Genomic DNA, 576716 nt, shown 5'->3' with positions numbered 1-576716 from the left:
GAAAGCAAGATTTCTTTCTCAATAAATCTTTAGTTGTTTCAATATATGAGAAGTAGGCTACAGTTTGTCAAAAATAGACCACTGAGAATGGACTGTGGCGGTGGCTGATCGGGGTTAATGAAAACAATATTGTGCTCCAGAAAATGCAGGTTTAATAACAGTCTAGTACAACATGTTACTCTGCTTTTTTAAAGGAAATTCAAGCAGTATGGGTGGAAGTCATGATGGAGCAAATTGAACATAAGGTCATTCTACAGTAACAGTGTGTAGAACAAACGGAACACTAGTAAATGCCATTAAGATTGTCGGTTCTCTTGCTGTGATGTTAATTCGTGTTTTTAATGGATACAATCTCATGGTTGAGAAACTCCAATTAAGAGGAAAATCCAAATAAAGAACTTTGGATGACATTCACAGTGGTTCCAAAGATCATAGAAGAGAGCCTGATAAGCATGTTTATTTGCATGTCTCTTCTTGTTTTCCTTAACAGAATAGCAATTTATGCCTTCAAGTAGTTTTGTACAATAACAAAGAGTACTACCACAGATTATCTAACTGATGAACATTTAGTCGAAGAGCTTAGCAGGCATAGAGCTTACAGTATGATTATGCAGCCCTACCTTCTGGGAAATTATAAAGGAAAAAAAAACCATTGAATTAGATATACAAATTTGCCTCCACAACTCACTTGACATAAATCACATTTTTCTCTTAAGCAGGTCTAAAAAATTTCTCTTCACGCAGAGAAGGTTTATTATTGATGCATGAAATTTTGAGTAAAGGCTTTGGAGTGGCCTTGAACAAGAGAAGCAGTAGAGTAGCTGTGCATTTGATGTGTGATTTTCTGGTATGGCAGTCACAGGATGCCCAGATCCTTCACTCCAAAAGAGCAGGGCTGAGAATGCTGGTCACGCAGAATGATGAGGAAATCAAACCAATTATATAGGGAAGGATGGGGAAACAGATTGGCTGGAGCCTGAACAGCTTGGCCCATAAGATAACCTTGAGAAGATAAGTTATTGATTAGGATAATAGAATGGAAAGATAGAAGGACTGCATGGGACCTTATATCTTTGTGAAGCTATTATATCATCTCTACTATTGGATTTCTTTTATATGAGAAAATATCTCTTACGCCATTGTTTTAAGAGCTTTTCTGTAGTATACAACCCAATCTAACAAAACAAATACACACAAATTTTAATTTAGAGATCATAAACATGGCAACAGGAACATAAGAATATACTAGATGGTCTAGATGGTCAGCTTCTATCTGCATGAAATTTTCTATATAATAGGAAATGTAGACAATAAATAGCAACAGCAGCAGTAACAATAACAAAATGCAAAAGTGTTAGCTTTTGCCTGTCTGGGTAACTCTTTTGCTTATCTTCTTCAAATCTGAATGACAAAATTGCTGGGAAGAATATTCTTAAAGTAAGATTATTTTCCTTTCAGCTTTTTGATTATGTCATGCCATTCCCATCTAGCTTGCAAAGTATCTGCTGAGAAATCTACTGATAGCCATATGAATTTTCTTTGTATGTAATTACTTGCTTTTCTCTTGCTGCTTTTAAGATTCTCTCTTTAACTTCTGACATTATATGTGCCTTGATGTAGTTCTCTTACTTGGTTTCAACTTATTTTAAACTCTCGGGGCTTCCCAGGCCTAGGTGTCTGTTGCCTTCCCTAAATTAGGGAAGTTTTCAGCAATCATTTCTTCAAATAATTGCTCTCCCCACCCCCCACCCCCCTTTTCTCTCTCTTCTCCTTCTGGGACCTCTATCATGCCAACATCGTTATAGTTGATGTTGTTCTAGAGGTCCTTGCACCTTGGTTATCTTCATTTTTTCTCATTTAAAAACATTTAATTAACATATAATGTATTACTTGCTTCAGGGGTACATGTCTGTGAATCATTTGTCTTCCACACTTCATAGCACTCGCCATAGCACATACCCTCCCCAATGTCCATCACCCAGCCACTTTTCACTGTTCTGTCTGGATGAGTTCCAGTGTCCTGTCTCTCAGTGCCTGATCCACTCTGCTATCATCTGGTCTTTTGTTGAACCCCTCTACCTATTTTTTAGGTCAGTTATTGTATTCTTTAGTTCTGTGGCTTCTGTTTAATATTTTCTTATGTGGTCTATCTCCTTGTTAGGTATCTCTCTGTGTTAATCCATTCTACCACATTCAGTTAGCATCTTTATGACTATTACTTTGAATTCTTTATCATGTAAATTACTTGTGTCCATATCATTAAGGTATTTTTCTGAGGTTTTGTCTTGTTCTTTCTTTTCAAACGTATTTCTCTCTTTCTTCATTTGGCTTGACTCTGTGTTGTTTCTATGTGTGAGGCAAAAGAACTTCCTCTCTTAGTCTTGAAAGAGTATCTGTGTGTAGGTGATTAATTCAACCTTGCCCCGGCTCTTGGTTGTCTAATGAACTTTTGTGATTGTCCAACTACAGGATTTATTTTTTTGTATGTTGGTTTGTGGAGGATGCGCCAAGACCTGTCAGTGATCCTAAGGGAAGAATCTCATTTAGTGCCTGATTTCAGGCTGATTGGAAGCCAGACTCTCAAGCAGCAGCTTTGAAAGTATTCAAATACATACAGTGTCATGGGCCTCCAGTTGTAAACCCTGCTGACCTCCAGACCAGGAGGCCTGAAGGTGTCCCCTAAGTGACAGTTGCAAAAATCAGGGCTCCAGATAAATGCACAAGGTCCTTTATGGGAAGTTTCATTGAGCTATAGTGAAGTCAGGGATGGGGTCTCCCTGCTTATGTTTCCTGGAAGCACCTCCTGAGCCTCTACATGTGTGGGAAACCTGAAGCAAGTTTCTTAGGCTGAAGCTCCAGGCTAAGTAAATCTATATCTTTGCGCTGCTCTGGCAGTGGTGGTCTGCCAGGTACTATCTTTCCAGTTGTTAAAGCCCCACAAAACTCTAGAAGACCATCTCTCTTGTCCACCATGGCCAGGCAATGAAGGGGTACTCTTTATGTGTATTTAACTTCTGGCTTTAGCAAGACTACTGGAGAGTATAGTGGGTGAGCTACTCACTGTCCTCAGGAGGACAGTAGGAAAATGTCTTGACTACATGTACCCATGGCTTCAGCAGTGCAGTATGAGAGTGCTTTGTCTGTTCACATGCACTGCCTTCGGGCTGGGATTGCAAGAATGCCACAGCTATTTGGCTCATCAGCCAGACAGCACCACAACCACTGACATTCTCTTGCCTCAGCAAGTGCCTTGAGCACTTTCCCCCAACTCATTCCAGCAAGGGGGTGGAGGGTGCCATGACCAAGCTTACCCACCTGTGCTAGCAGGCTATGTGGAGTGTGCAACAATGACATCTGCCAACCCTTCTACCTCTGGGGAATACCTTAATGCCCCCCACCTCCAGCCAATATCCCCAGATCAGCAATTGAGTCTTCCCTCACATATAGTCTAGACATTTTCCAAACTGCTGGTTTTTTTCACTGGGTCTAGTGGTGAGTGTGATTGCACACAAGCCCTCCAAGAAGGGACTCCTGGTTTCCTCTAGCACTTTGGAACCCCTGATGTCAGTCCCCTTGGTTTTCCAAGCCAGATGTTCTGGGGGTTCACCTCTCTAGTGCAGATTTCAGGTGCCCCAGTGTGGGGCACCATTCTCCACTCCTCTGGCAGAAACAACTATCTGGTGAGCTTCCACCCTATTGTGTGTTACTACACCAAACTTGATGTGGTACTTTTATTTGTTGTGCAGAACAGTCACTCTAGATTTCAGATCCTTTTCAGGAAGAAATAATCCATATGTCACTGTAGATTTGGTGTGTCCTTGGGAGGAAGTTAGTTCAGGATCTTCCAACATTGTCGTCTTTCTGCTTACAGTTTTAATTTTGCATTTGAAGAAAATGGAAACAATAAGGTGGCAAATTTTGCCTCAGTATAACAGTTAGAATTATGGGTCCCTCAAATCAATGGCTGTCAATCAAAGCCTAGACAGTAGGTGATCTGATGAATAATTTAAAACTGATTTATTAGCTGTGCAGAAGTGAAGTTAATCGTGCAGGGAGACACAATGTCAGTTGCCAGCAATTTACTATGTTTTTGAAAACCATAGGCAGCAATTTACAGAAAAGATTAGGCCAGTTACTGTACACACATGACATTTTCCTGATTTAAGATGTCATTCTGAAAGCTGTAAACTGACAACTGGAGTTTGGAATGAGGTTATAAAGTTTATGAGGAACTGCTTTTACCTGAGAATGTCTATATTTCTGCTCTGGGAGACCCCTGAAAGCACACCTCCTGCTGGGATTAAACATGTGTATGCAAATGAGCCCTGTCAGCGAGGTGATGCACCTTCTCTCGGCGCCATTAAGCACCTTTGCATGACTCAGTGCTCTAATGCACTGGCTTGTCCGGGAGAAAGCATGGTGATGGGACGTTATTTCTTAGAACTGATGCTATTTCAAAGAAAACACTATGAATATATCCTATTTAGTCCTAAACCATCCCAGTAATTGTAATTACTTTAATCCTGTGCCAGAATTATTTTTTTAGTTGCTTTTCAAAAGAATATGGTATGCACAAAGTAGAAAATCACCTTTGGGTGGCACAGTCATAATTGCTGTGGGCAAGCTTCACTGAGGATGGAAAAAATTAATGGACAAAAATTTGAGGAGAAGTAAGTTATCTGCACAACCTCAAAGTATCTACCCCTAACTATTCTCTAATTACTGTGTTGGCTTTAACCTATGTCCACAAATTCTTGACATTCCTCTTCCCTCTGGGAGATAAACCTTTGTTTTCCTCCCTTTTAGTGTGGACTGGACATAGGATTTGCTTCCCAAAAATAGAGCACAGAAAGGGGGAAATGACAGCATTACTGTGAAGAAGTCGGTCATATAGCACCTCAACCAAATCATCCAAGGTGGTATCAGGTATCACTAAGAATAAGCCCATGTTGGTATCAGATGCACCCCTGATATGCTGTGATGAGCAGGGCACTTTGCCACTCTGATATCCTTCCTCAAAATTCATAATCCTAGTGTAATTATGAAGAAACATCAGAAAAGCCCAAATGAAGGACATTCTAAAAAATAGCCAGTATTCCTCAAAAGTCTCTATGCCAAGCTCATAAAAACCAAGTAAAGACCAAAACATTTTCATAGATTGGAGCTGCAATTAAGTTTAATAAATGAAACTTGATATCCTAGGCTGGATCCTGGAACAACAAAAATATTTTTAGAAGTATTTAAATCAGGTATCAGTGGGAAAAATCAGTGAGATACAAATAAATATCCCAGCTTAGTTAATAGAGTTTTACCAACGTTAAGTTTTTAGTTTTAGTTTTGATAGCTATATCAGGGCTATGAAAGTTGTTTACATTAGTAGGAGCTAGGTGGGGGTATGTGAGAAATGTCTGTACTATCGTTGAAAGTTTGTGATTATCTAAAACTATTTTGATACAAAAATTTTAGAACAACATTTTTTTTTAAAGATTTTATTTATTTATTTGACAGAGAGAGATCACAAGTAGGCAGAGAGGCAGGCAGAGGGAGAGAGAGGAGGAAGCAGGCTCCCTGCTGAGCAGAGAGCCCGATGTGGGACTCGATCCCAGGACCCTGAGATCATGACCTGAGCCGAAGGCAGCGGCTTAACCCACTGAGCCACCCAGGCGCCCTAGAACAACATTTTAAAGAAGAAAAAGGTCAGTGGATGTTATGGGTTGCATCGTCTTCCTCAAAAGATATATTGAAGTCCTAACCCTCAGTACCCAAATGTGACTTGATGTGAAAATAGGATCCTTACAGACATAATTAGTTAAGATGATGTTAAACTGAAGTAAGGTGGGCCCTTAATCTAATATGACTGATGTCCTTTTTTTTTTTTTTTCTTAAGATTTCACCTATTTATTTGAGAGAGAGAGACAGGCAGGAAGAGCACAAAGGGAGAAGCCAAGTCCCCGCTGAGCAGGGAGCCTGATGAGGGGCTCCATCCCAGAATCCTGAGATCACGACCTGAACCAAAGGTAGATGCTTAACTGACTGAGCCACACAATTGACCCATGACTAGTGTCCTCTTGAGAAGACACACTGACACACAGTGAAGAGAACCCTGAAAAGACAGAGGCAGAGTTGGGAGCCAGGAACACCAAGGCTTGCTGATCTCCCCCAGAAGCCAGAAAGAAGCAAAAAAGTTTTTTTCCCCTATGGGTTTCAGGGGAGTGTAATTCTGCAGACATCTTGAGTAGAGACTTTCCAGCCTCCAGAACTGTGAGACTGTTCTCTGTTTTAAACCACCCAGTTTGTAGCATTTTGTTACATTAGGAAACTGGTACAATTGAGAAATAGAGGAAGTTTCTCTCCATGCTTTTTTTTTTTTTTTTTTTTTTGTATGTGCTCTTTTAATTTCTTTTTTTTTTTTAAGATTTTATTTATTTATTTGACATACAGAGATCACAATTAGGCAGAGAGGCAGGCAGAGAGAGAGAGGAGAAAGCAGGCTTCCCGCCAAGCAGAGAGCCCGATGTGGGGCTCGATCCCAGAACCCTGAGATCATGACCTGAGCCGAAGGCAGAGGTTTTAACCCACTGAGCCACCCAAGTGCCCCTTAATTTCTTTTTGACTGGTGTTAGAGCTAGAACAAAAATTATTTTTTCTTGAATTTTGAAAAAGTTAAAAAAAAGTAAAAATTATTAGCCTCAGTTGTCCTAAAGGATGGTGGCTCCTCAAAGGACATTTATGGAACAGAGATACCATAATTCAAATGCACTTGTGGGTACAGGCTATGTTTGATCATTTCTCTGTGATTGGGAAGAAAATAAATTTGCTGTGTATGTACACTTTTTTTCAGTGTTCATATTAATTTATTAAATTCTTCGATGTTTTGCAGGCAGTTTAAAGCGTGTATGCCAAGGTTCTTAATTGCAGTTCTTACACTGAAATTGCATGTGCCAATAGTTATCATTAAAATAAAAGCTGAAATTTTGTTTTTCATATGAAAACAAGGCAATGCATCCTTTTTATTTAGCAATAAAAGAAATCTGAAGAGTGACGCATATAGCTTCTTCTGTCTTAGAGTTTACTGTCAACTCTGATGATTTGTTTCAATAATTCTTTTCCACTATTTTTTCCTCAAAAAGAAAAAGAATGAAGACTGTTTAATAAATTGCTGACTTATCTTTGATCACAATTTTCAAGGGTAAAATATAAAATGGTAGATTTGATGATAGAAGTCAAACAGTGAAGTGTCTTGTGAGTAAAAATTGATATTAGACCATTACCCTGATTCTGCTTAGGATTTTTTTTTTTCACTACTGCAAAAAGACACAAGTGTTTCTTTAAAACAAATCATCAGAATTGACATTGTACTGTACAAGATGGATTATGCACCCAGATAAGGGGACAGATGAAACAGAAATACAACAGGAAAATAAATTGGCTGGGGGCTTTTGGTCTACTCTCAAAACACTATTTTGAAGAATGACAGATTCAGCTCTAAAATGTCTCAGGTGTCATTTTTATTCTGCCATGCAGGGCTCTCCATTACAGATTTCAGGTTATGAATTGCTAGCATACTTATGTTGTATTAGGTAAAAGCCCAGCATGGTTTTGGAATGGCAATTGGCAACCATTTAGACCATTTTGGTCCATAAAAATAATAAATACATAAATATACTAAAAACTATTACATGCAGAAAAGTATTCTTAAATTCTTTTTAAAAATTTGACAGAGAGACTATGGACTCTGAAAAACAATCTGAGGGTTTTGAAGGGACGGTGGGTGGGAGGTTGGGGTACCAGGTGGTGGGTATTATAGAGGGCACGGATTGCATGGAGCACGGGGTGTGGTGCAAAAATAATGAATACTGTTATGCTGGAAATAAAAAAAAAAATTAATTAAAAAAAAAAAAAGAAAAAAAAAATTTGACAGTTGAGACTAATCAGTGAAATCATATAGCTTTTTATTGTTTGTTTTTTCCTTAAAGATATAGAGTAAGCATAATAGAAGTCCCGAAATATAAGTCTGAAAGTCCTTTCAGAGGAGAATGTTAGCTTCTTTGGCACCAGCCTGCACGTCTTCCGTCTTCCATACTTAATGTCTTAACCTTCCAAATTCCATTCAAGCATCACTTTTCCTGTGCCTGTATGTCAACTCGGGGGATGCTATGGTCTAGCATAAATTGGCTCACTGTCTCTGACCAGTTGCCAAGCCTCTACAGACAGATTAAATGTCCTATTTGTGTTTATAACCCTGGGACACAGCAAATGGCTGGCACAGAGAAGACATCAAATAAAGTCCTAGTCACATCTTAAATTATGTGTCATATGTCTAACATGGTTATATAATCATGGATATGGAAGCACAGAACACTGAAAAGATGAGCATGGCATCACTCATAGAACATGCTAGAAAAGCTGCTTATAGTTCCTGCCCAGGAAATTGATCTTTCTTTATCAGAGCATCTTTCAGGTAATGCTCCTTTCACAGACACAATACCCTTTTTCTGAAAAACAAGTACTCATGTAAATTATTTAAAATATAAAATTTTATAGTTTTTGCATTTTATATATGCATATGTTTGTACACATGTATGTGTGTATAGTATAATACAGTGTTAGCCTATTTTTTTCCTAATTAGGAATTCCTATTAGAAATGGACTCAGGAAACACTAGTGTTCCCTCCATAATACATTGTGAAACACTGAGCCAAGGTTTTAAGTGAAAATACCAAGCTTCCCTTTGAGTATATCAGCATGAATTTTAAGGTGCTTTACTCTTTTAAGTTCTGTAGGTTTGAAAATATATTCTTAGATTGAAATGGAGTTTGAAGAGCAAAGTATCCACTAATACAATTTTGGCACAATATCTTTAATTAGAAGATAGGATATAAGTGGCCCTGAAGGATTATGAAAGAAAATAAATTCACACTTTTATTAGAATGGAAATTTTACTGAAACTTAATTAAAACACATCACTGTCAGGTTTTTCCTACCTGAGGGGAAGTATTCCATCTCTAGCTCATTCTGCTGGGAGAGGTCAAGGACTGGAGATTGAATGGCCCTCTGCTACAGGGACAGAGCCGGACAGCTCCCACAGGATTCTTAGATGATATGTGCAGAGCTACAATGCAGCAGACCGTAACTCTGGGCCCGAACAGCTGGCCACCTAAGCCAGCCACCTAACCTCACTCTGCTTCAGTCTCTGCTTCTGTAAAAATGAGCTCAAATCTCGCACGGTTGCCATGGGCATTATTTGAAGGAGGAAGTTTATTACACAGTGAACATTGCTCTTATTAGACAATATTTTAGAAATTAAAAGTGAAATGATTTCTGAAGATACACTTTCCTCTTCTTCTGATTCTCCATGTCATTAATTACTTTTTGGGTTTTATGTGTGTGTATGTGTGTATGTTCTGTGTTTCTATTATGGGCTCCAGAGTCAAATAACTTAACATCTAAAGCCACACAAGAATTCACATGCACATACACTGACACACAAACACACATATGCAACCACATACTCATCCTATGATTCTCCCCTTCCCTGCCAAGTAGTTCTAGAGGAAATACCTTTCTGCCCTCAAAAAATAAAATATGTAGGGGCACCTGCGTGGCCAAGTTGGGTAAGCCTCTGTCTTCTGCTCAGGTTATGATCTTGGGGACCTGGGACTATGTCCCACATTGGGCTGTCTGCGCAGCAGTGCATCTCCCTCTCCCTCTACCTCTGCTTCTCCCTCTCCCTCTCTCTCAAATAAATAAATTAAATCTTTTTTTAAAAAAAGATGAAATATGCATTAGTAAGCATCAACTTTTAAAGTATAAATCTCTCAGAAATCTTGAAAAGTCATGTCCTTACCAGTTCAAAGAAAAGTCTTAGCTTGAATATAAAACCCTCCCTTTAGGACTAAATTTAAGTATATGTAAATTGAATATATGTAAATACTCAATACAAATGGAGGATATGTAAATTTAAGGCTAATTTGAGTCTATGTAAATCATAACTGCCCATGTGGCCACATTTTGGTCAGTGTCCTTCTGTAACTTCATTGACACTGATTGAATGCTTTATCTCCTTTCTCCAGGACCGTCCTCATACACTGGATGGCACTTGTAGAAGTGTGGCTGACAAGTGCTAGAGAAGTAAGTTATTTGTACGTCATTCAGTGCATTGATTTCCTAAATGAGAGGAAACTATGCCATCATATAAATTCTGCTGCAAAGGATGGCAAGAGAGAACTAAGAATGTAAATTTTAAATTCCTAGAGGATGATGATGGTATCTATTGTTGGTAAATGGCACAACTATTTCCAAATCTCTTTGCTGCATTAGAGAAACATAAAACTACGCTTTTACACTTTTTAAAGAAAATTTGATTATTTGTAATGAATTGTATCTTTATATTTTTATTTTAAAATGCAGAATTTTCTATTTCATATACACACCAACAGAAATCAAGTTTTTCTTTTAAATTAAATGCATTTCAGTACTTTGTTGGGAAAGTATTGTTTAAAGTCTCTTATTCTAATGAAGACTATTTTAATGAAGACAAAACCAGACATAAAACAAGTATATTTCCTCTTTCATGAGTAGGAGTCTTTGAAGAGCACCTCTGAGATTGCTCGAAGTTTCCTTGTAATTGTCACCTCTTTGCTACATATGACAAGCAAGCTTTAGAGAGAGATGCTGGGCATCTCTTGCAGTAGGATATGCATGCAATGAGCTTCTTATCTCAGCCAACCCTGCTGGATGAGGTGGCTTCTACTTATATCCTACCCCACAGGAAAGCTCCAGTAGGAAGATACTGTTAAGGTCGCAGTGGAATGAGCGATGGACATGAAAGCCAGAGTTCACTGCCTAGAAAGGAAATAAAGACATGGACAAGTAGCAGGCCTCACCGAAAGTGCTGTTCAGAATTGTCTTTAGTGGTCCATCAAAAGGAATCCTCTGTGTCCACTCTTCTTGTTCTTTGGATTCTTGTGTTTGAGCCTAGATGGACTTCTAGGTCTTTCTGTTTCTACAAAGGAGAGAATTCTGTAATTCTTGAGAGTCCGTGATGAATGCATTCTAGAGGATCAAGGTGCATGACAGTGCATATAATAGGACAGAAAGAGATGTTCCAAAGGTCAAAATTCAGGGGTTGGGGCAATCACCTGGGGCCTGGGATCAAGGTCTTAATGTCTCAAACATGATAGTAAGAAACAAAAAGAAGAGGTAAAGAGCAAGAATGCATAGTGAAAGGGTCAGTTTTCTACAGGGTGAAATATGCATATTTTAAAACATATATAAACGTAAGAGTGCTTTTTAAAATAAGTGATTTCAAAAAGCACTTTTGCCCTTTGTTCTCCCTATAAATCCATGGTTATATAGGTCTTCCACACCTGCATTCCTGACGCCAGAGGTAAGGGGAAGGTAAGTGGAAATGAGACACAGAGTCAGACATAGATGAGATAGGCTGTGAAATGTATCACCCATGTGTGTCCTGGGTGCAAAAGGGATATCATATCCTCTAAGTTGCCTGAGAGGATCTTCTGATCTACAGGTGAATGCCCCTGGCTAACCCTCATGGTCGCAGATTTAATAGATAAAGCAGGGCTCTAGACTGGTGTAGGACCAGGCTCTGATTGCCAAATGCAGCAACACTAACTAATGTTTCTGATATGTTTTTTTTTTTTTCCTCAAGCCAATCCCCAAGTAAATAATTATTACCAAAGGTGGCCCAGTCTGTTGAGTGACCAACTCTTTGTTTCAGCTCATGATCTCAGGATCATGACATTGAGCCCCGCATTAGGCTCTCCACTCAGCACGGAGTCAGCTTGAGATTCTCTCTCTCCCTCTCCCCTACGCTCCCCATCTGCCCCACCCCTCACTCATGCTCACACACATGCTCTTTCTGTCTCTCTCTCAAATAAATAAATAAATAGTCAATCGATCGATCAACCAATCTTTGGGGAAAAAAGAAAAGAGGTAGCCCACTTCTAATTGTTCAAGAGCAGGCTGCTTGTCACATGCTATTGATTCTACCTCACTCCGCAATCAAATGCTGTCTGGCCAGTTCACCTAAAGTAAAACCACTTTCCCAACAGAGACAATCAATCACCAATGATTCAGATTCCCATAAATTTATATGAAGGATCTTGGATGTCCTCTTATCCCCACATTCCTCTCAAAGACCACTTCTTTCTTCCTCACTTTTCCTTCTCCTTGGAAATCTCTTGATGCTTAAGTGGTTTTTTTTTTTTTAAACAAACAAACAAACGAACATTTTATTTATTTATTTGAGAGAGAGGAAGAGAGAACGTGAGCATGGGGAGGGGCAAAGGGGAGAGGAAGAATCTCAAGCAGACTTCCAGCTGAGCACAGAGCCCACACAGGGTTAGGCACTGGCCTCCGAGCAGGTTCAAACTCGTGACCCTGAGGTCATGAACTGAGCCAAAATCAAGAGTTGGCTGTTTAACTGACTGAGCTATCCAGGAGACACACACTTAGGTGATTCTAACCCTCTTGTCCCTGTAGCATGGAAGCGTCCCATACTACAGCTAGCCATCCTTAGAACTGGCCCTGGAGATGTTAACGACTTTGTTTGCATCCGTGTGCTGTCAGCTAAAACCTCAGCACTGTTCCGTCACCTCCAGAGGCAGGAAAAACTCAGAATTCCACACTTCCTATTAAGATAGTATTGAAAGCCAGGGCACTAGATGAGCTCACCTATGAGCAGAATAGAGAGAAAAGAGAAAGAGAACATGGCTGGTCCTGGGAATTCTTGCATGCAAAGGCTGATCAGAGAGAGGGAAGCCACCAAAAGATGTGAAAGAGTGTGAGACAGGGAAGCCTGAGAAAAGCCAGGAAAGTGATGTTATGGAGAGTAAAGAATGTTCTAAGAATGAGAGGTGTAGTGGACCAGGCCAAATGCTGCTGAGAACTGTAATAAGATAAGGAGGGAGGATTGACCGCTGGTTTTGACAGAACAGAAATCTCTGTTGTCTTCGACAGGAACCCTGTCATGGTCAGGTGAGGAGTGGTGCTCCCTAACACTGTATAGAAGGAGGAACGGAAGAGAAGGATTTGGAAACCGTATTCCCAGTTTTGTTACCCAGGTAAGTAAAAAAATGAAGTAGTAACTGAGGAAAGGGAAACATTCAAGGGAGCGCTGGATTTTTGGTTTTGTTTATTGAAATATAGAAAGAGTGTCAATGAGAATAAACCATTTCGGAGAAAAAAAATGATTTTTAGAAGGCAATAATTACAGAGATGATCTTGAGTGAACTAGAGGTGATGAAGTCTAATGAACAGGTTGAGGGATTGGACTCAGGCACAGAGACGTATTCGAAAGAGAGAAGGAAGGAATTATGGATGCAAGGGAAGTAGGGAATTAGATTTGGTTAAGGCAAGATGCTGTGATTTTCTTCTGGCTGCTTTTGTATTCTTTTGTATGCTGACTTGTGCCAACAAAGAAAATCCAGTGGGTACCTTCTGAAGATCCCTGAGGCAGGTCCAACTTAGCTATGTTTTCTGTCCATCAATCTTGGTCTACACCATTTAATTCTTTTGAATGTTACATCACAGCCCTCCAAATTTTTCTATCTCCCAAGAACATGGTAGAAAAATCATAGACTTTCCCAAAGGAATTGAAAACAGCTTTATTTTCTAGATGAAAGAAATCTCCAAATACAATTATGCAATTATGCTAATGGTTTTAGAGAATACTTGAAATACTTAATGGATTTTTTTGACTAGTGTTCATAAAGTTATGCAGTACTGCTACATTTCTGCTGGGTAAATACTGACCTACAAAACAGGAAGGTGATCAAAGTAATTGTCAGGCTGGCGGAACTTTGCTTAGAAGAAGCTGCCTTGTTCTCATGGATGGGTCTTTGAGGCTAAGAAATGAACCATGAAATACCTAGTCGCAATAACAACAATGCTCTCAGAAGCCCGCAGATGCTTTATACCATGTTTGCTCTTTTAGGCTTGTCATAGGTAAGCAAGTCCGAGGACAGCTGGCATTCAGGAAAATTACATCAGTGTCAATTAAAGGCTAATCTTGGCACTAAGTTCCCAAGCACAGGGAAATGTTTCCAGGATAGAATATAGTGTAAATCCAGGAAGAGATCACTTCAAAATAAGAAAGTCACAGAATTACCTTCACGGAAGTACTTGGGAGGACCAATAATTTAAAAAAAAAAAAAAAAAAAACCTTTAGGTATAACCTTCCCCTGTGCCACAAATCTCACAAATTTTTTCAGAGCCTTCTTTTGAAGGAGTTATTCTCCACTTAATTCCACTTAATTGTATGACACGTAAATCCCCTCTATGCTTTTAAACCCATATGAGAAAATGGCCAGCAGCCACAGAGCAGGTCCTTAGAGTTAGTGGCCAGAAGAGGTCCAGTGTTTACGGGTAAGGATAGGTTGGGACCTTAAGCCACACTAGCATGCAACCATGCATCAGTGAGGAAAATGGGAACTTTTTAGAATAAAAGTAATTCAAGTTCATTATTAAAATTCCAGAAATTCAGAAAATTATAAAGAGTGAAGGACAATCCCTCAGGGACAAGGATATTTAATCTCTTGATATAGAAACTAGTTATTATTATTTAGAAGAATCAAAACATATTTACTATGCAATTTACAACTTCAAACACATTTAAAGGAGTTTTTTTATTCCATTTTGTCTTTTGGTTTCTCTGTCTTATTCTCTTTAAACACAGAGGTGTTACGCAAATCACTTCATCACCTGTTAAGTGCAGGTCAACTAGAATTGAGCCTTTTCTAAACAGGTATATCCCTCCTATTTACCTTAGCTGACATTTGGAGCTGATTTTCAATGTCCTGGTGTTTTTTAAAGTAATTCATAGGGAAGCCAGTCCTAAACACAAATCTTTGCTGGTAAACCCAAAAGGAGGCATACGTTTCCTATAACGTTATGGGTACATTCAAAATTCTCCCAGTACTCACTATCTAGCATTTACAAAGTATTAAACAGAGACAGGTTATCTTCAAAAAATTTTTTCAGGTCGTAAGTTTAAGAACTTTCTTCTATGTTCTAGAGATGAGGACTAGACACTGATAACAATTACAGAGGGTACAACCGCAGGATATTAGATCAGAAGGAATGATTCTCAGTAACCTGATCCAGCACCCACCCGATCATTCCCCAACTACTATTTTGAGAAAAGTTAAAGCCAGAAAGAGGAAAGAATTTGGCCAAGCTCATCTCATTAGAATCAGTCCTGAGATCAGAACTTATGACTCAGCGTGTCTGAGTCCTAGTACTTAAAGCCTCCACAGAACTCCAGCATTGCTTAAAGAGTCCTCGATCTGGTAGAAACAGAAGAGTGTCCTGATCAGCTGGTAAGTTACTACACAAAACCTTACGCACAGAGGTAAGGCCAATTCTCTGTGGCTGGTCTCCTACGAAATTGTGTCCTATCCTAACCCTCACTGCAATTAAGCCTTGTAGAATACTGAGGCAGCATGTTACACCACAAGATCAAATCATACTAACTCAGCAGCAAGGCTTAGACCTAGTTCCTAACTGTGCCGGGGTCACGTTGGTGCTGCCACAGTCATAGAGCTTAAGAGCCACATTGCTCAAGGGCTGGGTCTCCCTCGTAGAGTCTGATGTTGGGTCTTATTAGCCTCCCATGTGCTGTCCAGAGAACAGTGGATGAAAGGGGTCCTATTAACCTGCTCCACCGATAAGACCCATTGTCTTCCTTGTTAGGTCACTTGCCTTTATAGTTTAACACCCACCTATGGGAATTTTCTCATTCAGGGCTTCAAACATTCATAACATAGCCTCCCCTCTATAGAGAAAGAACTCTTCCTGTCATAAAAGCTGTGAAGTCACTAGGTGTGTTTTTGTTCTAAAGGACTAATCCTAGTGACATAAAAGAACAATTAGTTTTGACATTGTGCTGACTATCTCCATTTGCCCTTCCACTCCCCTTATCCATGCCTTGTCCATCCATTCATGTCTAGCCCAAATTTAAAGGACGCAAAAGAACTCACTTGTTCTCAGCCTTATTTGGCCAATGGGGAGTCAGTAGTTGAAAAAGAGGAGAAAGAGTGAGGACAGGGATTATTCTCCTGCCTAGCTCCTGTGAGTTCATGTCAGGCTAACTGAGTATTCCCCAAAGGTCACTACTATGCTCGGTCTGACCTTTATGAAAGAACTTTCTCCTTCCACATGTCAATAATCCCTCATTCTTTCAGACAAAGCAATGGCAACATTTTCACTACTATTCCAGACTCTGCACTAACCTATGTGGTTCCCTACACTTTCCCCCTATCTTTTTAATTATTTCCTTTGTCAGTGACACTTCTTCAACATACTCTAATTTCAGTGTGCTATTTCCTCTTGTGAACTTGACTGATACAAATGGCAAAGTTTTATATCATTACCTTTATTAGGGAACACTGATCAGTAACAGTCTTCAGGTAGGACTTAAAAATGATTTGTATTTCTATGTTTGGAAAGTGGGTCATTCAACAATCAAATCCTTCCAAATGACACTCCCAGACAGGCATCTGTCTATCTACTGACACTATCCCAGTTACTAGACATTTGGGTTTATGGCTCTGAGAGCCTTTGAAAGATTAAGTCAATCAGACATTTACCTAATTGTCAGGGCTTTAGAATGAACAAGTATGAAGTAGCCATGTTAGTAATTACTAAAAGCAAAGTAATGGCTATGCATCGATTTTAAATATTGATCCTGCCTTTTTTCTGAATGATTTTATAATGTTTATTTAAAGTAGTTTCCCAAAAATCAATATAAATTTTAAAGGTCTTTGTTCTGCACTGTTTAGAACATCTAGCACAGTGTTAGACATCAGGCAGATGATTTGTTTCCCTAATTATACACGCAGTCATCTGCATACAGCTGTGTAGTTATATGTGCAGCTTGCTATTCACAGCTTTAAAAATCAGATTTAAAAATCTGATTTTTAAAGAATTTCTTCCTAAATAGATTAAATTAACATCCAGAGAGAAATTGTGTGACCAATACTACTGATAGAAAGGATCTAGATTACTTCGATAATGATATACCCACCTAAGTCAAATCACAGCAGAATCTTGACCATTCTCAATGCTAACTGGACAAGGGGAAGCTTATCAGTATAAAAATAGAGATTGGGTAACTACTACAAATACCTCTTCACCCCCTCTTCATTTTGATCTCAAAGTTAGTTATCATAAGATCAAGGATAACTCAACAGAAAAGCAGCTATTTTTTGAGGATGATTTTTACTTCATACTTAGCAAGAACTCAACCCAAATTCTTGCATTTTCTCAAAATTATTACTTCACTTTTTGTACATTTTTTAGGGAGAGGGAAATAAAGCCTAAATCAATTAAATAATATGTAAATGATACAGTTTATTCACCTACATTTAATAAATATAACAAAATCATACTAATTTTTGAGTAGAAGGTGGTAGTAAAATGAAAACTCGTTTTTCTGAATGGGATCTTATTTACATATGAAAGAGCATGACTATACTTAAAGTAATAAAGAAGTGACAGTATTTTCTATCCATATACATGAATGTGCACACATACACACACAGATACTTTTAGATCCCAATTTTTCAAATATCTTCCCAAATTGAAGATAAAAGAATATACTTATTTTAAGTATTTGCTAAATATGCAAGTTATAGTAAGAGCTTGATTCTCTGGAAACTCAAAGATCTTCTTAAGTAGATCTACTCTGGGGTTTATGTGAATGAAGTGCATTACTGGTGTAGTGTCTGCTTTAGTTTGGACAACTAGGGATCTGCTGGGATTCCCATGCTATATTTCCATTTTGGAGACTTTGGACTAATTTTGTGATGTGAATGATCTTTAATTCACATGTGACAGTTTTGAAACAAAACACTTCAGATGTGACATGTGACAGTTTTAAATCAAAACACTTCAAAAATCACATTTCCCATCTAATCCAAAATCCACTTATATATACACAAAAAATGACATTATTTCCCCAAAAATATACTTCCCCAAGATGTTACTATTCTCCAAAACTTTGCCTTGTTTTATAATTTACTCTTCAAAATTACTACTTTGAAATGAATTGAAGGATCTTTTGGGATATATCATCATATCTCTTAGACATATTTCAGATAATCAACTACCCACAAAATGAATAAAATAATGGAACCATGGCTTAACAGTAGGTTATATTTTAAAATATGTGTTAATAGAGCATCCCAACAATCACAGCCTCTGGTTTTCTAATAGTCTCTGCAAGAGGCCTCTAGTTGTCATCTACCACTCAGCGTATATTTACTGATTAGCTATAAAAAGACTGGTACTGTGCTTGACCCAGGGCTACAATGTGGGACAAAATACTATCCTCTACACTTGAATCACTCCAAGTCCAAATGGGAGAGAGAGCTGTCTCAGGCATTTCCAAGGGCCATGGGAGCAGCTCTATGGAGCTAGATCTGCCTGGGGAGGAAAAGATGGGGCAGTTTCATGGAAGGTGCCACATTTGAGCCATCATAGAAGACAGAGTTAATCTTGAGACTGAAGAAGATACTACTTTGAATGTATCTTTGTACAGAGCCTGGATGAAATGGCCTAAAATTCAAAGTTATTTTCTCATCCTGTAGGGAAAGTAAATGTAGAAATTGTTGGCTGACAGAACTTTTTTGGTCATATATCTCCTAGACAGTTTAATTTCTGCAGCCTGGCTTAATTTAGAGGTACAAGTAAAATAGAGCTTAGAAAATGATTTTCAGAGACTTAAACCAATTCTCTTCATAATATATGAGACACCTATTTACATTTAAAACTGCAAAACAGTGCACAGGATAAGGTTTTGTATCTGTCTTATGGTGCTTGCCCTCTGTTTTTTCCATTCGCTTCCAAAATTGCCAGCTGAAGCATTTAAATACTAAAGAGAAAGCAATTCTAGAAGATAATATGCTTAGATATTAAGAAGTCCTTGCTGAGTTTATAGAACTTGCTCTAGACCTAGAATTGGGAAGTGGAAATCCCTCTCTGGGCAGACCCCTCCCTGTGTCAAACCCGTCCCCTATCATGCAGGTGAATTTATATATTTCCGGTGTTTATAGTTTAAAGCTATACTATTATATGTATACAGCACTGTATTATGTTCAACACTTGTAGATTTTATTAATTTTGATATCTTTGGAAACTTACCACATTTTCTAAATTCTCATTCTTTATGAACCCGAAGTTCATTTCATAACCCTACAAATCACTATCATTAATTTCTATTCAAGTGATGATAAACTATAAATATAGGAATACATAAGATGGAAACAATGCATGATAACTGTCTATCTCTGATTGACTTATTTTGCTCAGCATAATACCGTCTAGTTCCATCCACATCGTTGTAAAAGACAAGATTTCATTTATTTGATGGTTGCATAGTATTCCATTGTATATATATACACCACATCTTCTTTATCCATTCATCTGTTAATAGACATCTAGGTTCTTTCCATAGTTGGGCTATTGTGGACAAGCAATGGATTGTTAAAAGTGAGAGACACTAAGTGTGTAAGAATGCAGTGTGTGTCATGGGAACATCTGTATGGGTGACAGTCCATGTCCTGGCAGGCAATCCACCCCAAGTCCTTCAACAGTCACTTCCTGTGAAACCCATTCTTAAAAACTTTTTTAAAATGATAAGCATTACACTCTATATTTTGTCAAATCCAGCATTCAAAACAGAAACCAGAGAAACTTTGGATTATATAATAGGAATTGCATCCACATCTCAGTGGTGTTATTTCTTAGAATGAGTGATAGTCCGTTTTACCTTAGAGTTCAGTGTCTTCAAAGTCATTAAAATGCCACCTCCTGTCATTTTTTAAGGAGAACTTCTAAAATAATCTAAAAAGGCAAGACTATCCCCATTTGTTTTCTGAAATTTTGGAAACCTGCTATCAGAAAAACGATTTTAAGTGAGGTTTTTGTGTTGTTTTTCTTTTTTTTTATTTTTTCCAGTATATATTTAAGCAATTACTGTGTGTCAGTCACCATGACACTTTTTGAGGGAAGCAGTTATGGACAAGGTAGACATAGGCCTCATCCCTATATACAAAGGAGAAGGACAGTGAACCTTTCTAACTAAATGCTCTAGTGCAGTGAGAGCAGACATACAGGGGACCATGGAATCTACAGCAAGAACAGTTCTCATGAACTAATGGAAGAGAAGATCCAGGAGGGCTTCCTGAAGAAAGTAATATGTAGACTGAGAACTGAAGTATGAGTAGAAGTCAACAAAGTGAAGAGGAGAGGGAAGGCCATTTCAATCAAGGAAAATAAATATGGAAAGACTTAGAGGTGAGAAAGATCATGGGACTGTGAGGAAAAAAAATCAGTAGAGCTGAAGCCTAGATTTCATAAGGACAGAAAAAGTAGCCAGAAAGATATGCAGGAGTAATACAAGAGAGCCAGACTACATAATACTAAGGAAAATTTAAGAACAAAAGAAAGCCTTTGAGATATGTTTTACAAGGGCCGCTCACTAAAGAATGGGCTGGAGAGCTATAGGAGAAAAGGGGGAATGGCTTGGACATGCTGTGACAGTGAAGATGAAGTGAAGATGGATGTGACCAAGGTGCCCTTAGGAGATGGAAGTGCCAAAGCCTGGGGAGAGACAGGCTGTACTGCGTGGGATGAATGGAGTCAGCAATGATTCTGATTTCTAACGTAGGCACCTGACTACTTGAAGAAGTCATTCACAAGATATGAAATGTCAAAGCACAAGCAATTTGGAGTAATAAGTGCAAGATTCTATTACTTAACTCTTGGACATATGGGCATACTGTGTTTGAATACCTGCAGAGCATCTGAGTAGTGATGTTCGCTTGGCGCTGGTTCTGGAACTCAGGAGCGAAGCCTGGACGGAGACCTAGGAGTCTCAGGGATTCCAATCATGAGAGCAGATGAGGCCTCCCCAGGCAGAATGTGGGTTGTGAGGAATGGAGAGGACCTGGGAAGTACCCCCCAATAAATATCAAATTTGCATGACAGGCAAAGAAAGAGTCTTGTATCTTATGCCAGTTTCTCTGAGAGGTAAATGTTGAGACAAAGCTGTGTGCTGATACTTTTTTTAGGGTACCATGCCTGGATAAGTACCGTATGGATAAAAACACAAGTAAGTCTAGGAAATAGGGAAAGCAAGTAAAAGATGATGCATTGCCCAACTAGCCACAGACTCACAAGACAAAATAATCACGGACCTGTTCATGCCAGACTTCTTCAGAAAAGTCATACGAAGCCCATGAAAGGGATTTTGTTTCAGGGTAAGAAAGGGCAAAGTTCAACTTGGGTGCTGGAGCTGCTACAGCATCCCCATGGTAAGCACTATACAGGATCTGCAGAGGTCAGACCCTTGTCCCCACTGGAAGCAAAGACCGAAGGTGGAAAAGTTGACAAAGCAATGGCAGCGGAAGCCAGGAGTTTAGAAATGTTGGAATATGAGCCACCACTAGTCTAAACAAATCTTGGCACGAGTATATGAACTACGGAGAGTACTGGTAGAAATGGCCCAAGGTGGTCAAAAAGTTAAATAATCTCAAAGAAGGCAGAGAAGAAGTATTTCATAGAGGGGCCATCTATGCCAAATACTTCTCACAAGTAAGACAAGCAAGGTAACAACTCTAATGGATTTTAATGGATTGTCCCTTCTTCAGGCAACGACATTCTAACTTTGCTGTGGGGAGCCATGCTTCCTCTACTTTTGGCTCTTGTGCTCTATTTGGAGTAAATTCCCCTAATAGCCCCAGAGTTAGAACATGACTCAGGCACATACCATCAGACAGTCATCTCTGTACTCATAGGAATGGCTTGCCAACCAGCCAGGTCATTTCACAACAATTGGGGAAAAGCTATGAACTGAGACTTTTCAATTACATGATCCAAATTATCCTTTTTCCTAAGCCAATTTTAGCTGGATTTTTATCATTTATAACTGAGAGTTCCATGATAACTCCAAGAGCAGATCGTTGTCCATTGGATTGCATGTCAGATCAGTAGGGGTCTTGGAGAGAACAGTAGCAGTGGTGAAATCCTGGAAGAAGTGACTGTTTCGTTATCCTCTTTTCAGCTCCTCAAATGCCAGTTCACCTACTGGTAAAGAACTAAGAAGGACAACTTTAAAATGTTTAAAGCATCTGCAGGAGGAAGGAGAAATGACAGCCACAAATGGATCCTGCTTGTCATCTCTGCAAGACGTGCTTGCATAGCTTCCTTTCTGTTAGCATCTGTGATTCCGCCTCTCAGATCCGGGACTAGTGGCACGTCAGCTGCTACTGGGTTCCTGCTCTGTCCCCTGTGGTTCCATATACCCTGACTCTACCATGGTAATTCTTTTCTTTTCTTTGTCAATAAAAGGCTCTTTGAAATACCCAATTTGAGCATGCCATCTCTTTCCTCTTGGAATCCTGAAGCTGATCCAAATGTCAGATTTTTATATCCTAATGTTTAAAAAGGAAGCTAAAGCACAACATTCTCTTTAAGGAGGAGAGCTGGTTTATTGTTGGTGTTAAGGTGTTGTTTGTTTTGTTTTTAAGGAAGTACTTAAAGCAGCCAAATCCTTCAAAGTGATATTCTTAGACAACCAGAAGAACATAACTCAATTTGTCTTTCTGTCTATCTGAGTCTCATCCACCCATCCCAAAGTTACTAGACAGTTATGTTTGTGATTTAGGGCCCTTTGTAAATTTAAATGACCTCCTCAAGTCAGTGGAAAGGACAAGTGTAGAGCAGTGATTTGGGGTTATGACTGAAAACCAAATAATGACTGCACATTGATTTTTAAATACCAATTGCCTTTAACTTGAATAGCTTTTGTTATTTTATTTCCCAAAATAATTCCCGAGAAACTAGCATGTATCTGGAAGGCCATCACTCTGCATCATGTGCCATCTAGCACACTGCTAGGTGCAGAATAGTTGATTAATAACTGCAGGCAGATTGACTTATTTGCATAATTAATTGTTTATACGGTTGTCTGCAGGCTCTGGTTGTGTATGCAGGCAGACCATGCTTACTTTTATTACCTCTGAAAAATGAGACCTATTTTGCATTGTCTCATTAGATGGATTAAACTAACACCCAGAGAGGGACTCTATGTTTAATATTCCTTACAAGAAAGGTCCTTAAATTTATCACCCTTCTTCCACCCCTGTAATCAACTCAACCCCAACATTTAAATAACTGAAGATCTAGAAATGATTTTTCAGAGACATAATACAAAACAAATCAATGTAGAAGAGAGTATGCTTCAAAATAAAATATCCTTATTAAGCCTATAATACCTTTTTCTGAACATAAAACTGAAAAAGAAACTCAATTTACATATTTTAGTTTGTTAAAAGTCATTAGAATGCCCATTCCTAACAGACTTATCTTTGTTTTGAAGTTGATTTTGGGAAGAAGTTTTGGAGATTTCTAAAATTCTCATTTATGATCTGAGCCTATAATATATTTAATAACCCTGAAAATTGCCACGAGCAACTTTGATTCAAAGTGATAAATTTGACAGCTTTCACAGTTGTTACAGAGCAACAAATTTAATGGAAACTATGTATATTTTCGCATAAAGTAACACAGAATCCCACATACATGTACACATACAAACGGCTTATTAAAAATAATGCTGGAGAGTAGAGCACATGCGTGGGAGCACACTGGGCTGTCTCTGCCAACCGGACTGGTCTCACCACCCTAGTAAGTCAAATATATGCTAATGAAAATGGCCTCAAATTCTTGGCTGCATTGTTTAACTTTACTCTCTGGATCAGCAATCCTATTTTTCTTAGGTTTTCAGTTATTTAGTATTTTGCTGGAAGAACAGAGTGATATCCAGCCTAATATTCTGAAGAATTACCCTCATGTAAGACATCTAGATGATACCAGCCAGACTCATCTAGAAAGACAGATGACATTGACAGCAGATACTAGTTATCATAAACATGGAAACACTGTTCACTGGACCTGGAACCTTATATCAGGTGAAAATTCTTTGCTGGGTCCAAATATATCAGAGCTACAAGGACCCATTGTTGTAATAAAGCATGGTTTATGAACCCAGAAGAAAATAAAGACTTTTCTACTACAGAATTAAGCACCAAAGTAGGCAGAGATCAATTGCACTGGAAGACAATTAAAGCCCTCCAGTATGTCTGTGATCATTGTCTAAAATATGCTGACTGGTTCATGAAAGCAGATGATGATATATATGTCATACTGGGTGACTTGAGATGGCTGCTTATAAGCTATGATCCTGAAGAACTGTCTACATGGGAGAAGATGCAAGTGTGATGTGAAGCAGGGCTACTGTGAATGGAGGCAGGAATGCGGTGAGCAAAGACCCCTTGAGATTAGTTCATGTGGTTTAAATGCACATCTATACCCATTTCCACCTCTGAAGTCATAGCCCTGAGGAGATGCATGGAAATACTAAACATAGAACAAGGGAATTCCAGAAATCCTGCTGGAAAAGAAGCTTTCTATCCCTTTTTGCAAAAAAATAAAAAACAAACAAAACAAAACAAAAAAAAAAAACAAACTGCACCATCTAATGTAAGCTTCTCTGGGCAGACCTCTTTGGAAATGTAACTACTACGTCCCTCCTATAGAGGATTCCAGTTGCTGTTCTGATTTTGCAATTTCTTCTCACTATGGAAAGGTACAGCTATGCCTGTGTTAAATACGTAGTTGATCATTTTCATCCATATGATTATTTATATGGCTATCAACTTGCCTTACCCGAGAATCTACTAAAGGAAATGAGTAAAACAAACAAAAATAAAGGTGCAGAAGCAAACTGAGGAAAACCTTCGAAAGAAACCCATAAAAGAACAAAGGTGTGTAATGTAACACTGAAAAAAGACCTCTGCATCTTTGAAGGCAACACTAGGGTCCCAGTGAGCGATTCTTTCTAAGTGAGTATTCGATACTAGAATTTTCCATAAAAATGGCTGCAAACTGAAGCTTTAGCAGGAGCGGGAGAGTGTTTTAAAATATGTTTTGGTACAGTACTCTTACATGTCGTATTTTAAAACGGTGGGAGGTTGGAGAAACCAGGTGGTGGGTATTATAGAGGGCACGGATTGCATGGAGCACTGGGTGTGGTGCAAAAATAATGAATACTGTTATGCTGAAAATAAATTTAAAAAAATAAAATAAAACAGTGGTCAGGATGAGAGATATTGTTTCCTGTTTCTGACCAGATGTTTAGTGGCACTAAGGAAATAAAGTACCTAGGGGTTGCCTGGTTGGCTCAGTTGGTTGGGCATCTGCCTTCGGCTCAGGCTGTGATCCCAGGGTCTTGGGATCGAACCCTGCGTCGGGCTTCCTGCTCAACAGGGAGCCTCCTTCTCCCTCTCCCTCTGTCTCTCCCCTTGCTTGTGCTCTCAGATAAATAAATAAAATCTTTTTTAAAAAAGGGGGGGGGGGAGAAGAGAAAGCAGTTAAATTACTAAACCTACAGTTCACCATGTTAAGTAAAACATCCACGATAATAAATAGATTTGTCTTAATGAAAGTTCTAGAAGGAAGCATTGATGGTCAATGTTAGGGCTGATTTAATGTTAAAATCTGTTTCATTATTAGGGCCTACTTAGCCAGAGCGACTCCATATTGCCTAGGTAGCCATATTGTTGTTTACATCCACGGACTTCATTCCGGGAATAAACGCCCCCGTAGTTCCTAAAATCGTTTCTGGGTATCGATTATGGGAGTAAACGCCTTAACAATAGAAGCCACGTACCTTGGGTCTGGGGTTATGCCCTATAAAACCAGCCTATGAGATCTCTTTGCAGGCAGCCCTGGCCGGTCAGTCTGACTTCTAATGCTTGGCAAAGAATAAGGCTTTGCATAACTTTCACTTTGTCTCAGTCTCATTCCTTTGATAACAGACCCCAACAGTCAGCATGTTTTTAAACTCAAGATGTGTGTTTGAATTGCAATATGATATAAATGAACTAAACTCACCTCTATCCACATCATTTCTAATAGAAATTTTGTTGTGACTATTTATAATTAGTGGTATTTCTTCCAGAAAAAAAAAAAAAAGGTAGATTAAGAATTCTGCTTGTCCTAAAATACACTAAAGAAATCACATTTTGAAATTATGGGTCTTGATTGTGTTTTATATTTGGCTCTCATTAGTAGTTAGTCTTTTACTAGAATGAATAATGTTTACTTAGTCTTCATGGTCTCTTTTCTAAATATATTTGCCACTTCTTAGGGTGCCTGGGTGGCTCACTCAGTTAAGCATCTGCCTTTGGCTCAGGTCATGATCTCAGGAATCAAGTCCTGCCTTGGGCTTTCTGCTCAGCAGTAGGTCTGCTTCTCCCTCTCCCTCCGTAATCTCCCCCTCTCTCTCTCAAATAAATAAATAAATAAATAAATAAATAAATAAATATTTTTAAAAAATTGGTTTACCACTTCTTGAGTTTCATTCTCCATTATTAATATTTATTTACTCAAATATTAACAGCACTCTATAAGCATGCCTTTTAAATTTCTTGTCCCAAATGTACCCATTTTTAGCTTTGAGTAGCTGATAAATAGTAGATGTAATGCTATTTCTTACATGGGTATCATTTCAATGCTTTTCTTAGATCGGTGTCACTTATATTAGTACCACTCTCAGAGATTCCTAAGTCACCTTTATAATTGATTAATCAGAATTCTTTCCAACTACATAGTTGTGGTTGTTTGTATCCTTATCATGTTGACAGCTGAAAACTTATTTGTGTCTTTCAGGACTTACATAAAGTGGTTTTAAATCCTTCCTTTTTAGTATCTGTTGTGGCCACCAGTTACACTGACAAAATAGTCTGAATGCAAAATTTTGGTTAAAAAAGTAATTAAAAATATTAGAAAATTTTGAGTGCTTAAATAAACTTCTAAAAATCAGAAATTAAGGCTGCCTGAGTGGCTTAGTCAGTTAAGTGACCAACTCATGATTCCAGGGTCATAAGATCGAGCCCTGCACTAGGTGGGGAACCTGCTTAAAATCTCCCTCTCCCTCTTCCTCACACCCTCCTTGTGCACTTTCTTTCTCAAAAAAAAGTCAGAAATTAAAAGACCAAAGAATTTATGAACAGTAGACTGAAGTTTGCTGATTTTTACTATTTCTGAATGTTAACTTTTGCGAGTGGATAATAACTAAGGAGATACTCATTCAAAATGGTCTTTCAAAATACATTCATAAATGTTTCATTCTAAATTTGAGATCCTCTGTTTAAAGTTTCTGGAAAAAAAATTAAACGTTGAATCCTTTTTGAATTTACCAATAGTATACAAATACATTGTAACAGAATAATTTAGACTTCCTAAAAGATTATCTTCAAAGTTATAGATGTCAAATTCTTACATGTTTAAAATCTTAAATAACTAAGTGATTATCTTAATCTTAATAATCTTAAATAACTGAGTGATTTATATTTATTTGCAAAAACTTATGAAAATCATGACCACTTTGGCTGGAATTGAGAAAGGATCTTCATTTTAGTGATAAATCAGAGTACTATCCCTAAAACATTCACTAATATTTACCCATTAAGTTTATTTTTGCAATGGTAGCATTGACCAGAATTTGAAGGAATTCAGATCCATTTTTGTGAACAACTCTTTATATTAATGTGGACATCAATTTATTTGTACTTTTTTATACTGTAGGTGTACATAGTTTCTGGTAAATAAGAAACCTTAAAATTTACACACAAATCTTAAAACCTTAAAATTAACATGATGAATAGCCTTGAGCAACTTGCTTGGGCTCTCTGTGCTCCTGTTTCCTCCTCTATAAACCAGAGGTGACACTGCCACACACTTCACAAGATATGTATTAGGAGTAAACAAGCTAATATATGTAAGGCTTCTAGAACACGACCCAGCCCAGAGTAGGTGGCTAATAAATATAAGTTTTAATTATTATTCTGTTGCATTGGAGTATGACTATGTCATTCAAATGAATGAAAAGCCTACTTCGATCAAATCAAATAGTAAAGACACTATTTCTTACATTTATTATAATAATTTGGGAAACATTCTCTGTAGCAGATTAGGGTTCGTATGCAAAGTCTCGTGTGTTCTTTTCACCATGCCAGGCATGGGGTGAGTCATGTAGTACCATTTCCAGCCTCACAGATGACATGTGGCTGATCTGTTGGTCAATGATAGTTAAATTAACCTAACAAATTGTCACAGTGGTTCTCAAACTGTGATTTGTGAACTCTTCTAAGGTGCTTGTTCAAATGAAGACAGCAAGAACCCAATTCCAGAGAATCTGGTGCTAGCATGGGCCCCTGGAGTATGTGTACTTACCACATACCCTACGTCAGTTCTCAAAGTGTGGTTCCAACCAGCAGCAGCAGCACCACCTGGACACTTGTTATAAATGGAAATCTTTGGGCTCCAAGCCAGACCTACCAGAGGAAAGCTGATAGGATTTTAGCAATCCCTTTAGCAATCCCAACCAGGATTTTAGCAGTCCCTTCAGGTGGGGCTTACTCATGTTAACATCTGAGAACCACTGCCCTAGGCAATTCTCCTACAAACAATCCTTGGACCACATTGAGAATTACTGACCAATAAATCAGGTATTTTTCAAAGGTTTAGACAATTCATGTTTTTAAGTCAGTGTAGTCCAAGATAACACTATATCAAATGGGACTCTTGGGTGGCTCAGTTGGTTAAGTGGGTCCCTTGGGCTCAGGTCATGATCCCAGGGTCCTGTGATCCAGTTCTGCATGGGGTTCTTTGCTTGACAAGGAGCCTGCTTCTCCTTCTGCCTGCCACTCCCCCTGTTTATTCTCACGTGCATTCTCTTTCTCTCTGATGAATGAATAAATAAAATCTTTAAAAAGAGAGAGAACATTCATTTTAGCAAAATTCTTTAGCTTCTCAATTTTCCTCGCACTGTCAGTCAGTATGTTGATACTAACACCAGAGTTACTAGCACTAGAGCCCTCAGTAAAATCTATATTTTTTGATAAGTGGTAATTCTATATTTGGGACAAGAAGGGTTTTTTCCCCTTAAGTACTAAGTACACATTCATTGAAATAATATATAAATGACTTTCACTTAAAAATGTCCACAGTTAGTAAACAACAACAACAAAAAAACTAAATTGAGGTAGCTATAATGTCCAAAAACGGGGAGGTGCTTAATTTTCCCTATTGAAAATAATGGAAGAGATATGTCTCCCCTCTTTTTTATTAGAACACTTACCTTAGAAAACTTGTAATTAAAAGTTCTTTCTCTGTGCCTTTGAAATATGTATAAATCTTTTTAGAAGCTGAATAAGCTTCTTGCAAGCACTGTGACCCAGGAGTGTCTTTCTCTCGACCTGTGAGCCATCTTTTATGAAATGTAATCATCAAGAGAGCTTATACCCCTCTCTCCCAGTTTTCGTGAGGATTGGAGTCTAATTTGGATGAGCTCCTGGCTCCCAGTTACAAAACAACTTCTTGTAGTAAAGATAGAAGAAGTTTATTTTCCTTTGTCTACCTAATATGCGGTGATGCCAACTCCTCTAACTTGAGGACGACTTATGGTTTCTCTTGAGAACATGGGGATTATATCTGCTTGGCTTTACAAAAGGATGAGATTTCTTTCTTTCTCTGCAGTCCTTTCGTAAATTGCCTTTAATCATCACATTCTGGTTTAATGCTCATTCAATAACAACTGTTTTCTGTCTCTGATACTTTAATGGAGAACAGTTTTTGGATTGAGAGAAGTTTTTGTTCTTAATTCTATTTCCCCAAAATAACAAAATCCTGTTTTAGAAATGTAGAATTTTTTTTCCTGCTAATTCATATTACCAGTTGAAACTTTCATTACTTTTAAGAATCAGTTGACTTCATATACAAACTGATAAAGCAAAAGCATATCTAAGACCAATGGAGCGTATAAAACCAGATTTCCTGGTGATGATGTTTTATTCACCATCTTTTAGAAACAGAAAATCTTTCTCATAAGGATAAATGATTTTAGTGTGGTCTCAAAAAAAAAGGCTTTTGCTGTCTTATGTTCTTAATAACAATAGGCTTGTAGGTTCTAGTGGGAAGAACATAGATTAAAAAGTAGTTTTCAGGGGTGCCTGGGTAGCTCAGTGGGTTAAAGCCTCTGCATTCGGCTCAGGTCATGGTCTTGGGGTCCTGAGTTTGAGCCCCGCATCAAGCCCCACGTCAGGGTCTCTGCTCAGCAGGGACCTGCCTCCCTCTCTCTCTCTGCCTGCCTGTCTGCCTACTTGTGATATCTGTCTGTCAAATAAATAAATAAAATCTTTTTTTTAAAAAAAGTAGTTTTCATCCCAGACTTCAAATGATTTACTATCAAGTACCCTAAATTCCAAAGATTTGGTAGCTGCAATAATGTTAAAAAATAAGTAACCAATATTTCATATTTTTTAACTATGGTAATTAGGTCAGCATTAACTTTCCAAAGTGGTTATTATATGATCATTTGAGTATTATTTTTTTATTTTCCTTGAGCCTACCAAACTTTATTCGTGCCAAGAGTAGGCACTATTATAAATGGTAGAATCCCTAATTTGATTTATTAGATATTTTTTTCATGGCTAGCTTTTCTTCTTCATTTAAGTTTCTGGTTCATTAGACTATTTCCTTCTTTGACAATTTAAATTTCTTTGTTCACAGACCTTTATTTCCTTCATAATTAACTTCTATTTTTTACTACTCTTAATGTGGCTGTGATACACAAGGTTAATCTGGGTGCTGTTGCTAGTGAGATTAGAGTTTGCGCCCCTCACTTATAACTTTTTAATGACAAATTGTAGGTTTCTCAGGAGATAGAAAGGAGAGGGGGAAGATGTCTTAAGAGTAATTCCTGCTAACCCCTAAAACTAACATTATAAATCAATTTGACACATACACTTATTAAAAAATGAAGTTAAAAGCTATTTAGGTTGTTTCCCCCTGCCTTGTTTCCCCACTTTATTTTTTTTTAATTTTTTATAAACATATATTTTTATCCCCAGGGGTACAGGTCTGTGAATCACCAGGTTTACACACTTCACAGCACTCACCAAAGCACATACCCTCCCCAATGTCCATAACCCCACCCCCCTTCTCCCAGCACCCTTCCCCCCAGCAACCCTCAGGTTTTTTTGTGAGATTAAGAGTCACTTATGGTTTGTCTCCCTCCCAATCCCATCTTGTTTCATTGATTCTTCTCCTACCCACTTAAGCCCCCATGTTGCATCACCACTTCCTCATATCAGGGAGATCATATGATAGTTGTCTTTCTCTGCTTGACTTATTTCGCTAAGCATGATACGCTCTAGTTCCATCCATGTTGTCGCAAATGGCAAGATTTCATTTCTTTTGATGGCTGCATAGTATTCCATTGTATATATATACCACATCTTCTTTATCCATTCATCTGTTGATGGACATCTAGGTTCTTTCCATAGTTTGGCGATTGTGGACATTGCTGCTATAAACATTTGGGTGCACGTGCCCCTTTGGATCACTACGTTTGTATCTTTAGGGTAAATACCCAGTAGTGCAATTGCTGGGTCATAGGGCAGTTTTATTTTCATCCCCACTTTATTTTTGAGTAGGCCTTTAGAGATAGACTTAAGGAACCTAGTGTTGTTGGGGGTGGGGGGAAGCTATAGCTTAGTTTTTGCCAAATGTAGCTTAGACTAATTAAAAAAAAAAATGGAGTGCTGGGGTGCCTGGGGTGGCTCAGTCGATTAAACATCTGCCTTTGGCTCAGGCCCTGATTCCAGGGTCCTGAAATCAAGCCCCATGTCCAGCTTACTACAAGGCTAGAAGCCTGCTTCACCCTCTCTCTGTGCCCCTCCCCAAATGTGCGCATACTCTTTCTATTTCAGAAATAAATAAATAAAAATCTTTAAAAAAATAAGTCATGTTTACATACAAAATTGAAATAGAAACTTCAGCACAGATGTTTAAGAAATTTTACAACTTCTCTTTAGGGAATTCCAATCCAAAACCAGTTAGAGAGCTGAATTGTTCTCTGTTTTGACTCCCTTATCCCTACGTCTACTTCATTTTATGTTAGATAAGTTTAAAAAACATTGTAGGACCCTGAAAATTAATAATTTATATGAACTGAATATGTTATTAAAAATTAGTCTTATATCATCAAAGCCATCTATGAAAAACCCACAGCAGATATCATTCTCAATGGAGAAAAACTGAGAGCTTTTCTGCTAAGGTCAGGAACACAGCAGGGATGTCCACTATCACCACTGCTATTCAACAGAGTACTAGAAGTCCTAGCCTCAGCAATCAGACAACAAAAAGAAATTAAATGCATCCAAATTTGTCAAGAAGAAGTCAAACTCTCACTCTTTGCAGATGATATGCTACTTTATGTGGAAAACCCAGAAGACTCCACTCCAAATCTGCTGGAACTTGTACAGGAATTCAGTAAAGTGTCAGGATATAAAATCGATGCACAGAAATCAGTTGCATTTCTATACCCAACAACAAAACAGAAGAAAGAGAAGTTTTAAAGAGTGGATCCCATTTACAATTGCTCCCCAAACCATAAGATACCTAGGAACAAATATAAACAAAAAGGCAAAAAATCCACACTCAGAAAACTATAAAGTACTCATGAAAGAAATAGAGGAAGACACAAAGAAATGGAAAAGTGTTCCATGATCATGGATTGGAAGAACAAATATTGTGAAAATTTCTATGCTACTTAAAGCAATCTACACGTTTAATGAAATCCCTATCAAAATCCCATCAATTCTTTTTTCAAAGAAATGGAACAAATAATCCTAAAATGTATATGGAACCAGAAAAGACCTTAAATAGCCAGAGGAATATTGAAAAAGAAAGCCAAAGTTGGTGGTAGTACAATTCCAAATTTCAAGCTCTATTACAAAGCTGTCATCATCAAGACAGTATGGGACTGGCACAAAAACGGACACATAGATCAGTGGAACAGAATAGAAGCCCAGAAATAGACCCTCAACTCTATGGTCAACAAATTTTCAACAAAGCATGAAAGAGTGTCCAATGGAAAAAAGACAGTCTCTTCAACAAATGGTGTTGGGAAAATTGGACAGCCACATGCAGAAGAATGAAACTTTCCTTACACCACGCATGAAAATAGATGCAAACTGGATGAAGGACCTCAATGTGCGAAAGGAATCCATCAAAATCCTTGAGGAGAACACAGGCAGCAACCCCTTCGACCTCAGCCACAGCAACTTTTTCCTAGGAACATCGCCAAAGACAAGAGAAGCAAGGGCAAAAATGAACTATTGGGACTTCATCAAGATCAAAATCTTCTGCACAGCAAAGGAAACAGTCATCAAAACCAAAAGACAACTGACAGAATGGGAGAAGATATTTGCGATCGACATATCAGATAAAGGGCTAGTGTCCAAATTCTATAAAGAACTTATCAAACACAACACCCAAAGAACAAATTAATCCAATCAAGAAATGGGCAGAGGACATGAACAGACATTTCTGCAAAGAAGACATCCAGATGGCCAACAGACACATGAAAAAGTGCTCCACATCACTCGGCATCAGGGAAATACAAATCAAAACCACAATGAGATACCACCTCACACCAGTCAGAATGGCTAAAATCAACAATTCAGGAAATGACAGATGCTGGCGAGATGCGGAGAAAGGGGAACCCTCCTACACTCTTGGTGGGAATGCAAGCTGGTGCAACCACTCTGGAAAACAGCATGGAGGTTCCTCAAAAAGTTGAAAATAGAACTGGCCTATGACCCAGCAATTGCAATACTGAGTATTTACCCTAAAGATACAAATGTAGTGATCCAAAGGGGCACGTGCACCCGAATGTTTATATCAGCAATGTCCACAATAGCCAAATTATGGAAAGAACCTAGATGTCATCAACAGATGAATGGATAAAGAAGATGTGGTATATATATATATATATATATATATATATATATATATATACACACACACACACACACACACACACACACACACACAATGGAATACTATGCAGCCATCAAAAGAAATGAAATCTTGTCTTTTACAATGATGTGGATGGAACTTGAGGGTATTATGCTGAGTAAAATAAGTCAATCAGAGAAAGACAATTATCATATGATCTCCCTGATTTGAGGAAGTTGAGAGGCAACGTGGGTGGTCTGTGGGGTAGAAAAAGAATAAATGGAACAAGATGGGATCGGGAGGGAGACAAACCATAAGAGACTCTTAATCTCACAAAACAAACTAAGGGTTGCCGGGGGAGGGGGGTAGGGGGAGGGTGGTTGGGTTATGGACATTGGGGAAGGTATGTTCTATGGTGAGTGCTGTGAAGTGTATAAACCTGGCGATTCACAGACCTGTACCCCTGGGGCTAATAATACATTAGATGTTAATTAAAAAAATTAAAAAAAAAAGAAATTAGTATTAATGCTAAACATTGTGTTATATGGCACAGAGAATATTTATGCATTGGAAATTTTTAAAACACTTATGTTAACAGCATCATAAATAGTGTCATAAATATTTTAAAAAGAGTCTGGTGACTTGCTTATTTTAAGTGAAAAAGTATTTTTTGGAAACATTTTTATGTGCCTGTTTGCCACTTTTAAGTAACAGGTTTAAACCACTGCATTAAATAATTACCATGCTAAAAGAAACAAGCACTACAAGGGGAAGAAAAGAAACTTTTAAGGGTCTATTAGGCTAAGCCAATCACAAAATAAAAAGTCCAGGGCGGGGGGGGGGGGGGGGTAGGAACCACGAGTAAAACGTCTGCACTATAAAATAAGTGTATAATAATGTGACTTGTGTCCTGGGCTCTTTGAGCACAAGTGACAGGTCCTGGCAATAAAGGCGAATGAGTCACTTGCACTGAAATCAATTTTTAAAGACTACAGATTTTAAGTTCTATGTTTCAACAAAACCAGAATGTAAAACAGAAAGCAAACGAACTTTGAAACATGGAGTAACAATCTCATTCACATCTATGTGGTGATATCTTTTAATAATTGATGTTATAATCTAGCTAAAAGCTTGATATCTTAAAAGTTATTATAATTCTACCTCATATAATTCTGTAATGAAAGCTGTTAAAAGAATCTGCAAAAGCACAATGATTCATGCTAGTTTCCTGAAATTCTTGGGAAAGGAAACTGGATATTCTAGAGTTGACAAAATCAGAAGACAAAAACATTCACAAATGTGCTTAAACATCAGACATATTTTTAAGCCTATCACTGTGCCAGGTTTGTGGTAAAGCAGTTATGGGTAAGGTAGACAGAGGCCCTCCCTCTATACAGAAAGGAAGATATCTAAACAACCCTCTCTGGCTAAGTACAGTGGGAACACAGGTACAGGTGCAATGATAGCCATAGCAGGAAACCCAGCCCGAACTGGGAGAAGGAGTAGAGAGTCCTCCAGGAGGATTCCCTGGAGGAAGGGATAACTAGGTTGGAACCCAAAGGATAAGTAGAAATTAGCAAGGTAAAGAGAGACAAGACTGTTTCAAGCAGAGAAAATAGCTTATGAGAAGACTCAGAGGTGAGAAAAATCATGGGCCCCCAAAGAAATAAAAGTTCAGTAAGGTTGGAGATCACCTGGATTGTTGAGAGGCAAGAAATGAACCTGAACATATAGGTAGAAGGTAGGGCATAAAAAGCAGACTTCATAACATCAAAGAATATTTGCAAAAGGACAACAAAGAGCCTTTGAGATTTGTGTTTCACAGGGATCGTTCTCTAAAGAATGGGCTGGAGGACCGCAGTAGAGGCTGGATGATGGCTTAGAGAGGTTACAGCAGGGAAGGTGGGATAATGTCGATAAGAAGATAGAATTATCAAGACCTGGTGAGAGACGATGTGGACAGGAAGAATGAGAGACAGCGAGGGGTCAAGGTGGTTCCAGGTGTCTGATTTAGGCAAACATGGTGGTGCCATTTATTAGGAAAGGCATGTCAAAAACAAAAAGAGGAAATGTCAAGGGAAGAGCAGCATGGATTTGGCCCATAGATAAGTTTGAGGCATGTTAGTTGGAGATTCCTGTGAGCCCTCCCAGGAGAGACCTCCAGTAGGACCTGGGTCCGTGGGACTGGAGCTCAGGAGAGGAACCCAGGATAGAGGTGGAGGTCTGGGGGTCATCAGATTGCAGATTATAGCGTATGATTTGATATATATAACATATGTGTATGTGTATCTGTATAATGTTATATAGGATATATATTATATATATCACAGATATATACCCAGATATATCACAGAAATAAATATACATAAATATACACAATATAAATATATTTGAAAATATCATATATTTAATTTAATTTATGAATATCTCAATAAATAATTAATTCATTTAAGTAATTAATTAAACTATTTAATTGATAAATAATTAAATAAGTAATTTAAAAATATATATCACAGGAACCTCAGAAGTGGGCAGTGTCTCTCCAGAAGAACATGTGTTGTGAGAAAACAAGTGGTCTAGGAGGAAACCCGAGGGGAAAGACAGTCCCGTGTCTTAGCCCAGGATCCCTAAGAAGCAAAGCCAAAGCAAGGGACGCACTAACACTTCACTGGAGGACTGTGGGGGCACTGTGGCAGGGCAGTAAGAATAAGACAAAAATAGGAATAAGGTTGGAAAGGCAGGAAAGCAAATGCACAGGGTGCATTATCTAGGTGGTCACAGCCTCACAAGAAAACACAGCCTGGCATTCGGTCATGCAGTCTCAAGAGAGAGACCCTGTGTAAACGTTGCCTTTGAAATATTCTGTCAGGCAGACTTCTCGTTCCTTCTCATTTCTTGCCTCTTACAAATCACTTACCTTCCCTGTGCATTAACTTCCTGGCACTTCTTAGTTATACTAGAACCAGTCCTTCCAGGCAGCCATTGAGGAAACAAAAGTCTTTGCGGGTCTGTTTTTCTCAAGTTTCAGTGCTGGAACTTCTAGTTCCTTCTCCAAATGGGCACAATGGGGCTTTGCCGAAGCCCAGCCCTCAGGGGGTCCCAGACAGATGATAGGTGTTGTGGCCCTGTTGGCAGGAGCTGGGCTTTTGCAAATGTTGAAATGATGTGAGTCTCAATGGAGCCTCTAGAGCTAGGAATCCAGGCAAATCACTGAGAGGAAGAAAAACTTTCTGAAAGTTTTGAAAGGGCAAAGTGAAAGTGGGTCTGATACATCCTGTGAGGAAGACTGGGAAGTTGGAGTGGAAAAAGGAATATCAGAGAGCAAAGGAAGAGTGTGTCTAAGGTTTCTTTCTGTCTAGTCATACACAATAATCACTGACCTGGAGAGGCATGCCTTCCTTCTGCTTCTGGTGATAGGCGTTAGTTTTCCTGTGAAACCACGCCTCCCCCACTCTTGGTTCTTATAGTTTGGATCCAGTGAGCCCCACCCAACTGGTTCCCAGATCCAACCAATCAGTTGACCTCCTGAGCCCACCAGGCCAATGGGACTCTATGCCAGGAATTTCACTGGAACAACTGGTTAAGAGCTGGAGGCCTGGGACTTTCAAGTTTTATGAACTAGTGAATTTCCTTTCTTTGCTGAGGTCAGTTAGAATTCTGTTTCTGTCCTATCTGCCACTCCTGACTGCTACCGAGACGGAGAAGCGTCCATTGGATTTCATGATAGAAACCGCTGGTCTTGGTGAGGATGATTTCAGTGCAGCAGCACTGGAGAAGTCAGGATGATTTTGACCATTCATCATCCTCTTTCCACAAGCCTTAGAAAGCTGTTTCACTACTTGCCAAAGGACTAAGAAGGGTAATCCTAGGCGGACATTGAAATAAAGCGAAATTGACAAATAATAAATAAATTGACAAATAAAGCGAAAATGACAAATTGAAATAAAGTGAAATTGACAAATGCAGCGTGTTTGGCATCCTCGAACCTATGGCTCTGGACCTCTGGGGTCAGGAGGGCTGCCAGAACATAGCAGACCCCTCAGTTCTAAAAGATTGCAGGCAATCCATGATAATGAATAGGTTTGATTTTAAGGTATATTCTCCAAAATACCTAATCCCATTGTGGGATTAGGACTGGACTTCTGTGGAATATGGGTTCACTTGAGATGCTTGGCCTACAGGATCACTCAATCTGCAGTTTTCACAGAATATGGTGTCCCTCTCAGGGCTGAAAAGATTCTATTTTGGTCAAATTTCCAAAGTCTGAACACTCTCAAGACTAAATGTAGAAATGTTTAGATCCATTTTATGATTCTTTCCTTCATCTTTTTTCTTAGAATGGTAACAAATCAGTTACTGGAACCCCAGTTTTCAGTCATAATAATTCTCATATCTGCTCCTTTCTCATTCAAGTTGTATTCCCAGATTCAGGTGCTCGTGACCTCTGGCCTAGAATAAAGGAACAGCGTCCTAATTGTTCTTTGTGCCTCCAGCCACTGCCTGCGTTGCTGCGCCCTTATACAGCTTAATAATTTCGTAATTTCGCCAAATGTCTGAGCCTTAGTATGCAGAGGTATTAGATAACCCTACAACTACAGTGTATTTATACTTCTGTTATAGCATGTGTAGTAGTCAACATTTTATCGAAAGTAGCTGTAGGCATTTGTGTGTTTCAGTTTATCTGTCAGATCTTCCATAAAGCATTGTAAATTTTTTGAAGTTGGAGAATGATTCTGTGGACTTCAATTCATTAATAAGGCCACAAGGCAATTAAATGGAAAGAAATGTCCTTAAATACTCATGTGGCAAATAGATATTGAGTTTCCTTTTTTTTTTCTTTAAGACCTTATTTGTTTATTTACCTGAGAGAGAGAGCAAGAGAGATAATGGGGGAGCATCATTCTCTCCCCCATTGCGTGAGTGAGAAGGGTGAGTGAGACGCAGGCTTCTTGCTGAGCAAGGAGCCCCATGCGGGACTTGATCCCAGGACCCCAGGATCATGACCTGAGCCAAAGGCAAAAGCTTAGCCGACTGAGCCACCCAGGCACCCCAATATCGAGTTTTAATTTAGCTTTTGGAAGTATAATCTGAGTGCTTATCATTTTGCTACATGGACCAGGTCAAGAGGGAATCCAATGTCAGTCCTGGTCCTACAGTTTTAATAAATTGAGTCATCGTGGTTTAGATCATGAAAAATTGGTGGAGCACAAGTAACAGTGATGACTGACTAAAACTTTAGATGAATCATTCTTTGCCCCATTTCCTTCTGCTTTTTACTTCTGCAAGATCTTAACTGAGACTTTACATTCTTCTTCAGACTCTTACCTGCAGTAAGCTATTTCTGTACTACCTGCAGTAAACAATAAGATGTATATGCTGAAAATCAAAATGCATTTGAATATATTTTCTGATTTCCCATTTGCATTGGTAAAAAATATTTTCTTAAAAGAAAAAGGAACACATTTGCAAGCTTCATTTCCTCAGGGAAAAGTGGAGTTTTCAGAACCATTTTAATGTTTTTATTTTTCTTTAATTTATAACTCATGATTTAATTTTTATTCGCATTTCATATTCACATTTGCATGATAAAAAGATGCTATGTCACTTTTAAACGCCTTTTTATCATCTGAGTAACCGAGGGAAAAGAAGTAAGGGATGAAAACGGGTAAGGATTTTTAAAATCTCATATTGGATCAACTTCCCTAATCCTCCAGAATTCAGCACTAATTAGCAGTGGCAGACAACCATCTTCCTCCTGGAAGGTTTGGAATGAATATTTCATCACTGTGTTCAGATTCATGGCAGTTCAGTAATGGCAGCTCCCCCACCGCCCCTCTTTCCGAATGGGATCACCTCTGGGATGGAAGTTTGGGCTTTCAGTGATAACAATGATCATCTAAGTTGTTCCTTACCATTAGTCAGCATAGCTTGGTTGGCATATGATCCAAAAGCTCTCCTCTCACTTTTTTTTTTTTTTGCCATTTATTTATTTTTTTTTATTTCCAGCATAACAGTATTCATTATTTTTGCACCACACCCCGTGCTCCATGCAATCCGTGCCCTCTATAATACCCACCACCTGGTACCCCAACCTCCCACCCCCCGTCCCTTCAAAACCCTCAGATTGTTTTTCAGAGTCCATAGTCTCTCATGGTTCACCTCCCCTTCCAATTTCCCCCAACTCCCTTCTCCACTCTAAGTCCCCATGTCCTCCATGCTATTTGTTATGCTCCACAAATAAGTGAAACCATATGATAATTGACTCTCTCTGCTTGACTTATTTCACTCAGCATAATCTCTTCCAGTCCCGTCCATGTTGCTACAAAAGTTGGGTATTCATCCTTTCTGATGGAGGCATAATACTCTATCCCCAGGGGTACATGTCTGTGAATCACCAGGTTTACACACTTCACAGCACTCACCAAAGCACATACCCTCCCCAATGTCCATAATCCCACCCCCTTCTCCCAAACCCCCTCCCCCCAGCAACCCTCAGTTTGTTTTGTGAGATTAAAAGTCACTTATGGTTTGTCTCCCTCCCAATCCCATCTTGTTTCATTTATTCTTCTCCTACCCACTTAAGCCCCCATGTTGCATCACCACTTCCTCATATCAGGGAGATCATATGATAGTTGTCTTTCTCTGCTTGACTTATTTCGCTAAGCATGATACGCTCTAGTTCCATCCATGTTGTCGCAAATGGCAAGATTTCATTTCTTTTGATGGCTGCATAGTATTCCATTGTGTATATATACCACATCTTCTTGATCCATTCATCTGTTGATGGACATCTAGGTTCTTTCCATAGTTTGGCTATTGTGGACATTGCTGCTATAAACATTCGGGTGCATGTGCCCCTTTGGATCACTACGTTTGTATCCTTAGGGTAAATACCCAATAGTGCAATTGCTGGGTCATAGGGCAGTTCTATTTTCAACATTTTGAGGAACCTCCATGCTGTTTTCCAGAGTGGCTGCACCAGCTTGCATTCCCACCAACAGTGTAGGAGGGTTCCCCTTTCTCCGCATCCTCGCCAGCATCTGTCATTTCCTGACTTGTTGATTTTAGCCATTCTGACTGGTGTGAGGTGATATCTCATTGTGGTTTTGATTTGTATTTCCCTGATGCCGAGTGATGTGGAGCACTTTTTCATGTGTCTGTTGGCCATCTGGATGTCTTCTTTGCAGAAATGTCTGTTCATGTCCTCTGCCCATTTCTTGATTGGATTATTTGTTCTTTGGGTGTTGAGTTTGCTAAGTTCTTTATAGATTCTGGACACTAGTCCTTTATCTGATATGTCATTTGCAAATATCTTCTCCCATTCTGTCAGTTGTCTTTTGATTTTGTTAACTGTTTCCTTTGCTGTGCAAAAGCTTTTGATCTTGATGAAATCCCAATAGTTCATTTTTGCCCTTGCTTCCCTTGCCTTTTGCGTTGTTCCTAGGAAGATGTTGCTGCGGTTGAGGTCAAAGAGGTTGCTGCCTGTGTTCTCCTCAAGGATTTTGATGGATTCCTTTCGCACATTGAGGTCCTTCATCCATTTTGAGTCTATTTTTGTGTGTGGTGTAAGGAAATGGTCCAATTTCATTTTTCTGCATGTGGCTGTCCAATTTTCCCAGCACCATTTATTGAAGAGGCTGTCTTTTTTCCATTGGACATTCTTTTCTGCTTTGTCGAAGATTAGTTGACCATAGAGTTGAGGGTCTATTTCTGGGCTCTCTATTCTGTTCCATTGATCTATGTGTCTGTTTTTGTGCCAGTACCATGCTGTCTTGGTGACGACAGCTATGTAATAGAGCTTGAAGTCCGGAATTGTGATGCCACCAACGTTGGCTTTCTTTTTCAATATCCCTTTGGCTATTTGAGGTCTTTTCTGGTTCCATATAAATTTTAGCATTATTTGTTCCATTTCTTTGAAAAAGATGGATGGTACTTTGATAGGAATTGCATTAAATGTGTAGATTGCTTTAGGTAGCATAGACATTTTCACAATATTTATTCTTCCAATCCAGGAGCATGGAACATTTTTCCATTTCTTTGTGTCTTCCTCAATTTCTTTCATGAGTACTTTATAGTTTTCTGAGTATAGATTCTGTGTCTCTTTGGTTAGGTTTATTCCTAGGTATCTTATGGTTTTGGGTGCAATTGTAAACGGGATTGACTCCTTAATTTCTCTTTCTTCTGTCTTGCTGTTGGTGTAGAGAAATGCAACTGATTTCTGTGCATTGATTTTATATCCTGACACTTTACTGAATTCCTGTATAAGTTCTAGCAGTTTTGGAGTGGAGTCTTTTGGGTTTTCCACATATAGTATCATATCATCTGCGAAGAGTGATAATTTGACTTCTTCTTTGCTGATTTGGATGCCTTTAATTTCCTTTTGTTGTCTGATTGCTGAGGCTAGGACCTCTAGTACTATGTTGAATAGCAGTGGTGATAATGGACATCCCTGCCGTGTTCCTGACCTTAGCGGAAAAGCTTTCAGTTTTTCTCCATTGAGAATGATATTTGCGGTGGGTTTTTCATAGATGGCTTTGATGATATTGAGGTATGTGCCCTCTATCCCTACACTTTGAAGAGTTTTGATCAGGAAGGGATGCTGTACTTTGTCAAATGCTTTTTCAGCATCTATTGAGAGTATCATATGGTTCTTGTTCTTTCTTTTATTGATGTGTTGTATCACATTGACTGATTTGCGGATGTTGAACCAACCTTGCAGCCCTGGAATAAATCCCACTTGGTCGTGGTGAATAATCTTTTTAATGTACTGTTGAATCCTATTGGCTAGTATTTTGTTGAGTATTTTCGCATCTGTGTTCATCAAGGATATCGGTCTATAGCTCTCTTTTTTGGTGGGATCCTTGTCTGGTTTTAGGATCAAGGTGATGCTGGCCTCATAAAATGAGTTTGGAAGTTTTCCTTCCATTTCTATTTTTTGGAACAGTTTCAGGAGAATAGGAATTAGTTCTTCTTTAAATGTTTGGTAGAATTCCCCCGGGAAGCCGTCTGGCCCTGGGCTTTTGTTTGTTTGGAGATTTTTAATGACTGTTTCAATCTCCTTACTGGTTATGGGTCTCTTCAGGCTTTCTATTTCTTCCTGGTTCAGTTGTGGTAGTTTATATGTTTCTAGGAATGCATCCATTTCTTCCAGATTGTCAAATTTATTGGCGTAGAGTTGCTCATAGTATGTTCTTATAATAGTTTGTATTTCTTTGGTGTTAGTTGTGATCTCTCCTCTTTCATTCATGATTTTATTTATTTGGGTCCTTTCTCTTTTCTTTTTGATGAGTCGGACCAGGGGTTTATCAATTTTATTAATTCTTTCAAAGAACCAGCTCCTAGTTTCGTTGATTTGTTCTATTGTTTTTTTGGTTTCTATTTCATTGACTTCTGCTCTGATCTTTATGATTTCTCTTCTCCTGCTGGGCTTAGGGTTTCTTTCTTGTTCTTTCTCCAGCTCCTTTAAGTGTAGGGTTAGGTTGTGTACCTGAGACCTTTCTTGTTTCTTGAGAAAGGCTTGTACCGCTATATATTTTCCTCTCAGGACTGCCTTTGTTGTGTCCCACAGATTTTGAACCGTTGTATTTTCATTATCATTTGTTTCCATGATTTTTTTCAATTCTTCTTTAATTTCCCGGTTGACCCATTCATTCTTTAGAAGGATGCTGTTTAGTCTCCATGTATTTGGGTTCTTTCCAAACTTCCTTTTGTGGTTGAGTTCTAGCTTTAGAGCATTGTGGTCTGAAAATATGCAGGGAATGATCCCAATCTTTTGATACCGGTTGAGTCCTGATTTAGGACCGAGGATGTGATCTATTCTGGAGAATGTTCCATGTGCACTAGAGAAGAATGTGTATTCTGTTGCTTTGGGATGAAATATTCTGAATATATCTGTGATGTCCATCTGGTCCAGTGTGTCGTTTAAGGCCTTTATTTCCTTGCTGATCTTTTGCTTGGATGATCTGTCCATTTCAGTGAGGGGAGTGTTAAAGTCCCCTACTATTATTGTATTATTGTTGATGTGTTTCTTTGATTTTGTTATTAATTGGTTTATATAGTTGGCTGCTCCCACGTTGGGGGCATAGATATTTAAAATTGTTAAATCTTCTTGTTGGACAGACCCTTTGAGTATGATATAGTGTCCTTCCTCATCTCTTATTATAGTCTTTGGCTTAAAATCTAATTGATCTGATATAAGGATTGCCACTCCTGCTTTCTTCTGATGTCCATTAGCATGGTAAATTCTTTTCCACCCCCTCACTTTAAATCTGGAGGTGTCTTCGGGCTTAAAATGAGTTTCTTGGAGGCAACATATAGATGGGTTTTGTTTTTTTATCCATTCTGATACCCTGTGTCTTTTGACAGGGGCATTTAGCCCATTAACATTCAGGGTAACTATTGAGAGATATGAATTTAGTGCCATTGTATTGCCTGTAAGTTGACTGTTACTGTATATGGTCTCTGTTCCTTTCTGATCTACCACTTGTAGGCTCTCTCTTTGCTTAGAGGACCCCTTTCAAGATTTCCTGTAGAGCTGGTTTGGTATTTGCAAATTCTTTCAGTTTTTGTTTGTCCTGGAAGCTTTTAATCTCTCCTTCTATTTTCAATGATAGCCTAGCTGGATATAGTATTCTTGGCTGCATGTTTTTCTCGTTTAGTGCTCTGAAAATATCATGCCAGCTCTTTCTGGCCTGCCAGGTCTCTGTGGATAAGTCAGCTGCCAATCTAATATTTTTACCATTGTATGTTACAGACTTCTTTTCCTGGGCTGCTTTCAGGATTTTCTCTTTGTCACTGAGACTTGTAAATTTTACTATTAGGTGACGGGGTGTGGGCCTATTCCTATTGATTTTGAGGGGCGTTCTCTGAACCTCCTGAATTTTGATGCTCGTTCCCTTTGCCATATTGGGGAAATTCTCCCCAATAATTCTCTCCAGTATACCTTCTGCTCCCCTATCTCTTTCTTCTTCTTCTGGAATCCCAATTATTCTAATGTTGTTTCGTCTTATGGTGTCACTTATCTCTCGAATTCTCCCCTCATGGTCCAGTAGCTGTTTGTCCCTCTTTTGCTCAGCTTCTTTATTCTCTGTCATTTGGTCTTCTATATCACTAATTCTTTCTTCTTCCTCATTTATCCTAGCAGTGAGAGCCTCCATTTTTGATTGCACCTCATTAATAGCTTTTTTGATTTCAACTTGGTTAGATTTTAGTTCTTTTATTTCTCCAGAAAGGGCTTTTATATCTCTCGAGAGGGTTTCTCTAATATCTTCCATGCCTTTTTCGAGCCCAGCTAGAACCTTGAGAATTGTCATTCTGAACTCTAGATCTGACATATTACCAATGTCTGTATTGATTAGGTCCCTAGCCTTTGGTACTGCCTCTTGTTCTTTTTTTTGTGTTGAATTTTTCCATCTTGTCATTTTGTCCAGATAAGAGTATATGAAGGGGCAAGTAAAATACTAAAAGGGTGGCAACAACCCCAGGAAAAAATGCTTTAATCAAATTAGAAGAGATCCAAAATCGTGAGGGGGGAGAAAGGGGATAAAAAGAGGTTCAAAAAGGAAGAAAGAAAAAAAAAAAAGAAAAAAGAAAAGAAAAGAATTAAAAAAAAAAAAGGAAAACACCTAAGAAAAATGTAAAAAAGAAAAAATATATATATTAGATAAACTAGTAAAAAATCTTTAAAAAAGAAAAAGGTAACAGTTAAAAAAAAAAATTTTACCCGAAGGCGAGAAAAAAAAAAAAAATGAAAAAGAAAAAAATTAAATTAACTGCAAGATTAAAAAAAAAATCACAGGGAAAAAGCCATGAGTTCCGTGCTTGGCTTTCTCCTCCTCTGGAATTCTGCTGCTCTCCTTGGTATTGAAACCGCACTCCTTGGTAGGTGAACTTGGTCTCCGCTGGATTTCTTGTTGATCTTCTGGGGGAGGGGCCTGTTGTAGTGATTCTCAAGTGTCTTTGCCCCAGGCGGAATTACACCGCCCTTTCCCGGGGCCGGGGTGAGTAATCTGCTCGGGTTTGCTTTCAGGAGCTTTTGTTCCCTGAGCGCTTTCCGTAGAGTTCCGGAGGACGGGAATACAAATGGCGGCCTCCTGGTCTCCGGCCCGGAGGAGCCGAGAGCCCATGGCCGCACTCCTCAGTGCGCCCTCAGAGAACAGCGCCCAGTTACTCCCGTCTGCCCGACCTCCGGCCGCGCTCCGAGCTCACTGAGCCTGCGACCAGTTCAAGGTAACACCGAGCTGTGAGCTTACTGTCGGCTCTGTCTCTGTAGCCGGCTTTCCCATTCCAATACCCGCAAGGTCTGCGACACTCAGACACCCCTGATCCTTCTGTGACCCTGCGGGACCTGAGGCCACGCTGAACCCGCATGGGCTTCGCCCCAGTTTAGCCTCTGGAGCGATGTCCCTCAGCGGAACAGACTTTTAAAAGTCCTGATTTTGTGCACCGTTGCTCCGCCGCTTGCCGGGAGCCTGCCCCTCCCCCCGGAGTCTATCGTCCCGTCGCTTTGGATTCACTTCTCCGCCGGTCCTACCTTTCAGAAAGTGGTTGTTTTTCTGTTTCCAGAATTGCTGTTCTTCTTCTCTTCGATCTGCCGATGGATTTTCAGGTGTTTGCAATCTTTAGATAAGCTATCTAGCTGATCTCCGGCTAGCTGAAGCAGTCTCAGCCTGCTACTTCTCCGCCATCTTGACTCCTCCAACCTGGATGGGCATATTTTTAAATGTCAGAATATACTGCATGTATAGGCAGCAATCTGTCTGCAAAGCAGGGATTGTTCATTGTCTTGGAAAAAGAGCGGTGATACCCTGAAAGATCAGAGGCCAGACCTATCGTAGAGACATTTCTCCATGTATCCCTCCCCCATAAGGATAGTTATCATTATTTCATTCCTCCAGCATCTATTTTGTTTAAATATCATTTATATCTCTGTGCAATCTCGCTTTCATACTCGTCCCCAAATTTCTAGGGTCACAAAGTTAAATTAGCACCACAGCCAGGAGGTAACATGAGGAAAACACATTCCGCTCCCTCTCCTGGTCCCTAGCGAGCCGGCTTCTGAGAGACCTACCCCGGTTCGTCTCTCCCATCCCTAGGAGCAGCATCGACCCGCTCCGTAAGGACCTGCCTTCTGCTCTGACAGTGGAGGATGCCCTGAGACTTGGGTTCAGATCCTGAACAGAGGACACGGGCCGGGTGTCAGGATAATTACATGTATCTTGTGATGCTTTGGAAGGATTAAACGGAATGCGACATGAGAAATACATCAGAGTCCTGCATGTATTAAACTCTCAGTTTTTTAATAGATTAATGTGTCTGTCTGGAACACTGCATCTCTGTTTTTGCTGTCACTGTGACGATGAAGGGTTTACGAGACTGATGTGGCCCAGCACAGTCTGTCGCACTGAATGGAGATGGCTGACTGCTTCTTTGTCATTCTGTAATCCTTCTAGTCTGTGCTGCTTTCTGGTGTAAGGGTCCAAAAAGATTCGGCCTTGCACGCTCTCTGGCCAGCCAGACACCTTGGGGGAATGTCTTAGCTGAACTGGAGCCAGGCTTGAGTCAGTGTCGTGGTTTGGGGGCAACAAGATTTCCTGGATGGAACATGAGGGCAGGAATCATGGGACCTGGGCTTTATGCCGGGTCCCAGCACTGATTTGGCAAGTGACCTTGGCAAAACCACTTCCCTTCTCTTCTTTCTGTTAGAGGAATTTTAATAGATTTTTATGACCACGCCTCACAAAGATGTAGTGAAGATTAATGTAGGAAATCTGGAGCAATTTCACAGGGAAACACCACAGAGATTATAATTAGTTTTACAATCCGTAATTAAGTCTATAAATAGTGAGGAGAGAGCCACACCTGAATTATACATTTAAAAATGAGAGTTCACATTTTAAAAAATCTTCCTAAAGAAAATGAAGACGGTTACTTGATCGCATCCAGAGAGATGAGGAACTGGAAAAACACCAAGATTGTGACCTTAACGCAGCCTTCGTTTTGGACTCTCCAGGGAGATAACAAAGCTGATCATGGAGAATAACCCATCAGATCTTCTAGACTAAACATTTAACTCAGTAACTCACAAAGGAAAAGTATGGAGGGCATTAAAGGATGAAAAAGATGGAGTCTTAACCCAGTTCTGGCTATGGGGATTTTATGAGGGAAGGTTAAACGGCAGAGCCTCTGGCAAACAATGGAAAGCCCCTTTCCTTACATCTTCTTTAACATCCTTCAGAACGCGCCAAGAATGGAATGCTGTGGGAACAAGGACGGCTTCCCAACAACAACCAGGAGCCCATTTCATCATTGCTGTCTTGGGAACTTTTATGTTGTAACCCTCTGGGCATCAAGAGACTTTCCTTTTGTTACCTTTTCCCCTTCCGTTCCTCCAATGGAATAACCTCTACCCACAGTGCCGTAGGGCATGGTGTCAAGTACATAATTGAATCTCACTGCCTTTCTAGGGATTTCAAAATACTCAGCCCAGGCAGTTTGGGAGAGTTGGTGCTCCACAATGTAGAATCCTAACACAAACACACTTGCTTTATTCAGGGTGTTGAAAGCAGATTGAAAGCACAGATACCCTCCTCCAGGCCGGTCAGCTCCACTCTCCTTGGGCAACCACGAATGCTGAGGACCGGGATGCTCTTTTCTGTCTGAGCCACAGGGCACCCCTTTGTTTCTGGATGAAGCTGCCTTTCTCACAGCCCTGGACCTCCAAGTTGACAGGTCACAGTTTCACACACTGAATTCATAAAAACAAACAAAGTAGCACCTTTTTATTTTCTCTGGCTGACCTACTCCTGCTTACCAACCTCTGCTTCTCAGGGCTGGGCCAAGAAGGTCGGGGAGATGTAGGTGATGAGTCCCCATTTAGTTTCAGTCTAGATCACATCTGTTGGGTAAAAAGCCTGTGGATGTGGTTCACTCTGAACACACCTGCTCCTCCCCATCTCCCCTGTGCCTTCCCCACATGGTGGCTGGCTTCCCGGGAGTGACAGCTTCCTGTCCTCCTGATGTCGGGATAAGGAAAGAGGTCCTGGCCCTACATGAGGTCTTGGGCTGGTCCCCCTGCACCAGCTCTTTGGTTCTGGCTATCTTCTGGCTGATCTCTGTTGAGACGAAATAGATCCATTCTTAACTGTAGACTCTGCCTGTGTCTCTCCTCAGCCTAGTTGATGTATCTCCCAGTGTATTCACTCAGTCAGGGCATGCTCCTGGGGAGCCCAGCACCCCACTGCTGAGCAGGCCTCTTTCTGGCTCCAACCAGTAAAGTTCACCTGTCAGGGTCATTTGTGAATCTTGAGGGGTCCATCCATCAGCCCTTAGATTCGGGGTCACTTAGCTTATGCCAAAATGAGACCCACTGAGGCTCTGCAATCCTGTCTGTCCACCTCCGTCAGTTTTCCTGTGTCAGGTAATGTAAGAAGAAATGCTAGTCCGTGAGAAATTGAGTTGGGGATGCACATCGTTCGAGTTCAATGGCTTTTGTTTGTGTAGTTCACAGACACATACGAGTCTTGTTAAATTACTGCGTTGTTGCAGGACAGAAGTAACTTCTTGTATTTCCCTGGTTGGGCTTGAAATGTTCTTCCCTCACATCTTACTGTCTTTGTCATTCAAACTCCCTCTTGTCTGAGGAGGCCTCCTCTGACCACGAATGACCATGAATAAAATGGCATTCTCTCTCCCCTTTTGTTGCTTTATTTTTCTTCATTGCATTTATCTATCACAAATAATATCACTTGTTTTCTTGCTGACTTTCACTCCCCCATTAGAACTTAGGCTCCCAGAGGGCATGGTCTTTGTCTTGTTCACTGGAATATCCCCAGTACCTCAGATGAAATAGTGTCCTTAATGATTTTTGATAGTGTACATTTTAATGTTATTAAAATAAAAGTGCATATCAAAATGTGCAACAGAATAAATTTTATTTTGAAACTTAGATATTAACTAGTTTTATGAACCGTAAGAGAAGACTTTGAGACCAGAGCTGTCTTCTCACTTTATGCCTGGTATGATTTCCATTATACCACTCAAGCTGTTCTCCTCGATGGTATGCTAAATAAAAATGTATTGGTTTGAGATGACATATATTTGTATAATAGTGTGCACTAAGCTATCTGGATGAAAAATTAGATTTATTGCTGAGTCAATACCTGATAATCTTAAATAGTGATATATGCAGGGCAATGTATTTCAAAACAAGCATAGGAAAAGAAAAGGAGAGAACTGGTTCTTTCCGTTTATTTTATTTATTAATTATAGATATATAGCTCTCTATATATCCATATTGTTTATACTTATTTTGAAGTGACTCTATAAACATTTAAATGTACATAAAAACATAGTCAATTTTTCCTGGAATTATTGCATAAAAGAAAAAAATTAGAGTAAATGCTATAATTGTTACTTTTATACTCTACCTGACTACAAATTTTAGACTGTATTTCTCTACAGCAATATAAAAAAAGGACAAAGTAAAGAGGTGACACTTTTTTTTTAACCTTCATCTTTGACTAATCTTGCGTAGGTAGTAACAGAATCGGAATCAATTTTAATGTAGCTACGGCCTTTTCTGAGTTTATGTTTTTCTATTTTAGGGAAATGAGTTTTGTTTATGAATTTGTGCCAAGTGTGTAATCATGCTGGCTTTTACACACAGGCAACAAAAGGATGGGGGAAGAGATACATATTGCGAAGCTATATCAAAGGGCTTAAGTGATTTCACATTATATATTTTCTCTGGTGCGTTCTATTTGCCTGGTTGAATGACTGTCATCTTGCATCCATTCCTCTGCGGCAGTGACGGGATGTGGTGGATGGAACCGTCGGACACACTGAGTATTTAGATATTGCACTAGTGTATTACATTTACAAAGGGCGGTGTCATAGGAAAGTGGGATTGCTCTTCTGTGACTATTCTTCTGAGCGTTAAGGACAGGGCCTGGGAGTTAAAGAACAATGATGCATTTTTCCCTTTCCTCATCCTACCACCTCTTCCGTGTTGCTTAGCTACGACTGAAGCAAACTCCAAAGCTTTTGTTCACAGGCTTTAGTCTAAGGATGAACACTCCTTCCGCTAGCTTTATACAATCCAATACAGCAAAGGCAAGGCACTTGGAAATCAGGTTCCTCACGGCAGATTCTATAGACAAGAAAAATAAAGCACATTGCTTACTAGAAACTTAGAGGACAAAGACTTGGAATAAATACACCACTTTATTTTCTTTCACAGTGTGCCATTTCCATGACAGCCCCCCTTTCTCACCGCCCACCCTTGCCATCCTATGAAAGTTAGGGCATTCCCATAAAACCTTCTGTAAAGTGACTCATGTCCTCCACTTTCTGAAAGTGTGAAGGTTCATGTTGGGCTGCTTTGCTTTTCTGAAAGTCCTACATTAGTACCTGTTTTCTCTAACCAAGAGAAATAATTGGATTTTTGCCTTTACAAAGTCACACCACCTAGTGCAGGTCTTTCAGAAAAGAGAGATACTTGTAAAGACATTTTCATGAATTAACTGACTTCATCTGCTCTTTTCTCCTTAAAGGTGGATTTGAGAAACCAGCCCTTTCTCTTCAGTAGAGTGCTCTTTAGGACTGGCATGGGACTTAAAAGGGGCCAGTCTCCTTAGGAGGCAGAGCATAGCTTGCAGGCTTACAATCTCAAGCTTTTCTTCATACTACATTTCAAAGAGTCACACAGCATGATCTCTATGTAATTCCCTCTTCAAAATTGTCCTACCAGAGGAGTAGCATTTTACCTTCAAGATGTATATTTCTAGAAACATGGCAATTTTCTGACCAGCTTAAAATGACAAAACAAAATGCCAGCAATCATGCTGTTTACTCCTTTAGTATCCTGGCTATCTGGGAAGCTAAGAATCCCTTTGGATTCCTGTTCTGAAGATCCTGCACTTGCCAGTTGCACCAGTTTATCTGAATAGAGCACAGGCCTCTTCCTAATAGTACCCCAATTTCTCCTGGGGAGAGGAACTCCAGGGGTTCACTTGTCATTGCAGAAGCACAAGCCAAAGAGACCTGAACCTCTTTTTCCTTGCATGTTGCTTCCATTTGACCATATGATCCATGTCTCCTGGGAACTTGCATCTTGACCCCAAAAGAGGGAAGGTTGACAGTATTTCATCCCTCTTGTAGGGGGACAGGATTCCTGCCCAAGGTGTTAAGAGCTGTTTAGAGATGGTTACGGTGCTGCCTGTTTCCAGTTGTACGCATGTATGTGTCCCTTTGTTATTCTCTTTGCTGTTTCCTGCTTCCAGGCTTGCTACCTTAGCCTTGCATCAGTTGTGTGAGATTTCATACCTGGGATTGCACACACACACACACACACACACACACACGCGCACACACACACACACACATACACATACGCTAACTGTAATATCCTTTTTTACAAATACCTTTTGCTCAGGTTAGAATGAGTTTCTGTTGTGACAAAAAATAATAAATAAATCCCTAATACTGATACCATGATTCTAAATCTTATAGAACAGGAAATAACCAAAATTCTAAGGGTGTGTATTTGACCCAGTCCTCCAAAGTTGAACATTCATAATTAAATTTGTGAAAAATGGAAGTGTGGCATGAGTGGTGTGATAGAATAAAAAAGTTCATGAAGCATCTTAGGATGCAATCATGTTTTCATGAACACTTCCATCCTTACATGAAATGTTTCAGTGTGCTACCTTCATTCTTGAACATTTGAAATGTTAGATCTATGTGGGAAGTGAGAGGGCACAACCAATTTGATTGTGAGATAAAATGCTGTTAGGCTTTCTCTCATCCTGTTTTCCTTGATGAATTGAGTGTTTGAGTTTCTCTTTTTCTTTATTTCCTTTTTTCTTTCTTTCTTTCTCTCTTTCAATTTTTTTTTTTTTTGAGAGCTTATCTCTCAACTTTGTATGTTTAAGAAATCTATTTGTGCCCAAGAACATTCTGTTATTACTTTCAGGTGCTCTTCATAGTGGTTTAAGATTAAACTGTGAAACTGAAATTTTAGTGCCAAGATTAAATCGATTTGATGGCGCAGATAAGTAAGCACTTGGGTTATTAGAAGATTGTTCACACTGTTAGAATCTTTCCTAAAAAGATAAAATTGATGTGGGTTTATAAATTTCTATTTAACTCTGTTTTTTATTTAAAAATTAGAGAAAATAAGTATCCAGTCATAATAATGTCCTATTAAGTACAATATGATGGGGCGCCTGGGTGGCTCAGTGGGTTAAAGCCTCTGCCTTCGGCTCAGGTCATGGTCTCAGGGTCCTGGGATCGAGCCCCACATCGGGCTCTCTGCTCAGCAGGGAACCTGCTTCCTCCTCTCTCTCTCTCTGCCTGCTTCTCTGACTACTTGTGATCTCTGTCTATCAAATAAATAAATAAAATCTTTTTTTAAAAAAAAAGTACAATATTTTTCTGTATTCACATGGAAACTTTATGCTGCAAACAAATTCAGTTCACCTGACCTAATCAATAAATGAGAATGTATTAGTTTATATAACTGAGATGTACAAATATAAATCCATCATTAGACACAGATTCATCTTTAGGACTATGATGTCATAGGGACTTTGTCTCTGTCTTCCTAATTCTCTTGGTTCTTCCTTTCTCTTTGTTGGTGGTGTTAAAATCGGCTGCTTTACTCCTAGGCCTCACATCTATACCCTACATCAATTGGATGACGGTCATGTGCCGTGTCTCACAGTTCTAAACAAAACTTTGTATATCCACTTCAATTTAATTGAATTCAATCACACATCCACCCCTGAATTAATCACTGTAGTGGGAGTAATGAGATAAATGTACTGCTTCATTAATTCTCCATCATTTGTTCCACCCCCATAGCAGTGGTGGTGGGTAGATATAGCTTTCCCAGAAGCACATGAATCCCCCCTAAAAGAAAACTGGGAGCTGTTGAAAAGGATCAGGAAGAAAAGGAAACTTCACAGGCAGCTGGCCAACAAATGTCCTGTGATCCTCCATCATGTTGCTATTGTAAGGGAATATGAGTGACGTCTGGATGTTTCATGTAATGTATATCTTCACCATTTTGCACCAGAGCTTGTGATGTAAATCAACAAGAGTGTGCTTTATATAGAGAATATTTGCAGAGATTAAATATGACAAAGATCTGTTTTTAATATATCCCAGGCATTTTAATTTTAATTCAGAGCCATGAAGTGCTCCACCGAAACCTTTCTCTTCCCTTTTGTCATCCTTGCTAAGCAACATTTTTAGGGATGTCCTTCATGGAATGTGAATTTCCTACTTTGTACAGTGTGAAATGCAAAACAAATGGACTTAGTGTTTTATCGACTGATAAGGTAACTGATAAAGTTACCTCAGAGTGCAGATTGTATTTTAGCAAATTCTCTCCTCTCTTTACTTCCCTCAGTAGTACCATAATACTTCCAGACTATCTCTCAACTCTACTTCACTTTATGGAACTTGATTAATAGGTAAATACCTATTTTTCTCTACTCATAGACATAAAATATTAAGTAGAACAAATTAAATTCTCAAAATTGGACACTATCTGGAAAGATTATCTGACATTGAATTTGTTATAGCCACTTTCTCTTACAGTCTCAGAATTTTGACCTTGTGTGTGCCTCAGAGCAATTGGAACAATAGATACTGATGCACTGATCCTTGCTGATTGAGCTCATACAACATCAATGTATTCCTGAAAAATACAATTTATGTAAGCAAAAAATAGATTACTAACCATAAGGGCCAAACACTTGCATACTCTGAGCAATACAGTCTCCTCCTATAAGTAAGCTACATGGAAGAGCCAAATTATTATTTGAATATTACCTCATATATGGGGAACTAGAACAAGGTGATTAGTTTTATAATTTAGATGTTTAGTACCATCATACTATTAAAGTCAGATGCCTGCATCTCCTCAACATAGACTTGGGGCCATCATGTGGCCCTTCTTTCTAGAACACCTTCTCTTTAGAACAAGGCTCTGGTGGGCACTACTCATGTATGCCAGTAACACTCCACTTTGTGACTGATCAACATCCTTTTTTCTGAATGCCTCATTCTTTCTTTAGACAACTATCTTCAATCAAACCTTTCCACTGAAGTACTCATCTATATGAAATAAGTTTATATATCTTGGCCTATTATGTTTCAAAGTCAATCAAACTAGTAGAATCTTATTTTCTCTTTTATGTATCATGTAATTTTCATTTTCTTTTTAATTCATTAAGGGAGATGTAATTAATTGAGTGTCCACTGTTGGTTCAGTGCTAGGCATTTGACCTATGTGATCATTTTTAAGCATAAACAAAGCAAGTAGCATGATTCTTATTTTAGAGTAAAGGACACTTAAACTCGAAGAAGTCAGTGCAACTTGCTCAAGGTCAACATCTAATTAGTTGATAGATATAGACTTCAACTAGCCTATCATGATTATGTGTTGTGATTCTAACATCAGTGCCCTTTCAATGAGTATTACCTAGGAGGACATATTAAGATGGGCTTTGTGTTCTCCCACCGTTTCTAAAACTATTAATGTGTCAAAGTCTTGATAGCTGGAGAAAATTAAAATTCTTAATTTACTGTATCATTTTTATGGAAAAGTGTGCATTTGTTATAGTATTTCTTCCATGCCTATAGTGAGCAAGTCTGTGTGTTGCATAGTATATAATAAAAAAACAAGATAGACTATGATCTTAAAATAGGATAATTAAAAATGGTTTAAATATCTATACTTAACTGTATATTAATTAATGGTTATGGTGTAGAAGTGCAGGACTGTGATCCCTGAGATAAGTGAAAAAATGAGATAAACTAATTAAAGATTTCCCTCAAATTTATTTCCTAGAAACAGTTCCCAGGCTGCAGAGCAGAGCTATGTAACCAGGCAGAGACCAGCATTCTTAATGACTTAAGAGTCAGAGATCACATACCAGAAAGCCTAAGGCAAATAGAAGTTTCAGGGATGTGTATGAGAAAAGAGGGAGCTATGGAAAGAAAGAGAGAGAGACACAAACACAGACAGAGAGAGATCCAGAGATCTGTGGAGAGAGGTCCCATATAGGCTTTGGTTCACATATGAGCCTGAGCAAAGAACCAACACAAAGCAATAGTGTGAACAATTCTCAGAGCTCATGCAAGACTGTAAATAGTTGTTTTCCTACTAACTAAAGTTGGTATATTTCCTAATATCAAAGAGATTAACTCATCCTCAGATGAGAAGTATACTAGCTGTGGGGCTAAATTAGCTCTAAACTAAAGACAACTCTGGATCTGCCTTAGCAAAGCCTAAAAGCATGCCTTCAAAGGACCAAACCTATTACAAATAACTGTCTGCAAGAACAAAACCCAATACTTTTTAAGGGAACACAGCAAAATCTAGCTTGCAACAATATAGCAAGGTCACAATGTACAGAATTCAATTAAAAGTTTCCTGACCTACAAAGAAGCAGAGAAATATGATCCATAACCAGTAAAAGCAATCAATACAAATAGACCCAGGAGTGACCAAGGTGATGGAATTAAACAAGGACATTAAAATAGCTATTAAAAATATGTTCCACATATGTTTTAGAAAAGAGAGGGAAACATGACCAATATGAGGAAAGAAATCTTTTTTAAAACTTTTATTAAGAGACTAAAAACCTCTACAGATGAAATATAATATTTTTTCAGCATATTAGACACAGCTGAAGAAAAGATTAGTGAACATAAAGATATAGCAATAGGAATTATCTAAAATGAAGCAAATAGAGAGTAAATACTGAAAAAAAAATGGCCTGTGGTACAATATCAAATAATCAGATATTATCAAATATCTGATCAAATAATTAGATTGTTCAAGAAGGAGAGAAAAAGTTGAGGGTAGGGGTACGTTCAGAAAAATATTTGAAGTGATAATAGCTGAAAATGTAAACAATTTTGATGAAAACTATAAACCTACTGACCCAAGAAATGCATAACAACCAAAATAAAACAATGAAAGAAAAACAAGTAGAATAAAAATTTTTAAAAAAACCAAACCAAGTTATAATCAAATTGCTGAAATCAGTGATAAAGAGAAAATATATCTAGACCAGCCATAGGAAAAACATGATATGTAAAAAGACATAAGGATGAGTACAGGTTTCTTTTTTTCTTTTCTTATCTACAGGCTTCTAGTCAGAAACTATGCAAGCCAAAAGATAACATAGAACATCTTTATAAAATATTGGGGGAAAAAAAAGATTACCTACAAAGACACAAAGAATGAAAACATCTTTAAAAATAATAAAAGCCAGTAAGACTTTTAAGATATGCAAAAGTTTAGAAAATTCATCACATTGGACTTTTACCACCAGAACTGTTAAGAAATGTGTGGCAGGAAGAAAGAAAATGTCACACAGGTGTCTACAGAAAGTCATGAGACACAACAGAAATGGAAATTATTTGGATAAATATAAAAGACATATTCCACCTTATCTTTCTTACTTACAGAATTTCTTTATAAGATAGAAAACTGTTTAAAGCAAAAATGGCGGTTTTTTTGTAGGATTTATGAGTGAAATGTAGAAGTAAGGTAATTGACAACAATAGTACAAAGGTTGAGAAGGGTAAATGGAAGTAGACTGCAGAGTAGTATAATAAAGTAGTTTATTATTGTTTGAAGGTAGACTATGACAATTAAAAATGTATTTTGTTAATCTTAGAACAATCACTAGAAACAAAACAAAGAGGCCTTGCTAATAGGCCAACTGTAAAGATTTTAAAAAATCATAAAAATATTCAATTAAATCACAAGATGGCAGGAACAGAAGAAAAAAGAACAACAACAAAAAAGAAAAAATAGCAAGATGGTATAAAACCAACCATAACAATAATTGCACTAACCGTAATGGTTTAATGGCTGGAGTGCCATTAATTAATATAACACAAAGCTGATTACAGAACAAGGAATATTATTCGGTTAAAAAATGGTGTATTTCCTAATATCAAAGAGATGAACTCATCAGGAGCACATAACATTCTTAAATATGTATGCCACCGATAATAGTGCTTTAAAACACGTGAAATAAAAACTCAGAAATTAAAATAGACCTATACACAGTTATACTTGGAAGTTTCAATATCACTTTATCTACAATTAATAGAGCAAGCCAAGAGGAAATCAGGAAGGATAAAGAATAACTGAATAATATGATTAACAAACCCAACCTAAGGCTAATTGACTTTATAGAAAAAACACTCCACCCACACACATTCTCTTCAATAGGGAATATTCACTTAGAGACCGTTCTGGACACTCAAAGTGGTCTCAGTAAGTTTAAGAAGAAAGAAATCATACAAAGTAGGGTTTCTAAAGGAAACAGAAATAAACTAGGAATTAATAATAAAAGGATTTCAGAAAAATCTCAAACATTTGAAAATCAAACAATATCCTTTTGAATAATCCATGGGTCAAAGAAGAAATCAGAAGACACATTGGGAAACATTTTTAAGTGGGTGACAATGAAAACACAGCATATCAAAATTTGTGAAAAGCAGGTAAAGCATGCTCGAAAGAAATGACAGCATTAAAGAAAGAAACGAAGAAGTCGCCTTTTCTGGATCTCTTTGCGCAAGTGTCGCAGCCACTATCCCTCCTTCGGGGGATGGGATAATTCCAGCCTTGAGCTGAAGTCACAACATGGATGAAGTTAGGTCTGCACCATAGTCCATTTGGTATCTGGTGAATTCTCTTCAGAAGGCTGTGAGCCTCAAACGCAGACTAATGTGAAAAGCCTCATGACATCTTCAGAAAAGCGCTCAGATGAGCACATTATGTGCCTAATGCATTTCCTATGTCTCACAGGTCCCAGTGCAGACTCAATGACACTAATGGTAGCTTTTATCCCCACTTCCATTGTACACCATACGTTGCGCTGACAGGTGGTAATGCCGAGCACATTTTGTTTTCCCTTTAGGGTCTTGTTATTTCAGTTTTGTTTTTAAGTTAGAAAGGAGACAATTTGACACTTTTTCCTTTCGCCTTCTATAATAGCTTTATTTGCTTTAAAGTACCCACAAACAAAAGATACTTTCTCCTGTTGCTCTCTGGAAAATACACTCTAAAGAAAATTCCCAAGCAGTAGAGGAATTTCTCAGAAATCCACATGGGGATAGAAATAGGGACCTAACATTTATTAGTTGCCTCAGTCCTTTCACACAGGAAACTTACTGACCAGGCTCTTTGGTTCCTAGTCTTCCGCTTACCAGTCTTCAGCACTGAGTTCCTGGAATCTTCTTTAGGGGATTTTCCTATATGTGACCCCAAGCCTATGCAGCTTGCCTGACATTGCTGAAGAAGTCTTTGGTTCACCAGACTCAAAGAATTTGGCCACACTGTTGACCATGGTCCCTCCTAGATTGACCGAGTCTATCCGAGTTGCAAAACTGAAAATAAAACAGTTCTATTTCATGCCTGTGAGTTGAGATAATAGTCTCATCAACGCCAACAGTGATTAGGTGAACATGAATCTATACTTCAAGTAGGAAAAATGGGGAAAAAATTTTGCTTGTTAGTGTCAGAGGTCCCATGGGAATAAGACTTAGAGAAAGGATTGGCTGCAAGAAGTTGATTAGAAAATGCTTTCAGAATCAATATCCCTGAGGGAGGAAAGGGAGCAGAATTGATCAGGAGAATGTAACAAATAATCACAAGCTGTGTAGCTTTAAACAACACAAATTTATTATCTTACAGTTCCACAGAAGTCTGACACGTCTCACTGGGCTAAAATTAAAATGGCTTCCAGGATAGGCTGAGCATTCCTCTGGAAGCTCTAGGGGAGAATTCATTTTCTTTCCTTTTCCCAGCTTTTGGAAACCACTTGCATTCCTTGGTTCCTGTCTCCCTCATCCATCTTTGAATCCAGGTGTAACCTGTAGAATCTTTATTCTATGTGCAACCTTAATTCCTCTCTTCTATTGAAACTAACATATTCACAGGTTCAGGAGATTAGGTTGTGGATATCTTTGGGGGAGGGAGGGAAGCATTACTCTGCCTACAGGGAGAAACTGAAATAAATTCATTTATCCTACAGAGAATATGACCCCTCAGAGTTGTGCTGAATTGGAACAATGTGTGTAAACCCCAGAGTTTATATAGAGTTGAGGTATATTAATGGAATTAGAGCATCATCGCACAGTGTATTTTTCTTAATACCGAGATATAATAAAGAAATTGCAAAATTATTCTCCAGAGTTTTCATATTTTGTGATTGTGGCTTTACATAATTTGTGTAATTGAGAGTATATCATAAGTAATAGAATCCATTTTTAATTAGGTATGAGGAAGGGGTATACAGAAATCTCAATCTCTTTGAGCCTCAGTTTTCTTATCTCTAAAATAAGTATATGTTTCCTTTTAATTAAGGATATGTAACATATACATTCCCTAGATGGTACTTGGGGAAATAATATTTGCTCAATAAAGTGCAGCTAATATGATAGGACATACTGTGGCATAATCCCAATTGTCTATTTGACTATTCTGCTAAATAATTATAACTTACAAGATGGGACACTCTATTATTTATCATTTTATACTTAATCCCCAGCGCAGTGCCTGGCATGTAGCAGCCACTTAATGCTTATTGGTTGGGCCACTGTTTGATTAGGTGGCTAACAGAATAAACCCATGACATTTCCATTCTTAATTCTTTGTCTTGGCCTTCTCTTAATAGTCTTCTGTAACGTCTTCTATAATATCTTTCTAAACTTCCCTGCTCAATGCAGGCTCTCCGTTCCACCGGACTACACTCCTCATTTCCTACAGTCTAAGGATAGTCTAATTTAATCTGACCCCACACCATATTTCTTATGTCTCTCCTCCTTCCCCCCCACCAAATCCCAACCCAGGTATTAAGGTCCAGATTGAGTCGCACCTTCCCATGAAGACTTCCCACCTTACTGTTCTTCCCAGAAGTTTGTCAAGTTTGAGTTCTCATTTTCCTACACATCTGCAACACTCATTTTGCCCTTTAATACACTAACTTGTGTTGTTGCTTGTGTTTTATCTCGTTAATCATAATGAGATCAGATGTCTCTAAACGCTTTTAAAGCAGGAATGCAGTTCACCTCCTCTTTCATCTATTCTAAGATGCATTTTTGCACATTTTAGCACCTCTGAAATCAGAATGCATTTTACAATCAGTGGCAATTTGGATCATCATAGGTTTGAATGGTCCGTGTTCTCGTGGAGAGTATTTGAGTTTGCTTCTGCCAGAAACTACTGATCTGAAACCACTTCAGATTAAATGTGGGTTGTATATTTAGACCACAAAGATGAGTGAGTACCAGCTTCACATTTTTCAGGGGAGATTTTTTTCCTTCCCTCACACGATGGCAAGATTGAAACATGCAACTTCCCTTGCGCTTTTCTGCCTGTCAGGTTTATATCTTGTTTAAGCCTTTAAAAAAGAAAGAAAGAAAGAAAGAAAAACCCTATTTATTTATTTAGGGGCGACTTAGTGGCTCAATTGGTTAAGCCTCCGACTCTCGATTTCAGGCCAGGTCATGATCTCAGGGTCATGAGATCAAGCCCCACACTGGGTTCCACTCTCAGGAGGAATTCTCTCCTGTTCTGTCTCCCTCTGACTCTCGCCCCACTCACACACACTCTCTCCTTCTCTCTCTAAAGGTAAGGCAGTTTGTTTTTTTTAAAAAAAAGATTTATTTATTTGAGAGAGAGTGCATGCGGCATGTTGCAGGGAGGGGCAGTGGGAAAAGGAGGGAGAGAATCGTCAAGCCGACTCCCCGCTGAGTGCAGAGTCTGATGGAGGGCTTGATCTCACCACCCTGAGATCGTGACCTGAGCCAAAATCAAGAGCCTGACACTTAACTGACTGAGCCACTCAGGTGTGTTTATTTCTGTTAACTCTTATACCGAGTGTATAGCTTGTCTCAACTTACGGTAGGGTCTCCTCTTACTCATCCTCCACCCTGGGCACTTGTTCCATAATTGAAAATAAAGTAATGATCCGTATGACAAGTGGTGGCATCTTAGAGTCAATTAAATATCGTATCACTTTGTATTCCCCAAGTCCTTGGCCTAGTGTAATTAGATTAATATGTATGCTAAATTGCATTAAAGTCGCTCTAGAAGCTCTTATGTTTTTTTAATTTTTAATTTTTTATAAACATATATTTTTATCCCCAGGGGTACAGGTCTGTGAATCACCAGGTTTACACACTTCACAGCACTCACCAAAGCTCTTATTATTATTATTCCACAACCTACCTCTTTGTCAAAGCCATTGCACTTGACTTCTTTAATGACCTGGATAGTGGGTGAAGGGCTGGCGCTGGTGGAATAACACCAGTAACACAGATTCCTTCTGCAGTCCTTGAAATCAGGCTGCTGGGTTTGTATCTTAGCCTTTTTTCCTTCGAACTCTAGTACCTCAGACATATAACTTAACCTCTCTAAACGTTAATTTTCTCATTGGTAGAATGGGCGTAACGCAGTATTGAAGACAGAAGGTGGGAGGATTCATTTAGAAATCCATGTACAGGGGCTCCTGGGTGGCTCAGTCGTTAAGTGTCTACCTTCGGCTCAGGTCATGATTCCGGAGTCCCGGGATTGAGCCCCACATCGGGCTCCCTGCTCAGTAGGAGTCCTGCTTCTCCTTTTCCCACTCCCCTTGCTGTGTTCCTTCTCTCACTATGTCTTTCTGTCAAATAAATAAATAAAATATTAAAAAAAGAAGAAATTAATGTACACTGTTCAGCCTAGATCAACAGTTAATGTGATATTGGTTCACTCCATGTTAGCATATTTTTAATCAAGTAATACATAAAAGTCCTTCATATATACCAACAAAAATGATATTTATTGAGATCTTACTACGTCACGGTCAATAATCTGTGCCTCCATTTCCTTATCTGACGGTGGGGTATACTACTGATTTTCTAAGGCTGTTCTGAGAATTAAGTGAGACAGTACATTAAAAATGTTCAGCATACTGCAAGGTACACAAGTTGCTTTTGGCACCTCAATGCATTACCTTATTCCATCCCCCCACAGCCCTTTAAAATTGGTGATGTTGGGCACCTGGGTGGCTCAGTCAGCTAAGCCTCTGCCTTCAGCTCAGGTCATGATCTCAGGGTCCTTGGATGGAGTCTTGCATCAGGCTCTCTGCTCAGCGGGGGCCCGTTTCTCCCTCTCTCTCCGCTGCTCCCTCAGCTTGCTCTCTCGCTCTCTCTCTTTCTCTTAAATAAATAAATAAATAAATATTTTTTTTAGATGAAATTACTACTATTGTTGCCCCCAATTACAGATGACTAGGATTGGAATAAATTGCTCAACAATTTAGTCTTGTCTGAGCCAGGATTCAAGCCAGAGTCTGTCTGAGATCAGAGTCTGAGTGCTCCATCATTCCACTTGCCAATGGAAAGTATGAAATGTGCCTTGCTATTTTAAGCTTTTTCTGCTCAACACACACACTAAGTGTGCGTACTCTCTATCACACATGAACATAAAAGGAGGCACTGAGAGTGATGTGGAGTTATTTTCCGAGCTGGGAAATGGGTGAGATTAGAAATATGGTTGTAGTTTAAACTGAGAACATATGGGTATGATTTAAATGTGAGTTTAGCAAGTCAAAGAAAATGAGCAAGCAATAAAGAGAATATTTTAAGTAGAAACTTCTGTTTTTCCTGAGCTTTTATAACAAATGACTTACCAGAAATCTCTTCCCTTTATCATCTCTGCAGCCATGTCAATAGTGTGCAATAGTTGCTTTTCCCCACCCGGAGTGCCGTTTTATATTTCCAGGGTCATGATAAAATTCTATCAGGGCTTTTCAGTAAATGGGTGCTTTTCTTGAATGATTAAATGGTCCCTTTATCTGCCTAGTACCTTCAAACCAGACCAGAGAAGAATAATTGCCTAGAAATTTCTTGTCCATCATGTATCCTTGAGAATAGTAATAGAGCATATTAGTAATTACCCTGTTAGAATTTATAAGGCAGTAGGAAGCATTAGTAGATAATTACTGAGTTTTCCAATCTCCTGAACTTCAGCATCAGTACAAAACCTTTAAAAATGCCCATATTTTATAATAATTAATCTTGAAGAATGCTATACCTTTCTACAGATAAATTGACATTTATATTTGAAGAATTAATGGTTTCAGATTTGCATATTATTTCCCATATAATTATTTGGGAAACTGTAACTATAAGAATGCTAGCTCAGATAATGAGGGAATCTTATTTATTAAAGTTATTACTAAACATTAAACATCAAAAATAAATAAATAGACTCCAAATAAAATTCTTTTAGTGTATGAAGTCACTACCAATACTTCCTGAATCTACTTAGGATTTCATTTAGTCACTCAATCATCAATTCACTTAACATTTTGATCGAGCATTTAAAATGTACTAGCCAGTGGAACATGACAAGGAAAAAGACAATGTCCCTACTCAAATCAAGTCCACATTTTGATGGTGAGACACAGCCCTTCACCAAAACAATCAATAAGAAAATACTAGATAACAATAAATGTTCTGCAGAGGGTTGAAACAAGGAGGAGGCCAGGTAGCAGTTACCATTTATTACATTCTTACTGATAAGCTGTTACTATTGAGAAGAACTAAAACAAGTAAACCGTAAATTTTGCCCTCTAAAAATTTAACAGTGACGCAGTCTATTGTATGTATCTAAGAATAGCATAAGGGTGTGAATGTCGCAAGAAAAGTGTGGGTAAAGTTTAGAGAAGACAAATGTCAGAGGACATGCTTCCAAAAATGAGGGCAAAGAAAGGAGGCTTTATAGGAACAGGATAATACATTATGTGAGTCTTGAAGGGTGGGTAGGATTCCACGGGTGAACAATGAGAAGAGAATGGGAAGAGGCATTTGATAGAATCAATGCATGTGAGCCAGGCAACAGGGTAGAAGTGTTAAGGAGAAGAGCAAGAAGTCTTACTGGACGGAATACAGGGAGTAACTAACTACGGGTAAGTAGGATGTAGAGAGACCACAGAGGAAGACATTTTGCATTGTTCCACTAGACTGGATGTCCAGTATAATTCTCTTTCCCCAATTCAAATATCTCAAGGTTCAAATAAAATGACAGCTTCAATATGTTTTATATATTGAACATATATGTAAATAACATATATGTAAATAATAATACATATACAAATAAATATATACATATATTTGCTAAGTGTCTAATCTAGAATAGGCATCTTTTTTTTTTTAAGGTTTTTTTTGTTTATTTGACAGAGAGAGAGATCACAAGTAGGCAGAGAGGCAGGCGGAGAGAGAGCAGAGAGCCCAATGAGGGACCCAATCCCAGGACCCTGAGATCATGACCTGAGCTGAAGGCAGAGGCTTAACCCATTGAGCCACCCAGGCGCCCCTAGAATAGGCATCTTTCTTAATGCCTGAATGCCTCTTACATTCTTCTCAATTCCTTTAATGATTTACATGTGATATTGTTATTATATCTGTGACATTATTGTAGACCAGAAGTCAGCAAACTTTTACTAAAGGTGAGGTATCTCTGTAAATATTTTTGAAAAATATTAAATGTAATTTATATTTTTATAATATAATTTATATTTTTATATTTTTATAACAAATTATATATTTTTATTAAAATTTATATATATATATTTTTATATTTTATATATAATTTATATTTTTTATTTTTATTAAATGTAATTTAATAGGAGTAGCTGTGTTCCAGTAAAGTTTTATTGATAAAAACTGGCAGCTGGCCTGCCAGCTCTAAATGGACTATAAACCAGTGAAGGTAGAATCCATGTCTGCTCACTTATAGTGCAGTGTTTTATACATGATGAAGAGTATAAGTTGAATAAAGTCATGTAACACTTGACATCATCTTTTAAGAAATTTTTTAGCAGTATCTCCTGAACTCTATCCATTGACCCCATAATAACTGATCACCAAATAGCTGGTTAGACACTGGTGATCCAGTTTGTTTATTAAATCATCTACATAAGTGGACTAAGTACTTTATAGTCCACTCATTTCTGACATGTTAACAGGAATTATTAGTGTAACTGCAAAGTAATTTAACTATTTATTCAAAGAGTATCTTATAAATAGTTGGCCCAAATGGTATATGCTTTGATTTTTTTCTTCTATTCATTCAGAGATGAGAAATTTAGGAAATAATTGAGATTATCATATCATCATAGGATAGGAATACTTGCTTAAAGTATATTTAATAAAAGTGTTAAAACTCCATCTCAGTACTGGCAAGACTGGGGCTAGAACCAGAGAAACTAAAGTGTGGCTTGAGGAAACAGGGATAGGAAGACACGCTGGGAAGTCCCAGGATGAGGACCATGGGTTCAGAAGCCACCCCTGGGACTGGGTAGGGAGAAATATCAGATACTGCAGTGTCCAACCAGATAGCTGAAAACAGATAGATCTGCCAGAGCTGGAGGGACGCTGTGAAGCAGCCAGAAGAGTGGAATTGAGGGGCCAGGATGAAGAGATGTTGAATATGAGGCCATTTCTGAGAAGTGTTTTTCAGTCATCCGTGAATGTCAGGGGCAAATTTGGCAGTGACAAGAGGTAAGAGGATAGGGAGAAGATCAACACTTCAAAGCAAGTACTGTCCTGAACAGAAACCGACTCCATAGAGCTGTCAAGACCTTACCTAGGTCACTTGTGGAGGGAGTTGGCTGTTGCCCTTCTTTTCTTTCCTCTTTTTAGGAAAAAAAGGGAATGTTTTAAGATTCTAAAAAATGTCTCATATCCAAAACCAGGAGAGAGGCAAAAATGACTTCCCATTGTGAATATACTCTCATAGTGTAAACTTTTATGGTAAGAGTATCCATTTCCTCAATACTGAAAGTTGATGAAGTTAAACATAATGATAATTTGAATGAAAATATGATTTTTTTAAGTTTTTATTGAAATTCCAGTTTATTAACATATGGTGTAATATTGGTTTTGGTGTATAAAACAGTGATTCAAAGCTTCCATACCAAAAAAACCCAAAAACCCAATTATATATATAATATAAATATAAAAACTATATATATATGTAATGATTATATTTGTATCTCTTATTGCCTCTGTGTCTAAAAACGTAATAATATTTTCATATTATATGCTTACAGGAGAGTAATTATCAGTTCAATGAAATAAATTTTAGTAAGAAAAAATGCTTATAAATTCTAAATAAATTTTCTTCACTTAAAGTGTTTTTTAAGTATATAAAATGTGACAGTAACTATGTTTACCAAAACTTGAGGTCGAGTAAAACAACTAGAAATGATTTTGTCTCAAACTGAATGTGAAGGTCTGGAAAAGTTTAGAGAAGTTTTATAACTCCTTTGTGTTTTAATCATAACCATGCCAATCTGTCTGTAGGGGTTAAAAAAAATAAGATGTCTGAAGATCAAATATACATTAGAGAGATATATTCAGATATTCTTTTGAATAGTCTTTTTTTTTCTGAGAGAGAGAGAGAGAGGGAGAGAGAAAGAGAGAGCATGAGCAGGGAGGGAGGAGGGGCAGAGAGAGGGGAGAGAATCCCAAGCAGGCTCCATGCCCAGCACAGAGCCTGATATAGGGCTCCAACTCATGACCTTGGGGTCATGACCTGAGTGAAAATCAAGAGTCAGATACTGAATTGATTGAGCTTTCCAGGCACCTGTGAATATCCTTTCAATTAAAGAACCATGTGTTCTTAAGTTATAATTCTGATTCTTAGTGTTATATTAAAATTTTAATGCAGATAAAATCTCAGTCTACAAACTCATGTATACTACAAAAGCATTTTTTCTGACATTTCTACAGCAACATAATTTGCATTTTAGAGAACTCATTCTGTGGGCTGTTTAAAGCTTAATCTTAAATTAAGGTCTTTCCCCATCAACTTCTCCAGAATGGTGACTGTGTTATATGGATTTCCTTGATGCCAAGACCTCAGGTTGGAAGTGGAAAGAATAGGATGGAATTTGTTGATGTCTTTTGTCATCTATGGACTAGCAGCCACCAACACGCCCTTTTCCCTTCTGGTCATTTGCTGTTCCCTTCTGGTCACTTGCTGTTTCCTCCTGACCATAACTTTCTTCCCCATTATTAGCTCACTATGTCAAGTTTGTGTCACTCTAGGGCAGAACAGATATTCCCCTGCTCCGATACTGATTCCAGGCCAATCTCCCTAGACATATCATGCAATATTTTTCTCTTCCTAAAACTTATTGACCATTTTCTCTTTAGAAAGCACAGTATAATTACTGGGTAAAGAGTACTTTAGATTACAATTTTTCCTCTGTCATTTCTCTTCCTAATAGAAAAAAAAAAGCCTATCTTCAGCATATTCTTCCTTTATTATTTTTTCTCTTTTGGCCTGTATCTTACATTATGTTCATATTTAGTTACATGCTTTATAATCTTATAAAAATATCTCAAATTTCCTTCCTGTCTCCACCATTTCCTAAACCCCTAGTAACCACTAATCTCTTCTCCATCTCAATAATTCTGTTATTTCACATATGATGTATCATTTTTGACAAGAGTGCTGAGATAATTAATGGAGAAAGAACAGCATTTTCAACAAAAGACCCTAAAAAACTAGATATCCACATACAATGGATAAATAATAAATAAATGATAACGTTGAACCCTTCTTTTACACTCAGCTGACCTGACTGGTTGCCTATGAGATCAAAAGCACAATCAACAAAGAAAAAAATTAATGAGTTGAGTTTCATCAAAATTAAAAAACTTTGCGCTCCAAATTGTACCATAAAGAAAGTGAAAAAACAATCCACAAAATAGGGAAAATATATTTACAAATCATATATCTGATATGATGCTTGTATCCATAATGTAAAAACTCAATAATAAAAAGACAACCCAATTAAAATAGCAATTTCTGATGAACATTTCTCTAAATAAAATTTACAAATGGCCACTAAGCACATGAAACAATACTCAACATCATTAGCTATTAGTTAAATCCATATTAAAGTCACAATGGGATACCATTTCACATCCACTAGGCTATAATAAAAAGATAACAAGTTTTAGTGAGAGCATAAAGACATTGGAAAATAAACGCATCGTTGGTGATACTATGAAACTATGCAGCCACTTTGAAAAACAGTTAGGCACTTCCTCAAAAAGTGAAATATATAGTTACCATATGAACAAGCAATTCCAGTCCTTGTCAGACACCGAAGGGAAACAAAAACATACAACCACACAAAAACTTACACACAAATGTTCATAGCACTTATTCATGGTAGCCCAAAAGTGGAAATAACCCAAATTTCCATCAATTGATACAGGGATAAACAAAAGGGAGCATATTCCTATGATATAATAGTATTCAACAAAAATAGAGTGTTGATACATGTTACAATATGGATGAACCTTGAAACCAGAACCTATTCATAAAAGACCATCTATTACATGATTCAGTTGATATGACATGTCCGGGAGAAGTAAATCCATAAAGGCAGAAAGAAGTTTCATGGTTCTAGGACGAGAATTAGAGTAACTGCTTAATGGGTCCATGATTTCTTTTTGGAGTCATGAACATATTCTGAACTCAGATTTTGGTGATATTTGCACAACTCTGTGAATATACTACAACCATTGAATAGTACACTCTAAATAGGTAAATTTTTATGGTTATTAAAAATATTAATAAAAAGGAATGTTATATAAATGGAACCTACATTATAGAACCACTCAGGATGCTTTTTCACACAGCATAATTCTCCGGAGATTCATCTAGGTGTAGGTTTTGTGGGTACTGGTAGTTCATTCCTTTTTATTGCTGAGTAATATTCCAAACAAATCAGTTTGTTGAACCATTCACCAGATGAGGGACTCCTGGGTTGTGTCCAATTTGGGATATTCCAAATAAAGTTTCTAAAAACATTTGTGTATGGGCTTTTTTGTATTCATAAGTTTTTCCTTCTCTAGGATAAAGGCTCAGGATATATAAACGCTGGGATAAATAGCTGAATCATATGGTGGTAGCTCCATGTTTGGTTTTTTAAGAAATAGTCAAAAGCTTTACTAGAGTAACCATACTATTTTACCTTGTTGCCAACACTACATAACTAATCAGTTTCTCCATATCCTCAGTAATGTATGGCATTGCCACTCTCATTTTAATGATTCTGATAGATGTTTATTAACATCTCATTGTGGTTTTAGTTTATACTTCCTTAATGATTAATAACATTGAATATCTTTCCATGCATATCTGCCATTTTTACATCTATTTTGTGAAATGTTTCTTAAGTCATTCTGCCTCTTTTCTAGTTGGATTGTTTGTTTTGATTTTACTTTTGAATTTTTAGAGTTCTCTCTATAGCCTAAATATTAACCCTTTGTGAGATAGATGGTTTGCAAATGTTTTCTCCCAGGACGTAGCTTGTCTTTCCATCCTCTGAAAGGGTCTTTTTAGATCAAAACTTCTTACTTTTCATGAATTCTACCTTACTAATTTTTTATTTTATGGATTATGCTTCTCATGGCAAGCCCAAGAACTCTTTGCCTAGATCCTAAAAATTTTTTCTTAAAGTTTTTGTCTAAAAGTTTTATAGTTTTAAACAATGTATTTATGTATTAATATCTGTGATTTATTTAAGTTAATTTTTCCATTGATCTGAAATGTAATTTGAAATTTATTGCTCTTCTTATTTTTGTTTTTGCCCATGAATATCCAAATATTCCAGAACAATTTGTTGAAAAACTATCCTGTCTAAATGTAATTGCTTTTGCACCTTAGTCACAAATCTGTTGGGCATATTAGTCTGTGTCCATTTCTGGATTCTTTACTTTGTTCTATTGATCTATGTGTCCATATAACTTATTTGGTTCCACTGATCTGTGGGTCTATCCTTCTGCCAAAACCACACTCGTGGTTATTGTAGCTATATAACTTGAAATTGGATAGAATGATTCCTCCTACTATATTCTTTCTCAAGATTGTTTTAGTTGTTTTAGGACCCATATATTTCCATATAAATTTTAAAATGATTTTGCTTGTATCTAAAAAAAAAAAAAATTCTTGCTGAGATTGTGATAGGAATTGCAATGAACATCTGTATCCATTTGGAGAGACACATTATATATTTAAGTCTTCTCTGATTTTCTTCATCTGTGTTTTATAAAGTCCTTTACATGAGTCCTTAGATTTCACCTGAATCTTTAATTTTTTGGAGTAGTTATAAATGAAGTCTATATTTAATTTCAATACCTATGTGTATATTGCTAGTATATAGACTACAATTAATTTTTGTATTTTGTTTTGTCTCCTTAATCTTACCAAAGTTGCCTGTGATTTCTGAGAATGTTTATGTAGTTGCCTGGTGATTTTTTTTTTTTTTTTACATAGACCTTCATACCATCTGCAGATATGGATGGTTTTATTTCTTCATCTCTGATCTTTTCTCATCTTGTACTGGCTGGATCTTCCAGAACTTTGTTAAATAAGAGTGGTTAAAGAAACCACAGAGGTTTTCACTGTTATGTATTATGTTAGCTGTAGGTATTTTGTAGTTGCTCTCTACCAAGCTGAGAATGTTTTCCTTTATTCCCTTTTTCTGGCGGTTTTTTTCTTAAAGATTTTATTTATTTATTTGACAGAGATCATAAGTAGGCAGAAAGGCAGGTAGAGAGAGAGGAGGAAGCAGGCTCCCTGCCGAGCAGAGAGCCCGATGTGGGGCTCGATCCCAGGACCCTGGGATCATGACCTGAGCCGAAGGCAGAGGCTTTAACCCACTGAGCTACCCAGGCTCCCCGACAGTACTTTTTAAAATCATGAATAGGTGTTGAATTTTTTTTCAGATATCTTTTCTGTATTGATGAATAGGTCATGTTATTTTTCTTCTTAGTCTATAAATATGGTGGATTATATTAAATGATTTTGAAAATTAGACAAGGATTACATCTTTGGAATGATCCCCACTTGTTCGTGGTGTATAATTTTTGTATCTATCGCTTGAGTTCATTTTGCTAATGTTTTCTTAAGGATTTTTGCATCTATACCTGGTGATATTAATCTGTAGGCTTTTTTTTTTAATACTGTCTCAGTCTGGTTTTAGTGTCAAGGTATTAATAGCTTCATATAATGAAGTGTCAAGTGTTCCCTCTTCTATTTACTGGGAGAGACTGTATAACAATGCACTAAATTCCTTAAGCATTATAGGAATTCTCTAGTGAAGTCATCTGAGCCTGAAGATCTCTTCTCAGAAACTTTTTAAATTAAAAATTCAATTTCCTCAATTATTTCTGAGCTAAATCTATTTCATAATAAGTGAATTTTGACAGCTTTTGTTTTTCAGTGAATGGGTCCATTTTGTCTAAGTTATCAAATTTATGTGTGTACACTTGTTTGCAGTATTCTCTTATTACCCTTTTGATGTCTACAAGATGTATAGTGGTATCTCATGTTTCATTTCTGATATTGGTAAATTGTGTCTTCTCTTTTTTTCTACTTCAATTTGCTAGAGTATATTCAATTTTATTGGTGTTTTCAAAGAATCATCCCTTTTTTTCATTTATATTCTTCATTTGTGTTGTTTGTTACATGCGTATTTAGAATTACTGTTTTCTTCTTGGACTGACCCTTTTATTAAAGGATGCCCCCATCTATCTGATAATTTTCTTTGCTCTGAAGTCTACTTTATATGATACTAATATAGCTACTCCTCATTATCTTTTATTAATGTTTCCATAATACATCATTTTCCTTCTTTTTACTTTCAGACTGCCTATATTCCTACACTATTATGAAATTTTTGTACAAGACATGTAATTGGGTCATTTTTAAAAAAAATTATTTTTAGAGGATATTTAGGTTCATAAGAAAATTCAGCAAAAATAAATAAATAAAATTAAGCAGAAAGTACAGAGAGTTACTATGTAGCACCTACTCCCTCACATACACACACATACACAGACAACTTCCCCACTATCTATATCCTGCACCAGAGTGGTACGTTTATTGCAATCAAAGAACTTAAGTTCACACGTCATCTCCCACAGTCCATAGTTTACATTAGGCCTTATTCTTGGTGTTGTATATTCTATTACTATGACAAATGTTTTCTCCATTATATTATCATACATAAATTTTCACTACCGTCAACACTGTTTGTGCTCTACCTACTCATCCCTCTCTCACTCCAACTCTTGGCAATCACTGATATTTTTACTTTCTCTATATTTTTGCCTTTCCTGGAATATCATACATTTGGAATCATACAGTGTTTGTTCCATTGACCTATTTATCTGTTCTTTCACTAATATCTTGCCATCTCGATCACTGTAACTTTACAGTAAGTCTTGAAGTTGGATGATGTCACTCTGCCAAATGTGTTCTTCCACTTTAATAGTGTGTTGACTCTTTTGGGTCTTTTGCTTTCCATATAAGCTTTAGAATTAGTTTGTCAATATCCACAAAAGTAAGTTCCTGGGATTTTGATCAGGATTACATTCAATCTCTAAAGTTGGGAAGAACTGACATCTTGACACTGTTGTCTTCCTATCCATGGATATGGAATATCTCTCCACTTATTTTGTTTTTTGATTCCTTTCATCAAAGTTTGGGTATGTTTAATCCATTCCTCCATCTTGTGTCTTTTAATTGATGTATATTGATGTATTTTGATCATTTTACATTTAGTGAAAGTACTGGTGTTAGGTATAAAGCCTGCCATTTAAATATTTTTCTGTCCTTCCCTGTGTTTTTCATTTCCCTATTTTTTTTTTTAACCTGCTTCCTGTAGGTTTATTTTACCTGCCCCTTTGGTAGCAGCCCCTCTGTGGAACTTTTTTTTTTTTTTTTTTAAGAATTCCATTTTGATTTATATGCAGTGTTTTTAAGTGTGTCTCATTTTACAGAATTTTTAGTGGTTATACTAGGTATTAAATTTTATGTACAAAACATATCAGTATGCTGGTGTCAAACATCTACTGATATAAGAGTGAAGTATAGAAATTTTACCTCTCTTTATACTATTTACCTTTCCCCACTTACAATTATCTTAAATGTTTCCTCTACATATATTGAGAACCATATCAGACAATACTATAATTGTTCTTCAACCATCAAACATAATTTAGGAAACTCAAGAGAAGGACAAAGTCTATTAAGTTAAGCCATATTTTTGCCATATTTTTCTTCCTCCTTGATGTTAGGATATTTTTTCTTTTATTATGTTTAGAGTAATTCCTTTAGCCATTCTTTTAGAATAAGTCTCCTGATGAAAAATTTTCCCATTTTTCCCTCATTTAAGAATGTCCTGATTTCCCCTTCGTTCCTGAAGTATATTTCCACTTGATGTAGGATTCTGTGTTGGCAGTTCTTTTTTTCACACTTAGAAATGTTTTTGTTACTTCCTTCTAGCCTCTGTAGTTTCTGATAAAAAGAATAAATCTGACTTTTGAATTGCTTTGCCTCAGTAAAATGATGCTTCTCTCTTGCTGATTTCAGTGTTTGGCTTTTTGTTTTTTGTCTTTCGTTTTCCTGAGTTTATGTGTCTTTTTGGTTTTTTTTCCTTGTGTTTTTCTTGTTTGATATTTACTCAAATTCTTGAATCTGTAGGTTCATGTTTTTGTTATTTTGGAAGCTGTCTAGTATTATTTCTTCAAATAGTTAGCACCTTTGTTTTTAGAAGTGGATCAGAAAGGCAAGAATAGTGATTACAAGGCTAGGTGAGAGGGGGAAAATAGGGAGTTACTGCTAGTAGATATGGAGTCTCTTTTGAGGGCTATGGAAATGTTCTGAAATTAGGTTGTGGTGATGATTGTACAACTCTAAATATACTAAAGACTACTAAATTATATACTTATAATACTTATATTATTGTATATGAATTATGTCACAATAAAGCTTTTTTTAAAAAAAACACATAGGACAAAGACATTAAAAAAGAAAATAATATGAAAGGAGTTTTGGTAGATGTTACAAAGTAGAAGGTAGGCATTCTTTAACATAACTTTTAATAATTTCAATAACATAAATTTGGGAAGAAACTCTTAATATTGAATATGCAAGAAACAGCTGATGAGAATAAACCAAAGAATTGAAAATGCAAGCACAAAATGTTACTTATTTTTCCCAGTCATCCCAGACAACATGCCTAATTATTATTTTTGTCCTAATTACTAAGTGGCAATAAATAAATACTGGTTAAACATCTTTTAGAAAATTGCTCTGCCATATACTGTGTTGGTTAAGAATTCACACTTTAGAGTCTATCTGAGGGAAAATGCTGACTCTGTACTAATACTAATTATCTCACTGCAGGCAAATCACTCAACTTTACCTTACCTCATGTCCTCATCCATGAAATGGGTATAATAATAGCATCTACTTTATAGGGTTACTTTCAGTTAACCTATGTAAAATGTTTAAGAGTATCTGGCACATAATCAGGTTTTAGTAAGTAGCTGGTGTTATCTTCTCAGAAATCATCTTGTGTTACTAGGGTAACTGTGAGTTTCCTGCCAAAACATTATTCTCTGCCTCTTGACAAAACATTAGTCTGTTATATATGACAAAACTGCTTTTAATGTTCAGTTGTCAAACTCAACATTCTCCCACTCAACCAATATTTAAGATCCTGTTTTTGATGAAGTGGCATTTTGTGAATGAATGAGAAATCACGGGAGTAAAGAAACCACATCCTTTAAAAATGAATGTTGGTGTAACCAACGTACAGTTAGGAGCAAATGTTACATTATTCTTAATTTGATGTGATTAATAGTGAGAAATTATTTCAGCAGGTAGAATATAAAAGAAAACTAGAAAGGGCACTTCCTCTTGACACAGAGTTTGCTTTGGACTCTTAAGAGGCAGATTATGCAGAATGTACTCACACCTGTGTTCAGTAGAGAGCCTATGGGGGAAGCTGTACAATGCCTTCTGGGGCAACACAGTGCTTGAACTAAGTCTTGATGGACTCATCTGAATGTCAAACAAATAAGACGTGACCTGAAAGGAATACTAAATGCCAAGTAGTCCAATCTCCATAGCGGATATTTAGAAGAATTGATATAAAAGGCAAATAACAGAGAGAGTCAATTATCATATGGTTTCCCTTATTTGTGAAGAATAACAAATAGCATGGAGGACATGGGGAGTTAGAGAGGAGAAGGGAGTTAGGGTAAATTGGAAGGGGAGGTGAACCATGAGAGACTATGGACTCTGAAAAACAATCTGAGGGTTTTGAAGGGGCGGGGGGTGAGAGGTTGGGGGAACCGGGTGGTGGGTATTAGAGAGGGCACGGATTGCATGGAGCACTGGGTGTGGTGCAAAAACAATGAATACTGTTATGCTGAAAAAAAATAAAAAATAAATCTAAAAAAAAAGGCAAATAACCAGCACAATGTGCACTATACATTGTGCACTACAGTTATGTACACTACAGTTATGTACACAATGTGCACTACAGTTATGCACTACATTTCTAGCTGTCCCAATTTGATATTATTGTTATCACAAGATTGTTCAGTTTTACGGCATTGCAAAGTTCTGTAGACAAGTGAGAAGACCTCTTCAAAGATGTTTTCAAATCGGAACTTTAAAATCTCCCCTACCTAGCTACAATTTAAAATAGAATTTTAACATTTCTGTATAGGATTTTAAAGAAAATTGTGCATAATACTAGTGCTTCTATGAACTATTGGTTCTCTTTATGAGCCAGCAGGAGGAGGGAGTGAACTGTATTATCTCGTCGATACTTCATGGGTATAATTGCTATAGTTTCCATCATGTAACACAGGTGTACCTGTTGCAGTCTTTTCCTTTTGTTTTTATTTAAATTAAAAGCCAACATATAGTACATCATCAGTTTCAGATGTAGAGTTCAATAATTCATCAGTTGCCTGTAACACCGAGAGCTCATCATATCACATGAAGTGTTTTCAGTGTACCAGAGAGGTGGTAGGCCTCCATTAAAAGTAACAATACTAGCCATAAAGCTAGGAGATTTCCAAACTATTTAATTCTTACTTGAACTATTTATGCACTAAGTCATATATATTTTTTGCATCAAAGTGATCTTAAAAACAAAGAAGGGCATATACATTCTATGGACTTTAAAATTATGTACAGGGAAAAAAAAAAGAGTGAATCCTGTGTGAAGGAGGTGGATGATATTCTTGCACTTGAAGGGCTAAAATCAGCCTCTACAGCTTTAAGAACAAGGGGAATGGCAGAGTCTGGTCACAGATGTCGCTGCCAAAACATTCCACTTTTAGATGCCATGGTAGCTGGGTTCCTCAGCCCTATGCACGTTAGTGATTTCACCTGTGAACTGTTGGGACCATGGTGATCAGAGTAAGACTGGGGCTGAGTTCTCTGTTCCAAGAGCAAATAAATGATTCGGCAGTCTCTGCCTTCTCTTCCCTTTCTTATGTTCATCCTAAAACTCTTAATGACAAGAGATGATTTACAGTAGCAAGACTGAGGGCATTTAGTAAAGTGAGCAGAAGGAGGCTGATACTGGGATCCATTCCCAAAGAACCAAAGCAAATATCCATCTGCAGACAGGGGAGAAACAGAACCGTGAGAATTCTTCAAGCACCTTATTAAATTCAGTTCTCTGTGTCCCACTGCCCGGATATTCCGCTTTTAGTTGGACTGAGATGGGGCTAAAGGAATCTGTGTGCCTGAAGACACCCCAGGGGATGCTGATGCAGGTCTGGAAGGCAGGTAGTTGAATGGGGTAGTCAATGATCTTTCTAAGTAAAGTAATAGAAAAAGCAATGGCTTTTACTACCCATTGTAGTATCATCTATGAAGATTTACCAACTTTGTAAAATAAAAGAGAAAGTGAGAGAAAGAACAAAAAATCCCAGACCAAATAGGGAAATTCTGATGGAACTATGGAGGAACAAAAGTATTAAAGGAAAAAAAAAAAAAGGAGGCACTGTGTTATTCTCAAAAGAAAGCATCAAGGGTGGAGGTTGTCCATAGCAATAATTCAAAATAACACATAAGTAGCACTTACTCTGACTGATGTACTCCTTTAAGCACTCTACATGTATTAGTTTATCTAATCCTCATAATCCTGCAACTAACATATGGTTAATATCCCCACTTACAGATAAGGAAATTATGGAAACCACAGTTACTTGAAATTACCAACCTGACAAGTGATAGAGCTAGGATTCTGACCTAGGCATTCTGGCATCATAGTTCTAACTCTTAACTGAGACACATGCTCCCTTTAATTTATTGCCATAGGTATATTCATGTGTATGTTACTTGAATAAAGGGAAAGACTATAGTTATTTACAGAGTACCTAACGCGTTCCTGGCACTGTGCTTGAAATGTTTCCACGGCGAAATAGATATTACCTTATAAATGATCTTGACGCTTCATGGAACCCAGCACTGGATGACTATAATTCCCTTGAAAGGTATAGTGAAAAGTTGGATTTGAGCTAGCAATTTGTTAACAGGCTTTATGCTGGTGAGGATATTTGTGAATTTGAGGAGAGAGGCACCATGGAAAGCAAATACGTGAAGATGGAAGAGAGGACAGTGCTATGAACTGAATGTTTATTTCCCCCCAAAATTCCTATGTAGGACACCTAACCCTAAAGGTAATGGCTTTAGGAGGTGAAAGCTTGGGAGGTAACTAACTAAGCCACGAGAATCCAGAGGCCCCCCGTGATGGGATTAGTGTCCTTCCAAAAAGAAACACCAGAGCTTTTCTCTTTCCAGCAAGTGAGAACACAGTGGGAAAACAGTCATCTGCAAATCAGAAGAGAGTCCTCGCTATGAACAGAAACTGCTAGCACCTTGGTCTTGGACTTCCCAGTCCTAGGAGATAGAAAAGCTTGTTGTGAAGGCACCCAGCCTCTGGTAATTTGTGATAGTGGCCTGAGCAGACTGATACAGAGAGAGAACAGAGATGACCCCTGATGGGTTTGCATTACGTGTCACCTAGCCAAATGGACTGATGCTTTCCCTAGAAGACTCTAACGTTTTTGCACCAGACAACAGAGCATGTTTTGAGTAGCACTGGTAAAAACAAACATCTCAGAATTTTAGAATTATTCACCAAAAGAGAGATGGAGCAGCTCCCCAGGGTGACTGATTCTAAAGAGAGACCAGGGATTTGATGGTGTTAATTCCCCGATACTTCCAGTCTGCTATGTATATTCAGGCGGCCCAGCCCTCAGGAAATCCTGAAAAAGTTCCCAGACACAGAAAGACAGAGCACAGCCGAATGACAGGAGAATAGGCCTTAAGGAATATGGGCATCTGTTACACAGCTTGTTGCTGGGTGTGGGAACTCACTGTGCCCCCATGTGATATAAGAGCGTTAATGACTCTGGAAACAGCATTCAGTCAATGACAGATGGCCAGTTGGAGGATAACTCAGCTTCTCAGAGCATCGACGTGAAGCATGTTCTACACCTCCTCCCTTGGGTGGGTGTCTTGCCCATCCTCCCCCTAATCTGTCATGACAAGGATTGGGTGAAAGCCTCGCGGTTTACAGGGTTGGTGAGCAAGAACTATCCAAGGGCATGACATAATCATTCTGCTTGCTGCTTTAGTTGAACACATGATTTCAAAGGTTTAAGTTTGCTGGGCAAGCACTATAAAAGATTTTTCTTTCTCACAGTTTTACTTTTCAACCATAAACCCCAGACATACCAACTACCTGGTCAGGAAACCAAAAAAGCCATTGTAGCAAAATGTATTACATTTGGGCTTTTTATATTTTGCATATTCTCCTTAATAGTTTAACATAAAATATACTAATAACTAATACTTCCACTTTCTAGTTATAATTACACATCTTGTTAGCTCTAGAGTTAAAAGAAAGAAAAAGTCCTAGGTGCAGAGTAGTTGGTTTAGCACTTAGACACCATCTGTTTGTTTTCCTTTCTCTTCCTCCCTTCCTTCCTTTTCCCTTTCCTTTCCTTTCCTTTCCTTTCCTTCTTATATGCACGAAGCGTATCCCTCGTGCTTATGGAATATTGAAAAGCCCCCGTTCACCTAGCTTTACCCACCCCAAAGCCTTTTGGTGACATACACAAGTTAACATGGGTGTGAATTCAGCATTTGGTCTCCTTTGCAACACGTTTAGCCATGTTAGAAGAGTGGGAATAGTATCAGAGTGCTAACACAAAGAGTCATTTAACTTTTTTCCTCTCATTCTTCCCAGTGTCTTTTTGAGTAATAACAATCTCCATGGCCTAGGTTCCCGAGAAAACAAAGTCCCTAGAAAGCAAAAGTTCATGTGCTAACATGTTTTGAGTGTCTCTCAGCCAGGGAAGCAAGAATGAAGGGGAAATGCAGGCGGGCCGGAAGCAGGAAAGGTGAACAAGCGAGTGCACTGCTAGAGGACACGGCCTGGTGATTCCAGGTTGAGTCTGGTCTAGCCCAGCATCCTCAGAGAGGCTATATAGGAAACTACGGGCGTTTCCAGACTCTGCCTGAGAGGAGGACAGTAGAGGAGCGTGTCCATTGCTTCCATCTCTCATTGGTTCAGCTCCCCTGGGGCAGTAACCTCTCTCCACCTCCTGACCAATCAGATCCTTTGTAGCCCCCAGCCTCTGTAGCATCAGGGATTGGAAAGCGGTAAGTGGAAGCCCTGCTCAGCGCCCTTCCTGGAGCTTGAGAGCGTGAGCGCTGTCAGGGTACCACCGCAGGAGTAAGGAACCTCGCCCTGGTCTGCAGCGCTGATGGCTGCTGGGGGGACAGCAAGGCCAAGCCCGTGACAGCAGCACTAGCCACCGTCAGGATCTCTGGGGCCAGAAAGCAAGGCTAGTGACGGAGTCCACCGTAGACTGGAGCACAGTGCTTTGTGTAGACCTCTCGTGTTATCTTCAGTGACACACTTACAACCATTGTCAAATTCAACTGTTAGGTAGTGTATTGGCCCACTCCCCATGGTCCACTGTAAATGTTCAAACCTTTACCTGGCTTGAGACTATGAAGAAATACATTAACTTATCATTTAATAAAGAAATCAGTAGCCAGCTCCTGGATAGTTACCTGAAAAAATTTTATTCATCTGTTTTCAACATTCTTTGTTTTTAAAGGGGTGGGAGGGGTCTACGTAATTGATCCTAAAGGATTAGTGGAGTAAATGATGGTTCATCTCCTTGAAGGATTATTACCTCACTTTGGAAAGGATAATTATTTTAAAATACTGCACATTGTGAGAAATGCTAATGACATAATGTCAGATTAGAAAAGCAGAATGCTACACTTCCACATTGTGATTCAAAATTGTGTTGTTCAGGAGAGGTTAGGTCACAAAACAAAACAAAATCTTAAAAATTTTGTGGGCAGTCCTTGTGAGTGGTAAACAAACCTTTATTGTCTTAAACACAGTGGTTTAAGACAATAAAGGTTTGTTTACCACTCACAAGGACTGTGTTCTGTGTTCAGGAGGTTCTCCCGGCTGCTGCCCCTTGTCTTGTCCATCACTCCTGCTGCTTTGCTGGAGTCGAGGATGAATGGCATCCCTCCTGGAAACATCGTGCAATCCAGTCACTAGAGTTTCTTCCTGTCCCTATAAACATGTGACTGTCCACAAGCAGAAATCATCAAACATGTCAATGTCAAACATCAGACAACCAGAACAAGCATAAAGCAAGCAAGCAAACAAACAAACAAACAAAGAGGTCCTGCCCTGGAAATGACTCCCAGTAGTACCAGGGTAAGGGCGCTTGGGCTCAGGGGCCACAAACATTAACAGGAAGCTTGGCACAGCCCGTCCTCATCAGCTCAGACTCAGAGTGCCTCCTGAGATGGGCTGGAAATGTGTGTCTGTGCACATAACCCATCACCCTGATGGCACAACTACGACTTGTCTGGCTTTGTGTCATAGTTCATTTTGTGCTGTCAGTGTTGGTCCCAGTGCTAACATGACTCGTGAGAGTTCAAGAGGGTTATGACTAAGATCATTTGATGACAATGGTCCAGCTTCCTGCAGCACAAGCAGTTTGTGGAGTTGAGCACTTGACTGAAAATTTCTTGCTCCAGGCCAGAAAGGTAGTAATTTCCGTTTATTTTACACAGACAGCACTTCTTCAAGAGCCTCTGTGGATGTCTGTTTCCCTAGAAAAGGTAATTCATTCCAGTGATTTAGGATTGAAACTCAAAACCTATGTGCCATTAGTAATTTAATATGGATATAAGAAAAAATTTCTGAGATTCGTACGGATTATTAAACACTAAAATGTGCTTCCGGAGAAAATTGCAGGATGTCTTTTTGTGAGGTTTGTTGGTTCTCTATGGAACCAGAGGTGCTGAATACTTGCTTCTCAAGCTTGGGATTTTTATGATAGGGTCTATAAAATCAATACACTGAGTTGAGGAAAATTACATCTTACCAGTCTGTGAAGAAAATAAATCTAAAATCTTCTAGATTACCATTTATTGTGCACTAAGCAAGTGTTGCTTCCCTAGCAAAGTGATTTACCCAGTTCCTTTGATTGCAAAGATTAGAGAGATGCCAACACACTTGGGGAAAAGTTTAAGTGCCCAGAGCATTTAGTGTATCAATGAAAATGGCAAAGATGAGCAAAGTCTTTCCTTAAAAGAAAATGTATCAAAATCCAAGTGTAATTCTAATCATGTGCTTGTTTAATAGCAATCTATAGTTAAAAGTCATTCAAAAGAATAGCACTAAATTCATACTATAAAAGGATATGAATACATAAGTTGACTGGCAAATATGCCATATTTTTGAAATGACAAAAATGTTCTCAGTTTTTTATATTCATGGTTAAACTGTTCATGCAGTTGCTTCATTCATACATGGGTTGGGTTCTAAAAGTTTCTGCGTAACTTGGCTGTTAGGAAAATGCATTTTTCCTAAAACACAATTAGTACAAAGAGACTAAAAACCAGAGATTACTGCAGGCTAAAGATTGTTTGCTTCAGTATTGCTTCCTGGTTTTTCATCCATTCTGCAAGTTTGGGCTCAGCTCTTCTGATGTATGCAAAGACAACGACAACTTTATGCCACCTGTCAAACAGTGACTTCAACACCCCATTTCAGAGATGTGTAAAAAGATGTGCCTTAGAGTCAATGGAACATATTATGTAGCCGACTGATACTCAAAGACAACTTATATACCAACCTGTATTATCCAACTTAATTCAAATATAAATCCTAAAATATATGGTATTATCCCCATTTTGCAGATAAGGAAACCATGGCTCATCAAAGGTTGGGGACCTCTGTCAGATAATACAGGGCAAATTTAATGGTCAAGCCTTTGTTGGATTCCAAAGGCTAAGCTCTTAACAGTGGGCTGCCCACAGGTATTTAGGATCTGCTTGGTAAAACAGCAATAGGATTTCAACTATACTGGGAGGAGCCATTTGATGATAACATTCATGAGGAAGTAGGAGGTGTCTGGAGTGATTCGAAGTGCTGAGCTGAGGCTGAATAGAGGAAGATAGGTCGCCTGCGGGAAGAACCAAAATGGAGCTTCCGGGTACAGGGAATGGAGAGTACGGAGGATGGAGACATGACGCCACATGACTGCATGAATTATTAGTTAACCCACATATAACAGCAAATAACCAAGACATCTAGAAACTAGCTATCTGATTCTCTTGGACTTGAGTCAGTCTCAGATCTCTCGCTCACCATTCGCATTTCTATCTTGATCCAGATGTGTGCTCGGGTACATACGGCCTCTTGAGCTAGAGAAGGTATCTAGGAATGTGGTAAGTGTAGGAAAAGAAGACGTATTATTCCTTAGCACAAAACTATCATTCTAATTTTGAGTAAATTATAGATAGATGATAGATAACGGATGAATACAGAAACATATGCACACACACACACACACACACACACACACACACAATCGCAAATATCTTGCAAATATCCTCCAGTGTTTTTTTTAAGGTTTTCTCATCTTTTGCTTTTAGACCTCCCTTGAAATATATTTAATATGATTTCACTTGTGTCAAAGTTTATGGAAGAGAAGGATTGCACCATGCAATATGACCCAGGCCCTGCATTTTTTGGATTCTTGGCTCACTTTCACATTTCAGTGATAGAGACTTAAAATATAGATACCGATTTTTAAAGCATGCTTCACATTCATCAACGTAAAGATATGTCTGGGAATTATTTCAAAATAATCTAGTTGGAGAGGAAAGTAGGTGGTATTATAAATAAAACAAGATTGGCCGTGAATTGATAATTTTTGGAGTTGACTGATGAACCCATGGGGCTTCATTTGACTATCCTCTCTGCTTTTGTGTTTATTTGAAGTTTTTGGCAATAAAAAAACCTTCTTTAATGAAAAGAAACATGTTTCATAAAACTGAAAAAAATGGTTGTCACATTTTCTACTTAGAGATATTCATGGACCCTGTTTTTGGTCAAATGCTTCATGGCTTTATGTAGTTCTAAGACCTAATAGAAAGGTAAAGTTCTCTCTTATTACAGGAAACACTGTTTTCCTTTGATGCCAGTGTAAATTTACCTTATCTACTTTGACCTATAAATTGTAAAAAGTAACTCCCTGATCTACAGGGCTTGGTCTAACCCCCACATCTCAATGTTTTATATAAAAATGGCAATAACAGATTATGTCTTCTGTGAAATAAAGTGAGTTTTAGACATTGATTGTAATATGCGAATATACCTGTGAAGTGCTAAAGGTATACTCCTGAGATGTTCACGTGGAACAGCCTTTCCCATGCCAAACCTCCAGTAGAGACTCCTTAGAAAGTGCTCTCACTGCTCTTGTCCTCTGTCCCCAAAATAATCCCTGCTTGGCATTTTGGATCAAGTTGACTGACTCTGACTTATATGAGCTAGCCAGGATTTTTGGTGCTGGTTTGCTTTCTAAACACAGTCATAAATTCTTCCCAAATTTAAAGGTTCATTTACAATTTACTTTCCTTAATATTGTTGACAATATTTGACCTGAGAAAAGAAGTTTTCCTTATATTTACCCATTTTCTTTTAAATCTTTTAGAAAATGTCTATTGATGATGTAACTCTGTCCATTCTGAAAGTGTGATGAAGTAGGATCTTGCTTTAATAAAATGCTCATTAAGGGTTTTTCTTGATTTTTTAAAAAATTTTTAAAATAATTAAAATTCAACTGTTTTAACATAATGAGTGAAATCATATGGTTATTTGTCATTCCCTGATTGACTATTTAACTTAACATAATATGCTCTAATTCCATCCATGTCATTACAAATGGCAAGATTTCATTCTTTTTGATGGCCAAGTAATATTCCATTGTATACCTATACCACATCTTCTTTATCCATTCATCTGTCGGTAGACATTTGGGCTCTTCCATATTTTGCCTATTGTGGACATTGCTGCTATAAACAGAAGGGTGCATGTGTGCCCCTTCGAATCACTATTTTTGTACCCTTTTGGTAAATGCCTGGTAAAGCAACTGCCTGGTCATAGGGTAGTTACTTATTTTTTCATGTTTAGTTAGCCAGTGTATAGTACATCATAGGGGTAGTTCTATTTTTGAGGAACTTCCATGCTGTTTTCCAGAATGGCTGCACCAGTTTGCATTCCCACCCAACAGTGTAAAAGGGTTTCCCTTTTTCTGCCTCCTTGCCAAACATCTGTTGTTTCCTGAGTAGTTAATTTTAGCCATTCTTACTGGTATGTGTGGGGGGTATCTCATTGTGGTTTTGACTGGTATTTCCCTGATGCGAAGTGATGTTGAAATACTTAGTAAGTTTTACCCCATTTCAAGAAGAAGGTGGAATTTACCTATTAGAAGAATTTCTTTATTGAGGCACCTGGATGGCTCAGTTGGCTAAGCATCTACCTTCAGCTCAGGTCATGATCCCAGGGTCCTGAGATAAGGCCCATGTCAGGTTCCCTGATCAGTGGGGAGTCTGCTTCTCCCTCTCTCTCTGTCCCTCTCCACCCTGCTTGTGCACACTCTCTCTTTCTCTTTCTCAAATAAATAAATAAAATCTTTTTTAAAAAAAGAATAAGAGTTTATTTATTTATTTATTTATTCTTATAGAGAAAGAACATGAGGGGGCTAGAGAGAATCTCAAACAGGCTCCTTGCTTACTCTGGGTCCCTATAAGGGGCTCAGTATCACAACCCTGAGATCAGGACTTGAGCCAAAATCAAGAGTTGGACACTTAACCCACTGAGCCACACAGGCACCCCCTAACCGAAGTGTTTGAAAGGTAAATATCCTCGCTGCTTTACCACTGGTGTCAAGATAATATTTTTAAAAATTCTAATGGTGTGTCTGAGTGTGTGTCCGTGATTCATGTGGTGGTTTGCACTGGTTTTGAGCATGGCAGTCTACATGCCCTCTCCCAGAAGGCTGTATGTTAGAGCACTTTACACAATGCTGCTGAAACAACCATAGCAGGTTTGTGTGAGATGATCAAAAAAGGACCCTGCAGGAACTCCTGCCCACCTGTCAGGGGATCCCAGCTCTGTAATCCAGCGTTTCTGCTGTTCCTTCTCCCATCAAATGCTGGCAGTTTACAAGTGAGCAAGATTAACTTTTGCTCTGGTCTATTGGATACTTCTTACAATGATCAGGTCCCCTTCTATTTTCAAAATTATAAGCTTTGCGCAGTGGCAGTATCATAGCCAATGAGGTTTATCTGAGGTACGATTATTGTTAATTGAAAACTTTTTTCAAATTTGTGTAATATTCCCAGTGATTTAAGTTCAGTGAAAAGAATTCATGGACTCACGGTTCCTATTGCATTCTTTAATATATTATCTCACAAAAAAGTAAGATTTACAGGTAAAAGCCACATGAAGTCTCCAATGTCAGTTCCCTGAAACTTGGAATGTCTGCATTCTTATGTTGATAAACATTACATCGAACACCTCATCATTCTCTCCCTGATTTAATCTAACTTATCTCCCTCTAGTCCACAGACACAATCCTCTTCTCATTTTCCAAAGGTCTCTATGCTGTGAAGCAAGATCATTTGTCTTGATCTTTCTCTGCCTTCTGGTCATCCTTAACATGGTTAACACCAACTGCTTCTGCAGAACTTCTCTAACGATAGCTGTCGGCTTCTCTACAAACTTCAGTCATCTGCACAAATTTTCAGTAGAGGAATATTCCTTTTTTTTTTTAGGTTTCTATTTATTTATTTAAGAGAAAGAAAACATGAGCAGATGGGAGGAGGAGCTGAGGGAGAGGAAGAAGCAGGCTCCCCACTGAGCCAGGAGCCTGATGTGGGACTTGATTCCATCACCTTGGGATCATGACCTGAGCCCAAGGCGATGCTTAACCTGCTGAGCTACCCAGGCATCCCAGAGGAATATTCCTAATTCAGCACTAATATAAGCATTGTGTCCTTGACCACTTACATGTGACCCAGAGCAACATCATCTAAAGCAGTGTTCTATATTATTTGGTACAGTACAGCTTTATAGAAAAAGAAAAAGTCTTGGGACCAGATAGAACAGAATTCATATACCACTGTTCATTTTCTCTTGCTGTGTAGCCAGTGACCACAGCGTAATGGCTTCAAACAACACACCTTTGTTATCTCACAGTTCCAATGGATCAGAAGTCAAGGGTCCTCTGCCAGCTCTAACAGTGCAGGAAACAAATAGGTCTTAGAAGAAGAGTGTGGATTCTCCTAAGATGAGCCAGATAGTAACTCAAATCCCACTTGCTGTTTTGGGATGAGGTTTCATTGTTGAGAAAATTAATCCATCCCCTGGTACCTTCAGGGTCTTAAACTGGCACGTGTTTTTCTTCTTGGTATCTGATAGTAATGACCACCAGAAGCAGTTTCCTTTTAGCTGGCAAGGCCACTAATATATATACCTTCACAATCCTACCTCAGGGGTGTATTGACTCCCATCCTTATATTTAGATTCCATGAATTAACCCAGTTATAATTTAGTCCATAGGGAAGTTGACATCATTAGACATAAGACGTCACACTGGCCCATTACACTGATGACATTATGGTGATTGGAGCTGGTGAGCAGGAAGTAGCCACTACTCTCTATATATTTATAAGACATTTGCCTGTCAGAAAAGAGCACAATAAATCCTACAAAATACCGAAGGCCTTCTACCCGAGTGAAACATAGAGCTCCAGCAGCATGAAGTCAAGGTACTCTTCTAAGGTGAAGGAGAAGTTACTGTATCTGACCCATTCTGCATTCAAAAAAGGGTCACAATACCGAGTGGGCCTCTTTGGGTTTGGGAGGGAATTTATTTCCTTGTTCAGGTGTGATAATCCTTAGTTGGGTGCGATGCTTCAGCCCATTTACTGAGTGAGTGAGCTGGAAAATTGCTTGTTTTGAGTTAGGTCTGGAAAAAGAGAAGGTTCTGCAATGGTCCAGGTAGACATGCATGATGCCATTGGTGATTAAGAGAGACATGACACCCCTGAGACTCAGATACCTTGGTGGAGGGACTGCTCAGGAACAAGAGCAATAAAAATGTCTCACCTCCTTATCATACTTGAGGAAGGAAGGATAACAAGTGGAAATATGTGCTAAAAAAAAAGAAAAAAAAAGTAACTCACCTGCCTATATATATATATATATTTTTTTTTAATTGAAATTATGAACTTTCTGTGAACATAAACAAGAGATCATCCCCAAAGCAAAAACTTATAGTGTTGGGTTGTGTTTTTTTGTTTTTGTTTTTGTTTTATTTTCCCTTCTGTATCAGCAGACTCAGAAAGAAGGAGGGACTGTCTGCCCTGTTCTTAGTCCTCATCCCAGGCTTTTCAACTCCACCTATGGGCTCTGAGAAGAGTCCTCATTTTCCGTAGAGGAGGAGGCATCCTACCTGTGTAGGTCTGGAAAGATTTCCTAGACTCAAATTAAAAAAAAAAAAAAAAAAAGGTAGATAGATAATTTGAAGGGCCCTGTAAACAATAAAACAATTAAAGGTCAATGGATCCAAACTGTCCGGCAGCCAGAGCCCAACAAGTCAGCCTCAGTGACCTGGGAGCAAGGCTATGAAGGACTGGGTCGGCACAAGACAGATGACTGACCAGGAAAGTTCTTCCTCTTCACTCAGACTGTCTCAGTACCAAGAGCCTTCTTAGGAAAAGCTTCCCTCTGGACACATCGTGACACTGTTTTATCAAATGATTCTTCTGGTAAAGACCCTCTCATTGAGAGATGGTTGATCATAGTGGTCAACCAATGTTTCTGGAAGTTGAAAAATATTTTTTGGGTGACTCCCCCTCTCTTATAGAGCACTACAGTCTTCTTAAGGATGCACATTTGCCTGGTGTTATGTTGGCAAAATGTAAAATGGCTTATGACTGCTCTCTTGAAACTTGTACTCTAAATTAGGGGAAAATATATGTATTTTTTTAAAGAAAAAAAGTTAATTTTTTTTTCTTTAACGGTTCTTTTTATATAAGGTAAGAGGTAGATTTGATCGGCAGAGAAATTTTTCCAACTAAATTTAATCCTGTCTGGCCTCATTGTTCTGGAGGATTATCAGGAACTGCAACTTCCCCATTTGCTCTTTGAATAATCTCAATCCAGGTTGCATTTTTAAAAAATTGTTTTCCTATGCACTTTTACTCTTTTAATATTCTTGTCTTGCTGTTACTTTGGATTAGCTAGTCTAACTAGCAATGAATTAATTCATCTTGACAGCAATGGAACCATGAAGAACTTCTTGTGATGTTTATTTATTCCAGTGTGTCCAAGTGTGTGAGTGTGGCTGTGTGTGGTACGCTAAAATACATAAGCAAGTGTCACTTAGTACTAAAGTTAAATAAATAAAAAATGACCATGTAAGTGCAACACAACCTAGATATTAAAATCAGTTAGGAAGTAAGTTTAAAAAAAGTTTTTTAAATTATATCTCACTGTGACTTATGTTTTTTTGGTTTTCAAGGGTTTCTGAGTATATAGGAAAATACAGTTGCCATTCTTACTGTACTTGTGATTTCATTATCACGTAATATGATGAGGAAAAGGAATTGGGGCAGTTAGCATAAGAAAAGATATACGAGAATGTGGATTGCTTACTATTATTCATATGATTCTTTTTTTTTCTAAAGATTTATTTACTTACTTTAGAGAGAGAGTAACACACACACACACACACACACACACACACACACACACTTGTGCAGGTGAGTTGGAGTGGGGACAGAGGGAGAGAATCCTCAAGCTGACTCCCTTCTGAGTGGAGCCCACTGAGTCGGGGCTCAACCTTAGGACCCATGAAATCATACACTGAGCAGAAACCAACAGCTGGATAGATGCTCAACCGAGTCACCCAAGTGCCCCTATTGATATGATTCCAAGATTTCTATCTATATATTATTCAAATTATTGCATGTTTTGTGTGCTATTATCAGGGAAATCTTTGGCATAAGTACTGAAAGTATATATTTTAGTACTTTGACTTTTAAGCTTTTAAGAAAGATCTTTCAGTATGAACAAATTGTGAATGTGTGCTAAAGTAATAGAAAATGAGAATCCAAAAGACTTCATTAAAAAAAGCACATATCTAAATATCCACTGTACTTACAATATGACTTCTTTTATTTTACTTCAGTATGACTTATTTATAAATCTTCACAGAAGGTAAAACAATTGGAGGGGAAGTTCGAGCACAACAGGAAAAATACAACTATTCTTTGCCTGACCCCTACTGTTCACAGAGAGTAAGTGTGGCAAAGGAAACAGCAAAGGAAAACCTTGGCAGTTTGTTTTAATCCGTGGTATTTTGTTTCATTCAAAAGAGAAACTGGACTTTGAGAGACAAACTAAGGGTTTCGGAGGGGAGGGATGGGGGGTGGGGTGAGCCTGGTGGTGGGTATTGCGGAGGGCATGTATTGCACTGAGCACTGGGGGTGGTGCATAAACAGTGAATCTTGGAACATTGAAATAAAATCAAATTAAATTAAGAAAAATAAACAAACAAGAAAAAATGTGTTTCTGGATAAAATAATTCACTAAACCATACACTTAGCAAAGAAACAGAAACCTAGAACCCAGACATTTTCAAAGTCGGCCTCTGAATCTGGTAGAAAGGAAATTTGAGAAACTGATTTCAAGGCCATGGAGCGCAGTTTGGATTGGTTTGTGGGGTCCCCTTACTTCTCCCTCATTCCACTGGTATTGAATCCATTCTACCAGTGCAGGAAAATCTTCTGGATTTCAAACCCATCTACCACTACCCTACCACCCCAAACAGCATCACCATCATCACCAAGATAAGGAATGTCATCCAGGACAACTCCCTCTCTTTCCACGAAACAGGTTCTCTCTCCTCCCGGTGGCTATGAAAACAAACAGATGTTACTCAAGCAGAGTGAAAGACAGGGATGCTGTCTTTTCTGCTTTCCTTATGGCAAACTGAAGTCATTGCTTAATATTGCCCCCCAACAATCGCAATGGATATGGCTTTCCTTTTTGACACAGAGCTTCTTAGGATTCAACCCATTAAATTTTCTTCTCCATTTTTTCTGCCTGTGGATAATCCCCTCATGTAGTTGGAAGACCCCTGAAGATTTGCATGGACCGTCAAACCACGTGACCTCATCAACCAGTCGGTTCTGCTTCTCTGTAGAGCTCCGAAAACCAAAAAGGAGAACAGATCGCTCTCCTTTTGTCTGCTTGTTGGTTTGTGGTTCTTTATTATTTTCTTGCATATGACCTTTGGCACATGCCCCTTCCCACTTCATACCATCCTTCCTTTAATTATCAAATCTGCCTTCTTAAAATACTCTTTATTCAAATTTTTATCCTCTTTACTGAATGCTGAACTCAGGCAGTTCATAGATGTTTTCCCAAAGGTATTTGTCTAGTTTTACATCTTCAAATAACTCAACTTTGTTTCCAAATTAATAAGAGCATTTGTCCTAATTAATTTCTCTAACTCTAAACCAGGAAATTATCCCTCAGGTGTTTTCAGATACTTTAGACAAGACATGACCTTTCAGGTTGGTTGTGTAGCAGATGTCAATGTATCTAGTGTCCCAGTTACACTCATTTCTTTCATTGGGAATACTGCTAAATGGCTCACAGAAGGTCATGCTTGAAGATTGGGCAATTATTCATCTCTGCTCTCAGGTGCCTCTGTCTCCTAGACTGAATATATTTAGAATATAAAAACTCTTTTTAGAGATAATGAAAACGGCTTTTAATAAAATTCTTCAAATATTTTACAGGATATATGTATATTTAAGTTTGCTTGCTCTGTTTCAAGGTCTGCTGGGGTCAAAAGCAGTGCACACATGCTAAGAGTAATCATTTCTAAGAGGAGACCTACTTAAGTATGCAACCATGAGGCGCAGTGGACTCTGACATCACTGTCCCTGTCTCAGCAAACTGTCACCCCTCTCCAGCCCGGCGGGATTTCCTAATCCCAGCCAGCTTTCCAGGCCATGGTCCAGCCCCCATCAATTTTGTGAACTCCTCTAATAGTATACTGAAAAATCTTTTTTGAAAAGAGGTGATTTCTGCTGAGGCACCTGGACGGCTCGGTTGATTAAGTGTCCAACTCTTGGTTTCGGTTCTCAAGGTCATGGAGTCAAGCCCCGTGTCAGGCTCTGTGCCCAGTGCAGAGTCCGCTTGAGATTCTTTCTTTCCCTCTCCTTCTCCCCCTCCCCTGCTCAGGCTCTCTCTCTCAAGTAAATAAACCTTTTTTTTTTTTTTTTAAGGATGATTGCATCCAAAAACCCTACATGATACAGACATTATTTCTAAAGTGTGAGTTGTAGACAACGGGCTCTCCAGGAAACAAGTCCTGCTTTGTTAGGGTGGAACAAAGTCCAGATCTCAGAAACAGAAGCTTCTCTTCAGCAACAACAATAGAGACTTGATTCAATCCTTAGATGTCAATTATTTCATAAACAAAGAGTTCCTTGAATAAAGAGAAGACTAGGTACTCTTCAAGAAGAATTCTACAGTAAATCCATTAAATGTTACATGTTTTGAGTAGATGTTCTTAAAAATTGTCAGAATTCCCACATTGACTCCTTGATAAATGGTATTATGGCAGAAAGGGCCAAGTGGAAGTCTCCAGAATTCCTTGTTCCTAGTAAGTGTGCATTCCCCGGATAATCCCAAGGATAAGAATACAATTAACAGCATAAAAAATACAGAGGTAGTGATTTCTCTCAAGTCCTGCATTTAATCCTCTGGTATATTAACACCAAAGATGAATGTTTTTTTGAGAATGACTTTGAATAATCATAAATTTAATGTCAGGTGATGACAGAAATAAAAGCTGACATTTCAGATTTTATCTCAGGAAAGCAAATCCACACAGACCCAAGCACTTGGTATACGGCTTTTTATCTTGCAAATGTTCTCTTTTCTTTTTCACTGAATATAGAAATTTCAAAACAGTTTACTTTCACCTGACATGGGCAGCGGTAAGCCATTATAGACAGCTTCAAAGATACAATTGATTCCACAGGATCTTTGGATCCTTGCACAGTCCCTTAAAATATAACACTGGACTGCTATATTGGTAACATCAAGCTGATGGGACTTGGGGTATGTATAGTAGCAGGAATCCTAGATGCCTTATAGTATATAGAGGTATGGAATATATCTAATGATACAGGAAGTGGCCATCTCATTGAAATTGAAATTTAATCTTGGGTAGTAGCTGTCAACTAGAGGTGACTCTCCCATTTGGAAATGTCTACAGACGTTTTTCGTTGTCAGCAAGTGAGAGAGACAATGCTACTGTCATCCCCTGTATAGAAGCCAGAAATGCTGCTGAGCGTCATAATGTGCCAGATAACCCCCACAACAGAGAATTATCTGACCCTAAACGCCAGTGGTGTCAAGATTAAAAAGACTACCTTGTGGCCTCAATGTAAAGGAAAGTGCACATGAGGTTTTTTAGGATAAAAAAAATATTTTAAAATGAGATCGTGGTGGGGTGCCTGGGTGGCTCAGTCTCTTAACCATCTGCGTTCAGGTCAAGTCATGATCCCAGAGTCCCTGGATTGAGCCCCATTGCTCAGCGGGGAGTCTGCTTCTCCTTCTCCCTCTGCCCCTCTCCCCACTGCTTGTGCTCGCTCTCGCTCTCTCTCTCTCTCTCTTGCTCACTCTCTCTTTCAAGTAGATAAATAAAATCTTCTAAAAAATGATAACATGATGATGATTGTAAAATTCCAAGTTTACTAAAAGCCATTGAGTTGACACTCAAAGTGAGTGGACCTTATGGCATATAAATTACACTTCAAAAAAGTTGTTGTTTCAAAAGAAAACAGGAAAGGAAATGCTGTACTTCCAGCTTCTCTACATTAAGGAAAATGTGACATTTCTGGATTTTAAAGACGTAAGACATATGTTGGTGTGGTGCTCTGAGCCCCCGAATGTGTGCCTCAAAAATCAGAGTGTGTGCTCGCTTCAGCAGCACATGTACTAAAATCAGAAATCAGAGTGGGCCCAGAGCAAGAGAAGAAATGTATCTGGTCCAAATTGCAGTGAAAGTTGACACTCCATTTTAATCTTAATCCTCCACACTAACATAGGAATTCACCTGAATTTTCTGTAGGGAATCACAGAGTTATACGGAGCCTGTGACAAGCCCCAATGATATTTGTCCTCTAAGATCATGTTGCACAGCGCTGCTGGTTTCAGCAAATAATTATTCTTTTGAGAGTAGTTTATGGCTTGACAATTTGCTCTGGTGGATATCAAATGACCATCCAGTAGGTTGTAAATAATGCATAACCAAGATGTTCCCCATGAACATTAATTGATCTATTTTGCCCTAAAGTTGGACATGCCCCGCAGCACACCATCAGGTAAGGGGGTAGCATATAGAACCATGTCTAGGCAGATACAGAAGACAGCAATCAACTATAACAGAAACAGCTAGACATCTACCAGAATGCCTTCCCCCCTTCTCGTGGCATGCATGTCCTGATGGGAAGGAGAGTAGTGTACCTTGTCCCTGCAAGGGCAGGGTATAACCAATTGCACCAAGGTATAACTCACAGGTAGAATATGAATGAGAAAGATGCGTGCCTCCTCTGAGCCAAGGAATTTTGAAAAGCAGATGTGGCTTCTTCAGTTTCCCTAAGACTGTCTGGAAGCAGAGAAGTGCATAGCTTTGTGGGGTGATGGACTGTGTGATTGGAAGGAGTCTAGACCCCCGAATTGCCAAATGCAGGAAAGCTGCTCACCATCTATGAATAGACACAATAGACTATGGTGTGTATGGAAAATACACCTTGTGGTATTAAATCCCTGAAATTTGAGTTTGTATTTTTGGCAGAAATAGATCTGTTGTATGTACACATCTAGCATGTTGTCCAATACTTATTCTAATCATACTTCCTTCTCTAACACCTTCCTCTGATATCCTCCTCAGGAATTCTCCACAGTGGAATTTAATGACTCTGAGATGGTATTTATATGGTATTGTGCTCTAGCAGCTCGAGCGAAGAAAATTCATCTCCTCTTTCCCCAGCCTTTCAATAGATTATGTATCGCAGGTAGTTCACTTCACAGTTTTTCAATTTTGTTCATAATCACTGGTGATTGTCATGGGATCACTCAGACCTGCCTGTAGGATCTGACTGGACTTTGCATCCTCTGTTCCTTTTGCTGTATGAGAAATAGTCTCACCCTATTTGGTGGAAGTAGTTTTATTATGAAGCATAAATACATAAATATGGTGAGTGCAGATGCTGGATAGGCAAATGTGAAGTCCAGAGTTGGCATTGATCAATTTTGGTCTGTCTAGCACCCAAGCATTCAGTTCTGCCGCATCCCTAACTCTTCTGGGGAAGTTTTTCATTGTAAGAGTCTGAGGAGAGAAATAACCACTTACCATTGTGGAATCTAGAGTTGCTGATTCCCCATCTTTCTGGGTTTGTGACAAATTTTATTCTATGGGTGAGATTGAAGTGACTGAAGGAAGAGAGGACACCTGGCCATCTGAGTCATTAAGTTGACACCTGCTGTATGAATAAGGCTAAAGAACATAGTGTTAAGTCTTCCAGAGCTCTTTGGGTTCCTCTTCTTTGTCCAAGATTTCTCATACAAACTGAGTTCCTGATGTCCGCTAATAAATTCTTTTTTTTTTTTTTTTTGGTTTAAAATATCCAGAACTTGGATTTCCAACAAAGTATCCTATTTTCAACAAAGAATCCTAACATACAATTATTGTTGCTTCATTAACGATGTAGACTGAAGATTGATCACGTTGAGAGAGATCTAAATGTGAGATCAAGCACCGTGCCAGGCTCTGCACTGAGCGTGGAGCCTGCTAGAGAGTCTCTCTGTCCCCCACCCTCTGCCCCCCTCCACTCACATGCATATGCACTCTCTAAATAAATAAATACATACGTAAGTATTGTCAGCTATTATCTTTTCTCTCCTCTCTTTCAAGTACCCATATTCAGACTTCCTCATTCTATCCTGTATGCCTCTTACCTTCTTTTCTGTATTTTAATCTTTTTTTTAATCTCTGATTATTTCAGTCTGGATAACTTCTTGTGATCTACTTTCCAATTCATTAATTCTGTTTTCTGCTCTGCCTAATTTGCTGTTAACCTGTCCAATGAGTTCTCAATTCCTTTTTCAAATCTGCTCTGTCACTGTTTATACTTTTCTACCAATTTTAGATATTTTCAAGCATTATTTTTATATACGCATATCCTATATCATAGTCTATATCTAATAATTCCTGTATTTGAAAGTTGGGAGCCTTATTATTTCATTTATGCAGATTATTTCATAGTGTCTTGATTCTTTTTACAGCTGGATGGATACCTTTAGCTATGTCATAACGTAGCATTTTTAGATTTTACTTTTAGAAAATATCTGAGGCTTGGGTTAAGATATCTTCCTCCCAGAAGGGTTTTTTGTTTTTTGTTTTTTCTTGCTAGGAACCTACTAAGGAGTAGCTTAAGTTGAAAGACTGAGGTTCTCATAATGAAAACAAGAACTGTAAGTCAGGATGAGCTTTGTTTTAGTTCTAGTTCATGTGATAGGCATAGCCCTTCAAAAACCCAGTTTAATGTGTATGTGCCAAGAGTGGGGAGGAAAGAAAGTAGGTTGTCTAACTCCCCACCCTAAGTACCCTGTAATTGACTTCCCTTCCACCTTGCTGAGAAAAACACAGGTCTGTAAATTTCTTCGTTATTGGCAAAAGAAAGTAGTTTTGAGTAGTGAACTTGTCTCTGGATTCTTATTTTCCCCAGTAATTTCTCCCAATAAGATTAGTTTTCACAATGCTGTCAATAGATGCTTTTCATATTTCTTCTGCTTTTAGGGGAATTATCCTGGGTGGATTAGTCCCAAGTACCAACACGCCTTCCTTTACTTTTTGACTCTATTACTGTACACTGGTATATAGCTGATCATTCCATAATCTCATCTTTATTTTCCTTTCATGTTTCATTTCAAAGTTCTTTGTGAGGGAAATAAAACTTTATTTTTGTTTAATTGTGTTTTAAAAATCAAGTCAAATAAAATAGATAATGGGCTAGATTAAACATTTCATTATTAATAATACAATAGTGTGAATCTGGGTGAATATTCAAGCCAATCACATGCCTAAAAACATGTTAGTGTCAAATATCTGCTTTACATATGTGTATGCGGTCAATGGGAAAAGTGAAAATATATACACTATAATATTAATACTAGTAATCTCTATTGTGGATTAAGAGTTAAATTAGTTTTTCTTGCACTTTTCCATGCAATAAACGTAATCAGGGAACAGCAAATACTGTTTTGGATATGAAATGTCATTGTTGCAACTAGTGAAACATCCCCAAGGATATAAAGAAAATAATTCTCTCTTGCCTATACAGCTGACAGGAAGATAGAAAGATGGGTGGACAGGCAGAGAGAGACAGAAACATCGGAAATGTTGGCAACTTCCTGTGTGCACTCACTAAGGAATTTGGAGGACAATGACTTTCCCATCTAATCTGAGGCTCTAGGCAATCCATGGTACATTGTTTTAAAAAGACATTTCCTGCTCATTTAATCCATAGTGTGGAATTACCTGCTTTGTACTTATGGCAGAAAAAAATATTCTTAGCCCTCCTTGAGGAATCAATCCTTATTCTCAACTTGGATTTAGAAGAGTTTTATTGCTAGTAACAAAATCATGAGTGGGTCTGTAATATAAACACTATGGAGGGATTCCTTATATTCATTCTGTGATTTTCTAATGTAGATTGATTTCAGGTTTACATAATTTTTTAACTGAAATAGAATTAACATACATTTTTTAAACTGAAATAGAATTGACATTCAATGCTACATTAGTTTCAGATGTAGAACGTAACAGAAACAGACCCATAACTACAGAAAACAAATAAGTGATTATCCGAGGGTGGGGTTAGGAGATGGGCAAATGGGGGAAGTGGAGTAAGAGATACTGGCTTCCAGTTATGGAATGAATATGTCACAGGAATAAAAGGTACAGCATATAATCAGTGGTATTGTAATAGTGTTGTATGGTGACCAATGGTAGCTACATTTGTGGTGAATGTAAGTTCAAAAAAATAATTCCAAAGTTTCTTATAAAATAACTTAAGATCTTCTTGTTTTAAAGATATGACTTCTGGGAAAATGGATAGGACTTTCATAGCCAACCAGGAAAGTTGAGGCAATGAACACAAAATCTACTCCTATGTTCTGAAGGAGCTTTGGAACCCTGAAGTTCTTAGCACCAGCAGTGCCACTTGGTACAGGGTGGGTGGTGGGATTGGGTGGGAAGGGACAGAGTGAAAAGGATGAGTGCCCACAGTGCCTTATCTTAAAGAGGTCAGGAGAGAATTAAAGATACCACTCAATTGTCTTCACTCTTCCCAAAGTAAAAAGCATACTTTCTAAAATCTGTATTTTTAATCAACTTTATTGAGTTATTAAATTCAATAAAATGCACTCGTTATAAGCATACAAAGAGTTTAGTAAGTGCATTTATGTTTATCTATCAGCACAAACAAGACATGAACATTTCCAGCATTCCAAAATTTCTCTGTGTCCCTTTGCAGTCAATACCCTCCTACCCGACTGATCCGTCTTCTATTACCATGGATTAGATTTCAAAAAAAAAATGTAAATAAAGGAATACGTGGATGACTCCGTCAGTTATGTCTGACTCTTGGTTTTGGCTCAGGTCGTGATCTCAGGGTTGTAAGATAGAGCCCCGCATTGGGCTCTGTGCTCAGCAGGGAGTCTGCTTGAGCTTTTCTCTCTCCCTCTCCCTTGTCCTCTCCCTCAACTTGTGCTTTCTCTCTGTTTATTATAAAAGAGATAAACAAAATCTTTCTAAAAAATAAAATAGGAGTCCCTGGGTGGCTCAGTCAGTTAAGCATTTGCCTTCGGCTCAAGCCACGATCCTGAGGTCCTGAGATCAAGCCCCACATCAGGATCAGTGCCCAGCAGGAGCCCGCTTCTCCCTCTCCTTCTGCCACTCACAGCTGCTTTCTCCTTTTCTTTCTTTCTCTCTCTTTCTTTCTCTTTCTCTTTCTGTCAAATAAAATCTTTAAAAAATAAAATAAAGCATATATTCTGAATGAGAAATAAATAAGTTGTATAAAGTCAGCTCTGTGTAGGATGGTAGAAATGTGTTGCCACTCATTTATGAAACCAATTCTGATATCCTAAAATAAACCTCATAAACGTGCCTATTTGAATACCTCTGTATCAGGGCTACTACTCAAGGCACCAGCCCACACAGTGTTTGTTACCATTCCATTTCAAGATACATATAGGATTTATGAGCAGGGGCTTAGAAACTTTTATAGCTGTTTGAGATTATCATGTCATCTAACTGCATGATGATTTTTCTCTTTTTCTTTTTCTTTTTTTTTTTTTTTTTTTTTTTTTTAGATTTTATTTATTTTTCACAGAGAGAGAGAAAGAGCACAAGCATGGGGAGTGGCAGGCAGAGGTAGAAGCAAAGAGCCCAGTGTGGGACTTGATCCCAGGACTCTGGGATCCTGACCTGAACCAAAGGAAGATGCTTAACTGACTGAGCCACTCAGGCATCCCCATGGTCATTTTTCTTAGAACTTTAATTTTACTGGATTTAATAAAAGGATTGGTGGACAAAAGGACGGAAACTTGGAAACACATCAAAAGCTGGTACTTGCCCAGACCTTCAGAGAAGCACGGTTCATAGGCACTGTGTCTCAACCCCTACCTCCAAGAGTATAGTTGCCCGCCTTCTGTTCTGTGCATTGTGGCTTTTCGGCTTTTAAAAGAGAAGCACTGAATCTAGTGCAGGAAATATATGAGTATTTTTCAAAATTTTTTTAAATACATATATAGAGAAAGAAATCCTAAGTAATCACCTAGACCTAAACCAAAACAAGTGTTCAAGCAGGAAACAAAAAAAGTTCTTCATTAAAAAAAAAAAAAAAGGCTGAGGAAATTGCTGCTGTCCATTAGTTGATTTAAGCTAATGGTGTAAGTAGCCATTAGTTCAACTAATGGTAATGGACCTTCTGATGAGTGATTTAGTGAAAATGTCCCAGATGTTTCCATTCTGCAAAAGGCTCAGAAGAGGTTCAAAAAAAAAGTATTTATTTTTAAATTAATGGTGACCAGATCTTTGAAGTAAAAGAAATATATTAGGATATTCTTTAGCAATGATAACTAATAAATTATTCTTAAAATCTCTAAATATGTTGTCCCCTATAAAACGATTTACTAACAATCATATAGGCAAATGCAGATAGCATGTTTTATATGCCAGGCACTGTTCAAAGTATTTGACATATATTATTTCATTTAACCTTCATTATCAACTGTCTGAGGTAACCACTATTATCACCATTTTATGTGAGAAAAAACTAAGAATAAAGAGGTTGAGTGACTTGCCCAGCATCACACAAGTAATTAGTAGTCTGGCTGAGGTTTAAAGCCAAGTAAGGTGGCATTAAACCTCCGTGTTTGCTGTCTTTGCTGTTAAGAAGCATAACCTTCACCACAGAAGCCATTAAATGAGGGAGCTGGGGGGAAAAAATTAAAAAGTAAATTCGTGTTCTATCTGAGGTATTTTCATACAAACTTGCTATATAATTTAATAAGTTAAGGCATCGAGCATTAATGTCTTCTTCTTTCCTGAGATATTTTCACAGTGGCTTTTGCTGGGATTATACAATGCCACAACAGTCAACTGAAAAATTGGGGAAACAAATAAACCACCAGCCAACTGGTTTTTTAATTGGGTTAAAAAACTATTTATTTTTCCTTACTTAAATAATCATTTATTTCGAGTGTTATTAAGTCATGGTCTTCTTTGATAATGGCATAAAGTCTGCTCCAGAAAAAGTACTAATATGAGATTGCTGATATTTATGCTTTGCTTCTGATAGAACATGGTATCAGCTCAATGACTGAACTGTTTCTCTTATTTTATATCTGTCTGAATCCAAGCAACACACACCCTCTAAATAAACATTATAGGGCATCTGCTTTAGATCTCACCAAATTAATATAAAATGATTCTGAAGTCTGGTCATATTACAGAAATTCTGTGACTTGAATTTTGAGTCTAGAGGACTTTCAGGGAGAAGAGAACTTTAAGAGAATTCAGTTTTTTCATGATGTTTTCACCAAATAGGATGAATTCCACTAAAACAGGACTGATTACTTCTACCAAAGACCTAAGTGAGTTTAGCTTCTTAACATTGTATATTTGTGTGTATTCATTTTCCATCAGTTCAAAAAGTAGACTCAAAAATGTCATTCAAGGGAGCCTGGGTTGCTCAGTCAGTTAAGCACCTGACTCTTGATTTTGGCTCGGTCCAGGATCTCTGGGTCCAGAGATAGAGCCCCACCTCTGGCTCTGTGCCCAGCAAGGGGTCTGCTTGAGATTCACACTCTCTTTCCCTCTGCCCCTCCCCTGATTCATGCTTGCCCTCTCTCGCTCCATAGAATAAATAAATAAATCTTTAAAAAATATATCATTCAGATATATCAGCATCAAAGAAAGTAGGTCTCCACAGTTTTCCATAATGACAGATGCCTCCCGTGCAAATTCCCATTTAGATATCCCCCTGAAGTTAAAGCAATCAGTTCGTAAAAGAAAAATGTGAAACGACATCACACTTCTGAGGCTAATGCACAAGCTAATATGTAAGTTCTTTTATATCCATTATGAATATAGCACAAATGCAAATCTTGAATTAGAAAGAAAGTAAACCTTCAGGTTAAAAAAAGATAATCTGAAAAGTACATTTAGTTCACTGGAAGAGCATCATTAGACATGCACCATATACTGTAATAAAATCATATTTTTGGAGCATATTTTTGTTTTCTACACAAGGATTTTCTATTTGAGAAATGGCAAGGCATAACATGCAAACTTCAAAAAATTTATACCGGAAGGCGTGATACATGTCCTTGGCAAAGGCAACAGAAGAAATTCTGTACATCAAATTAGCGACAGATTAGTTCCATAAACATTTTAATCCTCTGACAAGATTGCTTCTAATTACATGCACCAAAAAGATCAAAAAACAGGTGTTCAAACAGAGATTTGTACAATAATGTTTATAACAGTATGTTTACAATAGTGAAAAAGAAAAGCAATCTAACTGTCCATCAGTAGATGAATGGATAAACAGAGTGGTAGATCCACGTAATGGAATATTATTCAGTTACAAAAAGGAATGAAATACTGATACATGTAACAATAGGAATGTACCTTGAAAACATGCTGAATGAAAGAACCTGGTCCCAGAAGGTCACCTATTACAAAACTGCACTTGGAGGAAATGTCAAGAAAAGGAAAATCTATAGAGGTAAATGCTCCATGGTCACCAGAAGCTGGGAGGAAATGTATATGGAGAACGACTATTAATGGATATGAGGTCTCTACTAGGACTGATGAAAATGTTGTAATATTAGGTCATGGGGTTCATTACACAAGCCTTTAATATGCCATATATTATATATAGCAAATATCATACTAAATGTTACATAAATTAATACACAGATTTTACACTTTAACTGGGTGAATCTTATGGTGTGCGAACTATGTCAGCAAAACTTTATTTCAAAGGTAGCACACATAAATTTTTCCATCTGATTCTTTATGATCCTTATATTCTTGTATAACCTATATCCTTCTTTATCCCATATGTTTGAATCCCTCCTGCAAATGAGCAGATAAATTCAAGCTACAGTATCTTCAAAGAAAGTATTCTTTGAAGCTTTCTTTCTTTCTTAGAAAGCATTCTTTTTGGGACGCCTGGGTGGCTCAGTTGGTTGGGCGGCTGCCTTCGGCTCGGGTCATGATCCCAGCATCCTGGGATCGAGTCCCACATCGGGCTCCTTGCTTGGCAGGGAGCCTGCTTCTCCCTCTGCCTCTGCCTGCCATTCTGTCTGCCTGTGCTTGCTCTCGCTTCTCTCTCTATGACAAATAAATAAATAAAATCTTTAAAAAAAAAAAAAAAGAAAGAAAGAAAGCATTCTTTCTTTCTTAGAACAATTCTAACGTTCTAAGTATCTTCAAAGAAAGTATCTTTAAAGCTTTCTTTCTTCAAAGAAATGCTTTCAAAGAAAAGAAAGCGTTCTTTGAAGCTTTCTTTCTTTCTTAGAAAGCATTCTTTCTTTCTTAGAACAATTCTAACGTTCTAAGATGAAATTATTAACAATGTAACTATCCCGATGCCTCAGGTGTATAAAGGTGTGCCAGGCAAGGACTATCCACTGCTGTTCTAAATAGGTGGTCTAAAGCTCCAGGTCACCCAAGAAGGAGCTCCTCAAAAGAGAGTTCAAAAACTGTTGAGTGAAAAGACAGATGTAAAATGCAGGAATCCTCACCACCCAGTGCATTTTATACCTCCAGGGATATTGAAAGAGAGGCTTTCCTTTTTTTGAGCAATTTAAAAGACCTTCTTAAGGTAGGGTCTCCATAGAAACCTCACCTTCACTCTCTGCTCTCAGCCTTTGCACCCTGGAAGAATATTCTCTTAAACATATGCTAATGTCATCCTTGGAATGAATGGCTTTTCATATTTAGTGAAAAATGCTTGAAACATAGCAACTCTTTTTTCCTGTTCTCAAGACACAACTTAATAAAAAAAAAAAAAAAAAAGCCTTGGGGCGCCTGGATGGCTCAGTAGGTTAAGCCTCTGCCTTCAGCTCAGGTCATGATCCCAGGATCGTGGGATCTAGCCCCGCATCAGGCTTGCTGCTGAGCAGGGAGCCTGCTTCCCTTCCTCTCTCTCTCGGCCTGCCTCTCTGCCTGCTTGTAATCTCTGTCTGTCAAATAAATAAATAAAATCTTAAAAAAAAAAGCCTTTAATTTGAGTAATAGTCTGTAATAATAATATTCTGACTGGAAAAGATCTGCTTTGTTTTGTTTTTTAATTAAAACTACGAACATCTAAGCATCAGCACAGTGTGGTGTGGTTGGTACTTAGGTCATAGAGTAGAAAAGAGAATTTTAGGGTTACAATCCTCATTTTTAAATTTTTTAAAAAGATTTTATTTATCTATTTGTCAGAGAGAAAGAGAGAGAGAGAGAACCCACAAACAAGGGGAGTGGCAGGCAGAGGGAGAAGCAGGCTCCCCTCTAAGCAAGGATCCCCACACGGGACTTGATTCTAGGACCCTGGAACCATGACCTGAGCTGAAGGCAGACACTTAACTGACTGAGCAACCCAGGCATACCATCAATCCTCATTTGAGGGGGTTAGGGGTGGGCACAGGGGGCGGGAGAGAGAGAATCCCAAGCAGGCTCCACACCCAGCAGGGAGCCCAACACAGGACTTGATCTCACAACCCTGAGATCATGACCTAGCTGAAATCAAGAGTCAGATGCTTAACTGAGCCACCCAGGTGCCCCATATAGTCCTCATTATCATTAGAAAAAACTCAGCTGAGTCTCTCAATCCTTCTCAGCCTCTGTTTTCTCTCTTGCGAAACTGAGAGATGAACTTAAAATTTTCCTAGATTCTTCATCCATTAAATATTTTACGTCCCTGCAAATTTAAAAAAGAACTGAAATTCTGGGCAATTCTGGCAGTAGAGCATAATATCCCAGTCTTAAATGTGCTGGAGCACTGGGTGAAGACCTTGCCTACATAAGACTTCTATCCCTATGATCAGGGCTAAATCATCAGGATTGAAAAGGTCTGGTTGTATGGAATATATCAGCCTTCCCCCAGAAGTTTCCCTAAGTCTGTCTTTACCAGTCACTACAGAAAAGGAGAACAGGCTCTGCTCAGCCCTGAGTCTATAGCTCTAGATCCCTGATAAAAGAGAGCAGAACAGCTCTGGTCATCCATAAAACCTTACAGCAACCCCTGGGAATAAATGTCCAGGAACTTACAGACACTAATCTAGCCAAACCTCTACTTGAAAAATAAAAGATGGGTGGTCTTTTCGTTCCGTATGGAGGGACGTGCGTGAAAACACACATCTGTGCCTATTTGTATTATTTATGCCACAGTTTTCTTAAATTAATAAAATATATGGACTCTCTAGTATCTACTCACATTCTCCACAAGGTCATTTAAATAAGTCAACAAACAGAAATAAGCAAATAAATACACAAATAAGGTGGAAAGAGCAGGAGATCTTTATTTATTTGTCAGAGAGAGAGGCCAAGCAGGGAGAGCAGCAGGCTCCCCGCTGAGCAGGGAACCCAATGTGGGACTTGATCCCAGAACCCTAAAATCATGGCCTGTGCCAAAGGCAGATGCTTAACTGACTGAGCCACCCAAGTGTCTGCAGAACATTGTGATTTAGATTCACTTTGTAAATAGTCTACACAACATTGACTTGATGTGCAATCCTCAGGTAAAGTTATAATTTTTTTAAGGTTAGTTTAATTTCAATTCTGAATACAAGTCATTATCAAAATGCAAGGGATTTAGTTTACCTTAGCAGAAGAGCTCTGTTCATTAATTACAGACTTAATGTTAAATTAGATCCTCTTTCTCTGCAGCAGCAAAGTAATCAGATGAGAATCCTATGCCTCTATTAAACATTTACATTAGAACTGCCTAATTACTCCAGGATTTGTTTAGGTGGCACTACGGGATGTTCTGAGATGCTGTGGAAAACGTAATTGCTATTTCACGGGAGATGGGTACCCACTCAAGGCGATCCTGATCTCTGAGCAGGGTACGTGAGTGACCACGGGTGTATCAAGAAATGTACCAGGTGTTTCTCAGTATAATCCAGCCCAATGGATCATCTGAGCGCCTGTAATGAAGGTATTTGTTCTCCATCTGCCTTGAGAGAACACGGCAAAGCTTCACAAAGGATGTTCAGTTATCTTCAATATTTCCACAATTGAGTGCTATGGAAACAGAAGGTTATGTAAATTATTATCATCTGAGTTGTAATCTCACATTAGAAAGTCATAAATCCACTTCGATTTCCATGGTACCAGGAACAGGACATTTTCTAAGAATTCTTTAGGCAACATAAAGCATGAGATTTGAGAGACTATGAGATTTTTGCTTGCTTGCAACCCTGGTGGTTCGCAGTGGAGTGGGTGGCACCCTGCCAGCCATTTCTGCTTGACAAAGGAGTGAACATAGCCAGGCTCTGTTTTCTGTATCCCATCCATGCTGGCATACTTGAAGGGGTAATTGTGGGCCAGACAAACGACAGATGGCATGTTTGCGCCCATGAGATGTGCCAGTGCAGGAAGCTCCTTCCCCACAGCCATACCCAGGAGATCGGCCATGGCTCCAGATACATATGAGATTGCTCCAGAAAGGCAGTCTTGGGGCACAGTGGCTTGGATGGACGGACTTGGCATTAATTCTGGAGTTTGGCAAATGTCAAGGATGACCCACATTTGGCTTACCATGGTTCTGAGCAATCACACAACATTTCCTTCCTCTAGGAGATGTCCCAGAACAATGAAGCTATTTCCCACCAGAACCAAGAACTCCCAGCACTGACTTTTCCCTTATTTGAAGTCAGATCATGCCTGAAAAAAGGGCAAAATTAAGTTGATTTCTGGAAGGATGAAATCCTCCTTTATAGGTAGTTTGGGTAAAAATCTGAAAATGTTATCCTGCTTGAGTCTGACTTTGTAAGGGTTTTTTTTTTTTTTTTTTTTTTGACCAATTGAGCATAAGGTAAGATATGTTCTATCAATTACAAAGCAGAGTCCTCAAAAGATTTTGCAAATTCCAGTCTTGCTCTCTTGGAAGACAGAAGCCAATGCATTGTGAAGAATCTGAGTCTCAACTATTAGGGGATGAGAGGTCACATGGAAGAGAACCAAGTTGGCCTAGTCCACAGCCAATATCCACCACCAGACCTGTGAGTGAGGCCCTAGTCAAACCATTCACAATCAGCAAAACAACCACCCAAGTCACACACCAGTAAAATCATGAGAAATACTCAATCACTATTGCCCTGTTGGATGTCATTTGCCCAACGGTAGATCACTGAAACACTCCATGCTGGTTCTCTATCACAACACTACAGCTACTCTTTCAGGTTCAGAGGATTTCTTGGGGTCCTTCAGCCAGCCACTGCTCAGAATCCATATGCTTTTATCTATGTTCCTAAGAGTCTGTATCTTTGCCTCATACCTGGATCTTCTCTTCTCTAGTTCTCTCCCACAAATCAGTTGGTTGAGTGGTCTACTAGAATTTCATTTGAAATTTGTCCCCATGAACCTACTACTTGGTTTCCCGATCCTGGGTTTATGCAGTACAGCCCATAGAGGACTGCCTCTCTTCATATCCACCCACTTCTCATTGAATCTGACCAGAATCCCAGGACACACAATGCCCAGAAATCTGCTTCTTCAAGAAAGGGATTCTTTAGGGTGCTTGGGTGGCTCAGTTGGTTAAGTGCCTGCCTTTGGCTCAGGTCCTGATCTTAGGTTTCTGGGGTTGAGCCCCACATCAGGCTCTCTACTCAGCGGGGAGTCTGCTTCTTTCTCTCACTCTTCCTCTGTGCTGTCTTTCTCTCAAATAAATAAAAACTTTAATTAAAAAAGGGGGCAGGGTTCTTCAGACCAGTGCTTCAACTTAGAATATTTTAAAGAAAAGAAAAGGTGCAAAGTGATCATTCACATGATGGAAAAATAATTGAAACATGATCTTGAACACAAAGCCGTGCCCTCTCTCTGTGTTCCATTAGGGTCTTTACTACTACTTGTAGTAAGTTATTAGACTTTATATCTGCAAAGTCTCAACAGTGACTTCCAGGAAGCTCTTGATTTCATTGTTATTTATTACCTGAAGAGTAGCCTTGTCTGTTTACTTGGTTCTGTGTGCTCTTTACAAAGTGAATGTCCTTTGACCTGGGTCTACAGGCTTCTTCTCTGGGGACAATCTTTTCTCATGAACTTTCCATATACTTTAGAAATAATAGTCATTTCAAGTTCTCCTTTAGTGGGAACTTTCATTATCTGGTTGGGGTCCCAGATAAAAATGACAACAAATCCCTTCCCGAATTCCAAAGTTCCAGAGTTTGTGTGACCAAGAAGCTGTCCCTGGCAGCTGCTGCCTCATAGGGCTGTTTCCCCACCACAATCACTGCACCTGCAGAGCCAGCCGCTGGGCCAGTGGCAGTGTGCCATGGCAGGTGGCATGCATGTCACTCTCCTGCTCTTCCCTGTGCACAAGCTTTCTCTCCAGGCCATGGGCTTTCTCCTGAATATTCACTTGCAAACCCAGATCAGGATTTAGGCTGAGAACTGAGCACTGAACTTTCCATTTAGTCTCACCTATTGACTGCCACTCTCCAAAAGCTATAGAGGCTGCAAGCTTTCCTAGAAAAAAAAAAAAACTGAGTCACTCTGGCAATTATCTTCCTATAGCGACATCATACCCCTGTGTCAACAGCAAGAGAGGGCATGACTCAATGTCCACCAAATCTAAGTGCATCTCGCAGAATGCATATTCCCTTTTTAATTCAAACTTTAACATTTTCTATCATAATGTTAAGATGAAATCATCCTTAGGAAGACACTAGCAGAGATATGCCGCAGGGACTTAGAATTTTTGATGTTCTCTGTTAAGAGTATTTCTGATCATTTTATTTTATTTTATTTTATTTTAAAATATTTATTTGTTTTAGAGAAAGAGAGTGAAAGCAAGCAGGGGGAGGGGCAGAGGGAGAGAGAATCTCAAGCAGACTACTCACTGAGTGTGGAGCCCAACGTCGAGACTGACCAGACCCTGAGATCATGATGGGAGTCGAAATGTAGAGTCAGACACTTAACCAACTGAGACACCCAAGTGTCCCTATTTCCTGTCATTTTAAATGAGGGCCACGTAGAAGAGGAATAAATGGGAGGAAATGAGCAGAGCAGTTTCTCTCTTCTTCACTCTTCTTCACCATGCCAACACTAAACCAGAAGAAGATGCCATGACCTGTAACCTGGCTGATGCCCACATTTGTTCAAACCTTGTGTAAGGAGGGAACATTGAGAACAATGAACCAGAGAAAGTGCAGCAAAAAGTCCTACATAAGCAGATAGACACAGAGCACCTGTCCCCAGAGCAAGAGCTCCCATCCTCAGGGATTTTGACATTTTCTGGGGGAACCAAGATGTGGTAGCGTATGGACTGCACAAGTTTTAGATTTTGAAAGACTTGAGTCCTAATCCAGACTTTGCTACAGTCTCACTCCAGATTTTTGAGCACTGTCTTCATATTTACAATGTTACCTGCCGTGCATGTGGTGTAAGAATGAGGATAACAATGTAAGTAAAGAATAAAATATGGTAGCTGTTACTGCATCTCTAGTTAATATTATGAATTCATGTGTTTTTTACTTTTTATTTATTTATTTGACAGATAAAGATCCCAAGTAGACAGAGAGGCAGGCAGAAAGAGAGGAAGGGAAGCAGGCTCACTGCTGAGAAAAGAGCCTAATGTGGGGCTCGATCCCAGGACCCTGGGATTATGACCTGAGCTGAAGACAGAGGCTTTAACCCACTGAGCCACCCAGGCGCCCCAAATATGATTCACAAAACTAAGAAATATCCTTAAATGATTTCTCTATAGTTTGTTGCGCTTTTGTTGTTGTTGTTGTTGTTGTTGTTTTTAGTTTTCAGGCTGCTGGAATATTTTGTGACATACCTGCTTACCAGCTTAGTTTATCAAAAAAGAACTAACTAAAGCAGGGGCACCCAGGTGGCTCAGTCAATTAAGCGTCTTCCTTCAGCTCAGGTCATGATCCCGGGGTCCTGGGATAGAGCCCCACATGGGGCTCCCCGCTCAGAAGGGAGTCTGGTTCTCCCTCTTCCTCTGCCCCTCCCTGACACCTGTGCTCAATCTCGCGTGCTCTCTCTCTCTCACTTGCACTCTCTCTCTCAAGTAAGTAAATAAATTCTTTAAAAAAAAAAAAGGTAACTAAAAGCATACTACGCCATTATGTCACACTAGAGCCCAATTCCATGAAAAAGCCCTCCTCGTTTCCAAACCTGAGTTGCTAGTTATCCAATGTCACACCTTCTTCACAGCAAGACTGCCACAAGGACCCCAAGTCACGATAAGTAGGGTCCACCATTGGACCTAGAGATGCATTACAGACCAGAATGCTCTGTGCTGAAACCGCACGCAAGGATCACTATGATCCCAGAATACCGAAGACCATTCTATGAGCCTTCCTAAATTTCTAGAGCTGAACTAATAATGATGGCGTAACAAGCACCACTGCATACTGAATGCTGACTGTGTGTCAGGCATCGCAGTAAAAGTCTCGGGTTCCTTGTCAGCTCTTACCCTCAGAATACCCTATGTGATATTATTACCTCCACTTTACAGACAGATAATTGAAAGCTTAGATGAGATCAGAGACCTGGATAGTGGTAGAGCCAGGATTCAAATCTAGCCCTTTTACCCATTTTACGTGTGTTTTCCAAACTTTTTCTCCTTTTTCAGCAGCAAATGCCTTTTATCGAAGTGTCACCCAGATCTCTAATAAATAAAATTGGCAAGCCCAGCTTGTACGGTTTAATGAGCGCGTCGATGCTAAGAAATCCCCCCACAGAGCCCTGAGGTCAGTGGAACAAAGTGGAAATCGTTCACTCACTAAACTGCCTCCAAGTGGTGTGCAGGAGAGTACTTTGAGGAGAATTGAGTGCTACAGAGTTCTTGGGAAAAATCTAAAGGAAGAGAAATGGAAATGCTAAGATGTTGGGAGGCCCAGTAGTCTGGATGGTTTCCCCACAGTTAGTATGTTCTCTCGCCTTCCATTGAGCCATTGTAGTGACAGCAGAAGGCCCCTTCCCCAACCTCCAATAGGAAAAAAATGTAAGTCATCTAATCTCCAGCTGGTTGGCTACCAGAAAAGAGACTACCAGGAGCCAGGAATCTTCTGAAAGAGAAGTTTCGGCATCAGCTGCCTACGCACAGGGCAGGTTGACCAGCCCAGAACCACCACCCAGGAATGAGGCTGCGTGTCCTGCCCATCCCCTGGATTATTGCCGCCCGGCAGGTGCAGCCCGAGCCCTCAACCGCCCCTGTTCAGGCCAACCTACTCGAACCGGGCCAGCTTCTTCCTTGCCATTTCGGCCATCCGTGTGTCTCAGCCCACTTCAACTAAGGTTTCCATGTGCATTGCCTTTCTCAGTGTCAGCATTACCGACTTTTAATGTGGGAAATGGTCATTTTCTCAGAAGCTGCAATTTTCAGATTACCTTTGAGAACTATCCGTTTATAGAAAGAGGCTTTGATTCCTAGCAAGGGCCCAGAGGAGTCAGCTCTGTTTATTTGATGAGCACATGAAAAGGCCCTTCTCCATGGTCTGTTAATTAGATATGTTTTGCTGATTACTTTCTAGAACTGTGCTGGCATTCATAGTACTCTGTTTAGGGAAGTTGCTGACCCTCCACCCATACCCTGAGTGACAATCTTTGGCAAATAGTGATTCAATGGTGCAAGACCTAATAGTCCATAAGCAGATTTTTTTCTTCTTTTAGAATTCCTTTTTAAGATGATCAAAATAAATCAAAACAAAATTATACAATATGTACAATTTTTGCAAAGAAAGAAATTTAGGATGACTTCCCAGTAATGTCCCATGTGATACATACACTATAATCCCCTTCTCTAAATTCAGTTGCCCAAACCTGCTAAAACCAGCAACACCAATATTTCAGATTTACTAAAACTGGAAGACATAGAGAGGAAATATGTGCAAACACAAGATGTTTAAATTTTAAAATTCTACTCTTTATCAGAATAGTACACTTGTAAGGGAGACTACATATCTAGCTCATTACTAGAGTACTTTTCTTAACTTTTAAGCAATTATCTCCTGAGAAATATCAGGGCTCATTTGAAAATCTTTCTCATGTGCCCTAGCTGGGAATCCTTCCAAGACGTTCTGCTCTGCTTACCTATAACCCACATCTGCTCTGTAAACAACCATGACTGCTTGCTTGAAAAATAAGCACCAACTTGGATTCTAAAGTAACCAAGTGATTGCTTCATCAGGAAACATAAAATGAAAAGGAAAATATCAAAAAAAAAAAAAAGAAAGAAAGAAAGAAAGAAAAGAAAAGAGAGAGAGAAAGAAAAATATCAAACCTATTAAAATATGAACAAGACTTTAAAAATATTCTTTTACTTATGGGAAGGGGAAAAGACTGCTTTAGAGTCAGAGAACTATTTTAGCAAGATAACTGTATTTGTATTTTTAACAGAATTTAATAGAAGCCTAAATAAGAATTCAGAGGAAATTATTCCTATCAAGAATTTACTATACATTTTGGGGCACCTGGGTAGCTCAGTGGGTTAAGCCTCTGCCTTCAGCTCAGGTCATGATGTCAGGGTCCTGGGATCGAGCCCCATATCGGGCTCTCTGCCCAGCAGGGAGCCTGCTTCCCCGACCCCCCCACCCCACCGCCTGCCTCTCTGCCTACTTGTGATCTCTCTCTGTCAAATAAGTAAATAAAATCTTTGAAAAAATAAAAAGAATTTACTCTACCTTTCACTTAGGATTTTTGCCATAGTTTAATGGATGGGTCTACTATCATATTTATTTATTTACTTATAAAGATTTTTAAAATTTATTTATTTGAGAGAGTGAGCAGGAGAAAGAGAGAACGTGAGTGGGGGTGAGGGTAAGAGTAGAGGGAGAGGGAGAAGCAGACTCCCGCTGAGCAGGGAGCCCCAAACAGGGCTCCATTGGGGGCTCTATCCAGGGACTCTGGAATCATTACCTGAGCCAAGGCAGCCACTTAACTGAGTGAGCCGCCCAGATGCCCCTCCTATCACATTTAAAATATTATTTAAGACATGAAGTTAAAGGTAAGATACAATTACATGAGTTCTAGAAGGAACTAATCTAATTCATAGTGCTGGCAAGCAGGTCAGTGGTTGCCTGGGCTGGGGAATGGGTGTAGAGAATAATTGAGGGGGTGCCCAAGTGAAATTTTGGTGGTGATGAAAATATTCCATGTTTTGATTGTGGGGATAGTTTCATGGATACATACATTTGTCAAAACCTGCTGAATCACTCACTTAAAAAAGGTGACTTTTTTTTTTTTTTTTTTTTTATTTCCAGCATAACAGTATTCATTATTTTTGCACCACACCCCGTGCTCCATGCAATCCGTGCCCTCTATAATACCCACCACCTGGTACCCCAACCTCCCACCCCCCGTCCCTTCAAAACCCTCAGATTGTTTTTCAGAGTCCATAGTCTCTCATGGTTCACCTCCCCTTCCAATTTCCCCCAACTCCCTTCTCCACTCTAAGTCCCCATGTCCTCCATGCTATTTGTTATGCTCCACAAATAAGTGAAACCATATGATAATTGACTCTCTCTGCTTGACTTATTTCACTCAGCATAATCTCTTCCAGTCCCGTCCATGTTGCTACAAAAGTTGGGTATTCATCCTTTCTGATGGAGGCATAATACTCTATCCCCAGGGGTACAGGTCTGTGAATCACCAGGTTTACACACTTCACAGCACTCACCAAAGCACATACCCTCCCCAATGTCCATAATCCCACCTCCTTCTCCCAAAACCCCTCCCCCCAGCAACCCTCAGTTTGTTTTGTGAGATTAAAAGTCACTTATGGTTTGTCTCCCTCCCAATCCCATCTTGTTTCATTTATTCTTCTCCTACCCACTTAAGCCCCCATGTTGCATCACAGACATTTCTGCAAAGAAGACATCCAGATGGCCAACAGACACATGAAAAAGTGCTCCACATCACTCGGCATCAGGGAAATACAAATCAAAACCACAATGAGATATCACCTCACACCAGTCAGAATGGCTAAAATAAACAAGTCAGGAAATGACAGATGCTGGCGAGGATGCGGAGAAAGGGGAACCCTCCTACACTGTTGGTGGGAATGCAAGCTGGTGCAGCCACTCTGGAAAACAGCATGGAGGTTCCTCAAAATGTTGAAAATAGAACTGCCCTATGACCCAGCAATTGCACTATTGGGTATTTACCCTAAGGATACAAACGTAGTGATCCAAAGGGGCACATGCACCCGAATGTTTATAGCAGCAATGTCCACAATAGCCAAACTATGGAAAGAACCTAGATGTCCATCAACAGATGAATGGATCAAGAAGATGTGGTATATATACACAATGGAATACTATGCAGCCATCAAAAGAAATGAAATCTTGCCATTTGCGACAACATGGATGGAACTAGAGCGTATCATGCTTAGCGAAATAAGTCAAGCAGAGAAAAAGGTGACTTTTATTGAATGTAAATTATGCTTCCATAAAGATGACAAAAAAACAAAACAAAGATATGGATATTTCAAATATTTATTTAATACATAATAAATATATTAAAATATTTATATATCATATATTTTTATGTTTTGTTATATTTATTACATATTTTAAAAATACATATGTACATTAAAACCAAGATATATCTCTAACTTCATTTTGAGAATCATACATAAAACTCTTCATATGTCCCCAAATTCTTCATATTTATTGTTTTCATGGCTTTATCTTTTTCTGCAATGCTCCATTACTGACCTCTACTGAGCACTAAGTGGATTTTACAGAAAAATTTATTATAAATCCTCATCCTAATATCCTTTCTACTAGTTACTGTTTCCCTGCAAATACATCTGTGTATCACAACTATCGCACCTAAGTAATACATTTCTGTTTGAAAGTCTCATAGAGGGATCTGCAGGGTCCAGGTCATCCTGTGCTCACTGAAGGGTCTTAGTGGACTTAAAATTGATTTGCCTTAGGGTAGAGTCTGTTGAAATTGTTCTCACACATTTTTCCAATGAGCTTTAAATTGTTTTATTATATTTTAAAAATATATCTCCTGTCCTCAAAACTACTGGATTTGTATTAGTTTCCTATTGCCATTGCAACAAATTTGACCACAACTTTTGTGGCTCAAAACAAGACAAATTTATAATCTTACAGTTCCGGAGATCAAAGATCAGAAATGAGTTGCACAGGCCAAAAGTCCACATGTTGGCGGGCCATAGTCCATTGTGCAAGCTCTAAGGGAGAATCTGGTTTTTTGCCTTTTCCAATTACTAGAGGCCCGCGGGGCATATGGTCCAAGTTCATAGTCCACCACATCAACCTCTGTTTTCATTGCCATGTCTCCCCTCACCCTGACACTCTCATCTGGCTCTTCTCAGGACCCATGCCTTTACACTGAGCCCATCCAGATAATCCAGAGCAGTCATTCCATCTCAAGATCCATACCTTAATCCTATCTGCAAAGTCCCTTTATATAAGGTAGTATACTCACAGACTTGGGGGGACTAGGAAATCAACATCTCTGGGAGACCAGTCCACCTACCGTGGTATCCAAAAACAATTGGCACTATATCTCTTTTTTCTAAACAAAAGGGACTTAACAAAAAGCAAATGACATAACTTTAAAATGAGCAAAGGATTCAGGTAGACATTTCTCCAAAGAAGAAATGTGAATGATCAATAAGCATAGGAAAGGATGCTCAGTGTTATCAGTCAGTAGAAAAATGCAAGTCAAAACCACAGTGAGGCACCATTTCATACTGACTAGGATGGCTGCTTTTTAAAAGGGAAAATAATAAGGGTTGACAAGGACATGGCAAAATTGGAATCCTTATAGTTTGCTGATGGGAATATACAGTGGTGCAAACTCCATGCAACACAGTTTGATGATTCCTCAACAGCTTAAATATAAAATTACCCTATGCCCCAGTAATTCTACTCCTGGATATATACCTAAAAGAATTAAAAACAGATTTTCCAAACAAAAACTTGTATGATGTTCATAACAGCACAACTCACAGTACCCGAAAAGGGGAAGCAACGCCAACATCCATCGGTGGATGAATGGGTAAACAAATGTGTATATACACACAATGGAATGTTATTCAGTCATAAAAGGAATGGAGTATTGATAATGCTACAATACAGACGAACCTTGATAACACTGTGCTAAGTGAAAAAAGTCCTTCCCGAAAGGCCACATATTGTATATAGTTTCCTGTATTTGAAATATCCAGATTAAACAAACCCAAGGAGACAGAAAGCAGCTTAGTGGCTTGCAAGGGCTTGAAGGAGGTGGGATAGGAAGTGACTGCTTAATGGATAAGGGATTTCCACTGGGGGTGAGAAAAATTCTGAAGCTTAATAGCGGCAATGGTTACACAACATTATGAATTGATTTTATGTCACTGAACTATACATTTAAAAATTGTTAAAATGCAGGGGCACCTGGGGGGCTCAGTTGGTTGAGCCTCTGATTCTCAGTTTGGCTCTGGTCATGATCTCAGGGTCATAGGACGGAGCCCGAGGGCTCCCTGCTCAGGGCGGAGTCTACTTGCGATTCTCTCTCCCTCTCCCTCTGCCCCTCCCTCCACCTCTGCTCATCCCCTCACTTGCACAAGCACCAGGGCTCTCTCTCTCTCGTACTCTTGTAAATCACTAAAATGGTAAATTATGCATTTTGTGTCTTTTACCAAAATTTATAATTTATAAAAATTATATAGAAATGTTTCTTAATTCGTGTCTTTCAACGTTTCTCTCTTTTTTTTTTTTAAAGATTTTTTATTTATTTGACAGAGAGAGATCACAAGTAGATGGAGAGGCAGGCAGAGAGAGAGAGAGAGGGAAGCAGGCTCACTGCTGAGCAGAGAGCCCGATGCGGGACTCGATCCCAGGACCCTGAGATCATGACCTGAGCCGAAGGCAGCGGCTTAACCCACTGAGCCACCCAGGCGCCCTCAACGTTTCTCTTGATAAACACCTTCATACCTGTATCTCATGTTCTTGCACATGTACAAATTTTCATACTCTGAGCCACTCTTTCCTCCACACTTAAGCAGACTTTACTCCACAACTAGTAAAGTGCACTGTGCTCAGCTGCCAGAATTCACACGAGAAGGGTGTCAAGCCTGATTCCTGGAGTAACACCCAGGTTATTTTCTACAGTGAGTCATGTTTAAAGGACATTCTAATGAAACATCCCAAATTATCAGCAATGTCAATCAATATCTGACTAATCGGTAATGTTTGAGGAATTAAGAGAGACTGTGTATCTGGAGATCCCCTTTAAAGAGTCTCCCTTTTCTCAGACCCAAACGGCCATTCTGAGCTGAACTTTGAGGGGATTTGCCAAGTCCAGCAAGTTGCACACATAATGTTTGCCCAGTGCTTCCTTCAGGATGCAGTGAAAAGCTGCTCCTTGAAAACTGAGCCTTTTATCTGCAAACAAAGTTTATAGATTATAAAACGACAATTACGCTTTTATAAAAAGTGGATAAGAACAGGTTCTGTGTAACATGTACAGCTGAAAATAATGTTACGTTTTATGTTAATTTGCCTTTTTTGTGCTTGCGTAAATCCACTTGGCACAACAGGTCTCTTGAGTATTTAATTTATAGCGTAATTATCACCATTTCACTGAGGAGAAAGTAGCACAGGGAAAGCAGAGAAGGTCCAAATGTCTGGCTTCTAACAGCAGGGCTGACTTCAAGAGAACACTACTTTCAACACATATCCTGTGAACATCAGCCAGGTTTGCTTTTGCAAGTGGAAGTTTCTAGAATAAATTAGGAAACATTGAATAGTATGACCTCCTTTTGAAGCTTGGCCATTTATAGGAACGTATTAAAGGCTCTGAGAATTCCTATAGTTAAGAAACTTGTTAGATTTTGTTTAGTCCCACAGATGTTCGATTCTAGAATTCATTATTACAAGTAACACAGTTTGTAACCTATAGAAAGTTGTATTATAAAGGACTCATTAGAATTTCATGTACATATTGGTATTTATTTTTATCTTGCCCTTAATAATTAGCTCGTCGGAGATAATATGGTCTAATGTAATGCAGAACGTGGGAGCTCGTCTTCACTCAGGCCCAAATAATGTGCTATCATCTGCCAGTTATGATCGCAAGCAGGTGAATCACATTAATAGTGAGTATGAGAATTATATTACCATCATTAAATCCTACCACTAATTATACATCGACTGGAGAGAGCAGGTGTCCATAAAAGCAAGAAAAGGAACAAATGCCCATTCTTCACAAGACCCTTGTGAGTTGTATGATAAAGATTAGGAGAGCTACTTCTGGAAAGCATGTGCTAGGAGTCATGTCTACAGACCAGGAGCTCTGTGCAAAACAGCTTGGGGTAAGTGGCCATGGGGAACTCCTACTCCAAGGCAGCCCTGCAGTGACTCGAGGGAAGTGGATGGCTGAGGGGATTAAGGGAGAAAACAAGATGTCCTTTGACCCTCTTCTGCAGCAATGGCTCAAGTTTTCCCATCTCTGTGAGATCAAGACCCAACGCTGGGTAGAGCAGTATCTCCATCAAGGTGACAGAGGCTGACAGCAAAGGGAGAAGAGCGGAGAGCTCTGTGTGTGTGTTTGTGTGTGTGTGTGTGTGTGTTTGTGTGTGTGTGTGTGTGTGTGAGAGAGAGAGAGAGAGAGAGACATCACACACACTCGAGTGCTATTGAATGTTCATTCCTCTTCAGTTGTCTAACTAAAATCTAAAAGTACTTGTCCACTGTAAGAAACAAAAAAATCTGTAAGGCCATTTTTACTAAGAATGTCCAACAGAAACTCCTTCTTCTTTCACAGTTGTGTGCATAAAATGCAGTGTGCAGCTTTCCGACCTTACACTCAACAGTAGCAACTGGCTTCCTCCAAGGATCATACATGAGGAAAGAAGTATCATAAGTACATAAGAGCGTGTAGAGTAAACATGCTCAGAATGGTATGCTTAAACAGCGTGGCAAATTGCTGGGGACTACCAAACAGCAACCCCAACAAAAGACTTGTGAGATCGTGGAGAGATGATCATTTGATTGTATTTAAAATATCTACAGTTTTCAAAATGTGCTTTAAGACATCGCTGGGTACCACAACATACTTACAGGAATATAGCAGGTTATTTTAAATGTTCAAGGGAAACACGATGCTACTGGGCATCTGCCAGTCACCCTACAAACTACTAGCTCCGGTTAGTTCCCATGCTCAACATCAGATTGGGCTACATTTCTTTAGACACTGTTGTATTTTTGCAAAGCTATGTCTTTTGTTTTTTTGTTTTGTTTTATTTTTTGTTTTTAAAGATTTTATTTAGGGACACCTGGGTGGTTCAGTTATTAAGCGTCTACCTTCAGCTCAGGTAATGACCCCAGGGTCCTGGGATTGAGCCCCACATGGGGCTCCCTGCTCAATGGGGAGACTGCTGCTCTCTCCCTCTACCTGCTTCTGCCCGCTTGTACACACTCCATCTCTGTCAAATAAACAAATTAACTAATGAAAAATAAGTAAAGATTTTATTTATTTGAGAGAGAGAGAGATCAGGAGCAGGAGGAGGAACAGAGGGAGAGGTAGACTCACTGAGCAGAGAGACCAATGCAGGGCTCAATCCCAGGACCCTGATATCATGACCTGAGCTGAAAGCAGACGCTTAACTGACTGAGCCATCCAGGTGCCCCAAAGCTATGTCTTTTGTAATGACTATGATAAAAACCAAGTGCCTCAATGAAAAGCAATGTGGAAAAGAAAATGAAGGTGGAGTCCAATCTGATTCCCAGCTAGTTGCGGATGTTTCTGCCTCCTCCAATCACTACTGAGAACAGGAATCATTTCTTACTCATCATTGCACAGCATCCAGTAGGAAGACAATGTCTTGCATACAGCAGGTGCCCCATAACTGTTTATGAGGAGTTATTGCTAGATAGTGCAACAGAAAGTCACACATCACTACAGCGCAGAGTACTCACAAGTACTCTTTCGCAAACCAAAGCCTATGCTAAGGAGTCTGTGGGTAAACCATTTTCTCCAAATGCAATAGAGCAAGGAAACCCAGGGTCTTTTCTGACCCATCCGAGATACCATAAAGGCCGCAGGTTTCCTCAAACAGAACAATGTGTGCAAAATAGATTCATAAGTGAAAGAGGAAAAGCATCACCAAATAAACCCCTCAAAGTTAAGAATGGGATAAAGGAGGCATCAAGTGTCCAAATGTTCCAAATGTCCTGTTTCCCAGGAAAAAAAGAGAGTGAGTGTGCAGCCCCTTGGGGGAAATGAGTGAGGAATGAGTGAGGAATGGCACAGAGACCCTGCCATGGAAGGGGGGAGACGGGGAAGGAAGGAGACATTGTCAAAAAGTACAAAGCACAGCTGTATATGCATAGCTTTAAAGCTGCATCAGGGATGGTGGGGGAGGGAAGGTTAGGAAGCGGAAGTAGCTGACCCACAGGGAAGCCATGTCTGAGCTGAGGGTGCCCTGGTTAAGTAGAAGAAGGAACTCAGTGCAGCCTTACTAAGAATGGGGAGGAGGCAGGAGGAACGGGGCCACGCTCTCTGTTGCCATAATCGATAGTCCCCCCAGATGTGCCAAACAGAACACCGTAGGGGATTTAGCTAGTACTGAATGAGGATGTGTTTTCATTGTAACAGATGTACAAACATTTCCATGCATTTCATTTTACATCTAGCATCAGACCCAAAGTGTCACAGTATTGTTGCCAACAAGAGGGAGGAAGTAGTAAGCTTTGTTGTTACCCACCGAGCACCAGTGGCATGGACTTCGGTTTGTCCCAGAGCTACTAGCTGGATATATCTGAACTCATGATGGGTAAATGTTGGAAAATGGAAAAACACTTTTTATGATGACTCCCCAGGAGATTGGCCCTGGCTTTTCTCAAACTTTGCAAGGTCTTGTTAATGCAATTTTTTTGAACATGCAAAGCCTGACTTTGGAAGAAGGAAACATATTTGCTGGTGCATCTGGGCAAGAGAGCAGTTGCTTGGAAAACTGTGAAGGGAGCAAGACAAATATTTTGGCTAGAGCTCCCCAGATGTAAAAGGAAAGGAAAGACCATGAGTGTGTATAGTAGCAATATCAGTCTTCCCTTTATTTTGAATACCTAATGTGGCACAGGTCTAATTAGGAAAAAAACTTTCTTTAACCATAAGTTTTCTCATTTTATACCCGACTTTTCCTTTTGCCCCAGGGAAGAGAGGAGTTTGCACTTATTAGAGTGAGTTTATCATTCTGAAGGAATAATATAATAATTAAATTCAAGAATAGAAATATTTGCATTATTTTCTTCCCTGCATCATGATCATCAGAAGGGGGAAAAAAAAAACCTTAAGAGAATAATATTTTGTATTATTAGTTTCCCACACTGATTTTCAGCAATTTCCAAAGTATTTCCTGTTTTTAGTGCTGCAATCCACTTACACTCTCCTCAGGGAAAAAAAGATGACCAAAGAGTATTTCTTGGTAAATGCTCTGGATTTATTCCATTTGTTTTGTAATTAAAAAAAAATTCTGGAACATATTAGTTAGTAGAAATGAAGCAGGGATGGCAGGAACAAGCTTCTTTAACAACAGCATATTCCATGTGTGGAACATGTTGAAAATGCTACTGAGACAGAAAATCGAAACAGAACTGAGTATTGAGAATTACTGAGACTACTGTGTGTGTGTGTGTGTGTGTGTGTGTGTGTGTGTGTGTGTAGAGAAAGAGAAGTATCCTTACTCAGTTTAAAAAAAAAAAAATGTGTATTTACTTTTAAAACCTGAAAGCAGTATTGATATCTAGTATTCTCATTTATCACTAAATCATTTTCCCCAAGGAGAAGAAAATAATGCAATAGAGAATTTGTTGATATGATGAATTACTACAGAATTACTAAACCACAAACAAACCCATACATCTGTGGGTGCAAGTGTGATTTATTAAACACAAAGTAATCGTGATGGTATCCCCAGCTCCAAATCCAGCTGTATGTGAAAATTAAGAGCAGGAGCTCCTACAATATTTAAAACTAACTTCAGAATTCACTCAAGAAGTGGATTAGTGTATAAAGGAAATTTCTAAAACAGGATAGGACCCAATATTGTCAGTGGGCATACAGAGAAGAAAGCAAACACAGGCTTGAAAATGGTTTGTTCTAAAATGAAGTGTGGTAGAAGTTAAGAAGAAAGAGTTCACTGTCCAGAGAGCAATCAAGGAAGAGGCATTTGATTTAAATCCTGAGAAGTATGACTGGGATGTGCAGAGATAGGTAGGAAAAAGAGAAAGAAGTTCTAGACAGAGGAAGCAGAATAAGCAGAGAAACACAGAGAGAAAAGCATAGCGTGTTTAGCCTTCAGGAAAATGAAATCTGTTGGGGAAAAGCCAGTGTCTATGAAGGAAATTACTCATAATAACTAGAATTAAATATGAAATATATGTGAGACACTAAGATGTAAGTTTAGTCAAGCCCTTTCTTCTGCTGATTAATATTCACACATTTAAACACAGGTGTTGGGGCCTCTGGGTGGCTCACTTGGTTAAGTGTCCCTCTCTTGACTTCAGTTCAGGTCATGATCTCAGGGTGGTGAGATGAAACCTGGCACAGGGCTCCACACTCAGCCGGGGTCTGCTTGAGATTCTCTCTCCCTTTCCCTCTGCCCCTCCCCCAATGGCGCGCGAATGCGCGCTCTCTCTCTCTCTCAGATAAACAAATCCTTGAAAAAAATAAATAAATGAACTCAGATGTTTTTTCTTCAGGGGAATCAAACCACACAGTTGGTTGGGGTTCCCTGAGCATCCTCTCCTCATTCCCACATTTTTCTATCAATGCATTTATCACACTTGACAGGAATTGCTTATCAGTCTATCTCTTTTATCTATCTGCACATTCTAGTAAGGCATGGATGGAGTTTGTCTTGTTCATCAGCATATTCCCAGCACTTAGTATAGAGGCTTTTACAATGTCTAATGATCATTTGTGTAGGGAAAGGAAGGAGGGAGAAAGGAAAGAAAAAGAATAAGAAAAAAAAAAATAAAAGGACAGCCAGCGCCATATCCTGGGAAGCCTGAAAGTCAGATCAGAAAGTTAAAACTTGCGGGTGGCTCAGTTGGTTAAGCCTCTGCCTTCGGCTCAGGTCATGGTCCCAGGATCCTGAGATGGAGTCCTACATTGGGCTCTGTGCTCAGCAGGGAGCCTGCTTCCCCCTCTCTCTCTGCCTGCCTCTCTGCCTACTTGTGATCTCTCTGTGTCAAATAAATAAATAAAATCTTTTAAAAAAAAAAAAAAAGTTAAAACTTCAGGGGATAAAGGTATAGCACTGAAAGTTTCTGAGCTGGGAGATGGGGTGGCTGAGATGATCAGACCACAGGTAGAGAATGATTCATTGGGATCTAATGCCGACGATGAACGGTGCGGTCCAGCTGGACAAACCATCACACGCCAATAGCTTAGTCACATACATATGGGTGGTTGGCAGAATCTTAGGTGATGGAGAAATTTCTGCTCTTTAGTAGCCACAGATGACGTGAGTTTCAGGATCCTCTATCTTCTTCAGCCAGTGGACTCTATCTTATGTCTCCAGAGACATAAAAATGCCACCAGAAACTGCTTGGTACAGAAAGAGAAGCAGCCTCTTCTGGAACAACTGATTATTTATTCAGGATAAACATTTCTTGTTGAACTATAACCCACATGTAATGTCATGCGGAATTAAATGGGGGTGTGTGGCATGGTGCAGCTCACAGGTTCTGATGAAATGCACGAAGGGCCGGATTTGAGGTAAAGCCTGGATACAAGCCCAGCTCTACCATTTATTAGCCTGAGTTAAATCCTTTTTTTCTCTGAAAGTATTATTTTAAATATTCACTAAGACTTGAGTTTCATCATCGTAATCATATGAATAAATTTTTCTTCCTTCCAAAGCAGAAGAACACACTAGAAAGAGCATGTTTCTTGAAAAGCTGTTGACCTTTTTATTCTTACATAGGCATGGTTGAAGTATACATATATTATTTACTAATTAGCTTAAACTAATATTAGTTTAAGGTCTTAAAGCTAACTGAAGGTCTAGATATTACAAAATTTACCGATGCATTAAGCCCTTACAATTTCACAAGGCTCATAAGATTAGAGCATATTCATAATTAAAATTTAACTGGACTAAGTACAATTTTGTATTTTTAAAAATTAAATAATTTGTGGTTACAATAATAACTTATTGGGCTCGTAGAGCTAATACAGAATTTTTTTCAAATTTTAATCATGAGAAATTATACCCATATCTTGCCTTACCTAAAATATTAAGCTAACATTTTTTATGAGGTAATAAGAACAGAGAAAAGTATGTAGAGTTTCTATAAGCTAAGATTAAATTACCCTTATGTGGTAAAAGTCTTCTTTTTAAAAATGAAACTCAATTATGTATGATCCATTAATCTCCAAAGTTTTCTGAGAGAAGTTGAAAATGGAGAGGAAGGAAAAGAAGACAGGAGAGAGGGCGCTGGCTTCAAATATGAAATCATCACTGTAAAAAGCTAATTACCTTCTTTCCTCACAGAGAAGAAAGGTGGGCAAGGAAGACCAGTCTCTCTCTCATTTACAAACACACATGCACACACTCAGACAAAACACTTAGGCACCAACACTATAAAGTAAAAAGGAATATCCTGTTTTAAATAATCTCTTAGATCAAAAAGCAGATGATCCTTTCTGAGGGTTTCTTCCCCTTTATGTTCTAATGTATAGTTCAAATAGAAAATCATGATTGTGTCAAAAGTTTCTCAAAGTGGTCATTGCAATTCCAGTTCAAACATAGTGTAATGATGCCAATTAGAGAGGCATACACTTAAGTTGAAGCTTTAAGGGAGCAGGTGCTGGTCCCAGAGGGCCAAACACACTGAGAAGGTCCCACAAGAACTGCAACAGACAGTAGGAATGGTTCTTGAACAACTTCTTGTCTCTAGAGTATGCCTACAGACCAGTCATCACTAATTGGAAACCCAAAGAATTTCCTAAACAAAGCACAGAAGAAACAAAATAAAACATTTCTCAGGGATACAAAAATAAGACTGAGGAAAGTTCTGATACGTTTTTGAAGAGGTGACCCAAGCCAAAGTTTGTCCAAAGAACATCAGTCTAATGACTGATCATCAACCGTTAGAGTTGTCTGGAGGATGGGTTTCTGGAGCCTGTGCCCATCCTTCCCTTTAGACTTCCGCCCCTACCTCACAGGAGAAGGTGAGGAGGGTACATGGCAACAAGTGGAGTGGAGGTGTTCATACTGAGGCAGTTTTTTTTACCACAGATAATAATGTTCATATTTAATCAGATAATGAAAGGATTTTTAAAACGGTCTCTCATTCTAGGAGACAAAATAAACTTATTTGAAATAAACTCAGCAATATCAAATAAGAAGTCAGGAGTTCAGACAGAACCTGGGTCCCACGAATTCTCACAGTGGAAGCAAGTCTTGAGTGGAAGGCTCAAGGGCCCCACAGGAGCACCCACTCACGAGTCAAGGGTCCTGGGCCTCAACAGCCAAGGGCTCCTACGTAGATCTCAGTGGAACTTCCAGGATGGTTGGCTAATGGCTCCCCCAAATACCATGTGGAAAACCTATCACTCAATGACAAGTTTATTAGGCTTACTGCAATGAGGGGGTGACACCTTGACAGAGTCTTAGTAGGAAATCAGAAGGACAAGGCGGGGGAGGATATTTATGGCATTTAAGGGGCTTGGCTGAGGGATTTTCCGCAAAGCAAGAAAATAGCCAGCATTGGGCAGAAGGGATGCCATATTTTCGAATGGGTGGGACTCTCCCTAGTGAGGAGAAAGTCTTAAAGTGGCTCCCGTCAATGATGTTAATACTGATAAATAAACAATTTCAGTTGGTTCACAGTCTTATCTTTGAGGAGCAATTATTTCTTGGAGTAAGCAGCTAACTTACTTTTGTCTGGTCTCAATATTTTGCTTCCTCTTAGAATTGTTTAGCACCGGGACAAAATCCGTCGGTTTGTGTTTTCATGATATAGGGCACCATAGATAGAGGTTAGGAGTGTGGGCTCTGGACTTGGAGTGCCTGTTTTTAAATCCTACCCGCTTAGCTGATGAGCTGTGTGATCGAGGCTAATGAACTACCTTTCTCTGTCTCTGTTTTCTCATCTGCATGATCACAGCTTATATTTACTGACTTATGTCTACTGTGTTCCAGATGCTGTTTTAAGTATTTTATTTACTTCTTTACAACCACCCAATGGGGACGGCACAGTTGAACACTATTGTCAAGTGAAGAAATGAAAACAGAGAAGTTTAAGAATTCTCCACCAAGTCCCAAGAACATGGGGGAACCACGATGTGACCTTGTGTAGGCTTCAGAGAGCTCCCAGTTGATTGCTGTCATGGACTGTCCACCCCAGGCTCACCGGGAGGATTGAATGGGATAATCCATGTGAGATTCCTGCCATGTGATAAGCAATTGCTAAATGTAAACCGCTACCATTAACTATTAAAATGAAAATTCAGGAGAAGTGCAGAGCTAGAAAATAGGATATAGAAGTTGCTCTGTCTCTGATGTTGAGATTTCTGAAGGTGAGAGGTGTAAAAGTCATAGCTGTTTTTTAAAAGAGAAAAAAAGATTCCCTGTACCATAAAAACAGGTAGCAGACATTACAGTCCCTCTAGATGCACCAAACAGAAGTTACAAGACTTGGAGAAACTCTGTATTATGCGCCACTCGCTACGCCTACCTGAGACACAGGAAAGAGTCTCCCAAGTTGGAAGAGAGGCTAGCACATCGACATGGGATTGGACGATCTCTTCTCTCCATCTTTAAGATTTAGTTCTAATCTACCTCCCCTGCATAGTCTGAAAACTGCACTGACCAGAGGAATGAGCAAATGCCTTATCCTGTCAAGGCAGCTCTGCTCTCAAACCTAAAAGTCTCAGGAAGCAAAAGAGCCAAAAAATCCTACAGATGGTGTGTGTCTCCCTGATGGAGCAACATAATGGTAATAAGAACATACATGTTCAGTACTTGCTGTAAAAAGCCCCCTCTAAGTGTTCTGTTTCCGTTAATGTTCGCTCAGTGACATGGCTCATTCGGTTAAGAATCTGCCTTCGGCTCAGGTCATGATCCTGGAGTCCCCGGATGGAGCCCTGCTTTGGACTCCTTGCCCAGCAGGGAGTGTGCTTCTCCCTCTTCCTCTGCTCCTCCCCAGCTCCTGTGTGCTCTCTCTCAACTAAATAAATAAAATTTAAAAAAAAAAAAAAGATAGGTACTATTATTGCACCCATCTTCAAGATGAGTAAACTGAGGTATATAGCAAAGTTAAGTCCTTGCTCTGAGTCAACAGCTAAGTAAATCACAGGTCCAGCATTTGGACGCAGGCAGCTCTGTTCCTGAGGGTGTGCTCACAACAAGATTGCAGGGCTGCTGTGGGAGCCTGGTGGGTCAGCTACCTCCCGGCTCTTAAGGCTCTGTGCTCTGCTTCTGAGGAAGCTGAGTTCCTGCCAACCTTGTTCTCCACCAGCCAAAACAGCAAGAGGACTGGTTTCAGTTCGTTGCAGAATAGGTAAGCCATAGCTTCCTAAAGAGAAGTCTGTAGTTGGACGTGACCCAGATCTGAAACACAGGGTAGCAGAACAGAGAAAGGAGAGGCATCGTTATAATTAAGCTCGGTGATGCTTTTGAAAGGGCATATATTTAGTTAACTGCAGGGGAAGTTTGCTGGGGCCTGGGAAGAAAAAACAGAAGCAGGGAGCCAGGTAGATTTAAAGAGACGTGGGAAAAATTAAAAGGCAAAGTTTTTACTTTGTGGAGGAAATAGTAAAGATAAACCAGAGGGAAGGAGTCCTGGCGCTGGCCCAGAGAGGGTGCAAGACAGACAGGAGCGAATGGGCTGACGGTGAGCGTCGTTAAACCGTTGCTCTCAGTGGAAATTTCTTCATCAAGTGACCTAATTGTCTCCCTGAAGAAAACAAGAGCTGTTGTTCCTAACTGGGTGACAGGCACAGTTGGGTGGAGCACAGAGTAGACGTAGACAGGAATGCGACCGGCAAGAACGAAAACCCAAGTAGGCTGAAGAAGCCAGCCAGGATCTGGGCAGGTGAGCTTGTGGAAATGGAGTGTAAAAATGAGAATAAATACTTGAGGCTGTCCATATTGAGGGGTTGAGTGAATGCACCTACTCTGGGGTAGAAGTTGAGCCCCAGGGCCTCAGTACCAGACGTCCCATGCTTGGGGCAGGAGAGCAGAGGAATTTGGCAGTGGGGAGAAGGCAGGGGGTACTGGAGAGGAGAGAGAAAGGGAGCCCTGGAGGCCAGAGCCAGCAGGTGACTGATTCAGGGGAGGGCCTCAGTGCCTGGGGCGGAGGAGTCGTTGAATTGTCCCTGCACAGGGAGCGAGGCGATCCTCCGATCCTCCATCTCCCTCTCCAGGCTGAGGTCCCCAGAAAGGACTGCCCTGCATACTCACTAGCTGGCTTGTGCCTGTGTAGTCACGTGCCTGGGCCCTCGGGTCACAGCCCCACTCCGCTAGCGTGGGACCTGGAAGTGCAGGGGAGCTCACAACACCGGCCAGCTGCCGGAGGGGACAGGCCTGCTGGGAACAATGCTCCGGAGGCCGGCTGTGGGGTTCCCAGAAGCCGTTCCAGAAGGAAGAAGCCCTGGGGGCTGCAGCAGCGACCCCAACCGGAAGCACAGCCCACCGACCTTCCTTCCCTCGGCCACTCCCACGCCTACTCCCTGGGCCTGCTTCCCGAGAGCACCTGCCAGGTGGGCTCCCCGCACTCAGGTCTTGTCTTGGTTTGCTTTGGGGGAAACCCCAAACGGAACCGGTCTCCACTGCTTTTGTGTGAGCCGAATGCAAAGCCTTCGCAGCAGGAAACTCTGCCCTGAGTTCAGCCTGACAAAAAGCACAGGAGAAAGTGCCTCTCTGGATGCCGAGTCCCACACAAAGGAGGAGGGCTACCCGGGGAGCTCTGGGACTCACAAAGATGCATGTGTCCCGCTGCCTGAGCCTCCCTTTCTTTCATTCTCTTTATCTCCCCATCAGAGTTTCTGGCTGCCCCTCTCCTCTGTGTCCTGCCAGGAATGATACTAACTGCACAAACAGTCCAGTTAAAAAACAAACAAACAAACAAACAAACAAAAACCGGGCAAAAGGATTTGAATAGACGCTTCCCAGAGAAAGACATGCATGTGGCCAGTAAGCACAGAAGGGGTTCTCAACATCACTAGTCATGGGGGAAATGGATCCACATGGGGGAAAGGGAAAGACCCTACATACTCACTCAAGTGGCTAAAATTCAAAAGAGTAATGGGAGTTGGTAGGAGTATAAATGGTACAACCCCTTTGAAAGGAATTAGCAGTTTTATATAAGCTGAACAAAACTCATGGCTCAGCAGTTCCTCCCCAATGGAAGACATATGACCACCAGGAGATTTACACAAGAGTGTTCTTACTGGCTTTATTCAGAATAGGCAAAATGTAGAAGCCATCCAGGTGGCCATAAGTAAGAGAACAGGTAAATAGATGCCAGCGTATTTCCATAAAGTAGTAAGCATGGATGGACGTGAAAATACTAGGCTGAGCAAGAGGAGACTTCTCAAAAGAGAATGTAGTAGGACACACAAAATTTTAGGACACACAAAATTAATCTGTGTAATTGAGAAATGAAAAAGAATGATTGCCTTGTTGGGGGGTGAGGATAATGATTGCAAAGGGGTAAGAGAGAACTTTCTGGGTGTGAAGGAGAAGTTCTGTATTTTGACCAGTTTTGGGTTCCACAATTTTATGCATCTGTCAAAACTGACGATGGTATATTTCAGATATGTGTATTTCATTCTGTGTAAATTTTACCTCGGAGGGAAAAGAAAGAACCATAAACAGGTATTGAATTCTAATTAATGATACATATAATGAGGTATTTAGTGGGAAATGTACTAAAGTCCATAACTTACCATGAAGTACATTAAAAAATGGATTAATGTATGCATAGACTTACTTTAGTAAGTGTGGGAAAATGTGACTTGTAAGATCTAGGACTTGGTATATGGTGCTTACTGTGTCCTCTTTTCAGTGGCTTTGAAATTCTCCATAAAGTAATGTTCAGAAAATCAAGAATGGCAACCAAAAGAGAAAAGTTGCTTTTATTGAGAAATTATTTTGTGCCTAGCTCTCTGTTATCCCTATCATACCTTATTCTTTAATTCTTTCAAAATCCTGGGGTAGATTTTATTATCCCCACTATCCTCAGAAGAGAAAACTAACACTCTAAGAAGTTAAATTTACTCCTCCAAGATCAAATGGCATTAAGATAAAATGATGCACCTACTTTGGAAACATTTTAAGAGTTTTACATAAAACTAAATGAATATTATGGTGCAGAAATTCCTCTCAAGAAATCTTTCCCAAGGGAAATGGAAACATATGTCCACGAGAAGATCTGTACTTGGAGCAGCTTTATTTATAGTATAGAAATCAAATACAGGTCTTTCTTAGTTTATGCTCTTAACTTGCATGATATCCTGGTGTAAAAAAAAAAAAAAAATGTGAGCATATTCTCTGTCCTCGAGTGGCTTTTGTTTAGGTGGGCAACCAGGTGTATATTTAAAAAACAATCTGCTTTTCTTGGTTCTCAATATCTCTCTTGATCATGACTCCAGACAATGCTGGGGTAGGAGGTTAAGAGTGAGAAGTCAGAGCCAAGAAGATGAGACACTGTCTGAGAGCCAGGAAGGGGTGAGAAGGGCAGGCTTCTCAGGTAACCTTAGTGGTACCTGAGTCAGAAGGGCCACACATCCACACACAGTGGCCAGCAGAGATTTCCAGCGCCCTGGGACCAGAAGAAAATCACACCAAGAAGACATTATTAAGTCCCAGGCCAATATAAAGTCTAAGGCAAGAGTTTGGGCCAATAAAGAAATGGATTTATATCCATAGGACCTACTTGCTGCTGTCATTGAGTAGATTTTACTTTTTGAGAGCGGTTTTAGGCTCAAAATGAAACTGAGCAGAAAATACAGAGACTTCCCATATATCCCTTGCCCCAACACAGGTACAGCCTTTCCTGTTTTCGAAATCCCCTACCAGAGGGGCACATTTGTCACAACTGACGAAACCTACATTGATTGACACACCATTATCACCCAAAGCCCATACAGTACGTTAGGGTTCAGTCTTGATGTTGGATTTTCTATGGGTTTTGACAAATGTATAATGGCATGTGTCCACCATAATAGTACCATACAGAGAAGCTCCACTGTCCTAAAAATCCCAGTGTGCTACCTGTCCCTCCCTCCTTCACTCCTAATTCCTGGCAACCACTGATCTTTTTCTTTTTAATTAATTTTTTTTAACATATAAAGTATTATTTGCCCCAGGGGTACGGTCTGTGAATCATCAGGCTTACACATTTCACAGCACTCACCATAGCCCATACCCTCCCCATCCACTGATCTTTTTAATGCCTCTATAATTTTGCCTTTTACAGAATGCCATATGGTTGAAACCCTATAGTAGACAGCCCCTTTAGATTGGTTTCTTTTAACTAAAACTTGCATTTAAGATTCCTTCATGTCTTTTCATGGTGTGATTGCTCATTTCATTTTAGTGCTAATTAATATTCCATTGTCTGGGAATACACAGTTTATTTAGCCATTCACCTACTGAAGGACATCCTGATTGCTTCCAGGTTTTGGCACTTATGAATAAAGGTTCTATAAACGTCCATGTGCAGGTTTCTTTCTGGACATAATTTTCTAACTCACTTGGGTGGATAGGAGCATGATGACTGGATCATACACTAAGAATATATTTAGTTTTGCAAGAAAGTGCCAGACTGTTTTCCCAAAGTGGATGTACCATTTTCCATTCCCACCAGCAAAGAATGAGACTTCATATCATTCCACATCCTCACCAGCATTTGAAGTTGTCAGTTTTCCAGAATTCGGCCATTCTAATAGGTGTGTAGTAGTATCTTGTTGTTTTAATCAGCATATGCCTAAAGATATGTGATCATGAGCATCTTTTCATGTGCCTATTTGTCATCTGCATAGTGTTGGGGAGGAAGAATTTCTTCTACCCTTTAAGAACCTTCTAACTGAACTAAGAATCAAATTGACGTGAGACAGAGTAACAGGAGAAAATCAAATTTAATAGCATATATACAGGGAGACCACACAGACATGGACATTTCAAAGACAGGCAGGCAACTTGATGCTTATACAAGCTAAGGAGAGGGGTAAGGCCTGAGGTTATAAAGGGGAGAAAGACGGTTAGCACAAAATGAAAGGAAATGTTTGGAAAACCAAAGTTGCTCTGTTAGGTAGATAAATTTCTGAGGTAAAGGGGAGTCTCTGATCATAGCCCTGTTCCTGGTGATGAAGTCCCAGAACCTAAGTCAGGTTCGGTGGGGTGAGGAGGTTCGGAGCCGGCGACTAAAGAAAGAATTCTTAAGACGTCGTTGGTGCAAAATGGTGGTTTATTAAAGCACGGGGACAGGACCCGTGGGCAGGAAGAGCTGCTGCCCCAGGTTGTGAGGGTAGGCATGTTATATACCCCACGGTTGGGGGGAGGTGGTGAAGGCATGGGAGGTTTCAACAGAGTTCTCACATGCTAGGGAGGGCCTACAAGGTGCCGGGGGGAGGCCTTGCCCTTATGGCCTGATCAATGTCGTCTTTAGGTCAGGCATTAACATCAAGATAGTTGGGAGATTCTTGGTGGGGTATTATGATCCGGCTATCATTTACATTCCCTTCTACCTCAGTCTCCTCCAGTTTATGGTGGGGAGGGAGACATTAGGGCTTCAGGAACCGAGAGTTATTTGCCTCTGGAAATTTGTGCTATTGATAAGGTAACCTCCCTGTTTAGGCCTCTAGGACATCTGTAGAGCAAGGGAGATTCCTGTTCTGCAGGACTGCAATCCCTGCAAGTTAACTACTTATCGTTGTATGGCAGTCAGGGGTGCCTGAGGAATGCTACACATATGGAGGGGAGCGGGTGAAGAGGGGGTGCAAGGCGCCAGCTTTTGCTTTGTCCTCAGCCAGCCTCCTGCTCCCTCATCACTGGTACAAGCAGGCAGTTGAGAAGGAGGCAAAGAGCTTTTCTTGAATCTGCTGGGTTTGGGTTTCTTTTAACTCAAAATAATGCTCATACCAAAGCGGCCCATCTTGAGGAGTCCTGCCTTTAGCCCCTACAATATCTTCTGTGGTGAGGCATCCGTTCAGGTCCTTGGTCCATTTTTTAATCAGGTTGCTTCTTTTCTTACTGTTGAGGTTTAAGAGTTCTATGTACATTTCAGGTAACAATCCTCTACCAGATATGCGTTTGAAAACATTTTCTCCCTCACAGTCTGTGGCTTGTCTTTTCATTCTTTTGACAGTGTCTTCGGCAGGCAGAAGTTTTTGATTTTAATGAAGGTCAGCTTATCAATTAATTTTTCTCAGGGATCATGCCTTTGATGTATTTTTTTTTTAAAGATTTTATTTATTTATTTGACAGAGCTCACAAGTAGGCAGAGAGGCAGAGAGAGAGAGAGAGGAGGAGGCTCCCTGCTGAGCAGAGAGCCCGATGTGGGGCTCGATCCCAGGACCCTGAGACCATGACCTTAGCTGAGGGCAGAGGCTTAACCCACTGAACCACCCAGGCGCCCCTGATGTTTTATTTTAAAAGTCATCACCACATCCAAGGACTTCTCCATAGGGCTGAAGGTACCAGAGTATGCCATCCCAAAATATGTTTCTTTGACATATGGATTTGAGCAAAAGGTCACTGAGCACCAGCAGATAAAAGAAAAGCTCTAAAAACAGGCTAGGGGTTCCTTTTCTGGAGGAAATCTGCATTTAAAAGGAAGTTTCCATTTGTAGAGATCTCTCTCTCTCTCTCTCTCTCTCCCTTACCAGGAAGCCGACTCCTACTTTCATCAATGGAGAGGCAGTGACTTCAATCTGCATAACAAACATGACTAAATAATGTCTACTTACCCTACTTTCCCAGGTCGCTTTCCATAGCTTGCTGCCCCAGCCCAGAACACCAAAATCCTGATTCCTTGGTTTTAGCTGAAAATGACATATAATCCCAAATTCTAACCCCTTAGAGTTACCCATCTCTGGATGTTGCTTTGTATAAGCACAATGCACGTGCTAATAAACTTCTGTTTGTTTTTGTCTTGTTCCTCTGTCTCTGGCCAGTCTTATCTCAAGGACACCTGCTAGAGAACCTACGATGGTAGAAAGAAAAAAAATTTCATCCCCTACAGGACCAAGTTCTGAGGACCAGTTTTCCAATATACCCAGTGACCAAATATGAATTACCTAAATTTACCAAATAGGGACATCTGAGTGGCTCAGTCATTAGGCGTCTGCCTTAGGCTCAAGTCCTGATCCCAGGGTCCTGGGATCTAGACACACAACAAGCCCGGCATGGGGCTCCCTGCTCAGCAAGAAGCTTGTTTCTCCCTCTCCCACTCCCCCTGCTAGTGTTCTTTCTCTCACTTTGTCTCTCACTTGTCAAGTAAATAAGTAAAATCTTTCTTAAAAAAATAAATAAATAAATAAATAATAAATAAAATGGGTGAAATAATAGTTTATATAAGGTTCTTTAGGGAGACTAAGTGAGGTAATGAATATAAGGGATCTCTCTGTACATTAAAATTTAAGAAACTTATTATTTAAGGGTTTTAAAGCACCAAGAATATCATTATGGAACTATATAAAAAAACAGTAATCAAAGCTAAAAAGACTGTAACCATTTCCACTCGTGGGGGAGCAAAATACACCTCACCAAAATTTACCTCTGACATATTATTTTGAGCTGCTTATTTTTATGAAACTGCAGGCACAGGGAAAGCTCTGAAAATCTTTTAAAATTACCCTTGTATAGGAGACATTTACATTTTTAAGGGAAATCTCCATTTGTAAGGTGTCTCCCTCTCTGCACCAAGAAGAGAAGGACTCTTAAATCTCTAGAAACTCTTATCAATGGAAAAGGTGAGAACTTAAATCTCCTAACAACCTTACCCTTGTTGATGCTTTTCCTGGTAACCTCCCATAACTAGACTCCCCTCCATATTTTCTTTAGTCTTAAGCTACTGGTTATTTAAGGTGGCAGCGTGGGCATTTCTGAGAGTTAGTTTTGTTTTGTTTTGTTTTGTTTTTTAGTATCTCCCATGTACATGGAAAGTATACGTGTTAGTAAACTTTCTTTTTCTTCTATTAATCTGTCTTTTTACTACAGTGGTATTGTTGGCCAGCCCTCTTGCTCAACTAGATTCCAACAATTAAAACCAAAAATAGATAAAACTGCTTAACTCATACTCTAACTAAAACCCACTGTGTTTATTTCTAATTGCACTTTCTTGAGGAATTGAGGAAGGTGTTTTGCAATGACCTGGAACATCCCAGTCACCAGACCAGAAAAGCCCTATAGCAATGGAATGCCTAGAAGACTACACCCCACAAATCCCCTTCCCTGCCCATGATCATGGATTGAACACATGGCTGACCCCCCCACCCATGATCTCTTGCCTGCTCTCTGTCACTCGCCCCTCTGAACCTCTCCTTATAAAGCTCTAAGAGTCTGTCTTGCCAGGAGAGAGGTTAGTTTTTAAGGCTCTAGCCTGCCACCTCCCCTGGCTGCCAGCATCCAAAATAAATATCTCCCTTTCTCTTTTCCAAACTCTTGTCTCTTGAGTTATTGGAGTTACTAGTTTATCTTGCAAAGAGTCATCTGAGTGTGTTCAGCAACAGTGTTGGTAAACCCAGCCCAGGAACTATGCTTTTGATTTGTCCAGCATCTTCAAGATCTCCAGGATGGAGCAGGTGGCTGTGGCAATGTACCAAAGCTTATTAATTAATTTCGTTCATTTCTTGAGTTAGCAGCTTGGATAGATGGTTCAGTAACAGTATCTCAGCCAAGAACCTAGAAGAGTAGAGGGAGAATTATTTTTCCTCCCTGACACACTTCACCTGTTTTCTGAGTAGTGTGAGAAAATTCCAGCAGAAGTTAATTTGGGACTTGCAAACAGATACACATGTCCTTATTGTTGTGAAGACTTGGACAAATAGAGTATCTCTCTGCCTTAATTTCCTTGTCTGTAATGGGAATAATGATAGTTTTGTAAGCAGAAAGAGTTAGGGGTTCCTAGAAAAAGACAGACATAGCTCTCTTGAGATAAGAAAAGTCAATTTAGGTCCCCATCCACCTTGTGAAAGAATGTAACAACAAATAGCCACTATCAGGCCAGGAAATAGCCTAATCACACGAAGGACAGTAAATCAGTGGCAAAACTCCCAGTGCTGATTCAAAAGTGAAGACTGATCCAAGGCACCTTCTTGAGTTATCTTTGCATGATCTAAACCCCTTTGAGCACTCAGATATGGATCAGTAGGAGCCAGAGAACTGATGATTCTGACCCCGGCCACCTGCATGACCTTGACCTGGACTCAGTCACCTCTAGATGACTTCTGCCCCAATTCCATGTTTATTCCCCATTGTGAAAGCCCATTCATGAATATGCATGCACCCTTAGCTTAAAACTTCCCCAGTTTTGTTGTTCAGGGGGGGACATCGCTTTGGGAAAGATCCCCGGTGTTCTCCCTTACTTGTTGTAAATAAGTAAAATAAGTAAACCATTCCTTTTCTTACCCTTTGGCTTAATTGTGTCTTTAGACTCAACATCTGCCACAAGGTAAACCCCGTTTACCATAATAGTTCTAAGGCTTGGAATTGTTGTTAGTATTGCCCAATGACAAAACTGAAACAATTTAGTGACCAGTGAGATGTCCTTTATGCAAGGAAAAACAATCCATGTGCTGGGGCAGTACAGCGCCTCACAAGCACTAGAGCACTGATCCGGAGGATTGCAGGGCAAGAGCCAGTTTTATAGAATGGTAGAAGTGACTACGTGGAGACACACATGACTGACTAGGAGTTCGGGGGGTTCCTTAAAAGGCTAGCAAGTTCTATTTCCCAGGGCGGGCTGAGTGAGCTAAAGCTGATTTGGGGGATTATGACTGGTGTTTGTTATGTTATGGGGGATTATGACAGGTGTTCCTTGTAAGCTCAGGCTAACTTAAGTTGGATTTGTGATGTAGGCTGGGCCACTGAGGAGGCCTCCATTTTGTGGACCCCAATATGAATTACCTTTATCAGCATTAAATGAGTTAACACAGACAAGAGGTCCTGGCACATAACAAGAAGTCATTGAGGTTAGATATTATTGGTAATGATGGCTCTTATTAGCCAATCAGAGATGTCTGAGCTGTAAGGTCTTAGGAGCTTCTAGTTAGCTTCTAGTTAGCCTCTCCTGACACTCTCTTTCTGTCAGCCTCTCTGGCTCTGTGCGTCTTTGCCTCAACTAGTCATAATATGGAGCTCGTGTATGTATGAATGCATGTATGTGTGTATTTTAATTTGTGCTTTATTTATTGTATATATAATTTATTGCACAAATAATAGTTTCTTGTTCCTAGCCTCTTCTATGAGTTATAATCCTTTTAATGTCTCTCTGTCTCCTTACTCCCCAACTGTTACCAAACTCAAACAAACTAAACTTAGCTTAAATGGCTTTTTACTGGGATGCCTGGATGCCTTAGTCAGTTAAGCATCTGCCTCCAGCTCAGGTCAAATGCACGTGGAGCTCCTTGCTCAGTGGGGAGCCTGCTTCTCCCTCTGCGTCTCCCCCTCCTTATGCTCTCTCTCTTTGACAAATGAACAGATACAATCTATTTTTTTTTCCTCAGAAATAGCTTTTTACTGTGGATTGCCCATGCTGGACCAATAGCTTTCAACAGGCCAAAAACCTTATCCCTCCTCTAAAATTTCTGCTTGCTTCTGTTCCCATACTCATTGCATTGCTGAGAAGACAATCTCATTTTAAGATTAAAATGATTTACAGAGATATTCAAAACCACCAAGTTTGACTAGTTCTCAAAATCAATGTCAGTGTGGCATTTCTAAACATTAAAAAAAAACCCAAAACAATGCCACCAATGATGTAGCAAGTAAGAAGTCCATAACTATAGAAAACACATATCATAAGCGATACAGAACTGCTGAAAGGGCAGGTTTGGAACCCTAACCTGCTTGCTACAATTTGCTGAGTGACATTGAGCACAAGTAAGCTTGCTTGCTGAGCCTCAGTTTCTTAATTATAAAATGAGAATAATACTGTGTACCTATGTGAAGATTAAATGAGATATTTACCTTAAAATGCTCACAAGGCTGGCCTTATAAAATACTAACCAATATTTTTGAGTCAAATAGTTCTAAATTTGAATTATCACTTTTATGTACATCTGAACCTTGGGCAATACCAAAGTTTTTCTAAAAATTCTTCAACTCATGAGATGTGCGTAATTTTGTTCTAAACTATTTCATGTGACTCACAGCCACAGACTCAACTTGTTTGTGTGTATGACTCATTTGATCTGGGAGCTGGTGTGTCCCTGAACTGGGACAAGGATTTTGAGCCCTATTATCATGCATGACCAGGAAGAGATCAAAGTAGCCTTTATTTTTCTTTCTGAAACTTAATACAAACTGACAGACCATAAGCCGCCATTTCTTCATCCTATGACAGTTCCAAGGAGCACACCCCACCGCCTGACCTTTCCCTGACCTCTATCATTCCCCCAGGCTCGTAAGGGATCTAGTTTCGAGAGAGATGGCTCCAAGATCGGCCAACTAAAAAGTGTTCGACTTCCAGGTTCCTTTCAATACATACTATACTCGTTTGTTTGAAAAAAAGGAAAAGAAGAAGGAAAGCTACATGGTTCCTGACATGAAGAGGCTGAAGAGGCTGACAGAAAGCACCACCACACAATTCAGCAGGAAGTATGCAACTTTTAGGAAGGGGAGGAGCTGACGATGATTTTGAATTTGGTTGGGACCATCGGACCCCTAAAATGTATGTAATTATTCCAATCTTAAGTGGCTACTGAACCGATGAGGTGGAGGAGAAACTTGAGATTTCATCTCTGATAAACCTTTTGGCAGCTGTGTGAGTTTGGACAGATTTTATAGGAAAGCCAGTAGTGGGGATAGAACCGGCTCTCATCTAATAATGTTTATATAAACTCTTTGGGAACTTAAAAAGTTTTTTGTTTTATTTTTTTCAAAATTCAGGATACAAAAGACAATTAGATAAAGTGAATCTTGAATGTCTCATAATCTGCTTTAAAATTCACACCTTTGGTGTTAAATTCAATGTTAAATCTCACATTTCTAGTTTAATAATACTGAATTCAGTGTGGAATTAAGTAGGATTGATGTTTTTGTGTGCAGAAGCTGTGCACCCTACCTGAAAATTTCTAAAAGTCAGTTATTCTTTTCCATTATTATAAGAATAATTAGAGTAGAGCTAACAGACTTAGCAAATGAAGGCATAAAACTCATGTATTCTGAATTTCAATTTTAACCAGGCATCTTGTATTTATATGGTACCACTAAATTAGTGGGAAAAAAAAAAAGAAATTCAGAATTAAAATGTTGACAATCACATAAAACTATGCTGGGCTGGGCTGGTATCAAATTCGCTGATAGCTGAAAATGAGTATATGAGGCAGGCACAGATACTGAACACTGACTCTGCAGAACAAAGATATCCAGATAAAACCAGAGAAATTGCTTTTAATATAGAAAACAACTAAAAGCTTAATGTCTATAATTAATGTAAGGTGGTTGAGAATTTAAAGGAAATATCAATTACCTATTAGAAAAATTAAGAAAAGTTATGAAATAAAACTCACAGAAAACCAAGTCCAAATTCTAAGAAACATGAAATAAATGGGAAAATGCACAAATGTAATTGAGATATTGTTATACTTATCAGGCTATCACTCTCAAATGCCCAACTGGAAAAGGGACAGCATTTTATTCCATTTAAAATGCCTTTTACAGGACCAGTATCTTATACCCTACACAAAAATTAACTCAAAAATGGATTTAAAACTTGAATACAAGCATTGAAACCATAAAACTCAAAGAAAACATTGGTGGTAAGCTACATATTGTTAGTCTTGGCAATGGCTTTTTCAGTTTGATTCCAAAAGCAAAAATAAACAAATGAGACTACATCAAACTAAAAAGCTTCTGCACAGCAATGAAATCATCAATAAAATGAAAAGGCAAAACATGGAATGGAAGAAAATATTTGCAAATCTTTTATTCAATAAGGAATTAATATCCAAAATATATATGGAACTCATGCAACTCAATGATAGAAAACAAATAATTCAACTAAAAATGGGCAAAGGTAGGGTGCCTGGGTGACTCAATCAGTTAAGTGTCCGACTCTTGATTTCAGCTCAGCTCATAATCTCAGGGTTATGAGACAGAGCCCTGCAGCAGCCTCTCTGCTGGGTGTGGAGCCTGCTTATGTTTTTAGAAATTTTTATTTAAATTCAATTTCTCTCTCCCTTTCCCTCTGTCCCTCCCCCATCTCTCTCTGTCTCTCTCTCTCTAATTAAAAAAAAAAATGGACAGAGGATTAATTTAAAAGAAAATGGACAGAAAATAGTCATTTCTTCAAAGAAGACATACAGATAGCCAACTGGTACATGAAAAGATGCTCATCATCACTGATCATCAGGCAAATGCAAATTAAAACCATAATGAGATATCACCTCACGCCTGATAGAGTGGTTATTATCAAAAAGGCAAGACACAGCCCAGTGTTAAGGATATGGAGAAAAGGGGACACTTGTGTGCTATTGGTAGACATGTCAGTTGGTGCAGCCACTGTGGAAAGCAATTGGAGGTTACTCAGAAAATGTAAAACCGAGCTACAATATGATCCATTATTTCTGCTTCTGAGCATTTATCCAAAGAAAATGAAAAGACTAATTTGAAAAGATACATTCACCTCCATATTTATTGTAGCATTATTTACAATAGCCAAGATATAGAAACAACCACATGTCCATCAATGGATGAATGCATAAAAAATTGTAAATATATATAAAAATATATAACAACTGTGAAAATATATATATATATAAATTTCTTATATTTATATATAAAGAATGGAATCTTGTCATTTGTGACAACATGGATAAATCTGGAGGGCATTATGCTGAGTGAGATAAGTCAAACAGAGAAAGACAAAAAATACTATATAATCTCACTTACATGTGGAATCTAAACAAAACAAAGATACAAAAAAACACAAGTTCATAGGTACAGAGAGCAGATTGGTAGTTGCCAGGGAGGTATGGGGGGGAGTAGAAAGGAGTAAATGAAATTGGCGAAGGAGCTCAAAAGTTATAAACTTCCGATTATGAAATAAGATGAAAACAGAGACGGAGGCAAACCATAAGAGACTCTCAACTCTAGGAAACAAACTGAGGGTTGCTGGAGGAGAGTGAGGTGGGGAGATGGGGTAACTGGGTGATGGGCATTAAGGAGGGCACGTGATGTAATGAGCACTAGGTGTTGTGTGCAACTGATGTGCAACTAAATTCTACCCGATACTAATAATATAGCATATATTTACTAAATTGAATTTAAATTAAAAATTTTTATATTAAATAAGTCATGGGGAGGTTATGTACAGAATGATGTCTGTAGTTGATAATGCTCTGTTGCAGAGTTTAAAAAGCTCAGAGAGTAAATCTTAAAAGTCCTTATCCCCCCCAAATTAATGTTTATATCTATGTATGGTGACTGATGTTACCTAGACTTATTTTGGCGATCATTTCTTAACATACCCAAATATTAAATCATTGTATTACCCCTGAAATAACATAATGTTATATGTCAATTATAACTCAATAAAATAAAATTGACAACAACAACAAAATTTAAATAAATATACTTATAAAATGGCTTTCAGTGGGTTTATGTGGACCTTGATAATGTTTGTGTCAAGAATTTGGTCCTGAGCATGACTGCCCCCACTTTAGACACCAACCGCAATTTCAAGGGGTCCCCACATCACCAACACTTCTAGTCAACTGTCTACAATTGAGAAGGTTCCCACAAACCCCCTTAGTTTCAATAATTCAACAGAATGACTCATAGGATTTAAGAAATCAGTATACTTATTGATGGGAGAAACAAAGGCAGAAGAAAAAATACTAAATTTCCTTACTACCTACTACCCATTGACAACTCCTTGAAACAGGCAGAATAACACTCCTCTAGGGACTCAAAAGTCTCGATGTTAATACTTTGCTAAGGGCAAAAGGCAATCCTAGCCTGAACCTCCACTGTCCATCCCCACCCCAGGATCCTGTAAGTCTACTTTAACATATAAAAATTCCTTTGGAAACTTGCTTTATCTCTAAACCTCCCAAGATATGTGTTGGTAGTCATCTCCCAAGCATATGGTCCACCAATACACATTTGAAGGGTCTCATGACTAAAGTTTTATTAGACAGTAATAAATGACCTTTTTCCAACAAAAGCAAGCCCCCTCAAGGTCCTAGAAACCTTACTTCCAAAATTCCTTAGACACTTAAGCCATCCCAAACTCCCTTCCAACTTGAAAGTATATAATGGGTCACTTCTCATGACCCTGGTGCAGCTCTTTCTGCCCACAGGTCCTGTCCCTGTGCTTTAATAAAATCACCTTTTGCACCAAAAACATCTCAAGAATTCTTTCTTGAATTCTTTTTTTTTTTAAAGATTTTATTTATTTATTTGACAGAGAGAGAGATAATAAGTAGGCAGAGAGGCAGGAAGAGAGCGGAGGGAGGCAGGCTCCCCGATAAGCAGAAAGTCCAATTCGGAGCTCAATTCCAGGACCGTGAGATCATGACATGAGCTGAAGGCAGAGGATTAACCCACTGAGCCACCCAGGCACCCCTCTTTCTTGAATTCTTATGTCTTATGTCCTAATGTCTTTCCTACATCACTCATCATTAGAGTTTTATAAAGGACACAACTCAGAGATAGTCAAACAATGAGCTAAGACTGTGGGGGTTACAAATGTGAAGGCTTGTGTCCTTGCCTCAAAGAATTAGGGTATATCACCCTCCCAGCACATCGATGGGTTCACCAACTGGTAACTTCACTAAGCTGCAAAGTTCCGAATTGTTTCATTACATGGGTATAATTGATTAAATCATTGCCCAAGTAACTGAGCTCTATCTCCAGCCACCTTCCCTTCCCCAAAGGTTAGTCAGCTGAAAAATCCCAGCCCTGTGTTTGGTCTTTCTGGTGACTGACCCCCAGTCTACAGATCTAAGGGTGAATCCTTAGCATCAACTCAGTGATCCAAGAGACTGGTGAATAACAAAGATGCTTCTTTTTTTTTTTTTAAATTTATTCATTTGACAGACAGAGATCACAAGTAGGCAGAGAGGCAGGCAGAGAGAGAGGAAGGGAAGCAGACTCCCTACTGAGCAGAGAGCCTGATGTGGGGCTTGATCCCAGGACCCTGAGATTATGACCTGAGCCAAAGACAGAGGCTTTAACCCACTGAGACACCCAGGTGCCCCAACAAAGACACTTCTACTTGAGAAATTCCAAAGGTTTTAGAAGCTCTCTACCAGAGGGTATTGTGTTTAGCGAAATAAGTCAATCAGAAAAAGACAACTATCATATGATCTCCCTAATATGAGGAAGTGGAGATGCAACGTTGGGAGTTTGGGGGTAGGAAAAGAATAAATGAAACAAGATGGGATCAGGAAGGAGACAAACCATAAGAGACTCTTAATTTCGCAAAACAAACTGAGGGTTGCTGGGGGTATGGGGGTAGAGAGAGGGTGGTGGGGTTATGGACATTGGGGAGGGTATGTGCTATGTTGAGTGCTGTGAAGTGTGTAAACCTGGTGATTCACAGACCTGTACCCCTGGGGCTAATAATACATTATATGTTTATAAAAAAATTTTTTTTTAATTATTTTTAAAAAAAGGACCTCTCTACCAGGAAATCAGGGACAAAGACCAGATAAAGTTTTACACAACAAAGGGTGAAGGAGGAGAGAAGTAAGCAGCAAGCATTTGAAAAGGTGAAGTACTCCAGATGAGTGTTTTTCAAACTTGAGGTTATGACCCATTCACAAATAGAAAAAAACAGTTTAGCTCACTGGGAACCAGCATTGCTGATAATGGAACAGAACAGAAAATATCAGATCATACCATGTCTAGTAAGGAAAAGTTATTTTCTGAAAATTTTCTTTAGATAGATACAGATATACAGTTTGACACAGATGTAGTATTAGACATATAGACACAGATAAACATGCCTACTTATGAATTTATGTAAACATAAGCTAGATTTTTACTACGGTTTAAGATCAGAAAACTTTAAGGCTAATGCCCCAAATGGACAAATAACATCTGAGATAACATTTTATATGTTTTTTAAAGATTTTATTTCTTTATTTGAGAGAGAGAGAGAGAGAGCATGAGCAGGGGGAGGGGCAAAGAGAAAAGCAGACTCTCCACTGAGCAAGGATCCCAATGTGGGGCTGGATGCAGGGCTCCATCCTAAGACCCTGGGATCATGACCTGAGCCGAAGGCAGACACTTAACCCAGGAGCCATCCAGGTGCCCCTACATTAGATATTTTGAAGGTGTCTTGTGAGTTGCCATGTCATATCATTTTACTCACATTTTCTTTTCAGTTTCAATTACTATTAGGACTTTAATAAACATTTTAGTTAGCATATCAGTTATTTGAAAATAATTCAGTGCGTATGATAAACTGTCCTTATTTCTCTTGTTAAAGCAAACACTTACTACAATATCTATGTTAATTTTTGGTTTTATAACCCAGTCAAGGAGCTGAAAGTTGTAAATTCACTCTGCTGCATGGAAATGTAGCCACTCAATCATCAGACCAAGAAATTTTCAGCCAAGGATTCTCCCAAGAAAGAGTTCCTATTGAATTATAGTGCTGTGATGGAGTAAATTTCCAGATTTCCTATATTAATTAAATCCCTTTCATAGCTGCTTGTTCTCAGGAACATTAATTCAATATGTTATAGGTATTTATTATTCCAGGCCCCGGTACTGGGTTCTGGAGATACAGCAGCAAAAAGGCAGAGGTGGTATCTTGGAAGTTTTATAAACAGAGGCGACAAAGCTGACCAGGGCAGTGAGAGAGGACACCCTGAAGAAGCAATGGTTGACATCTGAAGTTTGGCCATGCAGAAAGAGCAGCACTGGGTCCCCAAGACAGGAGAGAGCCAAAGAAATGGAAAGGGCCACAGTATAACTAAAGGGGTAGGTAACAAGAAGAAAGGCAGTAAGAGATGAGGCCCGAGACTGGCAGGAACCAGGTTATAAAGAATGTAAAAGCCACCTTATATATTCTAGACATTATTTAAAAGCCCATTCCTATAGAGTGGTTAGATCTTTCACTTGATAACTTTTCTAAATAGCACCATGGGGCAAAGTATAGAATTTTCCAGATTACTCTTTACCTTGAGTTTCACATGTATGAACACTCACAATCTAGTGGAAGATGGACAAGCTAACTCCCAAGTTAGGGCTCTGGGAAAAGAACTGGAAGAATTTTGAAGATGGATTGAAGGACACCTTCAGAAGGCTGGTTCTTCGAGAAATAAGAACCGAGCAGAACATTTAAATTCAAAGGTTCAGAAAGCAGAAGATAGAGAAACAAATTCCATTTTATTTTTTTAAGATTTATTCATTTTATTTATTTTTTTAAGATTTTATTTATTTATTGGACAAAGAGAGATCACAAGGAGGCAGAGAAGCAGGCAGAAAGAGAGGAGGAAGCAGGCTCCCCGCCAAGCAGAGAGCCCAATGCCGGGCTCCATTCCAGGACCCTGGGATCATGACCTGAGCCAAAGGCAGAGGCTTTAACCCACTGAGCCACCCACGCACCCCAGATTTATTCATTTTAGAGAGAGTGAGCATGAGCAGGTTGGGAACAGAGGAAGAAGGAGAGAATCTCCAGCAGACTCCCACTGAGCATGGGAACCTACGTAGCACACAATCCCTGCATCCTGAGATCAAGATGGGAGCCAAAATCAAGAGTAAGATGTTTAACCAATTGAGCCACCAGGCGCCCCCAAATTACATTTAAAAAGTTACAGCAGCTGCCACTGTTTCAGAAGTTGATGTTTATCCTTTCATTTGCTGCCCACAAAGTACACATACCAAAATTTCAGCTCCATTTTACATTTTAGCACAAGGTAATATTTAACTCAAGACTGGTACAGTTAATTTAGGCTGAGGGATTGCAAGTTTAAAATGTCCTTTTTTCACACCTGTTTTGCTTCAACTATCATAATAATAGTATTTTTAAAAAGGACTAACATGTGGAACTGAATCATTTCTTAACACTACAAAAATAGAACTTAGTACTTAGAGAAAAGAGTTGTAGACCCTAAATTTGACCTAAAATAAAATTTCCACTTTTAAATCCAAGAGATTAATTTATATTTTATAATCTATTATATAGGTTTTTGGAGAACTTTCAGATGTTTAAACAGATTTTAAATGAATTCTGATGATGTCCCTTTTGCCTTGAGATACTTGCGTCATTCATAGCCATTTATTTCCATTTTTAAAATGGCATCTTATTTTCATTTTGCCTTTTCTCCAAAAGTTAGAAAGAATTTTATTCCTAGAAAAATTCTAACCTAAAAATATTATGCCATTTATACATTCTGTTAATGAATTTTCTGGGACTCCTTTGATTGTATTGAGTGAAACAAAGCTCAAATTAATTTAAGCAGAAAAGGGGGATTTTATTGGCTCAGATCCCTACACTCATGAACTTAGGTAGGACAAGAATTAAAGTATAATCTTTCTGACAGTTACTTGTCTCTTGTTTCTGATTTCCCTCTTCTAGTTCTCTGAAGCTGCAGGTATCTTCAGAGGACTGAGGACGTGGCAGAGACCCTCGGACAGAGAGTCCACATCCTAATAGTTTTGCAACCGGGGAGGAAAGTACTCTCTCCCCAGATCAGCTGTGTAAAGCTCCCTAGGTGAGAATTCTGATTGGCCCACCCTTTGTCATGTGATAATCTCTGGTCCAATTACTGTACAGGACTAGGGGCTGTCCTTCCATGACTGGTGGCCACTGATAGACCTAAGTGTATTAAAGGAATGCTTGTGGGGGGCAGGGGGAGGAGTTATAAGTAAAAGTAAATATTAATAGAAGTTACAGAGGACAAAATGTAAACAGAAACCTATTTGAGAATAAAACTTATTATTTTAAAGGTTTTTTTTTTAATGTGGTGCAAAAATAATGAATGCTCTAACGCTGAAAAAATAAAAAATTAAAATTTATTTGACAGACAGATCACAAGTAGGCAGAGAGACAGAGAAGGTGAAGCAGGCTCCCTACTGAGCAGAGAGCCCAATGCTGGTCTCGATTCCAGGACCCTGGGATCATGACCTTAGCTAAAGGCAGAGGCTTTAACTCACTGAGCCACCCAGGTGCCCCAAAACTTACTATTTTAAATCGAATGTATCTTCTTCCATCAAAAAGTCCCTTTAACATACCACAGTACTTTGACATCACCTTTTTATGTTTGTCTCTTCCACTGAGTGGCAAACTCTCCAAAGAAGAATTATATGATATTCTGATTCATAATGTTGGTGTCTAACTCTGTACCTAGCACATAGCAGATGATCAAGTAATATTTTTGAACCAAGCAGATAAATATTCATTAAAATCACTTGCAGATAGCAAGAAAAGCATGGGTTACTCACAACCATTGGCCTGTTCACAACTGCAATCCTGGACACCCCCAAGACACACACACACACACTACTCCCTTACTGTTCTTCAAGATTTTTTAAATTATAGAATAGTAGGTAGTATGTAGATACTACAATGATTGCCCAACAAATCTATTCATTATTCACCCTTTCTTCCTGGATCCTTTGCTAGATCACTTTTCTCAGACTCCCTTATATTTGAATGTGGTCATGTAAGTAAGTTCTGACAAGTGGAAGTTACGTATCTGCTGGTAAAAGCCTTCTCAGTATTCTATTCTTCCTTTCTGTCTATTAGAATCCAGATTAGCCAATCATGTCAATGATGACATTGCCTCAGGAGGAAGCCTGGATGGCTGAATGACCACACTGAAAATGAAAACACATAGTAGAGGAAAAAGAACGTAGATTTTAAACTGCAGGGAACTGCCTGGAGAGAATGAGCTTGCATTGGAACTGAGAAATAGATGTTTCAGGGTTAGAGAAGCAGCTTGACATTTGTAGAATGTGTAGGAGACAGAGTACTGGGGGAGGTGCTCTTAAGAATTCGTCGGTTTTAATTAAATTTCCTTTTGACTTTTCTTTGACAATTTAATATTTAAAATATTTTTAAATCATTTGTGGCCACTGTACTTGTATTAACTTAAAATGTGATAGCAAGTAAATGGATAGATCCTGGTAGTAGTCAAATTAAATCAGCTTTTACTTATTACCATAAACGTTGAATAAATATCTTTTTTTCCACTGCAGTTGAGATTACTCTCTCAAATTGCTCTTTTTTTTTTTTTAAGATTTTATTTATTTATTTGACAGAGAGAGATCTCAAGTAGGCAGAGAGGCAGGCAGAGAGAGAGGAAGGGAAGCAGGCCCCCTGCTGAACAGAAAGCCGGATGCAGGACTTGATCCCAGGACCCTGAGATCATGACCTGAGCCAAAGGCAGCAGCTTAACCCACTGAGACACCCAGGAGCCCTCAGATTGCTCTTGAAGTTTAAGTTTTATTCTGCTGGCAAAGAAGTTGGTTTTTTTGGTTTTGAGGGGGTTGGTTTTGGTTTTTATTTGATTGTTTTGTTTTTGTTTTTGTTTGGCAAAGAAGATTTTAAAGCCAGTTATTGGGCAAAGTGTAGTAATACTGCTATTGAACAAACACGTTTCCAAATATCATACTGGTACTGAACGAACATGTTTCCAAATATCTATAGAAGTGCATCGGGCTAGGAAGTAATTTAGAAAATGAGGATACTACTCTATCTTTTTATTGTCATTGATCACAATCTTTTTGTTTCAAATTTTTATTTTGAAACATTTCCAACCATCAAAAGTTGTAAAATAGTTCAGTAAACACTAATATGCCCTCTATCTAGATTCTTCCTTGGTCAACATTGTATTGCTTTCACTGGCTCTTTTCTATCTCTCTCAAAAATATTCTCATGCAATGTCTGTTTTCTTCTAGAGGATTATAGTTTTCCTTTTATAATTAAATTAAAAACCTACCTTACATTGATTTTTGTGTATAATGTGGTAGGGTTCAAAATCCAATTTTTAGTGTAGATATCAGTACCCTCTTGCTTAATGCTATTTTCTGGGCAATAAACCTTCCTGTTTCTATCTGCTCTGTGATGCTGGATTGTGGGGTGGGGGGGGGCGGGGAGGGAGGGCGATACTCCATAAACCCCTGTCTCCTTTGCTACCCTGCTCCCTGTCACATCTCACCAGTAGGAAACCATAGAGGGAGATGGGAAATTTGAGATGGGCCAGGAACATGCTCCCTTCTGTTATCTCTGTTAGTGTCACCCCGGCAATGATCCTCAGCACAATGGCCTTGTTTTCAGTAGTAGTTGTTCTGGTTTGTAGTTATTCCTATACCTCCAGAAGCAGCCTCATTGTGCCCCTTCAGGGAAATCAGACTGCAAGCTGGCACCCCATCCCCTGAAATGTGGGGCCCCACTCTAATGGACCTCTTCTCCAAGCTTCTGGATGCTAATAACCACAAGCCCTTCCTCTTGGACTGCTGAGCTTTAACAATGGCAGCTGCCTCCTGCATATACTCTGTTACCTAACTGTGTCCTTTCTGCCACTGCAGTGCCCCAACACTTGAGTACCACAGTCCCCACCTCAGTTCTCTCTGTTAAGATAAATGGTGTGATTTCTGGTTTCCTCACTGGACCTTGATTGACACAATATCCAATGACCCAGCATCATGTCTTAAAAGACCATTCTTTCTTCCAATGTACTCTAATACATTTTGCATGCAACAATTGAATCCACTGGATCTCTTGGTATATTTGCCCATCCTTAGGCCAATATCTAACTGTCTTTGCTACTTGGCTTGATAATAAATCTTGACATCAATGGTGTTAATCTTCTCATCTTGTTCATTTTCTTCAAGATTAAGTTTTGAGAGTGCCCAGCTGTCAGTTCCTTTAGGGTATCCCTCGACTATAGAGCCCATTTGCCCTTCCTGAAACAGCCTGCATCCCATGCCTGAGACATGGAAATCCGGAAAGATGAGGCCATCTCAGCCAGTGCAGGATGAACTGATGGGCTCTACTCACCCCTGAGCTCCCTACCAGGATAGCTGAGGTTTGGCTAAACTGTAGGCTGGTTGGACACCTTCTTCTGCCCATCCTTTCATAGACGTTGATCCTTAAAAGCATGTCACTCCCCAAAGTCCATCTCTTCATCTGCCTCTGGAGACCCCAAATTGCATTCAAGACCTTATCTCTGACACCCACTGCTCTCCTGGCTTCAGTGCTAAGAACTGAAACTGAGATCCAAGGGTCAGTTTGCTGGCTGGGGTAATGGGAAGCGAATCATGAGCACTGTGGTTAAAAAAAAAAAAAAACCAAAATCCATGAACTCAGAAATATAAAACATGGCTTTGTCACTAATAACTAATAAATGCAGGAAGAAAAGAAAGATGGATTCAAGAGCAAGAAGCAGGGGGCCACCACACAGACTATAAGACTCCAGTTATTTCATACTATTGTGTCAAGTCTGCTCTCTTCTCTGGATCCGTGTTTCCAGAGATTGGCCTAGTTTAGTTCGTTTTTACAGAACCAACTTGAACTTGTCGATGGCCATCCCTATCTTTGTTTTCCATTGTACCAATTTCTTCTCTAATTTTTCTCTTTCACACTACTCTTTGGGTTTATTCTGTTGTTCATTGTTTAGCTTCTACAGATGGACACTTGGATCATTAATTTTGATGATTAAGTCTTCTCCAGTAGAAATATTTAAAGCTGTGAATTTCCTTCAAGCCATCATTTTTATACAGTATTTTCATTCCTCACTCTGTAAGTGGTGACCTCTTTGTGACTTCTTTGACAGAATACACTACAGAGAGGGGGAAAAATGTAACTTCACAGTGAAGAAACTTGACAAAAACTACCTTAGTCAAGCAAGCAAGGTCAACCTCACCCGTGATAAATCATGTTGATAGTAATTACCACTGAAACAATATGATGAAAATGGTACTTTGCCTGTTTGGTCTTCCTCCCAAATACCATAACCCCAGGCTAATCATAAGAAAACATCAGACGAATTCTAAGAATGGGGCATCCTGCAAAATATCTGATCAGTGCTCCTCAGCAAAATCAAGGAGGGTCTGCAAAACGTTTGCAGCCAAGAGGAGCTTAAGAGACATGACTAATAAATATAATGTGGTATTTGAACATTAGGAAAAAACCTAGAAAATATGAATAAAGTATAGGTTTAGATAACAACAATGTATTATTTGGTTTATTAGTAGAGGCAATTATACCATACCAATGTAAGAAGTTAAGAAGGGGAATGGGTGTGGGGTATATGGAAATTCTCTGTATTATCTTCCCTTCATATTATGGTGGGTGCGGGGGATGGGGTGGCAAAAGGGGGGACACTGGTGTAAGTCCTAGAGTCCAAAGGCCTGAAAACCAGGAGCTCTGATGTCCAAGGGCAAAAGAAAATGGATGTCTCAGTTCAAGAAGAGGGAGAAAATTTGTACTTTCTGCACTTTTGGTTCTATTCAGACCCTCACAAGATTGGATGATGCCCGCTCACATTGGGAGGGGGGTGGATCTCTTTATTCAGTCTACTGGTTCAAATGCTAATCTCTTCTGGAAACATACTCTCTCAGACATACCCAGAAATAATATTTTATCAGCTTTGCAGATATCCTTGAGCCCTGCTAAGTTGATACATAAAAATAACCATTATACTCTTCTTAAAATATAATAACAATACATTGACATTATCAGGTGACTCTAGGTATTCTTAATTTTCCATTTTAGTTCCATTTGTAACTCATGTGTTATTCAATGGCGTTATTATCTGGGAATTTTTAATTTATCTTTTTTGTTACTAATTTCTGTCTTATTTGCCCTGTGGTTAAATAGCCAATACAGTAGGTCTATACTGAGATATTGGAGACTTATTTTACATGTAGTATATGATCAGCTTTTTTAAATGTTTTATGTCTGCTGGGAAAATACATATATTCTGGACTTGTTAGAAGTAGAACTCCTAACTAAGCGTCCACTGGATCAAACCTATGGTTCTTGGTATTTTGGTCTTCTATTGACTTGCTAATTTTTGTGTTCTTAGCCTTCAGTCATTATGAAGTGAGGTGAGTTGAAGCCTCCCCTTCTGATGCTGAATTCTTCATTGTTTTCCTATTGTTTTGGGTCAGCTGTGAGCTCACATATTCTGAAGGTATTACTAGGTATTTAATGACTTGGATCTTTTCTCCATTGCCATTACAGTCTTCCTCTCTTTGTCTTAAAAACTCTGTGAAAATGAGTACACCAACTCTTATTTTAGTCAGTATCTTTCTGACATGTTTTTAAAATACTTTTACTTTCAACCTTTGGATCCAATACGTTTCGGTATATCTTCTGCAAACAGCACTTATCTGTCAATATTTGCCTTTCAACTGGCACATTTCATTTGTTTGATTTCTTGTTTGATTTGATACTGATTTCTCCTTCTGCCATAGTTATTTATTATTTCAATTTGTCCTTACTCTTTTTGTTTCTTTCTTTTTTTTTTTTTCCCCCTTTTTGGCTTCATTTTAGTCAGCTGTACAGATGAGTTTTTCATGTTCCACATCCGTGGGCCTACTAGACCCCCAGTACTCATCAGGCTAATTCTGTGCAAACCTGTTCTGGGAGGTCATAGCAATCTGTTAGGACAGCAAACGGTATCAACATATTTGATCACCTTTCCTTCAGACTTACCTCTTATAACATCTCCTCGATTTTTCTTTTAATACTTTACAGAAAATTCTTCTCTGTGAGGTGCAAGGTGTCCAAAGCCTTACATTCCTGAGAATATTGTTTTCATGCCCTCATCTTTATTTTTTAAATTTTTATTAACATATAATGTATTAGTTGTTTCAGGGGTACAGGTCTGTGATTCATCAGTCTTATACAGTTCTCAGCTCTCACCATAGCACATACCTTCCCCAGTGTCCATAACCCAGCTACCCCATCCCTCCCCTGCCCCCTCCCCTCCAGCAACCCTCTGTTTGTTTCCTGAGATTGAGAGTCTCTTATGACTTGACTCCTTCTCTGGTTTCATCTTGTTTCATTTTTCCCTCCTTTCCCCTATGATCCTCTGTCTTGTTTCTCTAATTCCTCATATCAGTGAGATCATATGATAATTGTCTTTCTCTGATTGACTTATTTCATTTTGCATATACCCTCTAGTTCCATCCATGTCATTGCAAATGGCAAGATATTGTTTTTGGTATTTTGTTTTCTTTTGTTTTAAAGATTTTATTTATTTATTTGACAGACAGAGATCACAAGTAGGCAGAGAGAGAGAGAGAGAGAGAGAGGAAGGGAAGCAGGCTCCCTGCTGAGCAAAGAGCCCTGATGCAGAGCTCAATCCCAGCACCCTGGGATCATGACCTGAGCCAAAAAGCAGAGGCTTTAACCCACTGAGCAATCCAGGCACCCCTATTTTTTTTGTTTGTTTGGTTGGTTGGTTGGTTTTTTGGTTTTTTATCATGCCCTCATATTTAAATGACAGTTTGCCTGGATACAAAATTCTGTGTTCTGAGTTTTTTCTTTAGTACCTTTAAAACATGACTTCACTCTCTGTGATAATCTGATTTTTATTCCTCTGTATTCTCTTTAGATATGCAGTTTTTAGGATTTCCTCTTTGTTCTTGGTGTAATTAAATTTCGCTGCAAAGTGTGGATGTTTTTCCTTACTTGTCCTATTTAGTACTCTGTGTATCTTTTCAACTAAGTCCTATTTTTTTTATTAATTCTGTAAAATGTATTAATTATTTATAAATATACAAGTAAAATAAATTTATAGAATTTAATAAATTTTATTTTTTTTTATATCTAAATTTCTAAATATTTAGAATGTATTTATATACCTTCCCCTATAGCTGTTTTGTTTTGGTTTGATTTTGGTTTTGTTTATCATGCTATCTTGGCCCTCTGTTTTAAGAGTTTTAAGAGTTTGAAGCATTTTCTTTTGAAATGCTCTTCACACGTCTTGTGATTTTGTTTGGTGAACTCCTCTTGGTCTGGAAGCTACAGGCCAGCACATCGGGTGAGAACCCAGACAGCATCAGCCTTGAGAGCTCAGGAGATGAGCCATGGGTGGGAAGCCCCAACCACTATCCCGCGTCAACCAACCAGTCCTCAGGCCTCAGAAGGGCTTCTTCACCCTTGCTGGCCAGACCCACCTCACCTGCTCTAAGCAGCAAGGGGTGAGGCCTGGGACCCTGGATTATAATTCCCCAGCTGGGGTCCTCGGACACACAGGATTGTGCAGAACACTGCCCCCATGTCAGTCCCCACCTGTTTTTCTCGGGTCCTCTTAAGCTATGGGTCATCTATGCTGCCCCGATTGTCCTCAGGAGCCCCTGGAGCTGGAACTCCAGCTTTCTGTGGGTGTCCAGGCAGATGCTGCCTGGCCCGAGGCATCAGCAAGCAGAAGTGCTGCGGCTCCACAGCGTGCCTTTCTCTGCTTCACAGCTCCTCCCACTCACATGCCGGGCCAGTTCTTGCCCGCTCTGTGGTTTCTTAATGGATTTGTAACGTTTGCCTTCTACCATTGCTCCAGGGGTGATCTCTTGTGGAGGAGATAGAAAATCAGTGTCAGGGCGCCTGGGAGGCTCAGACGGTTAAGTGTCTGCCTTCCACTCAGGTCATGATCCCGGGGTCCTAGGATCAAGCCCCACCCCGGGCTCCCTGTCGTGCGGGGAGTCTGCTTCTCCCTCTCCTTCTCCCTGCTGCTCCCGCTGCTTGTTCTCGCTCTTTCTCTCAGTCAAATAATAAAAATAAAGTCTTTTAAAAAAGGAAAAGAAAAGGAAGAAAATCAGCATCTGGGGAGAAACTGGAAACTGATCCCTCCAGTTCCTTAACATCCAAAGGAAAGACTGTCTTTTAAACACAAGCATAGTGTAACCCCCTCCCCTAAATGATCTGTGTTTGCCCAGTAAAACTTGAAGGGCCCACCACTGTTTGGAAACACTTAACTTTCTTTCTAGAAATACCAGCTGCACTCTGTTATTTCAGGAGTGTATAGGAAAGAAAAGAAAACTATTTTTTCCCTTTTTTTAAAGCAATACAGATGCAGGATGTCAGATGGCTCCACAGGTCAGCCCCCAGAAGAAACGAGGAGTAGCGCTGAGAGCCGCCACGGTGTCTGAGGCCCTGCAGATCAGGTCAAGTACAGCCGGGGAGGCAGTGTCCTCAATTTTAGGAACAGGGAGGTTAAGGAATTCAGAATGCTGGAAGCAGAAAGTAAAATTGAATTAGGGATGAAGTGATAGTGAGAGAGGCAAAGAGTTGTGGGCAACTCCTCCAAGATGTAGGTTGTAGAGTGGAGGAGATGGGGAGATGAGAGGGGGTGGGGTGCACTCGTGCATTGGGCCTATTCAACTGACTAAGGCACTAGATCATCCAATGGCCGCCAAGTAATGCCTCCTGGGAAGCTTTGCAAAATACCGTGGGTAGACCCTGCCCAGGGATGCTGTGATTTAATTGGTCTGGAGTGTGGCTCAGGGGTGGGTACTTTTCTGGAAGCTCCCTGGGTAAGTCTAATGCACCACCAGATTTGGAGCCACGGGTCTAAGGGAAGGACCCAAGACAGAGGGAGAGAGAGAAAAATGTAAGAGAGGGAAAAAGATCATTATTGGAGTAAAAGGGCTCCATCAGGGGCTGAGGAGTTGGTCTTAAACAGGAGAGACATTTCTTCTCTTGGGGAAAGGGGAGGGAGGAAAGAATGTTTCCCAAAGCAGGCTGCATTTTGTCTGTGAAGTAGGGAGAAAAGCCGTCTGCTGAGGGGCGTGGAGAAAGCTGGAGAAGAGATTAAGGAGAGCAGGAAGGGCTGGGATGGTTGCCCTAACGGAAACCCGAAACATCAGGTTTCTGACATAGTTGAGGACCCGTCTGAGGCTGGAGCGGAAGCAGTCTGTGTTCCTGGGTGGCTTCTCTGGCCGTGTTAAAAAGACTACAGGTTTGCCCACACTAGCAAAGTGGACGTTTATGATTATATTGGTTCATGATTGGGAGATCAAGGGACACCATTAAAAAATGGTGGTTGAAGGCACCTGGATAGCTCAGTCGGTTACGTGGCTGCTTTTGACTTGGGTTGTGATCTCAGGGTCCCAGGATGGAGTCCTGCATCTAGCCCCTTGCTCAGCTGGGAGCCTGCTTCTCCCTCTGCCTCTGTGTGCTGCTCCCTCTGCTTGTGCTCTCTCTCTCTCTGTGTCAAATAAATAAATAAATAAAATCTTTGGAAAAAAAAAACTGCTATGAAGGGACTCACAGGTGTGGATTGCAAGATGGAGAAGGAACTGAGGAAAACCGGTGGAAAGAAAACCGAGAGTTCACGACCCAGAAAGGATGGATGAGATTGAAGAGTGATACAGCAAAAGAAGCCAAGGAATAAGGGGGAGATCACAACCTTGGAAACAGAGAGTAGATAGAGGAATTCAAGTCTTTAGACGTGGGCAGAGCCTAGCTGACAACCAGGTCTATGTACAGGTAAGGGTGTGCACAGCCAGATCAACATCGGAGAAAAAGCATCCATCAGAACATTCCATTTGGGGGCGCCTGGGTGGCTCAGTGGGTTAAAGCCTCTGCCTTCAGCTCAGGTCATGATTCCAGGGTCCTGGGATCGAGCCCCACATCGGGCTCTCTGCTCTGCAGGGAGCCTGCTTCCTCCTCTCTCTCTGTCTCTCTCTGCCTGCCTCTCTGCCTCCTTGTGATCTCTGTCAAATAAATAAATAAAATCTTAAAAAAAAAAAAAAAGAACATTCCATTTTGTAGAATACCCAATTTCCCAAATATTTTAATTAAGTTTTATTTACCATTTATAATTATACTACATAATTACACTATAAAGAGTGTGTATTGTAACTGTCCCTCAGAACAATGTATTACTTAAAATATAACCCATGAGAAATTTTACTAGTTACCAAGCATGTTTAGATACAGCCTTAAGAAAAACACGTACTGGCAACAGGCCTCTGGGGGAGGATGCCCGGCTCGCTCAGGGCCGAACGCCGCCTGCTTCAGTTTTCCGTTATCTCCCCTTTCCCCCCAGAGAGCACCTGTGGCTAATTAGATAAGTCCTTTGAATGTGTTTGTTCCACTATAAACTTTATACTGCTTGTACAGACATATTTTGCCTTCCTTATTTATCTACAAGACATATGACTAATGTTTGGCCTTCTTCGGCTCTCCTGCCGATTACTGTCTATATCTAATAGAAGCGGGACTGAGGAGTTGTTCGGGGCAACAGTCTTTTCTACTGTTGTCCCCTGCTTCCTTTCTCTTGCGGCTGACTTGTTTGTGCCTCGTTCTTCTCCCGTGTGCCGTCAGGAAGCGGCAGTGTGTAAATATACACTATATATAACATAGTTATATAGATTGCCTAGCATACCCAGCATGTTTTTAAAAGCATAAAAACGAGGAAGAAAAGGAAAACTTTGCATATGTATATGTAGATAAAAAGGACTAGATGAATATAAGCCAAAATGTTAACAGTGAGATCATGGTAAATTTTTTTTTTTTTTTACGTTCTGAATGTTGTACAACAGTCAAATAATATTTCTATAATTTTAAAAGCAATTCATTTTATATTTTAAAAGAAAATGGGTTACCCGAAACGAACTTCGCTCTTTCAGGATATCTAAGTCTTGAAAGGAAGTAATATTCTGAACCATGGAACGTATTGTCATGTATTAGTATACAGTTCCTAATGCAAATAGTGATTCCAATGAGTCATTTTCTTTCCGGCTCATTTTAAACTATGAGATAGCAATCAGGCCTAATTATTTCAATTTATAAATATTTACTTTCAACACAAGTTCCTTATGTTCATAATGTTGACTTAATAAATGCAGGTTGACATTGATATATTACGAGACTTCCTCTTCCAAGGGTGATGTATTATGTTGAAAGACCTTCACAAAGGAGAAAAAGAATAGAGCAGGCAAAACCTTCTCTGACTACCCCGTTTTAACTTGCAACCTCTCCAATAAGCACATACATTCATTTCCTACTCTCCTTTCAAGTTCACTCCCCTCCATGGCACTTATTAACATCCTATCTCTACCACTGGCATATGTGATATCAGATACATAGATATACACATATGTATTCATGTATCTTCAGTATCTCTTGAACTGGAAATTCCAATTTACCTGGTCTGTGGGCATTTCTATTTTTTTACGCTCCCAAGGTGATTTTTACAAGCAGTCAGTATTCCATATAATCAAGTCAGTTAAATCAAAATGGAATTTTTGTAGCCTTTCTCCTTTGTTCCAAGAATATCTTTTTTTTTTTTTAAGATTTTATTTATTTATTTGAGAGAGAGCATGCGTTGCGGGAGGCGGGGGGAGTAGAGGGGGAGGGAGAGGGAGGAGCCAACTATGAACTGAGTGCAAAGCCCCACCCCAGGACTCTGAGATTATGACCTGAGCTGAAATCAAGGGTCAGATGTTCAACTGACGGAGCTGACCAGGTGCCCCTCAAGACACCCTCTTGGCTGTTAATGTGCCTGCTGACATTGGTACCCCAGCCATCTTGAATACCTGGTTGTTCCTTTCCCAGTTCATCACCAACAGGTAGAACCCAGATACACCTCTTCTTAGTGTCTGCCTTTTTGTCTCTCCTTGGGAAATTTCACTAAACCATTCAACTGAAAGTGAGGAAAATTGATGCTAAAGCTCCTTTGAAAAATAATTAAGTACCTCTTAGGTCCTTCAAATGGAAAACTAAAAGCAACACCTTCAATGGCAAAGGCACACCAGCAATAACTGGTCAAGGGCTGCTTGGAAATGTTTAATGGTGAGCACAGAGCCGCAGCTTGCAAGGGTGCCATAGCGAGGTGCCCCAGAAACCCTGGGGCAACAGCTGGCAGAGCTCACAGAAACCTCTCTGCGGAGGTTCATGGGGATCACGAAGCAGCAGCTGGCAGGGCTACCACCAGCAAAATCCACTCAGAGATGTAAACTATACTTCAAAATATCACTTTCTCAATTCGCATTGTCCCTTTTCCTTTCCCCCCCCCCAAACTTTGCCTTTGAAATAATTATTTTCTTTAAAAATTGCAACGATAATATGGAGAGGTCCCGTGTACCCTTCACTCAGCTTCTCCCCATGGCAGCACCTTGTGTCATGACGGGAAACCGGCATCGGTGCAGGGTGTGTGATGGCTCTATGCCGTTTTGGTCCCGTGAGGAGACTCACATAACCTTCACTGCAATTGAGATAGGGAACGATTCTAGCTTTCATTTCTCTGGGATAAATGCCCAGTAGTGTGATTGCTAGGTCTTCCCAGCAGGCTGATATTTTTCCTGGTATGGTCCCTCTGTATCTGGTGATTTTCTTCACTCTGAAGCCTAGCTGTCCTGATTTTTTTTTTTTTGACTAATGTTTGCATGATGTATCTTTCCTCCTTTTACTTTCAGCCTATCTCTAGACTTATAGCTGAACTGGATTTTTTTTTTTAAAGATTTTATTTATTTATTTGACAGAGAGAGATCACAAGTAGGCAGACAGGCAGGCAGAGAGGAGGAAGCAGGCTCCCTGCTGAGCAGAGAGCCCGATGAGGGGCTCGATTTCAGGACCCTGGGATCATGACCTGAGCCGAAGGCAGAGACTTTAATCAACTGAGCCACCCAGGCACTCCAGAACTGGATTTCTTATAGGCAGCTCATCACTGTATCATTTTTTTTAAACTTTAAAACAAATCAATAGACCTTATTATTTAGAGATTTTAGGTTTACAGAAAAACTGAGCACCAAGTGGAGAGTTTCCATATACTTCCCTCCCCTTCCCCCACCCCTTCCCTATTACTCCCATCTTACCCTAGTGCAGAACATTTGTTACAATTGATGAGCCAATATTGATACACTATTATTAACAAAGTCCATCATTTACGTTAGGGTTCACTCTATGTATTGTATATTCTGTGGGTTTGGACGAATGCATAATGTTATGTATTTGCCATTGCAGTGTCACATAGAGCAAACAGTCTCTCTCCCTTAAAAATCCCCTGTTCTCTGCCAATTCAATCATTCCTTTCTGGCCTGCGAATCCTTAGCAACCACCAAGTTTTACTGTCTCTGAACGGTCTCTGCAATTTTGCCTACCGCAGATTGTCATATAGTTGGAATCATATGTAGCCTTTTCAGACTGATTTCCTCTACTTAGCAATATGCACTAAAGTTTCTCACAGTTCTCTGTGTGCCTTTTGTGGCTCATTTCTTTTAAGGACTGAATACTATTCCATTGTATGGATATGTCACAGTTTATCCATTTACTGTTGAAGGACATCTTGATTCCTTCCAAGTTTTGGTAATTATGAATAAAGCTCCTCTAAACATTCCTCTGCAGTTTTTTTGTGTATACATAAATTTTCACCTTGCTTAGGTAAATGCATCTTAGGAAAATTGCATCTATTCCATCTTTCTGGAAAAGGAAGTCTGCGAGCCAGCACTATTTGAGAAGAAATCAATTGTATTTTTAATCTGTAGCAGACTGACATTTTAGTTTTTTTTTTTTTACTCTGACCATAACTTCATAACTTCTTTTAATCATCATTATATTAACCAACCCATCAAGCCTGCTGTCTTTAACCAAAGGATGAAGGGGTAGCCCAGAAAGACAGAGTATCTTTTTTAGCATTAGCAAGCACCCAACATTAATTGGAACATTATCTGACCCAGAGTGCTAAGCTAAATATGTTTAAAAATTGAAGATAGTCTTTGTATAAGGATTACTCATGTTCAAAACAAATAAGTAGAAACTACCACTCAATATAACTTCTACATAACTCATTGCACTATACCTACATTTATATTTTAGTGTTATAAATGAAGAGATTTTAAAAGTATGATCTAAATAGTATAAGGGAGTCACAACCCACTTACCTGTAAAAGAAAATTCAGAAAATTAAATGAAGTTAACTGAAAAATAGTTCAAGTGGGATCCAATTTCAAAAAACTAAATTAGTTTAACCAATGATTAGTTCATATTATATGAAAATATTACTGCATTTTAAGTTCATACTGAATTTGATGTGTTTTTGCTTAATTATTATCCTTTAAACCATGAATTTTTTCTTCAACTAGATGTCCATGGTTTCTGTTTGCCAAATTACAGAGGGACAATAGATGTTCCTAACATGGGGATCGAGTAGGCTTCAAATGGGGTAATGTTTATCTCAGGAAAAGGTGACTTTGTTACTTCTTGTATAATTTAGGTTTATGCTGTTTTCAGCTACTAATATTTTGTACAACTGGGGATGAAACGCAACTTTCTTTTTTTAAAATGAACACTGGCAATGTAAATATTCTACATTTATCTTGAAAGTGATAGAAACTTTAATAGAAAAGGGAAGAATAAAATCTGCTTGGTTGTATATAACACAATGCAAAAGTTATTCAGCAAAAAATGCAAATCCCACCCATCAGGCTCAATAACCTTCAGTTTATTCGGAGGATGTGATATCTACTCTGACCCTGCTTTGTAACACAGCTCAGTTCTCCCCACACCTTCTTTCCAGTTGTCTGCCTCAAGCACCCCAACAGGATGTGTACCAGTGTGTTGCTGGAGGCTCTCTGATGCACACTGTGCCATATCTGGTACCTCGTGGGTGGGGAGGGAAACCTCAGGTTAACCCGGGTTTGGGGAGGGGGGAACAGGACTAGTGGTTCTAACCAAGGCCGCCATGGTCTCCCATAATCTTTCTAACCAAGCCTGCCATGGTCTCCCACAGTCCCTCTAACCGCACCCACCATGTTCTCTGACAGAAACTTTGCCTCCTTTCTTGTGTCTGCTTAATCTTAAATGACTAATTTAAGACAGGAGGCACATTGTCCAGATATTCACTTATCTATTCCATAAGTATTTACTGAGGATCCACTGTGTGCCACACATTGTTTTCAGTGTTGGTGAGACAGCCATGAACAAAATTCTGAGATTTTCTGCTCTTGTGGAGGTTATATTACCATGTGGAAGATAGATAATGAAGAGATATATAAGTAGAAAGATATGCACATATAGAATGTCATGCCACAGTGATACACGGCATGGAGAAAAGTGAAGCTGAATAAGAAAACAGAGATTGGTATGATGAGGGGTCATAGATGTGTCAGAGAAGACCTCTGTGTGGTAGTGACCTCTGAGTGGAGACCTAAGGAAGAAAAGAGAAAGGTCTTATGGATATGTAGAAAAATAAGAATCCCAGGCAAGTGCAAAGGTCCTGAGGTAGGATCATGTTTTTCACATTCAAAAAGATAAAAAGTGGTCATGGATGAATAAGAGTGAGTAAGCAGGAGGTAGAGAAATGAAGTCTGCAGGGAAGCCAGGGACCAGATCATATGTAGCTTTAGAGGCCATGAACAGAATATTAGATTTATTCTAAGTCAGGTAGAAAGCTACTGAAAGGTTTTTTCTGTTTGTTTAGATCTGGCCTATCTTCTCCAGCAATCACCCTGGTTGCTGAGGGAAGGGCATTCTACAGGGGCATGGTAGAAACTGGATCATGTATGAGGTTTTTCCAGGAAAGGAGGATAATTTAGGAATAAGTCATTGTGGTAGAAGTGACAAAAAGAAACATCCTGTAAAATATATTTTCAATTTAAAGTCCAAAGATTTTGCTGGGAAATTAAATACATGATGTGAGCAAAACAGAAGGGTCAAGGGAGATGATGAGTTTTTGAGGCTGAGCAATTAGGTAAATGGGGAACACTGAAGGAAGAGCAGGTCTCTAGAGAGAATTCCCTGAAGAAGATGCTTGAATTTATTATTTTTTTTAAAACAGGTGTATGCCCTTCAGGAATCCCCCAAATTCATAAATACCACCATAAGCTTTAATATTCCCCATAAAATACAGTAAAGCGGCCTCTTTCTTTTTTAGTCCCTTAAAAATCTCTCCCTTGCTTTGAACAATTATGGTGAGGCCAGAACACTCTCTTGAAATGGGGTCACAAATATCTTTTTCTTGTTTTGCTATGGGACCCCCTAATGTACCCACCTAGGGTGTGTCTGTTCCACAGATAAATCTGACAGTTCACTCTAGTTTATCCAGACCTCTTCATTTTTAGCTAAAAATTATTTCAGGCATTTCACTTCCATCATCAACATTAGCGGTTAGTTTCCTTTTTGGATGCTTTTCAAAAAGAAATAGAATTGGTTTCACCTTATGAGTGTTTCCAAATATGGGGCAATGACTCAGCATAAGAAAGCCAAGTCAAGGAAGGGCTGCTAAATGAGCTATGAGCATCTCTTACTGGCTAAGTAGATCATTCAGGAACATCAACATGCCCATCCCTGAACTATTCAGCTATATGAATCAGTAAAATTTGAAATTTTTTCAAGTTATGAACCACAAGTCTCATAAATGATTAAAACCATGAATTTGAGATCCAAGAATGTCAATGATCTACTGTCTGAATTCATCACATTCAGTTTCTGCTAATTTGTTTTACATCCTATATGCTATTGATGAAGGTATGCAGTCAGAGGCTTTTCCCCTTCTGCCCTACGGTAATGCAGAACTTTTCCTGCCTACCTTTAAGAATGTATTAAGAACCTCAATAAGGTTTTAGATATCCTGGAGAGGAGATGTTTGAAACAGACAGAAAGCCCTTGAAGCAAGTCCTGTCTCTGCCACTGAGCAACTGTGTGACATCTGGAAAGTTGCTTGCCCTCTCCGAGCATGTGTCTCTGTCTTTAAGTAGGGATAATGACACCTAACTTGTGAGGTGCTTGAAAATGGCCCAGAAATAAATGTCTGTGGTGGTCACAAAGATGCACTACAGATTATCCTTCAAGAGATCCTACTGTGAGGAGCTCACTGAGTTGGTCAACAGCTTCACTTCTTTGAATTCCCTGAGCCCTTACAATATCTAAAATTTTTTTGCCTCCAAGAACCAGTTTTCACCTCAATGGGGGCAACATTGCCCTTGCAGAGAAGGCATGCTGGAAGGCAGCCTGAGTTCTAGTTCTGCATTGATTGATTGTTCAACCTTTGACAAGCTGCTCTAACTCTTTGAGACTCAGGTTTTTTTCATTTGTAAAATGAAGAGATTGAGTAGCATGGGCTTGAAATCTCACAGCCCTGGAGCCAAGTGACTTCTGTGTGGTACTAGTGGACACAGTGTAGCTGACTTCTCCGGCCCTCCCTGCTCTCCTGCACCCCACTCTCCCACTCCCCATCTTTGAAGGCAGGAGAAGGTAACTCTCTGTAGTTGTATCTCATCCTGATTGTTAGAATTCATGCTAGTCTCCTTCCAAAACAACCTGAACTGCTTGAAGACAAAGTGCACAGGCATTTGATACAGTAGTTAGCAGGAAGTAGGCCCTTGGTCAATGTTTGTAGAATGGGCTGCACAGTGTACTTACAGACTGAACTAGATGAAACCGCCCAGGTGAGATCTTTTGATGGCAAATATACAGGCTAACTCAGGCACTATGAAATCAAAAGATAGTTGTCTTGTTCTGTGACCCACAGGGCAGCATCTGACATGCTAAGCAGTCAAGAAATCTTTAAGGAAGGAAAGTTGAGAGTAAGACGGGGGAAGGTAGACAGGTCATATGGTTACCAATTTTGCATTTCTTCAAAAATGCCTGGTAATTTGTAAAAGGATTTCAATCTGAAATGAAACCTGAGGATACAAAATGGAGAGTCTCATACAGGCATCTCTTAGAAGAATGGAACTTATGAACAGAGAGATGGAGTTCTCATAAATATCGGATGTACAGAAGACCAAGACTTACCTCCTGACCAGTGAACACCTGCCAAGAATCTTTTCCCATCCTCAAGTCATTGAACTCACTGCTTGGACTCTGGCTGGATATCCCCATCTTTGCACTCCTTGCCTCTAAATACAGCCTGCTCCAGACCCTCAACAGACTCATCTGTAGCTTCCAACATCACACATTCATGGAATTAAAGTTCATCTACTATTCCCAAATAAAATAAATTTCTAGTCATTTGAGCTTGCCTCAGTTTACCTCTTTATTTAAGCTTATAAGCTTTTAGCTATAGCAGATTGTTCTGCCACATGTTCAGCAGGTTAGCTAATAAGTTTGGTCAAAGTTGTGGATTGCCATTGAATTGTTTTGCTCTTTATAGTATAACTCTAACATCATAAAAATTAAGAAATAGTGTTTACATTTGTATAGCTCTTTCTCGTTTCCAAATGACTTTCTTATCAATTGTTTCAATGTAGGCTCCAAAAAATTTTCATATAGTGCAAAGGGCATTCAAACTCATTAAATTCACTGAACCAGTAATAGGATCATTGTCAACCACATTTTCATCTTATGTAGATATCTTAAGCACTCTTTTCACAGACTGGTTGATAGTATTCAAAGTTGCCATGGATACCAGATAGCATATAACCCATTTGCCGTTCCTCATCATCAGCCACCAACTCTGTGAATAGACTAAGAAAATGTAAGAAATTATGCCCATTAACAGCTAAGACTTAACATCATAGAATGCAAGAGAAAGAAGGAACTTTATCTTCTGGAGCAGACGTTCTTAATCTTAGATGCATGAGTCCCTAAGATTGACTACCAAACTTTTAGGCTATGGGAGTGTTTCTCCTGATATTCCATAGTTTTCATTAGATTATGAAGGTCAATGGACTCCATCATGACAGCCTACCATTTACATAGGAGATAGCAGATCCTGGAGAGGCCAAGCGAATTTCTTGGTGTTCCACAGCATGACTACTTGGAGGCAGAATTTGATTCATGGTACTACTAGTTAAATGCTGCTTTTTCCTACACCCAAGTGCACTTGAGAGCCCTAAATTTTCGATCCCAATCAGAGTATAGGTCTATCCCTGTGTTTCTGAAATTAGAATATGGAAGCGTCTTCACACACCCCTGCCTAGTTTATACTAAGTTTCCAGCATTTAATTGGTATGATTTAGTGTTGTCTGAATTATACAATCTCAGCAGTGAAGTATACAGGAAATGAGTCATTTCGCACTGTGAAAATTTGGTGGGTGCGCATTAAAATTTGAATAGAACTGGTAAATGTTCTATGATTACTGATTAACACATATATTTAGTTTCCTTGGAAATAGCTAGGGCAGAGGAGATTATTTAAGAATTAATTGGGAGCAAATCTCATTTGTAATTTGGAACACCCTTAACTCATATTGTGATATTATGATTTATAAGAAAAAAGTATGCATTTGGTCAGTCAGGTGACAAGAATATATTTCTCATATATATTTGGTTTTTATCTGAAGTTCCTGGCTCATAGCTCACAAAATCCTTGGGATTTCCTAAGGATGAGAGTGATACAGGTGTCTCTTGTAATGTTAGCCAGGTGATTTTTGGAAAGGACCTAAAGGCAGGAGCTGGGTTGCCCGTGGAGTCAATCATGTGATTAGCAGTCAGTCTCTCCCCTGACCTCTGGAGGGAGGAGAGGGAATGGAGGTTGAATCAATCACCAATAGCCAATGCTTTGGTCAACCATACCTATGTAGTGAAACCCCCTAAAAAACCCAAAAGAATGGGGTTGAGAGTTCCCATGAGGAACACATGGAGATGTGGGTAGATTGGGGCACTCAGAGAGCATGGCATCTCTGTAGCCCTTCCTACTTAACTTGATCTATGCATCTCTTCCATTTGGCTGTTCCTGAGTCACTATCTAATAAACACAGCAAAATGTTTCCCTGAGCTCTGTGAGCTGCTGTAGTCAATGAATCGAACCCAAGGTGGAGTTTGTCAATCTGGAACCTTGACATACATAAAAGACAGCAGAAAAAGTTTATAATCATGGAAATCTCAAGAACCAGTTTTTAAAAGGAAACAATATTGAAGTTGTAAGTGGGAAAAAACAGAAAATGTTAGTTGAATTACGTGAAATAAGATTTCCCTTAGTTTTTGTAGGTGGGCATTTGCCCAAGTTATTTGAGTATCACTTTGAAAAATATATGGTTATCTTATGGGCGAGAATATAATCTAAGGATAAACATTAATGGTACCCAATATATGTAAGAATAGGAAACAGTTAAAATAGCACTTTACACTTCTTCTGTCCTCACCCTCCTCCATTCTGATCTTTAGATGCTATCTATATATTGTTCCCCCGTCCTATCTTGCTAGAAAAAGATCACGATACCAACAAATAAAGCCAAGACAATATTGTTATGTCTATGTGAGAAACACTGCCAAAAATCTCAAAAACTGCAGTGGGGGAAACCGGAAGAGAAAAAGCCCTATGGGCAATGTCCAGATATTTTCTGGTCTGACGTATTCCTGAAAATAGAGTGTGGATCTGAGGAAAGGAAGCACCAGCTTCAGAATGAGGAGCACACAATGACCGCATTCTCTGGAACCAGGCAGCCAACAGATTTCCCCTGAGTGGGTGGGATGCCCTGAGGGGAGGATGGCAAGAGGAAGGTGGAGGAGAGAGAGGCAGGCCTGGGACACCGGGCCTGGGACACCAAGCTTCCCAACGAGCTGGACCTCCGTGCTCCTGGACTCTCTGGTCCCTGTCTCCCTGGTAGAGAGGGTTTGATAGTGACAGCAGCCCAAAGATACACAGATGAAGGCATGGACCTCTGGAAACCTTTCTAATCCTAACCATATTGGTGCTCTCTGAGGGAGATGAGTCGAAGATCAGGAAGTAAGCAGTTGGCGAGGAGGGTCTGATGCAGCTTGGGGTAGCCAACCACAGTCACCATCGGGGGTCTGATGCTGTAGAAGGGGGAGGAAATGCTACTTTCCTATCTTGGTTAATCGCTCTAGTTTTTAGCCATTCGGAAGAGAGATGGAGACCGTTGCGAGCAGCCACAGAATTATGGCCTTGGGGACTGGTCACGTAGATGCTTGGGGACTGGTAACGAAGACTCTTTCAGAGAAGGTATCTCAAAGGCTTGTTCCTCAGGCCCCATGACCAAGGACCAGCCAACTCGGTGCAGAGTGCAGCAGTGAGAGCTGGGAAAAGAAACACAAAGGTAACATGGATTTCTTTCCCTACCTTAACATCTGATTATAGCCAGCTGATGGTAGGAACTGCAAGCAACACGGTCCACTCCTGCTAGGAGAGCAGAGAAGGGGGTGCCCCGGTGGGGGGCTTCCAGGGTGAGAGCTTGCTTGTGTTGGGGAAAGCAGTGGGCTGCAGAGAGATGGTTTGGGCCCATCAGGCTTGCCCAATGGTCTTGCACTATTGCCTACTGGTAAGGTCTTCCCACTGCCCCCCCACTAGCACACAGTGTTTTGGCCAGTCTCTCTGGCCCAGTGCCTCATTTATTTGCAGAGTTGTTACACTGTCAGGTCAGAGCCAAAAACAGACCAGGGTTTTGTGAGTCATGCTGAATCTGCCATTCTTCCTCCCTCACAATTTGCATTTCCAACGGGAGTCCTCCATGTGGGGATGGGAAGAAGGGGGTTTCCGTGGACAGGTGAAGAAGATTCTTCCCTGAAACCCCAGGCCTTCTCGCCTGCTTTCTAAGCCTCAGCCGTGGAAAGCATTTTAGCCCTGAGTCCACAGCATAGCCCAGACTGAAATTATCTAGGCCTGTGTTGTTGACAGGCCAGGGAGAAAAGGCCATGGGGAAGGGACCCCAGATCATCACACTCTGAGTGTTCCCCTTTTCCTGTGTGCCCAGTATGTGTAGCAGAGTGAAACAGGGCTACTGTTGCAGACAGTTTGGGAGGGAAAAAGTTATCAGAGAACAGCAGAAAGGGAAGGGGCAGAGGTATCTCACACATCTTCCCAGGATGCCAATGCTTTGAGGAAACAGATGATAAAGGAGTGAGGGACACGCCACGGATCTTGGTAACGGTCACCCCTTCCTCTCTAGGTTTCTGAGATACGGGTCACACTGCACGCACAAGCAAGAATTAGACTTCAAGAAGCATGATTCAGTGCCTGTTGCTGCTTATAAGATCTGCTCCTTATGAGAACTTGAATTTGGGTCCCGCAGGTACATATGTTTAATACTTGAAGTGATCCTTTTAACTTTAGACTTGATTTTCTTTTTTTAAGAATCAGACAAAAATGTGAGCTGATGGTACACAATAACCAATGTGAAATTTACCAGATTCTTAACATATAAGCACATGTGACCAAACAACTATAAATAATATGGAGCTCAGTTCTGGGGTTAGAGTCAACGTCTTCTAACTTGGAAAATGAAAGAAGAAAAAAAAAAGAAGAAGGAGAAAGAAAAAGATCCAGGCAAACCTAGTCAGTGGGCTAGACCTTTTCTTCCATCCTACTTTTATTCATAGATTTTCTTCTCTTTCTCATGCTGCTCTGATTTGGAAGTCACATCATTTAATTGAGGCTCTCATTCTAGCTGTAGAGAGTTTAGTTTATCTGTTTATGATTGGTTAGATTTCATGTTTTAAATAGATACTGATTAAATGTAGTTCTCTACCTCAGATGACCACATTTCCTAAGTGATTACTGCATAGTTTCATACAAGGGTTCTATGTCTTCCTATGCTTGCTTTTTGATTTCTCACTTTAGGTATTTGTGGCTGCCCGTAACTGTGTGTTGGGGTCATTGCTGAATGGACTGCCCTTACCTATTTTTAAGAAAATAACTAAAATTTTAGGTTGTGTACTACTTGAAAATATTTGACTTCAGTCAGAAAAGACATTGATTTTATATAGTTTTGGCATTACTACCAAATATAGCCCTGGCCTTATAAATGCAGGTGGATTCCCAGTACTTAAATGGCTATTTCATACTTTTGTATAGAGCAAATGGAGTGCTCATTGAGAACATTTCAGCGTAAGAGGTATGGTAAAGGCCTGGGGTTAATCCATTAGGGTGACAAGAGTCCTGGGGTCCTTTGGACTGTCCAGTGAAAACATTCTCCAGGGAGAGGAACAGCAAGTACAAAGAGTCTGAGGTGAATACACTTACGTAATACTTCGTCTGTGCTAGACACTGCCTGATTAACAAGGATGGTTCCCTAGACTAGAGGTCAGCAGTCTTCACCCCGCTCTGTATTCTGCACACAGTTCCTAAGTATTGTTTGTGACTTAGTTTATTTTCATACAAGCCTACACACTCTATCACTCTGTTCACATTTGATTTCAGTTATCTCATATAACTCTTTAAAAATAACCTCTTGGGGGGCACCCCCGTGGCTCAGTGGGTTAAGTCTCTGCGTTCAGCCAAGGTCATGATCTCAGGGTCCTGGGATCAAGCCGGGCATCAGGCTCTCTGCTCAGCAGGGAGCCTGCTTCCCCTTCTCTCTCTGCCTGCCTCTCTGCCTACTTGTGATCTCTCTGTCAAATAAATAAATAAAATCTTTAAAAAAAATAACGTTTTGGGCTATACCTAAATGATTAAAACTTCTGCACCCCAGTTTTTGCCCAAGTGGTTCTTTAAGGATACCTTTTGGTAGCTGCATTTTTTAATTCTTCTTTTGTGTTGGATCTGGAAAAAACTGTGTGCCACAGTGGATACCATAAAGAAGGAGGGAAAATAGAATCAGAATTTGTGAGATGCACAGATGCTTGGAAGGGATTTCCATGATGTTTTGCTAGATTGATATGCTGCAGGAGCTGTGAGGAGTAGCTTTAGTAAGGGTTGAAGATACTGGAGACTGTGTCTAACTCAAAGGGATCTGCCACAGAGAAATGAGTTCATTGAGTGATCAAGTCAACCTTGTAGCAGTTCCAAGAAGAATTACAAAACATTCAGGGCTATCAGTTTATAGCCACAACGTAATGCTGAACAAATTTTAAGTGTAATGGATATTGTACTCCTTAAAGGCATATAGTAGAATTTCAAATATATTAGCAGTGGTCTTTAGGTTAATAAAATCATGTTGCAATGATACATTTATGTATCATATACATTTATTTTCTGTGCTAGCAAGTTCTATGACAGAGTCTCTTGAGGAATTATTTTTCTTTTTTCTTTCATTCTTTTTTTTTTTTTTTTTTTCTGATATGGGATCGGCGATGCCCGTCATGTGCTTATGAAATTGCAGAATAGTTTTGAGTCAGAATGATGACAGTGTAAAAAGGGCCAAGTCAATACTAATTTGATGTAGGGTATGCATGATTTCTCACCAACTATCAAGGATCTGAGTTGGCTAATTGTTTGGTTTGCATATTGTAATAACATTATTTGTTGTAAGGCAAATATATCTGCTTTGTGTATTTAGATTTGATATAATTGGAGGATCCTAGAAAGTGGCTTCAGGATACTTTTCTTTTGACTTAGGGGAAAGGTTTATACCTGAAGAGAATGGTAGTTTTCATGAAGTGCATAAAAATGATTAGTTATATATACACACACACATTAGATCCTTGAGGCAAATAAAGTTTAAGTAATACTATTATCTTGCAAACAACTGAATCCTTGAGATTCCTCCACACCTTTTTTTTTTTTTTTTTTTTTTTTTTTTTTGCTTTTCTTGATTTCTCTGATACTTTCTAAGGACTCCTAAATCGCATTAATATTTCCTTTCATATACTGCAGAACTGCCATGCCTCTAATCGGTTGTTACTCTAATTATTTTGACTTTCTCTCTAGGTTTAAGGTTCTTTCTGGCATTAAGTTTGAGACTTAAGAAGAATCAATTTTATGAGTTCCCTGTACTAGCACACTTAAAACCTAGCAATAACCATTATGTAAATGCTGTTTATTAGGAAGGGAATTTGGCACTAAGAAGTACCAGTCCTGATAGAAAATATCAAGAAGCAAAATGAAAAAAGAAATGATAGATTGCTTAGCTAGTATGTTTTCAGACTATTTTTCCATACTGCAACACAAGATTTCTTTTTAAAAAATTTATATTATATTATTTTTTAAAAGATTTTATTTATTTATTTCACACAGAGCACAAAGAGGTGAGCAGGAAAGGGCAAAGCAGGCTCCTTGCTGAGGAGGTAACCTGAGGCGAGGCTCGATCCTAGAACCCGGGGATCTTGACCTGAGCTGAATGCAGATGTTTAACCAACTTAGCCAGCCAGGTGCTCCAAGATTTCTTTCTTTCTTTCTTTTTTCTTTTTTTAAAGATTTATTTATTTATTTATTTATTCGAGTTTGGGGAGGGGCAGAGAGAGACATAGAGAGAGAGAATGAGAGAGAGAGAGCATCTCTGACAGACTTCCTGCTGAGTGCAGAGCAAGATATAGGACTCAATGAGCTGAAATCAAGAGTCAGATGCTTAAGCAACTGAGCCACCCAGGTGCCCCACAACACAAGATATCTAATTCGAATCTGTTTTTGACTAGGTTTAAAATTATTTCTGCTCATATAAATTCATTCCCTATATTTATAATGTAGATACCAGCTAGGCTTATTTTTTTCTATAGTAATATAAAGTCAAGCTGTTTGGTGAAAAAGACAGTTCATTTACCTGTTGAAATATAACCAGTATAAGAATAACTGCTTTGAGGACATTTTGAGTATGAGAGGACATGTTGAGAACGCCTTAAAAGTACTCGTGTACTGAGCAACACAGCCTTCATTGCAACACATTCCACTAATACAAAATGAAAACATACAGTTGAATCATGACCTCCTGAAATTCATTCTTCCTACTATGGCAGAATTTACTATGGCTAATAAAGATGAGGGAATACTCATTTTTAATCTGCAATAATAAAATTTCACATTAGGAGGACTGCATAAAAATGCACTTTCTAGGAAGCTGGTTAAAATGTAACTTTAAAAACAGTGTTCTAGTAGGTATAAGTAAGTCCAGAAATACCTAATTTGGAAAGCATTTGACTAGGGGTCATGAAAAATCAGTAAAAGAAAAAAAAAATCTAGGACAAATCTTGTCCTCAAGTTCTCACTGCAAATCCCAGTGAAGCCAATGGAAAGTTTATGGAAATATCTGAAAGGCACATTTGGCCTAGTTCAAAAGCTCTATTAAATTAGTATTTTAATACATTGTCCTAGTTAAGTCTTGTCTTTATGGTCCTTTTAACATTGCTTCACCCCGGGTTCATTCATAGCTTACTCGGAAGTCACAGAAATGAGGATAGGCTAACAGGATATTTGACCTTTTAACCAATTTCAAAGAGACATTGACTCCCTAACCTCCCCCAGCCCAAGACTGAGAAGAGAACCCATGTGATGAAATTCATGGGTCCAAGGCAAGCTTTGTGGTTTTTAATGCCCATACAGTAGGAAGTATAAACAGATGTAAAATGTATAATACTGCTCCTTAGCTTTGGAGAATTTGGTCCCTGAAACTAAACTGTATATACGACTGACAATATCTGATGTTATAAATATTGTTATAAATTTTACTTTATGCTACTGAGTATATAAATGTCATTGTGGCTGTTACCTTGTGATAAAAGGAGGAAGTCAGGTAACCTTTAACTTCCTCTGCTCTGTTTTATAGAGCCTCTGTTTTGGCCCAGTACTGCCTCAGTACACAGCAATGGACCCTGCCTATAGCACCAGATTTGGTTTCTGGAAACGCTAGAACAAAGCATCAGTTCATGACATTTTGGAGTTAGTTATCAAAGATTTGACTTCTTCATAGAGGTGGATTTTGATAAGCACCCACCGTCAGCTTTTAGATTTATCTTTGAAGATATGAGGAGGCTTCAGGGATGCCTTTGCTGAGAGAGGAGGGAGCCAGGTGAGACAATCTCTGTCTGCTCAAAACCAAGCCTTGTCTTGAAAGGAAAATCTGGACCATAGACTCTGGAGCCAGAACTTGAGTTCATGTCCCTGCTCTATCACTTACTACATCTATGACTTTAATGACTTTGTTTAACCTCTCTGGGCCTTAGTGACCGCACCCCTAAAAAATGGACACAAACACAGGGTTTTGTGAGAATTAAGAGTTCAAATATCTAGAGCATTGTTTTTCTTACTTCGGCTCTCATTATTATTTTATACCGAGTACTCTCACTTAGATTTGTCTCTTGGCCCAGCTCTCTGCCTCCCCATTTAAATAATGTAAGGTGGCCTGGATGGGAGAAAGGATGTGTAGAGGCAGAAAGAGATGTGATAAGATAAAGAACAAAGAGCTGCTTCAGTAAAAAACTGTGAGCTCCCCTGCCCCTGTTATATCTTGACAACTATCTGACATCTCACAAAAAGAAGAGAGGACTTCTTTCCTCTATGCAACATGCTTTCTATGGGCCTCTCTGTATCACTAGCCAGTGCTCAAGCAGCACCCAGCCATTCAAAGCGGAAGAGTCAGGTGGGCCCGGACACCTGCCAATAGGGGTAGTAGTGGGGTTGGAGAAGAGGAAGGAAACCGGATGCCACACCGTAAAGCTTTCTCTGGGTTGGAGCCCTCTTGAGACACTTCCAAAGGTAGGGTCTCCAAAACACGGTCAAAAACTGGGGGAAGGTTTTAAGAAGTTGTCAGAAAGGTATCAAATCACCAAACGTTTCTTGCTTAACTGTTACGCACCAGGACTTGGGCTGGCAATGGGCGACACAAAGATGATGGTGACGTCCCTGACCGCAAGTTCCTGTCTGATCATCCATGGGCCCAGATATTTTTAAGACCACGTGTGGCCATCAGCTCAGGCCCAGTCCCTCTGCGACTGCACATGAGGGGACCCATGATTGGGGACAACAAAGAAAGATGCCTGTAGCCGTTAGCTCCGCAGACGGAGATTTCAGATAGAGGATGCCATCCAGGGCAAGAAAATGAACTCTTTGCTTTACATTTACACTCGTGCCTGTTAACTAAGAGTCTCTGAAAATATTGATGACAAACGAAATGAAGTCCTGCTTTAAAACCCAACTGATCAATTACATATGGCTTAAGCCTTGAACTGCTCCTAATATCACCATTTCAGAAATGCCTTAATGTTCATGCAGACGAGAAACACAGCTCTTTCGCAAGAAGCGGGACTGCATTCCTTGGAGCCTATGTGTACAGTGAAGTAGAACGTGAACAAAACTCCCGGAGAAAGGCCAAGGGGCCGCGCTCGCTGCGAACGGGGCACACGTGTCCGTCGGTCCCGCCCCCGAGCCCCGCCCCATCCATCCAGATTGTACCGGGTCCGCCAACGCTCGCGAGAGCCCTCCTGGCTTCCACGTTTGCCACGTTCCAAAGGACCCAGACAGACTGGAAAGTCGAAGGCGGCTCGCGCTCACAGGCGGCTGCGACGCGCCCAGAACAGCCCCAAGTCTTCATGGGGTGGGGAAGCACGGCAGGGCTCCGTCCCTTCACAGGAGCCGTTGTGATTGGCTCTAGTCTCCGTCACTCAGCCTTTCGCGGAGGCGGGGAGGAGGCGGGGCTCGGGCGGGAAGGGGCGTGGCCGAGGGGGTGGGCGAGCCGCGCGCTCTCGCCAGGGGAGGGAGTCACAGGTTCAGCGCACGCGAGGGTTGGGCGCGCGCAGCCGGCACGCGGGCGAAAGTCTTCGGAGGCGCGGCGGACGGTGCCGAGACACAGGCGCTGCTGCAGGAGCTGCGGCCCGCACCCGCCGCAGCGCTCGCTGCCGTCAGCGGCCCTCGCGCCTCCGGTGTCCCGGCTCACTGAGGGACCCACCCCACCCCTCGCCGGTTCCAGTAGCGCGCGCAATGGCCCCTCGCAAGAACGCCAAGGGCGGCGGCGGCAACAGCAGCAGCAGCAGCAGCAGCAGCAGCAGCAGCAGCAGCGGCTCTGGCAGCGGCTCCGGCAGCGGCAGCCCGGGCGGGGGCACCAGCGGCGGCAGCAGCAGCCCCGGGGCCCGGAGAGGTCAGAGGCGTGCGGAGGCGGGAGTGCGGGGCCGGGGTCCGGGACCGGCCCGGGCGGCTGGCTTTGCGGTTCAGTCTCCTCGGATCCCGCCGTGCATCTCCTTCATCCTCCGCGTCGCTCCTCCTTTTGGCGCGGGGCGGAGGCCGCGCGCGGTGGGCCAGGCGGGCGGACCGAGAGGCCGGACGGAGCTGGGTCCGTAGCCTGGGGTTGGTCGCGCCGGGGAGCCCCTTCCCGGCTGATCCCTCACCTGCCTGGCGCAGCCAGGAGGGAGGTTAGTGATCTACCCTTTCTTTGCTGTGCGTGGATCCAAAGGTGGGAGGGAGTAAGGGAACCAGTTTACCTTTGCCGTGCATGTTTTGGGGAGTTTGGAAATGAGCCAAAGTCGGAGAAAATAAGTTCCTGCCAAACCAGGGTAATATTCTGTGTGTGTGTGTGTGTGTAGGGTGTTTGGGAGGGGAGTGATTTGAATGTTCTTGGCAATAATTTTAAATATTTTTGCTCCTAGGTAGCTTTCTTAACATGCGTTGTTGTTGCCTTGAAAGTATCATAGAATATCCTAGAATACTGGGTGAACCTCTCGATTTTTTCAGTCTTCCCTTTAACAAAAAAAATACACGTTGGCTATTAACCTTATTCTTCCATGTGCTTTACCCGGCAAAGAGAACAGTGCAGATGTTTTAAATCTGTTTCATCTCATATTTCAGCGGTTCTGTTTCTTTTAAACTTCCTTGGACTCATTTAGGATATTGTAACTGCAGTACACGTGTGTGTGAATGTGAGCCGCAGTTTTTCCTTTTTGAGATGATCATTTTGAAATGATAGAGAGTTTGTTTCCCGAGTTCTACAAGTAGTCATTTTATATATAAAACAAGTAAATTAGACAACTACAGTCATACTTCATATAACTATTTTTTTTAATAAGCACTTATCACCATGTGAAAGTTTCTTATTTTCTTGTGTATTGCCTTCTTGCTTTACACCCTCTCCTTGTTCATTCCTATTGCCAACTCCTAGAATAGTCCTGGACTTAATAGGTGCTCAATAAATATTTGTTTAATGAGTGAATGAATACATTTAAATGATGAACGTAGTGTAATTAAACTCATTGCACAAATTAACATTCTAAGAGTTAATATTTATATCGGAAATGAAAAAAGATACACACAATTTGAAGTTAAAAGACAGCATATTAATTCACCTTTGACAAAAGTAAATGTGTTCCTTTGTCACTTGTCCCTAAATTCCAGTCAGTTGCTTAAAGAGGCAGAAGAGTAGGTGAACTGTCTTTGGCAGCTTTGGCTCCCCTTTTAAAAATTTCTTAATGGGAAGATCCTCAACAGCAAGCTGGGAAACCTGATGAACAAGACTGTTGTTTTGTTAATGTTAACTGCTGTCAGAAGTTTTCTGTAGCTGTTTACAAGGGAGGCACATCTTTGTTCCATTTTACTCTTTGTACTCAGGGGTAGAAGAGGCCTGGTTGCATCTGGGGAAGTCATTGTATTAAGTAAGGACTATTACTGGGTTCCATTAGAGCGGGGGGTTGTGGGGAGTTGTGGGGGGATATATATTGTGTTCTCACCACCGCTGGTTCTTCAATCACTGAACCAGTTTTAATAGGCAGGTAATGAATATAGGAAATGTTACGACCTAAATTAATGTATTTTGACTTGCCTATTTAGATACTTTTGGGCTGCCACTCCTGTCCATATTTGAGGATCTGTGGCCTTTTACGCATTGTTCACATTGATTGCACAATTGTCACGAAAAGAAACGGTATGTAAAAGAGAAAAGTAATTGTATTACCAAAACAAAACATAACAAAAACGGAACACAAAACACTGAAAGAGTTGATATTGGAGTCTTGCATGTTACGTAATGAGTAGTCTTTTTCCGCAGACATTTTTTGTAGTAGTGAGTTCTGACTGTGTGCCAGGTAGAAGGCACTGGAGGTGGAAACAGGGATTCTTTGAGTCTTAAACAGTGTGAAAGTGTGATTGTTTGTCTTGTTTGCTTATATAGCGGGTTATACCTGGAAGATAAAGCCCTTTTTGTTGCTCTGTTTCTTGAGTCTTTGAGGTAGAGACGTTGATTCCCAAACCATTCTCATCTGCTGGGGAAATCACAGAAGCTGAAGAAATTTTAGCAGTGGCATTACCCTAAGGCCCATCTAGTTCCCTCTTCTAATTTTACAGATGAGGAAATTAATGCCCAGAAAAGTTGTGTAGTTCATTAAAGTTTGGGTAGGTTTTGGAAATCCAACTATTTAATGGACGATCCAAGACTAGAACTCAACTTTTCTGTCACTCATTCATGATACCATCATACTTGAATTTGAGGTTCTCTAATTTTTAAGATTTTATGGGAATTTTAGATTTGAAGTAGATTATCCCTTTCCCTCTGTAGATGATCTCTTCCTTTTTGGTTAGGTCTGTGGCATACCACACCAGGTTGCTTAATAAAAAAGTATGCTTTTTTTTCATATCCAGTTAAATTTGACTAAAATTAGGTTTGAAATAGTACTTTTGAAAATCTTAGTCTGAGAAGAAATGCACCGGCTCAAATAGGAAGTTTTTCGAGATATGTTGCATTGAAAGTCTGAAGTTGATGATGACATTAGTCATATGAAACATTATTTGTTAAATTTTTGTATAAAGGCATGGGGGAGAAGGACTCAGTCCTTTGAAACATTCATTTTAGGGAGAAAGCGATTATTTGGCTTTCTCTTTCTCTTGGTGATCATTTTGTTGAAAAGTGATGTTTAGAATTTAGGGAATTTATATAATGGATATTTTAAAGCAACTGCCTACTTTTCATTTAAGTCTTCAACTTAAACTGAAAACCAATAAAATGTCTAGTTTCATAAACTGAAAACCAATAAAATGTCTAGTTTCATACAGAACTCAGTTTTACCTCTTCAGTTTTACTCTTTAAAATATAAAAGAAACATGAGTAAATTGGACATCTTGCCTTTAACTTGCGTATGAAAATTTCACTTGCATGGCCAGTTGGGGCCAGGGGTACCTTAGTTTACATTTATTGATTGGAAAAGTTTTGGTTGGGAAGGATCTTGGTGACCTCTTGGGCTTACTTTGTAGTTCATAGACTCTGGTATGTGTAATGTTTTTGTTTAGCTTTTCCCTTTTGACTATCATTAAGTCTTTTCCTGTAGCTTTCTAACAAGTTAGAGAGATGTAAACATCTGTTTGTTCAAAAGTGGTTTGTCTAATAGTGTCAGGCTACTATGTTACACTTCACCAGTAGGTGTCACTATAGAATACTTTATCCTTTTTCTGTTGAAGTTTTGGTTATGTAATACTACTTAGTTTTTTATTTAATCAGTTCTGCACATACCCAGAACTATTGATGGACAACTGCTTAAAAACTCATAGGCGTTGCTCTCAAGGTCTTTAACAGCAGATTTTTAAATATAGTAGTAAGATTTTGTCCCTAGCAACCTTATTTATTTAGCTTATCTTTTTTGTTATTTTTAAGATTATTTATTTATTTGATAGAGTAAGAGAGATCACAAGTAGGCAGAGAGGCAGGCTGAGGGGGTGGGAAAGCATGTTCCCTGCTGAGCAGAGAGTCAGATGTGGGGCTTGATCCCAGGACCCTGAGATCATGACCTGAGCTGAAGGCAGAGGCTTAACCCACTCAGCCACCCAGGTGCCCCTATTTAGCTTATCTTGTTTAGAATTAAATGCATTCATTTTTTTTTAAAGGTTTTATTTATTTATTTGAAAGATCCTGAGAGCACAAATGGTGGGGGTCGGGGGGATGGCAGAGGGAGAGGAAGAAGCAGGCTTCCTGCGGAGCGAGGATCCCGGTGCCAGTGGGATCCCAGCCCCCACCTCCCCCCCATCATGACCTGAGCTGAAGGCAGACACCCAACCCACTGAGCCACCCAAGTGCCCCTAGAATTAACACATTCATATAGTATCTGTGAAACTTCTGCATTCACAGATTCATCTGATGGATACTAATCATTTAGAAATTTGTGTTTTCTTTCTTTCTACTTTCAGTATTGCTCAGACTGCTTAGTAACGAACAGACACAACACGGTGCAGATTGCATTCTGGCTCCCTTGAATGAAGAGGCCTTGGTGAAATTCCCTTTCTTTATCGATAGGCTGTTAGGTAGGGCCAGTCGGTTTATCCTCTGTTAGTCATTCTAGGACGAAGAGATAGGATGAAAGCTCCAAGAACAGTGTGCTGTTTTGTGTTCCTTTGAACAGCATTTTGCCCAACCTGGCCCAGATGATTTGAAACCAAGTACTAAAAAATGTTCTGAGGGAACTCTTGAACACATTTTAAAAAGACCAAACATATTAACCTGTAGGAGGTAAAAGGAAAGGTCTCTATTTTAGTCTTCTTTAAAATCACATATGGCAGAGAGATTACTAGAAAAGGAAAAATTTTCCTTTTCAGCTAATTAGCAGCAAAGTAACTTGGATAAATGCTCTTGTGGACTATCTACCTTATTTTTAGTCAGTACAGAAATTTAACCCCGAGCTCTCCAATCCTAGTAGAATAACCCCACCCCCAAAAAGGAATGTACTTTGGGAATCTGTTGACCTGGATTCATGTCCATTTATAAACCGTGTAGCCAGTCTCTCCAAATCTCTTACCCTGATCTTGGAAGAAGTCTTCTCTCATTTCATGGTTGTTATAGCCCTCAAACCAATTTTCTATGCCTTTGTGTTGACCTCAGATACATTCATTAAAGTTTTTCTAATGGCAAGGGTGAGTACAAAACTTCGGAGGACATAAGGGTGCAGAGCTAAGCAGGTCATTGCATGCCTGACATTTTTTTATGGTTGAAAAACAAATAATTTTGTTACATTCTGTTAGCCTATGTGTTGCAATTGAAATGGCTGCCCCAGCAGCCATTTCTACTATGTGTTTCTACTATGGCCTGGAGGACCACCTGATGCATTTCTGTCCACCTCTGAAGGCCAAAGTACACCATTTGTAGGTCTGTTATGTTGTTTTATTTTACTAGAACTAAGATACATTTTAGTCTTTTGATGCTATTTTTAATATGAAAATAGGTAACTTTGTTTGTGTCTTGGATACTTTTTGTCTCCTAAGTAGTTCCAACTTCATTCTGTACCAAGATACAAAAACTTTTTTTTTTCAAGATTTTGTTTATTTATTTGACAGGGGGTTTGGGGGGAGAGCACAAGCAGAGGGAGTGACAGATAGAGGGAGAGTGAGAAGCACGCACCTAGCTGAGCAGGGAGCCTAGTGCAGGGCTTGATTCCAGGACCCCGGCCTGGGATCGTGACCTGAGCCAAAGGCAGATGCTTAACCGACTGAGCCACCCAAGTGTACCTGCAAAAAAAAAAAAAAAAAAAAAAAATTATATTAACTTACCCTTAGTAAAACTGGCAGGTACGTAGAACCCATCTACAATTTAACCAGTCTCTGGGGAAAGTGTCAGCCACCTGTCGGGGATGTGGAGGTCTAAGGTTGGCTCAGATGTCTAAGGTCTGCTGCTCCAGGATCCACTCAGCTCTGCAGGCATGGGTGTAAGTGTGTCTGGGCGGAGATGCATGTCGGGTTCCTTTCTACAGTTCTGGTGATTTCTGCTAGAATACTAGATGTTTGTTTGTTTCTTTTCTGTATGCCAGCTGTAGAGGTATATTCTGGAGTCCCATGCTTTAACTTTTTCTCTTTCTTCTGGTGGTGTGGGGAGCTAGGGTGGTATTTTCTTGTCGTTCATTATTTATTTAAAAAAAAATTATTCTCCTGGAATGGGAGAGCTTAAGGCATTTGGCCTGCATTTGATACTTGTTTTCAAGGAAGTGTCTTACCTTTGGCTGAGGTGGTTATCTTTTAAGGGCAAGTCTCTGAATGCAGTTCAGTTCTGATCCCACTGATGACCCTTGAGGACAAATTTGCTGTAGATAACCTGTTAGACTCAAAGGAACATCTGAACTTACTTCACGAATACATTGTTAAAAAAAAAAAAAGTCACATAAGGACTTTTGAAGGGTTTGGACTGTTCTTCAGCCCCTTTTGAGATCCAGGTGGCTTGTCTTGGCATTCTGGCCGTAGTGTAACTGTCATCATCCACTGTAGATGCTCTCTGTGCTCTAAAGCGGGTAGGGCTAGTGAATCAGACAGGGCAGGGCTGGTGGTGGCTGTCCAGTTACAGCAGAGTGGAAGGCACTCTTGCAGGGCTTGGAGAAACGCCATTACTTCTCTCCCACAGATGTGCCTGCCCATTTAACCCAGTGACTCATTCTGTATGGAAGCCAGCAAGCCTCAGTCTTCATTTTAAAGTGAAAGAATATTGTTTGATAAAATAATATGGTTCCCTAATCGGTAGGGTGTAGACTCAGCGCAGTTTTGAAGTTATACTCTGTGTCTAACTTCTCTTTCTTATTTATCAGATCACTAACATACACAGTTCCCTCCCCTCCTCCCCATTTTTCACCCGTTTTAATTTCCCAGTTCCCGAAAAGATACACTGGGAAGCCCTTTTGGTCTTAATGTTCACATGTAAATTTTACTTAGGAGCAGTTAATTTTTTTTTTCTTACATGAAAATAAAAATGTGTGCCGAAAGACTTCTAGCCTTTAACTTCATTTTTCCGTTCTTTGAATCAAGTTCATTTGAACAGTTGTCCCTTTCTGAGTTTTAGAAATTAATTCATGCTTTTTTGTCAGTGAGCCATCTCTCTAACTTCTACAACTGTAGATTGCTATGTACTGTTCTTTAAAACTTTGTCTCTTTGAAATGTTGCATGTTTAAGACCCAGCCACTGTCCAGGTGAAGAAATAAAATGTTGCCAAATTCTTGGTTTCTCCTCTCCTGCAATATTCCTTCTCAGCCACTCTTATACGATTTGTGATAATTATTATCCTGCACTTCCTTATAATGTATAATGTATAGACACCCAAGTGATGTCTATTACATAATGTCACATTGCAGGTTGTATAACTAGGGGTGATTTGTGTAAGCGTAACTATTGTCAAAGGCCGTTTAGGTACAAGGGCTTAGGAAGTGTATCTATATATACCACTTGGCTTGTTGAGTTTTCTTTTTGCAGACACTGCTGCTCTGAGCAATCTTGTGGGTGCCCATGCCCTTGTGTACGTTCTGAAGGGCTTTTCTGGCTTGGAATTGGTGGTCATAAGAAAGCATTTCTTCAACTTCACACGCTCCTGCTGTCTGTGTTGTCGTAGTAGGTTTATGCTTCCTCTCACCCAGCCTACAGCTCCTTTTTGCTGCCACCGCATTACCAGCACTTGCTAAGGTTTAATATTCACAGGGTTAGTGGGTGTGATGTTGTTATCTTGTGGTTTCAACTTGCATTGGCTTGATCAGCAGTGAGATTACTCCCGAGAATAGCTATTTTTGTTTCCTTTTTTGTGAGTTGCCTGTTCATTGAGCGTGTCTATTTTTTAGGGGTGTGGTGGTGGTGGTTTGGTTTGTTACGTGTTTTTCGTTTTGATTTGTAGAATTTATGTTCTATATTCCGAACCTTTGGATTATTTGTAGGGTGAAGGGCTTCTCCCAATCTGATTATTTTCCTTGTCATTTCCTACAGTATATTTAGTGGAGAATTTTAAGATTTTAGCATATTCATATTATAATTTTTACTTTATGATTTGTACCTTTGTGCTTTAAGACATCCTTTCCAAAACAGAGATCATAAAACATTCTCTTATTTCCTCTAAAATATCTTAAATTTTGTTTTCTCACATGTAGATCTCTAAACTACCAGGTGTACATTTCATTGTATATATTGTGGTCGTAAAACCTTCTCTTACTTCTTCTAAAATATCTTAAATTTTGTTTTCTCAATATAGACTCTAAAGTACCAAGTGTAGATTTTATTGTATATATTGTGAGGTAGAGATCTAATTCAATATATTTTAAAAACAGATGATGAAAATTTCCTGTACCATCAGTTGAAGTGTCTTCTTTACACGCTAATCTGCATGTATCATGTATTATGTATAACTCTTATGTGGCTCTGTTTTATTCCAAGCATGTAGGAATCACTCTACAGCATATTTGGTCAGGCAAATCCTCTGCCTTGTCTTGTTATCATTGTCCTTGATGTTTTTGGACCTTTCCTTGTGCATGACTATACCATTTAGCATAAGCATATCAAGTAAGTTTCATGAGAACTGTTACAGGATTTTGAGTGGAGTTGTATTGAATTTGTAGCATGATTTGGGACAAATATACATCTATAAAACCAGGTCTTCCTATATGTGAACATAGTATAATTTCCTATTTATTTAAGTCTTATCATTAATTTTTGTAATTTCATCCAAAAGGTACATAGATCTTTTGTTACATTTAGCCTGGGAAATTATGTATTTACATTTTTTTTTGTATTTACATTTTTTTTTAAGATTTTATTTATTTATTTGACAGAGAGAAATTACAAGTACACTGAGAGGCAGGCAGAGAGAGAGAGAGAGAGAAGGAAGCAGGCTCCCTGCTGAGCAGAGAGCCCGATGCCGAACTCGATCCCAGGACCCTGAGATCATGACCTGAGCCGAAGGCAGCGGCTTAACCCACTGAGCCACCCAGGCGCCCCTGTATTTACATTTTTAAACAAGTATTTTATTATGAAAAATTTAGAATGTGCACCTGAGTTAAAAGAATTGTATAATGACCGTACCACTGAGATTTTGTAGTGGTTAACATTTAATAAATTTGCTTCATATCATATCAATCTGTTAATTTGTTCTTTATGGGTTTCCAAGTAAGTTGTAGATATCAGTATACCTCACTCCTAAACATTTACCGAAGTCTGATGTTAACTAGAGCTCAACATTTGTTTCTGGGTTTGTTTGCTTTTTTTACCCCCTGAGGTAATATTTGCATACAGTGAATTGCACAAATCTTAGTGTATTATTCTCAGTCTTTATAAATGTGTACATCTGTGTAACCCAAACAACCTGGTAAGATAGAGAATATGTCTATCACCTCAGAAAACTCCAGTCCCTTCCTTGCCACCACCTCTGCCATCAGAGGCAATTATTGTACTAAATTTTTTCACTGTAGATTGTTATTGTCTGTTTTGGAACTTTGTTTACATCTTTTTTGAGTCAGCAGATTTTTGAGGTCCATCCATGTTGCTTGTATGAATATCTTGTTGTGTTTGTTGCCAAGTGGTCCATTGTGTGACCAGAGCACAATGTTTCTCTGGTCTTTTACTGATGGACACTTGGGCTATTTCTAGTTTGGGCCTATTACAAAGAACATTCTATGAATATTGTAATATTGGAGATTTCTTTCTTTTTTTTTTAGTGGATATATGTCTTAATTTCTCTGAGTAAATACCTAGGAGAGGAATTACTGGGTTATAAGGTAGGTGTTTGTTTAGTTTTATGCAAGAACTGCCAAATTATTTTCCAGAGTGGTTGTACAATATATATTACTCTTCCACCAACAGCGTGTAGGAATATAGTTGTTCTACATCTGTACCAACATTTAGTGTTGTCAGTCTTCTTAATTTTAGCCATTCTGGTGGGTGTTAGTAGCTTCTCATTGTGGTTTAAAATTACATTTCCCTGATGACTAGTGATGTCATGTAGTTTTTCTTCTGCTTATTGGTCATACATATTATCTTCTTATGCAAGGTTTCTGTTTACCTCTTGCCTATTTTTTATTGTCTTTTTTTTCCATCTTTTTGTTATTGAGTTGTAGCTTTTAAATATCCCAGATAGAAGTTCTTTTCAGATAGATATATGTATTGCAAATTTCTTCCAATATATAGCTTACTTTTTTCTTAATAGTGTCTTTTGAAGAGCACATATTTTTATGTTGATGTTTACTTCATTTTTAATGGTTTTTGCTCTCTTTATCTTGCTAAGAAACTGCCTATTTTCTTTTTTCGCCCTATTTTCAAGATACAAAACTATCCTGTTATACTGTTTTTTTTAGAAGTTTTGGGATTTATTATTAATTAATTAATTAATTAATTTTTGAGAGAGAGAGAGAATGCACACAAGTGGTGGTATGATGCAGAGGGAGGGAGAAAGTTTCAGATGGCCTCCATGCCTAGCCTGGAGCCCAGCACAGGGCTCCATCTCACGATCCTGAGTTCATGACCTGAGCAAAAGTCAAGAGTCAGACCTTTAACCAATCGAGCCACCCAGAACCCTCTAAATTTTAAATATCTTTAAATTCTGAATATTTGGGGGCACCTGGGAGCCTCAGGCAGTTAAGCATATACCTTCGGCTCAGGTCATGATCTTAGGGTCCAGGGATGGAGTCCCACGTTAGGCTCCCTGCTCAGTGGGGAGTCTACTTCTCCCTCTCCCTCTCCCTCTGCCTCTTCCCTTTCACCCTGCTCATTTTTGTTCTTTCTCAAAAAACAAAAACAAAACAAAAAAAACCTTAAAAAAATTCTAGTTATGGGGCACCTGGGTGGCTCAGTGGGTTAAACCTCTGCCTTCGGCTCAGGTCATGGTCTCAGGGTCCTGGGATCGAGCCCCACATTGGGCTCTCTGCTCAGCAGAGAGCCTGCTTCCTCCTCTCTCTCTGCCTGCCTCTCTGCCTACTTGTGATCTCTGTCTGTCAAATAAATAAAAAATATTAAAAAAAATTCTAGTTATTTTTAGACAGAATTTTTTCTGATTTTATTAAAGTGAAAAGTCTTTAAAAAATAGGCTGGATATTCTAATACCTGTGAGAAGGTAAACCATTTGGTCCTGGTGATGTGGCTGCGTTGGCTTGGTATGGTGTCTATTTTCCTGCTTAAATGGTAATGACTAGCACTGGATTCATTACTTTGTTCAAAACTGAACTGACTCTCTTCATGAGTCATAGTGCTTGTTTTCTGGAACTTTCAGGTTTATTTGATTATTTGATGGGTTTTAATGGCTCAGTCTCTTTAGTTGTAACCAATAAACATACTTGGAAGTCTAGGGTACCTGACGTAGATTTGAGTGAACAGTTCCTAAATGGCTCTGTGTCTCCTATGAAGGTACTAGTAGATTTATGTGCCAAACATTGATGTGCCGTGTGTTTCCATTTCCATTTTGTTCTGTTAAATTACAAAGGTAGGACATCTTTAAGGTGAAATTCATATATGTGAAGGTGCAAAGCAACTTGTATTCTTTTCTTCTTTTAGAAGTGGTATGGTATTTGTGCCAATAAGTCCCCAGCTACTTTTTCAAAACCCTCTTGTGACCACTGAGACATTTAAGATGACTGAATCAGGATAGAGTAAGGTTGAGTAAGATTGGGTAAGATAAAGAATTGTTCAGAGCTCAGGTAAGTACTGATTTGGAAGAAATTACTTGTATTTGAGATCTTCCTCCTCGGTTGGCCCTGCAACAACGTCTTGCTGTCCTCTTTGTGTTCTTAGTTGATGTTTCCCTGTGTTTTCAGTACTAGCTATTTAAATCTTCAACTCCTTGAGCTCAATGCCTTACTTCTTCCCATTGAATTTTGACAGATGACTTCCTCTCATTGTTTGGAGAAATCAGGGACATCCTTCAAGAGTTTCTCATCTCAGGGCACCTGGGTAACTCAGTTAAGCAGCCAACTCTTGATTTGGCTCAGGTCCTGATCTAGGGTCCTGGGGTAGAGCCCCAAGTTGAGCTCTGCCCTCAGTGGGATGTTTTCTTGAGGATTCTCTCTCCCTCTCCTTCTTCCTTTCCCTCCCCTCTTGTCCACCCCCCCCCCATAAATAAATAATCTTAAAAAAAAAAAAAAAGTCTTGGGGCATCTGACTGGCTCAGTCATTTAAGCGTCTCTCTTTTGCTCAGGCCATGTTCCCAGGATCCTAGGATCGAGCCCCGCATTGGGCTCCCAGTTCAGCAGGAGGTCTGCTGCTTCCTTTTCCACTTCCCCTGGTTGTGTTCCTTCTCTTTCTGTGTCTTTCTCTGTCAAATAAATAAATAAACTCTTAAAAAATAAATAAAATTTTAAAAACGTCTCTCATCTCATACATCACATGTGGGGGTTTGGGGTTTGATCTCTGAAGTTCATGACCTTGGGAACCAACTGACATGAGGCTGATTTTTGTGCTCTCCCCCCGACCCTGCCCTGAGTGGGGAAACTGGGGTCTGGGGCCTAGGATGGCTGCAAAAGCCAGTACAGTTGAGAATCTTGACAAGATATTGCTCTAATTGGCATATGAGAGAAAATAAGAACTGAGCTCATAAAATATATCTTTAATGTGTAGTTCAGTACAGCCCCTTTTCTTTCTTTAGACTGAGGAGGAGGCCCAGTAGGGTGGACCGTGAGTGGAGAGGAGCCAGTACCACAGATAGAAAGAGTGTAAAATCTTGGCATTCGCAGCTGTTATAGACCTCTGGGCCCTACCAACCTAAGAGAAAAGGAAAGGCTGGATCAGGAGCCCTGGGCTGCCCAAGGGAGCCCTCACTGGTGTGTCCGTACCATGTTCTCACAGACCTGAGCAATCACTTACCCACCCCTGAAAACCCCTGTTCTCTACCCCTTTTCGTAGCCGGTTCCCCTTTCTTTAGTTTCTCTCATTTAATGAAAAACAAAACAAAACCCCAAACCTCCTTCTACCCTGCCTCCTCTACCCAGCCAAATATCACAAATGAGTAATATGGGCTCCTCTTTTTCTCTCCTTCCCTCCAAGTCTTTCTGGTCAGAGTCGACAGAGACTACATTAGCCCTCAGATCTGCTGGGCCCTTGTTCCTTTTCTTTGCTCCCAGAAGAGGACGGTCTTCCCCAGGATTCTTTGCTGGGCCCTGTTCTAACCCCATGCTACACACTCTCCATAGCTATAACTACTGTCTGTTGATGGCTTCCAATGCTTGGTATTCCTCCTGAGCTATAAACTTAACTGGCATCCATAATGGTAGAGGACAAACCTAGCTGCCACTTAGCAAGTGCCCACTGTATGTCAGACATTGTTTCTTTAGCTCAACGTTTAATTCTCAGAGTTCTTCTTGACCTCCTCTTTTTGTGGGTGAAGAGATGGAAGCTGAACTTAATTGATCAGAGATCGTGGAGCTAGTAGCAGTGGGAACTGCAGTTGGGATCCCAACCCTTGACTCTAGAGCTCCTTCAGTTGAACATTTTTAGATTCTTTCATTGTTGCTTAGGTTACTCCAAACTGGCCCTGTTTCATCTCTCTGTCACAGCCACCTTTATAAAGTGGAGATGAGGTCATGCCCTTCTCTGTTTGAAAACCTTGGGTGGTTCCTCAGGACTCAAGATACTGTGTAATTCTGTAGCATGATCTAGGGACACTTCATGATCTTGCCCCTCTTACCCTCTCTAGCCATTTTCTGCCTCCTTTTCTATGTTTATACTGATTAAGCCATATTCAGCCACTCTCTGAGGCCTCTGACTGTACACATGCCGTTTCTTCTAGGACTGCTCCTTGCTTTGTCTTTTCCTGCCCGACTCCTAAGTATCCTTCACCATTTAGCTCCTTCGTTAGTCCTTCCTGTTCTCTCTCCGGTGTCTTTCCATACTCTGGGCTCTGTAACCCCCATGCCCCTAAGCACGAGGTTCCGTAGCATTCTCCGCATATCACTATTTTAGCATCTTCATTCACTTATTGGTTCCTTCAGCAAATGAAAATGTATCAGGTATTGGACAACAAAATATCAGACTGGACTGGACCCGAGTGTTGGCTCTGCCACTTCAATAAAGGCATCAAACCTCTCAGGATCTTTAACTTTTCTCCATCTTTATGGATGACTGTACGTGCAGCATAGTTACAAAGATTGATATGAAGTGTCACATAGTAAGCACTTCATTAATACATTTATTAAGTATGGTGATGGTGATATTCCTGTGAACAAAACTGACATTTCCTCATGGACTGTAATGATCGGTGGTCTTCCATTCTTGCTTGATAGTAAGGGTAGCATCTTTGTTAGGAACAGACACCAGATTCAGACTTCCATAAACAATTAGGACTTTTTTTTCATTTAAAAAGATGCGATACATTGATTCCAGACGTGGTATGATCAGTGGCTAGAAATGTCTTCAGGAACTCGTGTTCTTTCTGCTTCTCTGCTCTCGTTCTCAGCGTCCATGTCACCTTGAGGCTGGTTTCTCTCCTGGACCTAGAGCCAGGATGGTAGCCAGAGGCCACTGGGAATGCAGGCTTCCTTGTTCATGTCCTGTGGAAGAAAAGAGAGAAAAGAGCCTTCTTTTTCTCATTTGCTCAGAGTAAGAGTCTGTGCTGCTTATTGGTTTCAGCTGGCATAGGCCTGTGCATCTCATCTGCCACTGGCGGTAGGGAGATGAGCATGATCGTTTAGGACTGGGCTCGGCATTGCCCCTCAGACACAACTCCTTGGAGCTTCTCAGTTTTGCTGCCATAGCTTGGAGCAGCCTCAGATGGCCGTGGAAGCAGATGGACACAACCGGCGTCCAGTAATGCTTTATTTGTGGATGTGAACATTTGAGTCTCAGACCATTTTCTCCTGTTAATAAGTTTCTGTCTTTGATTTCTCTTCACTTGATCTTCTCTTCTCTAAATGTTCATAAGCCGATGGTCCATGCAGAAGTGGGAGATAGGCTGTAATTTGCTTTCCCTGATCAAGAGTAAGTGCTAGGGTTGAGAGAGTTAGTTTCAGTGTTTGTATAGGCAAGCACCATGTTTTGGTTTGTTTTTACCTCTACTGCTTAAGCGATTGTCAGGACATAGTATGTACTCAGTAAATATCGGAATGAATGAGCACAGGTAAAAGTCTTCCTTCCTTCCGGTAGATCAAAAGGGCACTGAGGCTAGAGGTGGTGTTTTTGTGTATTCTACACTGCCTTGAATGTAACGAGTGCTTACATATTATGCACTACATGGGTGGATTTTTTTCCCCACCCAGGTTGATGTTTTGGGCAAGAAAGCAGATAAAAAAATAATTTTATTGACATCATAAGTGTTGGTGCTGAAGAAACAGCAGAATTATTAGGATGTGCATACTTTGTTGATGTGGAGAATTACTGACATAGGTCAGGTCCTTTAATAGGTCCCGTTGAGGCTCCACGCTCATAGTTTCTACATGGTAGTAGCTCTGTCCACGGAAGCTCCTCTCATCCCTCAGGGTTCTTCTTGGCCGTTCGTGCATTCTGACGGGGAAGAGGGTTTGGCAGAAGCAGCCATTCTGTTTGTTCTGTATTTTGTGAAATTGGAAAATTTCTCTCTACTTTGTAAGATACTGATTTTCCCATTACTTGGATTTTTAGATATGACTGAAGGATAGGCCAGAATGATTTATGTGAACAATGAAATTCTACTGAATTTTTGTTCCCTTTTTCCTTTTTCTTTTTGATAGTGGCTTTTAAAATTACTTTGGAAGAACTATGAATATTTCCTCCATAACTTAAGATAAGGTTTTGTCAGTTTTGAGGGGCCTGGGTGGCTCAGTCGGTTAAGCATCCAACTCTCGGTTTCAGTTCAGGTAGTGGTCGCAGGGTCCTGGGATCAAGCCTCGGGTAGGGCTCCCCACTCAGCATGGAGACTGCTTTAGATTCTCTCTCCCTCTCCCTCTGCACCTTCTGCTTGTGCTTTCTCTCGCAAATAAATAGAATCTTAAAAAAAAAGATAAGGCTTTGCCAGTTTTTTTTTTTTTTTTTTAAGATTTTATTTATTAGGGAGAGCTTGCATAAGCACGGGGAGGGGCAGAGGGAGAAGCAGAGTCCCCACTGAACAGGGAGCCTCACACACTGCCTGACTCCAGAACCCCAGAATCACAACCTGAGCTGAAGGCTGATGTCCAACCAACTGAGCCATGGAGGTGCCCCCAAGGTTTTGTCAGTTTCAATTAAAAAATAAAAATCGATGAAGTGAACAGTGCTAACATTTATAAAGATGATTTCAGAACAGATTGTACCTTACAATGTTGTATCTTTAAAATTCAAGATTATGATTTTTCCCAAGTGATTATTTTTACCTATATGGAATGCATACCCTAATATAGTACTTAGCAGAGTGAATTTTTGTTTTGTTTTCATTTGATTTTCTCCTCCACTGGGGCTGTGAGCTAAGTGGCCTCTCTGGTTCATTGCTGCAGCATAGGGTAGGGATTGCAAGAGTATTTGTTGAATAATGCATGTTCAGATGCATGTGGAAAATTGTGGAAGCCTATTAAAATTTACCATCCTGTGATTTTTATTACTTTGTGCCTTAAAATTCGTATTGCCTTATAGAGCTAAAAGTGCTTTGTTTTGTGGATCTGAATTATGTTGACCAGAAATGTTCCATTTAAGGGCAATACTTTTATCCAAAATGGTAATAAAAATATTCACTCACTGGTCCAGGAGAGACCCCACCTGATTGGAAGGACAGCACCTGTCAGGCATACCTGTGCTTTCTGCCTGAACATCAGTTTCTCTATACCTTGCAGAGCGTGGTGAGACTTTAGCCTCTTTAGTTAGTCTGATCTTCTTGGGTCCTACTCCTGTGGGCTGTCAGCAGCAGAGTAGTTTTTTATGGAATATCGCCCAAAGAGCAGTATTTGAAAAGTGTTCTCTGCAGTGCCACCTGAGCTCAGGACAGTGGGGTGTTTGGTGACTTTTTTTCTGGGCGGCCTCAGTCATGGGAAGGGAGTGCATTTGTTGAAGCTGGAGCTGTGGAAGTGATTGTGGAGGGAGTTTAGAGCAAAATGGGTCAGCAAGAGGAGAGTTACAGGACATCTCTGAACAAGTGATGAGATGACATTGACCATCACTTTGGTTTTGTACTGGGGCAGGATCAGGACAGCATGGACAGCCTTGGAGTGTGGGGCCGGGCAGCCAAATGATGAAGCTGATGGGGTTCCAGCAGTATGTGCACTGAACGCTCCTGTCCCTCACCCAGAACCAGCCTGTCCACCACCTCTCTGTGGTTTCGTTTGGTTTTTAAAATGCTCGTGTATGTTACATTCGCTTTACCATTTAGATGGGACAAAGAATAATTTATATTTTTAGATTTTAGTGGGAATTTCATGTAAATTGTCCAGTGAAGTTAACAAGTTAACAAGTTAACAAGGGCTTCCTGCGTACCAAGCCCCATACTCAGTGGGGAGAGAATAGAGCAGAACACTCCAGCACCAAGCCACTGGGAGTGTTGCTGTCCTTTGGGCTGCATAGCAGTATTTGTTGAAAGAACAAGCTATGCATGATCAAGGAGGAGGGAAAAGGAAGACTAAAATGAGAATGATCTGAGGCTTTTTAAGACTCAAATTTACAACTCCAGCTGAAGTTTTCTGGGTCATCAGCTTTTGGGGAATCATGAATATTGGAAGAAATGGCAAAGATACCTAAAAGATAAATGGCCCATTCCATTAAAGAAAGGTAGATTCAGGGCCACTTCAACTGATGTCTCATGACAACCTTAGCAAATTCTCATATTAAAAATTATTATTATACTTTAAGATTTTACTTATTTATTTGAGAGTACAGAGCGAAAGTGAGAGGGAGAAGTAGACTTCCAGCTGAGCAGCGACCCGGATGTGGGACTCGATCCCAGGGCCCTGGGATCATGACCTGAGCTGAAGGCAAACATTTAACCGACGGAGCCACTCAGGGCCCTAAAAATTGTTTTTAAGTGCATAGCAAGGAAAGCAATGAAGACTAAGGAGACACTGTAGGTTTACTAAGTGCAACTTGTTTAAAAAGGAAAACAAAAATTAATTGTGCATTTAATACGGTTTCTAGACTAAGTGGTCAAGATGAAATGTTGATATTTTTCCTGACTTCATCAAGGTATTTAACACCATCTCTGAAAATCTCCCTGAGCGCAAGATGGCGTAACATGGTCATATGATATGGTTTGAATCACAGCCGGACTGTGGAACAGTTCCCACAGAGCTCTGACTTTAATGGGCTGGTGTCAACTTGAAGGGAGCCCTGCCCGCTTAATGCGGAGTGAATTCATGGTAGTACCGCTCTGAGGGGACGCGAGTGCTGGGAGTAGGGAAGGCACACTGCAGAATGGCCTGGCTGGGAAGGTAGACTTTAACAGTTCGCTCGCTTTTGCAAAGTGAACTCACCCTTGAGGATGAGGGGGGAGAGACTTGAAGTCGTAGATACGGTATCTTGGTTTGTTTTTGTGTGTGTGTGTGTGTATGTGTGTGTGTGTGTGTGTTTAAATGCTTAGTATTTTGTTTGGGTTTTGGTTGTTTTAATTGCTTTTAGTCTCAGAGGGAGTTGACCCGCACGATATGCCTGACAAATAAGAATCCCCTTCAGTGTTTGTGTTCTCAGTGACCAGAGTGAGGGAGGTGAAAATCCCATTGTGTTGGGTGGGCTGTGTCTGGAATGGTGGCTTCAGATGGGGGGAAGGAGGCTGCTGTTAGGGAGCCCGTGATGGCAGACTTCTCAGAGGAGGAAGAGCTTTCTGTGAGGCCTTTGGAGGAGGAAGGGGTGAAAACGCTGGGGCTGGCTAGTCTGGACTGTGGGGTCCCCTTTGGGGACATCTCCATCTCCCTGGCTTTGAGCAGCTTCTGGGTGGTAGAGGAGTTAGGTTTATTCTCCTGGATGCATTTGAGGCAGAAACCGGTGGAAACTGGCCTGCAAGCTGATGGAGGTATGTGAGCAGAACTTGCATGTGGGAGACATTGAGTAGCAGCATCTTTCTCTTGGGTTTCCATTAAGTTTGAGACCAGTGACCGGATTCATGTCCTTTTCATTACCACTTCATTTAGGACTTGACCCTTAGCTCCTTGGATCTTCTTTTATAAAACCAGTTTATTTTTGTTTTTATTTTTATATTTTTCTTTCTGTTTTGAACTTTTAAACCTATATAACAGCAAAAAGCTTCGTACATTGAAAGACTTTTATATTGTTTCTTTGGATTTACCAGCTGTTAGCACTTTGCCATATTTGCTGTGCAGTTGTGTATTTATCCATTTATCTTTTTCTCTCTTGTTTTTTGGGCATCTTCGAAAGTAAGCTATGGTCATCAGAGCAATTTAACTCACTTAACTACTTCCTCATCTATCTCCTCTAAGTACAAGGACATTGTCCTACAGAACCACAATAGAGTTCTCCAACCCAAGAAATTATGTAAATACATTCCATATTCAGATTTTTCTAGTTGTCTCCAGAAGCATCTTTAAAACTTGAAGCCTTTGTTTGTTTACTTGCTTTTATTTACTTATCCAGAATCTAGTCATGACTTAACCTTAGAGTTCTTGACATTTTGAATTCCTAGCCCTAACCCTCTGGAGCATCTGGTTCTTTTTTTTTTAAGATTTTATTTATTTATTTGACAGGCAGAGATCATAAGTAGGCAGAGAGGCGGAGAGAGAGAGGTGGAAGCAGGGTCCCTGCTGAGCAGAGAGCCTGATGCGGGGCTCGATCCCAGGACCCTGGGATCATGACCTGAGCCGAAGGCAGAGGCTTTAACCCCCTGAGCCACCCAGGTGCCCCGGGAGCATATGGTTCTTTAGGACTAGATTGGGCCTGGACATCTGTCTTTTCCTAATTTTTTAATATGAAAATATTCAAACCTTCAAGACAGTTATAAGAAAAGCTCATTTAGATTCACCAGTTGTTAATATTTTGATACCTTTGTATTCTCTATTTGTCTCTCTAGAAAAACACATCATTTTATTCATTTTGCTGCTGAACATTTCAAAGGTAAATCGTAATACTTTACCCCATAATACTTTAAGTCGTACTAATATCCTTCAACTTTTTTCCTAAGGATGAGGATATCCTCCAACATAGTCAGAATGAATTTATCACACTTGAGAAATTTAACACCGCTTTAGTACTGTTACCTAACCTAAAGTCCATATTCAGATTTTCCTAATTTATTCCAATAATGACTTTTTTTTTTAAGATTTTATTTATTTGACAGGGAGAGATCACAAGTGGGCAGAGAGGCAAGCAGAGAGAGAGAGAGAGAGGAGGAAGCAGGCTCCCTGCAGAGCAGAGAGCCCGATGTGGGACTCGATCCCAGGACCCTGAGATCATGACCTGAGCCGAAGGCAGAGAGGCTTAACCCACTGAGCCACCCAGGTGCCCCTCCAGTAATGACTTTAAACTGACCCTCCAGCCTACCTTTAAATTCTTAATGTCTATTTTACATGCAGATTTGTTCCATTAAATTATATTCCGCCCCGCAATGCTCATAGGTAAACTATATGCCTTCTCTGTAAAACGTGTTGCCTTTTGTGATTTTCTAAAGATTTTACCATGTATTCAATGTGAAGATTACAATAAAGGGAAATTTTTCGATTTCTTCAGTGGTCTGGTATTTTAAATTTGTGGGTCATTAAAAGTTGGGGGAAACAAATACACTGGTAAACTAGTTTTTGAAAAAAAGTTAAGGGGTTCAAGTGTTGGGAGGGCTGTCAGGTAACAGAAGAATTAGATAGAACTAGCTTAGAATTTGTTTTTGTGACTCATAATAGCTAATGGAGACATTCCTTAAAATTATCAAAATTTCTTTTGCTTTTACTTGCTGTGATACCTACCCTTAAGCGACATTTAGTTGACACCGTGTCTTTGACCTGGTCTTTGACTCTGTGACCTTCCTCCTTGCTGGCACAGTGTTTGAGCTAGTGACACGGCTTCTGTCAGTGATTGTCACAGGTCCACAAACTGGAATAGATGTCCCATTTCAGAATATGAAGCATGGAGCCCTGTTAAAGTTTAAGTTAGATTTTCTAGTTTGGTAATAAGTAAAAAAATAAAATTTTGATAACATCAAAATTAAAAACTTTAACCCATCAAATGAATAGGAAAGTCATAGCCTGGTAGAAAATTTTCTAACACATAGATCTGTTAAAGGAAAGGTATCTAGGAAATACAAGGAACTCCTACAATTCAATTTGAAAAGGCAATAAAAAAATAGGCAAAAGATTTGAACAGACAGTTCCCCAAGAAAGGATAAATGGCCAATAAGCACATCAAGAAAATGCTCAAACGTTGATCCTTAGGAGAATGCCAATTAAACCATAGTGAGATACAACTGCATACTCACCAGAATGGCCAATATTAAGAAGACTGACAACACCGAATGTTTTGGCAAAATCCTAGAACAAAAGAACTCTCATACCTTCTTGGTATGTATATAAAATGGTAGAACCACTTTGGGGAAAGATCTGGTATAATGCTGAATGTACACGCGGGCTGTGATCCTGCAATTTCTAGTAATTTAACCCAAGTGAAATGCAGGCGTGTATTTCTAATATGCAGTCAATAGTCTTGTATAGGAATATTCCTAACAGCTTTCTTTGTAATAGTCCGAAATGGGGAACAGTCCAGATTTCTGCCAATAACAGAACGGCCTGATAAACAAAGGAATGCTACCCAGCCACAGAAGAGAATAAACTGCTACTACACAGAACGCACTTGGTTCCCAGGAACATAAAGCGAAGGGAGGGAAGCCTTACACAAACAGGGACATATGGTGCCATGCCATTTTAAGAAATTTCAAGAATTTTTTGACCTACAGTGAAAAAAAAGAAAGGAAAACAAAGAGGCTGCCTCTGGGGTTGGGGTTGGGGGGAAGGTGACTGGAAAGGGCTATGGGAGAACTTAGGAGTGGTGTTAATGTTCTGTGTTTTGACAGGGATTTGGGGTACACAGTGTGTATTTTTGTGAAAACTCGGAATGTACACTTAAAATTAGAGCATTTCATTTCATATAAATTGCACATTAAAAACGATAAAGAAATATTAAACTGCAGTTTATGATATAGAAGCTGAAGTACTTAGGGGAAGTGAACCAATGTCTGCAGTTCATTTTGAGCTATGTTATACAGATAACATAGGCTCGTTGATGGGTGCAGGGGGGTGAATGGACACGACGTAAGCGTTGTAATAAAATGTTCGTGGTAGAAGCCAAGTTGCTGTATATGGGTATGCTTGGTAAAATTCTCTCAGCTTTCTTGTGTGCTTGAAAATTTCCATAATAGAACATTGGGAAATGACTCATATGTTGTTTTTTGAGGCATATGAAATAGCCATTTGGGGGGGCGCAGAGTGGTCAAATACTGGCAGGTGTTCATGGGCTGCCCTAATACGTGCATCCACGTTTTGTAGCTGTTGCATTTAGCAGTCTTTTTCTGACAGGGTGATGATAGACAGTGTCATTTTCTTCTAGTCCTTGTGCTTAGCTGGGCTAGATTAGTCCGTGGGTGGCAGAGGCTCTTGACTGTCTTTGGGGCCGATTCCTTAACATGCCAGCCAACTCTGCCTGTTCTAGTCTGTTTGGTTTATATCAGATCTCACTTCCAAAGCGGAGTTTCTTATCTATTAGCAGTGAGGCAAGAGGGCCTCTCTCTATGTGGTCTGCTTTGGGGCAGTGCCCTCTTCTAGTTTTTTGGCCTATAATTTTCCAATAATTTGACTCTAAAATCCGTATGTTTTGCAGTTTACACAAGAATCTACTGTATTTTGTGCTAGGGCTTTCATATACCCCTTCCCTCTCTTCCCATTTGCATCTATAGGACACTTTATCATAAATGTTGAATTGTTTTGTCCTAGAAGTGGAAACTGGTGAGGAAGGACACCTTTGGATCTTTTGCTTTCTAAAGTGGTTAAGGTCAAAAAGCCTTTGGGGACACAGCTGCAAATCAGTTGTGGTCATACCTGTTGGCTTTGTGACCTGGTCTCATTGCCTCACCACTGGAGTTAAATGAGTGGGACTAGGCTTTTTCTTTTTCATGTTACTCTTTTTAGTTTTGGAAAAAGAACTTTTTGTTTGTTTCCTTGAACAACTTTTCACTACCTCAGAGTTTCTGAGTGGACACCACAGCTCAGTTTTCTTTATACCTTCTGCTACTTCCAGTTCAGCAGCAGACTGTCTCATTTTGAACTCCATAGTAACTGATCACCACTAATAACTCTTACCCACATACAGATGACCGATTAGCCAAGGAGTGCTTTTTCCCCCAAGTGTTTTCTCTTTCTCGAGTCCTCTGTAGGGAGAACTGATTAAGTTGAAAGCACTAACCTGTTGGATGTGGTGGGGGGAATGAGTTTTGGAGTTCACTACCATTTATATCATGATTTTAGCATTTCACTAATGGACCTTTGGGAAATCACAGATCCATAAGATGATTGATGGACCTGTGTTCATCACTGCTGAAAAGAATGACTGAATCCAGAACACAAACACAGGTGTACCTGGAACAGTGGTTCCTCAACCTGGGGTTCCAAAGAGTAATAAAGGTTCCAAAAAATAAAGGGAGGCTGTTATAGATAGTTGTGGCTCATATTTCACTTTCCCTTACACTGGTGAAAATGTAAATGACTTTCTCAATTTCGTTTTACTAAATTGTAATACCCTTTGTCATTCCCTTAGCCACTCGTGTCTTTTCTGTATGGAATTAGTCAGGAGAGCAGTGTGAGGCATCTGACCATGGGGCCAGGTGCATGGGGCTGCAGCGTCCTTCCAACTTGGGCCTTCTTATGTTCAACATAGGTGACAGTCACCGAAGATGGATCAGTGAGGAATTTTTCTGACACAAAGCAATGAATACTTGCTTGTAGACCAGTTTGAGTTCATGACCAGTGTTTGGTGAACACTGAGCTTCTTTTTTAATATTTCTCTTAACTATTTGTAAGTCTTTTCCTATTGCGAGTTCGTTTTAACATAACTCATGGAGATGGAGAAAAATTGAAGTGACGTGGCATTTGTTGGACTAAACTTTGCACCCTTATTTCTCATGTTAGCAGAAAGAGGTTTGATTACTCATAATAATCAAGAATTTGAGAAGTTTATGCATTTAACAAGTGTTTATGGAATTCTTACAAGGTATAAGGCAAATGTACAGTAATCAACAAGGCAGATGCGGTCCTTGGCTTTATGAAACTTGCATTCTGGAGGAAGAAAGAGATTTAAGAACTAAATACCAATGAAGTAAATTTAGGAAGAAGTACATACTACCATGAGAGCATATTAGAAAGCGCTCTCACAGGAATGAATATACAATAGAAAAAGGGTATTCTCTTCAACAAATGATGTTGGGGAAACTGGACCACTTTCTTTCACTGTACACAAAAATAAACTCACAATGGATTAAGGACCTGCCCTGAATGTGAGACCTGAAGCCGTGAAAATCCTTGGAGCGAGAACAGGCAGTAATTTCTCTGACGTTGGCCATAGCGACATTTTTTCTAGATATGTCTCCTGAGGAAAGAGAAATAAAAATAAAAATAAACTTTAGGACTACATCAAAAGAAAAAGTTGCTGCACAATGAAACAGTCAAAAGAATGGAAAGGCAGTCTGTGAATGGGGGAAGGTATTTGCCAGTGACATAGCTGATAAAGGGTAAGTATCCAGGATCTATAAAGAATTGATTCCATTCAACACCCAAAAAACAAATATTCCATTTAATAAAAAGTGGGCAGAACACTTGAACAGACACCTCTCTGGAGAAGACGTACAAATGGCCAACAGACACATGAAAAGATGGTCAACATGATTCATCATCAGGGAACTGCAAATCAAAACTACAGTGAGATCTTACTTAACCTCATACCTGTGAGAATGCCTAAAATAAAAAACACAACAAGCAACAAATGGTGGTGAGGATGTGGAGAAAAGGGAATCCTCTTGCACTGTGTGGGAATGCAAACTGCTGCAGCCACTCTGGAAAATAGTACGGAGGTTCCTCAAAAAATTAAAAATAGAATTACCCTATGATCCAGTAATCACACTACTAGATATTTACCCTGAAAGTACTAATTCAGACGGATATATGTACCCCAGTGCTTATTGCAGCATTATTTACCATAGCCAAACTATGGAAGCAACCCAAGTGTCCAATGATAGATGAACGGATAATGAAGATGTGGTATATGTATATAATGGAATATTATCTAGCCATGACAAAGAATGAAATCTTGCCATTTACAATACCATGGATAGAGCTAAAGGGTATAACACTAAGTGAAATAAGCCAGTCAGAGAAAGACAAATACCAGGTGATTTCACTCATATGTGGAATTTAAGAAACAAAACAAACGAGCCAAGGAAAAGAGAGAGTGGCAAACCAAGAAACACTCTTCATTATAGAGAATAAATTGATAGTTGCCAGAGGAGAGGTGAGTGAGGGATGGGGGAAATAGGAAATGGGGATTAAAGAATATACTTAAAAATAATAATAATAAATAATAAATAAGTATAATAAATAAATAATATAATAATAAATGTAATAAATAAATAATAAATAAAATGATAAATAAAAAATAAAAATAAAAAAATAAATTAAACAAATAAGAATAAAAATAATAATAATAAAAGAGAGAAACAACAGAAAAAGAAAATGCTGTTACAGTATTTTGGGAGGGTTCCTTGAAGAGGCGGGATTTAAGCAGAATAAGCAGGAGGTAGTTAGGCTGGGGAAAAATATATGGTGTTCCACCAGTGTTGATGTTCAGGAAGAGAGCATAGCCTATGCAGAGACCCTGCGACAGGACCAGAGTGGGGTGAGTTTTTTTGTTTGTTTGTTTTTTTGTATCTGGAACTTAACGCAGCTACAGGAAATGACACAAAATGAAAGCCAGAGTGTCAGGCTGGGGCCTAGTCAAGGCTGTGGGCTTGTAGACCACATCAAAAGTTTTCATTTTATCCCGAGAATAGTGTGAAGTCATTCAGGGGTTTTTAGAGGGTAATGATATAATTGGATTGGAAAAAAAAAAACATCGTGGGCGTACCTGGGTGGCTCAGTTCGTTAAGCATCCAACTCTTGATTTCGGCTCTGGTCATGATCTCAGGCTCGTGGGATGGAGATCTGTGTCAGACTCCGTGCTCAGAGGGCAGTCTGGTTAAGATTCTCTCTGTCCCTCTGCACCCCCACCCTGTGCATACTCACATGCGCACGCTCTGTCTCTCTCAAATTAATAAATACATCCTTAAAAAAAGAAAAAGTATTGTGGCTGATGAATGGAACAATAAAGGTATGTTAAAGTATTGCGGTAGCCTAGGAAATGATGGTAGTGAGGATTTGGGCAACCTCAGTAGAGAGGCAGAAAGACGGGTGATTTGAGACACAGTTTCCCATTTTTTTATGTCATGGCACGTATAGATGGTTTTTTAAAAAGTATCATACTGTGGTAAATAGGCAAGGATAACCCAGGGGCTGAGGGGAATTTGTACTCTGGCATAGTTGTAACCCATTTGTGTCAGTGTGATGGCTGCATCAGACTCTGAGAGTTGGGTGTTTGGGAAAAGAGGAAGAGAATGAAGTCAGGGATGAATCCCAGGTTTTTTGTTTAACCAAATACTTTGGTTTGATGGAAGTGCTTCTGAGATCTGGACAGCTAGAGAGGAGAGGGGAAAGATCGTGGGTTCAGTTGTGTTTATGCAGAGTTGAGTTTCTGTTAAGTGTTCAGATGGGATATTGAGTGGGCAGATATTCTTCTTTGAGGAGAGAATTTAAGCCATGTGGAGGGTGGCTCAAAGTCATCTAAGGAGATGGCATAGGACCAAGGCATACAGAATTTCCGCATTGAAAAGTCAACTAGAGGAGACTGAACTAGCAAAGGACATTGAGAATTAGAAAGGCCAAAAAGGTAGAAGATATACCAGATGATTCTGAAGCAATGAAAGTCAAGGAAGGAGAATGTTTAAGGAGGCAGAAGTCTCCTGAGAGGGCAAGTAAGATGAGGACTGAGAACGTTCCATGGGGTTCAGTGACCTGGAAGTCATAGGCATGACGTCAGAGCAACTGTACTGTGCAGAAGCTAGTGCGGGTCATGGGCCACCAGAAAGTGAAAGCAGAGAAGTAACAGCTCTGTTGAGAATGTCCTCTGTGACGGGGAGGAGAGAGGACAGGGGTAGGCTCTGGGCTTGAGTGGCTGCGGGTACAAGAGAGTGAGAAGATGAGCAGAGTGAGGGAGTCAAGGGCTTGGGATGAAAGCAGAGAATAGAGGTGGTGAATGGAGGTTAGTGATGGTTGGCAGTGCGGTGAAGGGTTTCCTGCTGAGACTTCTGTTCTCTGTGATATAAGAGGCGCTGGCATTTTCTGAGTATGAGAAAATAGACTAGGGGCAGAGTTGTTGGAAATAGCCCTTGTGGAGAGCAGGAGAGTGAGTGTTCTAGAGCCTGGGCGGGATTGACACGCAGCCCTGACGGCTGATTGGGGTTGGCTCCACTGTGTCTGTGCGTGACTTCCTTGGGTGTGCCTCGCTGCCCTTCCAGTCATAGGGAGGGAGAATAATGGAGTTCTTCCAGGGAGATATGGCGGATGGGAACCCTGAAGGGATAGAGGGACAAGGGGTTTAGTGAGTCAGGGAGTGATTTCACTGATGAACTGTGGACTCTTAAGATGGATATGGAAAGATGTAAAGGCAGGAGGCAAGGAGGTATTCAGAAGAAGGTCGAAACAAGAGAATTACAGGATCCAAGAAGAAGCTGTTGAGTAAACCAACTGGACAAGTGGGAGGGTTATGATCGGAGTGGGTGTTTTTATCCTATGTATCACACATTCGGCACAACCTAAATCTTCCAGCACTGAGGGGGGGGCACTGTGTTTAAGGAGATTTTTACTCACTGTGTGCTGAGTTGCCTTTTGTTATGTCTGTAATACTGGCTATTTAATATTAGGTTTCAAGTGGTAAAAGTTGCTCATGTTTGCTTTGGAGACTATACATACATGAAGAGGGGTATGTGTGTGTATGTGTATTTAAGAAATACATTTTTGGTATCTTACAGTACCCTGCAGTTCTCATGATGGGGTCATGCAAACAGACCTATCCTAGCAGGGTTGCAGGATCTGTGAGGATGATTGTACCAGGAAAGCTAGAGATATTTCAGCAAGGATGAAGATATGATTAGGAAGGTGAATTGAGGTGGGTTTATAAGAAGATCCACAGTAGGGATATAAGAGTGAATGGTGGACAGAGGATGGAGGGGAACAGGATCACTGGAGATGAAGGAACGGAAGAGAACTTGTCATATTTGCCACACACCACCATGTGGTGATGGCTAGTATGGAGGTCAAGACGTCACTGAGGGGCAAGGGCACTGGAGGTTGTCCATGACAGTGACGAGGGAGGGGGAGGGCAGTAGAGTTGGATGGCATGGGCCACAGACGAGCAGGGTTTTGTTGTTTTCTTTTTCAGGTGGTAAGGAAGTGATGGTCTAGAAATTGGTAAAAGCAAGAACTCTTTTCCTCCTCTTCCAGACCTTGAGAGTTAGAGCTGCACCCGATCACCTGGCTGGGAACCTGTTAGATATGCACAGTCTCAGGCCCCACTGACTCAGAAGCTCTGGGGGTGGGCTCACACTCTGTGTTGTGGCAAGCCCTCCAGGAGACTCCAGTGTGCTGGTGAGAGCCATTGCTGCCAGTGATAGCTTGCTTGGGTGCGGGGAGGGAAGTAGTCAGTGTGACCTGTGAGCTGTCTGATGGGTTTCCCCTGGTATGTTTTGGAAGCAGATAGAGATTGGACTTAGTATACATGAGACTTGGCTTTTCTGGTCTCCAGTGACGTCAGGCTGATAATAATAGTTTCAGAGCACATGTTAGATGTTTGGTCTTTGCCTGGACCTACGAACTTGCTATTAGCCCTAGCAGTGATTACAAGGACTGGTTCATTTATAACTTTACTTGTCATTGCTAGGGTTTTAAACACACGATTCACTGTATGCACATGTATTTATTTTTAAACTTTTCATAAACATCTCCTGTCATAAAAATAAATTGTTATTCTTTAGATTTTATTTATTTGACAGAGAGAGCGATCACAAGTAGGCAGAGAGGCAGGAAGAGAGAGAGGAGGAAGCAGGCTCCCCACTGAGCAGAGAGCCGGAAGCGGGCTTGATCCCAGGACCCTGGGATCATGACCTGAGCCAAAGGCAGAGGCTTTAACCCGCTGAGCCACCCAGGCGCCCCAATAAGTTGTTATTCTTGTAAGTGGTAGTTACAATTCAAAATTTCTTTTTCTTCAAGGAATGTGATTGATTGAATGTTATTTCAGATTTATCCTAATCATGCTTTCTAGAATACACAGCTGTGCCATTATTGTGACACTAAGGAGGGAAAACATTTTATGAAAAAACTGCAAAACTTGTAAAATGTGAAGGAGAAGGTTGTGTAGATGTGTGTGATTTGTCGAGGGGTTATCACTGGAGCTGTGTTAAAAGGCCTCAGGGATGAGGTGTATGCGGATTTAGTAGGTGTGACTCCTGTCTCAGTTCAGCGTTGGCCACAGACCTGTAACTGGGATGCAGCTGGCTTGGCACAGGCCAAGGGAGGGAAGGATGGGAGGGAAGGAACCCCAGCAGCTTGGGCAGCCTGGAGGCAGGCTGGCCTCATGAAAAAGAGCTGGGATTGGAGATGTGGAGGCTGTGTGTGCGTCCTGTTTGGTTTGCATCATTGGTTCGAACCAGTGATTGGTTCATTGGTCATGTGTTGCCTGGATGAGTTCAACAAACATTGATTTCGCATGCCCGATTTATGCCAGGACACATTTTAAAGATGAGGAAGTTGAGGCCCCCAAATTTAATGTCTTCCCCAAATTGAAGTTAGTGAAGAAGCCAGGAATCGAATTAGGTTCCTTAAGTCTGAAACGGGCTATGGCCCTCCCCCGTGTGAGTATAGTGGCTTGGTTTCCTGTGGCCCAGGGACAGGTCTCTTGTCACACACCCTCTCTCTGAAAACAATAAAACAAAGGAAAGCCTCCAAAATACTAAATTTGCATGATGGCAGTCATCTTAAATCCCTGTCAACAAGTGAGCCACTATCATGTAAGTGTTAGCAAGCCCTAACTTCAGCAGGACAGATCTTTGAGGACAGGAAAGGGAAACTGGAAATGGCTTTTGGTCAGAGGACACCTAAGACACTTGTCAGTTTTGTTTAGTTGGCCCCGATGCCTTGTTTGCTCTGTTTCTAGTCAAATATTGGGACCATACATTGCTGACTCCTCTTCAGACCATTTAAATGTTTAATTTGCAGGTGAAGCGTTCAATTTGACCGAAAATATTAAACACTCATAATAAATAATTTTGGAAGCCTGCTACCTTGCTCTGGATACTATTTGTGCTTAATTAATTATATACACTCATCAGAGCTCTGATGAATTCTGTGAACGGCTAATCTTAAATCAATGGATTAATGTTGGTAGCACTGGGCTGGTTTTATTTCACAGAAGGGACGATTTGGAGTTAGGGGTGGAGAGACCTGGAAAAAATCAGAATGTAGTTGCACACTCTCTTTCCAGTACCTTCTCTTGACGTCCTGTTTCCTAGATCACTGCTGTCATGCTAAAGGATTTCTTCTTTCCCTGTCCCCTCTCGCTCTCCCAGCCTCCCTTCCCGCCCTCCACGCTTTCATTCTCAGCTCCCTCTCCCTCCTTCTCTAGTGAAATTTCTTTTTTTTTTTTCTTTTGCTGTTGGAGGAATTAGACTTGGGATGGTAATGTCTGCATATCAGAATTCTGAAAGCATTAATTAATTTCTTACTATTTAGTGTTCTGTTTCACTCACACAAACTAAGTCATGGTCTTTTTCATGTAAGCATTTGATTAGGTTCTGAAGGGCCAGATCAAGCTGGTCCTGGGCATGGGGCCACATGTTACAGCAAGACTTGTTTCAGTTTTGAATGATTTGGTCGTTGGGCTGAAACCATTGAAGACGGATCCCAAGAAAACAAAACTGGCGGCACAATTTGTTCCATTTCCTTTTCTCCAAAATACTTTTTCTTTTTTGGGGGGGGTTTGGGATTTGGAAGACAGGACCAACCAAGAGGAATCCCATAAGTGGGAGAGAAAGGCTATTGCATTGTTAGGAGCATTTCAGCCTGAGTGATTAGCAGTATTTGGCCATGAGGAAGAGGCCTCTAAAAATAACTGGTGAGCAGAGTTTGCAGTCAGGTCCAATTTCAGTTCTAGAGGCCTTGCCTGTGGAGCAGTTGGCCAGGCTCAAGCTCTAGTAGGGAAGGGTGTTCGGCCTGCCTTATACCTGCTGATAGCGCTCTAGTTTTTGTCTTCCATCTGTATTATTCATGGATTGAAGCAACCAAAATGGCTGAAGGTAAAGGCGCATTTTTATTGTTTGGGTTAAAACTGGTTTAGGATCTAGCTGGCAAATTTTAGCTTTATTTTCAGTTGCGCACTCTTAAAAATATTTTTGGCTAAGTGCTTCGACCACATCTTCTGCATTTTCTATTTTAAACTACTGGAGACATGAACTTCTTATGGTAGCTAATTTTTTCATGGAGTAATCTGTCTTTAATCTGAATATGTTTTGGTGTCTTAAAATATCTTTTCGTATATTGTACTATCAGAGACTGCAGTTTACAAACTTCAGAAAAATGTACAAGTGGCCTTCCCTGGTTTTATAATTACAGTGAACTTAAAGAATGGTGTGTATTCAGATCTCAGGTTATAGGAAATTTAAGGCCTGTGTGAGTCTCAGCCTATATTAGCGAGCACATTTAATTGGTTTAAGCAAAGCTTGACTCAGACTTTACCATATGTGGAAACTGACCAAATTTTTGTGAAGGGGGCGTTCTGTGAGAAGTAAAGACAATAGGATTTTATTTTGTTTTTGTTTTTAAAATGTAATTATTAACTACAAATGTTCTTTAACAATGTGTCGAATTTACATTTTTTTTCCCCCTTACTTTGTAGGGTGAGAATCTCTTTCCACTTAATTGAAAGTAAGCTACATTAGCTCATTATGGTTTTGCTTTGTTTTTCAGTTTGTTTTGGACTTTTTATATTTGTTTTTATTTGTCACATTAGATAACCTTACTAGATTGGTAGAAACTGCCATAGTTCTGTTGTGGTGTATATGTTCACAAGCAGAACACCATCTCAAGACCTCAGATTTCTGTAGCCTTCCCATCCTGCTCATTATGTTGAAATTTTATTTAAGGAAAAAAAAAAGATGTTATTCAGACAGCTTCCAACTCTCAGCTGCCTAAGTGGCCACTGGAAGGAGTCTATTATTAGTATAGAGAATATGAGTATTCCTGCTCTGAACACTGGTGTGAGTAAATGGTTAGAATGGGTCACTTGACTGTTCTGATAAAGTACTTCATGTCGCCATGATGAACAATTTGAGATATGTATCTTGAGTTCTTTTATAAGACATTTCTCCCCTTTTCTGAGGATTATATAATCTGTGTAGTGAGTGAGGTAAGATAGGCAGTACTTCTGACTTACTGTTAACAGTTCTTGACTCCCAAATGCTGACATTTTGAACATGAAAAAATAATCAGTTTGATGAGTTGCTTGACAGTTTTTGTGCCTTTTTTTTTGTCAAAATTTTAAAAGTGTGGGGTTTATGTATAAATACAAACTTACCAGCAGAACTCAGACATGGTTGATTTGTAATTTAGTTTGTTGTAATCCAATTAAGTAATTGACTACCTCCTGTTCAGGTGCTGGGGTGTATCTTCTCTTTTCTTTTTCTTCAACCAAATGAATAAAAGGACCTATTGTCCCTAGCCCACATTTTGTAGAGAGACACATTTCATTGCTCACTGTGGTAATTTTCTGTGTTGGGTAGTATGTAACAACAGTTTTCTGATTTGGAGGTCATTACTTCTGCTGGGTCAACATGGAGAAAAATGAATCGTGTAGTTCTTGCCATATTCTTAACCCCGTTTAAAAAAATCTTCCTGACTAATCCCTAGGACTACGGGTCAAATAATGAGTCAGAAAATGAAATGAAGACTCTTGGTAATTTATTCTGATCTTGGGAAATAGGGTTAACTGCTAGACATTGCTCCAGAATATCTTTGGAACAAAGTACAGGTTTAAGGTTTGCTTAAGGTGTTTTAAACTCTTTTGAAATGTTTATCTTGTTATGCTTTTTTCAGTTAATTGGACAGGAAATAATCTGCCCCTTGGGACTAGGTATACCATATATACAAAGTGACACATCACAGGAATATTATTTGGTGTCAAATAAAAAGTTCCCCTAACAGAGATGTCTTGGGAAAGAGTCCTTTCTATAATTTACCGTTTGTTCCTTTGTGGAATTAGTAAATATTAACAGCAATAAGATGAATAATACTAGAATGACAATTTATTTGACATTAGAAAGGATAGATAAAGTATTGCTAATATTTTCATATTCTAGCTATTTACCCTTCTGTTGACATTCATCTTTTAAAGGGATAAATTTGTTTGGTAAATAGTACTGTAAATGAAAAATATTTCTAAGATTTATTATACCTTTTTTGCATTCTTAAACAGTTTAAAATAATATTTTAATGACAGACTCAATCTGAAGGTCATCATTCCCTTGTACTTAAGATTACTTTAAGGGCAATTTAAGATTATGATCTTTTACTTTTTTTTTTTCTTTAAAGATTTTATTTATTTGACTGAGAGAAACATGAGGAGAGAGAACACAAGCAGAGGGAGTGGGAGAGGGAGAAGCAGGCTTCCTGCTGAGCAGGAAGGTGGACATGGGGCTGGATTCCGGGACCCTAGGATCATGGTCTTAGCCAAAGTCAGATGCTTAACAGCTGAGCCTCCCAGGTGCCCCAAGATTATTTTAAGGACAGTTCGAGGTTTGCCTACAAGCATCAGTCATAGTCACCCCCTGCCATTTAAGTTTTTAAATTCTTTGCTCTTGCTGCTGGTTTTCATACCTCCTACGGGCCTTCCTTCCAGCAGCAGCACTTTGTTGCTTGAACTCCTATAGGTGAGGTTGTCTTTAAGGTATATTCTTTAGTTTTGTGCAGTACGTTAGTATACTAGATCAGAGTTGTTAGAATCATGTCTAAAACAAATGTAAGTCGATTCTAGGCAAAAGTATATTCTTTACTGTGTTTTGCTCCCCTTCCTCCCATTCCTGGTTTCTGCTATGGTGCATGCATTTATGTAACTTAAATTAAAAAAAAAGAATTTTTGGTATTTGGTATTGCAGGTCCATAACTTAGATGAGTATTTGCTGAACTAATTTGGATAAATGAGTCTTCCCTTTTGAGAATTGTAGAAATTTTCCTCTTCCATTTCTGCTTTAAGAAAGAGAAATGGAGATAGACTTGAACTTTGAATTCAGATAATTATTTTATTTCATTAGCTATTTCATTACAAGCTCATTTTAAATTATCAATCCATATTTGGAGGTTAATAGATATTCCAGAAGGCATTTTTCTTATTATAATTAGTATTCTATATAAACAGGTATGTATGCATATATTTATATGCTATATAAAAATAGGGTGGTTTTTTTTTTTTTTTTAATGTATTTCATAGAGGCAAGGAGCAAGCACGAGTTGGGAGGGCAGGAGTAGAGGGAGAGAATTTCAAGCAGACTCTGTGCTGAATGTGGAGCCAGACCCTGGGCCTCTGTCTCACGATCCTGAGATCATGACCTGAGCTGAAAGCAGGAGTTGGTTGCTTAACTGACTGAGCCACCCAGGCACACCAGAAATAAGGATTTTTTTTTTTAATACAGCGTTGAAAATTATCTCCTATGCATCAGCGTTTTAACAAATTAAACCCGTAACATTGCTAGTGAATCTGTGGTGCTCCCCTGTCCCCATTTTTTTCTTTTAATTTTTAAAATTTTAGTGATGCTCTGTATTGTTCTTATAGTTTTTATGCTCAAGACACATAGAAGTATTGGAAATCATCATTTTCCCCCATTGACATTGCCAAAGTTTTCACCCAGTCTCCCCCTCCCATGGCTGTGTTCAGATACTGAAATAGTGAAGCCTGTTTTAAGTGGATTTAATATGCGACATTATAATCTATGCCCAGTAAGAACTTTTTTAATGTAAACATTATGATTTTGTGTAGCCAGCTTTTAGGAGACTGCTAATAATAGATCTTACTAGAAACAGATTAGATGGTCATATGTTATTTGGTAAGTATTCTTTTGTGAATTCACCCTATGACTATAAATCGGGCCCTTTTTGATAGGTCTGTTAATATTTAAAGAACATTAGAAAGAGAAATTGACTTTTTCGTTAAGAATGAAATTTGTCTTAGTCACATTTTTATAGACTTAAATATAGATATTTAGATAAAATGTATGTATTTGAGTGTGTATACGCACACATCGACTCATTCTCAGACTGGTTTATTTTTTATGACCCCTTTTGAAAAGTTGAACTAGTGATTTGTTTAAAAAACTTCATATCTTTTTAATAAGAAGAATTTCATTTCATTTTTTCTTTCTGAAGATTTGGCAGTATAGTCGCTTTGAGTCACTGAATACTATGTACTCATAGTAATAATACTCTGTATTGAGAGCTGGATTTAGGGGTGAGAAAGTGGATTCTAGATTAGAGCTAGTGAGCTTTGTCAAAGTCATGTAATTTGGCCCACTCACGTGGGTCTGGGAACTCGGGACCAGGGAAGTCAGGGTTAATTCCTAGTCCTACCCAGCTTGTGCCTGGGACTTGGAGTAAACCACATAATCCTTTTTCTATAAAACAGGGATAATGATTCTTGTCCTTACCCAGTGGTTCTGAACTAGGCAGCACCCTTGTAGGGGACACTGGGATGAGTTTCAGAGTAATTTTGTCATCATCGGGGAGCTACTTAGCTTCCAGACCCGAGGAAGCCAGGGAGGCTGCCCTGCAGTGTGAGGGACAGTTGCACTGGATAAAGAGTTGTTCCGTACAGACATCCAGAAATGCACTCTTGAGATACACTGACCAGCCTCTTGTGAGGGTCACGCACCGCCACGCACGTGGGAGCACTTTGAACTACGCAGGCACGTGCTCAACAAAGAGAAGACAGTGTCCTGCTCTACCACCTCCTTGTTAACTTTTCCTTTTCTCAAAGTGCATTTGGGAATATGACATATCCTTCGAATAACATTATGTTCCCTTTCAAGAGAAATTTGAATGCAGTCGTCCTTTCTTTTAAAGACAGCGTGGATCATTTTCTGTCAGTTTCACTTGCTTTCATTATTTTTGTTTACTTTTGGCTGAAGAATAGCAAATGTGATAAATGATACTCAGTGGACCACAGTATACAAAGCTGCGTCCTGCATTGAGACGGATGGTGAATGATGAGCCTTTCCTGCTTCCTTAGGTCCCAGTGGGTCTTGTAAAGGAGGAGGACTTATGGACTATTTTGCTTCTCTTCTTCCCTCATCTCTATTTCCTATAAATAGTCTCCTTCCTTCTTCTCTCTCTCTCTGGCTAAGAATATGGAGCCATTTTGGGGGGAGATACTTTCTGTGGCCCTCAGCAGGCTTTTTAAGGTTCTCCAGAAACTAAATGGGTCAGAGAAAAGGATGTGGCCACATTTCTTTGTGACTTCATGAAGTTGTTGATATGTGCTGAACTTTGGAGGAGGTTATATGTAAAGAAGTTAGAAGAAAGGTATACATACTACATAAAATATACATATTAGGTCAACCTTTATTTAAAAAAAAAAATTGTTCGCCAATGAGTGCTTTATTTTTTTTTTTCATTACTTTTGAGTCAGAGTTTTATATGTGTGGTGTTGAGTCTGAGTAGAATCGCTTCTTTTTCAAAATCTTTATTTTAGGGGCACCTGGGTGGCTCTGATGGTTGGATGTCCACATTCAGCTCAGATCATGATCTCCAGGTCCTGGGATCCGGCCCCACATCGGGCTCCCAGCTCCGCGGGGAGTCTGCTTCTCCCTCTCCCTCTGCCTTTCCCCCTGCTTGTGTCCCCCTCCCCCGCCTCCCTCTTTCAAATAAATAAATAAATAAATAAATAAATCAATCAATCAATCTTGGGAAAAAATCTTTTTTTTATGTAACATGTTTTGAGAATTAGATTGAAAACTGTTTTTGAAATGATTTATCATTGTAAGTACTTTCTGATTACTGGAGAAATAATTCAGCAAAAAGAGGTGTTCAATAAATGTCTTCTTTTATAATGACATTGTTTGTTTTATTTTTAAACAGAGACAAAGCATGGAGGACACAAAAACGGGAGGAAAGGAGGACTTTCTGGAAGTTCATTTTTCACATGGTTTATGGTCATTGCATTGCTGGGCGTCTGGACTTCAGTAGCTGTCGTCTGGTTTGATCTTGTTGATTATGAGGAAGTTTTAGGTAAGGATTTTGGTATTGTTTCTTATTTGAGTTTGTAAGCATGAAAGACATCCTGTAGTAATCTTAAAAATTTATTATTATTTTCGGGTAATTTCTTTAGCCTTTCAGTTCTCAACAGTGCAGGAACAAAAGGGGATGTTATCAGGGTTCCCTGGGAGTAGTGGCTTTTCAGCTTCTTCGAACATAATTTGTAGTAAAAATAAAAAATTAGTATTTATGTATGTATATCGCACAGAAAAGTTTTATCAAATAGTGCTTAACTCTTAGGAAATGCAGTACTGCATAATTTCTGTTCCATTGTATTGTATTATGAATTTTAAACATTCATGGGCCACTGACTTTATGTCAGGACCCAATTTGCAAGACCCTACCTTAGAGAGCATTTAGAAGCACACCCCTTTGTCTTTGTTGGAATGAATCAGTGTGTGTGTGTGTGTGTGTGTGTGTGTGTGTGTGTAGGTGCTTTCTGTATGCTGTTGAGGAAGTTGCCATGCTTTTTTCTGATAGTTATCTTCCTTTCTCCTATTTTTCGTTTTCTCTCCCCATAATCACTGCAGTTTTTCATGACTTTTTACATTAATGATTCTTTACCATTTTTGGAGTCATACTTTGAAGTCACAGTCTTTTTTTAAAGTTGAGATAAAATTTACATAACGTAAAAATCAACATTCGTAATATGTGAAAATGTACAGTTTATTCTTTTTAATATATTCCTCATGATCTAATTCAGAATATTTCCATTACCCCTCTTCCCCTCTCCTGGCGGACACTGATATACTTTTCATGTCTATGATTTTCTTACTCTTGACATTTCCTATAAATAGAATCATACAATATGGGTCCTTTTGTGTCTGCCTTTTTGCATTTAGCATATTGTTTTCAGGGTTCAGTACTTACTGCATTTTACAGCTGAATAATATTCCATTGAATGGATACACACCACATTTTGCTTATCCATTCATCAGTGGTGGACCTTTGGGTTCTTTCTACTTTTTGGCTATTGTGAATACATGGTCTTCCTCTAATGATCCAGTGAAAAATATGGGCCCTGTCACTGAAAAAAAATGCACGCTCCTCTAGATATACCACGTTGCATCGAAACCCACCCTGCCTTCCATAAAGCCTCTGCACTTCTGCTCTAGATGTTAGGTTACAGCCATCTTTCGGTGGGGGGAGACAAAACATGCTGTTGGATAATCCGCCGTTGAAATTTTTCATTATTTCTTAAACAGGAGTGTCTTTGGATAGAGGATAGAGTAATAAAGGAAGAATTTTAGTTCAGAGACAAACTTCTGAGTACAAATCTGTGCTTTTGTTGACTTACACAGTGCTATGTTGCTAGGGAACGTCTATTAGACAAATGAAGAGATTTAAAGTGTTTGTACTTTTAAGGGCAAGTTAACAATTTTCATGTTTTTACATGCACGCAGCCAAAGCAAAGGACTTCCGTTATAACTTATCGGAGGTACTTCAAGGTAGGCTATTAGAGGTACATTTTAAGTCTACTTATGTCGGTCTCTAAAATCTCATCCTTATTCTACTAATTTAGTTATTCCCTGCATCTGAGAAAATAGGTGGTATAGGACCAATGTCCCCCTTTGAGTTTGTCAGAAAGTATGGTCTTTTTAATGTTACTTGAGCTCTCTGCTATAGATCGCCTCCATTTGCCAATCAGCCCTTCTTATTTATATTTTCTTAGCCACAGAAATGATAACTTCCTTATCTCTCTGTTATTATAATTATTTTTATTTTTAATTATTTACTTATTTATTTTTTTAAGATTTTATTTATTTATTTGAGAGACAGAGATCACAAGTAGGTAGAGAGGCAGGCAGCAGGTAGCCTGATGTGGGACTTGATCCCAGGACCCTAGGATCATGATCTGAGCCAAAGGCGGAGGCTTTAACCCACTAAGCCACTCAGGTGCCCCTTTATTTTTATTTTTAATGTGTATGTGTGTGCTTTTTATACCGGACTTCTACTTTGCTAGTTAACTATTTTCCTAAGTATAACGAGGGCTCTGGGAGGGTAAAGATTGCGCATAGCCACTCTACTTCACAAGTTCTGCCTGCTCTCCTGCAGTGTCTTAACTTACATCTTATTAAAGAGTTGGGAACAGTGCCGCAGATTGGTTTTTTCGTACTAAAGGCTCTGTCTGTGGATGCTGTTAAAAACACTGCTGTATGTGATGTCTCCTCACAGCCACTGTCCAGTGCTGAGTTCTAAATGATGTTGATTTTAGGATTTTTTTTTTTTTAGAGAATTGAATGTATTTGACTTAAGTTTGGAGTGCTAAACATGGCAGTGCTCCTAGATGATAAAACCTTAAGATAACATTTTACTCTGCTTGAAGAGGAAAGGATATGGTAGTACTGTCTTCTCAAGTAGTTTGTTTTAAGCTTTGTGTGTTTTTCTTGCTAGTAGATAGCCAGTGCTAGTTAAGGTTTTTTGTTTGTTTGTTTGTTTTGTTTTTTTTAAAGGCTTTTTAAAAAGTTTTTTATTTCTTAAAGATTTTATTTATTTGACAGAGAGACAGCAAGAAAGGGAACACAAGCAGGGGAATGGGAGAGGGAGAAGCAGGCTTCCTGCCAAGCAGGGAGCCTGACATGGGACTTGATCCCAGGATGCTGGGGACTTGATCCCAGGATGCTGGGATCAGGACCTAAGCCAAAGGCAGATACTTAATGACTGAGCCACCCAGGTGCCCCACTAGTTAAGTTTTAAGTGGGATAACTAAGATTATTTTTTTGTCATTTCAGGAAGCTAGTCTTATTAACTATATTTCCAGAAGTCTTTTTTTTTCAAAGTTGATTAGTGATGTTTCTGTTATGAATCATTATTGTAAAATATAAAATTAATTGCCCTCATATTTTTAATATTTGATGTTATTTGTTTATATTTAGTCTTTATTTGAGGCTTGGTGGATGTTCTTTTTATTTTGAATATTGATGGTGGTGAGGAACTTTCATTACTGTAGAAGCATTACATTTTAATGTAACTGTTAGAAGTCAAGAATGTTTCTTATATATGTGGAAATTTTTACCTCAACTGTTTTTGGTAACATAATAAAATATTCATCTGAAATGATTAAATCAGGGGATTATTAAAACTTTAAGAAGATATTATCTCAGTTATAGTTCTTAGATTGTAAGGCGAACATTTCCTGAATCTGTCAGTGAATCCTCTTATCATTTTTAGGTAAGATCTTCACTTAGCACTGCTTTTCAGGATTCAGAGAGCAAAGAATTGCATGGATTGGTAATATTTATGGCTGATGGTCAGGACTGCATTAAGGGGTAATACCTTATCAAACTCGTTTTCCCTTTTCTTCCCATCCATCTTTTCCTCCCTCTTGCAGGAAAACTAGGAGTCTATGATGCTGATGGTGATGGAGATTTTGATGTGGAAGATGCCAAAGTTTTACTAGGCAAGTAGCGTTTTCTTTTTTATTAATGGTGGTAAAATGCTAGAACAAAACAGATCTTTGCCTTGATAATATGTATGTCCAGTCACACACATTTTATGGATGATGTTTTCCCACTTCAATTCTGTATTTCATTCTTACTGAAATGGCTTAATTTCTTTTGCATGGACTTATATTTCAGCATACTTTTATAATAAATGGTTAAGTATAGACCTCTTGCACATATATTTTCAATAAGCCTAATTTCAGATCTGTGTTCAGATTTAAAGTACTTTCTATTCTGAACTTAATATCTGAACATATAGATAATGTACTAGCCCGTTTTCAAAGATGGTAATTATAGCCACTCGTTAGCATCAGTTGACGTAATTCACTTCCATTTGAAACTAAGTTTCTAAAGGCTTACGTAAATCCATTTTGAAATAAAATCATGGTAGCCAACATTTTAAAATGTCACATGCATGTTTTAAAGGTAACATTAAAATATGAACCAGTAGTTTTTTGGCCAGGTTTCATTATTGTAGAAATCTTGAGCCCTTCTCTTTCTATCACCAGAATTACCTATCTTTATCATTGAGATATTTTGTGTAATGTATCAACATGTGATATTCCCTCATTTGTTTTAAAATGCTACCTTCCTAGAAGGGATAATGCTGATTTTTAATATGCAAGCTTTATGTAATCTGGCCTGGTGAGATGTGTGTTTCTGCTTGTTAAAGAGCATCACTTCCTTTTCTTTACTATTAGTAAAGAAGTGTATATTAGTATAGTAGTATAGTATTAGTATAGTAGTGTTACATGTATGCTATGTTACATGTATACTATTAATATAGTAGTGTTACATGTATTAAAATCTTATATACTAAAGTATTTAGAAAAATAACAAATACATCATGGTACTCTGTACCATGCTTACCAGAATAATGGTGCAGAGAAATTCAACTTGGACCCACAATTTTGTGTTTATTTTATGGATATGAAAAATATGAGAGGGTATCACATCTATAACCAATGAAACAATTTTTGGTAGATTAATCTTAACCTCCTTATAAAATAGTAAGTTCTAAATATGGAAAAAAGGGTTTTAGTTGTGATTAAATGTAATTTAGCTTCTCAATTTTGACTTTATGTTTTCTTATTACTTCTCAGTGGGAATTATGTTCGCTACTTAACAGTGGAAGCTTACTCTTTTTTTTTTTTTTTTTAAGATTTTATTTATTTATTTGACAGACAATGATCACAAGTAGGCAGAGAGGCAGGCAGAGAGAGAGAGAGAGGAGGAACAGGCTCCCTGCTGAGCAGAGAGCCCGATGCGGGACTCGATCCCAGGACCCTGAGATCATGACCCGAGCCGAAGGCAGCGGCTTAACCCACTGAGCCACCCAGGCGCCCCGGAAGCTTACTCTTGATGAAATTTTTTTTTTCCTGTCTTAATCTTAATGGAATTTTTTATGTAATTTTGTCATTACATATCTAAATTTTTCTTTGGATATAGTAAATCCTCAGAAGACTATAATCCTAGACATGAAAAAGAAGTAAGATATATAGAATTTAACCTATCAGAATGATGCTAATTTGCTTGCCTATAAGTGGTTTATTATTCCACCTACTACTTTGCTTTAAATGATGAATTCTGAATAGTGAACCTTGTTCATTTTAAAGATAACTTCATGTGGTCCATGTTTCCTCACTTATAGAAATAATATTCTCATCTGCTATATTTTGTTGTTTTTTTTTTCGGCTTAAAATCAGCTGTGTGGTCTGTCAGGAAATATCAACTATTAAAAATTGAAATGTTATTTCTTCTATAGCCCACACTGTTTTCTATAGAAAACTTAAATTAGGAACTTGATTTTTAATATTTTAATAGATTATAAGAGTTTATTTCCTATAAGGTTTTTAAGCAACCATTAAGAGGTTAATTAATTGTATCTTCGAACATTGCCATTTGCAGTAGGCATGTATTTGCTACGGGCAAATCATAACTTTTTCCTTTTGCAAGAATTATATATTTGGAGTGAGAACCAAATTTGGTGAATCTCAGAGTTCATTTTGGTAATTTGACTATTAAATGCATAAAGGCTAAAGTAAATGATTTTATATTTTATCATATAAAGGTACTAATTCATAGTTAGCTTGTGGCTTCACAGTTAGCTGGAACAAACCAAAGGTGAACTGTCAGGCTCACTTAGGTCCTCTGATCTTATTTCTATAATAATTGAGTTCTCTGCATGAAATACTAGCTTGCCTGGAATTGAATTTTATGACTAAAGGTCTTACCTAGTTTAGCGAGGTTATTGTAGCTTAGTTGTGCCTCTCTTACTCGCAGGAGTTTTCAAAGAGAGCCTGGTGAAATTCTTGGGGATACAGAGACATTAACGGGCTCTGTATGTTCAGGGAGAGGTTATGCAGAAGCAAATTCAGTGAGCGTGTACCCAAAAAGAAGCAAGGCTTCCTCGGTGCATTTTCATTGGAGAGGCAGCTCAGAGGTAAGGGCTTTGGATTAAGGCACCAGGAAACCAAAGGGCAGATTCAGGTAGGAAGCTAGAAATTAGGGGAGAGCTTGTTGTAACTGTTGAAATAGCTGAGCTTGTATTAACAGTTGAAATATGCTGAGCTTTACTATGTTCGACATTTCTTTGATGAGTATTTCCTTCTTATTCTTAAATTTGCATAATCTAAATCTTATCAATTTGAGGAAGTGTACACTTTCATATTTATATTTCATATTTTAAGGTTTGGCTTTTCTTTTGAAATACCAAGAGAATGAAATATGTGTGAGTAAATCAAGATATTCTGAACAGCCATCAATAATTTTATTTCATTGTTTCTGGCCATGGCGCTTATGATATACTTTGAAAATATTCTAAACCTTTCCTAGTTTACATAGCTTCCTACTTCTGTGGTCAAATTATTAGAATAAATTATCTCTGATATCAGTTTGGGTTATTGAAAACTACATTGTTGGAAATTGTATTCTTTGAAAACTTGTTTCCCAAATAAAATCAACAGGAAAATGGTCCAGGTACCAGTTGCTAAGAGTAACATCCTTTTCGAGTAATGCCACCCAAGGATTGCATGATTGTCCTTTTGTCTGTGACTAGCACCTTGCTGGCCCCATGTCAGGTGTGGCTGGAGAACAAAAGGGAAGCCGGTCAACAATTCCTAGAACCTTGGTAAGCATCTGTAGACCAGACAGATGCATAAGTGAACTGGATCTTGTCCACTCAGAGATGCTCACACCCTGCCCTTGGGGTCAGGCCTGCTCTTAGAGACTAAGGAATTACATACCCAGAGTAATTCCTTTTTCTGTTTGGTATTTGGTAATATTTTTGTCTTAAGAACCACAGGAAGGTTGCATTGTTTAGGTACTTTTGCATATTTGTTGAATCCTTCAGCTTGTCATACTGAAGGCTGGTAAAGTTTTATATTTGATACTTAGAAGTACTAATATTTGAAAATAGAGGAAAAAATAAACATGTTTATTATAAATATACAGCTATAGTGTTTTTTTTAAGATTTTATTTATTTATTTGATAGAGAGAGATCACAAGTAGGCAGAGAGGCAGGCAGAGGGAGAGGGGGAAGCAGGCTCCCTGCTGAGCAGAGAGCCTGATTTGGGGCTCGATCCCAGGACGCTGAGATCATGACCTGAGCTGAAGGCAGAGGCTTAACCCACTGAGCCACCCAGGCACCCAAGTTATTTATAATGTTTTAAGGCAGGAAATAGAAAGAATGTTATTCCCGCAGAGATTTCAGTGGGAATACAGATCTCCTCTGTTCATAGTACTTGTCGACTGTTAAATTCAGTGAAAAAATAATCCAGTTGTGTCAACAAATAATTTAAATACCAAAAATACTAACTGGAGTTTGTTTTCTCTCCCTGACCCCCATACTTGAACAATGATATGGTGTAGTTCTTCTGTGCACTGAAGTGGGGATAAAACACTGTATACTTTAATATTTATGCTAGCTGTCTTACTGTTGTACCTTACCTGCCAATCTTGATTCCTGGCTCTTACACTACATGGAGAAATGTTGAGTTGCCAAAGCCCAGCCTACTGAGTGAGGTGGTTATCATCAAGAAAGCTCTCAAGTCATGTTTACATTTCTTACAGGCAGAACTTTCTACCCTGTGTTTTTTTCTCTTTCAGAATTACAGGTCTTGTTATATAGGGCTTGGCTGTATTGGTAGATTTTTATATTTACTGGGCTGAGAGATGTTTCTTACCCAAAGCCAGTTCTAAACAGGAAAAAAAAAAAAAGGATAAAACCAATACATACTTTGTTTTCTTTACATCGTGGTGGCCCATTTTGGGAATAATATTTAAAAAAACAACAGGAGTCATGGATCTTTTTAGTCGAAGCTAACTTCTTGGGCTTATGGGAAGAGAGCTTTAAATATTCCTGTTGCAAGTGACTGGCTGGGGCCTTGGTCAAATTTAATATTGGTTAGCAGAGTGAATTATTACTAATAGCTGACTCTTAGTGGTCAGAATTATAGGGCCATGAGTAAGTAGCCAGAGTACTGGAAAGCTAACATTTGGTAGTGGGAACATTTGATTATCTGACATAATTTGAATAAATTTATGTCCATCTGTGAATGCTATAAACAGTAATCTTGCTAGTCGTATTAATCCCAGAGTTTCTTAAGTAAACTCTATGTCTGAAGGGGGAAAATGTAAGGAAATGAACCTTTTTATTTTCTTCAATGAATATTTATTGATATAAATAAATGCTTATATAATCAACTCTCGATAATATCTGGTTGGTAAATCAGCAAACATGGAGGCTGTCCAGAAGGATCTTTTTACCCTCATATTACTTTTATTCGTTCTTCCCATTGACATTAATCAGTCAATTTTGGCGAATACAGTTTTGTTTTGGGGCTGTAGATTCTCTAATGAGGGAAAGGCAAACCTGGCTAGGGGCTGGTAAGAGTGGCAAGGATTGGTCGAATTGTGCCTTTCCTGCAGTGCATGATTGAGAGTTGATTGTAAGGTGTGGATCTTAATCGGTTTCTTTGTTTTCCGAAGTTACCTTTTCTGTTAACGTCTGTGACCATGATGCACGTCCTTTTTGAGATCACTCTTCCTCAGCTTCTTTTTTCCACCTAACTGCTCTCCTTCTTTTCTCTTTCTCTCTTCCTTTATTCTTATGTAGGCCTGACCAAAGATGGCAGTAATGAAAATATTGATTCTCTTGAGGAAGTCCTTAATATTTTAGCAGAGGAAAGTTCAGATTGGTTTTATGGTTTCCTCTCATTTCTCTATGATATAATGACTCCCTTTGAAATGCTAGAAGAAGAAGAAGAAGAAAGCGAAACCGCAGATGGTGTTGATGGTACGTCACAGAACGAAGGGGTTCAGGGCAAGACTTGTGTCATTTTGGATTTACATAACCAGTAACTTTGATTCAGGGACTGAAGTCATTGGCTTGTGAAAACCTGCAGCAGTGTCCTGTTTCTTTCTTTCCTTTGCTCACCCAGGGCTTCACGAGCAGTGGGGCAGCTGTGATCAAACCGTACAAGGCAACCATGTGATCTTTCTCCCCAGTCCAGCTCCTAGCTAGTCCCTTGCTTGGCTCCCCCACTTCTAGTGAAGAAAGTGGCATTCCTCATTCTTGTAGTAGTCTGCAAAGTGCATTGAGAATGATATTCTTGGTGGTATAATTGGTTTCTGTATCGTTTTGTTTCAACTTATGTTGTATTCACAGCACTAAATTTAGAAGCTTCATAGCAAATTGTTTTGTGATTAACCCTTGATGCTTGTCTTTCTAACACACTATTAATTGAGATGATTATAATGGACTTGATTATAAAAATGTTTCCAGCATGATTCATAAATTAAATGATTCTCTGTTGATCTTTAAGATGACTGATGTGTAAAGTGATGGTTCGTTAACATGCTGATATTTTTTATTGTAATTTGTTTAGGTTAACTGATTTGTCAGATAGGTTAATACAAATTTCAGTGTAAAATTCTGTACTAATGGTGCTTTTAAAATAATTTGAAAATAACCCCATGTTTTTGCCTTAGGGTAGTGAAACTACTGTATTCAGATAGTAGTAGGTCTGAATATTTGTCTATGAAAGCAAAATTTATTTTTAATTTTATTTCCAAATATACATCCAGAGAAAGTAATTTGTATTTTTTTTTAAGCAGGCATATTACACAAGAGGGAAAATGTGAATATGTATCTTAAATAATGCTGTACATATTAAAATTATTCATCCTAAATAAGTCTTTTTTCATTTTTTTCCATGTATCTCCTTATTAAGTGGCTATCACCCTTGGCTTAGGTAGAACAATGGTTTTTAGATTTATAGATTTACTTAAGTGGTAATTCTTTTCAGGAGAATACATTTTTTGCCATTTGAAGACCTTAAAAAACATTTTTGAATCAGTTCATTTAAAATGAGTTTGCTTCAGTAATAGCAAAAGGAATTATGTTAACCTTATATAACATGCATTCATAAAATGAGATTTCATCTGTTCCCTTACCGCTTGAAAGCGATTAGGACCTCTGGTTTCTGCTACCATTTTAGGGAGTGCAGTTTTGTGTTTTTAAATCTCTGAGCCTCTAGGAAATTTAACTTGGCTTTGATTCCTCATTGAGCTGAAAATTTGAATATATTTCTATTTTTGAACATTTTTATGTATTTAACTCTAGTAATTTCTTCTTTTCAAATACTCATTCCTTGCGTTTTAATATGTAACCAAGTTGCTTTCAGTAAGTGGAGAAGTCACGCATTTTTTTCAGAGGGGAACATGACAAATTTAGTTTTTCTGTTGGCAATCAGGCTATCCAGCTATTTGTATTTATTTGACCGAGATCACAAGTAAGCAAAGAGGCAGGCAGAGAGAGGAGGAAGCAAGCTCCCTGCTGAGCAGAGAGCCCAATGTGGGCTTCTATCCCAGGACCCTGGGATCATGACCTGAGCCAGAGGCAGAGGCTTTAACCCACTGAGCCCCCAGGCGCCCCCAGCTATTTGTAAGTATGTATCGTAACTCAGCCATAGCCAGAGAGTTTAAAGTACCAAATGAGAACTGGAGGAAACACATCCGTTTCCCCCTTTGCTCACGACTTACATGTGTCAGAAGAAACTGCAACTTGGTCATCTTAAAAAGCATTATTTTAAAGCTACTTTTGCATATGGCTGCACACGTAGTAAAACTCTAGTTTGTCTTTCCCTGATTACTCAGGGAGTATGTTTCATTCTGTTCATGTTTCTGACAGTGAAAAGCTTCAGATTTTGAAATGTTAATATCCTGGAACACAAAAGTATGATTTTAGTAATGTTCTTTTTGAAAGTTTATGTAGTCTTTCTGCATATTGATTGTGTCTTCCACTCTGAGCCAGAGTACTGTGAAATACCAACTTTCATTAGGTTTAATTTAAAAAAAGTTTTGGGCCTCACTCAATGAAATTCACATAGCCAGGTGTCTGAGATGTATCTTTTAAAGCAGTCTTGTTTTTCTGTGCTTCATTACTACTAACTCTAGAAGATTTGTGATGAGTTCGAGAAGTAAATGAACTAAATTTGCATGTTAAGATGTTTGCAATCATTAATTTCTCATCAGGCTCTTTTTTTTTGTCATGATAATGATACTAATGCATGTTTTATGTACAGAAATTAATTATGCTTTATTTTTGTAAGTGAAAAATAATGACATGAAGAGATAATTTTCTTTTTATCTAGTACCCCACCGCTAGTCAGCCCTGTTGAAAAGTCTCCGAGGAACGTAAAACCTAGGGAGCTGGTGAACCCCTGACTTCTGTGACTTCCTTCAACTTGTAGCAAAGACTTGTTTTTGTGAGAAAAAAATAAAGTTGTTTGCAAAACTAGTGTAGAGTATTTTGAAGCTGATCAAAATTACTTTGCTTAAATTTTATTTATTGTATCTTTATGATTTTTAATTTTTCTAACGATTTATTGTTTTATTTTCATTTCATAGTATAAATATTTCCCTAGCTTTATGCCTTTTAAGCTTATTAGAAAGGCAAAATTCTGTACATTTGAGTACTGATTTGTAGTTGAATGGAGTTTGGAGTTGTATCACATTTACTCTGCTTTTCTAACTTAAAACACCCAGAACTTGGCAGCATGAACTCTGTATACAGATGTCATCTTGCCTCCTCAGACCTGGCCCGCTTGTTTCTTGAGACCCATTGCTATGTATGTGTCCAGTTGTGTTCTCTGAAGTTTGGCTCAAAAACAAGAAAGTGGCACTCTGGGGGTTTCTTTTCTGCACTGTAGCTTCCTTCAGGCCTGATTTTCTCCGAGACAGGAGTGGTGGGGTATGAGTCAGTTGGAGAGCCGTCTTCTGGGTGCTGGTCGTATTGAATCCCTGAGGCCTTGCCGCCAGGTTGGTGTTTGGGAGAATCACGTCAATGCTTCGGGCATAATGGAATGCTGGGTGATCCTGCCTTTTCATCTTGTACTCGATTCTTCTCGGAATTACCTACCTGTCTCATAGAGCTGTATCCAAACATGTAAGACAACTTTTCTGCTTGAATTCTGGTTTGTTTTTATTTACAGTTAGCTAGACTGAATAAAATGTTTCTGTGTACCCAAAGCTTTGGAGAATTCTCAAAAGCAACTGTAGGCATAGGCAGCTATTCTTAATTTGATTGATTCCTTGGTAGATAACACCTTTTGGTGATTGATATCATGATATTTTCTTTTTTCTTTCTTTCTTTTTTTTTTTTTTAAGATTTTATTTATTTATTTGACAGACAGAGTACAAGTGGACAGAGAGGCAGGCTGAGAGAGAGAGGGAATCAGGGTCCCTGCTGAGCAAGAGCCCAATGCGGGGCTTGATCCCAGGACCCTGAGATCATGACCTGAGCTGAAGGCAGAGGCTTTAACCTACTGAGTCACACAGGCACCCCCATGATCTTTTCTAAATAAGATCCCGGTCTACAAAATAAGTAGTTTTCTGTGATTTGGGCTGTGGAATTTTCTTTGATTACAATGCATTATTTGGAGAGTTTTCATAAAATTCACTGACTCAGACTCTGTTAGCACAAGTTGATTGACATAATTGTATGCCAAACTGTTTGCTTCTGATACTTGTTGATCCTTATATAACCAAGTGTAATACATTGGAGTGGATATTAACTAGACTGTGAGGTCCTGAAGTTAGGAACCAAGTCTTAGGCTTCATTTGAATCCCTCTTCAAACCTGAGTCCAACATAGAATATTTATTAAGTATTTGCTGGGGTTATTAGTCTTGATGAGTGATAACCTCGGAAGTTACCCATTGTCTAAGAAAACATGGATGGTTTTATTTTTTAAACCAACTTAAATAAGTGAAAAAATTATTGGACCTTTTTTCCCCCAAGAGAAATAACATTTTGAATTTCATATGGGAAACTGACCTATGCTAACTGATGTCTTCTGATGAGCTTCATGGTGAGCTTTCCAGGGTCTTTTATGTTCCTATTTGAGTCTGCTTCTTCATGCAAACTTCTGGTCTCTGGATGTCATCCCTTCCTAAACTTTGAGTCATTCCCTTTTCTTATGTTCCAATCTTCCCTTCCCCACTTATTGTAGAATATTGGAAGGTTTGTAGCTTTCTTTTTTCAAAAATGTCTGTGATAATATTGTTACACTTATATTTAAAGATAAAAAGGAAATTGGTGTAGTTAGTGCACTGGCATGCCTTTTAGCCAAACATTCTAGAGCAACAGTCTGCCTAGAGCAGAGAACTGTTACTGAGGCATTTGGGACCTTTCTTTTTATTATTATTATAATTGTTATTTTTGCTACCTGTAGTCAGTGTTGAAATAAATTGTGATGGTTCAGTATGGGAAGGAGGAAGATGAGAAACTGAAGCTCAGGGTGACTCACGGGTCTCACTAGGGACTGTGGTTGTGATGGAAGTGACCAGAGTACTAAGTGATACCCAGCCGACCAAGTGTATGGCCAGCTCTCGGGAAACCTGTAGTAGCTACTTAGGTTTCTGTAACAGAGTCAGTCCTCTAAAATTATGTCCATTGCACAGGTCCAACCATTGGCTTAATGATTCAGCATTTTAATTTGATACAGAACATTTCATCTTGAAAATATGTGTGGGATAGTAGCTCTGGGGCCGTTGCCAAAATAACATTAATTACTCTTAGGCAACTCATGTTTTAAGGGCAGAACATAAGACCTGTTTTTTAAAATTCCTGTTAAAAAATTCTCAAAAAGCTAACAGAGCTATTAACATTGATTACCTTAAAAACCGTCAGAGTAACCATATGGCGATAGGAGGTAAAGAACATGATGATTACTTCTTTGCCATTCCCTTTGGCTGCAGCTACTTCCTGATGCTTTTTTGATGACTGCCTTCAGTTGGAACATATTCTATCAACAAACAACTTTCATCTCAATGAGTTACAGAATACCAAAGTGTTTCCCTTTTAGGCTTTGATTGATATAATTTTCTATATGCTACTTGGAACTATTTTTAAGGAGTTACATTATATTGTCATGAATTTTATTGATTGACAAATTCCATCCCCCCTTTTCTTTGGCCCTGGGCATTGGCTGTCATAGTAGGGAGAGAAAAATAGGGCATGCTTGTTGATTTTTTGACTGTAAAGGGAGTCCACATCAACCATAGTCACAAATTTAATTATCTCTGTAATTAGGGATTATATAAAATTACATAAAAAAATCCTATATACTGCCCTGTGTTTTTCTCTGGGGCTACTTCTTCTCTAATGTCCCCAACTTTTTTTTTAATTTTCCTCTATATCCTGGATCACCACTAACCCTTCCACCATTGGGCTTCACATCGTTTATGGAAAAAGATCTATTCTAAATTTACCCAAACTGAGCCTGTGTAAGGGGCTCACTGCAGTGACAGAGTTATTCTTTTCAGTATGTGTTCAAAACCTTTCCCATGATCTTCCATTTTCCAGGGTCACTTTATTCTTCTGGAAAGATGATTTTGCTCTCTGCTTACCAAGATAGTGATCTTTGGCTTCAGTTCCATTGTCTTCCTCTTGCTACACTTTACAACATTTCTTTATTCTCAGAATTTTCTTCATTGTTTCCTTTCATTGATCATTTTTGCAGATGTTGCATCTTGTGGTTTCTCAAGTTAAGTCTTTACCTGCATCTCCCCCTGCATCTTCTGGACTCATTATAAGTTCTCTCTTGCTAGCTCTGTTCCTGTTTCCCGGAGGCATGCCTTTTTCTCCCTCTAGCCATTAAACATGCAGACACAGTGAAATCTTGCAAACCCTTATTCCTTTCTGTCCCTTAGGAACCATGGGAAATTCCACATATCATCAGTTTTGTCTTCAGAAGAAGAGTCAAGGGCCCGTATTAGCACTCTGGGTTTTTGGTCACCCTTTTACCACCAATGTTGTCTCATTGTAATGTGACCACGTCTTTACTGCTTGTAAAACTGTAATCTGAAGAACTTTATGGGACATTTAATAACTAACAATTCAGTCACGTCTTCATCCTAAATCTTTGTTCCTGACTTCCTTCCTAATACTACATTTTTGACTTGAAGAATACTGTGTTTCTTGACTCATTTCTTGTTATGTAGGCACTCCTCTGTTAACTTCCTTTTTTCTTGGTGCTAGGCTTGGTGCTTTCTCTCCTGTCTGTACCCTTTCTTTCTTTCTGGATGTGATCTTTGTGATTTAAATATTAGCTGTGTCTTTATCACATCAAGAATATTGAAAACTTATTGACTGTATTCTTTAAGTTTATCAACTTGAACTAAAGTTGATGCTTTGGAATTTTGTATAGTGCATTGCACACAAACTGGAAAAGTTTTAAATAAAGCCTCATTACTTTATCCTGTTTCACTTAGCTAATACTAACCTAATATTTTATTAATGTCAAAAGTTAACTCTAGTTTTTTTTTTTTTTTTAAGATTTTATTTATTTGTCAAAGAGAGAGCACAAGCAGGGGGAACGGCAGGCAGAGCAGGCAGAGGGAGAAGCAGGCTCCCCACTGAGCAAGGAGCACCATGTGGGGCTCAGTCCCAGGACCCTGGGATCATGGCCTGAGCCGAAGGCAGATACTTAACTGACTGAGCCACCCAGGTGTCCCAGCTCCAGCCATTTCATCAATACAGTTCTTTCAGCTGTCATGACAGTGGGGTTTGGTGGTTGGGTAGTCTGATTCTTACCACTTTGCTTTTTAACAGGAAAATCTGGGCATGCGTTGAGAGAACATGAAGGAGTCAGGAGAGGGACATGAACAGCATCAAACAAGCATTTTAATGTTTTATGCTAGTTTCTTTTGCACATTGGATATGCCCATGTATTTAAAAGTTAGTATCACAAGAATAAGTTTGGTATTTTATTCTGAAATAAAATTTAGTGGGGAGTAGCCCAAGACGGCAGTCAGTCTTATAAGGTGGCATCTGTTTTTAACAGCGCTTAGGAAGGATTCAAGTTTTATTTGTGAAAAATGATTCGTTACACACACACACACACTAGTTATTCTGTATGTATATGAGTAATTGGACAGGTATAGATAGCCATATGAAACAGTTAACTCACATTTCTTTTTAAAATGGAGTCAGTAGTAAAACATACACTAATACTTTTTTTCCACAATAATGAGGATGCTACTTTTTTTTTAAATTGAAGTATAGTTGATACACAATATTCCCATTAGTTTCACACGTACAGCATAGTGTTTGAACAACTCTCCATGTTACGCTGTGCTCACAACTTCAGCTACCATCTGATGATAATGGTACTTTCAACCAAAATAAATTGCCATTCTCAAATGGACTGTCTCACTGGATGGAAACAAATTGCGATGGAGAGAGAAAGAGGAAGGGTTTGAGGGATGAAGAATGATTTGAATAATTTATAATATGGGAGTGAAAACACCTCATACTGACAGTTGGGGGTGTGACTAGGGTTTTGTAAAACACAGAGTGGGTGCTGCTTTGGGACTTTCTTGTCCAACCGCCGCCGCCATTTGTTACTGAGGGACAGATGGTACTGCCCCCACAGGAGGTTACCAGTAATCACCACACCTCCCACTCTGAGAGCCTAGGAAGTGGGTTGGCAACTTGGAATGCCACCTTGGAAAGTTTGCTGATACATGAGTATAAAATAGCGTTTATATGTGATCAGGAGATAGAACTGAGAACATCAGTTGACTGGGATGCCAAATACAGCCTGTTAGAATGAAAGTGTACTGTGAGGTGTAGGGTATTGATGTGTGTTAGAGGTTAAACCCACCATCACAACTCTTATTTGCCAGGACAAGAAATAGCAAACTAGTGCAATGTTTTTATTTTTTAAAATAAATTATTATGTGTGTATGTGTGTTTGAAGATTTTACTTATTTATCTGGCAGAGAGAGAGCACAAGTAGGGGGAGCAGCAGAGGCAGAAGGAGAAGCAGGCTTCCCGCTGAGCAAGGAGCCCCATGTGGGGTTCTGTCCCAGAACCCTGGGATCATGACCTGAGCCGAAGGCAGACGCTTAACTGACTGAGCCACTCAGGAGCCCCTACTGCAACATTTTTAGATGAAGAATGAAAAACTTTAGCATATACCTACATGATGGTGTAATTCTTGCTTGTATAATTTCTTTTTATAAAGAAAGTTTGAGTTTGTGGAGGAAAAAAGCAATGATTTTTCAAACAGTAGAGATTGAAATTCTATCAAAATATGCTATCCTTGGGGCGCATGGGTGGCCCAGTCGTTGGGTGTATGCCCTCAGCTCAGGTCATGATCCCAGGCTCCTGAGATCGAGCCCGGTTTTGGGCTCCCTGGTCAGTGAAGAACCTGATTCTCCTTCTCACTCTGCTACTCCCCCTGCTTGTGCTTGCTCTCGTGCTCGCTTTCTCTCTCTCTCTCTCTCTCTCACTGTCTTTGTCAAATAAATAAATAAATAAATAAATGCTATCATTTTTTTTGGATGGCAGTGACAATTGAGTGACAATTGAGTAGGGCAGTAAACTCCCCTGGTCCTTTCATGTGTGGTGCTTGTAATTGATCATCGGTGCAAGCGGAAGGCCACTGGCAGTGCAGGCACAGCTGAGTGGGAAATGCTATTTCCAGTGGCAATTAGGTTTTTCTAAGCTCACGATTCTTTCAGGTCTACCGTGAGTCATGAAGTTGACTGAATCATAGGCTGATTACAGTGCATTTTTTGTTATAGTGAAAGTAAGGTTTCAAAATGACATAAACGGTAGATATTTATGTGTTGAAGGAGTGTTCTTTTTAAATGGTAAGTTTAACTTAATTTAAAAGAGGCATTGATTTTAACTACAGATATTTATTATATTTTAAAAAATACTTCATTTTTAATTCCCTTAATATTTTCTGTTTATAACCTATTTTCATCTTGTAAATATCAACAGAAGGACCTGGTGGGGTAGCCAAGAGAAAAACTAAGGCTAAAGGTATTTTCTGTTTTTCAAATTAGCATTGAGTGTATCAAGTTAAATGCTTGAAACTGCATGATATTTTTTAGATACATTAATGCAACTACTAATGCTAAACATTGCCTTTTGATTTGGGTTGCACCTTTGGCCTGTAGTAGTTTCATCAAGATGTCTTTAAAGAATTTCTTGCCTCAAGCCTATAATTTTAAGTAATTTCCTTTTTATTGTATCAAAACTTTTGTAACAGTCTTTAGAAACATATAATGATATCATGGTGCTGTTATACTATATCTAGACTTACATCTAAACTTGATACTGTCTAACCTAAAACATTAGTTTGAATTTTTTTAATTACTAGTGGAAAAAAAGATGAATTTTTCACTGATTGATTTCATTTCTTCAGAAGCTCTGGTGACCCTCTATCTTAGAGCCTAATAAAAGCCAGTGTGAGCACTTGTAGTTTTCAATGAAACGAAAACTTAGATTTATAGTCTGCAGTACTGCATTTCATTGGTGTAGAGTTTGCTGTGTTTTGATTATTTTAATTCTTCAAAAATTACTGTACCTGACAACCATCATATGTAGGCTAACAGCTTATTGTTACAGCATTTTTTTTTTATATCCTTGTGGTTTTTCTTGTTCACATGTCAGTATTTATGTCCTTTAGGGATAGGGGCATGGGAAAAGTGCATGTTTTTATCAACTTGTAATATTCTTTTGTGTTCAAGTGCTTGGCATATGGTTTTTAGTTTGTTTTTTGATAAAACATTATGACTGTGACTTGCAGGGCTTTGTGATTTGTATTTTAATCTTAAGATTAGGGGATTTTAATGTTTTAATTTTGTGTTCCATCTGAATAATTCCCAGGAAGGAAAACAGTTTTTACATTTTATTCTCATGTTGCTAATTACGAGATAAATGCCCAAAGATTAAGTAGAATTTATACTTCTTGATCTGGAGAGGCAAATCAGACATTAAAAATTTAGTATTGTAAAATCTGTTTAGAACAAGATTGTAGAGCATTGCATAACGCTCTGGCAACCGCGTGATCTCTGTCTCTGCAAACAGCACTGAAGTCAGTGAGGGTTCGGACAGTTGCTTCTTTAGGAATGTTCCATATTTTTAGAAGGTCTTAGTAAGATTTTCAGGAAGACTAGAATAACATTTTGAGCTATGTGAATTTTTTTTTTTTTTAAGATTTTATTTATTTATTTATTTGACAGAGAGAAATCACAAGTAGATGGAGAGGCAGGCAGAGAGAGAGGAAGGGAAGCAGGCTCCCTGCTGAGCAGAGAGCCCGATGTGGGGCTCGATCCCAGGACCCTGAGATCATGACCTGAGCCGAAGGCAGCGGCTTAACCCACTGAGCCACCCAGGCGCCCCTGAGCTATGTGAATTTTAAGCAATTCTGATGGGCATAAACATCCTCCACACTATATTAAAGAAATCTTTCGTTCTCTTTGTTTCTGCTTAAATGCTATGTAATACAGTAAATACCTTGCTTCTTTTGTATTTCCTAATGAGAGAGCGAGAAGGTGAAATTCAAAGCTTTTCCTAGCAGCTCTGTTAAACTTTATGTAAAACGGGTTGAAAGCAGGATTGGTCTCACATGAGACTGAGAATTAGCTGTACGTTTCATTTAATTGCTCCCCTGCCTATGAGCATGGATGGACAACATGTTGGCTTGAGTGGCTGTACGTACATAAATTAACTGGAAAACATACTTAAAGGAATACTGAGTTTATAATGTTGGCTATAAGCAGACAAGAATGTCTACTTGTCCATTTGAAGTACTACAGATGATGAATTTAAAATTTCACGCCCGTGGATATTGTTTTTTTCCTTACCTAAGAAAATTGAATGGTATTTACCTTTTAATCTGTGCATTATATTTGTTTTCAAGGCTTGTAAGCACAGTTATTTTAAGGACATAATTTTTTGTTAGGACTGAAAGTTTTAAAATTATCTTTGGATGGATGCTTGTAAGCTGGGGAAATTTTTTTAATGTTGCCAGTATTCCTTTAATTATGTCATTATAATTGTGAAATGTGAGTTGTTAACACTTTGTGTAACATTCATGGATGGATTCATTTTCATAGTACTGCATGTTAGCCTTATTTTAAGAGGAGTCATAACCTGTTTCAAGTTGGAAAAATACGATGGCAAGTTTCTGGCATTTCTTTAGTAGCTGATACTTTGTCGAGGTTTGTATCTGGTTTTAGCCAATTTAAAAGTAGGGGATGAAAGTCTCTTTCTGAATGACCGTTTCGTGTGTGTGCAGAGATAAAGACCATACTTTAGCACTAAATTACTGTCCTGTGAATTAAGAGATGCTTTCAATAAACTTTTTTTCCTTTGGTTGGAAAACCTGAAAGTTAAAGAACTCACTAAAGAAGAGCTCAAGAAAGAAAAAGAGAAGCCCGAGCCAAGGAAGGGGAGTAAGAGCGAAGAGAGACGAAGGGGGAAGGAGAAGGAGGATGACCGGAAGGATAAGAAGATTCCTGATGCAGATGTATCCAGGAAAGGGTCTCCTAAGGGGAAAAAGGACAGAGAGAAGGACAATGTGGGCCTAGACAGAAGTGCTAAAGCCAAGGACAGTAGGAAGAAGTCCACAAATGTCAAGGACACTTCCGGTAAAATGGCGTCCAGAGACAAAGATGAGGCAAAGGAGGGGAAAAGTTCTGGCGGACATGCACACTCAGCCAAGGGGGAGAACCCGAAAAGGAAGAACTGAAAGCTGTAATATCGTCGTCGCAGGAAATGGTAATGTTCTTCATCGTGATTTGCTGCTAAATGGCATAGAAAATTTTGTACTGCTCCAGCTGGGGAGCTCCAGCTAGCCCTTGGGTGTATCTATTGGTGCTCAGTACGTACATTGTTTGAAATCCAGATGCACTGTCTTATGCCTCTCCGTTTCAAAGATGATGCTTGTAAAAACCATGTAATAAAAATGTGATGTCATAGCTTCAGTTTTCATTAATTTATTGATCATGTATCCAGACAAATGTATATCTGTAATATGAATTGTAATGAGCTTCTTAATCGACTGAATACTTCTATCTGAGTTAAATAAGAACGTTAAGATTTTCCGTAGTGTGTGTATGCAGAGTGCCTTTCAGGTGTGACAGGTGGTCAGGTGGGTGGGAGGTTTTCTTTCTCCCTTTACCCTTTGTCTTCTTCCCTCCTTTCCCTTCACGCTTCCTGCTTCTCTCTCCCCTTCAGCTGCCCTTCTCCCTCTCTCCTTCCCCTCTCCCTTTTCCCCTCTTCCTTCCCCTCTTCTTCCCCATCCTCTCTCTCCCCCTCCTCAGGCTCCTGGGGCAGCCCCTCGGGGCCTCTTTCCCCCTAGTCTCTCAGGGGTGGCCCCTTCCTCAGGCTCTTCCCTGGATTCTCCTTTTCCTTCTCCTTCTCCTCCCCCTTTTCTCCTTTTGAGTCTCTCCTCCCCAAACTTTTGTTGGCTCTGTTACCTCCTCCTCCATCCCTCCATGCCTCCTGGCTAGTCCCCCTCTTGGCTTCTCTTCCCGCCACTCCTCCCCACCTGCTTTTGTCAGCCAGTGCATGCAGTGCCTACTGTTCTGAGAACTCTGGATGCAGTCATGAATAAAAGGAACAATTTGATGTAGAAGAACAATTTTAGAACACCTTTACTGATGATATTTTTACAGACTCAGAACAGAAGTAACAAGACTTTAAATATTTCAAATTAAGATACGCTTTCATTTCCTGTCACATGGTTTTTCAGTTATTTGGGGGGAGTGGCATCTGTTTTTCATATTTGATTGTATTGTGGTTTACCATTTCTAAGGAGCTTCAAATCCGAGATCTAACTAGAGATCAGAACTTAATCAGAAGACATTTAATAAAATGCAATTTCAATAAGAATCTACTTCTACAAATGGTTTGTGCCGTCCTGTGCATGAAGTCTGAAATCTCTAACTGTGACTGCCGGTGAGACTCAGTTACGGACGGGAGAAGAGCGGCCTGATCTGTTGTAACAGAATCTAAAATGTTGCCACAAAGCTTTTATTTATTTATTTTTTAATAGTTCTTTGGGGGCGCCAGGGTGGCACGGTCGGTTAGGTGTCCAACTCTTGGTTTCGGCTCAGGTCATGATCCCAGGGTCATGAGACCGAGCCCTGCATCAAGCTCCACACTCAGCGGTGTCTGCTTGGGATTCTTTCTCCCACTCTCTCTTCCCCTCCTCACTGTGCACATGCTCCCTCTCTCTCTCTCATAAATAAATCCTAAAAAATAATAATTCTTCAACTTGTTCTGTGAAGAGCTTAAAAACAGACAATTTGGCCTAATTGAAGATATTTCAAACCAGAAATGAATTAGCATTAAATGCCAATGTTCCTAAAAGTGTTGTGTGCCATTTTCTTATGGGCTGGCACTCTTCCTGCTTAAAATCAAGCACTTAGACATTTAGCTGACAAAAATTCCATTTGACAGAATTATACAGCAAGAGGGAAATCCTAGAGAATAATACCCAATCTAGCTAATCCAATCCTATTATTTTCTTGTTCAAAAACTATGGCCCAAAGAAATTGTAACACGTGTTCACTTGGGGTTTCGTGTGTCAGTTTAGTCAGGGTTTTGTTTTATTGGTTACCAGAACATTGGAAACCACACAGGGAATTTTATGGCTTATTTAGTTGGCAGATAGAGGAGCAATGGCTTTGGGTGGGTAAATCCAAGTCCAGACCTGTCATCAGAGCTGGGTGTCTTCTACTTCTCAAGTCTTGGCTCTGCTGATGCTTTTCCTTGACTTTTTAGTCTATCGGGAGTTGGTACCACTTGATGAAGAAGATGGCCCTCAATAGGCCCCAGACAGATCTTTCTATTTAGTGCAAAGAGCCAATTTTCTGGAATGGCTCTGACCAAGTCTCTGAGAGAATTGCAGCAGGACTGGGTAGGTCTGGTGACCATTTGTGACCCTTCCTGTAGTTGGGGATGGTTAATCTTCTCGGCCTGTCTCCTGTGCACAGCGCTTTGGGTGAGGGTTGGAATGGGCCCCGCTAAAACCGTAGGAAATGTTTCCTGCAGGGAAGACGGTTTCTGGGGGGAGAAGAGGGAGGCTCCAACTGAGCACTGACCAGACAAGCAGCAAAACAGATACTCACCACACACATGAAAGTTACAACATCTTAGAAACATATCCTGATGGTAGATCTTGCTGCTAAGATAAATGGATTGATTTTTTAATTCATGTACCAAATTTTAAGTGTCATTTTTTTCTACAGATTTTTTTTTTTCTTTCTTGGAGGAGGGCTGATAGTTATATTTGCATTTACCGAGGGCATTCTAATAATTTCTACACTGATTTTTAAGAGATAAAAGTGATGTGGGATAAATTATATAAATGCTAAATTTAAGAAAACGAAGGGGGAAAAAATCTAAGAATAACCTAATCAGCAGTAGCACATTCACATTATCTATTGCTTGCTATAGCTCTTGGAAATATTTTACTTCTGTCATAGTTTTCCTTTGAATATCAGCTTAAGAATTAAATTGGTACATCTCTACTAAAAGCATTTAAATATATTTCAAGAGCTCTTATGAACTGGGAATGGTTTTATTTTCTTTCCTTTTTTCTTTCTTTCCTCTTTCTTCAGTAAATGAAGGCTTCGGCTGAATTTATTGAAGCTGAGATCACACTTCATCTAACTGCGTTGGCACTTACTAGTCAACTAAAAACTGAGTGTGGGAGAAACTTTGCTCCTGATTAATGGGTTTAAAACTGTGCTTGTATTCTGACTTTTACTCACTTTTTAATTTGGAGCATAGTTATTTCTATATTCTGCTGCTTCATATTGTTATCTAAGGATAATTAAAACCAGAGAGGTTATTACTTTTTGCAAAAAGCATCTAAAAACAGGGACAAAAATTTCCTAATACAAAGTAGTTGGGAGTAAGAAGAAATCCTGAAAAGAAAAAGTAAAATGCTAAGAAAGTAAGTTTGCCATATCACAAACAAAATTTTTCTTTGAATTACACTATGAGATGATACATCAGGTTCTGAGAAATGACATTACTGGCCTAATTTTCTTTAATTTTGTAGGGTAGTGTTTCACATGAGTGGCAGGGTCACTGTAAAGATAAAGATGGTCAGTTTTATAAAAATATTTGGGAGCCTAGCAATTTTTCCAAGAATCCTTTTTGTCCTTTAATATTTAGGTGACTTCTTTTGAAGAACTATATCATCCTTTTCTCTTCATTTGTTGTGATGCACAGTGTCTGCTTCATTCATTAAGGATTTGTGTGTGTATTTAAGGTTATTGCCAACATTGTTAGTAATCACTGTTTAGAAATCTTATTACTACTTTTTTTTTTTACAAGATTTTTGGTTTTACTTTGTGGGTGATTTGCATTGTATATAAGTGGTCTTCTCAACATTTCATGATAAGGGAGAGTTTGCTAGATAAATTGACATAAATCCTTCAGGATGAATGCCTGAGTTAACCCAGGAGGATTCAGTCTATAAGTATTTAGTTCATGGAAAATATTTTATAGTGTTATGCACTGCTTAGTCATACAACTCTGTACCTTCAGACATTTTTGTAATGATTATTTCGATGATAAGGACTCTCTTTATATATATATATATATATATATATATATATATATATATATATATTTCCATTAAAAAACAGATAAAAGTAATACACAAGTATGATTTTTAAAATTTTAAATGTTTTAACTGTAGTGTCATTTTCTGTGAAATGGGTCTGGTGACTTAGGCTCCATCTCCTGGCTTTGGTTCCTTTCTCCCCAGTTCTCCACTGTTCCTTCTTCTGGAATAATTCTCCACTGGTAACAATTCTCCAGATTGGTTAACTTGGATTATTTCACTAGGAAATGCATCTTAGAAATGCCAGTTTTCCTCATTTGTAAATTGAAGGTCATACTGTCATGTGGCTGTGGGAACGAGCTGGTATTGGATCTGCGTGAAGAGCTGGCACATAGTTCACCCCCCCCCCCCCCCCCCCGCCGTGTTCTAGCTAAAGAGGTTTTCATTCTTGGGAAACTGAAAGGCGGGTGTTATGTAGCAGATCGGCTAAGTGTTATTCTCGTGGAAATCTCGTTTGGAGTAATCTGAAAAGATCCCCAGTAACAGTCTTCAGAAGTCTCCTGTCCTTCCTCTGTTTGCCTGAAGGTAAAACCATGTGCCCTAGATGTTTATTACCGATTGGGGTATCATTTTTCCATAGAAATCAGTTTTCACAAAAGCTTCTATCTTGTAAGCCCTACAAAGCGGGAAGTCCTCTATCTTCCTTTTCTTTGTTCTCATTTCATACCTCATTTGATTTCACTTTACGTGTTTTTATCACTCTACATTAGCATCTGTACATCATAGAGTTCTGTCATTTATTTCTTCCTTGCCTCAAACATTACTGCTCTTGTACCCTAAGAGATGAGAGAAAGATATGTACTTAAATCTTAGGAAGACATATACTTAAAGCTTTTGTGCTATTTTTGATAAATACCCATGTGCAGTATCATCTCTCTTTTTCGTGTATTGATCCATTCAACAAATATTCTGAGTGTTTGCAGCATTCCAGACTGTGCTAGACACTGGGGATACAAGTGACAAAGGTGACTGTCATCTCTACAGTGAAATGTTAGGAAATAAGGGGTGGAGGAAGAAAATAATGAATTGGAGCCAGCTAATGCCAGCACTGCCCACTCTTCCCCTCTGCCTAGAATGTGTTCCCCCTCATGCAGTGGGCCATGTCCCACCTCTGCTGCAGGATCCAGCTGACTCATCACGTCTGCACTAACATTCTCTCCGATCCTCCCGGGCGGCGGGGGAGGGAAGAGGACACTGCGCGTGTCTTCCCAGTTATCACGCTCATCATTTCGCACCATTCCTGGATTTTGCTTCCTACCAGACTGATTTATGTCCAGTGCCTATCATGAGAGCTGAGGATAATAGGCATCCAATAGAGATTTATCGAATGATGAACATACAAAGCCCAGATCATGTAAAAATACTTCAGCTTTGTATATGCCATTGAGTAATACTAAAAAGAATTTTTGAAGACAGGTGTAGGCCTTTCTGTGATTGCAGGATGCTTTAACCACTGGGAGGTTGCCGGTCGCTGTGTTCATGTAGTATGCATGCAGGGAAGGTGGTAAATTTGGCTCTTCTGGAAGAAATGAAGGGAAAAGTTAATTTGTGGGAAGAAAATGGGTATGTATTTGCTGGATTTGAACTCTCTCATTTAATTCTTGCCTTCTAAGACAAGAGTTTTATCCCCTTCCCATACTTGCGGAAAGGCAGGCTGCATCTGTGGTAGTTGCTCAAGATGGGAGTATTCCCAGGTGGAATTCCGCGGCGGCCCTCTCGGTGCGTGAACCCGAGCTCCTGTTTTCTGTCGCGTGTTGCATGTGTTCGCGCGAGCCCGCTGAGTTCCAGTCTTGGTGGAGACCCTTCAGCGGTCCTGAAACCCAGCGTCTTAGGAGTGCTTTTGGCAATTTCATTCTTCTGAGATTGAGGTCGTCCTCTTCTGGCTGGCTGGCTGTCGATGTTGGATCATGTGAAGACGCTTTGAATCTGGAATGGCTCTTACGGTAGATCATGGGGCAGCTTTTTTAATTTCTGACAGGTTCAGAATTTTGACAGGGCTGCAGTTGGGATACCTGCAAAGATCTGTATTTGCTGATTTTACAAGCAAGGAGCTGCAATGATGATGAGTGTGGCCCATCAGTATGTGCGTCTTTCTGGTTTTTCGGTTTTCCAGAATATTTCTCAAGTTCATGTACCTATTAGGGTTATTCTTGGGGTATTGTAATTTACACTGTCAGACTACTTGCATTTGAAGTAGTAGCAGTCCTAAGCTCTTCCGCTTTGAATCTCAGCATCTGGCGTAACCTAGGTTGGTGAGATCAAAATTTTCTTCAGTCACTACTGAATCTGTATGCCAAAGATTGATAAGCCAGTTTTTTAAAATGTCTTAGCTTTTATGGGCTAAGTCTTCGAAGTCCTATTTGTAATTCTCACTTTCCCAGATTTTGTTGAGGAAGTGGTTTGAATAGACTCTTGGGAAAAATGAATCCTTTATTTTCAGCCAGAGTAGATAGCTCCATGATCCAGTGGCCCCAGGGCCTTTCTGATTCTCATGCCCTTGCTTCTTTTTTCTAGCTGCACTGGCCACATGACTGTTCCTAGCTCCCAGCACCTGCTCACCCCAGACCAGCTGGGAAATTTGTACTTGCTGGTCCAGAGCCTTACCTGGAACCTTCTTCCAGTGCCAGTCACAGGGCCACATCCCTGGTTTCCTTCAGGAATCTGTTCACATTTTATCAATGAGACCCTTCTTCATCAATTCACTATAGATAATCTGTCCTCATTCCCTGATGGCCTGGCACGCCCTGTCCCATATCTTACCTGTTCAATATTCTCTAAATATTTCAGGTTTCTTATTTTTTAAATTTTTCCCTCCCTATGAGAAGTAGGGCTTTTCAGTGTTCATTTTCTGGAGAACAGTGCCTTCCATTAGTAGGTGCTAAATAGTTGTTGAGTGAATGAATGCCGCATGCAATTTAGTAAGTTCTAAACTGCTGCGAACAGATGAGAAGAAAATACATTTATTTCCTATTGCTCTTGGGTATAGTAGGGTAGCAGTGAAAGAAGTAAAGTAATATTGGACTAAAGTAACTGTCAGATAGTCAAGTTGGCTATGAATGTTTGACTTGAAGTGCTCACATCACTTACTTTATAACCTTCCATTTTTAATTAAAATTGTAGGAAAAAAATTATATACTTATTAAATGCAGACATGTTTCTTTCTGATTTCCTAATTTTTCGGATGCGCCCAAAAAACCAAAAACAAGGTATGCTTTAAGGCAATGAATTGATTCTTCAAATCATGCAGGGGCTCTCGTGGTTGACTTGGAACTTTCATTCAACCCTAGATAATTACCTTCAGGCGTATGGTTATCCTGTGCCCTTTGCCAGCTTAGGAATGGAAGTGGGTTCTGATTTGACTCTTAAAGCTGAAAAGAAGAGCTTCCAGCAAAGATTTCCTCACAGCCTGAGAGAAGCAGAGGAAGAGGTGGTTCTTTGTTTCCAGATATCCTCTGGTCCAACAGAGGAGCTTGCAGCTGGGTAAGCCCTGATGGCCTGGCTGGTGCAAGGGTGACGCTAAGTGCTGAGAGCGAGCCCACCTGTCTCTGCACTCCTTGGGAGATGAGACAGTAAATTTCCTTTTCACTGGAGCTAGTGCGAGGCGGTGTTTTGTTATGCAGTCCCAGAAACATCAAAAGTGATGACATTTGTTTCATAATGTAATTTTGAACATTGATTTCAGGACTACCTCCTTACCATTTATACCTCGTCATAAATCCAGTTTGAAAACCTTTGATTACTAGTTCGGGGGGAATATATATATATATATATATATATATATATATATATATATAGTTGTTTAATTTTTACTTTTGCCTTAAAATCTTCTATGAACCTGGATTTACTGCTGTTTCCTGAGGAACACTTATTCATGGACTAAAGTAGATTTGGGTGGCAATATAATTTCTCAAAACACCAGAATGAAAGCTTATAGGCCTAATTCTTCCCTGTGGCTTAGCAGACTAGTAAGAATTAGTTTAAAATGCATTTTTTTTTCTTTTTTAACTTTAGAAAAGTTAATAGGGGTCTAGGGAAGGAGATATGTTAATGTGATCCTCAGCTGCTTTGACGTTTACAAGACTGTTTACTTTTATGCTGATTTCATCTCTGGGAAATAGCTGTGACCAAGTATCAATATATTTACAATTCAGCTGCCACTTTCGACAGGAAAGAAAACTGCTCAATATTTTCTCTTGTTAGATGCTTTTGCTTTCTCCTGTAGTTCTACAATTTCAATTTTAGAGACAAGTAACTCCAGCTGATCTAGAGAAGGCTGACAACGAGGGGAACCATATGTCTAAATATTGGTATGCTAGTAGTTTTCAAACACTTCTCACATCAAAAATTGTTTTCAAATGAAACTGCCTAAAAATCTAATAAGAATGGGATTTGCAGGCCGTTTAATCTTTATTGTTTGGTGGGGAACTATTTCACTGCTTATTGAACCCACGGAGCACAATTTGAAAACCTGCTGGAACTATAGTTTCCAGAGATTTAACCAAACTATTCTTTATATAGTTTGGTTATATATTCCCCCCCTTTATGGGGATTAGTGAAGAATGACCCTGTGAGTTTTCATCCAAACGGAGATATTTCTGAGGAAGAAATAACAATTCCAGCACAATGGACAGAACCTGGGCTGTAGTGGTGGATGCCCGGCACAGATAAGAATCTCTTTGATAATAGTAGGAAACTGATCTGAGTCCCCTTTCCCACCTTTATAGCCTTTCGCCTCTCTAGTGCTGCCAGGGAGCCCTGGTCACAGAGCATCTCTGCAGACCTCAGGAGCCTCTCACTGTTGGGGGCGTTCAGCCCTCTAGCAGGTGCTTATGGGTACCTGTTATGTGCCAGGCATTTCCCAAGGTGCTGAGAGTACAAAGATCAATGACACAATTTGGAAGGTTTACAGCAGAACGTAGCAATGAATAGTTTCATACCTGTTCCTTTAACAGTTGAGAGACTATTGAGGAAGGAGTTATTTAAATGGGAAAGAACCTGGGAGTTTTCAGTCCTAAATTTGAATTTTGAAATGTAATGGGTTTATTATTAATAAGGCCTTCGTCTCTACCCATCTCCCCCTGAAATTGAACTACATTTAGGATTCATGGTTATTTGTGTATGATCCCTTTGGAGTCTACATTATAGTTCAAAGTCCCATATTGGTAGGAGTAGAACACAGCTGTATCCACTAGTGTTTGTTTTGATAGTGTCAGGTTTTTTATGTAAATTGTGTGGAAGATAAGTAACTAAAGCAAATATAAGTGATGGGGTAGAATCCTGTGTATCTGTCTCACTCTCCTTAGGATTGGGGAGAAGAAGGTGGGAGTGTGTTTTTGCCAATGAGAGAAAAGAGAAGGGAACAGTCAGGAAAAGTACAAGGAATCAAAAACAAGTAAAAGACATTGAGAGTTTTGCAGATTACAATAGCATATGGACATTAAGAGTGGTCTGAAGAGCTTGAGAAGAAAAATGCCTCTCAGATCTGTACTGACCTTTTCACTGTAGGTCACTGACATGCACGACACACTTCCTCTGGTAACAGTTGTTGGTACAAGATTCTCGCTGGGGTTAACACGGAGCCAGGAGCTGGTAGAGGGAATGACAGACTGGGACCTGCATTAGCTTTCTAACGAGTTGTATTTAATTGAGGTCGATTTTAATGTTCTTCAAATAGAATATCAAAGAAATAATTTAGTCTAACATAGACTGGTGTTAACTTTTAAAATCAGCTTTCATGTTTATTTACCCCATGTTTTATTTTCCTTAAGACGTTTAAAAAAATACAAAAAACAAAACCTTGTTTGCATGTCTTTTAGCTCTTTATAGAACAGTATGATTGTAAGTGGTACCTTGAGAAGATTATAAATAGTTATGTATGATTTGATTCTCATTTTTAACTATAGGTTTTAAGAAGAGCAGGTAATTATATCTAAATCAAAATAGGGCATTGAAACAAATAACAAATTCAAGTGTATCTTAGTTGTCTTGCAGCTGGATTCAGCTCAAACAGCAATTAATTAATCACTTTTGAACACGGGGAGCTTGAACTCATATTGAACTTCTTTTGGCAAGTATAGACAGGATTATTTTAGAGATCCGTGAGCGCTTAAGCAGGGATTTTTTGTTTTATTGTTTTTAAGTCAAAGGTTAACTTAGGTAAAGAGACAGTCAAGACCCATGTGAGGTTAAAGAGCAGTCTACCTTCCAACTTCAGATTTTAAGCACCTCCACATTCTCAGGGAGTACGAAGTCTTGAAAACTAAATTACTTGCACTGTTGATGAAGTGTTCGAGAATGTTGTTTTTCCTGGCTTAATATGTCAAAAAAAAAAAAAAAAAAAAAGGAAAGAAAAAAACTCAAGTTAACTCTGTGAATAAAAATGCAGGCCTTAAAGAAAGATCTGCTTCAAAGCCAACAGTCCCACCGGAAGAAGCTGAGCCATACCCGTGGCTGGAGGATCAGGTTCCCGAGGACTCAGGTAAGCTCTTCTCCACCTCCGACCAGATGTGCTTCCGGCTGCTGGCTGTGCTGCCGGCTGTTTCCAGAAGGCTGCTTTACCCATAATTTGTGTCACGATGTTTACGGGAATATGATGTATTTTTTTCTCCTTCTCTTCTGAGATTTTGGAGTAAACTTAATGTTTTCTGGTAAAAATTTACACAGGATAATTTTAATTTGGGGGAATCAAGAATCGAAGGCACAGAGGAGCAGTTAGGAACACCATGAACTAAATGCCAGGCGTTTCCGGTTCCAGAACTTCTTGCAGTGAAAACACAGTCAGACATGCAGTGTATACAAGTGTCATCATTGACTGTTCCATGATCTAACAGAGGCCTACTGGGCTCCCAGTCTTTCTAATAGGAGGGTCCCCTTTCTCCATCAGAGACTTCCCAGACCCCCACGTAATGCTGTGGAGGCCCGTTGTACATCCACATGAATTCATAGATAAACTCCCATATCTCCTTAGTCGCCCAAGGGCCTGTGACCCACAGAAGGAAAATTCCTAAAATCTTTGAATAAATTATTGGCAAATGAAATTCAAATCTATTACTCTCATTTCCTGTTTGTGCTGTGCTATGTATTGCAAAGTGCAATTTAATTTGCTGCACGTCTTCCCTTTACCTAATCATTCTCCCAAATTTGGTTTCATTTTGCCACCTATTGGAAGTGTTTGGTATGACACTACATATTTACTGGCAACTCCAGTACTCTAATTTTATTATCACTGTATGAATATTTGATTTTCTTTTCTCCCTTTTAAGATCACTGTGCTGCTCTGATGTTTTTATTTGTTCAAAACATAATCCTGGAATTTACTCTCTCCCTCCCAATCCTTTAGAATACCACAACTCAAGCAAGAGAGCTACTTTTTAAAAAAAAATAAGTCTTATAATTAAATGTGTATTTGGATTTAGCATCTCCATTGCACTAAATGTTACGTTGCACTAAATAAATTTATAATTAAAAAATCTTCTTTTCCAAAGGTAATAACTCACTCTGAAATGTGCCATTTGTTTCTGTTCTCCTTTTTAAAAATTTTTCTTAATACTACTCTACATTTAACTTGTCCTTCTGAATCCATCAGTTTACCATCAGTTTATTATCAACTCATATCCTTTCAACTTCTTTGCAATGTTTGGTTTAGTTTAAATGTTGCCTTTCAACCTTTCTACTATCTAGATTTTTGGCTTCTTTCTTTTCTCTATCTGTCCTACAAACCCAGGTACATACCTTTCATTACAACACAGTAAAGTAAACCCTCTCTTGGTCCCTACAGAACTTTGTATCTGCCCTCCAGTCCCCGGCCCTGTAGTAGCCAGACTTTTGAAACAAGAATCTACAATAGCTTTCTTCACCTTATGTTCCACCCAGTTTTTAACTCACTACAGTCTAACTTCTGCCTGTACTAACCCTCCCCACGGGAAAGGAGGAACATCACAGAATCATGGAAGGATGAAGCAGCATGGTGGACTCCCCAAGTTCAAAGCCAGGGCTAGTAGCAGGTGATTCTGGAGAGGCATGGGAGCAGGTCTTGATTGTGGAGGTCTTCTCTTCTGTTCTGAGGAGCTTAGATTTTCCTCTGTTCGGGTTAAGCAAAGGAGCAGAGTGCCATCCACTATAGTTACCAATATTAGATTCTCTGTGGATGGTGCTGTCAGCACTCGTGAAACTAGGAATTTGTTAGGAAGCTGTCATGGGCATTGTGAGAGCCGAGGAGGGAAGAACAGAGATTGGCAGGCTCTTCTGTAATTATATGCAAATACATATAAACGTGGTTTGTGCCATATAACCATCTATAAAAATAGAAGTTACTTTCCGTGCTTCAGGAATGGTTTGGTAATGTGATTAGGCTTAACAGGCTCTTAAACTTTTTCCTACCTGAAGCAGTTCAAAGGAGTTTACTCTGTTTTTGTCATCGAGGATTTAACACGTCAGGGTAACCAACTGATGTCATTGGCATTGCTTCCAGTGACAGCATACATGATAGTCTAGCGCTACTTCAATTTACTGAACATGGATGTTTGTTAAAGAAAATTTATCACAGTGTCACTGTCATTATAGCTTCTTATCCCCGTAATCCGATAAGCAGCACAGTGTTGTCGGGATGTCGTTAACTGATAGTGTTGACTTTTGTAATTTATATCTCTTGCAATCCGGCGGGATCTGGCGGATGGGCTTCTCCAAAGCTGAAAGGATTGCCAGTTTTCCTGTGGGGTCTTCTCAGTTCTGACCCTCTCAGTCCTCACACCAGCCAGGGGGCCCTTTCTCCTGACTGTCAGGGAAGACAGTGACTGGTCATGCCCTTTCATGTATACTGGCCTCATCTTCCACATTTTAATCTTTGTTTCCCAGTACTTCCCTCCTGAAAGCTTTGCCCATCCCTTTTTCTTTTTTCTGTCATGATTGTGAATTTTGTTAATTAGAAAACATGTAATTTTGCTCTGTGAGATGTTTGCTAAACATTTATATATTCTGTCAAAATAAAACCAATCTTAAATATTTACTGTGTTTGCCAACTTATAAAAAGGGCGCAAACGAATAGGAAAAGGTGGCATAGTTGATGAACCAAATATATTCACTGAAATGTGTGTACCTGGATGTCATGTTTCATGTTCTTCATTAATACTAGATATTTTTCTACTTAGTTATGTTTTGTAATCATTTTAGGACCTCGGAATATTGAAGATGAAGTAGAAGAACAAATTCAGCCCCTTCTCCATGAGTCAGTCTACACAGAACATGGTATGAATTAAAACCCATTTTCTCATGCATTGCTTGCTCAAATAGTGGTTTGAGCAATTACATGAAGAGACTTTGACATGATTTTTAAATTTAAGTCATAACTGGGTGGTTTTTTTAATTATTGGAGACAGGTATTTCTGAGAGAGCACTGGTCTCATTTTATCTTCTGCCTTAATGCTAAGGAACTTATCACATAGGTTTAATAAAGAAATGGTAGGAATGAATAAGAAGAAGTGAGTTAAGACCAATGATACATCAAGAACAGATGGCAAGAACAGGGAAGAGGAAAGTAGAACACAGCCAGGCAAGCTGTAATGGGCTGTCGGGCTGCCGTCAGCCGCCGAACCTGCTGCACACTTGGGTGGTCGCCAGAGCAAAAAGTACATCAGTCATATTACCAGGGAGGAAATGAACATGCTATCTACATAGAGAATATAAAACATTTCCCCAAATCTTACATCTAAATCATTTCTTACATGCAGTTCTGTACAGAGAATATTAAATTATACTTTAGAAACCCACGCGTTAAGATTTTATGAGCCTGTTTCTTGAAACACCCCTTGATAAAAGCAGAGCGTATAACCCCAAGATGTAACTCACAAAGGGATTTTGAAGAAGACAGAGCACATGGTAGCCTGATATGCCTAATGGTTTGATGTCAGCTGAAGAGAGTCCTAAAGGAAAAAATTATGTTTCTTAAAAACAACTGGGGCTCTCTATCATTGAAATTGCTTTAGCAGGCATGCTAAACCATCTTCCTCAGTCCTGGGTGTTTGGATGTTATGTGTAAAACATCCTGTCCGTCTCTGTCTGTGCCTGCTGGGGAGACTGTCTGCAGCTGAGCTGGGGGTTTTTGCCATTGGCTCTCTGGGGTCTAGGAGCCCGTGTCTGTGCATTACTGGCTTTTCTACTCAGCCAGGAGAGCTGCTGCTTCTGAGCGTGTGACTCCCGCTCTGGGCAAGCCCGGGCTTTCCCTTCCTACATCTTTGGTTCAACTCTAACCTAACATAAGGATGATGCAGTCTCAATAAATCAGGGATTTCAGTATGATGAGGACAGTGCTGTAACAGTGAACTGTAATGGCTCTGTGTGGGCCTTGCATAGACGTTAGCATTAGCAAAGGCTTCCCCAAAGAGGTGATTTTCTGACTTAATAGCTGAAGGACTTAATAGGTGAAGGTCGTGCTTTGCCAGGTGGGTGTTGTTCGTGGAGGGTCCCAAGCAAAAGGCCCAAGCCCAGAGGAAAAGAAGATCCGAGAGTAGTTCAGGGTGGCCGGCCAGTGGAGTACCTAGGTGGAGAGTGATTGGCAAAGGGTGTTTGTACTTGATTCACAAAGGAATCGGAGCCACTGGAGGGCACTAGGAAGCACTGTGCCGTCTGTCTGCCTGTGAACAGGAGCGGAGGAAGCGTGCTGCGGGAAAAGGAGATGGGGGCCCTACTGGTGATCTGAATGGGTCAGGATGGTCGGTCGAACCAAAGTTAGCCAAGGTGGGGAGAGAGAAGCGTGGGACGATATGGTAGACATTTGGATGGCTGGGTGTAGGAAGCCAGACAGAAGGGGGAGGAATCAAGTCCAGCATGCCTGGGTTTCTGGCCCCAAGCCTTCCTCTTGGACTTACTCTCTTCTTTACTTAGAAATTCACAGAGGCCATGGATTTAAATGTAATTTGTGTTGCTTCCGAGTATGTATCTGCAGCCCTATGTCCTCTGAGCTCCTGGCTTATCGAACTGTCTGTTGATCTCCATTTGCATGTATTTTTATGGGCATCTCAGACTCAAAATGGACTTAAACACAATTCTCGATTCCTTTGCATTTCAAAGCTCTCCCCCACCCCCTAAAATTTTACTTTTATTCTACTCTTATATTTAGTCATGGTCTAACCCCTACTTAGTAACTTAAGCTAAAAACTGGGGAGTTTCCTTATTTTTCTTTGTCTTCCTGTTGCCTCATACGGGACCGATGGGCAAGTCCCTCCAGCTTGGCCTCCAGCATGCATCTGGACCGCAGTGTCACAGCATCACTGTCCCCTTCTATATGATGGCTACAGAGGTGTCCAGTTGGGTCTGTGTTTGATATGCCTGTTCTTTTTCTTTTTCTCCTCTCAGTCAGTTTCCTCCAGTGCAGATGTTCTCTTTTCCTTGTGATTGCCAAGTTTGTCTGCCTCAGGACCTTCGTACCTGCTCTATCTCTGGCTGGTGTGTGTGTGTTTTCCGGTCGAAACATGGCCTCCCTGAGTACCATCTCTGTCATAGACTTTGGCTGCACGTTCTGCACTTCATCGTGGTGTTTCAGGGCCTGTGACTATCACGTACTAGCTGTGTGGCTTTAGCCGAGTTCCTCAAGGTCCTTGTCCTTCAAAGGGGGATGATAGTACCTACTTCCTAGGGTTACTGTAATGGCCGAAGAGGGCTTGGCAGTGCCTCAGATGTAGTCAGCCTTCAGGGAACTGTTTTACTGGGCTGTCACTGACGGAGCAAGGGAGACTCAGATAAAGCATGACGTTCGGTTGCTTTCCCTACTGAAAACAGGGACTTTCCATTAAGTAGCAGTGGCCAAGAATTAAATCCTGCTCATGTGAAAACCATGAAGTTGCCCTGGATAACATAAGAGTAAGGAAAAAAGAATATGGAAGAGGGAGTGTGGTAAAATCAGGGACAGGAGTTAGAATTGGTGATTGGTTTGCCGATTAGCTGAAAACCTGAAATGAGGAGAAACAATGTAGCAGGCTGTGACTGAAAGACAGAAAACAAATAAATAGTGTGGCCATAAATGGGCCCACAACAGTTCAGTACCAGCAGAGGACATTGCTATGCCATACTAAAGGTGAGGGAAGGAAACCTTCCTGCAGTGTTTGAGGAGAGTTCAGTGGCAGCAGAAATAGCAATAACCTGATGATAATGATGATGATGATGATGACAACAAGAATAACATAAAACAGTAACACCGAAGTGGTTACTGTGGTCTAGGCAGTTGTCCAAGTGCTTTAAATCTCACAACAATGCTATAAGTAGGGAGTCCTATTATTTCCTCTTTTTTTTTTTTTTTTAAGATTTTATTTATTGGACAGAGATTGCAAGTAGGCAGAGAGGCAGGCAGAGAGAGGAGGAAGCAGGCTCCTCGTGGAGCAGAGAGCCCGATGCAGGACTTGATCCCAGGACCCTGGGATCATGACCTGAGCCGAAGGCAGAGGCTTTTAACCCACTGAGCCACCCAGGCGCCCTACTATTTCCTTTTTATGGGAGAAAATTCTTTGGCACAAAGTAGTTATGTAACTTCTCTGGGGTGTCACAGCTGATGTGGAAAAACTAGATCTGGAGCCACACACTGGAGACCCCACACTCCTGAGCCCTTTATGGCCCTGTGAACATAGCTAAGTCGCTTATGTTGCTTGGCTGGAGTGTTATATGTATAAGACATACTCTGCTTGAAGCCACGTCAGGTTACTGCTGGGAGAGTTTCTTATACCACGACGACAGGCTAAACCATATCGCAGCGGGATAAGTAGCTTATCCAGCATCTACACAAACAAAGCAGAACAGCTCAGGATATCATAAAAGTTCGTCTCAGAAGAGAAGAATAGGCATTTCTGTGTAACTTACAGGCTCCACATAGCAACCGTTAGATGCAAAGTATAGCACATGTGACCTCATGCAGATGACCTAGCATACAGCTGACAGGGGTGTTTGGCCGTTCTTTGCAACAGAGCATTTTATAGAGTTACTTAAGATTGGTATGTGGAGGGGCGCCTGGGTGGCTCAGTGGGTTAAAGCCTCTGCCTTCGGCTCAGGTCATGGTCCCAGGGTCCTGGGACTGAGCCCCACATCAGGATCTCTGCTCAGCAGGGAGCCTGCTTTCCCCTCTCTCTCTGGCTGCCTCTCTGCCTACTTGTGATCTCTCTCTCTGTCAAATAAATAAATAAAATATTAAAAAAAAAAAAAAAAGATTGGTTTGTGGAGTTTTAGACCAGTTCTCAGTAAGCGGTCCCAAGTTGATCTTCTCTCTAACCTGGTGATAATTGAAGAGGCAAATACATTAGCAATTAGGAATTCCTTTATTCATTCCTTAAATACTTACTGAGCATTTCTTATGGCTAAGCAAGGCCCTGGGTGCTGGGCATACATACTAAGTAAATATATGAGGTCCCTGTGCTTGGTGAGTTCATGTTCTAGTGAGAGAAGGCTTTTGCCCCCTTCAGGTGGACTAGCACTTGACCAGAGTGAGGACAGAGGCTCAGAGCGGGCAACAGTATGTGCGATGGCCCAGATGAGGGGCAGGGAGTGCCCAGCAGCAGGAGCGGGTATGTGGCAGCCCTTCGGAAGAGGCTTACGCGTCCGTGTTAGCTGCTGCCTCTGGGCCCTTGGTGTGGACTCGTGTGACTTTGTTCGTTGTGACCATTCAAGGAGACGATGATGTTCAACAAGAAGAGGCTGGACAAGCAAGAGGACCACAACTGGAAGATGATGATTTCCTTGTAGGAAGTGATGCAGATGATAGATTTGAGCCCTTGGAGACCAGAACATTTCACGAAGGTAGGAAATGTCTTTTGGTTTCAGAATAAAACCCAGCAGTCACTTTGTAATTATGATTATTGAAGTCTTTCTTAAACACCTTTAAAACCAAAATTTAATTTTTAATCTGAAGTTTCTTTTTAAGTGGAAGCTGGGAAGTCCAATTAAAACTAATTTTTTCCCTAAAATAAATAGAAATCTTGATTTTGATTTAAAGCACTTAAAAAAAAAAGATTTATTTATTTATTTGACAGACAGAGATCACAAGTAGGCAGAGAGGCAGGCAGAGAGGGGTGGGGGGAAGCAGGTTCCCTGCTGAGCAGAGATCCCGATGTGGGGCTCAATCTTAGGACCTCAGGATCACGACCTAAGCTGAAGGCAGAAGTTTTAACCCACTGAGCCACCCAGGTGCCCCTCAAAGCACTTTTTTAAGGAACTATCAGAATATATAAAGTCCTTATAAAAATAGAAGGTAAGTGAAATGCTTTAGTACATTGCTTCTACTGTGCCTTTCTTCCTGGAGTGCCATGTATCAGAAGAAATTCAGAAAATTGATGAGATATTTTATTTGGCAATCTGTCACAAACTCTTGTTCTAATATGAACTCGATAGTCACAGTTTATAGAACACAGTTCTTAGCTTCTATGCCAGGCATTGACAACATTTTTCTTGGAAATAGCTAGAGGGTCAGTATTTTAGGCTTTGCAAACTATATGGCCTTTATTGAAACTACTCAGTTCTGCTGTCAATAGTGCAGAAGTAGCCTTAAATAATACCTATGTATTAGGTATATGTAGGTATAGGGGTATGTATGGCCATGTTTCAGGAAAACTTCATGTACAAAAATCCTAGTTTGCTGATATCTGTTCTGTATCAATGTCTTCCATTAAATGCTGGTTATTTAAAAATCCATTGAGTAGTTTACCTTGGATCATCTGCAGAAGGCAAGTTAGAAGTATAGTTATTCACTGTTGACCTATAGAGAGAAGGAATTTCTCTGATGAAGAAAACTTTTTTTCATACATTTTGTGTTTTGCTATGTTTTAATGTGTCACTACCATGAGTATTTATTTGAAGCCTTATTAAATGAGCACACATGCTTTGTTCTTATGGTATCTATTCTCCGATCTTTTTTAAGGTGGCCCTTAAGACTTTACTGAGCTGTTGAAAGATCCTTTTTTAACTTTTTAATTAATTTATTTTTAAAGTAAGCTCTCTCCCCAATGTGGGGCTTTAACTCATGACCCTGAGATCAAGAGTCACGTGCTCTACCCACTGAGCCAGCCAGGTGCCCTGAAAGATTTTAATCCATAGGTTGTACTCTGATTGATTAATGATGTTTTATTTAGAAAATAGAAGCATATAAATGACATATTTGTGTGGATATAATTTTATACCTAAAGTGAATACTACTGAAACATAGTTTGAGATGAGACTTTCATTTCTTAAGAGTAAAAGTAAAGAAAAAGGTTGAGAGCATCCACACAAAATCAACCATCTAGTCCATTATGTTCCACCATATAATAATCATCGGAGTCTATGGTTAGCTTGCATCAGGACCCATGCAACAACATGGCCCCACATGCCGCAGAGGATCTGGATAAGAGGTGGCTGGCAGGGTTTAAGGATTAGCTAAACCTAAATCAAGTTTAGGCAAGTAGACAGGCAGAGAAACAAGCAGTAAATGAAATCCATAGCACCAATGAAAGCAGGAAGGTTCAGAGTAATAAGGTCTTGGATTCAGAGAGGGAATTTCTTATGAATATGGGCCATGTAAGAGGTACTTGACATCCCTACAAATATTTTTCAACGTTGGATGCAATTAAGATTGCCTAGAGAGCTTTTAAAAGAATGCTTTCAGTGAACCAGAGTGTTTCAGGGGGTGATCTCTAGAATGGATCTTTGTGCCAGCTCCCCGGGTTCTATCACAGTGCAGCCGCGGTTCAGCAGGAGCATGGCCAGGCTGTTGATTTTTGCACATGCCTCCCCTTGTGTTCTAGACTGCTGGGTGTGGACAGGCTAAGGTGTGCACCTCGATCCTCACAGCCCCAGGGGAATCAGGTGAAGGCATAGCACCTGTACGGGCTAAACATTGAGTGGAGAGGTAGCCTCAGCAGAGAGGTAGTCACAGCAAAAAGCACAAAGGAGTAATGAAAAAGTAAAGTGTATCTCCTTTTCACAATATGTAGTTTATTGGAAAACTAAAAGCAAGAAACTCTTGTTATATGAATGAATATATTTTAAAAAAAACTTACATTCATGCTTATTGTTGAGAGCAGGAAATATACTTTTCCATAGAAATCATGTTCTCACCAATGGTTTGGTTTCCATACCAAACTACAAAATTGTATATAATGCATAATTTTCTATGAGAAATGTACACTCAGAATGATTTTGAGCTTGTATATGAGTTCAGCTGCATTGTGCATTGACAATAGGCATTTCTAGACCAGCTTTAGAACTTGAGAACTTTGGGGCACCCGGGTGGTATAAGACTCTTGGATTTGGCTCAGGTCGTTATCTCAGGGTTGTGATCTCAGGGTCATGAGATCAAGCCCCATGTTGGCTCCATGCTCAGCACAGAGTCTGCTCTAGACTCTCTCTCCCTCTTCCTCTGCCCCTTCCCACGTGCTCTCTCTTCCTCTCTCTCTTCCTCTCTCTTTTTCCTTCTTTCTCTCAAACAAGTAAATAAATCTTAAAAAAACAAAAAACAAAAAACAAAACTTTAGACCTGTAGTTATCATGTATGTTACAGTCTCCCGGGGGGGGGAAAAATGTTTCTAATTTCTAAGTAAGGCCGATTAAATGACTTCCACATTTTCCTGGTATCTCTTGCTCCCTCCTGTCTTCAGCCAAGCTGGGTCAGGAAGATTGACAGTTACTCAGAATTTTGGTATCTTAGGTACTGCTTACATAACACATTTCAGTTAAGACTCTCAAGTAACTTGAAACTTAACGAGTTTGCTATTTTTTGAGGTTAGGAGTTATAGATTGGGGGTAGGAAGAAATACTTCTAAAAAGTTTACAAATTGAGAATACCTTACTTTCTGACGTCGTCTTTAATTGGGACATAGATTCAGTGTGAACTTAAAAGTTGTTTATTCATAGTCTTCAGAAATTAAAAATACTCTTAATTCAGGTAGTTGTTAAATTAACAAGGTTCAGTGGAGTAGTGAGAATCCTGTGGCTGCAGCCTTTTGCTCTGGGGGGTCTGCGGGTTCAATTATGAACCCATTTACCTGTCAGCTCCCCGTCTTAGAAAGTCTCCTCTGTCTCTCCTTGTGTTCCCATCTATAGACTGTGCTTTTGCTCTAGACAGTAGGACACCATGGTGGAACGTGAAGTAGACCACGACAGCCCCTTTTCCAGGTCCAGCCCTGTCACTGGGTTTCCCTGTTCAAGTCGTCCTCTCATTAGTCCAGGCTCTGGGGCATTGAGTGGGTCGAAAAGAATGAGGCATTTCTAAGTGTAGTTCTAGTAGAAGATAAAGTGTTTAGCAAAACAGTTAATGGATATTTTTTTTATGTTTTATTTTAATAATTATTTGCTTTCAAAATAAAATCAATGACAAGCATAGATTCAGGATCTAAATCTACAGTATATATGCACACAACTTGATGAAAGTAGTAATATTGATTTGGTGTTATTCTTTTCAGAAACTGAAGATAGTTACCCTGTAGAAGAGACAGGTGAGATTTAAACTTAATACTATTTTTTAATTAGAATGAGTCTCTTCCTATAAAGATCATCGTGAGAGAAAACATTATCTATGGTTATCTATTAATATATTTTATGTCATAAAATATATAGAATATAGTTAATTATTATATATATAACTTAGATATATTATGTCATAATTTCATCTATATGTTTCTTTGTGAATATAGTTTTTGTGCTTTTGAAGTCCACTCCTGAAGATAAATACACTGTAATGGGATAGCTAGGCCAAGACATACAGTAGAAGTACATGTTTGTAGTCTTAAATTACAAAGTCAAAGAAAGGTCAAAATTGTGTATTGTCGCTAGTCAGGCATCCTCAGAAGATATGGCCACACTGGAGATGGACATGTCATCTCTCAGTCAGCCTGTGTTGGCCAGTTTTTCTTCCAGTGCTAGAATAGATCCCTTTCTTTGTGCTTGAGGACCCCATGATATCCTTGGCTGACACGGAGGACCTATATTGCTTCAACAAATGCTAGAATTGTATTGTGATCTGGGAGTACTCAGGTACTGGGTCCAAGGGTGAGGGGCTGGGGTGCGTGTGCCCTTCCTCAGGCACGCTCTGCAGCAGGTGCTTGCTGAGTGGACGGGAGGAGGGCTCACCTGCCCCGCCGTCTCTGGTCTCTCTCTCTCTGTCTCTGTCTCATTAGTCTTTGGCTGAATATAGTTGAATTTGTATAATCTAAGTGAGACTATAGCCTCACCAGTTTGAGGCTCAGTTATAAACCCATTGATGATGGGGACTGTCTCATTCATCTTTGTGTTCGGCATTTCCCAAAGTGAGTGCCTGGGTGACTATAAATGTGAGCATCATTATGATTTGATTTTACATTTCTGGCACTCCTGGATATTATGCTTTTCCTATTTTGTGTATCAAGTGCAATCCTTCTTGAGATAGATTTGTAATTTCTAATCATTTCTTAACTTACAGCTTCACAGGTTTATAATCAGGATATGGAAGAGATGATGTATGAGCAGGACAATCCAGGTTTGTGATACGTTTCGGTTTAAGGCACTGGCCAAGGCCATTCTACCCCAGGGTTAATGATTGACTCAGATTCGGCAGAGTCCTCTTTACAATACTCACAGTCCTTTTTGGTTGCCCAGACATTTATAGAAATTCCTGAATATAGTTTAATATTACATGGAGGAATGAGGAAAAAAGGAGATGTATTTTTCAAACCACCATTGGGACTTTGCCCTTTGTAGATAGGATGCTGGGAAGGCAATTCGGGAATTGACGAGGCGGAGTGGTATAGTGGAGTCTCACTGGTTCTTTTCCTTCCTGTCTTTGTGACTGAGAGAGCAAATTATGGACCTTTATTCAGCTTAAATTTTACTGAATGATAATGATAATATCTATCTCACCCACTGGTGAAAATTGGAATTAATTTGTAAATACTTCAGAATGGCATCTAGTAATGTATTTGGTTTTTTCACGTTTGACAAAGGTATATATGTTTTTCCTTTTAGATTCCATGGAGCCAGTAGTGGGTGATGATGAAAGAAGGTACCACGAAGCAGGTACTGAATGAATATTTTCATTAGACTATAAACATTACTCAAGGCTTTATGGTTGTAATGCTATGTTAAAGGGATTTTTCTTTCAAGGGAGTCAGAGAAGGAATCCTAACACCTAATACAAGTCTTTTTGCTTTGTAACAAGATTTGATTATGAAAAGAGTATCAGGCTTTCATATTTTAGCTCATCTACACTGGCACCATGACAATACGGGATATTAATCCTTAATGCTACTTTTGCATATCTTACTTTATGCCAGCTTGAAGAATTTTTATGAAAATAATTTACTTGTCTAGTGTTTTTACTGTGTCTAGTGTTTTTGGGGCAGAGGCACCTATCACTGACCGCAGACACTGATATTTAAGAGAACAGAATTCTGTATTTGAGATTAAGCTGTGTGTTTTTGTTTTTTTTTTTTTAAGCTAAGCAGTTGCATAGAATGACCCGTTTAATACTGAGTTTTATGATCTTTTTTGCAGATGACCTTACATACCAAGACTATGATGAACCAGGTTTGAAAATGCTTCTCAACCTTAAGCCATCTACTTGTTTTAAGACTACTCATAGTTTTTAGAGTTATAGAGGGTAGTGTTTTAAGCTTCAAATACCGTAACTTAAAAGCTCCAAATGAATGGGAGTTTTCAAAGAATTTACCTGGGGAGATTGGCTACCTCCCCCATTGGTTCGGCCATTGACTAAGTAATTTCTTAAACTCTTTTCAAGTTGCCTTCAGAAGCAGCTAAAAATTATCCAGAAAACGTATCTCATTACTTTATAGCCTTAGCTCTCTTTCGACTAACATAATGTCTGATGCATAGAAAACTAGTGAAAGTTGAACTACTCTAGTTTCTTCCACAAAATAATCCCACTCTTTTTTTTTTTTAAATTTTTAAAATATTTTTTATTTATTTATTTGATAGAGATCACAAGTAGGCAGAGAGGCAGGCAGAGAGAGAGGAGGAGGAAGCAGGCTCCCTGCTGAGCAAAGAGCCCGATGTGGGGCTTGATCCCAAGACGCTGAGATCATGACCTGAGCCGAAGGCAGAGGCTTAACCCTCTGAGCCACCCAGGTGCCCCAAAATAATCCACTCTTAAAGGAGATGGGTCTACTAGCATAAAGAAAGTTACAAAAGAATTTCACTGCAGGCTTAAAAGTGGCATAAACAAAAGAGTTTGGGCATGTTTTTGGCATGAGTGGCACTAGATTCAGATTTGGGCATTTATATTTTCAGTTTGTTGCCAAAGCATTCCCCAGCCTGTTTTATTAAACTCCACAAAGTAGATTCTATTTTTTGCGACTTCCGAGATGAAAGAAATAAGGTTCGGAGAATGTAAGTGATTTGCATAAGATAATATGACTAAGAAATGATAAAGCCAATGGTATATCATTTTTATTCTGCCACCTTCATAGATGACTCTGTAAAAGGAACAGAGTCAGCTGAGCATAACTTCGTGTGTGAAGCAAGAAGGACGGAGAAATGTATAGTGCTTGAGTCAGTTATAGAGGACTTTACAGGCTGATGGTTTGGGGGCTTGACATTCAAATAGGAGCAATATGGAGTCCCTACTCTCAAGAAATATATGGTCTCATGACAGTTGGTGGTTCTCAATTGAAGAAAATTAGGACTGGCTGTGTATAAACCTGATATGCTAATTTGTTAAGCACGTGTATTTAAGATTTAAGGCCCTACGAAGATGACCAGTCACAGTGGCTATCTCTAATGGAGTATGAATGATGCCATTGGAAGCATCCTGCATTCTTTAAGAATTTTAAGAATTAGTTTCTTTAAGAATTTTAATTTTAATTAAATTTTAATAAATTTTAATACAATTTAATTAATAATTATTTAATTTAAGAATTAGATTCTTTAAGAATTAGTTCTTTAAGAACTAATGTTTTTATAAGAAATTAAATAACTTGGCCAGTATGATTGGATCTAGATTTTCTTTTCAGTTTCAAATTTAAAGGAGAGAATAGAAATTTGGAAATAAAAGTTGTATGTAGAGATGAGATACTTTTCTCATTTCTGTCACTCATTATAGTGTTTGTCTAAATGTGCTAGGAAGAACATGTTTGGAAGGCAGTTTGCAGACTAGATCCAGAGAACCTTAAAATCAAACTGGAAAGAAGTGTAAAATTAGATACTGTGTTAAAAAAGATGTTATAAAAATAAGTGTGTTTTCATAGGCAGAGAATCAGAATAAGCACAGTTTAACATGTTAAAAAAGAGTAATAAAGTAGGACCTAAGGGGTCATCAAGATTTGAGATACTTTGGATCCTAAGATTTTGAGATACCCTAGATTATCTTGCTATAGAACCTGAACTTTTTCAAACAAAAGGGGTTTGATAGAAGTGGTAATAGGATTATTCACAGTGTTCCAACAAGATACATTTGCGGCATTCAGGAACCAACTAGGGAAGCCAAGTGAACATATGTAAGTGAGTTGTAAGTAGGGTGAAAACAAAACCATTTTTCAGTAGGTGAACAGAATATATTCCGTATTAAACTCCCTACATCTAGAACCTGGAAAACAAATTAGAAAGCATTAAGCCTACATTGGATATACCTAGGATATGACAGTACCAGCTTACCTTCTGATCGATTTATTCATATAATGCATACATATTAACTACTTTATGTCTAAAACAGGACTGGAGCAGTTCTAATGAGGAACACACACGGTTTGATCACACAAGTAACTTCAGTTGTGTTTACTTGAAATTGTACTAAGTGCTGGTGAGAACAAGGACAGTGTGTAACAAGAGCATACAGTGAAGAGACCTACCTAGTTTGTGGACCAGGGAAGGCTTCCCTGAAGTTAGAAGGGAAGGTTAGAGCCATTGACAAGGCAAGGGCAAGGTGGGCGGAATGTCGCAAGAAGACTCTGAGGTGCGAAGATGTGTCTGGAGGGCTGGCAGTGTCATCTGGGCTGAGATTGCGCTGTGTCTGGGGTCCAGAGGATGCCTAGAGTTAGTCTGGCATATTCACCTACCCTCAGGGCATTGTTCAAGGCGCTACAAAATCAGATGTGTGTTTTGTAAAGATCGATCGGTCTGACATGTAGCACATAGACTGGAGAGAGACAGGAGTGGATATGGGGAGACCAGTTAGTTTAGTGCCATTATTCCAATCTGATCTTGCCCTGGGCCCCATCTCTGCCTAAAGAGCAATCAGAGGAGATGAGTTTCAGCAAAGGGATGTTCAGCTGAGTCCCATGCTGCTGAGGACCCACGCGAGGTAGGCACTGAACACATGCATTGCATCTAGTATGACAGTGGCCCCCTGGTGACCTTGGCCGGAGCCGTTGTCAGGGGACACAGATGAAGGTGGACAGAGATAAAGTAGTTTAAACCAGGGTGGTGGCAGTAAAGGGAAGCGGACAAGATGAGAAATGTAAGGAGGAAACATTGACGGGGCATGATGTGTGGGTGTAGCTGGGGCAGAGAGCAAGGTGCCTTTGATGGATGGTGGTGCTTTTCCCCTAAGGCAGGACTGGAAAACAGGAAAGGGCCAAGAGGCTGTGAGTCCAGTCTGTACATGTTGACAGTGTCTGTCGTGACATCCAGGGGGATATGTAATAACCTAGTTGGTGGTGCCTGGATCTCAGCCGAGAACTCGCATTGGTGGCTGTGAGTTTGGGAGTGGTGAGTCTGTACAAGATAATTGAAGCCAAAGTCTGAGATCACTTATGCAGGGAGGACAGTGTAGGGGTATGGGAGGCTCTGTGGCTGGCCTTCGATGAAAGCCAACATTTCGTGCCTGGTAGGACTAAGGTGAAGAAGAAGATTGAGAAGGAGAAAGGAAGAAATGAAAAGAGAACACAGTCACACTGAAGTGTTTAAGGGAGGAGCTGCTGGGAGCTCTAACTCAGTGAGGTGGAGCTCGTCCATTAGATGGAGTGAGGTGGTCTCTGAGGAGTCTTGGCAGGGGTGAGTCAGGGCCACAAGCAGATGGCAGTGTTTGGGGAAGGAAGTGAGGGGTGAGATAGCAAATGTGAATGACTCTCTGAAGAAATGAGATTGTGAAATGGAGGGGAGAGTTGGGGCAAGGGGAAGTAGGCTCAAGAAAGGGCTTTTTTTCTTTAAGTTGGTCGAGTCTTGAGCAGGTTTAAATATAACAGAGTTCAAAGTGACAGTGAGCAAAAACGTGCTGCTCCTCTCTCTTACCAGTACCACCAGAAGGACAGAAGATGATGGATTAAAATTGTCCTTTACTCTACCCAGCACTGAGAATTAGTATCTGAAATATAGATACTAATTAATTTTGGTTGCTTAAAAAAATTTTCTTTATTAAATGATTATAAAAAATACACTGATAACTGTGGTAAGAAAATAAGAATGCTCGCTCAAAGTGAACCAGAAAATTTGAGGCATTTTGGAGAATGGAAAAAGCTGGGATTGGGTTGACCAAGAAAGATGTGTGACCCAGCTGAGCCCAAAAGAAGAAACCAGAGCCTCCTTTGCAGCAAAGCAGAGAGCCCTGAGCCCCGTGCAACTAAACAAGAGAAATCGGGCAGTGGGCTCATGGCCTGCCAGCTGAACCCTCACTCTGAGGGGCTGGCACCGGGAGTGTTTGCCTCCAGGTGGAAGATCAGAGAGTTGTTACCTAAACAAACAGAGAATTTGCCTGGTGAAAGCCCAGAATCCTCCCCCCACAGACATGAAAGATAGAAAAGGGAAATTCAGTGCCACCAGGAACTAAACAGATTTTGGATCCTGGTAACCAGTAATTGGGGAAGATCCTTAATTTCTCCCATTTTACATGAAGAAAGCATTTGTAAAATGGGAGAAATTAAGGTTCTTCCCCATCTCCTATGGCTAAAAGGTGGCCGACCTGGACTTTCAATCTGTGTTTGACTCCACACCAGACTCTTTCCTATCCTGCTCTATAGCCTGCCACTTGCCAGTGACTAAGTCCCAGGGGTTCAAGGATGAATTAGACATTGTCTCTGCTCATAAAATTATACAGGGAATGTTGTGTCACAGTGAGTTATGTAGCCCTAAAGGATTATTTTTTGTGTGTATTTTCTAGTATACGAACCTTCGGAAAATGAAGGTCTAGAAAGTTCAGGTAAGCTTTTTCTCTAAATGGGTGTTTCCTGTGAGTCAGCCCCCCTTTGTATTTATTAAAACTCAGATAACTTGTGGGACAAAGACAGATGTAGGCAGAAATCCAAGACATTTTCCAGTCTCCAAGGAGGTAATTGCATATTGTCAATATATTCTTTTCCTTGTACTTATGTTGTGAGTTTTATGTCATTAGGAATGATGTCAGTCTATTTGAAGTATACTTTGAATATAATTTAGGAATTAAAGTTGATATGCTAATATAAAGAGTTATGAGTCTCCATAAGAAGGCCCTAGTCTAAAAAGAGCCAAATTTAGTTACCTTAGTAGAGATAAGTTAATTTAGGAATCTAGTGTGAGTTAATGTAAAATGTGTTTGGTTTTTTTTTTAGATAATGCCATAGAAGATTCAAACACAATTTTAGAAGGTAAGTTAATTTTATAGAGATAGTTTTACTTTTTGTATTAAAATTATGTTCACACATTCAGCAGATATGTATTGGACACTTTGGTGTCTGTAGGATGCTTGGGGCTAGGAGGGAGAGCGTGAAGACGATGGCTAAGATTTCTGGTTTCCTTGGGGTTGGCATTCTCGTGGTCCGACATGATGAAGTAACTACAGATTGTGAAAAGTGCAATAACATAAAACCAGGATAGTCCAATAGCAAATAACTAGTTATAGCAAGGCTCTTCAGCGAGGGTGGTTTTGTCAGACAGGGTTAGCCTTGGGCAGGGATGGGTTGAAAGTTGGGTTCTTTATGTTGTGGTTCAGCTGGACAGACTATTTTTGAAAGTGAAGGGATTGTTCCAAAACAGTTGTTGCCTATATTACATGGTGGTGCTTCGACAGCATGTAGAGTTACAGAGATCCTAACCGCCTGCAGTATTCTTTCACATATGTTATTTTGGTTGTTCCTCACAGTGGACACTGAAAAGGTAGAGTAATTTATTGCGGGTTTTTGTTTTGTTTTGTTTTGTTTTGTTTTATGGCTAAGCTGGTATTCAACCCAGACTTGGGCCTACAGTGGACTCTGGGGTCCCTGGGCTTTAACGGCAGGAAGTTGCCACAGGGAACAAGTAATATGGCATTTGCTCTTTGTGTTACTCTTAGAATTCATTGCTGAGCCACTCATTGTCAGTTTTCAGGTTAAAGGTTGTTGCTTCTGAGCTTGGTTAGGCAGAATATTTAATAGTACAGTTGAGTGAAATGGGAGAAGATGGGGAGGAGTGAGGGAATGTGGGAATACCGTAATTGCCCTCATTTTCCACTTAGCTGCTGACAGAGACTCTTCCACAGCTGCTGTGACTACTGCACACACGTAAATTCATTTCATGTAGCAGACTGGATAGTGTTCATTTTTTCTCCTACCTCCTGTGACTCAGTTGTCTTTGAATAATATAGCCAAATCTGTTTTTTTATTCAGTCAGAGTCAGAAAAGAGAAACCCCCCATCCCTAGGAAAAACTTTATCCAACCCATCCCACATATATTGTTTTATATAAGAGGCGGAACGTTACAATATGCATCTTGGCCCTGCCTTTCCTGTGTTTGAAGTAGTTTTTCCAAAGACTTTTCCAAAGTCACCATTATATCCTCTACAGGCATTTTGATAAGCCAGTAGAGGATATAGTGGAGACTGCTAAGGAAATTCTTTTTGCAGGGCAGTGGGGCTCTGGACTGTGTGCCGTTAGCCCTCTCTGTAGTTTCTGTGCTTCTGTGTTTGGAACCTGAGTGGTCGGTGAGAAGGGACTCATCATCTTCACGTGCCCTCTAACCTTCTCTTGCCCACTGTCCTTGACTTGGCTCAATGTATCAAAATATAGTTGGATTCCCACACCAGCAATGACAGTGTCATCATTGACACTTCCTTTATCTCTGTAGCTAATCAGTCCCAAGTATTGCTGACTGGGCTTCCAAAACATTTCTCAAATCCCTTCTTTCCTCTGTGGCTCTGGTGATCTAGTTCAGCCCTCATCACCTTCCTGGATGGCAGTGATAGCCTTCTAGCCCATCTTCTCAGCTAGATACTTGTCTCCTTCAAATCCACCTGTCATGATACCATTAGGGTGATCTATTCAAAAGTAGAGGTTAGGCTGTATCAGCCCTGTGCCTAAACCCTCTTTACTGCCCCATCTGTCAGGAAGGTTACTTTCTGTTATAGGCAACAGAAAACTAAACTTGAATTGATTTAAGCGTTAAAGATTCAGGTGACGATCAGTTGTGAACTTGGAAGACCTAGTGAGGAATTTGAATTATAGTCCAGGTGCAGTTGGAATCTGGGAAAAATACTTAAATGAAGTATGGCATAATTCGACTTATTTTAAGGAATTACTTTCACTCCTAATTAGAAAATGGATTAGATGGGGACAAGAATGGAGGCAGGGACCACCCTGTAAGGAAATGTTTGGGTGCCAATCCAGGAAGTGATCATGGTGGCCTAGAGGAATGTCGTGGCTGTCAAAATAGAGGGGCAAGTTTTGAATTTGAGATATATTTTTGAATTATAACTGATGGACCTTTCTGATGGTTGTGAAGTAAAGAGAAATAAAGGGAGACTTTGGTTTGGTTTGAATAACTATCAAATGATGGGACTGTTTACCAACTGTGGGATGGTGGCAAAAGTAGGATCCAGAATAAACTGGTTTAGGGGAGAAAACCAAGGCTCCATATTAGATATTTAAGTTTGGGAGTGATGCAGGATTCCCAGGTGAAGGTATTAAGTAGGGCGTTGGGTGTGCCAATGTTATGAGCTAGATGGGTGAGACCTGAGACTGATGTGCTTGGGAGCCATCATCATGAAGGTAGGAGTTGAAATCCATACTGAAGTGGGTTTAAAAAGTCCTGGAGTAAAGAAAATCAGTCTGTGCTGATATAATAATAAGTTTACTGTTTCCTTTAAAAAAATCCTCCCATTATATCATTGCCAAAATAAATTTCAGGTGAGTCTGTTAAATGTACACTTTTTCAGAATAAAACTAAATTGAAATTTTGAATTTCAGATTCAAAATTTGCTTTATCTTGAAATAATAATAAGGCTTTCTTAGCATAACATCAGTGATGGAAATAATAATGTGATTAATACTTTATGATGCACACAAGTTTTTCAGACCTAAAATGACAAGTAAAAGACATTCTGAGAAAAAATATTGGTAAGGGTGATACAGTGCTAGTAGTTCTCTAACTTACTAAGAATGAGATCAGTAGGCAAACCTTAACAAGCCATTCATAACAGAGAAACGTAGTTGTTCATAGCACTGCCACTAAAACAACGAAATATGCAAGAATATTCATTGAGATTAGTGGGAATAGGTGAATTTTTTTTCCTTTTTCCTTTTATGTAAAAAATATTTCCAGATCTTCCATTTGGGTATGTATTATTCTTAAAATTAGAAGCAAATTAATTTAAGAAGAAAAATGGTTAAATAGCTGCATAAATATATGAGTTTTAGAAAATGCTATAAAAATTCTTCCTTTTGACCCAAGTCTGTTCCACGTCTTCAGGAGCAAAAGGAAAACTGATGTAATCTTATCTCTAGATTAAGGTAATGTTCAATGGGTTGTTAGATATGAAGATCTTAAAATGTGATATAATTTGATAGATGGAATCAGATCAGTATATTATTATACCATTATTTGATAAGGTCTATCTGCGGTCTCTTTAGATGCAAATGGGTTGAAGTGGCCAGGGAAAAAGGCAAGATGTTTAAAAAGTCATATCCTTATTTTTGGCCTTTCTTAGAATATGTTATCTTGAAAATTATTTTTCAGAAACTTTATTAAGGATAGTAATTAACTTTTAGGACTCTCTTTCAGTTTCTTTGTGTTGTTTCATTCATGTTGCATTTAGGGTTGTGTATTAAAAACTTTTTTAACAAGATACTTTAGACCTCTTTCCTCAGCTCTCTTATCAAGTCTGATGCAAAATTGTGGTGAAGACCGGGGTTTTAGTTCATATCTCCTTTGCACAGGCAATGAGTTTTGGTCATGGTTAGTCAGTTAGGCAGATATGGAAAGCCTGTTTTACAGCACACTTGAGAAAGTATACAACATTTTGCAAAGTTATGGCTAACTCTTCTTTGTTGTAATAGTGTGAAAACCTAATGTTTTTGTCATCATTGCAGTCATATTCCAGAAATGTCTGTAAAAATAATCACTGTAACTTAAATACAATCTGTGTTTGAAACACTGGTCAGCAGTATGTAATGTACTGTAATTTTCTTATTTTAGAAGCGCACATGCCCCCTGCTGAAGAACAACAGGAAGTACCACTAGGTATGACATTTTTTGGTTGAATCGCCCTTTCCTTTTCTGTTTTAACTTAAAATGTACTGTTGATAGTCACAGTGGCTGTAGGAAGTCACTAGTCTATGAAGGGTAAAAATCCTGAGAGAAGGATTAATTGTACTTCAATTTAAAGAGAAAATTGTCTGTGTTTTGATCAGTTGAGCCAAAGTAAAGGAAAATACAGGTCAGATTCAGTCAATCCCTGTTGAGCTAGGAGGTGAGGAGCAGTAATAATCAAAGTGCCATGTGATTTTGGCCATTATAGATGGTGTAATAGTAGTTAGGTGGGGTTCCCCCCCCTTTTTTTAACTGATAAGCTAATTGATGATGGAATCTGATTTGCCTTAAAATGAGAGTTTAGTAGTGCATAATTTAGTGACTTGACTTTTCTAGTTCCCCATTCCCATGAGGGCATCGTAGTGCCCTGGGCCTCGTTAGTACCAGAAGTCTTTGTTTCCAGCTCACTGGGTTAATCCGTTTCTGCACTTTTCCCTCCCCTCTGCCACATGTCCCTCTTACAGCAGTGAATTTAGGGAATGGGGACATCATTTCAACCAAGGCCTGTGTTTTCAAATGGCATTTTAGAGATGACATGAACTCTACCTGCAACCAGAAATGACATACAAACCTCCTGTTCTCGTAGTGGGAAACATGTTTTATCAAGAGGGGAATTTCCAGTACCTCTATCCCAACTAGGCCAGGTGTATTTCCTCTTGTTTCTGTGTTTTATTTCCATTTTCTTTCTTTTTGTGTCACTTAATGGTTGAATTATTGCTCCTATTTTTTAGACGCTTAATGTGAATTTTGTGGCAATGATATGCATTACGCTTTTTGAGTCTGTAGAAATAATAACTGCCAAAACCTATTAAATAATAAATTTCAAGGAAAAAAAATAACTTTTATAATCAAAGAATATTTTTAGTTGTATACCCCAGCTCATCTTTGCCTGTTTCACGTTGGGATGTTTTAGGTTTTGGTGATTGTTATACCATCTGTACAAATGCTTAAAAGAACTGTGTTGTTGGTATTATAATGTGAATGAGAATGGAATTCCATGGAGAATTGGGACTTTAACATGATGGATACTGCGCAGGTGCGTGTATTTTGTGTTTAGGAAAGGTGCGCAGAGCAGGGGGAGCTGCTGATTCTATCCTGCCTTATAATTTCTTCTTTCTTGTTGAGTGGTGCTTTCCAGAGGGCCTCGTTTCTGTCTTGAGGAGGCAGAGCATGTTACTGAATTAGCATTTTGATTACTGTCCTGTACTTTAAAGAAATTGTCTTATAAGTATTTTTTAAAATAATGAGTTTTTACAACATTGGCCTTTTTCTAGTTACAGTTCATATTTTTTAATATTGACCTGACTTTAGCGAAGGCATAAAAATAATACTGTTTTCTGGCCAGAAATTTCTGTGCTTTTTTTTCCCATGTTTTATAAGCTGAGTGCAAGAATTTCCTTGCAACATAAATATGAAATACCCGGTGGTTCGGGTGCTGGAAGGAGGTGCTATTTTAGAGGAGGTATTTAACAACCGAAGCACATAAAAACGAAGATTTGCTAAATATGTGTACTCACTGAAATATGATAAGCTCCCAATAAATAAATGGTGACTGTGGCTATTTTTGTTTAGTAATTAATTAGCCTGGTCTCCGAGGTGAATAAAGAGAAGTTAAATCCTGAAAGACCTGCTCAGGAAGTTGTAACCTATAATTTGGTGTCATAAAAATTGGATTAACCTGCTGCCCAGTTACAGTGCGACCTTTCCAGAAGAGACTGTGAGGCCAAGAGTTAGCAATATGTATTTTTAATGATTGCACTTGCTTTGCTTATTTCCCATTATTTTCATAGACTTAGTTTATATTACAACCTCTTTTATTCAGTGTTATAAAAGAATAATCGTTGAAACTCTGTATTCGTGATCTTCATGTACAATAAGCCAACTGCTCTTTTAAGTGCTTAACATCTGTGGGATGACAGAAACTGCAGGAACACTGATGATGGGGCCTGTCTCCCCCAACTTTGCAATGCTCCTTAACTTCCAATCTTGAAAGTCTATTATTCAGGGGAAATGTTAATGGAGGACCTCTGCAACATGCTAGCTCTTAGTGCACTTTACTCTGGCCCTTGGGATCTTAAGTGATGATTACTTTGCCTTCCCTGATCATTCCAAGACTAGGTTATACTGTCTTAATATTGCTTATCAAAGTTCGCAATAGTATATTTATTGGCATGCTCTAACCCCGCAGGGCGGGGACTGTCCTAGTTCACCATTGTATTGACCCACACACTAGGGACAGGGAATATGACCCTTTAGGAAGTAGTAAGCATTCTGTAGGAGTTCTTCTAAGCACATTCCATGAATTAACTCATTTAAGATTTCTGGTTGCCTAAGAGGTAGACATGCTGTTATCTCCATGTTACAGATGAGAAAACTGAGACACAACGAAGCTGATGTGAGAGCCAGTGGGTGGTAGAACGGACGCTGCCCCTTGCCTGTTGGCTCCAGAATTCAGGCTCTGGGTTTCTGTGCTCTAGAGGACTTTTCATAGGGAAGGCCTAAGGGCTGATGAGTTCTGAGAGCTGTTCTGATGTGATAAAGATAGAGCTGTCATCTTATTCAGCATCTTTCCCTTACTCTACGTTAGTACTTCAGCTAGGACCCAGAAGTGTTGAATATTAAGATTTATGGTAGAAAGTGGGTTGTCCAGTAGCTTGAATTTTTTATCTTTTCTTTATATTTGTAAATTTATAAGTGCTTTGCTCTTGACAAAGTCAGTTCTGGGAATTGATCATTCTGATATTAGAAGTCGATCATTTTGAATACCAGTCTTTTATAAAAAATTGTTTTTGCAATCCAGGCTCCTTAGTGAGTTTTTACCTGTCTCCTAAAATCCAGATTTTTTAAAAAAGATTTTATTTATTTATTTGAGAGAGAGAGAGAGAGAGAACACATGCCCAAGTAGGCAGAGCAGTAGGCAGAGGCAGAGGGAGAAGCAGACTCACCGCTGAGCAGGGAACCCGATGTGGGACTCCATCCCAGGACCCCAGGATCATGACCTGAGCTAAAGCCGGTTGCTTAACAGACTGAGCCACCCAGGCGCCCCCAAACTCAGATTTTTTACTTGAAATCATAAAGCATGTGATTCTGGCAATATGACACAATAAATGTGCATAGCACAAATTGATTCATTTATGAAGGAATCACGAAATTCATCTGAGTAAAATTTCCTGCCAAACTGTATGTTAAGGCCATTTTACTAACTGGTTCCAGTAACAATTTTTTTTCTGTCATACCATGCCAGAAAAAAAAAGAAATTAATATTTTATGGTGATAATCATATTATTCAAGTTGGAGCTATATAAGCATCAGTGTTTCTGTTGCTCCCATCTCTCTGAAAATGGAGGTAACACTTGTAACTCATCCCACCGTGGGCTGGTCTAGCAGTGCTGATGGTTTCACTCTGCTGCACCTGTGCGAACTTTCACTCATGCCTCCCCTTGTCATCCAGCATTTCCTAACATGATCACTAAGGCACCCAGCCAGACTCAAAAAATAAGACAGTGCCTGCCCCCATAGCAGGTCCCAGTCCTCTGGGCATACAGCTGAGTAAAACAACCACTGTGATGTTCTTAACCCCCCAGAGGGGTAGGCAGGGCAGCACAGAGAAGGAGGGATAACTAATCCAACTTTGGGAACAAGGGTATGGAGAGTCAGAAAGGTCTCCCCATGTGTTGTCGTGCTGTTAGAAGTGACACTAGCTGGTGGGTGGGGAGCAGAAGAAGCAAGTGCTTGCGGAACAAGGGCTAGGACAGTGAGCCATACAAAGGTGTAAGAAGACAAGTGGAAAAACAGGCAGGCGTCAGTTCCTGGAGTGTCTCAAAAATGATGTTTAAAAATTTGAATCTGGGCCTAAAGGTGGCAGGAGGCCACTGAAAAATTCTAAGCAGAGGAGTCACATGATCAAATCCAGATTTGAAAAGAGCAGACCAGTGAGGAGGTGGAGACGAGGAAGGGGCAGATGTACTGAGCCAAGCTGGAGACCGGAGATGCTTCAGCTGTGGGACTGGCCGGACCACCTCATGGGAACTCAAATGGGAAGCAGTTTTCGGGGAGAGAGGGCTGACTGAAGGAAAGAATCAAGGACGATTCCTATGTTCCTGACCTGATTGAATGAATGGTCAGCCCTTCATGGACCTGTTGGAGGCAAGAGGAAATGGAGAGTAGCAGAGGAGGTGATTGGCTCGATTTCGGACATACCGGGTTTGCCACTCAGTGAACCACCTCTGAGTAGAGTCATCTTTCAATATGCAGGAGCAGGGGCACTTGGGTGGCTCAGTGCATTGGATCTCTGCCTTCGGCTTGGGTCATGATCTCAGGGTTGTGGGATCGAGCCCCACATCGGGCTCTCTGCTTGGTGGGGAGTCTGCTTCTTCCTCTTTCTCTCTGCCTTTTTCTCTGCCTACTTGTGAGCTCTGTCTGTCAAATAAATAAAATCTTTTAAAAAAATGTAAATATGCAGAAGCATACTTTTGGGTCCTTCAGAATTGTAACTGGGCTTTTAGGTTATTTGCCCTTTAATTGGTGCTCATCCCTATGCCTCAAACAGCTTCCTACTACCTCAGGTATGTTTGATGGCACAGGTTACAGGAATGCTCATTCCTCTCCTGGGCTAGCTCACTGATAGATTCTAAGACAACCTAAAGTCAAAGGCATTTGTAAAAACATTTTCTGTTGAGGTGTAATTAACACACAGAGACGAGCTCGCTTGCTGAGCAGCCAGTGAAGGAATGCGCCTGTGATCCGTTCCTGTACCACTAGTCAGAAAGCGTCCAGCACCCCAGAAACCTTCCCTCCTCCCGCTCAGTCACATCTCCCCCAACAGTGAGTGTGCTGATCTGTCAGCATTGATTGGTTTGCTTGCTTTTGAATTTAATAAAAGAAAGCCAGAAGCAAACATACACAAACGCAGATACACTTTTTTGATGACTTTTTTTGTTGTTGCATAACATCGTGTCTGGTTTCATCTACTCTGTAGAGTATCGTGCTGGTTTTTATTCATTGCAATCATTTACTACATGTACATTAAAAAAATCCATTCTACATTGATAGCTATTGTGAATGTTTCTAGTTTCTGACTGTTAGGAAAAAGCTTCTATGAATAATCCTGTACTTGTCTTTTGTATATAAATGCTCATTTCTGTTAGATATATGAAAGTATACATAAGATTTCTAGTCACCTCACATTAGCACCGAATCTGCTCATATAAAAACTTCTGAATACACATGCACGCACACACACATGTAGATGGATAGATAGGAAGGGAGGAAGGAAGGCTCATACTCGAGATTTAGAAATTATTTCAATATTTAGTTGGACCTTTAAGTGCACCATCTTCTTCCCTACTCAGATTGTAACAGATCTAATGCTGTGATGGTAAAATCAACCAGATACTAAAGTTTGGAATGAGAAAGTTTTTGCAAAAAATTTGGACAATAATGACTTTGACGGTATACTTTTTTTTTTTTTTTTTTTTTTGCCTGATCATTTATATTATTTATATTGTCAGTAACATTAAAAACTGGCATATGATTATATTAGTGTATTTTAACTGCAACTTACAGTATCTAGTTGCTCCTTGGAAATCCCTCCTATATTTGTTTTTCAAATTCCATGCTAGATTTTTTTTTCCTCTGTTACATTTCTTATTAATATAGTGAAAATACTGTTGGGAGAAAGAGAGTTAATGCTTGTATTTCTCAAAAGATTGAAATTCTTAAATTTAGTTGTAATTCTCAGATGCTCTAAGAAGCTTAAGTTTCCTTCAGCAGCTTTGCAAATAATTCCCAGGGACTTCTCTGGGTAGTTAATCACTGTTGAAGGAGTTGCCCTTAAAAACAACAATAACGCATAAAAAGCATTTACTTCTGTTGGTGTTTTTGTTTGGTTTCGTTTTGTTTTGTTTTTTCTTTTCTTAAAGTAGAGTGAGAATGAAGCAGTTACACAGTCTGTGGTTGGTCCTTTAATTTAGATTTCCCCTTATTTTTGCAGATACTTAAAGCTGCAGAAAGACTGCCCCCACTACCACAGGAGGACCAGCCTAAGCATACGCTCCAAAAGATGGCTGTGATAGATCTTGTGACGTAATTACTGAGCAGACCAAGATCTTTGGGAATGAATACTAAAGATGTTTCCAATTGATTGTAGTCCACTGGCATTTTAGTGTTTTTTTTGTTGTTGTTTTTGTTTTTAGAAACAGAAATTACATGTATTGTTACACTCCTGCATGTTCGTTTTCGATAGCATTAGTGGATCCTTTGGGTTTTCTCTTCTCTTCCTTTCTTACCTACATTTGTGTGTGTTGTTCAGGTAACAGTTGATTATAGTGACGATGTAGCAATAACTTCTTGGCAGGGTTTCGTATATATATGGCTAGCGATTATCCCCACGTCTGTCAGACTGACCTGTGTCAACTGCATTAAGTGTGATCTCAAAGCCGTGAGGAGTGCCCCGCGCTTGCACTCTGAGGAACACTACTAATGGTTGCTATTAGCTGTGAAGATTGGACTTGTATATATCTGCACTGATACCCTCATAGGACATTTCTACCTTAGCTTGGAGTATTCAGGGTAAAACTCCAATTTGGAGGTTCGCAGCTGTTAGCTCATTGATTAGGAAAATTGAATATTTTGGTGAAAGTCTTAAGTTATCGTGGTTAATTTATTTTTTAAATTGAGGGGGAACAATGAAATTCCTTGCTAGGATATAGGCAAAAGGAATGGTCTGCTCTGTCATGCAGAAACTGTTGGACACCTCGGATCAGGCATATAATAGCTTTGTCCCTTCGGCATTTGTTTAAATTTTAGAAAACCTGTATAAAGTACCAGTGTGCATTTTAAAGGTTGCTCTGCCTTTTGCTGATTAAGTTATGCCCTCCCAACACTGAAGGCGGCACTGTGATCTTACTAGAGAACGAGGCCTCTAGCTGGGTTGATTTAGGACTGTGTGTGAAAAGTGTCCACACAGCCACATTGCCTGCTGCTGTTTGCAACATATGAGCCTTTTCTTTCTACCTTGAAGAGTTTCCTCTACTTTTAATGTGGTTTATTTTGGCTCGGACATAGTTGCTGTGATGAAAATACTCATTTGTTAGAAAAGAAGGTAGTGACATCATCATTTTGAAAGGACCATGAGCTATTAAAAAAAAAAAAAAAAAGCCATAAGAAGTAATTTCATTTCCATTTTAGGGTTAGCTCTTGATAATGTTAACATTGTTTTAAAATAAGATGACTTTTCTTTCCCCCCTGCTTTTAGGGTTACAATCAAAGAGATTTTATATTTTTATCATTATAGATCATACTTACAATGTAGTGAGTTATGCATGCTGACCCAGTGTGTGGTGAAATCCAGAAGATTGAGTTACTAAGAAAAGCAATAATTTTCTAAAGCTGTGATATGGGTAATATAGAGTTGCTACTCTAATTCTAATAACGCTCTTAATTCATAATATGAATTATAGAACACTACTTTTTATAAAGCCTTATTTTTTTAGGGAAACTTAGGAGTGACATAGACCTGATAAATGAGTAAAATTTTGCTGGATTTTTGTAGATAATCATCTCTAGAACTCTGGAAACTGAGGATTCATTATGGTGTGGTCAACTTCCTAAATACTTTCTGATTCCATATACCTGAATTAATGAGCCTTGTCTTCAACTATGTGCCACGCTGGGCAATATCAATGGATTTTCTAAGAATAATGTAAATGTCTTCTGTTTAATGTTATTTGAGTGCAATAAAATGCAGAATTCTTCTCTATATTGTCATTATTTTGAATTATTACTTTATTATGTAACAAAATCAGTTCATTTTCTACTTAACTAGTATATTGGAATATTACAGTATCTTTTTGATGACTGAAATCACGAAGGTGTACCTTCAATCCTTTTTGAACCTGTTTCTGATAGGTGATGTTTATTTTGTTTAATGTTGGCTCTGATGCTACATTGCCAGGGGCTGGATTAAAATGAAATAGCCTCTGCATCCCTCCTTTGGGGGTTTTTGTTTAGCATCAGCGAGGCAAGCCACTCCCCCCGGCCCACAAACACACAGCCTCCCGCTCCCCCATGACCATCATACCACGTGTTCATGAACTCCATCGTAGCTGAGAAGACCAAACAGTCTGAGCAGGTAGAAGGGCAGGACAGGGTATAGCAAGTTGTCTTTCGATGTTCACTGTTGGGGCAGAAAAGGAGAACTAGACAACTAGGGAAGAAGCCTCTGGGTTCTGGAAAGTGTTGTTTTCTCCTCCAGCATGCCCAGAAGAAACAAAAATAAAGACTTCAGACTCAGGAGAAACAGATCCACTTTTATCAACTGCATTTCCCCCGCTAAGTGCTTTGTGAGTGTTAGGGGGTTGCATTTTTCCCAGCAGAGAGGGCTTAACGCTGCTTGCAGATAAGGAAACTGAGGGGCAGCGGGACCGAAAGGCCTGCCAGCCATGGTCCTTCATGGTGAGCACGTGGGCAGCAGGTGGAAGGTGGAAACAGTTGGAGGGAGGCCCGAATGCAGGTGGGAGAGCAGGTTGGAGACCAAGGAGTAATGGTGGTGGGGGCAGGGCTGACCTCAGGAAGTACTGGCAGACACACAGAGAAGGGCTGGGGAAGCTGTGACTGGCTGAGTGGGCCAGCGCTGGGGAAGCAGAGTCCTCGAGAGTCACTGATGCCAGTGAGACGAGATACTGGTGAGAAAAACTAGGCCTTAATGGAAATTAGCTTTGGACATATGTGAGGTCCAAGAAGAACAGGTCAGTAATTGAAGAGCAGAGTTGCTGAACACCCTAGAGTTCAGGGTATTTGAATTCACAAAGGCAATTTTCTTTAACAGTGTATGATAATTTTTGAATGATTCAGATCCCATTCTTTTTAGTAAGGTTTTTCTTATTCTGAAAGGGGGAAAAAGTCAGTATAGTTAGAGAATGCATCACGTCTTCTGGATACAGGTGCTTAAACACTATGAGTTACATGTGAACTTGGACGTGGGTAATTTTCAGAATTGGGCTGAGCATACCCTTTAACTTAGAGACGTCCCATCATTGGACCATACAAAGTGTGATTGAATTATTATTACAGAGGATACTTTCTAAATCAGTCTTACCTGCTCTGTGACCTTTGGCAAAATTCCTGAGCTTCCTTTCCTTATCTATACAATTAAAACTACTTCCCAGGGTGGGGTGGAGTTGATGGGATCCTCTGCAGTGAGTGCTTAAAACAATGCCTGGGACACAGTAAGCATCCAGTAAGTCCTTTTCCTCTGGAGCACAGCAGGTCCACATGGGGCCTCCCAGGGAAGCATTTGTGCAGAGAACGAAGTAGAGCAGAGCTACATTTTACTTGTTAGCTCTGCGGAATACTAGTGAGGGACGCTGGATCTCTGTGAAAAGACCTTTACCTACTGAAAATCAGAGGGCCCAAGATGCCTCCCCTGCACATTTCTCCATATCCAAACATGAGTCACAGATGTCCCCAGGCTGATGTGGGGTGAGGGACAGAAGGGGATGTGAGAGAGAGCTTTTCCCCAGAGCTGGGGAAGTTTGGGTTGGACCTTCTGTCAGACTCCTCGCCCTATCCTGAATACTGCTATGGAGGAGGAAGAAAGATGGTGGCCTTGTTCCTGGGAGCTTGCCTGGCCATGGCCCTTCCACACCCATTCAAACCACTCCTTGTTTCTCCCCTGCCGGTGGGAAGATGTGTGGAGAGCTGGAAACTCTTCAAGCACCCACCTGTTTAATCGGGTTAGCAACTTGGATTTCGTGCTTGTGTTTTCGACTCACACTGGCCCCATGCCAGTGCCAGGTGACGGATTACTGGAGGACGAGGCGGGTCACAGCCTTCCTGCAGGCACTGCTGGTAGCACTGGAAGGACTCCAGGAGGAACGGGATTGTTTGTTGTTGTTTTCCTCAATCCTGTGTCCTTGACACCTGCCAGAGTGCATCCTATGAAATGACATACTGACTAGCTTTTTGATAAAGGAGGTTATAGTTAATAAGATCAGAAATTCTGGGACATTCAACAGAGATCTGGAATGGATTTTTTTTTTTTTTTTAAAATATCCCTTGTACCTCCTGCCCTGCTGGCAGGAAGGGTGGGCAGTCAGCTCGATAAAACCCACTCTTTGCAGGAGGCAAAGGCTACAGGACCCTATCTCTCTGTTTCTCTTTCTGGAACTGACGGGATGGGCGCTGGGGGAGGATGATCTGCTTTGGAAGGATGTATACGGCTGACTTTGATACAGTGGGCACTCGACTTTCTCAGCCTCAGCTTCCTCCTTTGCACAAAGGGAGGTAGACCTCTCCAAAGGGTGGCAAGAGGCAGGCATGATGTGCTTCGACCAAACCCGGCATGCTGTAGCTTTCAAGGTCATTCCCTTCCTCTCCATTAGTTCCTTGAAAATGCTGGACCTATAAAATTCCCTCCCTTGTCTTGGAAGCCTGCCTCAGATTTACTTGTCACTTTCTCGAAATGAAATGTTTGATATGAATGATCAGTGGAGGAAACTGGGGAGCAACAAAATCAAGTGTTCTGTGGTCGTACTCCTGATCTGACCCCACAGCCCGATCTACTATGAGGGAGGAACTGAGTCTGAGTCTCCCAAACTCTGCCTCATCCTGACTCCCACACATATGCCTATACACGCGTTCTAGAAATACCCAAAGCTAGGTAAGTACCTATGGGAACTGTAATCAACTGGTCTACCTTGAAATTTAGCTACACCCCCAACTTATATGAAACATAGGCCAGATCTGAGATAGTACAGAAATGAAGTTATAAATAAAGTGCATGGTCAGGTCACGTACTATAGTTTTCCATGTAGGGTGGACATTATTTGACTGGTCCAGGTTCTGGGTGGGTTTCACTGCATTCAGTCCCATTCGTGGGAGGGACCCTCTGACTGATTAACTTAGTGAGAGGTTGACACCAGTGGGCTGTCAGCTCCTCAGCACCTGGGCTCAGTGCAGGCACCCTTAGTGGTCCACCTGTATATGTGTGAAGTCCTTAGGGAAGCGAGACTGCTGTCACCCCAGTGAGGGGGACATGTGGCATTTCTTTAAAGCACATGGTGACTATTATAAAGTTGTCTTCTGGTTTTAGGACACAGTATAAATATTGAGCAAGCTTTGATGAGGGCTTCTCTCCACTCCAGTTTGCCTTTACCCCACAGAGGCATTTAGAATCGGTGGAGGTGACCCACAGCCACTTTTTCCCTGTAGATGAGGAATACTTAACCTGATGCCTCATATCTAGTGACTGCCCAGTGACTTTTATAAATTAAGTCGAATGAGTCTAATCTTAATATTTCGTAACGAATTTCATGTATAAAGAATTCAGGGTTTAGGAAAATGGAATTCTATGCCCAGAAATATTTTTTCTTGAATTATATTTATTTGAATTCATTTAAATATCGTCCTATATTTTGAGATAATAATGGTGACTTTTACAATACTTATTTTATTTTGTCTTTACTTTTCAGAAACAAATAGAAAAACAGACGATCCAGAAATAAAAGAAAAAGGTGAGATCATCAAATAAACTGCCTTTCAAATATATATAGGAAGAAAATCATTATACTACTCATGAATAACATTGTGATTTTATTTTATATCATCAGTTAAATTACCTCTGGGCTTATTATTTTAATGGTTTTATCAACAAATATTTATTAATATTTACATAAGCATTAAGAGCCAAAGAGATTCCCTGGCTTCTGATCCAGGTTTTGCCATTCACTATATATGGTCTGAGAATTCCTTGCCCTCTCTGTGCCTCAGTTTCTTCTCTGATATGGGAATAAAACAGTACCAAGTTCAGAAACCAGAAGACTCCTGTTGCTACAAAGGGAATTAAATGAAAATATGTATAAAGTACTTAAAGCAGTGTATAGCACAGGGAAAGTACTTAGCAAATGTTAAATATTGTTTATGTTAACATCTGTGCCAGGAATAGAGGTCCAGAGATTACTAGAACATGTTCTTTCTTCACAAGAAACTCTGAATTGTTGGAAGGACATGCAAACAAGGTTATATCCATATAGAATCGTTTCTGCTTTCCCACAGTTGATTACAAGACCCAGTCTAAAAAATAACCCAGTAGACTTTTAAGTCAGCTCTTACAAAGGTTCCTTAGCTTACTCAGAGTGAGGAAATAAGTTAAAAAATTATATAGATGATATGGGATAATGCTTTTTTTTCCCCATATCCCACTTCTCTTTGTTCTTTCCAGTCCTTGACATTTTTAAGTATTTAATTCAAGTTAGACAATAAGAATCTCTAAATAGTAAGCAAGGCTACTAATTTAATCCCTCACAAATTTTTTCACATCATTTAATTGATTAATTAATTTTCTCATCATAATAAATGTGCTCTTTAATCCCCCACCTCCCTCCCCTCTGCTAACATTGGTTTATTCTCTATAGTTAACAGTCTGTTTCTTGGTTTGTGTGTCTATTTTTTCTGCCTTACTCGTTGGTTTTGTTTCTTTAATTCCACACATGAGTGAGATCATATGGTATTTGTTTTCTCTGACTGACTTATTTCACTTAACATCCATTATACTACCTAGCTCTATCCATTTTGTTGCAAATGGTAAGGTTTCATTCTTTTTTATGGCTGAATAATATTCCATCGTGTATATACATATCTTCTTTATCCATCCGTCTATTGATGGACACTTGGGCTGCTTCTATGCTTTAGCTATTATAAATAATGCTGCTGTAAACATAGGGGTGCATGTATCCCTTTGAATTAGTGTTTTTGTATTTGGGGGTAAATACCCAGTAGTGTGATTACGGGATCATAGAATAGTTCTATTTGCTTGTAATATCATTTGAATGATAAAATCTTTAATGATTAAACCTTACAATTTCAGAAGTGCCTTTAATTTTGAGTGAAGAAAGCAGTGTCTACATTTGAGAAGATATAATAGTATGTAACATTATAATATACATAATGTACATGGTCTCAGTGTATAATTACTCGATAAGCATACAGAATTGCTGACCTCCGGCTGTCATTTTGTAGCCCTTACGCTGGTAATTAGACATCTAGCCATGCATTTTTCCCCCTGACTAGTTGTATTTAATTTTTTATGAAAGCAACCCTGAGATACGGTTTTAAAGTAGGACTTCTAATGAAAAACAGCAGTCTTCTACACCCCTACTCCCTAAGAGTCCCATCCCTGACTTTCCTTTAGCGGTTTCTTCTAGTACTTCACATTTCTAAATAGCTACTTGTGCAAGTTTCTCGTCAATGTTAGAAGCTGTTGGTTGACTTTTCTACATAGATGACTGGAATTTAGCTCAGTCATGACCCAAGTTCCCCATGTTGCCCCACCTTCCTGATCTTCTGTGACATCATGATGTACTCTGATCTTGATAAGTAAGTAGCCACCTTCTCCCTAGTTTTGTTTCCTACGATTTCAGTGACTTGCGGTCAGATGTGATCAGGAAGCAGATGATCCTGTTTCTGACATGGTCAGAAGGTCAGTAGTAGCCTAATGCTTGGCCACAATGTCTGTATCCTTCCCCCACTTCATCGCACTGCAGAGGCATTCTCTTATCTCATACCTTCATGAGAAGGGTGAGTATAGGGCAGTAAGATACTTTGAGAGAGAGAGAGAGGCCACATTCATATAACTTTTATGACACTATTTTGTGCATGTTCTATTTTATTATTAATTATAATAATGAGTAATCTCTTACTGTGCCTAATTTACAAATTTAAGTTTATCAGAGGTATGTGGGTATAGGAAGGAAACATAGTATACATAGGGTTTGGTGCTGTCTGTGGTTTCTGGCATCCGCTGGGAGTTTTGGAATGCGTCCCTGCAAATAAGGAGGGACAACTTTATGAAGAGGACAACAAAGCAAGGAGGAGGATATCATCAGCTTTTGCTAGAACTGATCCCTTTCTCGATTCCAGAATGCTTCCTTCCCTTGGCTTGTCGGTTACCACATCTTCTTGGTCTTTCCCCTACTCTTTGCTGGGTGTGCTGTTCTCAGCCTCTTTGGATGGCTGTTCCTCATCTCCCTGACTGTCTAGCACTCAAGTGTCCCAGGACACAGTCCTCAGAGCATTTCTCTTATCGGCACACTCTCCCTCAGTGATCTTACCTAATCTCCTTGCTTTAAATAACTGTCTGCCAATGATGACCACACTTGCCTGCAGCCTGGGTCTCTTCCCTGGTCTCTAGACTGGGATGTCCAGCTGTTGCCCGGTGTCTGCCAGAGAACCTCGTTTGGACATCTGATCATCACTTCAAACTTGTGTGGCCTGAACTCCTGACCTCCCCTTTTGAAACCCGCTCCTCCTACGAAACGTCTCTTTCATGCCTCCCTAAATTTACCTTAGTAAGTCCTGTCAGTCCTCTCCCCACAATATATCCAGATTTCCACTGTCCCCTGCCTCTGACAGCCACCACCACCTAGCTCCCAGCTACTGCCGTCTCTTGCCAGCATAATTCCAGTTGCCACCTAACTGATCTTCCCGTGTCCACCTTGCCTCTATAATCTTTCTCAATACACGAGCCGCAGTTACCCCTTTAAAACCTAAGCTGTGTCGTGTTGCCCACTGTCTCCAGTATTTTCATAGCTTCCTCAAAATGAAAGTCCTTTGCAGTACAAACCCTCGTAAAATCCATTCTCCCTTCTCCGTCTTCTCTTGGTTTCCTCCCCAACATCACATCCTATAATACTCTCTCTCCTTTGCTCACTCTACTCCAGCTATACGGACTTCCCTACCAAGCAGTCATGGGACCCAGGGCCTTTGCACTGACCGTTCCCTCCAGCTGGTTTCTCTCACAGAAACCACATGGCTTTCCATAGTTTTTGCTCGACTGTGGCCTCCTTAGCGAACCTCCCTAATCTTATTTCAAGTTAAAGCCCCCTTACTTTCCATACCCTGTTCCCTTACTTTATTTTCTCTATAACACCATGTGATGATATTTAGTTTAATTCTTTGGGATTTATTGTTTGAACCTCCTACTGGAATCCAATTTCCATGAAGACACATTTTTGTCCTGCTCACTGCTGCGTTTCCTGTGCCTGGCACATAGTAGACACTTAGTAATTATTTGTTCCCTGAATTTCTATTATGTTTTAATTTTGAAGGATTTGAACAGACATTATAGACATTTTTAAAGTAAGAACCAGACCCAGATAGAACTCTTAGGATGGAAATCTATGGGAAACCCAAGGCTTGAGTCAGTGACACTGGGGTAAGAAGACAGCTGTTGTCATCCCTAAAGAAACTGGAGTGATTACGTGGTCCCCTCTGTGACCTCACATGTCAGACGTCAGTGGTTGCCTGGATCATCATACCCATGCTTTCTGGAGCACAGAACTGACAAGTGTTCAAAGCATTAAATACACTTTCATGTTCAGTTTCTTTATCCAGACATAAGGATCATGATTCTTTTTTTTTTAATTAATTTATTTATTTATTTGACAGAGATCACAAGTCGGCAGAGAGGCAGGCAGAGAGAGGGGGGAAGCAGGTTCCCTGCTGGGCAGAGAACCTGATATGGGGCTTGATCCCAGGACCCCGAGATCATGACCTGAGCTGAAGGCAGAGGCTTAACCCACCGAGCCACCCAGGTGCCCCAAGGATCATGATTCTTAATGCCTCACAGGATATACTTCAAAACAGGAAGATAAATCATTTATAAATCATAAATGCAGTCTGCTACTACTATTACTGTCTAAATATCTGCACTCCAGATTGCTTTGATTAGCAATGAAGTTGGATGATTTGGGGGTGAATGATAGTTGTGCCAGTTTTAAGATTTAGTTAAAACAATGCTTTTTAAAAGATCCATATGTATAGTCATAATCAGTTCTAAAAGCAAAGGTGTTTTTAAGCCCCCAAAGTACAACACATATAATTAAAGAATGAAGGGTGGGTTTTGTTTTTTTTTTTAGGTTGTATAAATTTAGCTGTACAAAACACTCACTAAAATGATTCACATCATTCAGTTGGCCTTGGACGAATGTCCATGTCTTGTTGTGGCTCCAAGGCAGAGACCACAGAGGTAGGACCGAGGCTGCTCTTGGAACAACGTTAGCCCACGTCTCACTTGGTGATCCCAGAGACTCCTTTCTCCTTTAAAGGAGAAAGGAGATAAAACAAATCCTCTTTGTCCTTTATTCTATTTTCCTGTCCTGCATTGGTTAGGGAAATAAGCACTCTTAAGGAAAATCCTGGTTTCTTAACAACACCCTTTTTTTTTTTTTAAGATTTTATTTATTTATTTGACAGAGATCACAAGTAGGCAGAGAGGCAGGCAGAGAGAGCGGAGGAAGCAGGCTCCCTGCTGAGCAGAGAGCCCGATGCAGGGCTCGATCCCAGGACCCTGGGATCATGACCCAAGCCGAGGGCAGAGGCTTTAACCCACTGAGCCACCCAGGTGCCCCACAACACCCTATTTTTACCCTCCTCCAATGTCTTCAGTGGTTGAGTTGGATTTAGACCTTCCTTACAAATCACACATTCCCATTATAATTAAGTACAGTTATATGTAATTTTTAAAAACCTCAGATTTTTGTTCCTTAAACAAGATAGGAGTTTATTTCTTATCCACATAAATAACCTAGGACCAATTTAATGGCTCATTATGGCCATAGCTCCTTGTCTTGCCATTCTGCTGCCTTAGTCTATAACCTCATGTTTCAAAAGGGCCATTGAAGTGCCAGTCATTACCACCATATCCAGATAACATGAAGGAAGTGGAGAGAAGAAGTAAAACTTCTTAGGAAAACTACATTTAACTGATAGAACATTGGTAAAGCTAAAATTCAGGGTTCTGGTTCTACAGAGGAAAAGAACATCAGATATTGAGAGGAAGAAGCGATTAGCAGTCTTGAGCATGCAGTATTTTACTCCTGTTAACAGGGTATACTCTACCACCATATTTTAGGGAAATGGCTACTGCTCTATGCTAAAAGTTTCAATAAATCATCAGAATGTTAAAAAAAATACCAGTTTTTCGTCATTCACAAAAACATACATCAATTTATTTATCCACTTAAATATTTGCATGCCTACCTACTACATGCCAGATACTGTTGTTGTAGGCAAGTGGATGCAGGTGAAAATAAGACAGAATTCCATCTTTCATGGAGCTCACATCCCAGTTGGGAATCTAACAGCACGCACACAATCTGAAATAGTGATAGTGCTCTAAAGGATACGGAGCAGGAGAGTATGCTGGCAGGAGGTGGGGAGGGAAGGAGAGTATATCTCTGAGGAAGTTAGGGATACTATCAAGGCAACTGTGTGAATGCTGAGCTAGGAGCACACGGAGAAGAGGAAGCGCCTATGCAAAGGTCCTGAGGCAGGACAGCCAAGCCTGAGAACCTGGAGCACCCCAACCAAGCTGAGGGTATATATCATGCAGTCAGAGAGAAATTTCGGGGGCCAGGCTGTGGCATAGAGTTTGACATTTTCCTTTATGTAGTTGGGATGTCCTATCCAGGCCATGCGAGTGTTGCAACTCAGTCTTTCTCATTCACCCACTTACTTGTTTGCTCCTGGGAAGTCTACTTCAGTGCTTCTGACAAAGATAGAGACGGGGGAGGGTGAACTCTGGACATTGGCGCTCGCAGATAGTAAACACATGCAAGCCCTACCCCCACTGCTGCTCACAGCTGTGCTGCTCCCTCTTCAGAGACTCCATTTTGTCCTCAGGGAGCTGTGCCTCCTTCCTCACCGCCCACCATACTCTGTACGGCTTTGTCCTCCAGGCTTCTGATCCAAAGGGGACTTGTCCAGTGTGGTAGGTGCTGGGCTTTCTGGGCTGTTTCTTCAGAGAATTTGTGGAGAGAATCCTTGGGTCAGCTTTGCCTGCTTGGGTCATCACACTCCCATGGTAGGAAACTGGCAGTTTCTAGCGGTACCGATCAACAGATATTTGTCTCTGAAGTATTTTATTGGATGTGAAGTGCAGGAATAGTCTTAGAATTACCCCCAGAATCATTGAAAATCCCTTGACATTCATTGTCCGCTTTGGGAATTCCATCCTCTTTTTTACTCAGATTTGTAGGGGGCTGTTAACTGTGGGGAAGAAGGAAGAGGAAATACTCCATTTTTGGAACATGTAGTGAAAAAATGGAATGTGTTTTAATAGTCAGACTTCAGTTTCATAATGATAGAAGTGGAGTTGTTTTTGGTTTGTTTGGTGTTTTGTTTTGTTTTAAATGGCCATTCCGAGTTTGTCTCAGGATGAAATATCAGGTTGCCAGATTCTGTGCTTGTGTGATCTCCCCTCAAGCGTATTGTTGAGGAACTGCGGTGAGAGCAGAAGATTTTGCTTTTACTTAGAATTGATAATTCTATGTTCTTTCCTTTTAGAGAGTCATAGGTTTGAAATAGGGTTTATTCCGAAACAGGCCCTATTTGCCAGATTCTGAAATTGAATCAGATTCTATTTGTTTTAGATAAGGTTGCTATATCTGTTTCTCCCCACTGGATGTCATCTTTCCCCCACATATTCCATCCCCACAACCACAAAATGCATGAACTACAAAGCAATGGCAGCAAAAACATCTTAATGGATGTCAACTCAAACAGTCACTTTTATTCATCCATTTATTCAGTACATTCTGGGCACCTACTATGTGCCAGGCCCTGTTGTAGGCACCGGGGCTAACACAGTCAATAAAAACAAAGTCCCGTTCTCCCGGTGTTTGTTATTTACTGTATGTGTGTTTGGCGGGTGGGCGGGGGGGGAGGTTAGATATGTAATTGTTAAAAATTAAAATATAACACTGGTAAGTATGAAAAGGAATGTAAAACAGGAAAAGACTACAACAAATGACAGTGGGCAGGGGTGTTGCTCTGTGGAGAGGCCTCTGAGATAGTGACGTTTCATGATGCAAGGGAACGAGTTGTGCACACACCCAGGAGGACCGAGTCTAGGGATGGAATAGTACATGCGTGGTCCCCGAAGGAGTGAGCTTAGCATGTGTGAACAGCAGTGAGGAGGTGGGTGTGGCAGATGGAGAATGGGGGAGGGGGAGGAATAGGAGTGGGTGGTTCAGAGGGCTCACAGGGTCCGAATCACATAGGGCTTTGAGGGCCGCCACTCTTATGGATTTTGTGTATTAACTTGAGCAAGATGGCCGCTGAGAGAGTGAGAGCAGAAGGTTGGTATGATGAGCCTCATGTTTCAACAGGCTCATTCTGGCTCTGGGGATGCAAGACTGGAAGCAAGGAGACCACGTAGGAGACCCCAGGAGGGAGTAATAGGGCTGGTATTAGGATGTGGCATAATGGAGGTGAGTGGTGGTTAGATTCTCCATGTATTTGCCTGTGAAGTCACTAGAATTTGCTAATGGATAGGATATGAGGTATGAGAGAAAGAAAGACAGGAATCAAAAATGACTTGGAGCTTCTTAAAAAGTGGTGCTTGAGCAATTCATTGAACGTGAAAGTATGCAACATGCGGCTGGTTTAACATAGATCAAGAGTCAGTTATTAGTTGAGGATTTTTGAGTCTTTAAAGGAACCTGAGAAGCAGCAATATACCCTTGCCAGCAAAAAGGAAATGTATTTTTGCTCTGTGTGTATGTGTGTGTGTGTGTTATAATTGCATTTGAATCAAGGACTTCTCCTGAAATTATTCTTTGATTTAGACCAATACTGAATATCCTGTTGTATTATTCATTACAATTAAGGATACGCTTAAACAGTATATTTTGTGACTGTCTTTTAGGCATTTAAAGATGTCCTGGTTGCTATTTGTATTCTTTTAAAAAGTGATAATCAGTGCCCTGAAAGAACACCAGATGGCACTAGAAAACAAGTTACATTTACACTAACAGAAATCCCACTTGTAAAGCAGCTTCAAGGAAAGACCTAGAAGATTATAATGCAGCCGGTAAATTAGCTTGATGCAACTAGTACCTTGTATGGATACCTCGGGGTTTTCTGTGATCATGAGGAAAACAGAAATAGAACCAACACGAGCAGCAGTCAAGCCATAATAAGTTGTCTTGATATTAAAAAATATATATGTCAGTGAAGTTTTTCCTGGGATTCTTACAGCTGAATGGAACATATCCAACCAAAGTTGTTCACCATAATCCTGAGGATAAAAACTAAATTTATTAGTACAGTACCTGAAGCTTATGGCTTTCCTCTGTTCACAATGCTCTTTCTGGCCTCCCCTCTTCACATCCTCCTGGCAGAGTCCTCCTCCTTAGAAATAAGCTTAGAGGTTACCACTGCTAGGCAGCCTCCCCTGATTACACCCCTATCTCTTACTCCAGACCAGACGATGTACTTTACCTCTGTACTCCCAAGACACCCCATGCTTGTAGATTTTTAACATGTATTTTGAGTTTTTCCCTTAATTTTTAGGCAGAAGGCATGTAAAAGGTAGGAACCCTGATACCCTCCCCCATTTTGTTATTAGTTAAGGTTCTTCAGAGATACAGAATCAATATAATAGGGTGTGTGTGTGTGTGTGTGTGTCTGTGTGTGTGTGTGTAGACAGAAACAGAGACACACAGATTTATTGTAAGAAATGGACTCACATGATTATAGAGTCTAGCCAGTCTAAAATCTGCAGGGTAGGCAGGCAAGCTGGACACCCAAGGAAGAGTTGATGTTGTAGCTCAAGGCCAAAGGCAGTGTGGAAACAGTTTCCTCTTCCTTGGAGGTGGTTGGGTGGGTGGGGGGGTCTTTTTCTTTAGGCCTTCAACTGATTGGATGAGGCCCATTTACAGTATGGGGGATAATCTGCTTTACTCCAAGACTACAGATTTAAGTGTTAATCTCATCTAAAAAATATCTTCACAGCAACATATAGACATGTTTGACCAAATATCTGGGTTATCATGGCTTTGCTAAGTTGACACATCAAATTAAACCATCACATGCCTCCAATAGCACCTAACGATAACATAAGAATATAAGAGGAGTTGAATAAGTAGTTATGGTATGAAAAATGTGATTTCATGTGCGATTTTCCATCTGATGGTGATATTATCCTTTCATTTCCTTACCTCCTCATCTGATGGTGATATTATAAAATGCAAATGGCCCAGACGATGGGCTGGAAGAGCTTATAGACAGAAATATCACTGTGTGAATGAACCTTACCTGTCTAGAATGTACTGTATTTCGTGTTACCTTCACAGAGGTGCTTATCTAATTCTTACCAAAAAATCTTGTGAGTTCAGTATTTTTCAGCTATATTTAGCCATGTTTCCTCAAACTTTTTTTTCTTTTCCTTTCCACTACTTGTCATAGAATTCAATGTTGGAGTGCATGATAATGTCCTACATGTCTCTGAAACTTTGTTCTTTTTTTTTTTTTTTTTCTTAATCATTTTACCTGCTTAGGTAGCATACTTTCTATTGCTCTATCTTCAAGTTCAGTGAATTTTTCTTCTGCTGTTTCAAATCTGCTGTTGAGCCCATGGAGTAAAAATTTCATTCTAACTACTCTGCTTTTCAAGTCTAGATTTCCAGCTGCTTCTTTTATATAGTTTCCATTTCACTGTTGAGATTCTATATCTGGTCACTCATTAATACCGTGTTTTTTAAAAAATGTTTAAACTTACTTACAGTCACCCATTTGAAACGTTTTTCTAATAAACCCAGCCTCTGGGCACTAGGAGACAGTTGCTACTGACTACTTTTTTCCCTTTGAGTGTGGATCAGGAGAGTCCTGTTTCTTTGCATGTCTAGGAATTTTAGGGTGAAAGCTGAATTGTGTATAGAATACACAGAGTGGCAACTCTGGAATTTTCTTTTTCCCTTGAGGATTATTGGGGACCATTAACTTGCTTGGATTCAAACTAAAAAATCCATCTCCCTGCAGTGTGAAGCAACCTCTTTCTCTGCTCAGGTTTGTTGACTTCCAGCTACTATATTTTTAAGTTCAGCTCTCTGGAGAGCGGGGCAGGAGGTGCCCTGAGCCTGGGTGGTTTAGTGGTCTGCTACAGATTTGGGCAGAATTCATACTTTGATTTGGGGGCTTCTTTCTGAGATTCCAGCCTGAAGTGCTGCTGTCTTATACTTCAAGCCATTAGGACTTCAAATTTCTTCTAGGAAAACTGGATGTGTATTGAGAAATGTACTCAGGCAAAGCACAACAAATTTGCACATTTCGCCAGGGGAGTTCTGTCATTAAAAGCAGATTTCTGCAGTAGCTAGCCTCTTGGAAGACCCCCAGAGACTCTTGCCTCCTGGTACTCAGGCCTCTGTGTGGTCTTCTTTCCATTGAATAGGGCTGACCTGAGTGACTAATAGGGCAATGCAGAACTTACAGAGTGTGAATCCCAAGGCTAATATTGCACCTTCTACCTTGTCTTTCCTTTGGATCACTTGCTTGCTCTGGAGGAACCTGGCTGCCTTGTCATGAGAATATATAAGCAGCCTTTCGGTAGTGTAGGTAGCAGCGAACTTGTGTAAGATATTAAATGTTTATGGTGGTTGTAAGCTGCTGGGTTTGGGGGTACTTTGCTTTGCAGCCATATAGAACTAGTCCATCCTTATTGAGGTTCTGCCTGCTTTTTCACCAGTCTCCTAGGAGCTACTTATGAAGATGGAAAGTTATCAGTCAGCCCGGGATTTGTGCCGAGTTTGTTCTCCAGTTTTGGATGTAGGCCCTTCTGTGGCTCTCTTGCATCCAAGATTTCCCTTTTCGGTTTTCATCTGCTCTGTTCTTTTCATGCTGTGATCTGCCCTCTTCAGTGGGGAAGGACTCAGTTTTCCACTGTCTGACTTGGGATGGTTGGGAGCAAAAAATCACAAACTCACCATTCTTACCCAATGTAGAGACTGTCTTTCAAGAATAAATTCTTCTGGGGGTGCCTTGGTGGCTCAGTCTGTTAAGCATCTGCCTTTGGCTCAGGTCATGATCCTAGGATTCTGGAATCGAGCTCTGCATCGGGCTCCCTGCTCAGTGGGGAGCCTGCTTCTCCCTCTGCCTCTTTCTCTACACCCTCCCTAGCTCATGTGTGTGCACTAACACTTTCTCTCTCTCTCTCTCTCTATCTCTCTCTCTCTCATGTTCTCTTGCACATGCACACACTTCTTCTTTCTCAATTAAATAAATAAAACCTTGGGCGCCTGGGTGGCTCAGTGGGTTAAGCCGCTGCCTTTGGCTCAGGTCATGATCTCAGAGTCCTGGGATCAAGTCCCACGTTGGGCACTCTGCTCAGCAGGGAGCCTGCTTCCCTCTTATCTCTCTCTCTCTGCCTGCCTCTCCATCTACTTGTGATCTCTCTCTGTCAAATAAATAAATAAAATTTTTAAAAATAAATAAATAAATAAAACCTTAAAAAGAAATAGTAAATTCTCCTGTTATAAGTTTCTACATATCTTTAGTCATTTTCCAGGGCCTTCAAAGTTGTTTTAATATTTCAGTGACATTTCATTGATTTAATGGATTGAAATTAAATTAATTAACATTTCATTGATTTAATTGAAATTGGTGATAATTCATGGATTTAATGAAATATGAATATTAACATTCTCCAAATACTAGAGAAGCTGAACATTTGAAATTTGTAAGTTGTTCTGGATTCCCTTGCTGCAAACTGCCTAGTCCTATTTTTTTTTCCCTCATTGATTTTCAGGGTTTCATTAATTTTGATATTAATTTCCTTGTTAGTTTTTATATCGCAAAAATATTTTCGCAATTGGTTCTTTAGCTATTAACTTCATGTGCAAAGCTTTACAGATGCATAATTGTTGAGACAAGTAAGTGTGTGAATGAATGCATGAGAGTGGCCTTCTCTCACCTGTTATAGTACTTTGAATGTTCCAGTAATATCTCCTTGCTCTCATATACTTTTCTATTGTAATTAAATATGCACAAAAACTTTTGGACTTGATTCAATGGTCTTGGCTTGGGGAGCGTAGTTCTTCTGTCAAGTCATTCACTCGTTTATCTTACTGAGATAATGTAGCACCTGTTCCTGAGGACACCTGTCACCAAGCTTCAATGACTTAGGTTTCTGAGAGTCCTTCACATGGGCTCAACCAGGGCATCACTGCCTTGAACTTAATTATTGTCTGGTCTAAGTAGGACTTCAGTCTCATACTTGCCTGCTGGAGGCACTTTGGTTCGCTGTCTTTATCAGTCCCTAATACACCATCTGTTCCTCATTGTTAGTACCAGCAGCCCACCTAGATATAACTCACACAGGCTGGTGGTTCAGTTCAGGCCACACCACGACGCCTCTGTAAGTTTCCCAGAGTGTTGAGGCACGATGTAGCACTAGCACACTTAAACAAGTTCTGGGAAAAGCTTCGAGAAAAGTCTCCCTTCCCCCGACCCCGCTTGCAGCTGCGAAAAGAGGTTGTAAGAGAACGGCTGTTAGAGATTTATTATAATCATTACATTCAACAGCTACTGTAGTTTTAGTGGTTCCTAAAATATACCCGCAGTTATTGTCTGATTACTTCTACAGATAAGTTAATTATAGGAGATTTCTGACTCTTATACAAGTCTGATTTAGAGAGAAGTTTAATTACAGCAATTTTGGTGATTTAAATAAGCTCAGCATATATTACCAGTCTCAGCAAGTGTAGTCAAGTTTTTAGCTGTGTTGAAATACACATTTGCTTTGTTTTTATTTTTCATTTCATGATTTTCACCATACTGTAGTACCAGGGATAATTCAGGGCACCTGTTTCCACCAGAATGAATCTTCAGTCAAACACACCGCAGGACAATAATAGCAAATTCTTCGTTATCATTAAAATCCCATTCTAATGCTTCCCGTTGAGCACTCAACAGCTAGCTTACAGCGCTAATTTCTGCCATGATTGTGACAACATGAGCAGAGGAGTAAAATTGGTTTATTAAGGAAAAAACTCAGATTTAGTGTGTTTGAAAATGATGAAGATCTAAATTTTCTTTTGATTGATGGGAAATATGACCCTGTCTTCAAGTCAGAGCAATCCACTCTATTGTTTATTAACACATGGTCTACTTGTATACTGAAGCAAATTAAAGATGAAGATATTAGCCACAGATGCCCAAGCTGGTTTAAAATTAAGCTTTCAAAAACTGTCCTAAAAAGACAGTGCTGTCAGCAGTCCGATATATTCATTTACTTAAATAAGACTTCAGACTGGAGAGTGCATTAGTTTGGAAAGTGCATTACTGAAAATTATCTCAGTTTGATTACAGAGCTCTTCTCCAGAGCATTTTTTATTCTTCTGATCTAATGGTACTGGCATTTACAGCAGTAATTCTTGCCATATGTTTATAAGTTTTTCCCTTAAAGATCAAATATGTGTTGACAATGAAAAGTATTAGTAATAGTGAGAATAAATCAAATCTTCTCCATTTGGGCGATTTTATTACATTCTGCCCAGGAAGCCAGACTACTTACTTATCCATGACACCACAGAATGGCAGTCAGGCTTTTCTCCTTTGCTAGAATGCTCCTTCTTCTTCCTTGCCGTCGACTTAGGTCCTGCGAATTCCTTTGCTGTTACTGAGCCTGGTCGGCAGAGGCACTGAGCATTGTGGGAGTGGCTGGAGTCTGAGGTCAGAGATGGGACAGATAATGAGGTGCAAGCAGCAGGTGGTGTCCAGGAGGTGGGGCCGTAAGGCCACGGTCAAATATATCTTAGAAACAGGGAAGAAGCCATTATCACGCAGATTCAGGAACAGACAACAAGCAAAGCTGGGAGCAGGAGGACATTTCCTGACAGAAGTATCTCTACATAGGGGAGTAGCTTTGGATCCCTCAGAGGCACTGGCACATCCAGAGTCTCATCGCTAGTCCTGCTCAGCTAAGGAGCTAGTCCAAGGGGACAGCGGCAGGGCCTGAGGTCCATGCAGGGATAAGAGTAACACCAGACTGTGAGCCGGACCTATACTGTGGAAAGGACTATTGCACATTTATTGAACAGTTGTCTTAATGGTAAGCATATGAGTCACAGATGTCCAGCAAACCTCACTAATATGAATCTGAGAACAGGCCTCTTCCTCATCATGGAATTGGTAGCATACTGAGCTGGGCTCGGGAGCTGTCCATGTCTGAATCCGATTGTGGACCTGTTGGAGCCCATGTTTGTCTCATCTGCAGACTTCTCTCACCTCACATGAGTCCATTCCTTTGCTAAACCTTACGAATTTGAATCAGGATGGTAAAAGGATAATGTTCATAAATTCTCACTTGCCGTCTACACGTGCTCAAACTTCGGGTAGCAAAGAACATGGTTGTTATCAATGATCCTGTCTCTGCCACTATCTGTCTCTACCTTCCTATGGTAACCAGGGGGCAGAAACTATCCTCTTTGGGATTTTTGGCTTCCTAAGTGTGAGAGCCAGTTCATGTAACCTGCATCGTGTGTGGGTTACAGAGTAGGTGGGGACCTAGGACAGATCATGTATTGAAGATATATTCTTATATGGGATGAAGATACTTTGAGGAAAATAGAAGCCTAATACTAAAAAGCAAGTGCATTTTGATTGTTTCACTTTTTGCCCTCTCCCCATGGGACCTGGCTGTGCCTTGCACACAGAAGGTGCTCAGCATTTAAAGGGTCATTGTTGTAGACCCCTTCTTGAGTTGCCAGGGAGAACTTTTTAAAAACTCTTATCATTAAATAATAAGAAAACATCACTGATGTGGTTAAAGGCATCTATTGCATACATCCTCCAAATTATTCACTACTACAGATAGTAATCACCTAAGACAACTATGGATCAACTTATATTGCAAATTCTAAACCCATTTCAAATCTTAAATACATTTGTTCACTTGTTGTTTACTGTAGAATGATTTTTGCCTTTGGGTTAATTTTTAAGAAGTCTTCATGTGTGGGTAAAGAGTTAGAGGAGGGATTATGTTTATTTGTAACACATCTTTTTTTTTTTTTTTTTTTTTTGGTAAAGATTTCATTTATTTATTTGAGAGAGAGAAGGCAAGCACACACAGAGAGAGAGAAACAGTCTCCCTGCTGAGCAGGAAGCCTGATGTGGGGCTTGATCCCAGGACCCTTGAGGTCATGACCTGAGCCAAAGACAGATGCTTAACTCACTGAGCCACCTGGGTGCCCCTCTAGCACATCTTCACAGGGGCCTCATTTGTGTTGGGTGAAGGTGAATCCTCTTTCACCAGGTCCTGGGACTTGAGCTGCCTCCTGGGCATTGACCCTTCTTAAAGAATGCCTGTGGGGACTAACGGACAACAGCTTCTAGCTAAAAGGATGATTTATTAATTCAACAAATATTTCCACTTCCTTTGTTTGCCACCCCCTGTGGAGTCCCCTTAAAACAAAGCAAATAACTACAATATAGGAAGGTAGAGGGTGTGGGCAAAATGCTGAGGGAGCCTGGGAAGAGGGAATAACTCACTGCTGCCAGGGAGCAGGGGTTAGGGTGCTGAAGTCTTCATGGAGGAAAGATATTTGAGCTGGTCCTCAAGTAGTGAACAAGACCTGTATCCATTCTCTTTGAATAGACCTGTGAATTCAGATACTTCATTATTTTCTAATGACAGAGAGGAGGGGTTGATGTGGAGAAGAGCTTATAGGTGTTTGAGTGTACAACCTGCTCGTCATCACTCCGGGAGCAGTACCACTGGAGTTCCAGGGGGTGCTCTCTGTAAAACAGTCTAAATTCATTAGAGTCCTGTCTAGAAACTTTTGACACTCTCACTTTTGGGGAAATCATCATAATTTGTTTTTTCTGATATCTGTTGGTTTTTACCCTTTTTCTCCCTTAATTGGTCCATACCATTAATGCTACCTTCTCCTATTTTTTCCTTGCCCAGTCCATATAAAGACTGATGAGGACCTCATAAGAATAGATATCTGTATGTGAAATTGACCTAGAGCCTTCAGGGCTCCAGGGCGTCAGGGCTAATTCGCTACCCTCATTGCGATACCAACGCTATTCAGGTTGTATGAGTCACTCAAAATGAAATTTGAAGTAACAGTGGAAGAAACCTACACAGCATGATGCCTTTAATCGATAGGCTTTACATCAAAAGACAAGGTTTGGTAAAGCTATATTTCAGGTAATAACCTAGATTTTTATGCCTCCCTGAAATTTGGCTCCTCTCCCTCAAGGATCACTTACCGCTTTGTGTGTCCATTCCGCCATATTAGTGATGTTATTAGTAATGTCATTCCGCTAGTCGTAGGGTAGAAGTCGCATTAATTACACATTATAGCTTCAACATAAAACCAATGAACTTCGGCGAGCTCTTTATTCCTGTGCCTTGTCACTTTGATTCATACTGCATCTTGCTGCTTAACTGCTGCCGTGAATCCCACGTGCATTTCTCTGCAGTCTAGTTTTTCCATGGCACTTTGCAGACAGTCCCTTGCAGAGCAGGATAGGGCCCAGCAGGCCATGTGTTGTGCCATTAACTGGGTACCTCTGTGTGTGCTGAGAAAGGAGGCCGGAGGCAGATTGTCTTTTACCCCCTGAGTAGTATGATAATAGCTCAGCCATGCACTTACTGGAGTATCTCCCCGTGATTATAAAACACGAGTGAAGAGACTCATTAGTAAGAAAGAAAAATGGAGGACGGGGTTTAAATTGGTCTGTAGGTTAATAGGGTCAGATGTACTGAGTCTGTGGGCACTGGAGGAATGGGAGTTCTCACATGGTGTCTCCACTTTTGGTCCGTCATCTTAGACTGAATTTTTGGTGTGATGGTTTGTTTTTGCATTCAAGTGTGGGGCTGAAAGTGGTGCTTGAAGACCGAGGCCCAGAACAACATTAGAGGGAATTTGGAGACAGGTGTATTATTCAGCCTCCGTCAACCTTGAAAGTCAGTGTTGTTTTTGTCTTTCTATCCATGAACATTTTCCTCGTAGGCACTGAAATTCCTCTTGCCATTGTAAAGTCACTTGACCAAAGCTAGAAAATTCTCAGAGTATAGTGAAAGGGTCCTTTACCAGGAGTCTTACCATTAACCCTACCAATTCTTATTTGCTGCTTGATTCCAAATAAGTCTCTTAGGCTCCGGGAACTTTTTTTTTTCCCACGTGTGAGATAGGGAGGGGCTTCAGCCTGCCCTCCCACTGTTTCTGCAGGATTCTCCTGTCCTTGGATGAGTGTCTCACCTTGCAGCATCCTGCTATATGGTTAGGAGCGACTGTTATCAGTACTTTCCCTCCTTTTATTATTTCAAAGAAGATGTAAGTGAGCCCCAAATCCAGAGGCTGTTTAATATTATTTATTTGCATCTGTTCTGTTTCTAAGAGGCTCTTGATGAATTTGGAAGTTAATCCTCATGAAACCCCAACATATTTCATGTTTTTAGTGTAAGAGAATACTAGTTCTTCAGGGAGGTTTTTCTAGAAAGTGTTTATATGTAGAAAACGAGCATCTACAAACTGAATAAGGTGTGAGGGTATTGGAGAGCTATTGGAACAAAGCTTGTCATGGCATCTCATTAAAGAGTAAGTTATGCTTTCCTTCTGCCTTGGGTGTTAAAGCTTTATTAACACTGGGTTTGAAAACACCTCACAAAAAAAAGCTAAATGCTTAAGGGATTTATTATAAAACTCCATCATGCCATTTATTTCTGTGGATGCTTGAAAGTGCGAGGGTAAAATAATGTATTCAGCAAGCAAGCAAGTTCTTGCTTCCTCCCGTGAGTCCGCTTGATTGTGCTACTGGTATCTCATTCTTTAATTAAACTTGTCCAAAGATAGGATCCGCTAAAGTGTTTACTGTATAAATAGTTTTCATTCCCAGCGTGCAAGATTAAAACCCTGGTAAAAAGAGTTTGCCATCTGTTAAAAACCAAAACATGTGGTGTGCTGTTGCATAAAAATAAACTGTACATTATTCATAAAAAGAATCACAACATATATCATATCTTTGGGGCTGACAGTAATCCGTGCCTTTTTAGAATGTCACCGCCTTCTCTCTAAGTGAAAGTATGATCAGTAGTGCGTTGCGTTAAAAAAAAAAAAAAGAAAGAAAGAACGAAAATCTAAGATGTAATGAAATTAACATATGTGTTCTTATTAACAGGAAAAGGGATTTATCTGAATGTGAGTTTTACTGATAAGAAATGGTAATTTTTTTTCTTTGATCATTCCAAATTTAATTATTTCTTAATTTTAGGTTCACATCTTTTTTCCCTCTAAGGTGTCACCATTTAATTTAGCCGGGTATGTTCCTCTCTCCCTGCGTTGCCACTCCCTCCTCCCTCATTCCTGTGACAGCGTCTCCTCCCACTCCTGAAATCACCTCGTATTTCTGCTCTTTGCCTTTCCACTTGTTGCATATTCATGATGAGAAACTTCCTAAAATACAGGTTATTTGTTGTCAATCATTAAAACCATCAGTAGGGACACCTGGGTGGTGTAGTTAAGCCTCCAACTCTTAGTTTCCGATCAGGTTATGATCTCGGGGTCTTGAGATGGAGCCCCGTGTGGGACTCTGCCCTGGGGAAGGGGGTTGGGGGGAGAGGGCTAGTAGGGTAGGGGTGGGGGGGGTGCTATGTGTACTTAAGAATTCTCTCTCTCCCTCTGAACCGCCCCCCCACATATGCTTGTTCTCTCTCTAAAAATAAATAAATCTGTGGGCGCCTGGGTGGCTCAGTGGGTTAAAGCCTCTGCCTTTGGCTCAGGTCATGATCCCAGAGTCCTGGGATCAAGCCCCACATCAGGCTCTCTGCTCCGTGGGGAGCTTGTTTCCTCCTCTCTCTCTGCCTACTTGTGATCTCTGTCTGTCAAATAAATAAATAAAAATCTTTAAAAAAAAAATAATAAATATATAAATAAATCTTTTAAAGTAAAATAAAACCATCACTAATATCACATTGTCTGTGGAACAAAGTCTAAATCCCTCAGAATATTATGCAGGCAATTCCATAATCCGGCTCCCAGCCCCTTCAGTGGCCTTGGCCCTCACTCTTCCTAACCCAGAACCTTGTACGGTTCTGTCTGACTTCTCAGGCCTGAACTTGCCTCTTTCACATTCCCATGTTTATATCTGCCTCTTTCTTTGGAAGCTTTCACCTGCCTGTACCTCATTGCAAATTAGATTTGTGTTTTAAAACACAGCTCAAACCCTTGATTCCCTTAATTCTTACCTTATTCTTGTAATTACAGGTAATGTCTTGCTTCTCTGTGTTCCTAGTGTATGTTATGATTATTATTTTGCCTGATAATTTTTAACCTTCTATTCTAGTCGTTAATCTACCCCCACCCCCCGCCAGGTCTAAATTATTTGAGGATAGAGATTTGTCTTCGTCCCTGTGAACTGCTATAGCAAAAATGCCGTAAGCTGGATGGCTTAGCGGAAAGGTGTTTCTCACAGTTCTAGAGGTGGGGGAGTTTGAGATCAAAGCACTGGCAGATTCAGTATCTGATTCATGGATGGTGCCTTCTCACAGTATCCTCACACTGTGGAAGGGACTAGGGAACCCCATGGGGTCTCCTTTATTAAATGCTAATCCCATTGGTGAAGGCTCTCCCCTCATGAATAATCCCCACTCATAGGCCCTGCCTCCTAATAACATTGCCTTGGGGGTTAGGATTTCAATCTACAGATCTGGGGGAGGGGACATAAACATTTGATCTACAGCAGGACTGTGTTCTCTTCATCTTTGTATCCCCTACACTACCAGCATAGTATTTAGTCAAGTACCCCATAAATGTTTTTTCAAAATTATTTGAAAACTGTTATTTATTTATTTATTTATTTATTTATTTATTTATTTAGATATTCCTCTGAAAAATCCATAATAGCCAAATTTATGCAATGGAGAAATTTAGACTAACAGATCAAAATAGAGTGTCAGATTCTAAACTGGATTTTTTTTTTCTATAGAACTATTGGGCGATAGTTATGAATGTCCCAAAATATTCGTGGCACTCTCCTGTTCAGTATTTCTTATTGGGCAATCAGTAGCTCTTAAGAGCCTGTGGGAAGTTCTGACTCATTTGTTTGAGACAAAACCAGTTACAATCTTTGGATCATGTTTGGTTCCTGTTTCAGAATAACAAACTCTAATAATACTTGTTTGTAAGATAGGAAAATGTAAATACTGACTATCCAATGAAATTCGGACATTCAGGAATTACTGTTAATTTCTTTTTAGATATGATGAAACTCTTGTGGTTGTGTTTGTATATGTTTATTATAATAGCTTCACTCCAATAGTTAACATGGATAAACTTCTGTTCAGACCTGCAGATTGATAAATTTCCCCATATATACAGCCGTGAAACCCTCAGATCACACCCAGTGAGGTCAGAAGTTTCCTTGTGTCCCTCCTCTAAACTTATCCTCTTCCCCTTCCTTCCCCAGCCACTAGGGTCCCTTCATCTGCATTCAGTTTACATTTCCTAGAGGCTTATGTAAGTGGAATCATATAGTATGTGCCCTTTTTTGGTGTCTGGCTGCTTTCATTCCACAATTATCTTGACATTTATCCATGTTGTACTACGTAGCAAAGGTTCATTTCTTTTTACCAATCCACAGAATCCATTTTATTGACATCATAGTTTGCTTATCTATTCCCCTGTTGATGGACATTTGGGTTGTTTCCATTTCGGGGCTATTACAAATAAATCTGCTGTGAGTGTTCATGTACAAGTCATTTTGTGAGTATATGCTTCCATTTCCCTTGGGTAAGACCAGGGAGTGGAACGTTTGGGTGATATGGTAGCTAGCTCCATGTTTAGCTTTTTAAGAAATTCTGGAACTGTTTTGCAAGTGGATTTACAGTTAATTTTACATTCTCATCAGGAATGTGTAAGAGTTCCAGTTCTTCCACATCCTTACCAACACTTGGTATGGTCAGTTTTTTAAATGTTAGCCATTCTAATGGGTGTGTAGTTGTATGACAGTTGAATCTTCATTTGAATCTCCCTATGACAAAGAAATGATTTGGAGCAACTTCTCCTGAACTCAGTTTTCATTCTTACCTCGTTTTCGGTCAAGTGTTCATTCAAATCTTTCGCCCCCCTTTTTTTAATTGGGTTGCTTATTTTGTTATTCCTTGAGGTTTTTAAAATTTTTCTTATTTTTTATTAATATATAATGTGTTATTAGCCCCAGGGGTACAAGTCTGTGAATCGCCAAGTTGAGTGTTGCTTATGTATTATTTTTTTCTCACACCTTTATCACCTTTATGACTTGCAAATATTTTCTTCCAACCTCTGGGTTATCTTTTCATTTTCTTAACAGTAGCTATCAAAGACATTTTAAATTTGAACGAAGTCCAGTTTATGAATTTGTCCTTTTCTGGTTGATACTTTTGGAGTTCTGCCTAAGAGATCTTTGCCTAATCCAAGGTCACAAAGATGTTCTTAAATCATTTTTTCCAGAAGTATTATGATTTTAGATTTTATATTCAAGTTTGTGTCCCATTGAATTAATTTTTGTTTATGGTAAAGATATAAATGACAGTTCATTTTCAGAATATGAGTATTTAATTACATTGGCAGAATTTGCTAAAAATATTATTTATTTATTTCCTGTGAATTTCCTGAATTTGTGGTTTTGTTGAAAATATCCATATATGTATGGTCTGTTTGTGACTCTGTTCAGTCCCACTGATCTGTTTACTTTTCTCTACACCAGTACCACATTGAATGAATTACTATAGCTTTCTAAGTCTTGAAATCACAGGATATTTCAAAGAATATTGGAGGAATAACTTCTTCAAACTTTATTCTTCTTTTTCTCAGTTGTTTTGGCTAGAGTAGAGGTCCTTTATTTTAACATATAAATTTTAGAATTAGTGTGTCAGTTTCCACCAAATAAAAAAGGCTGCTGAGGGTTTGCTCTTGCACAGAATCTATATATTTCTTTGGGGAAAATTGATGCCTTTACTATGTTGAGTTTGGTAATCTGTTAACCTGGACTGTCTTTCCACTTAAGGTCTCTTAAATTTTCTCTCTGCAGGGTGCCTGGGTGGCTCAGTGGGTTTAAGCCTCTACCTTAGGCTCAGGTCATGATCCCAGGGGCCTGGGATCTCAGGGTCCTGGGGGCTGCAGGGTCCTGGGATTGAGCCCCGCATCTGGCTCTCTCCTCAGCAGGGAGCCTGCTTCCCTACCGCTCCCACTCTGGCTGCCTCTCTACCCACTTGTGATCTCTGTCAAATAAATAAAATCTTAAAGAAAAAAATTTTAAAAATTTTTCTCTCTGCATTATCTTATCATTTTGATGTACAGGCCTTCCACAACTCTTGTCAGATTTGTCCCTAAATATATTATATTTTGGGATATGATTATAAGTGGTATTACTTTATAACTTCAATTTTCTATTATTTGTTACTAGTCTATGGGGGAAAAAATGGCTTTTCCGTATTAATCTTGTATCCTGGAGCCTTGCCAAACTGACTTCAATAGTCCAGTAGCTTTCTTGCAGCTTATATCATGTTTTCTACAAAGATATTTCTGTCATCTCTAAATAAAGACAGTTTGATTTCTTTGTTTCCAAACGGAATGCTCTCTCTTTCTTTTTCTTGCCTGATTCAGTGACTCAAATCTCCAGTAAAATGTTGAACAGAATAATGAGAATAGATATCTTTGTCTTGTTCCTGATCTTAGGGGGGGGAAATCAGTCTTTTATCAGTAAGTTGGTGGCAGATGTAGAATTTTCATAGATTCTGCTTATCAGATTGAGAAAGTTTCCTTCTATTTCTACACTGTCAAGAGTTCTTACCAGGAATGGATTTTGGACTTAGTCAAAGGCTGTTTCTTTGTCTAATAAAATGACCATATGGGTTTTTTTGTTTTTGTTTTGTTGCATTGATATATTTTCATATATTGAACCAACTACGTACATTCCTGAGATAAATCTTATCATGCATTATCCTTTATATAGACTGTTGGGTTTAAGAAACTTTGTTCAGAAGCTTTTAATACTGTGCCTATGATGTGCATGAGCATCTTTTTTTTTTTTTTTCATTTTTATCTTTGCCTCGTTTGGATTTCATTATAATGTTGACCTCATAGAATGAGTTGGTTAGCAATTCTTTTTTTTCAAGAATGTATGAATGATGTATTATTTCCTCCTTAAATGTTTGGTAGAATTTACCAGGGAAGATGACTGGGCCTAGAGTTTTCTCTATGGGAAGGTTTTTAATTACAAATACAATTTCTTTGATTGATTCAGGATATTCAACTTATTTATTTTTCCTTGAGTAACCTTTAGTAAAAGTTTATGTCTTTGAAGAGTTGTGTGTACTTCATCTAATTTGTTGAATTAATTGGCATGACATTGTTTATAATATTCCCTTATTATCTTTTTACTAATTGTAGAATCTCTGGTGATATCACTCATTCCTGACTTTGGTTATTCATGTTTTCTCTCTCTTTCTCTCTCTCTCTTTTTTTTTTTTTTTTTGTCTGTCTGAGGTTTTATCAGTTTATTTATATTCTCTTTAAAATCAGCTTTAGGGGTACCTGGATGGCTCAGGCAGTTAAGTGTCTGCCTTTGGCTCAGGTCATGATCCCTGGGTCCTGGGATAGAGCCCTGCCTGGGTCTCCCTGCTCAGTGGAGGGACTGCTTCTCCGTCCCCCACTGCTTGTGCTCTCTCACTCACTCCTTTATCTATCAAGTAAATAAATAAAGAATCTTTTTAAAAAATCAGCTTTAATTTTATTGACTTTATTATTTTTCTGCTTTGTAAGCTATTGATATCTGCTCTGATCTTTACTATTTTCTTTGCTCTACTACTTTACGTTTGTTTAATTTGCTCTTCTTGTTCTCGTTTCTTTAAGGTGGAAGCTTGGAAAAATGTTCTGTGTGCACTTGCAAAAATGTGTATTCTGCTGTTGTTGGAGGAGAGTATTCTAGAAATGTCAGTTAGGTCAGATTGGTTCGTGCTCTTATTCCAATTTATATCCTTGCTGACGTTCTTTCTACTTGTTCTTTTCTGTTATTAAATGAGGAGTGTGAAAATCTCTGATAGACTTGTGGATTTTTCTACTCTCTTTACAATTCTGTATGTTTCAGAGTTACGGATTTTGAAGCTCTGTTACAAAATGCAGAAACACTTAGATTATTATATCCCTTTAATGAATTGACTCATTTATCATTATGGAATAACCTTCTTTACCACTGATAATACTCTCTGAACACAAATCTACTTAGACATTAATATAGGCTCTCCAACTTTTTTTTTTTTTTTATGGTGTTATGAGAATGACGTGCCATTTTCCTTCCACTGGCTTTTAACTTGTTTGTGTTTTTATATTCGAAGTATATTTTTTATAGTCAGTGTGTAGTTAGGTTACACTTTTTCACTAAAGCTGAAGTTATTTGGTTTTGAATTGGGATATCTATATTTAATGTGCCTATTGATTTGATTAGGTTTAAAACTATTTCTTGCTATATGTTTCCTTTCTGTCATATCTATTTGTGCCATTTTTCTCTCTACTTTCTTTTGGAGTAACTGAATAATTTTTATGATTTGATTTTATCTATTTTGTTGAGTTATTAGCTATAACTAATTTCTTTAGTGATTATTTTAGGGTTTATAGATTATCTTAGTGTTTATAGGGATTATATAATCCTTAACTTATCAGTCTGCTTTCAAGTGATGTTATACTACTTCACATATACTATTAGAACCTTACAGTATATACTCCTATACAATATATACTCCCACCTCCCCTCCTGCTATTGTTGTTATACATTTTACTTTTATTTTAAAGTCTACACTATGTGGTTATTGTTTTTGTTTAAACAATTATTTTATTTAAGACAATTATCTTTTGGGGTACCTCGGTTGCTCAGTGGGTTAAAGTGGTCTACTCTTGATTTCAGCTCAGGTCATAATCTCAGGATTATGAGATGGAGCCCCGTGTTGGGCTCTGCTCTGAATGTAGAGCCTGCTTGCAATTCTCTCTCTCCCTCTCTTTCTGCCCCTTCCCCGCTCACATTCTTTCTCTCTGTCTCCAAAAAAATAAAGGAAAAAACCTTGAAGTATAAATAAATAAAACAATTTTTTTTAAATAAGGATTTTATTTATTTATTTGACAGAGAAAGAGAGCAGAAGCTAGTGAAGTAGTAGGCAGAGGGAGAGGGAGAAGCAGCCTCCCCATTTAACAGGGAGCCCAATGCAGGGCTTGATCCCAGGACACTGAGATAGTGACCTAAGCCAAAGGCAGACGCTTAACCAACTAGAGTTGGTTGTCCCAGCTTTTAAAGAAATTTAAATAATTAGAAAGTAAATGTATAGTAACTCATGTAGTTATCATTTCCAATTCTTTCTTTTTTATGTGTACATTCTATATTCCCATCTATTATCAATTTCCTTCTGTTTGAAGGATGTCTTTTAACATATGTTAATAGTGCAGGCCAGTTCGTGATGAATTCTTTCAGTTTTTGCATTTTTGAAGAGCCTGTATTTCATCCTTGTTTTGAGAGATATTTTTGCTGGGTATAGAATTCTCAGTTAGCTTTTTTGTTGTTGTTGTTAGTACAGTTGACCCTTGAACAATGCAGGGGTTAGAGGCACTGAGCTCTCTGCACAGTCAAAAATCCACTATAACTTTTGACTCCCCAAAAACTTAACTACTAACACTCTGCTCAGAAGCCTTACTGATAACATAAGTGGTCAGTAACACAGATTTTGTACATTATGTTATTTTTTTAAGATTTTATTTATTTATTTGACAGACAGAGATCACATGTAGGCAGAGAGGCAGGCAGAGAGAGGGGAGGAAGCAGGCTTCGTACTGAGCAGAGAACCCGATGTGGGGCTGGATTCCAGGACCCTGGGATCATGACCTGAGCTGAAGGCAGAGGCTTTAACCCACTGAGCCACCCAGTCGCCCCTGTACATCATATTATTATATACTGTATTTTTACAATAAAGTTAACTTCAGAAAAGAAAATACATTTACAGTATCTAAAAAAATTCATGTATAAGTGGATCCACCCAGTTCAAACTCATGTTAAAGGGTCAACTGTATGTCAAAAAAAAATTGCTCCATTCCCTTTTCCCTTCCATTTTTTCTAATAAGTTTGCTCTCATCCTTATTTTATTCCCTATATGTAGCATGTCTGTTCTCTCCTGTCTACATTTAGAATTCTCTTTTTATCATTGGTTTTGAAAAATTTGATTCCCCTCTCTCAGGAATCACTACCCTTCATTTTCCAATATAAAGTAACTCAAAAACCACTATTTCATATATGATATGGAAATTTTTAGAAATTTGGTTTTGTTTTGAATATATGCACTCAACCTTAATATTTGAAGACAAGATCCCCTTTCTCATTGTTATTTCTACTGCATCTATTTCAGAAAGGCAGTGGCTTTATTTTTAAATATATTGAGTTATAGGTTTATGTTTCTGTTTCTGATCTATATTCACATTTGTCTGTAATGAAAATTCTATCAGTTAAACATGTATTTTTCTATTCGTTAAAATATTAAAAGTAGTTAATCTGCCACTCTATTTGCTATTCTTCGATAAACTCAACTATTTTTCATTTCCTGGAGATCCAGATATTTACAGTTGGATTGCTTGTTGAAAATTCGTGGTCATCTTATGTTTACCACCACTCCTACAAACCAAGATTAATAAATTCTATAATATCAGATTTTCATTTTCTTCATATACAGAGAAATTATCAAAGCACTCTAGGAATTTATTATAGTGATTGGATTATACTTAAAGATTTCCACTTGGGTGGTGATTCTCACATAATATCTAAAAACATATGAATCAAATGTAACTTGTGTCTTAAAAGGTATACAGATCATAATCAGCCAATATTAATGCTGACAAAACAACAAGCAAATATATGTTGACATCTGATAAGCAAAAAAAATAAAGTAGCATTAGAAACTAAGCTTCCAAATACCTAAATTATTCATTCATATAGGTGTACTAATATTTAGATATATCTGCAGTGTTATACAGAGCAGAGTTACCTGTAACTATTTTTTTTTTTAATATAGATGTTTATCTCCTCCCCTTTGCAACATCCCCACCCCTAAGATACTTACTCTATGGTGCTTGGGAATGTCTGTTTGTTTCAAGTTCCCCCAGTAGTACTGATGTACAGCCAGGCTTGCTTTATTTAACATTACTGGAATTTATTTTTTTTATTTATTTTTTAATTTTTATTTATTTAACAGCAGCAAGCCATTGCTTGCTTTATTTAACATTACTGGAAAATCAGTATTTCAAAGAAACATTTATTTTTTATTTTTTATAAAGAGAGAGAGAGAGAGTGAGCATGCACACATGTTGGGGGAGGGGCAGAGGGAGAGAGAATCTTTTTTTTAAATTTTTATTTATTTATTTGAGAGAAAGAGAGAGGGAGGAGAGAGAACAAGCAAGGGGGAAGTGTAGAGAGAGAGGGATACACAGACTCCACACTGAGCAGGGAGTCTGACATGGGGCTCCATCCCAAGACCCCGGGATCATGACCCAGGTGGAAGGCAGACACTTAACTGACTGACCCATCCAGGCACACCAGAGAGAGAGAATCTTAAGCAGGCTCCATGCTCTGTCTTACAACCCTGAGATCATGACCTGAGTCAAAATCAAGGCTCAGACGCTCAACCAACTGAGCCACCCCGGTGCCCCCATAGAAATATATATTTTTTTAAGATTGTATTTATTTATTTGACAGAGAGAGAGACAGCCAGAGCAGGTACACAGGCAAAGGGAGTGGCAGAGGGAGAAGCAGGCTTCCTGCCGAACAGGGAGCCTGATGTAGGGCTCCATCCCAGGACCCTGGGATCATGACCTGAGCTGGATGCAGATGCTTAATGACTGAGTCACCCAGGCATCCCTAGAAAAATTATTTTTTAAAGGCTCAAATACCTTTAAGAACTATGTAAACAAAATTTACGAATTTGGTAGATCTCTAAAATACTTTTTAAGCAACTCTACCATCTAAAATCGTATACTGCACATAATTTAACTTTCCTTGGTAATTGGAGACTATGAAACCCATTTTAATGAATATCAGTTACTGTGCAGTGATGCCTTTTGGGGCTGTTGAAGTGCATAGCATCTCTACACAGTCTGGCCAATACTGAAATAAGCTAATTTCTGTTGGTTTTTCTGTCTTTCTGACTCCGGTTTGTCAGCTTTTACTTTTTACTGCTGAGTATACCTCTGACTCAAGCAGCCTTCATTCTCTCTACTGTGTTACTTAAAGTGAGTTAACGGTTCAAGGACTAGAAGAGCAAGATTGTTATAACTGTATCTAAAATAAAATTGGCGGGGGGGGAGTTAGTGGCTGTCCTCTAATGGAACAGTGCACATAGAGATGAAATTCATAGTGTCTGAAGCAGCTGTTGGTAAGGCTGTGGACTGCCTTGGCACTGAAAGGGTTTCTTTTATGTATAGAAAACACATCACTTAGCGTCTCTGAAATTTCTAATTTAACATATGGGGTCACATCTGTTAAAGGATTATTAGTCTAGAAAGGTAGTGATGTATAATTTATTAAAATAACTCTATGGGGAGACAGCGGACTCCATTTAATAAACTGGAATAGTTGCTGCCTCCACTGAATGCTCCCAGTGGAATCCCACATTATTTCAATAGAGGGGGCAGATGAAAACAATTGGCCTTTATATAATGTTTACTGTGTTGTATTACTTAGTGTCTCTCAGCTGAAAAATATTTATGTTAACTGTTCGGTGTATGCTTTGAATATTGAACTCCTGCTGCTATATAGTTGATATTACTTCTGAGGAGAACAAGAGCCCCTTGTTCCTTAGCTGTAGGAGGCAAAGGAAGGGTGCGCCGCTCTCCTTCCCTCCCATGTGCAGTGAAGGACTGGCAGGTAAGACAGTCTGCCTAGAGTTGCCCAGATTTACCTCTTCTCCAGTACTATAGACCTACAAGGTAGATGATATTAGAGGAGGCAGTCTCGGAGGGGGTTCTTTTGGATCAAATGCAGTAATTTTCCTTACTTGAAGCGGTAATACAAAGACTCCTGCCAGAAGCACTTCCATGGCTGTCTGCTGATTGGGTTTCTCTGTAGCAAATAACATGACTCTGTCTTGATATGATAGGAGATTTCTTTCACACCCCACTGTGAAGCAAAGCAATAGAATACTGTAGGGGCAGAAAAGTTTTCCCTTCTTCCCTTTTAGGTTCTTTGTCTGGTCTAATAAGTAAATTGGCTTAAGATAAATTAACAGCAAAAAACAGAAGTTTAGTAACATGTGTGCCTTCTGTATACACAGGAGAGACCCAGGAAAACTGAGTAGCTTCCCAAAATGACTGAAGTCATCACCTTAAATACCATTCAGTTAAAGGTGAAAAATGGTGGGGCTGGGGAGCCAGTCATGGGAGCTTAGCAGGAGAAACACAATAAACAAGTATAAGGTTGTTATGCAGACTTAAGTCCAGACGTCCTCCATTGATAAGAGTTTCTGCACATTGAGTGATCCCTCCTTCCTGGGAGGGAAAGACACCCTTAAAGACAGAGAGGGAGATACCCTTAAAAATGGATGTCGTTCTTGTTCTATGCTAAGTATGGAGCCTGCTTAAGATTCTGCCCTTCTCCCTCCGCCCCTACCCCTGCTCATGCATGCATTCTCTTTCTCTCTCTCAAAAAAAAAAAAAAAAAAGATAATGCCCTTATAAATGTAAGTGTCTCTTACAAAAAAGTAACTACTTCTCAGTTTTCAGAGCTTCTTTTTGTGTCTCCAGTTTCTTAAAAATAACCAGCTTAAAATAATCAATATGCCAAAGAGGCATATCTTGGAGTGGTAAAATTTGTTCCCCTAAAATACCTTGCACAATTCACACTTTTAAATGAAAGATGAAAGAGAACCAACTGAGTGCTCCCATCCTCTTCCCCTGCCCAAGCCATGAAGGAACACTGGTAAATGTGCAGATACGGGCTTGCTCTCTCTATACCCAGCAGAAAGAATTCCATCAAAAATCTTAGCACTGGATTCTTCAAGTCTTGAATGTTTTGCTCTGTTGGTTCCTTCTTCTTTTTTTTAACCATTTTCCTTAATTTATAGATTTACCTCAATGCCAGACAAATTTATTTTTTTCTTATATTTAAATTCAGCATTGGTTTTAAAAAGAAAAGCAGAATTAACTTCCAATTCTAATACAGAAAGATTAAAATATGTAATGAGGTCTGTCTTAGGGTAACTGTTAATTAACATGAATAATATTGCAATAGAGCATTACGTGATTATTTTAGCTTCAGGCTGCATTTCAGATAGCACATTTTTCTTCAATGTCTTATTTTGGTCTTACTCTTCCTTCCCTTAAAATTATTTTGCTGTTTAGATGATTTCCTATCATATCCCATCTTTGGATACTTGTAACAAAAAGCAGTCTTTCATATTTTATGTCATTCTACTTGGAGACACGTAGCAGGGTCTAGGGAGCAAGGAAAGCAAGGATAGTGTGGCCCCATAGGTCCTTAGTCCTTTGTTGACTCAGAAACTACAAACTGGCTACAGGTATAGTGTGGCAAAGTTATTAGTCACCCAAAATCTCTGTCAGGGAGATGGTTGACTACAGAGCAAATCTGGTATCTTAAAACTAACTAACTAAATAAATAAATAAATAAAATTCCTCAAACCATTTGCTAATAAGGTGTTGGGGATGAATGAATTTTCCTCTATTCAAGGTTCTTCCAGCTAGACTAAGAAGGAAATTGGCATAAGACCGATAAACAGGAGAAAATCACATTTAGTTTTGTATAAGCAGGGCATCCAGAGCCGTGAAACTCCAAGAACTGTCAGGCAACAGGAGGCTTATATGACATCCTGATCTAAGGAGCTTAGACCCCTGCGGTGGGGGTGGGGGGGTGGTCTGAGCTTACAATGAGGAGGTAGAACCATTAGCTGGAAGGTGAGAGGGGAAGTTTGGAAAACAAAGGCTGTCCTGTTATGCAAATAACTTTCTCAGATAAAAAGAGATCTCTTAATAGCTCTCTACCTGGTGCAAGATTTCCTTTCTAATGTAAATTTAGGCAGTTGATAGAGGGGTAGAGACCTTTTCCTGAATCTGCTGGGTTTTGATTGCTTTTAACTCAAAATCTTCTTCATGCCAAAGTGGCCAGTCTTGGGATGGTCTGCTTTATGCCCCTACAAAGATATATCATACACATCTCCCATTTAATTAACAGAATTTTAAGATACATGAAAATAAGGTGTTATAGATGGTGTCCCTGGGTGGCTCAATGGGTTAAGCCTCTGCCTTCTGCTCAGGTCATGATCTTAGGGTCCTGGGATCAAGATCTTGCATCACATAGTGCTCTCTGCTCAGCAAGGAGCCTGCCCCCCCCCGCCACCTGCCTCTCTGCCTACTTGTGATCTCTCTCTGTCAAATAAATAAATAAGCTCTTTAAAAAAATAAGGTGTTATAGAGGAAAGTAATGATTAACATTTATATTGATGTTTTATGCTCCTTTATGGTTGGTAGGTGAGGGTCAGATATTTTCCCAATTTCATGGAAGCAAAATTAAGCAAGTCACCTAAGAAGGGCAAAATTGAGGCCTCTCTAGACTCTACACTGTGATCATCCTACTAAGCCTTGTGTCTGCATAACGTGTAAACCCTGGATCTTTGAGATACGAAAGGAAAATTACTGTGGTTATTTAACTACCTTTATCCTTTGAGACTACAGTACAAAGTTCAACTTATTCCTTTACACAATGTATGGGCCAAGAGCAAGCTGCCCCAAGATGGGCTACTTTGGTGTAAAGATTATTTTGCACTGAAGATAATCTAGAACCTATAGGCTCAAGACACACTTCTGCCCCTCTCTTAACCACATTGAAGAATCTAAATTGGGGGGTCTTTCTTGGAATAAGAGTTATTACTAGAGATAAATTTTATCTGAGTGACCCAAACATATGGCAGGGGAAACATCTAATGACCAAATATTTGCTCTTCTTATTCCCCTATGAATTGTATTCCTTCCTGTGAAGTCTTAGACTCGTACTCCCTTTTTCTTAGTTCAGGATGAAATATATAGCTCATTTTGCCCAACTATCTTTGGAATTTCTGTATCTGTTTGGATTCCTTGTACACTTAAATTTGATTTTCTCCTGCTAGTGTGTCTCATGTTAATTTCATTCTTAGTCCAGCTAGAAGGACCTTGAAGGGAACAGGAATTCTTTGTCTCTGGCAACAGCAATACCAATGCTCAATTCTATTTTGTCATCACTCTCAGAACCCTTGGAAACACCCTAGTTTGGGCCAGGTGCTAGATAGATAGATAGATAGCAAAATGGCAAAAGCATAGACACTGCAGTCAGGATAATGCCAAGTTCCAGTCTTGGTTCCTCCTGTTTACAGTTTGCACAGCCTAGGTGAGTCACTCATGTCTAGCAAATGAAGTGCACAGTAAATGTCAGCTATTATTATCAGCAAAGAATTTGATAAGGCATTAAGCAGTGACTCAAAACATAAAAGCAAGATGCTTTGTGAACTTAGGTTCTACTAAATTAGCTGAACTTTGCAGTCTAAGAACTTACTGGTTAGTTATGTTGGGGAGAAAGAATTTCCTCTGCCCTTCAAGATCCTTCTTGCTGGACTAAGACTCAAATTTGATATGATGCAGATTAACAGGAGAAAATCAAACTTAATTGTATACCAACAGGGAACCCATACAGAGATGGAAATTCCAGACAGTCAGTAGGTCATTTTGAACAAAGAAGAAAGGGGAGTAGGATCTGGGACTTCCAAAGGAAGGAATGCGATTCATGGGGAAATTAAAAAGAGTAAATGTTTGGTAAATGAATGTTTGCAGGAACACTCAGTAACTATGGGACATAGGGAACTTTGATCAAACAGACCTTGCTAGGTTCCTCCCTGTCCGTCTACCTAGTTCATATCATAATGTAGTTATCTGTGGTGAGAGCTCTCATCCTGGAGCAGGTCCTCTATCTAAATTCTTTTAGGCAGCTGTTGGGGCGGTAAAGAGCTTTTCCTGTATCTGCTGGGCTTTGATGGCTTTTAACTCAAAATAATCTTAATGTTAAAGTGACACATCTTCCAGCAGCCTGCCATTGGCCCCTGTAGTTGTGTCTAGTATTCTGCCATTTGTGTTCTAAATTGCTGAATATACTGAAAAATTTAATGGAATGAAACATAGGAATTAAGTATCAGTGTTCTCTATGATATTTTCAATGAGGATTGACTTACATACACCTTGTTTCTTTTTCTCATCCTTTTCCTCTATCCCCCCCACTGTTGTCCACTGATACTTTTTGGATTAGAGCTTCTTTTTTATAAAGCAAGCTGCTCTCAGTTCATTTTCATGTTGCTTATAATTTGCTGCTTTTTAAAAAATAGCTGATAGGCCCAAGTTAAAATTGACATTGTCCCATTCCTTTTCATAATGTCTTGATTCATTCATCCTTACATGTTTTATTAAGTATTTGTTGAGGACTTTCTCTGTAGGCCCGGCCATGTACTAAATGCTGGAAATAAGTTACAAGGAAGGCACAGTTCTTTTCTCGCACAAACTAACAACCAAGCAGGGGTTGGGGAGGGTTGGTAGGAAGAGAGAGAGGGTGAGCATGCTTAAGCTAATTATACAACCAACTTGAACACAGCCTGAAAAGTTTATTATTTCTAGAAACAAAATGCTATATGGAGGCAGAAGAGGAGGGTATTTTTTTTTCATGATTAAGTCTTAGATGACTAAATAGAGGAAATGGCATTAAAAGTAGGTCTTAAAAGTTGAAATGAAGAGTATCCTGTGGTATAAATAGAGGGAAGTATTTTCCAAAGAAAACACCATGAGAAGATTCACAGAGGTGCCAAAGTTCATGCTGTATTTGAGAGACCATGTAAAGGCAACGTAAAGTGCTTTACAGGTACAGAACAAGAGAGGAAAACAGAGACTAGGGGCTGGTTTGTGAAAGACTGTAGACGTGGTTGAAGGTAACACAACTGTGAAATAGCTTGAGATGAACATTATCTCCCTGAAATAAAGCAACCATTTTGGTGGTTTTGACTTAATGGGAGAAATTCTCATTCTCTCTTTCTCTCAGAGTGCAGTTAATTTAAGACCCTTAGTTAGCACAGAAAATTGTATTTTAAAAAAAATGGTAGCCTGGGGCAGGCGCAGGTGCCATGACCTTCAGCGTGGCACCCCTTGGCATCAGGAATCCCTCATCTGGGTTGGAGTGGGGAGCTACGGTTGTACACATTGTGTTTTGCATATTTTCAAAAGTCCAAATCTTGCTATGCCACTGACCTTTTACAGTTGGGGAGTACCTCCTCTCTCCACAAAACTTAGACTTCCTAAACATGGACTTTGGGCCTCTGCTGGCTCTTGAAGGAGGCTCAGCATCACTCAGCATCTAATGCCACATCCTCAGATCTAGGGAGAGACACGTCAGAGCCCAGAGTCTTTGAGCAATATCTCCACCTCAGCTTTCTAAAATTCTGGAAAGCCCTGATTCCCTCAATAAGAGCATTCACATATATGGTACCAAACACTAGCATCCAAGCAGAAGGAGATGTTTGGCCTTTCACTTACAGGAGAAGTAACTAATGATGAAAGTACAATTCCCCAGTTGTGACTGAATTACAGAATAGCTACTCTTTCTTCTGCCCAGAATAATGCCGCCACCGCTGGGTATGCTTGATTTCTTAAGTTTCCCCAGGAAGCTTTCCCTTCTGCCTTCCAAATGGATTAGCACCACTCCTGGTCCATTCTGAAATTCATTCCTCTCAAGGTTAGTTATCCATTTATATCTTTCTTCTCAGTAAGACTGCAGCCTCCTTGAGGAAAGTCTGTTGAATTCCCAGCACAGCCCTTGGAACACAGTTGCATTTTAGCAAATCGTTGAAAGAATGAATGAGTCAGTGAAGTACCTTTTGGTTGCTGTGAACAGTGCAGCAATGAGTGTGCATATCCAAGTCTTTGTGTGGACGTATTTCATTTCTCTTGGAGAGCAAACAGGATCAGGACTGCTGGCATGGCTTTCTAAGGAATTTCATTTTCATTTTGTATGTTCAGGGATCCATGGGTGTATTTAAAGAGTGGAAGACATGAACAGGAAGATCCTCAGAACAGAGTAGACCATGGGGACAGACTGGAAGCAGGGAGACTGGTTAGGAAATTGTTGCTTTCTATCTAACATATGGCAGACATTTCCATTTTCATCACTCTTTTTAATGCAGTGGGTTTAGAACACAGAGTAATGCAGAGATCCTGTGTCTGTTTTTCTTGGTGGTCAAATTCTACCCATGTACCATAATATAAAAACATCTTCATTGATGGACCAAGTGGAAATGGAAGGGAACCAGTATTCATTTTTATATAATCTAAGTATATATTGCTAGAGCTTTCCTCATACTGTTAGTTATTCTTTTATTGTCTTTCTTTTTTCTACTTATTTCCTCTTAATGTTTCAACCATGGTATGGCAAGGGAATGGAGAATTTGAAATGCAACTGAAACGCACTTTCATGGTTTTGGAAAAAATTAAAATACTTGCAATGACAGTGATTATTTTTATACAAAGTTTAATATAGCATGCACAGCTTCCTTCTAAACCATTGTTTTTAAAACCATGTTCAACAAAATAACAGTTCATTCCAGTGCCTTCTAGGTCTGCTTTGAAAGATTATTAACATGATTTCCATCAACTGAAAATTAAAAGCATGGGATTTCCAAGTTCAAAGAGGTCTTAACACAGTCAGCCCATACCACTCATTTGTAGATGAGAAAACTGAGGCCCAGACCACCTGGGAGCCTGGTCCCATCACTAACCATGAGAACTCATTGTCTCTGTGGCTTGGCCATGTGCCTCTCCATAATAAGAAGGAAGAGCTCTGTGTTTTTTAGAATTGGGAAAATTGCTTTGGGCTTTTTATACATTTAAAAATAAAAATAGTCATGATAGGGACCAAACTTGAATTTCAAAGAGAAGAGAAGTGGGAACCACTAACTTGAAGATCTGTGAAAAGAGATACAGAAGATTTTTAATATTTTGTCTTTTTTGTGACACTATTGAAATATTTTGACATCAAGATACTTAAAATGTACAACTGTTTAACAAGCCTATTATTTTACTGCTAACTATGTTGAACTGCCAATAATTTATTTTTCTTCTTATAGATAAATCTCATGTTAACTTTATAAAACAGGTGACAGATTTGGGAAAACCAGTAACGTCCTGTAGTCAGGTGCACGCCAGGCTTTCTTGATCCCGCTGGTGTTCTGCTGACAGAGACTTCTGCAAAACTGAAATGAGCAATTGAGAGACATAAGTCAGTGCTGAGATGACAAGACACTAACTTACCACCATGCAGTCACATCTCAATCAAACATCAATTTGTTTTCCATATCCTCAGCATATATGCTAACGTATAATGACATGCAGCTGAAAACACCCCATTATTCACTGTTTTGTCAGTCTCTGCTTTAGCCATTTATATTTCTTTAACAATAGGGGTCCTGAGAGCTCAGAGAGAGGGGAAGAAAAAGGTGGAATAAACAAATAAAAGAGCATGACCATTTTCAAAAATGCACGAGGAGTGAAATAAAGGAAAGGTGATCCGAGTGTCCGCTTTCCTGCTGATGATAGTGGAATTGGAGAATGGAGCATAGATGAGCAGGAATAATGGGTTGATTAATAATGAACCCCAGAATTAGACATAATTGCCCACTCTAGGCAGCATGGAACAGCCCCAGTTCCCCCACGTGGGGGCCTCCCTGTAAGACTGCCATCAGCTCAACATACTACATGTGCTACCGGGAGGAAGAGAGAGGGTGGGACAGAACCAAACAAGCTTGTCATCTCCCCCAACCCAGTGAGCAGATAAGTCACACCAACACCCCTATGGGGAGAGGCAAGAGGCCAAGAGTTTTGGGGGAATGTCCCTCCCTTTGGAAACCATTTGAGTGGGAACTAAGTGTGTCTCTTCCTGTGTGGATGGGAGAGGGGAGGTATTAAGGAACTGACCCTTTTGGTACCCCAGTGGCATACCTATGAAGTTAAATTCACTATGTCTGGGAGGTTGAGACAATAAAAGGAGGTATAGGTAAAGTACCCGGCACGGGGGTACACTGAAAAGAAATTTAAAAATTAAAAATTTAAAAAAAAAAAAAAAAAAAAAAGCACCCAGCATGTGGACTGGCACAGAGCAATGCTAAAAAAAAAAAAAAAAAAAAAAAAAAAAAATCGTGATTCTATTCAGTCCATTTGGACAAATCCACATGCTCCTTCTTTGCCCTGTTCTGTTTGCCGTCTCTAACTAGTTTTGTGATTTGGACAACCAGATGGCTCTGATGTCATCCTCTGGAAAAGGACAGAGATGAGAATGATAAGAGTGGTGAGCAGTAGTGCATTCGATTTCCTATCTTGAGTGTGAGGCATCCGTGTCATAAATTATAGGCCCACAGATTTACGATTTTTGTAATTCAAAAGAACATTAACCTGTTAATTTGTAGCCCCATTTGGAAATTAAACTGTGAAAGCCCTGTACAGGGCTGAAGACTGACCCTAGGGAGCCGCAGAGGGCAGGAGCCACAGAGGACCCAGGGAGGAAATGAAGAGGCTACAGAATAAGGAGGAAAACTAGGAAAGTGGGCAACACAGAAGTCAAGGAGAGCATTCAGTTCGGGAAGAAGGGAGGAGTCAGCTGTGCCGGGTGCTGCAGAGGAGTCAGGTAGGATAGGAAGGAAAAGGAACAAATGGGCCTGCAGAGATGGCAGGAGGGAGCACGTAACATAGGGAGCACTGTGCTCTCCACTCATGTGCAATATTGACTTAACTCTCAATTTTTACAGATGAGGGAAGCAGGAGTCAGAAAAGTTTAGTAGCAGCCTGGCTGAGGTCACAAAGCTTAGAAGTCACAGAGCTGGGACTCAGACCTGTCATTTGACTCTTAACCACTCAGCACCCGTCTCTTCCAGAAGACTTGCTTCTGCCCTGTATTGGGTGAGGAAGCCAGAGCACCATGAGTTGAGAGGGAGCCAGGAATGAGAGGAGGCTAAGAGAGAATGGCAGGTAGAGGAGGGTAGGCTGAGGTTTGTCTTACTTTAGGACAGCAAAGACCTCGGCATTATTAAATGAAAATAGATGCCCAGAATAGAGCCAGGGAATGAGGAGACACTCAGGAGGTACAGAAGACAGAGGACAGGGGTGTGTGTGTGTGTGTATGTGTGTGTAGGGGTGGGACCTTAGGAAGGAGAGCCCCTCCTCCTGTGTGACAGGAGACAGCAGAAGCAATGGATGGATGGGTTCAGGGTCAGAACATTGATGAAGAACATCTCTTCTCATTGTTCATTCTCTGTCTCCCCCACTCCATCCCCTGTCCCACCACCTGTCCCCTCCTCTATCTAGAACATCCCACTTACCCTTCCATGCCCTCCTCTTGTCATTCTCCTGAGCCCTCAAGCAGGATGGTTAGCTGTAGGCTTCCAGGGAGCACACGGCACCCATCTACCCCACGGGCACTGCCAAGTGGGCCCCAGCAGGACCTCCCCACCCACCACTGGATGTGACTTCATGCTCAGTGAGCATGAACCAATTCAGCTTGTGCCTACAACATGGTGCCCCTCTGTAGGAGCTTAGGTTTTGGAAAAGGACTAAGTTGCACAAATGATTATAATGCATGTCCCATGAGAGAAGGCCCATGAAAGAAATACGCAGAGTAATGGGGACTTCAGTCCAGAGGGGGAATGCAGTGAGGAAGGCAGAAGGGTTTTGAGTTAGTTGTTGAAGGGTGAACATATTTACAACCAACAAAGGAATAGGCCATTTTACTTAGAGAAAGTAGGGTCAGAAACGGTACAGAGCTTATTTGAGGAACACGGGATGGTCATGTTTGGTGAAGGATGGAATATAGCTGGAGTGGTAAGCCCATGATGCAACAGGAGGACCATCCGTGCTAGACTGTGAAATTCTGTTCTTCTCCGCAGTCTTGCGCACTTAGCCAAGAAGTCGATCCTAAGTTTATAAATCACACCTACCATTTTCCTCCCAGAAACTAGGCCAGTATCCCTGTGAGTTTCAGGATACCAGTACCCACCCAGGCTCCTCAGAGCACCCCTGGGCATATAAGTAAGGTCTGTGTTATCTCGCTTGGCAACTGCTGCCTGTGTCCTCCCGGGGATGGGGGGGTGGAAAGAGGTGAGCCGGGAGTGTGTTTGCTCCTGCACGGAGAGTTTTCTCATTACTCGTACATCACTATTCTTAAGAACTATTTCTAGACAAAGAAATACAAAATTAAAACCTCTTTTTTCTTTCAGTTAAGAAAAAGAAGCCTAAACTATTAAATAAATTTGATAAGACTATTAAAGCTGAACTTGATGCTGCAGAAAAACTTCGTAAAAGGGTATGTTGATGTTTTCATTTGGCACAGAAATGTGCAATGGGTCAGTTGTTCAATAAATTCAGGCATTACCGTTGAATTGTTACAAAATAATAAGAGAAGCAGTCTTTGAGTGGACTGGATTTTTTTTTTTCCCAAGCACATCAGCATTCCAGTGAAATGAATCAAGTGAAAGGGAAAATTTGTCCCTGTATGGCCAAACAGAAGTAGAACTAAGGGTTAGGCTGGTGGACATGGGGTCAGCCTACCACCTCCCCTCCATCAGGTTGTATGGCTTTGGACAAAATACTTGGCCATTCTGAGCCTCAGTTTTCTCATTTAAAAAATTAGAATAGAAAGTGATCTTCCTGCTTGGTTTTTGTGAAAATCAGATGAGTTTTTTTTTTTTTTTTTCTTAAAGCATCGACTGTGTCAAATGCCACATAGGTGAACATTTTTAACTGTCTAGCACCTCAATGCAAAAAGAAAAAAATTAGTCCAGGACGCTTAGGGTAGTTACTGATAGGTGAAATGACATTGGGTTTAGCATTCTTCTCACTAGGTATTAACCTCATGCACCTGCAGTTTTCAGGCTGACTATTATATGGTTTGTGTTGTTCTCAGTTAATTTGAAATATGACATGCGTGTGTTTCTAGATATTGCAGTTAAAAAAAATAACTTGACACTAGATTGAAGTTCTTGTTCTCTGACTCAGTCATATTCATCGTCTAATTATCAGGTCCAACATTTATAATAATACATTTAATAACACCTTCACTGAATCGTCTGCTCGTTTGTCATGGAAATTTCTCTTTCTCTACTCTGTACTGGAATTAGACTTGGCATCATGATCATTAGTTTTCCTGTAATATGCTTTTTCATCCAGTAGACCTTGGCTGCAAAGAAGGGACGGGGTATTGTAAGTAAATAAGCAACAATAAAAGGACACAGGTTAGGAACTGAGTTGGGACAAGAATATGCTTCCCAAGTATTTATTGGAAACATACCAGGAAGCACGGAGACCTCTGTAACTAGTGTTAGACAAGGTTCCCAGGCCAAGACTGGCTTACCCTCTTCAGCAGCCAATAAAAATGGGGTAACTCCAAAGACTTTTGTAGCAAAGTTGTTCACTGTTCCTAAATTTAATCATGGGAAGGATTTCTGAATCTGTCTTGTTTAACTTTACAAAATGAAGCCACCTACTATTTGTGGGAAATTTGCATTTCTTAATGGAAGTGAAGTAGGAGTCTTCTTTTTCTATCCCCTCGTTTGGCATCCTCCACTTCCTCTTTACTAAATGCCGTATATGAGAGTGTGGGATGCCTATTTCACAGGTGACTTTAGGGATAAAGGACAAGTGAACAGCTTTGGAGAAGGACTGTTATGTAATTTTAATGAATGGTAAAGAAGGGCTCAGTTGCCAAGGGGAGGATAAGTCAGTGGGATTTAAAAATGCTGGAACAGTCCATGGGGTATTCTCTGGTTCTTGCTTATCTGGAGAAATGATGAGGCATTCCTCCAGGGGCACCCGAGTCTCTAACAGAGTCAATAAGGGCGGAGGAAGTAGCTTCAATTCTTGCTTCTGAAATAGCAAGGAGCCATATTTATTATTGACTGGATTATCAGCATTAAGGAAGCTTTTTTAAGGTTATTTTTATGGCTGATATTTTCAAATGATGCAACCGGTCACCTTGGAAAAGCTGAGGTCCATGCTGAGGTATGCCCCAGACAGAGAGGGTCCAGTTTTAGTTCATGCCTAGCTTTAAGGACTATGTTGCATGAAAGTATGGGGTCACTTTATTTTTCCATCAAAAATGTACAGATCAGAACCTAATTCAATCATGTGTTTTTCAGAAGTCATATGTATTGCTTAACACTCTTCCTTACCTGTAGAAAAAAGGATCTACTTAAATATTCACTTATTATTATTTCATTTTAAACATTATTTATTTATTTATTTGACAGATCACATGTAGGCAGAGAGGCAGGCAGAGAAAGAGGAAGGGAAGCAGGTTCCCTGCTGAGCAGAGAGCCCGATGCGGGGGCTCTATGCCAAGACACGGGATCATGACCTGAGCCCAAGGCAGAGGCTTTAACCACTAAGCCACCCAGGTGTCCCACTTATTATTACTTCATTTTAAGTGAGAAAAAGAGAGGGAGAAGGGAACATGTAATAAAGTCAGAGCGAGGCTTTCGAACACATGAAAGTTTGCATCACAGGCTCTGAAAGGAGCTTGGGATGAATGGATACGCCGTAGGCAGGACGCCAAGGGAGTAGCGTCACACTCTAAGATGAATGGCGTTTATCAGAGGAGCTGCCCTCCACCAGGTCTAGAGAGAAATGTTCTGCTGTAGATCTTCATGAAGGGTATGCTGACGGATGGCCAGCTCCCAGCCTCACATCGCACCAGTGGATTCTGCAATACAGCTGTGGGGGTGTGTTTTAATGTCCTTGGGCACAGCTCATTGGCCTCATGCCAGAACAGTGGGGCCCAAGTACCTGTCTCTCCAATGAACTGTCTTGGTTTTTGGATAAAATATAAGCTCTGTCGAAAGAGGATTTTTAGACAATTCTTCACAAGCATTGAATCTTGCCTTTAAGTTTTTCAATAAGAACCGCATCATAGCCCTAGGAGCTATATTCTCTAGTAAGATTCTAGGGAGCGGAAGTTCCTCCACACCAGAAGCACGCACATTTACTTTGCCAGCCTGCTGGGGTAAGAGCAGGGCTGACAGTCCCTTAGCAGGGCAACACGGCTTCTGTCCGAAGGGGATTGGAGGGATGCCATGGTCAAGTCACAATATTCCATTATTTTTATATTTTTGATGACCAGCTTTTTATCCAGAAGGAACAAAATGCTTTAGCAGATTTGTTACAAATGTTGTTATTCCTGTGTTTTAGATCGTAATGGTGCATTTAGCATGATTTTCACAAAAATAGCCTCAACATTTGCAATTTAAGTTACAGAAGGCATGTGGTAAGCTAAAAATGCCCCCCCCCCCCAAAATATCCCAAGTCCTAATCCCTGGAACCTGTAAGCTTTACTGTATTTAGAGAAAGGGTCTTTGCAGATAGGATAACTTACAGATCTTGAAATGGGGAGATTATTCTAGTTCATCCACTTAGGCCCTAAACGCAATCACATGTTTCTTTTTAAGAGAGAGGGAAATTGGAGACAAAATAGGAGAAGGCATCACAGAGGGGAGAAGGCAATGTGAAGACCAAAGTAGAGATTGGAGTAATGCATGCACCGTCAAGTAATGCTGTCAGGAGGCAAGGAACAGACCCCCCTAGAGCCTCTGGAAGAAGCGTGGCTCTGCCAACATCGCAGTTTCAGCCCGGTGAAACCGATTTTGGACTAATGTTGTCCGGAATGAATTTCTGTTGTTTGAACCATCAAATTTCTGGTGATTTGTGACAGCAGCCAGAGAAAACTAATCCAGATTTTCGTGCCGGGCAGTGGGCTGCTGCTATAGCCAATACTTAGAAATAAGGACATGGCTTTGGAATTGGGTAAGGTGGAAAGGCCGGAAGAATTTCGAGACGCATGAGAGCAAAAGCCTGCATTGTTTTAAGCAGACTGTTGGTAGAAATATGGATGTGAAAGCTGCTTCTGGAGAGGGCTCAGAGGAACTGAGGAGCACCATAGAGAAAGCTTTATCGATAATCTTCGAGAAGATACGTATCCTTACCAGCAGAATGTTGATAGGCACTTTTGGCGAGATCTCAGGAGGAAATGAGGAACAGGTCATTGTAACTGGGGAAAAGGCAGTCCTTGTTACAGAGTGGCAGGAAACTTAAATGAATTATATCTTACGGGCCTGGGCAAAGCAAAACTTGGAAGCAGGGAACTTGGATGCTTCACTGAGGAGATTTCCAAGCCATGTGTCCAGGATGCAGCCTGCTTCCAGTAAAATAGGAGAGGAAAGTGATCATTAAGGAAGGAACTCTTAAAGGAAAAAAGAACCAGAACATGATAATTTGGGGAGATTTCTTGGTCTATCCAGTTGCAGAAGAATCAGGAAGTTCATTGTTAGGAAAGTGTACTCCGGAGAGAAGGCCAAGGGCGTGCTGGACATCCTTTTCCTGAAGAGAGTGGGTGTGTTGTGACGCTTGGATCTACTCAGCTGTCCAGCAGAAGCCAGGAACAGAGATGGGATTATCCTGGGAGAGTCTTTGCAGGTGCCTCTTGTCAAATGGTGTGAATCCCCACCACAGACAAAAGAGACCCACAAGGCTTTTGAGAATATTATACCAGGAGAAGCATTGCCACCTGAGAGACACAGGAAAAACGGCAAGAAATGCTGGGTTCCCAAAATCCTACAGGCAGGAAACAGATGGATAAAACAAATCACGCTTTCAATAAAAAGAAAAGATAATTCTAAGGGCAGAGGTGAGAGACAAGGACTCTGTGGCCAGAGACAAGAACTCGGTAGCCAGAGCCAAGGACCCAGAGGGCAGAGCCTCAAGCCACAGACTTTGAAACCCAAGAATTCACCTGCTGTCATTTTGAAACTGCTTGGAATCAGTGATCCCCTTTTTTTCTTCTAGGAAGAAGAAAAAAGGCAGTTAGAAGAAAGTCACACAGAAAAAGATATTTCACATTGAGTTCTTCATCCCTTAAAAGTGGGTGGGGGTGGGGGGGTGAAGAGGTAAAAACATGGGATTTTTAGGGCAGTGAAACCAGTCTGCATGATGCTGTAATGGTAGATACTGTCAGTATGCAGTTGTCCGAACCCACAGAATATCCCACAGCAAGAGTGAACGGACCCTAAGGTGAACTGTGGTCTTGGGGTAATTTTGACGTGTCCGTGTACCTTTGTCATTTGTAACAAATGTGCCACTGTTGTGCAGGATGGTAATCATGGGGGAGGCTGTGTGTGTTGGGGACATAATGAGTAGATGAAAAATCTATGCTTTGTCTCAGTTTGCCACGGGCCTGTAACTGCTTGCTCTTACAAAATAAAATCTTTAAAGAAATTAATATCATGAGAGGACAGTATATTTTAAAGAGCAGTACAATCATTTCTGACAGTACATGTCCTGTAGAGCATGTGTTCCTGGCTTGATTTATTTGTTAACCTGCCTGTTGATCAGGTAAAAGGCTCCTGTGAGAGGAGCCCCATTATTTTGTGCTGCACACACATTCCCCACACCACATATGCTCCATGCGATGTCTACCAGTTATAAGTGTAACAGCAGCCCCTCAAGGTAGTTAAGTACCCTCATCCCCATTTTACAGATGAGACACCCGAGGCAGAGGCATCAGTAACTCTCCTTAAGTCATACACCTCTCAAGCAGCGGAGACCAGCCTCCAACCTGTCAGTCTGGCTCTGGAGCCTGCGCTTATAGCCATGACACTATGCATATGTTTCTACCAGCCCTTCAGCACCACTTACGGGCAAGTGAGAGGAAAAGAAAACCTCCTCCTTGGTTGCTATCTACCTAAAGAAATGATTCTAAGTAACTTTAATAGGGATGTTGCCTGACCTTTCACTATTGAGTCAAGTCTTCCAGAAGTGGGTGTAAGGGACAGCCGAGCAGTCCTGCTTTCCCGAGCCACCCTGGTGAGGTGAACTTTTGTCATGTGGAAACTCAGCTTGGTGAACTTCAAAACATAGAAACCACGGCGAGCTTCCATTTGTATGAGTAATGAATGGATTTACCAGTTTAGAAGGAGCCGAAGTGTCCGTGAAAGTTCATCTCAGAAAATCTGGCTCTATCCCGTGGTTCCCAGTGTCCTTGACCTGCGGCCATCCATTGGAAACCAGGAGACATTGTTTCACCCTGTGGAATGGCCATGGAGGGAGTGCCATGTGGAGAGGCATCCTCACCCCCACCAAGACGCTCACCAAGTTGACCTGTTCCACATCCTCTGTTTCTTTTCATGTCATGGTGGTTAGGGACCTAGTGGAGGTGCTTGGACCATCTTCTTAAGGGTCCACATAAGCTTTGGGAGGGGTTACATAACACAGAGTCATGAGTTTCCCCGGTCGGCCAGGCAAGCCAAATCAATGCTAGTAGTGTTTAGTGGCTAACAGATACCACGAGCCAGTGGCCTTATGACTCAGGCAAGTTTATCCTCCCCACCTCCAACAGGTGCTGTAGACTTCTCATGGCAGACCCCAAGACATTCCATCCACCAGCAGTATTTTTTCCCCAACTTAAACTACTATTTTCTTCAAGAAGATAGTAATACTGTAATAGCATTGTATGGTGACCCATGGTAGCTACACTTATGATGAGGATAGCATAAGCTATAGAGTTGTCTAATCACTGTGTTGTACATCTGAAACTAATGTAACATTGTGTGTCAACTGTACTTCAATGAAAAAGAAAGTTAAAATATAATGCATGTAGGAACTGTGCATATAGGGGGAAAATGCAGTTTTTTTAACAGAGACTTAGAACACATCCTTGGTCAGGTTTCTGTTATTAAAAAAAAAAAAAAAATTGTTTTCATTTTTACTTCTCCGTTTTCCGAACTTAATTTTTTTTTTTTTTAAAGATTTCACCTATTCACTTGACAGACAGAGATCACAAGTAGGCAGAGAGGCAGGCAGAGAGAGAGGGGGAAGCAGGCTCCCCAAGGAGCAGAGAGCCTGATGCGGGGCTTGATCACAGGACCGACCCTGAGACCATGACCTGAGCCGAAAGCAGAGGCCTAACCCACTGAGCCACCCAGGTGCCCCCCGAACTTAATTTTTTTTAAAATCTTAGATAAAACTGTCTTTAGAATCAGAGTGGAGTCTAGGATGTTTTGACAACATTATTTGGTGAATATTAAAAAACCATACTGAATAACATTATGCATCTGAACTTACTGCATTTATGTAACTGCTTCTTCCTAACAGGGAAAAATTGAAGAAGCATTGAGTGCATTCCAAGAACTAGTGCGCAAATACCCTCAGAGTCCACGGGCAAGATATGGAAAGGCACAGGTATTTGAAATCATTCCTACGTAGAAGATGCTTTTGATGTTCTTGTGTTCTGTGTAATTGGATTTTTTCACTGCCGACCATTTGTATTTCTCTTTGTCCTTCTAACTTATAAACAGAGTCCATTTTGCATGCATATGTGTACGCTCAAGCAAGAAATACCGTTTTAAGTACGACAGTTAGTTATCGCCAGTGCGTCCCGGTGAATCTGGTAACATTTTCCTGCTCTCCCTCCATCTAGCTTCTCCCTGGATTTGAAAAGAAAAAAAGAAGAACACTTTTGTCCTTGACCTCCCGTCACCGGCATGCCCCATTCTGCCAGGTTTTCACCACAGGCTCCTCTGAGCTATAAGAACCGCAGTTTTGCAACTAGAGGCTGCAAGTTTGCCTAGGAAAGTCTTGAAAATATAAAACGGAGTTATATTAGCAGCTTCCCTCTCCCTGTCTCCATTCCCTCATCTCCTTTCTTCCCTGACTTTCCCATCGTCCAGCTCCTCATTCTGCGAAGCTTTTCCGCACCCTGTGGTTGCTGCAGTTGGCTGTAAAGCCACCATATACCACGTGCTCATTTAGACCCTGGGATTATCATAATGAGCCCTCTAGAGGTCTCTGCCCTTGTGGATTTTATCAGCCAGCAGGAGGTATTTTAAATGTTACTTTATCAAAACTGAGAGGGAGACAAACCAGAAGAGACTCTTAATCTCAGGGAACAAACTGAGGGTTGATGGGGGTTGGGGGGAGGGATGCGGTGGCTGGGTGATGGACACTGGGGAGGGTATGTGCTATGGTGAGTGCTGTGAAATGTGTAAGCCTGATGATTCACAGACCTGTACCCCTGAAACAAATAATATATTATATGTTAATAAAAAACAAAGTCACTTCATCAAAAATTACTTAGAGGAAGCCCCCATATGCAGTTCTAGGCGCTGCAGATGCAGCCACCAGCAAAATGTATGGCATTGTCATTGTGGTGACGAAGGCAGCCCGGGAGACAAAACAAGTAAAATATATATGCTTGTCAGTGAGAAGTGCTGAGAACCTGTAAAAAGCAGAGTACCGCCACAGGATGTGTGAGGGAGTTGATATGTGGGCTAGGGTGTTTGGGAGAAGTCTACCGACGAGGTGACATTTGAGCCAGGGCCTGAATAAATATATATAGAAATATATAGTTAAGGATATTATAACATATTAAACATAAATATATTAGATCATCTTGTGTAAAATACGTCATAAAGAAAAGGAGAGCATACCTATTAAGATTTTTCTGGCTGTGAGCTATGAGGCTTGCGGGTGACGGGGCAGACAATGCTTCAGATACGCTGATCAGAAAAGGCCTCTCGGGACGCCTGGGTGGCTCAGTTGGTTGGGCAGCTGCCTTCAGCTCAGGTCATGATCCCAGCGTCCTGGGATCGAGTCCCACATCGGGCTCCATGCTCGGCGGGGAGCCTACTTCTCCCTCTGCCTCTGCCTGCCTTTCTGTCTGCCTGTGCTCGCTCTCTCCCTCTCTCTCTCTCTGATAAATAAATAAAATCTTAAAAAAAAAAAAAAAAAGAAAGAAAAGGCCTCTCTACTGAGGTGACGAATGGCTGAAGCGTGACAGGGCAGCTGAAGGAGCTGGGCAAGCAGAGGGAACAATGAGGGCAAAGACCTGATACAGGGAAGTCATGTTGGCATAAGAAACTCAAGAACAGAAAGAAGGGCGTGCTGAGGGAGGGTGACGTGGGACAAGGGGGCCAGGGCCTCACAGATGATATTCTCTGTGCCCTGAGAAGCCTTGCAGGGTTTCTGCATGGACTTGGCCATCTTGTTTTTTCATAAAGATTGTTTTGGTTCCTCGGTGGGGGATAGATTAAAGGGGCAGCAGTAGAAGCAAGAAGCATAGGGGACGACTGTAGGTGTACTCAGGGAGCACTGGCCTGGACTGTGGCCATGGCTGTGGTGATGGGGAGATGGTGGGGAGTGCTTCCTGTTGGCTTGGGTATAGGGATCAGAGAAGACAGGACTGGAGTTCTGGGTTTGGGGTTTGGCCAGAGGAGGAGAGAGAGAGCTGATTGCTCACAGGGAAAACTGGTAGAGGAACAGGTCTAGGAAGTCAAGAATTCGCTTTTCGCCCTATAAAGTTTGTGATGCCTATTGGACAGTCAAGTGGACATGTCAAGGAGACACTGAATTTTATGAAGTCTAGAATTCAGGACAAAAGCCTGGCCTGATAGACAATGTGTCTGGCAGTGAAGCTCCCACAGCCCAGCCTGGAGGGGTGAGATTCTCAACCCTACTGGGAAACAAAAGGCGCAAAGCTGCAGAAATTTTCCAGACGCAGAACCTGACAACACCTTTTGGGGAGAGGTCAATGCAGTGACTCGTATACAGCGCTCACATTGGACCTAACGTATCTATGGATAAAGCAAACATGTTTTGCTCAGAACTAAAGGTGGCAACCACTTGTTCCAGATCCTCAAATTCTTCTTATCTCCCTATTAAAAACTTATTAGTTAAATTTTATTAATTAAATTTTAATAAATTTAAAAATCATTTTAATTTTATTATTATTATTTTTTAAAGATTTTATTTATTTATTTGACAGACAGAGATCAGAAGTAGGCAGAGATGCAGGCAAAGAGAGAGAGGGAGGCAGGCTCCCTACGGAGCAGAGAGCCCGATGTGGGACTCGATCCCAGGACCTTGGGATCATGACCTGAGCCAAAGACAGAGGCTTTAACCCACTGAGTCACCCAGGTGCCCCTAAATTTTAATAAATTTAGGTTGTGAAAAAGTAACACAAAAACGTTTCTCCTATCCGTGGTACAGACCAGGGGTAACAGACAGCAGTTATATCGTTTTTGTAAGTGAATTTGGTCAGTAATCCTCCAAAATTGCTAAGCTGCATTGGTCTTAGGCAAGAGTGAATGTGTTACCAAAAAATCATGCCTGTTCATTTAAGTGATGAGCTTCATTACTAGTATTGGCAGTCATTTGATTAAGAGAACATTTGATTAGTCATTTGATTAGAGAACACTAGAAAGAAAAAAGATTGATGCAAATGTTAACTTAATTGTGACAAAAAGTACTTTGTGCTTTAGAAATTTTTTTTGTATGTGATAGTAATTGTGGGGGCCAAAGTCCAAATAAATGTGGTGCTGTCACCCATGGTGATTGCTGGATTTATATCCTTATTTAACTGTAGGAATTTGAGAGCTAGGCCTAAGGCAAAATTTTTATCTCTAAACTATTATGCTACAAGGTGTTATTGATATTAATGTTAATGTGGCATAAAGCAAAATTTAGGCATGGTAAATTAAATTTTAAAAGAGTAATTTAAAAGAAATTGTAAATGCATAGAAATTTTAAAAATCAGAGTTCAAAAGAAGCTGGATTTTATAGGGAGGAAGAAATGATGACTTTTCCATCCTTTGTTTGCACATCACACAATTACACTGGAATATCCCAACAAATTTTTTTAAATACCCCAACAAACTTGTAAAATGTAGCAACATTAAGTTAAATATGATCTATAATTCTGAAGCATCACTGATACTGTCTGATTCCTTGGATCACCGTGAAAATCAATTCTGACCAAATTCCCTGAACATCAGATACAACATCTTAAATCGTAAATTCAATTCACTTTATTATCTTCACAAACCATTAATGCCTCTGAGGCAGAAAATGACACATCTCCTAGGAAGTTTGGATGGTTTAATTAGTTCAAGTCAACAGAAGGCTTTGTGGTGTTAACATCCTGGAACAAATGTTCAGTTTCTGCCCAAATCATTTTATGTACAGGTGCTAAACTGATAATGATCAATCTATATGATTTTGATTTTCAAAGCCAAGTCTATTACTTTCATTCAAAAGAATTTAAGATGGAGGTGTCATTTTTAATACCAAGATTTTCCCAATTCTGGAAGTTGTAAAATGTTTTTACTTCGTTAAAATGAAGAAATTTGAGATGCCAGGAATGGAGGAAACAAAGTATATAAATTGTATCATCTTCCTCTCTTTATAGATTGGGTTTAGCTTGATATTCTGATGTCTTTAAGGAAGGATTACCTTGGTAGACATTTGTCCTCGCAGTAACCTTGACCTGACCCTCCAGATCCAGGCTCTATTTGGTAGATACCCAAAGCCAGGACTCCAGCTTGAAGAGGGTGAACTATGTGGTCTCAAAGGGCTGTCCCAGTTCCAGGACTGCATCACTCTCAGACGTCATCTATGAATAACCATGTTTTGGAGAGTAACTCACCATAGCCAAACTCACAAGAAACTGATACCTGAACAGAAAAGCCAGCATATGAATATACCGAAGGCCAGAGGGGCAGGATGGACAGTGTGAGTCATTAACCTTGAACTCTTTCTCCTGGCAGATAAGTCTATAATGGAGACAGCCCATTTACAGATATGAACAGATAGCGGTATACTCTGAAGCTTTTTTTCTATCAAGCAAGGGTAAATTGCCCTTTTTCAATCCAGAGATTTTTGTCTTAACACTTTTCCTTTATTATAAGTCTGTCCACTTCTCTCTTTCTCTCTGCTTCAGTCCTAGCCCTCATCATCTGGTGTAACTTACCTGATCAGTCCACATAACAGGTTATTTCTTTGAGGTGTTATTTTCTGACAAGCTCTCTGCAGATATTAACAATTTATGCTGAATCTTACTCGTTTTTGCTTTGGGATCAGGGAGGAATGTCTCATTTTCTTACCATGCCCTCAAATTGTGGAGCTATGCTTTACTCTGGTTCTTCAGGAAGCTGTATATATTGACTGCTGCACACCCTTTATTTTAAACAGCTGAACATGTTACATAGGGTATTAGGAGAAAAACATTTTATATGCGACTTCTAGCCTCTAACTGGTATCATTTTTCCTCAAGTGGTAATCTTCAAATTATAGTTTACTAAATCGGGTGAGATTTTGACCACCATTTTACACATTCCCCCTTTATCACTGTAGCATTTCACTCCCCATTTTCAATCTCCTGCAAAGAATCTTGCTTATTTCTCGGAGAAAATAAAAGTATCCCGAGAGAACTTCCATGTGCTCCCGCTACAGCACTGAGAGCCCACCTCCACCTGTTCCCCGGTGCTCTGCCTTCCCACCTGTTAGCGGGGATGAACCGTTCCGGCCCCCTTTCCCATCCTCTCCCACCTGCTGAAGGAAAGCATGCTGATTTTTGTGGCTTCTTCTGTATCATCACATCTTCCCTCTCTACTGACTCTTTTGTATCAGCTTTGGAGCACGCTGTTACATTTCCCATTGGTAACAGAAACAAAGCCCTCTCCCTGATCTCCACATTCTCCTCCATCTACTGGCTCATTTCTCTGCTTCCCTTTGAGGGTTGTCTGCACGCACTTCCCTCCTGGTTTCCTCTGGTCCTGCTCCATCCTCTTGCGGGTCCCCAGTTGTCCCATATGTCCCAGATGGTCAGGGCCATCAGAGGTGCCACATTGCCCAATCCAGCCAAGATGTTCAACCTGGTGTCCCTTCTAACATGACGGATCACTCCCTCTTGAAACCTTTTGTCCCCTAACCTCCAGAACCCTTTCTTGTGGTTAATTTCTTCTTACCTTACTCAGTCCTTTATGCAGATCCTCTCCAGTCTTTCTGACTTCTTTCCTGAACCACAAATGCATGTATGTACCTTTCTATCCAGCATCTGCACTTGGGTACCTAACGGGTGTTGGGTTTAATATGTCCAGAACGGAACTCCTGATTCTGAATGCCTACAAACCTGTTACTGCCCTGTCCTCCCATTCTCGGGATGGCAGTTCCCCCTGGGTATCGCTCAAGCCAAAACCCTTGAATTTTTCCTTGACCTCCCGCCCTCCCTTTCTGTCGCATTTCTGCCCACCTGCAAACCTGTTGGCTCTGACCTTCAAAATGTATCTGTAATCTCCCTACCTCCTACCGCCTCATTCTTACCACCGTGGTCCAAACCATCCTCATCACTGGGTCTGGGGTCCTGCTAGAGCACCATATCTGGCCGCTGTGCTCGTCCACCGCCCTTTCGGTCTGGTCTCCCTCCCACTACAGGTGTGATCCACTCCACATACAACAGATCATGTCAAAAACTCCCGGTGTCGGGGCGCCCGGGTGGCTCACTGGGTTAAGCCTCTGCCTTCAGCACAGGGTCCTGGGATCGACCCCCGCATCGGGCTCTCTGCTCAGCCTCTCTGCCTACTCTCTGCCTGCCTCTCTGCCTACTTGTAACCTCTTTCTGTTTGTCAAATAAATAAATAAAATCTTAAATTAAAAAAAATAATAAAACCAACAACCTGGTGTCTTTCCGTCTCACGTCGTGGCAGTCTAGCGGACTTGGCAATGGCTTACCACGTTCTTCATTGCCCGACCACCGCTCCTTCGCCAGTCCCCTCCTTGCCGCCATCTTGCACCCGCCTATCCTCTCCCCTCACTTCCCCACCCAGGGCCTCGCTCTTGCTATACTCTCTGCCTTGGAAGCTCTTCCCCAGATAGCCTCATGCCTCACTCCCTCTCTTCTTTCAGTTCATTCCTGGTCAGACCGCCTGAACGAACTCCTCCTACTGCCCCACCGTCGGCACTCCGAAGCCTGCTTTGTTTTTGGTCCCCAGCACTCGTGGCCGCCAGACACATAGTACTTTGATTTGTATATCGTCTTTCTCTTCGTAACGAAGCAGAATGAAAAAAGAGCTTTATTTGTTTTGTTTACTTTGCCTGCCACGTAGCTCCTGGATTATAGTTGTTGAATGAATGAGTGAACATGCAGACAAACTGCCGAGAAACACGAAGTCCGGACTGGAGCCCTGTCTTTGAAATATGAATGTGTAACATGATACATATCTCCATCAACCCAGCATACATTAATTATTCCTCCTTTTATATTTTTTTCTCATCTGTAGCTTGGTAGCTGACTGGTCTTCATGTTACTGAGATAGCACGCTGCGTTGCTTTTCTCTGTCTGCTTTTTAATCTCTTGATAAAGAGAAGTTTTTAATCTGTCTCAAAATGCTTTTCCCGCGTGTCCAGAAATTGACATTACATGTATATTTTGGATGATTACAAATACAGCCTGTCATGGGACACTTACCCATTGTGGGGACTTCCTCTAGTGTGAAGACGATCTGGCTGAGAAAAGAAGGAGCAACGAGGTGCTGCGTGGGGCCATCGAAACCTACCAGGAGGTGGCCAGCCTGCCCGATGTCCCCACAGACTTGCTGAAGCTGACCTTGAAGCGGCGCTCAGACAGACAGCAGTTTCTGGGTAAGACAATAAGAGTTAGTTCAGCCCCAAATGCCGTGCTCTGTGCTCTTAGAAGAGCTTAGTTACCTAGGAGGGAACCTGAGTTTCATAACTACTTTCAGGTAATTTACGCGAATGGATCCGAGACAGAAATGGTCTGTTACCAGTTTCCTGAGGGCTAGGATTAAGAGTACTTGTGTCACTTTGGTAAATGACCTAAGTCTGATAGTAGAACCCAAGGGATGATTAGAAACTAGAAGAAAGAGTCCATTAAACTTGTATGCAAATGGACTAGTCCAGAAGAAGGAAAACATACAGCACCCACAGGATGGGAAAGGCAAGGTTGGGACTCAGTGGAGGCAGTTGCCTCGGGTACAAAATTAGTAGCACTGAGCTTTCCTCTTGCCTTAGGCTCCAATATGCCTTGGTTAAACTCTGTTTACTTATTCTGTCCTTCAAATTTTGATATTTTGTTCATTGTGGATTTTTTACATTAATTTTGATTTTTAGAAAGAATGTATAAAAACATCACGCCTCTGGATGACTGAATTTTTGGCAGCCTCTTAAACTTGGCATTGAGCACCTCACTTGCCTCCCCTTATTCCTGGCCCTGGGGAAAGAATCTACTAATACATCTAACCCCCTTCTGCAACCATCTTGAATATAGTCTCATCTTCCCCCAAATGAGAATGAGGCAAGTTCATAAGAAGAGGTTGTATGAGGAAGGGATTGTAGGAAGAAGATTTTATTGAAGGTGACAAGGGGGTGAAGTTTACTCCCAGAAGAGCAGGGCTGCATGATGCAGAGTAAAGGAGACAGGAAGGGCAGCTGGAGGGATGTTTACCCAGACCTTTGCAATGGTTAATAAGGGAAATACAGGAGCAGAGAAAAAAGTATGAACTAAGTTGGCCAGATGAGGGGGAAGGGAATGTATAGAAAAGTAAAGTCAGATTTGTGCGTGAGGGAATGAATCACCAAGCTAACGAATCCAGAATCGGCTAGTAATGGGAAGAAGGCCGTGGAATAAGCTGGGTGGTGTTTTATGCCAGGTAGTTGTATCTGTTAGCAGGACCTACAACTGTATGAGCTTATTGATAGTCCTATCATACTCTTGGCTAATACTTAGTTTGTGGGCAGCTGAACCCTTTAGGGAAGTTATCTTACCATGTATACTGGTCTTATTTTGCACATTTTCCCATATTCAATTTATTTTCAACTGTGGTGAGGAGGAATGACAGTTGGCCCCAGAAATTTTAAGTTTCCATCACATAGCCTTAAAACTTGACAGAGGCTGGGGTGTTCATGATTCCTGTTGTGCATAGCATCCTATCATCCACCAGAGGGTCCCATAATACCAGCTGATGTCTTCTTGCTCCTCGACTAGGTCATTCATTCATTACCTGGAGATGAAGACACTTAATTGGAACTAGCATGAGGGATATACCCCAGTGCCTTTTTTCAAGTTTCACAGAGGGTGCTACACCCAAAATCCTTTAGGCTTTTTATTTTCTCTCTATTCATAATATCAAAATTAATTGTAACAAACCAAAGATAACCCAGTGAAACAGTTTGTTTGTTTGTTTTTTAACAAGGAATTGATAAAACTTTTCAAAGAGGGCATTTGACATAAGAAGATAAATGTTGGTGAACTCAGAAAATGATAGTCTCTCGTGTCTCTTGTGCTTTGTAGACTCAATACGAAGATGACCAGGATCTGCTTTTATTTCTGTTGAGTTTCTTTTTTTTTTCTCTTCACACCAAATCAGGTCACATGAGAGGCTCCCTGATTACCCTACAGAAGTTAGTTCAGCTGTTTCCTGATGATATGTCTTTAAAGAACGACCTTGGAGTGGGGTATCTCTTGATAGGGGATAATCACAATGCTCAGAAGGTCTACGAAGAGGTAAGCAGAGGGCAGTCTGCTGTTCACCACATCCCGCTGTTTTGAGCATGAAGTGTTTTTTTTTTTTTTTTTAAGATTTTATTTATTCATTTGACAGACAGAGATCACAAGTAGGCAGAAAGGCAGGGAGAGAGAGGAAGGGAAGCAGGCTCCCTGTTGTGCAGAGAGCCCGATGTGGGGCTCGATCCCAGGACTCTGGGATCATGACCTGAGCTGAACGCAGAGGCTTTAACCCACTGAGCCACCCAGGTGCCCCTTGAGCGTGAAGTTTTAATGTCACCGGTGAATTGCATTTATTACACCCAACCTCTCGCTTTCTTCACTTTAAATTCAGTTAAAGAGAACATAAGTATTAGTCTAGTTGACATCCTAAATTTTGTCTCCATCTCTTAAATTTTGCCTTAATCGGAAAATTTTAAATTTTTAACACCTGGCACCTCAAAACCTTCAACTTATTATTGTGATAGTTTTTTTAAAATAAATTTTAAAGATTTTATTTTTATTTATTTTAGAGAGAGAGCGAGCGAGCTGTGCACACATGTGCATGCGCATGGAAGGGCAGAGAGGGCGGGGGGAGGACAAGCAGACTTGCTGCTGAGCGCAGAGCCTCATGTGGGGCTCAGTCTCAGGACCCTGAGATCATGACCTGAGCTGAAATGAAGAGTCCACGCTTAACTGACTGAGCCACCCCAACACTCCTATAATTGTGATGGTTATAAAACTTCATATTTATCAGTCCATAAACACCTTTTCAAAGAGTGTGCTTCATGATAGGAAGTAGAACTCAATTTTTCCATAAATGGAAAAACATCCACCTTTTTCCTTTTTTTCAGCAAAAGTCCAGTCTAAGAAACTACGGAGAAGGAGACTTTCAAGCATGTGGAGTAAATTACTCAAGTCTTGGAGAGCAGTAACTCTTTGATCCTCTAGCAGGGATGTCTTTGAAAGGATTTCTACTTTAGAAAGGTTATTTTAATAGATAACCTCCAAGTTACAAATAACTATAAATCTAGGAAACTTGTGTCTCCTTCCAGTAATGAGAAAATTCATTTGGCATAGAATAAACAGGATACCCAGTGAACTTCGAAGGTAGAGAAAGTTAATGCCTCCATAAAAGAAAGGGGAGCACATTTACCTGTTACTCTTTAATTTAGATGTTTTGGTCAGTGGTTTTCAGGCTGGCGTATTTTACATCAAAATGCTACTACTCAGTGATAGCCAGTGTGATTCCTTCTGGTTTAAAAATGCTGTCACTCACAGAGGGGTGAGGTTTTCTTTTTTTTTAATCTTATTTTTATGGTTCTGGAGACTTAATTGAAAATCATCAGATTTCAGAACAATTTTCTCTTCACCCTTGTCATAATTTTCATATTTTCTCAGAGAATAAAAAGAAGACTTGTGTGTTTTATACCATGTCTAATATCTATATAAAGTAGATTGATCCTGCAGTGTTGAAAATGTGTACACTTCACTGTGGTACTCGTTCCAGGTCATAAAAGAAGTCCAGGTGGGGTGATGTAGTTGCTGATGGCCAAAACCTAACCCTTAGTGCCCTGTCTTGCAAAGGTGGTTTAAGCGAAATAATTATGTGTCTCACAGTTCAGGATCATGTGAATCTGAGTTGGCCAACTGCATCAGATACACCCATTATTCTGCCACTTTCTAAAGCCTCAGAGGTGAAATTGTAGATGTTCCTCCCTCTCTCCTTTCCTTCCTTCCTTCTCTCTCTCCCTCCCTCCAAAAAACATGATCGAGTGTTGACTGGATACCAAGCACATTGGAAGTGAGGGCAGGATCTGAAAGCATACTGGGTTCTCCCTTCCACTATGGATTTGTCCTTCCTCAACCTCTCAGAACGTTCCTTGAATATATTTACTGTTTTTACCTGATAATAGATCTCGGATATGTGAAATATTTTAATTCATCTTGAAAAATAAAATTTATCTGTTGTACTTTCTATGTTTGAAATCATAATCTCATCTGACTAAGCATAACAAGATGCAGAAAATCTAAAATAGGGCCATATTATACATTCAAGTGGGTTTCTTTTTAAAGAGCGTGAATTGAAAACATGTGTGGGATCTGCCTTTTATTCCTCCTTCCACTTCTAATAAGCCATATTTAAGGCATTCTCTGTCCTTAACTGAAGTTTATCCTGATGGGTTTATGTCTCAAAGACCATTTTCAGAAAGCAGTTGATACTGTGATTTTCCACTTCTCTTCATGTTGATTTTTACCTTTGATAAATTATAAAAATCATGAGGGCGCCTGGGTGGCTCATTGGTTGAGCATCTGACTCTTGATTTCGGCCCAGGTCATGAGCTCAGGTCCTGAGATTGAACCCTGCTCTGGCTTCTTACTCAGTGGTGAGTCGGCTAGAGATTCTCGCTCTCCCTCTCTCTCTGCCCCTCCCAGTGAGCCCCTCCCAGGCTCGCTCTCTCTCTCTCACTCCTCTCTCTCTCTCTCTCTCAAATAAATAAATCTTCTTTCAAAATAAATAAATAAATAAAAATAAATCCTTATTGTTTCCCTTCCTGGGACTTTTGTCTGTTTCTTCTGCTGCTTTAAGTTTCAGCAAGATTGGTTGATAGTGGTTTGATGCAGATCGGTGACAACTATGGTTTGGGAGGTGCTCCGTGTCCCCCTTTCCATTTGCAGCAGGACGAGTGACCCAAGCCACCCATGGTCTAGAGTCCAGCATATTCCTGATTTTTCCCTCCATTCACTCCTCACCTGTATCCATTCACTTAGTCAACATGTGTTTACTGAAACCCACACACACTAGTTGGGAAATGGTAGTTAAGGAAATAAATATTTGCTGAGCCCTCACGGAGTTTCAGCCTAATACCAATTCACAAATTTCTGTTAATTTTCCCTTCTGCATATCTTTCACATCCCCTCCCTTTGTAACCCCAGTGCTCACGTCTCTTGCCTAAACTAGGGTAGATTTATCCTGTGCAGGCTTGCTGTCCTCCAGCCTTCCTCAACATAAAACACAAATCTGACCATCCCACACTGGGCTTCAACTCCAGTGGTCTTCAGACATGTTCGGCTGTGGACCCTTCCAGTAAAACGTGCTTCCGCAAATACCTGCGATATGTATGTTAAGTATGTATTGCGTTTCTTTTAAATACTTTTACATTTCATTTAATGGGGAAAAGAAAAAGAAAACCTAGTCGCTTAAAAATCCCTATTTTCTTTACTGATTTAAACTTTTTAAAATTCTCTCTTCTGACTACAACATTTAAGAGAAGCTTAATACAGATAACAAGGAAAGCAGAGATTAGCACAAAAGACAGAAATCACTGGCAGCCTCATTCTCATATACAGACTACCATGATAAACATGCGGTATGTGTCCTTCTGGTCACTTCCATACACAGCACACTTTTCTTTTTCCATTAAATTGGTATGTATTAATCATATCATCACAAGACTTTTATAAATGAATTAAAATTCTTCTAGAACATAATTTTTAGCAACTGCCAAGCATTGTATCGTAGGGACGTATCATCACTAATAAACCACTAATATCAGATAGATTATTTCTAATTACTTTGTTGTAATAGACAATGCCATGGTGAACATCCTTGTTCATATATCTTTATACAATTTTTATTAAAATAGATTCATCACACAATATTAGTTTCAGATGTACAACATAGTGATTCAACAACCTGATACTGTACGTTGTGCTTACCAAACGTAACTGCCGTCTGTCACCGTACAACACTTTTACATTACAATTGGCTATGTTCCCTATGCTGTCCCTTTCATCTGGGTGACTTACTCTTTCCGTAATGGGAACTTTACCTCCCCTCACCTTTGGCCATTTTGCCCATTCCCATAGCTCTGTCCCATGTGGCAACCACCAATCTATTCTGCATCTGTTTCTGCTTTTTTTGTTTGTTTTGTTTTCAGATTCAACATAGAAGTGAAATCGTATGGTATTTGTCTTTTTCTGTCTGACTAATATCACTTGACATAATACTGTCTAGGTCCAGCCATGTCATTCTTTCTCATTCTTTTTTATGGCCGAGTAATGTTCCATTGTGTATGTATGCCATATCATCTGTATGCATTCCTCTATCAGTGGACGCTTAGATTGCTTCCCTGGTTTGGCTACCGCAAATAAGCCTGCAGTAAACATAAGGGGGCAAATATCTTTTTGGATCAGTGTTTTCATTTTCTTTGTCTTAAATACCCAGTAGTATCCAGCACTGAAACTACTGGATCATGTGTTTTTTGTTTTTTGTTTTTTGTTTTTTTAAAAAGGATATTTTGATAATATTTATGTGCAGTACTTTTTGTGATTATATGATTTTTGGTTTTTTGCTGGCATTGTATCAGGCAGAGAGTTTGTACTGGAAGCCGAATTGTCAGCTATACCAGTTTTTTGTGGTAGTCTCTGCTGTGTGCTTGTATAGAGACAGAATCCATATATATTAATATTAATCTCAATTTGATCTTCTTAGAAATTTTATAAAGCCACTTGTCATATCGAGAGGCTCTGTTGATTACCACTAGTTAATAAAACCCACACATTCATTGTGCATCTACATGTAAACTGTGAGAAGCACAGGCCCTTTTGTGATTTGCCTCCTGCCCTCTTTTCCTGGTCTCATTCCCTTTTGCTTCTCCTCGTCCATTATTTATTTATTTATTTTTAAGGATTTTATTTATTTATTTGACAGAGGAAGAGACAGCAAGAGAGGGAACACAAGCAGAGGGAGTAGAAGAGGGGGAAGCAGCCTTCCCACCGAGCAGGGAGCCCGATGCGGGGCTCGATCCCAGGACCCTGGGATCTGGACCTGAGCCAAAGGCAGATGCTTAACGACTGAGCCATCCTGGCACCCCTGGTTCATTATTTTTTTTTTTTTTTTTACTCTCTTCTCCTGTGCCTTGAATACCTCCTCCCCAACAATCCCCCATCTTCCCTTGGCCTGGTGAACTCCTATTTATCCCTAAACCCCTTTCAGACCTTGCGTTTGCCATACCAACCCTAGAGCAAGCCAGGTGCTCCTCCTCTTTACCGCCACTTGCCTTGTGCCCATCGCCGTGGCTGCACTCACCATGTTGTATGACCACTGTCTGCTTGTGAATCTGTCTTCCTCCCATGACTGAGACATCCCTTGAGAAAAGACAGTGTATCTCGCTTATATGTCCAGACCCTAGAAGAGCTCTGTGTATTCTAAAATATCCGGCAAAGGAATACATGTGTTAATTACTCGAGAGGGTGATTGTCATCTGTGTAGCTGCAATCATTGCAATTCAATTCCAGAAGTATTTATTGTGCTCTTGTTCAGCGTCAAGCTCAATAATGGGTGCTTGGAAGGTGAAGAAGAAGCAGGGTCTGTGCTTGCAGAAATCTGGTTGGGAAGAAAGCCCAACGTGCACTCATCTATTCAATTACTATAGCTTTCTTGATGACCTGCCATGTGCTGGGCACCATTCTAAGCATTGGGGGATCAGCAGTGAGTGCAATAGACAAAATCCCCGCACACCTTACATCTTAGTGGGAAAAAATAAAAGATTAACAAGTCAAATGGTCATGAGCACTATGAAGAAGAGGAATCAGGATAAAGAAGTCAAAAGAGTGACTAATGCACAAGGGAATCGTTCTGTTCTATAGGGAATGGTTGGGGGTTGGTTCACCAAGATAGTGACCTCTGAGCAAAGACTTCATGCAGGTGAGGGAGTGAGCCATTCTGATATCTGGGAGAAGAGTATTTGAGGCAAAGGTGTACTGCACATGCAAAGGTCCTGAGGCAGGGGTGCCTTTGAGTTGCTGTGCAGGAGCAAGGGCTCCTCAGGGTGGCGGGAAGTGGGGGGCAGGGCCTTAGGAGAGGAACCCAAAGAGGTAGAGAGGCCCAGCTCAAAGGAGGCCCAGAAAACTGTCCTTAGAATTGGTCTTTTACTCTGATTGAAATGGAACCCATCTGGTTCTGAACAGAGGAAGGGTGGGGTTTAACAGAGTACTTAGTGTGCTCATTCAGGGTCCCCTCTGGAGAAAGGGCTACAGGAGAGCCACTCTAGGGGTGAAGAAGGTCTGCGGTTAGGAGGCTTTTGTGAAGACACAGGGGAGAGGTAACCAGATGGGGACCAGGGGGCAGTGGTGAATATAGTGGCAGGGACATGATTCTGAATATTTCTCGAAGGGAATGTTGACTGGATTTGTGAATGGATGAGGTGCAGGACCACATACAAACTGAAAAATTCTGAAGTATCAATCGTGTGCACTGTGGACTCTTGGAGGGGAGGGGGGTCCGCTCTCCCGAACACTTGGTCATGTATAAGGAGCCCGTGGTAGCTGCCGCTGTCTTGTCCCCCTCAGGCTGGTGGATGACGAGAAGCTCCAGGATATTCAGGATATCCATTTTTACATTCACTCAGCTCGAATCTTCATCCTTCACTTTTGTTCCATGCATGAGTTTGTCTTTGTGGCTTTACAAGTTGAATGTTGTTTTGATTTCTCACTGCTAATATTTAATTTAAAGGCATTCTGCATAATTTATCTTTAATTATAATAAATGGATATTATAATAAACAGTGATTTGACTTCTATTAAATATTTACTTGGGTTTTATCACAGAATATTAGATTTGCTCATCACTTTATCTTCAGTCCTTAAAATGGTCTGGGCCTTCAAGAAATTATTATTAAATGAACAGATCATGATAGATGGCAAATGCAAATCTAAATTTGCTCTTATTTAAGGCAATGTATAAAGTATACATACAAACAAATATATGATAACCATTCAGAGTTGACTTTTTTTTTTTTTTAAGATTTTATTTATTTATTTGACAGAGAGAGAGATCAGGAGTAGGCAGAGGTGGGGGAAACAGCCTCCCTGCCGAGCAGAGAGCCCAATGCAGGGCTCAATCCCAGGACCCTGAGATCACGACCTAAGCCAAAGGCAGAGGCTTAACCCACTGAGCCACCCAGGCACCCCCAGAATTGACTTTAAATAGAGCAATTTTAAAGCCGCTTTTTTCCCTGATCACTAACAAAAGACTGAGGTCATATCAGTTCACAGAGAACTTTGCTGATTTGCATTGTTCAATCAGTGCTTTCATAGTCACTGCCTTTTCATTCATTTTTTTTCATTGACGAGAAATTTGGGGGCATTTAAACTTAATATGGCAATGAGACAAAACACTAGTGTTTTAAGCCGTGACATCATAATCCACTCCAAACACAGCAAAGCTAATTAAAATTGTTTTGACAGCCATTTGTAGAATTTGTAGTCAGTTACAATAGTTTTCTGTTTCCTTTGAGTTTAGGTTCTGAATGTGACACCAAACGACGGCTTTGCTAAAGTACATTATGGCTTTATCCTGAAGGCGCAGAACAAAATTGCTGAGAGCATTCCCTATTTAAAGGTAACTGTCCCTGCCCGTCCTCTGTTTTTCATCTTCTGATTCCTTCGACTCATCTGGACTCCCTTGATTATGCATTGTTGATTGATCAGCGTGTGCTGCTGAGTCTTTTCACCTTCAGAATGTACACCCTCTGACTGTGACATTTCTAGGCAGTGATTGAGGCTGTTGGATATAGAAATGCCAACCATATCAGCAGAGATTATGTAGAGAAGACATTCTGAAGAAATTCCTAAAACTGTATTAGTTTGTATTTAAATGGAAAAGGTAGACCAAAATTACCAATATGATAGTTTAAAATATAGGCAACATATTAAATGTTCCTTTTAGTGTTTAATTATGCATTCGGTCTAGCTCAAACAGAACTCATGACAACCTATATGAAGTATGAGAACCATTGTTGCCTGAATAGGTCAAACCCTAAAAAACGTGGTAGCTCAAAATATTCAGATTAAAATATGCTGTCTTGTTTTGTCTTCTGTATCTAGTTGTAAATCCTTGAAGATGCACCAGAATCACAGGCCTGGTCTAGCTAAGGGCTGTTCAGCAGAACTTTCTGTCACAGTAGGAAGGTCCTTTATTTCTATGGTCCAGTATGTTAGCCACTGGCCACGTGTGCCTTTTGACACCTGAAATGTGGCTAATATGACTGAGGAACTGGATTTCTAGCTTTCATTTTATTTCATTTTAATCAAAATAGTGATGTGTACCTAGCATCTACCATGTTAGACAGGTAGATGGTGGAATACTTGTGAACTTTTTTTTTTTTAAGTAGCAATATACATCACACTTCCATGATCTCTTTCTTTCACATGACTTCAATCAGAGATCTCAAATAGCAGCCCACTGATTGCAAATAGCTTGCATGTTTTATTTGGCCAGCAAAGTTCTATTAAAAACAATTTTCATTGCTTGTTTTAGTTAAGAATCTGAGCGTTTTATTTAATCATGGCAATTTCTGATTTCTCTTGAAAGATCACATCTGGCCCATATCCCAGCACAGGAGCAGAGCAATGCTGTCCCCTTGAGGTGGCCTGCACGTCACTGGCATCTCTAAACCTTTACATTCCCTGCCAGGACCGGCTAGACGTGTGGGTTTCTCTGACTGAAAGTGTTCCCCGCACATTTCCTCTGACATAATAAGGAATTAATAGTGTTCTCCCTGCTTCAGAGTTGGGGAAACAGAGAGCTGGGTCTATTAGTTAACTTGTCAGTCAAGAGCCTTGATCACAGGTCTCCTCTCCTAAGTGATGCTACTCCTATTCCTTGCTGCTACTGTCTAACATTATGCAAATACAGTTTCTCCCCAGTGAAAATATTGGGTTTCTGATGAAGAGACCTGAAAATGCAGATTTTTAGAAAAATGAAGATTTCTTGACATTTAGATTTTTTTTTCTTTGTCCTTTTATTTCTCTGAATTCATTCTCTTGCTTTAATAGTTTTTCTCATGCTCTATTTTTGTTGTTGTTTTGTTGTTTATATACATCTCAGTTCAGTCCGTATGTGGGAGATGGGGTAGAAATCAGCTAAATGTTTTAGCATTGGATTTGTTTAATGACAACTACATTTGCAAAGAGTCCAGCTGGCTTTAATCCTATTGGAAGTTTTGTAAAAGATTTCATTAAAAGGTGAAGATGCATTTTTTTCGAGTAGAAAGAAATATTATTTTCAGTTGGCTCTCTGTCACTTCAAACATCTTATGAACAACTAAATATTTTACTTCAAGAATAAAAAGCCTCCAGATGACATATGGTCAGGTTTGGAGAGCAAACTAAATGGGATAGCTACCCAGTCACGAAATTCTTTGGGGTTGTGAAATAAGATTGGTTCCACAGAGATGATTCACATACTAATTTTCTGGGTTATTACATTGTTAATTAGTGATAAACGTATTACTGAATTTAACTTTATCACCTCTTTTTACATTTGCATTTTAAAGGTTTACCAGTAACCTAATTGCCAAACTTTAATATTGAGGTGAATTTTTCTGGTCCTTAGATTTTGTATGTTATATAAAGATGAAGTAAATCAATGAATTACAGCCAGTATTTAATTTTTTTCATTAAATACAAATATTATCCTTTTTCCAGGAGGGAATAGAATCTGGAGATCCCGGCACTGATGATGGAAGGTTTTACTTCCACCTGGGGGATGCCATGCAGCGGGTTGGGAACAAAGAGGTAATGAACTTGTGAATTTTTAGTTCTCTTAATGGACATGGTGGAGTTAGGGATGGTGGGTGGCGGGGAGAGGTAACTCTGGGAGAAATTTATACTTGAAAAAATATTTTGAGCATATACTCCAAAGGTGGTGATTGAAACTATTTAGCTATTTAAAATTTGCTTCAAACAGCCCAACAACTCCTGCAGGCCTGGAAAGAATTTTGGGGATTTTTGAATTTTATAGTTTCTTTCAAGAAACTGGTTGAGTAATAGTAAGAGCAGCCTCTCAATGAGTACATGTGTACGTGTGTGTGTGAGTGTGTGGGTGCGCACGTGTGGGTATGGGCACAGAAAGAGATAAGCGTTGCCCTGAAAAAAAATCTTTAAAATCATGAAATGAAAAGATGTCTCTGAAGTTGCTTAAATATTTTAACAATATTTTAACAGTATGCCTAGACTTGTTTTTATTTTATTTTTGGATTTTAAAAAGTAGTTATTTTTAGAATGAAGCCTTTATTCAGCTGAGTCCTAAGCACACACTGAACCCAGTGATTAATTATGTAAATTACCTTCTGGTATTTAATACCAAGTTTCAAATGAATTCATGTAGCTCTAGTAATAACAGGTACTGACACGAAAAATGCAGAAGCTAAAACAAGTTACATGTTTTCTTTGTAAGTATTGCTGTTTTTTTCCGAGCCCATGTCAGCTTCTTTAAACATAGCATTAGATTATGATTAATCATGACATCATGTACTGAAGTTCCCAAACTGTCAGAATCACCATGTTTGTTGGTGGAGAGTAAAGCCCACCTTTTCTTTTACATCATCACGGGGTCTAGCCTGGGCTGTCCTTACAGTCCTGGATAAAGGGATGAAGTGAGCCACTGAATCTTGGTAACCATGGCATTCCATATATGTTGTAAAGTGCAATCAGCTTACAGGATAAAAATAAAAGATAACACAGCTTTAGGTTTCTAAAATAAATAAGAACATGGAACCATCTGGAAAAGTGAAGGTTCATAAGAGTGGGGGTAGGAGGGAGGTTGTGATGGGGTAATTGCCAGCTAGACACACTAACCAGTTTGGGGTAAGAGAGATTTGGGTGATTGACACTGTTTTCTTTATACATTACTGTGCATCTGTGCCTTTCCCCTCTAACCTATCAGTCAGTCAGCTGGAGTAAAATGAGGCATTAGAAGTGAAGAAGGGAAGATAACTTGCTTATTAGCTCTCATTTTTGTGTTCCTTCATTGTTTTAGATACAGATGCCTGGTACAAATGATACAAATGCCTCCTTTGAATGAGAAGCATAAGAAAGATTTTGCTGTGGTTTCTAACACTGCATAAATGTTCATGTCTGATTGCTAGAAATGTAATTGTCACTAATTAATGTATCTTTGAACATCTTAGGGTCCAGGGCAGAGACAGATAAAAGAAGTCTGTGATTTATTCTCACATCGTAGATGAAAACAGCCCTTACTTCAAGGGCAAGAATCCACTACTAAACATTTGTCAGGGGCTTCGGATTTGAACCTAGGGGACTGTTCTATCAGCTTAATTACCATTCATGTGCAAAGGACTCACAGTTCTTGAATTTAAAAAACTCACAAGGATTTGTCCTTACAGCAGAACAAAATTAGGCTTTATAGGAGCCCCATGTCCGGATATCCTCGATCTCGGGTATCAAATCTGTGAATTGACTGTTGTGCTCTGAGTTTGCAAACCGGGAACCAACCGTCCTTCATGTTCCAATGCATGCAGCTCTGCTCAGACACCAAAAGAGGAACAAAGCCCCAGCCTCTGTGCTGCAGAGGCTGACAATGAATTGTTTTTGCAGAAGGTTTTCCTAACAGGTTTATTTCAAATGGACAGCAAGAGGGAGGGAGACCCACCATGATGATCTTACAGCCTTTCAGCCGCAGCTGTGCTTAGGATTTCTAGAACTTGCAAACCCACAGCTCGTCTCCTACTCCAAGTCCAGATTCCCGTGTCTGCTGCCAGCTTAGTGTCCCCATGAGAGAGGACAGCTCACTTGTCTTCCCCTAAACTGTGGTTCTTCCTGGGTTCCGTCTCTCCTTCGATGATACTGTCACCTTCTCTCCAGTGAGGTCAGGGAAGTCGGTTTCTTCAGTCTCTGGCTCCCAGCCCACCTGCCTGCCTGCTCACACAGTGTTGCCCTTTGTCACCGTCCACCCTCAGGCATGGCTGGATGAGCCTGGCTGTTGTTTCTTGCTTTAGCCTTACTTTCTTCCAGACTACTGTGTGTTCAAAATCCCTGCTCTGCCAAATACATGTTATTTGTACACAAATACACATGAAGTTGTATTCCAGGGGAAGGCATTCGCAGTCCTCCACGGTCTGGCGGCAGCTGTAGTCACCACAAGTGTGTCTCATGTGCCCCACCATGCCCTGCACTCCAGGCAGGACAGGGTCCAGCTGGGGCCACACCTGACACATGGGTTTTTCTGAGCAGGGATCGTTCTTTGGACATATTATTTCTGTGGAGTGAGTGTGTGTGTGTGTGTGTGTGTGTGTGTGTGTGTGTAAACCATACCTAGCAGTAATTTGAAGCATAAAAGACAGTAATATTAAACACGTGTAAGAAGAAATCCCCAGGTGATCTTTCTGTTTATTTCATATCCTTTATTAGAGGTCTAAAGGGGAATAGTAAAGAAAGAATTTTTAGAGGATTCTAACTTGATCATTGATGTTGTAGCAATTTGTATTGTAAGAAAGCGGTCTGACTAAATTTATTGGGTCCTCTATATGATTGAAGATAATTTCTTAGAATTCCTGATGTATCATTGTCATGGTTTTGTTTCTTTAAAAGTTACATAGCAGGGCCACCTGGGTGGCTCAGTGGGTTAAAGCCTCTGCCTTCGGCTCAGGTCATGATCCCGGGGTCCTGGGATCGAGCCCTGCATCGGGCTCTCTGCTCAGCAGGGAGTCTGCTTCCCCCTCTCTCTCTGCCTGCCTGTCTGTCTACTTGTGATCTCTCTCTCTGTGTTAAATAAATGAATAAAATCTTAAAAAAAAAAAGTTATATAGCAGAGGGCTACAAAATGAAGGGTCCAGGAGGACTGACTGAGTGCGAGGAAAGACCTTGTAGATAGTTTAAACACGCCGCCGTAGGCTAAGTCACTTGCCCAGGCATCAAGCATGGTGAATATCAGGTCCAGGTCTACATTCTGACTTCTAACTCCTGAACTAGTGCTAGGAACCTTGCTGGTTTGGTTTCCTATAATATTTTTTTTCCCCCTCACTTCTAACAATGTGCCTGGTCCATGAAGTGAATTGCTGCTGACTCAAACATAAGCATTTCAAAAAATCATCTGTGGGAATTATTATTGTTCTTCACTTTAACCTGGAAAGGTATAAGAAATACAATCCTAAATTTGAATTGGATAGAAATAACTTAAAAAGTCAAATAAATTTCAAAAGTAAAATGTATTTTTTTTTTTTTTTAATTCAGACAGTGATTAGCCACGTTGTTTCTGGCTTGTAAAGATACAACTTTGGCTACAACCAACATGTATTTCAAGGAAAACATATAAGAATGATTAATAGATATGATCTTGATTTGAGATACTATTGAGAAAGATAAGAATATCACTTTTGATAGTTTTTTTCTTTTTTAATGATACAAAGATAGGAGGAGAGTGGAGTAAGTTGCCAAAGCCCTGGGTTGTAGTTCAAGATATTTAGCCTTTTTAAGCCTCAGTTTCAACATTTGTAAAAATGGAATATTTGAGGTTATTAGAGAGAGCAAATGTGATTGCACATGGAAAAGTGAGTAATAAACTAAAAAGTGTTCCTGGAAATAAGAAGTGGTATTGTTACCACACTTGACTTTCTAGTGAAGGAAATACTGACCTAAGAATTTTAAGACTTTTAAAAGGTAATATTTTTTACATTTATTTATTTTGTTTAAAAATAGTATTTATTTATTTGAGGGATAGCGATCATAAATAGGCAGAGAGGCAGGCAGAGAAAGAGGGGGAAGCAGGCTCCCTGCCAAACAGAGAGCCCGATGCGGGGCTGGATCTCAGGATGCTGGGATCATGACCCGCGCCATAGGCAGAGGCTTTAACCCACTGAGCCACCCGGGCGCCCCTATTTTTTATATTTAAAGTACATCTGGGGGTCATTTGGATGTCCAACTCTTCGTTTTAGCTGAGGTCATGATCTCTGGGTTGTGAGATACAGTCCTATGCCAGGCTCCATGCTCAGTGGGGAGTCTGCTTTGAGATTGTCTCCCTCTCCCTCTGCTCCTCCCGTCAATGTGCGCACACACACGCTCACGCATGCTCGCCCTCACTCTCTCTCTCTGGAATAAATGGATCTTTAACAAAAACAATAATAAAATATATCCAGAGTTTTATGAAGATGTTCTTTTGAATATCTTCTTGATCCACCTGGTATTAAATGCCTGTATTTAATTGATCCAAGTGTGTATTTGTAATCACTCTTCAGAAAGCCCTCATTAGCTCAGACTTAGAGTCAGGAAGGGATACTGTTCAGCATAGCCCTGCAGCGTCTTCCAACTTGAAGACAATGGAGTGAGCATGCGCGGCGCAGGAACCTTGCGGGAGAGCCCCTGGGGAGCATATGGTGAGGGTGTCACTGGAAGGAGACATATGGAGCGGCATACTCTTCAGCCAGCTGTCCCTGAAAAGGCTAGTCTTCTTGGAGGCAAGTTGTATCGTGTTCCAATTAGCCTAAAGCCACAAATGTTATCCCTCATGGCAGGAAATAAACCTGAAAAGGAACAAAAATTCCCCTTTAAAAAGCCTAGTATGGGCTATTGCTATATTTATTGCCAGCTCAGAATGAGATTTCCTTTCTGTCTATTTAATTTAACGGAGGATTCATAATCTCTTACCTTGGGGTCGGCTTCTGAAATGCAGATGTGGGAAGAAGGTACATGTGAAAAGAAGTCACTTTTCCTTTTCACAATCTGATTCGGTAATCACAAATATTTTGGAAGAATTTATTAAAATCATAATCCTTTCCTTTTAAAGGAAACACAAAAGTAGAACTGGAGAAATGAAGGTGAAAAGATAAAACCCATTATGGTTTCTTAGATTATTTATTCACTTAACACATGAGTCCTAGACTCTGTGCTGGACACTTGGAGGAAGACCGAAATGAGTCCAGCCTGAGGCCGCATCACGGGAGCATAAACCCTCAGAAGGAAAATAAAAGGCAGACGTGCATTTATAAGGAAAATACGTCATGATCAGAAACCTAATCGAGTAATGGTATTTTCACCAGTATAACCAATTTGGGCATCTGACTAGCAAACTCTTTATTTAAAAGTTACCAAAGTGATTCTCAATTTTTTTAATTAATAGAACTGCTTCCTGTGTCCATGGTTCAATCCTTCTGTTCTTTCAGGCATATAAGTGGTACGAGCTTGGGCACAAGAGGGGCCATTTTGCATCTGTATGGCAGCGCTCTCTCTACAACGTGCATGGACTGAAAGCCCAGCCCTGGTGGACCCCGAAAGAAACCGGCTACACAGAATTAGTGAAGGTGAGTGCTGACTTAGACTTGATTCTCACAAATCGTGTGTTTCCTACTCAAAGTCAGAGAATGCCTACCACAAAGAGGAATGTCAGGGAGGAGATAGGTTTTACATCCAGTGACATTTGCAAAAAGATTGCAGAAAGAATCTTTTCATCCCATTAGCCAAAAGCTCAGTTTAGATGGTGAAGAAAGGAATTTTTCTTGAAGAGCTGGCTGTTCTCATACATTTTGACTTTAGGACCCCTTTACACTTTAAAAATTATTATGGAGTGCCCCAAGGAGTCTATGTGTTGGGGAGGGGGCTACGTCTATCAATATAATTATCAGAAATTGAAACTAAGAGTAATATTTATGAATTCTTTAAAAATAACAAAAACATCATTGCATGTTAATATAAATAACTTAAAAAATAACTTTAAGGGTGCCTGGGTGGCTCAGTCTGTTAGGCATCCAGCTCTTGGTTTCACCTTGGGCCGTAATCTTGGAGGTCGTGAGATTGAGCCCCACGTTGGTTTTGGTGCTCAGCAGGGAGTCTGCTGGAGATTCTCTCTCTCCCTCTGCCCCTCCCCCTGCTTGTCCTCTCTCTGAAATAAATAAATAAATCTTACAAGTTAAAAAATAACTTGATTTTCAAAACAAAAAAATGTAGTAAGAAGAGTAGAATCGTTTTATATTTTTACAAATCTCTTTGATGCCTGGCATAATACAGGATAAGAGGATTCTCCTATCTACGTATACATCCATTAGAGTGGTGATTATGTCATATGTCAGGTAGCATCTGGAAAATTCCATTGTACACCATGAAATATTGAGTACGAAAATGGCAAATAACATCTTTATATTATTGAGGAAATAGTTTTGATCTTGCAGAACCCCTAAAAGGGTCTAGGAATCCACTAGGTATCCCTGGACCACATTTTGAAAACCACTACTTCTGACTGGATAGGGAAAAAAAAAGAAAAAAAAAAAAAAAGAACCGGCAAATACTTTTAGAATATGTTGTAGCAGATTTGTAGGATAGAGAAACTGAGTGATTCTGACAACTTAATGGAAAAACAAACAAACAAAAATGCAAGAGAAAAATTGGAAGATTTATTTTGGTAAATTAAATCCAAATGGTAAGAACATCTGCTTGGTAATTTTGGTAGTGGCTGGTCAGAAGTTTATGATTGCTTTGGTAAGCTCTTTCTTCTTGTTAGATGTATTAATAAAATGGGAGGTAAATTAACTCATAGGGGGGTTTTTTGTGGTTTTTTAAAATCATTTTAATTAACATATAATGTACTATTTGCCCCGGGCTACAGGTCTGTGAGTCGTCAGGCTTACACACTTCATTGCATTCACCATAGCACATACCCTCCCCAATGTCCATAACCCCAGCCACCCTATCTCTCCCACCCCCGCCTCTCCAGCAACCCTCAGTTTGTTTTGTGAGATTAAGAGTTTCATGGGACACCTGCATTGAGCTCCTTGCTAGGCAGGGAGCCTGTTTCTGTCTTTGCCTCTGCCCGCCACTCTACCTGCTTGTGCCCATGCGCTCACGCGCTCTCTCTCTCTGACAAATAAATAAATAAATAAATAATATCTTAAAAAAAAAAAAAGAGTCTCTTACGGTTTGACTCCCTCTCAATCCCACCTTGTTGCATTTTTTTCCTTCTCAACCCCCTGCAACCCCCCACCCCGATTCTCAAATTCCTCATATTAGAGAGTTCATAGGATACTTGTCTTTTTCTGATTGACTTATTTCACTAAGCATGATGCCCTCTAGTTCCATCTACATCATTGAAAATGGCAAGATTTCATTTCTTTTGATGGCTGCATAGTATTCCAGTGTGTGTGTGTGTGTGTGTGTGTGTGTGTGTGTGTGTGTGTGTGTGTATCACATCTTCTTTATCCATTTGTCTATTGATGGGCATCTATGTTCTTTCCATAGTTCAGCTGTTGTGGACATTGCTGCTCTAAACATCCAGGTGCATGTTCCCCTTCGGATCACTACATTTGTATCTGTAGGGTAAACACCCAGTTTAACTCATAGTTTTAATAAAAATGTAGAAGATGTCATCCACCCTATAGGTTAGATGGGCCTCAGTGATCCAGCTTGAGGTTCTAACTGCCATATAGATGTTGTTCGTATATAAGAAAACACATTCTCATGTTCAGACTGCTGGCTTTACATCTCCAGGATGTGTTTTCCAACACCACCAAGTGGTTCTCCAATTCTCAAGGGACACTGGCTGAGTGCCCTACAAATTTAACTCAATTCTGAACACTATCTGAATTCTAGAATACTATTCTGAACACTATCTGAAGGTGGCATCAGGTTGCACAGGTTAAGGGCTCAGTCTCACAAGACTGCCCCCATTGCAGACACCCACTGCAGGTTCAGGTTGTCCCCTGTGCTTCTGATTGGCTGTGCATTGGGAGGTTCCCACAGCCCCCTCCTTGGGTTTGATTACTTTGCCAGAGTGGCTCACAGAACTCAGAAACGTTTACTTTGTGAGTTTTTGTGTTTCTGAGTTATTGTGATGGATACTATAAAGGGTACAGATGAACAGCCAGATAAAGAAGTACACAGGAGGGGTGCCCGGGTGGCTCAATGGGTTGGGCCTCTGCCTTCTGCTCAGGTCATGATCTCAGAGTCCTGGGATTGAGCCCCGTATCAGGTTCTCTGCTCAGTGGGGAGCCTGCATACCCCTCTGTCTCTCCCTGCCTCTCTGCCTACTTGTGATCTCTGTTATCAAATAAATAAATAAAATATTTAAAAAAAAAAAAAAAAAGAGGTACACAGGATAAGACCCAGAAGGGTCTGAATGCAGGAACTTCTGTCCCTATGAAATGGAATATTATCTTCTCTTGGTGTGTGTATACTTTTATCAACACAGAAGCTCATCAGATCTTGTTCAAGTTTTTGGAGAGTTTAATAAGCAGTGCCTGTTTCCCCTTTCCAGTGCCTGGTGGGTGGAGCTGAAAGGTCTAACCTTCCAATCATTTGGTCTTTCTGGTGACCAGCCCCATCCTGAGGCTATCTAGGGGCCCCTGTTCTAAGTCACCTCATTAACACAAACTCAGTTGAGCTCAAAAAGGGTGCCTTTAAATGACAAAGACACTCCCGTTATTCAGGAAATTCCAAGATTTTTAGGAGCTCTGTGCCAGGAATCTGGGACAAAGATCAAATATATGTCCTATTATACCTCAGGTCACCCTCTAGTTTTTGTTTTCATTTTTGTTTTTGTCATGCATGCCTTATAATAAGATCATAACAGTTAATAGATATCGGCATGTTACTAGCCTTCCATTCAGTTACTAATAATTAGCCCAGTCCATCATCTTACCATTTGAAAGTAGCTCCCAGGGCAAGGCCACTCAAACTGGCAGCCCTCCGCTAGATCTCCTCCAGTTCCAAAACTACAAGTGGACCTAGAAATATATTGCTTCACCTTTTCATGCATCTGGTATAATCAAGCTAAGGGACAGTATCATCTCTTGCCCTGAGCCTCTTTTGAGGTGTTGAGATAATATTGGATTTCCTACTATTACAAAATCCATTCATTCCCTTACTCCCAGCTCCTGTTCCTCCTTCTCTCCATTTATGCTCAATATATTTCCACTTTCGGAAAGGACATAACGTTTGACCACTGTGCTGGTCTCGTCTGTGGGCAGCAGTCCTAGGATAGCCAACACCTACCCTGCCCATGCAAGTAGGGTAAAGTACAGTATGTAGGGTCAGAGCTAAGAGGCCTATTCTTACCACTGTCAGTGTAGCTACTACATTCACTTATCCCAGAGAGATGAAAAAGGAAGAACAAGAGTAACAAAATATTGACAATTTTGGAATCTGGGGGATAGATACATGGAAGTTAATACTGTTCCCTCTACTTTTAAGTGTTTTACATTTTTCAGTTATTTTATTTATTTATTTATTTTGCTAAAGAACATCTTGAATAAAATATATCTGTAAGAAGACTTCACTGAAGAATTTTTTTCTACTTGAGGAAAGAACGTTTCAAAGTAGTGTCGATTTACCTACTTTAAATAGGTCTTACTTGACCATACTTACTCGGTTTCATTGTAAAAGCACACTATAATCATCATAATCCAATTGTAAAGTAGGCTGCTGTCAGTTAGACTTTGAATATTTTATAAGTCAGAAAACCATCGTGTGGTGACCATGAATGCAGATCGATTTAAAGAGGTTCTTTGTCCCAAGCAGACTTAGTACAAGGAAAACATTTTCCTGGATAAATGTCCGATAGTTAGCACTGTCAGAAGTGCTTTCCATTGTAAAATTTCATCCCTTCTCAGATTATATCACACTGAGCTCTTCTGATTTTCTTTCTAATATCTCATCTTCTCCTGGTCTCTCTGTGAGTTTATTTTCCTACTGTGGCTTTTTGGATGCTTTCAATTTCAAGTGACAGAAATGCAACTGGAATGTGGCTTAAGCAACAAGGAATTTGGTTGACATTTGTGAAGGAAGCCTAGCCTAGCAGTAGGGCAAATTTCAGGGGTTGTGCACCCAGGTGGAAGGTTTTCTTGCCTCTGTACTTCCTCCCTGGTCAGCTCTGTCCTTGCACTTGCTTAAGTCAAGATGGCTGCCAGCAGCCCCTGGAATGGAGGGTTAGAAAGTGTTTGAGAGCTCCATACATTGTTGAGCCACCACACTAGACCTGAATGGTCTACTTGAAACCTCCTAGGAGACCTTGTCCTAGTGATCATAACCATGTCACATGGGCACTAACAATTACAAAAGAGTTGTAATACTGTAATACTGAGAAATTAAGTAGCTAGCCACAGGCTGGAGCAGCAGGCTTCCAGCAGGAGAATGTTACCTCTCCATCAACCAGGGAATAAAAATCTTTTTTCCTTCAGTCTGATTGAGCCAATTAAGTTACATTTCCATTCTGGATGGGCTGTGAGATTATCTTTAAGTCAATAGATCAATTCCTGGAGCCAGGGAAAGGTCAGATTTCTCCAAGTCCAGTGGATAACCTGAGGGGAAGTATACACCTGAACTAAATCAGGGTTCTTTAGGAAGGAGGAAGAGGCACAATGGATTTTTGGAGAGTGGCCTCCAGTGTTCAATGTCCTTGCTAACTGGGGACACACACTCAGATTCAAACACTGTTCCCTACTCTCTGTTTTCCCTTACTTGTCATTTTCTAAAAAACACCTGTCCACTCTGGTTCAACTGCTATTAAAGTTTCTTGTTAAAGTCTTCTCGCTAAAACCAAAGCTGTGCTCCCCAAATGGATTTTTTTACTCATTCTATTCTATCTCCAGCAGACATTAACACTCAATGTGAAAGTTAATTCACCATGTAATCCCATGGCTAATACTCCGTTCCAACTTCATGGCTTTGGTCAGGGATTCAGCTTTACCCAAAATTCCAGGTTTATTACTGCATCCATATTTCTTGCCACTGCCCTTTACTGTTTTTAATTCAGGCAAAATTCCATATTTCTTGCCACTGCCCTTTACTGTGTTTAATTCAGGCAAAGTTCCTCCTCCTACCAGACCATCCATGTGATAGTCTCGCCTCTCTTTACTCTTTCCTTTTCTCCTTTCCTCCTATCCTTTCCACAGCCAATTCCTGTTTATCTTTCAGATGTTAGAGAAGTGGTCATTTCTTTTAAGAGAGTAAGTTAGGAGTCCTTCCTTGCATGTATCCAAAAACACCTTATACTTTCTTTTTAAGCATTTATATTGTATTCTAATCACCTCTTTAGTTCTGTGTAGCCCCCTGAGATCATGTGCTCTAAGATAGTGGGCCATGTTTGTCATATTCACAACTAGTACAGTATCTGATACATGGTAGGTGCTCATAAATGAGGTTTGTTGTAGAAGTTTCTATAAAGTTTCTTTTCTCTAGTTGTTTCATAGATGTGTCAGAAGTCCCAGGGATATAAAAATCATACCACTTACTTTTCTTACATGTAAGCAGTTGGTACAACATCCTTGTTAGCCCTCCCTGAATGTGGGGGAAATTCTCTTGTATCGTTACTGCACTGGGAAGGGATGCCTAGAGAAGAAAAAGGTCCACTCTTTTTCTTCTTTGTCAGGGGGATTCTTCTTCCTGAAGGGAATTCTTTTTTCCTCAAGGGCATTTCTTCTTCTTCAGTGATATCCTTTTCTAGAAATTTTTGCTATATAATAGGGAAGGATATTTAGAGTATGCAGAGTTCCTGTTGAAATTTCAAGTATTTAATTATGGTTATAAAATATTGGGGGATGGGGCAGGATTTGGGGATGGAACAGGGAACATCTTTGTAACTCTACCCCTGCGTAAAAGGAAGGAAAGCACTGAGAAAAATTGTCAAAATCAACATTTGCAGAGCTCTGTACATTAACCAAAGAGTTGCCGCAATTTGAGGAACATTTATTCAAGAAAATCTGCTAAGCCTCAGTAAGAATAGAAGGATTTGTGGGATAGTAACTTGACTTGCTCTCATCCTTTCCTCCCTAGCTCTTAATAGACTTGAAAATTAATAGTCTCACAACACTAACTGTGAAGACCTTGAAGACCACAGCCTTGTGGCCATAAGTGTAAGCAGATTAGGTCTGGGGCTTTTACAAAGTTTCATATCCAGAACACTGTCATTATTTGACCCATCTTGTGCTGTTGAGAAACCCCCATTCTTAGGAAAACGTTGTTATTTGACCTCACTCATTAGTATGGCTTTGTCCCAGCATGTTAGTCAAAAGAATCAGTGGCAGTTTTTAAAATATGGGGGCAAATGAGAACCTGCCCCCTGCAAGAAAAGTACTTAATAAAGAAAATCTGATGAGCAGGTTGCCCATGAGAGGCTTTGAAAAGCTTTTACGTATTCCTGGGGTTGTATATTCCAATACATGTACGCTCTGGGGTGCATGCCCAGGAAATACCCAAGGGACCGCCAGTCATTTCGTTTGGCTGACTCTGAGGCCCCGCACAGTCAAGAAATGAAGGCTAGAGCAGAGCTGTAAACTGCCTGAGCATTACTGGCATGCTTCAAAACTCACGCAGAGCCTCTCAACAGAAGGAGGGAAGAGTTACTAGTTCAAGCAAGTAGTAAGCAAGTAATGACCATGCATTAGCTGACTATTAAGCTAATCAAGAAGAGGCTTTAGTGGCCATGCATGACAATAGAGTAAGAGATTTCACAGACTAACCAAGGAAATCACTCAACAAACAAGTAGTGGCAACAACAAATGCTGGGGGAGAGCAGATCTGTTTTTTAGAGTTGCCGCATTATCTAAAATGTCTAGTCTTAGCGAAAATTACTTATCCCACAAAGAAACAGAAGAGTGTGTGTGTATATATACATATATATGTTTGTATATATACTCATATATATACATATATACAAAAAATAGGAAAATACAGTCAGTAGATACTGTCATGAGGGGCCTAGATGCTGAACTTACTAGATGAAGACTTTAAATCAGCATTATGAATATACCCAGATAACTGAAGGAAACCATATCTAAAGAATTAAAGATAATGACAATGATAGCTCACTTAGTAGACAATAATAATAAAGAAATAGAACTATAGAGCCGAACCAAATGGAAAATTTAGAGCGTGTAACACCTTCAGTATAAAATAACCAGAAAGGCTCCACAGCTGATTTGAGCTGATAGAGGAAATCATCGGCAAGCTTGAAGATAGGTTGATTGAAGTTATTTATACTAAGGAATGGAAAGAAAATAGATTGAAGAAAACAATGTGTGGGGGGCACTGAAAAACGTAACAATATACATGTAATAGAGTCCTCAGAAAGAGGGAAGAAAGGGCGGGGCCAGAAAGGGTATTGAAGAGATAAAGGCCAAAAACCTAGCAAATTAGATGAAAAGCATTACTCTGCACATCCAAGAAATTCAGTAAGCTTTGAGTAAGATAAACTGGAAAAACATACCTACATGTTTCTTAGTCGAACTGTCAAAAGCCAAAAACAAAGTGAATCTCTTGAAAACACAGAGGACTTATTGTGGAAAAGGGATCCTCAATATGATTAATAGCTAACTTTTCATCAGAAACCATGGAGTCCAGAAGACAATGGGATAACGCTTAAATGCAAAAAGAAAAAGGCTGTCAACCAAGAATTCTGCATCTAGCAGAATGATCTCAAAAATAAAGGAGAAATTAAGACTTTGCTAGAGAAATAAAAACTGAATTTCCAACTAACAGACCTGCTCTATAATAAAGACTAAACACAGTTGTTCAGACTGAAATGAAAACACTAGATGGTAACATAAATCTACAGGAAGGAAAATAGAGCCAGAGAGAGTACATTTTTTCCCTTGTCAGTCTTTTCTTCTTATACTGATTTCTAAAACTGCCAGAGGGTAGACATGTGAAATAGAACAGAGAGTCCAGAAATGAACTCTTACATTTGTGATCAGTTGCTTTTTGACAAAGGTGCCAAGACAGTGCAATAAGGAGAGAATTGTCTTTTCACAATGAGCTAGGACAACTGGATATCCATATGCGAAAAAGTGAAGTTAGCTCATACTGTACACTGAAACGAACTCAAAATGGAAGTAGACCTAAATGTCAGAAATAAAATGGTAACACTTACAGAAGAAAGCACAGAAGTGAGTCTTCAGGTTCACGTGGTCCGTGGTTCAACTGTGGGTCTCCTTGCAGTGGTGGCAGCTACTGAGCACAGTATGAACTGCCATGGTCAGAGTTGTGGCAGGGCAGACGTTTAGCTTTCTTCCGTTCTTTGACTGAGTTTTAGTTGAAAGGAGTGCAGCTGAAACTGTAACCAAAGGAGGCATTATGCTTCCAGAAAAATCTCAAGAAAAGGTGTTGCAAACAACAGTAGTAGCTGTTGTATCAAGTGCTAAAGGAAAGGGTGGAGAGATTCAATCAGTTAGTGTGAAAGTTGGAGATGAAGTTCCCTCCCAGAATATGTAGGCACCAAAGTAGTTCTAGAGGACAAGGATTCTTTCTTATTTAGAGACAGTGACATTCTCAGAATGTATGTGGACTGAAATCATTATAAAAATGGCATGAAGTAAAGCTGCCCGTTCCAGTGAAGTTGTAAAATCTTTCATCGTATAAATAATTTTCATGTCTCTCTTTTATAATAAACTAATGGTACCCAAACTACTGACTTAAAAAAAAAAAAAAAAGTGAGTCTTCATAATATTGAGTTTAGGTACTTTTTTTTTTTTTTTTTTTTTTTTTTTTTAAGATTTGACACCAAAAGCACAGTGACAAAGGCAAAGTAGATAAATTAGATTTCATCAGTCTTAAACTTTTGTGTTTCAAAGAACACCGTCTGGCCTGGGTGGCTCAGTCATTAAGCATCTGCCTTCAGCTCAGATCATGATCCCAGGTTCCTGGCACTGAGCCCCACATCAGGCTCCCTGCTCAGTGGAAAGCCTGCTTCTCCCTCTCCCACTTTCCCTGCTTATGTTCCCTCTCTCGCTGTGTCTCTCTCTGTTAAATAGATAAATAAAACCTTAAAAAAAATAAAGAACCCAATCAATAAAAAAAAAAAATTAAAATCCACAGAATGAGAGGTAATATTTGCAAATCATTATCTGACAAAGGACTTAATCCAGACTATATTAAGAACTCTGATAACTCAATATAGAGACAACCCAGTTTCAAAATGGATGAAGATTTGAATAGACATATTCAAAGAAGATCCGTGAATGGCCGAGAAGCTCATGATAAGATGCTGAACATTATTCATCATTAGGAAAATACAAATCAAAACCCCAGGATGCCCCTTAACACCCACTAGGATGGCTACAACAAAAAAGATGAACATTAACAAATGTTAGCAAGTATATAGAGAAATCGGAGCCATCGAACATTGCTGGTGGAAATGTCAAGGGATACAGCCATTTTGGAAAATGATTTGGCAGTTCCTCAAAAAGCTAACTAAAGTTATGGCCCAGCAATTCCACTCCTAGGTATATACCCAAGAAAAATAAAAGCATCACGTTCATCCAAAAATATGTGCATGAATGTTGATATTATTAATAGCACCAAAAAAGTGGAAGCAACCGAAATGTCCATCTAAATGGTGAATGAATGAGTAAACAAAATGTGATATATCGTCACAATGGCAATAAAAAGCAGTGAAGTACAACATGAATGAACCTTAAAAACATTACACTAAGTGAAAGAAATGAGGCACAAAAGACCACCTATTAGATGATTCTATTTATATGAAGTGCCCAGGGCAGCTGGGTGGCTCATTCAGTTAAGTGTCTGAGTCCTGGTTTTGGCTCAAGTCAGATCTTGTGGTTTGTGAGATTGAGTCCTATGTCGGCCTCTGTGCTTAGTGGGGAGTCTGCTTGAAGATTCTCTCCCTGTGTTCCTTCTCCCACTCAAACACATTCTCTCTCCCTCTCTAAAATAAATAAATACATCTTGGAAAGCAGGCTCTATTTACATGAACTGTCCAGATTAGGCAGTTCATCATTAGGAAATTATGGAGACAGAAAGTAGATTGGTGATTGCCAGGGACCAAGGAGATGGAGTGAGGGGAGTGACTGCTAATGGTGAAGGGTTACTTTTGACGTGATGAAAACGTTCTGCAACAAAGTCGATGGTTGCACAACTCTGTGAGTCTATTAAAAACCACTGTATGGTAAAAGTTAGTTGAGTGAATTTTGGTATGTGAGTTATAGCTCAATAAATCTGTTAACAAAACTAAGAAATTGTGGTAGCATATTGTAATTCAGGTATGTTAAAAATAAATAGGTTTCTGGGGTGCCTGGGTGGCTCAGTGGGTTAAAGCCTCTGCCTTTGGCTCAGGTCATGGTCTTAGGGTCCTGGGATCGAGCCCCACATCGGGCTCTCTGCTCTGCGGGGAGCTTGCTTCCTCCTCTCTCTCTGCCTGCCTCTCTGCCTGTGATCTCTGTCTGTCAAATAAATAAATAAAATATTTTTTAAAAAATAAATAAATAGGGTGCCTGGGTGGCTCAGTGGGTTAAGCCGCTCCTTCGGCTCAGGTCATGATCTCAGGGTCCTGGGATCGAGTCCCGCATGGGGCTCTCTGCTCAGCAGGGAGCTTGCTTCCCTCTCTCTCTCTCTCTCTCTGCCTGCCTCTCTGTCTACTGTGATCTCTCTCTGTCAAATAAATAAATAAAATCTTTTAAAAATAAATAAATAAATAAATAAATAAATAAATAAATAAATAAATAAATAGGTTTCTGAGGGGTTGATGAAAAACACTTAATAATCACCAGGGAGGCAATATAATGAGCAGCTTAGAGGTTAGGACTCCGTGGCTACATTGCCTCATTTTGATATTTGGGGCCATTCCTTACTCACTGTGTGACATTGAGCAACGCTTCTATGTGTTCTGCTTTCATTACCTGCAAAGTACCTATGGAAATGGTATTTGTTTCCTGGTTGTTCAAACTTAATAAGTAAATGGGAAGTGCTCAGTAAGTATTAATTATTAGTAGTCAATTTAATTAATTACCTTGTTTTCGTAGGAAAATATTTCTAGTTTCTAAATGCAACTTCAATGGGGCACCTGGGTGGCTCAGTCATTAAGTGTCTGCCTTCGGCTCAGGTCACGATCCCAGGGTCCTGAGATCAAGCCCCATATCGGGCTCCCTCCTCGACAGGAAGCCTGCTTCTCCGTCTCCCACTTCCCCTGCTTGCGTTCCCTCTCTCGCTGTGTCTGTCTGTCAAATAAATCAATAGAATATTTAAAAATTAGTTTTAAATAAAAAACAACTTAGAAAGCCAATTTTGAAATATTATGTATTACTGAAATAATGTAACAGCTATCGGGTATGGAATGCCTTCTATTTACAGTCAATGCATTGAGCATTTTTGTACATAATACTTCTAATCTTTGTAACATTCTGCAAAATAGGTATGCTTGTGCTCACCTATCTATGAGTAGAGTAAGGAGTGGAGAAATGAAATTTGCCCATGGTCCATATTTAATGATGGCGGGGCTGGGATTTGAATGAAAATCATTGTCCTCAAAGTCCATACCCTCACCATAGCCCATTCTACCTCAAAGTGACTGATGTCTGCTCTTGGTCTCCTGTCCTTCTCCTTTTTGCCTATCATGTCTTCATTTCGGTTCTATTTCCCCAGACTTCTTGATTTCAGCCCTGTCTGTTTTTAAGTTCTCCTTTTTTAAGAAGAAAAGCGGGACTTGAACATTGATCACTGGGTCCCCAGCTGCATGGAGTCTCAGAGTGTGGGACCTCTTATGTCTGAAATCCAGTGCCTCACTTGCTAACTATCTTTATTTGTAGAAATGTTAATATTGTGTCTGGTTATGGATTTCAGATAAAGAAGTCATTTCAAGGGGATCATTTGCCAATACTGACCATGACAGAGACTGCTGTGTAAGGAAACCCAGGGCTGATGTCCATTTAGTGGACAAACCCTTGTACATCAAATTTCTTTCCATTTTCAAATTACAGTTTTGAATATTATAGATCGTGGATTGGGCATTAACATCTTAAAGTGGAAACCTTCTAGATCAGGTAGCTGCATCTTTGGCCAAACTCCTTCTAGGATTATTCTGGCCCTTACATGACAAACACCACAGATAGCACATTTCCATTTAAATTATTCCCACCGTATGTTCAGTGAGAAGTAGAGCAGTTTTCTTGGAGGCAGTGGGACACTGTTCAGTAAAATGCATCATCAGGGTTTTTCCCCTTTTGTTAAATGGTCATTGTTTCCCTCTCATTGTGGTGTTTGCAGTTTTTCAACTCTGCACCGGAGATGGAAAGAGGCTGTGGCAACTGAATGGGAAAAAAAATTAGAGAAAAATATCCCAGTAGAGTTTTCTCTTTTAGGCATATTTTCATTGAAAGTGAGTAGGTTGCTGCCCAAATCACAAATATCAAAGCCTTGGTGCTTTGGGGGTATTTAACATAGAAATTGAAACAAATGGATTAAAGTCTTTGCTAGGTTATAAATAGAATAGTTTTGCTCTTCTCTTTTTGAGATTAGCTTTTGATCTACATTACTCCATGTCTAATTTAGATGTAAAAATGCATGCATAGAAATTGTTGTAATATCCCTAAAACAACAGCAGTGAATAGCAACAGAAAACTATAGTCTTTTTTTTTTTTTTAAGATTTTATTTATTTGGGAGAAAGGGAGTGTGAACATGCATGAATGGTGGAAGGAGCAGAGGAATAGGGACAAGCGAGACTCCGTGCTAAGCCAGAAGCCCACCTGTGGCTCAATCCCAGGACAGAGACCACGACCTGAGCCCAAGCCTAGAGTCAGATGCTTAACTGACTAAGCCCCCATGTACCCCTGAAAACTAGTTTAAAGTATACCTTTTGTGTGTGTGTTTCCTGATACCTCTTTGCAAAAGGAAAACTTGCAAGTTTTTCTGAGTTTTTTTCTGAGTTGTTTGGAGCGGCTGCTCTGGTGTTGCATCACAGGTAAGTTTCCGCTTCCTCACATTATACTTGCATTAGCTGGAGGACTGCCCGGTGCTGTTTTTCTGACGGCATGACACCATGCATAAGAATGATTGATTAAAGTTATACTCCCTCCATCATTTTCCTGCAGACCGTGGCTTTTAATTAAGAAATCCATTGTGTATGAATAATGTCAGCTTCACCAAAAATAAGAGTTACTTAGAAGTATATTCAGTGGTTCCACATTTTTGTCTATACAATTAAATACTTGAATGTTTCCACTGAACTGCTTTTGAAATGAAATGGATTAAGAAAGAAGCAAAAATGGCAGATGGAATTAAGCTATAAATTAAGAAGATTAGCAATTTTTATGAAAGTGTCGTACTAAAAAGAAGCGCTAAAAGCAGTTGCTTAAGATGACCATAATAGTTTAATCCTATTTTTCTAAATCAAACTTTAAACTTTTGGGACACTCCAGTGACACATAAAAAAAATCACAACCGAATGGCAGTAGGAGCCCAGAGAATTCAGGAAATTGGATGGTGGCACAACTTAAAGTGAACTTGAAAGGAGGCTCTCCAGTTGGAAAAGTTTTGTTCTTAGCTACCCCTAGGGAAGGTCACTTCACCCTCTGAACCTCAGTTTCTTTATCTCTAAATTCAAAATAATTACCCCAGTTTCACCTCTCCTGCAAGATTTTAATGAAGCACGAAAATGAAACCAAACCAAACACGACGAAAACACACCATCATGGATGTTCCTGTGTGTTTTCCTGGGGGACCTCACCAAGAGTCAGTGCTCGGCCAAGGTTCTAGGATGGCATCTGATGCCAATTATGGCAACGCAGCGAAAGGATAAGATACATTATAGTCTTTGAATTAATTCAAAGTAAAAGGGTGTTTTCTCTCTTAGAGTGAAATTGGTTAGTTTTCAGTATTGGTCAATGAAAAGAAAATGTCTAAAAATTTTCTTTATCTGTGATTCTCTTTGGGAGTTCACAGTACAGTGTTTAATATTTCAGAAAAATTGCAAACTGTATCTGTAGGTTGGCACTCTGTTTGCTGTTCCAAAATTTTTCATCCTGTAGGTTGTGATTAATGTCTTAGTACACATCCACACAGGTCGATGTCCTAAATATACGTATGCACATATATATTATAGATAATCTGTTTATCAAGCAATTTATTGAGTGTATCCACAGAAATCCTCCCCATCAGACTCCTAGCCCCTTGCTGTTAAGGACTTGGGGGTTTTTGCTTGTCCAGGACACAGCTCAGTGCACTGGTCCCTGTAGACAGAGTAGGGAAGGAAGGTGGTACCTTGGCTCCCCTTTTAACTTTCTCTCACTAGGAATGTTAGCCCACAAGCCTGCCAGTCTGGCCTAGGGTATAAGGAATAGGAGTCTCTTTTGCTTCCTGAAACCCTCAGGCTGGATGTTTCCCCGGGTAACCCAGACTATCTTTTCTCTCTCCTGGTAGAGGACACCCTTTCTCTGTCACTTTCTAGAAAGAGCAAACTCCAGTTCTCCAAGACTCTTCTTTTGTCCCAGTTCAGAGTGCCTTACCTTATCCTTTTTCTTCAGTAAGAGCAATGAGAGACGGAATGTACAAGTGGACAATGTCCAGACCATATATAAACCTAGAACCTTGACCCATAACCTGTAGCAAACCGCCTGGGAAATAACCCAGGAAGCCAGCCTGCTGTAAGCCAGACTTGCAGGAAGTCAGATTGTCCAGAGAGCAATCTCTAGTGACAATTCAGGAAGCTAAAGAATAACCACTGTAACAATTGGCCCCAAATGTCCAGGACTTGATTAGTAACTGACGGCTTCCTTAATGTTTTTCCCGCCTCCAGTTTAGGACCGATCCGAGACAGCCAGATATGCTCTCCTGACCAGTCACATAGGACGCCCACTTCCAGTTACCTGCCAACAGCCTCCTCTCAGGGTACCCCTGAAGCCTTTCCTTTTTTCGCCTTTAAGCTTTCCCAATGCTTCAGCAAAACACAAGTGATGGTGGCTGACTCCCTTGCTCTAGCGTGCTGTGAATAAGTAGCATTCTGTTTTTTTCATTCGGTTGGTCTTTGTTTATTCCCACCATAAGAAATGTCAGATATTTTCTTTTATCTTTATATTCAAGCTGGAAAAACAGGAAATCTGATTAAAATGCATTAGTTTCAGCAGGAGATTGCTTTTTTAATGCTACTTATTTCCCGCAGAGATTTTATTTAAATTATTGCAAAGAGAGTTTGCTGTGAGAGCATTGCCTTCACTACGACATTTGCTGTGATTCATAACTTAAGCTGCCCACTCGGGGGTGGAGGGGGTGCCCTCCACCCCCCAGCTGTTCCCTCTAAGGCAGAGTCCCCTCCTCCTGTCTTATCTAGGATATGCTACCCATGTTTCATTATCATGGTGTAAAGTTTAGGCATTTTTTGGCTAAGCTTCAAGCTGATCTCTCAAAAAGAAAAAGAAAAATAGATATATAATTCCCAAATAATAATTAGCTATAACAACATGTTCACAGCCAATTATATAGAATTTGGTATATATTGTGCTAAGGCACCATTGTTACCAATTCCTTCTAACTCCAATTTTAACATACAGACTTTGCCTGGAATAGTCTTTGACCACATGCCTTCTCTGAATTTAGAGTTAGAACCTTGCAAGGTACATACACATCTCTGGAACTTCTCAGTTGCCAGTATTTGTGTTTTCTCCCTTCCCTTTTTCTTCTTTTTTTTTTTTTTTTTAAATTTTTTTCCCCTTCCCTTTTTCTTAAGAGTTAATCATATGCAGTTGCTTACCTAATCTAGTGAATGTTAATTGGAGCTCTGGGAGTTCTTGTATTCTGTTTTGTCCACGTAGCTCTTCTTGCCTTTTTCCATGACCACGTTTTCTTTTGTTCCTATAAATGTACTATTTTCCATGTTGCTGTGAATTTACTCCTGATCCCCTTCATCTGCTGCTTGCCCTCTTAGCTGGAGCTAGTTCTCACTTGAATATGCACTTGTGTTACGTGTTGATTGTGCCCCCCAAAATTCATATTTTGAAGCCCTAACCCCCCGGGCCTCAGAATGTGACTACATTTAGAGATAGGGTCATTTAAAGAGGTAGTTAAGTTAAAATGAGGCCATTGGGGCGGGCCCTAGTCCAATATGAGTAGTTTCATTATAAGAAAGGGAAATTTGGACACACGTGTGTACACCGAGGAAAGACCACGTGAGGACATAGCCAGGGAGAAAGTTCAAAAGACACCAAACTTGCAACACCTTGATCTTGGACTTCCAGCCTCCAGAACTGTGGGAACATAGATTTGAATCTTCTAAGACACCCAGTCTGTGTATTTTTATGTTATGGCAACCTCCACAAACTAATACGATTAGTGAAGAAACTCCTTCTACGTAGCAATTTGCTATCTTTACTTACTGCATTAGCCAAAACATTTCTTTGAACAGTTCAATTTTCGTACATAGGCAAAAATATTCAAAGCTCAGATGGATGAATTTTGCTTGATTTGGACAAAATTAAACATGATCTTATGTGAGGCTTCAAGCATCATAATCAGTTTTGTTATCATCTGACCACATCGTGGAAGTGGGGGCATACCAACCAAATGATGTAAGGGAAACACATGGGCCAAGTGAAAAGAAATTAGGGTGACAATAAATGAATATATGGAGTAGCAGAGTTTGATCGAAAATGTGAAATGCGATGGTGAGAAGTGTTTTCTTCTCTCTACTACCTGTCTCTGTCACGTAAAATGGCATCAGTTTGAGTTTGGTGAGGTTTTGAAGACGAATTCCAGGGATTACTACGAGATTTTGCAGGCTTGTGGGATTTTGTTTTCTCAGTTTTACTAGGAGGTCCTTCTACTCTATGAGAAAAGAAGGGAGATAAAGAATAATGACCTATTTGAGATGTATAGAAAATACAGGAGGAGAAGGATGAAGCAGGACCAAGCAATACATTTAATACCTCCCACATGAAACCTCACTTAAATGATAACAGAAGGACCCAAAAAAGGGGGAAAAATGACAGTAGAAAAGAAAAACTTCGCTTAAATAACAATAAAAATATAAACCTGCCCCCCTCCCAGAAAAAAAACAGAGGGAAGCAAGAACAGATGAGCAACACCAATGTGTTTTTTGTTTGTTTGTCTTTTGAAAAGCAAAGAAGGAAGGATCTGACTTGGTCGTTCCAAGAAAGCTGAAATTGAAGGAAATGATTACAGAGGAGCTTCCAAAGGGAAGGGATTTAAGGCACCCGCCACCGCAGCAACCGTATGGGCTTAAAGAAGACACTGTTCCCCACCTGACATTTCAGATGCCCAGTGAGAAAACTGGCTTGATGACACGCCCAACGGGAGGGCCTGTCAACCACATGCCCTCCCCTTCCATGCAGCTCCTAGTCACTGTCTCAGTCCTATAGGACTCCCAGCTGAGGGTCGCCTAACATGGGAGAGACCCCTCAACACAAAAGAAGATAAAGAACAAAACAAATGAAGAGTACAGTAGAGCTCAGGGGAAACTGAAGATCCAGGGAGCAAATGCCAACAGAAATAATATCTGTAAGATGCTCAGAGCAGGAAGAGAAGATAGTGTCGCCGTGAGAAAAGAATAGGAAGGGATGCTGTGGGAAGAAAAAGAGACCTAACTAGGGCTCTGTCAGAAATGTGCAAAACAGCATCTGCAAAAGTAAAAAGTTTCATAGCAGTATCAGAAGCTAAGTCAAGAAAACCCGCCAGAAGGGAAAACCAAAAAAGATTGAAAATAGACAAGTTAGGAAAACTAGAGGTTCAGTGTAACGTGTTCAACATACAAATGAAGGAAGTTCCAGAAAGAATAGGGACAGAATGGAGAAGAAATTATTAAAGAAATAAGACCGGATAGTCTCCCATTGAAAAATTGTGAGTTTCCATATTGAAGGGACCCATAAGTGACCAGCACTTAGACTAAGATACAGTTTCAGGAAATTTTAGGAAGCCAGAAACAAAGAGATTTTAAAATCCTCATTACTATCATCACAGTTGTACTTACACATAGAAGTACTTTTTTTTTTAGCACATTTAATCTTAGAGACTCTTGAGAAAAACTGTAGTATTTCACCGTCTTTATAAATGAGGAATGTTAAGTCACAGTGGGTAAGTGAATCCCCCAGTATCGCATAACTAGTAAGTGGGAGTCAGATTTCCAAACTGGGCAGTCTAACTCCATACCCACTACACTGTACTGACTTCTATAAAGTTTTCTGAGGGACACCCCCCCCCCCCCGCAAAAAAAGAGGATCTCCCAACAGCAGCACTAAAATTTCTAACACAGTGTGGCATTGTTTTCAAAATTCTCAGGAGAAAGTATTTCCTACCTAGAATTCTGTAAACAGGCAAGCCTTCAATCAGCTCTAAGTATAGCTTCAACTGTTTTCAGAAATTTAGTGTTACCTGTGCTGTGTCCTTTCTTGGGAGCAACTAGAATGCAGTAATTAGGAAGACCACTACACGGCAAAAGTCAAGGGCAGTTCCCTGATGAGGCTTGCCCAGCATGCCCAGTCCAGATCAAAGCAAGTCAGTTGGCTACTGCAGGATTATCTTCAGAAAAAAGAAAGAGAAAGAAAGTAGTGGCTTATCTGATGTTTTTGGCAAGGGGTGGAATATTATCAAGAGATTTTGTATCACCCTTCTGGTGCTGTAAAGAACAAATAGTGGTAAGTGCATTTGAAAATGAAGCCAAAGGAAAGGGGGCAGATATGTAGCATGAAGGGTCCTCATCACAAGACGACTCGAGTGTGAATGATAACTCATTGTCATATAAAACCCGAATGTGAATTTGATCAGATAGATGAAAGATTTGTGAATTTAACTGTAGCAAGATTGAGAAGAGGGAAAAGAAGACAACAAATTGTTAACATGTTACCTTCTCTAAGAGAAAGATGAGTGATAATGTCTAGAATGGGATAAATCAAGAAATAGTGGTATATAAACATAGTATTTATTTTTTTAAAGATGTTATTTATTCACTTGTGAGAGAGAGAGACAGAGAGAGCATAGCAGGGGGAAGAAGCAGAGGGAGGAGGAGAAACAGGCTCCCCACTGAGCCTGATATGGAGCTCAATCCCAGGACCTGGAGATCATGACCTGAGCTGAAGGCAGACGCTTAACCATCGGAGCCATCCAGGCACCCCAAAACATAGTATTTAGATAGAAGCAGGTAAATGCAGAAGAGGTGTTTAAAGCAACCCGCTGGGGTTGGACTCAGGATGGGAGAAGAATTGAGTAAGAGACTATACTGCTTTTATTATAAGACCTGCAGTATTAGTTAACTTTTAAAAATATATACTTTTAATTGAGTAAAAATAGAAAGGGAAATTTAACTGTTTAACTGTAAGAATCAGTTTAGCTATAGTTTGCTCCCCTTAAGACTTTCTGCAAGAAATAAGTTTTCGGAGAAGACTTTAAAAATAGACAATCTAATTTGATGTTGAAGAGAAAAGCATATCATCCAAGTGAATGAGGAGAGTTTCTGGGAAGTGAGGACCTTGTCAACTGGTTGGGGGGTCTGGAGTAAAGTGAACTATGGTGTGTTGTGGGATTAATGAAGCTAGAAGCTGGGAACTCCACTTAGAGATGACTAGAGTGCTAGATACAGCTGAGGTTCAACAAAAAACAAGTGCTTGGGGTGAGTTTACAAAGCCATGTGGCACCGTAAAAACAGTCAAGTCTCTGTGCTCTCAGATGAATGCTTCCACAAGGAGAAATGTCAATTAGAAGCTGTTGTCTTCCCAGCAGTCAACTCAAATACCAGCCCTATCAGTTTCTTTTTTCAGTTTTATAAAATGGGTGTATTTAGGGTCAAAGTAGTACTATTTTAGATGAGACCTTTCAAAATGTAAGCATGGCCTCTCTTGTGAGCCTTCAAGCTCCTGCTGAAATTTACTAAAAATTGGAATTTTTTGGCCATCCCAGACATGTGAGTGATATCACTGTAGAAAAGATGCATATCCATTCCCTTTCTCCCCGCAGCCCTTCCTACTCTCCCTCTCTCCTTTCTCCCTCCCTCTCTCTCTGTGTCTCTCAAACACACACGTACATCCTGTGTAATTAGGTTTGGTGTTTAATCCCCTCTAATCATGTGAATTTTATACAGTATGGTTCCTTGGTTTATGCTTAAAAATAAAATTCCCAGATCCCACCCTAGATTTCTCCTGATGTCCATAAAAGAGACCGTGGTGAATCTTTCCAAAGTTGAAAACAAACAAACAAAACAAAACAAAAACAAATCCAAAGTGTACTCGTTACTCTGGTAAAAATTGCTCCTAAGACAAATTTTATTTATTTAGTGATGCAATCGCTATAACATTTTCCTTTGGGCTTTCTGCCCTGTTTTCCTAAGAAAAGATCAGCTCTTGCAAAGATGCTCCTAACATCAGCTGTCAAAAGAAAAGCAAGAAACTTCTAGAATACCAGGAGGGATGAAGGGAAGAGCCTGCTGTGTAAGGCTCCAGTAACCTCATTTGAAAAGTAATTTCATGTGTTAGAAAGGTAATTCTCCCCTCATCTGTGTGACAACTTAACAAGAATCTAACAGATTTATCTATCAACTCGAACAAATTACAATAGCCACAACGAGTGTTGGCGATTTAGGTACATTTGAAAAGATGTGAATATATGGGTTGCTTTTTTTTTTTCTTTTTCATAATCTTAGGATTCTTGAAAAAAGCCATTATATTTTGTCACTCGGGGCCTGCCGAAGTGAAGGTTTTTGAGTATCTTTTTATTGGAATCTGTCTTTGACTTGCTCTGTATAAATCACCTACTTGGGATGAAGTAACATTGAAATTACTGATGGCCAGCACTAGCATAAATCAGTGTGATGGTAGCAGCAACTGTGGCTTTTGACACGAATCAATATGTGGGTCTCACAGAAATAGCAGTGTCAAACCCATACATTGTTGTAGCCACTGTGGAAAACATGATGGAGTTTCCTCAAAAAATTAAAAATAGAACCACCACATGACCCAGCAATCCCACTTCTGGGTAGATATCCAAAGACAATGAAAATGAGATATTGAAGAGATATCTGCATTCTCATGTTCATTGTACAATTATCCACAAAAAGACATAGAAACAACCAAAGTGTCCATCAGTGGATGGATGGATAAAGAAGATGTGGTATATATATACACATAAATACACACACACACACACACACACACACACACACAAATATTCAGCTGAGAAAGAAGGAAATCCTGCCATTTGCAACGACATGGTGGACCTTGAGGGCATTGTGCTAAGTGAGATAAGCCAGACACAGAAAGACAAATGCTGTATGGTATCACTTACTCGTGGAATCTGAATTTAAAAAAAAAAAAAAAAGGCAACTCCTAGAAACAAAGAGTAGAAGAGTGGTTGCCAGGGCTAGGGTAGGGTGTCTGAGTAAAAGAAATAGGGAGAGGTTGGTAAAAGGTACAAACTTTCATCCATAGAAAGAATAAAGTCTGAGAATTGAAAGTTTAACGTGGTGACTATAGTTGATAACGGTGTATTGTATAATTAAAATATGCTGTGAGAGTAGAACTGAAATGTTCTGAACAGAAAAATTTAAAAATGAAAAAATGAAAGATAAATTTTGAGGTGACGGATGTGTTAATGAACCAGATGGGGGAAATCCTTTCACAATGCATACGCATATCAAATCACCATGATGCATGCTTTACAATTTTGTCAGTTATGCCTCAAGGAAGCTGACGTTTAAAAAGGAAATAAACCAGTAGACTCAAAGAAATGAAGAGGGAAAGAAGAAGTAGAAAATCAGTATCTAATCTTAAAAATCTATGTCTAGCCCTAGAATATCTTGATAAAACTAATAATGTAAAAAATGTTCCCTGGGCTGGGCTGAAGTTGGCACCATGTTTTCACACAAATCTCTGAGGGCATCTGTCTCTCGGAGCTCTCCTGGCTCCTTATCACTTTCCTACATGGAATCACGAATTCATAAAACATGGGCTGGTAAAACAAACAAACAAAACAAAACACCTTAACACACTTTGTCTCATGCTTTGCTCTATCCAGGAATGTGTCAACCAGTTTTGCTGGATTAATTCAAAAGATAGAGAGCCATGTTGTACACAGCACCTTAATCCACTTTCAGGGAGCACTGATTGGTGTTTTCACTTTTTGTGTGTCAAAATCTTTCTTTTTGTTTGTAACTCACTCATTCTAGTGCCCTGCCCTCGAGCTCTTTCCTCTTGAAATCAGGTATCCCGCGCCTCCCTCTCCATGTACCCGTTTACTTGACTACTCCGTCCCCCTCTCGTTTAACACAGAAGTGTTTGGCATTATGAACATTTCAAAATCCCAGTTTATCTATACAATGAGTCCCAGAACATTCAGTAGGAAAGCAGTTTTGTTCTTTTTCCCTCAGAGTAGTTCCTCTCAGTTTGCCACTCCACAGGCTCGCCCCCGCCTGCTTTCCACTCTGCTCCCACCTTCATCGGCATCACGGTGTGGTGGCAAGGCTGACCCGGACGGAGAGCTCCAGAAGACTCCTTCCACACATCTGCCAGCCTCTGCCTTGCCGCTCCAAGGCTCTGCTGCTCTCAAACCCACTTTCTGACAGGAGCTAATGCACCCTGGTAAAGGAGAAGTCGGGAATGTTTTTGTTTGGCTGATTCTCAACATCAGGGCATTTATTTACTTTGCTTTGCTTTACTGTTCACTTTGTAATTCATCACATGTTCTGGTGACACTTTCCCAATGCCTTTGAAATGTAATTACAGTTTACCATGTTGAGTGGCATCTTCACGAGGACCTCTGTTGAAAGATGAAATGAAGTCCCTGATGTGTATTCTTTCCGTGCCAGGTGGTCTCATGGAACATTCTATAACGTACTGATATAACAGGGTCAACAAGAGCAAAACTCTTGTTCATTTGTGATCTTTAAAAACAAAAACAAAAACACAACAACAACCTTTAGGCAAATATTAAAGTAATTTTTGGAAGGGATTATTCCCTGAGGAATTATTGACATTTTCATTCTGCAAAGACATTGAGTTCTCAAAAATAATAATAGGGCTTTTTTAAACCCTTGACAAGAAGTCCCAGAGGAAATAGAAATTAAGCAACCTCGATGAGAGCACGGATTTCATTACTTTATTAAGCAAACTAACAAACAAAAAGCTGAGAGTCATCCTAATGACTAGCAGGCATATTTTCAGTCCAGTAAAACCGAAATCTTCTCTTTAGTCCTTAGAAAGAAACTGGAAGTTAATCCGTGATGAAGGCCTTGCAGTGATGGATAAAGCCAAGGGCCTCTTCCTGCCTGAAGATGAAAACCTGAGGGAGAAGGGTGACTGGAGCCAGTTTACGCTGTGGCAGCAAGGTGAGTCCTGACTTCTAGAATGTTCTCTGCAGCCAATAATCTGATGGGAAGAAGGCTTGAGTCTTCTCAAGCTAATTCCCAGAGCTGGAATTCCCCAACTTAAATGAAACGGCCCCAAAAAATACATATTATCAAAATCCATCATTGTTTCTTAAAACTACATTTGAACACTTATTTGTCTGTGCCTGTGTTCACATGTAAATCTACGTGTGCATGTATGTAGGTATACTCACATGTGTATTTCGATAAATATATATAAAACTCTGATTTTCCTGGTCTTTCCCATTAAATAAGTTATAAAGAGTGACCCTACTATGTAGGCTTAACCAAAAAGTCCACCACGTGCTAATTACTATATTAGAAAGGACCTCCCCAGAGCTTCATTTGCTCCACGGCGTGGAGACAACGTTGCATGCCAAAATGGGATCCCCCTGGGTTGGAGATGATAAAAGACCAGAGTGACAGACAATGAAATTAGTGTCTGTGCTCTTCAAGAAGAGGAAGTGCTGGGGCGCCTGGGTGGCTCAGTTGGTTAGGCAACTGCCTTCGGCTCAGGTCATGGTTCCGGAGTCCTGGGATCGAGTCCCGCATTGGGCTCCCAACTCCATGGAGAGTCTGCTTCTCCTTCTGACCTTCTCTGCTCTCATGCTGTCTCTCACTCTCTCTCTCTCACATAAAAAAATAAAATCTTTAAAAAAAAAAAAAAAAGAATAGGAAGGTGCTACACATTCAACCTAACATTCCTTGGGCTGAAGCCAGGCTCCGGCACATACACGGGGTCCCAGTATGTGTGTATTCGATGAGTTAATACATCAATCTATCCTGAAAATGAGGAGCATTGAATTTGGGCTTTAAGGTTTTTAAGGTTTTTCCTTATTCTCTTCCTGGAAAATCTGATCATCCTGGGTTAACAATAGCTATCCAAAAATAAATCCATTTTGAAGACCACTCAGTACGTGTGGCACACACTCAGCTGCACTGAATACACTGGGAGACCAAGCAGTGGGTTTACATTAAAGGACAAATAAGCAGTTGTTTATCTCACTTACGCTTTCCAAATGGTTTACTCGAAAAAGAAGAGCCACTTCAGTAATACTTTCAAGGATACATCCATCAGCAGAGAGAGCACATGATTTTTCGGCTTTTTTGCCAACAAGATTTTTTTTTCAGGGAGCTACAAGGTCAATAGGTGAACAGCATGCTGATTTTATCTATTAGAGTCTCACTAGAATGTATGAGTTCTCTTGGCCTCAAGCGTTCATTCAGGAGTTCATCTGATGCCTCAGTTTCATTAACATACTCACGCTTCCTAGAACAAGGCTGCAGAAAAGCAGGCATCCTGGCAATAATTTCCAGAACCAGAGTCTCTGCGAATAGCAGGTGCTCTGATAAAGTTGAAATCTGCAAAGCATTTTAGGGCAGAGGAAAGTATTAAGCAAGCAAGAAAATAAATAATGGAGACAAGATTTGGGTGAAGGCAACATTTTGACTTGAAATTTTTGCATCTTTTTAAAAATGTTTTAGTTGTGGCAAAATATATTCCTGAAGCTGTAATGTGTGATATTTTCACTTGTATTATTTCCAGAAAATGACTGCATTTCTATCTTGATTTCCATTTTGACTCAAAATGATTGAGCTGTATGTGCATTTTGGGTGAGGGCTAAAACAAGCTGGTGTTTTCTAATTAGTTGCAGTTAATTAAATAGAAATTAATTTTTTTTGTCATAAGAGAATATAAGACACATAGTTTCTCTTTTAGGAAGTTTCATTAAGGTTCTTTGTGGCCTTCTGTTGGTGGTTCCAGGCTTCTGGGAGGAATCCAGTAATGTCTTTCAGAAGCAAATTCATAGTTTAAAGAATTTTGAAGACAACTGGTAGCACAGCTTGTATAGAAGTAGGATGGGGCCCCTGACGGCAGATGTTCTCCCAGGTGCTTGGCTCAAAGCTGGAGAGAATCCTGTGGCAGGAGGGGTTGGGGAAGAGTGAGGAAGAGAAGCAGCATGGCATTTCTTATTCATGCTAAGAGCTCAGGCTCGGATATAGAGGCCGATGAATATCTGATTTAGTTAATACTAAAGAGATTGTCTTGTTCTAGTTAGGAAAGGACGCTGCTGGAGAGCTAAAGGCCTTAAAGCTGTGGCTAGAGGTTTCATTTTTCTCCAAATGGTAGTGGGAATTGTAGTGGTTCTCCTGGTTGCATAATCAGGACTGAAGAATATTTATTCCTTTTTAAATGGTCAACTTTTGGGGGTTGGAGGAAAAGGAACCCTCTAACGTAAATTATGGTTTTCCCCTACAAATGCGTTTTCAGATTACTAAGTGAATGTTATAGAATATCTATTTTTCTCATTTATTAATTATCACCAACAGTGAACACTAAAATATTTTGTTAGCCAATATGCCATACATGTGCAGTCATTCTTTCTTCCAGCGCCAGAAGGGACAGTGCTGACCAGTCTCAGTAGCCTTTCTGGATGAGCTCAGACTGAACCTCTGAATCCTTCTCAACAGCATTCTAGGTGGCCACTGTCGGTTGATCAGAATTGTCATGTTATCCCAGCAGAGCCTTGAAACTAAAAAAGATATAACCCAAGACCTTTACAGACACCTGGGTGGCTCAGTCAGTTAAGCATCTACCTTCAGGTCAGGCTCTCTGCTTAGCAGAGAGTCTGCTTCTCTCTCTGCCTTTCTCCTGCCTCTGCTCTCTATCTCACTCTCTCTCTCTCTCTCAAATAAATAAATAAACTATTTTAAAAAATGGAATGTAACAACAGTTCCATGGTGCTCACCATGAGCCAGGAACCACTTGACATACTTAAAAGGACTCATCTGATGCCTACAACACCTGGTGACGGAGGTACGATTCCTATTGTATTTTAGAGAAGAGGAACCGAGGCACAGGGAGGTCACACAATTAGTGGCACAGCAGGAATTCCAGCCAAAGTGAACCCAGAGTCCGTGTTCGTAACCGTGACCCAAGTACCCATGACCTAAAACCACCACCCCTCCATTACATGCTTTATTATTATATAACATAGGATTATTTTGTAGTGAAAAAGCAGTACCATTATCACCTACTAGATAATTGTCAGATCTCCCGAGAGTACTCACCGATCCCAGTAACAATCCCCTACTCGAGGCCCTAATTTCATTATCCTTTTTTGGATGAGGATCTGAGGCGCAGAGACGCACAGACACGTTCCCATCACACAGCTACCAACTGGTGCAGCCAGGCCTCCACCCCGGGATTGCTGGTCTCCCAGACCTGCGCTTTGAAGCATCATTTACCATTTTGTCACATCATGGAGTAGAAAGCAGCTGCGAGGAACGGAGGAGGAAACTGTCGAGCAGCTGAATTCAGGGTGGATTTCCCTGTGTAAGGGAAGGCATGGGAAGCAGGCTTAAAAATACTTTCTGAGGGGGCGTCTGGGTGGCTCAGTGGGTTGAGCCGCTGCCTTCGGCTCGGGTCATGATCTCAGGATCCTGGGATCGAGTCCCGCATCGGGCTCTCTGCTCAGCAGGGAGCCTGCTTCCTCCTCTCTCTCTCTCTCTGCCTGCCTCTCTGCCTTCTTGTGATCTCTCTCTGTCAAATAAATAAATAAAATCTTTAAAAAAAAAAAAATACTCTCTGAGGACATAAGCAGGCATCTATTTGGTCAGACTGGCATTGATCTTTCAGCTCACCAGGGGTACTCCATTAACCCCTAAAAACAGCAACTAACATTTTGCTCAAGGGGCAAAAAGTTTACTTAGGAAAAACTAATATACGTATTAATGTTGTGTTCTAAAACACTGAGGTCCATCTGAGGAGAATACTTTTAAGTTGCCTACTTTGTAACTCTCATTTTATTCTCCGTGTATGATTATCTTAGGACACAACCAACATTAGGTAAGATTAAATTCAGCTTTAGACGTAGCAGCCCCTCGTTAGAATCTTGAGTAGGGAATTAAAATTTTTCTATCTTTAAAAAAAAATCCATTGTTTTACTCCTACTAAGAGCAAATAATTCTGTGTACCTTTCTGAGCACGTCTTCCCTAAGACACAGTTATTCTGTCAGTGGTGAGGAAATCTGCACAGTCGAGGATGTTTAAGACTGTGTCCCAAAATCTGGGTTCCCAACACAGCTGGTCATAGAAAACGTCATCCCTCATCATCTCTCGTTACCATCTCTTCCCCTCTTTTCTTAAATCCTCTACTTGATTGACATAGAAAGTATGATCTGTACAATGAAAAATATATTAAATTCCAATTTAAAATGTTGCAGGTAACTCTTTGATATAGTCCTAAAAAGGCATTTTTAGGTTAGAAATATAAGCTATTTTTTTCCCTTACAGACTCTGCTATGATTGCTCTAAAAAATTACCACAAACTTAGAGGCTTTAAAATGACACAAATTTGGGGTGCCTGGGTGGCTGGGTCAGTTAAGCGCCAGTCCTCAGGTCAGGTCAGATCCCAGGGTCCTGGGATCAAGCCCACCTCCAGGCTCTTTGCTCAGTAGGGCGTCTGCTTCTCCCTGTCTTCCCTGCTCACGCTCTCTGTTGCTATCTCTGCCTCTCTGTCCCAAATAAATAAAATCTTTTTTTTTTTAATGACACAAATGTATTAAATGTACAGTTCTGGAGGTCAGGAGTGAGCAGTGGTCTCACTGAGCTTAAGTCAGAGTGCCCTCCATGCTCTATTACGTCTGGAGGCTCCGGCTTCTAGAATCTGCCCACATTGCCTGGTTTGCAGTTGCTTTCCATCTTCAAAGCCAGCGATGGCCTGTCGGGTCTCATCCTGTATCACTGCCTCCCTCTGCCCCGTTGAAAGACTCTTTGATTACATGGGGGCCCATCCAGTTAATCCAAGACAATCTCCTTAATCTCCTAATCTCAGGTCATCTGATTAGAAATTTCAGTGTCATCAGCAATCTCTGTTTCTTCTTGCCATATAGCATAACCTACTCATAGGCTCCTGCTTACAACACAGACACCCTTGAGGGGGCCATTATCCTACCTGTCACAGGGAGAAGAGTAAATATTCAACACTCACCTTGCCCAGCAGACAGCCTTAGTCAAATAGTCTGACACTGGGTGGAGATTTCTGGTCCTTGTTCTGCCCGTCACTGTCTGTGACACTTTGTCTTCTTGTGTTTGTTTAGCCTTCTCATTCCTAGTGAGGGTGACAGTACAGATTGCGTCTGGTCAAAACGGGACGAGTTAAAGTTTTACTGTGATTTGTTTCTAACAATGATTTTATCATGTCTTGTTCTAGGAAGAAAAAATGAAAATGCCTGTAAAGGAGCTCCTAAAACCTGTTCGTTACTAGATAAATTTCCCGAGACAACAGGATGCCGAAGAGGACAGGTACCAAGCGTGTCTTCAGTCACGGGAAGGACACAGTTCGTTATTAGGAACAAGGGAGCGCTGACCTTTATGACGAAGTCATTACTGGCCCAACGAAGGCGTCTTTTTTCACTTTTTAACGAAACCCAATTTTTTGTGGTCCATGTCAGAATGGAGGGCAGGAAATGTTCAGTGTTAGCGCTTGGTAGAAAATGAGAGTCCTTATCAAAGCAGTAAGACAAGAACATAAATTCTGAGTCTTAACAAAGGTCCAAATTCAAATGGACATGAATTTTATCCTGTCACTTGAACTGAGCACTTCCTCTACCCCTCCATAAACGGATGACCGGTTTGTTCTGTTTTCTGCGCAGATCAAATACTCGGTCATGCACCCGGGAACGCACGTGTGGCCGCACACGGGGCCCACCAACTGCAGGCTCCGAATGCACTTGGGCTTGGTCATTCCCAAGAAAGGCTGCAAGATCCGCTGCGCCAACGAGACCAAGTACGTCTCCCCATCACTGTCCCTCTTACCATCTCCGGGGCTGAGTGTTCATCACAAGCGATCTGTGTTCACTGGGCTTATTTCTCTTCCTTGTAACTGAAGGAGGCTGGGATGGGTGACATCCCTCTGGAGTCGAGCCTGTGCCCATGTTTGTGTTTTCTGCTAGTCTAGAGGCACCCCCTCATTCTAGGGCTGCCCTCCCTAATCATTCCTCCCCACTCCACTCTCAATTCAGTGAAGAGCCTCCTCGCTTTTCTTTCTAGACGGGCAGACTTGCATTCAGCGTTAGCTATGTCATCCCGAGCCCTGCTTCTTGCTCTGCACCTTGAGTGGTTGGTTCCTCAATGCAAAGAGTCCCCCTTCCTGAAGAAAATACTTTGGTTTTTTCCTCGAAAGGAGGCAGTGTGGTGCAACAGAAACAGGCTGCCTGTTTCCAGCCCAGCTCCGGCACCTAATCCTGCATAACCTTGCCCAGTTCCTTAATCCACCGAGTCTTCGCCTCTTTCCTTATAAAATTGGCACTGACGCTCTCTGCTTTTCAGGATTGTTGTAGGATTAAATGAAATAATGCACACACGGCACGGAGCCCACATCTAGCGGCAGTGGGACCTGGTGAATGTTAGGCCCTTCTCCCCATGCCTTTCACTGTCTTAATAGAATGTATATGGTGTATATTCTCCATAATCCTATTCTTTATCTACCATTGTTCTTTATCAATTAGCATATGTTCACCTACTTTCTACGAGCTGTAGGCTCGGAGACCAAGTTGTTGTCTTCTTGGGCATTTGTCATGGTCCTCAGTAGATGGAGGGGCTGTTTGTGAATCATTCGTTTGGTTATTGGCAGAGACCTGCCCACCCTGGACCGGGATGGCAAAGATTCAAAGTTGAATCTGATGGGGGGGCCTTTCCCTGCCAGACGTGGCTTATCAGGGACGTAGTACAGGCTCAGATGTTGTGAGTCATAAGAGAGGCAGAGATAAAAATGCTACAGATGGGCCAGTGGGCAAGTAGCTCATTTGCTGCTGGGGTTTGAGAATCTTGACAGCAGTGATTTTTAAAGACAGGAAGGCTTGGAAATCTAAAGCTGGGAGAAAAGGGCATTGCAGTCTAAAAGAACAGGATCTGCAGAGGCACAGAAACCAGAAACTACGGGCACATGTGAAGAAGACGGAGTGATTTCTGCAACCAAGAGTGTAGATACTGTCTTGTAGGTAAACCGTTAAAACACGTTAAAATTTTCAAGAGTTGATTTGGATGTACACCCATTCACATCAGATAGTATCAAACAAAACGGGGTTAGGAATGTGCCCAGACAGTAGGTGGAGGCAGGGTTTCCATAGAGAAGATGCTGAAGTGAAGCAAAGATTCAAAGCAAGTATTTGACTGGGTACAGTGTAAGTGGCTGCCTTGTTTGGGGGTGGCTGGTTGGCTGTTTGTGACTGGCTGCGCTTCACCTCACCTTCTCAGAGTCCAGGGCACTGACTGGCTTAGGCTTTGGTTGGCTGAAGTAGCTCTCCAGGACATTGGAGCCACCCCCTTGTTTACAGTCTTCAGCAGCACATGCAGAATTAGTCGGAAAGTAAACGAGTGGAATAGAAGTGCAATCATACAAGGCTTCGAATACCAGCGAGTGGGATCCGAGCTTTGTCGGGAAGATATTCTAGAAGCCATGGGGGAAAGTGTGGGGAAAACAGGAAGAACAGTTAACAGCTCGTCACAGCAGCCCACCCAAGAAGAGCTGGCCTCGGGATGCTGGGAACAAAGGGAGCATAACAAGCAGGTGCGGGAGATATGAAGACTAACTCAAGTGAATCCCAAGGGCGCTGCAAGGGCGGGGAAGTTCAAGGTGACTTGGCGCTGTCCATTTTGGTCAGTAGGAGCCTGTTGATGCTTTAGCAAATACTCAGATCTTGGGGGGTGTGAGTCAAGTTCAGGGAAATGGATAGTGAGTTCCGTGTTTGTATACATTTGATTTAAGTTGCTGTGGGAACACAGTCGTGGAAACATTCAGGAGGTGGCTGGATATAGCTGCCTGGAGCTCAGGAGAGAAGTCAGGTCTGGACATAAAAGTTCAAGGGACAGATTTAGCAGGATGTTCTGGAGGAAGCTTGAGATGCCATAAACACATCCACACATAGAAGGCGGAAAGACAAAGGAGAACCATCAAAGAGACGGAGCAGCAGAGGCCAGAGCTGGCAGGACCAGGACAAGAATCAGAGGTAGCTGAACAGGGAGTGGTTCCTCCCCAGATGGAATGGATCTTATCAAGCCTTTGGGAACTCCATTTGGGTCTGCAGGGTGTCTACCCAAGGGAAGAAGGGTGAGGACACGGTGGGGAACCCCGGGAATACGGAGAGAATGCTGGGGAACAAGATCAAATAACCATGGGCAGTGAGGATGGCAAGAGCACCAGGCCTGTTCCTTGAGTACTGCCTCGTGCTTATAGACTTGTTTGTTGTCTCTGCCTCCGTCTCTCCTTCCCTCCCCCTTCCTCCTCCTTTCATTTTTTTTTTTTTTTTTAATTTCCAATCTGTCCTGCTTATAGATACTTTGGGAAAAATCACTAGACAAAAGTCAATTGAGAAATAGGTAGAGAGAAGGCCAGGCAGGCCCCGATCCTAGTCATCAGAGGCCGTGAGGCAATGGAAACCCAGGCTGAGGGCACCTCTGTGGCGGCAAGAAAGGGGAACAGGTGGGCAATGCTGGAGGCTTAAACAAGAAGCCAAGCAGGGCTCTCACCGCCAGCGCAACCATGGGACAGGGGTCCCAGAAGCACATGCATAGTGTGCCCTCCTCCCCCAGACTCCCAGCAAACACTCAGTGACGGCGCTTGACAGAGGAGGGGACTGCCAACCCCTCCCCTCAAGCCGGAAGCCTGATTAGGTGAACTGTCTTCACCTACCGGAAGGAGCCCAAGCCCTGCCACTCACGTGGAGGGTGCGCTTGAGCAGGAAGGTTAACCCAGCAGCCCCTCCATTTCCACTGTACTAAAATACAAGCGACCTCACGTGACAGGAAGTTCCTGTTGATAACCATAACTTGCTGGTTGTGGATTTTGTGTGATTATTAATAAGGACTTTCCACCCACCTGCCAAGAGTTGGGCCAGGATGGTGGTTTTGTTTTGTTTTCTTTTTTGAATTTTTACCTTAGGAGATTCTCTGTGTCCTCCTTTGGTATTTTGATTCTTTCTTGAGGTTGCCAATTTATTTTTTTTTTAATAGTTTTTTTGTTATGTTAGTCACCATAGGGTATATCATTAGTTTTTGATGTAGTGTACCATGATTCATTGTTTGTGTATAACACCCAGTGCTCCATGCAATATGTGCCCTCCTTGATACCCATCACCAGGCTCACCCATCCCCCAACCCCTGCCCTCTGAAACCCTCAGTTTGTTTCCCCGAGCCCATAGTCTCTCATGGTTCGACTCCCCCTCTGCTTCCCCCCGCCTTCATTTTTCCCTTCCTCCTCCTAATGTCCTCCATGCTGTTCCTTACGTTCCACAAGTAAGTGAAACCACATAGTAACTGACCTTCTCTGCTTGACTTGCTTCACTTAGCATAATCCCCTCCAGTCTTATCCATCTCAGTGCAAAAGTTGGGTTTCATCCTTTCTGGTGGCTAAGTAATATTCCATCATGAATATGGACCACATCTTTTTTACCCATTTTGCAGAGGATAAACACTTCTGATTCTCTCGGCCCTGGAGATCCCATAAGCATCAGTGCCTTTTCTCCTCATCATGATCGCTGCTCAACCCCCTTCTCTGTGTCCCTTTTCTTGTTGTTTATATTGTGTTAAGTTCTCATCCTCAGTTAAGCCTTCACTCAAGGGTGATTGGGTCAGGTGAAGTACTTTATTACAAAAACAGTGTTTTTCCTAAGAGACATGGGTCCATTAAAGTACTCTGTAATGCTTACAGTGAAAATGGCTAGATATCTGAAGAGGAGACAGGCAGTTTCTAAACTCTGAAGACAGAAAGACCATATCAGGAAACCAGGAAATTTCATGCTGTTATTCTAGAAATACTATTAGTGTGGAAAGAGAAACACATACACCAAGAAATCAGGCTTCCTTGTGCTAGGCAACAGGAAGCAATTTTCAGAGCCTCTCCACTTTCGAAAGAGTAGTTTACTTGTAACAATTTGTGCTTTGCTGTTCTCAGGTATTAATAATCACATCACTGTTTCTCCGGGGCTGTGTGAGTCCTGCTAGCACCCGTGTTGTTTAAATAGTCCATCCCTGCGAAACATAGTGCAGCAATTGTTATCTGAAGATGAGCTTGCAGGAGGCAGCCTTTTATCAGTATAAATAAAATGATCATTTAAAATTCATAAATGCCCTCTGACTGTAAAACTGATGTGTGATGCACATTCCTTGTACATTATTTGTAAGACACAGAGAAGCATGACAGGAAAAAGCCAATATTATTTTTGATCTGGATACTCAGAGATATTGCCCACGTTTCTCAATACCTGCCTATGTATGATTCGTGAGGAGGAGGAGTAGGAACACGGGAATGATAAAATGCGTGCTTGCTTGCGAAGTGGCTCCAAGGATACCATGCACATTAATTTATCAATCTTCATGACTATCCTAAGGTATTATTAAAATTCCTATTTTACAGGGCGCCTGGATGGCTCAGTCAGTTAAGCGGCTGCCTTCGGCTCAGGTCATGATCCTGGAGTCCGGGGATCGAGTCCTATGTTGGGCTCCCAGCTCCATGGAGTATCTGCTTCTCCCCCTGACCTTCTCCCCTCTCATGCTGTCTCTCACTCTCTCTCTGTCAAATAAATAAATAAAATCTTAAAAGAAAAGATTTTATTTATTTATTTGACAGAGAGAGAGCAATCACAAGTAGGCAGAGAGGCAGGCAGAAAATGGGGGGTAAGCAGGGTCCTCACTCAGCAGAGAGCCCAATGTGGGGCTCGATCCCAGGACCCTGAGATGATGACCCGAGCCTATCCATATCTATTCTGGGCTTTGGGGGTTTTGGTGAGGGTGGTTACAAAATTAAGATCGTCCTGTTCTTAAAAGGTGATCACTGTGAATGCTGGTTTTCATTCCAGATAGCAAGGTATTAAGCAGAGAAAGTAGCTGGAGAGTCTCGACTTTGGGCCATTTGTGTCGCCCCTGACAGGCCGTGCTTTGCAGTCTGTCAAATGAGCTCATTTATGACCTGGATCCAAAGCTGAATGAACTTGAGCCAGTGGATAAACATGCCACTGGCAAGTGGCAGCTAATTTTTACCCTCACGGCATGGCCAAGTGGTTTGAGCTTTGGACGATCCCAGACAGGAATTCTTTGTACTGACTCTCCCAGAGGGCATCTAGGATGTGCTAGAACCAGGCTGCAGGAAAAAAAATGAGTCTCCATGTGGTTCTCCTAGAGACCCAGCATTATTGCCTACAAATGGCCAGCCTAAAATACTAGACAAGACCAATACACACCAGCTAAATGGGCGTCAGCATTCGCGTCAGCATTGCAAATTGGCAAGAAGCCATTTAGTTCCCCTCTCCATGGCTGTAGAAATAATGGCCCTCTACCATAACACACTTCAAGTAGTTTATAGCATTTTTTTTCACTAATCTCTCAAGTTTCTAATTAGGAAGATCCAGGGGAAGGCCCACTAAAATATTAACAGTAAGAGAAAGACTTAATTTTTTAGAGCCACCATGAGTTGTTCATAGGCAACGTTTGTTTGGTTTTTATAAAGTATCCAAGAAAATCAAGTCTTAAGATTTTTCCCGGAATCCTAGCTCTTCTGTTTCACAAAACAGAACGATCTTCCATCTTAACCATAACGTGACCATTCAAGTGTGCCCATCTGGGGTTGCAGGTCGAGTATGGCCTTTTAACCAGATAGCTTTCCAGAAGGTTTGTTATTGAATAGGTAATGTTTTGCCCTCTTTCTTCCTTTCCTTGAGCAACTTGGTGAATTAAAAACATCAGAGGAGTCTTCCTAATCCCCGTTCTGGTTGGCACAGTGTGTTGACAGCATTCGTCCACACACATACCCAGCGACACGCCCACAGGAAATGGCGGGTCCCACACGGAATACGAATCCTGTATATTTTGTCTGTTGAACTGATCGTTGAGAAATTGGAAAGTTGGAATCCATTTTGCAATGGCAATATGAAATGATGTGGTGGTTCCTGGGCCAGCCCTCCAAATCTTTTACCTCACGATCTTTATACAACTTGCATAACCTGTCTGAGCCTTCATTTTGTCTGTGAGATGGGAAAAGAATCAAATCATATCTTTCTGTGGCTTTGAGTTTCAAAGCAATCCATAGGGATGCCCTCAGGACTGTATTTATGGAGTACTACATGCCGGGTGCACTCAGCGTACTTGTCTTTTACTGTCCTGTTGTTTGGTTGCTGCAGAAATTGGGACTTTTGTCCCTTACATTCCAGGGAGTGAGACCAAGCCCTCTTCCACCATTGGAGAAGGTTCATATAACCTGGAGTGAGCACTCTGACAGGGAGGGGGTGGAGCTCTAAGGAGTCAGGGGACAAGATAGGAAACCAAGGGTGTGCAGAGCCCGAGCTGGTGCAGGGACGGTACAGGTACAGTTGGAGACTGTGGTTTGATGAGCATGGGGCCCGGAGGGGCGCTGGAGAAAGGGGGACCAGCAGGAGCACAGCTGATAGCTCCACCCCACCAATTCCTGCATCTCTCCTCTTCCTCTCTGTGCCCCTACCCTGGAACTAGAGGTACTTGGGGAGTGGGCAGTGGCATCCCTTCTGAGGTCCTATGAGTTTTCTTTTGCCTTTTCTCTTTCTTTGTCCTTTTTTTGACTTTCTCAGCTATGAGACAGAGCCTTCTGCTACTGTTTGAGCTGGGACCCAAGACGGGGAAGCCACAGAGGCAGCCACAGGGTGGGCAGGAGGGCATAATCTGGAATCCCCAGGCCTCTGTGGAGAGGAGAGAAGCCCCATGGCAGCCTGGTGGGGGCTCTTCCGTGAGGGGCTGGGAGATAATGCTATAGGTCCATACGTACACAATCTGTTGGGAAGAGGGCCTCTTAGTGAAGTTAGCCATCTTTTATTGGAATTCATATTTTGACATTAAATAAAATAGCAAATACTAAACCCATTTCTCAGATGAAAGCTTGTTGAGTATATCCTGTGAAATGTAATATGAAGACTAAAGCCCTAACCTATAGCTTAGCTCAGAGAATTAAAGAGAATTTTAGAGCTGAAAGGAGCCTTAGATGCCATCTTATCCACCTCTGTCATTGCACAGATGGGGAAACTGAGGCCCCTACTTGAAGTGCTTTATCACATGGCTACCTGCAGCTGTCAGAACGAGAACACAGGTGCCGTAGACTCCAGAAAAGTGCTTTGTTCCAGATAGATAGATAGAGAATGTGTGTGCGAATGTTTTTGTCTGAATGTGTTAGGAAGAAAGAGAGAAGAGTTTTACGTTTCAATTCTAGGAGGTGCCAGGATTTTTAATGCAGTCAGAACTGAGAGATTTCAGTAGATCAGAATTAATAAGCACTGTGTTAAGTAGCCTCATTCCTTAGCTCTTTGACCCTTTTCTGTATTCTACTCAGCTTTTTCAATGCCTCACAGGCCACCTCACTGCAGCAGCTCCCAGCACACAGAATATCCCCTAGTCTTGATCTAAACCTTGATCTAGATCTTGAGTCAAAGTTTGGGCTCTGATGAAGCAAAGCTAGCGACTTTCTGCTTCTTTCACAGAATCACGGTATCAGGCAGACATCCAAACTTGCTTCCATATGATTCCTTTGCAGGAAACTTAGAACCATGTCCCTTGCCTACCTCAGAACATTTTAGCAAAGATCCCTGAGATATGACCAATAAAGTTTTTAGGTGGAAGACTCTGTAAGCACCTAGTAGCATTATTAATGTTGATGACAATTCCGTGACACAATTCTGGTTGTTAGGTTCTACTGCCACCAGTCTATCGGGATCGTTAACTACAACTTGAGAAATTGAGAAATCCTATGATATCACTTTGTCTTTGGCCAGATAGTCTCGTATACTTTGCAAACCAGGGAGAGGCATTCTTCTTGTAGTGGTAAGAAACTCTGAAGGCCGGAGGAAGTAGCTCTCTGGGGAGAAGGTACAGTGTCCCCGCTCCAGTCCTGCTTTTCTGAATCCTCAGAGAAGGGCCATGGGAGCACCGTCAGGAAGCTCAAAGGCAACTCTGAGAAATCTTTTCTTCAGAGGGAGCTTTTCATGTCATACTTTGAGTATAATTTAATCTCACGTGGTAGAGCTTTGCTCACAAAGCCAGTGGCCTGAATACTGTTTCTTGGGCTTGCAAGGATTAGTCTTTGTGATTTGGAAGAGAACTAAAGACCTTTGACTTCTTTAGCTCTATCTTGTTTGGTGGAAAGCCATCTCTCTCTTCTTAACCCCAGTCACTCAGCCTGCATGTTGCTTGGATGAGGTTTTATTGTTCTTTGCTTTGAGTTTAATGAGGGCTGCACTTTTTGTCACTTTAACTCTCAGTAAGTGATGGAAAGACAGTAGTTTTGAAGTATTCAAAAGGAATCTACATTAAATGATTGGGTATCTTTGCTGTTTTCTGGGAAAATGTAGGAAAGAAAATGGAAGGGCAAATAGAAGATAATGGGACACGCTTCCCCATGAGTTTGATGGCCCTAAAAGAATCCAACTCTCTGGAATACCTCCTAGATTTTTTTGTTTAAAAAAAAAAAAAGTGGTTTGGGGGTACCTGGGTGGCTCAGTCGGTTAGGCGTCTGATCTTCATTTCAGCTGAGGTCATGATTTCAGGGTCCTGAAATCGAGCCCTGCATCAGGCTCCACACTCAGTGCAGAGTCCCCTTATCCCTCTCCTTCTTCTCCTCCTCCATTCTCTCTCTCTCTTTCTCTCTCATAATTAAATAAAATCTTTTAAAAAATTGTTTCATCAGGACATTTGGCTTTCTTACACTTATCAGAATCTAGTGAAAAAATAAAATTTTGCACAACCTAGAATTTTCTTTGGGTATTTAAATTACTTCCTATATTTTAAGTAGATTCTGGAGTCTCTGCCACTCAGAAAACCACTTGAGAACCACTTGTCATTGCAGTCCAAGTGTATACTGCAACTTCTGTGGAAGATTTTTGATATCTCACCCACCGCCTTGCAAGATTTTCAGTCTTCTCAAATGAAGGCAAATCCATAGTGCATGAAGCCAAGGGTTTTTTTGTTTGTTTGTTTTTTGTTTTTTTTTTAAGATTTTGTATATTTATTTCAGAGAGAGCAAAAAGTGAGAGAGAACAGAGGGAGAGGCAGACTCCCGGCTGAGCAGAGAGCCCGATGCAGGGCTCAATCCTAGGACCCTGAGATCATGACCTGAGCAGAAGGCAGACATTTAACCACTGAGCCACCCAGGCGCCCCACCAAGGTTATTTTTGATAACATTATACCACCCCCATGCATTATCACCTCTTTCATCTTTTCCCAATTTCTTCCTGTATTTTTCTTCCTCCTTTGTTCTATGTTCTCTACCGTTAATTGAGTATTTTCTATGTGCTGGTCATATGCTAATCCTCACATCATCTATGCTGATAAAAACACAAAGGCTCATGGGTGCTGAGCAACTTGCCCCAGGTCACGTTAGTAGTAAATGACAGAGCTCAGAGATTTAAATCCACTTCCCTTCAGGGCCATAATTTCTCCGTTGCACTCTGCTGTTTCTCTCCCCTTCTACCACATGCTCCGCTTTGCCTTTTCCTTTTTTTTTCCTATTTCATTTGTGGTGAAACACACAGAATGTAACATTTACTGCCCTATTTCTAATGTACACACAGTTCAGTGGTGTTACATACGATCATATCATGCTGCCATCGCTGGCCCCCGTCCTTTCACAGGACTCTTCATCTCAGTGAAGCCCCATGCACTCTAAACCACAACTCGCCATTGTTCTTTCTATCTGTGTGAATTTGGCTACTCTGGATACCGTCTCTGAGTGGAATCACACAATATTTGTTCTTGTATGAGGGCTTTATTTTACATAGCAAAAGATCACAGTATCCATGTTGTAGCATTGTCTGGATTTCCTTTTTATGGAGGCCAGAATAATATTCCATTGTATGCATATCCCACATTTTGTTTACCCATTCATTCATCAGTAGACCCTTGGGTTGCTTCCACCTTTTGGCTACAGTGAGTATAGCTGCTGTGCACATGGGTGTCCTGCCTTTCCCTCTTGAAAGCGCCCCCCGCCATCTTTTGCCTATATTTAGGCTTGTCCATGGTACCCATAGACATTGCATAGTTCCGCCAATAACTCCAAGACGTAGAAAATCCCCACCAAACTCTGTAAGCTGTGAGTCATTTCATTTCTTTTTTCTTTTCATTTTTTTTTCCTCATTTTAACTTTGCCCTTTTTTTCCAAGTTGGTTTTTGCATTGTAATAATACATACTCTGTCATTTGTATCTGTATCTCTATATTTCTTGGTTACACTTGGATGGAACTCCAGTAGAACCCTTTGGTCCTTAACTTACAGAAGAGTAAATTAACTCTTCATACAGAAGAGTTAAGCAGCCCCTGTTTATTGAATGCAAGTATCAGGCTAGGCATGTGGGACAGCGTGTAGAGTGGGTCAGTAGCTGACGTGGAGGTTCTCAATTCCAAGGAACTCGTAACTTGCAAATATTCATTACTTTATCATTTACTTTAAATAACTTAGAAATGCTGTTGTCAGATTAATGCAATATGTCTGGGACAAATTTGCCTCTCACCTCCTATCACCACGCCACCATTTGGCAATGACTGGAGATAGTTTTTGTTCTCGTGATTTGGTGGGAGAACACAAGCTACTGGCTTCTAGTGTGTAGAGGCTAGAGCTGCTGCCAAACATACACAGAGCACAGGATGACCCCCAACAGCCAATTATCTGATCCCAGATGTCCCTAGTGCCAAGGTTGAGAAACTCTGCAGTATGACATATTACCTAATTTACTATTGATTAATCCCCTAGTAATGAGCATAAAAAAGATACAAATATTATTTCTGAAGGCAGATTTCCTTATGATAATGCAGTAACTTGAAATCAAGGTAGCATTTTCCATCCTATAATTTTAATTATTTGCTAATCCCTGACATAAAATTTCAAATGCCTGAGTGGAATTTGCATATCTAAAGAAAGTTTCCTGGTAAAAACTTCATCTTAAAGACAGAACTCAGCATGTACCATATTGGCAATAATGTCTATTTTAACAATAGGAGAACAGTAGCACCAGCAATAAGCTTTCTTTAGATTAGAAAGGCACTGTGTAATTGCCCCTGCACATTTCTCTCTTGACTGCTTTATTTAGACGAGCACAATATTTAGGTCTTAGCTCCTCTGCATATATCTTACGACGTAATGCTGGAGGCCCTGAAGGATGTTTCTCGTGGCTTTGACTTAAAATATTCCAGTGCACCTCCAGTGCACTTGCACTGCAGGTGACATTCAAAATAGAAACAAAATTCATTCCCAATCTGCCCTTCCATAAAATGGAACTTTCTTTTATAAAATGGAAGGCCAGCAAATGGAAGGGGTTGAGCAAATCCCTTGGAGATGCGACGGCCCCATGCCAGGGAGCATACAAGGCACTGAGAAGCCTGAGCCCAGGTGCTACCCACAGGTCTAGACCACTCTCTGAAAGGCCAGGGAGGATAGCATGCAGTCACTGACCAGGAAGTCCCCTTGGGCACGAGCAGCCCTGGCACACCTTTGCCTGCTTGCCTGCTTGCCTGCCTCAACAAGCCTCACCTATGCTTGGACCAAGAATAATGGCAGGGCCTGTGATAAGGTGACAATGATAAGTCTGCCCTTATCATGAGTGGCCTGCCCTTTGCACACTCTCAGGGATGGGCTTTGAAAACCATATTCATGGTAAAGATCCTGAAATTCTTTCCTAATCACCAAGGGAAGAATCAATCTTGGCTCCGTGTTCCAATTTCCTGGTCAGATCCCACAGGTTACCGTGAAAGTGCCCATCTCCACATATCCAGGGATTGACTCTCAGACCTCTGAATTCGTGTTTTTCTGTTCCAGGACATGGGAAGAAGGCAAGGTGCTCATCTTTGATGACTCTTTCGAGCACGAGGTGTGGCAGGACGCCGCGTCTTTCCGACTGATCTTCATCGTGGATGTGTGGCACCCAGAGCTGACACCCCAGCAGAGACACAGCCTTCCTGCGATTTAGCATGTCGTGCAGGCTTGGGACACACTGGAGAGAGGCTGCCTGCTGGCTCTCTCTCCTTGGGTGTGGGGACAGAGGTTCCAAGTTTGAGGGCCCATCATTCTCTTGATGGGCAGCTCTCCCAATTCTAAGGCTCCTCCTAGGGTTAGAAGACACTAAATGGAATATTTTGCCTTGCTGCAGTTCATGTTGAAAGCCCCCCACTGTCCTTCATCCCATGACAGCACCCATCATCTGATGCCGTATTTGCGGTGAAGACGTGAGAGCTTCTGCCTTGTCAGCCAAAGATATTTTTCCCCCTTTGAAGAGGCCTCAGTCAGTGTACAATGAGAATTCGTATAGAAACTGTGAATGGATCACTTCAGTTTGTAATTTTTCTATGCAATTATATTTTTCTAGGGTATCTAGGCCATGTTTTTCATCATGTACCACTACTTTTTTGTTGAGTTTAATAATAAGCTGTATAAATGCTTTACTTCTAGATGGCTTAATGGTGACTTCCCTCTTGAACTCAGAATTCCTCTTTTAATTCTGTTTAGTAAAAGACACTCATAAAGAAGCAATTTTATTTTCCTAATACCAAGGGGAAGGATGTAATTACGCTGATGTCTGTGAACTGTACTGCTTCCCACCCACTGGGTCTGTTTGCTTTCTTATCTTCATTGAGAGCCATTGTCTTAATGTCTCTCCTAGCCATGCAAATGGTGGAGATGCTGTCTTTCTAAGAGGAGCTTTTCACACTGAAACAGGACACAGAGTCATTTTATATTGAGTCACAAAAGTGTCACCAGTAAATTTTTTTAATGCCAAGAATTAGAACTGGAAAAAAAAAAAAGTAACATTACTCAAAGAAAAATTTTCTCTCGGGATGAGGCAGACAGGCAACTGCCAGGACATCTGGCTCCTTGGGCTCTTTGGCATCTGAGACAGGCCCCGAATCCAGAGTCTCTTTGCCTGTTGTAAATCCCTGTACATGGATTCCCATCACAGTTTTATAAAAATATGAAGGATGGCAGAGCGGAAGCCCGAGAATGCCAGGATCTTGGTCCTGGGTTCAGGATCACCTTCTTCTCTGAAAGAGTTCGAAAGACTCTTCTCTTTCCCTGGCTTGAGAAACTTCTGCCATTCAAATAGAGCTTAGAAGTAGCATTTGTTATCCACAGGTTAGCTCTAATCTTACCCACAGCATAGAAACAACTGTTGGAAAAATGGGCTTGCCTACTTATTCCAAAGATGATCAAATTATTAATTTAGAAGGACATTAATGTATTAAATATTTCATGTTTCCAATCAAACTAGACATGTTACATATATGAATGTAAGGATGCTCGTGCACCTGAATTTTAAGCCAATATGAACAAAAATGCTGAAGAAATGACAGGTTATCAGATTTCATTCATCGGTAGAAAAAACACTTGTGCTTCCTTTCCATCTAAGGACAAGGAGGATGATTTATCTCTTTTAAAAAGAGTTCTTTACCACTGAAATGTACCCTTTTTGCTTGACATTAGCTTCCAGGTAGAAGGGTTTGCAAAATATTTGTCCTGTTCCCTTCTGTTTTGCCAAAAACAGTCCCACTCAAATAGATGAAGAAGCATGTGAGGAAAGTCTCCAAATTAATGACCACAGTCCAGAAGAAAAACCAAGCTCTTGAAAAATCAAAAGGAGTTTTGTCCTTCAGTATTTATTGAACAGAAGAAATGACTGACAAAGGACAATACAATCCAATGCTCATGTAATAACATTCATGTCACTTCTTGAATTTGGTTCTCAGATGTATATTGCATACACATAAAGAAATTTAAAGTATAAGTTGTCAGTGTTAAATCATCATCTTACATTCATTTAATGAAGTCATGGCATAGAGTAAAAACTAGCTCTTAACTTAATAATTATAATATGGTATTTAAAATCAGGTCACTACAGTAGGATTCTCTATATTGCCAATTGAAAAGCCAAAATTATTACTGTTGCAAAGTGTTGGCAATAATTGATTCCGGTAGCATTTTAAATACTTGGATCCCACAACTGTTTTATAAACCCAGTCATAACATGGATTTTCTAATTCACTTTAATTCTTTATCTTTCTTCTCTATAGAATTCCATATGGAATATAAGAAAAGTGTTTCAGTCACTGCATGGGTAGAGTTATCTCAGTGTTACTGTTTTGTTATTTGAAATGTCTACACAAAACGAATGGGTTTTATGTATACCATGATCCAGTTGGTCAAGAAATTTTATAATTCTATTTCGATTTTATTTCAAGGGTAGAATACAAAAATTACATCTCTTATTCTCCTCTGCCAGTAGAAAACAAATTAAAACACTAGATTCATTGAGAAAAAGATGTAATAAATGGTTAAGATTAGTAATAATAATATCTACCTAGGTTGATTATGGCCAGTTGAATCACCTCTTTTCTTTGAATTTTAAGTTAATCCTCCCAAGTCTTAAAACATAAAATCATATTTTTCTGCCCAACTAAAATATCTTTTATTTGATACTGAGCACCAACTGGTCATGCTGACTAATGCTCATGTCATGTGGATGGCTGGGAAGATATGAGATGCCTTAAACACAAACGGGTTTTGGGAAACGTGGCACGAGTAAGGATATCCTATCCTGTGTTACCTGTTTATCTCTATTTAATTTCCTTGGAATGGATAGTTGGGGACTCCCATTTCTAAGGAGAATAGACAAAGAAATAAAATGATCTTTGGCATTTTATCCCGCATTCCTAATCTTCTCTTATTGTCAGTACTTGCATATTTAGCCATCATTAAGGGTCTTCCTCCATGATTGGTACCTACCCTCTCAGCAACAGCCAGCTCCGGTCTCCATACCTTTAACTGGTTGGGAGAGGGTGGGGAGGGAGTGGGGGGCATTAAATGCTTTCGTAGCACTTTTCTTGCCTGTAGTGACCCAAGTGCGGTAATTTGAATGAATCCATTAATCACTGACATGTGTTTTCGATGAATCCCCACCCCTCCCTCCACAATCTCATGTTGCCTGTGGAAAGTCACGTTATTAAGATGAAATAATCGTATTTCAGGTTGTGTGTGTCTTTTTTTTAAGCCAGATCATGGTAATCAGCTGGTGGCCTGACAAGAGATGTGACATCAAAATTGTTCTTGCAGGTTCTCAAAACAAGCGAACTCTGTGAAGAACGAGACCTACAAGGACATGCCCTTGGACTGAACAATCCGATGCTGGTGATGAGGTCAAAGAAAATAATTCACTAAGAATGGAAATGACTTGAGATACTACTGTCTTGGGGCTTTGCACTACGTTGAGCTTGACATTTGGGTCTGCACAGTTTCCTTCTCATATATCTACTTGGAAATGCACTTAATCTTAAGTCACAAAACTGAGAGTGGGTCTCTGTGGTACCTCAGAAAAATCCTGGCACTAATGTGGTGTATGCATCAAATTTAGTTTTCTTTTTTGCAGTTCATTTAATACCATAAATATGGGGGAGGGGGAATCGTGTTGACATGACTGCCTTGCTTCACCTCCAGTCCCCTCACCAAAAAGAAAAAAAAGAAAAAAATCTCTCAAGTCTTTGTTCAACTTTGGCTGCTCAGACCAATGGCTGGTGACAGTCATCACTAGGTGGCGGGAGTGGAGGGCCTTGTGTCAAGCGGAACGCATGTGTCCCTGTGGGTCAGTTGCGCACACGCGCTTCCTGGGTGGCTGATCCACTGCAGGCTGGCGATCTGCGAGAGCATGGGGTGACTCCGGGTTCAGTCCAGAGCCAGGAGGGGCTGAGTGTTGTCATTCTCTCCCTTCTCCTCATGTTTCAGGGTCCCAGCTTCTACCACGGACTGAGATCTAATAAATGGGAAGGAGAAAAATTCAATTACAGACAATTCACGGTGGCAACAATGTTGGAATCTTGGGCAACATTCAGATTTTATGCTCCCCTTAAGAATCAAAACACTCAAAATAACTATATAATTTTCCTCCTTTTGGTATCTCTCTTTTTCTTGCTTTTTTTTTTTTTTTTTTTTTTTTTTTTTTTTTGCCTTTTATGGGGAGAGGCATCTGAGAATTTTCTTGGCCGAGATCTCTGTCGGTAAAAGCAACATGTGTTCTCGCCACAACTCTGCCCCCCCCACCCCCCACCGGTGTCTAAACATTCTGGGGATCTTGAGATGCATCAAATCAAATAAATCTTGTTGGGAGTTTTTTAATGTTTCCTAATACTTTTTAGAGCCCTTGTTTTTCAATGTCATAGCAAACTATCGTGTGTGATGTTAAGACTATGAGGCATGGAATCAGGTCGGTAAATGCAGACTCTGCCCTTTACTGACTGAAGAGCCCTTGGGCGGGTTTTTAAAATTCTCTGCACCTTTACTCTCTCACCAGCAAATCACAACTATTACCTCCCTTCCACAATTGTTGATAAGGACTGAAACTAGTAATGCTCACAAAGCCTTTGGCATGGAATTTTAGTTAAGAATGCATGGAGCATTCTAGCATCACCATTATTGCAATGATAGTAGTGATCTTTAGTTTCTGATACAGTCCTCTCATACTGGATAATAACAGCTTCTTTTTTGGGTCTACAACGTGGATTGAAACTGAAATTATTTTCCAGCTCATAGAGAGAAGATTATAAGAGATATACATGTGATGAACACTCAATAAATGGTCACATACTTTAAAAAAAAAAAAGTATTTCAAGCCTTAAGAAGATGGTTGGATTTGATAATGTGCAGTAACATGTTCACTCAGGAGCCTGAGTCACCCAAAGCCTCCCCATTCCAAATGTCCCTTGACCGGCTGTTCCAACCCTTGGAGTATCCCACCTGAGAGAAGTGTCTTTGTGTGTCTGAGACTTTGGGCCATGCCTTAGTTCATGCCAACAACATGATTAACTGTGAATGCCTTTTTTGTACATCCGGGTGTGGGGACACACCCTGTCAGTTTGACCTCTCATGGTGGCGGGTGGGGAAAGAGGAGCTGAGGACTGCATGTCTGGGTGACGGGCTCCTCCCCACCCACAAAAATCCTGGACACCAAGGCATGGGTGAATTTCCCTGGTTGGCCACACCTGGTGCATGTTGTCACACGTTGCCGAGAGAATTAAGCTCTGTCAGGACAACTGGGCAGCGTGCGTGTGAGGGGTCCAGAGCACCTGCCATCCACCCAGTGCACCTTTCTCCTTTGCCGACTTTAATCGGTATTCTTTCACTGTAATAAACCATAACTGAGCGTAACAGCTTTGTTGGGGCCCATGAGTCCTTCTGGCAAATTTCTAATCCTGGAGGTGGTCGAAAGGACTCCCCAAACAGTATATAAAAACACTAATACTTGTTTTGTATGAACCTGATATCGATGTAAGTTCTTCACATGTATTAACTTACTTCATTTTCACAACCCTAAGGAGTGGTGCTATTATGATCTCCGTGGCAGAGTGGTTCAGCTGAATGATCTAATGTTCCTTCCACCTCACTGCAAAAATAACTTTCTGCCTGAGATTCTTATCTTCATTCAGGCTGTGTATGTACCACAGAATATTTAAAGAAACTAAGCAGCAAATTCATACAGTTGTCTCCAAACAGTCGATTTTGATGAGAAAAATCAATCCGTCCGAACAGTGCAACTTTAGGTACCAAGCCTAACCTCTGAAAGTGAAATGTAGGGGCACCTGGCTGGCTCAGTCGCTCAGAAGCTGCTGACTCTCAGGTTGTGAGATCACGCCCCATGGTGAACTCTGCACTAGGCTCAGAGTCTCTGAAGATTCTCTCTCCTCCCTCTGCTCCCCCTCCCCCCTCCCCCCCTCCTGCTCTCAAATAAACACATAAATCTTTTTTAAAAGATAAAGTAAAATAGATTCATTTACTCCTGGGACAGGGCAGAGGAAGCCCCAGCTTGGAGTCTATCTCAGTTCTTTCACACGTTTCCTATGCATTTCCTCCTGCTTTAGCGAAGGGCTTGGGTGTGTGTATATGTGTGTGTGTGTGTGGACTGTGGCATAGAGTGATAGATTTATATCAGGAACAGAAAAGCTGAAAGCCTGGGGCGCTTGGGTGGCTCAGTCGAATAACAGGCTGCCTTTGGCTCAGGTCCTGATCTCAGGGTCCTGGGATCGAATCCCGAGTCAGGCTCTCTGCTCAGTGGGAAGTCTGCTTCTCCCTCTCCCTCAGTGCTTTTTCACTCTCAAAGAAATAAATAAGATCTTTAAAAAAAGAAAATCTGAAAACTCAGAATGCATTAAAACAAGTCTGAAGAATACCAGAGGGACACAGCTGCTTCCTCAGCCACTTCCTTCTGGCACATGACAGTTGCCGGCTTTGTCCTTGGGCTCCCGGGAGAGTGGAAGATACTGATGGCTGTCCCGCTTCAGAGATCTTACACTGCACGTCCCTTTTTTCATGCCAGTTGGCTCTATTTTACCACAGGGCCAGGGAATCACAGCCACAGCTAGACAAGACCCCTCAGTGATCCATCGAGACTGACCCAGTAAGGGGTCATGCAGCCTCTTCTTGAATTTCTTCCAACTTGAGAACCTCACTCCTCCATGCCCCTAGAGGGGCAACTCTACTGGAAAGTTCTTCCTTTGGGGGTTAAAGCCTCTGCCTTTGGCTCAGGTCATGATCCCAGGGTCCTGGGATCGAGCACGACATCGGGCTCTCTGCTCAGTGAGGAGCCTGCTTCTTCCTCTCTCTCTCTGCCTGCCTCCCTGCCTACTTGTGATCTCTGTCTGTCAAATAAATAAATAAAATCTTGAAAAAAAATAGTTGGAAGAAAGTTCTTGCTTTCCCTGAACTCAAACCCATCTTTTTGCAGCTTCTACATACTATTTCTGGCTCTGTCTGCTGCGGCCATCAGTGTCCGTGTAACCCACCTGGCCCACAAAATCAGGCTTTAAGTGTTTATCTAGTGCTCTCGTCACCAGCTAGACCGCAAGACCTGCCCTTTCACTGTGCACCTGCTTATAAGCATTGACTTTTGTCCCGCATTTTTCCTTAAGCTCTTCTTTCCAGTTCACTTCTTGACTCAGGCACATAAAACCGGAAACCCCCCCTCCGGTGACATCCACTGCCCTAACAAGACCTCCAGCCTGCCCAGACCACCCAGACCAGCTTGAGCCAAACGCCCTCCTCACATCTGCACAGAAGGGCCATGGAGTGACGTCCAAAACTACCGACAGCTACCTTCCTCTCGTGATCCCAGGGAGGAGCACAAACCTCATTTACAAAACATACAAATTACGGATAGGCGTGTTCAACCTTATGCCCACCCCTACATAGGGTGACAAGGATCTGCCTTTTAAATATTCACCCCAATCCCACCTAAAAGAAGCTTATCTGCCCTTGCTTGGGGAGTCATGCCTTTGGAAGTTATACCCTTGGGATCTCCTTATTTGTTGCAGGTCAAGTTTCCTTTGTGTGACCACTCACCTGGGTGCAGTTTCTACTGGCCACTCACCAAGTTGCAAACTCCCATTGGTTGCATGACACCCTCAGCCCTCTCCCGGCCATCACCGAGGCTAACTGATTCCTCTTGTTAGATTTGCCAAGTTTTCTAAAATTACCCCTGGGACGCTCTCCTGCATCTCTTTATCAACTCGTTGCCCACAAGGTGTCACCTCAAAACGGAGGGAAGTTATTGCTTCCCTTTTTTTCCCCTCGCTGTATGTTTCTGTGGAAGCATAGAAAATGCGCCTAGAATCGCATTAGCCTTTCTGGCACTCAAACAACGTAGCTGAGGAAAATTTAGTTATATTTGCATATGCTGCTGATAAACCATTTCTTTTCCATCTTGAATGTGCGTGGTTGAAGATTCAATTTCTTATTTTTAAATTTGGCTCAGATCTCCATCCTATCTCTGGGTTTTTTGTTTCTGGTTTTTGGGTTTTTTTTGGGGGAGGGGTTCTTGAAAATTGTTATCCATCCAAATCATTGTCTGTGACTTTAACAAGTATTGGATTTGTTTCCAAACTTTCCTCACCCCTATTTGGGGAGTACCTATGGGGGGGAAAAATCTACAAATTGTCAAATATTGAATTTTCAAACAAAAATCATTTATTTTTACTCACTTATAGCAAGAAATGTTTGAGAATGTCTCCTGATATATGCCAGGGATTGTGAGCAAATATTCAGGAACTGTACTTCTCTTGTGGAAATATTGTTTCAGTTACCCAGTGTGAGAGGAACAAACAGATGTGGGGTTACTCTGATAGGCACCCAGAGGAGAGAGTGTTTGGAGGTGAGGCACTAGCTCTAGCAGGACAGGAAGGAAGGAAAAATCTATCATTGGCACAGTGACATCATTCACGGTCCCGGTTCAGATGACCCTCTTCCCTTCCACTTGGAGTCAAATTTAGATCGATGTGATTTCTTTCAATAGCTGTACTGACAGCAGGCACACAAGAATGGAGGCTTTCTTATCTCGGTCAATACACTGTGTGTCTTGGGGGAGCGACGGGTAACAATTGAACAATACGGAGACGCTGAGCGCGAGGGACCGAATGAAACACTTTCTTTCTTATCTGCGTTTCCCCTGATTGAATAGATGACCAGAGCCTTTTTTACTTTTGGCAGGATGTATTCCATTTACCTGGACACACAACAGACATTTGATATAAGGAGCACTCTACACTGTGAGAGAGCAGAAATTCGGAAAACAGAAAGCAAATGTTGCTTTTTTCAAAAAGCTGGTATAAATAAACGAAACCCAGAGAAACACCCTTCTTAAATGTTGCCCTCCGGACATTTAGCAGAGTCAAAGCACTCTGAGAAGACTGATCACCGACTCACTGATAAAAATGTCTCCACCACTTGTACACAGAGGGCTCAGAAATGGTGCGTTTAGCGCTTTAACCCCGGGACTAGCCGCTCGCCTTGCTACTCCCTTGCCCAGGTCACACTTGGAGGTAATCTCTCCATTCAGTGGCTTTGCCAAGAAGCTGAACACTTTCCCAAGACGCTGAACACTTCCACTGACATAAACGTTTTGGACTTTTCTCTGTGGTCCTCTTTGCAACACTGAAAACAAGCTTGACCCCAAGGGCGGACGGGGTGGGGGCGGGGGACCCTGAGGGGGAATCTGAGCTATTTTAGCCCTGATTATCTCAGTGGTGTAGCAGACTACCCTAACAAAGCCTTCCTTCCAGCCTCCGTCGCTGAGTTTTGTTTTCCTGCCGTCCCGTTCGTTCCCTCCCCCCACCCTCTCTCCCATTGCCTCGCCCTTTCTACCCTCTACCTTCTTCACTCCTCCAGTGTGTGCAACTCTCCCCACTCCATATCATCAAAGGTCTCTAGCCATGGTGGAATTTTACGGATTCTGAAGCCAAGTAAATTCCAGAAAGAACAAGATGAAGATGGGAAACATTCACCGTGAGGTGGTCCATTCTGCAAAGACTCATGTTGCATTGAGACTTCTAAGACTTTGTTGCGCTGCTTTGTCTCCACAGCCATCACCACATAGTCTTCTTACGAATGAACTGCCATTGCCTGGCGTTCGCTATGTGGACCCCGGATAAGGGCACAGCAGCTCTGCCCTTCAACCTGCGTCAAGAGTCACAGGAGGCCCGAGAGGTAAGGAGACTTGGAGGCAATTAAGTCAATCCCTCCTTTAACTCAGGTCCTGACCACTTGTTTTCCAGAGACCAACCTCGTCACTTCACCAGGAACGACTCCACAGTCCTGGTTTTACTTCTTAAAATCAAGGATGGCCTTGGTTTTTAGACTAGCCCAGAATTGCCTAACATCCTAGTGAGCCTATCTAACGAATTCTAAGCAGAAAGAGTATTTTCCTAAAAATGTATCTTTAAATAATTCTTCTAAGTAATTCTTTTTTTTAATTTTTAATTTTTTATTATCATATAATGTATTATTAGCCCCAGGGGTACAGGTCTGTGAATCGCCGGGTTTACACACTTCACAGCACTCACCATAGTACATACCTTCCCCAATGTCCATAACCCAACCACCCTCTCGCTACCCCTCTCCCCCAGGAAACCCTCAGTTTGTTTTGTGAGATTAAGAGTCTCTTATGGTTTGTCTCCCTCCCAATCCCATCTTGTTTCATTTTTTCCTTTCCTACCCCACAAGTCCCCCACTTTGCCTCTAAACTTCCTCATATCCGGTCTTTTAAGTAATTCTACCAAGCCTCTTTTTCTCCCTGTGATTTCAAGTATCAAAGAAATTCCCCTGGCGAGCTCCAGTCTGGGCTTGAATGATGGCTCCATCCCTGTCTTTGTGCTCCTGGGCAGACGCCACCCTCTCCTGTGTAAGATGGAGACATGATACCATGCCCGGTGGGAATAGAGAATTAGATGGGTAGGGACATGTAAAGTGTTCAGCTAAACGTATTCACTCACTTTTAGCTTTTATTAGTCTACCCCTTTTGCAGATAAGAAAATTAAGGTCCAGAAATATTGAGTTCTTTTATAAATTGAGCCACGAAGCATGAATTCAACTCAAAGTTTCCGTAGCTTCTTTGTGAAATTTACAAGAGAGAAAGGTGTGTACTCGTGCATCATGTAACCTAACACTAAACGAAGAAGTAACATTTCAAAATTGATAAAGACCAACATTTTGGAGCATTGGGTATGATGCAAAAATAATGAATACTGTTATGTTGAAAATAAATAAAAAAAATTTAAAAAAATTCAAAATAAGTGATGAGGCTATTCCTCGTAATGTTAGCCTTATGACCTTACTCTATGTTTTTAGAAGTAACACAAACTCTTCCATCTGATTAACAATTTTTTTTAAGGATTTTATTTATTTATTTGGCAGGTGGAGATCACAATTAGGCAGAGAGGCAGGCAGAGAGAGAGAAAGGAGGAGGCAGGCTTCCCGCTGAGCAGCAGAGCCGGATGTGGGCTCAATCCTGGGACCCTGGGATCATGACCTGAGCTGAAGGCAGAGGCTTTAACCCACTGAGCCACCCAAGCGCCCCTGATTGGCAATTATTTATGTAGCTTTCGGTGCAACATAATTTCAGTTGCTTCCAACTGGGTAAAGCAATATGCAGCTTCTTTCTACCATAACACCTTTGCTAATGGCCTTGATAAGCAGTTCAAGGAATATCTGTAAGACATATGCTCTGTTCCCTAACAAATTTTCCATAATCAAAATCATTGTTGCAACAACCTGATCATGCTCACTGGGAACAATTAATGTTTACTGAACCAAATAAATCATGAATCATAAATCATGTTTTTAAAAGATTCGCCTAAATACTTCTCACAGAAAGCAGTAAAGTTTTACCTTATCAAAGTGAAGAAATAAACAACCCTTCCTCGACAAGGACAATACCATTCGCCACATTTACTTAACTGCAAATATAAAGAAACCGACTCAAGAAAAATATTCTATTACTTTTGATGCGAACTGTTTTTAGAGAGCGCTAAATATTCAGCTTAGCTCTTGCGTATATGTACCATAACTCAAATTTAAATGTATAATGTATTTCTACTTAACTGTGATGGGCTTGGGCACTGCCGACTAATCTTATAACAAGGAAGAAAGAGCCAAGAAAAACCACATGCACCTTCAGAAAGGACGAAAGCAGTTGCTTTTGTGAAATTAGGCTGGCAAGTGAATAGGATTAGAGCAACACGGTCCCACACAGAGCCCTAAGCACACACAATTATGGAGGACTTGAGATGGGGCTGGTCTGAATTGAGATGGTCTGTAAAGGTATTGAATACACTGAATTTTGAAGATAATATAAAAAAAAAATTGTAAAGTGTCTCATTAATACATTTTAAAATTGTATATTGAAATCATAATTTTTGTATATGTTGGGTTAAATGAAACATTATTAAAATTAATATCGCCTGTTTTTTTTTTTTTGTAATGTGACTACAAGACAACTCAAACAGCTTTACGTGTGTGGCTCGCATTGCAATTCTATTGGGCAACCTTGGTCTAGAGCCTTGTTTACTCCATCATGCTTGTGGCTGAGCCCAGAGTAATATACTAATCCTCATTCAGAAATGCATAGTCATTTCCAAGGGCCTCAGCAACATTATTATCTGTCATCGCCAACATCCCTGCTCTAAGCTCATTCCACGCTTTAACCCATTTGACCTCCCACTGACACACACAAAGTCCTGTGGGACATGAGAGCCATTTTCTGAGTATCACTGTTGTTGCTTGAACTAGAAAGAAATTTCCTTAGTTTAGACTCCATTAATTTGCTGTCATTTAGATAAAGGTTCACATGTAACTTTATTATATCTCTAAATGAATAAATAAAATGAAAAAACTTTAGGAAGGAATTTTAACTACCTAAAGAAAAAGAAAGAGGTTCTTTCTGCCCATGTAGCAAAATTAATATTGACTTTACATTATGACTGCCGATATTTTTTGCTGTTCTTTATAAGGGGGCCAGGAGAACTGAGCTGATGAAAGATTACTAGGCTCTGGATTAAGTGCTTCTTCTTGTCAGCATGTCACTAACTTGAGGTGGGCTCTGTGGAGTACCTCACTCAGCTTCTCTGGCCCCACGTTCTTCACCTGTAAAATGACAATCTTGGATGAGGTAATATATTTAGCCTCCAAGATTCCATGAACTCCACCAGACTGGAGCCCACCATTTGTTCTTAAAAATCATTAAATCTTGAAAATCATTTTTTCACATTTCTCCAGTTTAGACATTAAGCTAATGGGCTCACACTGCCTAAGTCCCTCTCTATCTTTGTTTTTGCCTCGTTCTAAAAAAGCATAAAAGTACTAAAAATGCCAAGAGTTGGCCAGGACTTGGAATACTTTTCCTGAAGTTAGTATGTGCCCAACATATTTAGATATCAGGGGTCAAAACAATTTATCTTTTGAAAATCTTTTTTGCTTCTATAAGTTTCTAAATGTTGAATTCAAAGTTGCCAGGGGCCACTTAATAGCTATTTTCCTGTGTCAATGTTCAAGTGTTTTAGTTTGTTTAAACTATCACACTGCGGGCCCTTGGGTGGCTCAGTTGTTTGCGCTTCTGCCTTCCGCTTAGGTCATGATCCCAGGGTCCTGGGATCGAGTCCCGCCTCAGGCCCCTAGCTCAGCAGAGATTCTGCTTCTTCCTCTATACCACCCCCTTGCTCATGATTTCTCTCTGTCTTTCAAATAAATAAATAAATAAATAAATAAAATCTTTAAAATAAAGACAGTAAAATATCTTATTGCTACACATGGTCTGTGCATGGATCATAGATTCGTGCTGCAGAGGGTAGATGCCACGGGACCTGTAACCACTAAGGGTTTTCCAGGATGCCCCAAAATTCCCCTCGGTGCTTGTTCGCCACCGTCTCAAGTCTGTTTGAAAGTGTTTTGAAAGAGATTTCAACACATACTTGATTTGTCTATTTTTAGAATTATCTCCTCCAGGAGACTGCCCCATCTCCACGGCTGGTTATAATTATTGTCACCCCCACCATCATCACCATCGACAGCCACCACAACCGTTCTTTGAACACTACTGCTTGCCAAACTATGCACTAAGTAGAACTGAGCCCGCATTATCTTTGTTTAAAACTCACGAGGATCTTCAGAGGTGGGTATGGTTCATTCCATTTTGCAGATCAAGCAACCAAGCCTCTGAGAAGCTGATTTACTTGCTCCAGATCATCCTAGTTAGCTGTGGAACTAGAATCTGAACCCAAATGTAAGTCGACAGTCTACGTTCTTGAACACTATGCTCTCCTGTGCAAAAATTATCTAAAATTTAGTAAGAAACCAAAGGACATTTTTTATATATATATATATCAGGAACTGGTAATAGTCAAGTTCTCAGAGAAGCCTTTCTCCTGTTGTTATTGACGAATCCAAAAGCTAGCACAATTGTCTGTTTGTATAAAAACTTGATTTTAGGCAAGTGAATGAAATCAGCAAAGGAAATAGCAGAACTTCATTCAGGAAAAAAATGTGTTGTAAGAATTACAGCTAATGTGATTGTATCTCTATCTCTAATAACCAGCAGGATATTTAATAATACTTCAAGATTCTTTCTTCTAAATGTACAGCATTCACGCAAATAGCTGGGAAGGCCTAGACAAGAGTGCAGTGGGGTCAATAGAAAATGTAGAGGCTGAAGAAAGGGAGCAGCTTGGACTTGACCAAGAACAGAGCTCAGCTGCCAGAAGACGGGCCAGTCCGGACACCCGGATGTGGGGGCAGGCAGGGATGGGGGAATGGCGCCCAGAAAGGCCGAGGTGGAAACTGGCAGGTGCAAATGGACATTCTGCTTAATTTATTTACAAAGGAGTTTATCGCCCTTTATGAAGCTATACATTCCTGTCATAGTAACTCCCAGTTTCTTGGCTGTAAAATGGAGAGAACATTACCATATTCTCCACAGGGCTATGAGAGATAAAAATATATAATAAAGTGCTTGCAGGTCTTTCAAGGAGAAACAATTTCAATTGGAAGGCTTTATCATTTTACAGACACGTTCCTGAGTATGGTCTTCTGGCGTGAACAAGTAACACCCTGCTTGTCTGAGATAGCCTGATAGCCCGTGTCTGCCCACAGAGGAAACCAAAGACCTAAAACTGAGAACAGAGAGAGATGGACCAGATTATTTACGTTATAAAGGAATTTTAACCTCACCGAGCAATTTACTAAAATATTCCTATTAAGCAGAGTCACCCGAGGACACCAGAAGCGTGAGAATATTCAAGGTCGTCCCTAGCATTGTTGACCCCAAATGCTTCATGAGAACCCCAGGTGTCAGGGTGAGTCTAGAGACATCTTAGGACCCCTTCCCTATCTGAGCCAGTCAACTCTCCCTGCGATCATTCCAGATTCTGCACGTGTTGGGGGTGGGGGGTTTCCCAAGGTTTGAGGAATGGAATACACTGTGATAAGTACTTAGACATGGACTCAGCTGTTCTGAGATGGTCCCAGGAGCATTCAAATCATAGTTTTTCACACACAGATATTTCTGGAGAGGTTTTTTCCCGACTCCCCATCATAACTTAAAATAGCATCACTGCAAATGGCTGCAGGTGTCCGCACCACCTGCTTTGAATGGAGTCATCGTTCCTTAGAATCAGACCCGCACAAAGAGCCACTAGTCAGTTTCAGAGCATCCCTAATTGTTCCTAATTACTCTCCTCCCTCTGAAATTGGTGATGCACCCCCTCAGAGGAGCTCCTTTGGTAGAACTGGCATATAATGTTCTGAAGCAGATCGAGAAATACCAAAAGCTGTCAAGAACCAAGACAATGAGGATGACTCATGCTATCTGAGTTTGAAGAAGACAGCTAGAGTTCTCGATAAAAACTACCTTTCCAAAGTCTTTTTTTTTTTTGCGTCCAATGACAATATGTTAAAGGGTCTTTTTTGATATTACTCCAGGAGTCTGAATATCAATTTTCTTCCTGAATGTCTGCATGTTCCCCACTCACAGTGCGGACTGAGGATGACACAGTACATGGCGAGCGTGATGGTGGAAGTTGCTTTTCAAAGGGAAGACTGGAGCTGGTGGGAATGGGCACAGACAGCAGGGACAGCTGCAGGAGTCTGAGAAGGCACCACCCCCCACCCCCACAAAGTTGCTTTAGAAACCCTTGTGGAATGAATGGAAGGATGAACACACAAATAGAGGGAGAAAAGTTCTGATAAAGGAGACAGAGCATTTGACTTGGAAAGAAGAGAACGAAATTTATGACATTTTGCCACCTACGGGCTCTGTCACCTGGGCTAAGTCATTTAACCTCTGTGTACTTCAGCCACGTTATCTATAACATGGGAATAATCCTCTATTTTTATCCACTTTAAATCTATTCTTTAAGGTATCTACTTTTTAAAAAATCTGTGTGTTTTTTTTATTCTCAACACCTGAAAGGCTCTGTTGTCAAGAAGTTTCAGAACAGGGATGTCTGGGTGGCTCAGTTGGTTTAACATCAGCCTTCGGCTCAGGTCAGGATCCCAGGGTCCTGGCATCGAGTTCTACATCAGATTCCCTGCCCTGCTTCTCCCTCTGCTTGCTGCTCCCCCTGCCTGTGTTCCCTTTACTCTGAGAAGTAAAATCTTTAAAAAAAAAAAAAAAAAAAAAAAAAAAGGAAGTCAGCTCAGGACAAGTCCAGGGACATGTGTCTCTATGCTGGCCTATAGGAAAATAGTACAGTCTGGGGCCTTACCACCTTTAAGCACATTTAGCGTGGTCCCCAGAGGAGCTGCACGGGCACCACTTGGGAGCTGATTAGGAATGCAGATTCCCAGGCTCACCCCAGACCTGTGGAATCAGAAGGTGCATTTTAACAAGGTCCCGGGGCTTCATATACATGTTAAAATGGGCAAAGCGTTGCTCCAAAGCCAACGCTGCAGAAATCTGCCCCTCGTGCAGAGCTGCAAGGATTCGTCAGGCATGGTTCATTCCAACCAAATTCCTGATTCTGTTCTCCCATGTCCTTGATGTCTTAAAGAGTTAAATGAGTTCATAAAGTATCTCACTTATTCCTAGAAAATAGCTCTCAGTTGAGGAATATCTGTCTTCATACCAGAAAAAGCATTTGGGGTGGGGAAGAACAGAAATATTTCAGACATTCAAAGTTGGGGCATTGAGGTCCTCTCTGCTTTGCCATTTTACATTTTGTCCTTGTCTATGTCATACAATAAATTCTTTCATGAGTTTGGGGACAAGTTGTATGCTCACTGAGGAAGGAAAAAATCTCTGGCTGCAGGGTACTCACATGAAAAAGAGGGAGGTTAATATAAAAAATCTGTCTGGCCCTTCTACAGCTGTTCATACATTCCAGAGGGAGTGCCGAGACTCAGGGGTCCATCAGAATGAGGCCTCCCCACGCTGGGCATCAGTCTAGGTGCTGGGCCACAGAACGGACCCAGTCAGGTGACCTGTGATTGCAGAGGTGGTGGGGGCTAACCCAGGCAATGAAACATAAGCAAATGGAAAGTTCTGGAAACAGAGAAGTGCGGGTAAGCAGAGGAATTGAGTGGTGTGATGGTGAGGGCCCAGGGAAAGTGGACATGCTGCTTAGTGAGGAAGTACCCCCAGCAACAACAGCTTTTGCTGAGCCTACCATTGTGACCTTCAAGTCATGAGGCCCAATGGACACCTTCCAATTTTCATCTTACTTGGTATCTGGCAGCAGTCAAATGAGTTGGCCACTCTGCCCTTCTTGAAACTTCCCTCTATCCCCTTGGCTCCAGGGACACCATACATCTGGTTTACCTCCTATCACTGTGGATGTTCACTCTGCATTTCTCCTCCATTCCTATGGCAAGTATTCCTTGCTTTACACTTTTGAGCCCTTAATTTATGCTCATTCCAGAATTCTTTTCTGAGATTTAGAACCATCCATGCAATGGCCTATGTGACTACTCTAACTGGATACCGCGTAAGACTTCACACCAACAAGTCCAAACCTGAACTCAAAAAACCTTCTCCCCCAGTCAGTACCTCTTCCAGAATTGCCCGTCTTGATAGATGGGACTGCTCTCCATCCAGGTACACCTACCAGGGACCTTCAGTTGTTCCTGAAATCTTTTATTTGTTCCCCATAACCACTAGATTGTAAAGTCTTATTTTACCCATCAAGAGTTTTCCAGTCTGTCTTCTCTTTGTCCCCATCCAACCACCATAATTTGAGTTTCCACCATCTCTCACCTTCACTGTCTCAGGAGCCCCAGAAGGTCTCCTCACCCTTACTTTCTCCCACTTTAGCTCAATCTTTTCACAACAGAGTGAACTTTTAATAAACCCAATATATTCATATCATTTTCTTGCTTAAGATCTTTCTATGAGTCTCCACTGCTCATAAGTCCAAGTCAAGACTATGAGGCCATGCATAGCAGGCTCCTGCACTCATCCCTGGCCATTCTTTCCCTTACTTTCTGCTCTTCAACCCCTTTTAGTTTGTTTATTTTTTAAATTCAGTATTTTAGGGGCACCAAGGTGGCTCAAGTGGTTAAGCCTCTGCCTTCAGCTCAGGTCAGGATCTCAGGGTCCTGGGATCGAGCCCCGCATCAGGCTCTCCACTCAAGGGTGAATCTGCTCCTCCCTCTCCCTCTGTGATCTCTCTCACTTTCACTGACTCTCAAATAAATAAATAAATGGAAATCTTTTAAAAATAAAAAAAAAATAAATTCTGTATTTCATTGAGTCTGAGAGGTCATCAATTGAAGAACCTGTCCTGATTTCAAAAATGTCTAATGTAAGAAGAAAAAAAATCTTATAATTGTTAGAACACAGTAGTTCCAGTGTGTCGCCCTGCCCCTTCCAAATGCAAGGTTTCTGCTCCCACATCACTCCTTCTTTTGCTTGGGAAACTCTTTTTCTCATCCTTCAAGTCTCAGCTTCTGTGTGAGCTCTTCAGGGAGGTCCTTTCGGACCACCACGATGGTCCCATCACAGGTTGGGACCCCTGTTATGCACCCCCATTATGCACTTGAATTTTAGAGCACTTAATCGTGGTGATAATGAAACAGTCTTTTGTATAGTCATGTGTTCAAGGTCGTTTTCCCTTAACAGATTATAGACTCAGAGCAGGAGATAATCATGCTATCGTCAGCAGCTAAGACTTATCCTTGCTTCATGAAATCCTCACAGCACCATAATAAGGCACATCTATGACTACACCTGTCCCTTCGAGATAGGGAAACCAGGCCATAGAAAGATAGCTGCTCAGGTCACATGACTATTAATTTGAATGCCTAGAATCTGATTTCAGATTCTGGTCTCTTAACCTACTTTTTAGTAGGCACTCAATAAATATTTGTTGAATGAATAAATGAATAAAGTCTTCAAAAAGTTAAATATTGTAATTATTGTTCATGGAATTCTAGAAACTAAGAGAAATAATAAGACTAATGAGTCAGTTTGTGATAAGCCGAGAAACGATTTCAAATTTTAATCAAGCTCTGATCACAAAGACCATGTCACTGTCTCATTCTATTATGGATGGTTTGCAACAATCTCCTCATCACTCTACAAAGTACCCTATTCCTAACAGCATTTACTGTCATTTCTTTCTTTCCTTCTTTCCTTCCTTCCTTCTTTCCCTCCTGTATTTTTTGCCTTCCTTCTCCCCTATTTCCCTTCTGTTTTCTCCCTCACTCTCTCCTTTTCCCCTTTCTTTCTTCCTCACAGAATATACACTGAGCATCTATGATATACTCGGGAAACTGTGGCGCACAGGATATATACTGGTGAATGAAAGCACAATCCCTGCCCTCGGACAGTATATAACGTATAGAAGGGAGATTTCATACGTAAGTAAACCCAACAAAGATGTGGTTATGGAATTGTATCCCTGTTAAGAAGGAAATAGTTCAGCGGTAGAAAATAGCAGGATGGGAAGAGCAGGACCATGGGAGTGGGGTGGGTGAAGAACTCCCTTCAAGGGAGTAACTGGAAAAGCCAGACCTGATCACAGAGGAGTTGGCCACCAGTGAAGGGGAGAGCGTCCCAGGGCAGGGGAGGCCCAGGCGCAGGACAAAGCCGGGCACACTGAGCTGGGGACAGGAAGCCAGGGTGGCCAGGCCTGCCTAAGGAAGAGCAGCCTTTATCTGACGCAGAAGACCAAGGGGTGGTCTTGGGGGCTGTTAGGCCAAAGAGCGCCATCATTAGTATTTCTAAAGATGACCCTCTAGATGAGAGGAGGGAGAGTAACAAAGACGAACAGAGGGTGGGCAGAGACTGCCTTGGCTGGTAAGTGGGAAACCAGGGCTGTATGAAGGCCCCGATGGGTGGGTGGTTGGAGTCTGTGTTGCTCATTCCTCCCTCTCTGATTCCTTGGTTTTACCCGTTCCCATTCCCTGCTTTCACTGTGCCTGGCTGTCTTCTGGGTGCAGGGCTCTAATGCTGGCTCCTCGCAAAAATTAAGGCAAAGAAAAGGGAAATGACCAACGTCAGTCTGACTTCTACCCAGGGTTCAAGTCATCTCCCTCCAACCCCTTATCACTAATTGTTATTTGCCTCTCTATCAGGGAGTCAGGAATTTTCAGTGTTAGGAAGAAGCTTCCATTGGGAAAGTAATCAAAACTCTGAACAAAATGGAAATCCTATGAATAAGGCTGGGGAAGAAAGGAAGGTACAACTTATTATTATCCTGCTCCTCTGTGGTGCTCTGCAGACCTCCTGCTGTGGCCACTGGACCCTGACAGTGACCCCTGGAGGTTAGAGCCACTTTATACTTGAGGAAGCCAAGACGCGGTGAGGTTAATGGACTTACCCAAGGTCCCATAACTAGAAAAATCAGAAGAAAGTGATCAGAACCCACTTCTGCTCTGAGAGGGGAAGATCGAGAAAAAAAGATAGAGAGGCAAAGAAATGTGCAACCATGAAAGTCACAGAGTCCCAAAGCTAGCAGGCCATCGTTAGGATGCGTAACCCCTGACCCTCGTCTTGGAGAGCAGCAGAGGAACGTGACACGGGGCTCCCCGGGGCTGATCGCCACAACAACAGGAACACAATAGCCATGTCTGAAGGGAGACAGTGAGGAAGTTTCCAGTGAGATGCTGGAAGCTCTAAAGTTCTCTTTGGCCTCAGCATAGAAACTCAAAGGCTGCAGTTTGGACACCTTAAGCCCAGACGATATGTACAAGGTTTCCCTTAGGTTTTTAAACATGCACTGTAATTCTGTCTGCAAGCAGCACATCGGTTTTAGGAATGACACTGCAGACAGATTTTGATCACGTGTTATGCCAAATATTTGTCTTCAGCCGTATGATCATCAAAACTCACAAGCGAGAGTCCTTGCTGGCTATCCGATGTTGGGCACAAACAACATCAGCTTTATTGGAATTGGGCAAATGTTTGTTTACCAAAAGCAATATGTTCACAAGACACAAATGTTCTTTGTTTTTCTTGCCCAGACGACATCTCCCTCTCCAACTGGCCGCATCTGACCGCTGTGCTCCAGTAAACAGGAAATCCTTTCAAGAACACACATCGTGAGCAACCGAACAGTTTGCTCTCGAAACTACTCTGTCATTTAACCACATCTGTTTGTTTCTCTTGAAATCAACCTGACTTGGTTGCTTTGCCAGGAGCTTCGAATTCTTTATTTCCCAATTTTTCATGTCATTCGTTAAAAAAAGGAGGGGAGACATGGCCTTGAACACAACAGTTTATCCAGCCCCATTCATTCTCTTATTGACCAAACTCATTGTATAGATTTCCTTTCACTCAGATGTTACATGGCTGTAAAGGATACGCTTGCAAGGAGATGCCCATCTTCAATTCTGCCATGAAAAAGAAAACTGTAGAAAAGCAGGAGATCCATCTCAGCCCGACACATGAGTAGTGAGGAGGCTATGCAGTTATTTTTCTTTGTTCCTTAAGAAATGTTAACCAATTCTTGTCGGTATCCGTGAAACACACCAGTATCCAAAAACTGACATAAAACACTGGGCATTCACAGCTCACTCAAAGAGTCTTTGGTTCTGAAAGTGGTGACCTCTCAGACATTAGCTGCCTAAGTAGGAGTGAGGGACACCCCGGAACTAAGAAGTTCAATCATGTTTGAACTGGAAACTAGTCACGAGACAACTTAGAGGGCAGTAGAGACTGTGGGTCATTCATTAAGAAATGATGCATTATGTGATTTTATTGAACGTAACATCCATATGGAACATCTGTTGCTGGGCCACACAGTAAAACGGATCCTTTTTGCTCCGACTGCTTGGAAGACAAGGGTCCTCCTGTTCCACACTGCCACCCCTCATTTTTTTCCTATGGGGTGTATTTCATGATGATGTATGACTTCTGCCGGAAATGGGTAGCTATCCAGCAAATGCATACATTCACCCCATAAAAAGAGGACCGTATGCTGGAAGATCGCCAAGGTCATGGCCAATTCTACTGACAGCTGAAAATAGTTAAACTGACTTTTACTGCCCAGGCAGGAGCCAAAATTTCCTTCTGGCTCAGAAATCTAAACTCAACCCAGGCATTCACCCAGCTTCTCCCCTTCTCCCAAATTGGATGTCTCATAATAGCTCTATGACATCGTCCTCACTTCTTCTAGGAGCGGTGTTTAGGAAGTACAAAGGTGGAGGCATTTGGTCAAAAGGATCCGAAGTAATTCTACCACACAGAGCAGCTGGCCAAGACCCCAAAGCATCAGCTCTTCTCACTGTCCAGCATATAATGTCCACCAGAGTGGACCATTTCTCCGAAAGTTGGGGGCCATTCTTCACTGGTGCAAGAGGAAATGCCTCTAAGTTTTCTAAGGGTTTCTTCTCTATAAATACTTGTCTGGCTCCCTGATAAGTGCTGAAGTTCTAATAAATAAAACAGGAGTTAGTTTTCAGGCTGCACTGAAAACTAATCCAGACGTTTCTGGCGATTTCAAGAACTGACGGTTTTGATTCTATGAAAGCTATCATCACATAGCTAAAAAACAGAACCCCAAAGCCTGGAGACAAGCATTTTTAAATGTAAACACGCAGGGAAGGCACCTGAAGCATTGCTGTGTCAGGCCAGTTAGAAAGCTGGTACAGAGATAATAACCAAACTGTTAAGACTGTGCTCACGTGCACGGTGCGAGGTTGCTGCTTTTTGCACCGACATGCTGTGCTGACACCCATCTTTGGATTCCGTGAAGGAAAGGGGCCCGTGGCCTGCACGAGCAAGAGCTCAGCAAATATCAGTTAGAGAGACACAGCCAGAGTGGGCGTGGCCAGTGCTCCTGGCCCTGCCCCCAACTCTGCACGTTAGAACACCTCTCCCTGCATCTTCAAAGCATCTCCAAAGCGACTCGGGCTCTGCTTTTCTGAACACTGACTGGACTCCACTGGGCCTGGGTGGTTGGGTGTAGTGCTAACTACGCGCAGCTCACCTGCAGCCCAAGGGAAGCAGAACGTGTTATTCTGCTCTGGTAATTGCTGGGCTTCTGAGAAGGAGCCACGGTTCCACCAACACCAGGCTTGGAGTTTCTCTTTCAGCGCTGAGACGACAATCTCTTTGGGAAATTCGTGAGCCAACAAGACTACAGTACAGCCTCGTACCTTAGATAAAATAATATTCCCTTTCCTTGTGTGGCAGATTGAGCCCAGATCAAAATGCAGATAGGTACACCTGAGCCCATGGGTGGGGACTTCCAGGAAGCAATGAGAATGAAAATTGTCAGCCAAGGTTCAGACCTAGTGGGTCTCTATGAACTTGAATCAGCTTCCTGATTTTCCATTTCCAACATTGGTACGGTGTTTACCTACCCTAGTCTCTGGGAGGAAAGTGCATAGAAAGATTCCTACAATAAAATAACTTTGGTGACACAGATTTTTACCCTGTGAGACTTCTCAGGACCTTGACTATGATAATTAGAAGAAGAAAAATATTTTTAAAATCTAAGCCCATGAAAAAAAGAGGGCACATCTGTGCACCGTTTACTTACACTTTTCAAGCTACAAAATATTAACTATGTATGGAGCAACTGCCATGTGTAAGACACCATGATTCTAGAAGAAGCCAGCTGCAGGGCCATACAGAAAACCTCCACATGAAAAGACAGGGGGCTTAAGCCTTAGCCCTAGCGACTTCATATATGCAGTAATGGGCAAAGGGATGGGCAGATAGTTTCCCATTATTGTTTATAAGCTGCAAAACTTAACAGAATTTACCATCTAGGAGTCTAAAATAAAATTAAATAGTAAGTGACCTTGTTTTGATTAAATTTAAGATCTTAAGCTCATTCTATGAAATAATACTGACTACATTATGGCAACATGAACTTGTAATTACCTAATAAATAAATGCAATGTTCGCTCAAAAACCTACATATAGGGGCTCAGTCAGGTGAGCTTCTGCTTTCGGCTCAGGTCATGATCCCGGGGTCCTGGGATCAAGCCTTGCATGGGATCCCTGCCCAGTAGGGAGTCTGCTTCTCCCTCTCCCTTGGCTGCTCCCCCTCCTTGTGCTCTCTCTCTCTCTCTCTGTCAAATAAATAAATAAATAATATTTTTTTTAAAAAGAAAAAATATATATATATACCATGTGGGGGGCAAAGAAGAGGTCCTTGGTAGCAGAAAGGCCGATGGTGCTTAGGTGATCTCTAAGACCTTTCTCTGGTTCTAAAGTTTCCTAAATCCTGATAATAAGGGGAATAATAATATGCACATTTATATATAATTTTTGTATTTTATATACAGTTTTCATGGAGGATGTTCATCCTTCAAACAGCAGCTGTCTGCGGTGGTCACCCCAGAGGAACCCACTCAAGATCAACTCGAAAGAATTGTGGAAGATAGAAGCTTGCTCTTCCTGGCTGCCCTGGCAGAGGCCACCTGCCTTTCGGCTCTGCGGGTGGGGAAACAGTTTTGATCTGACCCCTTCCTCTTCCCCTTTTCTATGCCAATCCTGTTTGGTCGACCACATGCCCTAGGCTTAGGAAATCAGCCGCTCCCTTGTTGGCCAGGGTTGGTGGCTTCCCCTGGCAGAGAGCCTGACTTCTCAGGGCGCTCCCTTTGACTTTGGCCCAGAAAGACCAGGAAAGCTTTCTATGTCTTTGAGATCATCAACTCCAGGGTCAATCAACTGCAGCCCTCTGGGCTGACGAAGCTTAGTAGAGACCAACAGAGTAACCGAGTAAAGTGATCTGCGCTGCCTGTGGCCTCCCAGGCTGCAGGGCAGCAGGTCACACCTGTTTGTTTGTTTGTTTCTTTCTTTCTTTCTTAATAAAATTTTATCTATTTATTTGACAGAGATACAGCAAGAGAGGGAGTGGGGAGTGGGAGAGGGAGAAGCAGGCCCTCCCCTGAACAGGGAGCCCGATATGGGGCTTGATCCTAGGACCCCGGGATTGTGACCTAAGCAGAAGGCAGATGCTTAAGGACTGAGCCACCCAGGCACCCCAGCACACCTGTGTTTCTTGAGCAGGGGCTCTGAGCAGCATTCCTCCAAACTGCCCAATCTGCAGGGCAATCTGCCTTTGGACGATTCCAGCTCCCAGGAAAGGCCCCAGTTCCCACTCAGAATCCAGGTCTTAGGCTAAAATGCATATTATTTCCAGTAATCTTTTACCAATAATTACTGGTAATCTTTTTAAAAAAAATCTTTTTAAAAAAATGTGTGCATATATATATATATCTGTATATATTTCAATACATACACATACACGTATTTATACATTCATACACAATATAGAGTATATACATGTCTGAGTATATGTACATGTTTATAATAAATACATATATGTGTTTTTCAAGTAGAACTTTTCCAAAAATGGTTAATTGTCCTCCAGTAGTTCAAGAGACTGTGTTTTTCCATGTCTGGGTGTGTCTGTGTGTATGCTTTTTACATAATCTCTATAGCCATTTAGAGATTAAGCCTAGAACTCAGAAGCAATTAATAGCCCTAATTAATAAGTCTAATAATTGAAAGAGATGTCACAAAATCTACAAACTGATGGAAAGACCATGTCCTTGCTCCATGAGGCAGACACATCACGCTGCTGGGTCCTGACCCCAAGCCAGCTCCTTCTCCTTCCTAGGTGATAAAAAGACCCACTGGTTTGGGCACATCTGCCCGTGTGAATCAGGGGTGCACTCCTGCCTGAGATGTCTTGATTGTGTGGGACACGGGGGCAGGAGCCTGGGTCGCACGCGCCACCAGTGAGCTACTGAGACACACAATTCTGTAGTCACCTCACTCTATGATGGCTCCTTATGTGAAACAATCAATTGTCCATATTGTTTAAAGCAGTCCGATTGGAGTTTTATCTAATTTGCAGCCAAAATCATCATAACTATTATAAAGCCTGTTTGCTGTTAGTTATTGGACAGTTTTATTAAGCTGGGCTACCTTTCCAAGCCAAAAACATAGTCTGGTAGTAAATTAGATAGAAGGAAACAGAGTGCTTCTGACATAAATAGTTCCAGGAACAGAAAGTGACAGCTGATGGCCCAGAAGCAAGGAAACAGAGTAAATTGTAGAATAAAAAACAGAAACAGGGTTGTGTGGGCGGCTCAGTGGGTTAAAGCCTCTGCCTTCGGCTCAGGTCATGATCTCAGGGTCCTGGGATCGAGCCCCGCATCAGGCTCTCTGCTCAGCGGGGAGCCTGCTTCCTCCTTTCTCTCTCTCTGCCTCTCTGCCTACTTGTGATCTCTCTCTGTCACATAAATAAATAAATAAAATCTTAAAAAAAACAAAACAGAAGCAAGAAGGTAAAAATACAACACTCGGGGTCATTTAGTTGTGGAGCAGAGAATGCCCCACACTTAAAAACCCATAAAAAGATCATTTTATTAAAGAACAGATCAATATTGAAATCAACTCTTTAGAAAGTTTTCCATATAAACCATATTTTTTAAAAAGATTTTATTGATTTATTTGAGAGAGAAAGACAGAGAGCATGAATGAGGAGAAGAGAGGGAGAAGCAGACTCCCCACAAGCAGGGAGCCCGATGCGGGCCTCCATCCCAGGGTCCTGGGATCATGACCTGAACCAAAGGTAGATGCTTAACCGACTGAGCCACCCAGGTGTTAAATTAATAATTTTTTAAAAGTTTTTCTGCTAAAGGGTTGAAAAGAACTTGTTAGAACCACTAACCCACTGAGAATTTTATGTATCTTGGATTTTACTCTACACATGCCAGAAACATTGTTCAGAGCCACTTGGAACTCAGAGATAACATTATAAATACTAAGTTCCAAGGACAGTCCACAAAAGTCCGTTTGACTCCAAATGGACCTGAAGACTGGTGGGAACTATGGTGTCAGGGATTGGGACTCTGGGCAGTGTCTCCCCATTGGAAGTTGGAATGTTAACCCACAGGACAGACCCAGGTCATCTAGCTCAGACCAAGGGGGTACTTATCCAAAACGATGCTACAGGGAACACACTGTCCATTAGCAGCCTGCCCATCTCCAGACAATGCACACTGAGTCCGGCTGAGAGCCTGGGCTGGAGAACAGACCCCACATCAGGGGGGAAGCTGGAAGAGATGACCTTTAAAATCTCCAATTCTTTTTTCCATTTCCCCATGTCCCTGGTTCTGAGGGCTCAGAGATGCTATGAGTGGTGGCTGTTATGTTGCTGTAATTTTCTCAGTCACCATCGACCTCCATCAGTGAAGCACCAGACAAACACAGTCCCACAGCTGGGTGGTCCCTCTTTGCTGCATCACTGCTGATACCAGCCTCCTCACTGCTCATCCTGCTGGTCCCTATAATCTCCAAGAAATGGGGCACACCTGGGTGGTACACCCAGTTCAGCGACCCACTCTTGGTTTCAGTTCAGGTCACTATCTCAGGGTCATGAGATTGAGCCCCATGTTGAGCTCCCCATTGAGCACAGAGTCTGCTAGAGTTTCTCTCTCCATCTGCCCCTCCCCACCAAAATAAATAAATAAATACAATCTTTAAGCAATGGCCTAAAGATGCCACCACCAATGAAAGGAAGAATGAGCAGGATACCTTGATGGCCTTGGTAAGACAATGAGATGAGAACACAATTACTACCTTCTTGGGGCGCCTGAGTGGCTCAGTCAGTTAAGCGTTTGCCTTTGGCTCAGGTCATGATCCCAGGGTTCTGGGATAGAGTCCTGCATCGGGAGATGCAGAGAGGGATCTCTCTCTCTCTTAAACAAATAAATAAAATTTTCAAAAAACCCAAAAACAATTACTAACTTCTCTGGCATAGTCTTAGATTTTGACATCAATGTCTTACCTTTTCCAAAACCTGCCTTTGTCCCAGAATACTTGTCTAAGAGTCTTCCTGGCTGAAATTAGAATGTTTCCTTAGAATTGCAGCAGGTTCTTATACCTCCTTTATAGTACCTCTCCCATTATGTACTACATTTGAGTTATTTGTGGGCAAACCTTATCTCCCTTACTGGGCTGTAAGAGTCTATAAGGCAGGATCCATGAAAGCCAGGAAAAATCAGCTCTCTCCATCTGGGAGCTGACATTTTGGTTGGAGTAATTGGACAACTGCACCAAGATCGGGTTTTGGAGGCAACAGCTTTCATTCAATAATAATTCATTCATGGGGTGTCTGTTGTGTGTTGGACATTGAGTTCGATTCTTGAGGAGGGTGTGAAGTGAATAAATGTTATACAAAGATTTTAGCCTCCAGAACTCACCATCTCATAATAAAGGCTATCACTTCCTCTGATCTTCAATGTCAACTTAGAGGGAGAACTTGGATCAGGACATGTCTTGTCACCCAAAAGAGATGTAAGTCTGTAACTGATCATCTGGAGAAAGAGTGGCAAATTCCTATTTTATGCCTCTGGACTTTGGACATTCCAAAAAATATGAGGATATGATGACTTTATCTAAGTCTCTAGAGATAAGATAGGGACAAACCACAGGAAGGGTCATTGCTCCTGCCCATGGAGGGATTGGAGAGAGAAGCCTGGGACTAGAGGTGAGGGTAGAAAGTGTGAGGAAAAGCAGACAGTGTGCCATAGCTTATAGAGGACAGAAATGCAGAGTGTGGAGCTGGGCTGCCCAGCTCTGAATCCCAGTTGGCCATTTACTAGCTGTGTGACCTTGAGCAGTTGCTTAACCTCTCTGTGTCTCAGTTTCTTAACTTGCAAAATAGGGAGAATGATCATAACTTGCTCATACAGTTAAGGTGAAGATTTAGAGTTAATGCAGGAAATGGGCTCAGAGCAGTGTTAATGGTGTGAGTTGTTACATCATTATCATTACTGTACTGGAACCTGGACTGAGAGTCAGTCAGAACCTGGGTGGGACAATCTCACCTGTTCCAGTAAGGTCAGGCCCTTCACGGTAGAGACACAAAGCTAGCCTCTCAATCCTATGACCATCACTTCCCAAAGAATGTCTGCTGTTAATCTGGGGAATAAGTGAATTTCCAGATCTCTCCAGTCTCAGCCGAGAAGCCTTACTAGACATGTGAATGTAATATTCCCACCTGAGCAGGAAATGTGGAGATCCTCCTCCTGGGCACTCTCTCTTGCTTCAGGACATCAGTGCAAGCCCAGTTATCCATAGGAGACTTTCCTTCCCCAAATACCTCCAGAGGATGGCCAGACATTGCTTCAGTCTTATCTATGGCCCTCATTCACCTACTGATGGCTTTTAGTCTGCATTTCCCTGTGAATTCCATGATCCTCATAAAACCCAGAACCCATGAGGTCATTTCTCTGCCTACCAATGTCGGGTGAGGAGACACAAATGAAAACATATATGACATGAAATTGTCCTCCCATCAGGATGATTATTAGAATTAACGTCTGATAATATCAAGTACTTTTCAAGAGTCTGGGGAAGGACATTCTCATACAGGCTGGTGGGAGTATCCATCTGAACGACCATTTTGAAGGGCTGCTAGGCAGCGTGGGCTGGTTTTAAAATCACACACCCTCTGACCCAGCGGCTTCAGGACTCCAAGCTTACCTGAGGAACTTCCTGTGAGAAGGAAGGAGGGCTATCAAGGACTTACACGAGTCTCTTCATTCGGAATAGACAAAAAACTTAGAAATAAGCTAAATGCCCATCAAGAAGAAAATGGCTTCGCTGTGATGTATTCATCTATTGGAATACCATGCATCATTAAAAGCACGAGATGTGTCTAGATTTACTGGCATAGAAGGATACACGTAATAATATGTTATGGGATAAACTGTGCCCTGCCCACCCCAAATTCGTATGTCGAAGCCCTAATCCCCAGTACTTCTGAACGGGACTGTATTTGAAGACAGAGACTTTCAAAGAGGTAATTAGGGAAAAACAAAGTCTTTAGGGTGGGTCCTAATCCAACATGACTGGTATAGAAAGAGATCAGGACACAGACACACAGAGGGAAGTCCATCTGAAGATACAGGAAGAAGACAGGTGTCTATAAGCCAAGGAGAGAGGTCTCATAAGATACCAACCCTGCTAATACCTTGATTTTGAACTTCTAGCCTCCAGAATGGTGAAAAAACACATTTATGTTGTCTAAGCCACCCCAGTCTGTGGTATGTTGTTGCAGAAGCCCTAGCAAACTAATACACAATATCCTGGGCCACACTTCTCTGTTCTTCTCTTATTCCTATGTGTATTCCCAGGGCCCAGGCAAGTAAATGTTCAATAAATGGTTCTAAAATGCATTTAAATAGAAAGAAATGCTTTCTTGCAGGCTGCTTTTCAACCCAGGGCATCTCAAAGGCCCAACATTTCATTCTCTTTGTGTTAACTCCGACTGTCTAGAGATGAGCACTGTAATCACGGCATGAGCAAGGTCTAGCCTTTAACGGTTTCTTTAATACAACGGGGACTACTGGACTTCTGGACCAGCCAAGCCCCACTGGCTTTCAATTCTAGTGAAATCTGCTGAGAATGTATTGCAATTTATTTTATTCAAGTTCTGTGCCCATAAAGTTCTTCAATTCTTAACCCACAATAGGGCCCAAATCAAAAATGCTTATTGACCTTTGTCTGGGAAGCTCTGATAATGCAGGTCTTACCTCTTCATCGGCTTGGGTGAGCATTCTCTCTCCAGATTGGAGGATGTGTGTTTCACGTGCATTGCATTGTAGGAAGTGTGAGTATAGTCATTTTCGTCATTGTAGTCTGGACCAAGTAACGTCCGGGCCCAAGTTCCCATGTCATAAGGAGGAAGGGTTCCTCCAAATTCAGAGGGCAAAAATTCAGGGTGGATTAGCTGGTGAAGGCTGTTTAAATTGTTTCCATGCAGGAAAATCTGGAGAAGAAAAAATAATTATCCACAACAACAACAACAAATCCAAAACATATGAGCAACTATTCAGCTTGATACACAATTTAGCAATGACAAATTGGCTGCACTGCTGGTAATCATGGTGTTTAAAGAGGCGTTCAATTTTGTGTCTGCAACTTAATCTTCATAAAATGTTAATTTATTGCTCAGAAAAGGGGCTGAATTAATAGTCCTTAAAAAATGAAGTTTATGAACAAATTGGGTATTATTTGGCCCGGGCCCAAATTTACAAGTACAGTAATCTCCTAATTATCCCCACTGATAAAAAGGGTAGCGATGTAGACTATGCAACCCCCAAGTCGTGCTTCTCGTGCACCCCACATTGTTCTGCTCCTTCTGCCTCCCCCAATGGCTTTCTGCTCTCTGTACCCTCTCCGTCTCCCCATCCTCTCCAGGCCTTCCCCAATCCTCACCAGCCTCTTCCCCAGTCTGTCCTGGAGAGACCTGCGTGCTCTGGTGCTCCTCCCTGCTCCCCCAGTTAACTACTGTTTGCTGACTTCTATATTTTCTGATGGGTGCATTTATGTCTTGATCGCCCACAGGAAGAGAAAAATACTCAGGAAAAGGGATGGTGTTTTCTTACCCTTTTAATACATTCCCAGCTCCCAGGATTGATGTGGGCACAAGGTAGAAACCCTATCCATTCGTCAGTGGAAGGAAAACTGTGGCCTGAGAACTTAGGGGTATTTTTACCGCCATCTTCCATTTATGTCTGGACTGAGGGCTAACACCCAGAGAAGTTTGCATCTTCTAAACATGTACTAGAAACCGGCCAAGCAGGAGGGAAAACCTGCCCAAATTACACTTATTTTCAGGAAAATCCACACAGTGGTTAAGCCATAAGTCAATAAAGATCATCTCCTACGATTTAGGAATTGACTTCTGAAAGTCTATTTCAAGTCCATCTGTGGAATGGTATCAGTTCCCACACTTCATGTTGCAAGTTCAACGTACACAAGTTATATCCAAGCGTAGGAACACTGATTATACACACACAGGTGTATACTCACAGCCCACAGTTACCATCATGCAATGTAAATGTGACTTTTAAAATACTTAAAATTAGGAGCATCTGGGTGACTCAGTTGGTTAAGTATCTGCCTTCAGCTCAGATCAGAATCCCAGGGTCCCAGGATCAAGTCCCGTATTGGGCTCCCTGCTCGGTGGGGAGTCTGCTTCTCCCTCTCCCTCTGGCCCTCCCTCTCTACTCATGCTTGCTGTCTCAAATAAATAAAATCTTTAAAAAATAATAATAAAAGAAGATACTTATATATATATAGTATAACAATATACCATAAAATTATTATCAATTATGTCATATATTATAGATTATATTATAATATGCTACCTAATAGAGACATATACTTGCTACATTGTTCTGTTGTATTGATTTTAACTTATGATGTCATGACATCATTTAGAAAGGAAAGGAACAAGAAGCTAAGTACTAACATTCTTTAGAAGAATACTGAAGCAATTCAGAAAATAATGTATATTTTCTGACAGTGGATCTCAATTTTAATAAGAATCTTTGCTTTTGAAGAAATTCATGGGTTCTGGCCTTTGCAAAACACCTCTCAGGAGGAACTACGGTGTTTGAAGCATGGAAAAGCTGGGGATAAATACTAGGCCTGGTGTTTAGAACAAATATTTGTACCGACCCACCCAATAGCTGCTGTTCTTTTTTTTTTTTTAATTTTTTATACTATCAATTTTGTTCATGATGTTCATGTTTTCTGTTTTAAGTTTTTATTTAATTCCAGTTAGTTAACATATGGCGTAATATTAGTTTCAGGAGTAGAATTCAGTGATTCATCATTTACATATACCACCCCAGTGTTCATCCCAACAAGTGCCCTCCTAATTCCCATCACCCACCTAGCCCATCCCTCTATTCCCCCAACTGCAACCCTCAGTTTATTCTCTATACTTCAGAGTCTATTTTATAGTTTGCCTCTCTCTGTTTCACCCTATGTTCCTCTGTCTTGTTTCTTAAATTCTTCACATAAGTGAAATCATACATACTTATTTAGCTTAGCATAATACACTCTAGGTCCATCTACATCATTGCAAATGGCAAGATTTCATTCTTTTTTCATGGCTGAGTAATATTCCATTATATAGAGATACCATATCTTCTTTATTCATTCATCAGTCGATGGACATTTGGGCTCCTTCCACAATTTAGCTATTGTTAATAATGCTGCTATAAACATGTGTCCCTTCAAATCAGTATTTTTGTAGACTTTGGATAACTACTTAGTAGTGCAAATGCTTGGACTAGGGTAGTTCTATTCTTAACTCTTTAAGGAACCTCCATACCGTTTTCCAGAGTGGCTACACCAGTTTTGCATTCCCACCAACAGCCAGCATGGATAGGCAGTGCTATGGAAACTGGCCTTGTCTCCTGGGGTGCTGTGGGATGGAAGAACTCAGCAGATAGGAGGCTGGACTCTTCACCTATCAGATTCTATTCTGTGCCCAGAGTTCCAGAAACTCATTTCTATGGCACTACAGCAAGTGTCAATTGCTTTGTCGGAAGAATTCCACTAGATCATTCCTGAGTAGAAGATTCAGCCCCTGGGAAGCCTGAAGCGATATGGGGAAAAGTCTAGGACACTTCTCTGTCCTTAGCACTGTCCTGAGTCTTTGCCAGATTGTAAAATGTTTCCAAATGTCTCTGCTTCCTTAGGCCGGTGAGTTCTAGTCTTAGTGCCACCCTTGTTTGGGAATAGGAGAACTATCCTTCCCATAACCTGCTGCCATGTTCCCTCAGGATCTGGAAGCATCTGAGGTTTAGGACTTAGAGACACTGCAGAGTGTGTATGTGCGTGTGGCGTGGGGGCTTACATCATCATTTCCCCCTGCATACACAGACTCTTCCCTGGCATGAGGTGCCCTGGGTATAAGGGCACATTTAAGGTGCTGTTAAGAATGACCCTGGTCAGGGGTGCCTGGTGGCTGTTGGTTAAGCGCCTGCCTTCAGCTCAAGTCAGGGTCACCAGGTCCTGGGATGGAGTCTTCGGGATCTCTGCTCAGCAAGGAGCCTACTTCTCCCTCTGTCTGCCATTCCCCCTGGTTGTGCTCTCTCTCTCTGACAAATAAACAAATCAAATAATAAATAAGCAAATAAATTAAAAAAAAAGAAGAAGAAGAAGAAGAGGAATGACCGTAGTCAGATTCCCTTGACAGGTGGTGCACCTGACCCAGGAGGTAACTGAAATCAGGAAGTTTGAAAGAGAAGAAGCTAAATGCTAAAGAGAATGAGAGTCACTGGGTCTCTACTACATGTGTGGCGTTATGCTCCCTGCTTTCCTCTGCTGCCTCTTTAAATCACCCAACATCCTGGTGACCTGGGTGTTAGTCCCTCTGCCTTTCTAAATGAGGAAACTCAGATCCAGAGTGAATGGTGGAACAATGTTCCGTCTCTCAGCTAATCAGAACGCCACCACAAACCCCAGCTCTGACGGAAGGTGGTGGCCTCCCAAATGTCATCAGCTGAAGTAATTAAGACTTTAAAAGCCTTTTCCTAAGAGCATTATTATTTCTCGTGAAGAATGCTTCCTCAGCCTCAAAGGTGATGAAGCTGGCAGCGATGACCCAAGAGCCATGGGGAAGAAAAAGAAATGGTAAACATTCTTCATCACGATAATACATTTGCAGGACAAAATGCTAGCTATTAAAATACGCCGTGAACGGGAAGCTGCTTGACCCCATAGCTCCCTGGAGCATTTACAGTAAAATGGGCATCTGGTATCTGCATGCCTTCAAAGTTTCCTTTGGTTTGTCACTGGGACTCTGAAAATAACTCAGTTCTAGTGAATTATTGATTAAATTCAGACCATTTGCAAACTCCAGCTGAGGCTCACATGCTCAGGGAGTGCAGAAAAGCCGAAAACCCACAAGTGCAAAATAAGGGGGGAGAGAGAGAGGGAAGGGAGACAGAGATTGAGAAAAGGGTCCGGTAATTGTCCCTCAGCAACCCGCCATTGGGAGTGTGTTTTCATTACCCGCTTCCTGGTCTTGTCTTTAAGGAATGGCTTGATGAGCGTGTACAGGGCATGAATGTACCAGGGTTGGTTGACAAAATGGACTCCTCCGAAGCGGGCAGGAAAGCTGTCCTGGGGCAGAAAGAGAGAAATGCACACCAATTAGCACACATTCCAGAGATGACTGGGCCCACAGGACTGCAGCCCTGGGACAACCTATTTCTTCTTTCTGACGGAAGCACTAGCTAATATAAGCAAGCAAGCAAGCAAGCACACAGCCTTCCTAGCTGCTAATGTTTCCTCTATTCCCCTCACTTCCTTCCTCCCCTCTGACTCCGTAACTTAAACATCATGCAAAGGTGCCAACTCGTGTCTTTCTCAGTTCACAACGGTACGACCTCTGACGTGGCACATAAGTGTGCGTGACCCAGATAGTTAGGGAGTCTGAATTGTGTCATGCATCAGGCAACCAAAGCTTCAGTTCCCGCAAGCCTGGAGCATACACTCCTTCCTCTACCCTCATGCTCTACCTGCCAGCTACAACCCTCTCTGCTGGCATTGTCATGATAGCAGCTGAACTTCCTGGGCATAGGAAGGGACTGGAAAATGATTTCCAAGAATCTGAAGAGATGGAACTCTCTGGAATCCACCAATGTCTGACAGTACGTGCTGGCAAAGTTTCTACCAATTCCTGAGCTGGCTCCGTCTTTCATCCCCACAGAGTAGGGCCCAGGGAAAAGAGATTTGTTCAGTGGATGGGCTAGTTGATTCCCCTAACTGAGGGAATACGGGCCTCCTCTCTGCAGATCAATATATTTTGTATATTGTCAGGAATCTTTCAAATGCTTCCAATTTTAGAATCCAGATCAGGGCACAAAGCTTATCTTTTAGAACAACTGAGAAGCTCTTCTCCATGCTAATTAGATCAACAAAATCACGGCCCTTGACCCATGAAGTCCGAGCTAGTCCCGCAGCCCCAGGACCCGATTTCTTGATGGAGGGGTCCTGCAGACTGCATTGCATTCATCTGAATTAATGGAATTAAAAAAGGAGGAGCAACTAATTCAATTTGAATTGCCAAGTGTACCTCCAATCAATTTCATCACAACAAATATTTTTGTAAAATGTAAGCAAGAAGACATGAAAGCAGAAGGAGCTGAGCTGCCTGAGGTAACATTTCAGGCAGCAGGCTGATCCCCGAGGGTGTATGAAATGTCTTGCTCGGGTCTTTTTTAGTAACGAGGAAGAGGGTTATTAACTTTTTTTCAGAGCCCTGTGAATCTACAGGATCCCTGGGCATCTTCTACACTGAGACTTAGTTCCCAATATAAGTACCTGAACTGTGTATATAATGGTCAATATTTTAAAAGACTTAAAAATTATTTTTGCCCCTACCTACACGTTTTACAGAATACAAAGTAATTGTATATTTTGAAGATAAATCCAGATGATTTGATTAAAAGTCTGTGTTTTGGAGGACATGTATTCTTTTATTTTAATTATTTTATTTTAAAAAAATTAAAGAAACTGCCAGGTAAGAGTAGAGAGGCTTTTTATACTAATTTGTCCATCTGTCATAATCTCTCACTGTGCCTGATCTGGTTTTAGATATATAAAAGTTTTTAATAAGGCTGTTTTTTCTCTTTTAGGTAGTTTGGGATCTAAAAATTCTTTGGTGCTTTAAAAAAAAAAAGAGAGAGAGAGAGAGAAGATCGCTCACCAGAGTTTTTCCTTGGTGTAAGTGCTAAACGGAAACCTCACTCTTTTTGGTCCTTTTGAACTTGTTATTCAGAAATATAACTCATTATCCCACACTAAGCATGGGTTCTGAAGGACTGTAGAAGACGAGGTGAGTACTATAAAGGGTTTCTCTATAAAACCAGGGCTTTACTATCTTTTTCTAATAGGTCCAATAAGAGGGTTTTTATTTCTATTGACAGCCTGTTGTGTTATACATTTTTAGGTTAGTAATGTAGAAGAATATTTTGTGAATAATACTCTAGAGGCAGTAGGCAAAATCTCAAAGAAAATATTAGCTTTTTTAAAGTGTCTAGAGACTCACTCCTATTTTAGTCTATGGAAACTCAATCATCAAAAGACATCAAAACCATCTTCTCTTTGTGTCAGAGGAGGTTGAAAGTAAAAACGCAAGGCTGAGACCCAGTTCGTTCTCTCTAGGTTGACCCTGGTTTCATGTCTGTCAGCTTGAAGACATGGGATTTTATTGCTCTCATCCAGGTCAGCCAGAAACGATGTGCAGATACACACATGTAAAATCCTGTGCCTCTGAGATCTGGGTTTGGGCCAGAGTAGAAACAAGATCACTTCCATCAGGTCTCTCTAAAAAATTCAAATGAAAGGCCCTCTTGTCTAATGAAGATGACGTGAAAATTTTCTGTTTTTTTCAAATGAGCCTGCCCACATTATTAATAATACTGTGTGTAAGTGTGCATGTGTGTGTGTGTGTGTGTGTGTGTGTGTGTGTGTGTTACAAGGGAAAAATGAAGGAAGGAAAAATTAGCAAACACAACCCTTTTAGAAGCAATGTTAAGTGACTCTTAATCTCACAAAACAAACTGAGGGTTGCTGGGGGGAGGGGGTTGGGAGAAGGGGGGTAGGGTTATGGACATTGGGGAGGGTATGTGCTTTGGTGAGTGCTGTGAAGTGTGTAAACCTGGCGATTCACAGACCTGTACCCCTGGGGATAAAAATATATGTTTATAAAAAATAAAAAATTAAAAAAAAAAAAAGAAGCAATGTCTGTCATTGTTGATGATATTGTCTGGTCTCATTAACAAATGACAGATACAGGAGAAGCAAACCACAGATAAAGGGGAAATATCTCCTAAGACTCCAAGGGGTTCATTACTCTCCTGGAGATGTACTTCTTAGGTCCTGGGGCAGACCCACCTCAAGATAGTAGGCTGAGATTCAGTGATGGTGTAACACTGTCAGAGTTCTTTGTGACTAAGGAGTATGTGCTAAAACATACCCTAGGCTCAAGAAAATGGTGTTAATTTCTGTCATTTCATTTCATGCATCTGTCAGTAAAAATATAATATCACTTCAAGTTATAAACATACACAAATCATAAAATTTGTTCCACAGGTTATTCGCTTATGGTAAAAATAATATCCACTCTAGAAAAGTCAAAAATAGATTCAAAAATTTTTTGAAAAACTATAAAGTAGAAAAAGACAAGGAAGACAAAAGAAAAATCATGTATATTCTCACTGCTAAAGACATACTCCTACTAATTTCAATCACTCAGGATGAGCTACATTATATTGTAATAACACACAAGCCCTGCTTTTTCACATTTAAAACCATAAGGATTTATTTTTTGCTCACGCAGAATAGAATGTCCTTGCTTGGTTGGCAGGGAGCCACGCTTGATTTGCTCTCAGCCAGGGATGCAGCCTTGCCCATCTGGAACAGGGCTACTTGCCATAGCTAAAGAATCACACCTTAGCTCTTAAGTGAGGCCACCAGAAAGTGACACGCTCCATCTATCATATGGGCTAATCATGTGCCTGACCTCAAACGGGTCAAGAAATGCGATCCTACCATAAGCCTAGTTGGGGAAAGACCAAAAACGCAGGCGGACAGCACTAATAATTACTCAAGCTCTGTTTCCTTCTTCCCTTCCTCTCCTTTCCTTTCCTTTCCTTTCCTTCTTTCCTTTCCAAATGGGATCACGTTTTTAAAATTGGACTTAATAACTATTCCTTGATGGCTTGATGCTGGTGATACAGTATCAAATAATACAAATATAGCATTTATGGGGTAGTAGGGACACAGACAATGGCAATCAAGTAATGATTTGTTTAGCGTCTTCGATTCTTCACTAAAACATCAGTGCATACCTTGCACCTTTATATTTCAGCACACAATTATGAGGGCAAGCGCATCTTCCAAACTAGTCCTCAAGGCATTCCAGCTCCACTTTCAAAGAGCACTTTCTCTAAACCCCTGCTACCTAGAATACTGGCTCAACAACTGACCTACAAATCTGAGCTCCGCTCACTCATGTTCAGGATTCCCTATTTGCTCTCTGAATATTCACATTAAGGGTATTTACATCCTTGTGTTATGTTTCCTACATGAGATTGCTATTCAAGCATCTAAGTGTTAGTAGGATAAGTATCTGATATCATAAAGTATAAAAAGTAGAATAACACTGACTTGAGATAAGTGGAGGTGGGGCCAGTGACCAAAAGAGTGATGGGGAAATAAGGAATAGGTCAGAACATAGAGGATAATTTTTAAAGGAACTGAAAAAGCCAGTGGACAGGGACAAACTCAACTATGAAAGGGAAGGAGATGGAGGAAAGTCTATTATACATAAATCTAGCAGTGGAATAAATATTGCACATGGGCCTTCATTGTGGAAAATAAGAGGGTAAACTAGAGACATAGAGCATTATGGATGTGGTTAGATCCTTTCTGAGTAGTGCAAGGTACCTGGGTAGAAGCAGTAACACTTTAGCTGAGAATTGCAGCTAATTAAAGAATCAGGGTCAGCTCCCTGGAAAGAACTGTTAATGCCCTGATTGTCACTAACCGAGAGAGAGAGTGCCTTATAGGAACTGCAGAGCTGCCAAAACCTTCCTGAGATATCATGATGCTGTGGCCACTCACCAGATGACCATTTGTGCCAGTATTCAGATTTTATTACTAAGTAGCATCCAGTCCTCTGCATGCCAATAATGAGGATACCTTCTCCTTCCCCACTGGGATGCTGTCGGAAGTGAGGACAATCAGGACTTTTGACTATAACCAAGAGATACTGAAACCACTGCCACCACAGTGTCAATGGAGACCACGTGGGAAGCTAGAACTCCTGTCACTGCCTAGTAGTAGCAAGGAGGTCCTCTTCTTTGAGTGTCACCAGAGGTTGAATGAGGAACCTGGATGTCTGCCTCCATCTGGCAGTAATGAGACAGCATACTCCCCTTTTCTTGCCAGAGTGTTATAAAAAACAACAACAACAACAACTAAAACTAAAGGTTTATGTAAGATCCAGAACTTCAGAACATGATACAGAAATGTTCAAGTTAAAATTTAAAGATCACTCTTTATATCAAGAACTAGAAAAATCTCAAACTGAATGAAAAATGAGGCCTATACGAAATGACAGACATGTATAATTAATTGAGAAATATTTAAATTATCAATCATAAAAAGTATTTCAACAACTATGAACATGCTTGACACAAATGAAAAAAAATAGAAAAACTCAGAAAAGAAATAGGAAGTACTAGCAAAGAAATAGAAAATATAAAGGAGAACCACAATTTGAAATTTTGAACTGACGAACTATAATAACAAAAAGAAGTAGTTGAAATTCAGCAGATGGGCTCACCAGTAGAATGGAGGAGACAGAGGAAAGAGTTGGTGAACTGAAAGATAGAACAATAAAAATTACCCCATCTAAACAACAGAAAGAAAACAGACCTTAAAGAAAGCAGACTCTTAGGGACCTGTGGGCCTATAATAAAAGATTAAGCATTTGTGACATGAGAGTCCTAAAAAAAAGGAGTAAGAGGGCGAAGCTGGAAAAGAACACAAAAGAATGGCTGAAAGCTTCCAAAATGTAGGAAGAAACATAAACCTACAGATTGAAGAAGCTAAACAAACACCAAACAGTATGAATTCAAATAAACTGATGCCAAGACTCATCATTAACTATATTTTTGAAAAGCTAAAGACAGAATATTGATGGTAGCCAGAGAAAAACAATATCTTGGCTATTGCAGAAAAACAAATGAAATGACAGTAGAATTCTCATTAGAAGCCATGGAGACAAGATGGAAGTCGCATGATATTTTTCAGGTGCTGAATGCAAAGAACCATAAACCTAGAATTCTATGCCCAACAAAAATATCCTTCAGGAATGTACGGGAAATCAAGAAATTCTCATATGAAGGATAACCAAGTAAATTTGTTGACAGCAGACCTTCCCTAAAAGAATGGTTTAAGGAAGTGCTCCTCAAGAGAAAGGAAATGATGAAAAAACCTTGGGTCATTGGGAAGCAAGGAAGGAAGAATACAGCAACAAAAAGTATAGGTAAATATGATAGACTTTTCTTCTCCTCTTAAGTTTTCTAAGTCAAAGGAAAGATCATGACCCTGTCTAATGGGGTTCAAAATGTGTATAGGGGAAACATATATAAAAATTATATTATAATTCGGGGAGGAAAAGGATGTAAAGGGAACTAAGGTTTCTATACTTCACTTGATAAAATATCAACATCAAAAGACTGTGATATTATAAATGTATTGTGTCATTCCCAGAGCAATCACTAAAAAAGCCGTACAGTGAGATATACTCAATAACACCATAGATAAGTAAAAATAGAATGCTAACAAAAGTACAAGCAACTCCATGGAAGGAAAAAAGGAAAAATAGAAATTCAAAACAGAGAGAACAAACAGAAAAGATAAAATAAAATGGCAGACGTAAGCCCTAACAAATCAATAATTCATTTAAATTTAAATGGTCTGAAAACAGCAATTAAAAGGCAGGGATTGGCAGAGGGAATTAGAAACATACAGTGTGTGATGTGTGTGTGTCTGCATATGCTGTCTGTAAGAAACTCACTTCAAAGATAGCTATATAGGCTGCAAAATATATGAAGTAAACACTGATAGAACTGAAAGAAGAAAGACAAATCCTCAAATACTGGCAAATTCAACATCCGTCTTTCAACAATTGATAGACTTTCAGACAGAAAAATCCGTGAGCATACCAAAGAACTCAATAATGCCATTAATAAGCAGGATCTGATTGATACGTGTAAAATATTCCATCCAATAGCAGCAGAATACGCTGACTTTTTAAGTAACCATATATATCAAGACAGACCATACCTGGGACATAAAAAAACCACAACAGTCTTAAAAGAAGTGAAACCAGACAGAGTATATTCTCTGTCCATATGGAATTGAACTGGAAATTAATAACAGAAAGATAACAGGAAAATTTTCAAGCACTTGGAAACTAGAGAACACATGTTTAAATAATTCATGGATGGGTCAAAGAAGAAGTCTCAAAGGAAATTTAAAAATGCATGGAACTGAAGGGAAATGAAAATACAAAGTATCAAAATTTGTGAAACACAGCTAAGGCAGTGTTGACAGGGAAATTTATAGCATTAAACACATATATACAAAAAGAGGAAAAAATCTTGAATCAATAAATTAAAGCCCCCACCTTAAGAATGTAGAAGAACAAACTAAAGTCAAATCAAGGAGAAGAAGGGAAATAGCAAAGAGCAGAAATCACTGGTATTGAAAAAAGAAAAAATAAAATCAATGAAACAAAGAGCTGACTCTTTGAAAAGGTCAGTAAGATAAGCACTTTTAGTAAGACTGACACAGAAATAAAATCACAGAAATATCACAAATAACCAAGATCAGGAACCAAAGAGCAGATACTGCTACAGACTTTGCAGACATTAAAAGGAAAATCAAGGAATACTACAAGCAATTATACACACATATACATGACAACTGAGAATAAAGACCCATTCCTCAGAAAACACAAACTACCACAACTCACCCAATACGAAACAGGTAATTAGAATAGTCCTTCACTATTAAGAAAATCATGACATTTGTAATTTTGAAAGTAAATCACTTGGTTCAGATAGTTTCACTGGAAGATTCTACTGAACTTTCAGAGCTAGCACCAATTCTATACAATCTCTTCCAGTAAATAGAGGAAAAGGTAACACTTTCCGATTCATTTATGAAGCTAGGATCACCCTGATAACAAACCAAAACAAAAAGAGTACCAAAAAATAATTTGCAGACCAATATCCTTCATTAATATCATTTCAAAAATCCCTAACAAAATATTAGCATACAGAAACTGACAATATATGAAAAGAATTATACACTATTGATGTGGGAAACAAAGACAAAAGAAAATTAAATTCCCTTACTATCCATAGCCCACTGCCCAGGTCCTTGAAACAGGCAGAGTGAGAGTCCCCTATGAATTCAGCTGCCTCAATGTTAATACTTTGCTAAGGGAAAAAGGCCATCTTAGCCTACCCACAGGATCCTGTAAATCCACTTTAACATATAAAAATTCTTTTGGAAATTTCCTTTATATCTACCCCCAAGATACTTGCTGCAATCATCCCCCAAGCATGTGACCTACTGATATATATCTGAAGGGTCTCGTGACTAAGGTTTTATTAGATGGTAATAAATGACCTTTTCAAAACAATAGCTACCCCCCTCAAGGCCCTGGAAGCCTTGCTTCCAAATTCCTTAGAGACTTACCCTATCCCTAATCCCCTCCCCACTTGAAAGTATATAATAGGCCATTCCTCATATCCCCAGGGCAGCTCTTTCTGCCCATGGGCCCTGTTCTCTTGCTTTAATAAAAACCACCTTTTGCACCAAAGATGTCTCAAGAATTTTTTCTTGGCCTTCAGCTTCAAACCCTAACATCTTTCCTACATCACTATGATCAGTGCGGTTTATTCCCAGGATGCAAGGCTGGTTCCGTGTTTAAAAATCAATTAATTGATTAATTAACCATGTTTCTAGTTCCTGTATTTGCTACCTTGACATCTTGGGACTTCGGGATGAGAAAGGAACTTCCTTTTGGCTGATTCTTAGAGGACGGGGCTTGGCAGGAAACACTCCTTTCATATGCAAACTAACCAATCCACAACCCGTAGCCCCAACTGCCTCCTTTATCAGACTCTGACTCAGGGCCACTGTTCTTCTGCCCTAATCATCCCCACGGTCAGGTACTAGCCAACTAAAGACAGCTCCTAAATTCAGGAACCCACTGAAATTATTCAAACTAGCCTAAATACTAAACCTGCTTAGCCCTTTTTCCCGGTCTTGCTCATTTCTTCCTATGAATATCACAATTAAGACTCTTGCCACAGTTTTCTTCTCACTCCCTCTGCCTCCTGACTAACTACAAGTCTCCTTGTGCCCCTCCCATCATGGTTTGCCATACCTTTGCTTCTAGTGATCTGTAAATACAATGAATTTTTCCTTTCATGACAGTCATTTCCATGTCTCTGTGTCTTACCATACCTGATTAAAACAAATCCCAGTTGCCTTTACAACAGTAATCCATTGTTTTAACAGGCCGAAGAGGGAAAAAATCACATGATCCTATCAAGTGATGTAGAAAAAGAATTTGACAAAATTCAACAACCATTCATGATCAAAACTCTTGGAAAAATAGGACCCTTACTTGCACATAATATGATTATCTACATAAAAAATCTCAAGGAATCTATTTTTAAAAAGCCAGAAACCAATCCTCCTATAACTAATGAGTTCATTAACATTGCAAGGTACAATTTGTATTTTTAGGTACCAACAATAAACAGAAAGATGCCAAAATTTTAAAAATGCATTACTATTTACAATTGCTCCAAAAATTAAATACTTAAGTGTAAATCTGACAAAACATATCCATGATTTGTATGCTGAAAACTACACAATGCTGATGAAAGAAGTCAAAGATTTGAATAAATGAAGAGACCTATTATGTTGTGAATTGAAAGTAAACCTACTAAATATGTCAGTTCCCCTCAAATTGATAGATCTATCTGCATTATCTATCAAAAGCCAAGTGAGATTTTTTTTCTATAGACATCAACAGAAACATTCTAAAATTTATATGGAAAGGCATAGAACTTAACATAGCTGAAACAATTTTGAAAAGAAGAATAGAGTGGAAGAAATCATTCTACCAAATTCAAGGCTTATTATAGCTGTCATAATCAAGACTGTGTGGTATTGGGGGAGGGAAAAATGCATGGGTCATTGAAGCAGAATAGAGAACTCAGAAATAGATCCACACAAATATGCCCAACTGATTTTTGACTAAAATACAAAAGCTTTTCACAAGAGGAAGAAAGCTATTCAACAAACAGTGCTGGAGAAACTGGACTTCCATAGGCAAAATAAATGAACCTGACTTAACCTACACACCTCATACAGAAATTAACTGAAAATTCATCATGGGATTAAATGTAAAACATAAAACTATACAGTCTTAGAAAAATATTGGAGACAGTCTTTAGGACTAGACTAGACTAGACAGAGCTTTTAGACTTGACTCCAAAAGCATGATCCATAAAATGAAAATAATAATAAATTGGATATTGTCAAAATTAAAACTCTTGCTCTATAAAAGTTCATGTGAAACAGCTGAAAAGAGAAGCTACAGAGTGGGACAAAATATTTGCAAACGACTTATCTCACAAAGAGATAATATCTAGTATATATAATAAGGCTCAATCTCAACAGCAAAAAGGCAAACAGTGCAATTAAAATATGGGCAAAAGGCATGAAGGGACATTTTACTCAAGGAAATATACAGATGTCAAAGAAGCCTATGAAAAGTAGTTCCATATCATTAACCATTATTGAAATGCAAATTCAATGAGATATCACAATATAAATCTATCAGAATGTCTTTTAAAAATAAAAACACCAAATTCTGGCGAAGATGTGGAGAAACTAGATCACTTCCACATTGTAGGAATGTAAAATGGTAATAGTCACTCTGGAAAACACTTTGGCAGTTTTCTGAAACCCTAAACATAAAACTACCATATGACCCAGTAATTGCACTCTGGAACATTTATCCCAGAAAAGTAAAAACTTAGTCCACACAAAAACTGGCACATGGAAGTTTATAGCAGATGTATCTGTAATAGCCCCAAACTGGAAATAACATAGATCTTCAATGAGTGAATGGTTAAACGAATTAGTGCATTCATACCATGGAACACTACTTAGTAAGTAAAAGGAAGAATTACTGATATACACAATAATCTGGATAAATCTCTGCAGAATTTTTGCTATGTGAAAAAAGCCCATCCCGAAAGGTTACATACTGTATAATTCATTTCTATAACATTCTTGAAATGACAGGTTTATAGAAACAACAGATTAGGGGTTACCAGGGGTGAAGGAGTAGGTGAGGGTTAAAGGAAATGGGTATGGAAAAAGGAGATAACATGAGCAATCCTTGTGAAGATCAAAATGTTCTGTATCTTGACTGTATCAATGTCAATATCCTGGTTGTGATATTGCTGTATAATTTTGCAAGACACTACCAGTGGGGCAAACTCAATAAAGACTCTATGGGATCTCTCTGTATTATCTCTTAAACCTGCATGTGAATCTACAATTATTCCAAAATAAAAATTAAAGAATGTTGGGGTGCCTGGGTAGCTCAGTCATTAAGCGTCTGCCTTTGGCTCAGGTCATGACCCCAGAGTCCAGAGGTTGAGCCCAGAGTCCAGCTCCCTGCTCAGCGGGAAGCCTGCTTTTCCCTTGCCCACTCCCCCTACTTGTGTTCCCTCTCTTGCTGTCTCTCTCTGTCAAATAAACAAATAAAATCTTTAAAAATTTAAAATTAAAATTAAAGAATGTGTGATTATTGTGAACATTTCAAAACTCTCCCAAGTGGAAGGAGCCATTATAAAGTATAGTATAGGCATTTCTAAGGATGATCTTTTCTGCCTTACATGAAATGTCAAACAAAAAAATGTCGAAGAAAATTATAAGGCACAAGATACATCGCAGGACAGTCTAAGGGGCTCTTCTTTATTTTCCGCAGGGGTGGATTCTTGCAATCCACTAGGAATGTACTTTAATTTTTTTTTAATTAATTTTTTATTTTTTATAAACATATATTTTTATCCCCAGGGGTACAGGTCTGTGAATCACCAGGTTTACACACTTCTCAGCACTCACCAAAGCACATACCCTCCCCAATGTCCATAATCCCACCCCCTTCTCCCAAACCCCCTCCCCTCAGCAACCCTCAGTTTGTTTTGTGAGATTAAGAGTCACTTATGGTTTGTCTGTACTTTAATTTTTAATGGGTGCTTCGTTTGCACTTCATTTTCATACTGGCACTATTCAAGCCTCACTCGGCTGCCTTTTCTGGAGATTGACTGGGATTTAAGAGCAACATGACAGAGGAGAAACTATTTCCTCCCTCTTTCTTTGACAATCAGATACAGATGTTCCTGGTGGCAGTTGGCCGAGTTTCCTGCTGGATAATGAAGCACTTACTAGTGCCATTTTCTAAGATTTGTAATGCCTGCAGGCGAGCATACTTCATAACAGGGCTCAAAACCCATCTGACCTCAAAATCACTTTGTCCTGCAAAGCCTGGGGGCCTTTGCTCGCGAGGACAGCCCTCTCAAACTCTCAACCTTTCTCACCTCTTCTGCTGCCCTTCTGTGAAAAGTAGAACAGGACCACTTTAATTCACAAATAAATGACGCCCCTCGCCCGCATCTATTGAGAGTCCTCAAGAACCAAATGGAAAGAACAAAAAGGAAAGGATGAGACCACAAGCTGTCTCTCAGACCTTCTGCCTCCTTCCCTTTAGCAGCTCTGAGTGGTTTTCAGGACCTTGGCAGATGGTATCCACTCATTCATATAACCTCATGTATGTAGGTCTGCAGGCAACATCAAGACAGAAGCATGAAGTTGGCTTTAATGTATTCAGTTTATGCATGTCCTACTAATGACACTCATTTCCCACATCAAAGCGGACAGATAAAAACATTTTCAGCAGCATAAACGGGCTTCACTGATGCAAGAGAGCCTCCTAAAAATGCTATATTTCATGCTGATGGGTTTTTATTATACCACGTGGTAGTCATTAGTGTGAAAGTCACATATCCACCTATTTGCGAGGAAATGGAGAGCTCAGACCTTAGCAGTTATACACCAAATGCTTTCTGTATATCAGTAGCAAGCATGAGAGAGGAGAGAACATACTTATTAGCAAGGGTGCTGGCTGTGGACTTTTTCCCAATACGTGCTCCTAGAAGTCATTGTTGACTTCTGAGAGGCTGTACCGACCTGGTTTTCTCTTGAGGTTAGGGAGGGCTTGGGTTTTCTTAATGAAAGTTTGGATCAAGACAGGCTAGAGAATAAAGTTTTATCTGCAGGTCCTGTCCTGGAGAGGACTAGCAATTCTCCTAACCATAGTAAGTGAAGCTGGCCTTCTTTCAAACCGACCTGTCAGCAGATCAAGCTCAGAACCTTTCCTGGCTGCAACCTAACCAATATGCCTGCATGATCTCTTTCATCTTCAGTTCTGTTCAACAGTTCCACAAGTAGTTATCAGGCCCTTCTTTTCAGTAAAAGGTGCAGGGGTGCAGGGATATAGGAGACACACTTCTTGTGTTCAGCCAGTTTGTGGTCCATTGGAAGAGACAGGAAAATGACAATTCTTTTAGGAGAAGACACAGAATTTGAAGTTTAGGTTTTGTGTTCTTTCTCAAAGCAGAACTAATAAACAGCTCAGATAGTCAGAGTGAATATCAGGGGAAGGCTGGATGTCCTGCAGAGGCTGATACAAAAGATTATATAAAAGAGCTAACAGAAAATGTATGTGACTATGTTTGAGGGTCTTCAAGACTGTATTTGCCACCAGGAGTTCCTACATTTTACTTAGCATCACTGTGTTCTAAGAATAAACCTACGGATGATCTCTATTTTAAAACACAAAAACATAAGAGAAGGAGGGAGGGAAAGAAGGAAAGAAGAAAGAAGAGAGGGAAGGATGGAAGGAAAAGGAAAATGCCTCAAAAACCATTTTGTAGTGCGTACCTGTCAAATTTTTGCCAAGAAAACAGAAAGTGTGACTGTAAGTTTAAAGAATATCTTGACTACACTGGTTTCATCTTGTGCCTCATAGGAAAGCCTTTAGTAATAAGAAAACCAAGAAAATCGCCAATTATTTTTTTACCTTCCTACTTAATAGAGTTTTCCACATAGGAGGACTGTATCCTTCTTTGGCTCTGGCAATCTCATTGCTGCCCAAGCAAGATGAGCAAAGAGATGAGGATGAGTCCTGCCAGAGGAGGGAAGGAGCGGAATGCAAGCCCACCCAGCACAGTCACTCTTTTTTTTTTTTTTTCCAATTTATTTATTTTCAGAAAAACAGTATTCATTATTTTTGCACCACACCCAGTGCTCCATGCAATCCGTGCCCTCTATAATACCCACCACTTGGTACCCCAACCCCCCATCCCCCGCCCTTTCAAACCCCTCAGATTGTTTTTCAGAGTCCATAGTCTCTCGTGATTCACCTCCCCTTCCAATTTACCCCAACTCCCTTCTCCTCTCTAACACCCCTGTCCTCCATGTTATTTGTTATGCTCCACAAATAAGTGAAACCATATGATAATTGACTCTCTCTGCTTGACTTATTTCACTCAGCATAATCTCTTCCAGTCCTGTCCATGTTGCTCCAAAACTTGGGTATTCATCCTTTTTGATGGAGGCATAATACTCCATAGTGTATATGGACCACATCTTCCTTATCCGTTTGTCCGTTGAAGGGCATCTTGGTTCTTTCCATAGTTTGGCGACTGTGGCCATTGCTGCTATAAACATTGGGGTACAGATGGCCCTTCTTTTCACAGCATCTGTATCCTTGGGGTAAATACCCAGGAGTGCAATTGCAGGGTCATAGGGAAACTCTATTTTTAATTTCTTGAGGAATCTCCAAACTGTTCTCCAAAGAGGCTGCACCAACTTGCATTCCCACCAACAGAGTAAGAGGGTTCCCCTTTCTCCACATCCTCTCCAACACATGTTGTTTCCTGTTTTGTTAATTTTGGCCATTCTAACTGGTGTAAGGTGATATCTCAATGTGGTTTTAATTTGAATCTCCCTGAGGGATAATGATGATGAACATTTTTTCATGTGTCTGATAGCCATTTGTATGTCTTGATTGGAGAAGTGTCTGTTCATATCTTCTTCCCATTTTTTGATATGTTTGCCTGTTTCGTATGTGTTGAGTTTGAGGAGTTCATTATAGATCCTGGATATCAACCTTTTGTCTGTACTGTCATTTGCAAATATCTTCTCCCATTCCGTGGGTTGCCTCTTTGTTTTTTTGACTGTTTCCTTTGCTGTGCAGAAGCTTTGATTTTGATGAAGTCCCAAAAGTTTATTTTCGCTTTGTTTCCTTTGCCTTTGGAGACATATCTTGAAAGAAGTTGCTGTGGCTGATATCGAAGAGATTACTGCCTATGTTCTCCTCTAGGATTCTGATGGATTCCTGTCTCACGTTGAGGTCTTTTATCAGCACAGTCACTCTTGAGTCTGCAGCATTCAGCTCAAGCAATGGGAACTTAATTTGCCATAAAAATTACGTCCAGCTTCTCTAACCACAGTGAACTTTGAAAGGGTCTATATCTGACTATTAAATAGCAAATACATTGTGGTAGGTACACAATACTTCATCTTCAAGTTTCCCTCAGGGTCTCTAAGTGGTAAACAGATTATTGTTGTTCATTATTTAAAAGCCAATTCATGGAGAAACCCAGGTTGCTTGAATCACTGATTTGCATAGGAAATCAATGACAGAAGATACAGTATTTTTCACATGATTCTACCTGCCAAAAATCATGGTGTGTCTTAGAGAAAGAAGCATAGCGGAAATGACACAGAAATCATTCAAAGCAAAGTTTTCAGCTAATGGTAAGCCTTTAACCACACAAATGTCTTTGCTTTGTAACTAAGGTTGCAATAAGCAAGGATAATAAAATGTTAAAGTCTTAATAATTAACATTTAGGAGAAAACACTAAAATCAATAAAGGTAATTTAATAGCTAAGAATCGGGCATTGAGCATCTACCAAGAGCTTTTATATACGTTAACTCATATAACACTTTTGACAATATTATGTAGGTATTACAAGTGTATTATATTATGTATCATAGTGTACCAATTTTATAGATGAGGAAGCATAGCCTTCCTTACTTAGAGTAGTTAAGTGCTTTGCCAAGTTCACACATCAAGTAAGAGATTGAATGAATTTGAATCCAGACCTGTTCATTCTTATGATCAAAGCTTTTATTTCTCTGCTATAGGCTCATTTAAACTCTTTACATCAGCAAAATTTTGACTGCTAGCTATCTTCATGTGGGTTTTAAAGATGCATATGTTTACTAATTTGGGTAAGATTAATCAGATCAGTGAAACTGATTCTGCTGTTATTAAAACAGAATGAACAATATCTTAAAAAGGACTCTAGAAGTTTTAAAGATGAATCTGAATATCCTCATATTGATCCTGCCTTATTGGGGAACCTTGTACTTTTTATAGCATAGATATATTCATTTTAAAATGAGCTTATTCGGCAGGAAATTTGAATCAGCTAAAAATTTTCTTATATTGGTGCACATTCCATTTTCCAATCACTAAGTACACATATCAAAAACTTCTCCATATCAAAAACTACTGATGACACTTGCCAAAATAGCTAAAATCAAAAACATAAGGAACAACAAGTGTTGACAAGCATGTGGAGAAAAAACAGCCCTCTTGCACTTAGGCAAACTGGTGCATCCACTCTAAAACACAGTTTGTAGTTTCCTCAAAACATTAAAAAGAGAACTACCCTATGATCTAGTAATCATATGAATGGCTATTTACCCCCCAAATACAAAAACACTAATTCAAGAGGCTACATGCACCCTGATGTCTATTGAAACACTATTGAAAACAGCCAAGTTATGGAAACAACCCAAGTGTCTGATTGATAAATGAATAAAGAAGATGAATATATATGTACATATATATACATAGTGGAATATTACTCAGCCATAAAAAACTCCACGAAATCTTGCCATTTATAATGACATGGATGGAGCTAAAGAGTGAGAGAAATGTCAGTCAAAGAAAGACAAATGCCAATTCATTTCAATCACATGTGGAATTTAAGAAACAAAACAAACAAGCAAGGGAAAAGAGAGAGACAAACCAAGAAATAGACTCTTAACTGTAGTGAATGAACTGACTCTTAAATAGACTCGTAACTATAATGAAGGACCCAGAGGGGAGGTGGCGGGGGATGGGGGATGGGTGAAATACGTGATGGAGATTAAGAAACGCACTTTTTGGGGTGACTGGGTGGCTCAGTAGTTAAGCATCTGCCTTCAGCTTAGCTCATGATCCCAGGGTCCCGGAATCGAGGCCCACATCGGGCTCCCTGATCGGCAGGAAGTCTGCTTTTCCCTCTCCCACTCCCCCTGCTTGTGTTCCTTCTCTCGCTCTTCCTTTTTTTCAAAAAAAGGAAGAAATACGCTTGTTGTGATGAGCATTGGGTGATGTGTGGAAGTGTTGAATCACTATATCGTACACCTGAAACTATTATAACAATGTATGTTAACTGTACTGGAGTTATAATTAAATTAAATTTTAATTTTAAAAAACTACCAATAATGCCAATTAAAATAAATATACCAATAAAATAAACAGTGCTAGGGTTCTGTCGGGACAGGCTTAGGCAATTTATAAAATTGGTGGTACTCCTTCTTTCTTCTTGTAATGGAGTTGGTACAGCTCATCAGTAACTTGGTCTCCTCTGCCTGGGATCCCGGCTAACCTACATTTCCCAGCCCCCTTGTTACGAGGTGACACATAGGACTATTTCTGGAGTATGGAATGGAGTAGAGGGAAGATCCACTACTTTCAGTCCCAAACATAAAATAGCTGTGAATCTTGCATGATCTTTCTCTCTTTTCCACATGGCTGGAAGTGAAGGGCTCTGGGGCTCTAGAAGATAAGGGGGCCCCACAGTGCAGGAAGCCACATATTGGAGGTGAGATCCAAGTCCGGGAGGGCTGCCTAACCAGGGACAGCAGTAAAGCATTTTGTGGGAATGAGAAAGAAAAACTTTAGTTTTGTTAGTAAAATTAGGCACAGCATAGCTTATCCTGCTCTGACAAGCTCAGACATTAACAATGAAAGGTAGGGGACCTCTGAGCTCTGGACAGGACTTGGGAGTTACCAGCTTGTAGATGATATTTAAAACAGTGAATTTGGGGGTGCCTGGGTGGCACAATCAGTTAAGCGACCGACTTTTGGTTTTGTCTCAGGTCATGACTTCAGGGTCTTGAGATCAAGCACCACATCAGGTTCTGTGCTCAGCATAGAGTCTGCTTAAGACTGTCTGCCCCTCCTGCTCATTCTCTCTCTCTCAAATAAAATAATCTTAAAAAAAAAAAAAATAGAACCAGGAATTTTGTCAGGTTACCCAGGAAGAGAGTGAAGATGAAGCAAACACTGGGCCCTCAGTATTGTCTAGTTTAGAAGCCAGAAACATGAGGAGAACCTAGGATGGGTGTGTGAAGTGTGGCCAGTCAGGGAGGAAAGATGGCCGCGTCCTGGAGGCCAAGGAGCATTTTCAAACTACCTCAATATTTTCACGGTTGACAAAGCATTCAATGGTGTCAAATTCTTCTGAGAGGCTGAGTAACATGAAGGCTGAGAAATGTCCCTTGAATGTGGTGATTGTGAAGGTCCCTCCCTTTAAGGATCTTCCTTTCTAGCTGGGAGGGAGACAGAGTAATCAACACCACCACAATACAAACTAGAAGGTGCTCCATTGGAAATCAAACAGGGAAGAAGGCTGGGGAATGTTGACCAAAGTTCCTGAATTTTAAAAGGTCAGAACAAGCCCTTCTGAGAAAGTAACCTGAGAGTAAAGCCAAGGCCTATGTGGGAAACCAGCCGAGTGGCTGCCCGTGGCTAGTATTTCAGGCAAAGGGAACAAATGTAAAAATCCAGTGGTGGGAGCATCTCTGTCATGGCTGAAGAAAGGGATCAGTTAAATCCGCGTTTCCCAGAGTAAGCACGGCAGAATATTAATTCTGAAGCGTCTTCCCCTACAAAACAGAATTTCAACTTAACCACTGCACACTCAGCCCTCTCTTAGGAGGTACGGGGACGCATCTTTCGAGTTAATTAAAACCTTTGAAAAAGTCCGGTAGCAAAGAAACCAATGGAACTTTGTTTAACTCCTGGTTTCCTATGCGTTTCTACCTTTGGGGGGGAGTTTATCTATTAACCAAATTCATATTCTGGGAAATCCACAAGGGGAATTTCTGGACTTAAGCTGTCTTGTAAGCCAGAAAACAACGTACTTCAGGTGTCAGACCTGTCAGATTTGAGTCAGCATGTGACAGTTTAAATATCATCAGATACTATTTTAAACAAATCTATTATGAAACCGTTAAGAGTTGTTGGGAGCAAGTACGTGATTTCAAGAAATTATTTTGTCTCCTTTTTAAAGTTAGAACTGCATTTTAGTCATTTGAAAAGCTATCGTGTTCCTCTTTCAACCAGCTTGCTCCTGGGCTCCAGAAAGAAAGGCCGCCGATTTCTGGTTCTAACCCAGGAAGACAGGGGAACAAAGTCTCCTCCTGAAGAAGCTGTTTTTCCACTCCGATTGTTTGATCCCCATCTCAGGAAAGAACTGCACCAACCATTAGAGTTTAAAAGGCACTGAGACTGTCTGAGGTTAGGCTGGAGGGTAATCTTTTCTTTAAATGGGAACATATCGAGCACAGAGTTGGTGTCGTCTTGAGAGTAGGACTCTGACCATAGCGGAGCCAAAGAGATGGCTGGCAGGTCACTGTGACCCAGAAGCCTGGGAAAGAGCCAGGCGGGACCTGAACAAAGCTTCCTATTGAGTCCAAACTCATTTCCTACATGCAGAAAATACTGCCTTTTACTGCCAACATCGGAGTTTGCTGCTTTGCTGAGTGAAAAACAAAAACAAAAACAAAGCATGCTTTGAACTTAGAGGGCAAAAAAGTGGACCTTTGGGGCCATTTTATTTCCCTTTCTTTGAAAAACTATCTCATACACCTCTTCTTTTTGCTCACCTGTCTGCCATGCTGAATGGGGCCTATATGGACTTGTAACCACTTATTCCAATTCCCAAAGAAAATTCTCACTAAATCACACCACAGCCATCTAAATGGTTCCATGAAATTTAATGTTTGATTTCAACATCTCTAGAGATCTGATGCATTAATATACTTTTGATTCATAAAGGCATCTGCAAAAGAGTTCTGACAGGTATGTAGACTTTACAACAGTCTTTATACATTTATTTATGTATTGGTTTGGTCTGAGTGCTGTTTTAAGGGCACAGCTTTCAAAGTACAATCTGCTCCTTAAGAATTGTTGGCCATTATAAATATTTGAGTAATTTTTTTCATGGAAAGAAAGCTTACATTGATAGTTTAAAAGCCAGTAGCACTTGTCAAGTTTTAAATTCTACTGTTCGTGCTTTTAACTCAGCTTTGAGAATTTTGAGAATTTAATGACCAAGAAGGTTATTAGTAATAAAATTAGGTATTTTCTATTAGACAGAATTTACCACCCTCATTATAATATGCCTTGGGAAAAATGTCTTTCCTGTTTTTTATTAGTAAGACATATTCTTATAAGTATTTTATACTTTATGCTAGCAAGAAACACTATACTTATTGAAAGATTACAGATTAGAATCTTCCAGAGTTCACTTATGTCTTCAAGAAAATGCTTCCTGATATGACATCGTGTGTGCACACACACACACACATACAATCTGCAGGTTAATATCATCAAGGCTCACAATCAGGGATTCCTGATAATCAGGGAGCATCTCAATCAGTTCCAAGGGGAAGATAGTCTTTTGACACAGTGCAGTCAAACCTTCTGTCTTGGCTACATGCCTATCATGGAGTTCTTACTTAAGAAATGAGAAATCCACTGCTTGAGGGGAAAGACTCTCAAACAATATATCATGCTTCTAGGAATCTTTTTCAGAATATTATCATGCTATCCTAATAACGCAGGATATTAAGTCAGGATAAACATTTTTATTTTACTTTCTCTTCTCCTCTTACACCCTCCCCCATAACACAAGTCTACAACACACATGTGCACACCACGTGCCCCTGACCCCAGCACACAGTTGATATATGTCTGTTTTTTTGGTTTCCTCTTCCTTTGCTATCTCGAAGGCATCCCAATTTTAGGATTGAGTGCATTCAAATTTATAAACAAAAATAATTCAAAAGTTGGATTTTTCTGCAGGTGAGTCAGCTGGGACTTAGGGGGTCTGTTCCCTGAGGGGTTCAAGGAAATCAGTACCCCTTCTGGAACTGGCAAATGCGTCACTAAAAAATCATCCCTTTGTCACAGAGCTGTATCTCCTGGTAGAAAAAAGACACCATGGCTGGAGTAACATCTCAGTTCTTTTCCCTTCGTTATTTCCTGGGAACGGATTTGGAGCGGTCTCTGTGCTTATTTTGTGTCCCTTTGTGTGCTGGTTGGGGGTGGGGGAAGAAAGTGCATGTTGGTAGCAAGAGGATATTTGTAGGGCTGAGAAGAAAGCTGCCATGAAATGTAGAAAAACATGCACTGCAACCTCTCCCTGCACCAGCGCTCGCGCTGTCTCTCTAGTTTCCAACGGGACACATGTGTGGACCCTTCTGGGAGTGCAGCAGTGTGTTTCAGGTGCAGTGGAGTCAGTGGAAACTGTGGTCAGTGAGTTGAGGTTCAGAAGCAGCCTATAGGGCAGCTTTAGGCAAGTTACTTAATCTCTCTGGGCTCAGTTGGCTCCTGGTCAAATTCTGTAAACAGTTGTGAGTCTTCTGTAGATCGGTGGAGATAACCCACAGCATGAGGCAATTGGAATACGCCCAGCATGGTCCTCTTTGGAGCCTTCCCTCATGATTCCACTCCCTGTGGTAGTACCTGCGGACGTGCCCAGGCTGTTTCTGAACCACCACAACTGTGTCTCATTCATAGCCTTCCTTTTTCCGGATTTGTCAGTCATCTATGGGGATTGTGCACACCCTGGGGTTATTTACCCCAGGGTGGGTCCATCACTACACCTCCCCTGATCTGGGCTGCTGTGCAGGCTTCAACCCTGCTCCTGGCCTCAACTCCCAGGCTCCTTTTCGGCCAATGGGAACTCTTGGTAGAAACTCTGAGGTGGGGTGAGATGAAACACCAGCACATTTCTCTCAGGTGCCACCCCCAGGGTCTCTGCCTTCCTCAAGACAGGCCCGTGTGGTTCTGGGCCTTGGGTCCCACAGACCCTTTCTCTCTTAGCCTCAGTAGGTCTCTGCTTCCGATTCTTGCCGGCCTCTCACTTGCTTCACCATCCCTGTTTGGCTTCTCAGATTTAACATCACCTGTAAGGTGTAGTCAATTCCTTATGTTAAATTAAGTTACCTTGGTTTTAAATATTTATGGTGGATTCTGTTTTCCTGGTTGGACCCTGACTGGTCCATGGATTCCGTGTTAGTGGCGTTACTAAATGTTAGCCTCTGAGCTGGACATTCACACTATGGGATTTCAAAGTAATGGGTCCTTAGATTTTTTAGGTAAATGGAGTTAAACCATCACGAGGTCAAGTTAGCTTCAGGAAACTGCGGAATATAGCTGTCCACGTAAACACAGAAGACACAGCAGGACCTCTGTTAACCCTGGCCACAGACTGAGTTGATAAAGGGAGTTGAAACTACTGAAGGAAGGACCAGCAAGAATCTTGGTGATCAGGAATGCCATGTCCCAGTAAGGCTGAGAGCAGGAGACCCTTTCTTAAGGCATGTAACTATTATTCCATGTTAGGCAAAGGGGTGGGATACCCCAGCAAGTTTAGGGTAAGTGGTCATAAGCAACTTCTCTTGCCTGCTGCTGTTTGCATCACAACATCTAGTGGGGTGCCCCAAGATGGTGAGGAAGGTAGGTTCTCTCCATTTCATAATCTTATTGTACTTGTAACAGGGAAAAAAATTACTGTCGGAGTATTCCTAGTCATCAACCATATAAATCCTTTTCACTGCTCCCCTCATCCCACTTCTAACCCACTTCTAGAAAGGAAACATTCCCCTGTTTGTTGGGTTGGTTCTAGGCTCTTTTTTTGCAATGCACACTTGGGTTGATGAGTAAAAGAGAAGGAATAAAAGAAGGCAGAGAGGCTGAGTGAGTATGCCACCAAAGGAAAGGCAAGGGGGAGATATCCAGAAAGCAGGTGCCCATTGTGCATGGGGAGAAACAGGAATTGAAGGAAGGGGAAGATGGAGGGGCAAAGAAAGGACCTTTTTTGAGGTGTCAGTTGAATGTGACTTTTATCTCCCTTAAAGCTATTTATTTTTTTAATGGTTTATTTGAGAGAGAGATAACATGTGCACACAAGCAGGGGGAACGGGAGAGGGAGAAGCAGGCTCCCCACTGAGCAGGGAGCCTGGATGCAGGGCTCCATCCCAGGCCCCTGAGATCACCACCTGAGCTGAAGGCAGACGCTTAGCCACTGAGCCACCCAGGTTCCCCATCCTTTAAAGCTCTTTAAAAGACACAAATAAAAATAAGTTGTACTTTAAAATGAGTTTTAGTGGTTAAATTGTACTTTTAAAAAATGTTTTATTTTTGCCACACTGCATGGGTATCTGAAGTTTATTTGGTTTCCATGTTGTTTGTTGTGCGTCATTGGAACCCTAAAGGATGGTACCTTATTCTCTCATTGTTCGAGATGTGTGCGCGTTGTCTTTTAGCAAGTCAGAAAGCTGCTGACAATTGCATTTTTAATTTATGTGTTCATATGAAAAATATTGGTTGAGGGCCTGCTGTGTACCAGGCTCTGTGTAAAACTCCATTCTGTCCTTGAGAAACTCAAAGTCTGGGGAGAGGCCAATGTCATGTGGGGGATGAGGACCCAAGGCTAGCAGAGAGGAGGCGTGCTGTTTTCAAACACCTAACACAGAGCCGGGCACACAGTAGGTGCTCAAATATGGAGTGAATTCAATAAGGGAGGGTGCAGGGCCTGTGAACCAAATGCAGGGATGTAGCAATACCAGTCAGCAGGGGGCTCGCTCTCTCTTATAGAATGGGAGTGAGGAGAAAAGGTGGCTCAACCAATGGCTTTCTGTCTGATAGCTAAACCAGTTCCATCAATTGTCATGTATTAAGGGCAGGAGGACCTACTACCCTGTGACAGAACAGGGGTGGGACAGGGATACACCGCCCTCTCTTCTCAAGGCAACCTTGTTCTATTTGGGAAGACAAGACAAACGCAGGATACACAGAGCAAATATTATGTCCCTGTACAACGAAGCATAAACTCGCAAGCTCGACGTGCTTGTGTATTATGGGAATTGTCTCTCAGGGAAGCTTTGCCTCCATCGGAGAATTCATACAACAGAAATAAATGCCCACAAGAATGTTTTGGGGACACTAAGGGGACACCACAGACTGCCTGGGAGAAGGCGTGTGCTGGAATGACGCACGTGTAGGAGTGACAGATTGGTGTTTATGAGCCGACAACCCTGGTTGGGTTTCCCCTGGAAGAATGCAAGAGAAACAGAGTGTGTGATGGAAGGAGGCCAAACTTCCTCCCGTACACACCGCGCGGTCTCCGGATTGAAGCCCAGGGTCTAACTCCAAGCAAACTTGTAAAAATATGTTCACAGCTCTGTATGGCCAGAGATACCAAATGATGGCATTCCAACAACCTAAAATTCTAACTTCATACAAAAGTCGTGTTCTATCTGACCTTCCAGCAATCAAGCAACACAAGGGTGGGTCTTGTGTCCTCTGAGCTTCTCTCAAAAAAGAACCACATCTAATGGGCTGACCTACCTACCGTCTTCCACACTTATACCCTGGACAGTATTCAGTAAATATTTGTATAGCAAATGAATAAGAGAATGGCATAGAAGCATAGACATATAACACTAGAGAGTCCACTCCCTATTCTAATTAGGAAAACTTTATACCCATCCTTTAAGGTGATTTTTTTTTTTTTTTAAACAGTTGAAATGAAGCTACATGGGCTCAGCAGATTGCTAGTGGATACCGAGAGTTTCTACTGGGGACCATGAAAATGTTCTGAAGTTAAATAGTGGTGACAGTGGCCCAACTCTCTGAATATAATACAACTCACTGAAGAGTGCACTTTAAAAGCATGAATTTTGCAGTATGTGTATTATATTTCAATAAAGCTGTTGTTTTTTAAAATCACAGTTGAGATTCAGTCTTGATACACTATCATGCTAGAATCCAAATACAGCTCATTGTGCATAGTGTAACACATTAATCTTATTCTTGGAAACGAGGAGACTGACATCCCAACCCAATGAAAATTATGACCTTACATAGAGGAAAAAATTATTCTTTTGAAATATGAAACCACTTTGAACAGAAGACCAACATGCAAATGAGCAGGGGCTCAGTAACCTAGAGCTGAAAATATTTTGTTTGTGGATCAGAGAATTGGTAGCTTGCCTATTGATTCATTTGGTTGTTCATCCAACAAACATTTATTAAGAAATCTGAGTAGCAATATTTTTCTAAGGTCCTAAAGAGCTGTCTCATCCCTGGGCTGAATCATCGAGCACTAGAAAGGTTTGCAATTCCCTAAGACCACTTGAATGTGCTACATACTGGATGTATTTTCTACAATAGCGAGACTCTGGGGCTCTCTCAGATGAAAACTGGAACAGAAAGTTAGGCAACTCTAGAAGAAGTGGGTTCATATTGACCACAAATACTGATACTCTTATAAACAGAAAAATGAAAGTTCTTCTCTAGATATAGCGACCTCTTCCCAACATTTATGGCCCACCATGACACCAGTTCTCTATCCATCTGGAACCCACAGGAAACTTTAACAGACTACAGCTGTCCATTCTTATAAGCCTGCACTGTCCAGGGTGGCCACCACTAGGCATCTAAGGTTATGAACACTTGAAATGTATCTTGTCCAAATTGGGGTGTGCTGTCAGCGTACAATACTCACCAAATGCTGAAGCCTTAGTACAAAGAATTTAAAACATCCCTTTAATATTTTAAAATCTGTATTATAGGTTGACATGACACTATATTTTAGATATATTGGGTGCGATAAAATATGTCACCCCTCCCAGATGCCGCTATTCTTCCCCAGAGGATAAACGATAAAGGGACTCAGTTAATGAGAGCGCCGCCTTGGGAAGGTGACAAAGAATGGAATCAAAGGAGGTGAAGAGAGAGGCATGGCAAGCACTGCTTACTAAATTTTTACACCTGCGGTCATAAGTGTGTGGAAATTATGAGAATTAGGTTTATCACGTTACTCTAAAAGCTGGCTCAACCCTTCCGTCGCTCTGAAATATTGACCGTTTTAGAACCAAGAACTCTTTCTTGAAGGGGAATCCCAGCTGACCACAGGCAGGTCGTGCAGCTGGACCTGAAAAAGTAGACTGTGCACAGAAGCTGACGTTAATTGCTACCATGCAGGCACATGGGATGGTTAGAGCGTTGAATCGGATGCAGAGGGAGCATCAAAAACTGCTGGAGCTCTTTACCCAGATATAAGTAGTCATTTTCAAACTAGATATTTTTAATTTTAGTTTTAGGGTTTTTTTTTTTTGTTGTTGTTGTTTTGTTTTTTAAGAGAGAGGAAGAGTGCGATACGCCCCCGTGAGCAGGGAGGGAAGAGGCAGAGGGAGGGGGAGAATCCCAAGCAGGTTCCACACCCCGCACAGAGCCCAGTACAGGACTTGATCTCACAACCCCGACATCACGACTTGAGCCAAAATCAACAGTCCAGCGCTTAACTGACTGAGCCACCTGGGTGTTTTTAAAGATTTTAATCTCCATATGGATCAAGAGCTCATAGCAAGGAGAAAGAGATAAGGGCATTGGCACTGCATGAAATGGAGGGATGTAATTTTCAGGACATGTTCTGTGTGCAGTCCCACTATGTGAACAGTCCCAACTGAAAAGAACGTAAATCTTGCAGAAAAACTCACATGGACTTCAAGCTCTCAGCCATTAATCCTGCAATGAGATCCCACAGCACCAGGGTAGGGTTATTAGAGATACGAAGATGAAATGACTGGGTAGCCTTCTGGGAGAGAGTATAGTTTGGTAGGGGAAGGGCACAAGAAAACAAGTAATGAAAGCAAAGACATATGTGCTGTAATTGTGTTATTTGATTACTAGCAAATATAGGAGAACACGCTTCATTTAACAAGTAATTGAAGACAAGTGTACATAGACTACTACTGGCTTAACAAAGCTACTGCTGCTGCACAACAATAAATACATTATCTGCTAATTATCTGAGTTATGGAAGTTAGTCCAATGGTGTGTATATATTTGTGTCTATGGCTCTTTGCTACCGGAGATGTAGGACAAGCTAATTAGGACTGGGTCTTTTGTTTTCATTCTCTATGCCATTTGCTCAGGAAATTCTATGCTTTGCTCACAACTCTTGGTGCCCTAGAAGCTTTGTCCTTCAGGAAGAAGAAAACCTTTGTGAAGTTCAAGTTTTCACGGAGAGGCACTAATGATGATAAAATAATGACCAAGTATTTGGGAAAACAAATGAATTATTACAGCTGACAACTTTGGGGAAAGAAACATGAGCTAACTGATGAATTCTCTAATGAGTTCTCTGTAATATAGAGTGTCTGTGTATAGCGTCTGTGTATAGGGTGACCTTATATATTGTGTGTGTGTGTGCATGCATGTGAGCATGCACACACTCAAGGGAGGAGAGATGTGGATAGATGGAGATGGTCTGCATTCTGGAGTCTCACAGAATAATCTTAAAAATCATTGATAAATCTTTCCAAATCTCTGTGGCCACTCTCGATTTGTGAATTAGACACCTTTGCTACTTACCAAAAAATCGGTGTTCTCATATTTGTAAATTAACCATTTTAATCTTTTGATCATTGCTCAAGTTACATTCCCACCTCAGTTCAGTCTACTTTCATTTGAGAGACACTTTGGTCAAACATAGTTTAAGTAGTAGAAAGGGAATATTCTGGTCCTTTTTGGAAGATGCAACCGTGAGCAATTATTTGGAATCCCTTTACTCCTTTACCAGTTGCTAGTAAGAAGCAAGAAAAAAAAAAGAGGGCATAGTTGAAACCTCCCTGAACAACATTTTAAGGATATCTAGATAAGACAAATTCTTAAAAAAAAAAAAAAAACTAAAAAGGAAATTCTATTCAACTAGGCAAGGAAACTATTACCCATTGGATTATTAGATACAAGGTTTTGCTTCTGTGTATGTGTTTTAGTGGCAAATAAATAGACTTTACAGAATGCTAAAAATCTATATAAAATCTATGTGGGAAGCATACATATGCTCATTTTGCAGAACTTGGAGCATAGATATGTTGTCAATTTTTCCTATACAGGTTTATAATTGTACACTTATTTTTTGGCATATCTTTGGCCAGATTTAGGACACAGTCCTCATTACTAGTCATTCTCTTATTGAAAAACCTTCCTAAGTGCAATTACATAACACCACACAGATAACATTTTGGAGGATATTTATAATTAGGTGAGAAATGAAAACAGGTGTCCCTTGCAGGGAGAAATCCCTACGGTATATTCTCTATGCATGTCCTGCCCTAGAAAAGATGTAAAAGTCATAATGAATTTGTTTTGAGGAAGCTAATGAACATCCTTAGTTATGTGCTCTGTGAATTAGGTAATTTTCTATATGGCCTGGCTTTAAGAATATTTTCATTTTTAGTATTACTAAATCCTGCTAAAGGTAAAGAGGTTAACCATTTACTTAACGTGAGTTTTAGGATTGCATGAGCTAATTAAGGAATAAGTGCCTGGTTCTGATGCCACAGCCTGGGAGAGGGAGGAGAAGGAAGATGAACCAGTGGCTCACGTGGCCTATCTACAGGGCAGGGCCAGAGAAGGAAAATTCAGGATATAGGGCACATTTTGCTCATTCTGGTAAATCTTAAATATTCATTTTGCTCCCAGTAGTTTCCCATTAAGAACAAATCAGTGGATACTAGAGGCTATTATTGGTCAGTTCGTCATCCAAGAGAGCTCACTCCTGGTCACCCATCTATTGTCAGCCCTCCTAAGAGAGTATTTCCAGTTGGAGGACACTCCCACCCCCGACCTTGGACCGGGCTGAAGGACAGGGTGATGGGTGGTTGGGGCCGCTTCTCCCTCTGTCTTCTTTGACCTCTGCCCCTATAAATAAGCCTCTTTTCCTTCTTTAAATATCTCCTGTTGTTTCAACTAACTCATGAGTAGACTAAGAAATATTGTTGGTAAGCAGGTTTCCTTAGCTTTTATTCTTTTAGTCTTCCAGAACACACACTCCTGATGATGGGTTTTAAAGATGCTTTCCAGTTTTGAAGAGTCATTGTAGCATTGTCCCTGTGTTTTATTTTGACCCCATCCCTTGTTTTCCTCTATAGCCTAGCTAACCCTATTCAAGTTATAGAAGGTTCCAGATGGGAACTTTGGCAGTTTGAAGAGTAGATGCTGGTATAGAATTTTTTCTTTTAAAGAGTTTACTTATTTATTTATGTATTTGAGAGAGAAAGAGAGAGCATGAGTGGGAGGGAGAGGGGAAGAAGGAGAGAGGGAAGCAGACTCCCTGCTGAGCAGGGAGCCCGAGGTGGGGCTTGATCCCAGGACCCTGAGATTATGACCTGAGCCAAAGGCAGTTACTTAACCAGCTAAGCCCCCCAGGCGCCCCAGTGCTGGGTATACATTAGGCTTTTAAAAGAAAAAAGTGGAAGCAATTAACAAAAACAACTAAGACAAATAGCAAGAATGCTTATTAAAGGAGAATTTTTTTACTACACCAAATTACACGTATGTATTTTCCTCTTCATACTGAATATAATCTCTAGTTACATATTTCTTTGTTCTCTGTTTTCTCCTCAGAACCCCAGTCCCATGACTCAGTGATCACATTTGCTCTGCATACTGCAAATCCAGCACCCAGCTCAGCGTCTGGCATGTGGAAGGGGCTTGGTGAGCAGCCAGCGAGTGAATAAATTGATGTTATGTTAGTGGATGTGTCATCTTCTGTTTCACATACATATGTGGATTTCCATTTCCTTTTCTTCAGACAATTAAAAAATCCTTAAGGCTTTCTATTCCTTGGTTCAAATTAGAAAGTTGAACACAATCTACTCTATTTTTAAGGCTACATGGAAATGCTCTTAAAAAAAAAGAAAAGAAAAGAAAAGAAACTAAGCTGGCAAAAAAGAATCACACACTCAACACCGGAGTGGAATCATCTGGTCCACACTATTTCCCAAGCAAGAAATGCCTCTTTTCGTTATTTGAATGCTGTTTCTTGACTAAGGCTCACCATTTTTATTCATGGGTCTGGTCTTTCAATCTGTGTGTTCACAGCAGGAAGCTCCACTGTGAGATCCTCACCCCATGAAGGAGTCTACCTTAGCTGTGTGCTTCCATTTCATTCCAGAACAAAGGCATTCTAGCATGACCACAGAGGAATAAAATAACATTTGGTTGTCTCTTCACATTTAACAGCAAAAACGCACTTCTGCTATGAAGAGCCAGCAATAACATCTCCTACTGTCTTGTTTCCAGAGAAAGAAATGGAAATGGACCAGGGGCTGTGGAATTGGTCCTGTAATGGACGGGAACATTTGGCAGCTTGTTCTGCTGGATACTACCCAACCAGAGCTGGGCTCACCTGCTGAGTGCCTAGGAATGATTACAGGTTGGTAATCAGAGGTTGAGAAACTTAAGGCCTTTTTATAGTCTTAGGGTGTTATAATTAGCTCAAACCAGAGCCCCTCCCAACTCCCAATTCCACTCAGTAGTGTTTAGAATTGCTTTCATCAGAATCAGCCAACTATGGGCTATCCTGTCTGTGGAGGATGGCTCTGCCCCTGTAAGAAACAGCCCAAATATTTCCTGCTAACTCTAAGAAGACCAGAGCAGGTTCTCAACTCTGGCATTAAGATTGCTTCATCTCTCTCTTTGTTCCAAGGAATATGGCTTTACACCACCCTTTCCCCATGCCTTGCTTGCTTGCTGCCCTGGCACCATTACCATTTCCCGGATGTTAAACAGAGAGTGATGCTCCTGGTGACATAGCTACGTATCCACAGGTCTTTGCACACTGCTCGAGCACTGGCACCAGATGGGGGCCATTGTGGGGCTGAGTCCTAGGGTCCTGTCAGCTATTTTTCATATTCTGCCTCAGAATAGAATTTGCATCCCAGCCAAAACACCATCGGCCTCAAACAAAAAAGCAAAACAACCCTATATTCAATGCTAGTTTTAATTTCTATTTTTCTTAACTTGTCTACCCTATTGTATATGATGTTCAGTATTAAATATATAGATAAATTAATGATTAGTATGCCTAATTCTAAATGAACAACAGTGATTTTTGGAAAAGGTTTTTTTTTTTTTTTTTCAGGCCTTCATTGGGTGTTTACCATGTACCAGCCCCTCTGCTACATGCTTTTCTAAGCTTATCAGTTAAATCTCATAATAATCTTACAAAAGATTTTATCCTTTGTTCCATTTTAGTCATTGTCTAGAGATGTTAACTAACTTACCTTATGGCCCATACCACCAATACACTTTGGGGTCAGAATCTGACTCCAGGCAATTCAACTCCAGAGTTCCTATACTGAATACAAATTCCAGCAATTTATTGAAATATATTAGATATATATTATGAATAGATTAGATTAGATTAGATATATTAGAAATAATCAGATTTGGAGGTTCCGGACATGCGTAAATAACAGATAGGTGACTTGTCTATTACCTCAGTGAGTCAACAGGCTTAGCATGGTTATTTAGCGTGACTAATGGATAAGTAACAAGTAACAAGGGGTTAGGAAATTATTCTTAGAAACCCTAGAAGTCTGTCTTGAGCCCTTTGGACATTATATCTTTAACTAGTGGTATGCAACAAAGTAGTTAAGTTCACGTGCAAAGTCCAGAAGCTTCTAGAATCAGCAAATTATGCCCGAAAAGCCCGAGAGTCTATGGAGACATTAAGAAAGATGAAGTGTATAACTAAGGCATGCAGCTCTGCGAGTCAGCTGCTTCCAGAGGAAGTATTCCCTGAGGAAGTTCCAAAGAATTATGTTAAGCTGTATTAATGTAAGAGGGTAAGAGAGAAGCCTGATTTCCAATTCAGCTTTGGAGTTCCCTTGGCTGGTGAAACAATTACAGGTCCCTTGCGATCAGCCTTCAGCGTGTCAGCATTTTTTTTTTCATTGCTTATTCAAATACATCCCTAAATCTCTTAGAGAAAATTCCCTGTTTCCCCTCATTATTTTCTTCTTTATTTTTATTGTAACACATCTTAAAGAGAGGTCCTGATTTGTAGCTCCTTCTTAAATACATGCATCCGTTCATTAATTCTTCTGATATTCTTCTGATATAATTCACCTCCTCCCACATTTATTGGTCAGCTACTCTATATCAGGCTTGGTCCTGGCGACAAACCTGGACAAAGTGTCCCTGGTGTTCTTCCTCCTCAGCCCTGGGCCCTTGTATGGCTCCCACTCTCTATAGCCTGGCAGATAAGTCAACTCTACATTCTATGCAACAAAGTTACCAACTTCATTTGTGTTCAATAAACTCAACTATTCCTCGACATGATTGATTCTTTACTGACGTAGGATGAAGAGGAGGCCCAGTGGTGACTATAGCTTACCAGGCTTTTTCATCAATCTCATTTCATTTTTTCTCAAAACAACAACATATTGAGCGGGGGAGGGGAATCTAGTTGTAGAATATAATATAAATAAATTTAGGTACAAATAAAATTCCTCATTATTTATTTGTGTTTGTATGGACAAGGAGAAAGGGAAGGAGGGATGAACTTTTGACTGTGTGCATTGCCAGTATTGGGGGCAGGGAGGAGGGGAGGGATAAAGGGAGAAATCATTTTCACTTTATACAGTTTTGTTTAGTTTTGTTAGCCCTTGTTTTATCAGGCAAAATAAGCACGCATTACTTTTGTAGTTTGAAAAGTATCAAAAAATTTTTACACCTAAAAAGTAAACAGAAAAATAAAATAACTATGAGGTTGAGATTAACAATTCCTCATTTTTATGGGTGAAGAAATTGAATTCTGAGGGAAAGCAGGGTCTTTCTCAGGATATAGGGTCAAGGATAAGCAGAGCCAGGCTTCAACCCCGGCTCAAGAGGACAGTGAGATTTTTGCCCACAACAGCTGTTTCCTTTCTGTAGAACAAACTCATCACAAACTTGTTAGGATTTAGGGCATTGTACAAAAGCAAAATAAAAGTCTCTGGTACTAAGGCATGAGACATTTGGACTAAAGGGATCAACAGTAGACCAGTTGGCTCTGAGTGTGATGTAGGACACCAGGTTGAGGACACCAAGGTCTTTGTAACTTCTCCCAAGTTCAGAAACCTTCTTATAACTTCCAGATATCATCAAATCACTCTTAAGGAAGCAGGTTAAGGTTGACTGTTGTTTGCAGGTATGCACAATTGTGTGGGCACTGAGTACTCAGTTCGGAAATGCTGATGAGGTTTTTCTACCCGTTTCTCTGTGTTGAGTATAGTTTTTAACATCTGGTGCCGGTGAAAATTAATTTACATACCTAGAGGCCCTCACCTCTTCCATGGAAGAGTCTTGGAAAAGAGGAGAGATATAGTGGTTTCCGACCATGCTCATTAAAAAATTAAGTGTACCTGTAACTGAGCAAGAGGGCAACCAGCAGAATTCTGGCCCTTGAGGCAGGCTTCCCAGAAGACCAGAAAGTAAAATAGGCATAGCCAAGCTTAAACCAAGAAATTCATAGGATTCAGTGTCTTCTCAGTACCATATTTAGAGAAACAAAAGTCTGATTATAAAGTATAGCCTAAATATTTCAGATAAATTGAGTGTTCACACACACATGCATAGGCACAAAGTGGCAGGGGTGGCGGAGGATGTGGGGGCTGTTTTCCTGACGTGCTGCCACACATCTTCCTCTTATGCTCCGTCTCCCTCCACGTCCTGGCTTTTCAGTCTCTCTTCTCACAGTCTCCTTAGGCCAGGTATGCCTCTGGACTATCTCCTCCTTCCTTGGTCTTGTGTAACTACCCTGACAAATAACTTTTCCCACCACACAGTGTGAGCAGAGCATTCCCCTTTGGTTGCTATTCTGTTCCCAATCTACCTCATCCTGCCTTGGCCAAATTCTCCCTCTGCCCACCCTACACTCATCAGCATTCCCGCTGATAGAACGCTCTGCCATAAGACTGGATTTCACCTTACAGCCTAATGTGTGGAACAATAATCTAGTGGATCATGGCAAATAATAACAGAAAGGTGGAATTGCTTCAAGTGGAGTCTGCATTGAGGAAGGTTTCCAGGACTGTCTGAGTTGTCCCTTTCCCAGTTTTGCATTCTTAGATGGGAGCAGTATCCACTCATTTCCTCTTTTGATGGAGGTAGATGACTAAGCCTAGTGGATTTCACATAAATATTTCATGCTTTGTAAAATAACAAAAATAGGAATCAAGACCTTGGACACAAGTGACGGATCACCTTGAGATGAACCAAGGCAAAATGCAGTAATGTTCCACCTATTGTTTCTCCTATTTATTCTACACATTAGATATCTACGTATGGATTTACCTTTCATCCTGATCATGGTCGTGATCATCATCTATCTTATTCAAGTAGATCTTTTTAGGAAACCAGGGATGAAGTTCAGAAGAAAAACTTAGCAATAGACAAATAACATCCTTTTTAAATAAATGTGTAATACTCAAATTCCATGTCTGAAGCTCTAGAACCATAATTCTTGATCCCAGATATGCCAAGAAAGATTCCTATTTCTTATTTTGTCCCATTACAATGTCCATGACATCGTTATCCAAATGAACATTTCCATGTCTGAAGAGTTGCCGAGTTCCTCTTCGCTCTAGTGCAAGTTGTTGTCTAAGAATATCCAGTCAGTCCAGGTGCAGGTAATTCACCAGGCTTTGTTTCGTGCTGACCAGGGCCAAGCTCAGGGGTCTCCAGACTTTTCAATAGTGTATATTATGTATACATTGAATGTACAGATAAAATCAATGAAAACAGAAAAGAGAAGATTTTCTTCCCATATATCAGTGGATCATGTTGTGTACCATCTGGAGACCACCAGCCTGTCCCATACTTAATTACAACATGTGTGATTCATCAAGAGGGTAGGTGGCCACTCATTGGAAATACTTTGCTTTCCAGACAACAAACAGCAGGGAGCGTGCATGGACCCTCTTGAAAGATGCTGTGCAAGCCAGTGCTTCTCTAAGATTCCTGGAATCCTACTGTTCTGTTGCCATTTCAGAAGCTCTGCTTCCTTCCCATTCATAGTTGCCCAAGCATTTTTGGATGAACAGGAAGGGGAAATCTATTGAACTGGTGATGATTTTGATGCCTTTGAATAAAGTTTTATATCTTGAGATGACCTTAGCCATCATTATGAAAGAAAATTAAGAACCTCCTTGAGAGTGGCTCAGTCAGTTAAGCATCTGATTCTTGATTTCAGCTCAGGTCCTGATCTCAGGGAAGTGAGACTGAGCCCTGCATTGAGAAGCCTGCTTGGGATTCTTTCTCTCTCTCTCTCTCTCTCTCTCTTTCTCTCTTCCTCTGCTCCTCCTCCCCTGCTCATGCACATGCCCTCTCTCTTAAAACAAACCAACAAAACAAACTAACAAACAAACAAACACAACAATCTCCTAGAGACCATCTTTTACCTTTTTTTTTTTTTTTTTTAAACTATGTAATGTTCCAGCACAAGATTAGGACTTCAAACTAGAAATCAAGGGCTAGCAGTGCAGCCCTGAACTATGAGTGTCTAAGGCAGGTGCGCTAACTTCCGGCATGAGCCTGTGCTTGGTGACCACCTGGGCTACCACTTGGGAGACCATCCCTTTGGATCCTGCCCCCAGGAAAGAGTTAACTGGCCAAACTGAATAATGTTAAAAACAACAACAACAACAACAACAAAATGAACCTGATGTGAATCACAAAGCTTGTGAGAGCACAGAAATGCAGAGAAGTGGCTTGGTGTTAGAGGGGTTGGGAAAGGCCTTGAATGTAGATAAGGCAGGAGCCAGTGAGCATAATTAAGCCAAAAGCCTTGGGCCTTCACCCAGGCAAGCCCTACAATCTCCTGTTTGCTTGGTGTGGGGAACTTCAGTTAACTATTTCCATTTAAAACCCTCAGGTAGCACCTGCCGGCTACCTCCCTCTGTGGCCACCAATGGGGTGTAGAGAATAAGTGAAGCCTTATGAATTTATAAAATATGTTAATAGACTGCTTGGTAAGCAGGTGAATTGTCCCAGCTGGAGAGCAGAGGCAGGAGCCATGAGGACGAGCAGTATTTGACACCTCATCAGACTGGCCTGGGGGAAGGGCCTTGCCTGAGGGGGTCAGGAAGGGCTCAGACTGCTCACTGGAGCCAGGATAACTCTCAGCACTATGGTGGTTCTCTTTCTATGTAGACTTCTTTCCTCCACAGCTTCCCTCTGTGGATTACATGCTGGTAGCAGTGAAGGCGAAGTTCAGAGCAGCCTCCTTGTATGGGTCTAGAAGCCTCAGACTGCACCTTCAGCCCCAGCTGAGATGGAGGCCATTTCTCTGTCTCTGGGAAAACAACTCTGAAACCTGGCAGGTCACAATAATGTTTGCGCTGAAGTCACCTTATTCTGTCCCCAGTTGGTGTCACAAAAATATCCCAGCCCCACTAGAAGTAGAGGGAAAAAAAGAACGGAAAGTATGAGGGGAAAAAGGTTTTCTGATAAATTCCAAATGAAGCTTGAGTGCCCTTTCTGCTGAGTCTTTTATTACCAATGATTCAATGTTCACTGTATGTCCCACCTCGGTCATGGGTCTAATGGCATGAACTTCCAAGTGATGCAGTTCTTTCTCAGGACTTCATAGCATCTTGGGCACAATGTTATTTTCTTTCTTTCTTTTTTTTTTTTTAAAGATTTTATTTATTTATTTCACAGAGAGAGATCACAAGTAGGCAGAGAGGCAGGCAGAGAGAGAGGAAGGGAAGCAGGCTCCCTGCTGAGCAGAGAGCCCGATGCAGGACTCGATCCCAGGACCCTGAGATCACGACCTGAGCCAAAGGCAGCGGCTTAACACACTGAGCCACCCAGGCACCCCACAATGTTATTTTCATACTTCTCATTTTACTTTGCAAGTTGTAGTTCATATGTCGACCACTTTCGCAAAGCGTGAACCATTTTGGGGCAGGAGACCAGATTTATTTATTTACTTCCCCTCTCTCGTTTGTTATTTTATTTTATTATAATCATATATTATTCTATTATTCTCTTTATTTACATAGCCAATGAATTTATATCGAATAAAATTATTCCAAGGAAATAGATGTGCTGGGTATTAAAATGTCTTTGTAAGCCTCAATAGTTAACATGGTGTGGGATCTTTGCAAAAGAGACCCAAGAATATATGGTACAGCGATCAGAAGGGGAGAAATAAAAGTTTCCATAAATTTTGTTGGAGCAACCAGATAGCCTACCAGGAAGAACAAAAACAAAAACCCTTATAGGTACATTAGCATAAACTACAAATGGATGAAAAATTTAAGTGTGAAAAAGAAGAAACCATCAAACTTTAGAAGAAATTCAGAAGCCATAAAAAATCGACAAATACTAATTGAAGCCATACAGATTGACAAGTAAAAAATCCTCTTATCTAGCAAAAACAAAACAAAGAGGAAAAAAAAAATCCTGAAATTCTTAGATTTGACTGAATGGTTCAGTCAATTAAGCATCTGCCTTCAGCTCAGGTCATGATTCCAGGGTCTGGGATCAAGTCCCACATTGGGATCCTCGCTCAGTGAGGAGCCTGCTTCTCCCTCTCTTTGTTGCTCCCCCTGCTTGTCCTCTCTCTCTCTCTCTCTCTGACAAATAAATAAACAAAATATTTGGGAAAAAATCCTGCAAGGAAAATCAAAAGACAATTGAAAGAAAACTATGAGAAGAGAAATATTTGCAATTCATATCACAAAGAACTGATATCCCTAATATAAATTCATAAGACCAATAACACAATAAAGAAAATGGGGGAAAATATATGAACAGAGAATTCCAAAAAAAAAAAAAAAAAGGAGGTACAAATTCCACTTAAACATCTGAAAGGATGTCCCATCTATATTATAATTAAGGTAATGCAAATTAAAATTTCACAGAAACAATACTTTTCATTCTATCAGGCTGTTAAAAATCCAAATGTTTGAGGATAATTCTATTGGCAAGATCTCAAATAATAGGTGTTCTCCTACACTATTGATAGTGGATATTATAGCAGTGCATTCCCCCATGGAGAGATATTTCTGAATATTTACCCAAATCACAAATGGGTAATTTCTAATTTATACAAAAATCTTACTTCTGGGAACTTATCTTGTGGATATAATGATACAATTGTACAAAAATTATGTCTATACAAACTTGTTAGTTGGTGCATTGTTATAGTGGCAAAAGACTAGAATTAGGTGAAATATCCATTTATAAAAGTATGTATTTAGCAAGGTGTGGTACATCCATATACTAGAATACTGTGCAAATGTACAAGAAAATGAGGGGGCTGTTCTATATGTGCTGGTACGGAAAGGTTTCCTTTCTATGAAATGATATGCTGAAATCCTCAAGACATATTGCTTAAATAAGAAAGTAAAATGTATACTGAAGGTTGCTGGGGGAGGGGGGTCCAGCAAGTATGGTGGGGTTATGGACATTGGGGAGGGTATGTGCTACGGTGAGTGCTGTGAAGTGTGTAAGCCTGATGACTCACAGACCTGTACCCCTGGGGCAAATAATACATTATCTGTTAATTTTTTAAAAAAGAAAGCAAAAGGTATACTATGGTAAGGAGTATAGAACCTTTGTATAAAAAGGTGAAAAACAAGAATATATACTTCTGTTTTTGTTACGCAAAAAACAAAGACACAAGTAACTAATGTTTCCCCTGTGGAAATGAAGGACAACAATAAAGTAGAAACATTTTGCTGAATACCTCTTCATATTGTTTTTATTTGATGTCCTATGAATGGATTAACTATTCAAAACATATATCTATATCTATATCTATATATATCATATATATCAGTCGTGTTGAAATATGTCTGATTTTAATAGTATCACCCAAAGAATCTTTAGGGGAACCAAAACAAAACTCAAAACTGATTCTTACAAATTACTCTGTTTCCTTCTTTCTTTCTTTTTTTTTTTCTTGTTCCCATTAGGGCCTTTAAGCCTGATGTATTTCTTCCTTTGACATGGAGAAAAAGATAAATAGCTGTTCTGATGAGTGGCCTGAGGTTTGGGGGTATTCCATCCACAGTATGGAAACCACTGTTTCCACATTAACTGTGGACATGGATATCTGTTTCTGAGACACCAGCTCTCTTAATGCACTGAGTATTTTACTCTATAGATCACTGTTCTCAAGCCGCCAGCAACACCCAAGTAGATCAACAGCTGTCATATTTCAGCCCGAGAGTGGCTGAAAGGAAAAGCGATGTCTCCCACCTTGAGATGAATAGCCCTGGGGTTCCAGGTGTTTGCTCTTATATGCCAGAGCTAATTTTCCCCAGTTATAAAGAGTGGTTTATGTATCGTTTGATTTAGTGATGCTTCCAAGCAAAATATAAGAGTTCCCAAGTGCAACTCTGTAGATGAAATAAAAAAGTCCGTCTGTAATTTGTGTAGACATAGGAAACCCCGTCAATTGCCCCGATCTAGTGGGTCCATTTCTAGGTCTAGAGAAGAGAGGTGGCTGAGGTTCTGAGTCTGGTGGAACAAATGTGGGGACAGGAGTCGGAGGAAGGAGGAGGCTTCTACTTGCTTCTCATTCCAATCCGATTTTTCTCTGAACTCTCTTCTTCTAAAGGCCTTTGCACTTGCTGTCTCCTCTGCTCAGAAGTGGCTAGCCTTTATCTCTGAATGTTTATCTTCTCTGCGTCATTTAGATCTAAGCTCCAATTTGCCTCTGGAGATGTACTTTTTTTGTTTCCCCACGCCCACTATTAAATTATTCAGTCACCTCCTCTGGTTTACTTTCTTGGTGGCACGAATTCCTGTCTGAAATGGCACTGCTCTTTTGTTACTCATGTATCATTTATCATTCCTATTCTCTCTACCACCTGATAGCTTACAGACTGCAGAAGGGCAGGGTCCTGGTCTGGCTTGCCTCCCATGTTTTCTTGGTGCCTAGAACAGTGGCTGACCCATTATAAGATCTTGATGAATATTTGTTACATGAATAAATGGACATTAGGGTCCATGTCTGATGAGGTTTTGTACGTAAAACCTCACATATGAAAAACATTTAACAAATACTCCTTCAATGAATGCATAAATTCAAGCGAACTCTCCATTAGACATTTGCCTTTCAAAACACTCAATCTGGCAAAGAAAAGATTCTGGATCAACACTTATTTGTTTGATACACTTGTATCATACTTAAAATAATTACTGAGATTTCTGAAATTCTGAATAAAAAAAAAAGACAGCCTTCTCTTATGCTTTCAGTATTTGTTAAGAAGGCCCAATATGCATTTTAAAAAGGCTTATTTAACTTAAAGGGTTATGTGACTATCAGCACACTTATTTATTATACATGTAATTTCTTTCTTGAGAATCAATGGTACTTGTCCTAAACTGAATAAATTTTTCCTCTGATGACTGATTAAAAAATCAATTGCACAAAATTCTTTGTCCTGAGCAATGCAATATTTCTTTAGTTATTTTATTCCAATTTTGAATGCCATTTTTATAAGCATAAAAATAGATTTTTAAGTTGTATAAACAACTACAGTTTATTGATGTGTTGGTTTAGTCAATCCTAAGCACAAGGTTATATTTACAGTATTTACAGACATAATTAGTTATATTTAAAAATACAAATACTATCTTTGCTTTTTTTTTTGTTCTATCTTTGCTTTTTAATGAGACTTAAATCCATTTTTAGAAAGACCATTTCCTTCTCGAACATATGTCCTTTTTTTATGTGGTGAAATTACAGATAATAAGCCACGTTTTAGAAAAGGGAATGAATATTTATTGCATGTCTGGACATGTTCTAGACGTGGTGCTGGGTATTGTTCACATGTTAGGGCCCACCAATTAGTCTCTGGAGTTTTCTGCCACAACTTAGCCTTTAAGGAACAACCCTTGTGAGCAGTTCTGTGTGATGCAGTTTACACTGTGAGATGGTCCCTTGGGTCACTTGGGGCTATGAGAATCAGAAACTCTGAGAATGGGTTCAGCAATCTTTTTCAGTTTAACACTTTCCTGTGGGTTCTGAAGCAAGCTAAAGTTTGAGGCTCACTGATATACACCATCACCAAGTTCTCTTTTACATCTAAAATTTAGTGATCTAGAAGACTTAAGGGGACAAAAAGTTCACCAAGAATTAGAGGGCTGCCTGGCTGGTTTAGTCAGTAGAGCATGCAACTCTTGACCTCAGGGTCATGAGTTCAAGCTCCATGTTGGGCATGGAGCTTACTTAAAATTAAAAAAAATTTTTTTCTGACAAGAATTAGAGAATCTGGAGAAAATCTTAACAGAAGAGGTGGGGTCTGATCTACTCTTATATTGTCATACTCATCATAAGGGATGGATAAGACTTTAAGAAGTAAAGGAGTATGGGATTGGCCAACATTATAGGCTAAGGGACAGGTAGGAGTGGGAATGGAGAGATGGGAATTTCATCATTTACTTGTGATCAGGGAGATCAAGCAATTGAAGCAGGAATGAGGGTAATATGAGGTATCCCTGGTCAATAAAGTTGGATGAGTACAGTAGGGCAGTGTATGGTAGATCTTACATATTAAATATTAGGTTTATACTTAGGGTTGATTATTTTTTGGTGTCTTTGTTATCCTTGGAGTTAACAGAGTTGCTATATGCAGTTAACTTTCTTATTGAAGATAAACTAAGACTCCCAATATTTTTTTGTAAACTTAAAAAAAAAGTGAGTATGATAGGAACAAAACACAAGAACAATAAAGATCTAGAACTTTGTACCAAAGTACAACAATAACATGCCTTGATCTGAGAGAATGTTTCAGAATGTTCTCAGCCTTTATTACCAAGTTGTCTTTCCTTTCAGAGCCTTAGGTCAGGCCCCCTTTTCTCTAGATCTCTTTCAGAATTGAGTCCTGCCCCCTCCAAAGTCTTAAAATCCACTTTAGTGTTGCCCTGTACTCTTGTTTTCCAAGAATATCTTAATTAAAACTTCATTCAGTTAATGAAACAAGTTATTCTTAATTTTCTTCAAATCCTTAATGAGTCTACAGATTAAGGCATTAGGGATTACTCCTCTCAATTAATGACATTCCAGTTGAGCTGGCATTAGCTTAATCTTTTAAGTTTTTTTCACAATGTTAATACTCTCCATTAAACATCCTTAAATTACTAAACTCTATTCCGATACAACTGAAGCAGGAGAAATCATCGTTATGACTGTATTTCAGAATTCCTTAGTAGTGAAGTGTTCTCCAAACTCCAGCTCTCGGGCCCAACAATAGCTGTTCTGACCTGGCGGAGCCATCTCATTTTTCCTTTTCTCCCATGTGGCTCCAAAGAAACATCGAGTTAATTTTCACCTGGTCCTGGGGGCATGACCTAGTGGTCCCTCCACCTATGCCTGCTTGGAATCCTGGCATAGTAAGTTGAATAAATAGTTGTTAAATTGGAGTGAGTCTCATCTCCCTAACCAATTCATGTTACTCACACTTAAAAAAAAATTGGCTCATGTCTCTTACAGAGAGCATACAATGAAGAACTAGCTCTGTCATTACTCTCTTTCTTCACATTCCTGAAACACTGATTTATCCATCTTCTAAAATGCATTTCAGGATGCATTGTCCAGTAATCAGTATTAGGACTAATTGAAATACATAGAGAAATACATAAAGAAAAAAATTAAGTTGGATCTTTTCCTCACATCTTTTCAAATGCAAACGCTGATAGATAAAAATATTAAGTTAAAAAATATTAGTCTAGAAGGAAACACTAGTGAATTTGCTATAATATTGGGGGGAAAGAGACCTTCTGAGTCCTACCAAAGGCAGCTTAACACACCTGATCATAAAAACTTCTTAAACTTCTTTAAATAAGAATATCAAAAATAAACACTATTCATTATAGATGAAAATTGGGGGGAAATTATAGATGAAAATTGGGGGAAAATGTTCAATACGATAAAGGGCATATTCCCCTAAGTAATAAAAATCTCATACAAATTGGTAATAAAACAAGATTTTTTTAAAAAACTGAAAAATGGATAAATTACATTAACAAGCAAGACACAGAAAAGAGAACACAATAGCTTATAAATATACAGAAAAATGTTCTGCTCACTACTAGTCAAAGAAACGAAAACAAATTAAAACAAAAAGGGGCCATGTGGGGGAGGCATCATGGACGGTTACAAATAGACCAAGATTTATTTTAACAACCAGGGTTGATTTTGGTTCAGAAGCAGATCTTCTCGTATGTTGCTGGTGAATACTAAAAAACCCTCCCACAGAGAATTTTTGAGATGCATTTTACCTCTAGATATTCATTCTAAGGAAGGAAATCCTGTGGCCAAAAATTTAGCTAAAGAGACATTCATGTCACCATTGTACATGCTACTGAAAAAAAATGAGAACTTTCAACAGTTGGGAACTGGTTAATACATCATCATATAATTAAACAATAAAATACTAGGCAGTCATTAAAAATGAAGTTGAGCCAAAAGATTTAAAGAACTAGAATACTGGGGTGCCTGAGTGGTTCAGTTGATCAAGTGTCAGACTCTTGATTTCAGCTCTGGTCATGATCTCAGGGTCCTGAGAGCAAGCCCCTCATCAGGCACTGCACTGAGCATGGAGGCTGCCTATGATCTCTCCCTCTGCTCTTCTGCCCATGCCACTCATGCTCTTTCTCTCTAAAACAAACAAATACATAATAAATACACAAATAAATAAAATTTATAAAAAAATTTTTTTTTTAAATAGAATACTGTTCACTGGAAACTGTAGTGAAAAGAGCAGATGCCTGTATTCAAAATGTTTATTCCTGAGTAAAGGTTTGTGCAATATGAACTTTCTTATTTTTATTTACCAGTATTACCAACATTTTTTTTTTTTTAAAAATATTGAGCGTGTATAACAAACCCCTGAGAGTGGTGTTTGGAAGTGGAAGTTTAGTTTAGAGAACGTTGCAGTACAGATTTCAGCCAGCAAAAGACACTTGGAACATCCACCGTTCTCCCTTTCCAAGGAATCTAAAAGACCAACCTTTAAGAGGAGCTGTCTTGGCAGTGAGGAAAACTGTTTTCACTATATAATAAAACTTCTCTAAAAATCTCAAACAATTAATAATTCCTGGGATTCCCAAGTTATACAAGTGGCTAAGAATTTGTCTCTAAGGCCATAAAATGCTCTAGATCACATAAATGTCTTAGATGAAATCTCTGTCCAATTTTATACATTTTTCACAGCATCTTCAGGAAAGCTTATTGAATGGGAGAGTGACTATTGCAAATAGCTCAGGATCATGGGTGTGTAACTCATGTATGTCTCTGTGGTATGCTGATGCCCTCAGGGTACATGAACCTCAATGCTAAATGGCCTCAACTGTAGTGTTTCTGGTTTCCTTAGTAAAATTTTATGTTATTTGTGTTTCTTCCCTGGCAGACAGCTAATTCCTGCTTTAGTCTATATGCTAATACGGATTAGCTCCTCAGCCAAATTCTTTTTGGAGACTTTTAATATATGGTGATGTTGGAAACGACACAACTAAGTCAATAAGAATCATGTGTAAAATGAGAATAAATGGGCACTAAGGGAAAATTTGAGAGACTCTCTTAAAAATGAAGCATATGTATATGGGATGCCTGGGTGGCTCAGTCAGCGAAACGACTGACTCTTGAGTTCAGTTCAGGTCATGACCTTAGGGTCATGAGATCAAGCCTTGCATCAGGCTCTGCCTTGGGCATGGAGCCTGTTTAAGATTCTCTCTCTCCCTCTTCCTCTGCCCTGACGCAACCCTCATGGGTGTGGGCACTCTTTCTAGCTCTTAAAAAAATATGAAGTGTATATGCTTAATGCAGCAATTTTGTTAACACTTACTTATTTGATACGTGTATTCTATATCCTGTGAGATACAATTGCTATATAATTAAATTCCACAAAGACGATGAATGATGAATATGCTACTGCATTTCTTAGCCTCAATATCTTTTAAGAATCATTGTTTTTAAAGATTTTTTACTTATTTGACAGAGAGAGAAACAGAGAGAGAGGGAACACAAGCAGGGGGAAGGGGGAGGGAGCCGCAGGGAGCCTGATGCGGGGCTCGATCCCAGGACCTCGAGATCATGACCTGAGCTGAAGGCAGATGCTTAATGACTGAGAAACACAGGTGCCCCAAGAATAATTTTATCTTAAAATTCATCTATAGTTTTAGATCTTTGATGAAAAAAAGTACAATCAGATAGTACACCAATTATTGCTGTACCATGAAGAATGACTCAGGAACACCTGGATATGGAAGGGAAGTCATTTTTTTTCTTTCTGTAAATCAAATTGTTCTGGAAAAATTCATCTACAATGTTGGAAGTCAGCATGTAGCTACCTTTCAGAGTCAGTTACTGGTAGAAGAAAGGGGGGTCTCCGGGTAAGTGGCAGTGCTCTTTTTCTTGATCTATGTTTGGTTATTTATATGCTTCCATTTGGGGCGCCTGGTGGCTCAGTGGGTTAGGACCTCTGCCTTCAGCTCAGGTCATGATCCCAGCGTCCTGGGATAGAGCCCTGCATCGGACTGTGCTCAGCAGGGAGCCTGTTTCCCTTCCTCTCTCTGCCTGCCTCTCTGCCTACTTGTAATCTCTCTCTGTCAAATAAATAAATAAAATCTTTAAAAATAATAATAATAATAAAATAAATGCTTTCATTTTCAGAAAATTCACTTGGCTGAACACTTACAGTGTGGGTGGTTCTAAGAGTGTGTATTGCACATCAATATAAAATTTATTACACAAAAATTAGGTCCTTCTAAATATAAAAAACTGCACTTTAAAATGTTGTTTTTGGGCTAAAAGGAGTTAATAATCAATCTTTAATGGTTTCCTAGCAACAGGTGCTTTTCCTTAGTGAAGTTGGAGACTGCACTTTATCACCTGTTTATTCTCACAAAGTCACCTCTCGTGGTGAGACACAACAAAATGGGGTCTTTGATGGGTCTCCAAGTCAACTACAATCTTACATAGGGTTGATGTTTCACTGATTGTTCCTGTCCATCCTTATCATGTTTTGATTTTGAGGTGACAATTTGTCCCTCTCCTGATCTCCTTATTACACAGGGCTGTTGGTAGGATCAAAGAAGACACTGGGTGAAAGTATGTCAAGTGCCAGGCTAACGATAGGCATCATTGCCACCGCCATCACCGCTACCCTCAACGTCAAGTTTGCTTTTTTCTAACCTAGACTAGAGAATACGAGCTTCTGCATTGCATTCGTCTTTCCCTTATTTCTTGTACCATGAACACTAGACTGTCCCTCAAAGAGGTCAGCTAGAACACCTGAGTCAGTGTATGTGTCAGGCTTGCCCCTTTATCATCCATAATGAAGACAGACATTGCAAATTAATGCCAGCATTCTCTTCTGCCTGAGCATGGGGCTTATCTCAGAATTCTTCTTAGCACCGCAACCTAATTACACTTGACCCTTGAACAACAAGGGGGTTAGAGGAACCAACCCCACTGCACAGTTGCAAGTCTGCACAAAACTTTCAACTTCTCCCAAACTTAACTACAAATAGTCTACTGTTGACTAGAAGTCCCACTGATAACATAAATAGTTGATTAACACATATTTGGTATGTTATATGTATTATACGCTGTATTCTTACAATAAAGGAAGCTGGTGAAAAGAATGTCGTTATTAAGAAACTTATAAGGAAGAAAAAATACATTTATAGTATTTACTGTATTTATTTTTAAAAAATCCACATATGGACCCACACACTTGAAAACTTGTGTTTTTCAAGGGTCAACGGTATTTAGATTTGTTTTGTGGGAAAAGTGTATTTCCCATCCTTAACATAGGCATCAAGGCTATCCCTTGGAGGTTAAAATTATAGATTTGTAACATTAAGTGATAAAAAGGGTTGTAAGAAATTACTTAGTTCAGTCTTGTCAAGAGTGGCCCCCAGTCCAGCACATTAAGATTACCTGGGAACTTTTTGGAAATGTTTTCCACTCACCCATCTCTGTCAACCAACTGAACCAGACCCTCCAATGTTGGGACTCTCTAACCAAAATTTTAATAAGCACTCTAGTGATTTCGGTGTGTGATAAAGTTTGTGAACCACCACTCTAGCCCAATCCTTTTAGTTTTTGCTGATAAAGAACCTTACATGTACAGATGTTAAGCCATTTTCCCAAGGTTACCCATGGAATTAGTTGCCAAATAGAAACAAATTCAACTTCCTAATTCCTTGTTGCTACATTGGACAGTAAGTAAAGAACGGCAATAAAACTTCTCTCTAATTTTCTACCTTAAATTTCTAAGCAAAAATTTTTGTCATTTCTCAACATCTTTTGGGGGCCACCCCTCCACCATTCTTAGTCTATGCAGTTCAGGTGTAAGATTTTGAGTGGACTCATAATCTGGTCTGGCCAGAGCACCTCCCATCCCCTCACTCCTGCCAAGAGTGCAGACAAAAGAGGTCACTTGTGTCTGGAACTGTCAAAGTCTTCATTGTCATTCATTGGAGAAAACCTTTCTGAAAAGGGAGTAGGTATAGAGAAAGTGTAACTGAGAGATGCACAGAGAAAAGAGCTCTGATGGCATTATTTCAACTTCACCTCCAGGACCAGTCAAGCCTAGAAGGTAGACTAGCTCTGAACCTTTCTGTTATGTAAATGTCCCTCCCCTCCCTTTTTGTTTTGTTTGAGCCAGATTTGATTTGCTTTTCCATCCCATAAAATCAAAGAGCTCTGATTGATTTTTTGGAAATGTGTATCATTTTAATACCTATGGCTTAATCACCAGAGAATAGGGATTACAGGGCAAGGTTTTCCACACAGGTTCATTCAATGGGGAGCCCTTCAAGACTGCTGAATTCTGATTAACTCTGCAGCACAAGGTCCCCTTGGACACCGACAGGACTAGAAATGCATAGTAGTCCATATTCCTGCAAATACATAATATATTCAGAACAGAGTCCCTTGATAGCCATGTCACACTTCATTTCATAATAACGAAAGGCAGAGATCTCTATGTTGGTGAACTGAGAAATATAAACTTGGAACTAAACAATTCACAAAGGTCAATCCTTTGTCAAGACTGATCTTCCACAGCTGTGTGAAGGCCCTGAATATATTTTGCTGCTGGAAGTCTTGTCCAGTGGAAAAGTAAGATGGAATACTTCTTCTGTTACCATCTTCCTGTTCCCTCTTCTCCACTTTCCTCTACCCACCACCGCATATGGCTTCCTGGACGTATTTCCTGATACAGTTGTTTGCGTTTTTCCATCTCCTCCTCAAACCAGAGCTCTTTAGATGCCACTCCCACTGTCACACTGAAATGGTTTCCCTCCTTGAAGCCCCACTCCCTCAGCCTCTGTCAGGAGATGAGCTTGTGATTCTTCTCACAACTCCCCATCTCAACCTCCCTTCTCTCCTTTGTGGGCTCCTCTTCATCTAACGTGTTCATTTGCATTGCTCATCACCTGGGTTATTGTTCATCACTCTGTAGCTTTTCTCTGAATGATTTTTTTTTCCTTTCCTACAATTTCAAATATCACCAATCCTCCAGACCCCATGTAGAATTCTTCCCTCAGTTCAGACATAATACAAACAATTCAAGTATTTCATGGGATCCTAAATGCAACTGTGGAACATTCAGTTAATGGACACTGTTTCCTCACACCTGTCATTACTGTCTGCATGGTCTCATTGGTGAACACCACCAACCACCCCTCACCCTAGCTGCACACCTAAGCTCTTACCTTGACTCTACCACTTCATTCCCAAGCATCCAACCGCCAAGCACTGCCTTATTTCACTTCTTAGATAGTTATCAAATCCCTTCTATCACCCATATTTAGAGTCTTATTATTTCTAATTTGAATTATTGCACTTGCCTTTTAATTATTCTCCTGCCTTTGAATCTTCCCTGCTCATACCCACCAAAGTGATCCCATGTGAATATAAATTTTTATTTGCCCTTCTGCTTCAATATATTCAGTGACTCCCAGTGTCCTCAGAGCACACAAGCTCCTTGCCTGGTCATTGTGCACTCCAGGAATACAAAATTAATTCTGTTTCTCTCTCTTATTGCGTATGCCTTGCTTCTATGTCTTTGCCTATACTATCACCTCTGCCACCTTCTCTTGGCTATTCTGGACACGTTTGCTAAGAATCAGCTGATGTACGCCTCACTCAGGATGTCCTTCCTCCCTCCTCCCCCCACTCTTCTCCTTCCCTCCTTTCTTCCTCTCTCTCTCTCTTTCTTTCTTTCCTTCTTTCTTTAAATTTATTTACTTATTTTGAGAGACAGAGAGAGAGAGCGAGCAAGCCTGAGAAGGGGTAGGAAGAGAGGGAGAGACAGAATCTCAAGAATACTCTGTGCTGAGCATGGAGCCTCTTGTGGAGCTTGATCTCACCACCCCAAGATCACGGCCTGAGCTGAAACCCAGAGTAAGATGTTTAATCAACTGAGCCACCCAGGCACCCCCAGGATGCCATTTCTAACACCTCCTGCCTGGGTTGGAATTTTATTAATCTGGAGCATATCCCCCTTTCTTCATATGCTCATTGTTTTCATCATTTATTTATGGGTCTGCCTCTGTTTAAAATCATGACCTCTTTTTTTTTAAGGGTTTATTTATTTATTGACACATGCGCACACACACACACACACACACACACACACACACACACAGAGTGCAAGCAGGGGGAGTGGCAGGCAGAGGGAGAAGCAGTCTCCCTACCAAGCAGGGAGCCTGATGCAGGGATAAATCCCAGGATCCTGGGCTCATGACTTGAGCCGAAGGCAGACACTTAACCAACTGAGCACCCCAGGCCCCCTTGAATCATGACCTTTTTTTTTTTTTTTTAAGATTTTATTTATGTATTTGACAGAGAGAAATCACAAGTAGGCAGAGAGGCAGGCAGAGAGAGAGAGAGAGGATGAAGCAGGCTCCCTGCCGAGCAGAGAGCCCGATGCGGGACTCGATTCCGGGACCCCGAGATCATGACCTGAGCCGAAGGCAGCAGCTTAACTCACTGAGCCACCCAGGTGCCCCGAATCATGACCTTTTGAAAGCAGGGACAGCATCTGTTTACTTTAGTGACTGACTCAAAGTAAAGACCTAGTAACTGTTTCTTAAGTGGATGATTCAGGGCACTGGCTAGATCTATAATGCAGAAGAGTCCAGAAAAAACTATCAAAAATATGCCAGAGATACACCTATTTAATTGGAACTGTTTTAAATAGGCCATCCTGTTTGCCATCGGGATCACCGGAGTGTCATTAGCCCTAATTATCTCCCTGAGTTTAATTGATACTTAACAAGGTAAAGCATTAAAGGAGATATTTTATTCCTCTAATATTTCCATAATAACATATTGCACTATTGCAAATTCAGAATTACAGCTTTGCGGTTGAGAAGGTAAAAAGCAGTTTGTCTGGAGGGAGAGTGTTCTTCAAACATACCTGGAGTGTTTAGGAAACATGAATTAAGAAACTTCTTGGCGGAAGTACAAATATCCTTTTCCTTCAATCTGTTTCCATCTAATATTCTTGAATACATGACAACTGTCAGGATCACTAAAAGACACCGTAATTGTTATTGCTAAAGAGTCCTGCAGAATGAAAGAGGCGATTTTAACCCCATTAATCTCCCCGCCACAAAAGTGTGGGCAGTAGACTGGCTGGTGATAATTAAAAGGATCATACCACCTGAATAGAAAGAAGCAGCACCTCCAGTACCACAGCCTGGACCTAAGTCATTAACTAAGCTGAGCTAGGAGAGGGAGTCCCCTCTTCAGGGCCAGGGAGTGAGTTGGTAAGATCTCATTTCAAGGATCCACACAGACAGAACTGGGACAATGGAGAGCAACCGCATTTAAATCCATATGTTAGACCCACAGGAGCCCAAGGATGCGGACTGGTTCTTCATTCTTTCAACAACGCTCCGTCATTCAGAGAACGCAGACTATGACGCTCGGTCCCAGGCATCATTCACGTACTGGTCCATCTCTACCTAGCACAGCTAGGACACCACATTTTACAGATGACGAAACTAAAACCTAGAGAGATCAATGACTTGCCTGAGGTCTTTAAGTGGCAGGATGGAAGCCCAGGTAGTTGGAGGGGCTGCCCGCCTACGTCGAAGTGTGGTTGTAGCAGCTGGTGGTTATAGCAGCAGCAGCAGCACCTGGGAATGTCCTTGAAATGTGAACCCATGAGTTCTGCTCCAGATCTTTGGACTCAGAACCTCTGGGAACGAGGTCCAGTGAGGTGAGTCGGGCCGTTCCCTCCAGGCGAATCTGATGCCCTTGAGGGCGAGCTCACGTTGTGCTGTAATCCCATCTGTTGCAGTAATGTTTCTCCAACTTAAACGTGCATGCGGACTTCCTGGAGAACTGTTTGGAATGCAGATTCTGATTCAGCAGCCCAGCCTGAGATTCTGCATGTCTAACCAGCTCCTAGTGATGCTGATCCTGCTGGTGTGTGGACTACATTTTGCATAAAAGAGCCACAGCTTGTAGGTTTCGGGAAGGCTGGTGGGCTCCATTCTCTGCTGTAAATCCTGTTTAGTGAGAGAGTACCCGCATTCTGTGTTGAATGGATACATCAGGAGTCAGTACATCCACTTGTCTGACTCACTGACTCTTTGATTCGGTGCGAACCTACTACGAACTTGAGATGCATTTGCCCCACCTGCCTTGCCAAATTTCTAATCCCACCACCCATTCATTCACCCTTGAGAACTGTCATGTTGCCCACTGACTCGACAGACTTTTTACCATTCTGGCCTTTCAGTTGAGTAGGGCATTTCGGATGCTCCAAAGGCAAGCGAACATAATCTACGTTTTAGTAAAGCGGAGAAACAGTAGGACGTGGGAAGGGGGTAGAGGGAATGGACAAAGGTAGGAAGCAGTGTAACAAAAAGGGTCACACTAAAAGGGACGCTCAGGAGAGAGATGATTTGCACGTGGCTGAGCCTCTGAGCGTTGCTGCAAGTCCACTCCCACTTTCAGGCTAAAAGTTGGAAAAGCAGTGGACCTCCTTTCACACTACACTGGCTCAACGCTGCTGGGAGTTCGAGGAGGGAGGAGGAGAAAGGGAGATAACTCTATCAAAAACGTTTGAACATTTTAAATGTTCCAAACCGTTCCCAGGAGCTGTCGCTGCTGGTACAACCACGCTTTGATGTAGGTGAGAGCAGAGTCCAGCTCCTCCTGCTTCGATCCCGGTTCTGCCACTTACAGACCTCAGGCAAGGCATTGATCTCTCTAGATTTTAGGTTTGTCATCCGTAAAACGTGGTGTCAAAAGAGTACTGCCTCATAGGTTTATGGTAGAAATTAAATAGTACGTGAAAAGCGCCTGGGGCATCGTCAGTGTAAATCAATTATTTGTAACCGTATAAATCAAATATTTATGATACTTATGATATAAATATCCTAAAACCATCTGTAACAATAAAACAGTCACACCATAAGCTTTGAATGAAGAGTGAATGAACAGAAAAAGTGTCTGATTGGCCAGGGGAAAATGACTTAAACCCAGAAATGAGGAAAGAAAAAAAAAAAAAAAAAGGGAAGAATGCTGCCAGGCTCTCCTCCAGGGAGTGAAAAGTAAGCTGCTTTAAACCCTTAACAAATGCCTTGGTCCTTAAGGGAATCAAATATTTTGTAAATAGCCTGCAGGGCCCAAGGCTCTAGCTCTTTCTGAGTAAAACACTCCAGCCCCATAAGCCCTTTAAGGATGGGGGTTAGCTGAACATTGATCAATGCTGGGTGTTGATTACAATGGTGGGGCCACAGCAATTTACAAGAAATGATTCCAAAAATTGATTTTGGAGACATTACAAAACTCCAGCCCAGGACTTCCGCGTGTGGTTCATTCTGCCAGAATCCCCCAGCAGAACTGAGAATAATGCTGAGCTGGGTTAAAATGGTGGCATAAATATTACTTTAAGTTTGATTAAAATTTAAACAAGTTGTAATGAACAGATACAACGGCTCTTTGAGACATGATGGACTGCATTTAAGAGATCAAACAGCTGAGCGAGAGGAAATGACTCCCAGGCAGTCTCAAAATTAGTATTTTAACCGAAGTTCTTTGAACTAATATTCATAGAATATTTATGTAACTGGGACAACTTAACATTCTAAACAATGACATTTCCTCAAAGCATTGCTGTAACAGGAGGAATGTATAATACATACACTATTAGAATTTCATGACTGGCTGATACAGGGTAACTTTTGATCTAAAAATCTGATGATCCCTTAAAGAGCAGTCTTCTATGTGATTATTATTACAACGCAATAATTCAGCCTATGAAGCACATAACCAAAGCTCTATGCACATACCTTTTTTTTTTTTTAAACAATTGTTAGGGGCAATATAATTACATTTTTTTAATTAAAGTTTTTTTTTCTATTTAAATCAGTTTTAAGTTCATAGCAAACTTGAAGGAAAGGCACAGAGATTTCCTACATATCCCCTGCTCCCGCACATATGTAGCTTGTCCCATGATCAGCCTGCCCCCCTTCCACGGAATGGAGAATTTGTTACAACTGATGAACCTACATTGACACAAAAATCACTCAAAGCCCGTAGTTTACATTACAGTTCATGCTTGGTGTTATATGTTCTATACAAATGTATAATGACAAGTGTCCCTCATTATAGCATCACACAACCTTTTTGGGCCCAGCCTGTTCATCCCTCCTCACGCCCACCCACAATTCCGGGTTCCCATGATCTTTTTACTGTCTCTATAGCTTTGCCTTCTTCAGAATGTCAAACAGTTGAAATCATGTAGTACGCAGCCTTTCCAGATTGACAGCTTTCACCTCGTGACATGCATTTCAGATTCCTCCATGTCTTTTCATGGTTTGATAGCTCCATTCTTCCTGGCAATAAGTAACAGTCCATTGTCTTGACTCACAGTTTATTTATCCATTCACCTACTGAAGGATATCTTGGTTCCTTCCAAGTGTGGGCAATTAATGAATAAATTTCCTATAAACATTCATTTGCATATACATTTTCTACTCCTTTGGGTAAATACCAAGGAGTGGGATTACTGAATCAGATGGTAAGAGTAGGTTTAGTTTTTCCAAAACTGCACTCTCACCAGCAATGAATGAGAGTTTCTCTTGCCCCACAAACTGGCTAGGATTTGGTGCTACTGTTGTTCTGGATTTTGGCCATTCTAATTACGTGTATAGCGGTATCTCAATGTTGTTTTAATGTGCATTTCTCTGATGAATATGATGGGGACCATCTTTTCAAATGTTTATTTGCCATCTATGTGTCTTCCTTGGTGAGTGTTTATTCAGGTTGTAGGCTGATATTTTTTAATTGGATGGTTTGTTTTCTTACTGTTGAGTTTTAGGATTTCTTTGTACATTTTGGATAATAGTCCTCAATCAGATGTATCTTTGCAAATTTTTCTCCCAGTCCATGTCTTTTCTTCTTATTCTCTTGACATGGTCTTTTGCAGAGCAGAAGTCTTTAATTTTAATGAAGTCTAGCTTACCAATTATTTCTGTCATGGATTGTGCCTTTGGTGGTGTGTGTAAAAAAAATCATTGCCATAACCAAGGTCACATAGGTTTTTTTTTTTTTTTTTCCTTATGTTATCTTATGAGATTTCTATAGTTTTGAGTTTTATACTTAGGTCTGTGATCCATTTTGAGGCAATTTTTGTGAAGAGTATAAGGTCTGTATCTTTAATCTTTGGCACATGGATGTCCAGTTCTAGCACAATTTGTTGAAAAGACTCTCTCGGCTCCATTGCATTGCCTTTCCTCCTTTATCAAGGATCAACTGAATATATAGAATTGACTTCTGAGACAGAAATACAATGGGTGGACCCAGATAGGAAGCTGACACTGATCTGCCAGCCCAGTGCCCATCATCTCAATATTACTCGGTATTATTTCCACTTTGGTTCTGACTGGAGATTGTATGTAATGAAGAAAAAAAGCAATGAAGCACCCAGATGCAAGCTAAAGGACGCTGCCTGACATTACATGACAGGATATTCCAAATACCTTTTGCTTATTACAGTAGAGATTCTGATATACTGTCATGCCCCATGCAGGACAGAAGGTTTATTCTCCAGTTGCTGGGGATGTTGCCAGCAGAAAGATGGCAGATAAGAGTGCCCTCTGGGACTTCAGGCTGAACAGACTCATTTTGCCCAAATTCACAACCATTTCCCAGGGCAGCCGGTACCCAATGACTGAACAACATGGGAATACCAAATTCCTATCCCTGGCCCCAGTCACTGAATAATCTGAAGGGTCATTTTAGCCTCACAACACCTGAGGCTTTCTTTGGAAATGACTGAACCACAGCTTAGCTTCTCCTGCTGGCAAACTTTCTTCCACAGCTTCCCTTCCACAGGAGTTGACCCCAAGAGCACTTCCCAATAAACCCCAGCCTGCTAATCTCTGTCAGAATCTGCTTTTCAAGAACTCAACATGCAACAATTAGTAATTGAAGGTTGCACTGAACAACCATCTTTACAGAGAACTAAGAATGGAGGTAAAAGGGCGAAAACTCAGGGTTTGAGAACTAGGTTGTGATATAAGGTGTGGGATTGACCAAAAATGGTTCTAAATTCTCACTGCCTGAGCAATGAGCTCCCACCCCCTTCTCCCTGTGGGAGGTGTTGTATTACCTATGTGTGGGGACCGTCATACCCAGGACCCCAAATTATCTAGGGTTTGAGCAGCAGGTAATCTGAGACAGCTCCTATAAATAGCTAAAACCCCAAACCAGATGGCCTAGCCCAAAAGTGGTTTGATTATTCCCCCTGACGAAGCTGCTGTCTCACATCTACTCTACAAAAGTCAGAACAGCAGAGAGAGCAAGTTCTCTTCACTGGAAATAGGACCTCACCCCCTTGTGATATCCCACATGTCTAGCAGACCCTTGAACCTCTTCAAGCCTCTTAGAGGGTACACAGAAGAAAGACCAGCGCCTTCTCTTCTCTCACTGGCACTGGCCTTGCATCGCTTTCCCTTTCTCCACAAAAAGTCTGAGTCTTCACCCTGTCAGTAGTGTTGTAGAATTTATCTTGAATCTTCATGGCTGACAAACGGAGACCTGTATGGGATCGTCCTTGTTCAACAAGTGTAAGCATGAAGGCATGAATTCTGCTTAGTACCAGTTATGACTTTTTATGTCAAAGGGGTTTAATGTCTGTGGATAGAAATATTCCCCGCAACAAAGACACATCACTGGGAGAGCCCGTGGCGGGGGTGGGGAGGAGAGGACCTGAATATCTCCAAAGCCGGAGAGAGGATAGCCTAGTGTGAGAAGTCACCGGCAGCTGGCCAGATCTGACTGCCCTCTGTGAACTGAAAGAAGTACCTGTCTGCAGTGACCCCTAGGGATTCTTCACAGTTGCCAAGACAACAGCCAGACAGTCCAGGAAGCCTTCCTATATCCTCGATGGAGGAACTACACCCAAGCTCCGTTTCCCCTGGGACCATTGGCTTCCTTCTCCTAGAAGGTGAATCTTCCTCAGGTTTCCCAGGTTTCACTGGCAGAATTCCCAGAAAAAGCTGTATTCCAACCCAGGTAGGCTGACTCCAGATTAGCCTGATACTTTCCCACAGCCAGGGGAGGTTATATAAGGAGAAAGTAGTAAAGAGGGTCAGGCCATTGCTTTGTGAGATGATGGGAGGAGGTACCTTCTCTTCACTCTGACCCTGACCTCATGCATCTCCCCTTCTCCCAGGAGAAGTTATTCCTTAACCAGAGCTATAGGACTTTGTACAAATCATCCCAGGCCCTGGTACAAGAGAAGTCCCACATGGAAGCCATCTAGTATTTCTCCCAAAAGGTATCTCACAAGCTTATGTATAACTTTACCTTTTAAAACACATTTCACTTGCATTAACTCAGTAAGACCCACATCAGCCGGGTGAAGTTGCCAAGGGACATGTTATATAATCCACACATTTTTCAGAAAGAAAAATTGGAACACAGTGTTGGATAAAGGACATTTCCCTTCCTGATTTATGAAAAAAAATCTTATAAATACACAGAGCTTGAATCACAGCTACTTACACATGTAATGAATTATCTTTTCAAAAGAGGATAAAATTAAATGAAGCTTGTACTACCACAGAAGATCCTGTAATTATGGTCAGCATAGTTATCAGGTCTGAAATAAACCTTGCAGCTTACTGTACAGCTTTTGATAAAAGCTGTAAGGAGAGAGAGGTCAGACGTTCAGAGACTTGGATGAGAGGAGTTTGGAGAAAAGGAGCTAAAGTTCAGAAGAAGTGACTGATAGTAAAGGACTGACCAGTCTATGATTGGTATGGTTGAGGCAAGACACGACATTCTATGTAATCTAGAAATGCAAAAGCAACTTCAAAAATGTGCCCCCAATATACTGCCTGATGTGGTCCCCCATGATAATGGGGCATTCGTGGAAGAGTTCCTCCTTTTCTGAAATGCCTGCTTTATTTTTCCTACCCTTGAAATAGGAAACCATTTTAATAAAATAAGATCCATTCAGTAAACACCTTTATCACGGGCCCACAGGCTGCTAGTTATCGGTTGGAGGCCAAATACGAATAAGCCCTAGCTCATTCTGTGAAACAGACTCATCAATAACTCATCACACTAGAGGATGACACGCAATGGAAACGGGTCTCCTACTTTTGCACTTTAAAGCACGTAAGTAACAGCTGCTGATCTGAGAATTAGCCCATATTTTGTTTTCTACACAAAACTGCCATCTATGGGGGAGGTCACCCCATTGTCAATCTTCCTACAAAATTAAGAAGGGGCATGAGTTTTATTCTTCTGGAACTGTGCCTATACCTTGTACTATAATAATGTTGTCACCAGGGAGCTATGCGGGATTGTCCGACTTTGTTACTTTTCATAGAATCACTGGTTTTTAAACACAGGAGAGACCTCAGAGACTGACTACTCCTGACCTCCACGTAGCACAAATTCCCATTCCCCAAAGTCCTTACAGCTGGTCATACGAGCAAAAGGTAGAGTTTTGTCCGCTTCCTTTGCAGGCCCTGAAATGATTTCTTTAGTACAAACACTTCGAGCACAATGCATTCTGGGAAGTGAGGACCCACAGGATGCATTTCCTCAATGCAAAACTGCTTCTAGAAACCTGGGAAGGCCCCCATGCCACCCCCTATGTAGGACATGCTCATGGAGCAGATGTTTTCTAGTTTTAATTTTTGTGAACTCTCAGATGGATTAGGCTAAACATCTCTGAGCATTATTCATAATTGCTACAGTAGGTAATTTGAGCCTGTGGTAACAGTAATTTGGAGCTGTTAATGAAAATGAAGACTAATTAAAAAAAAACTCTCAGGCTGAAGTGAAAATGTGGAAGATTCACAGGTGAACTGCATCTAAGTTTTCCCTCACGATTCCCAAGGACAAATATCATTTTAGTTGAAATAAGAAAAAAGTACATTGTCCCACAGACTCGTACTGTCCATTTGTTGAACATACCTGCAGCCCTTCAATAGCCAGTTTGAGGATGGAGGGGGTCAGTTTGGAGGCTTGTTTGAAGGAAAAGTTACTCCAGTCTATAATTAAAATGAAGCCATTTATCTGAAGCTCCGGATCTTCAATAAGGACTTCCAGAGACAGCAAGATGGCACGGAGGATATCTGTGAAGGAGTTCCTGTAGCCAAAACAGAAAGGAAAAGCTGGGTGTGAATATTAGCAGGTGGTACGTGCCTAGAGGGATGCGGGCCTCACGCCGCTGCTCTATGAACCTGACCTGCAGGGCAACACAGCTGCCCCGTACCCAAAGTGGCTGAAAAAACATTTGCCCAACTTTGCAGGAACTATACTGTAAGATTCACCAGATGGAAGTCTCCCTTTGATCCAACAGCCTCAGCACCCCACACTTTAAGAGGTATCCCTCTTTAGTGTCTCGTTTGGCTTCCATACTCTGCGTCTGGCACAAAACTGATTGCATTTCACTGAAATGCATCCCTTACTTATCTGTCTCCTTCATGGAGCTCTGTTAACTTTGAGGGTAGGGACTGGGCCATAATCACAGCTGTGTCCTCAGCACCTAGCTCCTCATTGCTGAACAAATGAGGTGAGACCTCAATCAGAAGCACTTATTTTGATTAAACCCCTTATTCCTTTTTTATGTTTAAAATGTTGCTCAATGTATAAAAATATCCATGCAATGGACGTTTTTTGTTGTTGTTGTTGTTTTGTTTTTGTTTTTGTTTTTTAGCTTACGTTCTTGGATAGAGAAAAATAAAGCAGGAAGAAGAGCTTATTTTCATTGAAGGTTTGCAGAGTGTGATTCAGGAGGGAAATCGCTTTGAGCACATCAGTAACTATGACAACAGGCAGACCTGAATAGAAAAGAGAGTGACAGCTCTTCAGTGCTGTATGTGTTCCTTATGTCATATATCTCCATTCACTGGATGATCTTTGTGTTAAATAATTTTCAGACATGAAGAAATGATGGCATTTTTATTCTGCTAATTTTCCCAACAAATAAGCTGAGCGGTAAATCTTAAGAGGATCTCTAAATTCAGTGGCTTTTTTGATAAGTAGAAAAATATAATATTGGATGGCAAATAATGGCAAATTCATTACTTTCTTCAGGTTTACTGTTAAAAATCAGAAGGCTTCTCTTCTGTGAAGTACATGTGAAATGTTCAGGTTCAGGGAGGCCTGGGTTGTTCAGTTGGTTAAGCAACTGCCTTCAGATCAGATCATGATCCTGGGATGGAGCCTTGCATTGGGCTCCCTGCTCAGCAGAGAGCCTACTTCTCCCTCTCCCTCTGCCCAATAGACTGCTGCTTATGTTCTCTATCTCTCTGTCAAATAAATAAATTTAAAATCCTTAAAAAAAAAAAAAAAAGAAATAATCAGTTTCTTGGGTATTTCAGCCTGGTTCAAAGTCTAACCAACTTCAACGATTCCAGATTAAAATCAGGAAGCTTGTGATCGAACAGTAAATCAATAAGAATTTACTGAATGTCTATTATAAGCTTGGCATTGTGTTTTATATTTAAGATTATAAAATAGTATGTTCTATTTCTATTTTCAGAGAGCCCTTGATATAGTTGGGGTGGGCTAGGAAATTAGCAATATGAGTTGAAAGGGATCAATAAAAAATTTGAGCAGTGAGGTAGAAGTTTATGGAGGGATGAAAGAAAGCTTGGGATAAATCTTGATGGATGGATAGGATTTTGATGGATATTTGGGAGAAGGGGGAATAAGATATTTCAGGAAAGATGAGAGACAATAATTGAAAAATAAAGATACACAGCTGATTCTGCTTCTGTACAGTTCTGTTTAGTAATTTTTTTTCTTTATATCAAGCTAAAATCCCCACCCACTGCTCAGATCTACCTGTTGGGTATAGTTCTGCTACAAAAGAAAAACCTCAGGTCTTGCCTTGTCACATAGCTTCAACCATGTAAACATGGTGATCCTGATGCCTTAGATAATTTCTTGATTAAAAGAAATAGTAACTTTAACCATTTCTCATAGGAAATGGTTTTTAATATTCTTCTCATCATTACTGTTTTAACTGTTTCAGATGTATTCTATTTTAACTCTAAGAGATATCAAATTCCTCTTGATGTAGGATAGGTTTTCATTAGGACCTTGTTTCCGTTTTTGCATCCACATCGAACATGAAATAAAGAACAAAGTCTTTTTCCAACAAAAAAACTTTGCACAAAAAGACATTGGTTTTTTTATTGGAAAAAGGGAAAAAAGATAATGAAAATATGGAAATGCCTAGTAGTAAACTGGAATGGCCATTAGGGAATTAGAAATCTGACCATAGATAAGCTTACTTGGGAAGATCACACACCTGGAGAAAATCAGGACTAAAAAGATCAACCCTAGATAGAGCTTATTTATAGTATTGAGTCAAAGGAAGAAGAATCAAAGAAATAAAAAATAAGAGGATTGAGATAGTATTGGGTTAAAAAAAAAGAAAGAAAGTGTTTCAAGAAATAGGCTATGATAGATTGAGAACATTACTACTTGTTCTTTTGCCTTTGGACCTTGCCATGGTTAAGAACATGCTACAGCTAGTGTGCTGGACCAAAGAGAAGGTTGAGAAACACAAACCAGTGACTCCCCAGCCAAAGAGCAGATCATGAGAAGCAGAGCTACCCAGATGCATGAACTCAGATGAACTCAGATATGATATATGAACTCAGATGCATGAGCAATAATAAATGATTACTTTTTTAAACCACTGAGTTTGGGGATGATTTGTTATACAGCAGTAGCTCTCTAATATCAAGGGTTAGTTAACGAAGTCAAGAGCAGTAGCACAGATTAGAGCTAACCCCTCTTCTCATCACTTATCCACTTGTATCCACTTGCAAGAAAAGATACAGAACTCTGTCTGGAAATGAGGAAACCATTTTATGCATTTTCAACACCAGAACCTTACTGCAGGATAGGCATTGTCAGTTAATGAAGTATTATACTCATGAGATGGTCTCAAGAGAAAAGTAAAAAGATTCTGGACTTCATTATAGTTTCCAAATGTTCCAATGCTTCACTCTTCCAGATTAACTGGATGAGCAGGAAAAAAGTTGAATGGAATGTGTTTCAAGTCATCAGATTTAACCCTTGTTTAGGAGAGCAACCTGATCTCAGACCTTAATTATGATCATTATCTTGAATTCCTTACTTCTTGGTTTCCTTACATGGATTTCCTAAACTTTTTCTTCATTCTTCCTTACAACACTTTTGAGTTGTGAAATTCTCCCAGGTTTTTATAATTTTAAAAATACCTCTCAGATCAAATACTTCATGCATATTCTCTGCCCTCAAGGAGCTTAGAGCATAAATCCCCACTCTTTAAGTGTAGTTGAACATAGTGACTTCCTTCCAAAGAGTACAGGATGGAAAGTAGAAAAAAGTAAGTTTACCCTGGAGAAACCTGACAAACACTACTTTGGGTAGGTGATTTGGGCATCAACATCAACAGAGATAACTTGTATTGATAGAATTGTCCCTTGATATGGTAATGAAAGTGGCACTTAACCTCTGTGATCTTCCTTCTAAAACATAGCCCCAAATTAATCAAGAGGAAAACATTAGACAAATTTCAACTGAAGAACATTCTATAAAATGCCTGACCAACATGCCTCAAAATTGTCAAGGTCATTAAAAAGCAAGGAAAGTCTCAGAAACTGTCACAACCAAGAAGCGCTTAAGAAGACATGAAGATTAAATGTAATGTGGTATCTTGTGGGATCCTGAGACAGAAGAAAGATATCAGATAGAAACTAAGGAAATCTGAATAAATTATGGACTTAGTAAATTAAAATGTATCAATATTGTTTTATTAGTTGTAATAAATATACTATACTAATAGAAGATGTTAAAAATAGGGGAAACTGGATGCAGAGTATAGGGAAACCCTCTCTGCTATCTTCAAAATAATTTTGTAAATCTAAAATTACCCTAAATAGAATGATTTTTTTAAAGTGCTTACTAGTGGGCGCCTGGGTGGCTCAGTGGGTTAAAGTGCTTACTAGAGTTTGTTATCTGTCATGGGAAGTTTCCATGAATCTTCTCTCAAGGTTTCTAAGCGAGCCAAAATGGTCATGAACAATTCAGCTACTTTAAGTAAATTGGAGAAATGAGAGCAGAAGAAGACATTTCCAGAATTTGTTCGTTCTACTAACTTATTTAGGTTTTTATATTTTTTCATTTTATTTTATTTTATTTCTTTTCAGTGTTCCAGAATTCATTGTTTATGCACCACACCCAGTGCTCCATGCAATACGTGCCCTTCATAATACCTCCACCAGGCATTGTTTAATAACTCATAGAACAATTATTTTCTGTATTGTTTATAATCACAATTCCATTAGAGTATTTTATCACTTGTATCAAAAGGAACAGATGAAAAATGGATAGTTAGAGGTTTTGATCCTTTTCTACAATATGCACAGCATATTTATATAGTCAGTTATGGACTGTATCAGTTTTTGATTGATAATTAAAAGCACAAGTGTGATAATATACATGAAAGCACTATAGGAATGACAAACTGCCAATGAAATGTAAGGAATTGTATTAGTAAACAGTTAGTAGAAAACTTCAGCATCCCCCCCAAAGAATAATACATTTATATTCATTAGGAGTTAAACAGCTTAACAATAACCCACAACCTTCGGAGTTATTCATGGTTTATCTAAGGATTTTCATTATTATACTATGAACACTTAGAGATTATAAATAGTGGCTCATTTTTAGGTTCTATTGTTTTTATGAGCAGAGAAGCCAATATTGTTACCTGAGGCTTTAAAATTAAGCAACAACATAATACAAATGAGATGCAAAACAGTGGAAAATGGTAAGCCCTTTACCAATGAGAAGATATTTAAGCTTCAAAAAGTGACTACTTTGTGCTTTAAATTTTTAGTGACGATTCTAAAACCTAGATCCTAGACTCCTATAAGAAAAAAGATGTGATATGTAACCAGATAACCATGTAGAGATAAGATGGGGTTCAGTGAGACTGTTTCTTAAAAGGAGCAGTGAGAAGTCTCTTGATCACTCTGAAGTCACAGTGCTTATCCTTATTCTAATTTTTCTGCTGCAGCAGAAGTCTCTTAATATTAGCAGTTAAATCTCTTTTTTTTAAGATTTTACTTATTTGACAGATAGAGATCACAAGTAGGCAGAGAGTCGGGGCGGGGGGCGGGGAGCAGGCTCCCTACTGAGCAGCAAGCCTGATGCAGGGCTCGATCCCAAGACCCTGAGATCATGTTCTGAGCCAAAGGCAGAGGCTTTAACCCACTGAGCCACCCAGGTGCCCCAGCAGTTAAATCTTTTAAGCCAGCTCTATCTCAAAACCTCTTAACTCCACATTCAATATCATCAAGAGTTTACAGGTTTTTTTCTTGGGAATTTTTAAAAGACCTCCTTGAGCTACAAAATGCTTTTGCAAATAGTTTACTACCAAATATCTACGTTTTATTCACAGGTGCAGTAACATTGCATCTGAGCATGTTTCTTTATCTCTTCATCCCTTTAACTTCTTTCAAAGTTTAATTATTAAAATAATCATGGCATCGTTCTCATAGTTACCGACCACACTTTGCCTATTATCTGACAATGATGTCCAAGACAAGGTGGAGAGGAATATGTGCTCCATCTGTATCACCCCTGATGCATTTTGATCTCTGGACATGGGAAGAACCCTATTTTGGTAAAGTGGCCAAAGGGCTTTACTCCAGGGCTTGACACCCACCCAGGGCTTGACATGCCCCCACCAAATAGGGACCACTCATAGAAGGCCGAAGTTCAGTAAAGGCTAATTTCCTGCTCCTCTTTGTAGAGGGTTGTTGCAAGAATTGTGCAAAACAATGTGTGAAGGAGCTTTGTGAATTGGAAAACACATCCCAATAGGAGGCAGTATTTGTAATTGCATGAATTATAGGGATAACCCTCTTAGTCATACTGCTTGCATCATGATGATGGTAGCAGGACATTAAGTGTACAAAATTCAATTGTGTTCTATCCAGGGGGAAACTTTTTCTCCTCTTCTAGGGCTGATGATTTTCAAAATATGGTCTGAGATGGAAATTCTGGTGATATATTTTCCTAAATGAGTTCTAATAATTCCTATATGAATCAAGGTTTAGCTGGACAGTCCTGTGTATCATTTTGCATCAAAGCAAATGAATCCATATTTCTCAAGGGGGTAATCAAGGAAAAGTAAGGAAAAAACAACTATATTTTGAAAATATTAGGTGCAAGGCAGATGCTAACAAAAATGTTTAACTTTGGGAGCCTGGGTGGCTCAGTCAGTCATCTGCCTTCAGCTCAGGTTATGATCCCAGGGTCCTGGATGGAGCCCAGCATTGGGCTCCCTGCTCAGTGGGGAGTCTGCTTCTTCCTCTCCCTCTGCTCCGCCCCCCTCACTTGTCCTCTCTCTCTCTCTTAAAACAAATATATAAAGTCTTTTAAAAAATGTTTAACGTTGCTGTAGAAGACTTAATATTTGTGAGAGCTTAATATTATATTTATTTTCCTGAATGTTAGCTAGAAAGTAAATTAGATAATTACTTTTCTCCGCGGGGATGATCACCTAGAGAACAGTGGTCTGGATTTAACTCTGCCTCACATGACTTGATGAGATTCATCCTCTCAAGAGTAGAGAGAAAGGGAAAAAGAGATCAGGGAAGAAAGAAAGGAGAAAGAAAGGATGAATGAAAAAAGAAAGAACACCTTGCAATTAATTTTTATCTCTATTAATTTCATCCTCTCCCCCTCAGTGAAGAAAACTTTTGGATTTGTATTAACATAAGAATAAAATTCCTTGTAACACCAGAATAATGAGTTGCCTCTTGGTTTATTATTAGTTGTAATAGGGGAATATCTAGTTCTCAATGTCTCAGCATCACAAAAAGGAATAATGTATTCAGTACCATTCGAACATAACACATGTGGCCCAGTTTCTATGTGTGGAGTTTTAGATAAGGTCAAGCTATAGCAGATCATCTGCTTTCTGAATTTTTAGTTTCGTTCAGGTCGTAGACTCTCAATTTCAATGGAATGTATCTCATAAAAACAAGTACAGTCATTTCTAATGTTTGTCTATCTCTACCAAGAATGACAATAATATACGGAAAGATTATGGGTCACTCATCCTTGACTCAAACCACCTCCTACTCAATCATTTGCTTATAGAGGACAGAACATAAAAGAGTAACGATCTTGTCTAAGAACAGGGCCCTTATTTAAAACTAGTATAGAGAAAATAAAGATGAAAATGGTGAAATCATTGTTTTGTCACTCAAGGAAAGCTTGAAAATAAGAGGTTATACTTCTGTAGGCCAATCCTGACAAGCCTATCCATCTCCTGATACAACACAAGAATGTAAAGTTTTCGTAGCACCATACTAAATGACATGGAAACTAAAGCTCTTAAATCCCAGTCTGCTAGTGTTCTTTCTTGTTTGTGTTTCTGTGGCAAACAAGATTATAACTCGTGTGTGTGTGTATGTGTGTGTGTGTGTATACACACATACAATAACTCAAAATCTAGAGTTAATTCCCCTAGAACTTGTCTTCCATCCCATTCAGTTATTTTTTACTTAAATGAAGAAATGGTTTAAATAGATAAAACCTATAGTTTCATCGCATTTGATCCAAGTGCTTCTAAATTCTCCCCAAAATTGAAAAAAATGAAATTAAGACCAAATGCAACTATCTGCTCACTTAAATATAGTGAAATTTCTTTTTTTAAAAGATTTATTTATTTATTTGAGAGAGGGAGGGAGGAACAGAGAAAGACAGTCTTAAGTAGACTCCAAGCTCAGTGCTGAGCACAGACCCCAAAGTAAGGCTTGATCTCATGACCCTGAGATTATGATCCAAGCTGAAATTAAGAGTTGGATGCTTAAGTGACTGAACCGCCCAGGCACCCCCAGATAATGCAGTGCAAATTTTTATCATTCAATGTCTTCTTTTAAATTTTTTGAAGTGCCTGGTATTGGATAAGGAGTCAGGAGGCATTTATTCAAAGATTTAGCCAAGTTCTTTATGGGAAACACAGAAGATAAAAGGATTTTTTTTTCCCTTTTCTGTTAGTAGATGGAAACCGGTAGGGAATGTTAAAAAAAAAAAATGAATAAGGGAGGCAAATGAAGCATAATCATTAAAAACAATAAGATTTAGAGTTAGGAAGACTCTGATTCAAATCCTGGGTGTTCTATGTGAGCTTAGTAAGTTATTTATCTCTCTGTGGTTTAGTTTTCTCGTCTGCAGAAGGAGGATCACAGCACCTACCCCAGTGGCAATGATGAGGTAAGACAACATACAAAAAAGCCACCGCAGAGCAACTGACCCATGACAATTCATAGAAGGTGCTAATGGTCACAATGGTTTTCATTATTACATAAGTGAATATCATATCAGATAGAAAGTAATAGGGGTGGCTGGTGGGAATAATGAGAAAGAGATCATTGATGTCTGGGGAGCTTTGGGACATCTTCAACTGGTCCTAAATGGGGCTGTGACTCGTCTTCATTCTGCTTGATGGGAGAACCACTGAGTGGCTAGACAGAGGGGGAAGGCAGGAGCAGTTATACTTTAGGAAGATTTGGACGGGCAACTGGGAGACTAGAGTCACGCAGTCCGATTAGGAGGAAGTAGGTGACTATAAGACATTAGGTAAGAGCTGAACAGAAATGAGAGACGTGAGAAGAATTGCAGATGACAGAACCCAGGACTTTGTTACAGATTAGATGAAGGTGTCAAGAGAGGAAGGACAGTGCTACTAATTGAGACAAAAGGAACTCTGTCAAGGAAGAAGTGAGTCAGAGATGCTGGAGTTGTATCTTACAAAAAGGATCTTACGGAGTAAGAATCAGCACCTAGGACAACGACATAGAGTGTTGATGTTAGTATCAATATGATTCCACATCAGGGCTGTCAAGAGGGTGTCTAGAAGGGCCTAATCATGTGGGGTCTGTATTGCTGCCACACAAGTGATGATATTTCCACTTAAATTGATGCCATGTCTGCAGGCAAGAATATTTCTTGTCCTATTCTTAAGAGACCACTTGCCTCTGTCACTTAGACTATGAGCTTCACGAGACCTGGGAGAATATTGTCTTTGAATCCCTGGCAATCACCAGTACCTGCACATAACAGATACTCAACAAATGATGCTTAGTGAAGGAAAAAAGGCAAGTGTGCTAAACAAACCTGTTGGATGCTCCGAACCAGTAAATATAGACAAAAACCTACTTTGGGAGCACCATTGGGTAAATTTTCCTTCTCTTCAATGTCTTTTATACTCATTGCTAATGGTAGCAGTGTCAGATGTGTGTCCTTAAGCATCTTTGCTTTTATGGCTCGTATTTATAGAATACTGTGCTACTGAGCACCATGTATCCAAAAGGAGGAAAGGAAACTAGGCTTAAAGACTTGATTTTGGTTTAGGAAAGAGCTATGTGCATGCATTCATATAACATTAGTAACAGCATAAATTAAGACTGAGAAAATGACCTTCTAGAAGGTTAATAATAAATGCTAGATGGGAATGTTTCTAGAGAGAAGTCAGGTATACCATGAGATTCTTAGCCCCCTGGAAGAGAACTGATCCCTAAATAACACTTAAGACAGCCTGAAATGCAAGTGAGGAAAGGGTTTGTTTCATCCAGCTCTCTAGATGGGGATTGATCCAAGGTCTATAGGGAGTCACAGAAAAAGAATTCAAAACCACCCTAGTGGAAGTGAGTTGTGAGCATTCCCTCCATTACTAAATGACTATGAAAAATTAATTTCATACTTGTATCTTCTGGTAGCTCCCCTGGCTGAGGAACTTCAGGAAAGTAAAAACTAGGAAGAGTCTCAAGAATGCAAAGAAGTACCTAGGCATGGAGTGAGGATCTTATCAGCCTAACTGAGGTCACAGACAGCAAGATCACCCCTGATGTGAGCAAGTTAATGTAGATGGTCACATTACTCTTACTTCCAATGGAATTCAAGTGACATTTGTAGAGCTTGCGTAGCATTCATAGTGATATACTTGAAATAGAATATTCTTTCCCGTAAGTCTGTCTGATTCTTATAACAATAACATCACTTTCAGAATAAGAAATTGGACAATAAGATGAGAAGTTATCTTAAGACAACATCCTTCCCATAATACTACATTGCTTTGAATGATTTTACCTCCTTAGCATCTCCACTTTGGTGATATGCTGTTGTCAGTCTTGGAATCAAGAGGTTTCTTTCCAAAATCATAAACCTTGATAAGAGTGTGCAGTTAATAGTGAATTAAATAGTACATTAGCAAAATCACTCTATAGATGTTGTACTTCATGGAAAGCACACCTGTGACTTCAGTGGAAATATGCAACATCTAATAATTTTAATTAACGCAGAAAATTGCCTACACCAATGAAAACTCCAAATCTCTGTGCTTAATAAAGAGGTTAACAATATCTTAAAACTGAGAATCCCCAAGGCTCTAAAATTAGTTGCCTGTAACTAGAAGTCTCAACCCTGAAAAATATGGATAATTCACATCAGAAGATTTAATAGGGACTGATTAAATTTAGAGTCTACAATCTGATTGAAGTTTTCAAAGTTGGTTTATCCTTTCCCTTTCTAAAATTCTAGCCTCCTTAATCATAAGCTACTGAAACAGCAGCAAGCAATCAAATTCATGAAAGATTAAAAGGAGAGAGCCACAGGAAATCATTATGTAACAGAAAGGAAAATCCTATTTTCAGAGATCGTGTATTTTAACATATTTATTATCTACCCTGACAGATATGCAACTTGTTGGATGATTTTCAGGTAGACATTCTTCTAGCTGGCTACTAACCTTCAATTATTTTGTCCTCCTTAAGACAATTTAAGGTTATTGGAATCTTGGAGGTATAAGGTTGCTGTGTCTTCATAGCTATCAGGCTCACAGAGTCCCTTAACACTGTCTACAGTTTTCTGAGTTTGAGTACAGTAAGGCAAGCCTAATGGGAAGAATTTGGGGTCTTCATCAACTCCCATAATGCTTAGTGATGGTTCACAAATCACAATAATGATAAGAGGATTTGAGCATGCTTCTGAAACCAGGATAAATATATTCCCATGGCCCAGAGAGAAAAAGCTTTCTGCAAATCCCACCTATACTTCTTCCACAAGTGGACATGTGCTTAAGCCTCCTCTTTGGAGGTTTCAGATGAAACATGGAACCTGGAGTCCTGTGACCATAATAGTTAATTGGCAAGACCAGACATGTCAGAATAGGGATGTGGGAGTTTGTAGAAATCTCCTAGAAGGAGATCCACATGCAAACTCACCCAGCGCAACCCAGCCGAAGTCAGGATACTAAAGAATGGTAACACTCTCTCCCTACTTTCTATACACCAGTGGTCTGGGAGCTCAAAGGGACCCACTTAGTGAGGCTCAGCCAGAAACCCTTATTTTCACCCTACTTAATTCTAGAAATCAGAAGCAAAACAAAAGGTAACATTTAATATGTTCATAAAAGAATAAACATAAGCTCATGATAGCTGATTTAACAAAACAATACAAAATAAAACAAAGCAAGAAATCTCTAAAGAATTGGTTGACTTTTCCTTCCCAAAGTAGAGTATGCCTGGAGCTGATTTTATACTTCAAGGTGACTTTACACTTGGAAGCTCTGGGGAATTATTTTATGGAGGTGGTTAAAGACAACATTAGTTTCTTTTACTTAATTACATCACAGATTATCACTTGGCAATTCTCTAAGCAATTAGGGCCAGTGGTTATTATTTATTGCTGCCGCTTAGTAGCTACACCACAAGAAATGCCATAAAACATCAACATACACTTTTCTTCAGCATAGGTCCAAAATATCCTACTCTGAATAACAGAACAGAATTTGGAAAAATGTGTTACATATGTATATAGACACATAATTTGTATATTTAAATATTCAAACAAAGAGAAAATACAACATTTTAAGACTTGGGATTTTACTTCTTGGTGTAGGAGGATTTCAGTGCCTAAATTTAGTCTAACAAAATCTCTGAGATTGTAGGGGACCACTAAGAAAGATCAGCAGTTTAATTTCTAAAGAGGAAAAGAGGAAAAAATTTTGATGATCAGACTCTGGAAAGTTCTATTTCAAGTTTTTCCCTCTCCTTTAAACCTTGCCTGCTATAAATTGATGGGCTATTATCCATCCTTTTTCTATTAACCAAGGGACAAGGAGGGTTTTCTTAGTTCTGGTTCATACGGAATAGTCCCAGAAGGTGGTACTGGTACTTCCAGTCTCCTTGACCCTGGACATGGTACTTACACAGCTACATAATTCTCTGGATCCTGAGGCAACCTATTAGTACTGTAAGTAATTGCTGACTGCAGCAAGCCAGAGCACTGGGGAAGCTTGGAGGGAGAGTAGATTAAGATGGAGGTTGGTTCTTCCAGAATAGATTTACAATTCAAAGGGAGTAAGGCAACTGACAGCTAGCAGGAATCTTTGTGATTACATGGTGAACCCCATCTGAAGGTAGGATCACTTCCTTTCCATGTGGGGGACATCTGGTAATGTGTGTATGGGAGGGATAGATGGTTTCCACAAGTATTTGGACACTGCTACCAGCATTTACTGGACAGAGGCCAATAATTCTAAATATCCTGTAATGTGTAGTACAGTCCCAGAATAAGATCCCATCCCAAATGCTTGCAATTTTTAAAAAATCTTAAATAATGAAATTCAGATCCAGAGAATCTCAGGGAAACCACATCAGCAGTTAGCTGCACAGAGGTAGAAAGGCTGCTGACTCCTGGGTCCAGTGTGCCTGCAATATCTCTGACACTTGCAGAACAAAGGAAGAACTAACTCAGTGGGAGGCCAGGTAACATAGCAAGAATATTTATTGCTATTTCTCTATTCCACTTTCTTCCTCTTTGCCTAGACTATTCTTTCCTTCCCTTCACTGGGCCAACTCCTTCTCATTCTTTAAGTCCCGAGTCAGATGTCACTTTCTTAGGTAGAATTTCCTACCGCAGGAAGTAGCAGAATATAGACAAGTACTCCCACCTTGAACAAACTTTAGTCAGGCTCTTCTGAGCTCTTTTCAACTAGTGTTGTAAAAGAGTGTCCAGTGTTAGTAAATAACTCTGCTAAGCCAGTTTATTGAGAGTCTCTCCATCCTTGATATCTAATCAAATTCCTCTCTTCACCACCCATTCTTGACACCTAACCAAGTTCTTAAGAATGTTCCATCCACTCCCTTACCATTCCTGTCAGCTGTAAAACTCTACTTGTCCCTGTCGTGTTCAGAGTTCAAACTCTCTCTGCTACTGCAATAGTCTTGAATATAGTCTTACTTGTTATTGTTAACAAATTCCAGTGAATAATCTTTCTCTTATAGTATTAATTAACATATGTCAAATGGATGAATTCCTGAGATGAGCTCTCTAGATAGGTGTCCCCACATGGGAAAGAAGCCTGGTGGATGAGGTGAGGGAACTGAAGGTGTCTACAATGAAGACTGGGCTGTTTCTTTAATAATCTGACCCTGTAGAGCTCTCCTCTACTCCAAGGGACTAGGCCTGGGCAAGACTATCCATCCATATGTGCTAATGAGCTTTTTCCTCAATGAGGGGAGCCCATTATGCCAATCTATGGGATAGGAAAATGTAGAACACGTTGAGGCTTGGAGAATATCCTTTGGGGTATTTAATTTATAAAAGAGATAATCTGGTACCTGAGGGTTATGTGCATGAAATTAAGGGATAGGATACTACCAAGTAGAATAGACCCTTTTGGTTATTATTCCAATCTGAACAGACACATTCATTTGTACTGACTTATGAATTCTTCACTCACACACTTGTCATTATTGAAAGACTGAAGAAATGTGTTAGAGAAGTCAACTGTAGTATTTATTACTTATTATTTAAGCAAGTAGTCACAAATTCTTCAAAAATCAAGGGAGAACTTCTGTTCATTAGTCCACCCCAGATACTATGCAATAAAAACTCACATATTCTTTAGTTAGCTTAATGTGAAATTGTTGAGGGAAGAAAAGTCTAATTATTTTTTTTTCTCCACACTAATCTTGAAACTTAACAAAACAGAAACTTCTCAATTTCTATGACTCTGATAACTTGGACAGAGCTTACTGGCTTACTGGTCAAAGACACACAGTTTTGGTCCAGGTAATTTTTATTTTGGTTAATCTCAGAAGAAAGAAATGGAGCTGCCATTTAAGGATCATATATGCCATATGCCACAATTGTACATATACCATCAGTACTATCATGACAACCTTGTAAAGTGCAGAAACCATGGCTTGATGAGGTCACTGATAACCACATGGTTAAGTGAAGAACAGAGATCAGAACCCAGGTGTCCAATGGCAGAGTCCACAGTCAGTTCTCAAGGACTCACGAGCAGGGTATGTGGATCTGACACCAATACTCCCAAAAATAGGTTCTGACATCCAAACTATCTTCATATATAAGGTAAAGAGAAAAGCCTGTTTGCAGCTGCCCATAAAGATGAGCAGTACTAGAAGCTTCCCTTCATCCCAAATGTCTGGGAGTAAACAATGTCCACCCAGGCTATACTTTTAGAATCTCTTGGCCTACAAGGCCCCACTTCTCCAGGTCCCCTCTTGTCGCTGTCATATTTGGAGGTGGGTTCAAATGTTCTCTCCTGTCCTTTCCACTCTGCAATGGAAACTACAAAGGATTGAGAGCTGTTTACATTATGTGATTGACTAACAGTTGATTCTGCTTTAAATGCATGCACACAAAATTCTTGTTCAACCAAGCTTAATTCCCTGCATATTTTTAGGCCACAGTGCTTTGAAACTAGAACCCAACCACAATAAGAACGGTGGAAAGAACTCAAATCCATGGAGGCTAAAGAGCATCCTACTAAGGAATGAATGGGACAACAAGGAAATTAAAGAAGAATTTTTTAAAAAATTCATGAAAATGAAAACACAGGTGTTTAAAATCTTTGGAACATAGCAAAATCGGTTCTGAGAAGAAAGTATATGGCAAGACAAGGCTTTCTCAAGAAACAAGAAAGATCTCAAGTACATAACCTAACAATACACCTAAAAGACCTGAGGAAAGAATATCAAAGAAAGCTTAAACCAGCAGGAGAAGAGAAATAAAGATAAAAGCAGAAATGAATGAAATAGAAACCAAAATAACAGTAGAACAAATCAACGAAACTAGGAGCTGGTTCTTGGAAAAAATTAATAAGATTGATAAACCCCTGGCCTGACTTACAAAAAGAATAGAGAAAGGACCCAAATAAATAAAATCATGAATGAAAGAGGAGAAATCACAACCAACACACACACACACACACAAATACAAACAATTATAAGAACATATTATGATCAACTATACACCAGAAAATTTGGCAAACTGGGAGAAATGGATGCATTTTTAGAGATGTATAAACTACCAAAACTGAACCGGGAAGAAACAGAAAACTGTACAGATCCATAACCATTAATGAGATTGAAGCAGTCATCAAAAATCTCCCAGCAAACAATGAGAGCCGAGGGCCATATGGTTTCCCAGTGGAATTCTATCAAACATTTAAAGAATTAGTACCTATTCTCCTGAAACTGTTTCAAAAAATAGAAATGGAAGGAAAACTTCCCAACTCATTTTATGAGGCCAGCATTACCTTGATCCCAAAACCAAAGATCCCACTAAAAAGGAGAATTATGGACCAATATCCTTGATGAACACAGATGCAAAAATTTTCACCAAAATACTAGCCAATGGGACCCAACAGTACATTAAAATGATTATTCAGGTATCTGGGTGGCTCAGTGGGTTAAGCCTCTGCCTTCAGCTCAGGTCATGATCTCAGGGTCCTGGGACTGAGCCCTGTATTGGGCTCTCTGCTAAGCAGGGAGCCTGCTTCCCCTCTCTCTGCCTGCCTCTCTGCCTACTTGTGACCTCTCTCTCTCTCTCTGTCAAATAAAAAAATAAAATCTTTAAAAAAAAAAAAAAAGGATTCTTCACCATGACCAAGTGAGATATATTCCTGTGCTGCAAGGTTGGTTCAACATCCACAAATTAATTAATGTGATATAATGTATTAATAAAAAAAAAGAACAAGAACCATATGATACTCTCAGTAGATGCTGAAAAGTATTTGACAAAGTACAGCATCCTTTCTTGATCAAAACTCTTCAAAGTGTAGGGGTAGAGGGTATATACCTCAACATCGTAATAGCCATCTATGAAAAATCCACAGCAAATATCATTATCAGTGGGGAAAAACTGAGAGCTTTCCCCTAAGGTCAGGAACATGGCAGGGCTGTCCTCTATCACCACTGCTATTCAATATAGTACTAGAAGTCCTAGACTCAGCAATCAGACAACAAAAAGAAATTAAAGGCATTCGAATTGGCAAAGTAGAAGTCAAATTCTCACTCTTTGCAGATGATATGACACCTTACGTGGAAAACCCAAAAGACTCCATTCCAAAACTGCTAGAACTTGTACAGGAGTTCGGTAAAGTGTCAGGATATAAAATCAATGCACAGAAATCAGTTGCATTTCTATATACCAATAGCACAACAGAAGAAAGAAAATTAAGGAGTTGATCCCATATATAATTGCACCCAAAACCATAAGATACCTAAGAATAAACCTAACCAAAGAGCCTGTACTCAGAAAACTATAAAGTACTCATAAAAGAAATTGAGGAATACACAAATAAATGGAAAAAAATGTTCCATGTTCATTGGATTGGAAAAACAAATATTGTGAAAATGTCTATGCTACCTAAAGCAATCCCTATCAAAATGCCATCAATTTTTTTCAAAGAAATGGAACAAATAATCCTACAATTTATATGGAAACAGAAAAGACCCTGAATGGCCAGAGGAATGTTGAAAAACAAAACCGAAGTTGACTGAATCACAGTTCCAGACTTCAGGCTCTATTACAAAGCTGTAATCATTAAGACAGTATGGTACTGGCACAAAAACAGACACATAGATCAATGGAAGGAAGAGAGATCCCAGAAATGGACCCTCAACACTATGGTCAACTAATCCTTGACAAAGCCCAAAAGAACGTCCAATGAAAAAAAAGACAGTCTCTTCAACAAATGGTGTTGGAAAAATTGGATAGCCACATGCAGAAGAATGAAACTGGATCATTTCCTTACACCACAAACAAAAATAGACTCAAAATGGATGAAAGACCTTATGTGAGACAGGAATCCATCAAAATCCTTGAGGAGAACACAGGCAGCAACCCCTTCGACCTCAGCCACAGCAGCTTCTTCCTAGGAACATTGCCAAAGGCAAGGGAAGCAAGGGCAAAAATGAACTATGGGACTTAATCAAGATCAAAAGCTTTTGCACAGCAAAGGAAACAGTAAACAAAACCAAAAGACAACTGACAGAGTGGGAGAAGATATTCGCAAATGGCATATCAGATAAAGGGCTAGCATCCAAAATCTATAAAGAACCTAACAAACTCAAGACCCAAAGAACAAATAATCCAATCAAGAAATGGGCAGAGGACATGAACAGACATTTCTGCAAAGAAGACATCCAAATGGCCAACAGACACGTGAAAAAGTGCTCAACATCACTCGGCATCAGGGAAATACAAATCAAAATCACAGTGAGATACCACCTTACACAAGTCAGAATGGCTAAAATGAATAAGCAGGAAATGACAGATGTTGGCGAGGATGCAGAGAAAGGAGAACCCTTCTACACCGTTGGTAGGAATGCAAGCCGGTGCAGCCACTCTGGAAAACAGTATTGAGTTTCCTCAAAAAATTGAAAATAGAGCTATACTACGACCCAGCAATACCACTAGTGGGTATTTACCTTAAGGATACAAATGTAGTTATCTGAAGGGGCATGCATACCTGAATGTTTATAGCAGCAATGTCCACAATAGCCAAACCATGGAAAGAGCTTAAATATCCATCAAGAGATGAATGGATAAAGAAGATGTGGCATATATACACAATGGAATACTACATAGCCATCAAAAACCAAAATCTTGCCATTTACAATGACGTGGATGGAACTAGAGGGTATTATGCTAAGCGAAATAAGCCAATCAGAGAAAGACAATTATCATATGATCTTACTAATATGAGGAATTTGAGAGGCAGGGCAAGGGGTTGTGGGGGCAAGGGAGGGAAAAACTGAAACAAGATGGGACCAGAGAGGGAGAAAAACCATAAGAGACTCTAAATCTCAGGAAACAAACTGAGGGTTGCTGGGGGTGGGAAAGGATAGGGTGGCTGGTTGATGGACACTGGGGAGGATATTTGCTATGGTGAGTACTGTGAATTGTATAAGACTGATGAATCATAGACCTGTACCCCTGAAGCAAATAATACATTATATGTTAATAAAAGACAAACAAACAAACAAAAAAGGGGCAACCTACCAAAAAAAAAAAAAGTATTTGCTCTCCATTCCCATACAGCAACTAAGAAGGTCTGATAAAGCAGTGAGAAACTTGCTCTTTCTAGCTGAAAACCATGATTAAGTGGTCCTTTTCTGGACTTGTTCTCCAGATTTCAATACACAGATCCCCGTCCACCTCTGCACAAGTCTGTTCCTTCCCTAACTCCCAGCCTGCCTAGAATGATTTTCCAGACTTGGGAGTGATTTTGAGGGCTGAGATGTGTATTATCTTCAGTGTTTATTACAGGACAGTGTTCAGTACTAAGCAATCTAGAAGGATAAGGGAGATTCAGATCCAGCTCTAGAGATAGGGTACAGCAGCTCACAACCCAAATGCCTACGAGGTCCAAGAAGGACTTGTGAATGAAGGAAACAGGTTGGGGGATGCAGAACTATTGGCCAGGATGTGATGATGGGGAAACCACTAGTTGACACCAAGAATAGCTAGAAATTGAGATTTCTAATGTGAATCTTTAGAATGTCTTAAACATGACAAACAAGTCTGCCTCTACCATTAGTGAAGCCTAGGATAAAAGTACAAATGGAGCTCCACATACCCTATGTCTAAATATTTAAATATTAGAAACCAAGTCAACAAATCGTTAGGGCGCCTGGATGGCTCAGTCAGTTAAGTGTCTTTGGCTCAGGTCATGATCTCGGGGTCCTGGGATCAGCTGGTGGGTGTCGGGCTCCCTGCTCAGTGGGGAGTCTTCCTCTCCATCTTTTTTAGCTCCCCCTGCCCACCATCCACCCCGCTCATGCTTAAGCTCTCTCTCTCAAATAAATAAATACAATCTTAAAAAAAACCAAGTCAACAAATTCTGAAATAAAATACTTTCTAGCCCCTACTCTAACAGTGACATGGATGGTCAGGTTCTAATTTAGAATATTTGGGATCTTTAGAATTCCATGCCTAATTGTAGTACCACTGAGAAAGCCAGCTCCAGGACCTGAGTGCACTACCCCCTGCTTTTTTCACCCCGGCTCCATCTGATGTAGTTGGGACCTATGGTATATGCAACTGCATATACCTTAGATATAGTTCCTATATCTAAGCTACAGCCATATTCTCTACATTCAGTGTCCCTTGGATATATCTCAGGCCTGGAGGTGCACACTTGCATACTCTGGAGGAAGTCAAATCTGGAGAAGAGATCCACACAGATCTTGGAAGTGGGTTTGGGACCATTTAGGCAAGGAACTCTGGGCTGCTAGATTCCAGAGCACAGTCTAGAAGGAGAGGGTATAGACTCCAGTTGGGCACTTCTCCTGGCCCTACAAACTTCTGACCCTTTTAGAAAGGAGCACGGCTTTAGGAATAGAGGAAGTTCCTCTAAAATGTGAGATCCAGAACAGCCCATTTCTGCCAAGTACTAAGGAGAGTACTATGGCCCGATTATTATTATTTTATTTTTTAAATTTAACTTAATTTTTTCAGTATTCCAAGATTCATTGTTTATGCACCACACCCAGTGCTCCATGCAATATGTGCCATCCTTAATATGCACCACCAGTCTCACCCAACCCACAACCCCTTTCCCCTCCAAAACTCTCAATTTGTTTCTCAGAGTCCACAGTCTCTCATGGTTCATGTCCCCCTCCAATTTCCCACAACTCCCTTCTCTCCTTCTCCCAGTGTCCTCTGTGTTATTCCTTATGCTCCACAAGTAAGTGAGACCATATGATAATTGACTCTCTCTGCTTGACTTATTTCACTCAGCATAATCTCCTCCAGTCCCATCCGTATTGATTAAATGAAGTTGGGTATTCATCCTTTCTGATGGAAGCATAATACTCCATTGTATATATGGACCATATCTTCTTTATCCATTCATCTGCTGAAGGGCACTTGGCTCTTTCCACAGTTTGGATATTGTGGCCATTGCTGTTATGAACATTGGGGTACAGATGGCCCTTCTGTTCACTATGTCTGTATCTCTGGGGTAAATACCCAGTAGTGCAATTGCAGGGTTATAGAGTAGCTCTGTTTTTAATTTCATAAGGAATCTCTACACCGTTTTCCAAAGTGGCTGCACCAACTTGCATTCCCATCAACAATGTAAGAGGGTTCCTTTTTTTCCACATTCTCTCCAACATTTGTTGTTTACTGTCTTGTTAATTTTGGCCATTCTAACTGGTGTAAGGTGATATCTCAATGTGATTTTGATTTGAAAATATGAGGATCATTGAATGGACCATGCAAGTGCTTGTGGACAACCAGTTTGTTACCACTGGCCTAGACAAAACATTGAGTTGTAAACAATGAAACCAGGCTTTGCCATAGGCTAAGTGTTTACACTTAAATAAATTCTGTAACTTCTTCAAGACTCAAGTTGACCCTAGTAAAATGCAGTGCCTTTTACAGTAGATTGAGAGCTCTTATATCTAAATTGACTATAGAAGTCTTTACTAGCATCATTAAACAAAGATACATCTTTAAATTTATATTATAGAAATAAGCAATCTCTCCCTCTTCAATTTTTTAACAGATGTCTAGTTTATAGGGTATATAAACTTGGTCATATGCTACAGACATATAAAGATACAGGAACCTAATATTCTTTCTAGTGTGGTTGGTAATGTGGTCCTTTAAATGATGAGTACTTTATTTTAAAATAATAGTCATAGTGAGCCATTATCAGAAAACGAAAATTTTTCTCAAAGCGAAGTTTAAGAGCTATTTCCTTTGTATTAATCGGATAACTTTGAGCAAGAAGAAAACTGTTGAAAAATATGCCTAAAATAAAGAATATAAAGAATAATTTAAACTTTTAAATAATGATAATACCATAAATTTTCAAGAATGCTTGAGAAAATACTTAGGCAACATACACATAACTTTAACAAAAAGCCGATATTAGAATAGGCAAAATCTGGTATAATGGCACCACTAGATTCTGGTGAGGATATGGAGCAGAAGGAACTCTCATTCATTGCTTTTGGGAAAGCACAACGCTACAGCCACTTTGGAAGGCAATTAGGTGGTCTCTTTCTTTCTTCTTCTGTTTAAAGATTTTATTTATTTAATTGTGAGAGAGAGAGAGTGACAGAGATAGTGAGTGGGGAATGTGAGTCTCAAACCCAGGACCCTGGGATCATGAACTGAGCCAAAGGCAGAGGCTTAACCAACTGAGTTACCCAGGCACCCTGGTGGTCTCTTTCAAAACTGAACATACTCTTACCATATGATCCAGCAATCCGGCTCCTTGGTGTTTGTCCAAAGGAGTTGAAAATTTATATCCACACAAAAATCTAAGCATAGATGTGGAAAGAACCTTCATTAATAATTGCCAAAACTTGGAAGCAGCCAAGATGTCCTTCAGCAGATAAATGGCTAAATAAACTGTTGTACTTCAAGACAATGGAATGTTTCGCTTATTTTTATGTGGGAAAGAAACCAATCTGAAAAAGTTACATGGTGTGTGATTCCAACTATATGACATTCTGGAAAAGAGAAAACTATGAAAACAATAAAAGGATAAGTGGTTGCTAGCGGCTGGGCTTTGGAAGAGAAAAGAATGGGGGCACACAGAGGATTTTTAGGGCAGTGAAAATACTCTTTTTGATACTGTAATGACAGATACAGGTCATTCTGAGTTTTTCCAAACCCACAGAATGTACAAGAATGAACTATAATGTTAACTGTGGACTTTGAGTACTTAGGATGTGTAAATGACATTTCACCAATTATAACAAATGTACCTCTCTGATGGAGGATGTTAGTAATTGGGGAAACGCTTCATGTGAGGGGACAGGGAGTATATGGGAAATCTTTGTACTTCTCAATTTTGCTGTGAACTTAAAACTACTCTAAAAAATTATTTGAAAAATAAAATGTATACTTTATTAAGAATAACTACAAAAGAAAAAGGCTTCTTAAGGTCTTCTATTGTCATGATGAACAACTTAAAATTCTATTGTCCAATGTACCCTATCCTCATAGATTTTTGATCACTTCTATTCTGTTCTTCCTTCAATAATCTACTTTGGCAGCTGTCTCCTGAGGATACTCAGACTTTAATGGTGGAGATGGAGTCTCAGTTCTCTGCTCCCAAAGCTGGGCTTTGCATTAAGAGTAAACATACCTTTCAGCACAAATCCTCATAATGATGTTCAGCTCTATGCCTTAGAATAGAAAGGATGGTGTCATGTCTGGAATTCTGATCAAATTTGGGACTTATCCTTGGAGAATCATACCGGTCAGATAGCTCAGAGTGATTTGAGCAAATTAGTTAGACCTTGGACTTACAGGTCTTGGAAAGGATATAAAAGAAAGTAAAAAATGATGAAATATAGATACTGGAAAGGCTAAAGAGCTTGCAGACAGTATATGTAACTGCATGTAGTATACGATATAATTGTAATTGGAAATGACTGGCTTAGGAAAGTAGGTAAATGAGAGCCAAAGAACATTTTCAAAAGTGAAATGAAGGCTTTCCCTTCCTCTTCTCTTTACGGGGTCTAGAGAAAGAAAGAAAGTTCTTAGATTGTTGTTTGAAAGATTCGGGTTGGAAGAAAAATGTGCTGGCCGTGACGATTGCTCACAATGTGAAGAGATTACTGAGAGATTTAGAATCAACTTCTGGTGACCTTACGACATCATAGAATTTTAGAACTGTTCCAAAGCCTTCATCTTTATACATGAGGGGAAAAAATGAGGCCCAGAGGACACAGCTAATAAATATCAGACCAAGACTTGAACGTTGGTGTCTGAATATCACAGAAGGAAGGGACCTAAAATATCATCCAATCCCCAGACAGCCAGCCAGATTTGTTTCCCACCAACTTTTTATTAAGAAAATGTCTTGACAAATAAAAAAGTTAAAAGAATACTCAATGATATACCAATCATTGATTTTATCAGTTGTTAACATTTTACATAGTTGCTTTATGTTAGCTATGCATATATGCACATGTGTGTGTGTACAGCTAGAAATAAGCTGAAGGAAAATTCCATACATCAAATTATTTTTTTTTTATGATTTACATGTTACTGTCCTGTAGAAGGTTCTACATTTTGTTTTCTCATTAAGTCATTTAATTTGTTCTTAAATTGGAATGAGGTCCACAGGCTTGGTTAGATAAAGGTTAAATATTCTGAAGAGAATATTTTATATGATGATGGGCCAATCAATTTTTTTAAGATTTTATTTATTCATTTGACAGAGAGAGAGAACAAGCACAAGCAGAGGTAGCAACAGAGGAAGAGGGACAAGCAGGCTTTCTGACAAGCAGGGAGCCCGATGTGGGGCTTGAACCCAGGACCCTAGGATCATTACCTGAGTCGAAGACAGACACTTAACCGACTGAGCCACCCAGGCGCCCCATGCCAATCAATTCTAACCAAGTGATGGTTGTTGCAAGAGCTCTCATTGAGAAAGAGTCCAAGACTCTGCAGAAGCTCGGCAGAAATTGGTGCCAAGATAGATTTGTTGTCAGTATTGTTGGGAGTGAAATTTCATATTTATGAAGAAGGAAGAATATTTTTAAAATTGGAATAATTGTAGATTCACATGCATTAATAGTCTTGTGTGTGTGTGTGTGTGTGTGTATTTAGTTCTATACAATTTTATCAAATAGATAGGTTGGTATGTCCACCATCCCAGTGAAGATGCACAGATGCATTACAGCAAAGATGTTGCCCTTTTATAATTGCCTCCTTTCATCCCTAAAACCTGGCAAATATTAACTGTCCTTCTTTTCTAAAGTTTTGTCATTTCGAAAATGTTAGAAAAATGGAATTTTATTTTATGCAACTTTGGGGATTTAGCTTTTTTTTATTCAGCGTAATTACCTAGAGATTCATTCAAGTTATTGCATATATAGTTTGCTCATTTTTTTAAAAAAAATTATTTATTTATGTTAGAGAGAGAAAGAGAGTGCATGAGTAGGGAGAGGGACAGAGGGAGAGAATCTTTAAGCAAACTCCCCACTGACTGTAGAGCCTGATGTGGGGCTCTATCTCACCACCCATAAGATCACGACCTGGGCCAAAACCAAGGGGTGTATGCTCAAGCAGCTGAACTACCCAGGCACCTCAATTTGTTCCTTTTTATTGCCGAGGTAGAGTTCAATGGTATGGATGCACCACTGTTTGTTTTAACCATTTACCTGTTGAAGGACATCTAGGCTGATTCTAGTTTTTGGCTATTACAAATAATGCTGCTATGAGGTTGACAATTGATAAATGATTCAGTTTCTCTGGATTCTAACCAATATTTGGCAAGATATTATCACCTTTTTTATTTCAGCAATTCTCATATGTGTGAAGTAATATTTCATTGTGGCCTCAATTTGCATTTCCCTGATAGCTAATGATGCTGAACCTATTTCCATGTGCTTATTTGTCATCTATATATCCTGTTCAATAACATGATTATTTATTTATTTTACCCATTTTCTTATTGGATTTTTTTGTTTACTTTTGAGTTTTGAGCATTCTTTATATATTCTAGATACTAGTTCTTTATCATATATGTTGTTTAAAAATGTTGTCCCCCAATCTGTATCTTCTCTTCTCATCTCTTTCACCTAGACTTTTGCAAAAGAAAAGTTTTTAATTTTTTTTTAAAGATTTTATTTATTTGAGAGAGAGAGAGAGTGAGCATGAGAGGGAGAAAGTCAGAGGGAGAAGCAGACTCTCCACAGAGCTGGGAGCCCAATGTGGGACTCGATCCTGGGACTCCAGGATCATGACCTGAGCTGAAGGCCGTTGCTTAATCAATTGAGCCACACAGGCACCCCAAAAAGTTTTTAATTTTGATGTTGCCCAATTTACCATTGCTTTTCCTTTTATGGTTTGTGACTTTGACACAGGTCTAAGAACTTTTATCTAGCCTTATATCCTAAAGTTTTTCTCCTATGCCTTCTTTCCTAAGAATTTTGAAGTTTTATGTTTTACTTTTTTAGAGAGAGAGGTAGAGACAGAGAGTGTAAAGCAGAGTGGGGAGGGAGGTGGTGCGGAGAGAGAGAGGGTGAGAGAGAGAATCCTAAGCAAGTTCCAGCCCAGCACAGAACCTCACATGGGGCTTGATCTCACAACTGTAAGAACATGACCTGAGCCAAAATCAAGGGTTGAATGCTTAACTGACTGACCCATCTCAGACATCCCTATATTTGGGTTTCAGTTTGCTAATATACTTTAGTGGTTTTTTAGTCTAAGTTCAGAAAAGTTATTGGTGGGTAGTTTTTCTTTTCTCTACTGTCTCGTTTTGAATCAGGATAATATTGGCATCCTAAAATGAATTCAGAAATATTCCCTTCTTTTCTTTTTTCTGGAAGTGATTATATAAACTTACTATTAATTCTCCTTTAAATGTCTGATAAAATTCTCCAGTGGAACCATCTGGACCTGGAGGATTCTTTTTCAGGAGTGTTTAAATTATGAATCCAATTACTTCAGTGGTTATAGGGCTATGCAGATTATCTATTTCATAATGGCTGATTTTGTTACTTTGCGGGTTTGAGGAACTACTTCATTTTTTCCCTAAGTTGTTGAATTTATAAGGATAAAATTATTAAAGTATTCCTTCATTTTCTTTTTTATGGCTGTAAAATCTGTAGTGATATCACCATTTCAGTCCTGATATTGGTAATTGGTGTCTTCTCTCTTTTTATTTTTGTCAATCTTGCTAGAGGTTTATCATTTTTGTTGATTTTTTTTTAAGAATCAGCTTTTTTCACATTGATTTTCTGTTTGTTTTCCTACTTCCAACTTCATTGATTTCTTTTATTCATTATGTCCTTCTTCTGGTTGCTTTGGGTTTATTTTGATCTTCTATTTTCTTGTTTGTTGAGGTCAGAATTTAGGTTTTTGATTTGAGATCTTTCCTAATAGTTTCCAATAGTGCATCTCATGTTATAAGTTAAGCTTCTCAGAACTGTTTTATCTACATTCCACATATGTAGATGTGTTGTATTTTCATTTTCATTAAGTTGCATGCAATTTTTAAAATTTCCTTTCAAACTTCTTCTTTGACCCATGGATTGTTTGGAAGAGTGTTGTTTAATTTCCATGGCTCTGAAGACTTTCTTATTGTCTTTCTGTTTTTAATTTTTTATTTGATTCTGATATGGTCAGAGAACACCCTGTCTTATTTTACATTTTTATTTGTTACAATTTAATTTACGGTCTTCATCAGTCTTCCAAGAGTACTAGTGAAAATGTGTATTCTATTGTTGTTGTATAGAATGTTCTATAAATATTAGAGTCTCTTTGTTGATTGTCTTGTTCAGATCTTTTATGTTCTTGCTGATTTTCTGTGATAGTTCTACTAGTTGCTGAGAGGGAGTCCCCAAGTATAACTGTATATTTCTCCTTTCAGCTCTTTTATATTTTTTCTGATTATCATTCTTCTATTTCTTTTTTCTTATCTTCCTATGGATTGCTTTAATGATTTGGGGGGATTCTATGTCGGTTTATTCACAGTGTTTTTAGTATATTTCTTTGTACAGTGTTCATATAGGTATTACAATACACATATGTGGCATACATGTATGGTATTAATGTTGTACTATTTCCAGTAAAGTAAGGCAACCTCACGTCTATCTAATTCCCTTTACCTTCTTCACTTTACATATTGTCTTGATCAGATGTCAAAGTTTATGTTTCAGTCACCAAATAGAGTTTCTAAAACTCCTGAGGAGAAGAATAATCTATTACATGTCCCTGTATTTTTGCTTTTCTTATTGTTCCTTCTTCTTGATGCTCCAAGATTCTTTCATCCTTGACCTTCTGTCTGAAGAAATGTCTATAGCTAGCTTTTTCTGAGAGCTCTCCTAGGAAAAAATTCTTTTAGCCTTTCTTTTTCTGACAATATTTTTATTTCTTCTTAATTATTGAAGAGTCATTTCATTAGACATAACATTTATAGTTAACAGTCTTTTCTTTCAGCACTAGAAAAATGCACCTCTTCCTTCTGCCTACATGGTTTCAGATGAAAAGCCCACCGACATTTGATGTTTCTCTATAAGAAATGTGTCTCTGGCTGCTTTCAAGATTTTTCCCCTTGTCTTTAGTTTATGAATGTTTAATTTTGATTTGTCTTAACTTGTTTCATTCTGTTTATAATTCATTCAGCTTGTTAGATCTGTAGGTTTGTGTTTTTCACCATATTTGGGAAGTTTTCAGCCACCATTTCTTCAAATACAAACATGTCTTGGAGTTACTGTGGGTCTAGTTAAAGCAAATATTGTAAGAACGTAAGTCAAATAAATTTTTCCCCAATGTATGTAAAACTTATGTTTACACTATGCTGTAGTCTATTAAGTGTGCAGTGACATCATGTCTAAAAAATATATACATACTTTAATTTTAAAATGCTTGATTGTTAAAAATAAAGTAAAATAAAAGTGCTTTATTGTTTAAAAATGCTGATCATCATCTGAGCTTTCAATGAGTCATAATCTTTGTGCTGGTGGAGAGTGTTGCTCCATGTTGCTGGCTGCTGACCAGTAAAGGTGGTAGTTGTTCAAGGTTGGGATGGCTGTGGCCATTTCTTAAAATTAGGCAACAACTGCTGCGTCAATTGGCTCTTCCTCACATGAGTTCCCTGTAGCATCCCATGCTGCCTGGTAACATTTTACCCACAGTAGAACTTCTTTCAAAGTCGGAGTCAATCCTTTCAATCCTCAGTGCTGCTTCAGCAACTAAGTTTGTGTGATATTCTCAGTCCTTTGTGGTCCTTTCATTAATCTTCACAGCAGCTTCACCAGCAGTAGATCCTAGCTCAAGAAATCACTTTGTTTGCTCATCCATAAAAAGGAACTCCTCATCTGCTGAAGTTTGATCATGAAATGGCAGTAATTCAGCCACATCTTGACTCCGCTTCTAATTCCGGTTCTCTTGCTAATTTCACCACATCTGCAGCTACTTCTTCCCCCGGTCTTCAACCTCCAATTTGTAAAAAACACAGTATCTGTGAAGTGCAATAAAGTGAGACGTAATAAAACAGGGGCGTGCCCATACTCTTCCAGCACACTCTCTTTTCTCCCTCTGGAAATCCAATCATATGCGTCTACAACCTTATAAAAATATTGCCCCACAGATCCCTGAGTCCCTGTTCAATTTTTTTTTTTTCAGTCTATCTTCTGTCTATTGAGATTGGATAAATTCTATTGATCTGTCCCCAAGTTTACTGACGCTATCTTTTTTTGCTCCATTCTACTATTGAGACGATGCATCAAGGTTTTTTTTTCTATTATATTTTTCAGTTTCCACAATTTCCACTTGATGTTTGTTTATAACTTCTATTCCTTGGTGGAGATTTTCTATCTTTTCATGGTACATGGATCTCTTTATGTTGATAGAGAGATTATTGTTAATCCTGTGGGAAGGAATGAGCCTACCTGGGATGGTTTCTGCTGTCAGGTTGGGTGACAGGAAACAACAGGCCTGGGTCACTTTCTTCCTTGGGTGAGGACGTGAGATCCCCTGTCACTGTGTTGGTTTCTAGTTTTGGGGTCTTAATCAGTTTACCTTATTCCTATCACTTTCCAGCATTCTCTTTTGGTTGTCTCTGGTGCTATTTCCAGAGATGACAGTTGTGGTTAGCGTGGGGGAGTGAAGAGAAGTTCATCCATGCTGTCTTGTCTAGAGAGGAAGTCAGAAGAGACTGTTTTTTAAGGCTTTTCGTTTCCAAAGCAAGGGTTCATAACCTGAAGTTGTATTTTGTGCCTTTGTGTGCATCTGCCTTTCTCTGTATCCTGTAGCTTTCATATATGTATCAAAGGAGACCGTGATAAAAAGGGTCAAGCCCTGCTTTTACTGTGGCCTCATTTCCAGGACCTGCTGTCCAGCCACACCAGCTATGTCTAGATTAAGAGTTTCCATGAAAGGGCTCAGCCAGGCTCTTGGTTTCCTTGGCTCCTTCCCACCCATGAAAACCAGAGCCTCAGGGTCTGAATATCTATCAGAACCCTGACCTTAGCAGCCTCTAGAATAGAAATTCTACAAGGGCAGCATCTGTGGCTGGCATAGAGAAGTTGCTCAGTAAACATTTGTGTGAATAACAGTCTCAGAGCTAAAGTAGCCTGAGAATACCCTGAAACCCCAGAACTTCCTTTTGAGTCTACAGCAACTCATTATAACACTTTGTGGGGAAGGGAGACAGTTCAATATGGGGTGAAAGCCTTATGGAGAAGGCCTTACTCAACTGAGACCTTCCTGGGGTACTCTTGATAAGACAGAATTCCTCAGAGGAGTTCAGACTTGAGCAAGGAGAGAGGAAGGACCAGATACAGGGTGTACCCCATGAAATAGCTTACAAGGACCAACCATGGTGCCAGTCACATCTTTCTGGGACAGATGAGGACATGCATCCATTCCTCATCGACCCCCTCATTACACCTAAACTTTTCTAGAAATTGCCATCAGCATACCATGCCTACTAGGCAGACAGTGTGCGATTTTCACTCAACTCCACAGCCAGAGAGACGTGAGGAAGTCTTTACAGAAAAGGGCCAGATGCCTCTGCAGCTCTCTACGACCATCACCACTACACGGATGATTGAGAATCACACAGTTAACTAAAGGCTTCCATTCAGCTGCGTTTCCTCTACTCAACATGGCAATTGCTTTGCTCATATTTGCTTTACCTTTGATTTCAGTGCCCATGAACAAAAACATAATGATATAAGAGGGGGGAAAGAGAACATGCATTTTCTAAGCTGCCTAGAGTCTGACAATTGTTTAAATGTGTATGTACATTTAACAAGATGGCAGATTATGCCATTAGCTTATCTTCGGAGTAATAAAAACTCCCATTCAGGAACCAAAGTCTCCTCATGGTTTATTGAAATGGTTCCCTCTTGCAACGTATCATCACCGTACTTTACGATAAGGAGAGAAGTATGTTCCAATACAACATCAGATAATGCCAAATACACAGACTTGCAAGAGAAATAGCTCACTTGGGAAATAGAGAGAAGTGAAGAAAATGTATTGAGTGAGAGACGCTAACTAGACCTCTGGTAAGTGAAGTAAACAACGATCCATATGGGATGTCGGATTCTCCTCAGTGGTCAAAAACACTGAGGAGGAGGCTGAGTAGAGAGGAGCCACATTTCAATGTGTTTTAGTTAATTTAATACCCCCACAGAATTATTAGTCTATGCAGGAGATACAATTAAAGTTTTCTGAAAAAATTTTTTACATGGCAAAAAAAACATGCACCTCAGTGAGACAGTTCAGGGATTACTTGGATGGGGTTTAAAAGACACACATAGCATAATGCACACCCATGTCATGTCTGGAAAGTGCTAGGGAGCCCCCAGGAACTTGACGCAACTGATTAGACTGTCCTTCACCAACTGGTTATCCCTTCCCTTATGAAACTTTAATTTATGTAGTCTTCTTCTGGATTTATATTTTTTCCCCTTTGGAATTTTCAAACCAGGGGGGTTTGGGAATTTGGAATCAAATACACTAGAATTGCAAATCACTTGAAATTGTTTCCTACTGGCTCCAAGTGGTAAATCAAGAAGGTTCTGAGTATTCAGATGGGGGAATGAAGAGAAAAGAAAAAAAACAAAAAACAAAAAAACTATTTGCTGTGTGCTCTGAGCCATCTGGCAACCCAAATCTGGTCTTCCCCTGTTTCCACATCTCAAGGGATCACACTCCCCCAATATAGGTTATCTTGTGGGAGTCTGAGAGACATCCTCATCCTCCTCCCCTTCCTTTGACTGTTTCTAGTCAGTCACTGGGCCCTGCTGGTTGTATCTCCTAAGAGCTCTTCCATCTGTCTAGGTCGCCTTTCCCGCACCATTGCCTGGCCTTTCCAGTCACCTTCATCTCCACAGGAAGTAGTCTTGGGACTGGTCTCTGCTGTGATCACTCTCACAACCTCCTAACCCATCCATCAAGACACAGAACTGATTCTGTTGCTCTTTTCTTTACAACTTTCAATGACCTCCTCCTACCATTTCTTAAGATGGCCTCCAGGCTCTGCATGGCTTTGTCTTGCCCCTTCTCAATACTATTTCATGACTCGGGGTTCATTCTTGGTGCTGCCATAGCCCTCTCATGGATCTGCGCTCCTGCAGAGTTAACTCTTCAGCAGCTCCAACTGTGTGTACAGTTAACAAGAGTGGGGGGCAACACTGCAAGAGTGGGGTAACCACTCTCTGTGCAAACTCTAACTCTTCAGTCTCATTATCCTGCTTGAGTTTCCTGAATCTACCATGACTTTTACCCCTAAGGACATTTGCATGATTTATTCTGTTGCCTGGAATGCTAATGCTGACTCTTTCAGGTCTCATTTTAAATGAGAGGTCCAGGGCCCCCGCTTTCCACTCTTTCCTATACTTCTTTTCTGTAGTCTTCTCGCACTTGTGCTTTAAAAATTAAGTGAGACATTATTTGTGTGGTGAACTCTCTTTACAAGGTCTCTGCCATTAGAACAGAAGCCCCATGAGTGTGGGATGGCCATCTGCCATGCTCCTGGCTCTTTGTCTTACAGGACCTCAAGATTTGTCAGATGAACAAATTATCTGGGGGAAAAAAGGTCAGAAATGGTTCACAAGGAAACCTCCAGGGAGCGCAATCTTGAAGGTATGTTGGTGAAAAAGTGATAACAAATGAGAGTTAATTGCACGCTGCCTTTTAACTAATATGTAAAAAGTTATCATTAGCATTTGGTAGGAGTCCTTATTATATTTTTAGTGAGTGCAAACATATTTACACAGGCTTTAAGGGACTCTGAAAGACTCACATCCTTGAATTTTTCTTTATTTAGTTTCCTTGTCTATGCCCTCTATTTCTCTCTGCAGAGGCTGAGTAGTGTCAACCCTGGCTCCATAGCCGAGAACTTTTTCCAAAATCCTGATGGCCTTGTCCACCAACCCACTCCACCCCGAGATTCTGATGTCATCACTGAGGCTGGGCAGGTCCCCACAAGCCTTGGATAAGAAAAACACTGACTGAGACCCCATACCAGGAGTGAACAACTCTTCAGTGAAATGCCCTATGTAAGGAAGTTGGGAGTTCTTTCGTTTTTAAATACATTTTCTTTAGGATTTGATGGACCCTTGAAGCAGCATGCTTCCTTAAAAAGTATTTCACACTGGAGTCAAATGTGCTCTCTCCTTATTGTCTAAAACAACCAAGAACGAATATGGGCTTAGAGCAGTGGAGACGTTCGAGCTGACTTCAACTAAGTTTCCTGAAATATCTGCCCCACAACCCAATCCAGGAGTAGAGGGCTCCTTGCCCCCCCACAAGTGACAATGCCAGCCTCCAGGCCCAATTTCTCACCTGCTGAGACACCTGCTGCTACCATCTACCACCCTGCCCAGCTAAGAAGGAGGCTGTTTGCTCATGTTCCTCCTCCACATTTCCGTCTTTCCTCTAGCTCTCCTTTTTCCTCCCTTCCCTTTTTCTACTTCCATTTCATCTTAGTCAAGAATGTGCCTTTGGAAGACCCATTCTTTTCCTGTAACAGCCACAAATACACACACATGCTATCAAGTCAAACTCACCTACATACACCTAGAAGCTCCTAATCAGGGAAGAGGGCAAAGAGTGGGTACATCAAGTCCTCCAAATGTAATTAAAGGTGTCATTTTCACCTTTTCACAGGACCTCTCACCATTGCTTCTGTCCCCTTGCTTCTAGACAAGCGTGTCCTCCACATGCTCTGTGACCTTTCTGAGTGGCCCTTCAGTGTGTCAAGGCATCCTAGTGTGGGGCACTCTCATGAAGGTTCTGGTGTACTCCAAATGTCAGTCTACTCTGTTTTGAGAATAAAAAATCAAATGCAGGGCGCCTGGGTGGCTCAGTGGGTTAAGTCGCTGCCTTCGGCTCAGGTCATGATCTCGGGGTCCTGGAATCAAGTCCCGCATCGGGCTCTCTGCTCAGCAGGGAGCCTGCTTCCCTCTCTCTCTATCTCTCTGCCTGCCTCTCCATCTACTTGTGATCTCTCTCTGTCAAATAAATGGATAAAATCTTTAAAAAAAAATCAAATGCAAATGTGATATTGTAAGTAATCATCTTAAGGATTAGGGTCAATAATGGAAAAAATATATTTACAAGGACTAGAATAAAGGAAAATGTGATTGGCAAGGGTCCAGGGCATGTGGCCATGAAAAAGAAAGTCAAACTTGCTGCATCTTGGCTCTCAGGCATGTGTTGACAGGGGCCACAGTTCTTCTATAGCAATGTGCACTTTCCTATAGGTTAAAAAGGGACTTATATTTATTACAAATCTTGCCTATTAGGATGGTTTAGAAAATGACCACTGAAGAGATACCAGAGAGAGGAGAAGCCGCAGATAAGCAAATCTGAACCAATAAAATACACCTTTACCTTTTGATAACACAGTGGGTTGTATGGATACAATTTCCCGTATTATCCATTCTACCTAGTGTTTTTTATTCTTTCTGGAATAGTATAGTTCAGGCCTCAAATAGTATGCTTTTTGCAAAACCTCAATTTAAGAAGATTGACCAAACCAATGCCTACCAAAAAGGCATATCTCCTGGCTAAAAAGTTAAGATAAGTATTGGAACCAATGAAAAAATAGAGTTCATTGGAACCAATGAAAAAGTTCTCAGATCCTTGTTGAATATTCATTCATTCATTTATTTATGGAGTGCTCGTGATGTACTGTTGCTGGGTTCAGGGCTAGAACAGTTCAGATAGGACAGCTGCACGAATTCCAGTTTCTACCGCAAGATGGCAGAACTGAGAGGTGAACAGATTGCTGGGAGGTCATGGAGGAGGTGGAGGTTATCCAGCCCAATTAGATTGTCCCATTCCCCGGAGACCTCTACCCCTATTCTAATATGCTGAGCAGGGTGCCTGGCCTGCTCCTAATGAACTAAGGAGAGATTACTCTCGCACTGTTCTTCTCTTGACAGTGCTTGGGACCTGTGGCACAGTGGTTAAGGGTGAGCACTGTGGAGCCACAGAGCGGGGTCTGAATGATGCCTCAGAATCGTAAGCTTGACTCCGTTAAGTTTGTTGTTTTAAAATTTCTCTCTACAGGGACACCTGGGTGGCTCACTCAGTTAAGTGGCTGCCTCCGGCTCAGGTCATGATCCTGGAGTCTCTGGAGGGAGACTCTGGATGGAGTCCCCATCCGCCTTGGGCTCCCTGCTCCCCTGGGAGTCTGCTTCTCCCTCCCTCTGCCTCTTCCCCTGCTCATGCTCGCTCTGTCTCTCTCGGTCATTCATTCTCACTCTTTCTCTCAAATAAATAAACACATACATCTTTTAAAAAAGAAAAGTTCTCTGTATACTCAAAGTTTCTCATCTACATAATCAAAATGCTGGTGCCAAATCCATAGGATTTTTGTGAAAGCATTAATACATTTTAAGAACTTAAAATACGGTCTGACATAGTAAGTGAACAATAAGCATGAGCAACTATTATTGCACAAACTGATCTTTGTCACAGTATATTCTGCTTTAATTTAACATGTGTGTGCATATGTAGCTATATCACATACAATAAACTTCTTCAAGAGAGGAAATGGACGTGACATTTCTTTCTACCCTAAAGGCCTACCGTTAAGGTTTGAAGTGACTGGAGGACAACCATGGCAGAAATGTTTAATTTTATTTTATACAGCATTTTCTTTTTAGGACAATGTCAGAGTGTTGATACTTTTTTTTTTCCCCCAACTTATCATCCAAAGGAAAAACTTTACCTTAAAGTAGGACTGAGAAAAGGTATTCCAAGGATTTTGCTTGGGAGAATCAGAGGCATTCAGAAGGTGTTGAGAGACGATTTAACATGAATTTTGCAATTGGCCCAAGGACAGTGTTGCCCCAGGTTGTTTATAAAGTTTGCCCAGACTGCTTAGGTCCACACTTCTGCGTCTTGGGCTTTTAATCCTCCTCTTTGTTTGTGAATGTTGCTCATTAGTACTCAGACTTACTTAAAAAGAAGAAGAAGAAGAAGAAGAAGAAGCAGGTTGATACTGAAGTATGCGGTTCAGGTGCATTATCTCTACTTCTAGAGATGCGACCTTGAAAATGCTGGGAAAGCTCAGCACTAACGGAATCAGGCCATTCCAGTCCACAGAGGAGAGGCTCCATTGTTGTTAAACACGTGGCCCGCCCTTGTGAATCATCTCCTCTCTCCTCTTGAGACTGGTTCTAAGAGCGAGCCCACCTCACTGCTAGTCACCAGGAGCTGTCATCAAATTTACATCCTAATACTTAGCAGCAATAGTGGCCCCTATAGGTTCCTGTCTTAGAAAACAAATGCTTTGCTGCAGATCCAAAGAACATCAGAAAATGAGAAAGCCTGCAGGAAGCACTTCGTGTATTGTTAGGGAATTGCACTGTCCCAGGTAATGCTAAATAAAATATAACCAAAGTTGCTTTGAAGTCGTGTTGGTTTAATTAAATGGGGTAGAACAGTGAGGTCTCTGTCTGGCTCTAGTAGAGAGAACCTAAGATGTTAATACCTGAAACTGGATGTGCATTTTTTTTTAAAATAGCATTTTTAAAATATTATGCCTGTACTTGTTCCTCTGCTTTTCACTCTTTTCCCAAGCATGATATCCTTTGATCATTTTGGTGTGCAACACGTCGCTTTGGGGGGACATTATTTCATCTTTTCAAAGTTTAATTATAACACACAATTACGTGGTGGCTTGAACAATCGTTTGGGCACATACACTGATCTCCTGTATGCCTCAGAAAGTGGGTACTTGCTGCTCTGGGACACCAGGATGCTTTCCTCACTGGCTCCACTGGACACATGGGCCTGCTTTCCCAAACCACCATGTAAATAGAATTGGTTATAATTGAACTTGGAAAAGATGCGATAAATTTCACTCCGCTTTTCAGCCAAGGTTAGCCAAACTCTGTATGCCACGCACTATGCAAAGGTAGCACGGTTTTTGTTCCCAAGTTTACCACTCAAGGCGAGGCAGAGAAGGAAAATTTTGCAGGCCATCCCATAGGATCCAAGGAACAGCGAACAGGGCAGCCAACAGGGCAGACAGACCAAGCTGCTCACCTCAGAGAGCTGTGTGCAGAGCAGATAGAGGCAATAAACCCTACCATCAGATTTCTCTGGCCAAGCCACCACGATGTTAAGCCGTCCCCACTGGGTAGGTGGTGAGTCCTCTCCCCACGCATCACCCCTCAGCTCTTAGCAGGGCTCTGTTCTCTTTTCTCCACTTCCACCGCACCAGGGATCCATTCAAAAGGGCCCTAAGCTCCCTGGTTGAGTAGGAGAATTCTTTCCTTCCAGCAGGGGGCAGAATGGAGGTAGGTTGTGACCTGGGCAAGAGGCAGAGGGGACCATAGGCTGCGTGCTCCAGGGGGAGAAGAGTGTAAGCTAGGTCTAGTTCACCACACTTAGGGCTAACAAAGGTTTGGGGCAAACCACCTCTACTAGTGTACTCCTTGCAAACATGCTTCAGGAATCTGGAGTGGTCAGAGGTGGTTAGCTAGACGATGAAAATCCTATCTATTTCTGCTGGAAATGCCAACTAGGAGTTTCTCAGGACTTTTTGTTTTTGCTTTTCTGGAGGTATCCCTCATGACATAAAAAAAAAAAAAAAAGATTTTATTTATTTGACAGAGAGAGAGCAAGCACACAAGCAGAGGGAGTGGGAGAGGGAGAAGCAGCCTCTCCACTGAGCAGGGAGCCAGATACAGGACTTGATTCCAGGACCCTGAGATCATGACCTGAATCAAAGGCAGACACAGATGTCCCTCTCCAGACTTTTCAATCTGCCACTCAATACCAAGCACTATAAGCCCTCAAAGCCCTCTCGGAAACGGCAGTGAGTTCAGCATCCATTCAAAGAGAAGACGCAGCAGCTGTTCTCACTCAGGGGCATTCACACCGTAGACTTCTCAAAATCTCCTTCAGTGCCATCGTTGAGAGTCTGGTAGCTCTATCCCAACGCCCAACCTTGGTGTTCACCTCCAGCCTTAAAATACTGCCAGACTGTCTCCTGTGTACATGTTGTTTTTTCCTGAGACAAAATTCTGAACCCTGGGGAAGAGTCCACCTTAGTGACACTCAAACAGAACGAGCTTGGATTGCCCCGGGAAGAGGTGCCCCACCTCCCCTCCCACCGAACAACCACCCCAGATGGTGGGTGCAGAATCAGTTAAGGGTCCTCCCCAGAGATGCTGGAGGAAATGGGCATGAACGTGAGTTCCTGGCCAGGGAGCCTGGCCTGGGATTTGGGGCATGCATATTCACAAATGCCCCCAAAGAGAAGGGACAGACAGCTGTGAACACATCGTCTGTGTGGAAAATGACCCACAGAGGACAATGAATTCGGGGCCAGAGGACAGCTTCTTGGTTTTTGGGTTTTAACGCGGGTCTATTATCTTTAACAGCTTTGCGCTTCCATCCAATTTCAGTTCCCAGAGCAATTTTCAGACCCGATTCCCTCTAAACAGAATGATGGACTTATCAGCATGAGGAGCAAAATTCATTCTGTTGTGGTGGCTAGAAATGACAAACACTGAAAACATCAAGAAGCTGAAAAGGAAATGTTTTCTATGGTCTACCTACTAGGCATAATTTATTCTTTTCAGTGCATTTTAAAGGTATGTTTTTATCAACAATACTTTTAAGAGAGGACCGTTACCATCTGATATCTTGCCTGAGCTGGGCTGACGTAGGGACATCTGGTTTCCCAAACACAACAAAGCAGAAACCAGGAAATACACAGGTTCTTTCACATTCTCCAGTCGGCCAACGTGACATCGTATCCCAGCATTTTTAAATTACTGAACCATTTTTTAAAAAGAGATTCAGAAATATAATTTCCGTTCTCTTTCAATAACATATCAAAATTTTTACAAATTAGAAATGTACCCAGCACTGCTGGAAAATTTAGATGTTCGTTACTTCTTTCTTTCTTTCACTTTCTCTTTCTCTTTTTTCTTTCCCTTTCCCTTTCCTTTCCTTTCCTCTCCTTTCCTTTTAAATAGTCCATCAGCTTGCCTGAGGTATAACTCTTCTGAGTACCTGTTTGCTGATGAGATACAAGTCATGTATTTCAATTTGGTGAGGTGACTTTCAAATATGTTAGGGATTCTGGGTCTCTCAGTTGAAACTCAGTGAGGGACATATGGCAGGCACAATGACCTTCCTGGGACAAGGACAAGATCGCAGGTCTGGCTCTTGCTGGTCTACTCTGGGCTCATAACTCACTCAGGGCTCATAACTGCCCATAGGTGGTCAGGTGCTCACCTGGTTCTTAATTGCACGAAAATAAAGATCTCTTGCATCCTGAGCAAAATTCCTAGTGTCTTAGAGTCGATGCCTAGGCCATCTGCCTTTCTGTTCTGCCCATGTGGCTGTGTTCACCCAGCAAAGTATTCAGATTGCTACTGGAGAGCGAGGTCTGCTATGCATTTTCCTTGGGTCACCACGGTCCCCTCATTTCTACATGTGGAGGATGGGCAGACAGTAGAAGGAGACCCACAAAGGTCATGCCTGAGGAAGCCTCTCCAACTCTCTCTTCCTTCATCTTCAAAGCATCCCCGTGGCCTGAAAATAATGACACATACAGGAACAAAAGACCTTTTTTTTTTTTTTTTTTTTTTTTCTTTTTTAAACCAAGCCTGCTGACCTGGGCAAACAGGGTAGCTGGCTGTACCTTTCACCTTGACTCATCCATGCTTTGTCACTGAGCATCAGACCAGAGCAGCAGTCCCTCTGCCAGTTTTTCATGCCCGGAGCTCAGCTCGGGAGAACTATGTACAGTTCCTACACCAGGAAGGAAAAGCATCCTTCCAGCTGCTTCTTGAAAATTCCGCTGCATCTTGGGGAGGAAGATGACTTTTGAAAGAACAAAGACTCAGTTTGGAAGCAGAAAATTCTGTGTGAAGATCCTACATCCTTATTCAGCTGGGTAATCTTAGGAATTAACCTGACATTTCTGAGCCACAATTTCCTCTTCTGTCAAATGAAGAGGACGATCGCACCCCAGGGAGTTGAGAAGATGGGAATCCTCAGAGTGTTGTCCCTGAACCAGCAGCATCAGCCTCACTTTGGAATTTTTCAGAAATGCAAAATTTCAGAACCTACCCAAGGCCTACTGAGCTAGACATTCTGGGTGGGGGAGGCAGGCTGGGGGGAGGGTGGACGTCTGTGGGGGCCCAGGTGAGGCCCAGCAATTTTCAGCTTTCACAAGCCTTTCAGGTGACCCTGATGTACTCTCAAGTTTGAGCACCACCGGTCGATTTTTAAGAAGTGCCTATTACAGTGTCTGGAATGGCAAATACTTAGCAACTGATAGCCTTCATTTCCGTTTCCCCCATCCAGAAATACAGACGCACACAATCCTAACAATTCAATTCAATTGAAACATTTGCAGAAATGGAAGCTCTCTGCCTGCCATTGCAGGGATACAAAGCTCCGCGGGAGAAGAGCGGCTGCCCCGGGCTCCACGTTCAAGCTAAGGGTCTGGCCTTTTTCCCAAAGAAATGAGGGATACTGAAAAGCCCTGAAACTGCCCACTACATAGTGCCAAGTCTCAAGGCCTCCTGCTTCAGGTGACCTGTCTGGGAGTGAGGAGATCTCTTAAAAGCCAGTTTGCCACTAACCACATTATAATCTTAGGCAAATCCATTTCAGTGGGCTTTGCTTTCTTTAGCATCATTTTTAAAATGAGACCTTGAGAGGAAATATTCCAGTCATCAGTATAAGGTGGCATAGAATGGGTCAGCTCTCAATGTCACCCAGGCCAGCATCTAGAGCTCATGACCTTGGGCAAGTTATGTAACGGTTCTGGACTTGAGTTTCTTTGTCTTGAAAATAACAGCTACAGCAGCCCACCTCACATATCTATTTTGCAGACTAAATGGCTGGAGGTAAAAACACTTAGAAGACCACACCACAGGTCAAAATTGTCACAATATCACAACTGGTCACATCAGGTGGGGGCCCATCGTCAAGGCAGGACATAGCCCCATAAATCTCTAAGACATGGTAGGAGTCGCGGTTGTTTCTGGGATGGTGGGGAGTGTGGTGAAGGCAATTCATTGGAAACAATGGCTCCAGTTAGAAAAGGGGGAGCTGTCCAGGGCTGGCAGCATGAAAACCCCATCCAGGACCTAGGCTCCAAGAGCAATGGGCAGTTATAGGCTAAGTAAGACCTGGAAGCATCTAGCAAACCTGGTGGATACTGGGCAAACCAAGGATCTCATCACAAGGAGAATTATTCCATAACTCACCTCCTTGTGGCATAAGATATCTGAACTACCAGCAGACTTGCTTGGGCTCACCCTAGGACAAGGTCAGGATAACTCTGCTGCTTGAAAGTGCTCCCTACCTTGGGCAGGAAAAGGTTAGAGCAGACACAAATTAAGAGCCACTAGTATTGATCCCCTGGTTTTCTTGATCCCATAGTCAATGTGAAGGTGTGGGTGGTGCGGATGATCACCTTGGTTAGTTATGGTAGTCAGGCCTCCACATCTGAATTACAAACTGACTTCACATCAAGAAACAGAAGCCAAGAAAGACACGTGTCTTTATCCCAGGGACATTGATGAATTACCAACTAATGCCAACGCTGAATTTACCTTGCATTTCCTGATTTGCTCTTTCTGCCATAATTTATCCCATTGTATTTTTGGTTACTGAAGTTTATTTTACATTTTTTAAAATATTTTTTTTTATTTGACAGACAGAGATCAAAAGTAGGCAGAGAGGCAGACAGAGAGATGGGGGGAAGCAGGCTCCTTGTTGAGCAGAGAGCCTGATGTGGGGCTCGATCCCAGGACCCCGAGATCATGACCTGATCTGAAGGCAGAGGCTTAACTCACTGAGCCACCCAGGTGCCCCAGTTTATTTTACTTTTAATCTACTCTTTTTTAATTCATCACCAGTAGATCACATTCATTTTTACCCTTCTTTAGCTGCTCTATTTGGCACTATTTACGTTTGTTGATCTTTATGAATCTCTAGGTTCATGAGCTTTTTATCTGCTGTCTTATCTCCCACCTTATTTTTTTTTTCTTATTTTAGATATTTAGGTCCTTTCTCATTCTCTGGGATTATTTATTATCATTATTAGTGTTAACTCTCCTAAATTTCCTCTTTCCATTTGCTCGCCTCCTCCTTTGATACACACACTTCTTCCCACGGAGACCAGCGTGATGGGACAGTGAGGGTCGTGCTCACTTCCATGACAGTCCTGCAGTGTGCTGGGCAGACAGACTCGCTGGTGGTGAAGGACCCCTTCTGCAGGAAGTTATGATGCCAAACTTGAAGCCAAAGAAACATTCATGACTGGCCCAGCTCTAAATTTACAACATGTGGTTTCCTTTCCCAGTATTTGTAAAACTACTTTTGTTTCCCTCTTGTGACAAGTACTCTAGTGTTTGAGAAGTTACAAGAAAGGCTACAGAGATCGAGAATAACAAAACAGAACCCTATCATTCATAGAAGGGAAATGTGCGTCTCGAATTGGATTAAATCCTGGAAATTATCAAGGATGGATGTAAGGCAAGATTTTATACTTGGCTGGGAAGTTGGATGGATGTCTTAACAATTGCTAGGGGCAGCTCCGGGTCAGCTGCAAGTCCCCAGCCCAGGCTGGCGGCTCACCACAGGAACGAGGGTCCCAGCAGGTGTGCAGAAGCCGAGCCCACCCTCTCATTTTCTTCAGTGAATTCTACTCTTGGAATTCTGCTGAGGGAGGCTGTGCCTCTCCTCTCAGACAGTGTCCACCTGGGCTCTGACCTTGGTCTTTAACCCCTGAATCCCCCAAAAGTGTCCTTCATTTAACCCCCTTAAACCCCCAAAGTGTCCTTCATTCTCCAGTGCCTCCTGGTTAAGTTCTGACAAACAGATTTCCCTCCAGCAAGCCAGTCAGACATAAACACCAAACAAAGGAAAAGGCGTGCCGTCCCTGGACCCTTTGCTACCTGTCCCCTAAAGGCTCTGCTCTGTGTTTGGAGCGAGAGAAGAAATTTGCCTTTGCTGCAGACTGTTTCCCAAAAGGAGTAAGGTAGGAGTTTGACACTTTAGAAATGTGATGCTTGATGCCGAAAGACAACAAAAGCCTTAAATTGCAAAATAAACTCTAGATAAATTCATATGTATTACCTAGGTTTCTATTACGTATTTACAAATAGACTCCTAGTCTGGAGAAAATTGGTATAACAACCCTAAGGAGCAGAAAAATCTCTCATCAGCCAAGAAAGACTCTTCCCCCACACCCCGCCCCGTTCACTTGAACACAGGCTTTGCTGCATAAAGTTTACGAAGCACAGTCACCTTCATGGTCTTCGCCACTTCGTCCTGGCGCAGGGCGGAGGCCCAGCTCCCGCCATGGAGAGATCGCGGTCATCCATTAAGACTCAGCGCAGCTCTCACTCACTGCCCCTCTCCTCATGTGAGGTGCCTCTCCTCCGCATTGCCATGGCAACTGCATATTTATTTACCACAGCACTTACTACACTGTGTATGGAACTCCTTCGCTCCGATATTGCCCTCAGTAGCCACTTTTTTTTTTTTTTTATTAACTTATAACGTGTTATTTGTTTCAGGGGTACAGGTCTGTGATTCATCAGTCTTACACAATCCACAGCACTCACCACAACACATACCCTCCCCAGTGTCCATCACTGGGGAGTGAAGCCACTCCATCCCTCCCACCATTTTTTCAGGGTTAGCCATCTTGTTTTTTCATGCTGGCAATGTTGAAGTTCACCCACGTTCTGTGATGCTGGAAAACAGCAAAGGTTAAAGGACCTTCCCATCCTTTGCGATCCAGGAAACAAGGGCAGATGGCAAAGAACCACCCTTCCGGTGAGACTCAGGTGAGACTCACACAGATGCCCACCCCCGAGTTCCCTGTGATAGGGCAGGCACATGCCCTCCCTCTTCCCACTCTTTGCCTCATTCATGATTAGCTGAACTGCTGGTCCCCACGGATCAGCACAGCAAAATGCTTATTAACCAAATTTGGTTACGATTCCCTCCTTCCCCTAGGACCTGAACTTTGGATCATCCTCACCTCCTCTCAGGGTAAAACTTTCTCTGATCTGTTGCTGATCCTGGACAGACTTGAATCCTACTTCCCCACATCCTCTTCTTCCTTGTGTGCTCTTCCCTGTATAAGAAAACCCTTTTTGCCTAATCCTCGAGACGCTTGCAGGTTCGTGTTCAGAGTGTTCTCCTTATTGCCCTTGTTCTCCTCCCCGTGTTGCAGTAGGGAGCTCAAGATTTTTCCACCACACATGTCATCTGTAAGAGATTCTTCTGCAGAGTATAGCTGCCCATCCCAGCGCCTGCCCTCGGTGCCCATGGTTTTCCTTTTTTTTTTTTTTAATTTTTTATTTTTTATAAACATATATTTTTATCCCCAGGGCTACAGGTCTGTGAATCACCAGGTTTACACACTTCCCAGCACTCACCAAAGCACATACCCTCCCCAATGTCCATAATCCCACCCCCTTCTCCCAATCCCCCTCCCCCCAGCAACCCTCAGTTTGTTTTGTGAGATTAAGAGTCACTTATGGCTTGTTTCCCTCCCAATCCCATCTTGTTTCATTGATTCTTCTCCTACACACTTAAGCCCCCATGTTGCATCACCACTTCCTCTTATCAGGGAGATCGCAGGTTGATTGCCTGGTCTAAATTGTGACCTGGGGATTTTTTATTTTTTTATTTTTTATTTTATTTATTTATGTCTTTATTTTTTTAGAGACAGAGAATGGGCAAGGGGAGGGACAGAGAGTGAGGGAGAGAATTTTAAGCAGGTTCCATGCCTCGACAGAAGCCCCTCATGAGACTCCATTTCATAATTCTGAGACTATGATCGGAGCTGAAATCAACAGCTGGATGCTCAATCCACCGAGCCACCCAGGCACCCCATGAGCTGGGGACTTTTTAATTACGTCGTTGATTTATTAATTGTTTTTGCTATAAAATTTGTTTTTAAAAAACAACACAAAAAACAACCCTTTGAATTACCTTGCATTAGCATGTGCCTGAATTCCTTTAGACTGACTTTACTATCATGCAATTTAAATAAGTACCATAAACTTTAATAAATTTTGAACCGTAAAAAAAAAATTATTTCTTTGCCTTGCAATAATCTTTTTGAGTAAAATCTCTCCTTAATAAGTCCACATTTGTTTTTTTATTTGACAATATATTCTCACACAGTAGGGTCTTGGAAAAATTTAAAGTGTTACTGTTTTTGTCAATTCTGAAGCCCAGTGTTCTTAATTAATAACTAATCCCAAAGTTTCCTTTCTATTTTATTTTCTGGCAGGCTTCAGTTAGTCATGAACCTTTAAGTCAGCATCTTCTCTTATCCTTGAGATCTTTATAGGACCCACTGGTGGCACAGTTAGGATGGGGGGCTTTGATTTTTAAAGAAATTTTCTCATTATAATTTCTTCTAACTTTGATGTTTACCTATTTTTCATTGGATATGTAGATACTTTATTAAGCTTACAAATTTTTCTCACTTTATTCTTGCCCTAAAATAAAGGCTATTTTTAAATTTCTTTTTACATCTAAAGCCAGGTTTAAAAAAAAAAAAAAAGAACATAATCAGTAAATGTATATGAAAATAAAAAACTCAAAAACTTTAATGACATTAAAGACAATCCATGGTATTTCAGATGCTAACTCACATTATTCATAACAGACTCACAGGAAAGTATTAAAAAATATGAACAAAGCTACAATGTCAGAGAGCTTCCAGTTAAACATGGCAGATTGAATATATGAGTTTATTTCTTCTTCATTTAAGCTCCATTCACATAAGAGTAAAGGAATTTTTTGTGTGTGCATAAACCTAGGGGACAAAGAGAACATATGGAGAAGTATCAACAAATGTTGGAAGCTGGCAAGAAGATGGACCAGTAGGGTCAACATGATAGGACTGGAGAAAAGAAGCCAGTAAGAAGCAAATCAACGTGCACCACCACCGCCTGGAAACACTCAGGAGACAGTCTCCTCTGAAGGCAGGGACAGGTGGTGAGAACAAGGGGAGTCATGGAATGAATTTAAGGGAACAGTTAGGCACCCAGATGCCCACTCAGCAGAAGAAGGACAGTTTACCCTCTGGGGGTTGGAACAGAGATAGGCTTTAGGGCATCAAGCCCAACTGAGGTCTTGGCCAAAGACCAAATAAAGGTTAAGTGAAAGTCTATATGTGAACCTGCAAAACCACTTGCTCTCCCTCCCCCACTCAGCTCCTGGAGAACTGGCAGCCACCCTCCCCCCTAGTCAGGACATTGGGAGGACAGCCCTCCTAAGGCAAAAAGACTTACGGACATGGGTGTTTGGGAGTCCTCCAGAGAAAAAGACAGCTTGCTCCCCTGTCATATCACCAAAGAGCTCACCAAGGTGCACCTCCCGCCCACCCCCCAGGCCCCGTGTATGTACAACTTCCAAATGGGTCCAAATGAGGAAACAATTAACTTGTAGAAAATGAGTAAATGCACAAGGAATTGTAATTCGTATCCTCAGGGAGATCATAAAAATATCGTATCTCTCAGGGGAAAAAAGCACAAGATGCTGTTAACAACAACCAAGTATTTGTAGAAAACTATGACATGCTACATGAAAAATGCAGAAAAGGGTAAGAAGGTCACATCAATGAAATCTCAAAAATAAAAAGGGAACTGGAACAAAAAGACAAATTCAAAAAGTGCAAGAAAAGAGTCAAAAAATTAAAATTTAAAAAAATGTTAATAATTATAAAATTTATAATTATGAAGCAAATATTCAATGAATAGGAATTAGAAAAATCAAAATCAGAAGAAACAGAGGAGGGGATTTAACAACAAAAAAATGACAAAATAAAAAACTTTCCATGGATGTAAGCATGTGAATTTTCAGATTAAATGGGCCCATAGAGTATTCAACTAAGCCAATGAAAAAGACCCTGGCCACATAGATCAGGATGAAATTAGAGAACACCAGGACCTGTTTCCTGACAGAGACTCCAGGAGAGAAGAAATGGAAGGACACAGGATTAAAATGTCCTTGGATTTCACAGCAATAGTGGAAGCTTGAAGACCAAAAAGCAATACCTTCAAAATTCTGAAGGAAAACAACTTCCAACCTCCAAATTTGATACCAGCGTTGGTCTAAGGAAGAAGACAAATATTTTTCCATCTACAGTGTATCTCCCATGCACCCTCAAAAAAGCTCTGAAATAAACCGAGAAAGAGGAATACATGAGATCCAGAAAAGAGCAGAGACATGACAAAGGAAAAGCAAAAGGGGTTTTAAAAAGGATGGAGAAAAAAGGGGCCTAGGAAGCTCCCTGGGTTAAGTGTCCGACTCTTGGATTTGGCTCAGGTCAGAATCTCATGGGTCCTGAGATCGAACCCTGCACTGGGGTCCATGATCAGTGGGGGAATCTGCTTGCGATTCTCTCCCTCCTTCTGCCCCTCCCCCCACTGTGCGCGCGCTCGTTCTCTCTCTCTCTCTCTTTCTCTAAAATAAATAGATAAATCTTTAAAAAAATATTAAAAATAAAAAGGCTGGAGAAGGGGGTGATGCCAAGCAATGGTCCATCAAGCTGGTGGGTTTGAACAACTGTAAAGAAGGGACTTCCCTAACAAAACAAAACAAAGATATTAGCAATTGTGTTTGAAGGAACTGAGAGATTTAGTCCCATCATCTGCTGGGAGTGAGTTACTGACAGGTGCACACGCACTGGCCCCTAACATTTGCAGGCCAAGGCAAGAGTACAATGGAGACCTCCGTCCCGTAGCCCATAGTCCACTGGCTTCCCCTGCCCCGGCTTTTTCCTCCACCAAGAGGGGCTTTGCAAAGACCCGTGGACATTGACAGCTGCCCCTGGGTCAGTCCTTGGCCTGGGAGCGTGCACATAGCAGCACCTTCTGCTTTTACCAAAAGGGACCCAAAAAGGGCACTGGGACCATCTAGACAAGAACTTGTGGAGTCGAGAGTCTCAGAGGACAGAGGGGCATAGGTCCTGGTGTACATGTCCCTATCCCCTCAGCCTTCATGTATCCCTTGCCATGGAAGGGTGAGGATGGGGGAAGACCAGAGTCTAAAGCTCATAGTCAAGGGCAAGAGGCCCCTTTGCCTGGGTCGAAGGGCAGTACTAGATGCATAGAATGTCAAGGAAACTGTTACAAAAGCAATTACTAACTTAAGGGCTAAGAAAGGCTATATAAGGGAAGGAAAGGTCATCATAGATTTTTCCTTTTTAAAAAAAAACCTTTAAAATATTAATCAGCTTTTTAGTGGCTCAGCTATGAATAATATTTATATAGTTATAATAATGTAGACATTAAATATTGATTTAGTCCCAAATTGTGTTATAACTATTTTGGGAGGTTGGGAAGAGGGAAAATTTCTGTTCAAGGCGAGGTTAAACTTTCACAGAATTACTCAGTAGTAACTAAAACTAAACTATGCATTGGGAATTAGAGGGAGAGAGATAGGTAGAAACATGTTGCCTAGTCTTCAAAAGCTATTACAATTTGACTTTTGAAGCTATTTACATTATTATCTGATGAGATACAAAATTAAATGAAAACAAAGGAGATCATTAGAAGAAAATGGTGAGAAAAATCAATGAGGAAAAAAAAACAGAAAACATAGAAACATCAAAAGGGAAGAATAAACATTTTTTAATCAAAATCAAGACGAATAAAAAGTGGAAGAATGCATAGGTCCAACTTGCAGACATAGTAATAAAAATTTCATTTTAGACCCCGTGCACCATCCGGCAGAGCTTCCGTGGATTGTCATTCATTAATTTTATTGCCTTAATTTATTCCTCACAACATGCCGCAGAGTTAGTCTGACTGTAGCATTTACCAAATGTCCAGCATAAATAGACTGCAGGGCGAGGAGGAGAGCTAAGAACAAAAGAGAAATCAATCCTGTTTTCCAGGTGATTTACCTCCCACTGAGAGACAACCAGCGTTAAGTGGGAAAGCATGAATACACAAGGAAAAACACGTAGAAACCCCGCCTCTTGCAGACTAGAAATGAACAGGCTTGCTGGAGAACTTCTGAGGCGTCGGGGAATTTCCAGTGGGAAGGGGGCTTTACGGAAGTAATGGGTTTGTAGGATGCATTGAAGGAGGGAAGAAAAGAGCTCTTGGAAGGAGATAAGGGAGGTGATAAAAAGATACAATTGGCCAGGATAAGGTCCAACAGGGTAGCAAAGGAGTAATGCTGAAGAGAGAGAGACCCCTGGCGCCCTGGACCAGGTCTAACCTGCGAATCCCGCCCATCCTCCGTGTCCAAGGCAACCCTCACCTTCCAATTCAAACTCCACCTCCCCGAAAGCCACAGAACGTGCCCCCTTAGGAAAGACACCAGTAATGTCTCCCTCCTCGTCACCCTCCGCCGGGGTCCCGCACCTTCATTTTGAGCACTTTCAGGCTGCTCTGCCCTGTCCAGTATTCCCTGAATCGCAAGATAACACAGCAGGAGGCTGGCCTGTAACATGGAATCGTTTGGGATTTCCGCTTCACCCATTTGCTACAGCTGCGGTGTTTCCCTGCTTGCAAATCGGACATAATCATTGTCTAACTTTCAGTGTTCTTGGAAGAAGAAAGATGTTGCGGGTGCTGTCTTTGTCAAAGAGTAGGTGTGTGAGACACAGTAGGGGCTAGCTATTATTACTACAGAGGTTATTGTTTTTGCGTAAATGTTCTTTTGTCAAACTGTAGGTGTCTTGAAAACAGTGACTTTGCCTTTTTCCTTCCTTGGGATCATTGTGCCAAGCACATGGTGGATACTATTAAATCTGAGCAGACAGATCAAGACAGAGCTGGTCACTATACAGTGTGTTGCTTTAAGACAGAGAATCCCATGACACTAATTAAAGTAATTCTAAGTGCTGACCGTTGGGAGAATGCCATTGAATCTAATCCAGACACAGGAGCAAAGACACTCAGGTATAAATTCTTTGGTCCTACTCTGTTGCAATGTAACACCCTTTAAATGATAAAGAGAAAAATGCCTTTGAATATATCTGAACTATACTTCCTTCCAATGTGCATGTAAGTATTAAATCATACAGAAAAGTTGAAACATTTCAGTCATAGTTGGAGTTGGAAGTAGAAGCCCAATTTGATCTAATTCAGCAAAATATTGAGGGCCGACCGAATGAAACTCTCTTGAGCCAGACATGAGAAAGGGAATAAAATATAAGGTCTTTGACTTTAAAGAGCTTATTTAGGAGAAAAGAAATAAAACATTTACATACAAATAATAGTGCTAAAAGTGATCTTTTGATTTTCCGTTTATTGTTCTATCCCTTTATATGTAGAAATGTAAAAGGAGGTTCTGGATTTTATTTATTTATTTTTAATTTAGGTTTTTGTGTTTTTGTTTTTGTTTTTGTTTTTTTGAGAGAGAGAGCCAGTGAGCACAGGAGCAAGTGGGGAGGAACAGAGGAAGAGGAAAGAGAGAATCCCAAGCAGGATCCACACTCCGCTCTGCGCGGAGTCTGACTCGGGCCTCAGTCTCACGATCACTGTGAGATTATGACCTGAGCCGAAACCAAGAGTTAGACGCTTAACCAACTGAGTCACCCAGGTGTCCCAAGGCTCTGGATTTTAAACAATGGCACATTATTGTGACAACCAGATGCTAACTGTGCAGAAACCTATACATGCTTTTACTCATGCTGACCATATGTTAAATTGTTGGGATTTCGAAGTCACTTAGACTATGTCAAGATAGCATTTATTCCAATATACAGAAACAATGCTTTCCACCGCCCCCAACCCCCCAACACACTCTTTTTAACTACAGAGAAAAACGTGGGTATGTTCTTTAAAGGGTGCATTCTGAATTCTCTCATGTTTTCTACATTTCTTAACAGTTTCATTTATACACCATATATGGTGAGATAGACTTCTGTGTGTGAATTCTTCTTGCCTCCAATATAAGGAGATCTACCTCAGCTCCCTTTTAACAGTAGCTTGAATATTGTATTCATTGAGAGTTGTCAAATCAAAAATCCTTTAACTGAAGTGAACCATGTTTTAGGGTTTCCAAGTATTAAAAGATAAAATCAGCATTTTCTTGGCCACATTTATTATGTGGAGTGAAATCCTCCTAAATCAACAGAAGAAAATGCCTTTGAAAGTGTCTGGACGCCAAGTCTTTTTAAATGGAACATCAGAGCTGGAATTACTGACCTAAATTCTTCCTCCTTCACTCACACAAATATCTATTATAGCATTTATTTATGTTGGGTGATCTGCCTGGTGCTATAAGGAATACAAAAATTAACAGGACTCAGCTTCCCTGGTGCCTTGTTAAATGGTTAAAAATTCCTCCCACTTCAGGGGATGGTTTCTGCCCCTCTTCAAACCAGGCTGGTCATGTGACTTACTCTGATGAATAGAGTGTGGGGAAGTAACAGGTGAGATCCAGAGTCTAAGCCTCAGGAGGTCTTGCAGCTTTTGCCCTTTTTGTCTTGGGACCTTGTGACAATCATACTGTAGAGAAGCCCAGGGTTAAAGACTACTTGCAGATGGAGGCTCAGCTCTCCAACTGTTGCAACTAAGCCCAATTCACAGCTGACCTACAGCCAAATCCAAGAACCACATGAGAGAACTCAAGCAAAACCAGCAAAGAACTATCCACTCAAGCCACAGAATTGTGAGAAATAATACATCACTGTTGCATTACGCCACTAAATTTTGATACAGTTTGCTATGCAATAATGGACAACAGACCCAAATCGACACCTGGCAGTGGAATTCTGCTGTAACAAAATCTTAAAACATGAATGAGTTTCTGCACCCATTTCCTGCATATGTTGCAGGGGCAAGGGAGGTTTCTCTCCATCAAGAAATTCTCCGACACAAGCTGGGTGTCCTAGAATCCAACTCAGTTCTGACACTGTGTACATGGAGCTAGAAGCAGATCCCACAAGTTAAGGGCTTGGTTTCACAATCCTGCCGACCCCCACCCTTCAGATGCCAGTCCCAAGCTCAGGTTGGCATCTGTGCTTTTGATCACTCAGAGGTTCTGACCATTGGAGAGTCCAATGACTCCCTCCTTGGGTTGGATTAATTTGCTACAGCAGCTTACAGAACACAAAGAAACACTTTAGTTATTATATTACTGGTTTATTATGAAAAAATATAACTCAGGGACAGTCACGTAGAAGACATGCCCTGGGTAAGGAAGAGGAGAAGGGCGTGGAGCTTCCATGCTTTCTTGGAGTCTGTCCCTCTCCTCAAAACTCCATGTGTTCACCAACCTGGAAGCTCTCCAAACCCCATCCTTTCGGATTTTTATGGAAGCTTCATTACATAGGCACAATTGATTAAATCATTGGTCATTGGCAATTGATTCAACCTCCAGTCCCTCTCCCATTGGGGGAGATCATCCAGAAGACATGATGGCCAGATGACCTATGAGCTGGCCCCACATGATCGGAGGATCCTCACCACCCGCATCCTTGGAATGTGCGTTTTGCTTGCCTTCCTAAATCCAGAAGCAGCCCCCAAGGACAGAGCCTTGAGATAGTGACACAGTGTTGAGATCGTCTGGATGGTATACATGATCAAACTTCGTTAAAACCTCTGTATGAACTTTTCAGATTTGGCAGGTGGGTATGGAATTCCAGTCATCTTGGGCCACCCAAGACAGGCCTCCTATCTAAATTCCCTAGTTCATGAAACCTGCCTCTGAGCAATGTGTAGGGGTGTCCCTCTGCCCTCTGTATCTGGGCTGGTTTCAGATTACACTCAGGAAGCCCCAAGAAGTTTCAAACCAACACTCCCCTCTGGGAAGTCAGTGGGGTTGGACAGAAAGTTCCAACTTTCTAATCCCAGGGCTGGTTCTCCTGGCAACCATCCCCCATTTGGGGGTGTGTTTAGAAAGTCACCTCATTAACATAACAAAGGCACCCTTATGCTCTCATCACTTGGCAAATGTCAAGGGTTTTAAGAGATCTGTGCTAGTAATGTGGACCATAACCAAATATATATTTCTTATTATAAACCCCAATATCTCAATGTGGCACTGGTTTTAGTACTGGGTTGCAGGTGAAGGTTGAAAAGCAGTGAAAGAGTCTTTAGTAAAGGCTGGGAGAGAAGGATGAGTTGGTATTAAAGGCTGGGGAATGGCACTCGTGTTTTGGAGTGATGGAACATTTGTAAGACAATTTTCTGAACTAATGCAGAGCACAAAAAATGTACTTAAAAGAACTTAAGGCTATGGCAGCAAGTTCGAAGTGTCAGTTGGAGCACTTCAGCTATGTATGATAAGAAGGAACTCCTCAGTCTGCAAGCAAAACTCAGAGGAGAGGTGAAAGACCCAGAATTTGTTGATATGGAAAATAATACTATGTCATATTCTTGCTCTCTCCAATACTTACCTTACAACAAGCTGACTGAGAAAGCAAACCTGGGTCATTTCTTAAGGAAAAGGAAAGATGTTTCTGAGGGTAGAGCCAATAGCCCAGAGTCAAAGAGAATAAGAAACCATGAAAACACTTCAAAGGAGCAGAAACAAGCTCTCATTAAAGAATGTTCGCTGTCCCTACAGCCACTCTGGAAAATAGTATGAAGGTTCCCCAAAAAGTTTAAAATAGAGCTACCCTACTACCCAGCAATTGCACTACTGAGTATATATCCCAAAGATACAAATGTAATGATCTGAGGGGGCACCTCCACCCCAATGTTTATAGCCCCAATGCCCACAATACCCAAACTATGGAAAGAGCCTAGATATCCATCAACAGATGAATGGATAAAGAAGATATGGTACATCTATACAATGGAATATTATGCAGCCATCAAGAAAATAAAATCTTGCCATTTGCAATCGCATGGATAGAACTAGAGGGTATTATGCTAAGTGCAATAAGTCAATCAGAGAAAGACAATTATCATATGATCTCTCTGATAAGAGGAATTTGAGAAGCAAGACAGAAGATCATAGGCGAAGGGAGGGAAAAATGGAACAGGACGAAACCTGAGAGGGACACAAGCCATAAGAGACTTAATCTCAGGAAATAAACTGAGGGTTGCTGAGGTGGAGGGGGTGGGAGGGATGCGGTGGCTGGCTGATGGACATTGGGGAGGGTATGTGCTATGGTGAGTGCTGTGAATTGTGTAAGATTGATGAATCACAGACCTGTACCCCGGAAACAAATAATACATTATAAGTTAATAAGTTTTTTTTTTTTAAAGAATATTCTCTGTTCCTAAGGTAGGGAGAATTGTCAATATGATCCAACTGGATTTGAAAACTGCTGTGTGCGAGTAAGTGCCATATGCTTCTTGTCTTCCCTGTGTTCTTCTCACTCTTGAATACAAGTGTTTATTACAGTTACCAGTTGTGGTATGTTGGTTGTCTATGGGCAGATAACTCAAGATTTCAATTCAGAGATAGCCAGATCAAGAGCTAGTCTTCCCATGTATTACACCAGAGAAGCCTTGTCCACCTCCGCGTCTGATGGAAACCATGGGATCATGGTCTCAGACTCTGATGCTAAAAATTGAGGTGGGATTTTCAGGGGAGGATGTGAGTATATTTTGCCTTTGAAAAGGATGTGAATTATTTTTGCCAGATGACACATCTTTGCAAACACTCAAAACCTCAACAATTTCTTCCAGCCTGCGTATCCCATGCACCCTCACTTTATCATTCCTTTCATAAAGAGGTGGAGTTGACTTCCTCATCTTAAATTTGGACTAGTTTGTGAGTTGCTTTAATGCTTTGATAGGATGTGGTAAGAGTGACATCTTCTAATTCTCAGCCTCAGTGGTCTTTGTAGCTTCTGCCTTTTCTCTCTTAGAGAACTGCCCTGAGACTATCATGCCTTAAAGCAACCAAGGATAGAAGAGAAGCCCACCGTCCCACCTATGCCAGCTGAGCCCATGCCCAATAGCACCAGCCTCCCTCAGTTAAATATTGCCTGATGAGTGGGCAGAAAAAACCAGGAAAGAAGCATCCAATTAAATCATGGAACTGGAAGAAATAATAAACTGGTTTTTTTAAGCCACTCAGTTTTATGCAGCAAAAGATAGCTGAGCATTTCCTGTTCTTTCAGGCCTTATAAAATGTTAGGAAAGAGAAGATATTTACATTCAATTAAAGATGTCTTTAAGAATGATTGTGCTAAATATCGTAAGAGAGGCAATACTAAATTTTGGGACTTCAAACAGGCGCTGGTGAGGATGTGGAGGAAGAGGATCCTCTTGCACTGTTGGTGGGAATGCAGGCTGGTGCAGCCACTCCAGAAAACAATATGGTGGCTCCTCCAAAAGTTAAAAAGAGAACTAGCCTATGATCCAGTAATTACACTACTGGCTATTTACCTCAAAATTACAAAAACACGAATTCAGAAAGATACATGCACCTTTGTTTATAACAGCATTATTTGCAATAGCCAAATTATGGAAGCAGCCTAAATGTCTACTGATTAGTGAATGGATACAGAAGATGTGGTATCTATCTATCTATCTATATGAATATTATTCAGCCATTAAAAAGAATGAAATCTTGCCATTTGCAGTGACATGGATGGTACTAGAGAGTATAGGGTAAGTGAAATAAGTCAGTAAGAGAAAGACAAATACCACATGATTTCACTCATATGTGGCATTTAAGGAACAAAGCAAACGGGTAAAGGGAATAAAAAGAGTGAGAGAGACAAACCAAAAACCAGACTCTTAACTATGGAAAATAAACTGATGGTTACCAGAGGGGCGGTGCGGGGGTGGGGCATGGGTGAAACAGGTGATGGGAATTAAGGAGTGCACTTGTTATGATGAGCCTTGGGTGATGAAAATAAAAACTTAAAAAAATTAAATAAAATTTGGGAGTTCAGAATGAGGGAGACTCAATTTTGTTTGGAAAGATGGATGAACATCTATAAAGAAGACAATTTTAAGCTGAATCTTGAAGAGTATTTTTTAGTTAAGGAGAAACAGAAACAGAAATCTTAAGTTTCTTTGGAGAGGAAGCTCCCTAATTTCCCTTATTGATTTGTTGAGGTGAGAAGAGTAGTGCTCCCAAAAGGAGTAGGAGTGGGCTGAGGAAGATGGGAACAATCATTCTGGCTTATCAGTAGCCCTTTCCTCTGTTTCCAGAAGAAACTAAGAGCTACTCTACTTCATATTTCAGTTATATAAATAGGATATATATATATATATATATATATATATATAGTTGCCTTATCTTAATTATTGGATAAGACAAGGTGGGGAAATCCTCTTTGGGCAGGCTGGCAGAATTTGACACCACTAGTGTGGCATTGGGAGTCCATAAAGCTTATTTCTTAAGCAAACTGGCTCCTAGGCATCCACATCAAACACAGAGAATTTCTGCAGGGAGAGATGGGACTCTCTGTTACCAATCATTCTGGCTCTCATCCCTCACCCCAGGCTGAGAATCCTTGGAATACTGATGCCCATTCACAGAAAATGTGCGTTTCTTGTTCTTACTGAAAGAGCTTTCCAAGGATCCACATCGGAATCTGAAGGGATCGGCTTCATTTCAATTGTACATGACTTTAAATGAATATTAGAGAACGTATCTGTTTCTGTAAATACGAGCAAGCAGAAAATAAACCGGCCGATAGGCAAACTGAAGAATTTGGTTATTCATCCAATACATATTTCATAAGCACCTACTGTATGCCAGGGACTGTTTTAGGTGCTGGGGATATATCAGAAAACAAAATGTAGAAAGATCCCTATTCTCATTTTAGTGAGGCTAGAGAAGGATCAAAAGAAGGACAACCATTAAAAGGGTATATTAAATAAGGGATGCTTGGGTGGCTCAGTGGGTTAAAGCCTCTGTCTTTGGCTCAGGTCATGATCCCAGGGTCCTGGGATCGAGCCCCGCATCAGGCTCTCTGCTTGGCAGGGAGCCTGCTTCCTCCTCTCTCTCTGCCTGCCCCTCTGCCTACTTGTGATCTCTGTCTGTCAAATAAATAAATAAAATCTTTTTTAAAAAGGTATATTAAATAAATAAACTAGAAAATATTTTAGAAGGTGGTAAGTGTATGGAAAAAAAGGAAAAATTGAACAGAAAGAGGGGAATCTGGAGTACGCGTGTTGGAGAGGGATTATAGTGCTGAATTGGGTGGTCTGGATAGGCCTTACTAAGAAAAGGAGGAGGGAGAAAAACTGTCAGAAGCATTTCCTTCTCTAAAGTAGATTTTTGCAACACACAAGAGAAAATATTTCCAAATTTCTCACTTACCCATTAAAAAGAAAATCCCAGAGAATATTGCATCTGTGGAAATCTAAGAAGCTGAAATGAAATGAAGGGGCCACTTTGGTAAGAGGAATTGCACAGACATTACTGCTTACTGAGAAACAACAGCAGAGTAATCAATTGCAGCAATGTGGGAAATATTTCATGGTACAAAGAAATACTCTAGTTAGAAAATACACAGCACGCAGTATGCTCGAAGAAAACGAAATGTCACGATAACGACGGCTCTGAAGTGTAACAGGGAGGAAGTTTTCAGTATCTGAAAGGAGAATGAGGAAAAGAGAGAATATGGGGGACTCTTCCAGAAATCCAGAATAAAAACATGAAGTCACCCAGGAAAAACAATCCGCAACAAAATGAGGTTGTCAGACTACCTAAGTCGAAGTGCTAGGAGGCAAGCCAACAAACCACTACAGAAAAAACCTTCTGACTCTACAGCCAGGCAGCCCATTCCTCATACATGAAAACAACAAATGCAACTCCTTGGGCACAGAAAACTCCCTACCAAGGCAGTCTTCCTGAAGGAGCCATTGGAAAATTTATGCCAGAACAATGATATAAAAACAAGGCATAGTGGAGCAATCTTGGTAGAAGGACAGGCATTAAGCAGAAAAATGAATAAGATGCAGAGATGAATTTACATGTTTATTTGTTTCAATTGTGTTTTAAATGGTTTTAAAACTGATTACTAAAAGGTATTTTTAAGTGAATTAAGTGATCACTTTTATTTTTAAGTTAACAGAAACTAAATGATGGCAACCATAACCACAGAATTATGAAGAAAAACCAAGATGGTGGGTGAGGGGTGCCTGGGTGGCTCAGTAGGTTAAGCGTCTGCCTTCGACCCAGGTCGTGGTCCTGGAATACCAGGATGGATCCTTGGATTACCAGGATGATCCTGAAGTATCCGGTGGAGCCCACTTCTCCCTCTCCCTCTGGACCTCCCCCCACTCGTGTGTGTCTGTCCCTCCCCTTGCTATGGTGTATGCTTTCTTTCTCTCACGTGCTCACTCTCTCTCTCAAATAAATAAATTAAATCTTTTTTTAAAGGGTTTTTTTTTTTTTGAAAGATTTTATTTATTTATTTGACAGAGAGCGAGAGTGAGAGCAGGAACATGAGTCAGAGGAGTGGGAGAGGGAAAGCAGGCTTTCCATTGAGCAGGGAGCCTACGTGGAGCTTGATCCCAGGACTCTGGGATCACGACCTGAGTCTAAGGCAAATGATTAATGACTGAGCCACTCAGGCACTCCATAAATACATAAAATCTTTAAAAAAGAAAAAAGGAAAAAGAAAAGATGAGAATGGTGGAGAGTAAAGTGAAACAGTATTATACTTTTTATCCTCCATAAGAGATACTTTTTTAAATGACTAATATATTGGGGCGCCTGGGTGGCTCAGTGGGTTAAGCCGCTGCCTTCAGCCCAGGTCATGATCTCAGGGTCCTGGGATTGGGTCCCGCCTCGGGCTCTCTGCTCAGCCAGGAGTCTGCTTCTCCCTCTCTCGCTAACTCCCCCTCCCTCCAGGTGCATGCTCTCTCTCTTCTCCCAAATAAATGAATAAAATCTTTTTTAAAAAGGAAAAATTTACTAACTTATTACTTACTATAAGATTTTTACTTACAAAAATCTACTTTAGAGAAGTAAATATTTCTGACAGTTTCTCTCCCTCCTCCTTTCATGTTCTCAGTAAGGCCTCCCCTGACCATCCAGTTCAGCACCATAACCCTTCCCCACCCCTGCACTGAAAAAAATTACTGATTTATTACTTACTATACTTACTACTTATTAGAGCTGTTAATGCACGTCTAAAATTGTCTCTGAAAAAATCTAAGTTAACCACTGTTAAAACTGAAAGCACAAAGTTTATCTTCTAAATTATTGCTAAAAAATAACAAGTAAAAATAAACATATACAGCAAAAATGAACAAACCAGGAAAAAACCACAAAGAACAAAAATAAAAAGCATTAAATAGGAACAACATCATCCATAACATTTGTAACTTATAAGAAACAGCTGAAGCAAAGCAACATAGAAAAACTTAAAACAATTGAAGTGTTCAAAGGCAGAGAAGATCCCATCAAAGGAAAAATATTTTAGTATCTGATGTCAAAATACTTTTTTTTTTAGAAGGAGCATTATTTTGTATGGGTGAAAGCTGTAACCAATGCAGTAGATATAATGAATAATATAGTACTTACAGGAAGCAAACCTATAGAGAGATTGATAAAAATAAAATTGTATTGGAAGAATTTGACCTACTGCTTTCAATTTATGACAGAATTCCTAGGTAAAATTAAAGATATAAAAGTGGTTGATAAAATAAGGAACAAATTTATCAATACTTTTAGAATATCCTTAAGACCCAAGAAATTACAAAATTTAAGTAAGATGAACAAATGTAAGGTAAATATACAAATATATTATTGCTGCTGTCATTGCTATTATTTTTGTTATTATACATTAAAAATTCTACTTAATGTGGTAGAACAGGCTGCTGCCAGAAAGAAGCAACTTCCCTCCCCAAAGAAATGTGAATAAATATAATTTAAAAATATTAATTCATAGCTGAAACCAAAAGTAAGAAAGGGAAATCTCCAGGGGTTACAAATGAAGAAGGAATCACCAAAACAATAAGTGATTGAAATCATGTGACAGCTAGCCAGATCTGTCTCTTAGGGGTAGGGTTTTAACGCTCCCCTGGTGATGAGATAAAAGTCAAGGTCTTGAGACTGAAAGTAGAACTGTCTCCCAACATGAAACAAGCAGCTGGGAAATGGGGAATCCCAGTTGTAATAGGAATAAAGGAAATTCTACCTGCCTATCTTTGGGCAGGTAGAATGGGCTTTTCACCTCAGTTCATGGGGGGGGGGGTGTGCAGGGGGAGGACAGAGATTCCGTTTGCAGATGACATGATATTATATATATCAAAGACTCCACCAAAAAAATGTTAGAATAAACAAATTCAGTATATTTGCAGAATACAAAACCCACTTGCATTTCTATACACTAACAAACTACCAGAAAGAGAAATTAAGAAAACAATCCCATTTACAATAATATGAAAAAGAATAAAATATTTAGGAATAAATTTAACTCAGGAGATAAAATATTTGCACACTAAATTGATGAAAAAATTAACGAAGACATAAATAAATGGAAAGACAGTCTGTATTTATGGATTATGGTAATCACTATTGTTAAAATGTCCATACTATACAAAGCAATATACAGATTCACTGCAATCCCAATCAAAATTCCAATGATAGTTTCTACAGAAATAGAGAAAACAATCCTAAAATTTGTATGAAACCACAAAAGACCATGAATAGCCAAAGCAATCTTGAGAAAGAACAATGCCAGAGGAATCAAAATCCCTGATTTTAAACTATATAAGGGTATATGATAAAAAACAGACACTTGTATCAGTGGAGCAGAATAGAGATCCCAGGAAAATACTCATGCCTGTATTATTATAGACAAAGCACAAAAAGCATACTTTGGGGAAATGTCATTCTCTTCAGTAAATGGTGCTGGGAAAACTGGACAGTCACATGCAAAAGAATGAAACTGGACCCCTATCCCACGTACATGATACACAAAAATTATCTCAAAATAAACTAAAAACTTGAAGACTTGAAACCATAAAACTCTAGAAGGAAATATAGGTAAGCTCCTTGACATTGATTTTGGGAATATATTTTTTTGATCCAACACCAAAGCAAAACAAAAAAAAACCAAAAAACAAAATAACCAAGTGGGATGACATAAATCTAAAAAGCTTCTTTCTGCACAGCAAAGGAAACCACCAACAAAATAAAAAGGCAACCTACAGAATGAAAGAAAATATCTGCAAACCATATATGCAACAAAGGGCTAATACTAAAAAATATAAAAGGAACTTACACAATTCAATAGGAAAACAAACAAATAATCCAATTAAAAATGGGTAAAGAACCTGAATAAAATTTTCCAAAGAAGATATACAAATAACCAAGAGGTACATGAAAAGATGTTCAACATTATTAATCATCAGGGAAATTAAATCAAAACCACAATGAACTATTTCCTCAGACCTGTTGGGATGTCCATTAGCAAAAGAAAAGATAAAACAAATGCTGGTGAGAATGTGGAGAAGGAACCTTCGTGCACTATTGGTGGGAATGTAAATCTTGGTGCAGCTACTATGGAAATCAGCATGGAGGTTTCATAAAAGATTAAAAAAGAGGACTACCATATGTACCAGGTAATCCCACTTCTAGGTATACACCCCAAAGAAATTGAATCATTATCCCAAAGAGGTGTCTGTGCTTCTATGTCTGCCACATCATTATTCACAATAGGCAAGGTTGGAAACAACTTAAGTGTCCATCATTGGATGAATGGATACAGAAAATGGGATATATAGAGGTAGACAGATAGATAAACAGGTAGCTAGATATAGATAGGAAGATATAGATATTATTCAGCCTTTAAAAAAAAATGAAATCCTGGCACACTTTTGACAACATGGATAAAGCTAGAGGGCATTAGGCTAAATGAAATAAGCCAGTCAGAGAAAAACATATTCTGCATGGTATCATTTATATGTGGAATTCAATCCCCTCCCCCCCAAAAAAACAAGAAAAAACTTCAAACTCATAGAAATAAAGTGTTGAATTGTGGTTGCCAGCAGTTGGGGGTTGGGGAAAATAGGAAGAGTTTGCTAAAAGGTTAAAAGATGAAAAAGGTTTAAGAAACTAATTTATAACATAGTGAATATAGCTAATAACACTGCACTGTATAACTGAAATTTACTAAGAAAATAGAACTTGGGTGTATTCACCAAAAAAAGGGGGCGGTATATTTGAGGTGATGGAGTTGTTAATAAACTCAATGGTTGGAATCTTTTCACAATGCATGCACATAACAAATCAAAAAGGAAACAAAAAATAAATTTATGAGTCTTAAGATTAAAAATTGAATGTAAGACTATCAACTCTGTGTCCCTGGCATCTAAAAAAACATCAGGCATCTCAAAAACAAATATTTATTGAAAAAATAAATAAAAATGAATGAAACAAAAAATATATAAAAATAAAAAATATATCAAGTTCCAAGCAGGATTTAAAAATATGTAGATTTAAAAAACCAAACACCTAGATACAACTGTAAAACACCACAGACCAAGAGAAATTTTAAAACCACCAGGGAGGAAAAACAGATTACCTGTAAAGGAATGTCAGTTAGATTGACAACCCTCTTTTTTAAAACAACCGGAGTACAATTAATTAATGTTTTCAAAATGTTGAGGGAAAATCGTTTTTAATCTCAAGTTATATGCCCAACTAAATTATAATTTGAGAGTAAAGAAAAAATAACATTTCAAACATAACAAACGTTGTTAAGAAAGTTCACTAACCACAGCTCACTTCAGTAAGGAGACAAAGTCACAAAGAAAAATGAGGTACAAGTTTCAAAAGTGAGCCAAGAAATTGTTAAAACACCTTGATAGATTTAAACAGGAATTAATTGCAAGCAATAACAATGACAGTAACAGTGGGGTCGAATAAGTGGTAGGACTAAAACAATAGACAGCAACAGTTTTTAAAGATGGGTAAGTTCAGAGACAAATTTTCTTCTATTATTCTGGATGAGAATGGAGAGATTGACTGACTCTGAACTTTTTAGCAAAATCTACTGGTAAAACAACTATATTGAAATTTGGAAGATGACATGTAAAATGATAGGAACCAATAACTTCTAAACCCAAAGGGTAGAAGCGAGGAAAAGCATGAAAAGAATAAAACCCGATTAGACCAAGAAAAGCAATGTTTAATGAGAGCAGGCTAACAAAGCATTGCACTGTGAAGCAGGGGGAGGTGGGGACTGTCATGGACTCCTGATGGGCAGAGAGACTGGAACACCATTTCTGGAAAGCAATTTGACTATATATACCAAGGGCCATAAAAGTGTTCATTGCTTATTAATTCAACCTCCCGGAATTTATCCTAAGGGGGAGAAAGTAAAGATGTGGAGAAATATTTATATAGAGACATTCCTTATATCATAATTTATACTTGTCAAAAATGGAAAATAGCCTAATGTCTAAATTATTTGAGTTTTAAACTATTCAATCATTATTTTGTTTTCAATGCATATTGAATAAACTAATACAGTAATGTGATATAATTTTAAGTTAAAAAATGCAGAATAATAAAAAGTAGATGATAATTACTGAGTGCTAAGTATGATCAGTCATTTTTCTGAGGCTTTTCTTATAGTAATCCCTTTAATGCGCATGATAGCACTTGGAGGTTGATGCTATTATTATGATCATTTTATAGGTGAGGAAATCAAGGTACAGAGTATTCACTTGCTCAGGCTTAGGCAGCTAGTAAGTGGTAGAGTTCTGATTCATACCCAGGCAATCCAGCCACAGTGTTGAGCTCTTTACCACTGTGTTGTCTTAACTAGATTCAGGCCAATTGTGTGTGTGTGTGTGTGTGTGTGTGCGCGCGCGTGTGTGCAAAATATATCTTAATTCTCGGTGTCAATGGTTATTGCTAAGTGGAGGGATTATGAATAATTTTTAATATACTAACACTTTCTCCATTTTCATGATTTCATTTTCAAGTGAAAATGCTGACTCTTACAACCACACAACCCTTCATAAAGGATAAAGCCATGAGCCCATTTGATAACCATTCTATAATACTATCCCTGTAGGATGTTTGCCTGCCCAGTACACCATGCAGTTGTACTCACGCGTAAACCAGCAGATGAATAAGCTAATGGGGAGGTCCTTAATCTTCTCTGGGTTGTGAACGGCTTGAGAATCTGGTGGAAGCTGGATCCCTTTTCCCCCAATATGTGAATCAAAAGATTCACATATTCCCAGTAGCCAATTATAGACCCAAAGTCCCTGCCCTCTTAAGAATGACCCAAGTTAAGGTGCTTCGCTTTATCCACAGCGTCAACTTCTTGGCCTACTGCCAAGAACAAGGAAGAAAGCACCTCCTGTGTTTCAATCCCTGACTAAGGTGTCTTTGACTTGATGATCCTTGCCCTGCAGGTGTCCCTGCCCCTGTCCCTTCCTCTGGGTGACTGGATACTAAAGGGACCAAACAACAGAAATTCAAATCTATCAATATAAAAACCATGGCATGGTGAGGCAGCTGGGGTCCTGTGACATATAAGAGAGTAGTAGCTCCAGGGAGGGCCTGAAGGGGATAGACTCTGTGACAGTGCTGTGTGAATCACTTGGAGTAGGGGTGCTGAGAAGACAGGCATATAATAAAAAATAAACAGAAAAATAGGCCACTTTATTTTGCCTAGTATATTCTTGATGAGAGACAAAGGCTTATATTTAATGCTAGAAAAGTCAAAAAATGAAAATACAAAGGATAAAAAAGAAAATCAATACAAAGGATAGACGCCACTTTGATAAAAATGGGTTTTAATCCAAATATAAATTAAGATATAGGTCTTTTCCTGCTAGGCTGAGGGAGCTATTATAGAGAAGAAGGATACATAAGTCAGAGGGTATATTGTACATGAATCCAAGGGTTAGAGAAACCTTGGAAGAAAAATCGCTCAGGTTTTCAGTTCTACGCAGTTCCAAGTAGATGCTACAATGGAAGGGCCTTCATGCCCTGCCTGCTGGTGCTTTAGGCAGAATCATATTTCCGAGCATATAGATGAGATGTTATAAAATTCATGCTCCGCTACAGCTCATTTACTTTATCCCTTGGGATTCCCCAGAAGTCCTCATCCAAAGCACAGAATTCAACAAACTCAGTTTTCTGACGTCCTAGCCCACAGAAAATTAGGTAGGAGAGAGGGTTTTGGAGCAACCCCACTAAGAGTCAAATATTAAACGCTAAGAGGATATGTCCCCCCCACGCACACTAAAAAAGGATTAGGAAGCATATGGAGCAAGCCAGTATGGACAATGTGGCATAAGGGCGAGCCCATATGCCCCAGGAATCGCCATCCTGATAGCTGTATTTCTTAGCCCAGGGTACAGTAATTTATATGCATCACACTCACTACTTGTCATGAAGAAAGTGTTCAGTTATATTTAACAAGGTAGGGAGTAAAAAATGCATTGTGTTTGCTTTTTAACCAAAACTGAATAAGATAAAACTTTAAAATTGGCCCGTAGAAGGCCCTCAACTATTTGAAGACTTCACACCACTAGAATACCCTCTTCCCTTACAAAGATAGAAGGTAAATGAGGCGTTACAGTATTATTCTGGGAGATTTCACAGATTAAATATCAAACTGCAACGCTCTGCCTACAGGGGTGTAATATATTAATCAATATGCATGCTATAAAATTATACGATGGATTAACTCATCAGAAACCCATGGGGAAATGTGCGATGAACAAAATCTACAAAAACTTGTCCAGGTGAGGAGGACATGAAGTAGAAATCAGAAGCTGTTCACTAAGAACGAGGCAGGGGGTCAGGTTCCCATTCCCTGACCTCTGCAGGGAAGGTAGAACCCTGAGCAGTGATGCTTTCTACATGCGAAGTCTATTCTTAACTTGGTCTGATGCACAATGACACAGCTAGAACACAGAATTTGGGAGATGAAAGAAAATGATGACAGTCATGCACTTCACACCATTAAGGGGTGATGGGCACCTGAGCTCGTCACACGGTGGATGGAGCCCCTGGGGAACCCACAATAATGGCTCCAATTCGGGGTCTGGGTTGCTTGTGATGTTTCTACAACAATCTCGGTCTCCCTTCTGTCATGCTGAGAAGCACTGGACACGGAGTACACAGAACACCCCAGCCTCTTCCTCCTTCCTTCCCAAGTTCAACTGCACACAGCTCCAGTCCCCTCCACAAGAGTGTAGTTGTTGAGAAGAGTCTAGAAAGAGCCTCTCTGTTTGGGCTTTCCGTCATTCCAAACTTCTCCCCACAAGTCAGCCGAGGGGATTCTACTGAGAGCCCTACTCTGTACCCATGGATACCAAGAAGGAAAAAATAGCGTTCTGCCTCCAGGAGCTTCCCTGCAGCCTGAAAAAAGTGTGCAGCAAAGTCGAGAGTGGCAAGAATTTGGGGAAGAACAAAGGAGAGATCAGTGCTGCCCCAGTCAGGGGCAAAGCCTCTTAGCATGAATATGAGCTTTGAAGGATGAGTAGCACTTGGTTTGTTCGTAAGCCTAAATCCCAAATTCCTTAGGGGAAGCCTGGATAACTCCTGGCCTCGCCTACCTCCTCAGCTTCCTCTCTCTCTGTGTGAGCCATCAGAGTCTATGCTCAGTGCAACTCACCAAGGCTCTTCCCATGGGACAGGCTCGCTCTCACCCTAGGTCCCTGCAAAGTGCACTCTTTCTGTCTCCGTCTTCCTCATATTCACTTTCCTCTACTGTTTAATCTTACTTCCTGGAGACAGCTCATGCCCCCAGGATGCCTCTTTTCAGCGCTCCTGGAGGGTCTGTGCTTGCCTCATGAGAGGCATGATGACGACTGCGTAGGAGAATCTGCAGAAGCAAAGGCTGGGGAGGGCTGGGACAAACAGGGGGAGGGGACGAAGAGGAGGGTGAGCCTTCTGACTTGAGCAGATGACGTCCTTCGGATAAGGAAAGCGATGCCAAATTCTGAAGGTTTTATTTGGTGCAACGTGTGACGAAGAGACTAAACCAGCTTTACTAAGGAGCGATTAAAGACTTCTGGGCAGGAATTCCACAATGAATTCTGAGCAGAGATTCAGTGACACAATCCCTAAGAGCAGACCTCAGATATAATCAGGCATCACGACGAAGGAGAAAGGGAAATACTCACACCGCTAGCCAGCCTTGTGATTTCATCCAGAAGAAATACCCTCTCTCTAAAACAAGGATAACAAGATCTCCTTCACAAATGGTTTGTGAGAATTAAGTTAAATAAAACAGCACAAGGAGACGCTTGATGCCCGGGAACGTCCCTACTGTGAACATTCTCGAATCCCGAAAGGCACTCGGTGTTCCTTGTGGGAACGCCACCTTTGCAATTAGATCCCGAGACACTCAGCAAGAAGTGCTAGAGATAGAGAAGACTTAAAGGCAAAGGGAAGAGAAAAATGATGAGAAACAGGAGGAGAATGAGCAACGAAAAAACAACACATCACTTTAAAGCCTTCACAACAAAATGTACCCTCTCTTTATTTTCCTATCCGGTGCTACATTTTGCCAGTAGAGTAGCAATAACTTCTACTGCTTTATAGTACACTCACAATAAATGGCTTCTGAGGCCTGATTTACCACCTCAGGGAAGTGCAGGCATTTAATCATTCCAGCAGCTGCTCAAGGTTCTGAACATCCCCGTTCAGGAGCGATTATCGAGGAACCATATTGAAAGGGTAAGAGAGCCGGTGGCTTCTTAAAGCGCTGAGTTTCAGGGTTCAGGGGCTGTGGGGGTTGAAGTCCGGGCAGATGCCAAGGGGCTTCCTCCTCAGCACTGCATTATCCTCCTTGTAAAGGAGATCAGGAGATGCTTCCCGGTTTACTGAGAACCAGGGAAAGTGGTTCATCTCCAAGAAGAGCTTCACGTTGTACAGGGCCTTTTCCTATAAAGCGCTCTTTCCAGAAGTCAGGCTTATTCATGAGAAAATCAACAGTGAACACAGCATACAGGCAACCCCACGCTTAAGAAATTGCCCTTTCCCCATGCCCTCTTTTCCCGATGCTGGCCTTCACGAGACCTAGACCCAGGTCATGCACTGACGGCAGCATGATTAGAAGTCAAGGACTTGAGAGCGAACTCGGTGTTGGCTGCCTTATCCGGGCCATGCCCTGAGAAGGAAGCAGTTATTCTTAGGCCCTCAAATTTCTAGCCATCGGAGACTTTTTTTTTTTAATCTGCAGGGTAATAAGGGTTGTGTCTTGTAATCTCCTGGGTTTCTAAGTGTGAATTTGGGAGGAACAGCTGGCCTGGAAAGATACGTTGTCAGTAAAATCTGGCTCTCCAGGTCCTTGGGGCCCCTTCTTACTACGCAGCTGCCTTGCTTTTACAATACGCAGCCAGAGCCCTGTGACATCAGACATGTCTCCGAGGGCCAGCCCTCCCGTCAGGCAGAGGCATCATCTCCAAGCAGACCCGGAAGGGACTGGTGTTAGCTTGCTTGCTTACTGATACGTCCTGAGAGCCCTCCCGAATGTCTGATTTAGTGGCCCCCAAATTTGGCAAATAAATTAGATCTGAGATCCCGCCTGTTTTAGCTACTTCCCAGGGGTGTGATCTTGGATAGCTTACCTAACCTCTCTGAGCCTTAATTTTATCATCTGCAAACTAGGGATATTAATAGGGCATTACTGTCTGCCACATGGTTAGCATTTGGCAAGCAAGTTTGATTTGGTGGTTGTAATAACCCTCCTCTGTTCCTTTTTGCTCATTTCCAAGCTCATCACAATGGGAAAGTTGATCGCTACCAGAGCAATTCCAGGAATGTATCTGTAGGAAGAACAGACGGTGAAATCTTTCTCTTATAACTCTCTCAATAGGCTTCGTGTTCTGGAGCTCCTGGTCTCCACTGGGCCTGCCGGGTCTCTGCTCCCCTCCCCAATGCTCGGCATGGCTTAAAAACTTGTTCCCCCTTGTGCCACAAGTTCTTAAACTGAAGACAGCCAAAGGGAATGAGGCGCAGACCCCCTGCTACTTACGAAAAGCTCTTCTGTGCTCTTGCAAAAGCCAAAGGTAAACCTCAATCAACTGGCTTATTTATAGTTTGAAGAGTTATATCCCACCTACTGCCTCGGGGTTTTAATCAGAAGGAAAAACCTACTTAATGTTCATCTCCCACTGCCAGATCACGCCACAGAGCTGTCGGAACGTTTGCCACGTCAGCCTTTTGGAGGTTGCCACAGGTCAGCAATAAGCCGTGGCGTTTGAAGGAGCTCACTAGCTCCAGCATATCCATCAGATAAATTACTGACTGGCACGAGGGGACGAGGAGCAGCTGAGCACCTTCCCAGAAAAACAAAAAACAAAAAAGCCAAAAAAGCCAAAAAAAAAAAAAAAAACCCAAAAACAAAAAACCCCCCAAAAAAAGAAAGAAAGAAAGAAACAGTGAGTGGAAAAGCACCCATCCCTAAGAACAGACAGCTTCCAGCTTGTTTTCTACATTTTAAAGCAAATATGACAGTGTCCTTGCTTTCAGAAGTGGAAGGGCTAGAAGGTCAGTTCCCTGGTAGACTTCATCTTCCAGTCACTGAATGCCGGGAGGGACTCGGGGTGGGTGGGGGACTGGTGTGAGAAGCTGTCCTGGGAGCCTGAGCTCCAAACAGGAATGCTTCCTTTGGACCCTCCGGAGCTCACACAGAGCTAGACAACCGCAGCTGGGATGTTTATGGAGCACATGAAGGAAGGAATGAGGCTTGGGTTCATCCCACTGAAGAAAGACAAGTCTGACCTCTTAATCAGCGTCCCAGCTGCTTTCGTACTGGCTCAAACTGAAGCAGTAAGTCCCTCTCTGCTTCCTTTTCCGACTCATACTTGGGACTAGGCAGACCCTTGACACTGAGCCTCCAGAACCATTTCAACTTCTCGTGTACCCAGCTTCTAATGCACGTTCTTTGATGTCTGAGCCCCATTAGAATGCATGCACAAGGAATGGCTTCACTGTGTACCCCGAGCCTCCGGTGCTTCTCAGCTAGAAGAGGGAGCTGAGGAGAAGGTGTGAAAAACCTAGATTTGGACCCTGGAGCCACACTACCATTTAGCAATGTTCCAGTGATTCAGATTTTGATTTGATTTGGGAACTCTCGAGTTCAGCGTAAGAATGAGGACATAGCTAGAGCTTGGCAAAAAAGCATAGCCTGGTTTTAGAACATTTCTAGAACTTTCCTTCAGGGGTTCTCAAAGTGGACTCCAGCTACCCCCAAGGGCTTTGGAAATGTGAAGGTGGCCTTTTCAATTGCCCCGGTGCCTGGGAGAGGGGATACTAAACATTCCTCCATGTTTACAGTCATATGCATTAAAAACTGAATAGCTCCAAATACCCATTGTGCCCCTTTTGAGAATCAGTGCCACTCAACCTCAGATCCCCACCCACTGTGACTCACTGCACTCATCCACACACACGTCCACCACCAGGAAATCTACTCACAGCCTTTCAAAAGCTGCGTGGATGTTCTGAAATATCTAATCACTCAGGGGCTGAACAATTGGCTCCAGATGTCTTTGGAGCTTGGAATTAGAAGCTCTGAGTCTAAGTTTTTCCATTGATGAGTCATTTAGTTCCTTGATTAGAAAGTATCTTCTCCTCCTCAAACCACTTCTTTGTCATCTGTCCCTTAGTGATACTCTCCAAATGGTTAATGAGCATTAAATCAGAAAATGTACATGGAAATGCTTGGGAACCATAAGGTTCTGTGCAATTGTTAGAGTATATAGGTATTCAGTATTACGTACTATAATATAATTGATCAGGAGCCAACTTATGGATTTTCTCTTCTGAAATCTGATTAGCCCAAGCAGTGCTAATATTGCCAAGCCATATTGGAGCCTGAGGCACAAGGGGAAAAAAAAAAAAAAATCAATGCTCTTATCCTTCCTTCTTTTTTTTTTTTTTAAATTTTATTTATTTATTTGACAGATACAGATCGCAAGTAGGCAGAGAGGCAGGCAGAGAGAGAGGAGGAAGCAGGCTCCCCACTGAGCAGAGAGCCCGATGTGGGGCTTGATCCCAGAACCCTGGGATCATGACCTGAGCCGAAGGCAGAGGCTTTAACCCTCTGAGCCACCCAGGTGTCCCTTATCCTGCCTTCTTTAAAATTTTGACATTTTGTTCATGATGTACTTTTTGTATTAATTTTGATTTAAAAACTTTTTTTGGAAAAAATATTTCTTTTGGAGTGCTTTGGTGCCCCCTTTAAATTTTACACCCCAGGGAAATGCTCTAGACCCTCACCCTTGTGCTGAAAGCTTGGCCCCCTAACCTTCCAACCAGTAGGTCGCTCTTTAGTCCAAACCTCTGGCCCTTGTGGGGAAAGAGAGACTACAAGATTCACTGCCTTCTTGTAAGAACTCTATATACCTGAAGGTAGTGATCAAGCTGTCCATTGGCCCCCTTTTCGCTCTACTGAATTGCCCTTACTCAGCTTTTCCTTCTGGTGCCCCAGCTTCCTGCAAAAACCAACTAGTCTTCAAACTGGTTGTTAATTTCTGAGCTTTTTAATTGTGAGAAACCAATAATACACTGACCAAAGAATATCCACTGTTATTTTATATATTATTACGTTCAATGTCTTTCCAACTGTTTTTCCTCCCATTTAAGTAGTTGGGGACAAGCTGGTCTACACCGGGCCCTACAGGATACTATTGTAGTCTATTGTGGGGTTTTTATTGTCTGGATACTCCTTCCCAAATGCCTTATAGCCTGAGACTATAAGCCTGCTAAGGCCAGATGATTTCTCAGAGCCTCCTGGCCACAGCTGAGTTACCCAAGAGCCCTTTGAAGCATGGTGGCTTGGGGTCTCTGTTGCTTTTTTTTTTTTTTTTTTTTTGTACTTTTCAAGGTGGAGGAAACTTGGTCATGGTTCAAATCCTACCATTTGGATTTGGAAAGTACATCTTGTGACTCAGTATCCTAGATAATTTGCCTGATTGGAATTTTTTTTTTTTTTTTAAGAAAAAACTGCCATTTGTTGGTTTTTAGACACCAACTAGTTTTAACCTATATTCATCATCACCCCAGGTGAGAAACAGGGTAATAAGGAACTAAGCAACTTGCTCAGGATAGCCCAGGGCTAGTGAGAAAGCAACTGGGCTATGAAGCTGGCTGTCTGGCTTCGGAGTTTCTGGGTGCATTTAATCACCGCTCCATTACGCCTTTCAGACACCATCAAGTAGGGCAATTGGGGTTAATCCTTGTAACAGCTCCACATGCCAGATAGTACATCTGTTTCCACCTAGTGAAATGGAGACTCCAGAAAGTCAAATAACTTAACCAAGCTTTACTCTTCTTCAGCTGCGTATGGGCTGGAGGACCAGGTACAAGTACGCGAACCAGAAAGAAACGAGAAATGGATTTCTTTTTTATCAGCTCGTAGGGGGCAAACTGAGTTTAGGTAAGAAAGGGCCAAGGGCTCAGGGAGCGGGGGTGGTCCTCCCCTGTGTCTCCAGTAGGCACCTCGCTGGTGAGCTGAAACGTAAATTCTGCTAGCCCAGAAAGTGCCAGCATCATTTTAGGAATAACTAGGTGAGCGCTGATTTCCTCTAACTCATTTCAGCGCAGCCTGGCCGTCTCAGGAAGTATAGAAGCCACAGAGCCCTCCACTGAGGCCCGATTTCTGGGGGAGGCCGGATCATGCTCCGGGAGCCCGGCACACCGGCCCTTCAGCTGGCACCGAACCCAGGCCCACAGAGCCCCCCTCATGTGTCTGGAGGACAGCGTTTCCTATCGCTCACCGCTCTGCCCTTTTGTTCATGCTGTCTGGGTTTAGATGAATGAGATTTACATAGTTTTAATAAATATTAATAACCATTTTAATCTCCGTAAACCTTTCATATGAGACATGCAAATCGCTTTCCAGTCATCTTAGGTGCCCAATGAGAGTGAAGTAATCATTTTGCAAAGCTGTGCCAACTCTTCCGGGCCTTTCGGGCCCCATTTAGGCTGGGTCTGTGTGACCGGGGAAATGTTCGGGGAGAAAACAAAGAAGTAATTAGGATGGGTGTGCAGGCAGACCGCACCCACTGGCCCATTTTCGTTTTTAGGTATTGTACACCTATCTTTATCTATCTACCATCCATGGTTGATTATTTTTTGTAGGGGGTGTTTTATAATATTACTAATAATACTAGCTAATATCTATTGAGTGCTTACCGTGTGCCAAACAATGAGTTGTGCTCTTCAAGTGCATTTTGTCATTCCATCCTCCCAACTGCATTATTAGCTAGATGACCCTCATCCCCACCTTACAGATGAGAAAACTGAGTCTCAAAGAAATTGCTGGTCCCAGATCATATAACCAGGAAAGCATGTGATAGTCCCTGGGTTCAAACTGAGGTTTGTTTGCTTCTAAGGATCTTTGGCTATCAATGGGAGAGCCTGATCTTTTACCTCCCTGTTGAAACCAAAAGATTTGGAACAAATAGTACTGTATAGTTTGGAGAAAAAAAAAATGCCTCAAGACTCAGCCTTTGTGGGGTGTGGGAGAGAGTGGGAGGGTGAGAGAAAGAGAGAAAGGTTACTTCGAAAAGCCTAGTGAGTTAGACAGCTATAAAGTGAATTTTAAAATCTCTTTCCATCCATCCATAGGATCAGGCTGAATGAGCTTTACAGTCATGGGCCATTAGAGCAGAGGTGTCTCAGGGATTACCTAGCTGGAGCTTCTTACTTTACACTTGAGGAAACTAAGGAACAGAGAACTGTAACTCATTCAAGGTTATCATAATTACAAACATTTGGGTTATTGTCCTGGAGCTTCGCTTCTTCTTACTATCAGTATTTGTTATTACTTGTTAACACATTTTGAGATACATTCGGGCCAATCACTGATACAAAATAAGATATTTTGCCATGATTTTTTTTTTTTTTATGTATAAATCACTACTTAGTGTCTTAGCAGATGGAAGGTCTAGAACACTTACAACTAAGAGCAAATGGAGACAGTATGATTGTTCTCCGGAATCATCAAAATTGGCCTGTTCCAAATGCCAAAATGTTATCGTGCCATTGTCCAAAGGATGGCTGTTTCCTCGGGTATAAGTCTGATGCCCTGAGTCGATGGGCGTGTGTGTGTCTCAGAAGGAATTCTCCTGTGGTCAGTCGATGTGCTGGCAGGGGACCTTGTGTTAACAGAGCAGAAACGAGAAAGGCATTTGGGCCCAGGGTGCAGAGCTGACCAAGCTCTAGACCGATAGTGTTAAAACCCTGCAATACATCTTCAGGATTAAGTTGCCTGATGCCAGCCTCCCAACCAGAAAATAGCCAGTGGTTCAAAGGTGTCTTACAATATTATCATTTTTAGGAGGAGGAGGAGGAATGATATGAAGTAATAAAGGGCCATCCTAGAAATTCCTTTTAGTTATTAGGGAGGGATTCTTTGATATATTTTAAGTTAAACCTGTGTCTCCCCAGGGACCATAAACATTCCCATGATGATATTTCTTTTTCTTTTTTTTTTAAGTTTTTTTTTTTAAGATTTTATTTATTTATTTGACAGACAGAGATCACAAGTAGGCCGAGAGGCAGGCAGAGAGAGAGGAGGAAGCAGGCTCCCCGCTGAGCAGAGAGCCTGATGTGGGGCTCGATCCCAGGACACTGAGATCATGACCTGAGCAGAAAACAGAGGCTTTCACCCACTGAGCCACCCAGGCGCCCCATAACCCGTGATGATATTTCTGTGAAGACTAAAGTCACAGGAGCTTGATTCATTCTTTCTTTCTCACTCAGATTTACTGGATATCATGCCATGTGCCAAAGAGATAAACATGAAAAAAAAAGGGGGAGGGGGAAGGGCAGTTTCCTGCCCTCAGGGAACTTGCAGCCTTGGGAGGAGGCCTAATGAAGAGTATACAAGTAAACACACGATTACAGTGAAGTCCTGTTAAGACAACTCTCAGGTCAGACTACCAGCGCTTCATGCCCACTCTGTGTTTCACCAGTTATGTGATACTGAGTGACTGACTTAATTTATCAAAGTCTGTGTCATCAAATGTGACATAGGGATAACAGTATTATCTTTCATGAAAAGTCGTCATTGGGTTAAATGAGACAATATATATAAATGCTCAGTAGAGTATATGACATAAATATTCCAAAATAATAGCTGTAATAACAATGTATTCTCCTATTACAAATGCTTTAGCAGAAATATGAACAAAGGAAGGGCACCTAACTGAGAAGGGTTGGGGGGAGGGATGGAGAAAAACTCTACAGAAAAGAAGCATAGAGATGAGTATGAATCAGTAGACAGACCGTGTCCAGGATGGTTGGAACTGGGGTAAGAAGTGGCTGGGCTCTCCTTTCGGTGCCTGATGAGGCAAGTCCAAAGGCTTAGAGACACGGAAAACGTCAGTTACTCAAAGCAAGGCTTATACTTCCTTCCAGCTGGACCAGATTATCAGGAAGGGCAAAGGGTAACACATAGCAGGAGAGGTACGAGGCAAGTCATAAAGGGCCTTACTTTGCTCTGAAGGCCTTCCAGGTCACTGAAGAATCTTAATCAGCAGAGTGACATTGCAGAAGGTTGGAAGGGTCACTCCAAAATGTAGACCCAAATGGCTCAGAAGAGAGCAGATCAGAGGAGGGATGCTAGGTAAGAGTCTGTTGTAGGAATTCAAGTGAGAAATGATAAGGCTCTCCATCGAGGCAGTAACAATGGTTGCAAAGAGAGGTGACGAGATTTGAGATGTTCTTAAGAAGAAAGGGGTGGGGCTTGGCAATGAATTGGATGTGAAGAGCAAAGGCAAGAAGCAGTTCAGGATGTCACTCAGGTTTCTGGATGGAGGGACTGGATAGATGAAAAGGCAGGGAGAGTATGGAAGATGGTGCGTTCAGTTTGAGACATGCTGAGTTCGGGGTTTTTATAGGGTTTTCAGGGAGAGATGCATTTCTGGCACTCAGAAGAAATATAGGATATTAAAGTCATGGAGAGGAGCCAAGAAATTATTTATGTGTTGAAAACATTTGATTTAAAACCATCTACTGAATCCATTTTTGTTGTTTTGGTTGTTAAAGATGAGAACACGAAAGACAGAATATATGGTTCTTCTAGAAGACCAGCTTTCAACTTTATTAAAATAAATGACCCGCTCTGATGAATAGAATAATGATTTCTAAGGTGTCTTACAATTCTAACACTATGATTCTATTGTTCCAAACCACAGTCGTGAATCCAGAATTGTCTTTTGATGACGAGTAATCTTGCGGCCTTAAATCATCTTTTGTGGCCTGGTGAAATGAATATATATATATATATATTTTTTTTTTAAATAAAGCCCCCACGTCACACATTTTTTGCATTTTTTAAAAACAAACGCCATACAGCCCCAAACATGCATTGAGGATGCTTACGAAAAGGAAAAACCAAGTAAAGACACTATCTACATTTACCTACTCTGATCCCAGTTGGCGGCAAAGAGCAGAAGAATCTTCCTGCCATAGTGATCACGGTTTTCCAGCACTCCAGGGAACCCGTCGATGAGAGCCCTCTTAATGCCAGGGTCATCAGCCTTGAAGTTTTTGAACATGTCCAGGTTGAGCTGACGGTACTGAAAGTACTGGGCCAGGAGTCTGAAGGCATCTGCTTGGTGAAACTTCCTGGCTCGGAGAAATCTCAGGATGAAGGCATCATCTGTACGTAAAAACCCAATGTCAGGCCTGGTGATGATCATGTCCCTGACTTGCTGGATATCCTGATGTAAGACATCTGGGTTCTCATTCAGTTCCAGGCGAGCTTTCTCTATAGTCTCTGGACTGAGTCCGGCCTGTAAATGGGTCATCTTGGCCGAATCTCCTTTCCACGTGCTTAATTTCTGATATTTTGGAAGAATGGAGACTGGTCCCATTCACCTGATGGTCTGCCGAAATCGGGGCCCATTCAACAGTTTCGTTACTACCAAGTTGCCACCAAAGCAGACAAATAGATGGTCTTCTTTCTGTTTTTGGAGAGCAGTAGGACATTCAGGTCTTATGTGGCGGGGGCCATCCAAAAAAGAAGCAACTCTGAGACCATTCCTTACTGCAAAACAAATGCACACAAGAGAGATGAAACAGTGACGATACAACATCTAGGCAAATTAATTGCAGCTGAGATAGAAAATCAGTATTGTGCTGGGGTTTGACTAGACAAGGTCTCCAAAGAATGAAGGGTACATGGTATAATTGGGGTTCCTGGGTGGCTCAGTCTTTGGGCATCTGCCTTAGGGTCAGGTCATGATCCCAGAGCCCTGGGATCAGCCCCACATGGGGCTCCCTGCTCAGCGGGAGGTCTGCTGCTTCCTCTTCCACTTCCCCTGCTTGTATTCCCTCTCTTGCTGTCTCTCTCTCTCTGTCAAATAAGTAAATAAAATCTTTTAAAAAAAATTTTAAAAATAAATAAATAAATAAAAATAAAAAATAAATAAAATCGTGTAATTGGCAGAATTTTATCCTTCATATCCTGAATGCATCATACGTGAATTTTTGAAAGATGTTTGGGAACTTCTTAGTTACACTGACTGGTTAACATAATAGCATACGGTCAGATTAGTTAATAGATGGCTCTTCCATTAATTACTCTCAGAAACGGTACGAAGAGAGAAAGATCCCCCCTCTGCGGCAGCCTGTTTTATGGGGCTATTCACGGTCCTAGAAATTATGGCTGCTGTACAATTTATTGCTCCCCATTAGCCTCTTTTCTCAATCGGAAGTACCTTTCACAGAAATGTGCCCTCCCCCCTACCTTTTTAAAAGGCAGTCGTTTGCATCCCAACAATAAAAAAGGGACTGTTAAAGGTCACTCTAACCTAACCCCACAGGTACCTAATTACTCAAAACTGAACTAACAATGGCCTGGGGGGAAAGGGGAGGGTGGCCGCCTTTTGGCTGGAAACCTGACCTTCCATAATCAGATTCAGTGGCAGTGAGAAAGAATGCTCACGTGTGGACATTACGAGCAGCTTTATTGTTTGCCTTTGTTACTCTTCCGCAGGAAAGGCAAAGGGACTTGAAACCCAGGAGGACTCCCTGCTCCCATTTTTTATGATTTTCTTGTTGTTCTGAGCTATCGTTTTACTTATGATAATGACTGAATCTCCTCAGATACATCTCTTTTGACTTCTACACCTCCTTTTACAGAGGAACACCCCTATTATTTACATCTTTCTCATTTTAAATATAAATGCCCTCAGACATCTGTTTGTTGTAACCCAGAAGTTGCAAAAATCAGAAGACATATAAGGTGTAAATGAACTTGAAGGCATGTGTTTTTTTCCCCAGGTCTACAGTATTTACAATGAGAGGCAGAATATTTATACCCAAACTAATTATTATTGGTACTTTTTTATCATACAAAATAATTTAAGATTTTATTTATTTATTTGAGACAGAGACAGTGAGAGAGAACATGAGCGAGGAGAAGGTCAGAGGGAGAAGCAGACTCCCCATGGAGCTGGGAGCCCGACGCGGGACTCGATCCCGGGACTCCAGGATCACAACCTGAGCCGAAGGCAGTCGTCCAATCAACTGAGCCACCCAGGCGTCCCAGTCATACAAAATAATTTAAAAGACAAAACTGATTCTTCTGCCTAATTTAGGACAATCAACTCACACGTTTCTGCTTTATACTGTGATATGGAGGAGCTGAAGAACAGTTCAGGTAACTGGATGTATTCATCTTCAAGATAATGAAATAAGACAAATTTTACAGATAAAATGTTGGCTTTGTAAAATAACTTGTAAGAAAACAGCATTTAGTTCTGTAACATGTGAAAATGAGAAATAAAACAAAGTCTTCATTTTCACTAATTTTAAGGACTTAGAATGGTAAATGGAAAATAATGCTACGAACTATTCCCAGGATTGGAAGAAACTTCCGAATCCTTCTAGCTCGATGTTCATCTGATGTTAAATGTCCCTATGTAGTAGCCTTACCAAACCCCTTCAGAAAGTTCCTGTGTTTGATGTCTCCTCTTCTAATTCATCCCCACACCGACAGCAACGTCTTCACGGCTCCCACCAACCACTTGAGCAGAATGATCATATAATTTACCATCCAAATTTAAACACGAGGGGGCACTTACAATAATAATAATGCTAGAACAATAGCCATAAACTGGGACAAATCTCAGCAAACCCAGACAGATGGTCACCCTACTAGAGAATGATCTTTTTGTTCCTACATCCAATAGACAAATTTCAGTCCTCTTTACGAGTGAATTCTATCAGTATTTGATACTGATGACTTCATCCTTCTTAAAACTCTCTCCAGCATTCTCCCATTCTTTTTTTCTCGGACTCCAGACACCCTGATTCTTCTCTCAGCCTTGCCGACCCTTGTTCTGTCTTCTCTTTCTGTGAACACTTGAGTATAGTGTTTCCAGGATCCTGCCCCGTGGTTTGACCACCTACATGTAATATGACTTCTCTGTATGGCTCTCTCCTGGTCTCCAGGCTACACATTCAACCACCTTCTCAACAACCCCACAGAGATGTCCTCTGGACACCACACATTCCATGTGCTTAAGCCTGAACAACTCCTCCTTCCTCATCCTGAGCTCACTCCTCCACCTCCATCTCTTAGTGACTGACATCTTCTGTGCCATTTCCCATTCTAGAAACCCGGGAATCTACTATTATCTGACTCTCTCCCTTCTACCCACTTCCAGACAATTAGTTCCATAATATTTCTTAAATCTGCCTGTTTTTTTCCATCCATTTTTCCTGTCTTTTTCTGGGTCATATCCGTCTTTGTCTGTTTAGCCCTGTAACATCCTCTCTATGGTGCCCCAGCCTCCAACCTTGCCCTTCTCCCCCCGCATTCTCTGGATTCTACTTGAAATCTGCTCATGCCATTCCTCGATGGACATTGACCAATACCTGCCAGTTGTCCCAGAATGAAGTATAAAACCATGTAATAACGTTTCCAAGACTCCTCATCATTTTGTCCTTATCTCTTTCCAGATTCACCAGCCATACTCAGCCACGTGAAGTTTCTCCTCACTTCTGTGGGCCTTGACAAAGCATGACCTCTGATGAATTCTTCTTCACCCTTCAGGATGCATCTGGACACCATTTTCTCTAGGAAACCCTCCCTGACCTCCCAGGTCACTGGCAGTCCCACAGCCCCAACCACATCATGTCATTGCCATGTCCCTCTCTCCCTCTTTACTCTAAAGTCCTTGCTGAGAATTGCAGGATCTCACTCACCTGTGCCTCCCCAAGACAGTGCCTGACACAAAGAGTGTCAGCCCATGAGTGGAGCAACTTGGCTGTGTTCACTGTCTACCCTCAATGCCTACAACAGTGTCTACCACACAGGTGCCCAATAAGAACAGAGAGAATAAATGAATAAAGAAAGTAACCAAAACATTATTTCAATGAGTGAGTGGTTTCCCCTGCTGTTGGGTGCCTCTGAACCATTTTCCTTAAATGATGGTGTTGCAGCTGACTTTTAATTGCCCAGGAGAATTCAGCCTAGGCACACTGTACTTCAGATCATTGCTTCCCTGAAGCAGGCTGGGTGATATTCACAGTTCCTAGCCACGGTACAGGATGCTCAGAGCACCAGTCATAGCAACAGCTTGTCCCCTTCAGAAGATTTAAAGTTACACACCTTACAGTTCAGGGAACTCCATAATGTTTCTGAAATAAATTACTACAGGTTCAAGGGGAGAGCTGAGATTGCATTTTTCATGACCACCTCCACACATAGTTATGCTTCCAATCTATAATATAGAAATAAATTTGCTTCAGTTTTACATCTTTATTCTATCCTCGGCGTACGGTAGAAGCTTCTGGGGAGAACACCCAAGCCAGGATCACTTGAGATAAAATAGATATTTTCCATTAAAGGCAACTACTGCGCTTCCGAAGTCTGAATCATCTGCTATTTAAATAACAACTTTAATTGTTAATATTTGTGGCTCAAAATGCTGTGCCATTTAAGAGTGTTCTCCAGGATGTGGTGTTCTTACTTGACTGCCATCCTTTGTTCATGGGAAGGATTTGGTTCTCACTCAACTTTTTTGAACTGGTCAACTAAGTATGAAAAGATACACTGGCATTGGTATCACATGAAGAAGTAGGAGTGGTTTTCTGTCCAGTGGAATGAATAATAATAATAGCTTTACTTTATCATATTTATAAGTATACTTACTATGTTCCAGGCACTTACCTATTCTCTATTAATATATTACATTATTTGATCTTTAGAACAACTGTATGAAATGAGTGTATTATTGTCCCCATTTTTCAGATGAGGAGACTGAGGCATAAAATGGTTAAATGAGTTTCCCAGGGTTGCATAACTGCTAACCAGAAAAATTGGATTCAAGACCAAGTAATCTTTCTCCGGTCCCATGCTCTTTCCTACTGTGCTTTTCTGCCCCTTAGGTGCAGTAAAGAGGCTCTAGTATTTACTACGTAAGAGCTATGTGACCTTCAGCAAGTCATCTTTCCTCTCAGAAACTTACTGTCCTTTACTAAAATTCCTTCAAGATTTACCATTCCATAAACCTAAACATGCTGAAGGAGTTCACAGATATTCTTAGGTACCGTAATACCACACCATACAGACGTCCAGTCTTGTCTCTGATTCTTCCTCAGAAGAGGATTGAAACTATTTAAAAATCTAGCTGTCTATGCCTTTTCCAGCTGTTAGAAATGTTCACTTTCCTTTGCATATCTTCCTTTGGCTAAAATGCCGATCAAAGATCCTGCCATTCTCTTTGAAGGATTGATACTTTGCCATGCCTAGCAGAGTGCCAAGCATGATTTGGGCACCGAAATGTGCTTGATAATAAAAAAAAGCATGTTAGGCAGATTCATGTGAGCCTCAGAAATCATCTTTCCCATTGCTGTTTGGGTACAAGTGATTCGTTATTTAAACATTGTTACATATACATGGAGAGTAACTTACCACACCCTCTGGGGCACCCAAGGCAGAAGCTACCTTCTACTTTAAATGCATGCTTTTTCTAATGAACTAGAAATTTAAGTAGTAATACTATTTTGTATGATAGAGAGGAAAGAAGAGTCTTCATATCATGATATTTAAAATCATGGTATCTATAGATTTACGATTCCCAGTTCATCTCAAGTTTCCATTAGAAGAAATTTTTTTAAAAAATTTTATTTATTTATTTGACAGAGAGAGCAATAGGGCACAAGCAGGGAGAGCAAGAGAGGGAGAAGCAAGCTCCCCACCAAGCAGAGAGCCCAATGGGGGTCTAAATCCCAGGATCCTGGGATCATGACCTGAGCCTAAGGCAGATATTTAACCATCTGAGCTCCCCAGGTGCCCCTAGAAGAAATCTATTTGTATATTTCCTTATACAAAATTCAGTTATGGGGCTCCAAGGTGGCTCCGTCAGTTAAGCATCTGAGTCTTTATTTTGGCTCAAGCCATGATCTCAGCGTTGTGAGATCAAGCCTCATATCAGGCTTCATACTCAGTGGGGAGTCTGCTTGAGATTCTTTCCCTTTGCCCCTCCCCCACCCCACTCCTGCAGGCTCTCTCTCTCTGTCATACAAATAAATAAATCTGAAAAAAAATTCAGTCTTAAAAAGGTGAATTTGTACACACACATACACACACACCTATAAAACATACATCGTAGTATTTATGAACTAAGGAATCTATGCAGAAAAATCATTTTAGAAAGTACAATAATCCAAATGAAATTGACTTCAGTTATTTTATAATATGTTACTTGCATTTATTTCATTGTCTTCAAAAACTCACATTAAATATAGTGGGAAACAATCAGACTAATAATAACCGCACCTTGTCTACAGAATATGTAGGTGAGTATGTATTACTTCAAAGCCTTTTACACCAATTATCTTTCCTCATTGTTACATGATCCTGCAATAGGTAGGAAGAAGAAGGATTTCCTGGGAGATACTGAGGATCATGTGAAATGATGTAGGTAAAAGTGTTTTGGAAATAAAAACTCCATCTTACACTTACTGTGATCTTGTTGATCATAGTTTTATGGTTCCAGGTTAAAAGAGATTGAGTCTTAGAACAACAAAGCACTTGTCTTAAAGTCAGAAATAAACTAATGTTAAAAATTGGGGGAAAAAATAAATATTCACTGAGCGTTTATTATGTACCTAAAGCTTTGTTGTTCTACGATCTAATCTCCACACCCACCTTTAAAGTTGGGTATTTATTAGATGAAAGGATAAATCTGAGATTTAGATAGATTAATTATAGCTAGAAGAATGAAGATTGACACCACAACCTCCCTGATCTAAGGCCCATGTTCTGTCAATGACCTCGCCCGGCTTCTCAGCTTAGGTCCTTTCTCTACACCACTCTGGATGCCTGTGCCCTCCCAATGACTCATTCACACAACAGGCACACACCTACACTCCACCAGTCCTAAGGGAGATCATTTAAAGCATGTTGTAAAGTCGGCCAGATTTGGGGAGGAAAGAGTATAATGTTGTCATGACCAGAAAGATGAAATCTATAAAGCCTAGATATTGTTTGAAATATAAGAACATCAGTAAATAATGGAAATGTCTCAAATATGTATTGCTTTGAGATGTTCCTAGTAACACAGAAGAAACATTTTAAGTACACATAAATTTAAATTAATACAGTAGAAAATGAGAAATTATAGCCGTATTTGTTTTATAAGAAAAATAATGAAAGATCAATCTGAAGGATAAAACTTTCCACATGAAAGTCTAATCAACTACCTCCTCCATTAAGGTGTGAAAGTTATGTCTCCAAATTTTAAAGGTATATTGAATTAGGTCAACCCTGATGGCTCTTCAACTTTCCAAAATGTCACTTCAAAATTTTTAACTGAATATTTTTTCCCCTAGGAATGCTGAAAGGAATTTTTATACTGAATGAAATAAAAATAGATGTTGCTGATACATCTAGACCAAAATTGAAAATCACAACGAGCAAAAATCTTTTTTTTTTTTTTAAGTACAACTGTATTTGAAATCTTTCCTGAAAGATGATATGCTCCCTTACAGCTGGTGATACATAACATTTAATCCTCAGATTAAATGGTGCTAACCAGAAGAGGTTGTTTTGTTTGGTTTTGTTTTATTTTTTTGTTTTTTCCAAATAATGAATTTGAAATTGACCATGAGGGCTTGTAGGATTTCTCTGCATAAGTACTGGCAAAGGACTCGAAATCCTGTGAGTAACAGATTGGTTCCCAATCCATCAGCATTCTATCAAACATTACTCAACTTGCAGATGCAAACTAGCTATGCCGAGGGCAGGGAGAGAATTCCAGAAGGATAAAGGAGAGGCCTTTAATCATCTGAAAGTGTAATGTGACCAGAATTTAGCCTCTGGCACACCTTCAAATGTCCATCACCTTTAACTCAGTCCTAGCCCAGGGCTTACCCTTGCCATATAAATATTCATTGTGTTGATTCCCTTGGCTGTCTTTAAAATAGCAGCTAAGCACTGTCATCTGCTCCCATTTGCTCTTGCTCTTAAGAAAGATTAAAAGTAAATTGGAAGGAGTTTAATCAGAGTAGAGACACTGTGAACTTCTACCCAAAATAAAGGCCAGATCAGAATTAGAATCGTCTGGAACTCTGACGATGGACTTTTTGACAGAGGATTGTGTCCTGTGTTCTAGAACACCTACACAACTTTTATTCTTTTAGCTTGCTTTGGGGCAAATAATACAAGTTGAAGGAAAAGACAACTGGCGAGGAAGGCATGGGATTTTTCTGCCTCCTCATGGTAGGAAAGTACTTAGTTGAAGTAGTGTTTACCTTATAACTCACTGTATTCTAAATAAAGACAATCTACAGGGAAAAATTTATTGAGACATAGAAAATTAGACTAAAATGCTTTTCTATGCTATTAAACTATCCCCATAAGTAGTCATTGGCAGTCAATGCCCCAATTTAAAATTTAATTTCAGTTGTGCTTCTTAGGAGTATCAGCGGGAGGGGAAGGAAAAAACATACAAACATGCGACTCTTCTGTCATCCAGGGAAGAGGGTATTTCTCTAAGAATAGACTCTTTAGAGGAAGAGGATCTGGAGAGATGTGAGAAAGGCAGGGCTCAGCCAAAGATGGCCACTGAATCCACTTGCCCTCTTTCCCTCTCAGTGTTTTCCCCAGCATGCTGAAGGGACTGGGACCCTTCTTCCAGATGTGCTTGGGCAGATGACGTCAACTGCAGGGATCAGTTAAGAAAACTGCCAGGTGAAGGTGGAACCCAACAAGGTGCGCCTGGCTGAGGTGGGAAGGAAGGGGTTATTGGTATCCCTTTCTACTCAACTACAGCTGTGATGGCTCAACTATATTGCCTAGAGTGGTCTTGGTTTTGCTTTACTTTAGTATGAGTGCCGTTTTTTACTACTCAGACATTAAGGTGGGACTGTTCAGAAAGAAAGAAACTGTTGTCTTTGTTTCTCATAGTGGGTTCCGTGGCTCAGTAGCATCAGCAGTACCCAGGCAGTTTGTGTGTGCACTGTTTGGGAAGCCCTGCTCTAGAGGATTTGTAGTGATTCCAAAGGGTTGAGAAGGTAGGTTCATTATCTCTGAAGTCAGCTCACACTGTCTGTGGACAGCAGCGTGACTCTGCCCAATGGGAGGGTACAAACAATGGGTGCTCACTCCATTTGGATACCAGCACTCATAAAAGCTCATTAGTTCACTTCATTAATTGCACACATGCTTGTGTGCTCTATATGTCAACAAAAAGCAATCAAGAAAGGAAGGGGGGGAGGAAGCAAGAGATGCTAAGGGCAAGAGAGGGAGAAAGAGAAGGGGGACAAGGAAAAAGAGGAGAATCTCACATGTTTTGTTTATTTTGCTTTATTTGGCCACATACCCGACTAGAGTTCTCTTACTTCTAAAACCTGTAACGTGAGCTCCTCTGCCATTTCCAAGCCCACAATTTCCCTTCATCCCAAACTACAGAAGAATGAGCACTGAATACACTATGTGCTTGGCATATATAAAGGTATTGAACTTTATGTAAAACATTTGAGCAGTAACAGAAGCTGAATTGACATGACGTTATTTTAAGGAGAAGAAATGGGGGAAGGTGCTTTGCATAGTGTCTATGAATTAGAGATGTGGTTAAAAGGGTCCAGAAGACAAGAACAATCATCTCAAACACATACAGGGAAAATTCTGCTGGCTCAGAAGTCAGGAAGAAGAAATGCTTATAGAAAATGAGTCTCCTACCAGAAAACTTTCTCTGATACTCCTTGTCATGTGATAACATGTTCATGAAAGGGGAGAGGATTGTGTTACCTGGTCAGAGAAGATATGATAAAGGGCTGTGAGGGGCAGTAGAGGTAGTGAAGAATAATGAACTTATTAACTGAATAAATGAAAGTATTTTGGGGGGTGGGGGGAGGAGTGACTAGTTAATTTCCACATCCTTGAAAAGTCAAACCAAAGAAAGCTAACTTCTCTTAAACTGACATAAACTTGGATAGAAAGTAAACACGGCTCTCTCTGGAGATATATAACACTTGGGATCGATGTTAGGGGGTTGCAGACTTGAAGAAATTCACATTGTGGGTTTTCTCTTGAAACAAATCTATTCCAGTAAATCTGGATAAAATGAACAGTAATCAAAATAATTAAAATTTGGAGAAGGGCATAATGTAGGGAATGACCTCTCTTGGCAATGTTGAGGGGTATTTCTAGACAGATGACACACAACCAAACCTCATATCTTGTATACTCCTTTTGCTCTGTTACCTTCTGTCTCGATCACCATGTAACAGGAAAGAAGAAAAAATCCAACTCTGAATCCTTTTACTAAATATGGCTCTGCTTTGAGGAAGTGTATAAATTCATGAATGGACATCACACACAGGGTTAATAAGGTGTCCTTTTGTAAAGCTTGCAAAAGAGAGCAAACACCACTAATTCTCAAGAGTTCCTGATTCCCCCTTTTGGGAGATAAAAGTTTAGCAAGCTTTACACTCCATGATTCTAAAAGGATCGTGCCTCTCTGTGAACATGTCTTCAAAAGCGTGTGATACCACTCTGATGGAAAACACGTTTTCTGTTCATTTTTAAACCCATTATTAAAAGGAGAAAGTTATGTTACTGAAAATATTTAAAAAGTAAGATGTCCCTTAATAGAGAAAAGAATAAAAGAAGAAGCCAAGATAGTAGCACTGTATAAAAATTAATAAGCCCAGCACAGTATTTCATCAGAGAAAGGCAGCACTTTTGAGCCAGAGTCTGTAAATCTCACCAAAGCAGTATTGTTTTGAGATTTCCCCAACCTCAGGAAATTGTATTCAGCACAGGAAGACAGAAGCACTAGAGACACTGGATTCTTGGTCTGAGTTTCTGGTTTGAAGCAGCCAGAGCTGGCAACATGTACACTTTAAAAAATTATCTGGGTTGAACCGTTGTTTGTAAACAGCTATTAAGAATCTTGTTTGGGGGCTCCTAGGTTGCTCAGTGGGTTAAGCCTCTGCCTTCAGCTCAGGTCAAGATCTCAGGGTCCTAGGATCGAGCCCCACACCACACCAGGCTCTCTGCTCAGCAGGGAGCCTGCCTCCCCCTCTCTCTCTTCCTGCCTCTCTGCCTACTTGTGATCTCTCTCTCTCTGTGTCAAATAAATAAATAAAATCTTAAAAAAAAAAAGAATCTTGTTTCTTTGGGGCTTGAGGGGTCCTGTTTATGGTGGACATCACCAGTCTAAGGATGGTACATAAATGAACAAATTTTCTTCTTCTCTAAAATCCATTTCACCAGATACTTTCACTAGTCTTCTTAGTTTGAGTTCAAAAGTGAATGAATTTTAGAGACAAATTGAATTATGTCAATGTTTTTGTAATTAATGGCAGTAAGTAACTTTTGAGAACATGCAACTATCCCTCATTCCAGAAGAGTATTTAGTGTGACTTTTCCCTCAAAACTTCTTTAAGAAGCTACCTATTTGTGACTATTTTTTATTTTTGAAAAATTAGTGAGCCAGTTTAGACCAAACTTGCTTTAGTGACTCTTTTTCTTTTTAAGAAAGGAGGATAAATGTACAAGAGTGATTTTTAAAGGAGGATTTTCTGTGCTCTGATTTAAACTTTATTGTGACATGTGACCTAACACCATCCTCATATAACAAAATCCATCTCATTTTTAATTAAGATGTTAATTTTGTGAAAAATGATTTGCAAAAAAATACCCCCCAAAACAAAAAACAAAACAAAAACAAAATCATCCACCCAATACTTTGCTGTTCAGTAATAATTGATTAAATGGGTACTCGCTGAAAGATTTTTATTTATTTATCAGGCTCAGATACTTATTTTCTGCTGTTTGTTAGCCCTTATAAAACAGATGATCCTGGATAAATTAAAGAGGTGCTATGACTTGGATTTGGACCTTCAAGATATTTGAAAGATGTTCCAACTTCCCTTCAGCTAAGATAGAAAATGATGGCACTTTAAAAGCAGAGCCTGACAGAACACAGTTACATAAAATGCCTTTTCAATTTTTGCACTCTATTACCCTTTACTATTATGGGAAAATGGTGTTTTTGCCTGATTACTGAGAAAGCACACAAAAATCTCGCCTTCCAAATCCGAGTCAGTCCTTGACTCGTGATGAACAAAGACAGGCCATCTGCTCTGAATATCATTACTACTTTGGCCTTTTGGGCAAGGGATCTATCTTCTCTGCTTCAAAGAGAGGTTTAAGATTGGAAAATTGGAATAAGTAGACAGGAGGAGACATTTGAAGAAATAGCACTTTCCAGTGAGAGCCACATTCGTTAGCTTATCATCACCAACGTTTTAATTTTTACTCTGGTCACAGAGTTAATCTTTGCGGGTCCTCATTTTACAAAACGATTCAGTAAAAAACTTAATTCCAGAGTTTCTGTAATAAACGCTTAGGAAGGAAAATTGGCGTGTGCGTGAATATGAGTCATCAGTCACCCCCACCCTGCTTCCTGGTGATTCTCCATTGGAAAACCAGAAACATGGATTGAGCTTACATATCTGTTTTACCGGAATAACACTATACCCCAGGCCATGTTAATTTCCTGAACTAAACAGCCCCTAATCTGCTGAAAGGCAGCTGGCTAACTGCTGGTGTCTGGCAAGTGCCCCATCTGTCCCCCTGCCCTGGGTCTCTCTCTATCCTGGCTTCACTTTCCCTTTCTCTCAAGCAGGCTTCTCTTTGTTTTCAAGGGTGTCGTCCACCTGAACTTTCCTTCCTGTGCCTGAAAACTTGGGTTCTTTTGCTCAACCCTTCGGACCTCGGGCTTTGTCTAAGTGACAAGACACAGTTGTGTTGACTGTAGTTACGGCGCTTGTGATGGTGGAGATCATGACGGTGATGGTGGAGAGATGGGGGTGCTGATGGTGTAAGGGAGCGCAGATTGAGCGGGCGCCGGGAGGAGGAGGATGGACCGCGAAGGCGTGGAAAGTGGGGTGCGGGAGGGATGGAGTGCGGAGGGATTGCAGATGGGAGCTGTCCACGCACCGAAGTGCTGAAACGCCGCAGCCATGGCATCGCAAGGGCTGGGGGGAAAGGCGGGGAGGCGCTGCAAATACAGAAGGGAGAAAAAAGGCAACAAATACCTTCACACAGCCGCTCAGCCTTGCTTTAGGAATGTGTTTCTGCAGGTGTCCTCGCTGCTGAGCTGAGTGGGTGAGATCCCCTATTCTGGCAGGTTCGGGCTCAGATTTCTCTAGAAAGCTGTGAATGAGAGCCCCGGCTCCACGGGGCTGTGATTTTGGTAGGAGGCGTGTGCGCCGGAGACTCTGTCCTTCTATACCAAGCCTGGCTTTCCCCTGGGTCCTAAGTGCCTCCGCACCGCTGTTCTTCCTCGGTCCATCAAGCCAATACCAAGAATTGTAATTTTGTAACCTCTGGGACAAAAAGTACAGGAACTATCACTTCCCACCCCCACCAACTACCACCAATCTTAAAAAGAGAACCTTTTAAAGAGATAATGCAACCTCTGAGACAGATCCGGGTGTGTGTATGTGTGTGTGTGTGTAAATTTAACCAGTGAGAAAAAAAGTATCACAGACCTATGGAGGAAAGCACGGATTATTTTATTAACAAATGGTAGTGAGAAAATGAACAATTTGGAACAGGCTTAAATTAAGCCTCATCACCCCAAAATGGACTACACAGAGATTAAAGAGCTAAATTAAAAAGTAAATTATTTTTAAAAATAAACTAGAAAAACGAAAGAAATGTTTTACTGATAGAGAAGCTTTTTTGAGCACAAGAGGAATAGAAACAATTATCCCCCCAAAAAAGATCAATAAGATCAGATGCATAAAAATACTTTCAAATGCAAAAATATCCTGAAAGGGTAAATACAAATGACCATTTGGAAAAATTGCAAGAAATATGTTTCATATGGAAAATACCTCATATTAAAAAAAAACCCTCTAATGGCTTAAGAGGAAATGAAAGAAAAAGCAAATGACAAAGAATTCACTAAGGAAAGGTGAATGCATAATGAACATATTTTTAAAAACCAACTTCACCAATAAACAGTGAACAGTACAATTTAAGATTAGCACCAAGGTGCAGTTTGAGCTGAAATTTTAAGTAATACTTAATGTCTCATACTGTTACAACAGTAACATTGCTACAATAAGAGTAAGAAAATGTAACCTTTGTATAGGTCTATTTTGTAACATACATCAAATATCATAAAATACACATGCATGTCCCCCTGCCCTGGGTCTCTCTCTGTATGCACCTTCTGCTGGGGATGTAATCAGATATACAGATAAATATTTATGTACATTAATTTATAATCATAAAGTTTGTCAAAAATAATAAAAGCGTTAACACTGTTTGTGTATAGCCTGTAATACTTGCAGCAATTAAGAATATATTTTTGAGGGATGCCTGGGTGGCTCAGTTGGTTGGGCGGCTGCCTTCAACTCGGGTAGTGATCCCAGCATCCTGGGATCGAGTCCCACATCAGGCTCCTTGCTCAGCAGGAAGCCTGCTTCTCCCTCTGCCTCTGCCTGCCACTCTGCCTGTGCTCACTCTCTCTGACCAAAAAAAAAAAAAAAAATTTGAAAACTGTTAATACCAAAGAAAAATGCTCAGAAAATGGTAAGGAAAAGCAAGATACCCAATACAGTACTCTCCTCCTGCCCTAAATCAAGTTGGTAAGTTCATGGGATAGCATGATGAAATTATAGGTAAATTTGCTTTTTATCAAGTTGAATATTTCATTTTCTTCCTTGTGTTTATCTAAAGTTTCCGTATTTAATAAAAGAAAAAAACTTATGAGACATTTTAAAGCAATCTTTTTATCATATGTGTCATGGAAACTTTAAAGTTATCCAAATTGTTCCAACTGTGATGAAGCATTATGTATTTATTTACATATCTGTTTTCTTTATCTCTCCCCAATAGAATGTTAACACCATGTGGTAGAAATTTTTCTATTTTGTTCATTACTGCTTCTCAAACATCTAGAAGTGTGCCTGGAACATCATAAAAGTCAGTAAATATTTGTTGACTAGAAGAATAATGATGAATGAATGAATGAATGATTTAAACATCCCACATAGAGATATATTTAAAAATATTTTTTAAAGTTATGAATTTCATATAGAAATGTATCCATAAAGGCATAACATTCCCAAATGATCTGAGTTTGCTGCTGAGTTTTGATCACAGGTAAATAAGCTCAATTAAAAGGGCATCTTCTAAGATATACCTAATCATGGACATGACTTGCAAAGTGGCATCAAATGTGAATGTTTTAAAAGAAGTTTTCTCTAGTCTCGACTCTAACACTCTTCATCCTTTCAAAAGCTTTGTGAGGTCTGAGATGTTCGTGTTAATTATTCTGTTTCTCTTCCTCCTTTTCTCCTCTCTATAGCCATTTACCCATTTATAGAAATATAAATCAAGACCAAGACCTATGTGTTTCATAAGGCTATGATTTAAAACTCCTTTTTCAAAGCTTAAAATGAATATGGATACCTTTGTTCAGCTGGTGTTCCCTTCCAGTTTTGATTCTCTGTCAACTATGATTTTTGAATGACCTCAGCAATAACCTCACCAATTTTATTTGTATTTCTAAGAAGTAAAGTAGAAAAAAAAAATACCACACACACACACACACGTGTGTGTGTGTGTGTGTGTGTGTGTGTGTGTGTGTTGCTCTCCTTTTTGAGAAAAAAAATTTAAAACATTTATTTTAGAGAGAATGAGGGCAGGGGGATGGGGCAGAGGGAGAAGGAGAGACAGAGTCTTAAGCAGACTCTGCACCCAGTGTAGAACCTGAGGTGGGGCTCAATCTCACTATCTGGAGATCAGGACCAGAGTCAAAACCAAGAGTCAGACACTTAACCAACTGAGCCACCCAGGTGTCCCTTTAGAAATCTTCGTAAAGGAAAGTTATCCCCACTAATAAGAGGCTGGGACATAAACCCAGAATGCTCCTGCCTGATCATGTGGTAGGACCCATCCATATAGGCAGGGTAACTACAAAAGTTACTGGCTGCCAAAATATAATCTTACATTCCAAAGGTTTTAAAAGCATTTTAAAGGGACGCCTAGGTGGCTTAGTCATTAAGCATCTGCCTTCGGCTCAGGTCATCATGCCGGGGTTCTGGGATGGAGCCCGACATTGGGCTCCCAGCTTGGCAGGAAGCCGGCTTCTCCCTCTCCTCCTCTCCCCTGCTCGTGTTCCCTCTCTCGCTTGCTTTCTGTCTGTCAAATAAATAAATAAAATCTTTTAAAAAATAATAATAAAAGCAGTTTTAAATTTTACTTGTAGTGATCGAATGAAAAAATATTTATCACTTTTATTGATGATTAGAACAGATCAGCTTGATATATCAAAAGGTCTTCTTCCTCCCAACGTGCCAGTGAAAGTGTATCATTTCCCTTTACATTCCTGAGGATTATCCCTGCGTTGTTTGTGGCAATACTTACCTTTCCAGACCATTTAAAACTCCTCTGTAAGAACAACTGTCCTTTATTGCGTACATGTGTCTTTACTAAGTTGAATCTGTCTTTTTATTTCCTGGGACCAGATTATCTTTTCTCAAAGCTCTTGCCTGATAACTATAAATCAGAGGCTTCTGAAATGGGTTTCTTTCCTTTACTCACTCTGATGGACATTGTGCTGGAATTTTACACACTCTACTCCAACTCTGTTTCAGCTCCTCACACAACTGCTGCTAATATATTTGTGCGCAGGATTTCTCCATGTACCCCTTGGTGTTTAAGCAGCCAATGCCAAGGGTGAATGTGTGGCCTATTCACAAGCATCTTTCATGCTGCCTGACTTTGTGCCTGCTGTTCCCAAATCAGTTACTCATTTCTCTACTGCCTTGAAAAACCCTGTTGGTGTTAGATTTGCTGTGGTCCAGGTCAGAATGAAGGAAGGAAGCCAATTGGTGGTGGGCTAGTGACAGAAGTCTCTGTCGATGTCTGTCTAGGAGGTGGGCTGAAGTTGAGAGTCCATGCAGAATGGGATAAATAATACCCAGAAATCTTGATATTTATAACAAAGCTGTTAGGATGATGTCAGAATGGCAAAACGACACATTTCTAAAGCACTGCCTTGCCTTGCTGTTTAAGGGCTGAAAGATATATGAGGAGTAAGATCAAATCCAAAACAAAGAATATTTTAGTTATTCTTTTTGTTCTCCTCAGAGTTTTGTGATGTACATCTCCATGTATGATCATAGAAGATTGTCACTGATGTTTCTATTATTTAATGTGCAGTCCAATTTTGAAGTTTTAAGGTTTGCATTAGTCAGGATAGGTTAGGTCATGCTGAAAGTAGAAGCAACTATGCAGCCCCAAGTGGCTTCTCCCAAAAATGGTTTTCTTGTTTATACTCTTTGGGGTGTTGCAGGGAAAGTGGGGCTCTCTTCCACCTAGTTACCCAGGGGCCTGGTGAGGAATTGCCACGGCAAGGAATTATCGCTCATGGAGAGCTGGGGGATGCTCTTAAGCTTCAGCCTGGAAGTAACACACATCATTTCTGCTCATGGCCCTTTGGCCAGAACAAGACACAGGGCCCTTCCAAATGCAAGGGGGCTGGGAAATGTGGGCAAGCACAAGAATATTTGGTGAGTAGTCAACGTTTCTGCAACAGCCTACCCTTGTGGTTACTAAGACTCTCTTAACATCTTCCTTCCTTCCTTTCTTTTTTTTTTTTTTTAAGATTTTTATTTATTTATTTGACAGACAGATCACAAGTAGGCAGAGAGGCAGGCAGAGAGAGAGAGGAGGAAGCAGGCTCCCACTGAGCAGAGAGCCCGATGCAGGGCTCGATCCCAGGACCCTGGGATCATGACCTGAGCTGAAGGCAGAGGCTTTAACCTACTGAGCCACCCAGGTGCCCGTTAACTTCTTTCTTAACACTCAACCCATCTCCAAAGTGTCCTTTAGTCACTTCATCTGGTTCCAAGGTCCAGATCTCTAGGTTTCATGCAATTGTGATCCTCTTGTTCTGGAGATGTATAAGAAAAAGTACAAATTATTTGCAATGCCCCCTCACCAACACACTTAATAGACAATACAAAAGAGAGACTAGATAACCACAGGAAATGTTCCTATTCAGAAAGAGAAGGGTGGGAAGATACCTAGCAGTCACTGAGCCCAGTAATTCTGAAATCACACTGAACAGATATGGCAAGGACCTTCTACACTGGCTTGAAAGAGTTGTTTTTTGGTTTTTGGTTTTTGGTTTGTTGGTTTTTGTTGTTGTTGTTGTTGTTGTTGTTGTTGCTGTTAGGACCTTACTCTGGTTTCTGGGAAAGCTGCTTATTCCTTTGTTCTCCATGACCTCTGGCACCAAAGTTTGAGAGGTTTCTGTCTGGGTTTTCTTTTTTTTTTTTTTTCCATTATACTCCTTGGTCACATCCAAAATGGGATTTACAGAATATGCCCTAGGTTAAAATTGAATTTCTAATTTAGGCTCTAATTTTTGTTTTATTTGGGTTTCAGCAAACATCCAGCTCTTTGAGTAACAACCTGCGCTC

General features: G+C 40.2%; 2 protein-coding genes, 1 long non-coding RNA gene, 1 other non-coding gene and 1 pseudogene across 8 annotated transcripts; 3 read left to right on the top strand and 2 right to left on the bottom strand.

Moving 5' to 3' along the window:
- Positions 1-86466: 86466 nt before the first annotated feature.
- LOC116575636 lies at positions 86467-86610 on the top strand. Its single transcript, XR_004279882.1, has one exon. It is a non-coding gene; the product is annotated as a U4 spliceosomal RNA (small nuclear RNA).
- Positions 86611-175411: 88801 nt separating this feature from the next.
- On the top strand, positions 175412-390841 carry ASPH (aspartate beta-hydroxylase). Of its 4 annotated transcripts, XM_032316775.1 has the most exons (24): positions 175422-175801; positions 212515-212664; positions 216023-216091; positions 243470-243562; positions 246253-246327; positions 250729-250857; positions 254493-254525; positions 255488-255544; positions 256030-256080; positions 256558-256590; positions 261540-261575; positions 265375-265419; positions 276960-277001; positions 316613-316698; positions 323532-323618; positions 330701-330851; positions 332597-332733; positions 340019-340117; positions 342205-342294; positions 347676-347813; positions 371408-371543; positions 376799-376890; positions 377241-377374; positions 389404-390841. In XM_032316775.1, exons 1-24 carry the CDS (start codon positions 175645-175647, stop codon positions 389552-389554), a joined length of 2271 nt encoding a protein of 756 aa, XP_032172666.1. In that variant the 5' UTR covers positions 175422-175644; the 3' UTR covers positions 389555-390841. The 4 variants fall into 4 exon arrangements, with proteins under 4 accessions (XP_032172663.1, XP_032172666.1, XP_032172664.1 ...); XM_032316772.1 differs by lacking the exons at positions 243470-243562; positions 246253-246327; positions 250729-250857; ... (16 more) ...; positions 377241-377374; positions 389404-390841 and adding exons at positions 230433-230474; positions 232832-233422 and having other exon boundaries at positions 175412-175801; XM_032316773.1 differs by lacking the exons at positions 243470-243562; positions 246253-246327; positions 250729-250857; ... (16 more) ...; positions 377241-377374; positions 389404-390841 and adding exons at positions 214095-214139; positions 221252-222972 and having other exon boundaries at positions 175623-175801.
- LOC116575417 lies at positions 355604-356820 on the top strand (annotated as a pseudogene).
- Positions 390842-391588: 747 nt separating the features above from the next.
- CLVS1 (clavesin 1) lies at positions 391589-571488 on the bottom strand. Of its 2 annotated transcripts, none has more exons than XM_032316770.1 (6): positions 571308-571488; positions 558162-558789; positions 482529-482703; positions 424172-424282; positions 419890-420125; positions 391589-393382 (listed from the first exon to the last, which is right to left on the bottom strand). In XM_032316770.1, the coding sequence occupies exons 2-6, from the start codon at positions 558614-558616 to the stop codon at positions 393295-393297; spliced, it is 1065 nt and encodes a 354-aa protein (XP_032172661.1). In that variant the 5' UTR covers positions 558617-558789; positions 571308-571488; the 3' UTR covers positions 391589-393294. The 2 variants fall into 2 exon arrangements, with proteins under 2 accessions (XP_032172661.1, XP_032172662.1); XM_032316771.1 differs by lacking the exon at positions 391589-393382 and adding an exon at positions 418468-418849.
- On the bottom strand, positions 399548-412795 carry LOC116575418. Its single transcript, XR_004279763.1, has 3 exons — positions 412784-412795; positions 410890-410895; positions 399548-399651 (listed from the first exon to the last, which is right to left on the bottom strand). It is a non-coding gene; the product is annotated as an uncharacterized LOC116575418 (long non-coding RNA).
- Positions 571489-576716: the final 5228 nt, after the last annotated feature.

Source organism: Mustela erminea, chromosome 16 (assembly GCF_009829155.1).
Source record: "Mustela erminea isolate mMusErm1 chromosome 16, mMusErm1.Pri, whole genome shotgun sequence".
NCBI lineage: Eukaryota > Metazoa > Chordata > Mammalia > Carnivora > Mustelidae > Mustela > Mustela erminea.
The sequence above is the reverse complement of the archived record's forward strand: the minus strand, read 5'-3'. Positions and strand labels throughout refer to the sequence as shown.

Bases quoted from the DNA above. Each gene is read 5' to 3' on its own strand.
- ASPH (XM_032316775.1), top strand. From the start codon at position 175,645: ATGGCCCCTCGCAAGAACGCCAAGGGCGGCGGCGGCAACAGCAGCAGC. The intron at 254,526-255,487 runs GTGAGATTTAAA...CTTAACTTACAG, and splicing joins TTACCCTGTAGAAGAGACAG to CTTCACAGGTTTATAATCAG. The intron at 371,544-376,798 runs GTGAGTCCTGAC...GTCTTGTTCTAG, and splicing joins GTTTACGCTGTGGCAGCAAG to GAAGAAAAAATGAAAATGCC.
- CLVS1 (XM_032316770.1), bottom strand. From the start codon at position 558,616: ATGGGACCAGTCTCCATTCTTCCAAAATATCAGAAATTAAGCACGTGG. The intron at 424,283-482,528 runs GTATGTTCAACA...TTTCTGCCCCAG, and splicing joins TGGCTATTGAAGGGCTGCAG to GACAGCTTTCCTGCCCGCTT. The intron at 420,126-424,171 runs GTAATGAAAACA...TTTCTTCTCCAG, and splicing joins AAGACAAGACCAGGAAGCGG to ATTTTCCTGCATGGAAACAA.